Consider the following 478,698-nt stretch of genomic DNA (forward strand, 5'->3'; position numbering starts at 1 on the left):
GAAAAATGTTAACATTGGTTCTTACGGAGCTTTCGCTTCTGTTGACGTTAGTCTCATTATTCTAGTCTATTTATTCTATGGCCTTATTATTCTATGACGGAAGCTCACAACCACACAACACAACTGGCTGGGATCGTCATGCTTGCGCAGAGAGCAGCACTGATGTCACGTCTCTGGCGCTAAATTTGAATGAGTCACCTCATGCAGAAGACCGTCAGAGGAAAAGAAGAGATTATTTCATACTTCTAATTATGTAATTCTATGAATGTAAATTCTATTTATGTATGTAATGTTCTAATTATGTTCCCATTATGTACTATTTTTCGAAAAGATATTCTAGCATTAATTACACGTTGAGGGAGAAAAATACTGAAATACTAGAAAAGACCTCGTTATATTGCATCTTAGAGGACTCATATTTTAAGGATGAGAAGTTTTGAGAGGGGATCCTAGACTTCTGCATACTTTATTCTAATTCTGCCACACAAGCACTTAATTAAGTTAAAATCGTGTGAATTAAGATAAAACTTATTAAAAGCTTACTTAAAATGCTTCATTGCTTTGCTTGCCTCTTTGTTAGTTTTCCCATAGATCGTATTCGATACATCAAACGGCTGAGATTGTATCGATATCGATTGGTTCAAAATATAAACATAGCCTCAGAAGTAAATTCAGAAATCTGAGAGAACGGGTCTTTTGTAACAGATTTTTTATTCTTTTGCGTACCTAATGCCAATTTAAAGTGAAATTGTTAGGAATTTTCTCATTTTCAGCTTTTCCAACTTAAATCCTTACAGTTTGGTTTGAGGTTAGGTGCTATTGTTTTGAATCAAACGATACATCGAACCGTTATCGAATAGATCGTATTCGATACATCAAACGGGTGAGATTGTATCGATATCGATTGGTTCAAAACATAAACATAGCCTCAAAAGTAAAGTCAGAAATCTGAGAGAACGGATCTTTTGAAACAGATTTTTTATTCTTTTGAGTACCAAATGCCAATGCAAAGTGAAATTGTCAGGAAATTTCTCATTTTCAGCTTTTCCAGTTAAAATCCTTACAGTTTGGTTTGAGGTTATGTTCTATTGTTTTGAACCAAACGATACATCGAACCGTTATCGAATACGGTCTATACCGTCTAGGGGGCAGGACATTACCTACAACGGCATTACCTCCAAAAATCCAACATGGTCGAGCGAGAGATCGAAACTTTGGCAATGTGCCCAAATCGATCGGTCGATGTTTCGAGATGTAAGGCTGTCTCGAATTTTACGATGTTGCCAAACCATAAAGTAAGCATGAGATTTCTTTATAGGTGTTTCTCACTTTCTACCACTGTCGATGGTCTGTGTCTGTGAGATTGTGCGAGTTGTGAGATAATCTGATAATCGCTCTCGAAACATGAGCATGAGCGTGAATTAAGAGTTAGAGGTTAGAATCCATTAAGTGAAATTGGTAGAAATGTATGTATTAAAAGGCATTGAATCACAGGATCAATTAGTTTCTCGTAGACTTTTCCCCTAATACTCGTGGACCGGGAGACTTGTAATTTAAGTAGTATTGGTGATGTGATTAGATTCGTGAAAAAGTGTAACCGCATTGCTTGCTTTTAACTAGCGCTTATGGTTTTGATGCAATGATTGTCATCCTCATCAGTTAGTTTCCTCTACTACACGACCGCACCCTTATGAAGGCAGATGAAGAATAAAAGTGGTTACTTCAGTTGTTACTCTTTCTCTAAATTTTATGTTTTGGCGTCTCCGCTCCGAAATCACAAGGCTGCCGTGTTCCCTAGCTATGCAGATCGCTTGCTAAGTCTGCCCCCTGTCACCCTGTGGAAAGTCTAATCATACCTGAGTTCTCTCCGGTTGGAATTTCTCTACTTCAATGTACGCAAAATAATATTTTGCAGCTGAAGAACACAGCATCTCTCTTGCGGCTATGAAACAATCCAGTTTTCTCTCTGAGCTAATAGATTTCATGATGTGCTTGACTTGACTGTAGCTTGATCAGTTACCTAGTTCATCCAGGATGTCACCATGCTCTTCCACAACTCTTGTTGTTTAAACAATTAATGGGCTCCATTAATTAATGTTCGACAATGTTGTGGAAAAGCACGTCGATAGTCCGTCCAAGCATCGAAGGAGAAGTACATTTGTATGAAGGTTTGTCAAGTCTGGCTTAAAGTAAGTCATGTACCAGCCTTCCACCTATCAGCACATCTTAGAGCGCAAGTTTTCTGACAAATAGACCAATTCTGCATTGTCAGACAATGATCTACCTTTTTTAGAATCCTTTATCCTTTCAGATGTTCCAGTAAACTGTAAACATCAAGTAAACATAACCTCACTTTCTTCTTTTACTTTTACACAGAGATGGAAGAGATAGCAGCATAGAGTAAGAGTAGTTAGAGGTAAACTCTCCCGTATAGAACCCCTAAGAACTATACCATCATTGCAGCCTGATAAGAGGTTTTTTTGAAAGTTGATTTCTTACATACGGAAAAAAATCAGCGATTCTCGTAAAATTTGGGGGAAAAAAAAATAGGAATAGTTGGTTAATAAATTAGGTATCACTCGGCATATATAAGAGTTCCGCCGAGTGACGGAAAATTTCGAGGGGGATATTGTGGCAATTTCACGTAAAACTTATGAAACTTATGCGAATGAATGAGGCTGCTTATGAACCAACAAAAAAAAATGAAAATTCAATTTTGAATTTTTTATGAGATAAACTTCGTTGGAAAAAAAACATTGTTACTTAGTTGAACTTGCAAATCGTCGGCGTGATCTACGGAAGCACCACATAATTGCTAGAGCCCTTTCCACACGTTGCAAGTTTTGCTGCAAGTGAGCCGAAAGTGGGAGTCATCACTCATCGATGATCGTGAAATTTGCGGGCGGGACGCAAATTTCACGATCATCGATGAGTGATGACTCCCACTTTCGGCTCACTTGCAGCAAAACTTGCAACGTGTGGAAAGGGCTTAATACATAAGTGCAATTGAAGTTCTCTCTTTCTCCACCAGAGCTGAGAGCATACACGCATTGGTGTCACGCTCCCGCTTACTGATGATCTGCGGCAGGATTTTCTGTAAGTCTAGCCTTCCGGGCCAAGAGTGCATCTCTGCTAAACTCAAACGCCGCCTCGCAAGGCCCAAAAAACAAACAGGGAATCACTTGGACACAGGAAATGAACGAATATGTGATTCGGTGTTACTTATTTTGAAGTTACCAAACAAAAATGGAGTTGATTGAAATTTTGATTCACATGGTGCTAATGCTGTCAAGACAAAATTACACTCCACGCACAGTCAAAGAGTATTTTGATAAGTAAGATTATCCATTAAGGAAGTTGCACAAATCACAAATCAAACCGAAGGTCATGGACAAAGGAGCCAGCTCAGAAACTCGGCGTTTCAGTTTCTCTCGCTGCAAGAGGTGGAACCATCCCAAGTACCACTAATGTTGAGTTGAAGGGGAGAATTACTGGTTTAAAGATTGGTAAGTCATTTTGGGACTTTTTCGAAGAGATTTAAAGGAAAAAATTGGAAAGTGTTCAACTATGAAATGAACGTAAACAATCCGCCATTGTATCAAAGCCCTGACGGCGTTTGAGTTTAGCAGAGATTCACTCTCGGCCCGGAAGGCTAGGACTCTTACAGAAAATCCTGCCGCAGATCATCAGTAAGCGGGAGCGTGTCACCGATGCGTGTATGCTCTCAGCTCTGGTGGCGAAAGAGAGAACTTCAATTACTCTTATGTATTAGCAATTTCGACCGATTCTGCCATAGAGAAAAAAAAGGAGGTGTTTGCATTTCGGGCATCTTGGAATATTTTGATGACTTGATGACGTAGGTGGGTACAGCTAGGTACAGGGACGTCCCCTTCACACTGTACCCACCTACGTCATCAAGTCATCAAAAAATTCCAAGATGCCCGAAATGCAAACACCTCCTTTTTTTTCTCTATGCGATTCTGCTACTTCCCGTCGTGTCCAAATGATAGAGTAACTTTCTCTACGTATTAGGGTTAGAGTACCTATATTGAGAGATTATGGCCACTGGGGTCACCACCTCTGATTGGCTTAGCCATCTTAGGCTGAATGGAGCCCTTAGGACCCAAAAATGGCGGACGCCATAAAGTTAATAATATATATATATATAATAATAATAATAATATAATATATCTTTATTTGTTTTTTGGCTTGCACATGGCTTCTACAAATGCGTCGAATTTTTCTAAACAAGAAACAAGAATAAATATATGTATATATAAAAAAAAGAAAAAAAAGACAATGATATCAACCTGTCCCCTTTAAAAAATCGTTGATTGAATATGGACATTCCTCAATTAGATAATGTCTGACCAGGGCATTGTGGCTTCGGGGCTCATCTTTAATTTTTTTCCTTATGTTTGATGGTAGTTTAGAGAAAAAGTTATGGCCTCGAGCCGCTGTTTTATTAATTTTTATGATTAGACTTTCTGTTCTGTTTCTGGTGTTGTGGTTGTGCACCACTCTCGATTCCTGTAGTTTCTTGTTGTTGTATAATTTCAAAGATGAGTATATGATCAATGCTGGAACAGTTAAGATTTGTAATTTTTTAAAATGTTCCTTGCAAGATTCTGTAGGTTTTAATTTAAGCATAGTTCTAATAGCTTTTTTTTGAGTTATGAATAATTTCTCGATCTTTTTATTATTGCAAGTTGACCAGGCATTGATACAATATAGTATGTGAGATAGGAAAAGAGAATGATACACTACCATTAACAGATTCATGTCGCAAAATCTTGATAGGACTCTCAACACAAAAATAGCGCCATGCAGCTTTTTACACATGATGTCAACATGGTCATTGAATTTAAGAGTATCATCTAACAAAATACCTAAATATTTTGCAGCGGCTACTCTTTCCATTTGCTCATCATCTAGTAGCACTTGGAAGTCCTTGATCAGTTCATTATTTACATTAAAGAGCAAAAATTTCGATTTACTCGTGTTTACATTAAAAAGGTTGATCTTACACCATTGGCTAAAATAACTCATGACAGTAAATGTATCAATTTCCAGATTTTCCAGTATGATATTGCTTAGAATTATGAGGATGTCATCAGCGAACAATAGAAGGTCAAAAAATGATTTTAAGAGAGATTTAACTTTTACTTTTAAAAATATAGCTAAATCATTAATGAACAGAATAAATAGTAGTGGCCCTATCATTGATCCTTGCGCGATGCCTCCATAGATCATTCTACTTATTGAGTTATATTTCTTATTGCTTTTCCTCATATGGACATATTGTTTTCTTTGTGACATAAAGCTTTTTATCCATTTAAGAGCTTCTTTTCCAAATCCCATCTTTTTTAGTTTGAACATTAGGATATCATGATTTACCGAATCAAATGCTTTACTTATGTCTATAGCGATTACAACAACAGGGTTTTTTTTCTTTGTGCTGATGATTGCTTCATAGCATCTAAGTATGGCCGCTTCAGTACTTAGTTTCTCCCTGAATCCATACTGATTATCACAGAGTAAATTATTTATTTTAAGGAATTTATTAATTTGCTGTACTACGGACATCTCATAAATTTTTGAGATTGGCGATACAATTGATAATGGTCTGTAGTTTCCTGGGTTGGTGGGATCACTGTCTTTCCACAGAGGTATTACTTTGATTTCTTTCAGGCAATCTGGGAATTCGCATTCTATGATTGAGTGGTTAATGTACTTGGTTAAGAGTGGGCTTATTTCGTACTTTATTAGTTTTAGAAAATAGTTGCTAATACCTTCATGGCTTTCAGATTTTTTATTTTTTAGCTTGTCGATTGACTTTTCTACTTCTTCCACTGTGATTGGATTGATATAAAGTACATTGTCATGCGATTTTAAATAGTCAAAGTTATTAAAGTCAATTTTAATGTTGGAGTTCCTATTTAGAATAGCAACAAAGTGATCATTTAGTACTTCTGTGATTTCCTCTATACCAATTACAACTTTTCCCTTGTAATATAGTTCCTCAATCGTGCATGCTTTGTATTTTGAGGATTTATTAGAATTTACAATGTTCCAGGTAGTTTTAGAAATATTTGTAGAATTTTTTAGTATGTTTGTTACCTTATTTGATTTCTCGTTTAATATCATTAACTTGTAGGCACGCTTCTGTTCTTTGAGTTTGTTTTTGAGCTCAGCATATTTTTCATTTTGGAAATTTTGAACGTTTTTTGTGATTTTCCTTAAATTTTTCATTTCTTCCGTAATTTCTTTAACAATTCTATAGTGATTGGCTCTAATATTTGGTTTGATTAAATTATTTAATGTTGTTGGCGCTTTCTTGAATTTGGAGGGAAAATACAGATTGTGTTGATAAGAAATTCTTTGAATAAATGAATTAATATCTTCATTTGTTCTGCTTTTACTTAGATCTATTATATTTGCTCTGAACATGTGTATGTTCTCATTATATTTTCTCACAAAATATCCTCTATTTTCTTTTTTTCTGCATCCTAAATCTTTTAACACATTGAGTTCAATTCCATAATGGTCAGATAATGCGCTGTCCACTACTTCAATTTTAAAATCTTTCCTCTGTAAATTAGTGAATAGGTTGTCAATCAGAGTGCTCGTTGATTCAGTTACTCTTGTGGGTATGAAAACTTGCTGTCGTAAGTTATTTTCTATCATTGTATTTATTAATGATTTCGAATTATGATCATCAACGAGTAAGTCAATGTTGAAATCTCCTACTACTATTGTTTTAACATTTGGATCTACAAGGGTTAGCAATTCAGTTAACTTTTCGAAAAATACTGTTAAGTTTCCATTTGGGGACCTATATATTACAATTATGCACAATTTAAATTTGAGACCCTTCACAATGCAAGATGTAATTTCTATGTCCATTTCGTTTGTACATTTGGCCGACCATTTACTTTCTATTTCAATTCTTAGTTCTTCTTTAGCAAGAATTAATGCACCTCCACTTTTGTGTTTAGTTCTGCAATAATTAGATACAATTCTATAGTTATCACTAATTTTTAATTGCGCTATTTCATGTGACTTTAGTCCATGCTCAACAAGACATAGGATGTCAGGGTTAATCTCTTGTAGGAAGTCATTTAATAGATCGATTTTATTTGAAATATATGGGGTATTTTGATAGTACAGTTTAAGGTGAGCGCCCTCTGTTTTTGTGTAATTCAAGCTCTTATTTGAATCAGCTACATCCATTTGTGTAGTTTCGTCATTAAGCTCTAGTTTAAAGATTTTGTGACCAAAGTTTCTAGTACCCTGTCATGGATTAGTTTAACAATTTCTTGCTTACCCCTGGTATTCAAGTGAAGTCCTCGGAAAGTAAAATGGCTGCGACTAAGATAGTCAAAGTCAATTTCTGACACATGATTATACATTTTTGTTGCTCTTAATATGAGCTGGTCGTAAAATCTTTTAAAAGTAATTGCTACATAATTGGGAACATCGAACCTATGAAATAGTTTAGGAATTACAAGATTTGTATGGGAAGTGAGGCGTGCTGCTTTACACAATTCAGTAAACAAGTCATATTTAGGGCTTTCATAATGGTAAAATAAGTCATTAGAACCAGCGATTACAAATACAAAATCATTCTTCGTGAAGCCCTTGGTTAAATTTCCAATGTCTTCAATGACATTTTTGAAAAGGGCATTTGGTTTAAAAATTGAATGAGTTTCAAAGTGTTGATTACTTCCTAGTCTATTTTTTAGCATTTGAGCTAAATTTCTACCGTGTGAGTCAGAAAGAATCAAGACTTTTTTCTTCGACTTTTGGCAGCTATTAGAACTAAAATTGGGATTAAGATCATCTTTTAAAACTATATTTTCTCCGTCATAGCGAGGAAGTGTAACTCCAGACTGGGTGGATAGTTCAAAACAATTTATGGTGGATACATTGTTAGGACTAAAGTTACCATTTGTGAGGCTATCAGCTAAGATTGCATTTTTTGTAATTACTTAGTTTTTTGATTCTAGTATTTAACTCTCTGATTTCCTCTTCAAGTTTTTGGTTCAATACTTCCTTATTCAGAATATCTTTTTTCAATTCATCAACTTTCTCATTTAATACCTTTATTTCATTACCTAATTTTTTGTTTATTTTTGTAATGCAATTATTATTATTTCTAAGGGTACAATTGTTTTCAATCAAGGAGTCGCGCTGGCATTGTAGATCCAGTTCCGGATCCGTCTGAACGCCTGTCGTAGCATAATTTGGAGAGTCAGCGTTTGCCCGGGTGTCAGTGGGAGAGGCATTTTTCTTCTTAGGTTTTGCTGTTTTCGTTGATTTTGTGGTGGAAATTTTCTCTGCATGGTTTGGCATCATAGTAGAGATGTGTGGTTGGATCTCGGCCTTATTTATTGATGAGCGACTATTTGAGCCGACAGGAGACTGCCGCATTGCCTTGACTGTTATCTTTGTCCTAGAGCTGATTTTTGGAGTCTTGTTTGGGTTCGGTTGAGACAATTGCATTGACGGTGGCGAGCTCAAACGGGAGAGTTGGTTGCTGTTTGTGGATCTCAGAGCGTACTGATTCTCGGTGGATTGCGCTGGTGGATGTGGCGCTCCGGTCGCCGCTAGGATGCTGGTCACACGAGACCGGACCATTTTGCCTCTTGTTAGTTCTATCAGCTGATTTCAAGGTCAAATTTTTGATAGTTGATCGGCAACACAGTGTAGAGCGAGGAAGTTTTAGGACAACATTTTGAGGTTAGGTTGCCGATAACACTTAGGGACAAAAAATTCACAGTCAGCTGCCGATAAAATGCCAAAAACGATCACTTAGAACAAGCAAAAAACGTAGCACTTTTATATGAAAAAAGTAAAAACACAAGAAATTGACTCAGTTAATTGTTCAAATAAAGTTGTCAGGAGAGTAACAAAACACTTGCTATCGGCATTCAGCCATCTTGAAAAAAAAAAAAAAAAAAAAAAAAAAAAAAAAAAATGTGGACGTCGCTGTACCCACCTACGTCATCAAGTCATCAAGTCATCAAAAAATTCCAAGATGCCCGAAATGCAGACACCTCCTTTTCTTTCTCTATGGACTGGGACTGACAGAAAATCCTTCTCCGGGTGCGGCAGATACAAGAGACCCTCCACTAGTATCTTGGCCATGGTGGAAGCTTTTACTTTCGGGACTTCAGCATTCTACTGTTGACTTACCTACATGGTTGATGTTCAACAACGTGTCGGCAGTTTCGTTTTGCAAACAATGGCCGACGTTTGGGAAAGTTGTATGGCTCATGACGTCATCCGAAGCTCATCATCGACCATGTAGGTAAGTCAACAGCCGAAACTAGGGTGATGACTGTTGCTCCCTAATAATTGTCCATAAGAAATTGTTGAAACCCCGAAAGTAAAAGCTTCCACCTGTCGCTAGTTCGTTGGTCGCTAGGAGGCCAGTGGAGGGTCTCTTGTCTCTGGGGTGCGGAGTGCCGAGAGTCTGCAGAAAGGGAACATCGATGCTCCCGACTGCGCACCAGACAGCTGGCGATGGAAATTCGGCAGGATTTTTTGTGAGTCCTACCTTCGGAGCTCAGGAGTGAACAGAGACAAGAGACCCTCCACTGGCCTCCTAGCGACAGGTGGAAGCTTTTACTTTCGGGGTTTCAACAATTCCTTATGGACAATTATGAGCGAGCACCAGTCATCACCCTATTTTCGGCTGTTGACTTACCTACATGGTCGATGATGAGCTTCGGATGACGTCATAAGCCAAACAACTTTCCCAAACGTCGGCCATTTTCGGCTTGTTTGCGAAACGAAACTGCCAACACGTTGTTGAACATCAACCATGTAGGTAAGTCAACAGTAGAATGCTGAAGTCCCGAAAGTAAAAGCTTCCACCATAGCCAAGTTACTAGTGGAGGGTCTCTTGTCTCTGGGAGTGAATCTCTGCTGAACACTCGACTCAAAGCTGACGCACAAATGAAACAAGCGCTAAACACAAGGGGAAAAAAGTACGTAAATAGATTTTGTTTTATAAGGAAAATGGTGAAAAAGTTAGGAAATTCATATTGGAAATTGAAGCTTTAAGATATAAAGAACTTCAGATAATTAATACAGTTTACTTAGAAACTAGAGTCCCTTTATACCCAGAGTTAAGACAACTCACTTTTGGTTGGGCTGAAAGTGGCCTAAAAAAAAATCCAATTCTGATTGGTTCTCGCTCATGGAGGCCGAAACGAGTGCACCAAGATGGCGGTACCTCGAATGTGAACAAGAATAATGAAAATATTACCTAATTGTGGTTCATCAAGAGTAAATTATTATTTCCATCGATCCAAAATGAAAATAGATTAAGAAATTATTCACAAACCAATCTCATTTTCTTTTTAATTGATCAATTTGTTGATGTTGTTGTTTTTGTTTGACAGACATCGCAGGATTCCTGATCCTTATCCCTCAATATCGTTCGTTTGGGTGCACTCGTTTCGGCCTCCATGGCCAGCCAAGGCCGGCTGCCAGTCAGCTGATAATCGAGTTGTCTTAACTCTGGGTATAAAGGGACTCTATTAGAAACGGGTTAAAGAAGGCAAAGTTAAGGAAACTCAGAAGAAACAGGGTATTTTGTAGGAAAGGGTTGGTAGGTCTAGAATCGAATGGACGTATCGACATATTGAACAGCGACTATCGATAGTCTCGAAAAATCCGTGTAAAATACACGCTAATACTATAAGCTATTATGAGGGATCTTATGGAAATGCACACACACATACAAAAAATCGCTCGATAGCCATAAAAATCCCCATTTAAACCAAAGACATAAAGACGGAGGGCTAAAAGCAAAAAATGAAGCTTCTTTTCAACCACCTCTACTATTGGCTAGAGGATTGGCGGCGAAATCGGGACAAGTTTGAATTCAAATATAGGGCGGGAACTGAATAAAATAATTGCAGAAACAAAGTATTCTAGGTTGATTTTTGCCCAAATTCACTTACCCACTCATATTTCTTTAACTTTAGGTTAGCTTTAGTCCGTCGTCGACCGATTAATTTCATTTGGGAGTGACGGTCATCCAGAACTGTAACGACCTGTTTGAACCTGCAGAACCACCATGAGCAGAAGAAAAACTAACTTTATCTGAGATTACTGCCTATTACCAAGCAAGAGTAGGTGTAATATAATAGGACGCAGTCCCAACTTTCTTAATATATTCGTTTTAGGCATTTAAAATACGTTTCGAAGAAGAAATGTGGAAAAATCAAGAGGACAAGTTCAAATCAAATTTCCGTTTGCCGCCATGGATTCCCGCGCTCATTTACACACTCACACAAGCACCCAGCGCCAAACCAGGCTTCACTTTTTCCCCGTGCTTTTATATACGAGCACTCCGTCTTTATGTCTTTGATTTAAACACGGCAAAACCCCACTAGCGATCGACTTTTTTCGAGATTTTTACATTGATGAAATGGTCAGGGTGATAGGAAAGTTATCTCCAGTTGATCACTGGGAGAACAAAAGACGGAGTGCTCGTATCTAAAAGCACGGGGAAAAAGCAGGGAAAAAGTGAAGCCTGGTTTGGCGCTGGGTGCTTGTGTGAGTGTGTAAATGAGCGCGGGAATCCATGGCGGCAAACGGAAATTTGATTTGAACTTGTCCTCTTGATTTTTCCACATTTCTTCTTCAAAACGTATTTTAAATGCCTAAAACGAATATATTAAGAAAGTTGGGACTGCGACCTACTACAGGGTGATCCAAGAGTCCCTTCCACCCCCTCTAACTTTTTACCTAATTGAGGTAAAGATTTGAAACTTGGGGGATATTCCTAGGTCAAAGGGAGCTACTTTTTGGCCCCCCTAAAATTTACAGGGGGTCCCCCTTGGGGGGGGGGGGCAACGGCCCCCAACCTTTAATTTTCAAATGGGAAGACCCCCTTTGTGATAGCTCGTTCGAAAGAGCATAAAAAAAGAAAACTTTTCGCGCAAACCCGAGGTCAATATCTTAAACTGTTTCAAAATGGCGGCCGGTTAAAGTTCAAAATGGCCGAAAATTCACACCGGTTATTTGTTGATGGATTTGCGCGAAAATCGGCATGTTGGGGTATTTTGACACGAAAAAAACGAATTTGACGTTAGATTTTCAAAAAAACCAAAATTTCCAAAATGGCCGCCGGTTAAAGTTCAAAATGACCAAAAATTGATTTTTTTATAAATCTAAGTTCAAATTTGTTTATCTTATGCCAATATACTCTCAAATTCCAAGTTTTAGGCAAATCCATCAGGAAAAAACCAAGGTGAAAATTTTCGGCCATTTTAAACTTTAACCAGCGGCCATTTTGGAAATTTTGGTTTTTTTGAAAATCTAACGTCAAATTCGTTTTTCTCGTGTCATATTACCCCTAGATACCGATTTTCGCGCAAATCCATCAACAAATAACCGGTGTGAATTTTCGGCCATTTTGAACTTTAACCGGCCGCCATTTTGAAACAATTTGAGATATTGACTTCGGGTTTGCGCGAAAAGTTTTCTTTTTTTATGCACTTTCGAACGAGCTATCACAAAGGGGGTCTTCCCATTTGAAAATTTAAAGTTGGGGGCCCCCCTGAAAATTTTAGGGGGGCCAAAATGTAGCTCCTTTTGACCTAGGAATATCCCCCAAGTTTCAAATCTTTACCTCAATTAGGTAAAAAGTTAGAGGGGGTGGAAGGGACTTTTGGATCACCCTGTATAATACACCTACTTTTGCTCGATAACAGGCAGTAATCTCAGATAAAGTTAGTTTTTCTTCTGCTCTTCTGCTCATGGTGGTTCTGCCGGTTCAAACAGGCCGTTACAGTCGTAGATGACCGTTACTCCCAAATGAAATTAATCGGTCGACGACGGACCAAAACTAACCCAAAGTTATAAAAATATGAGTGTGTAAGTGAATTTGGGCAAAAACCAACCTAAAATACTTTGTTTCCGCAATTTCATTTAGTTCCCGCCCTACATTTGAATTTCTAACTTGTCCCGATTTCGCCGCCAATCCTCTAGCCAATAGTAGAGGTGATTGAAAAGAAGCTTCATTTTTTTGCTTTTAGCGCTCCGTCTTTATGTCTTTGGTACAGCCCCCCGTGAGCCCTTGAGCTTTGACGAAAGTTAAAGGAATTTCTGTTAAAATCGAAGAGTCATAAGTTCTAGCTATAACATGCTTCTCCCTATTGACACTAAAAAAGACGTGAGAAGTAATTTCTGAAGCTCTGAAACTTGATCCCAGAAAAAATTAGGGTTAAGCATGATGACCTTGATGCAACCAATCGTAGTTGATCGCTCTCAGTAGTTGCAGATATCTCTCTCCCACCGTGAGCTATCTCTCTCGCACTTAGATGTCCCATTAGAGAAACTGGGATCAAGTTACAGCTTTTATTATTAAACTTTTAAAGCTCGCGTTTGCTTCTAAGGATTCCAGACGCATGCTGCTAGAACTTATGAGTCTTGGAATTCAAAATATCTATTGTGATATTTAAATAATCACTGATTTCGGAGTCGGATTATAGCAGGGCGACGTGGTGGATTATTTCGGAACTTCAGCTGAAGATTCACCTTGACAAAAACGACTTTCTTTTTCTTTCAAGGAAGAATTTTATTCTAGGTGCCTACAAAGCTCCCGATTTCTATACGTATAAAAATCGGGAGCTTCCGTCAAAGAAAGTTTTTTTTTACGTGGTTTAAAGTGATAGTTCAGAAAAGGTTTTTGGCTCTGGCAAGAGAACGGATCAACAGATTTCAAAAATCTCTCCTGATATTGAAAGAATAACTGAAGCACTAAATGTTAAATGCAAGGCACAATTGTTTCTGTCAATTTTTGAGAGTTTTTTTATGCTGTTTAAGTGGTACTTCAAAAAAAGGTTTTCTGGCTCTGGCGAGGGAACGGAATCCGTTCCCTCGCCCGTTCCCGATGATCCATTAAGTAAATATCTCTTCAGATATTGGAAGAACTATCAAAGCACTAAATATCAGCCTTAAAGCACAATTGTTAGAATCAATAGTTTCCTGCAAAAGTAAAAAAAAAAAAATAACGGTTTTGAGGCGTGAAGTTGGCTGACCATTTTGTTTTTAGGCTGCGGTTTTTGAACCCTTCGGCGGTATGAGCTGAAACTCGAAGAACAATTACCTAAGCAAAATTGAAGCACTAAATATTGAAACTATTTTCGGAATTTGTGCTTCATGTTGGTCAGCCAACTTCCAGTCGGTAGGTTTGTTTTCCACTTATCCAACAGCTTTGAAGCCAGGGAGTTGGATTTGGGAGCCTGAAGAGTTATCTTTCTTTGTTATCATCGATACATATATTCGCATGAACTCATATTGCACTTATCCAAACTTTCCTTTCAGCTAGGTACACGTGTACCCTATTTCTGTGCAAACAGCATATAACGTAGGTAACTTTATAAATTAATCATTGCAGACCAAAAATATCATTTTATATTTCTGTTATTGATAAATTTCAGTCCACATGGGTGTAATTGCTAGAGAGAAGCCATTTTTGGTTGAGTTCCGATGGCTCACCGGATCCTGAGTATGATGAAAAACTTAAAATATGGGTACGATTTTCTGAAACCTGCTTTTTTCGTTATACGCTGTTCGGTCAGAAAGGTCCTCATATGTATCTTCGAAGTGGCTATTCGTCGGTACGGTACCGACGGATAAATGGCTATTCGTCGGTACCGTACCGATGAATAAATAGCTATTCGTCGGTACCGTATACTTTGATTTTAGTACGTAAATTATATTAAAGATATGATTTCTTGATAATATTTTGGTGGAAGTTAAGAGCTAAAAATTGGGTGAAAGATGGAAAAAAACCCAACACGAGTTGTAAAGAAATATTCTCCAAATTTAATTCATGTATTTAATACTCTCACATAATACTGAAATGTACTACTCCGTCAAATAAATAATCATAATACTGAAATGTACTTCACTGTCAAATGAATCATCATAATACTGAAATGTACTACTCTGTCAAAAGAATCATCAAGAACGCTTCTTTTTTCGGGTGGTGGGGCCTTTAGTTTCATTTGTAGGTGTTTTCTTTCGTTTTCGTTTTTCGGGGGGATTTTCCACGGATTGTCGGTCGGCAACGGTGCGATTAAAGGAACAAAGTTATCTTGCTGGCAGTTTAGGTCGCCCTCGTGAAATGACTTTACTCTTAAATTTTAGCTTCGTGAAGCTCTCTGCACTGACATTTTCGTCAGGTGGAGCAGCAACAGAAACCGAAGATTCGCTAGTGGTGAAATAGCTCTCTGCACTATGATCGTTGTTAGTTGGGGCAGTAACAGAAACCGAAGATTCGCTGGTGGTCAACGAACTACACCTCTAGAATGGCCGCGAGATAGCAAACCTGCGTAACGCGCATGGGCCGGTTTTTGAAGGCAGGAGGGGGGTGGGAGCCCAAGTATAGCTAACCTCAATCTCCATTTCTGCTGCGTCTTGCCCATAAGGATTACATGTGAAAATTTCAACCTTTGTAAACTTTCATTTTTTTGAGGTTTTCTTTCAAAGTTCCTATTTTTTGAGTAAAGAAAACCTATTGAGGTGCGATTGTTACCATGTTTTCAATCATCTTGAATGAACTTAAATAACTGTTGAATTGCGTGCACTGAAAAAAAATTCTCGGCGTTTTTACCACGGTCCGTTGGTACCTTTACCATCTCACTTTTTTTTACCAATTATTGGTAGTTTTACCAAGATAGACTGGTAAGCTTACCTAAAAACCGGTATTTTTACTGTTTTATTACTGTTTATTTTTTACTGTTTATTTTTACTCGCAACAGAATTGCGATCTCAAAATTTGAGAAAAATGACGAATTGCTGAAAAAATGGAACCAATTGATGCGATATATCGCATGCCGTTCTGACACAAAATATGGCGGCCATCGAATCACCTTAATGTCGCCCATGCGGTACCGACGAATAGCCATTCATCGGTACGGTACCGACGAATAGCCATTTATTCATCGGTACGGTACCGACGAATAGCCATTTATCCGTCGGTACCGTACCGACGAATAGCCTCATCTATGTATCTTATTAACTGGACCACAAGAGTTTTTCGTGGTCCTTTTCCAAGTTTGGAGCCCCCCTACCTCCCTACATAGCATCAAAAAAATGTTCCAGGAGGAGGAAGGGGGGGAGGGCTTGGGGACTGCCAGATTCAGATTTCTGGAGGTCCAGTAATACTCAGTAAAATGACTATATCCCGAGTGTCTACGTCCATTTCACGATATTGAATTTGAGGGAGGAGGCCCTTTCTCCCCACCCTTTAGAAGTCAATATTTTGAATAGGGAGTAGGTCAATTTCGGTTTCCTTGGTATTCATTAGGTAAAGGACCCCGCACGGTTCTTATGGAAAATTGCCCTCGGTCAAATGCGTTGAAACTTCAGTATGTTGTGCAGCATGTCATCATGAACAAAAGTTCCAATAGGCCAAACAAGATCCCATGTGCGGTTTTCGAGATATTCGCCGTTTTATGTGCGTAAACGGAGGTTTCGCGCGCTCCCGCCGGAAGCCATACCATTGTGCGGCGCCGCTCGTGCCCTTCCCTCCCAGTCACTCTCCGCTGCCCCGCCGCCCATACCTTGGCTCCTCTATCGCTCCAACTACGACGCTCACGAGGCTGCGCCCATCATTACCGGACCGCGCCCGCACGCCGTCTTCTTACGCGGCCTCTTCTTCGGCATGTCGCCTCTTTTTCTCATCGATCCTTTCTCTAAGTCTTCAAAAACGTTTAAGAAGTCCATTTTTACTAAACATGATAATGCTAATAACACAAATAATACAAAAAGAGAGGAAAAACAAATGATAATCCATGCGAAAGTACGTAGGAGAGTTGGAATGCTTAAGAGACGTTAAATAAAACAAACTTTTTTTTAATTTCTTCCCTCTTCCTTTCTTTCTTTTTTTTCTTCATTTTTCTCATGTGGAAGCAGTGAAAGTAACTTCTGTTGGAAGATGATGTTGATGTTTTTCCTTTTTTTTTCTTTCTTTCAATAATGACGTGGCGGAAGTTGAAGGTAATTAGTCGGCTGACGATGCCCAAGTAGGAATTAAGTTTGCTTTAGTCTTGACTTAGCTGAACCGCACCAATGGAGGAGGAGAGAGGGATCATTAATAACTGAACTCAAGGAAGAGAGATGTCCATTTAGGCGTAAATGGTCACATTTTAAGTCGCTCCAACTTGCAGCACCACCTTATCAGCCATCTTATTATCTGCTGATCGTATCCTCTAATCAGATCGTACATCCAAGACAAACTCCATAGAGATGATGAAAAAGAGTTGCAGGTCGACCGTAACATTCATGCGCGTACGCGGCTTTTTGTGAGTACGAGTTTTCTCCAGGTTCCATAAAAAAGACATTAAAGATGCGGCTGGAAGACCATTGCAAGAAAATCCCTAAGTAACTTTCGATGGTCGAGGGTTCTGATCGCCGATCGTAAACTCGTACTCGCAAAAAAGCCGCGTAAGCGCATGAATGTTACGATCGACCTGCAACTCTTTTTCATCATCTCTTTGGAGTTTGTCTTGGATGTACGATCTGATTAGAGGATACGATCAGCAGATAATAAGATGGCTGATAAGGTGGTGCTGCAAGTTGGAGCGACTTAAAATGTGACCATTTACGCCTAAATGGACATCTCTCTTCCTTGAGTTCAGTTATTAATGATCCCTCTCTCCTCCTCCATTGGTGCGGTTCAGCTAAGTCAAGACTAAAGCAAACTTAATTCCTACTTGGGCATCGTCAGCCGACTAATTACCTTCAACCTCCGTCACGTCATTATTGAAAGAAAGAAAAAAAAAAAAGAAAAAACATCAACATCATCTTCCAACAGAAAGTTACTTTCACTGCTTCCACATGAGAAAAATGAAGAAAAAAAAGAAAGAAAGGAAGAGGGAGGAAAATAAAAAAAAGTTTGTTTTATTTAACGTCTCTTAGGCATTCCAACTCTCCTACGTACTTTCGCATGGATTATCATTTGTTTTTCCTTTCTTTTTGTATTATTTGTGTTATTAGCATTATCATGTTTAGTAAAAATGGACTTCTTAAACGTTTTTGAAGACTTAGAGAAAGGATCGATGAGAAAAAGAGGCGACATGGCCGAAGAAGAGGCCGCGTAAGAAGACGGCGTGCGGGCGCGGTCCGGTAATGATGGGCGCAGCCTCGTGAGCGTCGTAGTTGGAGCGATAGAGGAGCCAAGGTATGGGCGGCGGGGCAGCGGAGAGTGACTGGGAGGGAAGGGCACGAGCGGCGCCGCACAATGGTATGGCTTCCGGCGGGAGCGCGCGAAACCTCCGTTTACGCACATAAAACGGCGAATATCTCGAAAACCGCACATGGGATCTTGTTTGGCCTATTGGAACTTTTGTTCATGATGACATGCTGCACAACATACTGAAGTTTCAACGCATTTGACCGAGGGCAATTTTCCATAAGAACCGTGCGGGGTCCTTTGCCGTAGGTACTTCCTGAATTTCATGAAATACGATTTTAAAATTTTGAAGAGAACCCTCAACTTTTAAGGTCACGACCTTCCTTTAACACCCCCCCCCCCCGGAGAGGCTTTGGGGCCACACAAATTTGGACTCCTAGGGGTCAATCGATTACCCACTCGTTCCTGCAGTGTTGGAAGCCTAGGACAGGTGGTCTGGGACACCCTGCATATTGGAAAGAAACACCCACCATAATGTACGTCAACAAGTGAGTAAAATAATGGAAAATATACACCTTTCATCTGCCTACGGAGGATGTGCCAACAGATGCCTTCACTGAGCAGATACCCTCTCCCAAGCATACTTATTGTATTTTTTATCAATTTTGATTTGGCCTCCCAGAACATGACCTTAATCTATTTTTCGTATGTTCTAATTTACGCATATGTCCCGAAACTAGAATTAGCAATTGTTCCGGACTACTTTTAGACGCTAATTGAACCAGATTTTCTTTGCTTTGATTCAAGAGCGGTATAATGGTAAACCTGCAGAACACCGTCTACATGTTATCACCCTTTAGGTATGGGCGTTTTCTATAACCTATTATTGAGAGCAAGTTAGCTGCTAAATATGAGATATATAGGTACCCATTATGCCCATCTTCATAATTTTTTTGTCTCAAACATCATTGAAATTGTGATTAAATGAGTAGGTAGTTCATCCCCATTCGACCAGTGTTGGCTTTATTAAATATAAATATGTAACAGATGTTTTACATTGAGATTTGATAATACACTTTCCGAAAATAGAGATATTAATTCAGGTATACCTCAAGGGAGTGTTCTGGGCCCCTCTCATTAATAACTTCATACACCAAACCCTACCTTTCTTGGTTTCTAAACCAAAAATATGTTTTTAGGAGCATTTTGCTGATAATACTGCATTGGTAGAGAAAGATTTACCCACAGCGTACAAAGGATTGTAAGAATCATCAATGGATACCTGTGAGTGGGCAGAAGAAAATTGTACAACCCTATAGAAGCTATTTAGTTGGCACATTCTTATTTTCCCCTATTTTTAACATACTTTTTTAAATTGTTACAAATAAAAGGGTTCCCTAGTTACTAATCTGTTTACATAAAGAGGGAGTGCGCTTAGGTTTATAAGGCACAGTACCTATACCCAGGAATGCAATTAGATTAAAGTATCAGGAATACATAAGAATAAAATTATAAGAGGTGAATGGGAATTATGCGAAAATGTATTAGATTTTAAATAAACACCTCAAATCGTCTTTTAAAGAGAGCTTCTTATCTTATAATTAGACGTATGAATGAGTTAGACGGTATGGGCAGCTGAACCCTGCTAAAAATGAGTGTAATGTTAGCATATTGATAGCAATGTGCTAGTATTAAGTTTTCAAGCATAATACTGAGTAACGTAATGTTAGCAATATGCCGGTACTATACCAGCTATATGTGAGAATTAAGTTCGTTAGTGATACATTAAATGATTATATGCTAGCCATATGTTTGTTATATGTTAGCATTAAGCTGGTCAGCATTATACTAGTATTATACTCAGCAGTGTAATGCTAGCATTACACTAATGAGGGTATAACTGTGTGATGAGTGTTTACCAGTCACGGCCACCAGATGGCGCCGTACTCTTCAATGTGCGATTACCGTTTTCTCTGGGCCCAAGCCTGCCTCGGATGAATGGTTTTTGTCTCGTTATTCTTCTCACTTGTTAAGGTGTTTATGATTTACTTCTAGAGATTTCACTGTTCTATTAATATTTATATTTGATAAGTTATAGAAGCGGTTAAAAGTTGCGCTCTCTTTTTCACAGCCTTATATCAATATACTTGGGCATACCCGAGAAATCTGACTCTCCGATGCTTCCAAAGGCACCGTTAATAAGGATGAACACCGCTAAAGCCTCACCGTGGGATAAGAGCGTAAGGCGTCACCACCCTCTCGCCACTCGCCTCGGCCCAGCGTCACCCCCGCGGGGCCGTCCTTTTAAGGACGGCACCGCACTTTTATTTAGGAATGTGCTAGCTAGCATAATTCTAATGCGCACATAATTAGTGAAGTGTCAAGATAATACTCCTGAGTGTAGAATCAGTATAATGCCAGTGTAATGCTAGCACACTCGTGAGTGTATAGCTAGTATAATGCTAGCTATATACTCGAGAGTGTATAACTAGTGTAATGCTAGCATAATGCAATTCTACGTGCAAATCACATTATGCTAGCTATGCACTCACGAGTGTAATGCTAGCATTGCACTCATTTTTAGCAGGGAAGGGCTGCGCTTACATCGTAAATGTAAACAAAATCGAAGGTTAGAGCCAAAGTTCGGAGAGGTGCATCTTAGGTATCTGTGGTATAGGCGTTACTGGGTTTGTCAGAAATGAAGATGAAAGAAACAATAGGAGAAAAAGTGACTTGATTTAAACGAGAATAATAAACTCCATAATTTAAAAAATGCGAATCATGTTTCCAAGGAACCACTACTTGTATCCTTAATGTAATGAAGTAAACTGGTGTTCTTCCTGACATAAACTCCAAGCCCTTAGAGCGCAGGGCATGTGATAAGGATTTTGATACATTTTTGACAAAAAATCCTGATGGTAGTCCAGTCAATTTAGCACTAAATAAGGGTCATCTGGGAAAATCTATATATAGAAGGTTTCTTTGCGGAAACATGTTGCATTAGGCTACCAGAACAACATATCAAAAGTTTACCAAAATCGGCTGTCCGCTAAGGCCGCCATTTTGAAAAAAGGGGGGGCGGGGGGCCAAAATACGCCGCCGGCGGCCGGTTTTTAGCTTATATCTTGAAAAATATCAATCCTACGGAAAAATGTCACTGAACCTTTTAAAAAGATCATAAAATTTCCTATTAGAAACACTATACATTTATCAAATTGTGACATCTGGTTCGTGAGATATGGCGGTAGTTTCCTGCGGCTAGGAAAGTCAAATCTTGCGAGAAATCGCGTTTTTTCAACAAAATCTGTAATTATCTTAAAAACGGTGAGTCTGAGGCAAAAAAGTGTTCTCACCGGAATGAAAGAGCATAAAATTTCCATGCTAAAAATGCTTATGAATTCACTAGGGGGTCCGCCCCCGGAGCGCTATGCGGTCCGAACCAACGGCGGCAACTACGCGGCGAATCTCGGCTTGGCCGCGGTTCTTCGCGCCTCGCCGTGAATTCGGGAGCAAGGCATTCCCTGTCCAGACATGATTTGACATTCTCGAGCTTAGCTCGAAACAGCTGATCGACATTGCCAAATTATATCGGTATGACATATGCACAGATTTAATTATTTCATTTTTCTAATCAACACGGCAATTTTTATTAGGAGACCTCATGCAATCCTAAGAAAATGCGTCAGTCTGCCTGTAGATCGATGGTCAAACCGCGGCTTGCGTGGACGCTCAGTACCTTCATTTAGTTGTAAATTTGAAAAACACAGAACATTTTGTTTCGCACTTAAGAGAAATTTTGATCCGTGTGGCCCGCTTTCCGTCATGGGTGTGCGTGCATTCGTCGCAAATATCAGTGTCGAATATTGTCGTGTTTTTTAGTGGATTTTAAAATTCTGCGGGACGCTTTTTGTGTTTCAACATGAATAAAACTGAGTTTTTCGAGATCGTCAAGATCGCTTTATCCCTTCGGTTTTTAGAACTGTTTTGAAGTTTAGCTTGTTTAGTAGGATTTACAGTGTATCGCGGAAGTTAGTGTGATTCTACTTATGTTCATTCTTCTGTAAACTATGATCGAAGGAAAACGCTGATTCGTGGAGTCACCAGACAGGCATAAGGCTGGAACTTAATGACTGAATTAAGTATTGTATCTACATAGCTTACTCTAAAAATTATTGTTTTGTATTTGCAGAATGGAATTGTGTATTCTTTGTGATACAGCACTAGATTTGAAAGAAACTGTGCAAGTTACAAGGGGTTTAGATTCCCTGACAGCTGCTAGTAAACAGCGGGGAGATGATAAATTTCAAAAATGGATAGGTAAAACTGTCTTAACGGTACATGTAGAGTGCAGACAAAAATACACGAATAAAAAGAGTATCGAATTTCTGGTTAAAAGAAAACAAGAGGCAGAAGCTAATGCGAGTAAATTTTCACCTGTGAAAAAGAGACTTAGATCGGAGGAAAATTTTGACATCAAGAAACAGTGTTTATTTTGTTGTAAAGAATGCACTGAAGAGTTTGAAAGGAAAAAAAGGGCAGATTTGCGCTTAAAAGTAAACAAAGTTCGGACCTTAGAGTTTAAAACTACACTTCTTAAAAAAATTGAAAATCGTGACGATGGATGGGCGAAGAAGGTACGAGCAAGAGTTGTAAATAGCTTTGATCTTGTCGCTGAAGAGGCAACTTACCATTCAGAATGCATGGCTAAGTTTTATCATGGTTATTATTCTGATTTGCCGGATACTGACGCGAATAATTTAAGCTTGGATGAAGAACTAAAGAAGGTTTTCTCATACATAGAAACTCATAATGATTATCAGTTTTCATTGGAAGAATTGATGAAACTTGTCTGCATAAATATTTCAGAGAAGACTCTGAAGTCCAAATTACGTAAAAAATTCGGGGAACGCATCGTAATAACAAATTTGCCAAGGTTAAAAACGGTTGTATCTTTGAGAGAAACAAGTGAGAAAATTTTGCGAGAAGCCTGGTATGCAGAAAAATGCGAGAAAGAAGGAGATGAACGACTGAGAATCGTGCGCATGGCGGCGTCAATAATCAAAGAGGACATAATTTTAAAAACAAGCGATTCCGATTATTTTTATCCTGCTCCCAGTGAGATGATGTCCGAAACTGAAAAAAAAATCCCGGAGTCACTAAATATATTTCTTAACGACGTGATCGTAAAAGGAAAAAAAGGTGATGCAAGCTCATGGAGAAGAAAATCGCAAGTAGGGTAGGATGGGGTCAGTCCGCCAGGGTGGGTCAGTCCGCCAGTCGACCGTAGCGCCCCTAGCGGTGGTCGAATTGGGAAATTCAAAGCATGGGAGTAAGCAGTTGAAAGTGCTCGTCTACTATATGTTGTTCAATGCATGATTCATTTATTTACAACTAACCTACAGGCGCAAGTGTTAAAATTGCTCCCGATCGTAACTTTTTTCTTTTTTGGAACTTTTCGTCTGGACTTTGGTGGTTTGGTGATCGAAATTTGGTAAGTACATCATCGTAAACTACTCACTCAGGGCTATTGATTCCGTTTTTGATCTTTGAAATATCTTTACTTCTGTCATGTCAGGTAACAATTTTGTGCAGCGAAGCCGGGATGGGGTCATTCCGCCAGTGACGCCGAGGGTCATTCTGCTACTGGCTAAGTGACCCCTTTTTAGGTTTAGGTGCTGCTACACTGGCTAGTCCTTTATATGTATGTAGTTCAATTTCAAAACCACCGACTTTTTATTAATATTTTAACTTTTTTTTGAAAAAAAAAAAAAAATTCAAATTTTGAAATTTATTAGACCTTTAAAATTAACTTTTCGTTCTTATAGTTATAGACTTTTTTGTACTGACTGAAGTTCTGAGTTCAGATATGTTTGTTTTCCTTCATTTTTCTTAATTAAATTGTTTTTTCCAGCACTTTTCATTTCTTCATTTGCTACTGACGTATTGACCCCAGCACTGGCGGACTGACCCTAAGAATGTGGCGGACTGACCCTACTCGTGGGGTCACTCCGCCACTTTCTTTTTTTAAAAAAAAAAGGTTCAAAAAAGGGGGGGAAATGCACCTAAAGTATCCAATTTTTTTTTGTGCATAGTCAAAGGTCCAAAGATCACTCCTAGCATTCAAACAAGTTCATCCATCAATTAGGGAACTCAGGAAAAATCTTGGGGCAAAAAAGTGGCGGACTGACCCCATCCTACCCTAATTGCACACAATATAATGGCAGCTACAAGACCCAGATCTTTTTTATCTCAAATTCAACTAGGTCTCGGATTATATTTACATCGAAAATTCGGAACTAAACTAATTTTAAATGTACTATCAAAATTAGGCTTGTGTGCTTCTTACTCTGAAATCGAGAGCTATGAGTGTGCAAGTATCACGCAGGGTGCTGCAGAAATAGATGATGAAGCATACATCCAATTTTCTTTTGATAATGCAGACATGAATGTTGACACACTTGATGGCCATAATACTTTTCATTGCATGGGTGGCATCAAATGTGTAGCGCCAGCACAAGCCGTAAATCCTTGCACTGCACCTGTTCCAAAATGTTTCACTTCGTTTTCAGAAATTCCTTCAGGAACACTGCCACAGATAAAGATTGAAAACTTTCAACGTGATAAAACAAACGCATTTCAGGAAATTTTAGTCGCGGATATTAACGATCTGCATCCGACGCCATCAGCCTCAGAGTTATTAGATACCACTGATGTAATTTGGATGTGCGGTAAATGGCTAAAAATTACCGCTTTTCCGTCGTGGAGTGGTTTCATGGAGACACTAACTTTCGCACGTTCATTCGAGCTGACCAAAGTCCAATTTCTACCGTTCGTCAGATTACCCGCGAATGATTACACCACTGTTAATAGTGTAATCACGTTTGCGTTAAAAGAAGCTCACATACACAATCAAAAAAGTTGTATGGTGACATTTGATCAACCTCTTTATATCAAAGCACGAGAAATTGTAGCATCTTCGACTAAATTATCTGATGTTACTATTAGACTCGGAGGATTTCATATGCTCATGTCATTTTTAGGTTCAATCGGTCATATTATGTCTGGAAGTGGATTGAAGGAAATGTGGTCTTCTGCTTACGCGACGAATTCAATCGAAAAGATGCTCTCTGGCCATCACTACGCACGAGCTATTCGCGCTCATTTCCTAGCACATAATGCAATTGCTCAAATTTTATTAGATTTGATGGCAATCTCAGATGAAAAAAAGCAGACAATTTTAAGTTTATTTGCAAAAGGCCCAAAAACAGATTATAACGCCTTATTAGATTTAAATATTTCAAAGGAAGTTTTACAATCCTTCCAAACTTTTCTGCGATCAATGATTGAAAATGGACCCACGGCCAAATTGTGGATCCAATACTTCCATATGGTAACCCTCGTGAAAAATTTTATCAAAGCAGAAAGAACAGGTGATTGGAAATTACATCTAGCGTGCGCCCAAAAAATGATTCCTTTTTTCCATGCTGCTGGGCACCTAGCATATGCAAAATGTACTCAGTTATACCTACAAGACATGTATGCTTTAGAAGAAAAATTAGGTGAAGAGGAGGCACAGAAGTTCATGAGAAACTTTGCAATCAGGCGTACAAAAAAATTCTGGGCTGGTAACTGGAGCGATATGACTATAGAACAAACCCTCATGCGGTCTATGAAAACAGTCGGTGGATTATCAAGGGGTAGAAGTACCAGTGAAAATGTTGTCCAAAAATGGATCCTTGGCGCTCCAGTTTCATGCGAGGTTGCGGAATGTTTTGAGGATTTTTGTGATATTAGGTCAAGCACTTCAAATCAGCACGTAGACCTGCAAAAATCACGGATCGAAAGAGATGACAAAGACGCGACGAAATTCAAAGAGTGGCTCCAAATTCATTCTCCATTCTCAAAATCTGACAGACTTATCTCACTTTCTACCGCTGTGGCCGCAGACGAATCCGTAAATTGTCATAATGCCGAAGAGAGTGGAATGGCAGCTATGAAAAAAATTATCGGTCAAAATTTTCAAGACTTAAAATTACACAGAAAAGACAAAGTCATTTCTTTGATTGCCATGAATTCAGGTTTGAAAATTCATGATACGATTGTGCCTATAGATACTAACCTCTCATATCAAAGAATTATGAAAACTGTCAGAAGCGACACTGAGTTAGAAAATTACTTCAATTACGAGCTTTCACCGATTCCGCAGGCCTTGTTTGACTCACGTGGAATGCGGAAAGGCACAAAGTCGACTTTGTATAAATCATTCAATGTGTCCAAAAATCTCAAGTTGACAACCGAAAATTGCAAATTTGTGATAGATGGGGGCTACCTCCTGCACTGTGTCATCTGGCCTCGCGTCGGCACCTTTTTAGATGTGTTTAATGCTTATGTGAAATATGTTGAAAAGCATTACGGTCTTGAATGTTTAATTGTTTTTGATGGATACGAACATAATGCAGATTCTACAAAAAGCGCTGAGAGGTGTCGACGTTACAGCCTTAAGAAATGTCCTGACTTAATGTTTTCTGAGGACACTCCTCTAACCTTGGCCCAGGACTTGTTTCTTTCTAATGAAAAGAATAAGGCGCGTTTGATTTGTTTGCTATCGAAACACTTGACTACAGGGAGTCAAATTAAAGTATATCAAGCAGAAGACGATGCGGACACTCTCATCGTAAATAAAGCTATTAGTGTAGTGAGAGAGACGAACAAACAAGTTGCCATCGTTGGTGAAGACGTAGATCTTCTTGTCCTAATGGTAGCCTTGACGCCTGCATCCAGTGACGTCCTATTATTAAAACCAGGCAAGGGCAAGAATGCAGCACAAATTTTCAGCGCAAATGAGTTGCAAACATCGAATGCAAATTTGAAGAAGAGCATTCTGTTTATCCATGCCGTTAGTGGATGTGACACGACCTCAGGATTTCGTGGCAAGGGCAAAGGCACATTCATCAAGCTGTTGGAAAAATGTGCCGAAGTTTCTCGAATTGCTGAAAAATTTAATAAAATTGACTGCACTCAAGATGAGCTATGTCAAGCGGGTGAGCGACTTGTTCTTCTGCTGTACGGTGCCAAAAAATCTGTCACCGCCTTGAACAAATGCAGATTTCAATGTTTTAATCGTGCTTTGGCAAGGCAAAAAACTGAGGTGAAACTGCAAACGTTGCCTCCAACTTCAGATGCGTGCAAGCAACACTTCTTACGTGTATATTATCAAGTTCAACTCTGGAGAGGAAGAAAACTGAATCCCAAGGAATGGGGGTGGAAATCTTCGGAACTCGGGCTTCTCCCTGTGCCTATGCTCAACCCGCCTGCCCCCCAAGAACTTTTACAAATCATCTCATGTACATGTTCGAAAGGCTGCAGTAACCGCTGCTCTTGTAAGAGAGCTGGTCTACCATGCAGTGACATTTGTCTACATTGTTCCGGCTTGGGATGCAGCAATCAAGCAGAAACACTGATCGAGGAGGAAGCAGAGGATGAATTTGAACCAGCAACCGCCGCTTAAGGTAATAAACGAAGAATGCTTGTCTCCCTCTTTCTATATTCTGTATTAATTCATTTCCTTTTAGTCACTTTGAAAAAGGAAGATTTGTTGTTTGACAAATTGTATTTGAATAAGAAAGCATAAAATAATAACATCATCTTCAAGCGCGACCGTTGACATTTATTAAGCATACTACAAGCATGACCTAACAGGGGAAGGGGGGGGGGAGGGTTCATGATGAAAGGAAATGAGCACATATGTAAATGGATAATATGACTTACCCTCGCGGTAAATCTACCAAAAAAGTGAAGCCGTTTCATTTTGGACCGCAACAATTCATGGCGCGGCCGAGCCGAGATTCGCCGCGTAGTTGCCGCCGTTGGTTCGGACCGCATAGCGCTCCGGGGGCGGACCCCCTAGTGAATTCATAAGCATTTTTAGCATGGAAATTTTATGCTCTTTCATTCCGGTGAGAACACTTTTTTGCCTCAGACTCACCGTTTTTAAGATAATTACAGATTTTGTTGAAAAAACGCGATTTCTCGCAAGATTTGACTTTCCTAGCCGCAGGAAACTACCGCCATATCTCACGAACCAGATGTCACAATTTGATAAATGTATAGTGTTTCTAATAGGAAATTTTATGATCTTTTTAAAAGGTTCAGTGACATTTTTCCGTAGGATTGATATTTTTCAAGATATAAGCTAAAAACCGGCCGCCGGCGGCGTATTTTGGCCCCCCGCCCCCCCCTTTTTTCAAAATGGCGGCCTTAGCGGACAGCCGATTTTGGTAAACTTTTGATATGTTGTTCTGGTAGCCTAATGCAACATGTTTCCGCAAAGAAACCTTCTATATATAGATTTTCCCAGGAAAATGCTAGATTGACTGGACTATGGATGCTGTAAGCATTCTTTTCCAGTTCTAGTGTACTTATTTTCCAAAGCAAATACGATATTGATTTCTTTTTTTTCTTTTTTTTTCCTTTTGAAACGCTGCTTTAGAGAAATTCAGAGGCTCATTATAGTCATAGAAAATAATTCCAAAAGATACATTTTGTAGAATTCATGATAAATAGTCTCTTTGTTGCACTGTGTGTTTGCAACAAACCTTACATCTATTTTAAACAAATTTACAAAAATCCTCTGGATACCTACTAGTTGATACAAAATGGGTAAAGGCAATGACTTAATTAATTTTAAAAAAAATGGAATATAGGTATTAAACTTTGAAACCTTCAGTCAGTCCTTGGAGCAAAATTGAAATAACGGGAGCTATAAAAGCCAATATTTCGGGCCTTCACTTTTATATTAGTGAAGCAATAGTACAAGGTACCTGACTTCATTTTGTGTCCAAAGTAATTAAATTTTGAGCAATATAAGAAAATACTATATTCTGTTCTCCTTTAATGCCAGACCTGGTATATGTAATGAGCACTCGGCATGGCTCGTAGGTCACGAAAATGCACGACGGTATTGGATTCACATATCCGAATGTATGAAAGCTGAACCAACACCATAACTACCACTGGGTTGATGCCTTTCTTTCGGAAAGACACTTTGCTTGCGGTGGATGCGAGGGTATACCCTGCTAAAAATTTCTCATGAGAATGACATGTGATCACATGTGCTCTCACGGGAACGGCATGTGATCACGTGTGCTCTCAGGGGAATGACACGACTTCACATAATTCTCCCCCGGGGATTGGACAGGGGAGCCCGTGAGCTCCCCTGGGAGCTAACATGTGACCCGTGCGCTCCCATGAGAGTGTATATGTGACCCGTATATGTGCTCTCATGGGACCCCTCACGGTGTCCCGTGGATCATCATAGAAATTCGGGGAAAATGCTACGGGCCCATATGTGACTGCAGTCTACCACAGAGTGTAGCATCACAGAACTATATTCATGGGAAATGCATACAGGACCTTACAGCGTCCTACAAAGACGTCACCGAACTTGGAAACGGATACAGTGCGACATAACACTGCATCTTTATCTACTTTAGATGCTTTATAGGACAAAACCCTGATAAAAATATTTCCCCTGGGGCTGGACACGAGATCACATCTGCTTCCTTGAGGAATAGCAAGGAAAGCCCCTGTGTTCCCCAAGAAATTACAGGGGATCCCCTATGTTCCCAAGGATGTGAACAGGGGGTCACCTGTGCAACCGAAAGTCTGGGGATATTCAGTCCTGTCCCTCCGTCCCCGCGCGTACCGTAGCTTTAAGGTTCGGCCGGCGGACTTCCGGCTTATCGGTTGTTTTTTTTTTAGTTTATTTATTTTTCAATCCATTTTATTTATTTGTTGATTTTTTTTAATTTATTGTTTTTTTTATTTAATGTTTTTTTTTCTATTTATTGATTTATTTTCTTAATATTTTTCAGGTGCGTTATAGCCAAAAAGATGCTATGGAGCCGAATAAATTCGATACACTACTACGATTTAAATTTAAATAGTTTAACATATTTTATTTATTTATGAAAATACATTTTATTCTACTTATGAATTGTTTATTTTAATCTACTTTATTTTATTTTATTTAGGTATTTATTTATATTAATATATTTTTATTTTATTTTATTCATTTATTTATTTTAATCTATTCAATTTATTTATTGTTTTAGGTTAATTTATTTAATTTTCTTGTTTATTTTATTTCATTTTATTTATGTTAATTTAACTATATATATATATTCATTTCATGCTTTATTTCATTCAATTTCATTCATTCATTTTTCTTTGTTTTAATAAGTTTATATAATTTTTTTTTATTTTGATTCATGTGTTACTCACTTCTTTCTTTCCAAAAATTGATCTAATTTTTTATTATTTTTGTTTTCTAAAACTGGGTAATGTAGAAATTTTCAAGAATATCGTTGCTTTCCATCATGGAATTGGCGCGGCGCGGCGCGGCGCTGGGAATGTTTATGCTCACGATTATCACGCGATCTTCCGGAGCTCCACGGCAGGGGCACTCGGGCGATCAAGGGGGTTAAGTGACGTCGGGCGTAGTTAGTACTTAGATGGGGGACCGCTCGGGAATGACTGCACTGCGGAGGTTTGCATAATGGCTAAGAATTTCTTTCATGTCTCAACCATGCCACGGCTATAGAACAAATTAATTTTCGCGTTTAATCCTTAATCTTTTTCCTCTATGGCTCTGCTAGTAGAGACGGCATTTTGGGCACGGATTAGGGAGCTTCCGATGGGAGCCACTTCTCATGCGAGCCACTTCTCATGAGAGCCACCTCTCAGGGGAATTATTCCCCTGCCCAAAACAGCCTGAGTGAAATTCCCATGAGACATTTTTAGCAGGGAACCTTCTCAAAAACGAGCAAAACAACTGAACCAATATATCCAAACTAAAAACACACACAGAGCGCACATTTGTTTTAATTTCGTTGGTAAATTTTCAATTTCTTTTGACCCTTTCGTTTCACCCTAGGTAAATGTCATCTTTATGAATAATGCCCTAAAAAGAGAATACTTATCTGCGAATGTTAACAATTTATTTGCGGCTCTGACATTTGTGCACCCATAGTAAATGTAGGAACATTATCTACACTCACATTTACATAAGATAGTGGTTGCTTATCATTAATTTCTTTAGGAAGAACATTAGTACTGATAATGTTGTTGTTTCCATTTGGTGGCACATGAGGAAGAGCATGCTCTTCAACTGGAGTCATAGGTGAATCGGCCCCTAACAGTGGCTGTGTTGATTTTGATTCTGGAATCTGTCCTAAATTACCACTCCACGAATCCGCTGGACCTGTTAAAGGTATTAAGTAATCTGGATGGATACATTCTTCATTGCTGGCTGGTCTCATGATGGTAGTGTCATGCTCAGAAGAAGGTGGCCGGTAGAATACAGGTAAAGGGGAACTGATTACATCTGGATCCTGTAAACATATTGAATTCGGTATAAACCTTTTTATGGAGATGTAAAATCTGCCTACGGATTAGTTCACTCACAATGAGAAGTAAAACAATCATTAATATTAACTTCGAAGGATTCAGACTTTCAGCGATTCTACCTTTTTAGCGGCTCTGGTGCTTGCACTAGAGCTGCTATTCCCGACGGTCCCAGCTGGGGAGTATCAACGGACCATGTTACATTGGAGAGACCGCGTGTTGGTTGATGGGAATCGGCGCCATTTTCTGCTGTTTAGGGGGGACTGATTTTATTTTAATTGATATCTTTTTCCTGTGTGCGAATGCTATGTTGTGTAGTGTATTTTTGGAATCATGGTGATACTGTCAATAATTCAAAACGGGTCTGTGCTTTAATCTCGCACTGGAAAAAATGTACTTTACGTTTAAAATTTGAAAATTCAAATCTATAAGTTTTCGCGCTTTTTTCGAAGAATGCCGTGGTTGGAGCTTCCTAGTCATACTACTCGACATCAGCTGATAGCAAACAAAGGTTACCAAGGAAACCGTAAACGCGTAACAACTACCTACCGTCGCCAGAGCCGATTTCCGACGCGAATGCTTTGGAGCTTCCTGCTTGTTTCTATTTCACTCGAGAGGTTGCCAGATTGTGAGATAAATGTGAATATTTTACATGGATTTGAATTAAGAAAAGTGCCAAAAAAGCAACTTATCTGGCAACAATATAGTGCGGGAAGGACGAGAGGCTGCCCTCCTGGGAAAACCCATGATTTAGCCGGAAATTCCATTAAAACAATTGATTCCGTTTGAAGCATCAATTGTATACTAGGCAAATGCTATTTTAAAATAATAATTGTAAATGGACAAAGATGACACAGAAAAGGAAAAAGGTAAAGGAAAGGAAATGAAATGAGGTTATGATTACTAATATGCAATCAGAGAGAATAAAACAAAAACATCAGAGAAATTTATATGCGATGAAAATATAAGAAAAAAAACACGAGTGGGCTCATTGCGATTCGGAACTCGAACTATACTATCGTTGAGCAGTTTTTAGACCCCTGCGCCACCGATAATCTTCTTAAGAGGTAAAGATGACCTTTTGCTACTTCAGCGAGTCAAATCGCGGAAGGAGATCCATGGATTGTCTTTTTCCGCCACCCGAAGGGATGACGTCCCAGTCAAATGCGTTTTTGAAGAAATTATCGATCCCCATCATCGCTTCACCTCCACACATCTATTCATGTGCAAATGATGGCACGCTCCGGCAACAAGGTTCTATGACGAAATCATTTTTGCCTCCAGAGTCTCCAAAATGTATACATCTTAGTGATCAAACGTCCAATTACTGAGAAAAATGGCTCGCGGAGCGAGCCGGAATTCACTCGCGTAGCGAGTGATCGGGGGTCCAGGGGGGGGCAGCCCCTTGGCTGGCCGTGACGGACGCGCAAAGCGCGTCCAGAACGGCTAGTAATATAAAGTTTCGTTTCTTGATTGATTGAAAGGCAATGGTATGCATGAATATAATTTCTTTGCATGCTGGGTGTGTTTAATTTTGTATACCTAAGTACGCGTCAGGATCCAAGGCTTGCAAAAGAAATTGCTTTTGAAGATGTCTAAGAAAAACAAATAGGTACTTAGTGTCGGGTTTACATCATTAAATTCAAAAAATCTGCTGAACAACTCTTACATGGATTTTGAATGTAATATCTGTTGACTTCATGTGGCGAGGATGTTACATCGACAGCAGAACATTCATACCAGCATCTGAGAGTAGAAGTGGTTTTTGCATATATTTTTAGCATTTAGAATGTTACTTCAAAATCCCTTATTAGTCCAGGCGCCTGATGGCTAAAAATGAGGCTATCTGGAATTTTGGGTGCACAGCTATTTATTTTGGGCTAACTTTATGTATTTTGGGTCGCTAAATCCGAATCTGAAGTTTTCCTTTCACGTATATGTGGTGAGCAATTGCCGACATTTTGAAAAAAGGCCTTTTTGCGGTTTTTTAAAAATAGCGGCTACGCATAAGAAAAAATCCCGGATTTAGTGACGTAATTTGGAAGAAAAGGGTATATAAATATGGTAGGATTGCTAAAAAATTGAGGAACCTCGGAAGTCTGAACTCGGAACTTTCAAACGCTTCGGAACTTGGCGGACCGCGGCGAGCCGGACCACGCGTTGACGGGTGCGCCGCGAACAAGAATGGACGCGATGTTCACGCGATGCTGTATCCTCCTCAATTTTTGAGCAAACCTAGCATATTTACATACCATTTTCTTCCAAATTACGTCAGCTATTCAATACAATATGAACTAAATCCAGGATTTTTTCTCATGCGTAGCTGCTACTTGAAAAACCTGCAAAAAAGGCATTTTTAGGCCATTTTTTCAATATGGCGGCAAATGCACACCAGGTACGTGTAAGGAAACTTCAGATTTGGAGTCAACGACCCAAAATACATAAAGCAAGCCAAAAAAAATTGCTATGTACCCGAAATTCCAGGTAGACTTACCTGGCGCCTGGACAATATTTTATGGGACTATACACCGAATTAATCCTCCATGATAATATAATTGTAGGTGATTTTAATATTAGTGAAGTAAAGGGAGTCGATTAGGTATGATTTCGCATCTGGAAACGCCAACGCTAGGTCTCTTGGCAATTTAATGGCACTTTTGAATCTGAAATCTTGTAATAATGTGGGGAATCATCAAGGTAAAACTCTAGCCTTAATTCTCAGTAGTGTTCATGTAGAAGTTAGTAAAGAATCTTACCCTCTTTTGTCTGAGGATAAGTTCCACCCTACCCTAGCCTCCTATTTATGTGGGATTATCAGTAGGTACGTCGGCATTACTAATACCACCAGAATCCAACGTCCCTATTTTAATTTTAAAAAAGCAAACTTCAATTAATTGTATTTTCGCCTCAGTTAAGCAAACTGGGGGTGTCTATTCAATATTACTGATCCAAATGCTGCTGTTGACTATTTTTACTCTGTGTTGAATGATGCAATTTATAGCTCTGTGCCACTAAATATGCGCATTGTTTAGTCCGGTGAAACAGGATTGCGCGAATGGCGCCTTAATTTCGACAGGATTGCGCGAATAGCGAGGGCAGGTTTGCGCGAATGCGTATCATTAGGAATGCGCGAATGGTGTGAGAAAATATTTTCATTTTTCTCTTACAAGTGGCAACATTCCAAAGAGTGCGGCTGATTATTCTCGGTGATCTCAGTCGTCTTTTATCACGGGGAAAAAAGAACTGTGTCAAAATTACAGTGACAGAGAGTAACACTTTTACTTCACACTTTACCAGGCTTAGTACTCATAAGTTCAAGGAATGCTTTGGAAACGTCAATACAGGGTAAGAATGGTAAAGCAAAAAACAGTTTCATCCACCTCCCGGTTTCAGAGTCTTTGTCATTAAACTCCTTGGACAGCACCCCTGATGCAATATTTTTGAACCGCAATTTTGCCCTAGGTGAAAATAGCATCACTTTATAACAATATCGGGGAAAATGCATTTAGCAGCATTTATTGCAGCAATCTCGAAATCAAGAAGTAAAATTTTCGGAGAAAAGTGCCCGTCACATAAGTCGTGGCAGAGTTCTTGAATCGCAGACCAAAATTTTTCGTAACTTGCTCCCGATTTATCAGGTAAAAACCCGAACGCTATATGATGATATATTCCATTTTTGGAAGCTCTCGCGTGCCTACCTGATAAGACAGTTTCAAATATTCGGGCGAGTCTGGTCAGCAACGCCTGCGCTGTTGCCACATGAATAAAAGTAACAGAAATGCACCGTCTTTTACATTCGCGCAATCCTTGACTGTAGGCCTCCTTGTCATTCGCGCATTCCTACCCCGAAAAAAAATTACCTGGACCCCTCCATTCGCGCAATCCTATCGTAGCCGACTTGATCGGCATGGTCAAGTTAAAGAAAAGTATAACGGAATATCGAAGCGCCGCGTCTTGGAAGCCTTGGGCTGGCATCGCTCCCGGAAAATCAGTCGAACCACGAGGTTTTTCATGACACAGCTTGTCACATCCGTCAGTGACATCGCTCGGTGACATCACCAGACACAGCCTTGTCAGAAAGCCCGAGGAATCCCTCAATTGCGTATACCCCAGTCTCGGGCGCCGGGCGACCAAGGTCCACGGGATGGCAACCTAACCTGTTGCTTTCCGAGGATTTTGGAGTCCTGGCGGATGTGACATGCGTGGTCAGGGGATTTTGGTGAGCTAACCGTGGGAAATGACGCCAAGTTAGCAGGCCTGGAGACCCACGAGGAGCCCTCTGAAATCCCCTGAATTGAGTAGTTTCGCAACCTCTAGCCTACGTCTCCTCGCGGTCCCTCGACTTCGCGTCTCTACCCTTAGTCAAGTCCACGAGTAACCCTCGGTCGAAAGTTCGGTCCTACGGTTCGTTCCCGACCCCTCTCTCGCCCCAGCGGTCTTTCACTTTCTTTCCGAGCCTTTGGCTCCTCAAATCGCCCCGTCCCGCGTCTCTACCCGGAGATTGAGCCTTTGAGTACCCCTCCCCTCGCCGAAAGTCCTGTCCTGCGGCTGCATCCCCGACGGCTCTTCCTGCCTGGAAAAACCTCCCCTCCTCCTTGTAGTAGTGTGTCTTTATGGTCTGTGTGTATACCATAGTAGACGAGTTCTGTGTGTAGTAGAGTTCTGTGTGATAGTTGTTTGTGGTCTGTGTGACCTAGTGTCGTAGTTGTCGACCTGTTATTGTTATACCGTTGTACCTAGGTATTGTATTTTACATCCCAATACATTGAGCGGCCACCCCTAGATTGTGATTCATATTCTTTCCCTAGGATACCACTCTCGAGGTAGGTGACCATATACTTAGAGTGATAAGGCTCTTACACCCCCCCTAGACCATCTCCCTTCTCTAGGACTACCCTATCTGGTGGATACTTACGCCCCCATCTGCGATCATCCCCCTATGTGTTCAGCTGCTTGGCCTGAGAGCTGAGCACATTATAAAAAGGTTACCTACCTAGAAAAAAGAAAATGTCTAAACACTGTTTAAATAGGTTTAAGGGACGCAGGTCTGCAATAAAAAGAGCATATAATACAGCGTACAAAATGTATATGGTTAAATTGCAGGCTAACGTGAAAACCAATGTTAAAACATTTTAGAATTACCTATGTGAATGGTGGGAGAAAGCCGTTTGTGTTAAAAGATAAACTAACGCTGAATGGAGTTAGATATCTAGGCGATAACTTAGCATACGGTTTTGCTGATCAATTCTCTTCGGTATCCGTCTCGAAAAAGCAAATTTAGCAATTACTCGTGCAATATGAATGAAAATCTTCCAAGCAACCCTAGTAGCAGCGTTATATAAAAATTATTTAAAAAAAAAAAAAATTCGTCATTAAGTAAGTTGTAAATAACCTGTAAATAAAAATTAAATGATGTTCACATAGAATTTAAGGCCTAGTTTCCATTTTTATCTGCTTGATTAAATCCTCTTTACGTAAAAAATAGGTAATAATTAAGTAAAAAGGAAGAGAACAGGAGGAGTGAATGTCATAATTTCTTTATGATAGATAAATAAAATTTTTGTAAAAAGTACATGAAAATTACTTAAATATTAAGTAATACGTACCTAATTTTTTTTTTTTTTTTTTTTTTTTTTTTTTTTTTTTTTACTACTTCAAATAGCCCTCAAGGGCTAATCCTACGCTTTAAGTCCCATCCCCCTCCGTCCCTACTGAACCAGTCCCAGGCAACAATTGTTTGAGACCATCAAACTCGGGTCGCCTGGCCGGGAATCGAACCCGGGACCTCCCGATCATAGAGCAAGCGCTACAACCACTACACCATAGGAGGCCGACGAAATGGTAAGTATTATTTTGATAATATTTTAGGCCTAGTTTCCATTTTCATCTTCTTCATAATTTCTTGTGTAGGTAAAAAATTTGTAATGAATAAATAAAAAGGAAAAGAATAGGAAGAGTTAATGTCATAAATTATTTTTATCATGTTTTATTCACCTAAATGTTATTCGGAAAAGACGTAATTTTTTGCTAATATTTCAATTGACATCCATCTAAAAAATATATGAACATAAAGAAATTCTTAAACTTTATATCTTTTCACTCGGATAAATTTTTTTCATTTTTTCAGGTCATATTTACATGAAATTTATTTGTAAATTGCGTAATTTTTACGTTAAAATTTCAATTAATATTGATTTAAAATGTGTATGAATATTACGTAAATTTTTTTAAAAATTTAAAAGTAATTCCTTACATAAATTTCTTTTTTTTCCTATTTTCATTATCTAAAATTTATGTGCAAATTAAGTAATCCTTATGCTAATGTTTCAATTAATATTGATTTAAAAATATTATGAATATTATATAAAAAAACTTTAAAATTTATACCTTTTTGCTTACATAAATTATTCCTTTTTTGTATGCTTTTTTAAATAACATTTACGGTTTTTTTAGTGTCAATAATTCTTCAACACATTCTTATATAAATATTATGTTTTTTTATATAATTAACTACTTTATACATTCTTTACATTAACTTTATGTAATTTGTATATAACGCTGCTACTAGGGAAGGTACCGCTATGCATAAAGGTGTCAATGAGCACCCTGAAGTAGATATGTTGAATTTTACATCTATTACGGCGGGTGAAGTGCGGGAAGCATAGCGAAATTTGAAGGCGAAAATATCATGTGGTCCGGACGGAATCCCGTCCTATATCATCGAAGGGTGTGCAGACCTGCTGGTAAACCCCTTAACTCATATTATTAATACACTTCAATTCAATCTGGGGTCTTCCCTTGCAAAGGGAAAACTCCTTATGTAACCCCGATTTTCAAGTCAGGGCATGATTCAGAGTCATCAAACTACAGACCCACAGGCATTATAAATGCATGTGCGAGAGTATACGAGAGAGTTCTTTTTGTTTTCAACCATGTTAAAAATCACATTTCTGTTCGCCAGCATGGATTCATGCCGGGCAGATCGACGGTAACGAACAGTAGTATGAAAATGAGGACTTTGCCAGGTGAAAAATCCAACAGCGTTGCATGATGGTGCAGAAAAATACTAATTAAATTACAGTGTTGTATAGGGATTATTATTCAATATGGCAACGCTGTAAAGTAAAAGTATTGCATGTTGCCCCTTCAATAATCGGGTTATGCAATCGTGCAATGTAGCCCCTTCAATCTGCGGTTTATGCAATGGTGTATTTTTCAAGATGGCGCAGCAGCGTTGCCGGACGGTGCCTTTAAATAAATGATTTAATTATTGGTGAAATTTTACAACAGCGCATCTTACAGTGTTGCCAGATGGGGCAAGAAAGTAGTTAATTTTTCGATACAGTGTTGCCAGATTGTGCAAAAAATTCGGATTTTCGGACTTATAAAAATTTTCGGTTTCGGAAGACCGTATCTTACAGTACACTGAAAAAAAACTTGTCCTAAATTTAAGGAAACATGCATCCTTAAAAAGTTTCCTAATTTCAACACGGTGTTAGCTTGGAACAAGGCAACAGTTATCTCGATCCAAGGTAACAAAATTGTGTTGAGTTAAGAAAACCATGCTTTCTTGAACCACGTATACGTTTTCTTGAAACAGACTCACGGATACTTGAAACGGGAAAACTGTTTCCTTAAAATTAGGAAACGAGGGAATCGCTTCTGTGTCCTAAATTTAAGGATCCATGTGGTGTTGATCGAAGAACCCTGTTTCCTTAGAATTAGGAAACGGAGAGAAGCAAAGCCGTTTCCTGAATTAAAGAATCCATGGAGTGTCGTTTGAAGAGATCAGTTTCCTTAAAATTAGGAAACGGGCATAGCATTTCCTGTTTCCTCAATTTAAGGATCTATGTGATGTTGATCGAAGAAACCCATTTCCTTAAAATTAGGAAACAAAAAAATTACCAAACGCCTACTGAGGAGGTGGATGCAACGTGCCGTACACCACCATGTATTCGGCGAGTTGCTCAAGAGGGGCCTTCCAAATATACCGTCGCTCCTTTGGCGGAAGGATGCATCTACACTTTGAGATGATGAGCCCTTCCGTCCGTATACCACCATGCTCTCTACGGCTTACCTACGTGGAAATTTCGATGCACCCTTACGCCCATGAGTGACATCACGCTCATAAAAAACGTAACGCTAAATTTCCAATTTTTGGAACCCCACTCACTTCTTCCCTCGTAACACTTTTGCGACGTAGGTCCCTATTCTTTCACACGTAAAAACAAAACGGCGTAACTCTCTCCTTGACCATTTCTCTCCGTTAGAGCGTTGCATATTATTTGAACGGTCCTTTACAGAAATCCGAGCGAAGCGCTTGGATGGCGTTATTCGTAAGATCCACTCCACTCCAAACAAATTCAGTATGTTTAAATTTAATCAATTTATCTCTTGTTCGTAAGGGATTTACGCGTCGGAAAGGTGGAGGTTTTGAAAAAACGCAATTTTTGTGCCTTATCAAAAATATTGTTTTCTGTCCAAAATGTCAGAATGCTTTCTAGAAATGCACGGATCAGAGCCAAAGTTCCTTTAATATTTTTCGGTGAATTTTCTGATTCGACGAAAATGTCTTTAAATTTTCTAAACAAAAGCGTGCGTCCGTTAATGTAGGTAAAAATAAATAATGTGAAGCTTTTCAACATTTTACTGCAAGTACACTCTTGGAATCTGGTCGTAGCTTCGAACATTTTTATAAGTGTCTTCAAATCCCAGAAAGCTTGACTCGGCCCGATATGTACTCATTAAAGTAGTACCTATACATGCCTTTATCACCACATCTTTACCGCTATTCCGAGTACATTTTGAAAACTCCATAAAGATCATTCATCTTTTATGTGCCAATTTTATAGCCAGCATTAAATAATCTTAGATTATTTTGTCTATACTTTATTGGAATTTTAAATCATATTTACTTTCAGTATGAGCAGAAGCGGTTCTCACATGAGCCTCTTTGATTTACGCATTAACCTTAATGATATGGGTGTCAGATTGGATAATCGAATGAGTGATAATTTACCTTTGAGAGGCACGTATGAAAATCTGTCCTTTAACCAGACTTAAATAAAAAAATAATTTACTCCATGATTATACTATCTCCGAATGAAAAACAAAGGGGAATACGTTGGTTAAGTTATGGCGGCGATGGCCCACGGTCTTTAAATAATATCTGAGAACCGGCTGATAAACAGAAAGAAAAGGGAAATATGTGGATATTTAATATATTTAAATGATAATTGAGGTAGTATTTGCTAGAGAAACCCAAGTGCTATTGAACGGTAGCAGGTGGGCATCTGTGTAGCCAAAGAGATAGATGCGAATAGGTTTAACATAGGAAAATAACTCCTCGTCGCTCGCGAGGGTAGGATGGCCGAGTGGACTACGGTGTCGGAATTTCACTCTTCCCGGGACAATGTCGAAGGTTACAGGATCAAATCTTAGCCAGGGCGAAACGGAGTTCTTCATCAGGATACCAGAGGGAGCGCGAAGCGCGTCAACTACGTGAAGGAAATCACCCCCGGCAGTACCAACGATAGGGGTATGCGCTTCAACGGGTATGGATAGGGACACTGGGTGGGGAGTCGATTCTCAAGGCAGCGACGCGGCGGGACCGGCCGTATCCTAATTTTAAGGAAACGCTTGCAGATACTGTTTCCTTTTTTTTTTTGAGGAAACGTTTCCTGAAAACAACACAACACTTACTTACTTTTAGGAAACTCTTCGCGCGGCGGTGTTTCCTAATTTGAAGGAAACGTTTTCGTGCTTCAATGTACCCAAGTAGCATTTTGCAACGAAAAAATTGCAATTTAAATGAAATAAAATTTCCAGATGATTTCAACTTTCTTGCAAGAAAATTGCAATTATTTTACAACATCTGACCCCCTCATTGTAAAAAAGTTGTAATTTTTTTTTGCAAAGAAATTTCAATATTGACGACCTTTAAATTTCAACCCCTAAATTTTCCGGGGAAATTATAATAACTCGAACCCATGCTTACCTAATGTCCTACGACGTTTAGCAGCATAAAATACCGGACGCCCTTGAGTGGGCTTGAACCCGACCCGCGAATGTCATAGCGGAGCACTCTTCCACTGTGCTACACGGAGCTGATGATGAGCAGGGTTGAAATCACGCCTGTTAAGGCTGTTATCGCATGCATTGCGTCAGTGCGTGGCTCAACATTCATCATAGATTTGATTAACGCCGTTTTTCTCAGGCTTCTTTCTTTTGCCTATTATTTATTTTTTGTCGTGTTATTTATTTTTTTCATATATTTTTTTTGTCTGATTTTTTTTTCGATATCACGTAATAGGTACTCACACTAAATTTACACCGGTGTAAATTACACCACATACTAACTTGAGAACTTAAAAATATTTTCAAAAAATATTTTTAAAATATTTTCAAAAAATATTTTTAAAATATTTTCAAAAAATATTTTTAAAATATTTTCAAAACTTTCATAAGGAATATTTTTAATATGCATGTTTACAGGCAATATTTTTGAATTATTTTAAAAATATTTTTTGTAAACATTTTCAAAATAATCCTTTAAAATGTTTTAAAAACATTTTGAAAATATCTTAATTACAATATTGCCATGAAAATATTTTGATAAAGGTGACAATATTTTCAAAATATGTTGGGCTATATGGGTTAGTTGAGACATTTAAGTCGAAAAAACTTTAAAACAACTAGAGAATTGGATGCCAGGCACATGGCGTGAATTTGTTACAACATGATTGCACCGAAATTGCAGTCTTTATAGTGCCTTGAAAAAGAAGGTTAGGCAACAAGCATAATCTACATTTCTTGCAAACTTATTGCAATAAAATTGCAACTTTTTAAGCGCCTTCAAATGAACGTATAGGCAACAAGCAAAAATTGCAATCAACTCACAATCCATTGCAATGAAATTGCAATCCATGCTACTTGGGTAACAGGAGTTTTGGTTCAAGAAATCGCGTTTTCGTCGACCAAGGCAATACCGTTTTCTTCATTCAAGACTTCGTTTCTTGTTCACTTTTTTCAAGTATCCAATTTTCTTAGGTCAACACGGCGTCGCCTTGAATTTAGGAAACGTTTTTTTCAGTGTATGGGCCTGGTATCGGATACTGGAGAGTAGGGTCTGATTAGGTGAAATTGAACAATTTTCGGAAAATCAGCCCTCATCCGATCCGTTGCGGACCGATGCGATTCTTTTCCACTATCGAAGATCGGAAAACTGTACTGACCGAATTTTGATACGACTTTTCGTTTCCGAGATTTCGGACTTGTGTAATTTTCGGCTTCGAAAGACCGTATTTTACAGTATGGGCCTGGTATCGGATACTGGAGAGTAGGGTCTGATTAGGTGAAATTGAAAAATTTTCGGAAAATCAGCCCTCATCCGATCCGTTGCGGACCGATGCGATTCTTTTCCACTATCGAAGATCGGAAAACTGTACTGACCGAATTTTGATACGACTTTTCGTTTCCGAGATTTCGGACTTGTATAATTTTCGGCTTCGAAAGACCGTATTTTACAGTATGGGCCTGGTATCGGATACTGGAGAGTAGGGTCTGATTAGGTGAAATTGAACAATTTTCGGAAAATCAGCCCTCATCCGATCCGTTGCGGACCGATGCGATTCTTTTCCACTATCGAAGATCGGAAAACTGTACTGACCGAATTTTGATACGACTTTTCGTTTCCGAGATTTCGGACTTGTATAATTTTCGGCTTCAAAAGACCGTATTTTACAGTATGGGGCTGGTATCGGAGACTGGAGATTAGGGTCTGATTCGGTAATTTTCATTTTTTAGTAGTGTGCGCTTGGAAATGCGTACGGGAACCTTATGTTTTGCGACGAGAGACTGGGATTGGGTATTGCAATGTTCAGATTGATGAATCAAAAATTTTTTTTTTGGGGTATTTACAGTTACAGTTTAAAACAGTTCGCGTTGCATACTATTTATACGAAATCCTTACTATCGATCCAACTGTTGTGACTCGCATCCAGACCCAACCATTTGACAAAGGCCTGGTTTTTCTTGCGACGCAGAATTTTCTCCACCAGGAACGTATCCTTATAGTTGGTGGGTTGGAGTTCTCCGCGGTAGAATTTTCCTTTGATGATCGTATCGTGCGCGTCTTTCAGATCGTACGTGATCGGAACGGTCGGATTGACGCTGACAATCTTGATTTCCGTGCTCCAATTCGGTGTGTATCCTTTCTCGAACATGGCTTTGAGTCTCGAGATCCGGACGTGATCACCGACATTCAGTTTTCGTCTGGCCAAACGTCTCTTTTCAATTTTACTCAGCGGCGGTCCACGAAGCTTTTGCAGGATCATCGGTACATCATTATCAGTGACATCGATTGGTTTCATCCCGATGGTGCGATGAACGCTCCCGTTATATTCACGGATGAGTTTCGGTAATAGATCTACCCACTTGTACGATCCTTGCGCACTGAACTCTTTTCACATCTTCGTTTTGAGCGTTCGGTTGAATCGCTCCACAGTAGAGGCTTTGGTTGTCGAGTACGAGCTGTACATATTGATCTTGTGACGCTTCATCAATGCTTGACATTTGGAGTTGTAGAATTCCGAGCCCATGTCGACTTGTAAATGTTTCGGTGACTTTCCGGCTGCTTTGAGAACGCGTTGCAGAGCATAAGTGACATCCGTGGCCGTTTTCGATTTGAGCGGTTCGGCCCACGCCTTTTTCGAGCACGCGTCGATGACGGTGAGGAGATATCTGTATCCTTTGTTGACCGAGGCGTACGGTTGCATCTCGACGAGATCGGCTTGCCATAAATCGAACAATCCGAGAATCCGTACTTTACGACGCGGATAGTTTCGTCGTGCAGGTTTATGTAGCTCCTCGACGATCCCACGTTTTTCTGCCGACATGATAATTACCGTCAACGTCGTCGTCGTCCGCTCTCTCGATTCAAATGCTGTTTCGATGCTACTATTTTAACAAGACGATTGTAAGATTGTTGAAGTTGGTGGATACGCTCCAGACAGTGTTGACCTAATTTCATAGCTTCCTTCCACTTCCGTTCGGACCATTGTTTGTTCACCGCATCCTCATCGCTTTCGGGATCTTGCACTTGACGAATCCGTTTGTTCGATACGATATAATTTCCGTCGGAATCCAGTGAGAATCCGTCCCCTTTTGGACCGTGGCGGAATTTCGATCGGCCAAAACCGTCCGTGTGACTCATCTCAACACTATTTACCTTTCATTCGATTCACAGCCTCTAGTTGACTGATCCTATTTTCCAGTCGTGATAATTTCGTCTCGAGTCGTTGCGCGATACTTTTGTATTCTTCCATTTTCTCCAAACAAAGCTGTGTCGAATTCATAGCTTCCGTCCACCTCGAGTCTGTTCATTGTTAGTTCACGGCGTCGGTATCCTCTTCGGGATCTTGCAGTTGTCGGATCCGTTTGTTGGATACAAGATAATTCCCGTCGGGGTCCAGTAAGAAACCGTCTCCTTTGAGACCTTGCTTCGTGTTGCGAACGTAAGTCCCTTTCGATCTTCCAAACCGGTCGGTGTGACTCATTTTTGTGCGGATCCTATATTTAGTGGATGTAATCCGCTTCGCGAAGCTCCTCGACGATACTCAGAATTTCACGATCGTGATCGGTGTGACCAGCTTGTTTCGAAGGTACAAGTAAAACGAGACTTTGGACCAATTCGTTCGGATCGTCCCAATAGACGAGTTCCCGTTTCGCACGATGAATTTTGATACCGGAGCCTTTCTTCAGTTTTTTACGCGATGACTTCCTCGTTGATCTCGGAGTCGATGTAGCGAACAAAGGTTTGATGAGATCGCGGTATTTTTGACTGCGGTTCGAGTTGGGTCTACCGTGTGGATGATGATCCCTCCGATGCGCATTGGTGAGCGTAACTACTCGTTGGAATTTAGCGCGATCGTCTGCTGTGTAATTACGCGGATGTTTCTTAAAAAGGAGCTCCAAGAACCCGGGTGTCGGTTCGAACACCTCATCGCTACCGTCCAAGATTAGTCGTCCGTCCGAATCGAAACTTATGGTTCGGTTTCCGATGAGAAAGTTTCCGTTGATCGCTTTTCGCACACCATACGCGGGATCGGATTGTTTCGGATGTTTTTCCAGATAGTCCAAGTAGAATTGTACGTTCGGGGCAGTGATTGTGTCTCGAGAATCGACGTCGTCGTCTTCCGTGCGACCCGTTGTTTGTTCTTTATCCGTTGCGTCTTGGAACGATTCATCATCATCATCATCATCATCATCCTCCTCCTCGTTTGAGTCGTTATCATCATCATCATCATCATCATTGTTCATATTTTTCAGTGATCCGAACGAAGCAAATAAACTATCAACAAACATTGTTTTATCTTTCGTTTCCGATTTTGAAGGTTCGATCTTGGTTTTCTTTTCCTGAGGAGCAGCAACAAGTGCGGGTGTTGACGACGAGACAGTTTTCTGCAACGCTGCGAGCGGATCTGTCAACGGTTTGAAAACTTTCTTCAACGTCACCTGAGCGTCCGCCTATCCGGTGCGAATGGTATTTAACTTCCGTTTGATATCTTGACGGATTTTATCGATACTACCGTATTTCTGAGCGATCGTCGACAACGATAAGTTATCCATCTTGTACAATATAAGTATCGAAACCTTTCCGGTACCTTCCCTCGTTCTTATTACTATCTTTATCGATGACTAAAAACCCGTACTTGTCCTGCCAGCACACCGAGCAGATGTGTCTGAAATCTTCGAACGTGAAATCTGTGTTGACGCGATCGTCGTAGATGTGTCGCAAGTTTGTATTGTCCTGTTTGAAAACTACGAGCAGGTTAGCGTTATCGCGAATCACGCGAAAATTTCAGAGCGAACAAGTGATACTATTTTTTAAGCTCTAAGTTTTCTGAGTTTGTCACAACAGAAAATCTATACTATCTTTACGTTTGCTAGATTCTGTTCATTGAAAAGATTTCAGAGTGAACAAGTGAAAACTATTTTAAACTCGAGGTTTTCCAATGTCATCAAAACCTAGACCGATGAACTTTCGCTCGGAGACAAATTTACACTTTTCATAACCGAGTGAAAAGAAACTGTAAAGTCATAATTTACCTCAGGGTAAATATAGTAGTAGTATTCGTTCACCACCAAACTCGGTTACACTCGGAGAAAGTGTGTAGTCATGATTTAGATCAAAGTTAATATAGTAGTATTTCTTAATCACCAGATTCGGTTACACTCGGACAAACTGTGTCGTCGTAATTTAAATCAAAGTAAATATAGTAGTATTTGCTAATCACCAGACTCGATTACACTCGGACAAACTGTGTAGTCATAATTTGTAGTAGTAATATAAAACTACGCTTTCATACAAGTGGGAAAAATTAACAATTCTAGTCAGGGAACGTATAAATAGTGTCGAGGAAGTGTGATCGATCATTTCAAAACAAGAACTCGTCAAGTATGGACGCTCCAACCCTCAAATCACAATCGATTAGAGCGATGAACGCCTTGGACACGGTATATGAGGCTCTCTCTTTCAAGATTCCAGGAATACGAGCAGAGCTTTAGAACAAGTTTGCCAGACTCCTTTTTCCTGACAAGTTGTTCCACCATCTTAAACTCAGCTCAATAGACACTTACGATCCCGTCGGGTGTTATAGGTTAGTTGAGATAACGGAAAGATTTTGCCATCTCCTAGAACGTGTCGCAGACGAGCATGAAATAATGTACTTCTTAAAGCAGGGGTACAAGAAAGTAGACGAACGGGACTGGAAGATATGCATACTTTTGAGTGCGATTCGCATAGTATTGTGCACCAGAGAGAGGAGAGCGGCTCTCTGAAAAAGACCTAATCCTTCCGCTCCCCAGAAGTCCGGGACGCTCTATGACCGTCGAAAACTTCCTGCTAATAAAATATTACCTAAAAATAAAATGTCTGCCCTTCCATTGTTCGAATACGCGATTAAGCGAATGAGCTTTGAAGAATGCGTATTTGTGAGTTTGTTCGAAGTACCGTACGAGCTGGAAATCGGTCTCAGCGCGCAACTTGTTGCGTTATTGTATTCACAAGTGGACCCAAATCATCACAGGCGCACCCACGTGTGTGACTACGAGTGCGTGCGCGCGCTAGAAGCGATTTTGGAAATTTTAAAATATGAATGGCGCGGCAAACCCGCGTTTTATCGTTCCTTTATGACTGGTTTTTATAATTGGGCTCGAACACATTTGTGCAACAAAAATCTCATTTCATCATATATAGAAACCGAATTGCTGCTACTCGACTAGGAAGTACGGGTTTGCCGCGCCATTCATTTTCAAGAGTTTTTAGAATCGCATCTAAGGTACGCACGCACTCGTAGTCACAACAGTTGGATCGATAGTAAAGATTTCGTATAAATAGTATGCATTCTCTTCTCGGTATCGCAAGGAAGAAATCATGATTGATAACATATTTCTCATCACCATCATCATTGCTGTTGTTGGAGTGAATTCCTCAGTGGTGGAAAACTCATCCGAAGCAAACATCACATTGTGCCCGGTCTATCCGGAAATCAAATGCGCACCCTCTACCTTGACGGATGTTCTTCTATTCAACTTGAGTTTACTGGCGCTCATTTGTTCCGCACCGTACCTGTACTCCAAGTACATATCATCCGACTGCAAGTTCCGTTTCACCAGGATGTCCCGTGAGAAGAACAATCGGAAAGTCGATGATTTAAGTGTTGATTTAAAGTTCGGAGAAGGAGAAGGAATCGATGTTTGTGGTTGACAACCCTCATGTTTTTAGAACGCGTACGTTTTCTAAACGCGTTTGCGTTTTCTAAACGCGTTTGCGTTTTCTAAACACGAACTGTTTTAAACTGTAACTTTAAAAATTTTGATTCATCAATCTGAACATTGCAATACCCAATCCCAGTCGCTCATCGCAAAACATAAGGTTCCCGTACGCATTTCCAAGCGCTAAAAAATGAAAATTACCGAATCAGACCCTAATCTCCAGTCTCCGATACCAGCCCCATACTGTAAAATACGGTCTTTCGAAGCCGAAAAGAGCCTCCCTAAAAATGGCCCCTTTTCGGGAACCCGGAGATTTCATTCGTATGTGGCTTAAATGAAACCTTATGATGAGACAAGCCTCCAGTAAAAATTTTAGCTTGAGTATATGTCTTGTTTCCGGGATACAGCGTTGCAAAGTTGGCATATTTAAGCTTTAAAATTCTCATATTTTTATGGATTTTCTTCCAAAAACCAACTTCAAAAATAACTTTACAATACTTACACGAGGCGCACACGATAATTTATAATATAAAAAGTCTCCAGTAAGAGTTTTGACTCGTGCGTAAGCCTTGTCTTGGCAGTACAACGTTGCTAAGTTTACATTTTTCAGCTTTAAAAAGATCATTTTTTAAAGTTTCTCATTCACAAACCGCTATTACTGAAGATCGAACTGTATTTGGGGGCATAAAATCAACAATTAGTGATACTTGTAGATGCATAGTATAATTTATAAAAGGATACAATAATACAGTGTTGCAAAGTTTTCAACTTGTATCTGGGGAAATGTCTATTTTGTGTTATTTTATTGAAGACAAGATTGAAAAATCGTTGATAAGTGATATTGTGAAGCAAAGAAATGTGGAGGACTTTTGTCAATCCTAGGTGAAAACTGGAATTAAAATGGCACTGTTGCCAATTTTATTTAAGTTTCTCTTAACATTCCATTATAAAATAAGTTTAAAATAAGGATACTTCCAATAATTATCTGATTTTAAAACGTAATCCAAGTGAATTTATGGCATACAATGAATGGCTCAGCATCAGTGTTGCTTTCAAAATCTAAAAATTTCTACCTTCCCTTGGATGTCAATTTTACCTTTTTTTTTAGGCAGAATGCAAAAACAAACATAAACTATGGAAACGCTCGAGTTTTTTAAGTACAAATAAATCTTGATACAGACAATACATTCATTGTTCCTTAAAGGATAGAATATCTTCGACTTAAGAATTACAAATGATGAGAAAGTTAAATAAAAAAAGAAATTAAATAGATAATTTTATAAAAAAAAAGAAATTAAAATAATAAAATATTTAAAATTATTAAAATATTGTTGCATGGATTGGTCAAAAATTATTATTTCGGCATGACTACAAACTATTTTTTCATTAATAAATTGTTAAAGTTCCATTTTTGTTGAGGGTTGTCCCCATAGTATTAAGACCTCTGTGTCACAGTGACAGCATTCCGAAGAGAATAGGACCAGGCTATTGTCATATTTCATACTTGTATTTCAAAATGAATTTAAGCATTCACATTATGATCTCGGCACTGGATGTAAATTCTTGGTAGAATTCGCTGACCCCTCCATTCTGATAAAAAATACATCCATCTCCCAGTGAAATATATCTGGAAAAAAGTATATTCTCAATACGCAACGGTGCAGTGTCTTGGCAGTGCCAATCATGTCAAGCTCGTATATGTATAGAGCATGTTGAAAACATATCTTTGATCCAGATGCCCCAAAATAAACCCATTGAAGTCGTGTTCAACAAGAAAAAATCATAATCCATGCAGAGTTCAAAGTTTTAAGCATTGACAACGCTGTATCACCACCGATTAAAGTATTCTTCTTCAAATACAAACATTGATCTACAGATGACATAAATGGTTGATTTCCTGCCTTAAATCGTGATTAAATTCTACGAAAGTAGCTTCTTAAACACAGAACTCAAAAATATAGACATTTTTAAAGCTCAAATATATAAACTTTGCAACCCTGTATCGTTAAAACTATACTTGCATTTTGAGTTAAATTTTAACAAAAGCCTTAATCTATCATGAAATTTCATCTAAACCCCTAAAACATATCTTTTAGCGGTCACTAAGTTCGTTTTTAAGTTAAGAAACTTGATAAAATGAACATTTGTAATAGGTTTTTATGTCAACTTTGCAACGTTGTTTTAACAGAATTAGTAGTATTAATTTTTCAATAGAAATATGCATTCGATAATAATACTAACATTTGATAAAATTTTACAAAATATCATAAAACATCCAATTGAATCGTTCTCAGAAAATAAGATACCTGAGAATATGAGAATTTTAAAGCTCAAATATGCCAACTTTGCAACGCTGTATCTCGAAAACTAGACGTATACTCAAGCTAAAATTTTTACTGGAGGCTATCCTCATCATAAGGTTTCATTTAAGCCACAAACGAACGAAATCCCCGGGTTCCCGAAAAGGGGCCAAAAAAGGCCCTTTTTTAGGGAGGCTCTTTTACAAGTCAGAAATCTCGGAAACGAAAAGTCGTATTAAAATTCGGTCAGTACAGTTTTCCGATCTTAGAAAGTGGAAAAGAATCGCATCAATCCGCAACGGATCGGAGGAGGGTGATTTTCCGAAAATTTTTCAATTTCCCGAATCAGACCCTAATCTACAGTATCCGATACCAGGCCCATACTGTTAGATACGGTCTTCCGAAACCGAAAATTTTTACAAGTCCGAGAATCCGAATTTTTTGCACAATCTGGCAACACTGTATCGAAAAAATTAACTACTTTCTTGCCCCATCTGGCAACACTGTAAAATGCGATGTTGTAAAATTTCACCAATAATTAAATCATTTATTTAAAGGCACCGTCCGGCAACGCTGCTGCGCCATCTTGAAAAATACACCATTGCATAAACCGCAGATTGAAGGGGCTACATTGCACGATTGCATAACCCGATTATTGAAGGGGCAACATGCAATACTTTTACTTTACAGCGTTGCCATATTGAATAATAATCCCTATACAACACTGTAATTTAATTCGTATTTTTCTGCACCATCATGCAACGCTGTTGGATTTTTTACCTGGCAAAGTCCTCATTTTCATACTACTACGAACTTGTTGCTATTCACTGACTTAATATCTTATGAACTTGATTCTGCATCCAGAGTAGATGCAATTTACCTTGAATTCAAGAAAGCCTTCGATTGGGTACCTAAAACATGCTGTATACTTAATAATTTAATTACGACGTAAGTGTAGTTTCACTGATTTATTGTTGAAATTGCTTGATATAGGTATCTTCACGGAAGAACATCGCAAGTAATATTTGGTAACTTCATACCTCAAGAGTTTTTCAACAATATTGGCGTGCCCCAGGGAAGTAACTGCGGTCCTTTGCTGTTTCTCCTAATGATTAACGATTTAAGTACCAGATTGAGTCAAACATTCTAAAATATTGTTATTTGCGGATGATGTTAAACTTTATAAAGTTATTTTAAATGAAGATATTATTTGACGAATTTGCAAGAGGACCTTGACGGTATTTCGGAGTGGTACACGACTGAAAATAAAATGAATTTAAATGCCAATAAATGCAAATAGGTACGTCATCTTCACGAGAAAAGGTAATTTTCCAGTATTCAATTATAAAATCAATGGAGCCGATTTGGAGAGAGTATATGTGATGAGAGACTGAGGTGTATTATTAGATTGTGAACTGTCCCCTAAATATCATATTGAAAACCTTGTTTCAGCTGGAAACAGGTTACTGGGAATAGTGATCAGGAACACTAAGTGTTTCACGGACATTGCAACTTCATTATTACTTTTTAACTCGTTGGTGGGTGATTTCACGATAACAGGAATAGTTAAAATGTGAAATACCTGAGAAATAAAAGTGCACCAATTTTAACAGGATTTCATTACCTCATTCTAAAGGTATTAAACTTCCTTTTTCCAGCTTTGGCACGCTCTATTTTGATTCAGTGCAAAGTTGAAGTGATTGATAAACAAGCCATTGAATCAGGTATCAGCGCTTTCCGCGGGACTGCTGGAGGTCCACGCAAACATGGCGGCCCTGCCAAATTGTGTCGGTTACGTAACAGACACAGCGTAACCGACACTCAAAAATGTGAGATTAAAGATGATACAAAAGATGAAACTTGGCAATTCTTGAGTTATGAGGTGGAATTAATGCTGCCTTAAAAGTTTTCTAAACTTTGGAGACTTCGTTTTAGTTTAATACTATTGAATTGAGGTTTTTGCGTAGTGAGGAATTAGTGCTACACACGTAAAAATCACTGGTTTTCATAATAATTTAAGTTTTCATTGTACAAAAAACTGACTTATCAGTAATGGTTTTGTCAAGAAGACTTCAGCGAACAATTTGATGGCAGTTTTGAAACTCCTGACTCCATCTGGCGAGATAAACACTGCACTTAATACAACTGCAAAAATTTGTTGCCAAATGTGGCGACACCTCTTTCTTATGACTTTTCTCGCTCAATAATAAACATTTCAGTTCAAACTGGTGATTTTCTTGAACACTAGAGTCTCTTTTCAGCAAATATTGCCAAAGAGTTCATGATCAGTACTGTTACCGCAAATTGCTCTTTTGCTTCAAAATCGGGGTTGGCGACGCGTAACCGACCGGACATTTTCGGCCTTTAAAGTCTCATATTATTAAATATAATAATAATTCATCATATTTTTTAGCATGGATAGGTTCAGGGACATCATTCCTATTGATTAATTAATTTGGTTTTCAATCGTTTTGCCCTATGTCGTTCATAACCCACGGCGACACGACTATTCCTATTATCGTGAAATCACCCTAGTGCGCAGCAAGTTAGAATATGCCTCAGCTATATGGAATCCCTCTTATGCTTCTTACCGATACAGTATAGAAATGATACAAAACAAATTCCTTCGTTACTTAATATTCTATTTTGAAAAGTACATGTCAAGTTCCCCTTCAGTGGGCATGGGGGTGCGAATTGAGGTCCTTGTTCTCGGTTCATCAACTCCAAACAAGGAGACAAATAGCGGATATTGTTCTCCTGTACAAATTACTTAATGGTTTAATTGACAGCCCTGAACTATTTGAGAAAATTAAATTGTTGGTACCAAAATCGGGACTAAGACCTACCCAAAAGTTATTTCATGTGCCGATATCTAGGACCTCACATCGCCAGCACACTTATATAATTCGAGCATGCTCTGAGTTAAATGGAACCTTAGTCGATGGGAGCTTTCTGAACTTTTTCGACAATTCTGTGGGGATTTTTGCTCGGGACTGTCTTGAGTGCCTCACTATAGGGATGGTGACGAACCTTAGTCGCTTTAATTACCCTGCTAAAAATGAGTGTACCTAATGTTAGCATATTGATAGCAATGTGCTAGTATTAAGTTTTCAAGCATAGTACTGAGTAACGTAATGTTAGCAATATGTCGGTACTATACCAGCTATATATGAGCATTAAGTTCGTTAGTGATACACTGTATGATTATATCATAGACATATGTGTGTTATTGTATGTTAGCATTAAGTTGGTCAACATTATTCTAGTATTACACTCAGCAGTGTAATGCTAACCATATACGACTTATATGTTAGCATTAAGCTGATCAGCATTATACTGGTATTATACTCAGCAGTGTAATGCTTGCAATATACGAGTTATATGGACAGCTTTATGCAATAAGGAACTAGGGTCAAATTTTCGATTTTTTTTATGATGAATTCCGTATCAGGAGGGTATTTACTTACTTACTATTGAGAAAAAGAAAATCCTCAAAAACGATTTTTATCCCGCTTCAGCGACCCCGCAAAAATTTGCTATTGCAGGATCACACGAGGTTCATTTTGCAATTAGGACCTATACTTTGGTTCCCTATTGCGTAATGCGAAACTCGGATTTCCCATTTTGCAATTCGGAACTATAGGCAGGATGACAAAATGCTGTCGCGGCATTCTCGGCTCCTGTTCCATCCATCTTGTTGATTTTTAGAATCGGGGGGGGGGGGGGGTATTTTTGGACGGGAAACTCGAATTTCTAGTCAAAATTTGAAAATTCAAAAATCCAAGATGGCGGATGTGGCCTAAAATGCTGTCTCGGTTCCTGTTCGATCGATCTTGCTGATTTTTGGTATCAGGGGGTATTTCTGGACAGGAAACTCGAATTTCTGGTCAAATTTTAAAAATTCATAAATCCAAGATGGCGGATGTGGCCTAAAATGCTATCTTGGCTCCTGTTCGATCGATCTTGCTGATTTTCGGTAGCAGGGGGTATTTTTCGACGGGAAACTCGAATTTCTGGTCAGATTTTGAAAATTCGAAAATCCAAGATGACGGATGTGATCTAAAATGCTATCTTGGGCCGCTCGATCTATCGTGGTGAATCTTGGTTGTATATAGGGGGTATTTTTAGACGGAAAACTCGAATTTCTAGCCGAGTTTCGAAAAATTGCAATTTTTCCAAATATTGAGATTCTAATATTGTCACAGTGTTGACACAATATTGGTTATACAATGTTGATAAAATAATACTGTCATAACATTATTTTTTTAATATTGTAGTAATATTCGCATTTTAACATTGCTACAGTATTAAGAAAATAAACATTTCAGGCTTCTGTTTGTAATATTGACACAATATTGTGCGCAGCGAGCACAATTCGACCGCGTTTGCTATTTCCGCCACCAGGGCACGCTTGCCGTGGATCTGCCGTTGCGGTCCTTTTATGGGCAAATTAAAGGGCAAAAACTGCGACTTTCGTTTTTTGACGTAGTAGGCACATGATCCATACCCAAATAGCACAAAATATTTTGAAAATATTTTGAAAATATTGTCACCTTTATCAAAATATTTTCATAACAATGTTGTCATGAAAATATTTTCAAAATATTTTTAAAATGTTTTAAAACATTTTGGGGGAACATTTTGAAAATTTTTACAAAAAATATTTTTAAGATAATTAAAAAATATTGCCTGTAAACATTTTGAAAATATTTCTTTAAAAGGATTTAAAAATATTTTTAAGTTCTCAAGTTAGTATGAGGTGTAAATTACACCGGTGGTGTAAATTTAGTGTAAGTACCTATTACGTGATACCGAAAAAAAAATAACACGAAAAAAAATAAATAGCATTTAAAAAATAAATAATAGGAAAAAGAAAGAAGCCTGAGAAAACACGGCGTTAATCAAAGCTATGATGAAAGTTGAGCCGCGCACTGACGCAATGCATGCTATAACAGCCTTAACAGACGTGCTTTGACCCTGCTCTCCATCTGTTCCCTGTGGCGCAGCGGCTAAGTGCTGGGCTACGGCGCGCGCGGTCCGGGTTCAAATCCACACGAGAGCATCCGGATATTTTACGCTGCTAAACGTCGCAGGACTTCAGGTAAGTGGTTCATACTATTCAATACTTGTATACTTGAGTAATTCATGTTTCAAATGTAATAAATGTGCTGAAGTATGACAGTAAAGGTCAGTGCTTGTACTTCCGTATCTACTTGACAGAGTGCGCTGAGTATACAGACTTGTATACAGAAGCAAGTAGTACCGTCAATCGTTGATAGAGGGCGCGTGGTACTAATAGGTAAAATGGTAAAATATTTTTAAAATATTTTAAAAATATTTTCAAAATATTGTCAAAGTATTTTTGGGAAAATATTTTCAAAATATTTACATGGAAGGAACATTAAAATTTTTTTAAAATATTTTTAAAATATTTTGACAATATTTTAAAAATATTTTGACAATATTTTAAAAATATTTTGACAATATTTTAAAAATATTTTTAAAATATTATTAAAAATATTATTATATATATAAAATATTATTATAAATGGGGCTGGTTCTTGTTTCGCCTGGGTAGTGCCCGTTTCAGTAAGCATCCAATTTAAACGCTCAAGCCAATGAAAGCAGTCAAGGAAGTAGCTGATTTTACTAAGTCTCTCGGCACTCCAACGTTCCGTGCGCCCTCTTTAAGCAGTGCGACCAATACGGCGCCATGAATTTTCTTCCGCGGAGATGCCAGATATTACGGCGTCAATATTGTAGAAATGTTCATGCAATCTTCGCACAAGATTCAAAGTTCATTGAGATTCCAACCTTTAGACAAGACTGCACCTGCAACTTTGTCCCAATATTCGCCATTAAAAGGTTACATCATGGCTAGATTGGTACAGTATTGGTACAATTTCGCCACAAGCTTTTGACTTCGTTCAAAAATCAACCATCTGACAATATTAGTGCATCAAAATTGTCTCAAAATTTTCCATCGGAGGGTAAAACAGAAACGTATCATTATTACCGCAATATTACTACAATATTGATACAATTTTACTGCAAGACTTCGATGTCATCGAGAGATCAACCTTTTGGCAAGCTCCAAGCACCAACCTTTGAGAAAGCTTCTCGCGGCAATCTTATCACAATGTTCCGATCCCAACGATAAAAAATGAACATAGCAAGATTGTCACAACCTTGCGACAATCTTGTGACAACCTTCTCTCCCAATCTTGTTTCAGAGGAACCACAAGATTGACAGAGACTCTTTTTTCCGATTGGGGAAAGATCCCCCAGGGGATACTTACTCAAGTAAGGTCATTTTCGGCCACCTCCACCATCTTGGATTTTCGAATTTTTAAAATTTGACCAGAAATTCGAGTTTCCCATTGAAAAATACCCCACGGCACCAAAAATCAGCAAGATCGATCGAACAGGAGCCGAGATAGCATTTTAGGCCACATCCGCCATCTTGCATTTTTGAATTTTTAAAATTTGACCAGAAATTCGAGTTTCCCGTCCAAAAACACCTCCTAGAACCAAAAATCAGCATGATCGATCGAACAGGAGCCGAGATAGCAATTAAGGCTACATCCCTAATCTTAGATTTTCGAATTTTCACGATTCACGGGTTTGTTGACCTGTTCAAGGGTTTATCGATCAATTCACGGATTTTTCGAACGAATCACGGGGTTGTCAATCGATTCACGGATTTGTCGATCGATTCGCAGGTTTTTGATCAATTCGCGGTCGTCAATCAAATCAGTGTCGATCAAATCACGTCAATCGGTTCACGTTCCAACTTTTCGATCGATTCATGTCGGTCATATCGGATTCATGACACCGGTTTTTCAATAATTTGTCGATCGAGTCGGTGTCGATCGATTCACGCTTTCATTTTCCGATCTATTCATGTCAATAAAATCTATACAAACCCTCCCGTCCCAATTGCATGTTAATATTTGCCACCGTTCTCGAAATATTAGCATGTCTGTGGGTATCCATATTTTTGGTACACCCTGTTTTTGGTAGAATATCTTTCCGCAGGGACAATGCACCGGGGGGGGGGGGGTGCATTGGCCCTTCCTGGTATGATGGGAGGAAGGGGTGTTTTCTCTATTGGGGTTAACCCTATAGTGTGTAATAGTGACACCAGGGTCGTCTCCCCTATGCAGTCAGTGCTAAAACAATCTATAGTTCCTAATTGCAAAATGAGCTTCCCCGGATTCTTTATTTTGCAATAAGGAACTATAGCCTTTTTTTGCAATTTTTGGCAACAGTGTGAGGTTTTTGAAGAATCTGTCAACATACGGTGTTAAAGGAAGTTCATAGCTATAAAATGAACCATCAAACCGCAACATTGATCGTTTTGAGGAAAAACGCCAATGATTTTTGCAAAAGTTGCTCTCCTGAAAACCTACCGTACTGTCTATATTTCCGAATTGTAAAATGCTATCCTTTTAGCATTAGCTTAGTCAGCGATAAACGAGTATTACACTCAAAAGTGTAGGTAATATGCATATACGAGTTATTTGTCAGCATTAAGTTGATCGAGTAGGTAGGTATTACAATCCAGAGTCATACAGTAACTATTGCTGATGAAGCTAGCGAAGCTATTTATTATTCTATGCCAGAGTGTTTTACTACTTAGGGGTCATGTATGGGGTAGTGTCGTACAATGAGTTATGTATTGACATTAAATTATAAGTTCATATTAATAACTAGGGGATGACTATGTCTTATCGGTTGCCAAAAGCGATTTTCCAAACTACGACAGGAAATGAAATAGGTACAGGAAAATGGAAAATTAATAATAATTTCCCAGAATTATTGAGAAAGTCAATGCTAATGACACTGTTTAGATTTCTTGAGGAAGTCAATTATGTAGGTATTTTTCAAATCCTGTAAATTTAAGTTCATTCCGAATTTCAGGAAAAATGAGTGCTTCCACTAAAATTACTTTTTTTATTTTTCTGTTACTGCTAAGGAGAATGCTGACCCTGGTAAAAATGGCAAGTGTTAGGTCAGTGAATTTTCCACTGAGGTCAGTGCAATTTGCTCTGAGGTCAGTTCAGTTTTCTCTGACGTAAGTGTTAAAGCACTTACCCAAGAAGTCAGCACTGAGGTAAGAGGCACTGACGTCGGGAGAAAGACTTACCTAAGTGCAGAGATGTCTCTGAGGTAAGCGGGACTGAGGTCAGGACTTGGTTCAGAGGGTAAGTCTCTGACATCAATCTTAATCGAACCGCACTCACTCCCAAAAAGTAGAGATGGCTCCCCCTTCCCCCACCCTATTTCATTTTCGCGGGGGAATATTTCCTCGGGACACGGGGACCACAAACTTTATCTTTCAGAGAGGCATATTTTGTAGAAGGTGGGATTTTCTAAGAGGGAAGGAAAACTAGTTTAAGTAGCCACACTCTTGAATAATTTGTTTTACCCTCTTCGTTTAAGATGGCACTTAAATAATTAAAACACAACAAAAAATGAGATCGATAAAAATATTATCACCGCTAAAATATGTATTTAGATATATTTATTTAAGCATTATTATTTTTTTATAAAAAAAAATAGTTTTAAATTTGGTTTTAATTTTTTTCAGTTTTAACTGTTTTTAAAATGTTTCAGACTCAATTTTTTTTAAAATTTTCCTATTTTATTTTCAATTCTTTTCTAACTTTTTTACTCCTTTACTTTCAATTTTTGTATCTGCTAATTTATATTTTTTGTATAATTTCAACTTTCATTATTTTTTTTGCATCATTAGCTTTAATTTTGAATTTTAGTGCGATCCATTTTTTTTTCAAAGAAACGTAACTTACAAAACTTCATTTACATGTTGATTGATTAAAAAAGAATAATAGAAAAATTAAGTATCGGATTCACATTCAAAGACAAAATCATCATTTGCTGGCAAGATTACCCCAATGGGGGCCCTGAAATGGTAAAATTACGCCCCTAACACGTACACGCGCAGGTAGTGTAGTGGTTCAATCGCTAGGACGATCACCGAAGTTAAGTTACGTCGGGCGTAGTTAGTACTTAGATTGGAGACCGCATGGGAACGAGCGATATCCCCTGAAGATTGTGATACTTGCTTGGGATTGAAAACTCACAGCAGCCCTCCCTGATCGTCAAATAGTGACTTAACGTACCTGGCAGATCGGTAATTAACGAAATTTTTGCCTGTACAGTATTTCTGGGAGTTTCCACTCCGCTTACGTCTGAGACACTTAGGTCAGTGCCACTTACATCAGAGGCACTTGCCTTTGGAACAGACCTAACACTGAGGTAGCAGATCAGCGCCCGGCAGCACTGACATCAGTGCTTAGGTCTGTTCCAAAGGCAAGTGCTACTGATCTGAGCACTTGCCATTTTTACCAGGGGAGGCATTGAAAAATGGGCATAAAATAAAGCTAAAAAAGCAGAGGCTCATTGTACAAGGATGTTAAGAAAAATGACTTCTTCGCAAGAATGTAGGCAATCCTCAAATTTAAGAAACTGTCAGTAAGACCAACACTCTTACCATTTTCCTCTAAATATAATTGTTAGCAGAAATATGTAGTAAAGAAGTGTTTTATTGTTTTATTTTCTCATTGGAAAAAAGGCATTGTGAACAAAAAAATTTATAATTTAAAATTCCATGTATTTAGAAAACATCAGCGCGCATATACACATGGCAATAAAACACGAAATTTCTCTCAATATAGGACTAAACTTTAATCCTTATCTAAATTATAATAGCACTCTGTAATGCTCGAACGATCATTGCATTATTTCATGAGCATTCAATTGACATCAAATGACACCCAAGTAGCATGGATTGCAATTTCATTGCAATGGATTGTGAGTTGATTGCAATTTTTGCTTGTTGCCTATACGTTCATTTGAAGGCGCTTAAAAAGTTGCAATTTTATTGCAATAAGTTTGCAAGAAATGTAGATTATGCTTGTTGCCTAACCTTCTTTTTCAAGGCACTATAAAGACTGCAATTTCGGTGCAATCATGTTGTAACAAATTCACGCCATGTGCCTGGCATCCAATTCTCTAGTTGTTTTAAAGTTTTTTCGACTTAAATGTCTCACCTAACCCATATAGCCCAACATATTTTGAAAATATTGTCACCTTTATCAAAATATTTTCATGGCAATATTGTAATTAAGATATTTTCAAAATATTTTTAAAACATTTTAAAGGAATATTTTGAAAATGTTTACAAAAAATATTTTTAAAATAATTCAAAAATATTGCCTGTAAACATGCATATTAAAAATATTCCTTAAGAAAGTTTTGAAAATATTTTAAAAATATTTTTTGAAAATATTTTTAAGTTCTCAAGTTAGTATGTGGTGTAATTTACACCGGTGTAAATTTAGTGTGAGTACCTATTACGTGATATCGAAAAAAAAAATCAGACAAAAAAAATATGAAAAAAATAAATAACACGAAAAAAAATAAATAATAGGCAATGAAAGAAGCCTGAGAAAAACGGCGTTAATCAAATCTATGATGAATGTTGAGCCACGCACTGACGCAATGCATGCGATAACAGCCTTAACAGGCGTGATTTCAACCCTGCTCATCATCAGCTCCCTGTAGCTCAGTGGAAGAGTGCTCCGCTATGGCATTCGCGGGTCGGGTTCAAGCCCACTCAAGGGCGTCCGGTATTTTATGCTGCTAAACGTCGTAGGACATTAGGTAAGCATGGGTTCGAATTATTATAATTTCCCCGGAAAATTTAGGGGTTGAAATTTAAAGGTCGTCAATATTGAAATTTCTTTGCAAAAAAAAAATTGCAACTTTTTTACAATGAGGGGGTCAGATGTTGTAAAATAATTGCAATTTTCTTGCAAGAAAGTTGAAATCATCTGGAAATTTTATTTCATTTAAATTGCAATTTTTTCGTTGCAAAATGCTACTTGGGCATCGATACGGAAACAAGAATTTTTTCAGCTTTATACTGCTGAGTGTATTACTGGTTCAGTGCCAGTGTAATGCTAGCATTACACTAATGAGTGTATAACTGTGTGATGAGTGTTTACCAGTCACGGCCACCAGATGGCGCCGTACTCTTCAATGTGTGATTACCGTTTTCTCTGGGCCCAAGCCTGCCTCGGATGAATGGTTTTTGTCTCGTTATTTTTCTTACTTGTTAAGGTGTTAATGATTTACTTCTAGAGATTTCACTTTTCTTTTAATATTTATATTTGATAAGTTATAGAACCGGTTAAAAGTTGCGCTCTCTTTTTCACAGCCTCATATCATTATACTTGGGCATACCCGGGAAATGTGATTCCCCGATGGTTGCAATGGTACCGTTAACAAGGACAAACACCGCGAAAGCCTCACCGTGGAATTAGGGCGCAAGGCGTCCCCGCCCTCTCGCCCCGGCCTAGCGCCACCCCCTCGGGTAATGAAGTGTCAAGATAATACTCCTGAGTGTATAACCAGTATAATGCCAGTGTAATGTTAGCATTACACTCGTGAGTGTATAGCTAGTATAATGCCAACTATATACTCGTGAGTGTATAGCTAGTTTAATGCTAGCTATATCCTCGAGAGTGTATAACTAGTGTAATGCTAGCATAAAGCAATTCTGTGTGCAAATCACATTATGCTAGCTATACACTCACGAGTGTAATGCTAGCATTACACTAATTTTTAGCAGGGTAATAAGTAAGTTGTTTGAGCAATGTGTTGTATGTGAGAGAATTTGGGCGGCTAGGGCTCGGCCCAGACGTGGTTGAGTTGCCTGGGGCGGTCTCGAGTGGGGGCTCTCATCCTCAATATTTTTCTATATTTTTCTGTTTTTCTAGGTACTCTGTTTTCTTTAATCTCGGGGTTTTTTTTACAGCACTTTCTGCTAAATAGTTTTAATTCTATTCCATTCTATTCAACTTATTGTTTTTGTTTTTGTTCTTTTTAAATTGTAATAAGATCTAGACCCAAATTTTAGTTAAGTAGTATTGGTGTCATTAAGGTATGTTTTGGGGCCCTTATTGTGGCCCCGTTTATCTTTGTATAAGAATTAAACTAATAAATAAATAAATTCATAAATGAATAAAAATAAATATATTTCCATGCGAATTCTCAGAGTCACATTCCTTCAGTGAAACTGCTATGTTTATGAACTCAGCAATGTTCTGCCCTAGCTGCAGTCTACGTAGGTCTCTTATTTCACGCACCAGAAGTTGTATAAACTTGTGAAACCTTAGACGCGGTGGTGGGCTGAGTTATACAATCAAGCTCAAAAATATTAATTAAACTGGGTAGAGGGGTGGGTACTGTTGAGAAATCTTAAAATAGGATAGGGAAAACTTTTAGACCGATTCTTTTGGTTATAATACAAAATTTGAATACAAAATCAACAGAAGCTACCTTATCTTCGCGGTAAATTTATCCTAGGTAAATTTGTGTTAAAACCTAGCTGCTACCTATTCATTTATGCTATACATTACACTTTCTCCCTGAAAAAATTATTTTCAGCGTTGTATCATGAGTTCTATTTCTTTTAAGTACTAGGGCTATTTCAGGGTGTCTGGCAATATACAAAATTAAAATTTCCTGACGTTTCCCCGACAAAAACGGCCAATAAACTGGGAAAGAGTTTAGAATTCCCTAACGGACAGCAAATATAATTCCGTGACATTTTCCCTGCAAAAAAGGAAAATATTCATAATTTTTGAACATGGCTGAACTGATTAGATATAAGAAAGAATTTTTTCATGTTTCAGGAATAATGTAATAAACAGAGCAAAATATTTAGTGCCTAAACTTATGCGGGATATGCTTGTCTCATTTTTAAACTTTTAAAGACATCAGCAGAATTTCTGGTGGAAAGGAGGACTTTTTATAGGTAGATTAGATTTTGTAGCATTATTCGTTTTTGCAGTGCATTAAAAATAATGGGTAAGCTTCTTCGTCACGTCAGTTCTAATCTTTAAGGAATTTCCTGTTCATTTTACCTTATTTTTATTATTTATTTTTTATCTTTTATCTTCTGTTTTTTATTTTTCCATTTTTTTTACAAGAAAATTTTGTTTTCTGTTTTTCAATTTTTTTTGTTTTCTGTTTTTGGCGCGTATACATAGTAGACTGGTGGGCTCGTCGTGAATCTTTGAAAGCTTGTAAAAAAGTTACAAATACTTCAATCTTTTAGGTTAATGGATTTTCTGTTTTCTGGGGTTTTTTTTTACTGTAAATTTTAAAGATATACGGGCTTCGTTATTTAGTTTCTTTTTAATACTTATAAATCTGCACCGCGCTGATTTAAAATATGCATATCGATGGTGTAAGTCGGCAATCACATAACTCGCTTTGCCATGTCGCAGACTTCCTGTCATATTTTATTTTTTAAACGGAAAACTACTCAACGGCAATTCTTCAAAAGTACCGTGATTTTTCTTCCCTGTGCAAAAAAAATTCTGCAAATCTTCAAGGAATCATGTCAATTTGTTCTGCTTTAAAAAAAAAAAAAAAAACATAGCGGCGGAGATTTTCAGACACCGCAAACGAGTTATGTGATTGCTGACTTGCACTGACGATATATGAGCAAAATCATACGAACTGATTCGAGGATGGCTGAGCAGTTCAGCAATCTTCGAATAAGAATTTCACTTCTCCGTTTTGTTTAAAACGTTGCTTTGACAGATCTCTACACCCCTGTTATGCTTTTCAAAAATTGGTAACACTGCTCTGATACCCAGGGCCAGCCAGGGCAGCCGTAAGTGCAATCTGTGATGAGCCTCGAGACTCATTAGACCATTTGCTAAACAGCGCTCATGTAGGAAGCTACTTGCACACGTAGAAATCCACTTACCCCTCTCTTCCCCACGCGCCTGACAACTGCGTCGGCGACTCAAGAGGAACAATGGCCTAGGTCCCGGCGGCCGCCGGGACCCTCACCCTATTACTTGTGCTTGATTAATCATTTCACCGTCACGCTAGGATTCATCCAATTTTCCAAAAACAATTGTTTCAAGTGTATTTAGCAATTTTTTCCTTACTCTTCGTTAAAACACGAATAAAAAAAGGCCTCATTCATAAAAATCGGCCGAATAGATGAGAAGTTACAGTTACAGTTCGAAATCCTAAGAAATCAACAAAACCTCGACTTCTCCATACAAAAAATAAAATGAAGGGAAATAAATAGAAAGGTACAAATTACAATTAAATATAATTGACCTCAGAATTTGACAATCGATTCGATTATATAACGGAGAAAAAATTGGGAGAAATTACAAAAAATTCGCCTCTTCCATAGGGGCTCCCTTGTAAGAATTTGGACCTGGAGACAAGGGTCGAATAGCAGCAGTACTCCATACAATACACGGTGTGCCCGAACGAGTTAAACATTTTTACATGTACAAATCGAAAATTCTTTATATTTATCAACTATAGTGTCTCTTGAATCGGTTAAGCCACAAAAAAAAAAAAAAAATAAAAAAAAATAAAATAAAATAAAATAAAATTAAAAAAACCGTCAAGATTCTGGAAAATAAAGGCGATTTAAATGTATTATGTGGCTTTAATGATTAAATCACCGGTAGGAAATCCCGTTATATTTTTAAAAAAGAATTGATTCCGTAGTCTAATGCCTAAGTTTCGTAAATACGATTATTTTAAGCACTCAAACATTTTACCATCAATTTTAGCCATGGGTGATTTCCTGAGAACCGATAATATCACGAATTTCTCATCCTTAAAAATGGCTTGCTTTTAGGGCAGCCGATTCGACCATCGAACCGCGGTTTAAATGGAAGCTTATAATAACACAAAACTCTGAGAAAAAATTTGAGATGAGTTTAGGAACGGTTTCTAAGTAACGAGGAGAGGCGGGCAAAGTGGCTAAAATCCGATCTAATTTTTGCCGTTTTTCTGTTGAATTGATTTGCCGCGGACTTCTGACTGTGTCCAAACATGGTTTCTGTTCAGCATTTCGATACATCAGTATTTTTACACGTAGAATCTAATGAGTCTTTTGAAAAATCTAAAAACTGTAAGACATTTCAAACGCACCCGAATGGCGGGAAACTGACGTGGTTAATGTACTGCGGTAGTCATAACGCAATCTTCTCTCATTTTCCTCTGATGTTTGTTAAAATAAAACGTATTTCGATGTGGAGTGGTTGCTTGTTTATTACAGGTAACATATGAATGTGATTCTAGTCTTGAATTCAAAAGATATAATTTCGACTTTAGTATTGTTCTCATATACGAAGAGAAGATAGACATTTGACGGACGTCGTGGAAACCCTTGCCCGCCTCTGATTGGTGCCGGATGACATCAATCGGTGCGGCGCGAAACCGGGGCGTTTTAAATTTGCGTATAGGTTGAGCGATTTGAACTGCGCATTTCTCGGTAATTGAGTTACTTGTTCGCGTTTTTAATGTTCGCATCGTGTTATACGCGTCATTTTCCTTCAGAAAACTGTATTCGCAAGTCAAAATTCGCTTATGGTTTAGTTACCCATTTTCAAGTCAGGGAGTCGACATACAGGGTTATCCAGAAGTCCGGGACCCCCCTTATAACTTGTGAACAAAAAATGCTAGAGATTTGAAATTTGGGGAATGTTCCTAGGTCAAAGGGAACTACTTTTTGGCGTACCCAAAATTTTGGGGGGCGCCCCCCCTGAGGGGGGGGGCGGACCCTAACATTTTTTTTTTCAAATGGGAACCCCTATCTTGTGATACATCATTCGAAAGGGCTTAAAAAAAGAAAACTTTCGGCGCAAACCGATTGTCGATACCTCAATTTTTAACAAAATGGCGGCCAAAAAATGGCGGCTCATTCAAAAGTATGGGCCTCCGCTCATAACTCATGAACAAAAAATGCTAGGGACTCGAAATTTGGGGAATATTCCTAGGTGAAAGGGAACTACTTTTTGGCGTACTCAAAATTTCGTGGGGCGGCCCTCCTGAGGGGGGGCGGACCCTAACCCTTTTTTTTCAAATAGGAAACCCTATCTTGTGATACATCATTCGAAAGGGCTTGAAAAAAGAAAACTTTTGGCGCAAACCGATTGTCGATACCTCAATTTTTAACAAAATGGCGGCCAAAAAATAGCGGAAATGCGTTTTTTGGTTATTTGCCATCGGATTCGCTTGAAACTTGGTTTCCACAGGTTTTCGAGCACGAAAAAAACAAATACGATATTAGATTTGCAAAATACCCGAGCTTTTCCAAGATGGCGGCCGAAAAATGGCGGGAAAATAAGTTTACATCGGAATGTGTCAGATTTCCTGTGCGTTGCTCTCAGCCAGTTGAAAATCGTGTTTCCTGATTTGTCATTTCAACTACCCAGGACTCACCACGGGGAGGTGGCTACGCGTCGAGTCCCACCCGTGCCTCCCCTTCCGCCCGACCACTGAGGCACATTTTAATAGCGTTCGCTAAAACGCGTTAACGCGTTGCGTTAATTGAAATTACTCACCACCTTGGCCGCCATCTTGGAAAAACTCGGGTATTTTGCAGATCCAATATCGTATTTGTTTTTTTCGTGCTCGAAAACCTGTGGAAACCAAGTTTCAAGCGATTCCGACGGCAAATAACCAAAAAACGCATTTCTGCCATTTTTTGGCCGCCATTTTGTTAAAAATTGAGGTATCGACAATCGGTTTGCGCCAAAAGTTTTCTTTTTCCAAGCCCTTTCAAATGATGTATCACAAGATAGGGGTTCCTATTTGAAAAAAAAGGGTTAGGGTCCGCCCCCCTCAGGGGGGCCGCCCCACGAAATTTTGAGTACGCCAAAAAGTAGTTCCCTTTCACCTAGGGATATTCCCCAAATTTCGAATCCCTAACATTTTTTGTTCATGAGTTATGAGCGGAGGCCCAGACTTTTGAATGAGCCGCCATTTAGTTAAAAATTGAGGTATCGACAATCGATTTGCGCCGAAAGTTTTCTTTTTTTAAGCCCTTTCGAATGATGTATCACAAGATAGGGGTTCCCATTTGAAAAAAAAGAGTTAGGGTCCGCCCCCCCCTCAGGGGGGGCGCCCCCCAAAATTTTGGGTACGCCAAAAAGTAGTTCCCTTTGACCTAGGAACATTCCCCAAATTCCAAATCTCTAGCATTTTTTGTTCACAAGTTATAAGGGGGGTCCCGGACCTCTGGATAACCCTGTATTAATTCAACGAGTGGGTACATCGACCTGGTAAGGTTTCTGCGATTTTTTACGGCAAATCGGTAGATTTTCGGGATGAAGATTGCTTACTTTCAATTATTCATGAATGAATAAAGCATGGACATGGTTGACCTTCTTTGCATGGAAAGACGTTTAAAATTGCAAAATCAAGACATATTTAATGCAATTGCATTTATGTCGAGTCAATTTCTTTTCAATAATATAACGGGATTTATACTACCGGTGATTTGGGTATTTTAGCCCCAAAATACATTTCAATCGACTTCATCTTTCAGGACTTCGACAGAATTTTTCCTTTCTTCGTTTAAATTATTCCGTAGCACTTTTTTCAAGAATCTGATAAGATTTTCCTTGAGGCAGATCAAAAAAGTTAAACTCGTCCGAATGGCTTTCTGCATTCACAATACACGGTCTCGTCAAGGTGCGTCGCGTCGTTGACCTCGCAGTGTTGGATCGTGAATTTTCCTATTGTGCTGCTTGCCTATTTTGAAATCTCTGTAAATGAAAACTAAAGGGGTTGATATGTGCGAGTTAATGACGCGCCTTATCAACACATTGTGTTGGAGTTCACTGCTTGTTTAAATTTGTTTTTGTTTTCTGTTTTTTTAATTTTTTTGTTGTTTGCTGTTTTTATTTTTTTATTTTTTTTGTATTCTGTTTTTTAAAGTTTTTTTTTTTTTTTTGTTCTTCATCATTTTTGTTAGCTTTTTTTAAAATTTTTCTTAAGTTCAATTAATTTCAATTTTTCTGAATTACAATTATTTTCTGACAACTAACTACAGCAAAAACCACCCGTTTAGCCGCATTTTAAGGATCTAATAGGTAAGGTCTATCTGAATTACCGTTTCCAGACTTCATTCGATCAGTTCAAAGCAATGAATATGGATCGCTTTTGTTGGTTACTAACCTATTTTGACTTTATATCTTTCAATTAAAAATTGAATTAAAAAAATTCTATGCAACTACCTGATTCCCCCATTTTGGACCACTGCGACAATAGCGACAGACAACAATAATGAAAAAAAATTAAATACATGAATTTATCCAGGATCTGAACTCTTCAGGGGACCTACAATTTCACCTCATTTTTAAACGGTTTGTCGGAGGATCTTAATTTATTGACTAATTCTCCCATTTTGGACCTCTATGCGATGGAAATTTGTGAAGCTGAACCCTATTTTAAAAATTTAAAGAATTTTTCCGGGATCTAAAGTCTACTGGGGACCAACAGTTTCACTTCATTGTTAAAAAGTTTGACAGAGAATCTTAAGTTGTCCACTAATTCCCCCATTTTTGACCACTGTGCGATGTACATTTGTGAAACTGAACACAATTTAATGCATTGAGGACCGATAAGAACATTGTTAGCCATGAACTCTGCAGGAGATCAACAATTTCACTTCCATTTTTAAAAAATTGACAAAAAACCCTGATTCGTCCACGATTTCTTCCCATTTGGGACCACTGTGCGACCGAAATTTTTAAAACTGAACACTATTATATGCACGGGGGTCCAATTGTAACATTCACAGTCCAAAGCCATCAAAAATAAAACTTTTTTGTCCAGTTTTCCCGTCTTTTTGCTGTAAAAATGCTGTAAAGAATGATGATGTCAAGGGCGATCAAGCAACTTTGCCCCCCATTTCTCAAAAACCGTGCGCATACTCAAGGTAAAATTTTTACCAGAGTTTTAGGGTATCATAAGGTATCGTTTGGGCCCAGTTTTAAAAAAATCCCCACGGTCCCAAATCGTGCCATTCTTAGGGTCGTTCTTCGACTAACTGCCTGAGACATATATCGCATTCGACAGGGAACTTAAAAAAGGAGTCAAATTTGAAAAGCAAAGGTGGTGGATAAGGTCTAAAGTGCTGTCTTGGCTCCTACGACACCGATTGCAATAAATTTTCACGGCCAAAGTAACTTATGTATTCCAAATTTGAAAACATAAGATCGCGGATATGGCCTTCGATGCTACTTCGACGCCTCCTGTTCAATCCATTTCAACGAAAAGCCTAATACCAAGGCATCCGAAGATTCAGATAATAATCCAGTTCTCCTGGTTCAGAAAGTATCATTCAATATACCTAGGTACGTTCTGCTGTTGAACTGAGCTTAGCCTACTTGTTCTAGTCATCCTCTGAAAGGGCCCAAAGTTTACATTAATCAATAGATTATTTTCTGTGAATTGTTATTGTTGCTGTAACGTCAATCTAATTCAGCCATTCATGGTCAACTTCCTTATGTAATGCACCTCTTATGCCTTTAGGAGGTTTTAAAGTCAATGAAAGGGCGAATGAAAAACTCAGGGTCAATCACTTTCATCTAACTTAGGCAGGGTAGAAATAAACGGATGAAGCTAACCTGGATGCAGTATCCTAATCTTTCTAAAATAGTACCAAAATTAGGCCTTTCTTCCGGGTTCGGATGCCAACATGTGGTCATAATAGCATACAGTGGAGCTGGACAGTTGCTGGGGGGCTCTAAACGTCCTCCAGACGAGATTAGTGTCATGACATCTCGATTTGTGCATCCTGTGTAAGGCATATACCCTAACGACATCACTTCCCAAAGTAATACTCCAAATGACCTGTCAGAAAGAAGAAATTAAAGTTTAAATTGAATGTTCATAGTTTGGTTTAAAAAGGGTTCATTGAAACGGCCTCTTACTGTGCCCAGTGGGGTTTGTACCAAACTTTGTGACCTGATTGTATGGGTCATCTTGGGTCTAATGCTGACTGAGTTGAGGCAAAAACCTACGCTTGGGCACGAGTTAGGACGTTTTGGCCATGCTTACCCACGCATCAGAAGGGAACTCACGATACCAATTTTTAAAGTTAAAGCCTTTTGTAATCTGTAATGCTTCAAAACAGCAGTAGAAAATCTTACTTTTGTACCATATAATGCAGAAAATTGCCATACTTCGATTTTTATAATACACTTTTTAATATGAGTCCAGATAACAATTTCAACGTTGACAACAACGTGGAATTCCACGTTTCTCGTGAAACCTTCCACATCCCGAGAAAAAATGGATCATTCAAGCTCATTGAAAAATGAACGATCCGGATCATTCAATTTGAATGAGTTTTTCGTCAGCTCATTCAAATTTGAATGATCCAGATCGTTCACTTGATCATTGAATTTTAATGCGCCCGAATGAGCTTGAATGATCCTGATCATTGAATTTCAATGAGCTTGAATGATCCTGATCATTGGATCTCAACGAGCTAGAATGATCCGGATCATTGGATTTGAACGAGCTTGAATGATCCGGATCATTGGATTTCAACGAGCTTGAATGATCCGGATCATTGGATTTCAACGAGCTTGAATGATCCGGATCATTGGATTTCAACGAGCTTGAATGATCCGGATCATTGGATTTCAACGAGCTTGAATGATCCGGATCATTGGATTCCAATGAGCTTGAATGATCCTGATCATTGAATTCCAACGAGTTTGAATGATCCTGATCGTTGAATTTCAACGAGCTTGAATGATCCTGATCGTTGAATTTCAACGAGCTTGAATGATCCTGATCGTTGAATCCTAACTAGCTTGAATGATCCTGATCGTTGAATCCCAGCCAGCTTGAATTCTCCTGATCGTTGATTTCCAGTGAGTCAAGGTCTCGGTCTGATGAGAATCTATTATAAAAAGATTGTAAATAGTATAGAAGCAAAAGTACATGGATATCCATTCTCACTTTGCAGTTTTTTTTCAACAGAAAAATGAAGGGGAAAAAACCAAAAAAACATATGATGATAGGAAAAGTTAAAAAAACACAGACTCACCAGAAGTTTATCCAATTCCTCCTGAAGTAAGCTCATCCTCCGCCCTATTACAGCAACAGTGTGAATGTAGGTACTATAATAAAAGTAGTTTGAAGGTGAAAATTTTTGCTACAAACCATCTCCCACACGCTGTCAAGAATTCAAACCACACAACAGTCATTGTGGGAGAGGCTCGTAGCTTTGCCGCCGAGTTGCAGAGCTGCTGCGGGGATTCTTTCCATCGACAACTGAAAAATTTAACTAAAATGGAACATATTAAATTAAAGGCATAACCAGAAAAATGTTGAATTGAAGAATTAACCGCGCGTTTAGAATTGCATAAGCGATGTCGCTGTTTTACTCTGATTTAAAAGAAAGAAACAAGCAAAAATTACATTGGGATACAGGGGTATAAAATTGGCTTTGTCTCTGAAATAATTAATTTATCTTAGATTGTGCTTTGAAGTGAAATAAGGCAATAGTACTTACAATTTTGTGCTTGCGTGTTTGTTCAAATGAAGCGTTATCGATGGAGAAAATATGGCAGTAAAATTGTGTCCTCGGAACACAAAGCAGTGCATTTGATGGCTGGAGCACAACTCACAGGTATAAGGTAAGTTTATACTGATAACTTGTTAAACAGTCCAGCGAAAAAACAATAAATACATAGAATTTAAAGCAACACAGACGAAAAATGTGAGCGGCGACACGCTAATGATACGCAGGCAGCAAGACTCGGCAAGACTGATCAGACCAAGTGGCGAATACCGCGACCCCTCGGCCGTTACAGGTTCGGGGGTGGAATTTCCATCTTCCTTGGCTCAACGGTCATCTTCTTTTGTTTTCTTCACGCAGCAAACGAGTGGTGGGAGGCGGGGAAGTAACGGCGTTGCCACATTGCTGAAATATTTTCCCATCCTCCTGTCTTAAGGATTGCTATGATTATGTCAATTTCTCGTCTCTTTTTTTTATATTATCATGTAAGGCTCAGTTTTTTTTACTGTCATAAGGCTAATCTTAAGAATTTTCAGAAAAGCTAGTGAGAGAGAGGCCCTACTTTCCTCGAAAATTGAAATCCTCTGTTCTGTAATTTCTCTTCTATGTCGCTTTAAATTCTATTTATTGTTTTTTCCCTTGACCGTTTAACAAGTTATCAGTATGATGTTACCTTATACCTGTGAGTTGTGCTCCAGTCATCAAATGCACTGCTTTATGGTCCGAGGACACAATTTTACTTCAATAAAATTTTCTCCATCGATGACACTTCATTTGAACAAACACTCAAGCACAAATTTGTAATTACCTACTGCCTTGTATCACTTCAAAGCACAATCTAAGGTAAATTAATTATTTCAGAGACAAAGCCAATTTTATACCCCTGTATCCCAATGTAATTTTTGCTGGTATCTTTCTTGTAAATCAGAGTAACAGCGACATCGCTCATGCAATTCTAAACGCGCGGTTTATTCTTCAATTCAACATTTTTTTTGGTTATGCTGTTATTTTTATATGTTTCTTTCTAGTTAAATTCTTCAGTTGTCGATGGAAAGTATCCCTGCAGCACTGCCGTGCTAAGGAAGAACGCCGGATGAACATCCGAGAGTTGCCAAATTTCCCTTGATAAAACATGTATTTTTGAAAATATTCATGTATTTTCCTTCTAGAAAAGTTCAGATATTTTAGATTAAATTGCGTACAAAATTGTCTAAAAATTTTGGAGAGTAATATTCGCAATTTTCCCTGTAAATTTGGTTTTTATCGGAGGAAACTTAGCAACGTCTGAAGGCTAATATGGCGTTCTTTCTTAGCACGGCAGAGCAGCTTTGCAACTCGGCGGCAAAGCTACGAGCCTCTCCCATCATGACTGTTTTGTGGTTTGAATTCTTGACAGGATGTGGGAGATAGTTTGTAGCAAAAATATTTTCACCTTCAAACTACTTTTATTGAAGGTACATTCACACTGTCACTCTAATAGAGCGGATGATGAGCTTACTTCAAGAGAAATTGGATGAAATTTCTGGCGAGTCAGTGTTTTTGAACTTTTCCCTTATTCCTTCATTTTTCTGTCGAAGAAAAACTGCGAAGTGAAAATGGCTACCCATGTGCATTTGCGTCTATACTTCTCACAATTTCTTTATAATAGATTCTCATCAGACCGATACTTGAATATCCGAATCTGCTGAAGTGATCATATCATTGTGGTAGGTCCCAGAGTTTGACCCGATTGAGTATTTATTAATGTTACATAGCAATTATATTAATGTAGAATAGTGGGAGGTAAAAATTATCCAAGTGACCCAATCAGACGCTGGCATAGTGGTGGCTTATTCAACTTTAATAATCTGGATCGTTGACCTAATAAGCTTGAATGAGCTAGCATGTTGGGCCGTTCAATTTTAATGCTCTTAATGATTCAGCTACGATAAGCCTGATCATTGGCCCAATGAGTTTGAATAAGCCGATTAATTGAATCATTCAAATTGAATGATCCTGATCGTACAAGTTGAACGATCCAACAAGTCGGCACATTCAAATTGAACGATCCAACAAGTTGGCACATTCAAGTTGAATGATCCAATGGGCCAGCGTATTCAAGCGCATTGGGTCAAAGATCCGGATCGTTCGACTTGAACGATCCGGATCATTCAAGTTGAATGATCCAACGAGTCAGCGCATTCAAGCTCATTCGGGATCATTGATGCTCATTGAAGAATCATTCAAACTCATTCAGGATCATTGAAAATCGAACGATCCTGAATGAGCTTGAACGATACATTTTTTCTCGGGATGGAAAGCAACGTGTACCGGAACGTGTAATTCTACGTGGATGTCCATGTATTAAGTACCGTTTCCGGAACGTTCCCGTGTAAACGTTGTCAGCGACAACGTTTACAGGAACGTTTCAGTGTCCACGTCGCAGGAACGTTGCAGTGTCTACATTGTAGGGACGTGGCAGTGACTACATTGCACGGACGTGCAGTAACATTAGAATCCATTTTATTCGCAAAACATAGTGTGGCATTCATTTTTGGGCTTTTCACAGTTTGTGCGTCTCTTTCCCTCCTAACGTAGACCACAGTTGCCACACTTCGGACATTTTCCAATTTCTATGATTTTCAAGAAATACCTTACCGCTTAAAAATGGATGTAACTTTGCTAAAAGAAGTACGTGCAACCAAGTTAAGTCGAACAGAAGTATGTTTATACAATTTGTTTGGTTTCATGATTTCTCTCGATCTGATTCGTTTCCCTACAGTTTTTTTTGGCATTGATATGTCCAAGTATCTGATGTAGATCACCAGGAGTTCATCATTTCCCAATTTTGAGGTCAACTTCTTTTGAATTTGGTCACAAAACCAACCTTTAATACTTCAGGTCACTGACTCTAACAGCCTACTTAAAGCGCCCTCGCCTAGATCATAAACCTTGATCTTTGACCCTCACCTTTGACCTAGAAGGTCACTGTAATTTATGTGCCCACACAGAAAAATACGAGGTCTGTTAGATTAGAAACCGGATTTTGGTCATAACTAGCCCACAATGCGTCCGATTTAGGTTTTCTTGAGCTTTCCTGATAGCTGGAAATATACTTAAGAACGCCACGTTCACAGATTTTGTTTATTTTGATCAGTGTTTATTCTGTGTCATCTTGAATACGAGTAAGTCAGGTGCGTTTTGCGATTTTAGTGTGATGACCAGGGAAGTCAGCTCGGGAGTTTCCGTAGCGTCTCGGGCCAGAGCGAGAGATAACATTGCATCTGTCCTTTTTTACAGCTAGAAACACTTGTTTTCCCGGCGGCAGGGACAGTACGCTGATTCAGCATCCCCCACTGCTGGCCCGCGGCGCTCCGGAGGCGACGAGGACCCCCGGTCGCGACTGCAGATCTAGGTGGACGAGAGCTTCCGTGGCGCACGGAGCTCGACCTCGGGATAGATTTTCTTTGTAGGATTTGACGAGTAAGATTGAAAGGAGCGTCCGTGAGAGTCGGAGCTGGTTTTGTAGGATTTGGTCGGTTACGTCGGATACGTTGGTTGATTTTGTCTGCGTAGGACTTAGTAGATTTTTCTTGGTTTCACTATCGCCTTCAACGGTTAGTTTTACCCCTCCTTTATTGGTCGTTATTTTTCCTATCTTTTTTTATTCTCGACTTGCTAGTCTTCTCTTCTTTTTTTGTTCTCCATTGTCAAGTTTTATCTAGCTCCCCCTGTATCTTTTGAATACAATATTTATTTAGTTTACACACATCAAGTCTCTTTCACTTTGTTCATTCTGACTCTTCCCATAGTTCTTTTTTTCTCTCTTTCCCTCTCTTTTGACTAAGAGCAAGAGGCACGGTCTGGCCGTTGTCTTGATTGGTCTGGCCAGTCAGCTTTTAGTCCCTTACCTTTACTGCTCTTATCTATTCACCTTTTCCTCAGGGCAAGAGGCACGGTCTGGCCGTGTCTTGACTGGTCTGGCCAGTCAGCCCCAAGGGATTTTTCCATTCTTTCTCTCTTTGAAAGGAGAAAGAGGCGCAGTCTGGCTGTTGTCTTGATTGGTCTGGCCAATCATCCCCTTTCAAAAGTTTCTCCTTCACGACTATCCACCTTTTCCTTAGGGCAAGAGGTACGGTCTGGCCGTATCTTGACTGGTCTGGCCGTATCTTGACTGGTCTGGCCAGTCAGCCCTAAGGTAGTTTCCATTATTTTCCGAACAAACGCAAGAGGTACGGTCTGGCCGTATCTTGACTGGTCTGGCCAGTCAGCGTTCGTTCATCATCTTTCTCTTCACTACCCCCTTTTTCTCCCCTAGATCTCTCTGTCCTCCAGAGGGGGATATTATCTTTTTTTCTTCTTTCTTTTCTTTTTTTTTGGCCGCCACAAATCTGGTGGAGGCTAGCCGGTCGTTTGGAATTTCTACGTTCCGAACCGTCCCGTCTCTTTTTCTTTCGTAGCCAAGCGATCCTCTGCTCTCCAGTTGCCATTTCTGTAGTTTTAGAGTTTTATTTAAAAAAAAAAAAAAATTCCTCCCCCCCCCCTTTTAGCCCCGCCAATTAATTTTGTTTTTTTTTCCTTCTCACGCCCTGCCCCTCTCTCCATAGTAATAAGATTTGTCTTCATTTTTCTCCCCTTTCTTCCTTCATTCATTCCGATTTTCCATCGCCACTTTATCTTGCCCTCGTTTCCTCTTGATAAGTTGGTTGCTTCATTTAAATGCGAATTTACTATGTGCTGCCCTGCCCTGCCTTTTCCTCTCTCTTTTGCTTCCTTTGAAATTCCTTTCCCCTCTTAATAGTTTTTAATTCCGTCCTAGAGCACACGTCCATTGCTGTCCAGGGAGATGCATAGTTTGGTTTTATTCATGCATTTTATTTGCCCCCCCCCCTTCTTCCTTTAAAAGTACAGGACAGAAGCAACCCTTCCATCAATCCATGGCTAATACCGCTCCTTTCAGAGCGCCAGCGTTCGAAATACCTTCATGTTACAGCCCAGACCCAGGAGAGGTAGACGACTTCCTTTTCGCATTAGAAACAGAGAAAACGCAAAACAATTGGGACGATGCAACCGTAAAAAAGTACTTCTTCCTGTCCCTAAAATCAAAAGCCCTCTCTTTGTATCGCGCCGAGCAAGACGCCCTCCAGGCCAAAAATTGGGAAGACCTTAAAGAAACATTTAAAAAAAATTTCCGTCTGCACCCTGAATACGAGAAAAAAATAATAGAGCCCAAAATTTTCCCCGCCAAGTTGACGAGCGACGTATTACTAGACCCCGGGGACTTTTATATATGCAAACTACATGACTCAGATTTGCCACTGCTCCCCCTCGAAACAAAAAATTGCTACACATTTCGCCCCTTCGAAAACACATTTCCAGTACAATTTCTCTCGATCGTCGACTATCAGTTCAGCCAACAGTTTCAGTTTGAGGTCTTCATCGAAAACCTTCACAGCACTGAGTCCGTCCGATTGAGTGAAGGGTTAACAGTTGGTTTCTTCGAACGTTCGTGCGATCACCCCAAAAACACAATCCTCACGGAAGTCACCACCACCTCATTGACACCAATTCCTCCCAATAACTTTGAATTTCAATTGCCATCTTTGAAAAAACCCAGTGTTCAGAATGACACACCGTATGGAACATCGCTCGAAGCCAGCATTTCTCGGCCAATATTGTGCACACCAACACTTGGTGAAATTCTACCCGTCTCCTACGAAGGAACTTATACCGCAACGCTCAGCAAAATCAGCGAGCATCCTTCACAATCGTCTGACACAACTTCACTCAATTTTGATTCGGGCTCAGATTCCACCGAGCCCATAGTCGGTGACACCGACGAAATGACGTCATTATCCTCTACGCCTCATGTATTTCTTCCTTCTTCCGTATTTTGCCCCACCGCTGATAGAATTAAGCCCGATAATATGCCCAATAATTATGTCTCAGAGCAAACACCTACCTTTCCTTGCGTGCCTATTACAAAACCGCAATCTTACGAGTCAATAGCCTGCGACCCACCTTTGCTCATTGCCGAAAACGACTTTCCACGTTATGTACCCATGACTCAACCTCAGACGTCCGCAAGTAACGTCCTAGGAACAGCAATTACGTCAAAAACTGCAAAAATCCAACCTATATCAAACAATAGCACCAGTTCGAACTTCCAAAATCCCATCCCTGCAGCGGTAACGGCTCCAAACATCCGAGAACTTAAGGACAATCGAAATTCATCGAACTTTTTAACACGTCCCGCTCATCGCATAAGACGCAGAAAAATGGTCAAACCACCCGCATTTCGTCGTAAACTCATCGCTAGCCACGGAGATTTGTGTGAAATACATTCAAAAATTATCCGTCACACTTATTTACGCCCAAAGTCTCATTTCCTCTCCCAGGACCCCCTCCTTTTCAAAAAAGGGTACCAACCTCGAGACAATCTGGAATTTAATCGATTACGCATACTGAATGAACTTTTCTTAAATACGCACAAATTTAAATACCGAACCCCAGAACACGCTAATTTGGAAAACCTGATGTGTACTTATCTGATATCAGACTATCCTTGCCCTGAGCCACTCTCTTGCCCTACTTTAAATGCAGATCTCTAATGAGCCAAATTACTACTCTCTTCCTTATTCTAATATTTACGAATAATTTTTTATAAAATCATACGATAGTTTAACTCTTTAGCCGACCACCACGGCCGAAACCCACCCCTTCTGGGGGTGGTAGTGCGAAACGGGTGGGAGTTGAAAACCCTAGATTCTGGATTGTACCAGGATCAGTGAGCAAAAGAGTTCAAATGCCATAATTCCACGGAAATCCGCGATCCGGGAAAAACTATTGACCCACAGAGTCCTTAAAATAAGATAATAAACTTGATTTTTATTTATTTTCCTATCTTTATTACAACTCTTAAAATTAATTACTATGAATTTTATTTTATTTTCAAATTTATGTTGTTTCCTTTCAACATGTTTTCATTTTTTTTATTTTTTTATATTTTGCTTTGCTTGGTAATTATTTATGAAATTATTAAAAAATGTAGGGGTCCTTTGCGAATGAAAATCTAAAAGCATAATTATAAGTTTAGGTTAAGTTAATCATAAGTTTTTGGTTATAAGAGTTTTTCAGTCGATTCTTGTTAACTTATCCATTGAAAATCCTCAATGTTCAATTATTTCTGAATTAGGTTCAATGAGGGGAAACAGCCCCCCTCACCCCCACCTTTCTCCTACCTAAAATGTTCTTTATTCTGGCACTCTTTTGAATCCTTCTTTACAAACTCTTTCTCATTCTTGTCACCCTGAGACCACTGAATTTAAAAGATTTATCCTAGAAATTTCTAGCAAATTATTCATCTTTACGCTCACTACGTCATATACAAAACGCGTGGAAACTCTGAAGACCAAAGTCAGTATTCAAAGTACTTTTCAAAATCATGAATAATTCCAATTTCAACAATTCAATTTTCATCCCCGTTTCTCCCCCCCCCCCCCCCAAGTACATTACCTCTCCACCAAGGTAAAGTCACCCTCACAGTTTGAGATTCCATCACATCTCGTTCTAATTTCATCTAACTCAACGACGTATTTGCAATCTCCGCACTCAGCTGGGCCCGGAGAACCCGAAAAGTGCAAAGATCGCATAGACGGCATAGAGCTTTAGACACCATTGCTGGAGCAGCATCAAAATCGGGGACCATGCTGGGAAATCTCCTATTGGCGCCCCGATTTCGGCTTCACATGGCCACTACTGATCCGAACAGACCTATCTATGGGTCCATAAAAACATAGATTGGTGGACGCCCCCTCTTTACCCTCCTCTTCGACAAAAAACTTACCACGCGTTTAAAGGCATGCGAAGTATGAAGATGAACGATATACCACTCAAGTACGTTAAAAATTTTTTATTTTTTTCCCTCTTTCGGTGTTTTCTCCTTTTTTTTCCCATTTCATTGCTCAGAAGTCTCAGGTATGTTAAAAATTTTGCAGTGTTTCCCTTTTTTTCTTTTCATCGCTCAAAAGTCAAAAAGCCGCGTGTTAAGCCGCTTCTAAGTGCCACTTTTGAAAAAGTCTGCATCCCATGTAGTAAAATTTTAAGTTATTTAAAGCTTATTGACTTATTAGTTATTTGCAGAAAACTTACTTACTTAACTTTACTTTAAGTAAAGTTTACTTAAAGTAAAGTTAAGTTAAGACACTCCTAGGGAAGATAATACTTCTCGGATGTGATCAAATCAAAATGTGAAATTTTGCTTATTTTCCTGTACAGTTTGTTGTTGTACAGTTTTTTCAGAATAATAATAGAAGTAGTAGTCATAAATAGAAATGTAAGTAATAGTCTTGCCAATAATAGTCTTTTAATTAATACACCTGAACATGCATTGTTTGACATTTTACCATCTTCATTTACCTGTAACCTGTAATCTAACCTGTTCTTCAACCTGTAATCACACTCGTGACCGTAAGCTAGTAACTCGTTAGCACGACAACAGTGCCTTTTGCAAACATTTTCGAAAAATCTTTATGTAATGTCCTTATGTAATCCTTTTTGTAATTTGAGTCTTAATTGATTTCCTTCTTTTTAATGTCATTTTCAGTTTTTTTTTTTATTTTTTGGTGTTGAAATTAGCTAACTCTAGTGTCATATTTTTCTTGACAATTGACAACAGTGCCTTTTGCAAACATTTTCGAAAAATCTTTATGTTATGTCCTTATGCAATCCTTTTTGTAATTTGAGTCTTAATTGATTTCCTTCTTTTTAATTTCATTTTTAGTTTTTTTTTATTTTTTGGTGTTGAAATTAGCTAACTCTAGTGCCATATTTTTCTTGACAATTGACAATTTCAGTCTCAAGTATTCTTATAAATCTTTTTGTAACAGTGTTTAGCTGTAACAGATTTAGTAATAACATTCTAATGTACAAATAACGACTAAAAGAGGAGAAACCTAACTCAGTTCTTAAAGCTTAAGACCTAAAGATTTGGGGACGAATCTCGATCAAAGGAAGGGCATGTGATGACCAGGGAAGTCAGCTCGGGAGTTTCCGTAGCGTCTCGGGCCAGAGCGAGAGATAACATTGCATCTGTCCTTTTTTACAGCTAGAAACACTTGTTTTCCCGGCGGCAGGGACAGTACGCTGATTCAGCATCCCCCACTGCTGGCCCGCGGCGCTCCGGAGGCGACGAGGACCCCCGGTCGCGACTGCAGATCTAGGTGGACGAGAGCTTCCGTGGCGCACGGAGCTCGACCTCGGGATAGATTTTCTTTGTAGGATTTGACGAGTAAGATTGAAAGGAGCGTCCGTGAGAGTCGGAGCTGGTTTTGTAGGATTTGGTCGGTTACGTCGGATACGTTGGTTGATTTTGTCTGCGTAGGACTTAGTAGATTTTTCTTGGTTTCACTATCGCCTTCAACGGTTAGTTTTACCCCTCCTTTATTGGTCGTTATTTTTCCTATCTTTTTTTATTCTCGACTTGCTAGTCTTCTCTTCTTTTTTTGTTCTCCGTTGTCAAGTTTTATCTAGCTCCCCCTGTATCTTTTGAATACAATATTTATTTAGTTTACACACATCAAGTCTCTTTCACTTTGTTCATTCTGACTCTTCCCATAGTTCTTTTTTTCTCTCTTTCCCTCTCTTTTGACTAAGAGCAAGAGGCACGGTCTGGCCGTTGTCTTGATTGGTCTGGCCAGTCAGCTTTTAGTCCCTTACCTTTACTGCTCTTATCTATTCACCTTTTCCTCAGGGCAAGAGGCACGGTCTGGCCGTGTCTTGACTGGTCTGGCCAGTCAGCCCCAAGGGATTTTTCCATTCTTTCTCTCTTTGAAAGGAGAAAGAGGCGCAGTCTGGCTGTTGTCTTGATTGGTCTGGCCAATCATCCCCCTTTCAAAAGTTTCTCCTTCACGACTATCCACCTTTTCCTTAGGGCAAGAGGTACGGTCTGGCCGTATCTTGACTGGTCTGGCCAGTCAGCCCTAAGGTAGTTTCCATTATTTTCCGAACAAACGCAAGAGGTACGGTCTGGCCGTATCTTGACTGGTCTGGCCAGTCAGCGTTCGTTCATCATCTTTCTCTTCACTACCCCCTTTTTCTCCCCTAGATCTCTCTGTCCTCCAGAGGGGGATATTATCTTTTTTTCTTCTTTCTTTTCTTTTTTTTTGGCCGCCACATTAGCATGCGATCACTGACAGAGCAAAGATTCAACACTAAATTTTGTTTTCAGCTCGGTATACCTTGTACCGAAACTTTTGGTATATGCTAAGAAAAGTTTACCATGATCATTGTATGAGATGTTCCCACTGTTTTGAATGGGTTAAACGATTCAAAACTGGTCAGGAGTTCGTTAAAGATGAGGAGCGTGGGAATAATCGACCCTCAACGGCGACTGACATTTGTCACGTGGAAGAAATGCGGGCAAAAGTGCTCGAAAATGGTCGTTTCGAGCTTGTTGAACAAAGTCATATTTCTGAAGGCTCTGTACATACAATTTTGATAGAATATGTAGACACGCATCGAGTTTCAGGTACACTTGCCCCTTGATTGTCGTCCTTTGAACGAAAATCCAACCAAATGTCAAATTACCTTTAGCTGCTTGAACGTTCTAACAATGATCCTACATTTTTGGATAGGATAATTTTCGGTGACAATACTTTAGTGTACGGCTACGATATGGAGACGAAACTCCAATCGTCCTTGTGGGTTGAAAAATGTTGTGCAAGACCGAAAAAAGAGAGACAAGTTCGGTCAAACATAAAAATCGCAAAACACCCTTGAGGTTGCCTTACTTCAAGCCACATACCAACGAAGCTAATTACGATTTTTCAAATTTGTGAACGTAGCGTTCTTAAATATATTTTCAGCTATCAGAAAAGCTCAAGAAAACGTAATTTGGACGCATTGTAGGCTAGTTATGACAAAAATCCGGTTTCTAATCTAACAGACCTCGTACAAAGTTGGTGTTCCCTAGTAGCAGAACAAATTTTTGTTTTTCTAAAAAAAGTATAAAAAACGTATCTGTTATCTAAATGATCGTTTTATATAAAAAAACGTGTAACGTTTATTTTAAAAAAAATCCAAGTTCAGACCTGACCGTAATATATGAAAAATGATAAGAGCTAGATAAGGTGATGTTTTTTTTTACACACATTTTTTATTTTTGTATATAACGCATACATACGAAAGTGTTAAAAGTGAACATTTTTATGTGACGATTATATAAAAAAATAGGTCATCATTTTCGTGAGCTTTTCGCGAATCAGAGGAATTTTTAGTATGTTCGCGAAAAGCTCACGAAAATTATAACATTTTTTTATATAATGGTTACATAAAAATGTTCACTTTTAACACTTTTGCATGCATACATTATATTAAAAAAATTAACTTTCGTACATAATATTTATCTTTTCCTTCTGTGGTTCTGCTACTAAGGTTTCGCGAATAAGAAGATTTTTTAGCACGTTTGCGGAAAGCTCACAAAATTATGACTTTTCTTTATATAATGATGATTACATAATATTGCTCACTTTAAACACTTTCGTATGCATGCGTTATATAAAAAAAATTAACTTCCGTACATAATCTTTATCTTTTCCTTCTAGGGTTCTGCTACTAGGGAACGCGCACATAATCAGTGAAGTGTCAAGATAATATTTCTGAGTGTAGAATTAGTATAATGCCAGTTTACACTGGCACACTGGCTGGCTGGCTGGCTGGTTACACTGGCTGGTTTATGCTAGCATTTCACTCGTCAGTGTATAGCTAGTATAATGCTAGCTACATACTCGTGAGTGAATAGCTAGTATAATGCTAGTTATACACTCGAGAATGTATAACTAATGTAATGCTAGCGTAATGCAATTCTGTGTGCAAATCACATTATGCTAGCTATACACTCACGAGTGTAATGCCAGCATTACACTCATTTTTAGCAGGGCAGCGGGGGTGCGGCGGCCAGCGACGCAGAACGTTCCACTCAACCTCAACCGTCGATCAGCCTGTGGAAGTGCTCGATTTTAAGCGATCCGCGCTCAAGTTTCCGCTTGTAACTTCAGAAATCGGAAGAAATTGGATAAAAACTAATGATTCTGAAAGGTGAGGATACGTAGATTTGCAAACCGATTTGTGTACAAGTCTGGAAATTTTTTAAAATCTCTTTTTGAAGTTGGAATTTTAGGATTTTCACTATTCGATTTTGAATTCGCGCTCTAACTCCCAAGACATCTCCAATCCCAATCCCCTCCCCCCAATCATCACCACAGACCTAAACGAAAAACCTACGTCTGTATTAAATTGTTTTAACAAAAAACTGCACCGGAAGTCATCTCGGAAACAGGAGCATTATTTGTACACGCTGTGCCGTCACCTCTTTTTTTGCATTTCCGAAACACTCGTTGCTCTAGGGTAGCTTGGGGTTTAGTGGGCAAGGCGGATTAACTGAACACTCGACCTAGCTGCCACCTAGTGGGCATACTCAGAACCAACTACGCGTCAATTTCATCAGATTATACTAGAATACCTTGCGCCGAGTTGATAATCTTTGTTTTTTTTTAGATCATGTTTACAAACGTGTTTCGTGGGGCGAAAAGTAAATTCCCGGTGCTGTGAACTGAAGCCCAAATGACATATCTGGCTTTTGAGGAAGGTTTTGGTGAGTGCTTTATTGTTTCATCTATAGTTTTATGTACTGTTTCCAGTGATTACTTTGGTAATTATTCCAATTGAGTACTATTTATGATTTTTTTCTCTGAAATTCCGAAATGGGGTTAACTGAACACTACCAAATGGGATTAAAGAGGGCATTCCCAGTTAACCCCATAGATAACAAGTAAGCCAAAACATTCTCTTAAACATTTTTTTTTTAATTGCAGTATTTTAACAACTAAAAGGAGCAAAAGGATAACCAACCATGGGGCCTATTCAGAAGTCATTGAAATAAGTTTTCCGTGTCTCTTAGTAAAAATTTATTTAATATAAGTATTAAGACAAACAAAACATCATCCTCAGATGTATTTCTCTAATTTTCAAGACTTTTCCACTTGTTCATTTGACTTAATAAAAGTTTCCTCTTTCAAAAGTATGCTTTTTCGTCTTAGTGTCCAGTCAACCCACCCCCAGTGCCCAGTTAACCCACCCCACGGGGGTAACTGAGCACTTTCCCATTTTTTACAAAATCAAAATTTTGACCATTAAGAAATTTAAAAAATGAAACATACTATTTTTTGCAGGTACCTGACTTTATACTGAAGACATTGGACTTTTTTGTTAGCATAAACATTAATACACATTAATGTAACACAATATACAATAAAATTAAATTATACATACAATTAAATGTATATTACGCTTGTACTGTTTGGTTTGGAGCCCCTGTTTATGCGTCAGGTTCCAGCACCTGAAAGTTTACAGTCTTCAGAAGTCACCGAAAATGTCCAGTCCACCTCAGTCACCGATAACGTGCAAGTTTCACCAGTCGAAGGAACCTTGCATTCTACGTTAATTATTGAAAATTCTCAGTCAACGCCGATTGATGAAGTATCAAGTTCAACCCCTGGAGTCAGTCATCACACGCCGAACAAAGAAAGAGAAGCTTCGGCCAGCTCCTCTTCATATAAGTCTACATCATATTCAAGTTCATCCACTGAAATGTTATTCCAATCACTATCGTCTGTGTGTAAATCAAAAGGGCCACCAGAGACAGTCATCACTACAAAAAGCCGGAGAGTGATTCCGCCAAAACGTCTAGAATTGTGATCTTTTCATATTAAAATTTTCTTTTTAATAGTTTCTCTATAATTTTGACAAGCGCTCCTCATTATCAGTACATTTTTTAATTCTCTTGGAAGCGTGTTAAATAATACAAAGCACATGGGGCAGCACTGTTGCCTCTCACTTTATAAAGAGGGTGGCCCTCTAGTCCACCACACCAATAAATGCGGGTCTTCGTGCATTCTAGCATTCATCCCAGCTCATATCTTTCTTTCAGCCCTTCCTATTTTCTCTTTTTTCAACACAGCCTGGATCTCATGCCTCGTAATTTTTAGCTTTTTCCAGATTTGGAATATCTTTACAATGCAGAAAACTCAGTTAAGTTGATAAGAAAAGGCTTCAGTTGAAGCTTTATTTGAAACTCTCACTTCCGAGGATTTTAGCAAAACAGTAGTGGTCATATGGGAGGAACACTTTCGTTTATGTCTCAAAGCTGAAAGAAAGTACTTTAAAAAGAAAGAGAAAGCCCAGAATTGTGAAAAAGCTTAAAATGAGATCCAGGCTAAAGGGGAGATGTGAAAGGATCGTAAACTCTTATTTTTTCTTCTTAAAAAGAGGTCTTTGAATTTAGTATAGTCCTAAAGCTTCCTTTAAACCTTAGATGACAAACCGGGTCTACGAGGCCCGGTGGCTCCTTATTTTTCGCGCCACGGCAGCTGTAATTTTCCGAGAAGTATGCCCCTCACAAAAAGCTCTACAAAAACCCTCAAAAACATATTTCTTGAAAAGAAATTTTTTTTTTAGGCTCAGCAATTTTTTCATGTCCACCCCTAGAATGACTAATCCGAGCCTACAAGGCCCGTATTGAGAATATATGGTTATTTGATAGCTGCGATGCTTTTTTCTCTGTTTTTTGAAGAATTTAATGATTGCCATACTTCGTCTTCTATGACCAAGATCCCAAATCCCCTATTCACCCATAAACTGCCCCCCTCTCCCTCTAAAGCTCCCCCTCCCCCTCTAAAGCTCCCCCTCCCCCTTTAAAGCTCCCCCTCCCCCTCTAAAGCTGCCCCTCCTCTCCCCAGTCCCCTCAGATCTAGGAGCCTCTCATATAAACACATGTTAATATCTTTTTTGAGAATTTGAGGAAATTACATTGCAGAAACATTGTTACCTCTATAAATATACTTGATTTTGAAAGGGAGGAGGCAACCTTACCCACCACTATCCCCCTCTCTTCCGGTAGCCGGTAGCCAATAAAATAAGTACCTACTTTCCGATTTGTTCCTTTCAAAGTTTTGCACTTAGAAGATTTATTTTTTCAATTTCGTAAAATTTTTGGTTGTTATTTAATGGATACTCCTACATTATTTCAAATTCGACAAGTTGAGGCAAATTTTGGATATTACAGTGAATTATAAGATAAACGCGGGACAATTCACCGTATCACAAGAAATACCTAAAATTATAACTCGTAAAAACTCTTAGATCGTCAAAAAGTAAAATTAGATAAAGAATAATGATCGCAGTAGTAGGGGGACGCACAAAACACGGAAAAAGACGGACAATATACAAAAGTAGGAAAAATTTTAGGAAAAACAAAACATATTACAACAACATATAACAACGTATGGCATATTCATCCTATGTGTATGCTTACTAAATCGTCAAAATGCTGTAAAATATTAAAAAATTACGGAGATCAACGCGGAACAAGGTGCTTATATTCATAGAATTTTGTGCGACCCCTCCCGTCAAAAAATGGAAAAATCCAAAATTAAAATTTTTCAAAAAATGTGATGAGCCATAACTTTGTCAATAATTAACCGATTGTCAATTTCTTATACTCGATAGAAAGGTCATTTTTTGTTCTTTCATTTATAAAAAAAGTTCAACTTGTTTACTGGAACCGTTCAAAAGTTATGGCTAAAAGTTGAATTTTCTTTGACCCCCCGCCACCTCCGCCGGGGGCCCGGATCAAAAAGTCCACCATTTTTGAACATCTCTAACCTTCCTTTGCAAAAGGTGAAGGTATGACAAGATTCCGTTCCGGGCCCAATTCTTGAGGGGGATGCATATACCTCTTCCTCGTGAAGTTTCCAATGGTTTTCCTGAGGTTTTGCTGTAATTGTTGTTGCTGAAAAGTAGTCATGGAGGTAATATACTGTCTAAGTACTGTCAAAGCACCATGCGCTATTTTCTTACAATTAAACGGTAACGCCTAAACATATTCACTGTATCGCAAGAAGCACCTAAAATTATAAGAATAATAAGTAAATAATAAGTCTGATTTTCTTGACCTTCATTAATTTATTTTATGTTCTGTTTTTCCTACAATTTTCCCTACTTTTGTATATTGTCCGTCGTTTGTCCGTGTTTTGTACGTCCTCCTATACTACTGCAATCATTATTCTTTATCTACTTTTACATTTTGACGATCTAAGAGTTTTTACGAGTTAATTTTAGGTGTTTCTTGTGATACGGTGAATTGTCCCACGTTTATCTTATAATTCACTGTAATATCCAAAATTTGCCCCTACTTGTCGAAAAATTTGAAATAATGTAGAAGTATCCATTAAATAACAACCATAAATTTTAGACTTCTATTTTCTTTTCACGAAATTAAAAAAATAAATCTTCTAAGTGCAAAACTTTGAAAGGAACAAATCGGAAAGTAGGTACTTATTTTATTGGCTACCGGCTACCGGAAGGGAGGGGGATAGTGGTGGGTGAGGTTGCTTCCTCCCTCTCAAATTCAAGTATATTTTTAGGGGTAACAATGTTTCTGCACTGTACCTTCCTCAAATTCTCAAAAAAGATATAAACATGTGTTTATATGAGAGGCTCCTAGATCTGAGGGGACTGGGGAGAGGAGGGACAGTTTAAGGGTGAATAGGGGATTTTGGACCTTGGGTATGGAAGAGGAAGTATGAAAATCATAAAATTCTTCAAAAAACAGAGAAAAAAACATCGCAGCTATCAAATAACCGTATATTTTCAATACGGGCCTCGCAGGCCCGGGTTAGACATTCGTGTAGGTAAAAACGGGGTCTAAGTGTCATCTTAGGGTTAAAAAAACTGTCATCGATAGAAATAGATTTAAGGAAAGCTTTAGCAAAGAAGTCATACCAAACGTCAGTCTTCGAGGTGAAAATGCCATCTAAGAAAGCTTCAGGGGGCATCCATTTGATTGGTAACATAGCTTTTCCGCCTTTCCTGTAATAATCGGCCCTAAAAAACAAAATAATACAACAAAATGAGTTCACTCATTCATACTTAAAGTACACATTTTTAGAGTCGATGCAACATACCGTGGTAGGTATATTGGTAAAGTTTTTGCGGAGATATCTCAAAATAACGCAAAAGTTGAACGGGTTTGTGTAAGATACAGTAGTGGCTCCCATTTTCGTTGTTGGAGATCTCTTTAGGCTTGACGGGGTCGCTACCGCTCCTAGTAATCTTTCTACCTTCATGGAGATAGAAATGGAAGGAACATTAATTTGGTTAATAACACTTAAAAATGTACGAATTTACCCTATTCACTACAGTTCTTGAGGTATAAGATAAGGAAATTTACTTTTAGGCATACTCTCTTCTCCTGTGCTTTGTGGAAAATACACTTACTTCCTTATCACAAGGAACTACTGGAATTAGATTTGTTAAAAAAATGTGTTACTAAAATGGAACTTACCAGAATATCAAACCAAAACAATGCTCTCACCTGTATATATCACGTGCCATGCCAAAATCAGCGATTTTGACAGTGCGTCCAGGACCTTTTGTTGTGAGCAAACAATTCCTAGCAGCAATATCTCGGTGGATAAACCTATTTTCTTCTAAATATTTACAACCTTTCGCTACATCAATTGCACAAGTTAGTAAGTCTCTCATGATTAGAGGAGAAGGACGGTCCTGGAATACAGAAAACAATCGGCTAAATTTATGAAAGACAGCCACAGAAAAGATGAAACTGTGTGGCCATCAAACTAAAGTGCTACAGCCCTTTACCTCCAATCAGCTGATTTCGATATGGAGACGCTCCCAGGTTGCTGAAATTAAAGAATCGATAGAATCGTTTACGGTTTTGACGATCAACAGATTCAATTGAATTATATGGTTTTACTCAATGGCTGAGCTGTACTGCCGCCGGAACGTTATATTAAAGAGTCTTTTTTGGTGGTCGAAAACCTACTTACCTCTGCAGGGTTTTAGAAAAGTCCCCCAACCCCTCTAACTTTTACCTAATTGAGATAGACATTTGAAACTTAGAGGACGTTCCTGGGTCAAAGAGAGCTACTTTTTGAACCCACTAATATGTTCAGGGGGGGGGGGGGGACCCCAACTTCTTTTCAAGTGGGAAGACCCACTCTCTGGTACCTCGTTCTAGAGTACATTAAGAAAGGAAAGAGGGTTATTCATATAGGCGAAAAATGTACCCAGCCCGGAATGTACGAAACTTTGTAGGATGATAGTACTAGTTGAGAGAGGCTTATCCCTAGCTCCGTTTTTGCAGGAACCCCAGGGAAACAGCGTTGCCATTTTTTAAAGTCGCAACCTTCAAACATCCATAACTTTCGCAAAAATGCAGTTACAGAGCTCGTATTTATACCAAAAAACGCAAAAAATTACGTTCTATCGACCTATGCCAAAGAAATTTTAATTTCACTCCACTGTTGCCACGTTTCGGCCATTTTTTTAATTTTCGTAATTATTTAAAATCACGTTACCGCCTATAAAAGTGTTTGCAGTTGGTGGGGATTGAATAAAAACCTGTCGAAATTATTGTTCGTTCGATTCCGCATCCATTGATATATTATACTTTTCTGAGAGACCTAGGGAACACGAGTTATAGCGATTTGAAAATTCGGCAACACGCCCGACCCCCGATATTGACGCTCGTTTCGGTACGTTTCGCGACTCCGTGTTAAAGCAAAACGCCTAGACCAAGCAAAATTCGAAAAGTCAGCTCATGTTTTGCACTTTTTTGAAACTTTTACACGATTTTTAAGAATTCAAGTAGCGGCGGTGTTGCCGGTTTTCAATGAAAACCACCGCTGCGATCACAATTTAAAGTAGTGCTCATTTAATCACGTCCAGCTACATTTGTTAACCTAAACTGACCATTTGCGACATGGTGTTCACAACATTGCCTGATTTCCGTCGGAATTCGCGTAGAGGCAGGGTTGCCAGTTTTCATGGAAACCGCCACCGCAATCACAAAAAAAATGTATTACTTATTTAATCACGTTCAGCCTTATTCTGTAGTTGGAATTGTTTATTTATCGAATCGATGGTTTCTGCTATCTCTCTGCAACGGCGGTGGTGCCCGACAGTAACGAGATATCGAAATATAAAGCCCGCAAATCACTCAAGCGGTCCGATGAGTAGTATTGGCAAGGGACCTAGATCCATTGCTCTTGATCTCTATACAATATCGATATCTCGTTACTGTCGGGCACCACCGCCGTTGTAGAGAAATAGCAGAAACCATCGATTCGATAAATAAACAATTCCAATTACAGAATAAGGCTGAACGTGATAAAATAAGTAATACATTTTTTTTGTGATTGCGGTGGCGGTTTCCATGAAAACTGGCAACCCTGCCTCTACGCGAATTCCGACGGAAATCAGGCAATGTTGTGAACATCATGTCGCAAATGGTCAGTTTAGGTTAACAAATGTAGCTGGACGTGATTAAATGAGCACTACTTTAAATTGTGATCGCAGCGGTGGTTTTCATTGAAAACCGGCAACACCGCCGCTACTTGAATTCTTAAAAATCGTGTAAAAGTTTCAAAAAAGTGCAAAACATGAGCTGACTTATCGAATTTTGCTTGGTCTAGGCGTTTTGCTGTAACACGGAGTCGCGAAACGTACCGAAACGAGCGTCAATATCGGGGGTCGGGCGTGTTGCCGAATTTTCAAATCGCTATAACTCGTGTTCCCTAGGTCTCTCAGAAAAGTATAATATATCAATGGATGCGGAATCGAACGAACAATAATTTCGACAGGTTTTTATTCAATCCCCACCAACTGCAAACACTTTTTTAGGCGGTAACGTGATTTTAAATAATTACGAAAATTAAAAAAATGGCCGAAACGTGGCAACAGTGGAGTGAAATTAAAATTTCTTTGGCATAGGTCGATAGAACGTAATTTTTTGCGTTTTTTGGTATAAATACGAGCTCTGTAACTGCATTTTTGCGAAAGTTATGGATGTTTGAAGGTTGCGACTTTAAAAAATGGCAACGCTGTTTCCCTGGGGTTCCTGCAAAAACGGAGCTAGGGATAAGCCTCTCTCAACTAGTACTATCATCCTACAAAGTTTCGTACATTCCGGGCTGGGTACATTTTTCGCCTATATGAATAACCCTCTTTTTCACGCAAACCTGAAGTCATTTTCTTAAATTATTCAATAATGGCAGCCGGTAAATTTTCAAAATGGCCGAAAATAGGCACCACGGCTATTTGCATATGGATTTGCCTGAAATTCGGTATCTGTGTTTAATTTCGCACGAGAAAAACGACTTTGACGTTAGATTTTTAAACGAACCCCAATTTTTTAGAATGGCCACCGGTTAAAGTTCTAACTGGCTCAAAAGTTCAGAAAAATCCGGGTTTGTTTAAAAACCTAAGGTTAAATTCGTTTTTCTCGTGGGGTAATACCCCTACATGCCAAGTTTCAAGCGAATCCATTGGCAAAAAATCGAAGTTGCCAATTTTCGGCTATTTTGAACCTTAACCGTTTTGAAAAAAATGGGTTTTTTAAGCAAAAATCCAACATCAAATTCGTTTTTCTCGTGCGGAAATAAACCTAGCTACCGGATTTCAAGCAAGTCCATGTGCACATTGCCAAAATGCCAATTCTTAGTCATTTTGAACTTTACCCGTCCGCCGTTGTGAAACGGTTGAAGAAAATGACTTCGGATTCGCGTTAAAAACGTCCTTTTTTAATGCTTTTTCGAACGGAAACCCACAAAGGGGGTCTTTCCATTTGAAAAAAAAAGTTTAAAAGGTAAAAAAGTAGCTCCTTTTGACCTAGGGACGTCCTTTAAATTTCAAATCTCTATCACCGTTAGGTAAAAAGTAAGAGATTTCCAAATTACAATACAGCGCCATGACAGGATTCAAGACAATATAATAATAACAATGATTTCTTAAAAAAAACAGTACCTAACAATAATCTAACAAGATGATAAGAGAGAAACAAGAAACTTAATCCTCAGTTGAAACAAAGAATCAGGCCATTCATCGCATTTTCAAAGCATGTAATATGATACATTTACATGTTTACAACTATTTTAAAATATTTACTTACAGTTTTTAAAAAATTGTGAGCGAAGCGAGCGCACTGATCCCCACTTTTCAATCGGTCAATAAGGTCGAAAAATGCGATAGTTCCTCCCCACCTGGGCTCCCATCCCCCTTCCTGGTCCCTTGAGGGGGCCGTTTACGTATAGCGCTAAAGCACTTTAGTTAGAAGACTTATTATGAGTTTCTTGTACTTACTGACGTTCCGGCCGTCTTTCTAAGTATTTCCAAAAAATCACCTTTAAAAATGTGCGAAATTTTTTTTTTGTGTAATAGAGGGAAGTTCTGGAGGAAGAGCTAATGTTCTGGAGCTTTTGTAAATGGATTTCTGTACCCTAAAGTATATATGCTTCAAGTTTTTACCGATCCAATAGAGTTTTTGGAACCACAAGTCCATTATTTGCGCACCGATCTCTGAAGTTAAGCAATGCAGCGCATATTAATACTTAGATGGGATACTTAAGAACACCAAGTGCGGCGGTATTAATTCCACGAGCTTCACCTAAACGGTGCTATTTTCTCTAAAATAAGTGCTCCAAACGTGTAACCAAAACTCAGAGCCAAAACTCCAGCACATGCAGCCTTCCATTATTACAAAACCTCAATTGTTAACCCCGCAAAATCATGTCACCATGTCGACTTGTAAGCTTTAGTGCTTACAATTATTATGACGGATACCATGGGCAAGCAAAGCATACCCGAAGCAAGCATCATGAGCATCCCTTGGAAAGTAAACTGAACATTGTGGGCTGCTTTGCCGGCGCAGCTTGTAAAATAATATTGGCAGGACTAGTCTGCTGTTTCAGCTTTTTGAGAGAATGTGATATTAACATTTTTTATATCCAACCACATTATCAGCAAACTGAGAGTGTCAAATTACCATACGCCATTTGCTACTGCAACATACTATTTATTCAGTTAATAATGGTCCAAAAGTGCCCCAGCTAACTTCACCATATTAGGCCTAACATGGGCTGATGATTGGCCAATATGAGTCATTATTTTCAGGGGTTAAATAATATTGGGCATTTTTTCTAAAAATATTGCCAAAAATATTCCTGAGAGATTGCGACGAGGATTCGGTGTTGATTTTTCGAACTGTGCGGACGCGTTTTGTAGTGCGCTCGTGAGACGGTAAATCTTTTGGTTCGGCTCGCGGCCCGGGCATCGCGGCGCGCAGCGACCGCGAGATAACGTAAACAAAGTCCGGTTACGGCCGAAACTTCTATGTCACTGTCGCCACACAAGTGTAAACATGGTGTGTATTATTTTTGGAGAGACGATCAGTTAATCGGCTGTCAGAAATGCTACATCAGAGGAAAACTGGACTTTCTGAGATTGCGCCCATAGTAGAAGTGAAAAATATGACGGATAAAAATCCGTTTGAGAGCAGTTCGCTCCTTTCAAGATCGCCCCAGAGGACACCCGCGAGGACGAATGCCAAAAGTAAAACAGATGATATAGCCACACCAGTATCAATTGAAACATCAAATCAGAATTATCCTGAAATTTCAGTCAAGGAAATTTTGGAGAAGGCCAAGGTGGTGATTAAAGAGGGTATTTCCATCACTCACAATGATACGAAAGCCATAAATCAGGTTCGAGGCCTTAAAGACACGATCGAAGGACTTATTAACATCGTTAAAAAAGAAGAATAACATAAAGGAAAACAATAAAAAATAATTGATGACCTTCAAAACAGATTGCTCGCGCCTGAAAAAAAGGAGCAAAGACATTCTGAAACTGCTCGGAGGGAAATCCCTCAACCTCAAGCAACCTACTCAGGGAGGTACGCAGTTCTCAGCAATGATGGAGAAAACAACGAGGATGATCCAATGGATGATGAAGACCCAGAAAATCGAATTGTGGAAGAAGAAACTGACTGGATACTCTGCAAGCAGAAGAGGAAGAGGAACGAAGGAAGTAACTCATCCCCACAAAAAACTCAGGCTAAGAAAGGAAGGAAAGCGGATACTAGCGCGGTCCGGAAATAGAGGAGGGGCCGAGAAAGTCGCCATATCTAGTAAAAACACCAATGGTTCGTTCAATGATAAAGATAAAAACAAAGGTACAAAAAATACTGAAAAAGTGTAAATTAACAGCATTAATCGGCAACGTCTCGAAAATTATTACTGCATACCACAAAACTTATAGATTAGTTAGAGAAGATCTTGAAAAACATAGTGCTAAATGGTACATATTTTCAGACAAATATCTTCGTCCAAAGATTTTTGTAGCTAAAGGGATGCATTCTACCACTTATCTAGATGAAATTACAGAGGATCTTACATCCAAAGGTTTTAATATTATTAAAATTGTTGAATTTCTAAGCAAAAAAGACGAAAATGGGAAGAGGAAACGTCTTCCATTACATCAAATCATATTCGATAACAAAGATGATACTAAAAAAATCTTTGAAATAAAATTTATGGCATATCAGAAAGCAGAAATCAAAAATGTTAAGCACAATCCGGCAAGGATTCCTCAGTGCCAGCGTTGCCAGGGATTTTTGCATATTCAAGCATTTTGTCATAAAGATCCTAAGTGTGTTAGATGTTGTGGACCTCACTTGAGTTTCTAATGCTCTGAAAAGAAAGTGGATGGTCCAAAATAGGTGAATTGTGGTCAAAACCACACAGCAAATTATTCCGGGTGCGAGATCGCTAAGTTTTTCAAAGAGCGTAGGCTGGGAGATTTAAACAAGAAAAAACAAAAAAAATAGTGGTAAAGATAATTCAGGAAATAAATTAAGTCAGAGACCAGTCACCAAAAATGTATCTTTTGGTAGAATGGCTAGTGGTAGTAAATCCAACGCTAAAGAAAATCCCGAGAGTCTGATGGAGAAAATACTTAATTTCTGAAATGCCCAAATTCTTTCTAGGCTTAATGCTCTGGAGGGAATACTTCTTGGCAACGATGGAACATAGGGTGCCTCATTGAAGAAGGCCAAGACCTCCTTCGAATAGTTTTAAAAAAATTCCTGGGAGTCACTTTGACAGGGATAAAATCCCCACTTACGTTGAATCTAATTTTAATTCTGTTGTGAAAATTAAATTTGATAAGATTAGAATTGTAGCAAGGAACGCTAACGGACTGTCGGCAGAGAGGAAACTAAAATTATGAAATTACATAGATTTTCATCAAATTGACGTGGTTTTGTTGTCAGAGACTCGCTTTTCCGACACTAGTCACTTTAAGAAGCGTGAATTTAATGTCCACTGAGTTAATCACCCTTCTTATAATGCACGCGGGGGAGTCGCTATTATGGTCAGAAAAGAATTTCAATATTTTATATGCAATGTAACTAAATCTGTAGCGATTCAATCGATAGCAATTACTAGGAAAGCAGAAGTAGGGGATACGGCAATTGCTTCCATTTATTGTCCTCCTGGACCTTAGATTAAACATAATGATTTTTCAGAATTCCTAAAAACTCTGGGGAACAGATTCATAGCTGGCGGGGACTGGAATGCTAAACATATAAGGTGGGGTTCCAGAACCATCCTAACAAGAGGAAAAGCGCTGACTTTTGCAGGAAGAAGCATTCATGGAGACTATGTCTCTTTTGGGAGTCCCACACATTGGCTGACTGACCCAACGAAACAACCGGATGTAACAGTTTTCTTTGTAGTTAAAAATATTGCTATGAACTCAATAGGTTGTGGTAAAACCAATATTACTAAAGAATTAGACTCTGATCACTCCCCCATTAATATGGACATTTATATTACGGCTACCTACTTTAAAAGAGGTTACCACTTCAATAACAAACAAAAAAAACTGAATTGGAAAACATTCAGAGAAGAACTTAATTCGATTGTTAAGTTAAACAAGCAATGAACTCCAACACAATGTGTTGATGAGGCGCATCATTAACTCGCACATATCAACCTCATTCCTTTCATTTACAGAGATTTCAGAATAGGCAAGAAGCACAACCGGCAAATTCACGATCCAACACTGCGAGGTCAACGACGCACCTGACGAGACCGTGTATTACGAATGCAGAAGGCCATTCGAACGAATTTAAGTCTTTTGATCTGCCTCAAGCAAATTCTTATTAGATTCTTGAAGAAAAGTGCTACAGAATAATTTAAGCGAAGAAAGGAAAAATTCTGTCGAAATCCTGAAAGATAAAGTCAATTTAAAGGTATTTTGGGGCTAAAATACCCAGATCACCGGTAGTATACATCCCTATATTCTTGAAAAGAAATTGGCTCGATATAAATGCAATTGCATTACATATGTCTTGATTTTGTTATTTTAAACATCTTTCCATGCAGAGAAGTTCAATTATGTCCATGCTTTATTCATTCATAACTTGGAAGTAAGCAATCTTCATCCCGGAAATCTACAGATTTGCCGTAAAAAATCGCAGAGACCTTATATACCAGGTCGATGTACCCACTCGTTGAATTTACGAGTCAATCTCATAAATGCAAATATGTAAAAGTTAATATAATATAGTCATTTTTGATGCATTTGCTTTTCATGAAACAATAATAAGTAATTGCAATCCTGTCTTGAATGTCTTGCAGTTTTTAGATTTTTCAAACGCGGTTTTCTCCGAGATTTTCGCTCCATGAAAATGCGGAAAAATCACCACGTTATCTTCTCACATAGTACTTTCAGAATATTCAATAAAATAAACAAGGTTTTGTGACTCATTAGATTCTACGTGTAAAAATACTGATGTATCGAAATGCTGAACAGAAACCATGTTTGGACACAGTCAGAAGTCCGCGGAAAATCAATTCAACAGAAAAACGGCAAGAACTAGATAGGATTTTAGCCACTTTGCCCGCCTCTCCTCGTTACTTAGAAACCGTTCCTAAACTCATCTCAAAATTTTTCTCAGAGTTTTTTGTTATTATCAGCTTCCATTTTAGCCGCGGTTCGATGGCCGAATCGGCTGCCCTAAAAGCAAGCCATTTTTGAGGATGAGAAATTCGTGATATTATCGGCTCTCAGGAAATCACCCCATGGCTAAAATTGTTTATAAATATAAATAAATATAATGGCGTATAAATGTTTGAGTGCTTAAAATAATCGTATTTACGAAACTAGGGCATTAGGGTGATTCGATGGACGCCATAGTTGTGTCAGAATAACATGCGATATATCACATCAATTAATTCCATTTTTTTTTTAAAACTCGTCATTTTTCTCGAATTTTGAGATCACAATTCTGTTGTCAGGAGACAAACGAATTCTTTTACCAATTTTGACAAACAAATTCAATGTAATAAATGCGTGGTTTTTTTTAGAGGAAAAATACCTACCGCTTTCGACACTGATATCGAAACTGCACGCGAATGCGATATTTTCTCTCTTTAAAAAACACGCTTTTATTACGATGAATTTCTTTGTTAAAATTGGTAAGTGAGTGCTTTAGTCTCCTGACAACGGAATTGCGATCTCAAAATTGGAGGAACTTGACGAGTAGCTGAAAAAATGGAACCAATTGATGCGATATATCGCATGCCGTTCTGACACAAAATATGGCGTCCATCGAATCAGCTTAAACTACGGAGTTAATTCTTTCTAAATAATACAACGGGATTCCCTGGTAAAAATGGCAAGTGTTAGGTCAGTGAATTTTCCACTGAGGTCAGTGCAATTTGCTCTGAGGTCAGTTCAGTTTTCTCTGACGTAAGTGTTAAAGCACTTACCCAAGAAGTCAGCACTGAGGTAAGAGGCACTGACGTCGGGAGAAAGACTTACCTAAGTGCAGAGATGTCTCTGAGGTAAGCGGGACTGAGGTCAGGACTTGGTTCAGAGGGTAAGTCTCTGACATCAATCTTAATCGAACCGCACTCACTCCCAAAAAGTAGAGATGGCTCCCCCTTCCCCCACCCTATTTCATTTTCGTGGGGGAATATTTCCTCGGGACACGGGGACCACAAACTTCATCTTTCAGAGAGGCATATTTTGTAGAAGGTGGGATTTTCTAAGAGGGAAGGAAAACTAGTTTAAGTAGCCACACTCTTGAATAATTTGTTTTACCCTCTTCGTTTAAGATGGCACTTAAATAATTAAAACACAACAAAAAATGAGATCGATAAAAATATTATCACCGCTAAAATATGTATTTAGATATATTTATTTAAGCATTATTATTTTTTTATAAAAAAAAATAGTTTTAAATTTGGTTTTAATTTTTTTCAGTTTTAACTGTTTTTAAAATGTTTCAGTCTCAATTTTTTTTAAAATTTTCCTACTTTATTTTCAATTCTTTTCTAACTTTTTTACTCCTTTACTTTCAATTTTTGTATCTGCTAATTTATATTTTTTGTATAATTTCAACTTTCATTATTTTTTTTGCATCATTAGCTTTAATTTTGAATTTTAGTGCGATCCATTTTTTTTTCAAAGAAACGTAACTTACAAAACTTCATTTACATGTTGATTGATTAAAAAAGAATAATAGAAAAATTAAGTATCGGATTCACATTCAAAGACAAAATCATCATTTGCTGGCAAAATTACCCCAATGGGGGCCCTGAAATGGTAAAATTACGCCCCTAACACGTACACGCGCAGGTAGTGTAGTGGTTCAATCGCTAGGACGATCACCGAAGTTAAGTTACGTCGGGCGTAGTTAGTACTTAGATTGGAGACCGCATGGGAACGAGCGATGTCCCCTGAAGATTGTGATACTTGCTTGGGATTGAAAACTCACAGCAGCCCTCCCTGATCGTCAAATAGTGACTTAACGTACCTGGCAGATCGGTAATTAACGAAATTTTTGCCTGTACAGTATTTCTGGGAGTTTCCACTCCGCTTACGTCTGAGACACTTAGGTCAGTGCCACTTACATCAGAGGCACTTGCCTTTGGAACAGACCTAACACTGAGGTAGCAGATCAGCGCCCGGCAGCACTGACATCAGTGCTTAGGTCTGTTCCAAAGGCAAGTGCTACTGATCTGAGCACTTGCCATTTTTACCAGGGTTTACTACCGGTGATTTAGTTATTAAAACCCCAGAATACATTTAAATCGCCTTTATCTTCCAGAATCTTGACGGTTTTTTTAATTTTATTTTATTTTATTTTATTTTTTTTTATTTATTTTTTTTTGTGGCTTAACCGATTCAAGAGACACTATAGTTGATAAATATAAAGAATTTTCGATTTGTACATGTAAAAATGTTTAACTCGTTCGGGCACACCGTGTATTGTATGGAGTACTGCTGCTATTCGACCCTTGTCTCCAGGTCCAAATTCTTACAAGGGAGCCCCTATGGAAGAGGCGAATTTTTTGTAATTTCTCCCAATTTTTTCTCCGTTATATAATCGAATCGATTGTCAAATTCTGAGGTCAATTATATTTAATTGTAATTTGTACCTTTCTATTTATTTCCCTTCATTTTATTTTTTGTATGGAGAAGTCGAGGTTTTGTTAATTTCTTAGGATTTCGAACTGTAACTGTAACTTCTCATCTATTCGGCCGATTTTTATGAATGAGGCCTTTTTTTATTCGTGTTTTAACGAAGAGTAAGGAAGAAATTGATGAATTGGATGAATCCTAGCGTGACGGTGAAATGGTGAATCAGCCGTAAGTATGACGGATTAGTAAACTTTTTACCCGCTTTGGAAAACCCCAGAAGTTCGCGGCAGTCACTTTCCGGTAAGGAACTAAGGGACTCGGTTATTGTATCGAGTGGGGGGTCGAAACGATCGCAAAGGCGGTATACAACGTATAGGCGACAAAAATCCTACAGATACACGACAGCAAATTGAAGACACATATCACTGAACAGATCCTTACAGCGGCAAAAAGAAATACTCCAACTGTTAGACTAACGAAATCAGCCCCTAAAATCCCTCATGAACTTCTGGAAATGATTAGCGAGGCCAGGAAGGTTAGGAAATTATGGATGAAAGAAAGAACTAATGCACTAAAAAATAAATTAAATAGACTAAATAGGGAGGTCTCAAAAATGACCTGGTTTTTTTAAAAATTAAGAAACTGAAAATTTTCCGGAACACTCATCACCTACTGTTGGAGGATGTCTAAATCAAGACAACGACACTGAATGAAGTTTAAGACATATTTTATTCCGGCATAGAATATGGATGAAACTGATTGACAAAAACACACAAGCCAAGCGCATAGAGAGAGTAACAGGATGGAGAACAGGATGGAGTATAGTCAACATAGAGTAACTAGAGGGTGAGAGTGCATACGCACTGACAATACAGACTGTCCAGAAGGATTAATATCACTACTTTACAACACCTATGGCTCATACTGATTGTTCTCTCCGGAAGGCGGCAAAGTACCTTAAAAAGCAGATTTTTTATTCACCGCCCATATTGGATAAAAATAAACTTAAAGTAAAAGACGACGAAGAGAAAGCTAAAGTTTTTGCTGATCATTTGGAAAGTGTATTCACACCTAAGAAAAGTCTCAAGGATGAGTGCAATCTTGCCGACTAATTGCTAGAGATAGAGGAGCAAGAAAATTTGGAAGCTACTAAAATTACAAAAACAGAATTATTTGATGTGATTAAATATACAGTTAAATTAAAAAAAGCCCCGGGCGCTGATGGGACCACTGGCGAGATTCTGAAACAGCTCCCAATCAGGGTGATTGCCAAATTAGCCGAGATTTTTAACGCAATTATTAAAATAAGATATGTGCCAGAATCCTGGAAGACTGCGGAAGTAATTGTTATCCCGAAACCAAATAAACCGATGGAAAAGGTAGATTCCTACAGACCGATTTCATTACTGTCGGTGGTAAGTAAACTGTTTGAAAGGGCTTACTTAAAAAGACTATTACCAATTTTAGAAGGAAGACAGATAATACTAAGTCACCAATTCGGTTTTAGGACGTCACATTTTACTACAGAACAAGTGCACAGAGTTGTGAGTTTTATATAGAGGACATTGGAAAATAAAGAGGTAGGTATGTTCGCTGATTTTTATTTCAGCAGCTTTTGATAAAGTCTGGCATCTGGGTCTTCTCTACAAAATTCGAATTTATTTACCATTTAATTATTATAAACTACTTAATCAAATCTTACCTGGAGAACAGAACATTTAGCGAGCCAGATTTGATAATTGTTATTCAACATATAGAAGAATAAAGGCAGGAGTACCGCAAGGTTCAAGTCTGAGCCTATGTTTATAGAGGGTTATCCAAAAGTCACTGACCACCCCTGTAACTTTTTTCCAAATTGAGATAGAAGTTTGAAACTTCTATCTCAATTTGGAAAAAAGTTACAGGGGTGTTCAGTGACTTTTGGATAACCCTGTATAATATCTTCACTAGCGACATCCCAAAACCGAGGAGGGGCTTTATTGACACTTTTGCAGATGATACTGCCTTAGCAGAAAGAGACAAAGACATTTTCATTTCTAATCATAGATTACAAAAGCTATTGATGAAATGGCTGGATGGGTTTCTGACAATGGCGCCACGCTCAACGCAGTTAACCCAAGTAGCAAGGATACCTATAGATGGACATAAAATCGTAGGAATGTTGCTATATTATATTTGCCATGCGTATTGCCTACTCCCTCATTTGAAGGCGCGGAAATTATTGCTATATTGTTGCTATGATGTAGCAATAAATTCCGATTATTGGTTGTGTCACCTGTTGCCAATCTGCTAATTGCAAGGCGCAAAAATTATCGCAATAATCTTGCTATTAAGTATGATGAAAAAATCCCGCGTGTTCCTTTCCGTAACTTGTTTTCAAATCTCTAGCATGAATGCAGGAATGTATCGCAACAATTTGATGAAACAACCATTTTTCCTCAATTCAGTCTTCTCGAAATAGCTCAAACTCGATAAATCTGAAACTTTAAAAATTTCAATGCTTTTTTAAAAGGTTTGAATTTCCAGTCAATCAAAATAAATATCGTCTATGCTTTTAACCAAGTTCTGGGAAATTTAATTTTACTTCTTTCATGCCTTTCTTTCCTCCTTTTATTTCGTTTCTGTTTTTGTTACTTTTAATTCTTTGAATTTTTTATTTCATGCAAATGCGCCGGTAAGGGTTTCGTTTCATGTCGGAGCTATATAATGTGTGAAAAGTGAGGCACCCGACAGGTAGCCTGGCTAGTTCAAACGGTAAAGGCGGCGTGGGGCAGTAATCCGAAGGTTGCGCGTTCTAATCCCGCCTCGGACAGAAGAATTTAAAGGGTGCTGGATGATTGAATCATGAATTTCCTGTCAATTCCGGCAAGATCGGATTTTCGAATGGATTCTGCAACGTTGTAAAAATTAGGGTAGACTGATAAATTTTCCTAAAACCATTTGGCACCGCCACAAATAGCAATGACATTGCTATTAAATATAGATTTTTTTCATCGATCTGACCTGGCGAAATCGGGAAAAATCGTCCAAATGTTGACTGAGAATTGCTACTTTATAGCTATATTATTGCAATATTTTTTACAACTTTATACCTATAAATTGATACATTATATCAATTTTTACGTTGAAAAATGCTACTTGGGAAATCTGCTCATACTGTTTTTACAAATAACTGAAAATACCACAGTTAGCAGTTCTCATAGAAGATGAACAAGTTCCTCACGTTACAAGCGCTAGATATTTAGGAGTTTAGACTCTAGACTTACTTTTAAAGATCCTATTCGAATTAAGGTGAAGGAATTAAATAAAAAGTATAGAAAAATGTATTGGTTGTTAGGCAAAAGGTCAAAATTGTCAAAGAAAAACAAAATTTTATTGTATAATCAAACATTAAAACCTGTATGGCAGTATGCTTCACAACTATGGGGTTGTGCAAGCAAATCTAATATAAATAAGGTAGAAAGATTCCAGTCGAAGGTTCCACGAGAAAGTATTGGAGTACCATGGTTCGGAAAGAACGAAGACATAAGGAGAGAATTGGAGGTACCCAGACCTGCCACAGTTAGACAAGTATATGTAATTGCTGAGACAACGAAGAAATATGAATGTCGTCTTGAAAAACATGTCAATGAAGAGGCTGTAAACCTCTTAGATAGTACAATATTAGTGAAAAGATTAAAAGGTGGGAACCTTTGAACTCCCATCAGGATTTACTTTGTAAGTAGTCTATGAGGTAGGAATGAGAGTATGAATGGAAGGTGAAAGGTAGAATGTGAAACAATTAAACTAAAAACCTTTTAAAAGTTTTAATACCTCTAAAAAAGAGGGCAGAGAATTTCACCTACAATTCCTGCTTTTTCAGATAATCATTGTATTACCTATCTCACGTTACCTTGTAAAATTAATGCAATTCGATTAGTTTTAGTTTTAAACCATGTAGATAGATACAAGGAAAAACTTGTGGTAGTTACGTTATACTTAAATAAAATTCCTTAAAAAAAAAAAAAAAAAAAAAAAAAAAACAGTTTGCGATAAGGATCATAAATTATGTTGTTACGTTATTGCCACAAAATTATTGCAGAGCAATAGGGCTGCATTTGTTGTGCAATAATGTAGTAACGTCCTTCTCCACCTCCTCAGATGTTGAGTTACTTTTTTGCATTGCAATTTTCATTTGTTTTTTATTTGCAATTTTAAAATTCATGACTATCGGAAGAATCTATGTTTTTTGTAAATCATTGATTCCATTCAAATAGGAACTTCTATGACTACAGACTAAGACCGTTTTTTGATGACTGGATGGCGTAAAAACAAACAAAAACAAATTTCATAAAGAGAATAAATATAAACTTACAGGTTTAGCACGGGACTCTCGGAGAAAAGTCTTGAGATCCCCTCCTGCCAAAAGTTCAATGACAATAAACCTGGGATGTTTGTCAAAACAAACACCAATGAAATGAACGATATTTGGATGGTTAAATTTGCTCATAATTAAAGCTTCCATCAAAAAATCTGTCTCCGCCTGATTGGTTGATAATTCTGGTAGTGTCTAAAGGAAAAAACATTGTTAGATTTTTTTCAGTACACTAACGTATATTTAAGAGGTAGGAGGGAGGCGAGATTTAATAGCAGGTCTAGATCCATTCTAGATATGAGGACTTATGTGTAACAATAGGGGTCGCTGACATTCGCCATTTTTAGAGAAAACGTTTTTCTTTAATTCTGGAGCCCTCAAGAATGTCTGTGCAAAGTTGTAGACTTCCAGCGCAATTTTTCGACGAGATCTGAACTGAAATCCGTGTTATTTGTAAAAACAGTGGATATGAGAATCCACTGTTTTCCCCGGCCAACACAGCACTGCCGTGCTAAGGAAAAACGCCGTATGAATATTCGAGAGTTTCCAAATTTCCCTCGATAAATCATGTATCTTTAACGCAATTTAAGCATATTTTTCCTTGAAATTTTATGATACTTTAGATTAAATTGCATAAAAAATTGTCTGAAAAATTAGAAGAAAAATAATATTTACAAATTTTTCAAAAAAATCGTGATTTGCCAAAAGAAATTTGGCAACACATAATGGCTCATACGGCGTTATTCCTTGGCACGACAAAGCAGGACACCGTGGAAATTCGAACGCACTTGCGATAACTGCCCGCACAAAGGCCATGGGCTGCAGCTGACACTCAAATGATACCTACGTATCGGGACCGTCTCGCCAGAATTGTTGATTTCTTGACTGCGATTTCAAAATGTGTTCTTTATTTTTGCTGTAGAGGTTACAAACGGTTTAAGTTTTTTGTTCAATTTTATTAAATGACTCAGCATTGACTTACTTTTGGTTCATTTCAATCGTTACACCAGCCTTACCTTTCCTGAAGACTTTGTTTCATGCATGAAAAAATGTTTTCAGTGAAAATGGCGGATGTCACAGTTTTTTCATACCGTTGTTACTCCTTCAATTTTTTCACTTACATTAATCGTAAAACGCGTGTTTTTCATAGGAAGAGTTGCTCTTCATATAAATCTTTACGAGAATGCTCTCAGTTCTACGGGCGAAAAAGTGCAAAGCTTCGAAAACTTCAAACGCGATTTTCTCAGAATGTGAAAAATCGACATCCGCTATTGTTAGATACCTACATATAAACTCTCATATGTGTTATGATTGGTCCAAGTCATTGAATAAGCCAATCACAACACCTGACATTGATACAGGGTTATTCAAAAGTTACGCACCACTGGCCATAACTTTAGTTCTAATTATGATATCGATTTGCGGTTTTTGGCGTCCTTCCTCATATCGAGGGGGAAACTTTTTGAGGTACTTTTCAGTTCTTCACCCTTCCCCCCAGGGGGAGAGGGGCGGGGGGCAACTGAAAAATTTCAAATGGCAACCCCCATCATGTGATACATCGTTTGAAAGAGCACGAAATAAGAAACTTTTTGGCGCAAACCGGAAGTCGATCTGACCCCCCTGTCAAAAGTTAGGGGGGGGGGGGGTCCAAAGGTTATTTAGGGGGTCCGTACCTTCATTTTTTAGAGTAGCTTCGGCGGCTCTTGGACATACCGTTTCTCTTTACAAAGAGTCCTCGAATACTCCAAGTCTGATACCGAAGTCTTCATATTGCCCCCGGGCCACCACAGCCCCCCCTCCCCCTCGTAGGGGGGGATGGGCCTGTTACAATGAAACATTGGATTAAAATGCGAAAAGTCACAGAAGAGCTTCAAACTTAGCATCAAATCCGAGTGGAACTTCTTGCCAATGTTAACGCAAACGTAGCCTGCGACTTTAAAGTGAGTTTTTAAAACTCTTAGCCCCCTGCCCCCCTCATTTTTGGTTGCAGAGCGGGTAAGAACCGGGAAATTCACTACAAATAATGCCCGAAACTAATGTCCAACTTGAGGAGGACCCTTGAAACGTTGCGATCAGTCGGAGCATTGAAATACAAGGACTGCCACCCCCTTAAAGTACGGAAACATCCAAAACACCCTCGCTGCCCCCCTCATTTCTCGTTACGGAGCGGGTAAAAACCGGGAAAATCGCCAGAAATGATGCCCCAGTTCTTACCAGCTCTGCAACGAAAAAAGAGAGGGGCAGCGGGGGTTTTATGGATGTTTCCGTCCTTAAAGTGGGCGGCAGTTCCTGTGTTGCAGTTCTCCGACTGAGCGCAACGTTTCAAGGGTTCTCGTCAAGTTCTACAGTGGTTTCGGGCATCATTTCTGGCGATTTTCCCGGTTTTTACCCGCTCTGCAACCAAAAATGAGGGGGGCAGGGGGCTAAGAGTTTTAAAAACTCACTTTAAAGTCGCAGGCTACGTTTGCGTTAACATTGGCAAGAAGTTCCACTCGGATTTGATGCTAAATTTGAAGCTCTTCTGTGACTTTTCGCATTTTAATCCAATGTTTCATTGTAACAGGCCCATCCCCCCCTACGAGGGGGAGGGGGGGCTGTGGTGGCCCGGGGGCAATATGAAGACTTCGGTATCAGACTTGGAGTATTCGAGGACTCTTTGTAAAGAGAAACGGTATGTCCAAGAGCCGCCGAAGCTACTCTAAAAAATGAAGGTACGGACCCCCTAAATAACCTTTGGACCCCCCCCCCCTAACTTTTGACAGGGGGGTCAGATCGACTTCCGGTTTGCGCCAAAAAGTTTCTTATTTCGTGCTCTTTCAAACGATGTATCACATGATGGGGGTTAGCCATTTGAAATTTTTGAGTTGCCCCCCCGCCCCCTCCCCCCTGGGGGGAAGGGTGAAGAACTGAAAAGTACCTCAAAAAGTTTCCCCCTCGATATGAGGAAGGACGCCACAAACCGCAAATCGATATCATAATTAGAACTAAAGGTATGGCCAGTGGTGCGTAACTTTTGAATAACCCTGTATAAGGTCTGTCCGAAAAGTATCCAACCTTGTTGACTATCTCGCCATAAATGGTTGATAGGAGGTTGGGGCTTGGGATTATATTTGCACGGACTCTCCTGAGTGCAGGTGCACAGCCGGATTATCACACGTTCCATCAGTCGTTGGTAAGTTGCTGATGTGAAGAAAATCATCACAGGGAACGTGTGTTGGGTCTCCGGGTGCGAACCTGAGACGAAAGTGCAATCGTCAGTTTGAATCGCACTGGAACAACTCGCCCGAAGAAAACTCGGAAGAGTCGCAGCAATGTAAAAACAATGTTGACTGTCTTCTTCGATCATGAAGGTGTCGTCTATCATGAATACGCTCCCCAAGGCCCCTCAAGGGACGTAAAGTTTTTCGGTAGCTCTCTTTATTGATAGTAGAGCATTGGGGAGCGTATTCATGATGCACGACACCTTCATGATCGACGAAGACAGTCAACATTGTTTTCACATTGCTACAACTTCGAAGGTTTCTTCCGGCGAAATGTCCCAAGTGCGATCCAAACTGACGTTTGCACCTTTGTCCCAGGGTTATACCTGGACGCCCAACGCGTGTCCCCCATGACCTCACTCTCCTCAACTTCTTCTTTTTTAGGAAAAACGAAATCTGATGATCACAGATGAATCGCACGCACTAATCAGCGACTTACCAACAACTAATTGAACGGGTGATAATCGGGCTGTGCACCTACACACCGGAGAGTCCGCGTGCAAAATAATCCGAAGCCCAAACCTCTTATCAACCGTTAATGGGGAGACAAATCAACAAGATCGGATACTTTCCGGACGGACCTCGTATGTTGATAGCACTGTTTGATCAAATGGCCCGAGCTTGTCAGTTTATTTCGCCGTAGCTCAAAGAAGTAAATGACTGAGGGACTCCCAATGTGTGAGTAACAAAGTAACGGAGAATAACGAAAAGAAAATAACGTAGGAACAAAACTCAGAAACAAAAATTGAAAGAGAACACGATGTTTTGACACATTCCTGGGCAATGGGCATCATTATCTGTATGAACATGAAAGAACAAAATGAAAAATCCAAAACTAAAATACCTGGCTCATAGCGATGGAAGCTGGATTTTTTCCGAGCATTTCGTATCACAGAAATTACAATTGATGAAGCAAATACCTATTCTTTCATGTTTATTAAAATCATTACTGCCTCTATTTAATAAAATACCAAGCTTATTTTCTGTTTTAAACGCCGATACATAGGATGTCTCAGGTTTAACCAGCGGGATTTCAGGGGGTAAGTCAAAGTAAGGTTTTTTCTCTCAAACCTGAGTCCTCAGTTTCAACATCATGAAGCCACAGCTACCCATAGGATTTAAGAAAACACTACCGGGTTTTTTTTTTTTTTTTTTAATTCAAAGGACAATTTTGGATTAATTGCCATGAAAGTTTGTGATTAGCAGTAATTTATAACTTCTAATGTAAATTTTAAGTGAGTGGTGCTATCGGGTAAGTTTTGGGCGGGTAATGGGGGGGGGGGGGAGGGCCTCTCAACTTAAAATTAGCCTTCTATATTTATGCTGAGAAAAATGTAATTTTAACCCACGAATTTAGAAAGGACATAATTAAGTGGGATAATGTGGTATAATTATGGTTACAAATGAAACAAAGAGCCGTATGCAAAAACGACTTTTTTCGCCCCCCACTAAAACTTATTCAAACTTCGCATCTATCAGTTACTCATACTGGAGTGCTTCTTTCCCCAAGTTTTCAGACCCCCAAAAAGTTTTGGGGGGCGCTAGGGGGGGGGGGGGGTAGAAGTCAAAACCTGTGAACCTCGATATCTTTCGAACGAAAAAAGATATTGAGGCCCGGTTTGGACGAAAATTCGTCTAAAATTGCATATTTTGAGATTCTAAAGTTCAAAATCCCATAAATACATTTTTAAATTAACTTATGTGCTTTTTCAGTTTTTGGGGGAAAACAACTCCTTTTAAACAGACTAAACTGAAAGATCACATTTTTTTATTTGAACCAAAACCAGTTTTTTAAATTGCTCGTCTAGTTCCGCATCCAACAAGTGGTCATGTAACCTGGGGAACCAAACGGTTCTGGAGTTATGAGCGATTGAAGTTTCCGCTCAACGCGCGCCGACCGATTTCCGCGCGCCAAAATATGGTTGCAAAGCCGGATTTGGGTGGTAATCAATCAGATTTTATGTCCAAACCGTGCAAAATACATTTTTAGGTATACTTAAGGGTCGCTGAGTTCAAAAATTACAGATGCTTCCAAAAATTCACTTTTTTCCCGCAGCGCTACTCGAGAGGCTCACCGCGAGTGCCGACCGACCGGCCGCTCAGTGGGGATGAACCAGAAAAATTTGGTATGTATTAGGATACATGTACATACTGTGTCTTTTACAAGCTGATGGAGTTACATCTCCCTTGCTGCAAAAGACTCTCAAAGCAATTTCTTACGACGTAAATCATTACTTAGGGTGCAACAGCACATCTACAAAAAGAAACCATGTAACAGGGTTTCACTTTCCTGACTAAGGGTGTAATAAGTGGAGAAGTGTCTGATTTTGTGATACCGAAAATACGTACCTTTACTGCAACTGGCATTTCCACAGCATCACCTGTCCTGTGTCTATAAAGTCCTTGATAAACTTCCCCAAAGGCCCCTTGACCAAGGGCTTTGACCAATCGTAAGTTATCCCGCGGGATGTCTTTCAAATCGTTGATAGTATAGGTACCACCACCAAATTCATAGTTTGGATTGAACTCTGTCATCATACTGTTAGAAGCAACACGCAGCCGACTTAACTGGAAATCATGCTTTTTCCTTTGAATTTTTGCCTCTTTTTTCCTCTGATATCCATTATCTGAGAATGAAATAAAAAAAATGTAGATTTGGATGAAAATCAGAAATAAGTATGCTTTTGAAAGTAAAAAAGCTAATGACATAACTACATAGGTACTGGATAAGAGGGACAATTTTTCCACCCCACTCCCACATGGGTGTCCCAGACCACCGTACCAGGCTTTCTCCTCGATTGTTTCAGGGGAGTTAACAGCAATTTCTCAGCATCGATTTTTCACATAATTCACAGGATCAAATTGTATCACATTCTCACATTAGTGTAGTTTACAAACCAAATTTGTTCGCTCCATTGAGCGAGTCTCCAGGTGTTCATTTTTTTCTTTTCCTCCTAAAAGCTGTGACAGCGATATTTATATAGGGTGTTCCAAAAGTCCAGTCCCCCTCCTCTAACTTTTGACCAATTCGAGATAGAAGAACGAAACATTAGGAATGTTATTCCTATTTCAAAGGGGACCATCTTTTGGGGAGGAGGTCAAACTTTTGGTGCCTTCCTCAGAGGGGGGGGGGGGGCCGGAGGGCTAGGGTGTACCTTATTTTTGAGTTTTGCGAAAATCAAGCTGGTCAACCCCTAAAAAGTTTCTATGTAGGTAGTCTCTAAATGAACCCCCGAAAAGGAAAAAACTTTTAAAAAATTTAACCCGTGCCTCAAAGGGCCTAAAGGGCCTAAACCCGAAATTCAAAAATTTTGGCAAGCGACATATCAATTCTGAAGGAAAATTGCAAGTTATGGTCCTTCTTTGGGCGGAAATTTCGTCAGTCCTGGCGTATCTTGAAGCGTAAGGTCACAAACGGCCCAATAACGACGTGAGGCTATGGACCCGCGGGGCGCCGCGGCCGGCCGGCCGCTGAATTTCAGCTCTACATTCCTCAGTTGAACAATACGTGGGCATGTCCCCATATTTCGGGAAAAGTTCAAAAAAACGAAATTTAAGTTGATTAAATTTGACCGTTTACTTTTCATTTTTTTCGTTTTTTCGTTTTTATAGGGGAAATTGGCTTATTTCGCGGGAAAATGGAATGTCCTTTGGATTGACGTATTTGGGGGTCCAAACTTCCCCCCCCTTCAATTAGTTCGAAGTGATTTCTGCAATTTTTACTTAAAAGCAAACACAATTTGGTGAATTTTCCCGTTTTATTTCTTTCTTGGCGATAATTTGAACCGGAGTTATGATGTTTTGAAAATAGGTCAAATTTGACCTTTCATAACTCAGTCAAAAATTAAGATATCGATCTACAGTTTGCGCCAAAATTCTTAGTTTTTTATGCTCTTTCAAATGAGGTATCATAAGATAGGGGTTGCAAAAAAAAATTGGGGGCCCTCCGTAGGGTGTACCTAATTTTTGAGTTTTGCGAAAATCAAGTTGGTCAACCCCTAAAAAGTTTCTATGTAGTCTCTAAATGAACCCCCTAAAAGGAAAAAAATTTTAAAAAATTTAACCCGTGCCTCAAAGGGCCTAAAGGGCCTAAACCCAAAATTCGAAAATTTTGGCAAGCGACGTATCAATTCTGAAGGAAAATTGCAAGTTATGGTCCTTCTTTGGGCGGAAATTTCGTCAGTTCTGGCGTATCTTGAAGCGTAAGGTCACAAACGGCCCAATAACGACGTGAGGCTATGGACCCGCGGGGCGCGCCGCGGCCGGCCGGCCGCTGAGCGCGCGCGCAGGGCAGGGTTGCGCATCGCCGCATTACACCGGCGTAGAGAAACGAACGGTGGGGTGGGAGGGGGATATCCGGTGGAAAAGCATCCTCATTTTCAATACAAATGAAAATGCATTATACTTTTTCAATATAGATGAGGAAATATATGAGCCATACACGGAAGTGATGAAAAGAGTGACAAATACATAAGTAGTTTGTACGATTAGGAGCGTAGGTGGGGAAAACTTCCCGTAACTACAGAACAGCCCTGAAAATCTCCGGGAAATAAAAACTGCTACTGTCAACATACTTGTTGATCATCAAAACAGAAAATTCTCACCCACCGGAGGTGCCGGAAACCACTGGCATTTGACTACCTATTTAAAAATATATGTTCGATGTTGTCGAATAGTAAGCCCTTTACGCGATCAAGTGCGATTAGTGTAAATTTAATCGGTAAAGTTGAAGAAAAATTTGATGAAAGAAAATTGCCCTAAATTCGGGAAGTGCTCTAAGTGTTCTTCTACCATGTGAAGTGTTTGCACTTGAATGTCAATAGCAGTGCGTGGAAAAACTCTGATCCGGTAATTCCAATATGGAATGAAAAGAATCCCTGTGATACATAGTGTCCATGTTTTTAAAAATGTTTACATTTTTAAGAGGAGTTTAGGCGTGTATCAAAAAATGCTAGCCGTCGATCGCTGGTTCAAGAGAATTTGGAGACTGATTTTACGGCAAAAATCGACATTTTATTCGACACTGCTTTATGCAATGCTCTAGATATCATGGCAAATGAAGAGGTTAAAGCATTTTTAATTCGAAAACCTGGACGAGAATACGTAATATCTATACAGTGAAGGATGCTATTCTTCCAGCAGAGGAGAGGAGAGCAGACGAGAAAAAAGCTCGCGCCCAGAAGCTCGCTTATGAATCCCGCCAAACGGAAGAAAGTAAGTTTTTTCATTTCATGTGGAATCATTGGGGGTTGGATGCAGAGACAAGTTGGATGTATCAATAAGACTCTGTTCACCCTCCTTTTCATTGGTGCATTTGACGCGGCATCAATTAGAAAGTTTCATTGAAGAGGTTCAATCTGGCTCCGCCAACTTACAGCTGATGTTGATTGCCTGGCCTTGCCAGGATAAATGACACATTAGCCACCGATTCTCAAATCTTCCCCAGTAGCCGAGTGGTCAAGGGCTTCGCCTACGGTATCGGTGAGCGAGGTTCAGATCTCTGTTAAGACCATATTTTTTCGATCAGCTAATATTACATTTTTTATTACAGCAAGTAATTGTGGGGGGGGGGGGGTGATGGTGGTGGGATTGCAGTACCAGAAAATGTAAGTGGGTAAGCTAGATTGAACCACTCGAATAAAACTATCTCATTGATGTCACGTCAAATGGGCCTGTTGCAAACTTTTGCTAGAGCAAAAATAAGAGTTGTTTCTTGTAGATAATGCCTCAAAAATCACGATGAGCGCATCGGCAAAGTCTGAAATGCACTCATAACTTCACAATCTGCGTAAGAAATTTGCGTTTTTTTAAGCTTCCCGCTTCAAAAACGATACTACGGCGTAGGTGAACATTTTGTTAGAGGAGTCGCTCCATCGTCGGCGATATTCATCATGGCCGACACTTGCGCGCAGTTTTGCGCGTAATTCGAGGAGAGTTCAAGGTCAATCAATGCGGGCGTGGAAAACATGAACGTTAAAACACGCCGATTGTTATCTGGTCTAATCCAGTTCAGGTATTATCTCGTCCCATCACACGTGTTTTGGCGGATTGGCGTCGGCCATGATGAGTATTGCCGACGATGGAACGACTCCTCTTACAAAATGTTCACCTGTGCCGTAGTATCGCTTTTGAAGCGGGAAGCTCAAAAAACCGCAAATTTCTTACGCAGACTGTGAAGTTATGAGTGCATTTCAGACTTTGCCGATGCGCTCATCGTGATTTTTGAGGCATTATCTATAAGAAACAACTCTTAGTTTTGCTCTAGCAAAAGTTTGCAACAGGCCCATTCACTAATGAAAAGAAGGGTAAACATAGACACTATCAGGGATTCTACATTTTTCATTCCATATTGGACTTACCGGATCAGAGTTTTTCCACGCACTGCTATTGACATTCAAGTGCAAACACTTCACATGGTAGAAGAACACTTAGAGCACTTCCCGAATTTAGGGCAATTTTCTTTCATCAAATTTTTCTTCAACTTTACCGATTAAATTTACACTAATCGCACTTGATCGCGTAAAGGGCTTACTATTCGACAACATCGAACATATATTTTTAAATAGGTAGTCAAATGCCAGTGGTTTCCGGCACCTCCGGTGGGTGAGAATTTTCTGTTTTGATGATCAACAAGTATGTTGACAGTAGCAGTTTTTATTTCCCGGAGATTTTCAGGGCTGTTCTGTAGTTACGGGAAGTTTTCCCCACCTACGCTCCTAATCGTACAAACTACTTATGTATTTGTCACTCTTTTCATCACTTCCGTGTATGGCTCATATATTTCCTCATCTATATTGAAAAAGTATAATGCATTTTCATTTGTATTGAAAATGAGGATGCTTTTCCACCGGATATCCCCCTCCCACCCCACCGTTCGTTTCTCTACGCCGGTGTAATGCGGCGATGCGCAACCCTGCCCTGCGCGCGCGCTCAGCGGCCGGCCGGCCGCGGCGCGCCCCGCGGGTCCATAGCCTCACGTCGTTATTGGGCCGTTTGTGACCTTACGCTTCAAGATACGCCAGAACTGACGAAATTTCCGCCCAAAGAAGGACCATAACTTGCAATTTTCCTTCAGAATTGATACGTCGCTTGCCAAAATTTTCGAATTTTGGGTTTAGGCCCTTTAGGCCCTTTGAGGCACGGGTTAAATTTTTTAAAATTTTTTTCCTTTTAGGGGGTTCATTTAGAGACTACATAGAAACTTTTTAGGGGTTGACCAACTTGATTTTCGCAAAACTCAAAAATTAGGTACACCCTACGGAGGGCCCCCAATTTTTTTTTGCAACCCCTATCTTATGATACCTCATTTGAAAGAGCATAAAAAACTAAGAATTTTGGCGCAAACTGTAGATCGATATCTTAATTTTTGACTGAGTTATGAAAGGTCAAATTTGACCTATTTTCAAAACATCATAACTCCGGTTCAAATTATCGCCAAGAAAGAAATAAAACGGGAAAATTCACCAAATTGTGTTTGCTTTTAAGTAAAAATTGCAGAAATCACTTCGAACTAATTGAAGGGGGGGGAAGTTTGGACCCCCAAATACGTCAATCCAAAGGACATTCCATTTTCCCGCGAAATAAGCCAATTTCCCCTATAAAAACGAAAAAAACGAAAAAAATGAAAAGTAAACGGTCAAATTTAATCAACTTAAATTTCGTTTTTTTGAACTTTTCCCGAAATATGGGGACATGCCCACGTATTGTTCAACTGAGGAATTTAGAGCTGAGGTTTAATGCAGCATCATAAACGGAGCGGCATCGGCGTGCAAGGCGGAGGTCCGGCGCGGACTTTAATGCCGCATCGAACAGTGCGCCGGGGGATCGCACTTGCCCGTGAGGCGGCTTAACCTGGTGAAGCCGACACCCGGCATGACTTTTTGATGCCGCATCAATTTTTATGCTGGGTCCAGCATCAAAATTGAGGCGGCTTCAATTAGCAGACACAACGGACGCCAGCGCCCGGGCCCGGCTGCCGGGCGGCTAATCGCACCGGGCTGTATTCAACCTTTCCTCGGCGTCCACTTCTTAGAACTTCCCGGCTAGGCGTGGGCCGCCGTGCCGATGAGAAACGTAGACAAAGGGATGTTCCGCGAATTCATCGTCAAATCCAAGGGTCACATACCTCGTCAGTCTTCTGGGCCAGCCCTGTTAGTAATGAAGGTGAGTGGAGGGACCGCAAATTGATGCCGTATCGGGCGGCAAGCCGAGGGTACGGCATCAAAAGTTGAAGCCCATGTTGGTCCCTAAGCCAGCATCAAACCTCAGCATCAGCGGATAATGCCGGCCCGGCCGGCACGCCAGCATTGGGCTTCGATGCCCGAAGCTGGCGCCGGCAGTTTGCGCGCAATAGGCGCGCCGCCGCATACTCGCAGGGTCACTACCGGGGCATAGGTACGGCATTAATGCTGAAGCTGCGAGCCGATGCTGTACGGTATAACCTCACGAGGTGCCTGTTAGGTGTGGGAAATGAGGAACAAATTAATTACATTGAAGACGCCATGATGTCTGTATATTGAATGTCCTGCCGAACCGACAACTGCCCCGGCGGCTGGGCTCACAAGCGGCGTTGTCAGGTCTCACCCTGAAAACTCCCTTTTTTTAAAAAAAAATGGACATACAATGTTTGGCAACAGCCTAGTCCACTATAATTATGCATACATAACATATAATAAAATCAAACAAGCATTTATAAAGTATCAAGACAAGATCAGACATTATAGATTTATGGATCAGACAAACAAGTGGTACGTTTTGTCTTTGTCGTTTGGATTTCTGCTTGATCACAACATCGTCTTAAGAATTAACTAGACACTATAGATTTATGGATCAGACAAGCAAGTGGTACGTTTTGTCTTTGTCATTTTGAATTTTCTAAGCCTTACGGATAGTCACTTGGAGAAAACCTTGCTGGAGGTTTTCTAATTCTGACGTCACTTTCTCCAATAAGATCGGGTTCACTTTCTCCAATTTCAATCTGGATCTATTTCTATTTGACCTTCGAAATAAACTTCCGCGCAGTATTCAATATTTGTTTGGAAGAATTTACTTTTTATGAGATTGAACCTAATGTCCAACTCCTGAGCACGTTTTAAGGTTTTATGTAGAGGTTTGTCATGCTCTTCTTTATTTTTACCGTGGGCGCAGAAATCATCGATGAAGATTAAAAGATGATCAATATCCTTGAATTTATCCACCATGACTCCTTGAAAAATTTTTGAAGCTGCATTGATACCGAAAGCAAGCCTTAAGAATTGATAACGACCGAAAGGTGAATTAAAAGTGCATAAGTCAGCACTGTCTTTGCTTAGTTTCAGATTCCAAAAACCAGCAGTAATATCTAGTTTGGTGTAGTATTTAGAATTGGATAGACAAGTTCGAATGTAATTCTGGTCAGGAATAAAATGAGTTGGACGATTAATGGCTGTGTTTAATGCTCTGGGATCAAGGCAGATTCTGAGTGAATCGTCCTTTTTGCGGACAATAACAAGTGAGCTTACCCAAGGAGTGTAGTGATCTACTTTTTTTTTTCTTTTTTTAAATAATCAATTATTTTATTAGATTTATATACAGGGTGGAAGTGAAGCTTGACAAAGATTCACCCGAAGTCCTATGTTACATACTAAATATGAAGATCTTATACGATACATATTTGTTATGAATTCCCCCCTATCCCATGGAAGCTTAGTTTCTAATTTAAATTTAAGTTGTTACTAGAGGTCCTCAGTTTCTCATGTTATTGGTGTGTTTGATTATCCTCGGCATCACCATCTGGTTTTTCTTCGAGGGAGGATTCAGTCTTCGTATTATCTTCTTCTTCATTTAAGGCTCTTTGTTTTTGTTTGAGAATGTCGGTTATGAATTCTTGAATAAGGTGCCATTTCTTCTTTGAGCTAGTCATCTGTTTAATGATGTTTTCAGGTGTTAATGAAACTTCTAGAAGATTCTGAAGGTGTATTCTTGGCGATTTGAAAGATTCGCAATGGAAGAAAGTATGTTCCGCTGTATCGATTGCTAAGAAGTTTGCACATTGGACAATGTGGGGAGTTTCTTTTCTTAAATCTGAATAAATACTGAGCAAAAGCGCCATGACTTGTTAGAAATTGTGTGATGTAATAATTAGTAGTTCCATGCTTTCTATTTAACCAGATGTGGATTTGTGGTATCAGTTTCTTTATCCAGATGTTACCCTTTTCTAGTTCCCAATCTAGTTGCCATTTTATCTTTTTGTTTTGTTCTACTTCAAGAGGGTCTTCTTTCTTGTATTTTTCGATTTTTTCTTTAATGAGTATTTTGGGAGGTGGTATTCCAGATATTATGTCCAAACATACATCAGAAACAGTTTGATATGCTGAACATAGTGCTAACTTCATGGGTCTGATTGTCTTCCTTATTTCGTTAATGTCTCTTTTTGTTTTACAGTAAGGGCCCCAAAAGGCAACCCCGTAGAAGATAACGGATAACATTGCATGGATCATAATTTTCCGTTGAATGAAGGCTGGACCGTTAAGATTGGGAAGCAGTGGTCTATAGTGTGATATGATCTTTCTAACTTTTGCGCAAACGTATTTTATATGTTGAGTCATCTTGAGACCCCCCGTTAGAGTACCTAAATCCCAGGGAAATCAGGGATGGTTCAGCATTAATAATCGACTCTCCTTACTGATATTTCTACGTTTCTCGCTTTTTTGGGGCCATGAATCAAGAGTGCTTCTGTTTTGCTGTCTTCCGTAATTAAGTTCTTCTTTTTAAGTGCTGCTTTTATTGTTTGTGTAGTTACTTTTGTTGATCTTTGAATTTCTGGTATATCTGTTACGCACAGAATGTGTAATTGCCCAGTTCATGAATTGGGCAGATTTTTGCTCATTTCATGAAATGGGCAATGTTGTTGCCCAAATTGTGAAATGGCACCAAAATTGCCCATTTCATGAATTGGGGCGGGAAAAAATTGCCCAATTCACGCATTGGGCAAAAAATGAAAAAAACGCTCACACTCAATTTGTGTAATTGCCCAATTCATGAACTGGGCAATTACACATTCTGTGCGTAACATATCTAAGCCTGTGATCAAGAGAAGGGTGTCATCTGCATAAGCTTGTTTGACTATTTCAGGGGTTGTATTAAGATTAAGTATTTCGTCGAATATGATAATCCATATAGTAGGAGATAAACATCCTCCCTGGGCTGCTCCTGAATTAATTTTGACCTTAAAATCAGGAAAGACAAGATATCTATTGGTGAAGTACGATTTAAATATTTCAATTAGATATGGTGGTATTTGTCTTTTTATCATTGTAGCAATTACATCTTCCCAATTTACGGAGTTAAATGTATTCTTTATATCAATATTCAATAGCAGTATGGAAGTCGTCTTTGAGTTGCTCTATTATTAACATGATGATCGTAAATGTCTTTTATGTTTTACATTGCATCTGTTGTATTGCGACCTTTACGGAATCCAAATTGTGCTCTTGCTGGGGTGAATGCTTTAATTAGTCTTTGATTTAAACTATACTCGAAAATTTTGGATAAAGAATTGATCATACAGATCGATCGATAGTTTTTCTGTGTCGATTTTTGCTTATTTGTCTTCGGGATTAATGCCAGACGAGCGGTTTTCCATTCTCTTGGGAAGATGTTCTGTTGCATCATTGCATTCAGCATGTTTTTGAAGGCAGTAAAGTTTGAGTTAATGAAAATTTTGCTCAGAACTGGTATTATATCGTCCGGGCCGACTGCTTTGTAATTCTTTTGTTTCTTGATGGATTGCTGGAGTTCTTCATTTCTGATTAACGGAATGTCTTCTGGTGGGACTGGGATTTTCTTCCATTTTACGTAGCCATAGTCAGGAAACAATCTATCTATGGCTTCAAGTAATTCTTCTTTCGTAAGCGAATTTGTGTCGTGTCCTGTCGGTCGTTTGAGTTTGTTTTTTAAACATTTTGTAACCCTTACCCCACACATCCCTATCTAGGTCTTTGATGATCTCATTCCATGAATTATGTTTAGAAATCATGATTTTGTTCTTTAATTCTTTTTTGAGTTCTTGTAGATGTTTAGTTTCAGTTTCTGTATCTTCTTTCTTTGTTCTGAGATTCATCAATTTTCGGTGGCTTTTATAGCACTTACGTTTGGTTCTTCCTACTTCAGAATTCCACCAAAAAGGTTTTTTGTCTGTTTTAATTGAATCTTTTCTTGTAAAGACTTGATCTGCTGCAGAGGTAATGATTTTTTCGCAGATAGCTGGCGATAATTCCGAAATTTGTAACTGTTGTAGAGTCAATTCCTTTGTAACTTTTGAGTATTCTGAATATTTTTTAGGGTCCAGTAGCCAGCCTCCTCTCCTAATTTCTCTTTCTTTCTTGTTTTTGTCAGAATCATACTCCAACTCTAGAAAGATACATTGATGATCGCTCGGTGTAGATTCCTGCGAAATTTTCATCTTGATCTTTGATAAAGTTTGTGGCGTGCATAGGACAATTTCTGGGACTGAGTCTCCTTGGCTGCTGATAAATGTGGGGGTATAAGTAGTGGACTGGTTGCAGGCAACTAGATCCATGGAGAGGATCCAGTCTTCTAAAATCCGTCCACGTGTATTTAAAGATTTGTCTCCCCAGAGTGGAGATCTGCAGTTAAAATCGCCGGTGACTATTATTTCTCCTGTCGTCTGAAGAACTTTTTCACTTAGCTTTTCAAGTTCTTTGATTAAAATTTCACTGGAGTCGTTAGGGGAGAAATAACATCCGATTATTGTAACCTCTCTCCATACGAAACTGACAAAATTCTCGTGTGATTCCAATTGCGTTGTTTGTCCATGTAAATTCCTGTTCGTTGTGATTGCGGTTCGGAAGTTCTTGCTTAGTAGGTGTCCGTCATTGATAGATCTTTTCTTGTTGGGCTCTGTAAAAATTTCTATTCCTGCCTTTTTTCTATTTGCAAAATCGTAAAGTAAATCATAAGTTATAGGCATTTCTTTAGTGTTACAAATGATTGCTGTAAATGATTTCTTATTTTTGCTTGTTGTTTCCTTTTCAGATATTCGAGTTTCCAGAGGTTCTCGAGATTTCTTAATTAATTTCTTTTTGAGACCGGAAGGTTATATGTCATTTATCGGCATCTTTTAATAACAATCGTTACAACCTAAAATTCCACATCGTAAACCTGACCTGTGAAACACTAATCTGTTTCGACACCGCCAAACCGTTTGATCTGTTGAAATTCATCAATTCCATCGATGTCCGCGACACATCAAAATCTCCAAACAATTCATATATCAGAGGTTATGAAAATGTTTTCCAAGGCATAGGTTGTCTCAAATACTTTGAAGTTAAGCTTAGTGTAAACCCTCATGTTCAACCAACATGTAATCCACCTAGAAATGTACCATTAAAGTTAATGAATGAACTCAAAACGCATCTGCAGGAATTGACAGAGGAAGAAATCATTCGCCAAGTGGATCACTCCGGACATAGCGGCCCAATTCAGGACCTCCACCTCAATAAATCAAGAAGCCCCAATGGAAATAGAAGATAACCTCAGAAGGAAAATAACTGCGATCTCACCAGAACTCAACAGAAGTTTCAGCGAATCAGACCTTTCACAAACGGCAAAGAAATTAAAGGATGGTTCCATCACCAGCATTTGACATCAGCACCAAAATATCAACAGAAAACAGGAGAAGAAGGACTCAATCAAGCTCCAAACAGTCGAAGAAACTCAAATCAAATTATGCCTATATATATAATATAAGCCTGTTTGATTGTTTCCTTATCGTTTGAGAATCCCTGTATATTGATGCCCTTTCGGTTCTTTAAAACGTCCATATACCTGATTTTGGTGTTTGATTTTTGAGCTATATTCCTTATTTTCTCAAAAATTTCTATAGAATTTGATTCTGAAATTTCGTTCTTTGTTTCTCGGTTAATGTTGAATCCGCTGGGATTTTTTGCTGCTATTAGAGTTGCGTGTTCTTGTTTTTTGAGTATGCTGCTCCAGGATGACTTCTCTTTTGATTCTTCGATTTTCTCTGGTGATTGAACGGTTCTATCTATTTCGTTAATTTTTTGATCTAACTTTTGGGTATTCTTTGTTATGAGAGTTTTGACTTCCTCAATTTGCTTCAACGTTTTGTCTATTTTTTCCTGTGTGTTTGTGTTGCTTGTTTTTATTGTTTGAGGTTCCCTGATGACTGTGTTCTGGTCTGTTTCGATGGTTTGCGAGTTGACTTCTTGATGTTTCAAATAGAAATTGATAATTGTTCCAAAGTCTTGTTTCGTTATATTCGACTTCTTGAATGTTTGTTCTTTTTTGAAACTTTCCCATATTTTCTCGATGTTTGAGTTTTCTGACGAATTAGAGTGTGTTTGATTTCCTGTTTGATTGGGTTCTTTGGTTGAGTTTGTTAATTGGATTATTTGTTGCTGGTTATTTTGTGTCGATGTTTTCTCTAAGTCATCTTGAGTCTTTGTTGGAGGGATAATTTGAGTATCTTCTTGTCGTAGGTTCGTTTTGAGTTTCTTGGGAGTTTTCGTGCTCGTGATACTCGATTTTCTGCTTTATGGTTGACTGTTCGGGTTGCTGTTAATTTGATTTGAGTTTCTTCGACTGTTTGGAGCTTGATTGAGTCCTTCTTCTCCTGTTTTCTGTTGATATTTTGGTGCTGATGTCAAAAAGCTGGTGATGGAACCATCCTTTAATTTCTTTGCCGTTTGTGAAAGGTCTGATTCGCTGAAACTTCTGTTGAGTTCTGGTGAGATCGCAGTTATTTTCCTTCTGAGATTATCTTCTATTTCCATTGGGGCTTCTTGATTTATTGAGGTGGAGGTCCTGAATTGGGCCGCTATGTCCGGAGTGATCCACTTGGCGAATGATTTCTTCCTCTGTCAATTCCTGCAGATGCGTTTTGAGTTCATTCATTAACTTTAATGGTACATTTCTAGGTGGATTACATGTTGGTTGAACATGAGGGTTTACACTAAGCTTAACTTCAAAGTATTTGAGACAACCTATGCCTTGGAAAACATTTTCATAACCTCTGATATATGAATTGTTTGGAGATTTTGATGTGTCACGAACATTGATGGAATTGATGAATTTCAACAGATCAAACGGTTTGGTGGTGTCGAAACAGATTAGTGTTTCACAGGTCAGGTTTACGATGTGGAATTTTAGGTTGTAACGATTGTTATTAAAAGCTTGTTATAGAATAGGACCACCTGGGTTTTGATGGTGATCGGTACCGTCCGTACCTTGATGGAGAACAGCGATTTGATGATGATGATTGCTCGTTTCAGACGTCGACTTCAGGTGTTGATTGAAGTTGCTCCACACGATGTTTGGAGAGTTGAATTTTTTGGGCAAATTCAAATGCTTCAGCGAGCGTTGACTTGTCTTCTAGAAGTAAGCGTTCCTTGATGCTTGAATCATGAAGGCCACAGATGAACAGATCTTTGACAATGCTGTCTTGAATGTCACCAAGCTGGCATGTGCGAGAAAGATTGCGAAGGTCAGTGACATAGGATTCATGAGTTTTATCCGCTTTTTGCTTTCTGCTAAATAACTTGATTCGGTCAACAGTTACGTTGGGCTTGGGTGCAAAATGCTTGTGAAAGAGTGCAACCAGGTCAACAAATTTGGTTTTTGATATGTCGATTTGGAAAGATTGGTCAATGGTGAAGGCATTACCAGACATGCACTTGAGCAGAAGAGCGTTTTTCTGTGATCAGAAGCTGTGATGAGGTCAGTGGCGACAAGGCATATTTCGAACTGCGCATACCACTGTTTCCAATTTGTGGAGAGGTTTCCCCCGAATGACATTGGAGGGCAACCTGTATTTAAGTTTGACATTTTGAAGCCTTTTCAGCTGGGAAATGGAAGAAACGACGGACGACGACGAGATAGAGGATTTTCGGGTTCTGATGATAAGGACGTGGACAGAGGTTAGGCTGAGCATTGGGCACAGGACTTAGAGTGATATTAGAATCGTACGAATCATACTAGGACATAGGACGGACGGATACCTACATGGACAAATAGACTTTTCGGACGAGGACAGGACAGATTGACAGGACTTACATTGAATTAGGACATGACTGGACAGAGTGGACTAGATAAGGCATGTGATGACCGATTGCGGTTAGGCTTTTGCGACTCGCGACTTGAACTGGACATAATTTGGCCAGGGATTTAGAGCTGAGGTTTGAGGGAGCATCATAAACGGAGCCGCATCGGTGCGCAAGGCGGAGGCCCGGCGCGGACTTTCATGCCGCGTCGAACAGTGCGCCGGGGGAGCGCATTTGCCGTTGAGGCGGCTTAACCTGGTGAAGCCGACACCCGGCTCCTTTTCTGATGCTGCATCAGTTTTGATGCTGAGTCCAGCATCAAAATTGAGGCGGCTTCAATTAGCAGACACAACGGACGCCAGCGCCCGGGCCCGGCTGCCGGGCGGCTAATCGCACCGGGCTGTATTCAACCTTTCCTCGGCGAGGCGTGGGCCGCCGCCAAGACAAAGGGGTGTTCCGCGAATTCATCGCCAAGTCCGAGGGTCGCGGTCTTCTGGGACAGCCCCGTCGGTAATTAAGCTGGGTGGCGGGTCCGAAAATTGAGGCCGTATCGCGGGCCGCAAGCCGAGGGTCCGGCCTCAGAAGTTGAAACCCATGTTGGTCCCTGAGCCAGCATCAAACCTCAGCATCAGCGCTTAATGCTGCCTCGGTCGGCTCTCCAGCATCGGGCTTCAATGCCCGAAGCCGGCGTCGGTCGGCAGGTTGCGCGCATAAGGCGCGGCACCGCATGCCCGCACGGCCGCTACCTGGGCATACGGCATTAATGCTGAAGCTACGAGTCGATGCTGTACAGCATAACCTCATAAGGCGCCTCAAATGCCTGAATTTGGCGACTAACAGATCACAGAAATAGAGCTTCAGACCACCACACGAAGAGAAAGAAACTGAACGAACTGAAAATGATAGAGACACACACCTGACACCATGTTAGGTGTGGGAAATGAGGAACAAGTGAATTACGTTGAGGACGCCATGATGTCTGTACATTGAATGTCCTGCCGAACCGACAGCTGCCCCGGCGGCTGGGCTCACAAGCGGCGTTGCCAGGTCTCACTCTGACAGTGCCTTAAATCCCTGGCTCGAACTGATTTTAACCTTACTGAGAAAATGTGGAGGCAAATCTAGAGGAAATTGGCTTATTTTGTGGGAAAATTGAATGACCTTTGAAGTGGCGTATTTGGGGGTCCGAACCCCCCCTCAAAATTACTTCGAAGTGATTTCTGCAATTTTTACTTAAAACCGAACACAATTTGGTGAATTTTCCCGTTTTATTTATTTCTTGGCGATAATTTGAACCGGAGTTATGATGTTTTGAAAATAGGTCAAATTTGACCTTAGGCCTATCATAACTCGGTCAAAAATTAAGATATCGATCTGCGGTTTACGCCACAATTCTTAGTATTCTATGCTCTTTTGAATGCGGTATCACAAAATAGGGGTTTCCGTTTGAAAAAAAAAAGTTGGGGGCCCCGCCGCCCTCCGAGGGGGGACCAAACTTTTGACCCCCCCCCCCCCCCCCAATGACGGTCCCCTTTGAGATAGGAATATTTCCAAAGTTTCGTTTTTCTCTCTCGAACCGTTCAAAAGTTAGACGGGGGCTGGACATTTGGAACACCCTGTATAACTTACATAGCCGGCTAAAAAGCCCATATAGCTAGCTACAGCCGGGAAAAAAGTTATATTGCAGTGAGGGGTTCTAACAGGGGCTGACCGGGCCAACTTTCGCGCGGAGACTCAAGACTGACCACTGACGAAGCCCACATGATCCTTTTAAGCATCGCCAGAAATTTCTGGCGATGCTTAAAAGGATCGTTACATTCCAAAGAAATTCAGTACCTCCTCATCAAAAAAATTCAGTACTTTTTCAGTACCCCGAATTGACGAAATTTCAAAAATTTGAATTTCTTGCTCAAATTGCGACAGAAATGGCAAAAAAATGAAACAAATCCCGGACCTTTAGCGGAATTACCGCACTTTTTCAGTACTTCTGGACCACCCTTGAAAAATCAGTACTATTTCCGAACTTGGAGACACCTTGCACCATGAACAAGCACGACCTTATAGTGAAACGATAAAACCCCCAAGGTTTTAGCCGTGCCACTACAATATAGGCAGCTAATATAAATGAGTTTTACCAGAACGTGTTCCTACCCAAAATATGGCTGCTCCAAAACCAAAATTATTTTGTTTTCCTGATATCCCAGAATTAGATGAGCTGCATCTCTGGCTAGCTATTTAAATAGAATATGCAAAATAATGCAGATGGGTACTTACACAAGACGACACATAGAGAACCAACGACCAAAATTAGAAAAATGCAAACTACTGTTAGTATGACAATTAATAGCCAAGATGACGAACTGTTGGCAGCAGACTCAGCTATGGTAACAGAAAAAAAACGAAGAGTTCATCAGAATTAAAGAAGCTAAACAATGAACAAGAATGAATACATATTTTGGGTCAAAAGTTTCCGTCGATAATGTTGCAAGAAAGTGATGTACCTAGTCAAATAAAAACACGCTTTACGGGTGAAATCGCATAAAAATACGTTGGACATGCTGAAAAAGTCTGAAATCCATTCTTTGGTGCACAATCGGCGCAATTTATTGTGATGCCTAGGGCAAAAGGGCCTAGAAACCCCCCGATGGCTGTGGGCAGGTGGGTTTTCCGCGTGCATTTTCCGGGCCGACGGACTTTGGTCTCAGAGTGTGAGAGAGGCTGGAAATGTGCGTGGAGGACCATTTGTTTGGAGTTGCTGGTGGTGTTGATGATTTGGTGCGCTCCTTGGAGTCGAAATTGGGCAATTTGTTTGGGAAAACTAGGAGAGAAGTGTGTCGGATGTTGGGCGTGGACCCGAGGCTAAAAAAGTTTGGACGGGCGGTACAGCGAGGTCTTTGTACCGATAGCGTTTGATCTGTGTATAAGTGTGATCTGTGGATAAAAGTGTAGATTGGAATCACCCCGAGTTCCCTCCCTTAGCTCTCCCATTTGAGTTGCGCGCCCCCCTTTGGCAACGAGAGTAGCGTCAGAACAGCGACCTATTACATTATCACATGCTTCTTTGAGTTTCCTGCGTCTGCGAGCAGTTTTTGTCAGTCACCGTCGACCAAGTTTGCACAAGCAGAGGAGCAAGAAAAATTTACTTGACTAAACAAACGATTTTACAAACTTTATCTTTGGTATGATTTCAATCGTTTTCAAAATGTTTGCTTCGCCTTTTTCTTCTTTTATTTTTAGTCCGGGCAAATGAGCCATAAAAGGGGTCATAGCCTGCAAAAATCCCGAGTAGCAATGTTTTCATTGATTCCTATACAATTTTTGACGCTGAATCCGAATTTTAACTTTGCGCCAAAAAATTCGGACCGGAAAGTCGCCAAATTTGGCAAAAATGGCCTAAAATCGGCCTTTTTCCGGATTATGGCCTGTAACTTGCCTAAAATTTATCTGATGATAAAATTAGTTACTTTCAAAAATATAGTTCGTTAAATTTCCTATGAAAAAGTTCCTACACTTTTTTTTTGCTCAAGGCAAAATCAAGCGCGCTGGCGGGCTCTGAACTTTGGAAAATGAGCGAAAATTTCGCACACTGTAATGTGTTGGGTTCCTTATTATTTACATAAATTCATTTCACTTAGTGTAAATTTTATCATCTTGACTTAATTTCTTTAGAAATCACTTGTCAGACGTTTATTAAAGGAGACATCGGGCAAAAACCGCGAAAAACGCAATTTTCGCTCATTTTTCAAAGCTCGGTGCCTCCCAGCGCGCTTGAATTTGTCCTGAGCAAAAAATTGTACGACCTTTTTGTTGGAAATTTAACGAGCTTCATTTTTGAAAGTAACCAATTTTATCATCAGATCAATTTTTGGCAAGTTACAGGCCATAATCCGGAAAAAAGGCCGATTTTAGGCCATTTTTACCTAATTTGGCAACTTTCCGGTCCGAATTTTTGGGTGAAAAGTTGAAATTCGGATTCAGCGTGAAAAATTACATAGGAATCAATAAAAACATTACTAGGTACCCGGGAGTTTTGCAAAAACCACAAAAAACGCGATTTTCGCTCATTCTTCAAAGTTCGGTGCCCGCCAGCGCGCTTAATTTTGCCTTGAGCAAGAAAGGGTGTAGGAACTTTTTTATAAGAAATTTAACGAGCTTTATTTTTAAAACAACTTAATTGTCGTCGGTTCAATTTTGGACGAGTTTCAGGCCATAACCCGCTAAAAACGCAATTTTCGCTCATTTTTCAAAGTTCGGAGCCCGCCAGCGCGCTTGATTTTGACTTGAGCAAAAAAATGTAAAGGAACTTATTTATGGGACATTTAACGAACTACATTTTTGAAAATCACTAATTTTATCGTCAGATCAATTTTAGGCAAGTTACAGGCCATAATCCGGAAAAAAGGCCGATTTTAGGCCATTTTTGCCAAATTTGGCAACTTTCCGGTCCGAATTTTTTAGCGCAAAGTTGAAATTCGGATTCAGCGTGAAAAATTGTATAGGATTCTATGAAAACATCGCTACCCGGGATTTTTGCAGGCTCTTTTCCTTGTTTGCCTGGACTATTTGCAAAAATAAAAGCTTTGAATTGCCCTGCTAAAAATTTCTCATGGGAATGACATGTGATCACATGCGCTCTCACGGGAATGGCATGTGATCACATGCGCTCTCACGAGAACACCATGTGATCACATGCGCTCCCAGGGGAATGACATGTGATCTCATGTGCTCTTAGGGGAATGACACGACATCACATGTGTTCCCCTGGGGAATGGACAGGGGAGCCTGTGAGCTCCCGTGGGAGCTAACATGTGACCCGTGCGCTCCCATGAGAGTGTATATAAGACCCGTAAATGTGCTCTCGCGGGACCTCTCACGGTGTCCCATGGATCATCATTGAACTTCCGGGAAAATGCCACGGGCCCATATGTGACTGCAGTCCACCACAGTGGAGCATCACATAACTATATATTCATGGGAAATGCATACAGGACCTTACAGCGTCCTGTAAAGACGTCACCGAACTTAAGAACGGATACGGTGCGACATAACACTGCGTCTTTATCTACTTTAGATGCTTTATAAGTTATACCCTGATAAAAATATTTCCCCTGGGGCTGCACACGAGATCACATCTGCTTCCCTGAGGAATAGTAAGGAAAGCCCCTGCGCTCCCCAAGGAATGACAGGGGATCCCCTGTGCTCCCAAGGAAATGAATAGAGGGTCACCTGTGCACTCATGGGAGTCTTGGGATCTTCAGTCCTGTCCCTCCGTCCCCGCGCGTCCCGTAGCTTTAAGATTCGGTTGGCGGACTTCCGGCTCATCGGTTGTTTTTTTTAGTTTATTTATTTTTCAATCCATTTTATTTATTTGTTGATTCTTTTATTTATTGATTTTTTTAATTTATTGTTTTTTTATTTCTTGATTTTTTTTATTTATTGATTTTTTTTTATAATATTTTTCAGGTGCGTTATAGCCAAAAAGATGCTATGGAGCCAAATAAATTCGATACGCTACTACTATTTTATATAAATAATTTAACATATTTTATTTCCTTATGAAAATACATTTTATTCTACCTATGAATTGTTTATTTTAATCTACTTTATTTTATTTGATTTATTTATCCATATTAATCTTTTTTTATTTTATTTTATTTATTTATTTATTTATTTATTTATTTATTACAATCTATTCGATGTGTTTATTTATTTAGGTTAATTTATTTAATTTTCTTGTTTATTTCATTTCATTCAATTTAATTCAATTTCATTCATTTATTTTTCTTCGTTTTAATACCTATATAAACTTTTTTTATTTTGATTCGTGTGTTATTCACTTCTTTCTTTCCAAAAATTGATCTAATTTTTTACTATTTTTGTTTCCTTAAAACTGGGTAATGCAGAAATTTTCAAGAATATCGTTGCTTTTCATCATGGAATCAACGCGGCGCGGCGCTGGGGATGTTTATGCTTGCTAAATTTCCCTCGAACACACGTGAGCCTCCGGAGCTCCACGGCAGCGGCACTCGGGCGATCACGAGGGTTAAGTAACATCGGGCGTAGTTAGTACTTAGATGGGAGACCGCTTGGGAATGACCGCACTGCGGAGGTTTGCATAATAGCAAAGAATTTCTTTCATGTCTAAAACATGCCACGGCAATAGTACGAATTAATTTTCGAGTTTAATCCTTAATCTTTTTCTTCTATGGCTCTGCTAGTGGAGACGGCATTTTGGGCACGGACTAGGGAGCTTCCCATGGGAGCTACTTCTCATGGGAGCCACCTCTCAGGGGAATTATTCCCCTGCCCAAAACAGCCTGAGTGAAATTCCCATGAGAAATTTTTAGCAGGGTGAAATCTTACGCAAGAAAAGTTTATAATACGCGAGATTGTTTGTTCATTTACATTTACTTAGTTCTGTCTCCGGGCAAACCTGACTGCCAGTCACCAAGAAAAACTGCCCCCGAAAGCAGTAGATTTGCAAAAGCGTTTTCCGAACTACGAAACTCCTGCGCTAGGGAGTGGAGTCCATACTTACCTATTTGATGTGCCCAGCGTCACTTTCCAGCTAATTTCTCAAAAGATATATTCAGTTGGCTAAATCTCTTGTGTGCCACAAACTTATTGTGAACATCCACCACAGCTCAGCCAAGAAAAATTTATTTTCTGCTTTCTTTGGCATTGTGCTTTCATCGCGTATCTTCTGCCTAAGTACACGTTCGTGTTTTTTAAGCATGTATTTGCAAACATTTCGTCATTTTGCTCCCTCTTAATTCATGCCAAAGAGTTCAAATACAGATTATTTGAAATCAAATAAAGGACCCGGGCATGTTCAAAACAGGGTCAATTGTTTAAATGGCCAATTTTAAATTTTTAAATGTGTTTAAACCACCGTGACTTCGGTGTCAAAACAATCCTTTTACAGTGTGATTTTAAAGAATTATTTGTTTTTTTTTTAGTTTGGCGCAGACTGTAAAACAAACATTCCTTCAAGTATCGGTGGCCTGAAGGCCTAAAAGCAAAAACTATCAATTTTAAGTTTATTCCAATGATGGGGTGTCATATTGCGAACATGATGTCCTCAAATCCAAAGGTAAAACCTCCTCAGTGCTTTCCATTGGATCAGCATCTAGAAACCAATTGGGAACAATTCAAATCTCGGCTTGAACATTACTCGGTTGCAATCAAGTTAGCGGAACAGGAGAAAGCAGTTTAAGTGGCAATCATCCTTAACCTATTTAGTGATGAAGTGTATGATTCAGTGATAATACTAAAGCCAACCGGTCTCGACGATATGGCCGCAGTGATCAAGGTTCTTGGTAGCTTTATAAAACCTAAGCAAAATTTAATACATGCGCGCCTCATGTTCAACTCACCTAACCAACAAGAGTTAGAACCTTTTGGATCGTTTTTCTTAAATATCCAATAGTTAGCGGAAAAGTGTGAGTTCGGGGACCTCAACAGCTCACTGATTCGAGATCGTGTAGTGATTAATTGGCATTACGGATCAGAAGTTAAACGGAAGAGGCTCCTGGGCCAAGAGAAGCCATTAGACAAAGTGTTGCAAATCTGCCGTCCAGTGGAGGCTGCATGGACGAGACAGAGCAAAGGACGTGCAAAAAGCCAGTACAACAAGGGCTGTCAACCACACAACGCCCCCCCCCCTCCTAAAAAATTTGAGCAGATGCGGCAGTGGGTCAAAGTTGAAAATCGGCAAAATTTTTGCGAATTTTTCACACGAGAACTAAAAAGTTTTGTAAATTGAAAAAAATATTTTTACAGAACAGTTATATTTAAACTAGGGGGCCCTGCCCCCTGACCGCTACGCGGCCCAACCCCCTGGAGGGCCTTTGGTGCGCAAATGCGTTTATGCGAGGTTATGCCAACGCCACAATCGAAACCGGAAGAATGAGAAAAAATTGAGTAAAAACCTTATACTTTGGACCTTGTACCTTGAACCCTAAGCGATGCACCGTTCCTCAACTCTCGGAATGAGGAGCCCTACACGAGGTTTTCCATTGTTCTATTGTTCATTTGAGTCACTCAGGTAGAATCCCAGACCTCGACGTTTCCAGCGGAAACGACATTATCTCTCCCGCTATTAATATCGGACATAAAAAGACATGAGCTTTAAAAGCTCTACAACATTAAAAGTTCGGGATTTCATAATTGTTTGCACATCTACAGCTATTACGGATGACACCCATGTAAAGATCATCCTTATCGGCCCGGTAGTTCGTCAGAAATAGTGCTTCCAAGATTTTGCTTGTAGCTGTATAATATAGATTACATAATTGACTAACTGTAGCTAGTCAATTATTTTGCCACTTTCTTTCTTAACTCTTATGATACAAAGTAATTAATATGTTATTAATTCTACACACATTACTTATAATTTTAGCTAATTGTATATATTTCCTGTATTGGAAGCTTACAATAAAATAATTCTTTGGAAAAAAAAAGAAAAAAGAACAGATTATTCCGAATGTCGTTTTCAGTGTCTTCCTTTTTTAGTCAGAACAACAATTTCTCTACATGCATGCAAATGTCACGTGCACTTGAGATTTTCACTGATAGTACTGATTTGCTCTTGGTTGCAATCAGGTTAATTTTGCGAAAAGCAGGAGCCCCTTCTTTGCCTTGAAATTGAACATAGATTTATATAAATTTCAAAATTTGATATGGAGTAAAAAAAGCCGAAAGGAAAACTGACAATTTAGAACTCATCATAAAATGAAAGTGACATCATGACATGAGTCATACTAGTAAAAAAAAAGAGATACTTACGGATACAAGATCGACCATTTGCATCAAGGATCCAAGTATCTGGACAAATGCATGCAGTGTCTTCTCGATTTTCATCAAGAGCAATGCAACGGTAGTCACATCGACAAGCAGGTGTAGATAGAGCTGGTATTATGATCACTTCACCTGATCCGCTGTTTGAACCACTGCGCGACCTTCCGAATTTCCCCCCAACCTTTGACCAACCGCCTTCTCCATTGTGAATACTTTCTGTCCACGAGTCTCCACCTGAAGGGGAAAAATACAGAAATTCAGAGTTCAAAAGGATAAGTATAAAAAAAGAGAGAAGAATTAGAAAAAAACGGAATGTGCGGTGAGGGGTCAGTATTTTGGACACGAATAGGCCGATTTTGGATTTCTCAGTTACGATATGGGTCAAAATTTTCTGTACTTGCAAGAATATTGAAATAATTTCAAAATTTTGACATAAACCCCGACTTTTGAAGTACGGATCCCCCCTGTACCTCTTCTCTCAGGAATGATGGGGGAGGGGCGGCTCAGGGACCATGAAATTCGGAATCCTTGTGCATGGAATTATTCTCTACCTAGTGTTGTAATGTCAGAAAGCATCATATAGATATGGCAACCATGGATCATGTGACCAGGTCAAACCCCACTCAAAACCACAGACACATACAAGATGTCCGACCATGAAAGTTCTTGAATAAACAGGTGTAATCTCGTAAAAGTCTTTATTTATGTTTCATCAAAAGTCCTTCAAAAGTATAGATAAAACATGGCGCAGTCGAATGTATTTACGTGCCGAAAGTGTTTTGAAAGCCAATAGTGAAAGCCAAAGTTATTGAAAGTGAAATATCGTATCTCTAATGAAAGTGCAAACGTGACTGAGAACAGTGAAAGCCTATTTTGAAGCCTAAGGTGAAGCACATGCAAATTTGAAAACTGTAAGTTTTGGATATCTTACAATTATGGAAGTTTGTTCTAAACCAAAACCGTTGAGTGTCAAAGGTAACCTCAAAGAAAACTGGAAGAGGTTCAAGCAAGAATTTGAAGACTTGCTAGTCTCAATGGAATGGGACTCAAAATCAGATAAAGTCAAAGCGGCCAAATTAAGAAATTTAATTGGTCCTGAAGACCGAGAAAGAATTGAAGCTCTAGGTCTACAAACGTCTGAAGACTATAGTGAACTGATATCGAAACTAAATGCTTGGGCGGAACCTCAGAAAAATATCACAATGGAAAGAGCTAAGTTCAGCTCTCGAAACCAAAATCCGAATGAAAGTTTCGACGAATACGTGTCTGATCTAAAACGTCTGATCTCCACGTGTGAATATGGTACTCTCAAAGATGAGATTTTAAAAGACCGAATTGTCTTGGGAGTAGCAGATGTTAAGTTAAAAGAACATCTTCCCCGAATCTCTGATCTCACCCTAGATAAAGCAGAGAAGTTAGCACACGCGGTTGAAACTGCTAAAGCAAGCATAGCGGTGATGTCATCATCCGAGCAACATGAAGTAAACCATGAAGTGAATCCAGTCCAAAAATTCAGAGGTCGTGGTCGCGGGCGAGGAAATTTTCAGAGGTCATCCAACTCGCAGCGTGGTCAAAGCAGAAGCAACCAGCCAAATGGACAGTATCAGCAACAAAGATCTCAATACTCTCAATCACGTGGTGGAAACCGAGGTGACTATAACGGAAATTTCAGAGGTAAACAGTCTAATTATTGTCATAGGAATGATAACTATTATTGTAAAAAGTGCGCAACAAAGAATGGGCCGAGACAATGTCCAGCCCATAATAAAGAATGTGGAAGATGCTTCAATCTACATCATTTTGCAAGGTGTTGTAGGGCTAATAATGTAAATGAAGTTAACGTAGAAGAAAAGAAAAACGGTGTTGTTAAGCGAGCAGTCGAATCCGTTGTTCACAGAGAATGTCATGAGCTAGTAGCGTACAGCCCAAAAGCAAGTTTTTATGAAACCAGGGTAATAAATTGTGACAAAGCAGATAAATGTCTTGAAACTGCCACTAAGAATTTAGAAATTGGAAAGCCAGCTGAAAATGCTAATGAGAGTCAGGTAAATGTCCTTGATGTCCAAGATCACCCAAATGTCAGTAGCGTTGGTGAACAGAAAAAGCCAAGAAAGGAATGGAGAGAAACAATATTCCTTGAAAACGTTCCGGTTAGTATGAAACTGGACCCGGGGAGTGAAGTAAACACTCTACCAGAAAGCATTTTTAAAGCTATTTTAAAGAAAACTAAAATTCCACTGGAAAAGACAAACGAAATATTAGGTGGAATAGGTCACGGTGTAGCTAGACCTCTAGGTATTGTAAGAAAGGTGGATTGTAAAACAAGTTTTGATGTGCGAGGATATTTTGATTTCTATGTCACAAAAGATAGTGGACACTAAAGCATTATTAGGTATTGAAGCGTGTGAACGCCTTGAATTAGTAATAAGAAGGGTGCACTCTGTTAGCACTAATGCAGAACAAGCAGCTTTTGTTGAGAAAAATAGAGATGTTTTTACTGGTAGCGGCAAAGTTCCAGGTTTAGTTAGTTTTCAGGTAAAACCGAATCCTGACTTTAAAATTTGGATGAGGCTATTCGTCGGTACGGTACCGACGGATAAATGGCTATTCGTCGGTACCGTACCGATGAATAAATGGCTATTCGTCGGTACCGTACCGATGAATAAATGGCTATTCGTCGGTACCGCATCGGCGACATCTAATAAATAAAATTATACACGGTCCGCCGTGACCTTGAACTTCTCGGCGCCGTCCCGCGGCCCCCCTGTGTCCCACGCTCCTGAGGATCGATCGGCGGGACCCTTGCGGCCGGGTCTCCGGTCCCCCCGCCGGGTTTTCCGGTCCGACCATCCGGGGGGTCGCTGCAGCCCCTAAGGGTTTTTTTCGGGAAAACCGCCGCCGTTCCCGCCCCGTTTGTCCTTTCGGCTCGGGATTCGGCACGCGGGTGCCCCCGGGCGGCCGGAGCTTATGTTCCGGGAATCACCGACTCCGACCTCTCCGGAGGGGCGCTGCGTCCCGAAAGGCCGTTTTTTACGATCCCCGCACGGAGTGCCCCACTTTTTACCTTCCCGTTCGTCCCCCGGGCTCCCGGTTCCGTCTGCGGGTCGGCGGCGTTCGGTCAGGTTGGATTTCGCGATCCCTCCATCCGGGGGTGCGCTGGTGCTCTCCGACGGTTTTTTGGAAAAATCGACCTGGCTCCCTTCCTGCCTGGCTTATCGGTGCCGCTTTTGGATCGGAGGTTCCAAAAGTCAGAGTAGTACATACAGAGTAGTAGTACATTTCAGTATTATGATGATTCATTTGACAGTGAAGTACTTTTCAGTATTATGATTATTTATTTGACAGAGTAATACATTTCAGTATTATGTGAGAGTATTAAATACATAAATTAAATTTGGAGAATATTTCTTTACAACTCGTGTTGGGTTTTTTTCCATCTTTCAACCAATTTTTAGCTCTTATCTTCCACCAAAATATTATTAAGAAATCATATCTTTAATATAATTTACGTACTAGAATCAAAGTACGGTACCGACGAATAGCTATTTATTCATCGGTACGGTACCGACGAATAGCTATTTATTCATCGGTACGGTACCGACGAATAGCCATTTATCCGTCGGTACCGTACCGACGAATAGCCACTTCGTTAAAATTTTACCTCCGAGGCGGTATCCGATTGAAACAAGTGAAAAACTGTTGAATAAATTAAATAAATTGGAGAAGCAAGAAATAGTTTTAAAAATTCCAATAAATGAAAAACGGTTATGTGTCAGTAATATATTAGTCCGTGAAAAACCGGATGGTGATTTACGGTTATGTCTTCATCCAAAAAATTTAAATGAGTGCCTCATAACAAGAAAATGTGCTATCCCTACTGTTGATGAAATCAGTGCAAAGCTGTCAGGTAAAAAATGGTTCACAGTGTTTGATGAAAAAGAAGCGTTTTATCATTTTGAGCTGGATGAATACTCAAGTCGTTTGTGTGCATTTAACACGCCTTTTGGAGTCTATAAATTTTTACGTATACCTTTTGGGATAATCTGTGCAGCAGAGTGTTGCCATGAAAGAAATGTAACTATTTTTGGAGGAATCAAAGGTGTGACAGTGTACATCGATGATATCCTCGTAGCAAATGACACAGAAAAAGAACACGATGAAAGCATCAATCTGGTAATAATTCAGGCCAGAAAACATAATGTTAAATTTAAGTTGTCAAAACTTCAATACAAACAAAGGTTTGCGCATTTCACTGGGTTTATTTTTTCGGAAAAAGGAAGGCAAATCGACCCGGAAAGAACGAGAGCGTTAACTGCGATTGTAGACCCCAAAAATAAAAAAGAACTAATGTCAATAATGGGGATGTTGAACTATGTAAGACAGTTTTTGCCTAATCTAAGTAATGAATCAGCTCTTTTACGTGAGTTACTTAAAAAAGATGTAGAAATTTTGTGGACCCCGTATCACTCTGAAGTGTTAGCAAAATTAAAAAAGAGAGTTGCTGAAGCACCTATTATAAGTAATTTCGATTCGTCTCAAGAAATAGTGTTACAATCAGATGCGTCAAAATCAGGAATTGGAGCATGTTTGATGCAGTTGGGTAGACCAGTTGCCTATTATTCTAAGGCTCTGACAGAAACACAAACCAACACCTGGGGTCAAATCGACAAGGAATTTTATGCAATAATTGCAGCGCTTGAACAATTCTACCAATTTACTTATGGTAGAGATGTAACTGTTGAATGTGATCATAAACCTATTTCTTATTTGGTTCATAAGGACATAAGTAAAATTAAATCTCAAAGATTGAAGAAATTCAGACAAAGGTTGTATAATTTCAAAGTTAAGATAATATTTAAGCCAGGTCGAAAAATGTACATAGCTGATCTGTTGTCTAGGCAATATTTGCAGGATGTAGCGGAAGACGATCCAGAAGAAATGGAGTATGTCCATTCCGTTCTAACTGAAGAAAAAGGTAGTTTAAGTGATTTAGAAGAGTTGAAGCGAGAAACAGAAAATGACCCAGCTCTACAAATTCTAAAAGAATACCTACTCAATGGTTGGCCTAATAATAAAAGTGTTTGGCCAGATAATGTAAAACCATTTTGGAAAATTAAAGAATTTTTGTATCTAGAAGATGGAGTAATTTTTAACGATGAGAGAATTGTGGTTCCAAGAGCAATGAAAGAAAAATTTCTTACGCTGTTGCATTTAGGTCGTTTTGGTATTTCAAAAACTATTGCGAAAGCCACTGAATTGTATTATTGGCCAGGTATGAATTCTGATGTAACGAATTTTGTAAAAAATTGTCCGATTTGTGAAAAATTTTCAATGAACAATCGTAATGAACCCTTGATGCCCATCGAATTACCAAAGAATGTATTTGAAGTTTTAGGTATTGATTTTGCTGAGTTAAACGGGGAGAGTTTCCTTATTTTAGTGGATTATCTGTCTAAATGGTTAGAAATAACAAAAGTCCCATCTCACCATGCTAGAACGGTGATTAATGCTGTAAAACCAATCTTTGCAACGCATGGTTATCCTAAAGAAATTATTTGTGATAATGTCCCTTTCGGAGCCAGAGAATTTAAAAATTTCATTGAAGAACATAAGGGTGAGATCCTAACAACCAGCCCAAATTTTCCTCAAGCACATGAAATGATTGAAATTTATGTAAAAATAGCCAAAGGAATGATAAAGAAAAGCAAGGAGTCTAAGGTTGATCTTGATGAAATGCTGTTAGAATATAGAAACATGCCTTTGACAGGTATGAAAGTCAGTCCAGCTCAAATTTTAATGAGTCGTCAGTTGAGAAGCAAGTTACCTGTTAATCCTAATCAGTTAAAACCTAAAGTAGTGAATGCAAGAGAAAAGTTTCTTGAAAAGCAAGCTAAAGTTAAAGAACAGTTTGATAAATCTGCTACACGATCTGAAACTGAGTTTAAGGCGGGTGACAATGTTGCTGTTCGAAAAGATAAAATCTGGATTAAAGGAATAATTGTAGGTCCAGCAGGTACCCCTCGTTCGTATATTGTTCAAACAGCTCATGATAATTTGCGTAGAAATACCTTTCATTTAAAAAAAATCTCAAACTGAACGTTTCAATCCACTTTTGCAACAAAATGACAACTATGATTTTCTGGAGGCAGAATTAAATGATAATACCCAGTTACATAATGTAATTGAACCTAATAATAATGTACCCCCAAATGCACAAGTTGTTAATAATGCCCTGCCTAACGGTCAAGCGCAAAATAATGAACCTGAAAATGTAATTCCACGTAGAATTAGACGTGTCCCTGAGTGGCACAAAGATTATGTTATGTAAAACTCAGAGTAAATTCTGTTTTGTAACCCTCTCAAGTGTAATCTGTGTATTGTACTAAAATTTAAAAAAAAAAAAATTCTCAAAAAGGGAGATGTAAAGTAAGATTTAAATTTTTTTTCTCAAAAAGGGAGATGTTGTAATGTCAGAAAGCATCATATAGATATGGCAACCATGGATCATATGACCAGGTCAACCCCCACTCAAAACCACAGACACATACAAGATGTCCGACCATGAAAGTTCTTGAATAAACAGGTGTAATCTCGTAAAAGTCTTTATTTATGTTTCATCAAAAGTCCTTCAAAAGTATAGATAAAACACCTAGACAATATTAATTTCCTAGGGGGGGGAGGGGTCGGAAATTTTATTACTGGGGGAGGAGGGGGGCGTTTATCGATGCAACCGAAGCCAGTGGGGTTGACTTATCCTCAAACAAATAAAAACAATCGAATGTGAATGTGTCGTGTTGATTATCTTTAATTTGATATTTTATCCTTTCGACGAAGATCGTTTTTCAAATTACATGTTCATTGTTCATTACTGTTTCATTATTTCATGCTTTCATTATTCATATTTCATTATTTCATTGTCTTTCCTGAAGATACTAATCCCATTCCCTGCCGGGAATGTATCTATGCCCATATCCCTTTGCCTGGGTGTCATTCTTCCTCGCTGCCGCTAGGATCTTTTTTCAGCTTCCGAGTCCTCCTGTTCCCAATCAGCTTTCTAGAGAGCTGTCCAAAACAAAAGTGTCATGTTTCAACAGCGAGGGTGGTCACGAAAATAGTCTATCAAAGCGCGACTGCTGCGGTGAGCATAGCACACTGTCTTGTGACCGCGTGCTTAAGTTACTGTTTTGTCTTCTTGTGAACACAGACTTGAGTTCTCACTCAGTTTGCCTTTATTGTGCCAAGATAAGATATGAATATGTATAAAGTGCAAGGCCTTGTTCGGCTGTCTTCGGCCGCTGTCACAGAACCCTCTTGAGTGTAGTCAGAAAGACAATGTCGATCTGTCATCATGATCTTTATTGAAAGAAGTTATAAATCGCCATGTGACTCAACATCCCTTTTGATATCATTTACAGTGAAATATTTGTAAATCACTGAATGGCTAGTAGCCAGTTGTGCATACAGGCAGTCAATGTTTCATCTAGGCTGAATCTTCGATGCAATTAATGGTGGGGTACCCAAGAAGCAATGATCGCAATAAATAGCGATTTTATCGGTTGGTTATCGCGATTATATCGATGGCAATATATCGAGATATTATCGCATTGAAAATCGCGATATATGGCGATTAAATCGCTACAAATCGCAATTTTTGGTTCGATAAAATCGTGATCAATTTTATCGACAAAAATATTGATCACGATTTAATCGCGATAAATTGTCGGGCGATAAAAGGGCGATTTTATCGCGATAAGATCGAGGATAATCGCTCAAATGTTGATGATCCTGGCGATTATATGGCCTATAAAATCTCAATATAGGTACTATTGAGATTTTTCCGTTGAGAAATGTTACTTGGGTACCTACATTGGAAGCGAAAAAAGTCCATCCTTCTTTCATATTTCCAGGATGTTTTGAGGGTCCCTCCGAGGTTTGGTTGTGATTTTACAGCTACCTAATGGCTCTCGCATTCGTCAATAACGACTTAACTTAGGGAGGACCCCTTGACAATCCAAACGATCTCCAGACTATCCAGTACCTAAGCTAAAAGATTGTTTTTAAGAACTGAGGCGTCAATATCATTCAATTGGGTATGGGTGGAAGGCAACAATTTAATTTTTTTTTTTTTTTTAAGTTAAGCCCACGCCACGATCTTGCTTCAAACGAATATTGTGATCTCCATGTTCTAAAGCACGTGGAAACCAAACCAATACAAATACATCTTATAGTTTTAAGTAGTAAAAACATAGTGCAAGAACAGAGGAACGCTGATGTACATTACACGCAATTGTACAATTACTGTTGAATATATATTGATGAAATGGTGCCTCGAGTATATTCTTGTTTTACTGGAAACTTTAACAGTCCCAACTTGCTAGAGAGAAGTCGGTGCTAACTTCAGCTACCTAGTCGATATAATTCAACAAAACTTCTTTTAACATTATTTTTTAAAATTTCAGCAGGCTCAATCTTTTTCTCGGAAACAACCGCATCTGTCCCTTCTGAGAACTTCGAGAATTTGCTGCAACATCAGGAGTAAATTATTTTCAGGGATTCGTAAAATTTCTCCGGTAAAACTCTACCTATAGAATGGCTTCAGTGTAGGTACCTAGGTATATTGATCCGCAGGCCTTTGCGATGCAATTTAATGCAGCATTTGAAGCTTGAGAAAACTTTGCCCCCCTCTGTTTTCGATGCGAAACAATCGGATAAGCTTCTGAATTCTCATGGTGGTAGGTAAAGGGGCAGAATCAGCGGTACAAAATTCCATGAAACATTTTAAAACGAAATCTCATTTACTTTCGTGAAATCTCATATTTTTTCTATAACTTCTGCAAGGGACTCAGTTTGCCATGAAATACATAAAATGGGTGAAATCTTAACTTTAACATTTTGAAAACAAGCCAAAAAACCCTGCCGCAAGCGGCAGGGTTTTTCCGTGGGGTTGCCGGCAAGTAGGGGACGACATGTTTCACTGACATGTTTCCAACACATTTTCAAAGCGAATACATGAAATGAGCAAGTTGGCCGTGTCTTTGAAACATATTGAAAACATATCGAAAATGTGTCTAATTGTGGTCATTCAAACATTTTTTTAAAATAAGTTGGAAACATTTTAAAGTTATTTCAAAAAGGCATAAATAACCCACCCAAAAAATGTGCAAGAATTGTGTCAGCTATGTGTTGTCAATACATTGCAGTCCGTTCAATAAACTATATCAGAAAGGTTTCAAAAACATTATAAAACCATTGCCACAGTAAGCCTACGATTGAAACATATTTACGGAACATTTCTGCCACAATTTATACGAAAATCAATGAACCTTTATTGACACCAATCAGAAACAATTTGTAATTGCGTCAATTTTTTTTTAACGACCCAGGCACAGATTCATATTAGATTTGTGTACAATATGTTGTGAAAGGAGATCAACTGAATATTTTGGAAACATTTCTGACACATATTTAAAACGTTGCTACAGAAATTCTTGGAAGTTCGAAGTTTCTGAGAAATAAACCTGACATATTTCTGACACAATTTGGCAACGTTTCCAAGATCCCTCAAAAACATGTTTCAGAAACAACTGGCAGACATTTCGTATTTTTAATCTGATGAGGTACAGCTATGTTGAATCTATGTATGAAACGTGACGGAGGGGTGTTTGAAACGCCTTCAGATTTTCGTGTACGGATTTCCCTCATTGCTCTCGAGTTGAAATACTTGCATCACTCTCATTTAATTGATCCGCGGCGATTGTACGTCATAACCGTTTAAAAAATTAATTTAAACGCATAAGGGTGAGGAAATTTATTTCAGAAATGAGTCAGGAATATAGGTATCAGTTAAACAAAACAGTGCCTTGATTGTCATTAAAACCTGGTGAACACAAATTGAAAACATTTCTCAGACCTTTCTAAAAATTTTCCTGGTTCAAACTGGCCCCACCAGAGAGCGTTGACGTTGCATTTTCCAATTTTACCAAATTTTGGTTTATTTTGAAACCGTACATCATGCTTTGCGTATACTTTTCTAAAGTGAGGACGTCCTAATCCCTCTGATAGTTTGATTCTGATAGAGTGAACCCATAGTTCCATACATTCCTTAGGCATAGTCTATAATCAGGCCGCCCAGGCACTTGATTTGATAGCTATAATGCCTCCACGACATTTGCTAAAACAGATGTCTGAAAATTTTTGTATGGTAAGAAGTAGTGACATGGGGATGTATTCAACACAGAGTGGGCTCGTGTTTAACACCATATGGACTGTAGTGACTATACCAAAAATGTGTCATAAACATTTAGAAAATTAGAGGAAAATCTGAGTTTAAAGGCTCGTTGTTTTAGAAATGTGTCATAAATGTGTCAAAAATGCACTGCCAACGGTGACCTTTGCCCAGTGTGTCATTGAAATATGTAAAAAAAGAATTCGAAACATTTCGGTGACACAATCTGCAAATGTTTCACAAACACCTAAAAAGTGGTGATGTGTTGAACACAGAGTGGATTCGTGTTTGACACTTCATTCGGGGTTTTAAAGTGTCTCGTGAAACATTTCAGAAATGAGGCTTGGTGTCAATGACACGTTTTTAAGATATCTTTAAAACTAGGTGTGCTAATAGGGTAGAGAATGACATAGTGCACAATATCAGGTCCAAGCACTTGATCTGGTATGGACATGTGCGAAGGATGGCAGACGATCGGTTGCCCAAGCAGGTTTTCGATTGGGTTCCTCCCAGAAGGCGACGCGACGGCGCGGCGTGGACGTCCTGTGAAAGGTTGACGACAAGAGGTGGAGGAGGAGATCAGAAGAAGCCAATTGGCTATAATGATCTCTGGGAGGATAGGGGGCAACTAGGGGGCTCCGCCCCCTATGCTACGAGGCCCAACCCCCTGAAGGCGCTTCGCGGCCCCATTTTTAACCTCCTATCAATGTTGGTTTTATTTTTCACCTAAAAAATTACGATATGAGGTATACTTTACTTTCAGAATGATATAATTTTTGTTTTTGATGAATAAAGAAAAAAAATTTTGTTTTTGAAGCCAAAAGGTCGCGTTTTGCAATGACAAATTAATGACACATTGCAGTAAAACAACAAATAATGAAAATCAGGTCATAAGTAAGTAGCTGAGGAGTCAGGAATCGAACCCAAATCTTGAGACATGCGGGTACTACCGATGTCGTAGACGACTTGGCCACCGCTCATCTTGAAATGAATCGGGGCGAATCTTGTGTTGATAAGTAAAGCTGATGCGCAGGCTACTCAGCCACTGCCAGAGGCCACTGAGCAACCTTCTGCGCATAGCGGTAGCAGGCACGGATCATTCTGTAGATTCGCTTACTTTTATAACTGATTATAAAAAGAACCTGAGTCCTATTTCCAAAATATGATTAGAACGGGCTCATCTAGAGCCTATCACCCATCGATAACCGCAAAAATCATGACAATCGGTTCGGTAAAACGCTGGAACTAACAATAAGCGTTACCAGTTACGCGAAATTAGGAGGTCTCGCGGAGCTTATAGTATCGATAGATAGCGGTTGGGCGTCGCAGAGCGCGAGGCTGCGCTATAAAAGCGGCTTTACCTATATGTATGCATGTGCTTATGTAAGTAACACGTCAATATCCTCGACCAGATGTTTTACCCAAAAACTGTTTTATGTATGTTTAAGTGTAATTATTGATTATCCCACCTATAATAGTTACCGGATCTATGTCAGCAATTCTTTCGTTCACGATAACTATCGTTAGATTTACGTTAGCTGTCTCAAATTTTGTAATTTTGTCCATTTTGATCTGATGAAGAACTGTATAGATTTTCGGTTAAATCGCATTTACCGTTTACTTATAAACGGTAATTACCGTAAGTGCCCTACTTACGCTGTTTTCCACTAAACTGTTTTTATGAAAGTTTCATTCCTTGGTTTCCTTGGTAACCTTTGTTTGCTATCAGCTGATGTTTTATTTCCGTTTCTCGGCCAAGTCAACGAATTTTTTACCTTTTTTTTTTTTTTTTTAATCATTGCCAGGTTAGTTCTAATTTTTTTGCCAGCATTTATTCTACCCCTCCCCTCCCAGCTCACTTTTCTAACTCCCGTAGCCCCCCCCCCCCACAACTAATTTTATTTATATTTTTTTTCTTATGGCATGCCTTGCACCCCTACCATCATATTTTGGGGTTTCATTCGTAGGGATAAAATATTGTATTGTATATAGATCTTCGATATATCGCTCGATATAAAGCAGGATAGACAGGGATAAGACGGAATTTATTGATTTTCACCGGGATAAAAGGTAGGAATTTTGAGAAAAGGGGAATAATCAGTGTGAAACGGGGTAGATAAGAATTAAACAGGACAGATAGTGATTAAACAGGGTAATGTCTATCGATCTTCGATATATAGTTCGACATAAAATATGATATAGACATGGATAAAACGGGATGGGGAACGACATTGATATTAATTGAGTTAAATGGAGGAAGTTTGAGAAAAGGAGAATAATCAGTGTGTAACCGTAAAGATAAGGATAAAACAGGATAGGTAGGGTTATCCCACCCTTCGATACATCGATCTTTGCTTATCGATCTTTGATAAATTGTCCGATATGAAACAGGATGGGAAAGTGGCATAATCAATTTGAAACAGGATAGATAGAATAAATCAGGATAGATATGGGTAATATTGGATATAGATAGGGATAAAACGGGATGTATTGATATTAACCGGGATAAAAGGGATGTTTATCGTGTTTGAAGATTTTGCTGTGTTTGTTGTGTTTGATGTATTTGTTGTGTTTGTAGTGTTCGTCGTGTTTAATATGTTTGCTGTGTTTGTTATGTTTGCTGTGTTTTTTGTGTTTGATGTGTTTAATGCGTTTGGGGTGTTTGATGCATTTGTTGTGTTCGATGTTTTTGTTGTGTTTGATGTTTTTGTTGTGTTTGATGTTTCATGTGTTTCTGTCGTGTTTGATGAGTTTGCTGTATTTGTTGTGCTTGATGTGTTTGTTGTGTTTGATGTGCCTGTTGTGTTTAATGCGTTTGTCAAAAGTTTGATGTGTTTGTCGCATTTGATGAGTTTGCTATATTTGTTGTGTTTGATGCGCCTGTTGTATTTAATGCGTTTGTTGTGTTTGATGTGTTCGGTTTGTTTCTACTCAACTCACCTATATTCTATCTTCAAGTATATAGGCCGTCCCAAAAATCCCTTCCACCCCTTCTAAAATTTTACCTAATTAATATTTTGAAACAAAACTTCGGGAATGTTCAAAGATCAATGTAAGCTACTTTCAGGGCCCCCAAACTTTTGCCCCCACCCCCGGAGGAGGGGCTACGGGTCCCAACTTTTTTTTTCAAACGGCAACATCTCTTTTGTGACACATCAATTCAAAGAGAATTAGAAAAGAAAATTTTTAGCACAAACCGCAAGTCAAACTCTTGATTTTTGACAAACCGGCTGCCGATCAAATTTCAAAATATCGGAAATCTAAATCCCCGTTTCCTTCGATGGATTGGGATGAAACTTGGTTCTCAAAGGTTTTTTTAAACGAGAAAAACGATTCTGGCATTATTTTCCCCGAAAATTTTTGTCCTTTTCAAAATGACGGCGGTCAATATGGCGACCTTGAGCGGCAAGAGAATAAATTAGGCTGCTTATCGATGTATTTGCATGAAACTTGGTATCAGGGGACACTTCGGCATGAAAAAGACGAATCTGTCATCGGATTTTTTGAAATTCTGAATAACTTCAAAATGGCGAGGAAAATGGTGGAAACTTGGTATTACGGACGTTTACGGGTGGACTCGCATGCTGCCATTTTGAAAGTATTTGACATTTCAGAAATGCATTGCGGAAGAGAGTTTTGTCGAACCAAAAACCAACAGGACCCAGAGTTTCATTCGCATCCAACTGTAACCGTCCGTAATACCAAGTTTCTGCACTTTCCAGATGCAAAAGGATTGATAAGCATAAAACTGCATTTATCCCGTTTAATCTAAGTTCATCCTAATTCAGTAACATTCATCCTTGCCGGACAAAGAATTTGATTTTAAATTAATTGAATTTCAAATAAATTAAATCCGTCGAGTTTTATAAATTGAGATTAAGATAAAGAAAAATCTAATCACACATTGGTAGGTAATAGGTCTCCCCGTAACTAAATTTTTGATGAAGCATCTAGACCCGTGACTTCAGTCACGGGCTTTCCGCTAGTGTTATATAGATTTAGGTCAGAAATTACGATTGAGCGAGGTAGAACACCCCCCCCCCCCCCGCTTCACATCGACCCCCCCCCCCCCCCCTCTTAGGAAATTAATATTGTCCAGAGAATCATTCCATACTTGTGGTCGGTCGATTTTCCACACATCCTCGCGATCCTGGAATTTATCCGACCGACAATAGCCGAGAAAAAGACCTAAAGCGGTAGGTCTGGACCGCCTTATATGTATTGTTGAGTAATCCTAAATTTGGATAGCGGTAAACAAAGGAGACACACCTGTACAAAGGGCCTTTTAAATGAGAATTAGCCTGGCATATTTGAGGATGAGGCTAAGGTTGATTAAAAACACCTAATGGCGATTTAGGAGATTGCGATGGCTGTTGCGTCATAGCCAGAATGTATAGTTATACTCAGATGAATTTACACAATTTTCGAAACGGCTCCTCGAATCCAACGAATTGCTCAAGGGCTCATTGAGTTAGGGAATTGAGCCGGAAGTTGAGTTTTTTATTAGGTAATGTTTGAAGTTGCTATTGACATAAGAATAACAAATATTCGGCATTACGTAGGTAGTTGAGATGATGTTGATCCTGGCTATTTTTATTGTCCATTTAGTAGGGTTTAGCGATGGATTTATACCGCCATGCTACGGATGAGCACAAGGTTGATGAAGAATAGGATATCACAGCAAAGCAACTTTAACCTTGGACCAATTTCGAGGCGTCTTATGACCGGTGCCATGTCCATCCTCACTTTCCAACATTCCTGTTAATGAGTGTAATGTTAGCATATTGATAGCAATGTGCTAGTATTAAGTTTTCAAGCATAATACTGAGTAACGTAATGTTAGCAATATGTCCGTATTATACCAGCTATATGTGAGAATTAAGTTCGTTAGTGATACATTATATGATTATATCCTAGCCATATGTGTCATATGTTAGCATTAAGTTGGTCAGCATTATACTAGTATTACACTCAGCAGTGTAATGCTAACCATGCACGAGTTATACGTTAGCATTAAGCTGGTCATCATTATACTAGTATTATACTCAGCAGTGTAATGCTTACCATACAGGGTGTCCCAAAAGTCCGTAACCCCCCCCCCCCTCGTAACTTTTCAGCGGTTGGAGATAGAAAAACGAAACTTTGGGAATGTTTCTATCTTAAAGGGGTCCATTTTCTAGGGGGGGGGGGGGTCAACATTTTTGTCCCCCCCCTCAGGGGAGGCGCGGGGGCCCCCAACTTTTTTTTTCAAATGGTGACACCTATCTTGTGACACATTATTAGAAAGAAAAACTAAAAAACTTAAAAAACTAAGAAATTTGACACTAACCGCAAATCAATATCTTAATTTTTGACCGAGTTATGATAGGTCAAAGGTCAAATTTGACCTATTTTCAAACAATCATATTTCCGGTTCAAATCATCGTAAAGAAAAAAATAAAATGGGGAAATTTACCAAATTGTAAGCACTTTCAAGTAAAAATCACAGAAATTACTTCAAACTAATTTTAAGGGGGGTTTCGGACCCCTAAATACGTCATTTTAAAGGTCATACGATATTCTCGCGAAATGAGCCGATTTCCCCTTACTTTTCCTCAACTTTATCTTAGTAAGTTAAAAATTAGTTCAACATTGCGTTTTCAAGTCCCTAAATTTCGAAGAAAATTTTAAAAAAATGAAATTTAAATGATTGAATTGAATCACCTTAAATTTCGTTTTTTGAACTTTGCTCGAAATATGGGGACTTGAAAACGCAATGTTGAACTAATTTTGAACTTACTAAGATAATGTTGAGGAAAAGTAAGGGGAAATTGGCTCATTTCGCGAGAATATCGTATGACCTTTAAAATGACGTATTTAGGAGTCCGAAACCCCCCTTAAAATTAGTTTGAAGTAATTTCTGTGATTTTTACTTGAAAAGGCTCACAATTTGGTAAATTTCCCCGTTTTATTTTTTTCTTTACGATAATTTGAACCGGAGATATGATTTTTTAAAAATAGGTCAAATTTGACCTTTGACCTATCATAACTCGGTCAAAAATTAAGATATTGATTTGCGGTTTGCGCCTAAATTCTTAGTTTTTTATGCTCTTTCTAATGATGTATCACAAAATAGGGGTTACCATTTGAAAAAAAAGTTGGGGGCCCCCGCGCCCCCCCCTGAGGGGGGACAAAAATGTTGACCCCCCTAGAAGATGGACCCCTTTAAGATAGAAACATTCCCAAAGTTTCGTTTTTCTATCTCCAACCGCTGAAAAGTTACGAGGGGGGGGGGGGTGCGGACATATAGGACACCCTGTATACGAGTTATATTTTAGCATTAACTTAGTCAGCAATAAACGAGTATTATACTCAAAAGTGTAATGCTAAGCATATACGAGTTATATGTCAGCATTAAGTTGATCGGGTAGGTATTACAATCCAGAGTCATAGAATAATAACTAGCTGACGAAGCTAGCGAAGCTATTTATTATTCCATGCCAGAGTGTTATACTACTTAGGGATTATGTATGGGGTAGTGTTGTACAATGAGGTTTGTATTGACATTAAATTATAGGTCCATATTAATAACTAGGGGGTGCGTCCCCTGACCGCAACACGACCCAAACCCCAACGACGCTTCACGCCCTTTAAGGTCCGCTTCGCGAACCCCTCGTGGGTTAATGCAAATAGAGTAAGCTCATATATAGGGACTAAGTATATTTTATCGGTTGCCAAAAGCGATTTTCCAAACTACGGAAGGAAATGAAATATATAGGTACGGGAAAATGGAAAATTAATAATAATTTCCCAAAATTATTGAAAAAGTCAATGATAAGGACACTGATTAGATTTCTTGAAGAAGTCACTTATGTCCTAGGTATTTTTCAAATCCTGCAATGACACCTGTAAATTTAAGTTCATCCTGAAATTTCAGGAAAAATAAGTGTTTTCACTAAAATTACTTTTTTTATTTTTCTGTTACTGCTAAGGAGAAAGCTGAAGCATTAAAAAAATGGGCATAATATAAAACTAAAAAAGCAAAGGCTCATTGTACAAGGATGTTAAGAAAAATGACTTCTTCGCAAGAATGTATAGGCAATCCTTAAAATAAAGAAACTGTCAATAAGACCAACACTCAACTATTTTCCTTTAAATATAATTATTAGCAGAAATATGAAGTAAAGAAGAGTTTTATGGTTTTATTTTCTCATTGGAAAAAGGCATTGTGAACAAAAAAATTTACAATGTAAAATTCCATGTAGTTCGAAATTATTAGCGTGTATATATACATGGCAGTAAAACACGAAATTTCTCTCATTATAGGACTTAACTTTAATCCTTATCTAAATTATAATAGCACTCTGTAATGCTCGAACGATCATTGCATTATTTCATGAGCATTCAATTGACATCAAATGACATAGATAAGGAAACAAGAATTTTTTCAGCTTTATACCTACTGCTGAGTGTATTACTGGTTCAGTGCCAGTGTAATGCTAGCATAACTCTAATGAGTGTATAACTGTGTGATGAGTCTTTACCAGTCACGGCCACCAGATGGCGCCGTACTCTTCAATGTGCGATTCCCGTTTTCTCTTGGCCCAAGCCTGCCTCGGATGAATGGCTTTTTGTCTCGTTATTCTTCTCACTTGTTGGGGTATTTATGATTTACTTCTAGAGATTTCACTTTTCTTTTAATCTTCATATTTGATAAGTTAGAAGCGGTTAAAAGTTGCGCTCTCTTTTTCACAGCCTCATATCAATATACTTGGGCATACCCGAGAAATCTGACTCCCCGATGGTTGCAATGGTACCGTTAACAAGAATGAACACCACGAAAGCCTCACCGTGGAATAAGGACGCAAGGCGTCCCCGCCCTCTCGCCTCGGCCCAGCGCCACCCCCGCGGGGCCGTCCTTTTAAGGTCGGCAGCGCATTATTATTTAGGGATGTGCTAGCTATCATAATTATAATGCGCTTATAATTAGCGCTATAAGCTATAGCAGCTATAGCAGCTATGAAGTGTCAAGATAATACCCCTTAGTGTAGAATCAGTATAATGCCAGTGTAATGCTAGCATTACATTCGTGAGTGTATAGCTAGTATAATGCTAACTATATACTCGTGAGTGTATAGCTAGTATAATGCTAGCTATATACTCGAGAGTGTATAACTAGTGTAATGCTAGCATAATGCAATTCTGTGTGCAAATCACATTATGCTAGCTATACACTCACGAGTGTATAATGCTAGCATTACACTCATTTTTAGCAGGGATAAACTTACTGCTCTTCCAAACGCAATGTGGAAAAATTAAAAATGAAAAAATTAACAGTAAAAGCCTTCTTTTCCACTACACACTGTGCTCGTTCTTGGCAGGGTATTATCATGTCACACACCGTCGCAATGATTGGTGATTGCGAAAGTAATATTTAGTATGATCCATGATCCAAAATGGTCCAATTAATGAATGTTCTGAGATTGTCGTTCCGACGAAGAATGAACAGAATGAGTGACGGAACAGAGGAACCGCATTCGGAGGAGCATTTATCGGTAATCACGAAAAAATTTACAAACTGCGACTTTCGAGACAGTTTTTTACACCAGGACCCAAACTGTCCTTGCCCTCCCTTGACATGTACCTATTATGACCCGATTCGTTTCTTATGTAAGTATACGGAATATTGTGCAGGCGAAAGAAGATAAGAAAGATATCAGATCCAAATGGTGAATAATAAAGCACACGCAAAAAAAAGAGGTTTGCACGCAATTTTTTTTTTACAAAAATCGTCTGAATGCACGCAAAATTTATTGAACTGCGCGGTATTCTTTGCACGACATTTTAATTTGATACCACAGAATTCTGCTGCAAGTTGAAAGGAAACTTTTTCCACGTATCGGAAAATATTGAAAAACAACTTAAAATTCTAACTAAAGGTAAAGAGATACGGTGATTTGAAAGATGACATTCGCGCTCTACAGCTGTGCCAAAATGACATCGCATTTGAAAAAGCATCAGAGTTGTTTATGAAGAAGTGGACCTCAACGGGAAACGAAAAAGTGACAGAATTCAGTTAAAGATAGGTCACTGTTTTTCACGGCCTCCTCCACTATGTCTGAGAATATCACTCAAAAACGTCTAACCAAATTTAAAGCCGTGGCCGGTAAGTGGAAGACATTCGACCAATTTAAGCAGAGCCACTACAGCATTTGGACCATCCCGATTAATGAACAGGATACTAATGACTTCGATTGCACATGCCCTTACTTCCTGAAAAAACACATTTGTAAACATACATTGGGAATGCAAATCCGGCTGAAATTAGTGAATGCACCACCAGAGGCCAAAACAATTCCGTTGGTCCAGAAGTGAAAGAGAGAGCGGCCCGCAAAAGCCAAGCAAGCTCTGTTGGTTCAAGATTAAGACGCTTTATTTTTAGTATATTTCTTTTAAAAACATAATTTTAACAATACGACGAACAATACGTTTTTATGAATTTCTATGAATTTTTAATGAACTTCAAGACGTCTGATTACCGCTCCTGCTTTTTGCGTGCGAGTTCCGATATATTTTCCTGTTCTTCACTTCATTTTTCGTGTAAGTATTTTTTTTTCTGTTCACAACTTTGATTTTTCGTGCAACATTTTTTCCATTGCGTGAATTCTTTTTTAGTTGCGTGAATTATTACAATTCCTGTGACACTCATTTTCGATTTCGCGATAAACATACTTTTTCCGTGAATTTACCCTTTTTTTTGCGTGCCGATAAATGCAACCCGATCCAAATGGTGGTACAACTGGCTGCAGGATGACTGCATCACAAAAAAATACCATGATTCGTATCACCTTATTTTCTAAAATATGAATACATAGATATGCCCGAAAGAACTCATACATACTTACTAAAAAGCAGTAATTTCTCGTTATGTTTTAACAGAAAAGCAATAAAATAGTAGGCAAACCTTTATATCCTCCACCACCACCTCCAGCTAAACAACTCCCTCCGCCTCCTCCAAAACCACCAACCCCGAGTTCCTCTGAACTAAAATTACCGACCCCTTGATGACAGCTAGCACCTCCAGCAGCACCCTCATAAAGAGAGGAGCCGGTAAAATTGTTGCGCGTTCCATTCCCGTCAAGCCGAGTTTTCAAACCTCCACCTGGACCTACAAAAGAACAGGAAGAAACAAAATACCTAATTTCAATTTTTCTTTATCTTAGAAGACCAGTTTGGAAATGAAGTTCGAAACAATTAATCCGATACCTACATGGATGAAAATATGATGAAATATTTGAGGAAAAAGTGGTCTCAACGCTCAGAGAGATGAAAATTTAATTAATCCTTTCGCTGCAAAGCTGGTTGTTGTTACCATTTTATATTGATCTCTCCAGACCAAAACTGTAATTGTGCCGACATTTTGAATGGCGCATTCTCATTGCACTCCTATGTGAGAACACTGTCTAACGGGCCTCCATGGAAATAACTGTATTCTAGTTCAGTGTAGTTCTAGTGTAACTACGTTCTACTTCAGATCCCAGAGATTAGCTTAAAACAAAAGTTTGAAGCATTTGACAAACCTCGATGAAGGGAAAGAGCTTGATGCAAAAACGGCTTCATTGCCCCCCCCCCCCCCCAGGGTAGAGCGTTATTCCACTCTTTTCGAAATCGCGAAACAGGTAGGGCGGAAAATTTGCTCCTCAGAATACTATTGGACACGTATTTTTTCTTTTTCCAAAATTTTGACTATCCTTCCGTTGCCCCCAAACCCTCAAGGAGATTTCGATTTTTCCGGAAAATTGTGATTTTTCAGAGTAAATCTCGATATTGAAGCGTCTGTGTGGTAAAGTCCAAATAATATGGTAGCATAGTACCACTAAGACTTATAGAGGTTGTTTTGAGAGGCACATTGTTGCCAACATTCAAAAATCTACGGAAATAACACCATTTCTGGTAATTTTCGAAAATCTTCGAAAATTTGGTGCCCCGCCAGAAAAACAGCCAAACGGAGAACGTCCGTGAAATAGGTAACCAATTCTCTCTATCGCAGGTTTTTCTATTGCTTGATGCTTGGTTGGAGGCGTTTCTATAAGTTGTACGTATCGACAGTGTAAATCGGCAATCACATATCTCGTTTGCGGTGCCCGGAATTCTCCTCCTTGTCAGGGTGAGACCTGGCAACGCCACTTGTGAGCCCAGCCGCCGCACACTGTGGTATTTGACCAAAAAACCTGGCCAAAACCTCAATTTTAAATTTTTTTTATTGGAAAACCAATGTGATATTCGAAATCTACACTGTTTTTTACCCTGGTAGACATGTATGCGCCATTTTTTGAGTGGCTCAATTTCCCGCAAAGAGACCACGAAGTTACCTATTTCTCAGAGATTATTTTGATAGTTTTCGGCGCGCTACTCGTCGATTAGTTTACTTCAACTGTGGGACCATAGGAGGGAAGTTCGGCGATATGCAACACATTCTTAAGGGTATATTCTACACAACTAACCACAGTATTTTCGAAATTTCCTTTTTTAGTGATTTTCACAGGAGGTTGAAAAGTGATGTAAAAGTAAACGTTTTTTTCGAAATTCAGGGGCCGATTTCTTTCTTCTCTCAACTGTTCTCAAGCGGTTTAAGGCGGAATGATATAGTCCGAAGTGGGTATTTTCAGAATTCAGAGGTGACAGACTGAGGAAAACTGAGGAAATTGAAATTTTTGACTTTAAAGTTGGACTTTTGAGCGATTTTCACAAACACGAATGGGAAAAATTATGTCAATACTAAGGACTGAAATTGTATTTTTCCAACAGCTCTGACCCATTTAATACCAAATTGGGTGATGTTTGGTCACGCAACCTGTTTCTCTAGCCCCTACGCCCTCGAAAGAGGGATAAAAAGAGATGTGGACCATGGGTTAGGAAGGAACCCATCAAAATGAATCATTTTCACAGGTGCTTTCTGTCCTTACAATGGTTCTTATTATGATAAAACTCATTTTCATCTTATAATTTATCCTCAAATCATCATATGGAGGCCCCTGCACTTTCATACTAGCAATAATTTTGATTCAAAACTGTCAAAAATCTGATATCCAGAATGATTCATATTAATTTTTTTGAGAAATGTACAATTACTCCTCAATGTGAGAGATCGGCTGTTTCGTCAAAAATTTTAAAGTGACTTACGCTGTTTTTTTTAAAAAAAAACATTAATGAGGTAACAGAAAGTCCTTATTCCGAAAAGTAGACCATAGGTGAAGGAGAAACTCGTCTAAATGCACAGCTTTAATCAGATACTTTTGGTCCTTTTAAAGGCTTTTTGGAGTACCCTCTTTAAACTCTCTGCAAATTGTCATAAGATGTGTTAGGTGGTTCAATTGTGCATATTATCACTTAAGAAGAAGTACTGATTGTAAAATATTTTTAAAACTCGGCGATATCTGGTGATAAATAGTTTTGGCCAGCTTTTCAGGTCCAATACCACAGTGTGCGCCGGGGTAGTTGTCGGTTCGGCAGGACATTTCAACATATAGACATCATGGCGTCCTCAACGTAATTCACTTGTTCCTTATTTCCCACACCTAACATGGTGTCAGGTGTGTGTCTCTATCATTTTCAGTTCGTTCAGTTTCTTTCTCTTCGTGTGGTGGTCTGAAGCTCTATTTCTGTGATCTGTTAGTCGCCAAATTATGTCCATTTCAAGTCGCGTGTCGCGAGTCGCAAAAGCCTAATCGCAATCGGTCATCACATGCCTTATCTAGTCCACTCTGTCCAGTCATGTCCTAATTCAATTTAAGTCCTGTCAATCTGTCCTGTCCTCGTCCGAAAAGTCTATTTGTTCATGTAGGTATCCGTCCGTCCTATGTCCTAGTATGATTCGTACAATTCTAATATCACTCTAAGTCCTGTGCCCAATGCTCAGCCTAACCTCTGTCCACGTCCTTATCATCAGAACCCGAAAATCCTCTATCTCGTCGTCGTCCGTCGTTTCTTCCATTTCCCAGCTGAAAAGGCTTCAAAATGCCAAACTTAAATACAGGTTGCCCTCCAATGTCATTCGGGGGAAACCTCTCCACAAATTGGAAACAGTGGTATGCGCAGTTCGAAATATGCCTTGTCGCCACTGACCTCATCACAGCTTCTGATCACAGAAAAACGCTCTTCTGCTCAAGTGCATGTCTGGTAATGCCTTCACCATTGACCAATCTTTCCAAATCGACATATCAAAAACCAAATTTGTTGACCTGGTTGCACTCTTTCACAAGCATTTTGCACCCAAGCCCAACGTAACTGTTGACCGAATCAAGTTATTTAGCAGAAAGCAAAAAGCGGATGAAACTCATGAATCCTATGTCACTGACCTTCGCAATCTTTCTCGCACATGCCAGCTTGGTGACATTCAAGACAGCATTGTCAAAGATCTGTTCATCTGTGGCCTTCATGATTCAAGCATCAAGGAACGCTTACTTCTAGAAGACAAGTCAACGCTCGCTGAAACATTTGAATTTGCCCAAAAAATTCAACTCTCCAAACATCGTGTGGAGCAACTTCAATCAACACCTGAAGTCAACGTCTGAAACGAGCAATCATCATCATCAAATCGCTGTTCTCCATCAAGGTACGGACGGTACCGATCACCATCAAAACCCAGGTGGTCCTATTCTCTAACAAGCTCAAATTACTACAATTCTCGCTCTGCCTACCCTTATCAACGTACAAGGAACAGCGGACATCGTCGAAATTCTCCTTATCCAAGATACTACCGGTCTCGATCATCCTCTCGGAGTTCTAGCCGTTCTTGCAGCCCGAGTCCCAGACGTCATTTCAACTATCGTCCCAAAGGAGAGAACTGTTCCAACTGTGGCCAAAATTATAATGCGTACAAGTGTCCTGCTCATGGTAGAACTTGCGAAAATTGTGGTAAGCTAAATCATTTTGCTCGTTATTGCCCTGAAAAGAAACTTCACAATCTAAATATTGAATCGTCAGACGATGATATCTAGTTCATCAACAACATTTCCTGTAGCTGTGCTAAGTTTTTGCCAACTAACGCACCATCTGCTGTCAATGTTTCTTTCAGTCCCACCAAAAAAGTATCTAATGACTTCTCTAGCAATCATATCAAATTATCATCACAAAACAATGTTTATCACAGCTCTGTTTCAAATCTTGCTCACGAAGCAACATCATCATCCAATACGAACTTACAACTATCCTCTAGTGAACTGATAAACGTCTCTACTTCAACTACCAGTTCACTTTTATCTCCAAATTATAATACATACAATTTTCACAATTCCAATACACACAATTTTAACGATGATGTTGAAAACTCGTCTACAAACATTAACAACTTGTCATCTTCAAAATCATCTGACAGCAAATGGTATATTAGTATCAAAATAAATCGCCATTCTTTACAGGTCTTAGTTGATACAGGTGCCCAAACAAATGTCCTACCTCTATATGTGTTCAAACAACTTAACCTCGACGAAAACATCATCATGCCCTCTAAAGTAAATATAAGAACTCTAACGGGTCAACCCATCCCATCTTGTGGTATATGTCATTTATCGGCATCTTTTAATAACAATCGTTACAACCTAAAATTCCACATCGTAAACCTGACCTGTGAAACACTAATCTGTTTCGACACCGCCAGACAGTTTGATCTGTTGAGATTCATCAATTCCATCGATGTCCGCGACACATCAAAATCTCCAAACAATTCATATATTAGAGGTTATGAAAATGTTTTCCAAGGCATAGGTTGTCTCAAAGACTTCGAAGTTAAGCTTAGTGTAAACCCTAATGTTCAACCAACATGTGATCCACCTAGAAAAGTACCATTAAAGTTAATGAATGAACTCAAAACGCATCTGCAGGAATTGACAGAGGAAGCAATCATTCGCAAAGTAGATCACTACACTCCTTGGGTAAGCTCACTTGTTATTGTCCGCAAAAAGGACGATTCACTCAGAATCTGCCTTGATCCCAGAGCATTAAACATAGCCATTAATCGTCCAACTAATTTTATTCCTGATCAGAATTTCATTCGAACTTGTCTATCCAATTCTAAATACCACACCAAACTAGATATTACTGCTGGTTTTTGGAATCTGAAACTAAGCAAAGACAGTGCTGACTTATGCACTTTTAATTCACCTTTCGGTCGTTATCAATTCTTAAGGCTTGCCTTTGGTATCAATGCAGCCTCAGAAATTTTTCAAGGAGTCATGGTTGATAAATTCAAGGATATTGATAATCTTTTAATCTTCATCGATGATTTCTATGCCCACGGTAAAACTAAAGAAGAGCATGACAAAGCTCTACACAAAACCTTAAAACGTCCTCAGGTGTTAGACATTAGGTTCAATCTCAAGAAAAGTAAATTCTTCCAAACAAAAATTGAGTACTGCGGGGAAGTTTATTCCGAAGGTCAAATAGAAATAGATCCAGATCAAATCAAAGCAATCATGGAATTACTTCCTCCTACAGACAAAAAAGGCTTGCAGAGGTTTCTTGGCACTGCAAATTATCTTGCATCTTTCATTCCCACATTAGCTCTCAAAACTGAAAATCTGCGTAAATTGTTGAAGAAAGTGAAAGTAAGAATTAGAAAACCTCCAGCAAGGTTTTCTCCAAGTGACTATCCGTAAGGCTTAAAAAAAAAAAATTTCAAAATGACAAATAGACAAAATGTACGACTTGCTTGTCTGATCCATAAATCTACAATGTCTGATCTTGTCTTGATACTTTATAAATGCTTGTTTGACTTTATTATATGTTATGTATGCATAATTATAGTGAACTAGGCTGTTGCCAAACATTGTATGTTCATTTCTTTTAAAAAAAAAGAAAGAAAAAAGGGAGTTGTCAGGATGAGACCAGGCAACGCCACTTGTGAACCCAGCCGCCGGGGCAGTTGTCGGTTCGGCAGGACATTTCAACAGATAGACATCATGGCGTCCTCAACGTAATTCACTTATTCCTTATTTCCCACACCTAACACTACTCTGTGTTATTTTTTTAGAGGAGAACAAGTTGACATAATTCCTTGAAGTTTTTGCAGAATTTTCTTATTTTATTTTTTGCCGGTTTTCGTGGTTTTCGATCGTAATAATCGGACAATCATATTAAATAAATTATATCTGTGTTTTCCACATGCACATTAGTGCTGTTAAATTATGGAGAAAAGACTGCACGGGATAATATCGTTATATTTTCGCTTCAAAATTTCAAGTGATCTAAATTAGCGTAAGAAGGTGACCTGCCCTTTATTGGGATCACCCCAAGAACTTAATTTTTTTTTGTTAACGACATATCAAGATGTGGTTTGACTTTTTCTGTGGGAAAAATGGAACTCGAAATTAAACGTGCATCTGTGGAAAAGTTTAGTGCCTGTGACAGTGAGGGAGGTCAAATGTGTATGGGCAAAATCCTTTATACTAGTCATCTTGGACAAAAGAATATCTGATATGTTCTTGAAATTTCATGAGGAGAATAGGCGTATTATGAGAAGTTTTACCTCGCGTGGACCAAGCTGCAGACCAAAATAAAGTTGATTAGGTAATTTAAAGACAAAACGAAACTCCTCTCTGATATTTGGACGTTTTATTGCTAAAAGGAACTATGTGCATAGGGGTTGTGTGCAACATAGTTCCTCTCAGCATACGTCCATTTGTACCTGTTAATGTCAAGAAATTTACCAATGCACTTGCAATTAACCTAACAAAGTGCCAGATATTGAAAAGCCATTTTTGATTGATCAAGAAGCCAGCAGATTAATGTGCATCGGTGCAATTGACATTAAAAACATCAGCTGTTCTACAAAAACGAGAAAAACGCATGAAGAGAATGAAATCATCTTCAAAGGAGCAGAAATGGGCAGACAAACAAATTGAAGCTGATGTTTCAAGTTCATGAAATCTGTACTTGACATTATCAGCACTGACTCCAATTCTCGTGGTGACAGTTATAAAGCTTCTGTTTCCTCGGCGGAAATTTACAAACCTGGGAAAGCCAAATCAGAAATTTCGAAATTGGCTCTTCGTAAGTCATCTCAAATGGCCGACCGTTTCTACTCTACTAACTACTCTTGTAAGTATTTCTCGATTTTTCTCAGAACTTGGAGAGTTGAGGTGAAGGCTATCTAAATGAGTGTGGTATTTGGATCGATTGCGGGCAGTTTGAGTGCAAGTTTTCATGAAAAAAAAAAACCCCACAATTTTACTCCTGTTTTCCTTACCTTTACGGTCTAGTAGTCATTTTTTGGAAATTTTGTACACAAAAATGCAGTCTGCGTGCAAAAATACCTCTGAAAAGTTCTACGGCGAGGTCAAACTTCTCCGTTTGGCTGTTTTTCTGGCAGGGCACCGAATTTTCGAAGATTTCCGAAAATTACCAGAGATGGTGTTGTTTCCGTAGATTTTTGAATGTTGGCAACAATGTGCCACTCAAAACAAGCTCTATAAGTCTTAGTGGTACTATGCTACCATATTATTTGGACACCTTTACCACACACAGACGATTCAATATCGAGATTTACTCTGAAAAATCACGATTTTCCCGAAAAATTGAAACTTTTATGAGGGCTTGGGGCAACGGAGGGATATGTGAAAAACACAGAGATAATTTATTTAATATGATTGTCCGATTATCACGATCGAAAACCATGGAAACCGGCAAAAAATAAAATAAGAAAATTCTGCAAAAACTTCAAGGAATTATGTCAACTTGGTCTCTTCTGAAAAAATAACACAGAGGAGATTTCCAGGCACCGCAAACGAGATATGTGATTGCCGATTTACACCATCGGCGAGTACAACTTATAGGAACTCTTCCGACCAAGCTTCAAACAATAGAAAAACCTGCGATAGAGAGAAATGGTTAGTACACTCATTGCGAAAATATTCTGTTGGCCATACTCGTGGATGAGGACTTACAGATCAGAAAGAGAGATCTGAAAGAAATACTGTAAGCCAGACAGAAAAAAACTACAGCCATCAGAAAGTTCCAGGTACCACCAATCAATTTCAATGCCAATCACTACGCAGAAATGGACGTATCTATGCTAAAAGGAACTATGTGCATAGGGTTTGCGTGAGATATAATCCTTTTAGCATGAATACGTCCAAAGGATCGATTGGAATAATACAAACATCGCTGAACCACCATTGCTGCAGCATGTGCCGAGCAGAGATTTGGAGGATTTTGGCACGGAAAAAGTGCCACTGAAAACTAAAATGTTTCACAGAAGAGGACTTTCCCTGTTTCAGGAGAGAGAGGGGTAGATTAGGAATAAGCTTGAACCTGCAAGAAGATTCATGCCCGCATTCAACACAAAACGCCAGTTCACAAGGAATCCAATCAATAGGTAAACCATGTAGTCCAGGTAAAGAAGCCATAAAAGGGGTCATAGCCTGCAAAAATCCCGAGTAGCAATGTTTTCATTGATTCCTATGCAATTTTTGACGCTGAATCCGAATTTCAACTTTGCGCCAAAAAATTCAGACCGGAAAGTCGCCAAATTTGGCAAAAATGGCTTAAAATCGGCCTTTTTCCGGATTATGGCCTGTAACTTGCCTAAAATTGATCTGATGATAAAATTAGTTACTTTCAAAAATATAGTTCGTTAAATTTCCTATGAAAAAGTTCCTACACTTTTTTTTTACTCAAGGCAAAATCAAGCGCGCTGGCGGGCTCTGAACTTTGGAAAATGAGCGAAAATTTCGCACACTGTAATGTGTTGGGTTCCTTATTATTTACATAAATTCATTTCACTTAGTGTAAATTTTATCATCTTGACTTAATTTCTTTAGAAATCACTTGTCAGACGTTTATTAAAGGAGACATCGGGCAAAAACCGCGAAAAACGCAATTTTCGCTCATTTTTCAAAGCTCGGTGCCTCCCAGCGCGCTTGAATTTGTCCTGAGCAAAAAATTGTACGACCTTTTTGTTGGAAATTTAACGAGCTTCATTTTTGAAAGTAACCAATTTTATCATCAGATCAATTTTTGGCAAGTTACAGGCCATAATCCGGAAAAAAGGACGATTTTAGGCCATTTTTGCCAAATTTGGCAACTCTCCGGTCCGAATTTTTTGGCGCAAAGTTGAAATTCGGATTCAGCGTGAAAAATTACATATGAATCTATGAAAACATCGCTATTTTCGCTCATTCTTCAAAGTTCGGTGCCCACCAGCGCGCTTAATTTTGCCTTGAGCAAGAAAGGGTGTAGGAACTTTTTTATAGGAAATTTAACGAGCTTTATTTTTTAAACAACTTAATTGTCGTCGGTTCAATTTTGGACGAGTTTCAGGCCATAACCCGCTAAAAACGCAATTTTCGCTCATTTTTCAAAGTTCGGAGCCCACCAGCGCGCTTGATTTTGACTTGAGCAAAAAAAAAAGTAGGAACTTTTTCATAGGAAATTTAACGAACTATATTTTTGAAAGTAACTAATTTTATCGTCAGATCAATTTTAGGCAAGTTACAGGCCATAATCCGGAAAAAAGGCCGATTTTAGGCCATTTTTGCCAAATTTGGCAACTCTCCGGTCCGAATTTTTTGGCGCAAAGTTGAAATTCGGATTCAGCGTGAAAAATTACATATGAATCTATGAAAACATCGCTACCCGGGATTTTTGCAGGCTCTTTTCCTTGTTTGCCTGGACTAATGCACGAGCAGCAAAAATTGAGAACCGAATTAAACAAATGGAACTCTACACACAACCATGTCCTTGTGATGCGCTCTATCTTCATTATTGTACCTTAAGAATTTAACATTGTTACATGTTTCTAAGTCACTTTTTTTCGATTTTTCTCAGAACTTGGAGTGTTGAGGTGAAGGCTGTCTATAAATGAGTGTGGTATTTGGATCGATTGCGGGCAGTTTGAGTGCAAGTTTTCATGGGAAAAAAAAAAAAACCCACAATTTTACCCCTGTTTTCCTTACCTTTACGGTCTAGTAGTCATTTTTTGGAAATTTTGTACACAAAAATTTAGTCTGCGTGCAAAAATACCTCTGGAAAGTTCTAAGGCGAGGTCAAACTTCTCCGTTTGGCTGTTTTTCTGGCGGGGCACCGAATTTTCGAGGATTTTCGAAAATTACCAGAAATGGTGTTATTTCCGTAGATTTTTGAATGTTGGCAACAATATGCCTCTCAGAACAAGCTCTTTAAGTTTTAGTGGTGCCGGCCAGGTTGGCCTAGTGGTTAGCGCGTCTGACTCTAGGTCAATAGGTCCCGGGTTCGAATCCCGGTGGTGGCGACAAATTTTCATGGAACTGACGAGTGGATCTGTAAGCAGAATTCGCTCGGCCTTCATCCGTGAAAATTTGTAAGCCCGAGCATGGATGTCTACCAAACTCCCTGATGTCTTCGGACAATAAATAGTGCCTATAGATGGCTGTAGATTCCTGAAGGAATAGAAGCCACTAAACTCTCAATAAAAAAAAAAAAAGTTTTAGTGGTACTATGCTACCATATTATTTGGACACCTTTACCACACAGTAATCCTTTACCACACAGTCAATATCGATATTTACTCTGAAAAATCACGATTTTCCGGAAAAATCGAAACTTTGAGAGCTTGGGGGCAACGGAGGGAGTTAAAATTTCGAAAAAAGAATAAACACGTGTCCAATAGTTTTCTGAGGAGCAAATTTTCCGCCCCACCCGTTTTGCGATTTCGAAAAAAGTGGGAAAACGCTCCACCTTACCACCCCCCCCCCTCCCGGAACTTTTTAATGAACTTTGTTTGTTAGTCATTCAACTTTTCCCAAATTCTCAGAAACCCCAAAATATTTTTTTTTTTGGGGGGGGGGGGAGACTAGTGGGGGTGGAAGCCAAAACCTGTAAACCTCGATATCTTTCGAACGGAGAAAGATATCGAGATTTGGTTTGGACGAAAAATCGTCTAAAATTGCATACTTTAAGATTCTAAAGATCAAAATCATGAAATCACATTTTCAAGTAAAAATATGTGTTTCTTCTCAGTTTTTTAGTCGAGAAAATTTATTTTAAACAAATGATATACACAAGGGCCTCAATTTTTTATTTGAACCAAAACCAGTTTGTTAAATTGTACGTCTTTTTTTGCATCCAACGAGTGAACCATCAAGCTGGGGAACCAATAGATTCGAGACTTATGGACGATTGAAGTTTCCGCTGTACGCGCGCCGACCGATTTCCGCGCGCCTTGTGGTTCCTAAGCCGGAACTGAGTGTTACTCAATCAGATGGAATGATAAAACCGTACAAAATTAATTTTTAGGGATTCTTGAGGGTCGCTGAGATCAGAAATTATGGATACTTTCAAAAGTTCACTTTTTTAAAACGGCCCACCGAGCGCCAACGGGCCGCTCGGTGGGCCTCTAAAGTAGCGCTCCGGAGCTGTAATTTTAAAAAAGCAAATTTTTTGGAGGTATCTGTAATTCCTGATCTCAGTGACCTTCAAGAATCCCTAAAAATTTAGTTTGCGCGGTTGGAATATTCAATATGATTTACTAACATTCAAATCCGGCTTTGGAACCGTACCCAAGTAGCATTTTTCATCGGAAAAATCGCGATTTTATCGGCGATAAAATCGCTAGGATCATCAACATCTGAGCGATTATCCTCGATCTTTTCGCGATTTTATCGCGAGGATAATCGCTCAGATGCTGATGATCCTAGCGATTTTATCACCGATAAAATCGCCAACAAAAGGGGTTTACGCTATTAGCCAATTGCCGTTAGGTTCACCCGTCAGGTTCTTTGACGAAGACGAGCGTGAAATCTCCGGAGCCTCCGCGGGGATTCGAGCCCGAGTCGCAGCGGTGGTAGGCCAGCACATTGCCACTAGGCTATGGCCGCTGTATGACTAAAGAGTGCGAATCGAAGCCTCTTATACATGGATCGGCGCTTCGCATCCTTACAACTTTTGTCATCGCGTTGACTGACACCGAGTTTTCATTGGATTTTTTTTTTTTTATTTTCCTTCCTCTGTATTTCATTTCATACCTTGAAATACGGTTGGTAAAATAAGGTTCTATTGGTAATCTCATAATTCTGTCTTGGTAAAATTACCAATAATAGTAACATGGCAAATTTACCGATGGACCTTGGTAAAAACACCAACATTTTTATCGACTATGGTAGAATTACCGAGATAAAATGGTAAAGTTACCGGAAATTGATTACCAATAAAAACGGTACATATTCCTACCTGAAAAAAACAGTAAAAATACCGGTTTTTAGGTAAGCTTACCAGTCTCGCTTGGTCACATTACCAATAATTGGTAAAAAAAAGTGAGATGGTAAAGTTACCAACGGACCTTGGTAAAAACGTCGAGAATTTTTTCTCAGTGTGGGCGTACCTCCCTCCATCCAAACCCCACGCCCAACCTCGTATCGAATCGTTATTACACCTCCGATAAAGAACATCCCACCTATAATAGTTACCGGATCTATGTCAGCAATTCTTTCGTTCACGATAACTATCGTTAGATTTACGTTAGCTGTCTCAAATTTTGTAATTTTGTCCATTTTGATCTGATGAAGAACTGTATACAGGGTGTCCCAAAAGTCCGTACCCCCCCTCGTAACTTTTGAACGGTTAGAGATAGAAGAATGAAACTTTGGAAATGTTTCTATATTAAAGAGGACCATCTTCTAGGGGGGTCAAAATTTTTGTCCCCTCCTCAGGGGGGGCGCAAGGGCCCCCAACTTTTTTTTTTCGGTGCAAGGCATGCCATTAGAAAAAATATATATAAATAAAATTAGTGGGGGGGGGGGGGCTACGAGAGTTAGAAAAATGAGCTGGGAGGGGAGGGGTAGAATAAATGCTGGCAAAAAAATTAGAACTAACCTGGCAATGAAAGAAAGAAAAAAAAAAGTATAAAATCCGTTGGACGAGAAATGGAAATAAAACATCAGCTGATAGCAAACAAAGGTTACTAAGGAAACCAAGGAATGGAGCTTTCATAAAAACAGTTTAGTGGAAAACAGCGTAAGTAGGGCACTTACGTTCATTACCGTTTATAAGTAAACGGTAAATGCGATTTAACCGAACATCTACAGGGTGTCCCAAAAGTCCATACCCCCCCCCCCCCTCGTAACTTTTGAACGGTTAAAGATAGGAAAATGAAACTTTGGGAATGTTTCTATATTAAAGAGGACCATCTTCTAGGGGGGTCAAAATTTTTGTCCCCCCCTCAGGGGGGGCGCGGGGGCCCCCAACTTTTTTTTTCAAATGGTAACTCCTATCTTGTGATACATCATTAGAAAGAGCATAAAAAACTAAGACTTTTGGCGCAAACTGCAAATCAATATCTTAATTAAGGTGATTCAATTCAACCATTGAAATTTCATTTTTTTAAAACTTTGTTCGAAATTTGGGGACTTGAAAACGCAATGTTGAACTAATTTTGAACTGACTATGATAATGTTGAGGAAAAGTAAGGGGAAATTGGCTCATTTCGCGAGAATATCGTGTGACCTTTAAAATGACGTATTTGGGGGTCGGAAACCCCCCATAAAATTAGTTTAAAGTAATTTCTGTGATTTTTACTTAAAAGTGCTTACAATTTGGTAAAGTTTCCCGTTTTGTTTTTTTCTTTACGATAATGTGAACCGGAGATATGATTTTTTGAAAAAAGGTCAAATTTGACCTTTGACCTATCATAACTCGGTCAAAAATTAAGATATTGATTTGCAGTTTGCGCCAAAAGTCTTAGTTTGTTATGTTCTTTCTAATGATGTATCACAAGATAGGGGTTACCATTTGAAAAAAAAAAGTTGGGGCCCCCGCGCCCCCCCTGAGGGGGGGACAAAAATTTTGACCCCCCCTAGAAGATGGTCCTCTTTAACATAGAAACATTCCCAAAGTTTCATTTTCCTATCTTTAACCGTTCAAAAGTTACGAGGGGGGGTATGGACTTTTGGGACACCCTGTAGATGTTCGGTTAAATCGCATTTACCGTTTACTTATAAACGGTAATTAACGTAAGTGCCCTACTTACGCTGTTTTCCACTAAACTGTTTTTATGAAAGCTCCATTCCTTGGTTTCCTTAGTAACCTTTGTTTGCTATCAGCTGATGTTTTATTTCCATTTCTCGGCCAGCGGATTTTATACTTTTTTTTTTCTTTCTTTCATTGCCAGGTTAGTTCTAATTTTTTTACCAGCATTTATTCTACCCCTACCCTCCCAGCTCATTTTTCTAACTCTCTTAGCCCCCCCCCCCCCCACTAATTTTATTTATATATATTTTTTCTAATGGCATGCCTTGCACCCTTATCATCATATTTTGGGGTTTCATTCGTAGGGATAAAATATCGTATTGTATATAGATCTTCGATATATCGTTCGATATAAAGCAGGATAGACAGGGATAAGACGGAATTTATTGATATTCACCAGGATTAAAGGTAGGAATTTTAAGAAAAGGGAAATAATCAGTGTGAAACGGGGTAGATAGGAATTGAACAGGATAGGTAGTGATTAAACAGGGTAATGTCTATCGATCTTCGATATATAGTTCGATAGAAAATATGGTAGACATGGATAAAACGGGATGGGGAACGACATTGATATTAATTGAGTTAAATGGAGGAAGTTTGAGAAAAGGAGAATAATCAGTGTGTAACCGTAAAGATGAGGATAAAACAGGATAGGTAGGGTTATCCCGCCCTTCGATACATCGATCTTTGATAAATTGTCCGATATGAAACAGGATGGGAAAGTGGCATAATCAATTTGAAACGGGATAGATAGAATGAATCAGGATAGATATGGGTTATATTGGATATAGATAGGGATAAAACGGGATGTATTGATATTAACCGGGATAAAAGGGATGTTTATCGTGTTTGAAGATTTTGCTGTTTTTGATGTGTTTGATGTATTTGTTGTGTTTGTAGTGTTTGTCATGTTTGATATACCCCCCTCCCCTAAATCCCCCCTTCTAAAATTTTACCTAATTAATATTTTGAAAAAAAAACTTCGGGAATGTTCAAAGATCAATGTAAGCTACTTTCAGGGCCCCAAACTTTTTGCCCCCGGAAGGGAGGGGCTACGGGTCCCAACTTTTTTTTCGAACGGCAACATCTCCTTTGTGACACATCAATTCAAAGAGAATTAAAAAAGAAAATTTTTAGCACAAACAGCAAGTCAGACTCTTGATTTTTGACAAACTGGCCGCCGGTCAAATTTCAAAATATCGGAAATCTAAATCCCCGTTTTCTTTGATGGATTGGGATGAAACTTGGTTCTCAACGGTTTTTTTAAACGAGAAAAACGATTCTGGCATTATTTTTCCCGAAAATGTTTGCCCTTTTCAAAATGACGGCGGTCAATATGGCGACCTTGAGCGGCAAGAGAATAAATTAGGCTGCTTATCGATGTATTTGCATGAAACTTGGTATCAGGGGACACTTCGGCATGAAAAAGACGAATCTGTCATCAGATTTTTGGAAATTCTGAATAACTTCAAAATGGCGAGGAAAATGGTGGAAACTTGGTATTACGGACGTTTACGGGTGGATTCGCATGCTGCCATTTTGAAAGTATTTGACATTTCAGAAATGCATTGCGGAGGAGGCATGTTTTGTCGAACCAAAAACCAACAGGACCCAGAGTTTCATTCGCATCCAACCGTAAACGTCTGTAATACCAAGTTTCTGCATTTTCCAGATGCAAAAGGATTGATAAGCATAAAACTACATTTATCCCGTTTAATGTACGTTCATCCTAATTCAGTAACATTCATCCTTGCCGGACAAAGAATTTGATTTAAAATTAATTGAATTTTAAATAAATTAAATCTGTCAAGTTTTATAAATTGAGATTAAAATAAAACAAAAAAAAAATCTAATCACACATTGCTAGGTTATAGGTTATGTTACATTTTTTTGTCTATCGGATCAAGACCCCCTTCACGCTCTTAACCTCTGACCATAAATTGTGCTGAACACTTATCAAGTGGATTGCCGATGTCTCAAATTAAAAAAAAAAGAAAAACATGTGTTTACCAAACAGGAAAAGATTACAGTAACGCCATTTCAGTTCACCTTAAATTTCAAGGTAGGCAACACGAGTTTCTACGTGGTTGAATGGCGGTATTGTCGTCGTAAAATGACAGTTTGCCTTCAATGATTACTGTAGGCAACACAAGCTCTCACGGGGTCGAAGAGTGGTATCATCGTCCGTGCAATAGACGTTCTCTGTCTGCTAATTTGCTTTTATGTCGCACGGTGCGTTTTAAACAATTTTAATGCGGTCAACATACCACCCGCGATTTTTTTGCGGAAATGTCAACTAGAAGGCCTACTGATTGAGGAACAACAAACCGCGAAATCTGTGATGGGGCCGTTTTTGAGAAAATGCGATTTTTCGCTTTTTTGGCGGGAATTTCGGGTCAAGGCGCTGAAAAAGTCAAGTTAGGCTGTTTTTGTAGTTCGTAAATGCATATCCTATACATTTTGAGTCAATCAAGTGCCAGTAGATAGCTATTCGTGCATATTGCCCAAAATTCATATCCTTAAATCCACGACTTTTGGGTTTTTGGGGGGTTAGTCAAGGAGAAATCCGAAAAAAAGAGGGTTAACCCGGAACAAATTGCTTAACAAACTTTTCCTACGTAAACTTCTTCAGTAGGTCCTATTGAACAACATACCAAAAGTTTACCACGGTTCGCTCCCGGAACACCCCCCCAAATTGCCTAAATTTCAAAATGGCGGCCATAATAAGGCCTCTGGGAGTTCGATTTTTTTAAAAATACGCATACAGTGTCATGTGAGGTGTCAATTCCTATTAATTTTGGTCGTAGATTTCAAATATGAAGGTGAATTTTTGAAATGTTTACGTGACATCCCTAGTATACTAGGGACTTCACCCTCCTGCCTTTCAAAGCTGGCCGCCATCTTTGCATTTGGAGCAATCCCTTTGACTTGAGGGCTTTTATGACTTCATAAATGAAATCTACGACCAAAATTACATAAGAAATGATACCTCACTTGCCTTATCACGCGAACTTTTTAAAAATCCACCCTCTTGACTTTCAAAATTGGCTGCCATCTTTGATTTGGGGTACCCCCTTTTGATCAAGGGACTTTTTTGACTTCATATTTGAAATCTACGACCAAAATTACGTAGGAATTGACACCTCACATGACACTGTATGCGTATTTTTAAAAAAATCGAACTCCCAAAGGCCTTATTATGGCCGCCAATTTGAAATTTAGGCATTTGGGGGGGGGGGGGGTGTTCCGGGAGCGAACCGTGGTAAACTTTTGGTATGTTGTTCAATAGAACCTACTGAAGAAGTTTACGTTGGAAAAGTTTGTTAAGCAATTTGTTCCGGGTTAACCCTCTTTTTTTCGGATTTCTCCTTGACTAACCCCCCAAAAACCCAAAAGTCGTGGATTTAAGGATATGAATTTTGGGCAATATGCACGAATAGCTATCTACTGGCACTTGATTGACTCAAAATGTATAGGATATGCATTTACGAACTACAAAAACAGCCTAACTTGACTTTTTCAGAGCCTTGACCCGAAATTCCCGCCAAAAAAGCGAAAAATCGCATTTTCTCAAAAACGGCCCCATCACAGATTTCGCGGTTTGTTGTTCCTCAATCAGTAGGCCTTCTAGTTGACATTTCCGCAAAAAAATCGCGGGTGGTATGTTGACCGCATTAAACTTGTTTAAAACGCACCGTGCCATAACTCTCGAATCCTTCGATTCTCCAGCTTGATGATCCTTTCGTTAGATGTAGAAAGAGACAAACAATTTAAAATAGCTGTTGTGGCTTGAATAAAAAATTGAGTTCTTCGTGTATCATTTGTTTAAATAAATTTTGTAGACTCAAAAACTGAAATGAGCACATGTGTTAACATGAAGATGTGATTACGGGACTTTGACTTTTAGAATCTTAAAGGATGGAATTGAGGAAGATTTTTTTGTCCAAACCGAACCTGATGGATACCTTTCTTTGTTCGAGAGATAATGAGGTTCACAGGTTTTAGCTTCCACTACTCCAAGCACCCCTCCCCCCCTAAATTGTTTGGGGTCTCTGAAAATTTGGAGAAAGAAGCGCTCAAGGATGAGTGATCGACAGACAAAGTTTGAAGAAATTTCAGGGGAGGGGGGGGTGTAAAAAAGCCGTTTTTGTGTAAAGCTGTTTGCTGCATGGATAACGGGGATAAAAGTAGTATGAAAATACCGATTTGAGAGCAAAAGTTAATAGCCAAATTGTGCAGAAAAATACGAATTAAATTACAATGTTGTGAGGTTGGTATTTGACTAAGTGGCAACTATGTGAAAATTATTGTATCTTGCCCCTTCATTCTGCGGGCTGTGCAATTAAGATAATATTGAGTATTACATGTTACCCCTCATGTCTTCGGGTTATGCAATAGTGTATATGCAGGTCATGCAACGGCGTTTTCAGACGGTGCAAATAAAGAAATGATTTAATTACACTGTATGTATGGTTGGTTGGTAGATACGTTTATTTGGTGCTCTTAACAATTGAGCCATTAACACCTTAGAGAGGAGATCGAAATATAGGAATTTAAAAATGTAAAAAGTAGGGATCACAAAAGGTAGTACAAAATTAAAAGTTGGGGCAAGGAAAGAATACATTAAATTTGGAGATTAATTCGTTTGAAAAAGAGAGGGATTTCACGAAAATACTCTGAAAGGATGGTATGGAGATCAGAAAGTGGAGGGAAAATTTTGGATCTTAATTGTTGATATGTAGGGCAGGTTAAGTACGGATTCTCGGATTGTTTGATTTGTGGCAAGCCTATCTCGTCGAGATGCAACCGTCCGCCTCGGTCAACGGAGGATACGGATATCTTCTTACCCCATCATCAATGCGTGCTCGAAAAAGGCGTGGGCCGAACCGCTAGCTCAAATAAAAAATGGCCACGGATTGCACTGCTGCCATGCAACGCGTTCTGAAAGCAGCCGAAAAGTCACCGACACATTCACAAGTCGATATGGCTTTGGAAGTACACGATCAATATGTACAGATCGTACTCTACCACCAAAGCCTCTATTGTCGAGCGATTCAACCGAACACTTAAAACGAAGATGTGGAAAGAGTTCAGCAAGTATGGATCATAAAAGTGTATATCTATTACCAAAACTCATCCGTGAATACAAAGGGAGCGTTTATCGCAACATCGGTATGAAACCAATCAATGTTACCGAAAAAAATATACCGATGATCCTGCAAAAGCTTCGTAAATCCGAAAGCGCTAGGTAAAACCAAAAAGTGACGTCTGGCCCGACGAGAACTACATGTCGGTGATCACGTCCGGATCTCGAGACTCAAAGCCATGTTCGAAAAAGGATACACACCAAACTGGTGCACGTAAGTTTCCAAGATTGTCCGCGTACATCCGATCGTTCCGATCACGTGCGATCTAAAATACGCAAACGATATGATCATGGAAGGAAAGGCAAATAACTCAAACCCACCGACCACAAGGATGCATTCCTCGTAGAGGGTGTTCTGCGTCGCAGGAAAACCCAGGCCCCCGTCAAATGGTTGGCTCTGGACGCGAGACACGATAGATGAATCGACACTAAGGATTTTGTTTTAATAATATTAATTCATTCTCTTCTCAGTATCGCTAGGAAGAAATCATGATCGATAAATGAATTCTCATTACTGACGATCATTTGTTTCGTTCCGTGCCTGCCCTCCAAGTACCTGTGTGAGTTCAAATAAGCGACTAATCTGGTGTCCCCAGCTGTTTTAATCGTCATAACCTGAGAAACATGGGCAAATCAAATTTTGCTCTCATTTTCCACACTATTGTCGACTATTACATGCTATTTCCCACTTTATTTGGACTGAAATCAAAATTTAGGAGAACTTTGAATGTGCAAATTGCCTACATTTGTCCCAAATTTGCGTGTCCCTCGTGCCTGGTTCTTGACTTTAAATTGAGGTAGCAGCATAATTAGACTGATTATTTAAGAAAACTTTATCGGAGATGATAGGTAATGCTTCTGAATTTGAGAAAAAAAAAATATGTCAATTTCTTTTTTGCTCCATCAATAACTTTTTCACGCGCTAAAATCATTGTCCCGAGCAACAGTCAGCAACAGTCAGGAGAGACATGGCAACGATGTAATAAGCCCTAAATGATTGCCGTAACGTTGAGGTTTTTCCAAAAACGACTTTTCTTGTTTTGATTGAATAGTTCACACATCGCAGATGGCAAAAATTCTGAAATTCCCAAATTTTTGTGCAAGATTAACGCCATTAACGATGCAAAACAAAATGCTATACCTACACGATAACTAACAGGGCGTCAAGCATACACACACACACACTAATATCGGCTCGTAAAATACTTTCGAAGTGTGCGTTAGGGAAAATTTTTTCTTATTCCGATACTCTAGGATGTGCTACTAAATATTCCGTGAAAAAAAACACCAAAATTGTCTTTACTGTTAGAGATAAGCTTTAAAAACAGCTTATTTCCATCCTGTCCCGTTCCACCCTGTCCCGTTCCAACCTGTCCCGTTCCACCCTGTCCCGTTCCACCCTGTCCCGTTCCACCCTGTCCCGTTCCACCCTGTCCCGTTCCACCCTGTCCCGTTCCACTCTGTCCCATATGTTTCCATCCTGTCCCAGTGTCCCAGTTTAATGGGACAGAGTGGAAAAATTGTTACAACTGAGACTTGTTTGTTTAAGCCCTGTAGGCGCTCTTTTCTACCGATTTAAGTGTAACTTAGTATCCGGGGGTATTTTTCAATGGGGAACTCGAATTTTTAGTCGAATTTTGAAAATTTGAAAATCCAAGATGGCGGACATGACCTAAAATACTATCGCAGCGCCTAATCAACTGGGACTTGTTTGTTTAAGCCCTGTAGGCGCGCTTTTCTACCGATTTAAGTAAAACTTGGTACACGGGGGTATTTTTCAATGGGGAACTTAAATTTTTAGTCGAATTTTCAAAATTCATGGCCTAAAATGCTATCTCAGCGCCTAATCAATCGATTTACGCGAAACTTGGTATCCACAGATATTTTTGAATGGGGAACTCAAATTTTAGTCAAATTTCCAAGATTCAAAAATCTAAGATGGTGGCCGTGGCTTAGAACACTATCTCGGTGACTAATTAATTGATTTTAATGGAACTGGGCCGGAAACCTTGGTATTAGGAAAAGAAAGGAAATGTTAATAGGGGTGCAATAGGGTTTCTTATGTATCTTCGGCTACGAAATCGAAAAATTCCTGGTTTTTTTCCATCGTGCGCAGATTCTCCCGGAAAATTTACTCTTCTGGAAAAGCTAGATTTTTAAGGAAAATTCCGATTTCTCCGGAAAAATTCCGAACTTTCCCAGGATAAATCGCACTAATACAGGTAAATGGAGGTGTTCTTCAGAATCAGTGCCAAAAATCTACTCCAAAACCATTGGTCAAATCTTCGGAAAATAAAAAAAAAAAAAAAAAATGACCGGTGTAATTGTTATGTTAATGTAATAGTACGGTGGGTACACAAAAAAACCCTGCACTTTTTGATTGGAAATTGCCGCTTTCAGGGATCATTCTCATGGTCATAAGAAGCTCTTTTAGAAGGGGAATCACTCTGGGGTCCGTGCAGGAACCAAGATGGCGGCCGTTAAAGATGGCCGCCGAGCGTTTTTTCAGCGCGCTATATCTCGGAAACTACGTGTCCGATTTTCGTTTTCTTGGTCTCGTTTTGAAGCTAAAATGCTTCTCCAGAAGTCTATTTCATAAATTTTTTCGCCTAAGGCACACATAAATGGTCATTAGGAAAATTTTGAAATTTTGAAATTTCACCCGATTTTCAAGAGCGTATAATTATTTAACACGCGAGAAAATGGCGTTTTTGCCTTAAGTAACGGCGATGGGAAATTATCTGACGTTTAATTTGACACCAAAACAATTTTTTTGCGTCAAAAAATGCACCCGCTAGAGCAATTTAAGTGAGCGTCGCGGTACGCGGTGCGCGGTGAAAACGGCGGAATACGGGCAATTAACGCGCTACGCAAGTCATACGCGCGCTATATCTCGGCACATTCTCGTCCGATTTTCATCATTTTGGGCTTGTTTAGAAGCTATGTTGAAAGTCAACGAGTGTTACGGATATACTTGCGTTTTTCCTCCGACTTTTCCGGGTATTTTCCAAATGAATAGAAAATGTTCAAATTGCCAAAATTTACAACGACGAATAATTTTCAATAGGGTGGAGAAACAAACCTCCTCTCGTGTTTTGTAGAAAGATCATTTTCTGGCGTTTAAAATGACACCGCAACCATTTTTGTGCGATGATAAATAAATCCATGAGCTCAATTTGAAGCGCACCCCCGTGGCAAGCAATTTCCGTTGGTAGGCGTTTTGACCCGATTCGTCGCCGCGCCGCGCCTTATGCAGCCTAAGTGGACGCGACTGCCTGACTTCCCGGATTCTAAGACAGATTCTTGATAAATTGCGATGTACAGAGGGTTATCTCACTTCCCATAAAACTTAATTTGTTTATAAAGGTGAATTTTAATCGGTATAGTTGGTATATACGGAGGGGTAAAGGGACAGAAATTCGTAAAAATCAACATGAAAGCGTATTCTCTTTTGACCTTGGGGTATTTGTTGTCTGGTATAAGACGTGATATGAAATGGTTTGAAAGATCGACTAGCTGTTTTCGATGGGGTTATTTTATGATATCTTTCGCATAAAACGGAGCCTTCAATAACGGAGGTATTGCAAAGAATATTTGTGCATCATCATATCGAATAAATTGCACCGATTGCAATGATTTATAAAGATAATGACAAGTAATAGAATGTTTTTCTGAAATTTTTTCTCAGTATCTAAATGTTTTCTGATTTTAATTTGAAGTTTCTACTTAGGACCATGACCGTAGTTGGAGCGGGGGGTATGGATGGCTTGACTCCCCTAGAATCGAAATTAGTATCATCTTGCCCTCCCCAGCAGTGCTGTTCGGCGGAAAAGAACTTTCGTCATAGATTCGTCTCTGTCACATACAGTGCCCCATGAATCCTCTGTTTTTTTTTCAAATTGAATAAATATTAAGTTGAAAATATTGATTTTGTTCCATTTAAATTATTCAATTACTTCATATCGACCATTAAATCAGAAAGTGAGACATAATCGTAAATATTGTAAATGACATTTATCTTTTATACGGCACACAGGCTGTAATGAAAATCCCTTGCTCATTCAGTTGGTATATTCTTCTTTCATTATTCGATTGCATATTTCAAAGGGTTCAAAATGGAATTGTATTTTTTCTCAATTTTTGTATATAAGTCCTCAAACTTTTTCTGGCTTTATCTCCACTTCAGCTGGTACACGCCCACGCAAAATTTTAAAATTCGGTGTTTTTGATCCATTTTGTAATGCAATATTCCAAGAAATAAAAGCTTCTTCTCGTGTTAAAGGAAAACAGTGCGCATTTTGATAAACAGACGGAACTGTCTAAAAGGCAAGCAGAATAAGCTCCAGATATCTTTCATGACGGATGAATTTTTTCTTAATTTTTTTGGTTCTGCAAGATATGAAAGGGTTACATGCTTTCAATTATGCTTTAATTTAGTGCTCGACGATGCTTTTATGACAATTGTGTTCAATTTTTAATATATATATAAAGTCGCTTTTAACGCACTCTGGCGTTCTACGACACCCAAACGCCACATATGCCTGTCTTCCCAGAGGTTATCGGGCAACTGACACCGCAACATCTCTTCGTCAACGCCCTGCCGCCAACCCTTTACGGGACGTCCCCGTCGCCTCTTCCCAGGTGGTACCCAATCCAAAACTTGTTTGGGCAACCTCTCCTCCGACATTCTTTGCACATGTCCATACCAGCATAACTGCCTGGGCATGACGTCGTGCACGATATCTTTCTCAACCTTCATCACCTGGCGAATTCTCTCATTACGGACACGGTTCCGTCTCGAAATGCCGGCAGATCGCCGCCAAAAATCCATTTCAGTTGCCCTCAACATTTCTTGCGTTCTTTTCGTCAAAGGCCACACTTCACTACCATAGAGCACGATACTTTTAACGATGGAATCATATATTCGGTGCTTGTTTGCCTTCGAGATGCTCTGATCCCAGAGCACCCCGTTCAGCATCGCGATGGCTCTCCTGCCCTGGATGATCCTGTCCTTAATTGCTCTATCCATCCTTCCATCCTGATCGAGCCAAACACCGAGATACTTATACTCGTCACACTCTTCGATGCGCCGTCCATCCTCAAGCTCTATGCTTTGCCGTTGATGCGCTGCTCCCACGACCAGCTTCTCTGTCTTGGACACACTAACGTCCATGCCCCATTTCCGATATTATTCGACCAACTTCCGCGTCATGTAATCTGCATCATCCTCATCTTGAGCTACAACGATCTGGTCATCGGCAAAGCATAGAATATAAAGGGTCTGCCCATCAAGGAGTGGAGCGCCCATTCCCGCAACCTTATTTTTCCATTCCTCTAAAACGTGCTCTAGGTATACCTTAAATAGTGTTGGTGACAAACAACAGCCTTGTTTCAGCCCTTTTGTGACGAAAAAACCTCCGGACAACTCTCCACGACATTTAATTCTTGCTATAGTCCCGTTATAAAATAATTTAATTGCCCCCACAAGTCCTTTGCTAAAACCCCTTTTTTCCAAGGCTTCCCAAAGCTTCACTAACGGCACGCTGTCATAAGCTTTCTGAAGATCCACAAACACCAAGTGCAGCTCCTGGCTGACCGCCCTTTTCTTCTCGACGACCTGGGTAATGGTGAACAGATGGTCGACGGTAGACCTACCGGCTCTAAAACCAGCCTGTTCTTCGGCTTCCTGGCCGCTCCAAACCTCTTCGACCTTTGCCTTGAGAATTTTACCGTAGACCTTGCTCAAGGTTCCTGTGACCGATATACCTCTGTAGTTGTCGCAATCTTGCTTACTACCTTTCTTATGACTGGGAGTAATCCAAGATTCCTTCCAATCCTTTGGTATTTCGGAACCATGCAAACAGTCTTGCATAAGTTTCCGAAGATGTTCAAATAGTTTACCGGTGCCACATTTTATCAACTCCGCCGGTATACCCCCAGGTCCAGGACCTCTGCGAGTTTTCAACTCCCTTACAGCCTTCACTACATCTTGGAGCTGGATCTCCACGTTGGAATCTTCTTTAGTGCTTATGACTCCGCCTTGAAACTCGGGTCGCCTCTCCGTTAATAAATCTTTAAAATAGTCCTCCATCTTGTCAATTGGTATCGGAGATATGATGTCGCGCATTTTATTCCGTCGCAACCCTTTGATCACTTTCCAGCCTTCCGTATACTTTTCCGGCCTCCAAGGTAGGTATTTATCTTCATGCAGCTTTCTTCCCAAGCCTCATTCTTCTTCCGAGTGATTACCCGACGGACTCTTGCTTGAGCCTGTCTGTACATGATTTTATCATCCAACTTTTGGGAAGAGAGAAACTGATGATACCTATTCCTTTTCACATTTATTTCCTCCTCTACCTCCGCATCCCACCAGTACGGTTTTCTGTTATCAGTTTTTTGTTCAGAAACCCCCAGGGCCTCCGCTGCCGCCGTGTGAACGCAATTCTTAATGAATTCATACCGCTCTTCCGTACTGCCATCGCACGCATCTCCTAACTTTTCATCCAGGCGCTTTGCGTACAGAGCCTTGACACTCGGGTGCTTTAGGCTATCGATGTTGTACTGGACTTGATGTACGCGTTGTCGCTCCGGTTGTTGATTGTCGCTTTGATCGTTCTGCGACACACGAGCGGGAAAGGCTACATCCGCTCTGAGGAAATAGTGGTCACTACTGCAGGAGAGTCCTCTACATACCCTCACCTGCTGAATCTTCAGGTTTGTTACCTGTTTAACGAGCACGTAGTCAATGATGGATCTTAAGCCGCGGGTAGGTTGGACCCAAGTATATTTGTGAATATCCTTGTGTTGGTAAAACCCGTTCAATACTTTTAATTCCCTCTGCTCGCAAACGTCGATAATGCGGCTTCCGTTGTCGTTCACCGTAACTTCATCGAACGGGCCAACGATTTTACTGTTCACCCGGGATCCCGTTCTTCCATTTAGATCTCCCAACACAAGGACTTCTCTCCCAGGTCCTACCTTCACTACCTCCTCGTCCAGTTCTTCAAAAAACTGATCCTTAAGTGCGATTTTATCATCATTGACCCCGTATACCCCCAAAACAGTGACTCTGTGACCGTGCATACTTAGATTCATCTTAATCATGCGAGCGTTGATGGCTTCCCAGTTCTTAATATTTTTTCGAAATTTTTTTCGGATCAGAATTGCGACACCCTGTTGTGCACGCTGATGTTTCGGCACTCCACTGTAGAATAAATCATAGTCCCCAAGGCTCTCTGATCCGTGGCCTTTTTTCTTCGTTTCCGTTATTACCGCCACGTCGATCTCGTTGTTCTTTATCTCCGATACCACTTCCGTCAGTTTCTTGGAAATGCCTTGCACATTCCAAGTACCAAAAGCGAGTGTCGTTTTCCGTAATCTAAGTCGAAGAGTCCGTTTATTTCCATGGTTACCGAGGCATATGTTATTGGGTTTTTTGACATTGTACATTTTTTCCGTGGATCGGGGAGTTAGCCCGATGCCCCAACCCCCAACCTGGAGGACCAGGGTTTGATTTCGGAGTTACCTCTCCTAGACAGGTTGCTTCCACCACAGCTAAGAGCCCTGTCTACCCACCCCCTTTGAGGCAGGGGCTACCAGCTAGGGTCCGCAGGATTGCTAAACCTGTGACAGTACAGTCCCCCTTACGGACTCAATTTTCAATTAAAAGTATTATATGTCACCTCTGAGATGAAAATTTGGGAAAACAGGCAAAATTAGAGAAAATTTTGGGAAGTGATACACTTGACGGTGGAAATTCGGGTTTAAAGCTCAACTATTAAGCTCGACGAGATATATTTCCTAAGTCTACACCTAATGATAGTCGAAATAAAGTTTATTTTGCCCAAAAATTCACACAAAAAATTTGGGAGGAAATAGAACCTGGAATTTGACCCTTATTTGAATTCACCCACCTATCGTGCGACTGCAGGTTCCGTTTGTGTGTGTCGCTTCAATGTTTGGAGAAGGAGGAGGGATCCATGTTTGTGCGGTTGACAATGCTAACGTTTTATAAAGCTGATGTTTACAAACGGTAACAATAACATTCCAAAAAAAATTTTTTTTGGATCCGTCGAACTGAACATTCCATAAATTTTTGCACCACCTGAACACGCTGTGCATTGAAAATTGTTTAATTTCTCGCACCATCTGCCAACACGGTAAAAAGTACTTATTTTCTCGCGCCAGCTGGCAACATTGTAAAATCAGATGTTGCCAAGTTTCACCAATAGGTAAATCATTTCTTTATTTGTATCGTCTGGCAACGCTTTTGCATGACCTGCATGCAATAGCATAACCGGCAGATTGAAGGGGTAACATATAATACTCAATATTATTTTAATTGCATAAGCCAAAGAATGAAGGGACAAGATATAATACTTTCTACTCTGTTGCCACATGGTCCAATACTCATCCCACAACCCTATAATTCAATTTGTATTTTTCTGCAAAATTTGGCGTTAAACTTTTGCGCTCAAATCGGCATTTTCATACTGCTGATGGATGGAACTCATTTTGAGAATTTTTACAAGAATTCAATCAATATAAACGGTAAGATAATAAATCGTGATAAACGATTTATTCACAACTCAGATGGACATAGCGCAGATGGATTACCTAATGGGTGACTATGTCCATCTCCACACCCTGTTACCTCGAAGGGTTAGACTGCTGGAGTGGCATAGTCATCCACGATGACTGATATTTGAGTGTTCTAAGACATCAATCACCTCCAGGTATTGAACCCGGGACCTCAGTGTTGACTGTCTTGCCCACTACACTTTCTAAGGCTGACTATATCTGAAACAAACATTATAGCTTTTGGGAATATTTTGATTACATGAAGACGACTATTGAGCCGGTGAACACTTTGTTCGTCCCCACAGGTTATGTCAGACCTCGATAAAAGAGGAAATATCTGTATGAATTTCTTCTATACTGGTAAAAAAGAGAACAAATACTACCTGCTGGAGTTCTGCCATGACCAACGCCTGTAACTGGCTCAACTGTTTTGTTTTCATAATGTCCATGCTGCTTGCTGTCAATAGATGGATAACCCGCAAGACCTCCCGCTCCTGCTGCTATCACCAGAGGCACCCTATCTCCGTTTTTCTTGATCTAGAGGAAAATAGGCACATGCCAATGAGTTATCTGAAATTTTACGGCATACTAAACACACAAATGATATGATGTAAGCGCAAGGGGATACCGGGGGGGGGGGGGGTATAGGATTATGGCCTGATTGAAAAACGACAGCTTAAAAACTTTGGTACTGAAACCTCTACAACGGTTCCTGCAAAAAATGTTATTCCAAATGCCATTTTTTAACCAAAATAAGATCACACGATTTTTTGTGGATTGAAAATGGGTCTCTTCAGACACCCTGGTAAACTGATCACCTAAAAAATAGGTGACATCGCCAAAAAATAGGTGACATCGCCTAAAAGGTAGGTGACATCATCTAGAAGGTAGGTGACATCACCTAGAAGGTAGGTGATGTCACCTAGAAGGAAGGTGGCATCGCCTAGACGGTAGGTGACATCACCTAGAAGATAGAAGACGTCACCTAGAAGGTACGTGACATCGCCTGGAAGGTAGGTGACATCACTTGGAAGCTAGGTGATATCACACAGGTCACATTTGAGTTTCAGGATTAAGTAAGGAAAAATTAAATATTAACTAGCTAATTATTGGATAATTTCGTGGGTAGATAATAGAACATTTGCTTTGTGCTAAACATTTTTATATCTACAGTGGAAAAAACTATAAGAATAAATATATGTAAAAAAAAGGAAATGTAGAACATTAGGTAAAATAAAAACAAGAATGAAGTAAAAATAAAATAGATTAAAGACATGAAATGTCATAAAAAATATACGTTTGAAGCGGACGTTAGAAAATGAAAAAAGTGAAAAAACAAAATAAAGTGAAAAATAACATGCAGTCTGAAAATGAAACATAGTAAATAAAATAAAATAGAGAAAAAAAGTAAAATAACAGCGTGAAAAAATAAAAAATGAAAAAATAAAGTTAATTAAAAAAATAAAATATAGTAAAAAAATAAAATAGGGAATAAAATAAAATAGAGTGAAATAATAAAGTAGAGTAAAATGAATAAAAAAGAATAAAAAAAATAATGAAATAAAGGTAAAAATGAAAAAATAGGTAAAAAGTAAAATGAAGTAAAGTAATAAACTGAAATGAATTAAAGTAAAAAACGAACAAATCAATAAAAACTGGTCGAGATATCCTGGCTTTACAGTGCACGTTTAATTCGAAGCTAAATGCAGGTTTTCGTCACTGCTTTCAGGTGGCCGGCTTAGCTTAGTAGGTAAGGTCTTCGTTCAGTGTTCGGGAGGTCCCAGGTTCAATTCCCGAAGCAGGCAAAAAATTCCAGGTCAAAATTCCAACGAAAGTGCCTAACAGTGTCCCGTGGACGCCATTTTTCACAGTTTTTGAAATAATCCCCGTACATAACCCATTTTGGTTTTTTTTTTTTTTTTTTTTTTTTTTTTTTTTTTTTTTTTCACGGCCCCACAATGCTAGGTGACATCATCTATAATTTTAGATGACATCGCCTGTTCCAAAAATCCCCGTACCCAAGTTGGTGAGGCGATGTCACCTATATTTTTAGGTGATCAGTTTTACCAGGGCAGGCAACAACAAAGGTTCTTTGTCAGCCCTCGCAGAGGGGAGAAGGGACCAAATGCCCGAAGGGGACACATTGCAATTAATTACAATTACTTGGTAAAATTAAGATACTGCATTTGAGTGTGATGCATTGTATCCCTGGTAAAAGTGGAACATAATGACATCATAATGCTCACAGTGAGCATCACTCTGAAGTCGTTATGGTGTCATAATGAACACAATAACAAAACGTCATGGCAACATTACAATGACCATATTGACGTCGTTCTGCCCTGGTAAAAATGATCAGTTGAGATGTTATCAGTTGACCATCAACCGTGTTTTGGTGCGAAAAAATCAGTTGACATCAGTTGACATCAGTAGGTATCTGATCAGTTGATGTCAGTAGAAATTGTCAGTTGACGTCAGTTGACATCAGTAGATATCTGATCAGTTGATCAATTTAAAAATAATCAATGTTCTGAAAATATTGCACAAATATTGCATTTAGAGAGCGCGCACTCTAGGTGATGTATTTGGTACTAACGTTCCTTCGATGGTGCACATGTGTAATTTCATATTGATCGATCGTAGAGTTGAGACTAACCTTAAAATCCGCGCCGCCCTAGTCGGGAATAGAACCCACATCTCGGGATGAAATTGCAATCCGTTGTCCAGTAACTTACCGCTAGACCAGCCAGGCTTGATACGGAAGGGCCCCGAATTCAATCTTTTAACTATCGCAGGCCTCTGAGTCCGTAATATGTTTGTTTATTGACGGATTCTTTTAATATTTTACCATAATTTATTATTTATTATTTTTTATTTCATCGTGTAATTTATGTTTCAAATTCTTTATTAATTGCACTCAAGATATTCATATTCATGTATTTCAAATTTTCATTTTCATTTATTTATTTATTTTTTTATTTTATTTTTTTTTATTTTTAACTCTCTTTCATTTTTTTTTAACTTTCTCGTTTTTTTGACTCTCTCATTTTTATTTTATTTTTTTTTAAAACCAAATTCCTGTTTTTTTATAATTGCGTCTTTTTCCAGTTTTAATTATTCGGACCTTTTTTTCTAGTTTGAATTTATGTCGATGCATTTATGTTATTTATTATTATGTTCTCGTATCTCAATTCACAGCTCGAGGCCGGTAGATATTTAGTCCTCCCCCGGCAACTCAATGCAAAGGAGAGTCCTTAAATTTAAAATTGAAGTAAAAAGAGCCTCGCCAAAAAGTGGTGTTTTTTAGCCCCTTTTTTTATATCCGAGTTGGTCAACGGGACAAGGCTCAAATGAAAGCCTATGGTAAGGCAAACTTCCATGCAAAGTTTCAACTTGAAGTGACCCCTCGTTTAGGCTGTACAGCGTTGCCAATTTTCCAGTTTCATGTGCTAAAATCAAGGATATTGGACTATTGGTCCGGTGCGAAGTAGACTAGTACACCCGAGTTGGTCAACGGGACAGCGCTCAAACGAAAGCTTATGGTAAGGCAAACTTCCAGGAAAAGTTTCAACTTGAAGTGAATCCTCGTTTAGGCTGCACAGCGTTGCCAATTTTTCATTTTTATGCGCTATACTCACGAAATACTGAATCATCATGATTCAACAGACTAGTATACCCGAGTTGGTCAACGAGACAATGCTCAAACGAAAGCTTATGGTAAGGCAAACTTCCAGGAAAAGTTTCAACTTGAAGTGAATCCTCGTTTAGGCTGCACAGCGTTGCCAATTTTTCATTTTTATGTGCTAAAATCAAGGAATTCGGGACTAATAGTCCAGTGCATCATAATTAAACAGACTATAGTGCATCGGTCTACGAGCTGAATAATACTACTATCGAGTCGTAATGTTAAGCCCATACTCGTCAAAGTTATAGCCCATGAAGGTATACCCGAGTTGGTCAACGAGACAATGCTCAAACGAAAGCTTACGGTAAGGCAAACTTCCAGGAAAAGTTTCAACTTGAAGTGAAACCTCGTTTAGGCTGTACAGCGTTGCCAATTTTCCATTTTTATGTGCTAAAATCAAGGAATTCGGGACTAATAGTCCAGTGCATCATAATTAAACAGACTATAGTGCATCGGTCAACGAGCTGAATAATACTACTATCGAGTCGTAATGTTAAGCCCATACTCGTCAAAGTTATATCCCATAAAGGTACGTTTTCCGCCAAAAATCTCGAAAAAACCCTAATTTTATGTTAAAAAAATTAATAATAGATTGGCAACACTGCTTCGAAAAGTCCACGATGGCCTTTAGTTGCGCTTCTATTCGATCTCAAGGTAGTATTCAGCTCGTAGACCGATGTACTAGTCTGTTTAATTATGATGCACTGGACTATTAGTCCCGAATTCCTTGATTTTAGCACATAAAAATGGAAAATTGGCAACGCTGTACAGCCTAAACGAGGTTTCACTTCAAGTTGAAACTTTTCCTGGAAGTTTGCCTTACCATAAGCTTTCGTTTGAGCATTGTCTCGTTGACCAACTCGGGTATACTAGTCTGTTGAACCATGATGATTCAGTATTTCGTGAGTATAGCGCATAAAAATGAAAAATTGGCAACGCTGTGCAGCCTAAACGAGGATTCACTTCAAGTTGAAACTTTTCCTGGAAGTTTGCCTTACCATAAGCTTTCGTTTGAGCGCTGTCCCGTTGACCAACTCGGGTGTACTAGTCTACTTCGCACCGGACTAATAGTTTAATATCCTTGATTATAGCACATGAAACTGGAAAATTGGCAACGCTGTACAGCCTAAACGAGGGGTCACTTCAAGTTGAAACTTTGCATGGAAGTTTGCCTTACCATAAGCTTTCGTTTGAGCCTTGTCCCGTTGACCAACTCGGGTATAAAAAAAAGGGGCTAAACTTGGCGAGGCTCTTTAAAATTGGGATTAAAACTTTAAAATCGGAGTGAAAAATTTAAAATTGGGATTAAAACTTTAACATTGGAGTAAAAAAAACTTAAAATTGAGGTTAAAACTTTAAAATTGAAGTTAAAAATTTAAAATTGGAGTAGAAATTTAAAATTGAAGTTTAAAATGCAGGTTAATTTTTCGGTTGGTGGTAACTATCCATCACCCAGAACTCGCCTTACAATCCTGCAGCTCCCTAGCAAAACTGCTTTCTGTAATTGTTGAAACAGCTTCTCTCTAAGGTTGATCTTCCTAAGACTATCAAACAACTTCACAGGAATCTCCCCCGTTGCTCCAATAATAATTGGCACAATTATTACTTTGTCCAATTTCCAGAGGCACTTGATTTCGTCCGCCAAAGGCATGTACTTACTTATCTTCTCAGCATAAGTGCTCTGGATATTAACTATCATATTATTGGATTATCGTATTATGGATATATTATTATTATTATTATTTTGTGTGTTTTCTTTTTTTCCCCTTTCTTTTTTCTTTTATTATCAGTTGAATTTAATTTTATGTCTGATCCGGCAGATTAATTTGGGCATCACAATTTGCCGGGTAGATTAATATTGTTCTTTATTTTATGTTTTACTTTTTGAATAAAATATCTTATCTTATCAGAAAAGAACATACGTACCAAAAACAGCTCCTAGAGCGCGCGCATATTCTATAATATTTTATTAATAATTTTAAAATTATATTTTGTAGTATTTTTACAACTAAAAATGTAAATATTTAGTAATGGCTTTAAAATTATTTTTCAAAAACATTTTCATTTAAATATTGCAAAAATATTTTAAAAATAATTAATTTTAATATTTTAAAAATTTGATTGAAAAGATATTGTAAAACTATTTTTACAGTATTTTCGTGGAATTATTTTCTTGAAAATATTTTCCAAACAACGGCAGTATTTCTAAAATATTTTCAAAATATTTTGTTCTAACTGGGGTATCTCCAATATTAATTCAAAAATTCTAATTGACAGAGTCATTTTCTGCGGTAAAATGTTGGTTCAGTTTCTCTTTTTTTTGCCATCCTTTATAAAATTAATTTTAAAGTGGGGCTCCTTTACATACAAATGTGAAGAACCTGCGATTCAACCTAACATTGACATTCATTACCATTTTTTGTACCATATCTATTGCAATTTGTTTCCAACGAATTGATTTTAGCCCCTTCAAAAAGGAGGATAGGCAATTTGCACTTAGCCATTCATCTATACGGAAACTTAATAAAAAAAAAAAAAAAAAAAAAAAGTTTCTCATTTTTAAGAGATTTCAAAATGGAGACCACTGGTTTCCGCTGCAGGGCCCATTACGTCCACAAATTACGCAAGGCAGTGGGGGAGGGTGTCAAGGGCTGCCTTAGGGGTATTGTTGAAGTAAGGTGGCCGAGGGGCAGAAAATTCCTTTCGAGAGGGAGGGGGTCTTAAAACTGGAAAAAGTGCCTTACGTAATTTATAGGACGGCCCCATAGCGGAAAATAGCAAATTTAAAAGGCATAATCCAGCTGTACTCTGATTGGATGCTTGAATCTAAACCTATTCACGCAACTGATGCCGAGTCGATCCACTACTGAAACAGTTTCGATTTCAACCGACACGAGTCTGGCCTCACCTGACATAACTTGGATCTCAACCGACACGAGTCCCGCCTTATGTACCACATGTTGGATCTCAACCGACACGAGTCCGGCCTCAACTGGTACAAGTTGGATGTCAACTGACTCGAGTCCGGCCTCAACTAATACCAGTTGGATCTCAACTGACTCGAGTCCGGCCTCAACTGGTACCAATTGGATCTCAACTGACTCGAGTCCGGGCTCAGTTGAGCATCTACTGGTATCAGTTGAAGTTCAACTGATATCAGTAGAAGCTCTACTGATATCAGTTGAAATCAACTGATATCGGTTGATGCTCAACTGATATCAACCGATATCAGTTCAAATTTTAACTGATCATTTTTACCAGGGTGGATATTATTATCATAAACTCTGACAAATCAAATCCGACACTATGACATCATAATGATAAAACAGGGTCAGAGTGACCGTCAGGGTGACATCGATAAGATTGAAACAGAGTCAAAGTAAAAGTCGGTCTGACGCTCTTACAACTGAGGTAAGTTACTAAGATCAAGGATGGTATCAAAACTGTGACTAATTTACCTTGAAAGTAATCATTCTGATAATGGTATTTAGGTATGAAAATGCATGCAGAGAAGTGTTAATTTGTGTGTATTTTCCAACTGATATACACTATTTTTGTTTTGTCTTTTGGTTAAAATTAGCTGTATCACTTTGATGGAATGAAAATCGCGTCACAATGATCTAACGTCATAGCAACATGACAGTGATGTAAAGTCATAACGACAACACTGTGCTTTATGGAACACAAAGTGTCAATGATCGTCATAATGACATCACAATGACAATTTCTGACACTTAGACGTCATTTGGACCGTCATTAAGACAATAAGATTCATAAAGCATAGTGATATCGCTATGACAAAAAAGTCATTACGTTCCACTTTTACCAGGGATATATTACCTATCTACTGATCGAGGGGGCACATACCATTAAAATTACTTGGAATGGAATTAAAATAATGCTGAATTGAATTTTGCAATTTTTCTTTGCATTGCAAATTGTCTAACTGTCGGAAGATACACGTAACGTGAGCGCACGTATTGTTCAATGATCATTTATTAACCAAATGATGTTAGAATATAGCAGTGTTAAAAATAAAAGAATTCCAAGTTTTATTCATTATGGGTAAAGGTAAGGCGAAGTAAAAAGAGGCGTATTTGCGCGGAAATATGACAATTAAAGCCCCAAATGCACATCAGTCCATTTCGGCCACACCCACGCAGGGGTTTAGTTTCGGTCTGGGCTGACCTGCTAGAGCTTAAACTATCATATGCCGGATTGGCTCGGAGGTTTAAAATAAAGGTGGGTATGAATTTTAGATTAAGAGCATGGGGCAGGGCCTAGGGTGTTCCGTTTTTAGACAACCATCTCAAAACCTTGCTTCCCGGGCTTTTTCCCATTCCTTTTGGTCCCCAAAAGATAATTCTGAAGTTTCAGCACCATAGCTGAAGTCTACACTTTCCTCCAAAGCGGTGCAAATTTTGGAAGCAATTACATTGGTTTAAATGGGGAGAAAATAGGCAAATTCCCGGAACTACGTTTTTCGGTTGTAAAATACACCGAAATGATTTCAGACCTGACCATCTCTTGGAAAGTCATCCAGAGGCCTATTTTGAACGAGAAAATTCCACTTTTGACCCAAAGAGGGGGGGGGGGGGCTGGGGTCAGGGCGCGGTGAGTTTTGAGGCGCTGCGCGCAGCAAAATAATCGCATTTGACAGTTTTTGATCAACCTCAGAACAGGTCCTCCGAAGCTGAGGAGGCTAATGTATCTCATAAATTGTAATAAAATAATGTACAAGAGTTGTTTTCATCCCTTCAGAACTATTTTCGACTATTTACACTATTGCCAAATTCACTCAAGTGCAGAAGATGATATACACTAATTCCCTTCCAGGTTCGAGTAAATTTGGCAACAGTGTAAATAGTCGAAAATAGTTCTGAAGGGATGAAAACAACTCTTGTACATTATTTTATTACAATTTACGAGATACATTAGCCTCCTTAGCTTCGGAGGACCTGTTCTGAGGTTGATCAAAAACTGTCAAATGCGATTATTTTGCTGCGCGCAGCGCCTCAAAACTAACTGCGCCCTGACCCTCCCCTCCCCCCTCTTTGGGTCAAAAGTGGAATTTTCTCGTTCAAAATAGGCCTCTGGATGACTTCCCAAGAGATGGTCAGGTCTGAAATCATTTCAGCGTATTTTACAACCGAAAAACGTAGTTCCGGGAATTTGCCTATTTTCTCCCCATTTAAACCAATGTAATTGCTTCCAAAATTTGCATCGCTTTTTCTTCTACTGCATCGTGTGTATCCCCAAATGATATGTTTGCAACACATTTAACACTAAACTAGCTGCTTCAGCTCGCTACGCTCGCTTGCGCCGCTAGCCGAGGGCTTCGCCTCCTGGACCCCCAGTCACTCACTCCACGTGCCACATTTTGCTACTACAAGTAATTCAAGGACTTCATCGAATACGATGTTTTTTCACACCTATCTTTAGGGATAATTTCAACTTTTACTTTTTCAACAGACGTAGCCCTCGAGAGTACGACGTAAAGTTGTCCATGGATGAATGCAGACTGTAGCAAATAAATGCCAACACGATCTAATGTTTGACCCCGCCTATAAGATAGATAGCCTATATTATAGATAACAATTTCAACGTTGACAACAACGTAGAATTACACGTTACTCGTGAAACCTTCCACGAGGAAAGCAACGTGTATCGGAACGTGTAATTCTACGTGGATGTCCATGTGTTAAGTACCGTTTCCTGAACGTTCCCGTGTAAACGTTGTCAGCGACAACGTTTACGGGAACGCGCAACGTTCGCAGGAACGTTGCAGTGTCTACATTGCAAGGACGTGGCAGTGACTACATTGCACGAACGTGCAGTAACATTAGAATCCATTTTATTCGCAAAACATAGTGTGTACCTATCATTCACTTCATAGGCACGACTTTCATTTATACTAGGGCCCACGAACGATGATCCCTGAAAAATCGGGCGAATAAACGCATGGACCATGTAAATGACAACGCTGCTGGGTCGAGCACGCACATCGACGAGACCGGGTATTGTGAACGCGAAAAGATATTGTATGCGAACTGCTGCTATTCTACCCCTATCTTCAGGTCAAAATTCTTCATAGGAAGCCCTTTCGTAAAAGATCAATTTCTTGTAATTTTGCCCCAATCGCTTCGGCCATTACATGGTTGGATTGCTCGTAAAATTCTGAGCTAAATCATATATAATTGTTACGTACAATTTTTATTTTTTCCTTCTTTTTCCGTTTTGAAGCGAAGTCCAATTTTTATTTATAACATCGTATCTCGAACTGTAACTTTGCTGCCATATGACAGATTTTTATAAACGAGGTCTCTTTTTACTCGTGTTTTAAAGGCGAGTATCGAAACTCTTGCTAAAAAATGTTACACAACTTTCAACAAATTTTGGTTTTTTCTAGCGGGAGGGTGAAATTGTAAATTACGCGTAAGTAATTAGGGTTCGAATGTGGCTCGGCTCGGCATTGTCCCCAAACTCGAGACTCGGTTCGGGCTGGGGTGTCGCTGTTGCCAGTGTTTGCAAGAAATACCCGCGGCTCAGGGATCATCGTTCGTGGGCCCTAGTATAGGTGTACGTACTAGAGGAGGAATATAAGCACTTTCAGTTTTAGAGTAGAACATGAGGTCTACGGGTTAAAATTGTGGACATTGACTTGAGATACAGAATTAGAAACAGACAAGTAAGTGCAAACCAGATAATTCACGAATTTTTATGTATGTAAAACACGGAGGTATAAGCATTACTTCAAGCACAACATTAAACTGCGAAAATCACTTGGTACGCCAATATCAAGATAACAAATGGTGGACTCTCTCGAACAGTTGCAACCTTTGCTGATCAGACTGATTCCAGGAACTTGGTCGGTGCCGACATGGGCTGCGCATGCGCTATAGACTTTTTGAGTAATCTGCGCCGCGAAATGCAGCGCCACCTAGTGGGCGCTCCTGGCCTGTGTCCTGCCTGTGCCGCCTTTTCCAGTACAACGTGTTTTGGACTACGTTGAATTATACGTCCCGGAAACGTAGACAGCGAAACGGCGAAAGAGCGATTTTAACTTTTTAGGTTAGGTTTACAGAGCAACGTTCCTTTCCACGTTCCTGTTACGTCGCCAGTGAGACGTTTTCGGAGCACCCCTGTTCTTCCATGTTGATTACTACGTAGAAATTTTAAACGTTCCCGGAATGTTTCAAGGTCTACGTTGATTTCCACGTTGCTGAAACGTTCGATGTTATCTGGGAAATGCCATTCCGTTACCGATGGCACACGAATCGGTCACGTGCCTCATTGCCACGCGAGACGCGACTATAAAGACTTTTGATGGCGGACCCTTGGCTTGCGGCCCGACACGGCATCAATTTTCGGTCCCGCGTTCCAGCTTCATTACCGATGGGGCTGTCCCAGAAGACAGGGTATGCGACCCTTGGACATGGCGATGAATTCGCGGAACACCCCTTTGTCTACGTTTCCCATCAGCGCGGCTGCACACGCCTCGCCGGGAAGCTCTAAGAAGTGGACGCCGAGGAAGGGTTGAAAACACAGCCCGCGGTGCAATTAGCCGCCCGGCAGCCCGGCCAGGGGCGCTGGCGTGCGACAAATGAGGCCGCTTCACTTTTGAAACTGGGTACCCAGCATCAAAATTAATGCGGCATCGAAAAGCCATGCCGAGTGTCGGCTTCACAAGGTTAAGCCGCCTCACGGGCAAATGCGATCCCCCGGAGCACTTTCCGATGCGGCATGAAAGTCCACACCTGATACCCGCCTTGCACGCCGATGCCGCACCGTTAATGATGCTGCCTCAAACCTCAGATCTAAATCCCTGTCCACACCTCCCTTTCTCGTCCCACGGTGCAGTACGTCGCAGAGTAGCGACAAGTATCAAAAGAGGGACTCGGTTCCCGCGTGAAAGGAGGGGGTGGGGTGCGCCTGATACTCAATTAACGGTCGGCTGGGTAAAAACCCATTGATTTCGCAACCTCGGGCGAAAAACATCAAAACCCGCTTTTGTCGGAAACGGCCGGTCCGGACGCGATTCGATATAAGCTGGTTTTATTGTATATTATTATCATTACCATAATTAATTTCAAATTTATTCGTTTCTAAATTTAAGATGACTGGCGGATCAAAATGACGGAGCTAAATCTTGCTGACTCCCAAGTAGCATTTTTCAACAGAAAAATCGCGATTTTTTTACGATTTTATCCGCTATAAAATCGCTAGGATCATCAACATCTGAGCAATTATCCTCGATATTTTCGCAATTTTATTGCGCGATTTTAACGCGATAAGATCGAGTATAATCGCTCAGATGATGAAGATCCTAGCTATTTTATCATCGATAAAATCGCCCAAAAAAAAAAGGGTTTGCGCTGTTAGCCGATTGCCGTTAGGTTCAGCCGTCAGGTTCTTTGACGAAGACGAGCGTGAAATCCCCGGAGCCTCCGCGGGGATTCGAACCCGAGTCGCAGCGGTGGTAGGCCAGCACATTGCCACTAGGCTATGGCCGCTGTATGACTAAAGAGTGCGAATCGAAGCCTCTTATACATGGATCGGCGCTTCGCAACCTTACAACTTTTGTCATCGCGTTGACTGACACCGAGTTTTCATTGGATTTTTTTTTTTATTTTCCCTCCTCTGTATTTCATTTCATACCTTGAAATACGGTTGGTAAAATAAGGTTCTATTGGTAATCTCATAATTCTGTTTTGGTAAAATTACCAATAATAGTAACATGGCAAATTTACCGATGGACCTTGGTAAAAACGCCAACATTTTTATCGACTATGGTAGAATTACCGAGATAAAATGGTAAAGTTACCGGAAATTGATTACCAATAAAAGTGGTACATATTCCTACCTGAAAAAACCAGTAAAAATACTGGTTTTTAGGTAAGCTTACCAGTCTGTCTTGGTAACATTACCAATGATTGGTAAAAAAAGTGAGATGGTAAAGTTACCAACGAACCTTGGTAAAAACGCCGAGAATTTTTTTTCAGTGTGGGCGTAGGTACCTCCCACCATCCTAACCCCACACCCAACCCCGTATCGAATCGTTCTTACACTTCCGCTAATTGCAATTTAACCCCTCAAAAAAAACTCCGCGTCACCCCACTCCTCCTCTCCTCACTCCCAACCACACCTCATACCCTTTCCCTTATGACCATGCAGAGGCGATATTAGAAGTTGGCACACTTTCATCTTATTAATTGGGAGGGGGAGCGGCGGCGGCGGCGGCATAGAAACATCGTTCATAAGCGTCATTCATGCGTTAGTGGGTATTGATGAGAAATTACAATTTATTGCAATTTTATCTCTATAAAATCGCGTTCGATAAAATCGAAAGTTTATCTCAATTTATCGCAATTTTTCTCCCGATAATATTGCGATAAATCGCCGTCGATAAAATCGCGATTTTATTGCAATTTAATGCGATTTTATTGCAATTTAATGCGATAAAATCGCAATTTATCGCGATTTTTTATCCGATAACATTGCAATAAATCGACGTCGATAAAATCGCGAAACATCCTCCGATAAAATCGCAATTTATCACGATCACTGCTACTTGGGGCTGGGTAGGCTTGCCCTAACTTTATCCCCCTTCTCTAAGTATCACAGCTTATCAAAAACAAACTTATTGACTGCTGGCAATACTAAAGACAAAACATTTAATGACACAGACAAGGTACCAACCTGGAATATGAAACTCGCGCCACCACCACCTCCTCCTCCAATGAGCTGCTTAAGATTTCTTACATCTGATATTTTGTGTATACCAGCTCTGCTTGAATTGTCATTACTGCTGCCTATCACAATGGGTTTGCAATTCGGTGCAGAGGAAAGGCCATCTGTAGACACCTAAGGAAAATAAAAACGAGAGAGCTCAAGAAAAAGATGGTATTCAATGCATTGAGGAGCATTTGAAGAGGTATCTCTTAAAGAGACGGATGTAGTTTTTGTGTTTTGAGAAAAATACTCAAAGTTTTTAACTGAAAGTCTCTTACACTTGAGACATCGGGCTATGGGGTGACTGGCGGTCCGTTATTTTAAAATTTACGGTTTTTGATAAGGCTAAAAATATGAAAGTCCCGATCGTTTCTTTTTTCAATGCAACGCTAACAGTTGTTGGGTAAACTAAGACGCTAAATGATGCAACCCTCGTGAAGGGTGTTCGGATATTGTTCAAGGGGACTAAGTAAAAATGTGCTTCCGGACACATGGAGCCCTTGGAAAAAACCAATTCCAAAAGAGAGGAAGAAAGAAAAAAAAACTTAATCTTTGAACAATGAACAATCTACTTACCATTCCATCCGCAAAATTTAATTAGTCAAGATGGGTGCTATTAAGAGTTACATTAGAGTTTTGGTGCTAATTCTCTGACAGTTGGCAAGGGGTGGTTGTGAGCTAGTGTTCAGGTGGCGGAAAAGTCATTTAAATAACGTAGGTATTGTATTTCTAGGAGACTTAATCGAGGGTTAAAAATTTGAAATTGACTGAATTTTGTAAAACTAATGGTACATTCTTTTTTTCAAACAATATTTTTGAAATTTCCGACGGTTTTAAATAACTGAACACTTCTTGGGGAGGCAAATTGAAAAAAATGAGATTTGCGTTTATCAAGTCCTCCCGTCGATATGCAACAGGCTGATCTATTCTTAATTCGTGCACTATCCTTAAAATACAATAAATAATGCTTCAATTTCCAAATTTATTTATTTTGTTTATGTTTTTAATATGAAAAAGTAATATCGACTTAAAGGACCACGTGCAAAACGGGCCATTTGGGGCTCGAGGCGGATACCTTTGAGACTTGCCCTATTCATTTACCTAACAATGCCCCATCATTTCCCAAAGTTTCAAGCCCCCCAAAAATTTTGGGGAGACGAGGCGGATGGTCAAAGTTAAAAACTGGCAAAATTTTCACGAATTTATTACTCGAAAACCAAGAAGTTTTGGAAAACGCGGTTTAAACAGAAGTCAGAAAATGTATAACATCATAGGGTTTTGTCAACTTCAGCTCGAGTTATCGCCTCCAAAGCGCCGGAACGCGCTCAAAAAAGACCCCTTATTTTTTCCCGTTTGGGCCGATTTAAAAAAAAGCCATTTTCTTATTTTGATGAAAAACTGATATGTTTTTGCTGACTCTCTGGAGTCCCTCTAGCTCTTTACCGCATGCCGGGGAAATTTTTGGTCGCGAGTTATAAGAGCGGAAAGGAGCAAAGGTCGGGTAAATTGGCTATTTTAAACTGCGCGCGCGGCGTTGATCGGAAGGAAAACGTCCCCTCCCACTCAGTTCGGCGAATCACACTCCTCTGCCGACCTCGCATTGTTGCCACATGTCTCCTGATCCGTCGCCGCGCACAGTTTAAAATAGCCAATTTTCCCAACCTTCGCTCCTTTCCGCTCTTATAACTCGCGAACAAAACATTTCCCCGGCCTGCGGTGAAGAGCTAGAGGGGCTACAGAGAGTCAGGAAAACATATCAGTTTTTCATCAAAATGAAAAAATGGCTTTTTTTTAAATCGGCCCAAACGTGAAAAAATAAGGGGTCTTTTTTGAGCGTTCCGGCGCTTCGGAGGCGATAACTCGAGCTGAAGTTGACAAAACCCTATGATGTTATACATTTTCTAAAAGCTCTCGTCACGCTGAATTCGCTCGTTTAAACCGCGTTTTCCAAAACTTCTTGGTTTTTGAGTAATAAATTCGCGAAAATTTTACCGGTTTTTAACTTTGACCCCCGCCGCTCTCCCTAAAATTTTTGGGGGGCTTGAAACTTTGGGAAAAGATGGGGCACTGTTAGGTGAATGAATAGGACAAGTCTCAAAGGTATCCACCCCGAGCCCCAAATGGCCCGTTTTGCCGTTTGTAGTTCTTAAATTTTCAAAAAATTAATTGACAAAAAACGAACCTTCCTGCACACAGAACCACCTTCTTGGCCGACAACTATGTACAGTTGCTGGCCTGCTCTGAATTCGTAAACACCACGAGCCTCTGCTCCTAATGAAACACCTTGTCCGTTCGATCCTTTCCCTCCGCCAGCACCTTTAGCGATTATTCTAAAAATCATCATACAAAAAATGTATTATACTATAAGTATTACCTATCCTATTTGGTGTAACCCACATGTGATCGTAGAGACTAATGTAACCCTTACTTGCACGCAATTAGGGAAAAGGTAAAACATTGCATTTTTCCTGTATATTCTTACTATAGGTCTAAAGAACCTATAAAATTGTTTTCTTTTTTGAAAAACCACGTTTGGGAACTTTAAAAGTTGAAATGTGTTGCGGTGGTCCCTGAGAGGCACCACTATGCAGGTTAGAGGGTCCGTCAATTTTCCTGTATAAGAGAAAAATCTTGTAATCCTACATATATTTATCATTCATCAATCTGAAGATTCTACGATGTGATTTGACAGAAATAATCATAAGAGTTGTGGGAGTTTCTCTTCCCTTATCCCCTCCTCCTTCCGTAATCCGTAAGTTTGCTCCTGTGGCTACAACAAGCCTTTGAATTTGATTTCATAAAATGAAAAAAGAAAATAATATAGTTCAAATTATAATCTAGAGCTGATGCTTGTTATTATCTGAACCTATTGGTGAAATTACTTAGGGGGGGGGGGGGGGAGTCCTCTTACTCTTTCTTCCTAGAAATAATCACTCTGCTTCAGAGTTCATATGAATAAATTAAGGGAGTAGAAAATGTAATAGATGCCTTTTATAAACACCCCTCAGTTGGCAGGGGGGGAGGAGGACTATCTCCCCCCCCCCCCATCAAACTCAAAATAAGGTCAAAAAAGGAAAAATCGAATAAAGAGAATACTACCATAAATACCCCATTACCCCCTGCACGATCCTGCTACAGGCCTCTGTTCGGGGCAGTTTCCAGGCTATGCACAAGTATATGAGCAGCTCATATTTTCATTTTGGCAAAAGTAGGATCATGCAGTATGTAAGAAAGTAGAAAAAAACATCAATTTCACAAAGTAATTTGTGATTTGGAGGATGCAAAATTTAACCACCAAACACATCATATTACAATATGAGGAGAGTTTAAATAGGATGAAGCTCCCCGAAAAAGAGGTTTTCAAAGGACGCAAAGTATGTGAGTAAAGCGACGCATTAGATGAGTTTCTCCTTAACCTATGGTCCACTCTTCGAAACAAAGACACTCTGTGACCCTCATATATGGCCAAAACAGCGTATGTCACTTCAAAATTTGTGGCAAAACAACAGATCTCTCACATTGAGGAGTAATTGTACTTTCCTCAAACAAATTAATATGAATCATTCTAGATATTTGATTCTTGACAGTTGAAAACTGACAAAGATTCAAAATTAGTGTTAGTATGAAGGTGCCGGGACTTCCATGTCCGAAAACGTATTTAATGAATGGTCAAAACAACATCACCTTACACTGATCGTTCAGGTTTCGATTCTCAGTTGAGGGTAAACTTTTTATTCCAGAATTTTTTTTATTTTATGCAATAGAGTGAATGAAGAGGGATCTTTGCTCCTGCTAAAATGGGAAAAGGGAATAAATAAGAACTAAGAAAATATTTTTGCTCATGAATTTGACGGGTCGTTTCAAATAAAATTTCATATTCCACGTTACTTCCATTTTTTTGCATCGAGTTGATTGATTTTTTCCCCCCTTCTTCTGTTTCCCTATTCAAAATTTTACCCTCTATCTGATTCTGACCTCATTCTTCCCAAAAATCTTCCATTTCTTGTATTTTTTGGTCCCTAAATGTCCAAAATGTCATTACCGTAACCTGTTACTTTTCTGATTTGGTATTTTTAGCCTGCTATGATAAAACCGACACAAGTTTGACTGATTTGACTTTTAGCTGGATTATTAGTTTCAGTATATCCTAGAGAATATTTGATCACAAGAAGAGGTTTTAAATCCAACTATTTCGGCATTTTTTGAATGATTTATGCTTGTTAATGAGTTTCGTGTCATTACCGTAACCGCCGAATTTAAGTGTTTTCTCAGCCGCTAAAGGGCAGCAGCAACAGTGTTTATCATTGAGTCGACAAGTGTTCGGAAGCTGAGTGCGTGGTGAGTTATTATCACATTTTGTTTCAAATTTATGAGTAATTTTGGGTTATTTACATTGAATTTTGTGTTTAAGGGTAACTTACTACTGTCATTATCGTAACTATGGAAAAATGTGGCAAGAATTCATTTTTAATTTAAAATGTCAGCATGTTCTATTGTAACGTATCGTCTTAACCTCAAATATGCAGTTTCATTGACATTGATGAGTTTTCGTATGTTTTATCGCCGAAAAACACCAAATTTCGTCATTACCGTAACCATCATTACCGTAACCTGCGCCAACAATAGTCCAGGCATTATGGGAAAAATAGAAAAAAAAATTATACATAAGGTTTTATGTGTCCAAGTTATTCATTGCAGTGTCAGGGACTCCCAGCAAAAAGTCCCCAAGAATCCCCTGTACGCTCGACCCCCCGCCCCCCCACAAAACCCCCAAAAAATCGACCTTTCCTCGGTTTTTCCTAAGTATCTCAAAAAGAATTGGTTTTAGCGAAAATTGAGTTACTTAGTGAATGAAAGTTCATAAAATTTTCAATAAAAATGACTTCTATGAATTTTTTTGTAAAACGACTTTGAACCCCTCAAAATGGCCGCCGAAAAAACGGGCATTTACGGAAATTTCAGTTTTTTCCCGAAAATGCCTATTTTTCTTGGAAACGGCTGCTCTTATGTAAAAATTAATGGCGGATTCTAAAAGAGCGTTGAATTTCACATCAGAAATGATTAACATCGATCATTTTAGACTCACGGTCGATCTACGGAAATACGATATGCTCTTCCGCCCGGGCGTAACAAATCAAGTGCTGGGTAGTTACTCATTTAAGTTTACGTTTCTGCTAGAGCAAGGAAGCGTTCAATTATCACGTAATGCATCTGAAGAGGGAGGAGAGTCGGGATCCTTCCATCCCGAAAATAGAAATTCTGCATTGAGGGGTGGGGGGGGGGGGGCTGAAAAGTAGAAATAGAGCATTACTTTATAATTGAATGATCCCTATTTTTCACTTCGATTTGTCTCTAGTAAAGCAATAAAACACATTTTTAAATTTTCACTTTTTCACTTCGATACCTCCAGCTCCAGTACATTTGGTTGCAAGCGGGGGGGGGGGGGGGGGGCTCAGATTTTTTGAATGATTATTTTTTTAAGTGTAAGGTGTTCAGGTACTACTTTGAGCTTGAATAGAGTCAATTATAAAACCGTGCGAAAGAACAAATGATCAGTATATTGATCACAAATAATATTTTTGATTTGTTTCACTTAATAATCATTGTAAAGCAGTATATTCTAATTAATTACAATTATTTATTTGAGAGCAAGTGGTCGCTCAATAACTTTTTTGAAGGAATGTACAGCTGTAAAACTTAGAGAAAAGTCTTAGAATAATCGTCGTCTTTTTGGCCTAAGTGCATAATTGCTTACAACTTTTTCTCTCTTCTTTTCCATCTCTTCTTCTTGTTAATCTTCTTCTCCTTCTTCTTCCGCATCATTGCCGCTCAATTTTGGGGTTGCCCTCGCGTCATCCATATTGGCTTCTTCTTCTTCTTCTCCTTCTCCTTCCCACTCGTCTGTATTAAGCACAAGCGAGTTATCACACGAGATGCCGTTGCAATGCAAGCAAACGTTTGAACATTTCAGGCCTGTTATTCTACAACCGCACGATTTTCTGCAACCCTTCCTTAACACAGCCACAGAAAATTGTGTCAAAAACTTGTTTTGGTGCAGGCCCTAAAGTGGTTCGTACAGGAGTAAGCTGCGGATCCAATTTCCACCCCCAATTTGAAGGCGAGAGTGAATGAGCCACGTTTGAATTTGAAGGAATGCTCTAAAACAGTGCAATTTCGAGACTACTTTTTTTAGCCGTGACTGCACCTTTTTTAAACCTGATGTAGCGATGTTCGTTCAAACTTTCGATATTTTTATTTGCATGATAAAGTCTGATATATATTAATCGGACGCTGCATATTAATAATATGATAATAAATATGCAGATATATAATGTGCTTGGAATAAGAATGACACAGCCACAACGCGGATCGAGGGTGGAAGTCCGTGCACCTTAGAGTACCTGTATAGCGAGAGTATGGACAGATCGCTTCATGGAGGGCTTAGGGCCCAAAAGTGCAGCCACCCTTCTAACCAACTTCTAACGCACAAAATTTCACTGCCAGTCTGCAGGTTCCAATTCTAACCAAGATGGCCAAGAATGTACATAAATGAGCGTTCTTCCGCAAAATTGAGTAAATTTATGCAAAAACTGAGTCAAACACGTGCTTAATAAACGACGGTTCGTAACAATAGTATTAGTAAATCGTTCTGGATAATTGAAATTCATAGGTTGGCTGCATTTCTGGGCCCTAACTTTATTCGCAGAAGCATCGGTGAAGGCCTGATGGACTTTCGGAGTTTCACATCTGTCCATACTCTCGCTATACAGGTACTCTAGTGCACCTGTTAGAGATCAGTTCTCGAACTAATCGCAAATCGCAAAACATAGGAAGGAGCCCCACAGGATGAATTCGATGGGGGGCAACGAGAGGCGAGAGGGGGATTTTTATGAAACCGAAGCCCCTGAACGAGCTACATAAGCCCCCCGAGTTCTAGATAAGAAGGGCTCGTCCAGCGTTGCTAGGTAAAATGTCCCTCCACTCCTCGGGCCATGTATTTCAGCATTCGTCATTTTTCTTTGACCGTATGGGGGACTGTTGTCACAGGTCTAGCAATCCTGCGGACCCCAGCTGGTAGCCCCTGCCTCAAAGGGGGCAGTGGAGATGGCCACCGGCCTCTGGGCGTATGAACCACCTGCTAGAAGGGCAGACAGGGCTCTGAGCTTAAGTGAAAGCAACCTGTCTAGGAGAGGCAACTCCGAAATCAAACCCTGGTCCTCCAGGTTGGGGGTTGAGTCATCGGGCTAACTCCCCGGTACTTGTAAAAGGTTTTACTGTTAAACGACCTAACAATACAAGCCTCGGTACCACTGGAACCAAACGGACACGTCGACAAAAATTAAGAAAACGGACATTGGTATTTGGGACGTGGAATGTCCAAGGCATTTCAAATAAGTTACCGGAAGTGATATCGGAGATTCAGAAACTTGGAGTGGATGTCGCTGTTCTTACTGAGACCAAGAAAAAAGGGCACGGGTCAGAGAATTACGGTGACTATGATCTATTCTACAGCGGCGTAGCCAAAGATCAGCGTGCTCAGCAAGGAGTAGCAATACTTTTGCGGAAAAGCCTACGTAAGTTTGTGGACACTTGGGGGGCCGTCAACCAGCGCATTATCAAAATGATAACCTCAACCTGTACGGACATAAGATCACGCTACTCCGAGTACGGTGTAAATGATGATGCCACTGTCGCATGTAAGGACCAATTCTTTGAAGATCTGAATGATGAAATACTGAACGTTGGTGCTGGCAGGGAAGTCATTCTTATGGGTGATTTGAACAGCAGAACGGGACGACGAGTAAACTGTAAAGTTGTTGGACCGTTTGGGGAGGATGCTGTTAATGATAACGGTGATCGGCTCATCTCAATTTGTTCTCAAACTGAGATGAAAATTTTGAATGGCTTTTTTCAACACAAAGACATCCATAAGTATACCTGGGTCCAGCCAACGCGAGGATTGAAATCCATCATCGATTATGTGATAGTAAAGCACACTACTAAGTTGAAATTGCAGCAAGTTAGAGTGTGCAGGGGACTCTCTTGCGGCAGTGATCATCATTTCCTCCGAGCAGATATGGCGTTTCTCGTTAAAGGGATTAAAGATAAAGAGCCAATGCCTGAGCAACAGCAGAGTCAGGGAACGCAAAATCATGAAGTATGGTATAACATCGAAAGTTTGGAATACCCTAGTGTCTGGGCTCTGTATCGGAAACGCTTAGATGAGAAGTTGGGGGATGGACTCTCGGGTACCACGGAAGAGCAGTACCTATCAATTCATCAAAGATTGTATCCACTCTGCAGCGAAAGAAGCCCTAGTAGTAGGGCGGATAAGGGGAAAAAGTTCCCAGAATCGTGCATTTCTGGAAGAAAGCATGAAACTTTCAGGATATCATCTTTACCTATAGAAGGTTCAATTTCGCAAGTGAGCCCAAAATTCTGAGGCCATGGGGGCCGGGGGGGCAGGGGGCCCTGATTTCGCTATGTTTTGCCGAATTTTCGCGTTGGATCATCGTGAGAACGCCGTTAACAATGTAAAATGTGATCAAAACCTGTGTAAACGTCATTAATAGGTTCTCTCAAACAGTATCCTAAAATGCTAGCACTGTCCGATCCCGGAGCACCCCTCAAAATGCCTAAAATTCAAAATGGCGCCTATAATAAGGCCTCCGGAATATCGGTATTTTCACTTGTGCATATCCTGTCATGTGAGGTATCGTTTTCCATGTAATTTTGGTCGCAGATTTCATATTTGAAGTCAAAACAACCCCCCGGTCAAAATTGGTGCCCCCAATCCAAGATGGCGTCCAGATTTGAAAGGCAGGAGGGTGCATTTTTTAAAGAGGGTTATTCAAAATCGGCGATTTTACCCTACGCTTGGATTTTGCCCGGAGTTGGATATGTTGTTCCCTATCACAAGACACGCCTTTTTCCGGCATTGGCAAGTTCACCCGAAATTTTTCCCGCGCGCTACAGCGTTGCCAAGTTGAAAACAGGCAAATTCCGTAAGTGGCATCAAAATTGAGCTATGAAGTTGCGGTTTTAACGAAAATTCTCTAAAAATTACGCACTTTTAGGAATTGACCATGTTTTTAATGTCGCATTAATTTTAACATGCATTATTGCCAAATTTCCGATTTTTAAATTCGACACATGTTACATATCCGCAAATACCCAAAAAAGCTATCTTCAAATTTGAATAAAAAGTTGTCTAATCGATAGTTCGTTTGATTTCGCATCCATCGATATATTATAGCTCGCTGGGAAACTTTTGGTTCGCGAGATATCATCATTTTTGTGAACAGCTTTATGGAGCGACGACGCTTTTTGAGTCCGGGCGGATAGAAATTTTAGCCTCCTAAAACACCGGGTAGCATTAATTCCATGGTTTCCTATGTAATTTTTGGCGCTAAATCCGAATTTGACCATTTCATACAAAAATTGTCACCAAGATGTTGCCAAATTTGGCAAAAATTGCTTAAAATCGGCCTTTTTGGCGGATTATAGCCTGCGACTTGCCAGGAGTTGATCAGACGACAAAATTGGTTATTTCCGCAGTTAAAACTCGTTAAACTATCTACAAGCTGAGTCAAATTCTTTCTGCTCACGGTAAAATTAAACGCGCGACAAGCAGCAAACTGAAAAAAAGACACCAAAATTGGCGCTTTTTGCGGTTTTTGTCGTAAGTTTCTTGTTCTCCGATTAAGAGAATGTTTCTTAGAAAAATCTGAATTACGCCGAGTGTAACGACAAACTATTGTATTGTTACATATATAGATAAAGAGCCGCTTTAACAGCGGTCTCTCGGGCCCCGCGACGCCTAACCGCCATAGTCCCTTGTCCACCCACAGGTCCTCGGTAATTTGGAGCGCCCTTGTTCCTTTTTAAGCCCCTTATTGTCCTTTCCTGGGCGTCTTCTTCAGTTTGGTGTCGTTACTTTTTTCTATTAAACTCCATTATCTCAGAATTATAAAATAAAATTGTATACTAAATATAGGGTAATGAATAATAACGGTCAAATACCGCCAAAATTCAACGATTTGTACGTAATTTTGGCAATATTGCAATGCGTCTTGTCTTGTTTTAATGAAGTCAGTCTGAGGAGTACATTTTATTCTTTAATTTTTAGCAGAAAATTTTCCATTATTGTTTCAAAATGTGGTTTATTGACACGATTTGATAAAACTCACTATTTTATGAATTTTTCCCCTCTGAACTAAATACCCTAGTTATTAGTATATATCTAAGTTGAAAATTAAATTATTCTACAGAAGTGTATTATTTTGCAAGAGAGATACATTTATAAAATTTAAAAATAAGAGGTGAACAAAGAATATAGGACAGTAATATCGAAAAAACCAGCGAAAATTAAGGTATTTTGTTTAAGCTTGGCAACATTGGAATATGTTCGATCTTATTTTATTGTTCAATTTTATTAAATTCTGCTCATGTTGTTCATTAGTTTAGTCAAATTCTTTCTGCTCACGGTAAAATTAAACGCGCGACAAGCAGCAAACCGCAAAAAGCGCCAATTTTGGTGTCTTTTTTTCAGTTTGCTGCTTGTCGCGCGTTTAATTTTACCGTGAGCAGAAAGAATTTGACTCAGCTTGTAGATAGTTTAACGAGTTTTAACTGCGGAAATAACCAATTTTGTCGTCTGATCAACTCCTGGCAAGTCGCAGGCTATAATCCGCCAAAAAGGCCGATTTTAAGCAATTTTTGCCAAATTTGGCAACATCTTGGTGACAATTTTTGTATGAAATGGTCAAATTCGGATTTAGCGCCAAAAATTACATAGGAAACCATGGAATTAATGCTACCCGGTGTTTTAGGAGGCTAAAATTTCTATCCGCCCGGACTCAAAAAGCGTCGTCGCTCCATAAAGCTGTTCACAAAAATGATGATATCTCGCGAACCAAAAGTTTCCCAGCGAGCTATAATATATCGATGGATGCGAAATCAAACGAACTATCGATTAGACAACTTTTTATTCAAATTTGAAGATAGCTTTTTTGGGTATTTGCGGATATGTAACATGTGTCGAATTTAAAAATCGGAAATTTGGCAATAATGCATGTTAAAATTAATGCGACATTAAAAACATGGTCAATTCCTAAAAGTGCGTAATTTTTAGAGAATTTTCGTTAAAACCGCAACTTCATAGCTCAATTTTGATGCCACTTACGGAATTTGCCTGTTTTCAACTTGGCAACGCTGTAGCGCGCGGGAAAAATTTCGGGTGAACTTGCCAATGCCGGAAAAAGGCGTATCTTGTGATAGGGAACAACATATCCAACTCCGGGCAAAATCCAAGCGTAGGGTAAAATCGCCGATTTTGAATAACCCTCTTTTACGCGATAAGGCAAGTGATATGTCATTTCCTATGTAATTTTGGTCGTAGATTTCATTACTGAGGTCAAAACAGTCCTCCGGTCAAAATTGGTGCCTCAAATCCAAGATGGTGGCCAAATTTGAAAGGCAGGAGGGTGCATTTTTTCAAATTTTTACGTGATAAGGCAAGTGATATGTCATTTCCTATGTAATTTTGGTCGTAGATTTCATTACTGAAGTCAAAACAGTCCTCCGGTCAAAATTGGTGCCTCAAATCCAAGATGGTGGCCAAATTTTAAAGGCAGGAGGGTGCATTTTTTCAAATTTTTACGTGATAAGGCAAGTGATATGTCATTTCCTATGTAATTTTGGTCGTACATTTCATTATTAGTCATTATAAGTCAAAAAAGCCCCCCGGTCAAAATTGGTGCCCGAAGTCTAAGATGTCGGCCAAATTTGAAAGGCAGGAGTGTGAATTTTCATGAGAAAAATAATCACGTGAGATGACAAGAGAGGTAGGTATCAATCCATACGCATTTTTAGTCAACAAAACGAATCTAAATGAAATGTAAAAAAAATCTTTTACACAAAAATGAAACGAGATAATCAAGATGATTGCCATCATGGCTGCCAAGTGAAAAATGATGAGCCACTAATAGTGAGGTGTCTTGTTGGTTACTGCACAAAAACTCTGAACTCAATTTCAGATGTCCTAGACTCAGAGGATGAACAATTAATAAGTACCGATAATAATTTAGAAAACTTTCAGTCGGTTTCAGTTGGTGGGTCTCTACTCCATCGAGTGCGATCGAAGCATAGGCATAGTCACGAATCCATTGCACAAACCTATGTTCCATCAAATTGATGAGCAGACACCAATGTTTCTTTGCGTTTTCAAAGTGATGTTAAACGCGCAAAATCCGAGATGATAGCTGTTCTTGCATGCGTTTACTGGTTGCCATTCAACCCCTCACATCCATAAAATAGGAACAGCAACTTTATTCTATACGCTTTTATGTGATCCTTACCTCCAGGAATCTAAAGAAAGGTTCTTGGAACCTAATCAAAACCATGAAAGGATATAAAGAGCTGGAAAAGAGTAAATTGATGGTGAAACTGCTTAAATACTATTTCGGTTTGCGGTGTTGCAGACTTCTTGTCATACTTCCGTTCCTTCATTAAAAAATACTGGAGTCATTTCTTGAAAACTTTGCTTGTTTTCACTCTCTATGTGAGGAATATTCTGTAAAAATGTCAAGCCATGATGTTGGTTTGGTCCCCTTTCAAAAAATAAAATAGGAGCGAATATTTTGAAATCCTGCAACCAAGATACGCACTTTTGCTGTTTCACCGTCGAAATATTACTCCTCAATGGTAGCCAAAAAAATGTGACTCTCGAAGACCTCCGTCATCATAAATCGAAGGAAAAATTTCCAGCTTTCAAAGTCTTCATCAAATTAGAGAAATTACCCACATCAGCAATGAAGTAGGTAACATTAATTTAGGAGCTACTTTTATACTCAACTGTGGATGGGATGAAGTGATCTGGATGCTTGTCTTTGGGGATGGATGAATAAAAACAAGGAGCTTCATCCTATTTTAAGTGACTTGCCTCCAGCTTCCGGAATCCCCGCTTAAAATTATCCGGTGTAATTGTAAGAAAGGGAGTGACACCATGCTGTACCACCAAGAAAATAATATTTTCGTTCTTAGACTCATGCAGAAGTTCTGAAGACTCCAACTGTAAAAACTTACAGAACCGTAGGAGGAAGATCCTGAAGAGCCTCACTGGGAATGTGAATCAGCATGTGTTGATTAGGATTTTCTCCTATACTGACTGGAGAGGGTACGGCAGGTGCGTCGCGTGAAATGTCCTTATCTTTATTGAGAAATTACATGGGCTTAAAAATGAATAAAATAGCTCATAATAGATGCTCCTGTTAACATCATTCCTACCGTGGACGGCCAAACTGATCACCCTCTTAATTATCTCGTATCATTTTTGTGTAAAAGATTTTTTTTTAACATTTCATTTAGATTCGTTTTGTTGACTAAAAATGCGTATGAATTGATACCTACCTCTCTTGTCATCTCACGTGATTATTTTTCTCATAAAAATTCACCCTCCTGCCTTTAAAATTTGGCCACCATCTTGGATTTGAGGCACCAATTTTGACCGGAGGACTGTTTTGACTTCAGTAATGAAATCTACGACCAAAATTACATAGGAAATGACATATCACTTGCCTTATCACGTAAAAATTTGAAAAAATGCACCCTCCTGCCTTTCAAATTTGGCCACCATCTTGGATTTGAGGCACCAATTTTGACCGGAGGACTGTTTTGACCTCAGTAATGAAATCTACGACCAAAATTACATAGGAAATGACATATCACTTGCCTTATCGCGTAAAAGTTTAAAAAATGCACCCTCCTGCCTTTCAAATCTGGACGCCATCTTGGATTGGGGGCACCAATTTTGACCGGGGGGTTGTTTTGACTTCAAATATGAAATCTGCGACCAAAATTACATGGAAAACGATACCTCACATGACAGGATATGCACAAGTGAAAATACCGATATTCCGGAGGCCTTATTATGGGCGCCATTTTGAATTTTAGGCATTTTGAGGGGTGCTCCGGGATCGGACAGTGCTAGCATTTTAGGATACTGTTTGAGAGAACCTATTAATGACGTTTACACAGGTTTTGATCACATTTTACATTGTTAACGGCGTTCTCACGATGATCCAACGCGAAAATTCGGCAAAACATAGCGAAATCAGGGCCCCCTGCCCCCCCGGCCCCCATGGCCTCAGAATTTTGGGCTCACTTGCGAAATTGAACCTTCTATAGGTAAAGATGATATCCTGAAAGTTTCATGCTTTCTTCCAGAGATGCACGATTGTTATGCTTATCCGCCCTACTATAGGTGTTCACAAAACCAGTAATAAATCCCAGCATCCTTACTGGTGGGATGAAGGAATTGAAGACGAGATAAATCTTAAAAGGCAAAAACATCTTATATTCCTGTCGTCTAAAAAGACTGAAGATAAAGTTGCTTACAGGAAAGCTCAGTCTAAAGTTAGGAGCCTCATAACACGGAAAAAGAATGAAGCTTGGGAAAGCAACTGTTCTAGAATTAACACCTACCTATAGGGGGGAGAAAAAGTGCTGAGAGCTGGAAGTTAATTAAAGGTTTACGCAGAGACATGAAGCGCGACATCGTTTCTCCGATATCACTTAAAAAACTGGAGGATCATTTTAAAGATCTTTTGACGGAAAGGCGCCCAGAGTTTCGAGACAACAACACGGACAACGGAAGAATGAACAACTTGGAGATCCACATTTGTGACATAATTAAAGCGGTTAAAGAGCTAATTAATGACAAAGCACCGGGTCCTGGTGGGATTCCTGTCGAGTTGGTCAAGTACGGGACTGCCAAGCTCTTTGAGTGCCTCAGGAAACTGATGAAACAATGCATCAGGGGCGACGAGGTACCAAGGGAGTGGAAGGAGTCTTGGATCAAGGCCATCTACAAAAAGAAGGGAAGGAAGAACGACTGTAACAACTACCGGGGGCTCTCAGTGCGACCGGGACAATAAGCAAAGTGTACGGGAAGATACTGAAAGCGAAGATCGAGGACGAATGGCAGGATCACGAAGCAGAGGAGCTGGCAGGTCTACGATAGATCATCTCTTTGTTATTGTCCAGGTCATTGAGAAGAAAATGGCGGTAGCTCAGGAACTGCATTTCATTTTTGTGGATCTCCAGAGGGCATATGACAGTGTGCCGTTGGTGAAACTTTGGGAGGCCTTGGAAAAATCGAATTTTAACGGGGGGTTGATTAACGCTGTTAAGCGATTTTATAAAGGGAGTTTTACCAAAGTTAAGTGCCATGGAGGGTTGTCAGCGGGATTTTATGTTACTAAGGGCTTAAAACAGGGATGTTGTTTGTCGCCAACATTATTTAAAATTTATCTCGAGTGCGTGCTTAAAGAATGGAAAAAGAAATGTTCTGGTATGGATGTCCCCTTGGGTGATCTTGAAACTCTGTTCACTCTGTGCTTTGCTGATGACCAGGTGGTGGTTGCTCAAGATCAAGATGACGCGGAATACATGATGCGCAAGTTAGTAGAAGAGTATCGGAAGTGGGGTCTGGAAGTCAGCATATCCAAATCTGAGAAGATGACTTTTGGAGGTGATCAGCAAAGCATTGAGTTGGAGGATGGGCAGCATATTAAAGGCTGCGAGCATTATAAGTACTTGGGAGTGCGGTTGACCCAGAATGGAAGGACGGATCAAGCTATCAGGGAAAGGAATACCTTAGCAAGGAAGGCTATAGCGATGTTAAATGGAATCCTCTGGGATCAGCGGATTTCCAAAGATAACAAGAGGAGGATACACAACGCTGTAGTTAAAAGTATAATAACAAATGGATGTGAAGTTTGGCAGCTGAAGAAACGGACACAGGATATGCTAAGAGTAACGGAGATGGATTTCTGGAGAAGGTCAGCAGGAATTTCTAGGAGAGATCGGGTCCGTAATGATAGAGTGCGTCAGATAATGGAAGTCGAAAATGACATCGTGTTCGACGTCATGACCAAACAACTTGTTTGGTATGGTCATGTCAATAGGATGACGGAAGAGAGGCTGCCAAAAAAGATGCTTGATTGAGTTCCTCCTGGGAGGCGACGTAGGAGACGCCCAGTGAGAGGTTGGCGACAGGGGGTATTAAATGAGATGAGGGATTGTCAACTCCCTAATGACCTGTGGGAAGACCGAGCTTTGTGGCGATTAGGCGTCGTGAAGCGCCAAAGAGCGCTGTAAAAGCGACACACACACACACACACACACACACACACACACACACACACACACACACACACACATATATATATATATATATATATATATATATATATATATATATATATATATATATATATGTAGTGTGTGTGTGAGACTGACTATATATAGACTGCCATTCATTTGGCAGCTAAGATTCCTCCAAAATGCGATAATGCGAAGATAAAACAAAAAACGTGGCCTCGTCTTTTCACATCGACTTCTTCGCGGGCTTGGACCATGCTTATCGTTCCTGTATGTTAAACCGTTGCGCGGCTAAGCGGAGGAAGGGTAATGGGTGACCCCCCCCCCCTCCCCCTACAATCACTACTCCCCTCCCTCTGATAATGACCGTAAGAGGGAGTAAAAGGCTAATACAAACGACCCCCGAGTGAAAAAAGTATGACTTTAGTGTCATTACAACCCCGGCCGCAAATGTTTAACTACCCAGCACTTGATTTGTTACGCCCGGGCGGAAGAGCATCGATATATCGTATTTCCGTTGATCGACCGTGAGTCAAAAATGATCGATGTTAATAATTTCTGATGTAAAATTCAACGCTCTTTTAGAATCCGTCATTAATTTTTACATAAGAGCAGCCGTTTCCAAGAAAAATAGGCATTTTCGGGAAAAACTGAAATTTCCGTAAATTCCCGTTTTTTCGGCGGCCATTTTGAGGGGTTCAAAGTCGTTTTACAAAAAAATTCATAGAAGTCATTTTTATTGGAAATTTTATGAACTTTCATTCACTAAGTAACTCAATTTTCGCTAAAACCAATTCTTTTTGAGATATTTACGAAAAACCGAGGAAAGGTCGATTTTTTGGGGGTTTTGGGGGGGGGGGCGGGGGGTCGAGCGTACAGGGGATTCTTGGGGACTTTTTGCTGGGAGTCCCTGACACCCCAATGAATAACTTGGACACATAAAACCTTATATATAAATTTTTTTTCTACTCGCCGATTTTTGATCTAATATGTCTGGACTACAAGGCCACCACATGCCACAAGGCCACAAGGCCAATTTTTCGACACCACTGCTTAAAGCTGATTTCTAAGGTCTTGAATGCCACAAAAAATATCACACCGTAGGTTTTCAACGAATTTTAATTTTTAGTATTTCGGAAAAATAGTGGTCTCAAATATGAACGCCTATTTGAAACGACCCTGACACTTAATGGACCTGTTGCAAATTTTTGCTAGAGCAAAACTAAGAGTTGTCTCTTACAGATAATGCCTCAAAAATCACGATGAGCGCATCGGCAATGTCTGAAATGCACTCACAACTTCACAATCTGCGAAAGAAATTCGTGTTTTTTTAGCTTCCCGCTTCAAAAACGATACTACAACACAGGTGAACATTTTGTCGGAGGAGTCGTTCCATTGTCGGCAATATTCATCATGACCGACGCCAATTCGCCGAAACACGTGTGATGGAACGAGATAACACCTGCCCAGTATAAGACCAGGTAACAATCGGCGTGTTTACGTTCATATTTTCATCGCCTACCTTGATTGACCTTGAACTTTCCTCGAATTACGCGCGAAACTGCGGGAGCGTCGGCTATGATGAATATTGCCGACGATGGAGCGACTCCTCTAGCAAAATGCTCATCTGTGCGGTAGTATCGTTTTTGAAGCGGGAATCTCAAAAACACGCAAATTTCTTACGCAGATTGTGAAGATATGAGTGCATTTCAGACTTTGCCGATGCGCTCATTGTGATTTTTCAGGCATCATCCATGGGAAACAACTCTTATTTTTGCTCTTATGTTTTACTTCTTCAGACAGAGAGTCCATGCGGCCGTCAGATGGGGCTTCAAAGTGACTCTTGGCACCATGGAATTATGCTGAAAGGCACATTTAAGGCTTTTTGCGGGACATTGAGCCTTTCGAAAATGGCCCATACTTGTTTTCTAGGGTATAAAACAGTGTAAGTTCAGAATATTATATACCTACTAGTTTTCCGAAAAGAAAAATAATTAAAATTGAGGTTTTGACCAGATTTTTTGGTCAAATACCATAGTGCGCGGCACCGCGCTGGGAGGGAGAGGGAGACTATCGCTGCAGGGAGCGATCAGTGGGCCTGCGCGGTGCGTCGCACGGGAGAGGAAATTTTCGGCACGAATTTTGAGCTTGCTATCAGCTGTAATACAATGATGTGTAAAAAAATGAAACTTTAAAATCTAAAATTATTCGCCTTTAACATATTTTTACAGAGAGAGCCCGATATAATGACTTTCAGTTGACCTTCAAAACTCGTCATTTTATTGAAACAACGTCGTTTGTACAAGTAATTCTAAATACATTAAAATGGTTGGAAAAGAGGAAAACTTGGATTTACCTATTTATGAAGTTATTAGTCCCTGATTCCCACCCGACAGACACTACATGTCACTGCTTTACATTGAATGAATCTCAGAGTCACATCAGCAGGTTGATCACTCCATCTAGTCCAGTCGATAGGGGGTAAAGTAGAGACAATTTCTGAGGAAACTTTCTGATATACTATTCTTATGTATTTTTCATCGCTGAATCCGAATTTCACATTTGCGAACAAATCTGAGGCGAGCCAAAGCCGCCATCTTGAAAAAATGGCCGAAATTTGCGTTTTTCGGCCGAAAAACCGAAATAACTCGTATATTATTGAAATTACGGCAAAAGTAGTTATTTTCTAAATTAAAGTACATAAAATTTCCATTAAAAAAAGTCCAAGATGATTAAGATCGGATGATAACAAATGCCGTTACAGCGTTGCAAAGTTTCAGGCAAGTATTGAGGTTGAGCAATTTTCGTAACATTCCCTGCAAAAAGAGAGCTTTCAAGGTAATTAATCATTAAATCGTAATAAGTGTAAGTATGAATTATAAAAGGAGTGCAATTTTGAGTTCTTGACTTTCAAGAACGGCAGTGGATAAGGAGGGGGGAGGGGGGGTCCGGTATGAGCGCAGCTGCAGGGTCCTCCGTTCCTCCCCCATTTTCATGGCCCGGGTGCGCCCGGTCGGCCTTCGTTCTCCGGGTTAGAAGTTTAATTTGAGCTGTAAACGATGTTATTCCAATGAAACCTCTCTTATTATTTCGGGGCATAACTGCTAATAAAAAATCAGATTAGGAACCTCAACATTTTTTGTCGTACTCTCACCCTTTACCCTTTTGTTGAACTTAGCAGACGGCATGCGAATTCCACATTTTATGATATGTTTTTTACATTTACACTGTGTGTAGATAAAATTGACGACAAGAATCCTACTTATGTCATAGATGTCCGTTTTTTGCTCCATCGAGTGATTTGGAGACAAAATGAGGCATTTTCATCAAGATGCAACAACCACGTGTCCTACGTAAAATCGAAGTATGTTCCGCTAATTCTGTGATCGTTTTCGGCGGCTATCCCAAGGATATTGTAAGATGCAGTACGAAAAGACCTGGAAGATGGCGAAGAGGACAAGCTTCATCAGTGGAAATAAATTTCCATGAAAGTATGGTCCCAGTAACATCACGAGCAAATTTTCTGAAAAACGGCAAAAACAAATCCCGTTTGATCCAAAGGCTCATGAAACGTTTCAGGGCTGAGACCATGTCTGTATTTCAAGCAGAAGAGGTCACTGACACAATCAAATAGTTTCAAAGGCCTTGGAAACGGCAAAACAGGGCGAAATTGTTGTCATTGTAGGAAAATATATTGATCGTCTTGTCCTCTTTACAGCTCAGTCACGTAACGTCAAAAATGCTTTCCCTCTAAAATCCGGCAAAGGTGAGACTCTTTAAATACTTTTCAACAGAGGCAGCCTTCAAAATGAAGTGAAAGCCGAACACGTACTGTTCATTCATGCCATTAGTGGGTGTGACACAATATCACCACTCTTCAGACCAGCCAAAGTTAAGTTTTTAGCAACCCTGGAGAACCGCTCAGCCAACTCAGATGCTTAGAAAATCAGCCTTAAAGCAAGAAGAAATTTGTAAAGTAGGAAAATAATTTTTACTCAGATCGTTTGGCTACAAGGGTGAGTAGAAAAAAAAAATTGGCTGAATTTAGGTATGAAAGCTATGTACGGACTATTTTCTACGATGTACAAAATCTCGCTTGTCTTTCATCTTCAGAGGATGCTGCCACATTTCATGCTCCTATCCTCAAGTACATAGCAATGGATGATCAATTTTGGAAGGAAGGCCTTCATTGCAGTCTTATATGCGAGTATTGCCATGGCTCGTGCGAAAATAGTCAATATGACGCACTTTTAATGGAAGAAGAAGGGGATGACGTAGATGATCCAGAAGACGCTGAATGTTCGGACAATGACTATGACATGCAGTGAAAGGAAGAGATTGACGAGGATGGAACAAGAGGCAATGAGGCGAAGGGGGAACCATGACATGGTGTAAATGCATTATAAAATGTGAACATAGTGACTTTACGCATGACATCTGCTGCGGTAAATATCGAGAGTGGATAGGGTGGAAGTTCGTGCGACTAAAAATTTTGAAGCTCCTCATCTGATTTTTTAATAACTCCGAAATAATAAGAGAGGGTTTATTGGAACAACATCGTTTTCAACTCAAATTAAACTCCTCATACTGCTGATTGGATTACAGCGGTCGGCGCGCTTAAACTTAACGGACTCAAAATTTAGACCCACTATTATATTTTTGACAAGCTAGCAGTGCCTGTCTCTTTGGCTTGGTGGCAGCTATTGTTGTTATCAGCAATTATACCTATACGTAGGCACATCAAGTTTTTTTCCTCCGGAAAAGGTGCCTGTGGAGGACAGAAAAACTGATAACCGGGGAACGAAGGCCGACCGGGCGCACCCGGGCCATGAAAATGGGGGAGGAACGGAGGGCCCTGCAGCTGCGCTCATACCGGACCCCCCCTCCCCCCTCCTTATCCACTGCCGTTCTTGAAAGTCAAGAACTCAAAATTGCACTCCTTTTATAATTCATACTTACACTTATTACGATTTAATGATTAATTACCTTGAAAGCTCTCTTTTTGCAGGGAATGTTACGAAAATTGCTCAACCTCAATACTTGCCTGAAACTTTGCAACGCTGTAACGGCATTTGTTATCATCCGATCTTAATCATCTTGGACTTTTTTTAATGGAAATTTTATGTACTTTAATTTAGAAAATACAGTGGCGTGCGGTGGGTTTGGTGATAGGGCAAGCTCTAGCGTTCGCCATCCAGGGGGGGGGGGGGGGTGGTTTAACGTAGCCTCTTTCCCCTCCTCAGGGAGCCTCCCTAGAAAATTCTTAAAATTTTACTCTATTTGCTCTGTTTTGCGGATGAAATCTGATGGAACGTCTTGAAAAACTGTGGTTTCATTTCTTTCTCTCTTACTTATGATTTCGTTTACTCAACTTGTTTCGAATGTTATTGAGCAGTGGAGGACGGCTCCATGCTCTTAAATCCTAATTTTGCCATGCCACTTATTTGAGGTATCATAGTCTTTATTCTATGACATTTAGAATTTTTTGAGTTACTTAAAATTCCCCCAAAAAAACAGCTTTCTGCGTTTAAAACATGATTGTGAAATTTTTCTAATTCATCACCAATTGATCCAAGTGAGCGACATTTTATAGAATTTAAGGGCATTTGCTCCGGAGGAGCAATTACGACCGCGACGGAAAGAGGGAACAAGATAGCGCATCGGAGGCAGAACATAGAGTACAATAGAGTCGCAAAGTACTGGATCGCCGATGAAGTCACTTTTCGAGGCTGTTTTGTCCAGTTCTCCGGAGACTAGTGTGCGGCGACTAGCGATGACGCATACGCAGAGACTCGCGCTCAGCGCTCCCCACTCCTAGAGTCCCTTTATACTGAGAGTCAAGACAATTCAGCTCATGGATGTCACAAACGGGAATAAAGATTACAGAAATTGAACGTTTTTCGTAATCTTTGATCGGCCCATTCTCAAATGCCTTTCTCCGTTCCTCCTCTCATTCCGTTTGTTCCTTGCCGAACCCGTAATTCCCTGGTCCATTCCAGATTATAATCTTTGCAATTGGTGAAAATGTAATCTTTATTCCCGTTTGTGACACTGTGGAGGCCTAAAATACGGGAACCAATCAGAAATGGATTCAAATTGTCTTGACTCTCAGTATAAAGGGACTCTACCCACTCCCGACAGTCCCGACTCGGCTCCGTTCGTCGGCTAGACACACACTGAACCAGCTAAAATAAGTAGGCCGGTAATAAGTCTGAAATTGAGTCCATATATGAATATTATATCGGAGTAACATACATTAATGGATTCATTATGGCTTTGAATATCTATTTCAAGCAAAATTTGCACAAATTAATACCGATGGAATTAAAAAAAGTCGAAAAAACACAAGCAGTCGCTGATTTCTCCATAAGCCACCGTGTAAAAAAATGCCGGTTGGTTCACACTTGGTATAAGTCAGAAATTAAATTCCTATATGAATTTTATCCAGGAGTAATATACATCAATGGATTCATTATGACTTTGACTATCTAATTATAGCAAAATTTGCACAAATTAATATCGATGAAATTAAAAAATGTCGAAAAAACACGGACAGTCGTTGCTTTTCCCGTAAGCCGCCGTGATAAGAAATGCCGGTTCACACTTGGTATAAGTCAGAAATTAAATTCCTATATGAATTTTATCCAGGAGTAATATACATCAATGGATTCATTATGACTTTGACTATCTAATTATAGCAAAATTTGCACAAATTAATATCGATGAAATTAAAAAATGTCGAAAAAACACGGACAGTCGTTGCTTTTCCCGTAAGCCGCCGTGATAAGAAATGCCGGTTGGTTCACACTTGGTATAAGTCAGAAATTAAATCCCAATATGAATATTATCCAGGAGTAATATACATCAATGGATTCATTATGGCTTTGACTACCTTTAAATAGCAAAATTTGCAAAAATTAATGCTGATTGAATTATGAAATACCTAAAAAACACAAGCAGTTCTTGATTTCTCCATAAGCCGCCGTGTTACAAAATGCCGTTGGGTTCGCAAATGGTTCACTATTTTCGGAGCACACGCGGCTCGGAAACGCCTGTTCATGGATTGGCTTCATCGCCGCTCCAGTACTTTGCGACTCTATTGTACTCTATGAGGCAGAAGCAGCGCGCTGCGGTGACGGGCCAGGAGATGGCCAAGAGAAGCGAGCTGCGATCGCGCAGCGAAGGGCTCGGACTCGGAACGTACCGCACTCCCCGCCTGCCTTGATTCCGCCGCTGAGCAGTGGCGCTTCGCTCAGCTGATCGCAAGCGACTCTCCAGCGCATGAGTTGGCCCGTGTTCAGGCCGCGCAGCGCGCTGCGCCACCTCCATCCTCTCTGCCGCTTTCCTACTTTCGTGGCTCTATACGTATTTCTGTCTCTTTCTCTTTCTGTTTTTAATGCAATTTACTTACTGAACACCTTATAAATTATATTTGCTAAAATGTAAAACATGTATTAGGTGTAATTTTCTTCTTTCTCTTGAAATCTTTGGGCAAGCAGTGCTTGCCTTGCTTATCCGGACCGCACGCCACTGAGAAAATAACTACTTTTGCCGTAATTTCAATAATATACGAGTTATTTCGGTTTTTCGGCCGAAAAACGCAAATTTCGGCCATTTTTTCAAGATGGCGGCTTTGGCTCGCCTCAGATTTGTTCGCAAATGTGAAATTCGGATTCAGCGATGAAAAATACATAAGAATAGTATATCAGAAAGTTTCCTCAGAAATTGTCTCTACTTAGCCCCTATTTGTGCTCTATTGACTGGACTAATCTGACTTGATGTAAACCTGCACGGGCCGGACACCAGATTTTCTATCCTGTCCAACCTTTTGTCAGTACCTATGTGTCAGTCTGAGTCTGACGTCATACTGACTCAGCTTACCATCAGAATAACCACTGACCACTGACACCGACAACGGACAGGTGCTTTATTACTGGAATCCGCCAATAGACACCCTCGTAAGATTAAAAGAAGCCAACAACTATAACAACTCATTTGAAGACTCACAGAGTCTCAAACACCCAGCTCGCTGATGATAGGTCTCGTTTGGCTATAGGTGAGTTTTACCTACTTACGTATAAAATCCAGATTCCGGAACTGTCCACCTCTGAACACCTTTTAATGTCTCAGTATCCATGACTGCAACTTTGACACTGGTTTTGTTATACGCTTCAGAGCATCCAGAGGTTGTAGGACCAAACCGCCCCTTAGCACCGCATGATGAGAACACATAAACTAAAGGAAAAATTCAAAATAATTTAATCAGAATCAGATTACAAGCTATCAATTGAGATCATGATCATCTCATCTGTTCAAAAAGTGACAAAGCTGTATTTTTTATTTAAGTGAAAAATAGAATGTTATCTATAGAGTTCCTACCAGTTTTTAACGAACATTTTTTTTTTTAAACCAAAAAGAGGCCGTAACTATTTTTCAATGCGTTTCTAGGACAAAAGTAACTTGAAAAAATAAAAAAAGACGATACGTGATTATCTGGTTGTCTCACAATGGCTGCCATTATCATAGACACCTGACAAAGTCACACGATTCCTGCACCACAATTACCTAAATGCAGAATTGTGATATACGTGAGTTTACATACTTAGCAGGCTAGTTTAGGGTGTTTTTCCCATGTTTTCGTGTTGTAAATTACTTACTGTTTTAGCTAAGAGAGAAGAAGAATTTTGTCAAAGAACACGTTTTCAATTCACAAGAGACATCAAGGTGTGTCCGAAGGAAAAAAAGGAAATCAAATTGACTGTACAGATAATTATACAAGATCACTGCCTGGCAATAGGTGGACATTATTTAGCCCAAAAACCATTAAAAACTATGCGCAATATTTTGAAAAACGACAATGCTATGACAACCTTGTAGTTTTTGGTTACTGTACAACTTAATCTGACATTTTGATAGATCTTGTGAGGTAGAATTAGTATTGGAGATAATGAAATTAGTAGGTACTCACAAGTTTTGTTCACAAAATCATCATGTGTATTTTCAGTTTTCAACAATCCTGTAAGAAAGAGAGAGAAAAGGCTCGATGTATAAACTTGATTTTTACAGACCAACGTAATTATTTGCATTGTATTGTAGTGTAACTGTTACTTTAATGATACCTAATAGGAATCATTGGTATTTGCAACACATTAAAAATAATAGTACCTAATAAATTATTAGCAAGTTTTTATACAGCACTCTGAAGGTATGAAAACAAATCTTTTTTCTTAGCTTTGGCAGAAAAAGTATTGATTTATAACTTCGTTAAAATTCTTCACAAATACGACATTAAATGAAATACTGACTCCTCCTGCTTGTCGTCTGCTAAACATGGCAACTGTGCCACATTGTTTGTTACGTTACGGTAAAAACGATACTTGAAAATGGAATTTAAAAATGCTACACAACATGAAAAAGTGACCATTCTTCAGATATAATAGGTATACATTTGCCGTAATATTTTTCTAAACTTTGGAGACGTTCTTATACAATTGTTGTTCGGAAAGTCTGGCGCATTTTGAGTTTTCCTCCAACTATTGATGCCACGCAAAATGAAATTAGACCGTCGAATGCGTGATACTCTCACACTCAGCTTCAACTAGAGCTGTAAAGTTTATTAAATCTGAGGCAACAGGACGCACAGGAGATCAATTTTTCCGCTCCCTCATCTGCGCGTTTCCTGCTGCTTCCAAGCGCGCATAACTAAGGATCAGAGACGGATCCATTCAGCTAACTTTTTTCTTATAAGTAAACAATTGACGCTGATTACTACCTGATTTTTTTCCTGATCCAAAGGGTCGCCCAGACTTACCGTACCAGGGTTCTTTTATCGGTAAGTTTAGGTCGTGCGAGATCTGGGACCGCGGGATCGAATAGAGAATCAACCCTAAGGATTCCGAATTTCTTGGTCCGAGAGTCCCCCCGGCTCCCCTTGGAGGAGGGTAAAAGGGGGGTCCGTACTTCAAAAGTCAAGGTAAAGGCCAACATTTTGAAATTATTTAATCTGAATCAGAGAGTACGGAATTTTTTAACTTACATCGACACCAAGAAATCCAAGATCGCCCCATCTGTCTCCAAAATACTGACCCCTAAAGGTGGGGGTCAGAGTTCCCTTTCATAAAATGCAAGTTCGCGAAATTGACGTAGAGATTCGGGAAAAAGAAGTTTTCTGGGTGAATAGACCCCAAGGAATCCGAATTGGAGGGTCCCGTTGGACCAAGAATCTTCTCTGATGGGGCTCAGGGGAAATCCCCCCCCCCCCCCGTCAAATTAACAAATTCAGGGTCCCCCTTGAGCGACATTAGAGAAGACTCTCTGGACAACGAGACCCTCAATTTCAGATTCTTGGGGTCTTTTACCCATGAAAACTTCTTTTTTCCGGGTCTCTATAACATTGCATGTTTACAAAGGGGGCTCTGTCCCTATTTGACCTTTAGGGGTCAGTATTTTGGATTTCTTGGTGTCGATGTAACTTAAGAAATTCCGCACTCTCTGATTCAGATTTAAAAATTTCAAAGTTTTAACCTTTACCTTGACTTTTGAAGTACGGACCCCCCTTTTACCCTTCCCCAAGGGGAGCCGGGGGGACTCTCGGACCAAGAAATTCGGATTCCTTAGGGTTGATTCCCCATTCGATCCCGTGGTCCTGGACTATGTACGACCTAAAATAACCGAAAAAAATCCTGGTACGGTAGGTCTGGGCCACCCTGTATATGTATAGGGCACCGACTACATTATGTAACTTATTTTCCTGGTTACCTGTTAATGAATCTCTCTAGATCGATATGATCACTCTTTTTAAAAGCCACCCCAGTAGCGGGCCGCGAATTGAGCTTCTTCGAATAAAACGTATGATACCTGAACCTACCTTTGCCCGTTATTTTTACAGCATTTTTTCAACAGTTTTAAAAACGCTTTGCTTAGCAATCCAAAATAGTTGGCGGAGTTTCTTAAATAAGGGTTTGGTAACTGCAAGATAATACCTACCCACCCACATGTCGTAGCTCAACTAACAACCAGGTACTTATACTTTTAGAAGAGGCTTTTTCTTGGAAAGTTCTGGACCATCTCTAAAGCCTGGACTTGGCTCTCCTAGATGATCATCTACATTCCCAAAATTGAATAAATCACTTGGTGCACTTGGCAAATGCAGACTGACGAAGAAGTGTAAGGGGTCATTAAATAAAAGGTTCAAAAACCAACCAGCATAGTTTTCCGAAGCAGAGATCCATGAGCTCATGACACCACTCAAGAAATGTTTGAAGCTTCAGGGTGATTGTGTGAAAAAGTAGGTAGGTATAACTTTTAAGAGCGAGGATCAATATCTGTTGCTTCTCTACAATACAATATTATTTTTACGTCGAGATTTATCAAAGTTATCGCGCGCTTGGGCCTGGACGTAGTGGGAAACACGCTGTCGGCGCCAGCGCAGGAAATTTGATCGCCTAGACGTTTTGCTGATTCAAATTTAAAACAAGCAGTGAACTCCACCACAATGTGTTGATAAGGCGCGTCATTAACTCGCATATATCAACCCCATTAGCTTTCATTTACAGAGATTTCAAAATGGGCAAGCAGCACAGAATTCACGATCCACACCGCGAGGTCAACGACGCACCTTGACGAGACCGTGTATAGGTATTGTGAATGTAGAAATGCCATTCGAACGAGTTTAAGTTTTTTGATCGGCCTCAAATAAAGTCTTATCAGATTCTTGAAGAAAAATGCTACGGAATAATTTAAGCGAAGAAAGGAAAAATTCTGTCGAACTCCTGAAAGATAAAGTCGATTTAAAGGTATGGGGCTAAAATACCCAAATCACCGGTAGTATAAATCCCGTTATATTCAAAAGAAATTAACTCGATATAAATGCAATTGCATTAAATATGTCTTGATTTCGTTATTTTAAACGTCTTTCAATGCAAATAAGTTCAACCATGTCCATGCTTTATTCATTCATGAATAATTGAAAGTAAGCAATCTACATCCCGAAAATCTACGGATTTGCCGTAAAAAATCGCAGAAACCTTATATACCAGGTCGACGTACCCACTCGTTAAATTTACAAATCAATTTCGTGAGTGCACATATGTAAAAGTCAATAGGTATGCTATAGTCATTTTAGGTGCATTTATTTTTCATGAAACAATAATAAGTAAATTCAATCCTGAAAAACCTTCAATTTTCCGTATAAAATCGAAAAAATCAAAATATGTCGGCTTCCTGACATGAAAATTAGAATCTACATGTAAAATTACTTATGTATCGATATGTTGAACAGAAACCATTTGTGGACACAGTCAGAAATCCGCGGCAACATCAATTTATAACAGGAAAAGGACAAAAATTAGATTTTAGCCGCTTTGCCCGCCTCTCCTCGTAATTTACAAACCGTTCCTATACTCATCTCAAAATTTTTCTTAGAGAGCTTTGGGTTATTATCGGCTTCCATTTAAAACCCGGTTCGATGGCCGAATCGGCTGCCCAAAAAGCAAGCCATTTTTGAGAGGTTCTATGAGAAATGCGTGATATTATCTGCTCTCAGGAAATCACCTCATGGCTAAAATTGGTGGTATAAATATTTGAGCGCTTAAAATAATCGTATTTAAGAAAATAAGGCATTTAACTACGGAGTTAATTCTTTCTTAATAATATAACGGGATTTCTTACCGGTGATTTAGCTATTATAGCCCCAGAATACTTTTAAAGCGTCTTTATTTTCCGGAATCTCGACGGAATTTTTTTCTTCTTCTTGTTTCGGCTTAAACGACTCAAGAGACGCTGTAGTTAAAAAATATAAAGAATTTCCGATTTGGACACGTAAAAAATGTTTAACTCGTTCAGGCACACCGTGTATTGTATGGAGTACAGCTGCTATTCGACCCTTTTCTTCAGGTGAAAATTATTACAAGGAAGCCCCTTGCAAGAGTCGAATTTTTGAAAGTACCCCCAATTTTTTCTCCGTTATATAATTGAATTGCTTGTCAAATTCTGAGGTCAATTATATTTAATTATATAATTTATTCATTTCTTTTTTCCCCCTTCATTTTATTTTTTGTATCGAGATGTCGAGGTTTTGTTGATTTCTTCGGATTTCGAATACTGTAACTTCTCTTCTATTCGGCCGATTTTTATGAATGAGGCCTCTTTTCATTCGTGTTTTAACGGAGAGTAAGGAAAAAATTGCTGAATACACGCGAAACAATTTTTTTGGAAATTTGGATGAATCCTAGCGTGACGGTGAAATGGTTAATCAAGCTTAGGTAATAGGGCCGCAACCCGGGCTATTGTTTCTTCTCAAGACGCCGATGCAGTGGTTTGGAGCGTGGGGAAGGGGTACGTGGATTCCTGTATGAGCGCTGTTTAGCAAATGGTCTAATGAGTCTCGAGGCTCATCACAGATTGCACTTACGGCTGCCCTGGCTGGCCCTGGCTATCAGAGCAGTGGTACTAAATTTTGAAAAAGCATAACAGGGGTGTAGAAATCTGTCAAATCAACGTTTTGAACAAAACGAAGGAGTGAAATTCTCATTCGAAGAGTGCTGAACTCCTCAGCCATCCTCGAATTACTTCGTTTGCTTTTGCTTATAAATGCATATTTTAAATTAGCGCGGAGCAGTCTTAGGTTTTTTTTTTTAAATAAAAAACCAAGTAACGTAGACTCTCGGCATTCATTGCACATAAACAAGAAAACCCCAGAATAACAAAAAAATTGTAATCATAATTACTGACGGTTTAGTAAACTTTTTACACGCTTTGGAAAACCGAAGACGTTCGCGCCGGTCACTTTCCGGTAAGGAACTAAGGGACTCGGTTATTGTATCGAGTAGGGGGTCAAGACGATCGCAAAGGCGATATACTACTTATACCAACGCGCCAAAACTATATATCCAAGTAGGTATAGCTGAAAGTATCACGCATTCAACAATTTAGTCGGATTTTTTCTAGCATCAATTGTTGCTGAGAAAATTTAAAACGTTCGGGACTTTCCGTACAACCTTCGTGCTTTCAGTTTAATCATATATCATTGAAGATTAACCATACGAAAGAAGCAGTGTTGCACTCTTCAAAAAGAAAATTTATTTTACACGAGTAGATGAATCTGACTTAAAGGTAAGAGTTTTCTCAAAAGGAATCTTAAAGAACGATTTGGTGACATTTTTTGGAACTTCTGGCTTAAGTAATCTGGTGAGAGATACAGTGCCCTGCATTGGCCCCTCCACTAGGCGTGAGCTAGAGGAAAAAATAACATGTTTTCTCTTCAAAATGTTACATGGAGAACAATTCACACCATAGGAAATCAACTCTGATGCGAGATATTAGAAAGTATTTAACACATCATTATCATCATTTATACTGAGCACTCTCATTCAAAACCAGTTTAAGAGGTTTCCATTATCTATGAATGCAGCACAGTTAGCATAATATTGAGCCAAGATATTATGATTTATAGTGCTAAGAACAGAAAATTCCTAAACAATACGGAAGTGTACCCAATGACTTGGAAAAAATTTCTTGAAAAAAATTCAAATTTGAAAATTAATACCTTTAATAGAGCCTGCTTTTTCATAGTTGTAGCCGTTCAGATCTTTCTCGGTAACTCCTAAAATAAAACAGAATAAATGTAACTGATTTTGAGCATACATTTCGAGGAAATAATTCTGCTACTTGCAAAGTAAACTTGAACCGTGGTACCTACAACAAATCTAGGACCAAAAATTAGCAGAAGATGAACCTATACATTTGGCTGGCCACAGAAACATCTCCTGAAATCTTTTCTTCAGATCGACATGAAATGTCTCTCTCAATGAGTCTGTTGCACACTAGAGATACATCCAAATAAAAACACTCTTTCATGGTACAAATGCACTAAATCCACGTTGGGCACGAAAAAAAAGTCTGAAATGCATTCCTTTGTGCCCAATCTGCGTAGTTTATGTGACACGTTTTTTAAAGTTTCCCGCGTTTGCGGGCAGGTTTTCTCAGTCATTGCCGACCAGGTTTGCAGACAAAGGGTCAGGAAAACCAATCTGATCGTGAGTAAACAAACGATTTCACTCACTTTATATGTATATTGTACCTATGATTTCAATCGTTTTCAAGAGTTTGTTTCCTTTTTTTATTATTTTTCAAAAACATAAAAGCTTTTAATCAATTGAAATCTTACGTAAGGAGAGTTTATAACAATCCGTGAGATTGTTTGATAGGTTTAGTTCCTTTCCGGGCAAACCTGACTGCCGGCCACCACGAGAAACTGCCCGCATGTGCGGAAAATTTGAACAGTTGAATTGTTACAAACCAGGCAGATTGTACGCTAAGGAGTGGATTACAGACTTTTTTGGTGTGTCCAACGTGCGATTCTCGAGTAAAATTACCCTTAAATATTTTATTCAATTGGCTGTGTCTTTTACGAAAAACAGACCCTTTTAAACGAAATTTTAGAGCGAGTAAAGGCTGCGCATATGTGAAAGTACTTACTAATTAAAAATCAAATATGATATTAGACTAGCACTGGATCCAGACTACTCTACAGGAATAGAAAATGCAAAAACCTTTGAAGAGTTTCAAAATGAAAATCTAGTTATGTTATATAAAATGAAACTAAGGGGGAGAGTTCAGCCTAGAGATGGTCTATTAGAACAGATTCGTTAGAGTCTAAACAAAATACCTAGTCTAAAAACCAGCTGCACTGGCGCCACTACTCCGGCACGCTTGAAACATTTTTAAAACAGTTATGGCCGCCCTCGTAACTGATTGGGCAACATCCTGTGTGATGCCTGTGGCCGTTGCGCCTGCGCCCCGCAAAAAACGCAGAAAATTTTGCTCTATCGACTTGTGCAGAAGAAATTTTAATTTGACTCCACTGTTGCCACGTTTTGGCCATTTTTTTAATTTTTGTAATTATTTAGAATCACGTTACCGCCTAATAGTGTGTTTGCAGTTGGTTGGGATTGAATCAAAACCTGTCGGTATTATTGTTCGTTTGATTCCGAGATATCGACATTGTATCGAGATCAAGATCAATGGATCTAGATCCCTTGCCAAAACTACTCATCAGACCGCTTGGGTGATTCAGTAGCTTTAAATTTCGATATCTCGTTATTGTCGGGCACCAGTGCCGTTGCAAGGAGATAGAAGAAACCATCGATTCGATAAATCGACAATTCCAACCACAGAGGAAGGCTGAACGTGATTTAATGAGTGATACATTTTTTTGTGATTGCGGCGGCGGTTTCCTTGAAAACTAGCAACCCCGCCTCTACGTGAATTCCAACGGAAATCAGGCAATGTTGTGAACATCATGTCGGAAATGGTCAGTTTAGGTTAAAAAATGTAACTGGACGTGATTAAATGAGTACTACTTTCAATTGTGATCGTAGCGGTGGTTTTCATTGAAAACCGGCAACACCACCGCTACTTGAATTCCTAAAAATCATGTGAAAATTTCAAAAAAGCGCAAAACATGTACTGACTTTTCGAATTTTGTTTGGTCTAGGCGTTTTGCTTTAACATGGAGTCGCGAAACGTACCTAAACGAGCATCAACATCGGGCGTCGGGCAATTTTCCGAATTTTCAAATCGCTATAACTCGTGTTCCCTAAGTCTCTCACAAAAGTATAACATATCAATGGATGCGGACTCAAACGAACAATAATACCAACAGGTTTTTATTCAATCCCGACCAACTGCAAACACACTATTAGGCGGTAACGTGATTTTAAATAATTACAAAAATTAAAAAAATGGCCAAAACGTGGCAACAGTGGAGTCAAATTAAAATTTCTTCTGTACAAGTCGATAGAACAAAATTTTCTGCGTTTTTTGGTATAAATGCGAGCTCTGTAACTGCATTTTTGCGAAAGTTATGGACTTTTGAAGGTTACGACTTTAAAAAAATGGCAACGCTGCTTCCCTGGGGTTCCTGCAAAAACGGAGCTAGGGATAAGCCTCTCTCAGCTAGTACTATCAGCCCACAAAGTTTCGTACATTCCGGGCTGGGTACATTTTTCGCCTATATGAATAACCCTCTTTTTAAAAACGAACAAATATACTTGTAATCAAAATATTCTAGTTATCCGTTCTAATCGAAGTTAAATCCCGGTTTTTCGGCCCCCTTCTCATAGCTCGGTTTAGATCAATCTGTAAGGTCTTCGGCTAGTGTTAGGAAGGCCCCAGGCTCAATCCCCGATGAAGGTAAAACAATTCTTCCCTTCGATAACTCTAACATGGACTCCCTATGATTCATTTAATTTTATTTTTCACGATTTCGAAAATTATTTCCTTAAATAATCCTTTGGGGTGCCTCCTTTCCCCCAACCACCCTGCCTAGGATTCTCCATGAGGCTGATTTCCATGAAGTTGGTTTCCATGCCATAGGCGCGTGAAAATGTTTCCGTCCCAATTTTCCATGCGGCTGATTTCCATGCAAATTTTGCATGGAACATTTTTTACCAGGGCCTTCAATATTCTAGCACTAATTTCCGAGTCATTTATACAGCGTCATCCGCATCCTGCGCGATCACCACCTGGTGATACAAACAGCAAAACAGAGTATAGTATACAATGTGTCTGTATCATTTAGAGGAACGCCCATGCCATTCTTTTTCCACTCTTTTAAAACATGTTCAAGAAAGATCTTAAAATAATGTAGGTGATAGACATGTTGTCATTGACTACATCTTCACCGAATGGAACGAAGAACTTGCAACCAATCCGGCGTCCGGTTCTTCCATTTAAATCGCCTATAACTGCCGATAACTTCCCTTGAGATTCCAAAATTTTAAGATTTCATCTTTCAGGAGCTCAAAGAACTGGTCTTTAGCTGCAACTGGCGCATCATTGTTGATACTGTACACTCCAAGGAGGGTTATCTTGTGACCATACACAGTAAGGTTAATTTTGACGATTCGTTGGTTGATTGATTCCCAAGAAGTTATACATTATTTACGCAAGTCGTTCCGAACCAAAATCGCCACTCCTTGCTGGGCCCGCTGATCTTTGCTTACGCCACTAAAGAACATATCATGGTATCTCAAACTTTTAGAGTCGTATCCTTTTTCCTTTGTTTCTGTAATTACTGCTATGTTAACGCTATTTTTTTATCTCCGAAACAACCTCCATCAGTTTCTTGGAAAAACCTTGGACATTCCTCCTCCCAAATAGGTACCATTGTCCTTTTGCGTAATTTTTGTTGAAGTATCCGTTTTGTCCGTTGTTCACTTAGGCATAAATAATTAGATCGTTTAACATTGGTTAGGTTTTACAGATATCGGGGAGTTAGCCCGATGACCCAACCCCCATCGAGGACCAGCGTTAGAATTCGGAGTGCGCTCCCGTATGTTGGCTGCCTTCTTTACGGCTAGGAACCCAAATTGTCCCTTCTTGGGTGCCTCATACGCCTTGAAGCCGGTGACCATCTCCAAAGCCCCTTTGAGGCAGGGGTTACCGGCTGGGGTCTGCAAGATTGCTGACCCCGTAATAATACAGTCCCCCATACGGTAATAAAAATACATCTTAAAAATGTCTCCTATGTGTGATACATTACTTCTTATGTATTTCATACTGCTGTAGAAGGGTTCGGTGCTGTAACAAATTTTGGAGGCCATTTTCGGGCTTTTCAGCTCAAATTACTTGAGAATCGATGTATCACACATGAGGAAAATTTGTTGCATTTCCCTGGAAGTGGGAGCAGTTCGGAAAAACTTTTGGCCCGGAAAAATCGGACCTTTACGAACTGGAGGGAGGGGGGGTGGAGTTGTCAGAGATTTGTGAAGGTCAAATTCGAGTTCAGAGGCTCTTAATACAGTAGGAGAGATCGAAAGAAAATCTGGGAAAATTTCTAAAACTCCTTACAACAGGAAATTCATCGGAGAATACATTAAAAGAACGTTTTCCGCGGAAAATCGACTGTTCCGGAAACATTATGGGTGATAAGAAAATCTGAGATCATACTTGGATTCAGCAGTTCGAAACAAATGAGAATTAATGTATCACACATTGGAGACATTTTTAAAATGTATTTTTAATACAATTTGGGTCCGCGACTGCTTTTACGCAATTTTAGACTCGGAAAAATCAGCTTTACAGGAAAACTGGAGGGTGATAAAAAACAAAAAGGTCATAATAGGATTCAGTAGCTCAAGATACATAAGAATCATCCTACCTCGGGTCCAGGAGAATTTATAAAAATAAATTGCATGCATGACAAATATTCGTCAAATTTGCTCATTTTCCCGAGAAAAAGTCGCTTTTCCGAAAAATTTAGAGGTGAACGGGAAAATTAAAGGCCACTTTTGGACTCAACAGCTCAGAACACATCGAAAAGGTCACACCGTTGCTGAGAAACATTTTTGCTACATTCTGCAGGAAATTACGGTAGGAAAAACACAAAGAATGGAAATTTTTCGGTGTAAAACCGGCTTTTCCGGAAAATTGGAGGGTCATGGAAGAAATGGAAGTCATATTCGGATTCAGCGCCTCAAAATACGTTAGGATCACCTTATCTCATCCAAGAGGCATTTTTTTTTCATTTTTTTCCCTGTTGAACAATGATATCCAATTCCCGCATTAAGTTACCATTTTGAAGGCTGCCATTTTGTGAAGGACTGTATTTCCCGGAAATTTATTGAAAGAATCGTGTTTTTCGTCCCAAAAAACCTCTGAGCACCGACTTTCGTGCCAATCCGTTTGTATTAACAGGCATGCCAAATTTCCACCATTTTGAGCTTGGACCAGTCGCCCTTTTGTCGAAGATGATCATTTTGACCCGCGGTTTGCGCCAAAAAAAAAAAAAAAATTTAGTATCTTTCGAACGAGAAGGTATCTTACAAAAGGGGCGGTTGCCATTTGAAAGAAAAATTGAACCCTCCTCTTTTAGGTGAGCCGCCCCCCAATTTTTTTTTTTTTGGGGGGGAGGCAAAAGATTGCTACTTCAGATCTTGGTACATCCCAAAGTTTCAATCTTCTACCCTAATTAGGAAAAAAGTTACTGGGGGTGGTGGGTGACTTTCGAATAACCCTGTGATTTGATTTCAGAACGGACGGCCGGGAACGGCAGAAGGGCAAAGTAAGTGAAACAAAGGAATGCTCCTTTGCTACAGATCATCTAAATCAACGGAACGCTCTGTTCCATTCATTTTGTTTCAGTCTTGGCGAGAAGTGTGAAATGGGATGCCAATTTTCATATTTGGTTTATATTGGTCCAGTCACTCTGAGGTCTCCAATTTTCTACCAAGACTGAAACGAAACAAACGAAACGCAACATTTTGTCGATTTTGGGTGCTTGAACAGAGGAAGAGCATACATTCATACCTCGGCAGTAGGGTACCTCCCTTTTAACCCTTAACTTGCTCGTTACTTCTATCTACCCTAGGTGATAAAGTTGTGAATTCTCCCATTGAAACAGGGTAAATGTTTTAATTTTTTTTTTCTAAGTATATTCGGAAGACCTACGGGACCTAATTTCATTATTTTGGCAGCTATTAATGGAAGAGACCCTGGTTAATGCCGCTCTATACAGGGAGATCCAAAAGTCTCTTCCACCCCCTCTAACTTTTTACCTTATTGAGCTGATGATTTGAAACTTGGGGGATGTTCCAAGGTGAGAGGGAGCTACTTTTTGGCACCCCTAAAATTTTCAGGGAACCCCTCTTGGGGGGGGGGGCAACGGACCTAAACTTTTAATGTTCCAATAGGAAGACCCCTTTTGTGATAGCTCGTTTGAAAGAGCATAAAAAAAGAAAACATTTCGCGCAAATCCGAAGTCGATGTCTCAAACCGTTTCAAAATGGCGGCCAGTTAAAGTTCAAAATGACCGAAAATTCACACCGGTTATTTGTCGATGGATTTGCGCGAAAATAGATAAACAGGGATACTTTGACAAGAGAAAAAGGAATTTGACGTTATTTTTAAAAAACCGAAATTTTCAAAATGGCCGATGGTTACAGTTCAAAACGACTGAAAATTGTTTTTTTTTTTAGAAATCTAAGTTCAAATGTGTTAATCTTATGCCAAAATACCCTCAAATTCCAAGTTGTAGGCAAATCAATCGGCAAAAAACCGAGGTGGTAATTTTCGGCCATTTTGAACTTTGACCAGTAGCCATTTTGAAAAGTTCGATTTTTTTTAAAAAATCTAACTTCAAAGGGTACATATCCCGGGATAAGCATGTCAAAATGCCCTTGTGAACGGATTTTTATTTTAACCATTTTAAGTCATCAAGGGTGTCCTAAAACTTAAGTTTAAGGGAATTTTAGCCCCCCAACCCCCTCCGCCCCCCTCAGACCCCCAAAAACCGCTTTTTGGGGCTATTTTCGAGTCTGCGAACGTCTTTTCCTCATAACTTCCGTAATTTCTAATAGAATTGAACCAAAATTTGTCAGAATCTACATCAATTAGCTTAGTTTTTGTAGAAAAAAATTCATTATCATCGGATAATATTTTAGCTTTTAAAAAAATCGTAAAATATTTTAAAAAAATCAGTTTTTTCCTTTTTTCGCGCTAGGTGACATATGGAAACGAGGACGCAAACAAAAATTGTCTCTCTTCTTAAGTTATACATCCAATTAGATACAGAAAAAATTTCGTGTTGATCGGAGTGGTGCGCCATACTTAAAAACGCAATTTTCTAACCTCAAAACGGCCAAAATGCCACCATAGCCTCCTTTGATGACTATAGGCGTGGATAAATGTAGAGAAAAACACGAGACCGTGTATTGTGAATCTAGAAAGCTATTCGAACAAATTTAAGTTTTTTGATCTGTCTCAAGCAAAATCTTATCAGATTCTTGAAGAAAAGTGCTACGGAAAAATTTAAGCGAAGAAAGGAAAAATTCTGTCGAACTCCTAGAAGATAAAGTCGATTTAAAGGTATTTTGGGGCTAAAATACCCAAATCACCGGTATTATAAATCCCGTTATATTATTGAAAAGAAATTGACTCGATATAAATGCAATTGTATTAAATATGTCTTGATTTTGTTATTTTAAACGCCTTTTCATGCAAAGAAGCTCAACCATGTCCATGCTTTATTCATTCATGAATTGAATGTAAGCAATCCACATCCCGAAAATATACCGATTTGCCGTAAAAAATCGCAGAAACTTGATATACCAGGTCGATGTACCACTCTTTGAATTTACCAATCAATTTAGTGAGTGCACGTATGTGAAAGTCAAAATGCTATAGTCATTTTGGGTGCATTCATTTTTCATGAAACAATTGTTAGTAATTTCAATCCCGAAAAACCATAAATTTTCCGTATAAAATCGAAAAAATCAAAATATGTCGACTCCCTGACGTGAAAATTAAATTCTACGTATGAAAATACTTATGTATCGATACGCTGAACAGAATGCTCGCATCTCCTCGTAATTTACAAACCGTTCCTATACTCATCTCAAAATTTTTCTCAGAGCTTTGTGTTGTAATCAGCTTCCATTTAAACTCCGGTTTGATGGCCGAATCGGCTGCCCAAAAAGCAAGCCATTTTTGAAGGGCTCTATGAGAAATTCGTGATATTATCAGCTCTTAGGAAATCACCCCATGGGTAAAATTGCTGGTATAAATTTTCGAGTGCTTAAAATAATTGCATTCAAGAAACTAAGGCATTAAACTATGGAGTCAATTTCGTTTTAATAATATAACGGGATTTACTTGTCCTCAGGTCAAAACTCATACAAGGAAGCCCCGTGCAAGAGGCTAATTTTTTGTAATTTCACTCAATTTTTTCTCCTTTTAATAATTGAATTGCTTGTCACATTCTGAGGTCAATCATATTAAATTGTAATTTATACATTTCTTTTTTCCCCCTTCATTTTATTTTTTGTTTGGAGAAGTTTTGTTGATTTCTTCGGATTTCGAATACTATAACTTCTCTTCTATTTGGCCGATTTTTATGAATGAGACCTCTTTTAATTCGTGTTTTAACGGAGAGGAAGGAAAAAATTGCTAAAAACTCGCTAAACAATTTTTTTTTGAAAATTGGACGAATCCTAGCGTGACGGTGAAATGGTTAATGAAGCGTAAGTAATTGGGCGAGGGGCTGAGGATCGTCGCTTGGCGACCGTCATTAGCTATTGTTCGTCGAGACGCCGACGCAGTGAGCAGGAGCGTGGGGAAGAGAAGGGTAAGTGGATTCCTGTATGAGCCACGTTTAGCTAATGGTCTAATGAGTCTCGAGGCTCATCACAGATTGCACTTACACAGATTGCACTATCAGAGCACGGCTACCAACTTTTGAAAAGTATAACCGAGGTTACAGATCTGTCAAAGCAACGTTTTGAACAAAACGGAGGAGTTAAATTCTCATTCCGAGAGTGCCGACCTGCTCAGCCATCCTCGAATCAATTCGCTTGATTCTTCTTATATATGCATATTTTAAATCAGCGCGTCGCATTCTTAGGCTTTTTTTAAAAAAACCAAGTAACATCCGGTTTTATCGTCTCGCCTCTTAAGTGATCCACTTAAGTACCTTGAGCAAAAATTTCGAGTTGATCAGAGTGGTGCGCAACACCCAAGCACGCAATTTTCTAACCTCAAAACGGCCAAATTGCCCATTTCGGCGCCCATTATCACTCCGCGTGAAAAAATAAGAAGAGGGACATCCAATTTTATTGTCCTACCTCATAAATTAGACATTTAAGTACATTAAGTCGAAATTTCGTGTCGATCAGAGTGGTGCGCAACACCCGAACACGCCGTTTTCTAACCCCAAAACGGCCAAATTGCCCATTTCGGCACCCATTATCACTCCAAGTGAAAAAATAAGAAGAGGGACATCCAATTTTATTGTCCTACCTCATAAATTAGACACTTTAGTACATTTAGTCAAAATTTCGTATCGATCAGAGTGGTGCGCAACACCCGAACACGCCGTTTTCTAACCTGAAACCTCCCAAAAGTCCAGCAAAACTTACAAATGTTTCGTGAGTTATACCTAAGCCGCATGCCATAAGCATTGACGGAATTGCAGGTTATTCTTGTGATTGTGCTAATGGCCTTAGAACAGTCGGCTGCTGTTCGCATGTTGCAGCAATGATTTATTATCTATTACATGGTAGGCATGCATCAAGTATCTGTCGCCCTGCCGAAAAATTAACATACTTATTCGAAATCGATAATATAATTCCAATCATAAATGAGGACAGCGATGAAGACTAAAAATCTTAGCCTTTTGTTTTCAATTTTACTGGCCCTTTTTTATTTCTTCTTCTTTTTCTGTTGGTCCTGATTACAGTAAATATAAAATATCTTCTTTTTTTAATAACATAGCTAGCGTAGTTTCCCTTCCAGTATACATAATTATATTCTGTAACTCGGTGCCATTTTATATGTTATTCATACTTAGTATGAATATGTATAAATATAATATGCCCGTCCTCTTTTTCAAACTCTGTCCCGGACCCTGCATATTTTCCAGCCAGTTGCGAACTCTACTTCCCGCTTTGGAAAAATTCCAGGCAATATCTTGCCTGGAAAGCTCATTTGATTAGAGAACTGGCTTCCGCGGGCAGGACTTGGGAGAAAGCGAGCGCCGTCTGCGCGGGCGAGAGCTGCATGATTCCGTATTCGAGTTTTTCTGTTGGAGCATCGGCTCATTATGCTCGCGAAAAAATGTAAGTGACTTTTGAAAGCCGGGACTTTTAACCTCGGTCGGCTTACCTTTTCTTTCATGTTGTTCATCATCAGTGATTAGGGAAGTTTTGCCGGCCCTGCAAACTGTGACTCGTGTGTTTTCGTCTTGTCCTCTAATCCTTTGGTCTCTCACTGTCCAACACCCTCGGGTTTCTTGATCGTTTTCTCTTGTTTTCTCAATCTTTAGTCAGAGTATAGCGGAATGACCTCACGAGACCAGGGGGTGTTGGCCAGTCAGAGACAAAGGATCAAAGAACAATAATAAAATACAAGAGTTGGAACTGGCGGGGCTGGAAAACTCCACTGATCACTTAGATGAAAAACATGTCATTCTTCAAAAAATCGTGTGTGTAAAGTTCGGGTGTTGCGCACCACTCTGATCGACACGAAATTTCGACTTAATGTACTTAAATGTCTAATTTATGAGGTAGGACAATAAAATTGGATGTCCCTCTTCTTATTTTTTCACGCGGAGTGATAATGGGCGCCGAAATGGGCAATTTGGCCGTTTTGAGGTTAGAAAATTGCGTGCTTGGGTGTTGCGCACCACTCTGATCAACTCGAAATTTTTGCTCAAGGTACTTAAGTGGATCACTTAAGAGGCGAGACGATAAAACCGGATGTTTTTCTCTACATTTATCCACGCCTATAGTCATCAAAGGAGGCTATGGTGGCATTTTGGCCGTTTTGAGGTTAGAAAATTGCGTTTTTAAGTATGGCGCACCACTCCGATCAACACGAAATTTTTTCTGTATCTAATTGGATGTATAACTTAAGAAGAGAGACAATTTTTGTTTGCGTCCTCGTTTCCATATGTCACCTAGCGCGAAAAAAGGAAAAAACTGATTTTTTTAAAATATTTTACGATTTTTTTAAAAGCTAAAATATTATCCGATGATAATGAATTTTTTTCTACAAAAACTAAGCTAATTGATGTAGATTCTGACAAATTTTGGTTCAATTCTATTAGAAATTACGAAAGTTATGAGGAAAAGACGTTCGCAGACTCGAAAATAGCCCCAAAAAGCGGTTTTTGGGGGTCTGAGGGGGGCGGAGGGGGTTGGGGGGCTAAAATTCCCTTAAACTTAAGTTTTAGGACACCCTTGATGACTTAAAATGGTTAAAATAAAAATCCGTTCACAAGGGCATTTTGACATGCTTATCCCGGGATATGTACCCTTTGAAGTTAGATTTTTTAAAAAAAATCGAACTTTTCAAAATGGCTACTGGTCAAAGTTCAAAATGGCCGAAAATTACCACCTCGGTTTTTTGCCGATTGATTTGCCTACAACTTGGAATTTGAGGGTATTTTGGCATAAGATTAACACATTTGAACTTAGATTTCTAAAAAAAAAAACAATTTTCAGTCGTTTTGAACTGTAACCATCGGCCATTTTGAAAATTTCGGTTTTTTAAAAATAACGTCAAATTCCTTTTTCTCTTGTCAAAGTATCCCTGTTTATCTATTTTCGCGCAAATCCATCGACAAATAACCGGTGTGAATTTTCGGTCATTTTGAACTTTAACTGGCCGCCATTTTGAAACGGTTTGAGACATCGACTTCGGATTTGCGCGAAATGTTTTCTTTTTTTATGCTCTTTCAAACGAGCTATCACAAAAGGGGTCTTCCTATTGGAACATTAAAAGTTTAGGTCCGTAGCCCCCCCCCCCCAAGGGGGGTTCCCTGAAAATTTTAGGGGTGCCAAAAAGTAGCTCCCTCTCACCTTGGAACATCCCCCAAGTTTCAAATCATCAGCTCAATAAGGTAAAAAGTTAGAGGGGGTGGAAGGGACTTTTGGATCACCCTGCCTGTATAGATTAAGTCAATAGGGCAAGCGTCCTCTGGGAGCAGGGCTATGTAGGGACCAGGGGGCTATGCGGCATTGCCCTCTTCTAGTGCTGGCGTACAAAAAGGAAGGAAATAGAATTAGGGTATTGAGATGTACTTTTACTCACTTGGTCCCAATCCAAAGCACTTTGGACTTAATGAAATATCATCGATTGCCACATCTCCTCGTGCCGAAAAACCTTTTCTTGCCTCAAATCTATAGAAATACCTATGAACATCAATGTTAAATTAATATATATCGACAAATAATCCCATAAGAAAGGAGGTACTTTCCGATCAACGGTTCTCCAAAATATGGAAAGTATTCAATTACGGACAGATGCCGTTGTTAAATAGCGCGCTAATAAAAATTGAGTTGTTGAACAGTTAAAACACTAAAGAGGTTTTCCAAAAACGCCAATTTTGCCCCCCCCCCCTGGATTTGGCCCAAACTTTGCGTAGATGTTGTACTGAGCGTCCCCGATGCTTGGGGAAAATTTCAGCCCCCCCGGATAGGGAGGGAGCAGGGGGTAGGGGGGCGAAGTTGTAATTTATTCAAAACATTAAAATTCGATATCTCGCGAACGGTTTGAGTGTAAGTGTTGCGGTTTGCGCTAAAAAACGTTATAGTCAGCGAGCATACGTAACAAAACATACGTCCCGTGTGCAGGTTCGTAAAAGTATATTGTGTGATACATCAATCTCTTCGTTTTCATGTCTAGAAAAAGAAAATCGATCATGGCCATCTCAAATTTTATACAACCCCCCCCCCCCCCCCCCCCTAGGGTGTGCCTTATTTTTGAGTTTTGCGAAAATCAAGTTGGTCAACCCCTAAAAAGTTTCTATGTAGTCTCTAAATGAACCCCCTAAAAGGAAAAAATTTTAAAAAAATTTTAACCCGTGCCTCAAAGGGCCTAAAGGGCCTAAACCCAAAATTCAAAAATTTTGGCAAGCGACACATCAAATCTGAAGAAAAATGGCAAGTTACGGCCCTTTTAGGGCAGAAATTTTGTCCGTTTTGCCGTATCTTGAAGCGTAAGGTCACAAACGGCCCAATGACGACGTGAGGCTATGGGCTGGCGGGGCGCGCCGCGGCCGGCCCGCCGCTGAGCGTGCGCGCGCGGCAGGGTTGCGCATCGCCGCTTTACACCGGCGTAGAGGAACGAACGGTGGGGTGGGAGGGGGATATCCGGTGGAAAAGCATCCACATTTTCTATCCATAATGAAAATGCATTATACTTTTTCAATATAGATGAGGAAATATGAGCCATACAAGGAAGTGATGAAAAGAGTGACAAATACATATATAGTTTGTACGGTTAGGGGTGTAAGTGGGGAAAATTTGCCGTAACTACAGAACAGCCCTGAAAATCTCCGGGAAATAAAAGCTGCTATTGATGAGAGGTTTGCATGAGAGGTTTAATTAAGGACTAATTAAAAAGATAGGTGCGATGTTGTCGAATCGTAAGCCCTTTACGCGATCAAAAGCGATTAGTGTAAATTTAATTGGAAAAGTTTAAGAAAAATTTGATGAAAGAAAATTGCCCCAAATTCGGGAAGTGCTTAAAGTGTTTTTCTATCATGTGAAGTTTTCGCACATTAATGTCAATGGCGGTGCGTCGAAAACCTCTGATCTTGTAATTCCAATATGGAATGAAAAATGTAGAATCCCTGTGATACATAGTGTCCATGTTTTTAAAAATGTTTGCATTTTTATGAGGAGTGGAGGCGCGTATCAAAAAATACTAGCCGTCGATTGCTGGTTCAAGAGAATTTGGAGACTGATTTTACGGCAAAAATCGACATGTTATTCGACATTGCTTTATGCAATACTCTTGGTATCATGGAAAATGAAGAGGATAAAGCATTTTTAATTCTTCAGCGAAAACCTGAATGAGAATGCATAATATCCACAGTGAAGGATACTATCCTTGCAGCAGAGGTGAGGAGAGCAGACAAGAAGAAACCTCGCGCCCAGGAGAGAGTTTCTCGACAGGAAAAATTCACGCTCGCTTATGAGTCCCGCCAAACGGAAGAAAATAAGTTTTTTCATTTCCTATGAAATCACTGAAGGTTTGATACATCAATAAGACTTTGTTTACCCTCCTTTTCATTGGTGTATTTGACGCGGCATCAATTAGAAAGTTTTATTCAATCGGTTCAATCTGGCTTCGCCAACTTACAGCTGATGTTGATTGCCTGGCCTCACCCAGGGGGCTAAATGACACATTAGCCTCATTTACTCAAATCTTCCCCAGTAGCCGAGTGGTCAAGGGCATTGCCCACGGTTATAAAGAGTGGGGTTCAAATCCTAAATTAAATCATATTTTTTCGAGAAACTAATATTACATTTTTGATTATAGCAAGTAACTGTGGCGGGGGGGGGGGGGGTGTGTTCAGTACCAGAAAATGTAAGTGGGTAAGCCATATTGAACCTCTCGTATAAAACCTTCTAATTGATGTCACGTTAAATGCGCTAATGAAAAGGAGGGTAAACATAGACACTATGTATCACAGGGATTCTACATTTTTCATTCCATATTGGAATTACTGTTACATTCATGTGCGAACACTTCACATGATAGAAAAACACTTTAAGCACTTCCCGAATTTGGGGCAATTTTCTTTCATCAAATTTTTCTTAAACTTTTCCAATTAAATTTACACTAATCGCTTTTGATCGCGTAAAGGGCTTACGATTCGACAACATCGCACCTATCTTTTTAATTAGTCCTTAATTAAACCTCTCATGCAAACCTCTCATCAATAGCAGCTTTTATTTCCCGGAGATTTTCAGGGCTGTTCTGTAGTTACGGCAAATTTTCCCCACTTACACCCCTAACCGTACAAACTATATATGTATTTGTCACTCTTTTCATCACTTCCTTGTATGGCTCATATTTCCTCATCTATATTGAAAAAGTATAATGCATTTTCATTATGGATAGAAAATGTGGATGCTTTTCCACCGGATATCCCCCTCCCACCCCACCGTTCGTTCCTCTACGCCGGTGTAAAGCGGCGATGCGCAACCCTGCCGCGCGCGCACGCTCAGCGGCGGGCCGGCCGCGGCGCGCCCCGCCAGCCCATAGCCTCACGTCGTCATTGGGCCGTTTGTGACCTTACGCTTCAAGATACGGCAAAACGGACAAAATTTCTGCCCTAAAAGGGCCGTAACTTGCCATTTTCCTTCAGAATTGATGTGTCGCTTGCCAAAATTTTTGAATTTTGGGTTTAGGCCCTTTAGGCCCTTTGAGGCACGGGTTAAAATTTTTTTAAAATTTTTTCCTTTTAGGGGGTTCATTTAGAGACTACATAGAAACTTTTTAGGGGTTGACCAACTTGATTTTCGCAAAACTCAAAAATAAGGCAAACCCTACCCCCCCCCAAATTCAAGATGGCGGCCGAAATGGCGGTTTTGAGGGGAAAAAATTGAGGTTTTGCAAATACGTCGTATCGGGTGTCGATTCTGATGTATTTTTGATCGTAGAATCCAAATTTTCAGTCAAAAGTTAGCCCAAAGGTCATTTTCAGGCCAAAATCCAAGATGGCGTCCAAAACTACCTCTAACGGGTACTAACTTGCCTATTCGGGTCTACATGCATTGTGAGGTATCAATTATTAGGTTTTCAGGGTCGTAGAGTCCAAAAATGAGGTCCATTTTCCGCTGCGGCTCTCAAGAAGCCCTAAAATCAAAGATGGCGCCCAAAATGGCCACCGGTCTTACGGATGAAACTGCCATTAAGGGCAGCTGTAACAAACAATACGTTCAAAATTAAGTTTTTTGGGTCAAGAAGGTCGAATAGGGGATCAGATGTTTACTCCCACAAAAAATTGAGCCTCCGAATCGAAAATGGCTGCCGACATTGTTGCCAGTTAGAGGCGCAGACCTGTAAATGACTGATATTGAAGGATTTGCCGAAGGAGGGGTTTCGATAAGGGCCGTTGTTGGGCCCATACCCTGAAATTCTTCAATTCTCAGATTGTTTGCTCAGTTTAAGTCTAAAGTTTGCGGAATATACATTCCGCAAACTTTAGAAGAAGAGGAATATTTTCCTTCAAGTACGTTCATTAAGGATGTAAGATAGTCACTTTGGTCAATTTCCGTTGACGGCAAACCGAGCGCTCAGAGTTAAAACGATCATCTTAGAATTTTCTTGTTTTTCATCATTACTTACTTAAAATGGCATAAGAAGAGCGACTCATCTTGAACCAGAAGTAGATTCCTTGGCCGAAAATGTACGCAGCTGGTCAAAACCTTCTTCCAAAAAATTTATGGATTATAGCCTCCCCCCCCCCAAAAAAAAAGAAAAGGAAAACCTGTGTTGCCACATTTTTTGCTCAACATCACAGAAAACCGCGTAATTATGTCAGTATTTGGAGGCTGTTCTTCGTCGAGCATATTCAGAAAAATTCAAAACCCTTGATTTTTCATACGCCAAGATCACATGATTAGTGATTATATAAATGCAATTATCCATCATTATTTTGTGTATTACAGGTGGGTGAGTTCAAATAAGCGTCTAATCTGGTGTCCCGAGCTGTTTTAATCGTCATAATCTGAGAAACATGGGCAAATCAAATTTTTTTCTCATTTTCCACACTATTGTTGACTATTACATGCTATTTCCCTCTTTATTTGGACTGAAATAAAAATTTAGGAGAACTTTGAATGTGCGAATTGCCTATATTTGTCCCAAATTTGCGTGTCCCCCGTGCCTGGTTCTTGACTTTAAATCGACGTTGCAACATAACCAGAGTGATTATTTGAGAAAACTTTATCGGAGATGATAGGTAATGCTTTTGAATTTGAGAAAAAAAATATGTCAATTTATTTTTTGCTCCATCAATAACTTTTTCACGCGCTAGAATCATTGTCCCGAGCAACAGTCAGCAACAGTGAGGAGAGACATGGCAACGATGTAATAAGCTCTAAATGATTGCCGTAACGTTGAGGTTTTTCCAAAAACGACTTTTTTTGTTTTGATTGAATAGTTCACACGTCGCAGATGGCAAAAATTCCGAAATTCGCAAATTTTTGTGCAAGATTAACGCCATTAACGATGCCAAACACAATTCTATACACGATAAGTAACAGGGCATCAAGCATACACACACACACTAATATCAGCTCGTAAAATACTTTCGAAAGGGGGGTTGGGGAAAATTTTCCCTTATTCCGATCCTCTAGGATGTGCTACTAAATATTCCGTGAAAAAAACACCAAAATTGTCTTTACTGTTAGAGATAAGCTTAAAAAACAGCTTATTCCATCCTGTCCCGTTCCATCTTGGCCCGTTCCATCCTGTCCCATATGTTTCATCCTGTCCCATGTCCTAGTATAGTGGGACAGAGTGGAAAACTGTTACAACTGAGACTTGCTTGTTTAAGCCCTGTAGGCGCTCTTTTCTACCGATTTAAGTGAAACTTGGTACCCGGGGGTATTTTGAAATGGGGAAACTCGAATTTTTAGTCGAATTATCAAAATTCGAAAATCCAAGATGGCGGACGTGACCTAAAATGCTATCTTAGCACCTCATCAGTCGATTAAAGTGAAATATGGTACCCGGTGGTATTTTTCAATGCGGAACTTGAATTTTTAGTCGAATTTTCAAAATTCAAAAATCCAAGATGGCGGACATGGCCTAAAATGCTACCTCAGCGCCTAATCAAGCGATTTACGCGAAACTTGGTACCCGCGGGTATTTTTGAATGGGGAACTCGAATTTTAGTCAAATTTCCAAGATTCGAAAATCTAAGATGGTGGCTGTGGCTTAAAACACTATCTCGGTGACTAATTAATTGATTTTAATGAAACTGGACCGGAAAACCTTGGTATTAGGAAAAGAAAGGAAATTTTAATAGGGGTGCAATAGGGTTTCTTATGTATCTTAGGCTACGAAATCGAAAAACTCCTGGGTTTTTTTCATCGTGCATAGATTCTTCCGGAAAATTGACTCTATAGTCCAGTCATTCTAGCTTTTTACCTCGGACAAATTAGCACAAACTTTTCCTTTGGTATATAGGGTCTCTAGGTACCCAATAAGACAGAAAAAAAAGTTTACCAAAAAATTCCACCGGGAAAGTGGTCAAATCGCAGTTTTTCAAAATGGCGGCTTACGGCGATTTTCAAAGAGGACGTACATACGGATTTCCCTTTATAACTCAAAAATAATGCGTCAAACAGAAAATTGCAACACATCAGTTTGAAAGATCATAAAATTTTGATTAAGAATCATATACAAAACTTAGGCTTTTCTTATTTTTTTCTTTCCGAATTTTAATATTTAAAAACAACAACCGGCAAAATCTGCTGAAAATTCACGATTTTTCGCGTTCTTGACCAATTTTAGGTCAAAATAATTAATTTAAGGTTAAAAACAACGGCACCACTGAAAAGTACGCTAAATTTTACATAAGTATACCCATTCTTTTTACCTTTTCATCTTATATGACCTCATTGTGAGACGAATCATTCAAAAGTATGAAGTCAATATTTAACAACAAATTCAGTTGTTTTTTTCCGTTTCCAGCGCTTTCGATGAATTATTTTTCGACAAAAGTATAACTTATATATACTTTTTAGAAAGGTGATAAAATTTTCAAGACGAATAACACACTGTTTTTCCTTTAAATTTTACAACATGTACCTGAAAAGCGTATTTAAAGGAATTACGCTGAAAACTGATTTCTCTAGAAATTTCAGAATTTCAACAATTTTCGACTTCTTTATAGCTAAAAACTGAGAATACGATTCAACGATGGTAATAATCGTTTAGTGCATAAAATTTCCCAAAAATTGCATACCTAAAATTACTGTTTCGAATTTTTTAAAGAGGGTTAGATATGACGTTAAAGTTGTCTATTGGAAAACCCAGCTGCTCGGTTACGAACATTTTTCTTAACATATACCCAAAAGGACTACGTGCAAAACGGGCCATTTGGGGCTCGGGGCCGATACCTTTGAGACTTTCCCTATTCATTCACCTAACAATGCCCCATCTTTTCCCAAAGTTTCAAGCCCCCCAAAAATTTTGGGGAGACGCGGCGGGGGATCAAAGTTAAAAACCGGCAAAATTTTCGCGAATTTATTACTCGAAAACCAAGAAGTTTTGGAAAACGCGGTTTAAACGAGCGTATTCAGCGTGACGAGAGCTTTCAGAAAATGTATAACATCATAGGGTTTTGTCAACTTTAGCTCGAGTTATCGCCTCCGAAACGCCGGAACGCTCAAAAATGACCCCTTATTTTTTCACGTTTGGGCCGATTTAAAAAAAAAGCCATTTTTTTATTTTGATGAAAAACTGATATGTTGTTCCTGACTCTCTGTAGCCCCTCTGGCTCTTTACCGCATGCTGGGGAAATGTTTTGGTCGCGAGTTATAAGAGCGGAAAGGAGCGAAGGTCGGGAAAATCGGCTATTTTAAACTGCGCGCGGCGACGGATCAGGAGACATGTGGCAACAATGCGAGGTCGGCAGAGGAGTGTGATTCGCCGAACTGAGCGGGAGGGGACGTTTTCCCTCCGATCAACGCCGCGCGCGCAGTTTAAAATAGCCGATTTTTCCGACCTTCGCTCCTTTCCGCTCTTATAACTCGCGACCAAAACATTTCCCCAGCATGCGATAAAGAGCCAGAGGGGCTACAGAGAGTCAGGGACAACATATCAGTTTTTCATCAAAATAAAAAAATGGCTTTTTTTTAAATCGGCCCTAACGTGAAAAAATAAGGGGTCTTTTTTAGCATTCCGGCGCTTCGGAGGCGATAACTCGAGCTGAAGTTGACAAAACCCTATGATGTTATACATTTTCTGAAAGCTCTCGTCACGCTGAATACGCTCGTTTAAACCGTGTTTTCCAAAACTTCTTGGTTTTCGAGTAAAAAATTCGCGAAAATTTTGCCGGTTTTTAACTTTGACCCCCCGCCGCGTCTCCCCAAAATTTTTGGGGGGCTTGAAACTTCGGGGAAAGATGGAGCATTGTTAAGTGAATGAATAGGGAAAGTCTCAAAGGTATCCGCCCCGAGCCCCAAATGGCCCATTTTGCACGTAGTCCTTTTCAAGTTTAGTAATTTTTGTTTGAAGTAAACTCTATGGTACCAATGTAATGGCATATGAAAGAGAAAAAAATGTCAATGAATAAATTTTTGAAGGTATTTAAGTGTACTTAGAAGCCAATTTTTGAGATGGTAAAAATTTACAAATTATTCAATAACAAGGCTTTGTCTCAGGTTTTTGTGGTTTTTCATGGCTGCAAACAATTTTATTCATCAAACCATGGTAATCAGCAAAAAGCTGGTAAAATTTTATGTAAGAAATGTACCTTTATTTGTATTTTTGGCGTCTCTCGTGAAAATGCAGAGGCAATGTTGAAAAAAATTGCAATTTACCCGAAAAAAATTTTCCCGCTGTTTTTCTTATTTTTCACGTGTTAAAAGGAATTTAAGAAAAAAAACAAGGTACGAGATGAAAAGTTCATGAAATTTCCTATAACAAAGGACAATTGAAAGTTGCCGTAAAACCTTTTTGAGGGGTCTTATCACTGAATTTCGGTTTAAAAAAAGTTTTTAAAAAAATGATGAAATGTAATTTTTTAGTTATTTTTGAGATTTTACCGCTTTAAAGTGAGCTTTAAAGTTAAAATAAATGATGTAACTGAAAAGGACGTTAAATTTTGGTCTAGAATAGTGTGTTTAACATCCTTTGAAGTAATTATATTTGCCGGTAGGATAATTTCTTCTGGGATTAAAAATGACATTTTTCTGAAAAAAGACCGTTTTTAGCTCGATTTTCCTAATTTTTAAGCCTTTTAAAAGTGTTTGATCAAAAAACCACTGTGATCACGTAAAAGTACATAAAATTTACAATAAGAGAGGGTACCTTGTTTCAAAAATTTCCATCATTTTTGGGTTTGACACGGCTTTATTTAAAATTTTGAAAAATGGCAATATTTACAGAAAATTGAGTTTCTATGCAAAACACCATCCCTGAAAAGGTCATATCAATACAGCAAATATGCCATCAATCGTGAGAAGTTATTTAAATCATTTCTGGAGAGCAAAAATGAATTAACGTATTATAAAATAAATAATAGGAGGGGAAACTGACCCACCTCTTCCTCCCTGCTTTCTAAAAAGAGCGCTAATGGATATATGACCGCCAGTACGGAACTAACGGATACTTCACGCATACAAAGTGAAGACAATTTTCATCGTATTTATGCATACTCTCACATAAAAATATAGGAATAGGACAGAGCTTGGCGAAATCGGCACATTCAAGGATTTTTAAAAACATTGCGGGATGGGACATCTCACATATGAGGGAAGTTATTACGATGCGAGCACAGCCGCCGCGCCGCGAAGCGCTTTACGTGAGGGATTGGGCTGTGTAATGGCGGCAGCTCGGGGAGCGGGTGTTTTTGCGTCGGAGGAATTAATAGTAGAACTAATAATTATTATGATAAAATCAATACACCATTGAAGGTTTGGAACTTTTGGGCGGCCAACTGTAGCGTAAGCGCGAACAAGGATTATAACGAAAGTACAGATGTCAGTGGGGGCGGGGTTGTCAACAGGAAAGAGGGGTATGCACCTATGCTTTACGTGACGTACCGCAGGCTCGTGTGAAATGAGGGTATCTAATTGTAAGTAAATAAGAAGGAAAATAATAAAAACATTAAAATTTTACTGCCCTTGGCATCTTGTCAGCCGAATATGCGACATTTCGCACATTATTTAATATTATTTAGCTTTCAATTGACCGAGTAAAAAATTAGCAGAGCTTTTATTTCATTACTCGGCTTTGTATTTCTTAATCTTTGTCAGTTAAATATTCGACGATACTAAAACAATTGCATTTTAACACTTATACTCTCAATTAAACAGCTTGGAGGACGAGGCGCATAAGTGCTATTTCGAGAAAAGCATGTTTAAAGTTGCTAACTATTATACACAGCCTTATGGCAGGAAGAGAGTTCAAACTCACATCTTGATGCTTAAGCATTGGATGCTTCCGGTGAATTTTTCACAACTTTATTTCAAACCTAGAATTAGTTGGAACCACTAAAATGTTTCATATTTTTCGAAACCTGCACTTGGGCGCCTTGTCCTCCGAGCCCCTCAATTACTTTTTTACCCTGTCTTATTACCTTATATTATAAATTTTTAAACCGAAACTGACAAACTTTGGTCAAAATACTAGGTAATATTCAATGTCATGAAAATTAGCCGATAAACAGATATTTTAAAAATTAAGGCCGCCATCTTTTTTCCACCATCTTGAATTTGATTCAGACTGAAAGTAACGTCAAATTCGAATTTACCAGATCAAAATACCAGGATACACCGAGTTTCATGAAAATCTGCCGATAAATGGGTAGTTTTCAAATTGTACCCGCCATCTTTAATTTTAAAAAATTATAGCCACCACCTTCTTCCCACCATCTTTGATTTTAATTCTGGTTAAATTCGACATCAAATTCAAATTCTCTAGGGCTAAATACAGGGTTATACTAAGTTTCATGCAAATCAGTCGATAAACAGGTATCTAACAAATTATTGCCGCCATCTTTTTTCCGCCATCTTGAATTTGTCAAATTCGAATTTCCTAGATCAACATACCGGGGTAGATATGCCCCCCCCCCCCCCCCGGTCGACCATCCTTGCTCTAAGGTGCTTCTCCCTTTACTATGTACCATGACTATTAAATTAATAACACAATTTATTTAAAAAATAGTCGAATATACGTGAAAAAGGGTCACATTAATCGAAATTCAAGCCAAAATTTACAAAAAGTAAAAAATGTCGAATTTGACACAATTCCATAAAGGCCCTATAAAGGTCTTATACCTTCAGTAAAATTTTGATGTAATATGTGTTTTGAAAAGAAAATTTCACGCTCTTTCCATTGGTGCCAACAGTTTTGAGAGAACAAATTCTGCCAAAACTGTATCTTAAAAGTTACAAACCAAACTTGAAATTTCAAGAAAATTCTAGCCTTTTTTTTCGGTGTCTGACCTCGTAGCTCGGCACCAACAAGTCAAAATTAAAAAAACTTTACATGTTTGTAAGCAGAATTTTATACTCTAAAAAAATGACAAGAATGATTTTTTTCACCGGATGCACTAGAATCACGCAAAATTGGGGAAACGCTGACGAAGTCAACAATCAATTTCCACGTAATTTCAGTCGGCCGCCATTTTGTTATAAGCAATTTTGACTGTGTTCCCGAGGGGGGCTAATGGTAAACTTTTTTTGAGGGGGTCCAGACATGTTTTTGAGCGCTTTAAAGCACAAGAGAAGTTTGTGCTAATTTGTCCGAGGTTAGGCCCTTTTTTTGGCTAGAATGACTGGACTACTACTGGAAAAGCTAGATTTTTAAGGAAAATCCCGATTTCTCCGGAAAAATTCCGAACTTTCCCAGGATAAATCGCACTGATACAGTTAAATGGAGGTGTTCTTCAGAATCAGCGCCAAAAATCTACTCCAAAACCATTGGCAAATCTTCGGAAAATCATAAAAAAAAAACGTTGACCGGTGTCAGTCCTCAAACTTTTCCTGGCTTTATCTCTACTTCAGCGGGTACACGCCCACTCGAGGTTTTAAAATTCGGTATTTTTGATCCATTTTGTATTGCAATATTCCAAGAAATAAAAGCTTCTTCTCGTGTTAAAGGAAAACAGTGCGCATTTTGATAAACAGACGGAACTGTCTAAAAGACAAGCAGAATAAGCTCCAGATATCTCTCATGACGGATGATTTTTCCTCAATTTTTTTGGTTCTGTAAGATATGAAAGGGTTACATGTTTTCAATTATGCTTTAATTTAGTGCTCGACGACGCTTTCATGACAGTGTTCAATTTTCAATTCAAAGTATCATATGTCACCTCTGGGACGAAAATTTGGGAAATCAGGCAAAATTATAGCAAATTTTGGGAAGTGATATACTTGACGGTGGAAATTCGGGTTTAAGCCCAACTATGAAGCTCGACGAGCTATATTTCCTAAGTCTACACCTAATGATAGTCAAAATAAAGTTTGGTTTGCCCAAAAAATCACAAAAAAATTTTGGGAGGAAATAGAACCTGGAATTTGACCCTTATTTGAATTCACCCAGGTATGTATCTATAGAGACTCCCATCGTAGCCGGCATTCCCACATATCATCGGTAAAAATCGAGAAAAATCTGAGTTGGCCAACGGATTTCAGCCACTTTCTCGGAATATGCGCATTTTGAAATCCTATGTATTAAAATGCAAAGTTCCGAATCTTTGGGCGTTAACTTTGAGAGAACCACCGGACCGATTTGTCTGATCTTTTTTTTTTAAATGAAAGCCCCTGAGCTGTAATTTGTTTTTCGATTTTTCCAAATTTTCGAAATTTTCTCCCAAAGATTCGGAACTTTGCATTTTAATACATAGGATTTCAAAATGCGCATATTCCGAGAAAGTGCCTGAAATCCGTTGGCCAACTCAGATTTTTCTCGATTTTTACCGATGATATGTGGGAATGCCGGCTACGATGGGAGTCTCTGTAGATACATACCTGTAATACACAAAATAATGATGGATAATTGCATTTATATAATCACTAATCATGTGATCTTGACGTATGAAAAATCAAGGGTTTTGAATTTTTCTGAATATGCTCGACGAAGAACAGCCTCCAAATACTGACATAATTACGCGGTTTTCTGTGATGTTGAGCAAAAAATGTGGCAACACAGGTTTTCCTTTTCTTTTTTTTTTGGGGGGGGGGAGGCTATAATCCATAAATTTTTTGGAGGAAGGTTTTGACCAGCTGCGTACATTTTCGGCCAAGGAATCTACTTCTGGTTCAAGATGAGTCGCTCTTCTTATGCCATTTTAAGTAAGTAATGATGAAAAACAAGAAAATTCTAAGATGATCGTTTTAACTCTGAGCGCTCGGTTTGCCGTCAACGGAAATTGACCAAAGTGACTATCTTACATCCTTAATGAACGTACTTGAAGGAAAATATTCCTCTTCTTCTAAAGTTTGCGGAATGTATATTCCGCAAACTTTAGACTTAAACTGAGCAAACAATCTGAGAATTGAAGAATTTCAGGGTATGGGCCCAACAACGGCCCTTATCGAAACCCCTCCTTCGGCAAATCCTTCAATATCAGTCATTTACAGGTCTGCGCCTCTAACTGGCAACAATGTCGGCAGCCATTTTCGATTCGGAGGCTCAATTTTTTGTGGGAGTAAACATCTGATCCCCTATTCGACCTTCTTGACCCAAAAAACTTAATTTTGAACGTATTGTTTGTTACAGCTGCCCTTAATGGCAGTTTCATCCGTAAGACCGGTGGCCATTTTGGGCGCCATCTTTGATTTTAGGGCTTCTTGAGAGCCGCAGCGGAAAATGGACCTCATTTTTGGACTCTACGACCCTGAAAACCTAATAATTGATACCTCACAATGCATGTAGACCCGAATAGGCAAGTTAGTACCCGTTAGAGGTAGTTTTGGACGCCATCTTGGATTTTGGCCTGAAAATGACCTTTGGGCTAACTTTTGACTGAAAATTTGGATTCTACGATCAAAAATACATCAGAATCGACACCCGATACGACGTATTTGCAAAACCTCAATTTTTTCCCCTCAAAACCGCTTGAATTTGGGGGGGGGGGGGGGGTTGTATAAAATTTGAGATGGCCATGATCGATTTTCTTTTTCTAGACATGAAAACGAAGAGATTGATGTATCACACAATATACATTCACGAACCTGCACACGGGAACACGTATGCCCCCTGACTATTAAGAAATATTTTCTACAAGATTGTTCATGCTGTTTGCACGATTGCGTTATTTATCGTCGTCATATATCGATTTTTTCGATTTTGACGATTCGACTTTTTTTCGTTTAAAGCTCGCCGTTCTCGGGATGGCTCGCTTTTTGCAATCGGTGTGCATATACTTTCCACGGTTATCCTTCACCATTGACCAGAATAGGGATTTCGATCACATCACGACCACCTCAGCGTGGTCATTTTGGAGAGATCATGTAACCGCGTTTTTTTTTTTTCATCTCTCTGTCGCTGTATAAGTAAATGCGCCTGTGCCAGTAGTTGATTTGTAACGTGTGAAGCCTAAATTCTCTATTTATTTATTTTATTATGATTATTTTTCATCAACGCGTTTGAATTTCGCGGTGAGTCATCACGTGAAATCCATACTGCACTTGTTCTACTTGGTGTTCCTGGTTTGACCAACCAGTGGCGGGATAATTTAAACGTGTCACTTGTCTCACCTCAACATTTCAGATTCGAAAATAAAAAGTACTACGTATTAAACTAGGTGAAAAATTACTCCTACGGCATCATTATACCGTTAGAAGTCAAAATCAGAAGTTTACTTTAAACGATAGGTTGTATAATTATTAGTTATTGTAAATGATAACATGTGAGAGTTCCTCTGTTACGTATTTAGCCACGGTCGTGTAGTTTCGCGCGGCGCGGCGTCCTCGTTCGCTCCGCCCACTTCGAGGTGGGGGTCGGGTCCCCGAGCATAAAACTGAAGCAATTTCGCCGTCGCTGACTAAATGAGACCGCAGCCTAGTTGACTGGGCAGCTGCCTAAGGTACGCTTGATCCATGGAGCGATCCCCGCTGGATCGGGTAAAATTTTATTGTCCGTCGCGTACATATAATTATAAAACTTTTGATGGAAAGTTTATTTCAATGCGTCTCCTTTATCTAGAGTCGACTCCAAGCACATCTGTGTCATAAATGTTGAGACATACCTTATTTATAACAAGCGGACCCTGGTCGCGAGACCCTGAGTATCGCGAGTTAACCTTTAACTTAGAAACTGATAATCTCCGCGACCTCTGTTGATTTGGGTTCTTGGATTGTAAGTTCGTTATGCGGAAAAATGATAAAATATATGTTGCTTTAGTTTGATGAACTGTCATTGCAAAATGGTGAAGTAGACGAAAATGTAAAAAAAGCCGAGGAGAATGGAAAAGAGTATCAGCTGACCGAGCCGAAACAGCCGATTAACGGGCGCAGATGAACGCGAAACCATAGCAACTACAACGGAAGATTCCAATAAATTCGAATTTTCCCGCCACTGCCCCACTCCGATTCGTGCCCCCCTAGACTTTTCTTTCCGCCCCAGCGGCGGCAAGGAGGCTGAGAGCGCGAAAAAAATCATAAGTGGCTGACCTCCGCGAGCGCATGACGCACACCATCGAAAAAACCGCACAGAGATCTATGCAGCGGTTGCGGTGATTACACGTTACAAAGGAGCGGGAAGTAGGATTTTATTTTATAGTGGATTTATTTCGTGTTTATTCATAATAAGTTCAAAATCACAAGAATAGCGCGCTTAATACAACACTGGGGGTGTTGCGGGTTAACCGCTTGTTTTGTCTCTCCTCTCCAGGCGATTGTTGCTATACGGTAATAAAAACCTGTTGAGGTGATTCTCCATGAAATTCTGCATCTGCCACGCTATATTTGACCTTGGGGAAGCGATTTGTTCTTGAGTTAAAGCGATTTTTCTACGCGTTCCCGGTTTCGCGAGGGCAAGGCAGGGGTTGTTCCACCGCTGGAGCCTAATATTCATGCTGCAGGCTTGCTTTTTCATTACCAAAATACCTAGCAGGTGACCCATCCCCGAAAACCGGATTATTTTTCCGCACGCTTGCTGTGTAATTGATGTTTCAGTATTCTTACTGTTATGTGTTCCCTGCTCATCCCAGCAACTTGAAATTTTGTACAGATGATCTTGATAGGTTGTAGAATAAACGTACCTACTTGAAAAGAAATGCACAAATCATCCTTTACGATCGTAAACCAACGACATAACCATGAACCAATTTTGTTTAAATTTCCTCGCGTGCGAATGAACTATCCCGGTCATGCAAAGCGTGCGCTATCTAGCGGAGCAACATAAAAACAAGCTAGCGTTATAGTTTATCTTTTTTCTTATAGATAGCACTACTCACATGTTAAATTCGGTGCATGCCCTGGTAAAAATGATCAGTTAAAATTTGAACTGATATCGGTTGATATCATTTGAGCATCAACCAAAAAATAATGGTACAAAAAATGGTAATGAATGTCAATGTTAGGTTGAATCGCAGGTTCTTCACATTTGTATGTAAAGGAGCCCCACTTTAAAATTAATTTGAGAAAGGATAGCAAAAAAAAAAGAGAAACTGAACCAACATTGTACTTAAGGTGATTGAAAATTTTACCTCAGAAAATGACTCTGTCAATTAGAATTTTTGAATTAATATTGGAGATACCCCAGTTAGAACAAAATATTTTGAAAATATTTTAGAAATACTGCCGTTGTTTGGAAAATATTTTCAAGAAAATAATTCCACGAAAATACTGTAAAAATAGTTTTACAATATCTTTTGAATCAAATTTTTAAAATATCAAAATTAATTATTTTTAAAATATTTTTGCAATATTTAAATGAAAATGTATTTGAAAAATAATTTTAAAGCAATTACTAAATATTTACATTTTTAGTTGTAAAAATACTACAAAATATAATTTTAAAATTATTAATAAAATATTATAGAATCTGCGCGCGCTCTAGGAGCTGTTTTGGTACGTATGTTCTTTTCTGATAAGATACGATATTTTATTCAAAAAGTAAAACATAAAATAAAGAACAATATTAATCTGCCCGGCAAATTGTGATGCCCAAATTAATCTGCCGGATCAGACATAAAATTAAATTCAACTGATAATAAAAGAAAAAAGAAAGGGGAAAAAAGAAAACACACAAAATAATAATAATAATAATAATAATAATAATAATAATAATATAATAATAATAATAATAATAATAATAATAATAATAATAATAAAAAGGTGAAAATGTAACCATCGACAATGAAACCAGCATCAGACAACTAGACCCTGGTGAAACTTACAAGTACCTGGGCATGGAAGAGAATTCAGGAGTGCAAAATACAACAGTCAAAGAGAAGGTCAAGAAAGAATACATCCGAAGAGTTAGGGCAGTATTAAAGACAGAGCTGTCAGCAAAAAATAAGATTTCGGCCATCGGAGCACTTGCAGTTCCCGTGCTTCAGTACGGATTTGCAATCCTAGACTGGAAGATGACAGAAATCCGAGCTCTGGACGTCAAAACAAGAAAATACCTAACAATGTACAAAATGCACCACCCATCCGCGGATGTTCACCGACTCTACGTAAGCAGAAAACTGGGAGGAAGAGGGTTGAGACAGATAGAAGCAGCGTACAAGTCCACCATTATCAGTACGAAATACTACCTGAGAAAGAAGAGAAATGAAGATCTGTTTCTTAAATCGGTACACGAGGCGGACACCCAGCTGAACACGCTACACTCGATTACCAAAAAAGCTGACAAGTTTGAAACTGAGTTAGAACAAAACTTTGAACAAACACCAGTTAAAAGCAGGAACCAAACAATCAAGAAGAAAATAGCCGAAACCTTAAGATCAAAATGGACCGAAAAGAACATGCACGGTCAGTACCCTCGCTTACTGGAAGAAGACAGAGTCGAAAGCACTCTTTCAACCATGTGGCTGAGCAAAGGAGCATTAAAAGGAGAAACCGAAAGCCTAATTGCAGCAGCCCAAGACCAGGCTCTTAACACTAGGTACCGAGATCGGAAAATACACGGCAGAGCCCGAGACAGTAAGTGCAGAATTTGCCATCAGCACGAGGAAACTATAGATCACATAATATCGGCGTGCCCGATCCTTGCCAAAAAGGACTACATAGAACGGCATGACAGAGTGTGCACCCATCTCCATCATAACCTGTGCAAAGAGTACAATATAGCAGTCGAAACAAACTGGTACGAGCACAAGCCAAAAGCTATCACAGCAACGGATGATGGACAAACAACTATCATATGGAATGTTCCTGTCAGAACTGATAGGACGGTTCCGAACAACAGGCCTGACATCATACTGCGAAAAAGGGGGCAAACTTGCTTGCTTATCGACGTGTCAATCCCAGCGGATAGGAACATATCATTGAAGGAAGCCGAAAACAGACTCAAGTATAAAGACTTAGAAATCGAGATAAGTAGAATGTGGAAAACGGACACGAAAGTCATACCCTTCGTAATCGGCGCGACGGGAGCAGTCTCGAAAGAATGGAAGAAATTTAAGGAAGAAATCCCTGGGAAGCACTCTCTTGTCACAGCTCAGAAAGCAGCAATCCTCGGAACTGCTAGGATACTGAGGAAAGTCTTAAGTTGAAAACCTTAACCAAAGAATCCATACTCACTTTTTCCCACACACCAAAAACACCCCTACCCCCTACCACCTCAGGAAAGAAACCTTTAGGCAGGCGTCCTCCAGACACCTACCCTGCCTCGGTTCCTAAAACAGGTATCCTTGTCCGGGACGAGCCATCCCCCAATAAGGGGGAGTAAAATAATCACCACCCGGCCACCCAAACCACAAACAGCCCTCATACCTAGGAGCATTGTTTGCCCCTGTGTGAGGGCTTAAAGCAACCCAGCAAAGCTGGTGACAGTAGTGAACATAAATATAATAATAATAATAATAATAATAATATATCCATAATACGATAATCCAATAATATGATAGTTAATATCCAGAGCACTTACGCTGAGAAGATAAGTATGTAGGTACATGCCTTTGGCGGACGAAATCAAGTGCCTCTGGAAATTGGACAAAGTAATAACTTCGCCAATTATTATTGGAGCAACGGGGGAGATTCCTGTGAAGTTGTTTGATAGTCTTAGGAAGATCAACCTTAGAGAGAAGCTGTTTCAACAATTACAGAAAGCAGTTTTGCTAGGGAGCTGCAGGATTGTAAGGCGAGTTCTGGGTGATGGATAGTTACCACCAACCGAAAAATTAACCTGCATTTTAAACTTCAATTTTAAATTTCTACTCCAATTTTAAATTTTTAACTTCAATTTTAAAGTTTTAACCTCAAATTTAAGTTTTTTTTTACTCCAATGTTAAAGTTTTAATCCCAATTTTAAATTTTTCACTCCAATTTTAAAGTTTTAATCCCAATTTTAAATTTTTACTTCAATTTTAAATTTAAGGACTCTCCTTTGCATTGAATTGCCGGGGGAGGACTAAATATCTACCGGCCTCGAGCTGTGAATTGAGATACGAGAACATAATAATAAATAACATAAATGCATCGACATAAATTCAAACTAGAAAAAGGTCCGAATAATTAAAACTGGAAAAAGACGCAATTATAAAAAAACAGGAATTTGGTTTTAAAAAAAAATAAAAAAAAATGAGAGAGTCAAAAAAACGAGAAAGTTAAAAAAAATGAAAGAGAGTTAAAAATAAAAAAAAATAAAAAAATAAAAAAAATAAATAAATGAAAATGAAAATTTGAAATACATGAATATGAATATCTTGAGTGCAATTAATAAAGAATTTGAAACATAAATTACACGATGAAATAAAAAATAATAAATAATAAATTATGGTAAAATATTAAAAGAATCCGTCAATAAACAAACATGTTACGGACTCGGAGGCCTGCGATAGTTAAGAGATTGAATTTCGGGGCCCTTCCGTATCAAGCCTGGCTGGTCTAGCGGTAAGTTACTGGACTACGGATTGCAACTTCATCCCGAGGCGTGGGTTCTATTCCCGAGTAGGGCGGCGCGGATTTTAAGGTTAGTCACAACTCTACGATCGATCAATTTGAAATGACACATGTGCACCATCGAAGGAACGTTAGTACCAAATACATCACCTAGAGTGCGCGCTCTCTAGATGCAATACTTTCAGAACATTGATTATTTTTAAATTGATCAACTGATCGGATATCTACTGATGTCAACTGACGTCAACTGACAATTTCTACGGACATCAACTGATCAGATACCTACTGATGTCAGCTGATTCTTTCGCACCAAAACACGGTTGACGATCAACTGATAACATCTCAACTGATCATTTTTACCAGGGTGGAGAGTAGGGTGTCCCACTTTGAGGGTCACCTCTGAATTTTGATGTTGGTACCCTCTAAATCGTTGACCCCACTTATAAAAATAAGATTGCACTAAAGACAAAAATTCTAAAAAAATTTTTAAGGGTTGCGCACGGCCAAAAACCACCCCCCAAAATAGGGTAAATTGCAGAATTTTGCCCATTTTGACGATTTTTTTTAACAACATTGTAATTGAGCTAGGGCTCTGAAAATGTCACGGTAAGAGCATATGTTAGGGTACTTTAAAGACAAAATTTTGTTCATGTCATCATGCGTTTCCATTTTTTGCTATAAATCCTCAAAATCGGCTAAAAACGCGAGAATTTCAAGGTTTTGTATTTTTGCCTTAATACGATTTTTTCAGCTGGCAAAGTGAAATTAAACGCGAAACGTACCATTAATTGCATCTTGATACTCATTTTGACCAAAATTCATACTTCACCTTATTACCCCTTCCCCCTTATTTTTAACCGTTAATTCAGCGTTTCCTAAGTCGCGATAGGTGCATGGGATTTTGTTTCTTTTTCCCATTGGGCCATGGAAGATTATATTTTCATTCATATTCTTACATTTTAAATGTCGACGTAATGTTTCATTAAAGTGGTACTTACTTATGAAAAATTTAAAAAAAAATAAATTGTATTTTTGAAAAAAAAATAATTTTATTAAAATAAATGGGAATGGGCCCAAGCGCCAAACAATTAGAAATAGCACCATTCCTTTCTTCTAAAATACTTTAATAGAAGCGCCGTAGAAAAAGAAGAAAAACTGACTGAATATGCTTCAAAAAAACGAGGTTAGTCTTTCAAAAAAAAGTGGCAAGGTGCCTAAACAGTAGAGGAAATGCATGATTACTTCCTCTTTGAATACTTAACAACTGGCGCATCAGCGACAATAATAGGACAGTTGATCCCTCTGTTTTCGGAACTGTGGCTATTTTTCGGCATCAATTTGATCCAACAGAAAGTGATTTGAAAGGCCTTCAAAAAGTTTGCTTATCCAGTTTACGATGTTTAATCTTTGCTTAAGAAGTTTCATGAAAGAAGATTCAATAGGAATTCATGTGATGCAATATCTTAATATTTTTGTTGTTATGAAATCAACCATATGATAGGATGAAAATAGGTGTAATTCAGAGTCATTTTTCACTAGTTTATTGAGATAATTATCATTGCTCTCTTTAGTTACGAAAGATTTAACTATCTTTCTTCCTATGCTATTAGAAATGAATTAATCAAAAACAGACAGAGGCCCCCAACTGTCACTAAGATAACTTTAATGCCTTAAAAAAGTGGCCAATGTAGCCTCTGATACACTTTTATCCATACTATTTTACGGAAGCAACTTTTTTATAAAATACAAATCATCTTGAAGGGCAATTACTGGAAGCTGAGGTTTGTATCAGCAACGATTTAGCATCTTAAACTGAATAAGCAAACTTTTTGAAGGCCTTTCAAATCACTTTCTGTTGGATCAAATTGATGCCGAAAAATAGCCACAGTTTCGAAAATAGACAGATGAACTGTCCTTTTATTATCGCTGAAGCGTCAGTTGTTAAGTATTCAAAGAGGAAGTAATCATGCATTTCCTCTACTGTTTAGGCACCTTGTCACTTTTTTTTGGAAGACTAACCTCGTTTTTTTGAAGCATATTCAGTCGGTTTTTCTTATTTTCCTACGGCGCTTCTGTTAAAGTATTTCAGAAGAAAGGAATGATGCTGTTTCTAATTGTTTGGCGCTTGGGTCCATTCCCATTAATTTTATTAAAATTATTTTTTTTTCGAAAATACAATTTATTTTTTTTTTTAAAAAAAGGCCACATCATGCTCTCCCATTTTTCATAAGTAAGTACCACTTTAATGAAACATTATGTCGACATTTAAAATGTAAGAATATGAATAAAAATATAATCTTTCATGGATCTACCCCCCTTCCTTGGGGGGTAAAGAGGAAGTGACGATCCCAAAAGTCGCGGTCCCCGATGAAATTCCGATTTGATTGCATTGAAATTGAAAAGTACGAAAAATGTCACGTAAAATTGACCCCTAAGAATCCAAAATCGGACCACTTATCGCCCAAAAATGATCTCTCAAAGACGGGGACAGCGGCCCCCTCCATAATTTTCCTTTGGTCAAAAATTGACATAGATTCTCCGAAAAAAGATGATTTCCCAGATAATCGACCCCAATGAATCCGATATTCATGGTCCCGAAGCTTCCCTAGCCTTCCTGGGGGGGGGGGGGGGGGGGTAAAGGGCCCGGCACAATGTCTCTCGACTTTTGGGATCGTTGCCCCCTCTTTACCCCCCAAGGGGTACATGAAAGGTTTCGGGACCATGAAATTCAGATTCCTTGAGGTCAATTCCCTATTCGACCCCGCGGTCCCCGATTTCGTCTACCTAAACCAATCGAGGAAAATACGTGGTACGGGTGGTCTGGGACACCCTGTATAACGAAGTATAAAAACATATTTATTTGAGGGAAAGGGTGGGGAAGGAGAAAATATCGATAATTACAGCCTACAGCATGAATATAAGGCCCTAGCGGTGGAACAACCCCTGGCTCGCCCGCGCGGGATGGAGCGCCGCCGATATGCCGCCCGTGCGAAACCGGGAAGGCGTAGAAAAATCGCTATAACTCAAGAACGAATCTTTTCCTCAAGGTCAAATAGAGTGTGGCAGATGCAGAATTTCATGGAGAATCACCTCAACAGGTTTTTATTTACGTAGCAACGACCATCGCCTGGAAAGGAGAGACAAAAAACGAAAAAAAGTTGAACCGTCAAAATCGAAAAAAATCGATTTATGACTACGATAAATTACGCAACCTTGCAAACAATCTTGTAGAGAATATTTTTGAGCGTTTTTTAGCGCAAACCGCAACATTTACACTCAAACCGTTCGCGAGATATCGATTTTTAAAGTTTTGAAAAAATTACAACTTTGCCCCCTTGCCCCTCACCCCCCACTTATCCGAGGGGTCTGAAATTTTACCCAAGCATCGGCGTTTTTGGAACAACCTCTTTTTGAAGAAAAGCTCAAACGGAAATGAAACATTTGTATGCTTCAATGAATGTGCCTGACCCTGATGAAGGTGATTCAGTAGCATGACAATGATAGAACTAACATAATATGCATTTCTTTTGTCCTGTTTTAAGATTGTTTCTGATACTTGCGTTTTTTCAGCTACTAAGGAATACATTTTCAAAAATACTCAAATATTTTCTTTAAAAAGAGAAGACAAATTACAAAGAATTCTGTGCAATATTGCTGATCAGTTGGTAGTGATCATCATTTGAGTCAGCAGAATGTTCAGAAAATTATGTATGTATTGTTTCCCATTCTTTTTACCCTCCTCTTCCCTCCTCTCTTCTCATTGGATGGATGGCGGGATGACTATTCTCCGCTGGATCGATATTATTCCGCAGATTCTTGGCTACTTTCGATTACTTCTTAATTCGCAATCCCAGCCGATAGCTAATATTGGCATCGCAGCACTCTGTTTGCCCAATGTGGTTTTTTTAACCTGATTAAGGTGACAAGGCCACCATACTAACCTATTGGTTATATTTGGCAGAATAACGACAACTCTATGCCAGGAATCACCTTGATCACCAGAACTCCAAAACAGGGTGGATGTTAATTCTTCTTTGCCTTTGATGACAACCACGCTTAAACTTAATGACCCAGCATGATGACCATAATGATGAAAATAGAAAGTGATCTAGAAAAAAAGACAACTTTCTTGGTATATACTTTTTTTTTCAAATACCTTGAGCAGATTCATCATAATCAAATATGGACATATAATACTTGCGTATTTTCAGCTACTAAGGAATACTTTTTCAGAAATACTCAAATGATTTTTCAAGAATATGGGTACACTAAAAAAAATAAGATTTCTAAATCACCGATTCAGGCAGTAGCAAAATTAGCCGCTTTCTAAAGCATTTTTATCCGTGCACGGTGTTGCATCAACTGAACGATTCTCAAGAATCGCTACACCGATTTGCTCCATCAGGCCACGTACGTTCACTTAATCTTGCATCGAGTGGCTTGGAAGTGTAACTGCATTTTTTGCTATTAGTGCATTATGAACAGTAAAATTAGCTCAATGAGGGGCTGAAATAGCAAATACAGTTTAAAAATTTTGCTAATCTTTAAAATTTTATTTATTTCATTTATCTAATGTATTTCTATTATTTTATTTAATTTATCTGAATGTATTTTATTTAATTTATTTTAATGTATTTTATTTAATTTATTTTAATGTGTTTTATTTAATTTATTTTAATGTGTTTTATTTAATTTATTTTAATAAATTTTATTTAATTTATTTTGATGTATTTTATTTAATTCATTTTGATGTATTTTATTAAATTCATTTTGAAGTATTCATTTTGATGTATTATATTTAATTTATTTTGATGTATTTTATTTAATTTATTTTCATGTATTTTATTTAATTTATTTTCATGTATTTTATTTAATTTATTTTCATGTATTTTATTTAATTTATTTTGAAGTATTTTATTTAATTCATTTTGACGTATTATATTTAATTTATTTTCATGTATTTTATTTAATTTATTTTCATGTATTTTATTTAATTTATTTTAATGTATTTTATTTAGTTTATTTTCATGTATTTTATTTAATTTATTTTAATGTATTTTATTTAATTTATTTTAATGTATTTTATTTAATTTATTTTAATGTATTTTATTTCATTTATTTTAATGTACTTTATTTAATTTATTTTAATGTACTTTATTTAATTTATTTTAATGTACTTTATTTAATTTATTTTAATGTACTTTATTTAATTTATTTTAATGTATTTTATTTAATTTATTTTAATGTATTTTATTTAATTTATTTTAATGTATTTTATTTAGTTTATTTTAATGTATTTTATTTAGTTTATTTTAATGTATTTTATTTAATTTATTTTAATGTATTTTATTTAATTCATTTTCATGTATTTTATTTAATTTATTTTGATGTATTTTCTTTAATTCATTTTGAAGTATTTTATAAAATTCATTTTGATGTATTATATTTAATTTATTTTGATGTATTTTATTTAATATATTTTAATGTATTTTATTGAGTTTATTTTAATGTATTTTATTTAATTTATTTTAATGTATTTTATTTAATTTATTTTAATGTATTTTATTTAATTTATTTTAATGTATTTTATTTAATTTATTTTAATGTATTTTATTTAATTTATTTTAATGTATTTTATTTAATTTATTTTAATGTATTTTATTTAATTTATTTTAATGTATTTTATTTAATTTATTTTAATGTATTTTATTTAATTTATTTTAATGTATTTTATTTAATTTATTTTAATGTATTTTATTTAATTTATTTTAATGTATTTTATTTAATTTATTTTAATGTATTTTATTTAATTTATTTTAATGTATTTTATTTAATTTATTTTAATGTATTTTATTTAATTTATTTTAATGTATTTTATTTAATTTATTTTAATGTATTTTATTTAATTTATTTTAATGTATTTTATTTAATTTATTTTAATGTATTTTATCTAATTTATTTTAATGTATTTTATCTAATTTATTTTAATGTATTTTATTTAGTTTATTTTAATGTATTTTATCTAATTTATTTTAATGTATTTTATCTAATTTATTTTAATGTATTTTATTTAATTTATTTTAATGTATTTTATTAAATTTATTTTAATGTATTTTATTTAATTTATTTTAATGTATTTTATTTAATTCATTTTGATGTATTTTATTTAATTCATTTTGAAGTATTTTATTTAATTCATTTTGATGTATTATATTTAATTTATTTTGATGTATTTTATTCAATTTATTTTCATGTATTTTATTTAATTTATTTTCATGTATTTTATTTAATTCATTTTGATGTATTTTCTTTAATTCATTTTGAAGTATTTTATTTAATTCATTTTGATGTATTTTATTTAATTTATTTTCATGTATTTTATTTAATTTATTTTCATGTATTTTATTTAATTTATTTTCATGTATTTTATTTAATTTATTTTCATGTATTTTATTTAATTTATTTTAATGTATTTTATTTAATTTATTTTATTTTATTTAATTTATTTTAATGTATTTTATTTATTTATTTTAATGTATTTTATTTAATTTATTTTAATGTATTTTATTTAATTTATTTTAATGTATTTTGTTTAATTTATTTTAATGTATTTTATTTATTTATTTTAATGTATTTTATTTAATTTATTTTAATGTATTTTATTTAATTTATTTTAATGTATTTTATTTAATTTATTTTAATGTATTTTATTTAATTTATTTTAATGTATTTTATTTAATTTATTTTAATGTATTTTATTTACTTTATTTTATTATGTTTTACTTAATTTATTTTAATATACTAAAGGGCTCCGCCCCCCGGCGGCTTCGCGGCCCAAACCCCTCGTAGATTCTGTCAAATTATGATGAGAACATTACTTAAATTTTCTTTTATACATTATTGTTGTAATTTACATTAATACTACTAAAGTTCCTTTAGATGCTTATCTATTCAAATCATTCATTATCAATTCAGCTAAAAACTTACCTTCGGTAATGGCATAATTTCCCAAATTTAGTGATGTAGGTATGTTTTCGCTTGATTTAATTTGAGGAAGTATGTGCATGATTGTCATGTTCATGACACATACTTCCACAAATTTTTATTCGAAATTTAATCAATTTAAAATCAAATTCATCGTTACTGCAAGGATGAATGTAACTGAATTAGTTTGAACTTAGATTAAACGGAATAAATGCAGTTGCATGTATCAAACAACTGTATAGGTTGTTTATCGATCTTCGATATGTCGTTCGATAAAAAAGCAGGATTGACTGGGATAAAACTGGGTTTTTTTATATTAACTGGTTTAAATGTAGGAATTTTGAAAAAAGGGGCATAATCTTCCTGGCAAGCAAGGAGCCCAACCCCAACCCCTCGGGACTGCCCTACCTGGCACCCAAGGGACCGTGGTGTGTTTTATGTGTTTCGTGTGTTGATGTGTTTAGTGTGTGACTTTGTTGATTTTAATTCAGAATAGAGGGATGATACCGACATACACACTATCATAGGTCTTCAAGTTTCATCCATTTACTTAAAACGACATTCTATAATTTAAAACCAGATATAAATTGACATTTATCAAATTCTATACTAAATAAACTCTCAGGCTTCCTTCATTTTAATATCTAGTAACGCTTAGTTACAGCTCTTTACCGGACTGATTTTTATGATTTTTGCCGCTATCGACTGGCAAGTTTGATGTGTTTGGAGTGTTTTGTGTGTTTGATGTGTTCGATGAGTTTGATGTGTTAGGTGAGTTTGATGTGTTCGGTGAAATTGATGTGTTCAGTGTGGTTGATTTGTTTGGTGTGTTTGGTGTGTTTGTGGGAAGTTCTTCAGCCCCCTGCTTAAAATAGAACGATATACCAAAGATCGATATACAAAGAGCGATATCCTTCCTTTTGTTCCGGTTAATGAATTTAGGTACATCTCATTTCATTGATGACTATCCTGATTAGGTAAAATTCCTCCCGTTTGTCCCGATTCATATCAATAAATCCCGTTTCGTCCCTGTCAATCCTGCTTTAAATCGAACAGTATATCGAAGATCGATTTAAAAAAAGTGATATCCTTCCTTTTACTCCGGTTAATGAATATGGGTACATCCCGTTTTATCGATGACTAGGTATCCTGTTTAGGTAAAATTCCTCCATTTTATCCCGGTTACCATAATTACATCATGTTTCATCTCTTGCCGCAATCAGACGCTGAATTTAGCAGCTGAATGTGGAAGTCAACAGTCATCGCCCAACGGCTGAAATTTAGCAAATTCGAGTTATTTTCATCCAGATGTGTATTAAATCTACTCGAATAGTTCAGACAAATTCAAAATTGGTCCGATGGTTGCTGAGAATCGTTGCTGAATTTTGCGCGTCACGCGCAAAATTCAGGCCGATGACTTCCACATTCAAGCCACATTCAGCTCCCACATTCAGCGTGTGATTGCGGTGTCTGTCAATCCTGCTTTAAGTAAATCTAACGATACATCGAAGATTGATATGCAATGAGCGATATCCTTCCTTTTATCTCAGTTAATATCACTAAATCCCGTTACATTCCTGTCAATCGTGTTTTATTTCGAACGATACATCGATACATCAATATACCTAGTGAGGGGTAAGATATATCGCCCGTTTGATAACATTCACATGACATTTTTTTAAAAAACATACATGACAAAAACCTTACACAGTGAATAAATTTCATTGCTAAACACAAAAAACCCCCAAAAAGGTCAAAATTTTGAAAAGGTGAAGGATCCTGCCTAAATGGGCCTCCAGATGCCAGTATGTATTAATGTACAGCACTACATGTTTTCTCTTCAAAATTCCACAAGTAAAACAAATCACACAAGGGGCAGGTTGGTGCGCCGAAGGTGGTGCTGAGATCTTGTGGTACAATTTTCCTCATTTAAAACCACGTAAAGTGACTCGAATATGCGAAACCATTTTTCATTTATTTTTTCTTCGGAATGGCTTGAAACTGCGTCTAAAAAGGTTTGTTTTTCAAAATTTTCCGGGTGAGGACCCCCGGACTCCCCACCAGACCCCCCCTTCCCCTGTGGCGGCGCCCTCAAAGTGTCTGTCCCGCGCCCCTTTGAGGGTCCCAGTACGCCCCTGGCTGGAAAGCGTTTTTCTAGTATTACAGCCTTTTGACCCCTCAAATTCTACGGATATGAGTCCATTTCTTTCAAGGCTTCTCTGAGCGATACCAAGTGTTTACGCATTTACTAGCGGAAAGCCCGTGACTGAAGTCATGGGTCTAGGTGCCTCACCAAAAATTATTAATTTAATAACGGGGAGCGTTAGGCCCAATCCATCGACGAAAACGGAGATGTACACTGAAAAAAAAAGTTCTAATTTTTTTAACTAATGTGGAATAGTAGCTGCAAAATGTTTAATTTAACTCCCTGTGGCTTCAACTTGACGATAGCGGATCATCTAATTTAACAGAAGAGACATGTGTTAAAACTAGAAATGACAAGTTGCTTAAAATGACCATCCAATCAGTTGATGGAATAATGTGTGTGGTTACACCAACAAAGATACGAGTGGATTTAATAAATCTCAAAGAGTTTTAGTGACCAGAGGAAATTGTTTAAAACAAAGTAAAATAAAGTATTAAGACAATAATTGCAATAGTTTCTTCTACCGTTTGCTAAGTTATACCGAAAAATATATTTTCCGAACCAACGAACTACAAATAGTAAAACTAACCAATTCTCAAAAACGCCTCCAAATGAAGAGTTAGGCAAACAACAGTGGGCGCTATTTGTCATCCCATCACTCCTATCCTTTGTTTTTCTTTGAAAGTCAACAAATGTTTATCCTCCTTTAAATCCTTTGCACAAATTATGAGATTAATTTTATGCATACAAATAAAATCCTAGTCTTCATGCCCAGTTCCCTTGCCAGGAAATGTTGATACAAGAAAGAAGGTAGATATTTCAAAAGAAAAGCAAAAACCTTTTAAAAATATTAGGATGCGATTTGCATACTTACTTTTTATGAAACGATTATTTATAATATGTAGCTCTTATTAAAATATAAAGTTTTGAACTTTGAACACCATGTTTAAAAAAATATGAATTAAATTATGTTCTTTATTATTATTCTTATTTTATGGCTCTGATACTGAGGATACTCCGAGCGGACCTTGAAAAAAAAAATTAAATTTACAGCGCCACCTCTTTAAACCAAGAAACCTCGATACAAAACACGTGTTTTAAACGAATAAACCAGAGTTTTTTCATGTCTAATGATTTTTTGAAAATCTACCCTTACTTATCTAAGGTGTTCTAAACATTTTAAAAAAATTGATGCACGTTATCATAAAATTAAAAAACCGAAAAAGGAAGAAACAGGCGACAAAATATTAAAATTTATTTTTTATTAAATATTCATGTATAATAAAGGTAATTTAGAAAGTAAACCATTTTTAAAATATTTATGATACATATTATTTTTTATTCATATGCAGTTTTTCTAAGTCCAAAAAAATATTTAGCCTTTCGCTCTCACGCATATTTAATAATAAAAATAATCGAACATAATTCTATCACTTATATAGCTCAAATTCTCAGCGCTCAATCAGAAGCCCCGTTGGCTCAATAGGTAGCGCATTCGATTCGTAATAGGCAGGTCCCAGGTTCAAATCCCGATTGGTAGGTCAAAATTTGAAAGAAGGCCACATGCATAGCTGAATAGCAACGGTTCTAAATGTGCGTATGATCTAGTTTTTTCTTTACAATTTACCAAATTAGGCAATTTTTTACAAACATTTCTCAAAACGTCTACCCTTTGATACGTTAAATTAACATTTTCAAAGGATTGATTTTACTCATGAGAAATAGTAGAATCCAGAATTCTAAATGTCAAGTCGAAACACTTGCATGTGTTGAGGGAAGTATCTGAATGATCGGCATTACTATTCCAAATTAGTAAAAGTAAGCTTTTTCACCTTGTTTACATTAACCCGCAATTGATTTGTCACCCAAAATTACTAATTGCAATGGTTCAAACAACGCCGCCTGGGGTTGAAAATATCATTATTTTTTTTCAGTGTACATTTCCGTTTTTTTAAAATTGACCGGCGGCCAGTTTGTCAAAAATCAAGAGTTTTACTCGCGGTTTGCGCCAAAAATTTTCTTTTTTCATTCTCATTGAATTGATATGTCACAAAGGGGATGTTGCCATTTGAAAAACACGTTGGACCCGTAGCCCCTCCCGGGGGGGGGGGGGGCGAAAAGTTTGGGGGCCCTGAAAGTAGCTTACATTGATCTTTGAACATTCTCGAAGTTTTGTTTCAAAATATTAATTAGGTAAAATTTTAGAGGGGGTGGAAGGGACTTTTGGGACACCCTGTATAATTGGAGATAGAACATAGGTGGGTTGAGTGGAAACAAAACGAACATATCAAACTTATCAAACACAACAAACTTATCAAATACAACATACACGACAAACTTATAAACACAACACACACATCACACACATCAAACACGACACACTTATAAACACAACACACACATCAAACACATCAAACACGACAAACTTAACAAAAACATTAAACACATCGAACTCAACAAACACATTAAACACAACAGGCACATCAAACACAACAAACACAGCAAACTCATCAAACACGACAAACACAACGAAAACATCAAACGCAACAAACACAACAAACACAACAAATGCATCAAACATAACAAACGCATTAAATACATTAAACACATCAAGCACAACAAACACAGCAAACATATTAAACACGACAAACACAGCAAACTCAACAAATGCATTAAACACAACAGGCACATCAAACACAACAAACACAGCAAACTCATCAAACACGACAAACACGACGAAAACATCAAACACATCAAACACAACAAACACGACAAACATCCCTTTTATCCTGGTTAATATCAATACATCCCGTTTTATCCCTATCTATATCCTATTTTACCCATATCTATCCTGATTTATTCTATCTATCCCGTTTTAAATTGATTTTTCCACTTTCCCATCCTGTTCCTTATTAGACAATATATCAAAGATAGATAAACAAAGATCGATATATCGAAGGGTGGCATAACCCTACCTATCCTATTTTATCCTTATCTTTACGGTTACACACTGATTATTCTCATTTTCTCAAACTTCCTCCATTTAACCAGTTAATATCGATGCATCCCGTTTTATCCATATCTATCATATTTTATATCGAACCACATATCGAAGATCGATAAACATCACCCTGTTTTATCACTATCTATCCTGTTTCATTATTATCTACCCCGTTTCACCATGATTATTCCCCTTTTCTTAAAATCCTACCTTTTATCCCGGTGAATATCAATAAATGCCGTTTTATCCCTGTCTATCCTGCTTTATATCGAACGATATATCGAAGATCGATATGCAATACAATATTTTATCCCTATGAATGAAACTCCAAAAAAATGATGGTAGGGGAGCAAGGCATGCCATAAGAAAATAAAAATATGTAAATAAAATGAGTGGGGGGGGGGGGCTGCGGGAGTTAGAAAAATGAGCTGGGAGGGGGGTGGTAGAATAAATGCTGCCAAAAAATCAGAACTAACCTAGCAATGATTCATAAAAATCCGTTGACTTGGCCGGGAAATGGAAATAATACATCAGCTGATAGCAAACAAAGGTTACCAAGGAAACCAAGGAATGGAACTTTAATAAAAACAGTTTAGTGGAAAACAGCGTAAGTAGGACACTTACGTTAATTACCGTTTATAAGTAAACAGTAAATGCTATTTAACCGAAACTCTATACAGTTCTTCATGAGACCAAAATGGACAAAATTACAAAATTTGAATCAGCTGACGTAAATCTAACGATAGTTATCGTGAACAAAAGAATTGCTGACATAGGTCGGGTAACTATTATAGGTGGGAGTGAGATATGCCTTTTGGTTCTTCTATTAGCAGTTTTGAAGTAACTTATGTATTATAGTACCTTCATCCAGTCTTGCTTCCTCGTTCAATGTCTGTTAAGAGTGTTGCTTTGTTACGGTTCTTCCCTCGTGAACACTCAAGGCCATACATTCTTACGCTCAGGTACCTACCATTGTTTTTCTCTCTTGTCAAGATGTATCTTCAGGCATGCTAATTTACCAAAGAAATTACCCCAGTGATAAATAATTTTAAGCTTTAATAAGAAGTGAACACCTCCGTGCAGTGTCGCTAAATTTCTCAGATAAGTCTATCAGTCTATACACGTAGAGCAGACGTTCACTTTTGTCCGGTACAATATCTACTCTTCCAGCTTCACATCTTACTTTGATTTCTGATTCACTGATTAATGACACTCCTGGTGTCATTTATCATTAATCAGTTGACAATGAATCATCAAACGTTACATCGAGGAAGAAATTTTCTGCTGAAAGCTGCTGAATTGACATTGCAATTCAACTTACGAAAGCATCAACCAGGACATAAAATTGTGTCTCAGAGTGAAAATATTTTCAACCCATTAGGCAGTTTAGCAGGTAAGAAATCATCAGTTATTTAATCAAGGATTACCAAATTACATGTATACCGGTTTTCTAACATTTACAGTACACTGAAAAAAATGTTTGCTACATACAAGGCGGAGCCGGTCTTAGACCAAGTAAACCGTATATTTAAAAAGTATCGACAAGAAACGGAAGTTTGAACTAAGACATCGGAGTTACCTTGGATCAAGAAATAGCGTTTTCTCAAGCCAACGCTCCACGTTCTCTTAAAAAAAGAAAGCGTTTACTTGAAAAAAGGAAACATTCCATGCCGTGAAAATATTTCTTGAAAAGAAATTATCGTTGGTTTGAAGTGAGTATCTGTCGTATTGATCTAGGTAAACTGTTTACTTAGAAATAGGAAACGGTTGCGTAACTCCCACGTGCATTTACTGGCTTCAAATTAATGGTTGGTTTAAAATAAGTAAACGGCGTGTTGAAAGGGAATGCGCGTTTATTTTATTGAAACCAACTGTTGTCTTAGAATTAGTAAACGGGGACGCCCGGCCAAAATGGATGTTGCATTACTCCCAGACGCGTTTACTTATTTCTAGCCAATTGTTGTTTTAAATTTAGTTAATAGTCACTGCAGGTATGCACACTGCACCGATACCATATGTATTATTATTAATCAATACTTGCAAAAAATGGATTAATTTATCGAATTTTTGATGAAAAAAATTATTCAATCGTATATCTGCAAGTATCGAAGAGTCGACATGGCAAGTACCGACTTGCAAATTTTGGCCTACCTATCGGGATTTAAACCTGGGACCTACGATTTACGAACCTAACACCCTACCTACTTAGCCATCCTATGTCTCAGTCGGCCGAATTTACACTATATAAGTCATTGACTTAGGCTCTCAACATTATTGTAATAGTGAATATGCATGAGACCTGATGGGTTAAGATTTTTTGAACCCGAAAAGATGAATTTGGAGCAAAAAAAATACGCTTGTTACTGTCGTCACTTTTTTTACGTTTATTTTTTTTTCTTTCCCATCTTATATCAATTTTTTAATCTTTTTAAAAAGAATTAAATACAATTCATCTTTTTTAAAATTTTCTCTCTTCATTTTTTCTTAAATAATCGCTGACTTTAAAAAAATAAGAATAAAGAATGAAACTCTTCGAACATTTTTGTAACATAATAACTTTTTATTTTTGATGACTGAGATTGTTACATTTTTTTAAATATTAAAAGTCCTATTCAATTCGACTACAATATTCAAGACTATTCTGGACCATTTATTAGACTTTTCTATTTCAATTAGAATATTAATAGTTCTATTCAATAGTTCTAATTAATTCACATCGGGCGGAGAAGGAAGAATGTGAGCATTACAAAAGAAATATTAATAGTTCTAATTCCTTATTTTAAAAAATAAGATTTGAAAATTAAGGTTTGAGATTTTTTGGATTAAGGCATCTTTTTCCGTGGACAGTCACAATTTATTCATAAAAAAAGTTCAATCTTCGAAAACTCTTATATTTTACTCAGTTTACATAATCACACGCGTGACGTTCTAATATTTTATTGTATAGCTGCACTTCCTTTTCGTTACACTCTCTAAAGTTGATAGGAAGGTGGTGAAGAAGTGCTGGATCCACCCTATTTTGCAAGGAAACAAGGTGAAAAGGTTCAAATACTTCAATTACGGTAAAAAATGTTGAGCTCTTATGAGTATCCGTACAAGAATGAGGAAGGGGGGGGGGGGAGATCGGTCCCAACAGGCCCTTCGACCCAAAATTTCCCCGGACACCAATGAATCAAAGTTTTAAATATCAACAATTTTGCACTCGCAAATTCCTTTCGAAAATACAGAAAAAACTTTATTTTTTTTTTATCCACTCCATCGTCGCGTCCATAAATCAAAGGGACCCGGAAAATCGATATTGAACAGTGTTTACATTACGTAGCAGCAGAGCTATTCGATTATCTTCATCTATCAACTTGGTGGGTGACATGCTGAAAAGTATGATTCTCTCCACATTTTTTAATTTCTTCCTCGGCCCTTGGCATAAGCATGCCTTTTATTTGACACTTTTTAATTCTATCTGCGAGGGATCTTTCATTCATCAGGACAGGAAAGGTGAGGAAGAAAATAAAAAAAAATGCGATTGTTTAGTGTGAAGAAATACATTGTCCGATGAAACTGAACTGATGCAATGCAAAAAACTCCCGGCTTCAATCTACTTAAGTATTTAAGTCCTCTTTATGAGGCCCCCTTCATTTAAAAGTAAAAATTAAAACTTCAAATGCAGAATGCCGATCTATTTAAAACAACGCAAATATTTTCCTCTTCTTCTCCTTCTTTACTTCTTTATTTATTTAATTTTTTGTCGACGCCGAGCATATGAGTGATTTTTTAAAGGACACATTGAATGAATTTCTCCCTAAACAATAATTATTTTGTAGACAAACATAATGGGCATCTTGATTTTTTAACTTCCGTCTCCTTTTATTCCGTCATAAATGGTGTCGGTTTAAGCAGATGCTGACGGCATCTGGCAGCAATTGCATACATCATTCTCATAGGAGGCGTCACCATCCGGTTTACTAATTTTAAGGGAACTGGTTTCTTCTTAGAAGCAAAATGTTGTATTGAAAGTAGGCAACGCACATGTCCCATGCCGCATCCGTTCCCCGCGGAAGGGACTCACTCCGTTTACTACTTTTAAGGTAACTGGTTTTCTTCTTTTGACGTAGCGTGTTTTCTTTCATCAAACAAGCTGTTGGGTTATTAGAAGGCACCAGCGACTAGCTAATTGTATCATGCTCCACTGAAGGTGTTCACCCCGTTTACTAATTTCAAGGAAACAGGTTTCTTCTTTCGACACAACGTGTTTTCTTTTACCAAGCGAGCTGTTGGGTTAAAATAAGGCAACAGCGTCTGGCTTATTGCATCCTCCCCCGCTGAGGGCGTTTGCCCCCCCTGTCAAAACGGTCCCATGGGTTCCATTAGGAATTTCATGGGGACCAAAGGGTACCAATGGGGTTTTCATGGGGACCAATGGGAACCCATAGGATGGGGAAGCAAACCTGTTGGTACCCATGGGAGACCATCGGGAACCTATGGAACAGGCAGAGAGGGCTCTTGGGACCCGTGGGGCGGCTAGAGAGACTTAATGAGACCCTTTGGACAGCCGGAGTGACGTCCTTGCTGGTAGACAAATCATGCATATATTTTCCTTTAAACTGTACGATTTTTAATTTGGAAGTTACCAGGAGACCACTTTTCTATGCTAAAGCATGGAAATATTCGTTACTGAATGTACCTTTTTCTCAGGAACCATTAAAGATATTTGGACGATTTTTGTTTAGTTGTGTAATTAATGGCCGCCTACATAAACAACCTGTTTTTGAAAATTTTGAAAGTTGACTATTGACCGTCTCTTGAAATTTGTTTAAGAATTATGGAACTTTCTTCGACTTCGGTAACCTCTAAAAACTTTAATCGTCCAAAATTTAAAAAAAAACGCTTCAGCTTGCTTCCATAACGGAAAATCAGTAATCTAACGGGGATTAAATTGAAAATATCTTCATCAGATTCAGAGAAAAATGTACATGAGTGTCACAGAAGAAATCTTTTCAGGAGCACAATTTGAAAATCCTCAGACAGTAAAAAAGAGGGATGGTTCTTTTGACTACGATTACTAAAATATCGGTGACTGCGTTTTAATTGTCCGAAGAAATACAACGTAGTGAAAAATGGGTAAAAATAAGAATCAGGTATTATTGGTTGTGTCACTTTCGGCGAGAAAGAAATAATCTTCTGCTTTAATTATTAATTACGTTGGTGTCTAAGATGGGATTTTCGAGATTTGGACGCTTTTAGAGACACATTACGAAGTAATACAAACAAGTAGGAATTTCACTGTATTAAATAGCCACCTCCTAAAGAAGGGAATGAAGTCGCCATTATTTATTTATTTAAAATTAATACCTAACACTGGTTTTTTCACTAAGACCCAATACATTCTAGGAATAACATTCAATTAAATGCTCCAAAAGGAGTTTTGGAGCTCCATCAAACCTGCTAGCAAGTGCCCGTGCCGGCAACATACCCAGTTAGCACAAAATATGTTGAATATATTGTTACCTTTATCAAAATATTTTCATGACAATATTGTAATTAAAATATTTTCAAAATATTTTTAAAATGTTTTTAAAACTTTTTTGGGGAATATTTTGAAAATGTTTACAAAAAGTATTTTTAAAATCATTCAAAAATATTGCAGGTAACCATTTTTAAAATATTCCTTAAAAAAGTTTTGCAAATATTTTAAAAATATTTTTAAGTTCTCAAGTTAGTATGTGGTGTAATTTACACCAGTGTAAATTTAGTGTAAGTACCTAGTACGTGATATTGAAAAAAAATAATACAAAAAAGAAAGAAGCCTGAGAAAACACGGCATTAATCAAAGCTATGATGAAAGTTGAGCCGCGCCCTGACGCAATGCATGCCATAACAGCCTTAACAGGCGTGATTTTAACCCGAAACACCATCAGCTCCCTGTGGCTCAATGGCAGAGTACTGGGCTAGGAATTCCGCGGTTCAGGTTCAAGTCCACACGAGGACCGGGTGACCGGGTATTTTTTACGCCTCTAAACGTCGCAGGACTTCAGGTAAGCGGTTTATAATATTCAATACTTGTATACTTGTGTATATTTCATGCTTCAATTGTAATACATGTGCAGAACTATGAAAATGACGGTCCATGCCTGTACTTCCACATCTACTTGATAGAGTGCGTAGGAAATCCCAATGGGAGCCCGTGAGCGATCCCATGAGGACCTTTTGGGAATTAGCCATGGTTCCAATGGGGATAGATCCAAACCCGCAGGTTCTTGACTGACTATCCCCATTGGAACCCATTGGAACCATGGTCAATTCCCAACGGGTCCCCGTGGGAATTTGCTACGGGTTCCCATTGGGATTTCCTACGGGTTCCAATGGGACCGTTTTGACAGGGCCGTTTACTAATTTTGAGGAAACCTGTTTTTTCTTTCAACGCAACGTGTTTCACTGTACCGAGCAAGCTGTTGAATTGAAAAAAATCAACGGGCGTATTGCTAATTGCATCCGGTCGCCTCGAAAGGAGTTAGCCCCGTTTCCTAATTTTAAGAAAACTGGTATCTTCTTTTGACGCAACGCGTTTTACTTTATCAAGCAAGCTGTTGAACTAAAAAGAGGCAACGGCCGGACTCGGAATGCGTTCACGCCGTTTACTAGTTTTGAAGAAACTGGTTTCTTCATTCAAGCAAAAGTTGGCTTATTTTAAAACAACGTTTATTTTACTTAAGAAAACACGATTCGCTTGTTTCAAGTGAATCATGTTGTCTTACATTAAGAAAACCATTGGTTTCTTCCAAGTCAAACCCGTTTTGAAATAAGTAAAAAATCCAAGTAGACGCGTTTACTTAAATTCAGGAAATCTTTTTTTCCCGTGTAGGCATATTTTTATTGATAATGATTACGTAATGACAAGACGAATGTATCAGTGCCGTGGCTAAACTGGGAAACTATTTACCGCAATCCACAAAGTTTTAGACTTTCTGAGTCTTTTCATTTCTCTGCTGATAAATAATTTAACAAAATTTCTGAAAACTCTGTGATTGACGACTTCTGTGACAGTAGAGCAGTAGTAGATTTAGTTAAGTCAGTTGCTCACTCCTGCATTTGGGATAATTACACTACCTATTAGCTTAGTATAAACATGTTCTTAAATGAACCACCATAACAAGTCTTCTTGGATTTCAAAATTCTCTGACTCTTCTGGGATTTAAAACGTAGAAGTCACTAACTTTTCCCTGATTTTAGAATCTCCTCTTTTGACATTAGGTGTATCTCATATAAATTCTTCTCACAAAATTTTTTTAATTTTTACGTTAGGTACTTAACTTTTAGTCTGTTTAAACTGAAATGTGCAAATTTTTGACTGGGAGAAGGAATTTCAATCCGCAGCCAAACTATCTGACATATTATCACAGAATGGTCATTGACATAATTATTGTCGTGTCGCGCCATCGACTGAGAGCCACTCAGTCTATGGCGCGACACGATAAAGCGGCAACATAGAGTCGATATCATTTCAATAATCGCCCCGCAGTTACATGTAAAGGGAAATAGTAGGGGGTACAGGTCGCTGAAGGTTGATTTAATTTTAGGATGATACAGTTTTATATAGGAGTCAATTCGTGAACATCCTTGTACTTAAAATGAGCATGCAGAGCTTGCTTTTTTAGTTTTTTTCTTCTTTCCTTTTTTACTCAGTGCAAATGTTTTTATGCCTCACTGCCTGAGCATGAAGGTGTTGCATGTGTGAGGAATTTGCGATTTGACTATCGATTCATACGTAAAAGTTCGCGAAAAACGTATAGATGATGCCACTGGATTTCTCTAAAATCAACTCCCAAGCTCAAAAAAAGCTCTCAAGTTGAGGCCAAAATGGAGGGGATATCCCATGCTATTCTGAGAGTCCACCTTGCCATACCTCTACATCAAGACAAACTCTCCATGCAAAGGTATAGGGAGGAAATACATTAGCAGTGTTGATGTGTTTTCAATTTTAGAGTCCCCAAATAAAGTGGCAACCCTGTCAATATATTTGCTCCCTATCTTTGCATGGAGAGTTTGTCTTGGACTCTCAGGAGAGCATGATATATCCCCTCCATTTTGGCCTCAACTTGACAGCTTTTTTTGAGCTTGGGAGTTGATTTCAGAGAAAACCGGTAGCACCATCGTGTTTCTCGCGAACTTTTACGTAAGAATCAACGGTCAAATCGCAAACTCCTCACACATGCAACATCTACATTCCCCACAGCTGCATTAGGAAAATGAGAAAAAGTACTCTCAAAGAAAGAATATTTTTTTCTGAAATTTCAGAATGAACTTGAATTTGGAAATGTTGTTGCAGGAATAGCCAGAGGACAAATGAGAGTGTAAAAAAATTTAAATTACTCCTCTTTGCCCTCTCTGATGTTCTAAGAACAAGATGATGGACAAAGATGTGTTACATCAATGTATCAATACGTAAGTAGGATGAAAATTTAAGCATTACGGCACCTGTTTCCGTATCAAAATTTCACCCAGTGCACATTGATTGCATCGAAAACTTCCAAAATTAACTAGTGAGTAAGAAACAAACATTCGTGGTTTACATTATAAATAGTAAATTCAAACTTCCTGCTCGCCGAAAAACAATGATCATCATGGGTCAGATTAGGCATCAACCTATAGGTTAGGCAAATACCTAAGGCTTGATTTCACACATACTTCCTTCCTCTCCTCGTGAAAGGTATTTTTAATCTTGTCATGTCATTCCTGGGCATCTTCAGTCATTCCTCAGCCCTTAGGGCTTTGTCTCTACGGACCGTTTCACGAGATTTGTCCTAGGGAAAAATCCCACTTACGAAGTTGGGAAAAATATTGTGTTAATCAATATTTTTCCCAGTACCAAGTATGGTCCTTTTACCCTTAGAACCCACTGAGAGAGGAAGAAGAAGTGAAAACGAACTGTGCTATATTTTGTTGATTACTCTATTGTTCATGTTTGTTCAGTTAAAATAATGTGTCTAATTGTCAATTGAGTGCAATTATTATTTTAATCCTGGTTACTCGACTTTAACTACGTTATCTTCCCGCGCAAACTAGCCGCAGGACCGTATGAGCCTCGTCCCGTGGAGACGGTAACTGGGAAAAATCCCAGAAGTTTCATTCCTGCGATTTGAACTTGGGACAAATCCCATGAAAACGTCCTGTGGAGACGAAGCCTAAGGCCTTGTCTCCACAAGCCGTTTCACGAGATTTGTCCCAGGGAAAAATCCCACTTACGAAGTTGGGAAAAATATTGAGTCAATCAATATTTTTCCCAGTACCTACCAAGTATGGTACTTGTATCCCTAGGACCCACGAAGAGAAGAAGAAGAAGTGAAAACGAATTGTGTGATATTTTATTCATTAATACATTGTCAATGTTTGTTTGGTTAAAATAATGTGTCTAATTGTCAATTGAGTGCAATTATTATTTTAATCCCGGTTAAATACTCGACTTTAACTAATTTATCTTCCCGCGCAAACTAGTCGCAGGACTGTATGAGCCCCGTCCCGTGGAGACGGTACTTGGGAAAAATCCCAGAAGTTTCATTCCTGCGATTCGAACTTGGGACAAATCCCATGAAAACGTCCCGTGGAGACAAGGCCTAAGATCTATACTACACCAATATCAAAATTATAACTGACGTTACCAACTGAATGGAGAAAAATCCGAAGAAACAAGGTATAGGGCTGTGAGTACCTAAACTGATGCAAAAACAACAAAAGCTGAGTACTTACATAATAGAAATAATAAACCCACATTCACAAAAATTTTAAAAAGAAAAGCGATGCCTTTGGAGCAACAAACTTAATATATTACATAACCACGGACAACTTACGTGACAAGAATTGTAATGAAGCGATGATGCATTAATGTGATAAAATGGGGGCGGATTGAAAACTGGGCTGTCTAAATTGGCTTTTGCTCCTAAGATATTGTCCTGGTTTGACATGTCAACATACAGGTAAACACCTGAAACAAAGAGCAGCAAACTTTATCTTTCAAGCAGAAAAAGGTCAAAGAATGATACGTTGTCTTTAAGGAGGAGACATGAATGAAGCTCAGTAAGGAACTATGAAGGGGGTTAAAATGGGTCCGAAAAACATAAGACAGATAGGAACAATGGAAATAGATTACCGTTCAAGAGGTAAACGAAGAATGCAAAAATCTAAACAAGTGACAAACAAATATTTTTTGTTATAAAACGTTCCTTGCCCTATTGTACGGGGCTCGTGCGAAACAAGTTTGCGTCTGGCAAATTGATATTGGTATGACGATGACAAGCTGACACTTGGAGAGAAATGGCAAACTCAATGTGACTAACTTTATGCAATTTTTCAACTAGGTACAAAATTATATGACCTTCATTTTAGCGGTAGGTACCCTATATTTTACCAAGGTTTGCCATTTTCTTCAAGTTTTTTCTTGGCACCCTAGAAACATTTCCCTAAAATCAGTTTGTATAGAGTGCGTTAAAGTGAGGCATTACATCATACGCGCTACCCATTTGCAAACAGCAAATAGCAAACAAAAAAGAGTTGCAGAAATCTGAATGTCATATTCATTAATTATCGTAAGGCAGACATGGTACATAATTCTTGATTTCTAAAAGTTCTACACATTTACAAGATACACCCTGCCCTGAGACAGCATCTGTAATTATGAATTAAAATCTAAAAGGTCATTTCATAATGGAGAACAGTCTTCGAATCTAGAGTCCCTTTATTCCCAGAGTTACGACATTTCAATTTTGCTGTGTGGCCAATTTTAAAGTGGCCTGAAAAAAAATCCAATTCTGATTGGTTCTCGCTCATTGAGTCACAAAAGAGTGCACCAAGATGGCGGTGGCTCGAAAGTGAACAAAAAAAAAAATAGATCTTATGCCTTGTCTCCACGGGACGTTTCATGGGATTTTTCCCAAGTTTGAATCGCAGGAACGAAACTTCTGGGCATTTCCCCCGTTTAACAACAAACCAAAATTTATTCTTCTTCTTTTTAAGTCGTTCCAGGGACTCCACAAGGACTCTTATTTGGCACCAAAGACAAGACGGAGCGCTAAAAGCAAAAAATGAAGCTTCTTTTCAATCACCTCTACTATTGGCTAGAGTCCCTTTATACCCAGAGTTAAGACAACTCACTTTTGGTTCGGCTGAAAGTGGCCTAAAAAAAATCCAATTCTGATTGGTTCTCGCTCATGGAGGCCGAAACGAGTGCACCAAGATGGCGGTACCTCGAATGTGAACAAGAATAATGAAAATATCACCTAATTGTGGTTTATCAAGAGTAAATTGTCATTTCCATCGGTCCAAAATGAAAAGAGATTAAGAAATTACTCACAAACCAATCTCATTTTCTTTTTAATTGATCAATTTGTTGATGTTGTTGTTTTTGTGTGACAGACATCGCAGGATTCCTGATCCTTACCCCTCAATATTAGAGTACCTGTATAGGTACTCTACTCAATATCGTTCGTTTGGGTGCACTCGTTTCGGCCTCCATGGCCAGACAAGGCCGGCTGCCAGTCAGCTGATAATCGAGTTGTCTTAACTCTGGGTATAAAGGGACTCTACTATTGGCTAGAGGATTGGCGGCGAAATCGGGACAAGTTTGAAATTCAAATGTAGGGCGGGAACTGAATAAAATTGCGGAAACAAAGTATTTTAGGTTGATTCTTGCCCAAATTCACTTACACACCCATATTTCTATAACTTTAGGTTAGTTTTGGTCCGTCGTCGACCGATTAATTTCATTTGGGAGTAACGGTCATCTTATAGACTGTAACGGCCTGTTTGAACCGGCAGAACCACCATGAGCAGAAGAAAAACTAACTTTATCTGAGATTACTGCCTGATACCGAGCAAAAGTAGGTGTATTATAATAGGACGCAGTCCCAACTTTCTTAATTTAGGTATTCGTTTTAGACATTTAAAATGCGTTTCGAAGAAGAAATGTGGAAAAATCAAGAGGACAAGTTCAAATCAAATTTCCGTTTGCCACCATGGATTCCCGCGCTCATTTACACACTCACTTAATTTGCTAACCACCCAGCGCCAAACCAGGCTTCACTTTTTCCCCGTGCTTTTAGATACGAGCAGATCCGTCTTTATGTCTTTGCTTGGCACTGTGATTAGTATTAACTAACCCAATATTTATCCCAACTTCGCAAGTGGGATTTTTCTCTGGGACTAATCCTATGAAACGTCCGTGGAGACAAGGCCTATCATGGCGATTGAAACAACACAGTCCGTCCAACACGGTGGGGGCATGGCCGAGTTGCGATCATGCGCGCTCGGCAGCGTCTGCCATAATCCTGCCGTGATAGCGAAGAGAGTAGTTAGGGTCAAATTTTCGAAATCGAATATCCCTTAAAATTCGTCTAAACTTTTACAGATGAAATTACTGAAAAAGCTCAGCAAATTTCATCTTAATTGTATCAAAACGAGACAAATGAGAAAGCCGTAAGTTTAAAAAAATGACGTAGTTTCAGGCAAGGCAGCAGTAAAGGACAATATTTTTCCAGAGAGCCAATAAAAACAGTGCCTCCAAGTAAAGAGCCGCCTTTTTCTGCGAATTTCTAACCTAAAAATGTATTTGTAGAGTGTCCAAAATGCAACCAGGAAAGCATGCAGAGGATAACACTTACGGCTGTCTTGCCTAACAATACCCTACCATAAAAATGAAAAATACCGTTTCAATGTACCTATTTGAAATAAAATCGGACGATTTTTAACCATCCGAATGATTTCAAAAAGTCTTTCGGGCGATTAGTGGCAATTTGACAAAGAACAGATGCTTCATTAGTAAAATTTTCCGGTCAGAAGCTTCTGAGCTTGTTTTCTTAGAACTTCATTTTTGCACTATCTCGATCCCTCTCTTCGCTATCACGGCAGAATCGTTGATTAGACCTAGCGTGGACCTACCGCTGAGCCTTGCGGGAATAAATAAATTGGTTTACGGCCAATCTATGGGCGGTGCAGGCGCCGGCATATGGAGGGGCTTCGTCCCCCCCCCATCATAGTGCGAGGATCGCACGAGACTTTCTCGCTTTTGCCGGCGCCGGCATAGGCACTTTTACTGGATTGTTTAGAAAAGTACTGTCAATTTCACAAAATCATAAAGTTCGATTGGAATTTTGATCGAACAATAATGGTTTTGAAATTTTTAATCAAACCACTAAACTTTATCGTAAAACTCTTCACGATATGTGATGAATTCATATATTCAGAAACGACTTGTCTATATTATGAGACATCTTCAAATAAATAATTGATTAATGATGCCTTCTAGTAAAAACGGCGATCCTTAGACAGGTACTTATACAGGTACTCTATGCAAAGATAGGGAGCAAATACATTCGCAGGGTTGCCGTGTTTTCAGTTTTGGAGTCCCTAAATGAAGTGGCAGCCCTGTCAATGTATTTGCTCGCTATCTTTGCATGGAGAGTTTGTTTTGATGTAGAAGTGGACTCTCAGGGTAGGGCGGGATATCCCCTCCATTTTGGCCTCACTTTGAGAGCTTTTTTTGCGCTTGGGAGTTGATTTCAGAGAAAACCAGTGCCACCATCGTGTTTCTCACGAACTTTTACATACGAAACAACAGTCGAATCGCAAATCCCTCACACATGCAACATCTCCATTTGATCGTGTATCCAGACCTTGTGATTCCGGCATTGAGCTGGTATCTGACGATCAAAGTAGAGCTCTTAAAAGTGGCGCATCGATGCGGCTGGTGGAAGATGAGGGTCACGTGGGTCACGTGTATGCGCCACTTTGAGAGCTCTACTTTGATAACGGCTTTGCATATCTGGATGAAAATAACTCGAATTTGCGAAATTTCAGATGTTGAGCGGTGACTATTGACTTCTATATTCAACTGCCAAATTCAGCGTGTGATTCCGGCATAAGTCAATTCAATTGGCTAGATAGGGGCATGTAGAGTATACCTGTATACGAGAGAGTATTGCCATCTCAATCCTTTCACTACAGAAAAATTGTGCCGCTCTCTGATTGGTCGTCTATCATGGAGCCCCAAAGTTGGACCAATGTAGACAAACCCCGACCCTAGAGACAAGAGACCCTCCACTGGCCTCTTGGCGACAGGTGGAAGCTTATTTTATTTTTGGAGATTCAACAATTCCTTATGGACAATTATAAGTGAGCAACAGTCATCATCCTAATTTCGGCTGTTGACTTACCTACACGGTGGCTGATGAGCCTCGGGTGATGGCATGAGCCAAACAAGTTTCCTAAACTTCCGCCATTTTCGGCTTGTTCGCAAAACGGAACTGCCAACACGTTGTTGAGCATCAACCATGTAAGTAAGTCAACAGTAGAATGCTGACGTCCCGAAAGTAACAGCTTCCACCATGGCCAAGATACCAGTGGAGGTTCTCTTGTAGACTCTGCCCAGCCCCTCCCCTACTATGGGCCCAATGTAAACAAATAAGATGGCGACTAAGTTCTACAAATGTCTAGACGTGATTTTGGATGTGATAGAAATTTTTTTATGATCAACCTCTTAATTGAGTTCGGATCGACCGATAATGGATATTTTTGCCGAGAATTAATCTCCGAGTGTCATTATTATGCATTTCTCAGCCAGCCGATAACACCTATTCCTCTGGATCGGGTTTATGTACATTGGTCCAACTTTGGAGCTCTATGATAACCTAAAACTGATGAACCAATCGATCAGAGAGCAGCACAGAGATGGCAATACTCTCCCGTATACAGGCACTCTAGGGCATGCACCGTCTCTGCTTGTTTCTGATTTCATTTAACTTGCACTCAGATTCACCTAGGCATATGTATCAATGACTATAAAGTACGAAACCAAGTATCTCCGTTTGCGACGTTGCAGACTCCCTGTCATACTTTAAGAGGACAGCAACCTTAAGAACAAGTTTGGCTATGTTGACGAAGAAAAGTGTGGAATGCACGACGTCGAAATCCGTTTGAGAATATCTGCATTCGTTGAGCTGCTATCGCGAAAAAACAGCTGAGCGCGCGACGTCATGAGCTGCGTCTCGTATTTCGTAGTCTACACTCTGCATTCTGTCTCCAGGGTCAAGTGGCCGACGTGTGTTGGCGACAAGTTATTAGTTCGCCCCGATCGCGCTCATTCCTCGCCGACTCATTTTCCTTTGTTTAGGTGCGAGTGTTACCACTTGTTGTTGTTGTTTTTGTTTTTTTACTTAATGAATGATTTACCATCTCAGTAGTGAACCGCAGTCGCACCAAGAGCGCATGACGTCACCAGTTAGACTTTCAATCCTTCAAATCTCTGCCGATTAGGCGAATTTTTCATTCGAAACACGACCATTTTGCCTCATATACCTTCCTGCTTCAATTTTTAATGCTATCCAATTTTCGGTAGGGTTGCCGTCCTCTTCAATTTTTTCCACGGTAAACTAGTCACCTTAATTTCTTGAAGACTGCCTTGAGTTTTCTTCTCTGTCAACAGAGTGTTTCGTAGGTATAAATTTCAGGTCATAAAGTTAGCTTCTTTCTCTTCTTATTTTCTTCGAAAATATAAAATAGGATCAGATATGTAGGAACGCCACAATTAAAATGCATGGTTTCACGCTGTGGCCCCTGATACATTCCTGTAAAGCAGTATACGACATAATATTACAAAGAGTTCTTTAAAAGAGCATACCAGAACTGTTTTTATAAGTATGATCAACGCTGGGGCCGGTATGTTGGGTGGGAGTTGGTCCACTATTATTTCTCCAAGAGAGTTGACCATGAGGCGTTGCGTGCCAACCACACCATCCTGATTCAAATGAGCATCTGGCAAAGGAAGGAGTTTTTTCTGGGGGAAAAAACGATAAAATTGTACCTACATATTACGTACAGATATATCACAGAGTACCTACAATAGAGTTGCAATGTACTGAAAAACCGATGAAGTAACTTTCGGCGACTGTCTTGTCCAGGACTCCTTAGACTAGTGTGCGACGACTGCCGATGCCGTACCTATGCATAGGGACTCAGCTCCGGACTTCGTTTAAAAGACGCAGGTAGGAGGTATAGCATACATTTAAAGAAAACAACCGTGTAGTTTCGTGCATGTTTTAATTAGTTACCCACTCAGCATGATATCTTAAAGAAATGTTGTTATTTGCTGACATATGATGATGTAATGTTACTAATATGGATGGAATGTTAAATCAGTATTGTCAGGATAAGACTGACAATATCAACATCGATGTAAGCTTGATATAGACCGGCAATTAAGGAGATGTCAAGAAGTTTCAACCTGATAACAATGTTGACGGGGGCATATCAATATTATGTAAGATTATTGTAATGTTACTTCAACCTTACTATCAATGTTGTTGCAATGTTCAGGCAAGTCCCTGGCAGTAGCACATCAACATTGATGCAATCTTACCTCATTCTTACTAAGATGGATATAATATGGCTGCAATGTTGATGTGTAAGATGTGCAATATTATACTAAGATTGTATTAAGGTTTTATGCTGAGTGTATGACTTTGGTCAACATAATTACAGCCAAAATTCGCGAAAATTAATAAAGATTAAAAATTTGAATTAATAAGCCGCGGAAACCACTTGCGGCCCACGATTTTCCGTCGTGTTAAAAAATTTTGGTTCACACTTTGCGAACAAGGGGCTCCGAATAGCCTATTAATGGATTGACTTCATCGATGCTGCAGTACATTGTGACTCTATGTACTCTATAAGATATATAAATGAATTTATTTTAGTACAAAGCAAGAGAGGGGGAAGAGGAAGAGAAAGGAAGAAGGAATAGAGTCACAGGAGAGAAAGAAAAATTTTTAAAGAATTATCAAATACAGGGTGCTCCAAAAGTCCCGCTCCCTCCCTCTAACTTTCGAACGGTTAGAGATAGAGGAACGGAACTTTGGGAATGTTTCTATCTTAAAGAGGACCATCTTTTAGGGAGGGGAGGGGGGGTCAAAATTTTTTCTCCAAATGGTAAACCCTGCTTTCTTGTGATTCATCATTGGAAAGCACACAAACTAAGAATTTTGGCGTTAACCGCAGATGAATCTCTTAATTTTTGATTGAGTTATGATAGGTCAAAGGTCAAATTTGACCTATTTTCAAAAAATCATAACTCCAGTTCAACTTATCGTACAGAGAAAAATAAAACGGCAAATTACCAAATTTTGTTCGCTTATAACTAAAAATCGCAAAAATCACTTCGAACTAATTTTAACCCACATATGCCCAAAACTATTTTTTTTTTTAAATTTATGTTTTTTACTTACTTGTTGTTTTTGACGTTATGTAGATGTTGGGTAAATACGTGTTGAGGCATGACAAAAATAAAATAGGCTTGGCTATATCCCAGACATGGATTATCCTGTGTTGAACACGTGAAATTCCCTAATTTACACTAACACTAAAAATCAAAATCTGGGATGAGTCGAGACCCAATGGGCATATATGGGTTTAAAGGTTGACGGGGGGGGGGGGGGGGTTCGGACCCCCACATACGTCAGTTCAAAGGTCATTCGATTTTCCCGCGAAATAGGCTGATTTCCCCTAACTTTTCCTCTACATCATCTCAGTGAGGTCAAAATCAGTTCAACATTACGTTTGCAAGTTCCCAAATTTCAGGAAAAGTTTTAAAAAAACGAAATTTAAGGTGACTAAATTAGACCGTTTAAGTTTCGTTTTTTTTAACTTTTCCCGAAAGAGGTTGTCCCATTTTCCATAGGAAATGGCCTCAAGAGCTTTTCCATCCATACTTTCAGGAATCATAAACGTGTCATTGGAGAAACCTAAATCCGGTGTCATTTCTCGTCTAGCCCCCCAAGGGGAGAGGGGAGGGGGGCGGGGGGGGGGGTCAAAGGTCAAACGTTCCGACCGCCATAACTTTTGAACGAATCGTCGGATCAACTTGATCTTGGGCTCAAATGAAAGTTCTCAACGAGAACTTTCATTTGATGTATAGTAGTGTCTATTTTTGGTAATTTTTCAACGTAAAAAAAATCATTTTTTGATTTTTCAAGCCCAAAAAATTCAGTTTTTCGGGGTATGCTCTACTTGGGAACGCAACAATCATTACCAAAAACCAATTTAAATGAAAGCCCTTGATTCAAGCTTTAAAACGAGCTATCGTTGAACTTGGAGAAATGAATGGTTCAAAAGTTATGACCGTTCAAAGTTGGCGTGGCGCGCTATTTTCGAAGCGCGCGGAGTGTATACTCACCTGCCACCCTACCTTTCCCCTTGGGGCCCGCTTCAGTTGATAACGGATACAGAAAGGTCCAAAGCTCCTTCCACCTAAAGAATGACCAGTCATTAGTGTTAAATCACTTTTATTTCTAACGGAAAAATAGAAATAAAAATATATTATATGCCAATAAACGAAAAGACGCTGGCATACATTATTTTTTCGCCCCCCCCCCCTCCATGATTTAATATTTAATAGCCAAATCAAGCTTTTTTTACCACAAAATACACTCAAAAGCTGTAGATAATATTCATAGTGTGTGGTACGCAACTGGCCTTACAGCACTTGAAATTCGCATTTACTACTAGTAGGGCGGATAAGGGGGAAAAGTTCCCAGAATCGTGCATTTCTTGAAGAAAGCATGAAACTTTCAGGATATCATCTTCACCTATAGAAGGTTCGATTTCGCAAGTGAGCCCAAAATTCTGAGGCCATGGGGGCCGGGGGGGGGGGGGCAGGGGGCCCTGATTTCGTTATGTTCTGCCGGATTTTCGCGTTGAATCATTGTTAGAACGCCCTTAACAATGTAAAATGTAATCAAAACTTGAGTAAACATCATTAGTAGGTTCTCTCAAACAGTAAATTAAAATGTTATCACCGTCCGATCCCGGAGCACCCCTCAAAATGCCTAAAATTCAAAATGGCGCCCATAATAAGGCCTCCAGAATATCGGTATTTTCACTTGTGCATATCCTGTCATGTGAGGTATCATTTTCCATGTAATTATGGTCGCAGATTTCATATTTGAAGTCAAAACAATCCCCCGGTCAAAATTGGTGCCCCTAATCCAAGATGGTGGCCAAATTTTAAAGGCAGGAAGGTACATTTTTATGAGAAAAAAAATCACGTGAGGTGACTAGTGAAGTATCAATTTATACGCATTTTTAGTCAACAAAACGAATCTAAACGAAATGTAAAAAAAAATCTTTTACACAAAAATGAGACTAGATAATTAAGAGAGTGATCAGTTTGGCCGTCCACGTTAGTAATGCTGTTAACAGGAGCATATACATAATGAGTTATTTTATTCATTTTTAAGCCCATATAATATCTCAATAAAGATGACGTTTCACGCAACGCATCTGTCGTACCCTCTCCAGTCAGTGTAGGAGAAAATCTTAATCAACACATGCTGATTCACATTCCCAGTCAGGCTCTTCAGGATCTTCCTCCTACAGTTCTTTAGGTTTTTACAGTTGGAGTCTTCAGAACTTCTGCATGAGTCTTAGAACGAAAAGATTATTTTCTTGGAAGTACAGCATGGTGTCACTCCCTTTCTTACAATTACACCGGATAATTTTAAGCGGGGATTCCAGGAGCTGGTGGCATGTCACTTAAAATAGGATGAAGCTCCTTGTTTTTATTCATCCATCCCCAAAGACAAGCATCCAGATCACTTCATCCCATCCACAGTTGAGTATAAAAGTAGCTCCTAAATTAATGTTACCTACTTCATTGCTGATGATGTCGAGGGTATAATTTCTCTAATTGATTGAAGAATTTGAAAGCTGGAACTTTTTCCTTCGATATGTGATGACGGAGGTCGTCGAAAGTCACATTTTTTTGGCTATACCGTAGAGGAGTAATATTTCGACGGTGAAACAGCAAAAGTGCGTATCTTGGTTGCGGGATTTCAAAATATTCGCTCCTATTTCATTTTTTGAAAGGGGACCAACCCAACATCATGGCTTGAAATTTTACAGAATATTCCTCACATAGAGAGTAAAAACAAGCGAAGTTTTCAAGAAATGACGTTCAATATTTTTTGATGAAGGAACTGAAGTAAGTATGACAAGAAATCTGCAACACCGCAAACCGAAATACGTATTTAAGCAGTTTCACCATCGATTTACTCTTTTCCAGCTCTTCATATCGGTTCATGGTTTTGATTAGGTTCCAAGAACCTTTCTTTAAATTCTTGCCGGTAAGGATCAGATAAAAGCGTACGGAATAAAGTTGCTGTTTCTATTTTATGGATGTGAGGGGTTGCATCGTAACCAGTTAACGCATGGAAGAACACCGATCATCTCGGATTTGGCGCGTTTTTAACATCACTTCGAAAACGCAAAGAAACATTTGTGTCTGCTCATCAATTTGATGGAACATAGGTTTGTGCAATGGATTCGTAAGTATACCTATGCTTTGATCGCACTCGATGGAGTAGAGACCCACCATCTGAAACCAACTGAAAGTTTTCTATATTATTTTCGGTACTTATTAATTGTTCGTCCTCTGAGTCTAGGGCATCTGAAATTGAGTTCAGAGTTTTTGTGCAGTAATCAGTAAGACTCCTCACTATTAGTGGCTCATCACTTTTCACATGTCAGCCATGATGGCAAACATCTTTATTATCTCTTTTCATTTTTGTGTAAAAGATTTTTTGGCATGGGAACGGAGTTCCCCTGTCTTTACAATCGTTCCGTTGCTTTTGCTATGTGATTCCCTATGTCTCTGCGACCTTGAGCGAATCGCCCACTCTTAAATCTTTGGTTAATTTTCGGATGTATCAAAAATCGTTGTGTTCTTTAGCCAATCATGTCTCTACGTCAAGTTGTGTAGAATTCTAAAATTCGCTTTCCGCGAGTTTTTTTTCGCCTTGAGATGTCGTGTCTGACTGGTAAATCTGCGCAGAACCACCGATTTCCGAATTTAGGCAAATTCTTTTTTTTGGGAGGTTCCGATTGGTTATTTTTCGCCATCAGTTTTCTGTCCGTTGGTGCAAAAGATCGCCTACCTAGTTGCTCTTGAGAAGCCGCCATTATCTCACCTCAAATGTTAAAAATAGAAGTAAAGAAATAATAACCATCGTACAAGGTGGAAAATCGCTCTGGAGGACCCGTTACGGATACTAGCCGTTCTGGACGCGCTTTGCGCGTCCGTCACGGCCAGCCAAGGGGCTGCGCCTCCTGGACTCCCGATCACTCGCCACGCGAGTGACATTCGGCTCGCTTGGCGAGCCATTTTTCTCAGTGATTGGACATTTGATCATTAAGATGTATACATTTTGGAGACTCTGGAGGCAAAAATGATTTCGTCACAGAACCTTGTTGCCGGAGCATGCCATCATTTGCACATGAATAGCTAGATGTGTGGAGATGAAGCGATGATGGGGATCGATCATTTCTTCAAGAACGCATTTGACTGGGACGTCATCCCATCAGGTGGCGGAAAAAGAAAATCCACGGATCTCCTACCGCGATTTGACTTGCTGAAGTAGCAAAAGTTCATCTTTACCTCTTAAGAAGATTATCGGTGGCGTAGGGGTCTAAAAACTGCTCAACGATAGTATAGTTCGAGTTCCGAATCGCAATGAGCCCGCACTCGTGTTTTTTTCTTATACTTTCATCGCATATAAATTTCTCTAATTTTTTGTTTTATTCTCTCTGATTGCATATTAGTAATCATATCCTCATTTCATTTCCTTTCCCTTTCCTTTTTCCCTTTCTGTAGCATCTGCGTCCATTTAAAATTATTATTTTAAAATAGCTTTCCCCTTATTGATGCTTCAAACGGAATCAATTGTTTTAATGACATTTCCGGCTAAATCATGGGTTTTCCCAGGAAGGCAGCCTCTCGTCCCTTCCGGACTCTATTGCTGCCAGATAAGTTGCTTTTTTAATACTTTTCTCAATTCAAATCCATGTAAAATATTCACATTTATCGCACAATCTGGCAACTTCTCGAGTGAAATAGAAAAAGGTAGAATCGCTGAAAGTCTGAATCCTTCGAAGTTTATATTAATGATATGAGCCAAAATCAGAACTCGATTGATGGATTTAATCCATGAATACAGATAAATATTGCCTCAGCTTACTGCTGCGATAGCAAATGCATGCTCAGATGAACCTTGTGACCCATCAAAGCATAGACAAACAATGTCTCACAGAGAAATGCGCTTAATCCGTTGTCTCTTATCACGGCAGTCGCCGGATGTCAAGGTCGTCTATTGTGAAGCCCCGCTCAGCGTCCGAGATCACTTCAGTGTTCTCTTTTCTCCCATACTATATGAGCGTCGAGATAGCTCGGTTGTCTCCGACACCAGCCTGGCACCAGTCGTGGTCTCCTTTGGATGCGAGCGGGGGTTCGAATCTCGTAGGGGACTTTAATTTTTACCGGTTGTATAGAATGCTTTAGACCAATCATCAAACAATAATTAATACTTGGCAACTTGGGAAGCACATAGGTCACTTATGATGCGTATTTGGGCATACGTGTAGAGTAAAAATATCATACTTTACGCCGAAAAAGCGAACCTGGAACTTAAATGCGTTAACTTCCGAAAACCATATATAATACAACGAAAATAAATAATTGGTACATAACAGCTTTCTTGTATGCAAAGAAAAAAATTAAAAATGTTAAAAAAGAGATGTCAACACAAAATTACATAGCCCCTTCAATTCAGAAGATACTACGAACGAACTGTACCTTAACATTTTCATATCCCAGAAGCTAAAGTTCCCATGACGAATATTGCTATCGCTGGCGATTGCAAAATCCAACTTGTTTTACATTTCATTTAGATTCGTTTTGTTGACTAAAAATGCGTATAAATTGATACCTCACTTGTCACCTCACGTGATTTTTTTTCTCATAAAAATGCACCTTCCTGCCTTTAAAATTTGGCCACCATCTTGGATTAGGGGCACCAATTTTGACCGGGGGATTGTTTTGACTTCAAATATGAAATCTGCGACCATAATTACATGGAAAATGATACCTCACATGACAGGATATGCACAAGTGAAAATACCGATATTCTGGAGGCCTTATTATGGGCGCCATTTTGAATTTTAGGCATTTTGAGGGGTGCTCCGGGATCGGACGGTGATAACATTTTAATTTACTGTTTGAGAGAACCTACTAATGATGTTTACTCAAGTTTTGATTACATTTTACATTGTTAAGGGCGTTCTAACAATGATTCAACGCGAAAATCCGGCAGAACATAACGAAATCAGGGCCCCCTGCCCCCCCCCCCCCGGCCCCCATGGCCTCAGAATTTTGGGCTCACTTGCGAAATCGAACCTTCTATAGGTGAAGATGATATCCTGAAAGTTTCATGCTTTCTTCCAGAGATGCACGATTGTTATGCTTATCCGCCCTACTATACTGAATATCTCTCCCTCACCTCTCTCCGATCTATTTCCCTCTCATCAAGATTTACCTGCACGGAAATAATCAGATACCGTAATGATGATAGGTTTGATTTGGCTACATCAAATATTAAATCATGGAGGGGGGAGGGCGAAAAAATAATGTATGCCAGCGTCTTATCGTTTATTAGCATTTAATTTATTTTTATTTCCCTTTTTCCATTAGAAATAAAAGTAATTAAACACTAATGACTGGTCATTCTTTAGGTGGAAGGAGCTTTGGACCTTTCTGTATCCGTTATCAACTGAAGCGGGCCTCAGGGGGAAAGGTAGGGAGGGGTGGCCGGCAAGTATACACTCCGCGCGCTTCGAAAATAGCGCGCCACGCCAACTTTGCATGGTCATAACTTTTGAACCATTCATTTCTCCAAGTTCAACGATAGCTCGTTTTAAAGCTTGAATCAAGGGCTTTCATTTAAATTGGTTTTTGGTAATGATTGTTGCGTTCCCAAGTAGAGAAAACCCCGAAAAACTGAATTTTTTGGGCTTGAAAAATCAAAAAATGATTTTTTTTACGTTGAAAAATTACCAAAAATAGACACTACTATACATCAAATGAAAGGTCTCGTCAAGAACTTTCATTTGAGCCCAAGATCAAGTTGATACGACGATTCGTTCAAAAGTTATGGCGGTCGGAGCGTTTGACCTTTGACCCCCTGCCCCCGTTCCCCTGGGGGGCTAGACGAGAAATGACACCGGATTTAGGCTTCACCAATGATACGTTATGATTCCTGAAAGTATGGATGGAAAAGCTCTTGCGGCCATTTCCTATGGAAAATGGGACAACCTCTTTGAGGACTTGCAAACGTAATGTTGAACTGATTTTGACCTTACTGGGATAATGTGGAGGCAAAGTTAGGGGAAATTGGCTCATTTCGCGGGAAAATCGAATGACCTTAGAATTGACGTAAGTGGGGGTCCGAACCCCCCGTCCCCCCTTAAAATTAGTTCGAAGTGATTTCTGCGATTTTTATTTCCCGTTTCATTTTTTTCTTTGCGATAAGTTGAACCGGAGTTATGATTACCAGGGGACACCAACATGATATGTTAATTTGAAAAATAAAAACATTTTTTTGGTATGATTTTTTTGATGCGGTGACTAGTTTCTGATGTATAAGACACGATAGATTCAACGCTGAACTCATGTGAGTTGAAATCTCTAGTCATGTGAGTTGGTGAAAACTGGATGGAGAAATTCTGCTAACATGAGTTATATTCTTACCATTTGAAAAAAAAAGTTGGGGGCCCCCTGCCCCCTCCTCTCCACTGAGGGAGGAGCAGAAATGTTGACCCTCTCCCCTAAAAGATGGTCCTCTTTAAGATAGAAACATTATCAAAGTTTTGTTCTTCTATCTCTAACCGTTCGAAAGTTAGCAGAGGGGGGGAGCGGGACTTTTGGAACATCCTGTATAGTTTGAAAAGGGATGTCAGAAAGAAGCAAGGTTCACAATTTCGTAACTAAGCCAAGGGACAAATAAAATTGAAAGAAACCAAAAACACTGACGGATTTCTGAAATTGATAGACAAAGACTATTTTTGAAAGGTCTAAAAATCGAGTAGTTATGGATAAAGGTTCTTCCATCATAACTACTTCTGAGCAGATCAGTTTCCATAGCTTAGCGAAATGTTTCAGACACCCTTACAACAACACACATATAATTCTCTACTCTATAGGCAGCTTGAGTGGATCAGTGAGAAAATCTTAAAGCTCAAGGACGAATTGCATTCTTACCACAATAGTCTTGAGTTTCATCATCACTATCTGGGCAATCTATATTGATATCACAAAGAGAGACTTCGTTGATGCAAGATCTGTTTTTACACTGGAATTGGGTTGGTTGACACACTTCAGAAAAGACGTTCTCTATGAAAGAGAAAAAAAACATAGGATAAAAAGCAATCCAAAAGGAAACTAAGTGCCAGTTTTTTTGTAAGATTGACTAAGAGGCCATAGTACAGGGTGATCCAAAAGTCCCTTCCACCCCCTCTAACTTTTTACCTAATTAAGGTAAAGATTTGAAACTTGGGGGATATTCCTAAGTCAAAGAGAGCTACTTTTTGGCCCCCCAAAAATTTTCAGGGGGGCGCCCCTTGGGGGGGCAACGGCCCCCAACTTTTAATGTTCAAATGGGAAGACCCTCTTTGTGATAGCTCGTTTGAAAGATAGCATAAAAAAAGAAATTTTTTCGCGCAAACACGAAGTCAATATCTCAAACCGTTTCAAAATGGCGGCCGGTTAAAGTTCAAAATGGCCGAAAATTCACACCGGTTATTTGTCGATGGATTTGCGCGAAAATCGGTATGTAGGGGTATTTTGACACGAGAAAAACGAATTTGATGTTAGATTTTCAAAAAAACCGAAATTTCCAAAATGGCCGCCGGTTAAAGTTTAAAATCGCCGAAAATTTTCACCTCGGTTTTTTGCTGATGGATTTGCCTAAAACTTGGAATTTGAGAAAATTTTGGCATAAGATAAACAAATTTAAACTTAGATTTCTGAAAAAATCAATTTTTGGTCATTTTGAACTTCAACCGGCGGCCATTTTGGAAATTTCGGTTTTTTTTTGAAAATCTAACGTTAAATTCGTTTTTCTCGTGTCAAAATACCCCCACATACCGATTTTCGCGCAAATCCATCGACAAATAACCGGCGTGAATTTTCGGCCATTTTGAACTTTAACCGGCCGCCATTTTGAAACGATTTGAGATATTGACTTCGGGTTTGCGCGAAGAGTTTTCTTTTTTTATGTTCTTTCGAACGAGCTATCACAAAGAGGGTCTTCCCATTTGAAAATTAAAAGTTGGGGGCCGTTGCCCCCCCCCCAAGGGGCGCCCCCCTAAAAATTTTTGGGGGGCCAAAAAGTAGCTCCCTTTGACCTAGGAATATCCCCCAAGTTTCAAATCTTTACCTCAATTAGGTAAAAAGTTAGAGGGGATGGAAGGGACTTTTGGATCACCCTGTATAGTCCAGCGTACAAATTTACGCATTTAAATCAAGAGAAACTATTTGTTCGGCCCTGAAATCCATAAGAATACGTGCATGACAGGGCTCAAAGTCTCAATATGCATATGATTACAGGCCTACTTTTGATTTAGATACGTCGTCGATACAGAAAGTAATACATTGGTCATCTTGTAAAAGATGGTTCCCTACATCATATCTAATAAACGGTGGGCGGATGCATTAAACCATCGAAGAGATACCTTCCAGGCATACCTACTTTCAGCCTCCCTGGTCTTGATACCTGCAGTGTGTATTTTGTTTACAGTTATGTCATGTCCTGGGCTGCTGGGTATATTATCCAGCATTACTAGGAGCGGTAGCAACCCCGTCAAGCCTGTAGAGATCTCCAACAACCGAGAATGGGAGCCCGCTACGGTATCTTACACGAACCCGTTCAACTTTTGCGTTATTTTGAAATATCTCCGCGAAAACTTAACGATACTCAAAACCCTTTGCCCTCTGGCTGGCACACTTAATTCCTCGCATACAGGCGAAATTTGGAGCTAATTCATTATGCAGTTAATTAATAATCGCTAGTTAATTGCCGTTTTTTGGTCAATTTTTCAAAACACCCGCGCCGCATTCACTTTCGTGCCTCGGAATTTTGCTTTCGAATGCGCATCCATATTAAATACAAAATTTTATATCATTATATATATCAACATTTATATTTAATAAAATGAATATAAATGAAGAATATTGTGTCAGCTGCAGCCCGTTTCATTTAAGACACCAAGGTATAGCCTCACGCATTGCAAGTAGAACAACAAAGGAAGGATTACATAAATGCTCGAAAAAAATCCTCTTAAATTCCAGCAAGCACTTCAAGCTTATATGAAATTCGTTTCGTCGCAGATCCCGGAATTTTATTTAGAAATTTATTCGTTCACTAAAAATGAAGGAGCTGACTGTCGAATTTATGATTTTTCCGCCAGGCACTCACAGTAATTAGCTGTTCTGAATTTTGAACGACCTAGGTGACATGGAAACGGCGAGTGGTGAAAAGGAAGAAAAAAAAATCGACTCGAACTGGTAAAAAGATGCATTTCCATTTTTCGGCAATTTTGCACCTCGCTCTATCACCCTTATCATTGGCACTACCTTTTCAGCCATACCACACCCACAAGAGTATCGGGACCGTCTCGCCAGAATTGTTGATTTTTTAGATTTTTTTTTTTTTTTTGCTCTTTTAAAAATTCTACCTTCATCTACCTACCTGACTTTCTTTTTTTAATTTTCGAAGAGTGTGCCAGAATCTGAATTGAAAACATTTATTCTATTCTTGATCTAAACGACGAAGGTCTCGTAAGTATACAATATGGCTCCTTACATAGGGTAGGTGGGGGTAAGAATACGCACGGGGTAAAAGTACGCACTGCACTTTTTTCGCGCGCTTTGTTTGGATTTATGATGGCACCAGGTGTTGGTTGTTGGCAACATTGAGTCCCACTTTGTTGACGAAGTTTTGTGCGAAGTGGGTGTGTTTTGACGGAATTTTGAGGCAAGTTCACTTTTCATGCGAAAAAGATCGATTTTTTTTTAGTATTTGTATTGTCTGTTGTGAGTAAAATAGTTGATGGAGAAAATCTGACAGACACTGTATCAAAGTGTTACAGTGTTGGCTTTAATAATCCGTGGTTGTTTTCACACCTAGCGCCTTGGGCTCAAAGTTTTAGTTTATGTTGTCCAATGTTTACAAATGGGGCAAGAGTACGCAGCCAGAATGGGGCAAAAGTACGCGCCCAAAAGTGGGGTGTAGTGGGGGAGGGGGTTATAGAAACTTCGAAATAGAAGACATAGGCAACTTACTAAGTATCCTAATAAATTTTTATGTTCCTTTGTTCAATTTGGGCAATTACACTTTTTTATTTTCCTGTTTAAAAAAAATTGACTTCGAAAATTTTTTGGGAACTTGTGGAGACTGCATTATTTTTTTTTTCTCATTAAAAGTGGTTAGGCACTATTGGCACCCTTTGAGACCATTTTTAGTAGTTTTCCGGGATTTAACAGCGATTTGGAGCCCAGGAGATGTTTTTAAAAGAAAAATTTCACCTCCGTACTTTTGCCCCATTAAATGGGGCAAAAGTACGCATTTTCAAATTTTTTTTAAAAAATTCGTCACGGCCATGGATTTGATTTCTAAATTCGGACAACGCAGGGCATTTGTGCGCGAGGGCTTGCAGTAGGTGCCAGATCACTTTTCCCGCCTTAAAAGTCGATTCGGTCACGAAAATACGGGAAAAACCAAAAAATGCGTACTCTTACCCCCACCTACCCTAGCTATTGTGGGTAAGAAGAGTTGCGGCTACCTGAAATGAGGGGGAATAATTGGCAAAAAATTAAATAAAGTTCAATGATGTATGACAGTGGAATTTGTTTTCTAAAATGCAAAACGAAAATGAGAGTGAGATGAGGAGATGGTAAAAAATCTTGACTTCAAGAGATATCATATATTTTGAGGTTTGAGACTGAAAAAAGAACTGCTTGTTTTATCCCTCGCCATCTTCTCGTAGGAAACAAATCCAACTTTCTTTCCTTGTATTAGTGACCCAGGCAACTAAACTAGCTTCAAAGGTAAGCTGGTTGCGTCCGTGACTAACTGAAGGGGACTCTCAGCAGAAGTAATTTCCCGTTTGCTCGTTCTAGTTCTGGGGCGTACCTATACTTAAAAAATCTTGACCTCACATGATATCAGACATTTTGAGGTTTGAAATGGAACACAGAGTTTGAGCTACGTTTCTTTTCTCCTTTTGTAATTTCAAAGAGATTAGTATCCCCCCACCCTCTCCTTTTTTAATTTTTTTTACATACAAGCTTACTAATTTTGTGATAAGATCTCACAGGCTTGGCGGAATTTTTACCCTTTTTGAGGATTTTTATCTTATACTTTCAGTCTAAAAGCTAGCTCAATCTTTTGGGGATCAGCTGCGGGATATATGGACTACATTTTGTAATTTGGAACTATAAATTTTGGCTCTTCTGGTAAAACAGTTGCGTGCATAGGGAAACTAATGGCACATACGTCGTTTTTAAACCGGGCTAGAATTTATAGTTCCAAATTGCAAAATGCAGTACATATGTGGAAACTTCATTTTTAATGAGACTAGCCCCCGTCTCCACTTGCCCACCTATTAGTGCACAAACGAAACGTTTATGTTTCCCCATTATACCCCCAACAGCAGAGTGCTGAAAGGAAGGCAAAATTTTAAAATTTATATTCATCGCCATATTTTTACCTTCAATGTGGTTTGTTTCTTGAAATGTTTGATCAAACACTCATCAAGATAAACAATAAGTATGCATACAATGTGTATGCAAAGATCTGTACGCACAATTAATGTTTTTGTCCAGAAAACAAGAAATTTTACTGGCCGGTGAAATTAAATATAGGTCCTATGCTACTACTCCTACTCCTACTCTATCATAGAAGATCAAAGCGCGTAACGTGTGGTAACAACCTAAGCTGGGCGACGAGCGTGTCCGCTACCCCATCCATTGTATTACCTTTCCCTCAATCCAATTTCCCTCCTCATACAGCGCTCTCACTCCACCACCACTTTCCCTTCCGGTTGTTTGCCGCTTTCTCTCTCAACCACTCAAAGTTTTCCAACCGGTTTAGTGTAGTTTTCTCTGTGACTTTACGACATGTTCTTTTGTGTTTTGTGTAGGTAGTTTAACTAGGTATTTTGGCGCGTATACGTATACCACCTTTGCGATCGTTTCGAACCCCCACTCGATACAATAACTGAGTCCCTTAGCTCCTTGCCGAAAAGTGACTACCGCGAACTTCTGAGATTTTCCAAAGCGTGTAAAAAGTTTACTTATCCGTCAATAATTATGATTTAAAGTTTTTTCTCATTCTGGGGCTTTCTAGTTTATGTGCAATGAATACCGAGAATCTACGTTACTTGGTTTTTTTAAAAAAAACCTAAGAATGCTCCGCTCTAATTTAAAATATGCATAAATAAGCAGAAGCAAGCGATCTGATTCGAGGATGGCTGAGCAGTTCGGCACTCTTCGAATGAGAATTTCACTCCTCCGTTTTGTTTAAAACGTTGCTTTGACAGGTCTCTACACCCCTGTTATGCTTTTCAAAATTTGGTACCACTGCTCTGATAGTCAGGGCCAGCCAGGGCAGCCGTAAGTGCAATCTTTGATGAGCCTCCAGACTCATTAGACCATTTGCTAAACGTGGCTCATACAGGAAGCTACATGCGCACATATGGAAATCTACCTACCCCTCTCTTCCCCGCGCGCCTGACCCTAGCGTCGGCTCCTCGAAAGACACAATAGCTCGGCTCCCGACGAGGCGACCGTCGCGGGACCCTCTATTACTTACGCTTGATTAACCATTTCATCGTCACGCTAGGATTCGTCCAATTTTCGAAAAAAATTGTTTCGCGTGTTTTTAGCAATTTTTTTCTTATCCTCCGTTAAAACACGAATTAAATGAGGTCTCATTCATAAAAATCGGCCAAATAGAAGAGAAGTTACAGTATTCGAAATCCGAAAAAATCAACAAAGCCTCGACCTCCCCATGCAAAAAATAAAATGAAGGGGGAAAAAAGAAATGTATAAATTACAATTAAATATAATTGACCTCAGAATTTGACAAGCAATTCCATTATATAACGGAGAAAAATTGGGAGTAATTACAAAAAATCGTCTCTTGCAAGGGGCTTCCTTGTAAGAATTTTGACCCGGAGACAAGGGTTGAATAGCAGTAGTACTCCATACTATACACAGTGTGCCTCAACGAGTTAAACATGTTTTATACATCCAAATCGAAAATTTTATTATATTTTTAACTATATTGTCTCTTGAGTCGTTTAAGCCAAAAAAAAAAAAAAAAAAAAAAATAATTCCGTCCAGATTCTAGAACGTAAAGGCGCTTTAAAAGTATTCTAGGGCTATAATTGCTAAATCAACGGTAGTAAATCCCGTTATATTATTAAAAAGAAATTGACTCAATAGTTTAATGCCTTAGTTCCTTGGATACGATTATTTTAAGCACTCAAACATTTATACCACCAGTTTTAGACATGAGGTGATTTCCTGAGAGCCGATAATATCACGAATTTCTCATAGAACCCTTCAAAAATGGCTTGCTTTTTGGGCCATCGAACTGGGGTTTAAATGGAAGCTGATAATAACAAAAAGATCTGAGAAAAATTTTGAGATAAGTATAGGAACGGTTCGTAAATAACGAGGAGAGGTGGGCAAAGCGGCTAAAATCCGATCTAATTTTTGCCGTTTTTCTGTTGAATTGATGTTGCCGCGGACTTCTAACTGTGTCCACACATGTTTTCTGTTCAGCATATCGATTCATAAGCATTTTCACACGTAAAATCTAATATTCTCGTCAGGGAGTGGACATATTTTGATTTTTTCGATTTTATACGGAAAATTTATGGTTTTTCGGGATTGTAATAACTTATTATTGTTTCTTGAAAAATAAATCCACCCAAAATGACTATAGCATATCTATTGGCTTTTACATATGTGCACTCACGAAATCGATTCGTAAATTCAACGAGTGGGTACATCGACCTGGTATATAGTACGGTGGCTTAGCGCCAAAAAAGGGCCAAATGCTGCAAATCGTGACTCAGTTTTGCCACTTTGAGAGGTCAAACTAGATAATATTTTAAGAGTTTTGAGTCGAAGAGGCATTTCCAAAATGGTGGCAGATCCAAGATGGCGGCCATTCAAAATGGCGGCCGGCGCGTACTTTGAGCCGCTATAGATCGAGATCCACCGAACCGATTTAATTTTTATTTTTTTTTGTTTAAAAGATAATTTACAGGTAAATATAAAAAAATAACAAAATTTTTGATTTTGACAATATACAGGGTGTTTTTTTCACAAAAACCGGGTTTCGCGTGTGGAAAAAATGCTTGTAATTCGCTTAACTTTCGAAATCGCATTATTAAGGTCACTTTAAATACCCACCATGTAAAAGAGTGTCTTTTAAGCTTTCCAACGATATATTACATAATGGGTCTATAATTTAAGGTTTCCGCCCCATTGCGATCCGCGCGGCGGCGGCACAGCGCGGGCCTGCATAAATTAGTCCACGGGCATATGTTGAAAAGAAGCCTCCCGTGAAATAGTAAATGGATTAAGTGTGGACAATGGCCTTATCTCTTCTATTCGATGCGTAGAAAAATAATTTTGATGTTGTCAAGCTCAATTTTTCGTCCAACCCCTCCAATTCAAGATGGCGGCCAAAATGGGGGCTCGAGGGTTGAAGATGTTGGAATTTGTTTTTGATGTCGTGCATGAGGTCTATCACTATGTAATTTCGGTCGTAGAATCCGAATTTGAGGTCCAAAATTGTCCCCGGCTCAAAGAGATGCCCAAAATCCAATATGGCCGCCAAAATTTCCACGATAGGGTCAAATCTCCGAGAGTTGCGTAAAAGTGCCGAGTAGGATATCTATCATAGGGTTTTTTGGGTCGCAGATTTCGCCGATGAGGTCAGAATTTCGCTACAGGTTTATTGAAGCCCAACAATTTCAATATGGCGGCCAAATGACTGCCGTTGCGGGGTGAAATATTTTGTTGAGGCTCGTATCGTCGAGTGTGGTGTCTCTGCATGGGTTTTTTGGGTCGTAAATTCCACAAATGAGGTCCAAAAACCCAAACAGACCCATAAAAGTTCTCTAAGAACCAAAATGGTGACCACCATGGCTGCCGCTCAGATAGTGAGAACAGTAAAGAAGTTATCTTTTATATAATGATTAATTTTCGTGTATGTGTTGTACTCCGCTGATTCCGGATGTAGTCCTCTAGTTCATCGGAGTGGTAGCGGTAGCGGTCTGTGGTACATCTAGAACATGCTCAAGAACGTATTTCCTGATTTTTCCCAAGAAGATGCTTTTCTCGATGGAAGGACAAAATACACTATTCTGACTACAAATCTTATCCCTTCGTTTTCCGTCTGGAAAACAGGGTGAATATTTTGTATATATCCGGTAGGGCAAATCATGTACCTACAGTTTTGATTTATTAGAATATCTCACTGAGTCTAGCATGTTTAATTCAACAGTGTCCTTAAAAACACTTTACGCATTCATGGTACTGTTAAATCTACATGATCGAAATTTATAACAATTATTTTGTTGAGGATGAATAAATTAAATTTAGTCTCAGTGTCAGGCACGAACAAATTACAGAACACAATGAAAATTAATTCTAGTATACGATTGGTAGCAATTTCGTGAAGAGATAGTGTTCGGTTTTTGCACGCCTCATCCTGCTTAATAGCAGGAACGGTATAACTTAACAATTGAGGAGCTTTCCGGAAAAAGGGCACATTGCAAAAAATTGCGTATGAGAAAAATGCATCGTAAGTTTCCATCATTACTTTCCGGTCACTGATGATAACTTACATCGCAGCTTGGACTCCCGATTTCAAACGTAAGTAACAGTCAGTGGCCATAATATAATGATGGAGACTTCAAATGCATTTTTCTCAAAGGCCATTTTTTGCTATGTGCCCTTTTCCCGGAAAGCTCCTCAATTACATAGACGTATTGCTGAGTATTCGGCAAGGATCTCATACAGGGTCTACCAAAAGTCCGTCCCACCCCTGCTAACTTTTGAACGAATTGAGCTAGGGTAATGAAATTTTGAGAATGTTCCCATCTCAAAGGGGACCATCTTTGGGGGGGGGGGGGGTCAAAATTTTGGTCCCCCCTCAGGGGGGGCGCGGGGGGCCCCCAACTTTTTTTTTCAAATAGCAACCCCTATCTTGTGATACATCATTGGAAAGAGAATAATCGAAGAGAAATTTGAACGGTCAAATTTAATCACCTTAAATTTCGTTTTTTTTAACTTGTCCCGAAATTTGGGGACTTGCCAACGTAATGTTGAACTAATTTTGACCTTACTGAGATAATGCGGAGGCAAATCTAGGGGAAATTGCCTTTTTTCGCGGGAAAATTGAATGACCTTTGATTTGACGTATTTGGGGGTCCGAGCCCCCCCTTAAAATTACAGCGATGTGATTTCTGCAATTTTTACTTAAAAGCGGACACAATTTGGTAGATTTTCCCGTTTTATTTTTTTCTTTACGATAATTTGAACCGGAGTTATGATTTTTTGAAAATAGGTCAAATTTGACCTTTGACCTTTCATAACTCGGTCAAAAATTAAGATTACGTGTCAATGCCCCGCAGATTATTGCCCCATGAAACAAACTGGAATTTCATTGCTCCGCAAGATGCGGGGCATTGCAATAAAACTTATGGTGCGGGGCAATGAAACAAAATTTTTGCAATACCCCGCAGGAATGAAATAAAATTGTTTCAAAGCCCCGCACCAAGAATTGTAGAATTTTATTCCCCCGCAGATTATGGTATTGACTTTTGACAACCTCACCTGGTAGTAAAAAAACATCAGTCAGCAAAAAATTCCTAATGCCATTTTTTATCACTTAACTAGTTACATTTGACAGCCCTCCCTCTTATAATTGGTTGATATCTCATCAGTATATTTTGCAAGGAAATAATATCCATTCAGCAGTCCAGTCCATTTATTTGTAAATATATGAGTGGACGGCAAAACTTGCATGCAACAAAGGAAAAGTATGAGAAAACTCACCACGGAATGCATCGAGCTCTCCAACAAAGGTAAGATCTTTAAATTTCAATCATCCGATATCGTAAAACACTTAAAGTACCGGAATTCACAAAATTCTCAACACTTCCAATGTCCTCCCTTCTTATTCATAAAGGAGTCAATATACTCATTGAAAATTTTAAACTAGCCTTCCAGTATGCGCAATAAGCCCCTTTTATGCCAATTCTAACCATATGGACCGAAAAAACGATATTTGAAAATGCTGACCCCCCCCCCCCCCCCCCCCAGCACCGTGACTCATTTTTCTTCAATAAGAATTCTCCCTTAGTGCAATGAACTATACGGAAATACACTGTATTTGGGTTTTTTTTTTTAATGTTAACCCCCTCCCACCCCCTCCAAAAAAAAACACGTGCATCAAAAAATAAAAATCCGCATCACCAAATAAGTGCTGAATAAGAACTAAAGAAAGCAAGCTGTGTTCAGATGCGTAAATTTTTTGCGCCCGGCTTGTTTTTTCTTCCTTACTAATGATTTGTCGCCTTTAAAAGTGTTTTTTTCCGATTCCTCGTGAAAAATAGTGCACATTCGTCGACCCGGATGGGCTTTTAAACGATTAAAACACCCCCGTTCGTCAGATAAAATTGAAAATGTTCATTGCGAGAATTTAAGTATCAGAGGATTTCCCGCTAAAAAAATCCCCGCGATCTCAGTGTAGCCAACCTCATTAAAATATTACATCCATTGAATCTCTAAATTTTCACTTTATCTACGGCTAAGGGCTTACTAAGATCGATTTTTATTAATAAGCTGAAGATTTTTGGCATAAACTTGTTGTTTCTTTGTAGAATTAAGTGATGAGCTGATGAGCTCGGCAAATCGTATGGTGCACATCTGATTTGGAAGGTTGGGAAAGCAAAAATAACAGTGGAGCCAAATTGGAGGTAATGGGCTACAGATAGATTTTGTAATTTCAACACAAATGGCATGTACTTACTGCGATTACAGTAAGACATGTCAGTAATAAAGTTAAATTTACATTAGTTATGTCTAAAGTTGACTTATTACCTCTCAAAGAGCTTTTAAAGGAATTACCATATGGCAACAGCGAAACGAGAAAACATCAACATAACCTAAAACTCTCTGCGTTGCGTTAGCGTTACTCGTAGCCAGAGACAAGAGACCCTCCACTAGTATCTTGGCCATTGTGGAAGCTTTTACTTTCGGGACTTCAGCATTCTACTGTTGACTTACCTACATGGTTGATGTTTAACAACGTGTCGGCAGTTTCGTTTCGCAAACAAGTCGAAAATGGTCGAAGTTTGCGAAACTTGTTTGGCTCATGACGTCACCCGAAGCTCATCATTGACCATGTAGGTAGGTCAACAGCCGAAATTGAGGTGATGACTGTTGCTCCCTAATAATTGTCCATATGGAACTGTTGAATCCCCGAAAGTAAAATCTTCCACCTGTCGCTAGGAGGCCAGTGGAGGGTCTCTTGTCTCTGCTCGTAGCTTACTAACATAGAGAAAAAAAAGGAGGTGTTTGCATTTCGGGCATCTTGGAATATTTTGATGACTTGATGACGTAGGTGGGTACAGCTAGGTACAGGGACGTCCCCTTCACACTGTACCCACCTACGTCATCAAGTCATCAAAAAATTCCAAGATGCCCGAAATGCAAACACCTCCTTTTTTTTCTCTATGGCTTACTAAATACTAGGGATGTGGATACTCAGGGAAGTATCGATACTCGGTATCGATACTGGTATCGACTCTAAGCATCGATACCGGTATCGATCATCGAGCTGAAGTATCGATACTTATGAGGTATCGATACCATCGATACTATCTATACTATAAGCTCCGAGACCTCCTAATTTTGCGAAACTGGTGACGCTTAGTTCCAGCGTTCTACCGGGCCGATTTTCATGATTTTTGCGGCAATCGACGGGCAATTGTCTCTAGATAAGCCAACTCTTTTCAGATTTTCAAAATATGGCCCAGGTTTTTTTATATTACGTGGTAAAGTTGCGAATTCTCCCATTTAAACAATGTAAATTTATACTTTTTGTCATAGTTCGTTTGAGCGTTCTACCGGGCTGATTTCCATGATTTTTGCGTAAATCGACAGGTAATAGGCCCTAGATGAGCCCGCTCTAATCAGATTTTGGAAAAAGGACCCAGGTTTTTTTAAAATCACGTTATAAAAGTGGGTGAGTTTACAGAATGCTCCGGCACTGCTACCGCTATGCGCATGAGGATGCGCAGTGGTCGAGGAGGTTGCGCAGTAGCTGTGTAGCCTGCGCATCAGCTCTACACTTATCTACACAAAATTCGCGCTGGGAGCGTCACATCGAGCGGTGGCCGAGTCGTCTAAGACGTCGAATGCGTCTATTCTAAACTCGGTGTGGGTTTGCTCCCCACCTCATAAAATATTATTTATTACCTGACTATCATTGTTCATTGTTTTACTGCAATGTTTCATCAAGCAGTCATTCCAAAACGCATCCTTTTAATTTTAAAGTAATTTTAAGTAAAGTTTAAAATTAAAGTATACCTCATGTCGTAATTTTTTAGGGGAAAAATAAAACTAACACTGATAGGAGGGTAAAAATAGGGCCGCGAAGCGGCCCATTGATGGCGCGGAGCGCCTTCAGGGGGTTGGGCCGCGTAGCGGCCAGGGGGCGTAGCCCCCTAGTTTCTGAATTATGCCGTGATTTCTGAGTGTGCATTTGTCTGTCGGCCGTTAAATTCCGCCAGATTTACGCCTCTCTCTAAAAAGCCCTGTTCGCGTCCTTAGTCAACTATTTTGAGCCCTTAACTACAGTTATCGAACTGAGCTTTTACCATTTTTATTGAAGTACAATCATCTTGAGAAACTTGATTACTCCGTCGTTTGTCACAGTGCATCATGAAGATGAAATAGCGGGGAGAGAATTTTTTAAAAAAGAAAAAGAGGCCTTCTTCATGGCCAAATCAGATTAAGTATCGATACCGTCGATACTGGGGTCTTGGCATCGATACTGCATGGTATCGATATCGTGGAGTATCGATGCAGAGTATCGTTAAGTATCGATCGAAAGTATCGATACTTTGCAAGCAAGGCGGATAAAGAATGGTGGTCGCATTTCGTACCCTCTGTATGAAGGGCCGTTTGTAACTAAAGATACTAATGTTGGCAATACATAAGAAATGATGTAACATATGAAATATTCAAAATATATTTGAAATTTTGAAATATATATACGAAACTGTCGCAATATATAAGAAATGTGTCAATATATAGTAAATCGACTCCAAAAATGGCGAAAATCGTGCAATATAAAAGAAATGTGTCAATATATAAGAAATCGACTTCACAATATATATGGCGAAATTCGTGCGATACACAGGGTGATCCATAAGTCCTTTCCATCCCCTCTAAATTTTTACCTAATTGAGGCAAAGATTTGAAACTTGGGGGATGTTCTTAGGTTAAAGGGAGCTACTTTCTGGCCCCCTAAAGTTATCCGGGGAACCCATAGGGGGGAGAAGGGATGGAAACCAATTATTTTTTCACTTGAGAAGACCCTTTTTGTTGTACCTTGTTCGAAAGAGCATCAAAAAAGGAAACTTTTCGGGTAAACCAGCAAGTCAATATCTCAAACCGTTTCAAAATGGCGTTCGGTTAAAATTCAAGATGGCCGAAAATTGACACCGATTGTTTGTCAATGGATTTGCGCGAAAATCGGCATCGACGGGTATTTTGTCAGGAGTAAAACGAATTTGAAGTTAGATTTCTAAAAAAAAAAAAAAAAAAATCGGCCTTTTTGGAATTTTTTTTTCTTTAGAAATCTAACTTCAAATTTGTTAATCTCATGCCAAAATAACCCTAACTCCCAAGTTTCTGAATTTTTGGCCATTTTGGAAATTTGTTGTTTTTTTAGAAAATCTAACTTCAAATTCATTCTTCTCCTATCAATATACCCGTGGATACCGATTTTCCCGCAAATCCATTGACAAACAATCGGTGTCAATTTTCGGCCATCTTGAATTTTAACCGAACGCCATTTTGAAACGGTTTGAGATATTGACGTCTGGTTCACCCGAAAAGTTTCCTTTTTTGATGCTCTTTCGAACAAGGTACAACAAAAGGGGTCTTCTCAATTGAAAAAATAATTGGTTTCCATCCCCCCTCCCCCCCTAAGGATTCCCCGGAAAATTTTAGGGAGCCAGAAAGTAGCTCCCTTTGACCTAAGAACATCCCCCAAGTTTCAAATATTTGCCTCAATTAGGTAAAAATTTAGAGGGGATGGAAAGGACTTATGGATCACCCTGTGTATCGCACGAATTTCGCCATATATATTGTGAAGTCGATTTCTTATATATTGACACATTTCTTATATATTGCACGATTTTCGCCATTTTTGGAGTCGATTTACTATATATTGACACATTTCTTATATATTGCGACAGTTTCGTATATATATTTCAAAATTTCAAATATATTTTGAATATTTCATATGTTACATCATTTCTTATGTATTGCCAACATTAGTATCTTTAGTTACAAACGGCCCTTCATACCCTCTGGACGTCACACGGTATCGGGTACATCGGGTACATGGGCTGGCCGAGGCCGGGGGGGCCGACTCAACCTCGGATTGCACGGCAAAACCCGTACCCTCTTGACGTCACAACGCTTCAAGATGGCAGCCAAAATCGAAATGCGACCACCATTCTTTATCCGCCTTGCTTTGCAAGTATCGGATAAGTATCGACATCCCTACTAAATACTAGAGTACCTGTATAGCGAGAGTATGGACAGATCGCTTCATGGAGGGCTTAGGGCCAAAAGTGCAGCCACCCTTCTAACCAACTTCTGACGCACTAAATTTCACTGCCAGTCGGTAGATTCTAATTCTTACGAAAATGGCTAGGAAAGTACATAAATGAGCGTTCTTCCACAAAAATGAGTAATTTTATGCAAAAACTAAGTCAAATACGTGCTTTATAAACGATGGTTCGTAAGAATTGTATTAATAAATCGTTCTGGACAATTGAAATTCATAGGTGGCTGCATTCTGGGCCCTAACTTTATCGCGGAGGCATCGGTGAAGGCCTGATGGATTTTCGGAGTTTCACATCTGTCTATACTCTCGCTATACAGGTACTCTACTCTACTAAATACTAACTTCATGCTGGCTGGCCCGAAACTCAGTGTTTATAATTATCTGGGCATTACTTTTTTGTTGTGATAATTTAAAATCAATTTTTCATCTCTTCCTCGTTTATGGTCCTTATTTTATACCCACTTTGAAGGAAATCTAAGCTTCTTCATTCTTATGAAAGAATCGATAAGTGCACTTAGAAACTGCAACTAGTTTCGCAACGACAATTCGAAATTCTTCTGAAAAGACGGGCATTTCATGCAGTTTCTGATGGTAAGCAAGTATTCCTTTTAATCAAGTATCTCAAGTTCAACATGAACATAATAATAGGAATCTGATGTTTTGCACATTGTAAGTAGATACTCCCTCCGGCAGTAGTCGAAGTACCTATGCGCAGTGCAAAGACCATGATCCCCACTAGATGATACAGTGTTCTGATTCTGTAACTTATTGCAAGCCCTGGAATTGTACAGGCTATGGTGCAATGTGGCATACATCTTGATGCCACAATAGTCCTCAACAGAAATCCAAAAAGAATGCCTGAGGCTGCACCAACACATGCTCAAACGCTTTTTTGCAAGCTTGAAACTGCGTAATGGCTGGTACAACCTGCTTAGAAGTCCAACCTAAAGTTGACCATACATTGATTTTTAAGTTTAGATGGTAGTTATTTTTATAACAGTTAAAAATCAGTTGGCAGTAAACATAAAGTAGTACTTTAACCAGCCTGTGGCAGATTTCACCTAGATGAAAGAGACTTGAAATTTGTGATCATACCTGGTGCATGGTGCACACACTGTAGTGCATTTTCCAGATTACTATGGTGATTTTGAGCGTGATGCGCAGATCTGTGGCACATCGCACCATAGCCTAGTGATTTACCAATTTTGTCAGACGTTCAGCCTCAAATGATTATGAATATTGTGTGGAAAATGCCCATCTGCGAATTTTGGGTTCAATTATAGATTATCTGGAGTGAATTTCCTGAACCCTCACTCCCTAACTCTATCACCTCTACTGCTACGCTCATGCCCTACCCCTCCTCCAATCAATGAATCTCTCATTAAGTTCCTGAAAATGCTCAGTAGCGCAAATCGACGGTGTAAGTCCGCAATCACATATCTTGTTTGCGGTGTCTGGAAATCTCCGGCTCTATGATATTTTTTGAAAGGAGAACAAATGGACATCATTCCTTGAAGTTTATGCTGAATTTTCTTCCCACTGAGAAGAAAAATCTCGGCAGTTTTAAAGAATTGCCTTTGACTAGTGTTCTTTTTAAAAAATAAAGTATGACAGGAAGTCTGCGATGTCGCAAACCGAGTTATGTGATTGCCGACTCACACTGTCGAAATACTTCGAGTGTGATTGAGTAAATGTAGGTTTACATGAATCCAATTGTAGTAGATACAATGAGATTTTCCTGACAATAAATTACATGGTTTAAATATTGACTAAGTCACAGATAAGATCATAAAAAGCTGAAGGGATTGCTCCTAGAAGCTGAGGTTGGGCTCTCAATTTTCACTATGCTTACCAGTGGTACTTATCAGTTAATTGTCAAACATTAGGTTTCAATTATTTTAAGTAGGAAATCTCTGTGACGGGACTTTCATTTAGGAAAATGAATTGAATATTAAAAATAGAAACGCAAGAAGAAATTCAAATACAGAAATTTACCTATCATACTTAACAACAAATTTATTCTTTATTTAGCATGACTTAAAAATCCAGCAGTCACTTATTTTTGCCTCATGTATGCCCTCTATCTGTAGTTCTCAATGTTATGGATGTAATTTTTTTTGGTCACTCACTTCATTCTGTATCCAACATGCCAAGGTGTAAACATTTCAAACGATGGAAGCTATTTTGCAATTTCTTAAAATTATTTGTTCAATGAGGAAATAATCACTAATGCCTGTTTTTTTATTCTTTTTTTCTAGAACTTCTTTACGAAGTGCTTGGTTTGCTGGGATCCTCATGGAAAAATGAAAGCTACTAGCACTCTGTGATTCAACTGATTTTTCCGCATTAGATCAGCTATTAACAGAGATTTAGCAGCAAAATCACATCATCAAGTTCTTGAAAATCTACCTTAAAATTTATTGAAAGATTGACAGAAAAACAATGCACTGCATCATAAAAGTGCAATCTCCTGGAAGGCATTTGTTTCAAAGAAATTTAGCATGTAGGATTTTTTTTTATTATTATTACTTTCTTCCAAAAGTACAAAGACCAGTAATAACTTTGAATGAGCTTATTAACTTTCCTATGAATTGAAAGGGAAGAAATTGGAAGTGTTGGGAATCCTGTGAAGTGCAATTCTGAAAGTGTTTTTAAAATATAGGACGATTGGAATTGAAATATCTTACCTCTTCAGGAGAACTAGACACAGTGAATGGTGAGTTGCTGCAAACTGTTTTTTTCTTGCATGAAGTTTTAATAGACCAGGCTGTTGAGTAGGAACTCCAAGGAATGGAAAATGTCGTTCAGAATTTTATGATGACTTTGAAAGAATCTAACTTTATGAAAAATCAGCAATTTAATTTGCGGGGGAATGAAACTCTAAATTTTTTGGTGCGGGGCTGTGAAACAATTTTATTTCATTCCTGCGGGGGATTGCAAAAATTTGGTTTCATTGCCCCGCACTAAATTTTTAGTTGCATTGCCCCGCGCAACAGCAACAGGCTGAGTTTCACGGGGCAATAAACTGCGGGGCATTGCTGTGATACCAAAAATTAAGATATTGATCTGCGGTTTACGCCAAAATTCTTAGTTTTTTATGCTCTTTCGAATGATGTATCACAAGATAGAGGTTGCTATTTGAAAAAAAAAGTTGGGGGCCCCCCGCGCCCCCCCTGAGGGGGGACCAAAATTTTGACCCCCCCCCAAAAGATGGTCCCCTTTGAGATAGGAACATTCCCAAAATTTCATTACCCTAGCTCAATTCGTTCAAAAGTTAGCAGGGGTGGGACGGACTTTTGGTACACCCTGTATAGTTACTCTAGGAGGAATCGTAGGGCCTAGCTTGGATACCCTGCTGAAATTGGCAATAGGAGCCTGAGTTTAAAAATTCCATAGAAATTCTTACATCCAGCTACAGAAAAAAATAGAATTCGTATGGCTGGTTTTAGGAGGCGAAGGAAATCAAACGGCCGTGCTAAACAGTTTATTGCCTAGCGATAACTTTATCGCCATCGTCTATCAAATCCTGTAAGAAACTGCGTATAGCCGTCAATAGATGCTATAAGAAATCTTATAGCCGGCTACAGGTCTATGGTATTTGGGAACATAGATCCTAAAGCCAATTTTTACCAGGGTAAAGATATACTCTTTTCCCTATCGAATGAAGATTTTCTAGAAAATTGCCGCATGATAGGAGAAAATGGATACCATTTCCGGCTTAGGCAGTCGAATATACAGGATGTCCTAAACCTCACGTGTCAGAATTTTTTCTACTTGGGTTATTTTAGGCCGGACACAGTCCAAGACCACAAGGAGAAAGAGAGCTGACCCGAGGAGTGCAGCTTTCGTCATCCCAAAGCCCCCTCAGTCACCCTTGGGAGTTCAGAGGACGAAGGAGGATTCCAACTTTGGAGAGCAGGATTCTCACCACAATTTTAAAAATAAGCTGAGGTTTAAGATAAATCGATACAAAAAAGTCCACCATCAGCCAATGCCTGTGCGCAGTATTGGTACGGCACTTCGAGGGGAAATTAAATTTTCCGAAAGTGTATCCTCCTCCCCTTAAAACGCGTATGTCGGACATTTCGACTCCTGCAACATTCTTAATGTTAGAGAACAATAAGCAGTCAAAAAGACAAAGTAGGTGTCCACCCTATCGTATGCACCGAAATATATTTACCCACTTATTGAGCACAATACGGAAAAATAACATTTGCATTGTGTACAAGAGAGGATGTGTCCTACCCATAGACTATACGATATACCCATAAACACCAAACATTTTGTTCCGTGTGATGAATTTGCAAAAATTTCATTCAAAATAACAGTATATGAAATTGTCAAGAGACGTGTAGCATTCCTGCAATCATTGAACAGACAATTCCATGCTGAGTCGCAGGATTTTCCCCTGAACATTTTACTTTTTTGCCGTGTCCATGGCTGCAAAATTTTCTGAGTATAATGTAAGTCATAAATTTTCTCCAAAAGGAAGTGTGGATTCCGAAATCTCATAAGCGTTGCAAATTACGTGGTATGCGTATCGGCTTCACTTATTTTCTTGACATTCTGGACTACATCCGGAATCAGCGGAGTACAACACATACACGAAAATTAATCATTATATAAAAGATAACTTCTTTACTGTTCCCACTATCTGAGCGGCAGCCATGGTGGTCACCATTTTGGTTCTTAGAGAACTTTTATGGGTCTGTTTGGGTTTTTGGACCTCATTTGTGGAATTTACGACCCAAAAAACCCATGCAGGGACACCACACTCGACGATACGAGCCTCAACAAAATATTTCACCCCGCAACGGCAGTCATTTGGCCGCCATATTGAAATTGTTGGGCTTCAATAAACCTGTAGCGAAATTCTGACCTCATCGGCGAAATCTGCGACCCAAAAAACCCTATGATAGATATCCTACTCGGCACTTTTACGCAACTCTCGGAGATTTGACCCTATCGTGGAAATTTTGGCGGCCATATTGGATTTTGGGCATCTCTTTGAGCCGGGGACAATTTTGGACCTCAAATTCGGATTCTACGACCGAAATTACATAGTGATAGACCTCATGCACGACATCAAAAACAAATTCCAACATCTTCAACCCTCGAGCCCCCATTTTGGCCGCCATCTTGAATTGGAGGGGTTGGACGAAAAATTGAGCTTGACAACATCAAAATTATTTTTCTACGCATCGAATAGAAGAGATAAGGCCATTGTCCACACTTAATCCATTTACTATTTCACGGGAGGCTTCTTTTCAACATATGCCCGTGGACTAATTTATGCAGGCCCGCGCTGTGCCGCCGCCGCGCGGATCGCAATGGGGCGGAAACCTTAAATTATAGACCCATTATGTAATATATCGTTGGAAAGCTTAAAAGACGCTCTTTTACATGGTGGGTATTTAAAGTGACCTTAATAATGCGATTTCGAAAGTTAAGCGAATTACAAGCATTTTTTCCACACGCGAAACCCGGTTTTTGTGAAAAAAACACCCTGTATATTGTCAAAATCAAAAATTTTGTTATTTTTTTATATTTACCTGTAAATTATCTTTTAAACAAAAAAAAATAAAAATTAAATCGGTTCGGTGGATCTCGATCTATAGCGGCTCAAAGTACGCGCCGGCCGCCATTTTGAATGGCCGCCATCTTGGATCTGCCACCATTTTGGAAATGCCTCTTCGACTCAAAACTCTTAAAATATTATCTAGTTTGACCTCTCAAAGTGGCAAAACTGAATCACGATTTGCAGCGTACTTGCTATAAGCCACCGTACTAATATCAAGTTTCTGCGATATTTTACGGCAAATCGGTAGATTTCTCACTTTCCATTCATGAATGAATAAAGCATGGACATGGTTGAACTTCTTTGCATGGAAAGACGTTTAAAATAACAAAATCAAGACATATTTAATGCAATTGAATTTATATCGAGTCAATTTCTTTTCAATAATATGACGGGATTTATAGTAACGGTGATTTGAGTATTTACGCCCAAAATACCTTTAAATCGACTTTATCTTCTAGGAGTTCGACAGATTTGTTCCTTTTTTCGCTTCAATTATTCCGTAGCACTTTTCTTCAAGAATCTGGTAAGATTTTGCTTTCGGCAGATCAAAAAATTTAAATTCGTTCGAATAGCTTTCTACATTCACAATACAAGGTCTCGTCCAGGTGCGTCGTTGACCTCGCAGTGTTGGGTCGTGAATTCTCTTGTCGTGCTGCTTGCCTTTTTTGAAATCTCTGTAAATGAAAACTAAAGGGGTTGATATGTGCGAGTTAATGACGCGCCTTATCAACACATTGTGTTGGAGTTCACTCCTTGTTTTATCTTTTATTTCTACTTTTTTCATATAATTCGATCCCAGTAATTTTTCAGTGATTTGTGAAGTAGGTACTCTTAATAAAATTGTTTTCTTTCCCATGGTAAAGTGTCATTATTATTGACTTCCTCAATGATTCTGAGCATACAAGATATTAATTTTTTTATATTTCATCTCCTTTCGTATTTTGGAACATCGCTTTTGGCTATAGATAGGATAGGTATAGCTCCTACATGATCCCACTCTACTTAGATTAACATACAAGAAATCGGCGAAGCGGTTCTCAGAGGGCGCGAGGCGCCCTCATGGATTTGGTCGCGTAGCGGCCAGAGGACGCGTGAGCACCCTAGTTCAATAAATAATGTTATGAAAGAAAGCATAATCTTTTACCTGTCTGAAGGTCTTCTATTCGAGGAAAGCATTCGACCAGTGATATGTCATCAACGGCAAGGTGGAATGGGTGAGGAGGTGGAACTATCTCAAAAAGGACTCTGAATTCTTGAAGAATGCGGCCTATTCGAAACTGATGTTTTTCCCACCTGCAACAAAGCAATGTAGTCGTATACATTATAAACAATGGTACACGGAGATGCAACGATATCGTTTGGATATTTTTTTGCTCTCACAATTATCTCGTTGCAGAACTTCAGTTTTCTAAAAATTCAATTTATTCTATTCATTGAAGGGTCAGTCTAGGTCAAATAAAAATAAAAAAAATTGGAATTTCTATAATCAACTCTTAATTTGGGGATATTTGGGTAGGTAAACGAATGCATCGGTCGAATGTTATCAGTCTCCACAGAAGATGTAACTTTGTGATGCGCCCATACTCCATTCAAGATTTACCCGCCAAATATTGCAGACAACTGAAGCTGGAATAGGCTCCTGGAGGGGGCGACGGACCCCAACTATTCTTCCCTCGAATGGAAAGAATCCCCCCCCCCCCCCCGGGTGCGATCTTGTTTGGAAGAATATTAAAACAAGAGGTTGATTCCAACACGTGGACGTTGGAGAGCGTTCATCGGACCCACTCGTGAATGTTCATTAGCATTTTTTTTTTATCTTCTGTACTTTCTTCATGAGGCTGTTGCAAACTTTCATTGAGGCAAGAACAAGAGATGTTTCCTATAAAAAAATGTCTCAAAAGTCACGATGAGCGCATTGCCAAAGTCTGAAATGCACTCCTAACTTCACAATCTGCCTCAAAATTTGCGTGTTCGTATATTATTTTGATGGTCCAGTAAATATGAACTTCTTTATTAATCGGTTAGAATTAGTTATTCTATCTTCCATGGCCTAGGACCCCCAACTCCAGTTACCGGTGACATCAGCACTGCCTGGCAGTGGGTCTAGTGAACTAAACCGACGATTGGGTCCTCCTGTTTTTTATGTTTCCATGCACCAACTATTAAGCGCGGTATGCATATACCGTGCTTCATGGTCTGGTTGCCTAACTCCTGGTGCCGTCCTGTGGCAGGAACTAGGTATGTTAAAAAAATGAATCGCCATAAAAAATTATTCAGTTCTTTAAAGCCAATGAACTATTTATTTTAATTAATGCCATGGCGAAATAAGTTGATTTTTCATCACTTGATTAGTTGAAATCGTTCAACCATTACGCAATTAAGGCTTCAATCGGGTCCAAAGTGTATGGAAGGTGATCTGTCCAGAAACCTAACTTCGTGAGAGAAAAAAAAAACTTTGCTAGCGAAAAGGAAACTTGGTCGGAGGTGAAAGAACTTGGTTTGGAAAAAAAAAAAACTTGGTTAGAGACAGAGGAAGGTAAACGGAGGAAAAGATACTTGTATGGAGTGGAAATAACCTTTCAGAGGAAAAGAAACTTCGTTGGAAGAAAAATACTCCTCTGGGTTCGGGTTTGAGGTTATGTTCTCATGCAACGATGGCAACAGTCGCATCAGTTATTTCATCGTGTTGTCAAATGTCTATTTAATTTTTAATTTATTAACAAGTGCAGGAAGAAGAAGAAGAAGCGGTGTGTAACTGTAAACTTATATAAACTTCGATTCGCGCCATCTCTCTCGCCGGAGAAGAAAATTGACTTTAACAGTTATTATAGCAATAGAGAAGGAGAGGTAGAATAATATATACATAAAGTAATATATTTAGTAATATTTAAGTGCTGTACATAAAACTGCACTTAAATATATTAAATTAATAGAAGAAAAGAAGATATTTAACAGTTATTAGCAATAGAGAAGGAGAGGTAGAATAATTTATACATAAAGTAATATAGTTAGTAATATTTAAGTACATACATAAAGTCGCTTTTATAGCGCCGCCTCGCGCTCTGCGACGCCCAATCGCCATTGCCCCCTATCCTCCCAGAGATCATCAGGCAATTGGCACCTTCTGATCTCCTCCTCCACCCCTTGTCGCCAACCTTTCACAGGACGTCCACGCCGTCGCCTTCCGGGAGGAACCCAATCGAAGACCTACTTGGGCAACCGATCATCTGCCATCCTTCGCACATGTCCATACCAGACCAACTGCTTGGACCTGATATCGTGCACGATGTCCTTTTCCACACCCATTATCTCGCGTACCCTTTCATCGCGGATACGCTCTCTTCTCGATATCCCAGCAGACCTTCGCCAAAAGTCCATCTCAGTTGCCCTAAGCATGTCTTCAGTTCTTTTCTTGAGTTGCCAGACCTCACTCCCGTAGGTTACGATACTCTTCACGATGACGTTGTAAATTTTTCTTTTGGTCTCCTTGGAGATACTCTGGTCCCAGAGAACCCCATTTAGCATCGCGATTGCTTTCCTGCCTTGCACATTCCGATCTTTAATAGCTCGATCCAAATTTCCGTCCTTAGTTAACCAAACTCCTAGATATTTATACTCTTCACAGTCCAGAATCTTCCGGCCATCCTCCAGTTCAATGCTTTGCTGATCACCACCGATAACCAACTTCTCCGCCCTAACCACATTTACTTCCATTCCCCACTTTCGGTATACTTCCACTAGCTTCCGCGTCATGTAATTCGCATCTTCTTCGTCCTGAGCTATTACCACCTGATCATCAGCAAAGCACAGAGTATAAAGGGTGCCATCTTCACGTAGCGGGACGCCCATTCCCGAACAGCATCTTTTCCATTCCTTTAAAACTTCTTCCAGGTACACTTTAAATAAGGTTGGCGACAAACAACACCCTTGTTTCAGTCCTTTAGTAATTGAAAACCCCAACGATAACTCCCCATGCGATTTAACCCTAAAAAAGCCCCACCATAAAATTCCTTAATAGCACTAATTAGTCCCCCACTAAAACCCCTTTTGTTCAAGGCTTCCCAAAGTTTCATCAATGGCACACTATCGTAAGCTTTCTGGAGATCCACAAACACTAGATGTAATTCCTGGCCAACTCCCTTCTTTTTCTCGATGACGTGGATGATGGTAAATAAGTGATCAATCGTTGACCGACCGGCTCTGAAACCTGCTTGCTCTTCCGCTTCATGTTCTTTCCACTCCTCTTCGATTTTTGCTTTCAAGATTTTTCCATACACTTTGCTCAGGGTACCTGCAACCGACAGTCCTCTATAGTTATCACACTCATATTTTCTACCCTTTTTCTTGTATATAGGTGACATCCAAGACTCTTTCCATTCTGTCGGTACCTTTCCACCGTCCAAGCAATCTTGCATCAGGTATCTCAACCGTTGAAAAAGCTTGCAGGTTCCACACTTGATCAACTCAGCAGGAATATTTCCCGGACCCGGAGCTTTATCGTTCTTCAGCTCTCGTACGGCCTTTACCACGTCCTCCATATGGATCTCCAAGTTATGATTATCGTTAGTATACTCCAAGCTTACACCTCCATCTTGAAATTCAGGTCACCTTTCTGTCAGTAAATTTTTAAAATACCCCTCCAGTTTATCAATGGATATCGGAGATATTAAGTCCCGCTTCATGTCCCTTCGCAGCCCTTTTAGCAACTTCCAGCTCTTAGTGCTTTTCCTTCCTCCTATGTACGTGTCTATTTTGTTACAGCTCCTCTCCCAAGATTCGTTCTTTTTCTTGGTTACGAGCCTTCGTACCTGCGTCTGAGCTTTTTTAAACGCGTCTTTGTCTTCTGTTTTTTTAGAGGAAAGGAACTGATGATATTTTTTCCGCTTCTCCTGAATCTCCTTCTCAATTGCTTCGTTCCACCAGTAAGGTTTTTCGCTAACTTTTCTATCATCAACAACACCAAGAGCCTCCATTGCTGCCGAGTGAATGCAATCCTTCAGGAACTGATACTGCTGTTCGGTATCACCGTCCCTTGATTCGCCCAACTTCTCATCCAAGCGCTTTCCATATAAAGCCCTTACACTTGGATGCTGCAAGCTGTCAATATTATAGTTTACAAGCTTGACACGATCTTTTTGATGGTGAACTTGTTCCTGTGCTTGCCTGGTCTCCTGGCTCCCTTTCACTGGGAAAGCTATTTTTGCCCCGAGGAAATAATGATCACTGCCGCAGGAAAGACCTCTCCACACTCTAACTTGCTGAATCTTCATTCCCGAGTCTTGTCTTACAACCACATAATCAATGCTTGATTTCAACCCGCGAGTAGACTGAACCTAAGTAAATTTATGGATATCCTTGTGTTGGTAGAACCCATTGAGCACCTTCATGTCCCTTTGCTCACATACGTCGATGATACGGGCTCCGTTATCATTTAGTGCCGCCTCTCCGAAAGGGCCGACGATCTTACTTTTAATTTGGCGTCCTATTCTACCATTGAGATCTCCCAACACAATGATTTCCCTCCTGGATCCAATCTTACCAATTTCCTCGTCCAATTCTTCAAAAAATTGGTCCTTCACTGCGACAGTAGAATCATCGTTGACTCCATACATTCCCAAAATGGTGATTTTATGGCCAAACACTGTCATATTCATCTTTATCATTCGGGGGTTAACAGCTTCCCATGTAGTGATGCACTTCCGTAGGCTCTTGCGAATAAGAATTGCAACACCCTGCTGAGCTCGCTGATCTTTTTCCACGCCACTATAAAACAAATCGTATTCCTTTACACTTACAGAGCCTTGTCCTTTCTTCTTCGTTTCTGTTAATACTGTGACATCAAATCCGTGACTCCCTATCTCCGATACCACTTCCGTCATTTTCGTAGAAATTTCCTGTATGTTCCATGTTCCAAAAACCATCATCCGTTTACGTAATTGTTTCCGATAAATCCGTTTATTTCCATTTGTACCGAGGCAATTGTTATTGGGTCTTTTAACAGTATTTCTTTTTCCGAGTATCGGGGAGTTAGCCCGATGACTCAACCCCCAACCTGGAGGACCGGGGTTTGATTTCGGAGTTTCCTCTCCTAGACAGGTTGCTTCCACTACAGCTGAGAGCCCTGTCTGCCCTTCCAATGGGTGGTTCATACGCCTTGAAGCCGGTGACCATCTCCACTACCCCATGAGGCAGGGGTTACCAGCTGGGGTCCGCAGGATTGCTAAACCTGTGACATCAGTCCCCCATACGGACATTTTTAAGTGCTGTACGTAAAACAGCACTAAAATATATTAAATTAATAATACAATAATTAAAAGACAATATATTACAATCATTTAAAGACTTGTTGGCAACATGGTAAAATATAACCTCAAACCTGGGCACCTACCTTATTTCCTCCAATCCACCCTACACAAGTTTCTTTTTCTCTGACCAAGTTTATTTTTCTATGCAGAAGTCTATGTCTCTTCCACCAGATTCTTTTTTTTTCTCTTACCAAGTTTTTTTTTTCCAAGCCAAGTTTTTTCTTCTCCGACCAGGTTTCCTTTTCGCTAGCCAAGTTTTTTTTCCTCTCACAAAGTTAGGTTTTTGGACAGATCACCTTCCATACGCAGCTCGCTTCTCTTGGCCCGTCACCGCAGCGCGCTGCTTCTGCCTCCAATGCGCTATCTTGTCCCCTCTTTCCGTCGCGGTTGTAATTGCTCCTCCGGAGCAAATGCCTTTATATTATATAAAATTTCGCTCACTTGGATCTAATTGGTGATGAATTAGACAATCCTTGTACGATTTTGACTGTATCATGTGTATATCTCTTGTATGTATCTATGGTTACGCACCACTACTTGTCTCTCTGATCCTCTCTCACGTTGATACACGCTTATCTGATCCCGATATATTTGTCCTTATTTCCTTCCCATTCCCCCCTTTTTCCTACAACTTTTGGTGACCCCGACGTAAAGGTGGTGGTGTAAGATCCAACTACCAAAGGATTCTACTAAAAAAGCAGTATTAGCATCGATAAATAGTATAAATGACCCACTTGGGTTATTGCAACCGATAATAATTAGAGCTAAACTTTTTTATCAAAAATTATGGACTCTCAAATTGCAATGGGATGATAAATCGTCGGAGGACACTTCGGTGTGGACAGACATTGTGACTGAACTTCAGTTAGCTCAAAACTTGCGCGTGCCGAGGCAAGTCATTGCAACTTCAAATAAATTTATTTGTGTTCACGGTTTTTTGTGACGCATCTCCCCGAGCTTATGGCGCATGTGTATATATATCATCCCAACTCTTGAATGGAAATTTTCAGAGTTATATATTATGTTCTAAATCTCGTGTTGCATCAAAAAAGCAAGTAATAACTCTTCCAAAATTGGAATTATATGCAGTGCAGTATTGCTTGCTGAACTAGTGCATCGTATTTTAAGTATATTAGATGTAAATATAAATTATGTACTGATGTGGTCTGACAGCAACATTGCACTAAGTTGGATTAAAAGTGTTAACACAAATACACAAGTGAGTAAAGACGGATTTATATCCCGTAGAGTTGAACTGATAAGAAAATACCTACGTACTGACAACTTGGGTTACATACCCTCAGCTGAAAACCCTGCTGATCTTCTTACTAGAGGAGTCAATGCTAAAGAACTGGAAGAATCCCCTTTATGGTGGTTTGGTCCTCCATGCATTAGAAGTGCTGAAGCTGTTTCCAATGCTTCAACTGGAATATTCGTAGAGCCACAAAACGTTGATATAATTGTTTGTTTGAGTGCGGTTAATTGTGAGCCAATATTTTTATTTTTGAGATATTCAAGTTTTAATAAGTTACTACGTGTAACCTCGTACTGCCTTAGATTTATTGAAAATTTAAAGCAGAACTTGAAAAGGAATAATAAAGGAACTGGGTACTTAATTTGTGAGGAGTTAAATAATGCTAAATTAAGATTGTGCAAAATCGCACAAAAATGAAAGATTTTCTTATGAGTATAGCTTATTCAGAAAAAATGAAGAGTTGCCAAAAAGTAATTCAATCATTAATTTAAGCCCTTTCGTCAAAAAGGGTTTAATTCGTGTCGGAGGAAGGCTACAAAATGCATCAATTCCCCACGATGCAAAACATCAAATTTTACTGCCTAAGAATCATCCTTTATCGTCTTTGATTGTTGCATCAGAGCATATCAAAGGGTTACATTGCGGCCCACAGTTATTACTTTCTTTGGTCAGAGCGACATTTTGGCCAATTAATGGTTTAAAGTTGGCCAAGAAAATAGTAAATTCATGTATGCCATCCCAGATCCAGATCCCAGAGTAAGACCATCCCAGATAACATCGAACGTTTCAGCACCGTGGAAATCAACGTAGACCTTGAAACATTCCGGGAACGTTTACAATTTCTACGTAGTAATCAACATGGAAGAACAGGGGTGCTCCGAAAACGTCTCACTGGCGACGTAACAGGAACGTGGAAAGGAACGTTGCTCTGTAAACCTAACCTAAAAAGTTAAAATCGCTCTTTCGCCGTTTCGCTGTCTACGTTTCCGGGACGTATAATTCAACGTAGTCCAAAACACGTCGTACTAGAAAAGGCGGCACAGGCAGGACACAGGCCAGGAGCGCAGGTGGCGCTGCATTTCGCGGCGCAGATTACTCAAAAAGTCTACAGCACATGCGCAGCCCATGTCGGCACCAACCAAGTTCCTGGAATCAGTCTGATCAGCAAAGGTTGCAACTGTTCGAGAGAGTCCACCATTTGTTATCTTGATATTGGCGTACCAAGTGATTTTCGCAGTTTAATGTTGTGCTTGAAGTGATGCTTATACCTCCGTGTTTTACATACATTAAAGTTCGTTAATTGTCTGGTTTGCACTTATTTGTCTGTTTCTAATTCTGTATCTCAAGTCAATGTCCACAATTTTAACCCGTAGACCTCATGTTCTACTCTAAAACTGAAAGTGCTTATTCCTCCTCTAGTACGTACACCTAAATGAAAGTCGTGCCTATGAAGTGAATGATAGTATTTTAATTAATCGTCATTTATCGCAAAATAAGGAGATAATTAACGAAATTTTCTAATCGTAAACACGTTAGGAGGGAAAGAGACGCACAAACTGCGAAAAGCCCAAAAATGAATGACACACTATGTTTTGAGAATAAAATGGATTCTAATGTTACTGCACGTCCGTGCAATGTAGTCACTGCCACGTCCCTGCAATGTAGACACTGCAACGTTCCTGCGACGTGGACACTGAAACGTTCCTGTAAACGTTGTCGCTGACAACGTTTACATGGGAACGTTCCGGAAACGGTACTTAATACATGGACATCCACGTAGAATTACACGTTCCGGTACACGTTGTTTTCTACGTGGAAGGTTTCACGAGAAACGTGGAATTCTACGTTGTTATCCAACATAACGCAGTTAATGGGAAACTTGCCACAAGAAAGAGTTACACCTGCGAGACCATTTACAGTCACAGGCTTGGACCATTGTGGACCATTCAAAGTGCGCTTGCAACCTAACAAAAAAGCTGTTAATCTATTGTATATTGTTGTATTTATATGCTTCGCTACAAAAGCTGTTCATTTGGAGATAACATTTAATCTAACTACTTACTCATTCCTAATAGCACTTAAAAGATTTGTATCTAGACGCGGAATTCCTCCAACAATATATTCGGATCAAGCAAAAACGTTTATTGGTGCTAGAAATAATATTCGGATCAAGCAAAAACGTTTATTGGTGCTAGAAATAATCTTAGGCAATCCCTGTTGTTTGAAAATAACCTTCCAGCTGAAATTTTAAATTACTTGCATGAGAAACAGGTTGAATGGAAGTTCATCCCTAGTTACTCTCCTAATTTTGGAGGTTTATGGGAGAGTTGTGTCAAAAGTTTTAAACATCATTTTTCCAAAACTGTAACAACAAACGTACTTCATTTCGAAGAATTCTCAACAATCCTTAACAAAATCGAAGCAATCCTGAATTCTAGACCTCTTTGGCTAATGTCAAATGATCCTAATGACCTCTCTCCACTAACTCCTGGCCACTTCTTGATTGGTTCTGCAATGACCGATATATTAAATACTAAAGCAGAATATCCAACTTCGTCGGTCACAAATTGGAAGTTATTTCAGAAATTATACGAAAAATTTTGGAAGCGTTGGTCGATGGAATATTTGCATCAGCAGCAACAAAGATGTAAATGGGTAAAACAAACTAATATTAGGGTCAATACATTAGTGATATTAAAAGATAAGTTTTTGCCTCCTCTGCTTTGGAGAATGGGCAGAATTATAAACCTTCACCCAGGTAATGACAACATACCTAGAGTCGCATCAATCAAGACCAGCTCTGGCACTTTGATACGCAGCATCTCTGAAAGGACCCTACAACAAAACGGCCAAATCGGCCTAAACACGGAATTGTACGATTTTCTCAGGGATGACAGAGGGTCTTCCCAGACACTCAAAACTGGTCATATTTTTTGCCTAACCCCCATGGAAAAGGGGGGAGAGGGGGTCAAAGTCAAAACCTTTAAATTAGCATAACTTCTCAACGGTTTGTCGTAGAAAGATGATCTTGGTGTCAAAATTTCCAGAAAAATGAGAGCTTTCAGAATATATGTATGAAATTAATTAAATTTTAAAATTTGACCCACTTTTGGGGCATTTTACAAGGTCCTTCTTTCGTAAATTTTCGTTTTTTGAGATTTTCGGTTGTTCGGTTCGCACGGATCAAAACAAAAACAATTTCAAATAAAAGTAGAGCGTTTAAGCTTTAAAACAAGCCCAAGATGATCTTGGGGAAACGATTAGAAGCGGAGTTATGAGTCTTCAAAGTTAACGCGGCGCGCGGGAACCTTGTATGTTCCGAGTCTCAAGGTCACCTGCGCGCCCCGGATTGCCTGCAGGTTGCAAGTTTTGGTGTTTTTATGCTTCTGTAGGTCATTTTTAATGTAAATCATTCAATGAAGATAGAATAATGGACATTTTTTAATTTTACGGGAGGAGCGGGAGGGGGCTTAGAGTATCAACGATTATGTCCATCATACCTCATTAAACATTTGCTGACGATGACAATTCTGCTCTTATAATTTAGAAGGAACCATGGACCCTCAGTTCAAATATACATAGGCTCCATACAGAACTGAACCATTTAGAAATTATAACCCATTGATGCCAAATTTTGGGGTACCCCTAATTTTAAAATTTTTTAATTGAGCTATAAGCTACAGCGCTTGACGGAACTCACTTGGTAAAGCCAAATAGTTTCTCGTAGAAGCAGACGAGCTTTGAGCTTCAAAACAAGTCTCAGTTATTCTTGAGGGGGCTATTTGAAACGCAGTTAAAATTTTTTGACGTTAATGTGGTGTACCTCGCCGAAGGCCCATTGTGTAAATTTAAAAAATTCTGATTAAACTATCTTCATTGAATGATTTACATTAAAAATGACCTACAGAAGCATAAAAACACCAAAACTTGCAACCTGCAGGCAATCCGGGGCGCGCAGGTGACCTTGAGACTCGGAACATACAAGGTTCCCGCGCGCCGCGTCAACTTTGAAGACTCATAACTCCGCTTCTAATCGTTTCCCCAAGATCATCTTGGGCTTGTTTTAAAGCTTAAACGCTCTACTTTTATTTGAAATTGTTTTTGTTTTGATCCGTGCGAACCGAACAACCGAAAATCTCAAAAAACGAAAATTTACGAAAGAAGGACCTTGTAAAATGCCCCAAAAGTGGGTCAAATTTTAAAATTTAATTAATTTCATACATATATTCTGAAAGCTCTCATTTTTCTGGAAATTTTGACACCAAGATCATCTTTCTACGACAAACCGTTGAGAAGTTATGCTAATTTAAAGGTTTTGACTTTGACCCCCTCTCCCCCCTTTTCCCTGGGGGTTAGGCAAAAAATATGACCAGTTTTGAGTGTCTGGGAAGACCCTCTGTCATCCCTGAGAAAATCGTACGATTCCGTGTTTAGGCCGATTTGGCCGTTTTGTTGTAGGGTCCTTTGTCCTGTCTTAGACCCGGCATAGCCCACCCGGGGGTGGCACCCCTTCCTAAAATAAAATCGTTGGGGGTTTCACTATAACGCTTATTTCTGGAGTTCTACCGGACCGATTTCGACGATGCTTGACTCTGGTGAAAGCCCTTGACGTCCCGATGTCCGCAAAACTTTCAGACTTCCAAATTTTTCAGCCTCTTTCTCTTGAGACGCTCTTAAAGCCAAATTCACCCCCTGTAGGTTTCCTAGAGGAAAAAAACGGATGAAAGAACTTGAGAATTAGTCTAGCTTGGAGACAACAGGTTTATTCGACATGAAAACGTACAGCGGTAGGTGATGGACGAACGGGAACATGGCGGGGGAGAGAGAGAGAGAGAGAGAGAGTTCACAGTTGACAAAGAGAGCCCATAGAGGGCAGCACTGTACGGCAATAGGGTTCCAACACTTCCCCTTGAGGCTAAAATTTTTACATGCACATATCTTGAGTTTTTGAAAAAATTTTACGTCTCACAATAAAAGGTTTTGAAAAAAAATTTGCGCGTCTCACAATAAAATGGAATTTTGAGTTATTAGGACTTCCCCCTTGAGACAAAACAAATTTCGCGCTAAGTGCACGTAGCTTAACATAACAAAGTGACAATAAAAGTTCTTAGAAATGTAAAGAATAAAATACAGCGCAAAGTGAGTTACACTCTAAAAGAAAAACAATTTAACATGGATTAAATTTCAAGGAGCCTTAATCATATTGATTGAGTTACAAAGGAATTTGGTTCTGGCTCCATTCAAAGGTTTAGTAAAAAGGTCTGCAGGATTTTCTTTACCTGGCACAAATTTTAAATTGACCTTCTCCTTTTCACTCATATCCTTAATATGATAGTATTTTAAGTCGACATGCTTTGTCTTTTCGGAAACTTCCCATGTCTTACTCATAGAAATTGCTGTCTCGTTGTCAGAAAATAATGAGCATGGTTCGGAGGCATACCTTTCCATGCCTAATTCGAACAAGATTTGTGACGCCCATCTTATCACTTTAACAGCTTCATAAATAGCGTAATATTCAGCCACTGCTGTGGAGTCAGCCACACAAGTCTGTTTCCTGGCTAACCAGATTATAGGACCTTTACCTAGGGTGGCTACAACGCCAGAAATTGATTTTCTATCAAGTTTGTTATTTCCTAGATCTGAATCAGAAAAAAATTTAACAGGCTCATCATTCTTAACGTATTTTGATACAAAATCTTTTGAAAATTTTAGATACCTTAAAATGTGTTTAATGTCCAGCCAATCGTCTGTTGTTGGATTTTCACATTTTTGGCTTACCTTGCACACCGCAAAGCTTATGTTTGGTCTCGTTGATTGAGAGAGATGCAACAAGGAACCAACAGCCTGACGATATAATGTTTTATTGAAATTTTCTGCTCCATTATTTCCATTCATTCTATTGGCTTCTAAAGGATAACATTTGCCTTTACAATCTGACGTTCCAAAAGTTTTCAACAGTTGATCAATGTAGTGACTTTGATCTAGCATTACAGTGTTGTGTTCAGTCCTTATTCTTACAGGAAGGAAGTTTGTCAGTTCTCCCATTGCTCTAAATTGGATTTCGCCATCGAGTGCGCCTTTTAGCCAAGCAATCTTAACTTTAGTTCCAGTTATTCCCAGATCATCGACATAAATAAATACAACCAGGTTCTTATCAACATTAACATAAACACAAGGGTCTTTCTTAAGTCGTTTCATTTTTAAACCTATCAGAATGTCATCTAAAAAATTGTGCCATTCCTTTGCGCCTTGACGGAGCCCATAAATGGCTTTGCGTAATCTGCACACTTTATTTTCTTTACCATCTTCATACATAGGTGGTTGTTCCATGTACAATTCTTCGGAGAGATTGCCATTCAGGTAAGCAGCCATTACATCGAGATACTCCCTATCCCATTCGAGTTGTACTGATAACGCAATCGACAGTCTAATGGTTTTCTTTTTAACGACAGGTGCATAAGTATCATTAAAATCTATACCAGGGATTTGAGAAAATCCTCGTGCAACTAACCTAGCTCTAAAGCGAGGAGCACTTCCATCAAGTGCAGTTTTACGTTTCAATACCCATTTACGACTAATGACATTCTTCCCCTTAGGTCTATCAACAATTTCATAAGTGTTTTTATTTGACAAATTTTGTATTTCTTCATCCATATAGCATGCTTCCAATGCTTCCACTTGGGTGCATCTATGCTATTCATAGCTTCAGTTACATGTTTGGGTTCTAAATGGCATTCCATAAACTTATGATTATTGTCATGACTGATAAGTGCACTCACACAGCCGCAAGGACAATTTTTGGTTTTGCGACTTCTCTCCGATCTCCTGATTGGCTGTGGGGAGGGTTCAGAAAGTGAATCAGGGTTAAGTTCAGTATGAACTTCACTTTCATCATCATCCTCACTCAATTGTTCAAATTCCACCTCAGAATTTGAATCATCCTCATTATAGTTTGTAGATTGGTTATTATCATTATTGTTTGTTGATTGTTCATTATTTATTGTTACAAAATCATTATCTTCATCCATATCCTCTAACCTAACAATTCTATTTGTTCTTTTCGGGGCATTTAGTTTAAGGGGAAAAACATTTTCACAAAAGGTAATATTGTGAGCAATTTTAATTTTTCGCTCATTTGGCAACCATAGTCTGTACCCTTTGGTATTCTTTTCGTAACCTAGAAAAATACATTCTACAGCTCTGGATTGCAGCTTTGACCCAAGAACGTGCATCCATGCTTGACAACCAAAAACCTTTAAAAAATCATAGTCTGCAGAACTAAGTTTCTAATTTAACCATAACTCATTTGGTGTTTTGAAATCAACGGATCGAGAAGGACATAAATTTCTAGCATGCACGACAGTATTCACTGCTTCAGCCCAAAATTCATTAGGCATTCCAGATTCAATCAAGCAACACCTAACAGCATTAAGAATAGTTCTATTGGTGCGTTCTGCTATTCCGTTTTGTGGGGGACAGTAAGGAACAGTCTTCCTATGAATAATACCTTTCGATTTCAGATAATTATCAAATTCATGGCTTACATATTCTCCGCCGTTATCTGATTGAATACTTTTAATTTTTGAATCGTGCAGCAGTTCAACCTCCCTCTGATATTCTATAAATGCATTGAACGTTTCACTCTTTCTTTTGAGAAACTAAACAGTCAGATGCCTGGAATAGTCATCTACAAAGGTGATAATATATTGAGTCTTTCCAAGTGATAAGGGCAATTTATCTAGTAAATCAGTGTGTATCAATTCCAGAGGTTTTGCAGTTTTTCTCTCACTATGTTTGGGGAAACCTTTCTTTGTCATCTTGCCTTGAATACACACATCACAATTAGTCATTTTACCTTGAGATTTAAGAACACTTATTCTTTCTACATTCTTAACGTTTAGATGAGCAAGTCTCTGGTGCCACATTCCAACACTTCTTAATACAGTACCATCTTTAATCTCAGGGGTTGAATTACTAGCACTGATTACATTAGCTGTTGACAAATTTGCATTATTCTTAACCTTAAGTCTGTGTAAACCATCAATCAGGGGTGCAGTAAAAACATGTTCATCATTCAAATAAGCTTTAGTTGTTTCACGATCTAGTATTACCTTCATACCTTTCTCACTCAATTTAACCGTTGACATGAGGTTAAAACTGAAATCAGCAACGTACAGTGCGTCCGTCACTGCCAATTCGTTCCCTCCACACTCTGAGTTAGCACTCAAATCTACCGTTCCATAACCTTTCACCTCAGCGGTGCCTTTCCCCATGGAAATCTCACCCTCACACAATTTCAGGTTAGAAAACATGCTCTTATCATTACAAATATGGTCTGTGGCAGCACAATCTACTATCCATTCAGTTGAACATATTTTAGGAGATGCTAACGCGCATGAGATACACGCAAACTTTTTCTTATTGGATTTATCGCAGTTATCCCTACTTTTGGAGCCGTCTTGTGACGAGTAAGTTTCAACGTCGGGATTTTTAGCACTAGTGGTACAATCATTGGCCCAATGACCCATTTCTTTACATCTGTAACATAAAATTTGAGGACAAAATTTGGAAATATGGTCTGACTCACCACAAACATAACATTTGCCGTTACCTGCATTTCGTTGATTTCTTTTGGTGGCGTTCCCACTGGAATTCTGTCTACGATTTCCACCACACTTGTTCACCAAAGCCACCGTCTCGTCAGATTTGCGTTGCTCGTTCCCTTCCTCCAGTAGTCTGGACTTCACCAACCTTACAGTCAAGTTTTCTTGTTTCCCCAGTTGCTCGATCAAGGTTTCGTATTTCTTCAGCGGAAGCCCCAGAAGAATAATTCCTGCCAGTTGCCTATCCGTTAAGTCCCAGCCAGAAGATTTCGCATGTTGATACTGGCACTGGACGCGTGAGACATATTCATGGATTTCTTCGGAGTCATTAAAGGACATAGTGAAGAGAGAGCGTGAGTGTCTCAAGCCTTGCAGAAAGCTTACCTTCGTATGGACTTCTGCTAAAACATTCCAGGCATTTTTCGCCAACGTACAATCAGCTATACCGCTGAGATAACTATCGCTTACGTTCTTGTACAGGAAAGCGATAGCGTTCCGGTTCAGCCGTTGTTGGTCAAGGTTGAGATCAGCAAGTTCCAAGTCATCGAAGCCTGGTTCAATGGCGCACCACACATTTGCTTGTATGAGTTCGGCCTTTGCCCGAAGAGCCCATGCGAAATAGTTTTTGTGAGTTAAACGCGGTATGTTGCTTTTATATTCCGTATCATTATCTGCCATCGTATCGTTCAAGCACAATCTGTTTCAATCCGACAATCGACACAATCCAACTCTGTTTCAATCCGACAATCGACACAATCCAACGCACGAGGCACGAGGTAGTCCCGGCACAAATTTTAGGCTCAATCACAATCAATCACAATCTAGACTTTCGTTCGCGTACATTACACATTATATCCCGATCATCGCGGAGAGAGGAGAACACGTAACTGGAGACCCATAATCTGTAGGTTTCCTAGAGGAAAAAAACGGATGAAAGAACTTGAGAATTAGTCTAGCTTGGAGACAACAGGTTTATTCGACATGAAAACGTACAGTGGTAGATGGACGAACGGGAACATGGCGAGAGAGAGATAGAGTACACAGTTGACAAAGAGAGCCCATAGAGGGCAGCACTGTACGGCAATAGGGTTCCAACAACCCCCTCCGACCTGAAGTTTCCGAGAGTTGCGGTATGTTTCCGTTGTAACGCCTAACTCGAGAGATCTACCGGGGCGATTTTTACGATTTTTGGGTCGACTGCAAGCTTCTAGCTTCCAGATGCTCGCAAAACTGTCAGACTTCCAAATTTTTCAGACTCTTCTTCCTGAGACGCTCTTAAAGCCAAATCTACCCTCCTCCGGCCTTAAGTTCCCGGGAATTGGTGTATGTTCCTGTTGTAACGCCTATTTTGAGAGATCTACCGGGGCGATTTTTACGATTTTTAGGTCGATTGAAAGCTTCTAGCTCCTAGATGCTCGCAAAACTATGCGAATTTCCAATTTTTCAGCCACATCTGTGTAAACCGCTGAGAGATGCAAATAGACCCCTCTCCATATTACTACTACACAGCCTTCACCCAACGCCGAAGGTCAAACTTGGACTCTGTCTCAGCACTGCTCTGTCTGAATAAAAGGAAGCCGCCGCAGCTACGTGGTTCCATAAAACTGTCGAAACGGCGCGATGACTTGGGTTTTCCCGTCCTTTTGCCTAACAACCCTTGAGACCGAGACTGCCCGCTACGGGATCGCAGCCCTATTGTCTCATATGCCAAACAAAATCTGACCCTCAAAATTTAAAGACAGTAAAAATTCAATTTTTTCTATCATTCGGAAATTGTTTTTACAGTGTACATTTTTCGATTCGCGGTGAAATTTTGAGCAGAATGGTGGTCAAACTAATGAAAATACATGATTCTACGGTACACTAAGATCGATACCACAACTGCTGCATTTATAACTTGCTGAACGATATTTCCGTTACTTGTCAACATATCACTACGAAATTTAGTTCATTGTAATAAACTTTTTTAGCAGAGCGTAAATTTACTGAGAAAGTTGAAATCGAACCCGATGAGAGAAATTTCATCAATTTTTTTGGAGCTCCACTAGGCCGAAAAGAATGACGGATTGAGATCTATTGCTGCCGCCTGGTCTCCTGACTCATGTCCAGGCCCAGCTATTCTTGAACGTTTTGACGAGATTTTGTCGGCAGACAAGTCAAAACATGATTTTCGCGCTGCTTCTACCTCCAAAGCGCTATCTTGTTCCCTCTTTCCGTCGCGGTTGTAATTGCTCCTCCGGAGCAAATGCCTTTAAATTCTATAAAATTTCGCTCACTTGGATCTAATTGGTGATGAATTAGACAATTCTTGTACGATTTTGACTGTATCATGTGTATATCTCTTGTATGTATCTATGGTTACGCACCACTACTTGTCTTTCTGATCCTCTCTCACGTTGATACACGCTTATCTGATCCCGATATATTTGTCCTTATTTCCTTCCCATTCCCCCCTTTTCCCTACAATCCTCAATCATGTTTTAATTGCAGACAGTTTTTTTTTTTTTTTTGGAAATTTAAGTAACTCAAAAAATTCTAAATGCTGTAGAATGAAGACTGTAATACCTCAAATAAGGGGCAAAATTAGAAGTTAAGAGTATAAAGCCGTCCTCCAATGCTCAATAACATGAAGCCGGGGCCCGCAAGCCTCAAACGAGATAGAGAATGAAATCAGGTGGATAAAGTGAACACGAGTAGGTTTTTAGAGTTCAAATAGCGGAAGGAGCCTGAAGCACATGATTGAGGATAAAAACACTAGGTGGGGCCGAAGCCCCACCCTTTCAAAAGGGATGATGAAAAAACTTACGTGAAGTCTCCTAAGGAGATCGCAAAAAGACTAATGGCGGCCGGGCCCCCCACTCCCCAGGCAATGCCAATTGCCCTCTCCCCACTGGCCGACAGCCAGTAGAGAGAGACCAATCAACGTGCCCTGGGACTGGAGGGACCAAACCGCGCATATTCAAATTTAAATTTAATGTCCGGAGACCGGGTTACAGATACCCCCCAGCTCTCAAGGGTATCTACAGACATTTAGATGGACTGGAGGGCTGGTTCCCCCAGGAGGAAATATACTAATTAAGGCGAAAAAGGTTAATTTACGTTAATTTAAATCGTGCTTCAAATCCCCTACCATTTATTTTTAAAATATTAGTTACAAGAAAAATTAATATCAAAAATATTTGGAGCCGAGAAACAGGATAACATCAGTTATAAAATATAAGTACAAAATACAAAAATTGGTAGGCACTTTTAAGTCACAAAAGACAAGAAAGTGGTAAGCATATTAAGTTACAAAATACAAAAAAAAACTGGTAAACACTATTAAGTTACAAAATACAAAAAACTGGTAAACACTATCATGTGTGTAGCAAGCCGCTTTTAAGTACTCCGTAACAATTATTCACTAGCTGAATTACAAACAAGATTTTCTAAGGGCTGAGAATCCAGGGGGACAGGGAACCTATACTGTGAGCAGCCCTCAATGTTCGCAGGTGCAGAGACCAACTTCACTTTGGCTCGCGAAACCCAAATGAAAGTTTTACAATTTAATCAAGTTGCCACTAAAATTGTAGCCAACCCATATTGTATACAACTTGGACACAACTGGACTGAATCATACAGTATTACTACTGGACCTGCGAGGTTGTATTTAAAAAAAAATTTGGACAGACAAAAATATTTTAGCCATAGGTTTGGCACCATGATCAGCCTTTCGGAGCCATAACCAAAGGGAGGGACGTCTTCAAGAATAAAAATTACAAAAATAAAGCTCGACAATAAAGGGAGGGATTTGTTAAACAAAGGATAAATAAAGCTACGAGTGACCCAGTCTGCTCGCATCTCGTAGGGTCTTCCTGCAGCTGGCTATTACTGAAGGAATACTCTGACAGTTTCCGGTCCTCCCATCAGTCCTGCACAGAGTTGGGGGGGGGGGGGGGAGCATTTTCAAGGGGCGCCAGGGTAACTTCATCGGCCCTGGAACGCCGGGATTAAAAAAAAAATAAACAAAAAGGGATACCTCTAGTGCCGTAATACCATCCAGTATACTGCACACTAGGGTGTTCAACAAAATTTGGTTGCCTCTTACCAACCAGCAGTTAATGTTTGAATTCAGGTGAGAGTTGAACAAAATACGGAAATTCTAGTTGGTTAATTCAGTAGTGCCCAAAAGGTGAATCTACCTAGACAGAATTATTATTGGAAAAATTAAATTTGGAACGGCCTTGGTGGAGGGAAGAAAGATACAAAATAAGAATGATTACATGTTTAGGGCTGATTAGACTTGCTGGCTTGCCACATCGTGCAAAAGAAATACAATCCTTCAAAAAGAAATACACATATGAAGAAAATGTTTTAAACAAGAAACATTTAAAATACTAATAAGACAGCAGAAAAATACATAAGTTCTGACGGGAAAGAAGGGGTTGACCCCCGATTCCCCGGAGGAAAGCCGGGTGCATTATCAACATGGAAATCCAAGAAACGAAGGTATGACATTTTTCATTGGAGATGTTCAATAAATGGGCGCAGATTGGCTGTGTTGTAAACACCCTTAATTTCTTTAGTTTTCGCGTCGACAACGCGGAAGGCATTTTTGCCTATTTCTTTGCTAATTTCAAACGGGCCTTCGTATAATCTGAAGAATTTGTGAATTTGGCCTTTAAGGGCATTAGACAAATAATGGGTCTTGATTAAAACTTTGTCTCCTATCTTAAAAACGTGTAAGCGATGACTACTGTCATGTTTTCGTTTCCTTTGTTCTGCTTTTCTGGCTAAGGTTTTATCACAAATTGCCAGTTTAAGTGATTTATTGAAAGACAAGTCAGAGGTTGGGAAAGAGATAAGATTAGCAAGGAAGTTGAACGGAATTTCACCCTTCATTACTTCGATGGGCGTCACCCCTGTGGATTCATTAACCGTATGATTGATGCAATTTTCAAAAAATGGGAGGTGTTGCGCCCAGGTACGATGGTTTTCACTACAATACAGGCGGCACAAAGCACCAAGGATGCGCATATATCTCTCGGAGGGATTTGAACCAGGATGGTATACAGAGCTGTGTGTCACTCGTATTCCTGCACGTTCTAAGTTCTGGTGATAATAGTTAGATGTGTAACATGGACCATGGTCACTCATGATAGTTTCTATCTGTCCTACTTCATTTACATAATTGTTCAAGATTTTTCGGGTAACCAACACTCCAGTCCCTCTCCTCAGAGGGTATAGCTTAACATACTTGGTATATATGTCTACTAAAACAAGCACAAAAGTAAAATTTCCTTTCGACCTGGGTAGGTTTCCATAAAGATCAGTGGCTACAAGTTCAAGAGGCTTGGTTGCCATGACAGCTTTCAAAGGAGCATGACAAGTTTGGTTCGGTTTTTTACATTGTTGACAATCTACACATGATTGTATGAATTTGCGAACTTTGAGTTCTAATTGTGGGAAGGTTACAAAATTTTTTAAGTAATGATATGTTTTGGTGGCACCAAAATGCCCTATAGAAAAATGCGCAGCTTCTATGACTTTTGTTTCTAAAATTTTAGGGATGCAAAGTTTCCATTCTTGTTGTTTGATAAATTTGGTGAATAAATTATTATGGTGAATAAGATAAAATTCCTCTCCTTTAAACGGAAGTTTGTTTTTTACTTTGTCGTATATTCTCCCAAGTCGACTGTCGTCCTTTTGTTGTTGAGGTAATTCAGACATCATATTTTCAAAATCCTTTGGCATATAATTTTTTGAAAAATTTACACAAATTTCCCTATCAGTTGAAGGCATTGAATACAGTTCTGGTGGATATCTAGAGAGTGTGTCTGCAGCGACATTTTCACTACCCTTTACATATTTGATTTTGAGGTAGAATTGTTGTAAATACAGCGCCCATCGGATTAATCTTCCTGATGAGAGGATGGAAATCTTAAGAAAGGTACGAGCTTGATGATCTGTCAAAATTGAGGTAGGGAAACCCAAAATAAATGGGGAAAATTTCTGACAACTCGCCACAATCGCAAGTAACTCGATCTCAGTCACAAAGTAATTGCGTTTGGGTGGGCGTAAAATACGGCTGTAAAAATATATAGGACGACGGTGACCGTCTGAGTCAATTTGAAAAAGCTCTCCAGCAATAGCTCCATAGCTGGCATCAGTGGAGATATAAAATTCTTCCTCATAGTTGATATATGAAAGCATTACATTTTCAATGAAATTTTCCTTAATTTTATCAAAAGCAGTTTGTTCTGTTTCTTCCCATTTCCACACCTGGTCCTTCTTTAACAAGTGAAGTAATGGTAGAAGGAGGTGAGAATGATTTTTGTGGAATTTGGAGTAAAAGTTTACAAAGCCAATGAAACTTTGTAGGGCTTTCTTACAATTTGGTACTGGAAATTCTCTGATACATCTAGCCTTGTTTGGATCCATGGAGATTCCTTCTTTAGACAAAATAAATCCTACAAAATCGACAGAATCAAGGAGAAATTGGGACTTCTTAAAACTAACAGTAATATCGTTTTCAATACATTGTTGCAACACTCTTCGCATGTGTTTTAGGTGTTGTGCAAAACTTTCTGAGATTACTCGGAAATCATCCACATATTTGCTGAGAAAGTCGTCAAACTCAGGTCCAAAAGTCCTATTTGTGGCCTTTAATAAAAATTGCATGCTGACACATGTACCGAAGGGCACACGTGTGAAACGGTAATTGTGGCCTTCAAAAACAAAACTAGTCATGTCTCTTGAATCAGGGTGTAGTTCTACTTGCCAGAAAGAAGAAACTAAATCTAGCGTACTTATATACATTGGTTTTGGAAATCGGAATAATAAAGAATCAACAGACTCTGGAGCTTCTGCATCAGATATGAGCTTGCTATTAAGAGCTCTGGCATCAAGACATATGCGAACACTTCCATCCTTTTTCTCTACTGGTACTATGGGATTGCTATAAGGACTGAAACTCTCTTCAATTATGCCCACATCTAACATTCTCTGCAGTTCTTCTCTAACTTTAGCTCGTTTAGCTTCTCGAACAGGATAGGATCGATTTGTGAAAATTTCATTGTCCTTTTTTCTAAATTTAGCCATGTAACCTTTAATTTTACCAGGGACTGTAGAAAAAGCATCACGCATTTCAGCGAGCATTATGGCCATTTGTTGCTTCTCAAACTCTGAGGCGCCACATGACTGAAGTTTCTCAGCAATTTGTTCATCGGTTAGCCTTTCAGCATATGCTGAGGCTGAGTAGCACATAAAATCATCTTTATCAAAATCAAATTCGCGGCATGAATGCTTCTCTGACAGGTCTACTTCAGAGCAAAATAAACTAAAAGTACAATTGGATTTTACACTTATAGGTCCGAGACATGCTGAGACATTTCGGGCAATTATCTCACTAAGCTTATATTTTCCCGTATCGTTCAAGTGTAAACCCTGAGCGGTAAAATGTTTCCTATCAAGATGATCTTTGGTGGATATCAGATTACAAGGTGTTTTCTTCAAAGATTTTGTAAAATAAAGATTAAGAGCTGGAACTAGCTCGTTCAGTTCCGGGTTATCAAATCTACGGAACAGCTCAAAAAGGAATATTTTAGACTTAATTCTTTCGAAAACGGAAAAATCAAACTCCAACTTAAGTACATTCTTTGTTTTATCTACATTTATATTGTTAGTGCCTGCGATTACAAATACAAAGTCAGATGGTCTAAGACCAGGGGCTATATCAGACAAGATTTTGACAACCGACTGGAATGTAGCGTCCGGTGCAAAATGAAACTTTAACCTCAACTTCTGGCAGTCTCTCCGAAAGTCGTTTGTGCATGTCTCGGCCATGACTATCAGCAAATAGGTACAATATAGGTTTTTCATCCGAGGCACTTAGGGATGATACCTGTGGGTGTGTCGACTTGCAGCTTAACCAAGGGACCTTCAGGCGGCCCTTGAGCAAGGATAAACATTGATGATTGCAGTCGATGATTGCATTATAGTGGATTAGGAAATCTATTCCGATAATGAAGCTTACATTGATGTTTGGTACAATAAGCACAGCCTTAGGAAATTCTACATTCTCAAATTTTAGGACAACATAAATTTGGGAATTTACAGCTTTAGATTTGACTCCTGTGACGCCGCGTAGGAATAGACCCGTTGTTGGCAATGTGGGAAACTTACGCTTAGTGCTGTCACACACATGTTCATAATAATCCTGACTCATCAATGTGACTTCACTCCCAGAATCAACCATTGCTTCAAAGGAGTGGCCAGCTATTGTGACAGAAACAAAAGGAGATTTATGTCTTGTGTTCTCAGGTTGTGTTTCATCCTCCTCAAGGAGAAAATCATCGTCCGTGAGGTACATGGTATTATACGGGATTTCAGGATTAAGGTTAATAGCGTTCACATGCAGATTGATATTATTTGAAATCAGGGAGTCCATACAAGATAAGGATGGATTCAACAATTGAAAAAGGCGACCTGGCTGTGACGAAGGCCTTCCTAATTAGAGAATTATCGTTCGTGTTAACAAAAGAGATATTTGAATTTTTCGTATTAAAGTGATTGTGGAGTAAAGTACTTATTTCCCTGAGACAAGTATTGAAAGTATCACCTTTTTGGTAATGAAAGAAGTCACAAAACACTACCGGAATTTTCTGCGAGATATCTCGAATCACGTTTGATACTGCTCTAACAAGCTTCTTATCAATTTCTAGAGAATTAACGGATACATTGAAATATTGTAGGGCATCAAGACTGTGGCATAAGATCAAGGAACTATCATAAATGGTCAGCTCAATTTTTAAGCAATATTGAAAAAGTTGAACAAAGTCAATAAGTATACATTCAATTAGGAGTTTTAATTAAATTGAGTAAGTTGGTGTTGTGATATTATGGACATCTTTTGTCATTGACTTAGGGATTATTACAAGCCAGCATTGAGTTATGTTATTCTGTGAGGTTGACGTTATATTATTTTGTGAGGTTGACTTTATATTATTTTGTGAGGTTGACTTTATGTTATTTTGTGAGGTTGACGTTATATTGACTTTAAAGAAACAATAGCTAGAAACTCCTGATAAATTGAACGGCGATAACCAGTGGTGGTTTGGCTGATAGACCGAGAGCCAGCACTGAATTATCTAACCGGAGAGTATAAGAATTTTCACATACATTCTTAGATCGGGACACTCGAGTGTAGCAAGGATCGGGCAGTCTGGCTGGTCATAGCCGCTGGGTTCAAAATTTGAGACCCATCAAATTTCCGAAAAATTGCGTAAAATTTAACCGGAAAGTATTATAGTTGATTTTAGTCTCATATTGTAGGGGTGACTTCCCTGATTAGATATCACCTTGCCAGACCGTCGAACTCCGCTGGGAAAGGGTTGCCAGACCGCCCGAAAGTTCCGAAAAATTGCGCAAATTTTAACCGGAAAGTATTATAGTTGATTTTAGTCTCATTTTGTAGGGGTGACTTCCCTGAGTAGATATTACCTTGCCAGACCGTCGAACTCCGCTGGGAAAGGGTTGCCAGACCGCCCGAAAGTAGCTAAAATCGACCTTTTCTGCCTCATTTGAATGCACAATAGTCCATAGCCAACCTATCCCAAAATAGGGGTTTACCTTCCACATTCTGGAAAAAAATCTCTAGCATATGTATCCTATGTGTTTTTTAGCGCTAAGTTCGAATCTGAACTTTGCTACCTTCGATTTTTGCCGCTAAAGCCGCCATCTTGAAAAGACGTTGCCAAATCTCATTTTTGTCCAAGAATCGGTAATAACTCGTTCCCTGTGCGTCGGAGGACAAATAAAGTTCTGCAAAGCGAAAGTACGTTAAATTTTGATTTTGAAACATGCATCAAAGTTTTGATACAATGCATGTACCGTCCACCAGAGCGCGCTGAAAACCGCGGAAATTTGAAAAAATTGTCATTTTTGTCGTTTTTCCTGAACACCATTTTTTCTGGGCGATTTTTCGGCGAAAATGATCGTGGAAAAGTGAAGTCAGCGAAAAATGCTACAAGAAAGACTCTCAATTTTTGGACTAATGACTGTTTTTATAGAAGTTAGGAGCGCTTGAAGTCGAAGACACCAACGGCCGAAATCGGCGTCAACGCTGGATCACGGTTCTGTCATATTATAAGGATTGTACTTAATATGGTTTCATGACGTATTATTTTAGCTTTGAGGCATTGAATCTCGCTGTGAACATTACAGTTAGAGGTTTCAATTCACCCAGTATGGCATCCCTTTCTAGATCCCTGCTCTGTCCCTATTCCCGCAGGTCTCGCAAAATTATGATGGGGCACTTTCCTTTCAGGGTCTAAATGTTTTCGATCCCGGGGGAAAAAGAGTTGAAGTCGCCTAACCATCATTTCAGCATCATTATTAGGAATGTGAATTGTTAGTCGAACCAATTTTAATATCTGAGGTTCCAAACTTTGCGAACAGGGTCACAGGAGCGAGGAGCCTGAACATTGAAGTTCCTGCCAGATTTAATTTTCAGGTCCCTGTGACCCTGTTCGCGAAGTCCGGAACAGGGTTATCGTCAGGTTTTCGAATATTTCAGGCGTCGATGCTTTTTACCTCTTTTTCTTGGGAGGAATCCTCCCTCAAGGCACTTTCACAGAAATCACAGCAACATAAATACGAAGATAATATTCAGTAAAATACTCGGGGCGATTTTGTGTCGCACGACACCATTACCAATCGCGAAAAAGTACAAAAAGAAAAAAAAATAAAATCAAAAGAAACCAGCATGGCATCACATGGTGATGGTCAACATACTGAGACAAGTACCATCACCATGTAACGCCATGCTGGTTTCTTTTGATTTTAATTTCTTTTTTTTATTTTTGTACTTTTTGGCGGTTGATGATGGTGTCATGAGACACCGAAACGTCCCGTGCATTTTTATGTATATTATAGCCTTATTTCCTCCGTGTCCTTTGTTTTCTTTATGCTATTTCTGTTTTGGGCTGCCTGTGTACTTATGTCTCTGTTTCATAAATACAAATATGTGCACCGAATAAGGCCGTTTTCTTATACCCAGCGGTCAACTGTCACATAATCTGTTTGGCAGCAGCATTTGAGATTTGCAGGAAAATATTTTTATCAGCTCCTCCGGTTTAGGCTTCTTCCCTACTAAGTATCGGCGACCAGTATTTCTTTGTTGGCACGTAGACATATTTAATCCAAACTTGCGGGTTCGTCCTAAAAGAGTGTTTTTGGGCTTCCTTCGTAGAGCAAGGCAACGAGTAAAATTGTGGATTGCCGTTTTTACCAGGCTTCATACCATCATTATTCAGCGAAGTTTCTTCGGAGTTTTTATAACCTTACAGAGCAAAAGGTGCACACGTGTACACATAAGGGTGCGCAGTTTTGTGCGGAAATGTATGGAAAAATCCATGCAGGAGGATTTCTCACTCAGAGAGGAAGTAGCAGAATGGAGAATTTGCAAGGGTCTGAAATTTGATGAATTTCCTGTTTAAGTGGAATCCTCTGAGTGAACTGAACACGAAGATACCCTTGATTCATAAATTGAGCAATTATTAGAGGAGATATGACAAAATAACCGATTCTGCTAAAATACATGCGTTTAAATGGGAAATGCCGCCAGATGACGTCACAAGGCGGCACATTTTCTCACTTTTAAATCAATTTTTCTCCAATTTCCCATGTCAGAAAAAAATTATGAAAAATATTGCGAACTCAGCTCATTAGGCACTTTCAGATGAAGCAATAAAAAAATTGCGTGCAAATTCTCCATTCGACGATTCAGAAGCCGTACAAATTGATTTTAAAGACGTCTATGATAACCCTGTTTCGGGGACATACTCCTCCCTACCAACTCCAATAATAAAAATTTATGCGTCCCTGCCAGCTTTGGAACCCGAAGCTCAAGCTTGGAGAGCCCAAGCCAAAATGCCGAGATTTTAATCATTTCATTCAGCTTCCAACATGCTGAGAAGAGTGCCAGGTTCAATTATTCTGATAACTTCAAGCGTGCGCAGCTGACCATGTGTTGAATTTTTTTGTAAAGATCGGATATGCTACTCCCATGAAGGAAATATTTCCAAATTTGATTTGACTAAAACTTAACATTCTTAATAATAATGCTGAAATGATGGTTAGGCGACTTCGACTCTTTTTCCCCCGGGATCGAAAACATTTAGACCCTGAAAGGAAAGTGCCCCATCATAATTTTGCGAGACCTGCGGGAACAGGGACAGAGCAGGGATCTAGAAAGGGATGCCATACTGGGTGAATTGAAACCTCTAACTGTAATGTTCACAGCGAGATTCAATGCCTCAAAGCTAAAATAATACGTCATGAAACCATATTAAGTACAATCCTTATAATATGACAGAACCGTGATCCAGCGTTGACGCCGATTTCGGCCGTTGGTGTCTTCGACTTCAAGCGCTCCTAACTTCTATAAAAACAGTCATTAGTCCAAAAATTGAGAGTCTTTCTTGTAGTATTTTTCGCTGACTTCACTTTTCCACGATCATTTTCGCCGAAAAATCGCCCAGAAAAAATGGTGTTCAGGAAAAAACGACAAAAATGACAATTTTTTCAAATTTCCGCGGTTTTCAGCGCGCTCTGGTGGACGGTACATGCATTGTATCAAAACTTTGATGCATGTTTCAAAATCAAAATTTAACGCACTTTCGCTTTGCAGAACTTTATTTGTCCTCCGACGCACAGGGAACGAGTTATTACCGATTCTTGGACAAAAATGAGATTTGGCAACGTCTTTTCAAGATGGCGGCTTTAGCGGCAAAAATCGAAGGTAGCAAAGTTCAGATTCGAACTTAGCGCTAAAAAACACATAGGATACATATGCTAGAGATTTTTTTCCAGAATGTGGAAGGTAAACCCCTATTTTGGGATAGGTTGGCTATGGACTATTGTGCATTCAAATGAGGCAGAAAAGGTCGATTTTAGCTACTTTCGGGCGGTCTGGCAACCCTTTCCCAGCGGAGTTCGACGGTCTGGCAAGGTAATATCTACTCAGGGAAGTCACCCCTACAAAATGAGACTAAAATCAACTATAATACTTTCCGGTTAAAATTTGCGCAATTTTTCGGAACTTTCGGGCGGTCTGGCAACCCTTTCCCAGCGGAGTTCGACGGTCTGGCAAGGTGATATCTAATCAGGGAAGTCACCCCTACAATATGAGACTAAAATCAACTATAATACTTTCCGGTTAAATTTTACGCAATTTTTCGGAAATTTGATGGGTCTCAAATTTTGAACCCAGCGGCTATGACCAGCCAGACTGCCCGATCCTTGCTACACTCGAGTGTCCCGATCTAAGAATGTATGTGAAAATTCTTATACTCTCCGGTTAGATAATTCGGTGCTGGCTCTTGGACTATGAGAGCTGTTGCTAAGTTGAGCTGCCGCAGATTCCACAGATCCCTGGGGTAACAGCTCTGATACATCCTCAGGTTCCGGGCAACTCAAGTCTAGTTTAAAGAATCGGTTTCTAATTGAGCCTCAGCCTCAGGCATAAAGTTAGAATCAGATGTACCACTGGTATCAGTTTGGATAACACTGACCCTTTGCTGATTCAGTGGCCTGGGACCGAACTTGTTCTTGAAAGTACTACTGTTGCTGGTAGCACTGTCGGCTGGAGATAACGCTTTAGTAATTCCCTGTTTACGGATTTGATCAATGCGTTGCAGCTTCCGCTGAACGTGCTCAGTTGTCAACTCATGATCATCGATAAATTGTTCTTGTACATCACGAGGAAAATGTGCCAATACCGCGGAAATCAAAGCAGGAATGGGAATTGGTTCATCAAGGTGTTTCGTATCTCTGACGTATTTCAGAAAATAAGTGGCATACTTGTCTACAGCAGGATCAAATTTGTTAGCGTACAAGGATCCAGAAATATTACTCTGGTCACCGCGGCCCCAGTAGTACTTCAAGAACCCGTCAACAAAATCCTCAAAGAGATGAAAATCAGTAGACTGAAACCAAATTTTTGCTTCACCTTCTAACAGCATGCCAACCTCCATAACTTTGGTAGCGTCATCAGCATTTTTAGCGTTAAAATACACTGTTACTATATGGACAAAATCTTTAGGATGACATTTATCTAAGTTCCCATTAAAGCGTGGCAAATCATTAAATCTAATTGAATTGACATGTTTTACAATCTTAATCGAAGAACCATTTTGGCTTGAATCACTGTTAGACCCCCCAGTTTGTTGGCTGCTTGAGCGCTTTACTTTATTCAAAAAAGGTTTCACAGGTTTGTGAGATGTTTTCCCGGCCTGTTTTTCTAAAGAATCTAATCTTCTGCTTACATCAACCTGCAAATTATCTAACTTATCTAGAATATGGTGAAGAGTCTGGCTTGTAGCGCTAGATGCGACACTTGAACGCCTAGATCCAGAACGGTCACTCCTTGACGAACACCTTGAGGGAGTCGGTGAGACGCACCGCTGGTTGAGGTCATGCCTGGATACCGAATCAATACCCACATCAACATGATGCCACAAATCTCTCCTCTCATTTCTGGGTTGTCTCCACTCATTTCTTGGCTCTCTCCAATTGTCATGGTTCATTAACACAAAGTTAGGTATAGGCACTTGGCCAGGGTGAGGTGGTGTAGGCATATCACGCCCTTGCTGAATATGCACTACTGGCTCTAGAGGGTGTTGAACAACATTTTCCATGTCATGGCCTCCAACAGCTGCGACATCCAACGACTGATCCCTATGGCGTCTACGACCCCTCCACTGGGGGTTGACATTTCGTCTTTCCGCCCTGTTTCTAGTTTGATACCCTTCTGGACCACTCATTGTAAAATTTAACAGGGTGGACTAAATAACACACAGAGGAAAACCTAAAAGATAATATTAAAAATACAGCAACAATGGTGCAATACTAACACAGCCACCGACAGATGATCCCGGAACGAAGCTTAAGCGCAGGAAATGTCACAAACTCGAACACGCTGGAATGAAGAAGATCAAAGACGATTAGATGTAGAAGGCTATGAGGTGTATTGCATCAGTTGTCCAACACCAGCACGAACATCACTTGTCCGCTCCCACAGACAATGCAGCTTGGCAAAACTCCAACGTCCAAACGGTGACTCCTCCAGACTGGGCGGTCGTGAATACGACTAGGGCGCTCCAGCCAAGCAGGACGGTCGTGAATACGACTAGGGCGTCCGCTTACCCCTCAAAGATGGAATAACCAGGACATCAGACAGGAATTAACTTCATTTGAGTGTTGTTGGTGATAACAGCTCAAAACCTCAACATAACCTCGTCGGTTTGTGAGTTGAATGATGCATAGCATCGGCATCGATGGCATCGGCCGAAAATTAAAATGGCTGACAAAGACAAGTCTGCAAAAGCCATTGACGTATAATGCAAAAGCGAACATTGAACAATGCACTGTGAAGCACGCGTCAAGGTTGGAAAGTTCAGCGAAGCACTGATGAATTGATGATAGTGCTGGTATCAGGTTGTGATACACAAATAAATAAAACACATAAGGATTGCATCCTTTCGCACGATCAGGGTGTTCCGCGAAAAAGGCCAGTAAAACACTACAACTCGTGCCCCACGTTGGGCGCCATATCTGAAGCCGGGGCCCGCAAGCCTCAAACGAGATAGAGAATGAAATCAGGTGGATAAAGTGAACACGAGTAGGTTTTTAGAGTTCAAATAGCGGAAGGAGCCTGAAGCACACGATTGAGGATAAAAACACTAGATGGGGCCGAAGCCCCATCCTTTCAAAAGGGATGATGAAAAAACTTACGTGAAGTCTCCTATGGAGATCTCAAGAAGACTAATGGCGGCCGGGCCCCCCACTCCCCAGGCAATGCCAATTGCCCTCTCCCCACTGGCCGACAGCCAGTAGAGAGAGACCAATCAACGTGCCCTGGGACTGGAGGGACCAAACCGCGCAAATTCAAATTTAAATTTAATGTCCGGAGACCGGGTTACAAACATTCGAAACAAGTTGAGTGAACGAAATCATAAATAAGAGAGAAAGAAATAAAACCACAGTTTTTCAAGACGTTCCATCAGATTTCATCCGAAAAATAGAGCAAATAGAGTAAAATTTTCAGAATTTTCTAGGGAGGCTAGGGGAGGGGGAGGGGAAGGAGGCTACGTTAAACCACCCCCCCCCCCCCCCGGGTGGCGCACGCTAGAGCTTGCCCTGTCACTGAACCCACCGCACGCCACTGCTTCCTATAGAACCAAAATTGCAACTTCCTCTTCATGAAGCACAGAATGATGTAAAAGTTCCTTACAGAGCACTATACTAGGTAGTTTAATGTGACGTATGTTAAGGACTAAACCTGACCCTTGTTAAGTTGTGAATTTCTCTTCTAAATTTCAAAATAATGTATCTCTCTCTCAGTGGAAACACTTGAAAAATTTATTGCGATATCTTAAAGGTATCCTTGATTACTCTTTAATTTTTGGAAAAGGACAGTCTGTTCTCCCCAAAGACATAAAGACGGAGTGCTCGTATCTAAAAGCATGGGGAAAAAGTGAAGCCTGGTTTGACGGTGGGTGCTTGTGTGAGTGTGTAAATGAGCGCGGGAATCCATGGCGGCAAACGGAAATTTGATTTGAACTTGTCCTCTTGATTTTTCCACATTTCCTCTTCGAAACGTATTTAAAATGCCTAAAACGAATATATTAAGAGAGTTGGGACTGCGTCCTATTATAATACCTACACCTACTTTTGCTCAGTAACAGGCAGTGATCTCAGATAAAGTTAGTTTTTCTTCTGCTCATGGTGGTTCTGCCGGTTCAAACAGGCCGTTACAGTCGTAGATGACCGTTACTCCCAAATGAAATTAATCGGTCGACGACGAACCAAAACTAACCTAAAGTTATAAAAATATGAGTGTGTAAGTGAATTTGGGCAAAAATCAACCTAAATTACTTTGCATCTGCAATTTTATTTAGTTCCCGCCCTACATTTGAATTTCAAACTTGTCCCGATTTCGCCGCCAATCCTCTAGCCAATAGTAGAGGTGATTGAAAAGAAGCTTCATTTTTTGCTTTTAGCGCTCCGTCTTTATGTCTTTGGTTCTCCCACTAGGAAGTTAAGTTGACTCTGATTTTGCAAATGATATTATACAGGGTGTCCCAAAAGTCCCTTCCAGCCCCTCTAAAATTTTATCTAATTAATATTTTGAAACGAAACTTTGGGGATGTTCATCGATCAATGTTAGCTACTTTTGGGGTCCCCCAAAATTTTCGGGCCCCCCGTGGGGAGGGGCTACGGACCCCAACTTTTTTTTTCAAATAGTAACCCCTATCTTGTGATACCTCATTCGAAAGAGCATAAAAAACTAAGAATTTTGGCGCAAACCGCAGATCAATATCTTAATTTTTGACCGAGTCATGATAGGTCAAAGGTCAAATTTGACCTATTTTCAAAAAATCATAACTTCGGTTCAAATTATCGTAATGAAAAATATAAAACGGGAAAATTTACCAAATTGTAAGTACTTTTAAGTAAAAATCACAGAAATTACTTCAAACTAATTTTAAGGGGGGTTTCGGACCCCCGAATACGTCAATTCAAAGGTCATTCAATTTTCCCGCGAAATAAGCCAATTTCCCCCAGATTTGCCCCCACATTAGTTCAGTAAGGTAAAAATCAGTTCAATATTACGTTGGCAAGTCCCCAAATTTTGGGAAAAGTTAAAAAAAAAATTTAAACGGTCAAATTTTATCACCTTAAATTTCGTTTTTTTTTTTAACTTTTCCCGAAATTTGGGGACTTGCCAACGTAATGTTGAACTGATTTTGACCTTACTGAACTAATGTGGGGGCAAATCTGGGGGAAATTTGCTTATTTCGCGGGAAAATTGAATGACCTTTGAATTGACGTATTCGGGGGTCCGAAACCCCCCTTAAAATTAGTTTGAAGTAATTTCTGTGATTTTTACTTAAAAGTGCTTACAATTTGGTAAATTTTCCCGTTTTATATTTTTCATTACGATAATTTGAACCGAAGTTATGATTTTTTGAAAATAGGTCAAATTTGACCTTTGACCTATCATGACTCGGTCAAAAAATTAAGATATTGATCTGCGGTTTGCGCCAAAATTCTTAGTTTTTTATGCTCTTTCGAATGAGGTATCACAAGATAGGGGTTACTATTTGAAAAAAAAAGTTGGGGTCCGCAGCCCCTCCCCACGGGGGGGCCCGAAAATTTTGGGGGACCCCAAAAGTAGCTAACATTGATCGATGAACATCCCCAAAGTTTCGTTTCAAAATAATAATTAGGTAAAATTTTAGAGGGGGTGGGAAGGGACATTTTGGGACACCCTTAGGGCCGATTTTATCTCCCCGTGTCAAGACGGTGTCAGAGCCGTATCAGCGTCTGACACCGGTGTTGGCTCAAACCTCGATTTTATGTCGATTCTCGCTGCGTGTCAAACCCGTGTTTGGGGGTGCGCGTCGGTGTTTGGCTGACACGCCTCCGGAGCTGTGTTCCAGGCCTTGACACCGGTGTTTAGCTGATCCCGGGTGGGTTCACGACAAAGAATTGCATCGCGGCTCTGCTCGGTGCTAGACAAGTCTGATCTGAACGTGTTCCAGCCAAGTTTCAGAGTGAAGATTTAAAGATTTTTGGAATTGTTTTGTAATGAGCTGATAGGAATTTGTACGCTCTTATAAAAAGGTCGTATAAAATGTTCCCCTAAAGTCAAGGGTTTAAAAGAAAAATGAGTAAAAAGGTCACTGATCATACGAATTTTTGTCTCCACCCTTTTTACCTAAAACCCTTATTTTTGGTCTCAAAAATTATTTTTTCGAAAATTTTGTGTAATCAACCGATAGGAAATTTTACGGCCTTCATAAAAGGTCCTATAACATTTTCCTCTAAGATTGAAATGTTTAAAGGAAAATGAGGAAAATGGTCGCTGATCGTGAGAATTTTAGCCGCGGCTTTTTTTAAACCCATCTTTTTTGTCACAAGAATTTTTTGTTTTGTAATTTTTTTGAAATGAACCGATAGAAAATTTTACGGCCTTTGCAAAAGGTCCCATTTTCCTCTAATATTGAAAGGTTTCAAGGAAAATGAGAAACTACGCAAAACTAACATCACGCCCAAGCAAGGCATAAGGAAGTATACGTGATTAACCTCAAACCCAACAATAGTAAATAAACACGGTTGATAATGACACGAACTAACCTCAAACCTCAACAAACCCAGCAGAAACTATGTGAACAGACACGATTTTCCAACGAAACCTCGAATTTACGCAGGAAGGTCTTTAGCGAGAGCGTGTCCTGTGAAACAGGCTGAATTCGGGGAGTTAAAATCGGTCTTGGTGTCAGCGGCCGTGTCAAGCTAAAACGGGTGTTACCTGACACCGGTGTTAGCGCCGTCCTGACACTGAGAGATAAAATCGGCCCTTAGGGCCGATTTTATCTCTCTGTGTCAGGACGGCGCTAATTCCGGTGTCAGGTAACACCCGTTTTAGCTTGACACGGCCGCTGACACCAAGACCGATTTTAACTCCCCGAATTCAGCCTGTGTCACAGGACACGCTCTCGCTAAAGACCTTCCTGCGTAAATTCGAGGTTTCGTTGGAAAATCGTGTTTGTTCACATCGTTTCTGCTGGGTTTGTTGAGGTTTGAGGTTAGTTCGTGTCATTATTATCAACCGTGTTTACTATGGTTTACGTGGGTTTGAGGTTAATCACGTATACTTCCTTATGCCTTGCTTGGGCGTGATGTTAGTTTTGCGTAGTTTCTCATTTTCCTTGAAACCTTTCAATATTAGAGGAAAATGGGACCTTTTGCAAAGGCCGTAAAATTTTCTATCGGTTCATTTCAAAAAAATTACAAAACAAAAAATTCTTGTGACAAAAAAGATGGGTTTAAAAAAAGCCGCGGCTAAAATTCTCACGATCAGCGACCATTTTCCTCATTTTCCTTTAAACATTTCAATCTTAGAGGAAAATGTTATAGAACCTTTTATGAAGGCCGTAAAATTTCCTATCGGTTGATTACACAAAATTTTCGAAAAAATAATTTTTGAGACCAAAAATAAGGGTTTTAGGTAAAAAGGGTGGAGACAAAAATTCGTATGATCAGTGACCTTTTTACTCATTTTTCTTTTAAACCCTTGACTTTAGGGGAAAATTTTATACGACCTTTTTATAAGAGCGTACAAATTCCTATCAGCTCATTACAAAACAATTCCAAAAATCTTTAAATCTTCACTCTGAAACTTGGCTGGAACACGTTCAGATCAGACTTGTCTAGCACCGAGCAGAGCCGCGATGCAATTCTTTGTCGTGAACCCACCCGGGATCAGCTAAACACCGGTGTCAAGGCCTGGAACACAGCTCCGGAGGCGTGTCAGCCAAACACCGACGCGCACCCCCAAACACGGGTTTGACACGCAGCGAAAATCGACATAAAATCGAGGTTTGAGCCAACACCGGTGTCAGACGCTGATACGGCTCTGACACCGTCTTGACACGGGGAGATAAAATCGGCCCTTATTTAGACCGTAACCCAAGTAGCAGAGGTTGCAACAACTTGCAACAAAATCCTTCGATTCTTGCAACTAATAGATTGACGTGCAGATTGCCTACTCTCTCCCCCGAAGGAGCTATCATTGTTGGAACTAGTTCCAATTAAGTTGAAACATGTTTCAACTTCAAAGTATTGCTGGTTGCCTATCTTCAGATTTTAAACAACTTCGGTTCAGCAATTTTGCAATCTCAGCAGGTTGCAACTTTGTCTTCCGATCAGATCGCCAAAAATCGGCACTTATCTATCGACCAAAAGTTGACCGAAAGTTGAAACTTTTTTGCAACTAATACCAACATTGTTTCAACTTGTTGCAACTTTTGCATTGAAAAATGCTACTTGGGTAATATTCGGAAACGGCTCCACAAACCGAAAATTGCTCAAATAGCCAGAGCTGGAAACAGGCGAAAACTTTCAATAATAACTAACAAAGCAAAAAGGAAACAACCGAAAATAGCTGGAAACAACCGGAAATAGATAGAGACATCCGAAAATAGCTGGAGACACCCGGCAATAGTCATCAGAGTAGGTAGCCGAAAATCGTCAGAGAACTCGTTAAAAGCCTCAAACTGCAAAACTAAACCAGAAATAGTCAAAAACTCGTGGTATATAATGTCACACTCAAAAAAAGCTCCGGCCGTGGAGGCCAGGAGCAGCGGACCTGGAGCACGGACTGATGGGCTATATGGCACTACCGTTCGCCTACGCGCCTGACGGCCGGAGTGCTACGTGCGGGGACGATGCGGATTGCTACGGACATGAAACCGTAAGTCGCGGCCTCGAGCGGCATAGGCAGCTTGCGCTCTCCGCGCTACTTACGGGCTGGACGGCCGGAGCTCTGCGCGCCGACGCTGTCCGCGACGTGGTGGATTTTTTCGGAACTACAGCTGAAAATTCACCATTAAAGTACATAGAAAAGAAAAACTTTCCAGCAAAGTTTTAAACATTGAGTGAATTATCTTGTGTCAATTTCTGAACAAGATTTTTTTTCTTTCCTTCTTTTTAAAATAGGTATATATTTCTTTGTTGATAGTTCATAACAATTTAGTTTCAGGAAAGTTATGGATAATTCACTGTCTAAGAAAGAAAAAGAGCATATGAACGTTAGCTTGTTGATCATGTTTCAGATATCAAGAGAGATTTGAACTCATTGGCTGATAGTTCAGCAAGTCAATTTGAGAAAAGAGATGAATCTTAGAGAAGAGATGATGCTTATTGAGAAAGAAAATCAGCATATGAATGTTAGCTTATTCATCGTGTAGAGATATCAAGAGAAATTTTTAAAAACCTAACTTTAATGTTGCGAGCCTTCCTAGAAATAAATAAAGCACTGGGGAAGCACTGGAAGGAACAAATGTAGATAGATCAAAAATTCTTGCTACCTATTTTAAATGTAGAACAGACTGCCCAAGGTATGATAAATTGCTAAAACTCATTGCAGCGAAAAATGTAAATTGAAAAATAATTTTTATCACTTGGCAGCCCGTTCTCAATAAATGTAATTACTTTCACTCAATGAGAATTCAGCATTTGTCAAAAACAAAACCTGGTTCATCCCTCAATAAAAAATACGAATGCAAAGTAGGAAATCACCTAAATGATTAACAAAGGAAAACCACAGGCGTAGTTCTGGGTACTTACAGATTTTTACTCCTTAAGACTAGAAGAGCTTCAGAATCTTGAAAATGAGGTTGAGAATATTTCAAAGTGTAAATTCAGTAGTAAAAGTTGACAAAACTTCAAGATATAACTCTCCGCAATAACTACCGGATACAATTTCCACAAAATATTAGCGAAGAAATATACCACCGAAAATTGTCACACTTGTTAAAAATTGTAGATCTTCCCTTCAGCAAACTGAAGCGCGATTCACACAAAATGTTACCACTATTACAGTACACTGAGCTCCCTAGAATTGGGATATGGAATTAGAGAGATTATTCACAGCAACAAATGTTTGCACTGGCTCTTATCGGATAATCAACGCAGGCAAGATTGGCTTATAGCTTCCGCTGGCGGACAGCTATTTTGGCAACAGAGAAGGGAGGTGTTGGATGTCGGAGAGTGAAATACTACCTACTCTCAATTGAAAACATTTAAGTATAAGCCAGAGATTAGATTGAAATGGAATAAAAAATCAATCCGATCTTATGAGCAAGCAAAGGTGGCACAATGAAGTTGCAATCGGTAAATAGACATTCTCGTGTCTACATTATCAGTATTTTAGTGTGGCGGTAATTTACTCTGTGGGAAGATGCGTGGCAGGTAATTGATTGCTTTTCTTTGATTTAAGTTCTTTCCCTTAGTAGGGGGAAAATAAGTGAATTGCAAACGAACTTACAGGAGGAGAGGATATGAGCTCAGTGCGTAGGTAAAACTGACAATTTTCACTTAACTCTCGTCGCATTTCCGAAAGTATTTGACAAGCGTTATCACACAGAACTTCAGAATCAATCGTGCACCGCACAGAATCAAGAAAATATATCGAAAACCTCCAAAATTAAACGAAAAACGAACACACGTAATGAGCAATGACCAACAATGACAAGCAATTTACTAGATTCTAACCTCAATAAACAACGCTGAGTGGTGGCTGCGATCGCTCCCGAAAATGTTCAAGGGTGGCGGCAACTTTAAATTCACGCACTGAATAACATTGACGTAAAATATTATAATTTTCTGCGAATATACACGTAGCCGTCTCAATTTTAATCTGATGGTGACGCCATTTTCCGAAAACTGAATCTCACCTCACTGCCAACGGCCGTGGAAGCGGTTATGGTTCCGATCCTGAAACCCGTAACTTACGCTCGGCTCCTAGCCGGTCTTACGGCCACGAAGGCCGCGCGCGCTCCACGGGACATCGGCCGCGGCGTCCGGTACCAGCTGGCTGGCGGCGCGTTAACACCGGGATCACCAGTGTCCAGAGCAACCGGGTCACAGGGCCGTAGTTTTTTTTTTTTGAGTGCAGGAAATGCCTTGGGTTCTGGGGAGGGAGGGAGGGTAGGTAGTCGGTAGGGATTTTTCATTGTTGGAGGGCAGGGGGGATCGGTACTACACGCCTTTTTCTCACTTCCCCAGGGGTACCATGCAAGGTTTTTTCTAACGAGCTATACTCCTCAACTTTGAAATGGGGGGGGGGGGGGATTTTTCTTGACTTCTTGGGAAATACCGGTCATTATGTTTTTAGGGCATGTTTTTCTTTAGTTAATTACAGAGGTTTGTTAGTCTGTTTGACAGTCCGCTCTTCTAGGATAGGGGGGGGGGGGGGGGGGGTGAGATGTGCAATCCCACAAACTCCACGAATCTCCTCTAATTGGCTTATTGCCATTTCTCTTGGATTAGCTCTTACTATCTTAGGCTCTATTCACTTTGTAGATGGCATCGGTTCTCTCTGCCATATCACTCGCTTCGTTTTTTCGAGCCCTTTTTTTGTATTTTGTCTGTCATTTTCATCAATACAAAAGTATTAATTCAAATGCTCCTTGTTCCATTCATTCCTTCATACTCCCGTCTTGAAACAACGATTGGAGAGGAGGAAAAGGGGGGTGAAAATTCTGATATCGAGGTATCACTGTTTTAGGTCACGTCTCAGCTTTCTAAATGAATTCCAAAAGATTCAAAAAAATTTCTTGGTATTCCACGCTAGATAGTAAATTTCATGAAATTTCTTCCATCTCAAATTCTCCAATCCAACGTCCAATGATGAAGTCATGTAGAAAACTTAAAGAAACATCACATCCAGGGAGCGTGAAAAATAAAATCCAAATTCCGACCACTAATCTCCCTGAAATCACGGTTATTGCTATTATTACAGGGGGCGGGGGGAGGGGGGATACGCTGCAGGAATAAAATGGTTACAGACCTTGAATTGGAGTCTCCCGGTCGCTCGAAGGCAACCCAAGAGTTAAGAGCAGAGGTTTCAACGACGACTTTAACGTGAGACGTGTTCATGGCTCGCATGTGAAGCCACATCTCCAACGTGCACGTGTCCACCGTGCCTACAAACTTGGGACTCCATATGTGTTGCTCTTCTAACCCAATGCCGACCTCCGACCGCATCCCTTCCTCCACACTCACTCCTGTCCATGTCGCCCCCTTTTTTAGATTCTCCTTGGAGTCGTTTGCGCTGATGTAATCGCTGTCTCGCGAGAATAGAAGAAAGAAACCTAAAACAGACAAAACAGAAAATAAGGGGAATTATTATTATTATTATTATTATTATTATTATTATTTATATGCGAAGTTATCTCCAGCTTTGCTGGGTAGTTGGGATCTCTTCACGTGAGCAAACAATGCTCATTGGTAATGAGAGTAGAGTGGGTTGAGGCCGGTGTTAACTTGGCTATGAATGGCCAATTTACAGCCGACGATAAGGTTTGCAGTAACCGGGGTGAGAACTGTGTCTTAAGACGCCCACCCAGAGGTTGCTTCTCGTCGATGATGGTGGGGTAGGGGTTCTCGTCGATGATGGTGGGGTAGGGGTCTCGTCGATGATGGTGGGGTAGGGGTTCTCGTCGATGATGGTGGGGTAGGGGTTCTCGTCGATGATGGTGGGGTAGGGGTTTATTATTATTATTATTACTATTATTATTATTTATCACACCAAAAACACTTCCGTGTAAAAATGACCCGCCAAGCTAAAAATATAAATATTCGTCGCCTCAAAAGCAATGATATCAAATGAAGTAGACGCCAAGCAAATTTCCTGAATATAAATTGTAAGTTTCTCCTCCCTTCAACATTATTACCGGAAAAACGAAAATTATAGACAAAAAAAAAAATAATTTAAAAAAGGGATACAAATTTATCACCTTTTTTTGTAGTACAATTGTACAAAAAAAGGTGATAAATTTGTATCGGTTTTTTTAAATTATTTTTTTTTTTGTCTATAATTTTCGTTTTTCCGGTAATAATGTTGAAGGGAGGAGAAACTTACAATTTATATTCAGGAAATTTGCTTGGCGTCTACTTCATTTGATATCATTGCTTTTGAGGCGACGAATATTTATATTTTTAGCTTGGCGGGTCATTTTTACACGGAAGTGTTTTTGGTGTGATATCATGAAGTTTTTCGTATAAATGATCAGAAACAAATAAAAGGAGCAGAATAGTCTGATTTTTATACCTACTTTTATTTCGTTTTCAATCTAAGAGAGATTTGAAAACTTCTGCAGTGTCTGATAGGGTATAGGTATTGATGAGCACTTGAAAGGTACCTAATTAATGAAATATAATGTAATTTCTTGACATTTTTAAAGCAAATTTTTAATAAAAATATTGGCCCGAATTTTAGCATCTTCCTCGATTTGAGACCTCGTTTGGATCACCTCCAACTTTCACCTCCAACTTTCCTTAAGTGACTATCGCTGGAGGAAGTCTCGAGATTTTCGTAAGGGAGGTCCTGACGCCCCTTTAGGGAGATCTGAGGAAACTTTAAAAAAAGTGATGATTCTTTTTTCTGGCTGTAATTTTTTCACCAGGTGGGCGAGAAAAAAAAGCGTAGAAGGAAATTTTTTCTCATTGTCTTGATTCTCCTTCTTTTTCTAGAAACATTTCCATAAACTTATGCTATATTTCCCTTTAAAGAGAGACTAGCGGTCATGGATGTCCACTTTTATCCGAGCTGTCGATCATTCATCAAGTCATACTGAGCTGCTGTGTTCTTATTTCTTTTTCAAAAAAGACTTAAGAGAACTCCAGACTTGCTTCTGAAATGACTTGAGTGACACGCTTTTGGAGACGACATAATTATGCCTTCATTGTCATTTACGCACTTATTTCGTCAAAAAGGATGTGAGCGGCCTGAGGCTTTTTGCCTCATAAACCTATGTACATTCTGACAAGAAAATACGTACGTGGCTTTCGGTTAATGTTCTAGAATGGCTTAAGGGGCATTTTTTTTTAAATGAGCTAAGTCATCCGATCCTGTATTTTTATTGTTCAAGTAAGATTTACAAACTAGTTTTTTTTTTTTTTTTTTTTTTTTTTTTTTTTTTACGTGACTTGAGAGCCACGCTATTCCAAAACGACGTAATTTCTGATTGGTCCGTGGTTAAACTACCCAACACTGAATTTTCGGTTTTTTAGTGAGAAAAATTTCTGAGTAACTCATTATTCCTCCATCCTTTCCTCTCATCTCTAGGTGCCTCTCTACAAAATAAACACAAAAATTAACACATCGGATCAAACGTGGCCATACTTTTTCAGTCAAATGAAGCCAAGAAAGGATAAATAATGGATCTCAGATTCCCAACAACTGAGAAATGAGTCTTACAGGAACATACTTAAAAATAATTTCCACTGGTTAGGCCTCCAAAGAAATGAACTCCTTGAGAAAATTAGAATTTATGTATCAGGCAAAATCCAGTGATAGCATGGGTACCTGGTATTGCTAAAACAGTGATGAACTATTTGAAAGCATGCACAAGGACACTAACAAAAATTATGGACACGCATCCTTTGACATTGTGCACCTTGACCCTCAAAAAATAAAATAAAATTACCATAAAAACTAGAAAAGAAATGAATTAATGAGAAATGTTTTTAAGGCAGGGTAGAATTAAATGAAAAAATAAGTATTACCTACTTGAGTAGTCTATTCACAGATCCTGAAGTAACATAGATCAATTTTGTATGTCAAAAAAAATCATTTGATTGAGGAATTCAAATGTTTCTGAGGAGAGGGAAAGAGATCACTTTTAACTTATGCGCACCTTCACCAAACTTATTATAGCAAAGCAGATACTCAAACGAAAATGCATGTTTCAAGTCAAGGTTGACAAGGAGCTTAAAAGAAAAACTCTGTGCTCTGGAAGAGGGATAGTTGAAAAGCATGATGTCATAAATACTCACAGGAGATTGAACTCTTTCCACGCGATATTGTAGAAGATTTGAAGGATGAGAGCGTATATGGATAAGAGAATTCAGAGGCTGATGTGTTGTGTTGAAATTGACAGCTGTGGACAATCAATCCATGGTCTCCGCAAATTTTTGAATATCAAATCAGCGGAGAACCATGATTTTTGAATGAGACAGCCATTAGCTACCTATGCAAACTGACAAGGTAAATTGCTTTCTGAAAAGGCAGCTAAGAATTGGCGATCTTGGTAATTTCTTGAATATGACGCTTGATGAGAATAGCATTCAAACCATGTCCCTTTGCTGCGACGAGATGGGATTAGCGAATGTGACTCAGCAAGTACAGATTCTGGGTTCACTTTAATAACTTAGGGCCGAGATCAAACCATGCACATCTTGATTTCAAAGAAGTTTAAGCACCTAACATACCAACCCAAAGAAAAGCATCATGATAACAAAGTCCTTGATTATGCAATCAGTTCTGCGCCTGATGCTGTTAGAGCTTACTCATCGCATGTTGAGACTAATGTCAATTTTCTGATCAGCTCTGAATCAGCACCACTTAATAACACGTTAATACATGATAACAGATGGCACCATTGGCGAGTTGTGACAAAAACAATACAAGAGCTTTATAGAAACATACACTCAGCGAGCTCAACAACGCAACGCTTACTAGAATAAGACAGATTTTCATGAGCGATACGAAACACTTTCAATGCAGACAATAATGCTCATGATTTTAGAGGCCACGTTGAAAACTAATAGTAAATCATGTTCAGTATCTGGAAGACGAAGAATAATATCATCATCATAGTCACAAATCAGTTTAATACAGTGTCGAGTGCTTAACATTGACTCGATAGAACTTGCGCTTGTGGAAACCAGCTGCCAACTCGGCGAATCACAATCAAGTGAGGGTATCGTTTATAATGCTTGATAAGTTACCTGAGAGAAAGAGATATTCCTTTCCTATAAATCACATGTAGAAAGTACAGTAGGAATGAAATGATAAACCATGGGGTTTTATGGCTAGTACCTAGTTGAGATTGAGACGCGGATGTTTGGATGTGGCTACACCATCAACTTTTTCCGAAGAATAGGTAAACCACGCACTTCCGAAAATTTCCACTCAGAATTCATGATGGTATAAAGGTACATGATGATGATGAAAGTAAGTAAGAGAAAACAAAGGCTTAGTCAGGGCATAGCAACAGTATAGGTAAAGGGGTTCTAGGTGTGTAGTCTGTATCAGCTGTTTCCTCAAAGATGATTGGGATCCGGTGGAAGCTTCAAGTGCTTGAACTATGATTATTTAGGACTAAATCACATTTAGCAACATATGAACTACAGAGAAAAAGAATTAATAACTTTAAAACGATCACAATTCACACGTTTTTTGACAATAATTGACACTTGACAATGAACACCTGTGATAACAATAACAAAACCACGAATGGCCACCGCGCCGCCGCACATTGGTTCCAGAGCCCGATTTAGGCGGCATTAATTCGAAAAATTGACTTTTAATAAAAATGAAAAATGGCACCACTGGTCGATACTACATACTCTGGAGAGTATCTCGGCCAAATATCATGATGATTGGATGAGTGATAAGAAAATTATAAGCTTCGAAAGGTAAGCGCGCAGGTCGTCTTTCTGCAGTTCATACCAGTTTCCTCGATTATCACAGTGAAGTGATTTTTATATGTGAGGTTCGTCGCCATTTTCGGCACAAAAGCACAGTTTTTAAAAAGGAATCCTAAAATTGAAGGTAAGTTTAAGGTTTACCATGTTGAAATCATATCTTTAGATTAAATCTACAGCTTTAGATAAACCCTTAGACATAACGCTATTTTACGTGATTTTCACGTATTTTTCCACATAAATGGCTGAATTTAACTACTTTGTCACCCTCCGACACCTTTTAAACGGCCATTTCTAGTTACTACTAAAAAAAAACAAAAATGTGATTTTTGTACAAAATTTCGGCCCAATCCAAAAAATGTCACTAATTACCAAAAACAAAAAAAAAACAAAAAAAAAACCAGGCACCCAAAAATATGATGGCAGTACCGTTTGGATTCATCATATAAAAGGAAATGATATCAAAACGGCCCAATTTTCTCTTTCATGCCCATGCAATATACCAAACACCCCAACTTTTTTCACAAAAAAAAAAAATAAATAAATACCTATAAGGTATGATGACCTGAACACGTTTATTGGATCCATCGCTTTAAAGGAGTATGATATTAAATCGGCCCAACTTCTCTGAAATATGCCCATCTCGGATCAATAATTTTTTTGAGACCTTCCGACTCATCGCTGAGGAGACACTGATCATTACTTGACCCTTAGTATATGTCCTTGTTTAGATGTCAAAGAGTTCCTTATGAGAACTGTAATGAATTTTTTTTCTTTGAAGAGATAAAATCAAAAAATCGTCATAAAATTGAAAAAAAAATTCGAAGAAAAAAAAAGGAATGGGCCGGCCGGCCGTACATACAAGTGGTAGATAATATAGGGTGATTATCGTCTCTCTTTCACATATACATGAACAAGTATCATCGTCAAAAGGAGGATCAGTCCTTCTTGAAATCGTCATTGAAAGATAGACTGAAAGATATTCACACATGAGTGAACAACTTAACAACTTTCAAGCAATGCCATATTCTTTGTTTGTTTCTGATAGAAGGCCTTACAAACTACTGAACCTTGGCGTATTATTGCGAATATTATGTGCCTCCTACTTACAATGCTTCTTTCTTAGCAACTTCATGGATGTTGGCAAGACCGGGTCGGTCACCCATGCCAAAATGTTGGGGCATACCAATGTATCTACATTTCCCCCCTTTTTTTTACTTTCTCGCTCCCATAGGGTAGAGAGGAAGTATTGTCATCCTCCAAAAAAAAAAAAAAAAAAAAGTTGAAATTTCATCATTTCTAGACGTTTTAAGGTCCCAGGAGTAAAAATAACCATACTTGAAAAAATGTGTGTCCGTCCGTGTGGCGTCCCCCAAATCTGTCTACAGCGATATCTCAGAATCTATCTGTTCGATTTCATTCAAAATTCTCACAGAACACCATATTTATGGTCTCCTTATGCACGTCCAACGATTTTGGGGTACGCTAAAATTTGGGGGGGCTAGGGTCAAATTGGGTTAAAGGTCCATTTTCAGCAAAATCACACGGAAAGCTCATTTTGAGGGACCGTAAATTTTGAAAAATGCCTTTAATTCTTTAAAAGTGGGCATCAAGCACATCACCTGGGTCATTAATTTAAGTTCCTAAAAGATCTTTGGACTAATCTCAAAATTCAAGGGATTACGAGGCCCAAAAGTAGGGCACTTTGCTCTGCGACATCACACAAACAACTCATTTTCAAAGACTGTAAATTTGAAGAAAAATGCCTTTCATTTCTTCGAAAGTTGGCATAAGAGCACCACCTGGTTCAATAATGTAAGTTCCTATGAGGTCTTTGGACTAAACTAAAAATTGAAGGGTTACGCGTCATATAGCGAGGAGAGCACTTCGGTCACACGGAGAGCTCATGGACTGTAGATTTTGAAAAAATGCCTTTAATTCTTTGAAAGTTGGCTCAAAAGCACCATCTGAGTCATTAATTTAAGTTCCTAAAGGATTCTTGGACTAATCTCATAATTGCAGAGGGGCCGATAGGAAACGCTCAGTTCTCTGATAAATGAGTCGGAACGCTTCTAGATAATAGCAGGAAACGCTTTGAGTCAGGTGAAACCTAGGAATTCAAATGCATTATATAATGCATCATATACTATTTCCAAAATTACTCCGTAGGTATACACCAAGCAAAATTAGACAACTAATTAGGTAGGTAAGTACTTACAATATATAGTTACTATTAGTCTTCAAGCTGACGCAAGAACTGACACTTACATCTTTATTAAATACTAATATGTTTGTTGTTAATGAATTTAGAATCCCGGCAGATTCCATCTTTCGCGGTTCCTTTTTACGAGGTACTAAGCACAAATATAATATAATAATACGGCACAAATATGACTGATTTAATGCTTGTTACTTAATAAAGGACAAAGGAGGTTATAAATTGTTAGAACCCGAGGTTTGGTTTGGTTGAAGGAGATGGCGCTCTCAGCGCTCTCTATTGTTTTCGCTTTGAATTACAGGGATACGCGGTAAGGAGATGGCGCTCCTGGCGGGCGTGTGGTGAACCTTCCAGCAGGTAGATTCGCCCGCCAAATTTAAAATTTGGGAGATGCTAAGCGAAAACCGTTTAGATTTAAGGTGATTCGATGGACGCCATATTTTGTGTCAGAACGGCATGCGATATATCGCATCAATTGGTTCCATTTTTTCAGCTACTCGTCATTTTTCTCCAATTTTGAAATCGCAATTCTGTTGTCACGAGACTAAAGAATTCACCTACCAATTTTCACAAAGAAATTCAACGTAATAAAGGCGTGGTTTTTTCAGAGAGAAAACATCGCATTCGATACTAATATCGAAACTGCACTCGAATGCGATATTTTCTCTCTGAAAAAACCACGCCTTTATTACGGTGAATTTCCTTGTTAAAATTGGTGAGTGAATGCTTTAGACTCCTGACAACAGAATTGCGATTTCAAAATTGGAGAAAAATGACGAGTAGCTGAAAAATGGAAACAATTGATGCGATATATCGCATGCCGTTCTGACACAAAATATGGCGTCCATCGAATCACCTTAAGACTATTTGAACATCGAATAGTCATTCTACCCATTCAAGTAGATATTTGATGGCTTTTGACCGTGCTTAAGGAGAGATTATAATATAAAATCGTATCTGAAGTATGATGTCAATGAATCTAATGGATCCTAATGAATCGTAGAAAAGCTAAGATTTTTACGGATCGCCATCTTTGACAGGAGACTTTGTTAATCAATTACATATTTAATTGAAGATGCCTCATAAAATCAACAAGTCGAGGCCGAATATATGAATTCATCACATATCGCGAAGACATTTACAATAAAGTTCAGTGGTTTGAATAAAAATTTCATAACTATTATCCTGTGATCAAAATTCCAATCAAACTTTATGATTTTGTAAAATTGGTAGTATTTTTCTAAATATTCCAGTAAAAGTGTCTATGCCGGCGCGAAGCGCCGGCTCGAGCGAGAAAGTCCCGTGCGGTCCCCGCACCAATCCGCTAAGCGGATGGGGGGGCGAAGCCCCCCAAATGCCGGCGCGTAGCGCCGGTACGCGGCGCGAAGCGCCGCGCATAAATTGGCCGGAGGCCAATTTTTTTTGTACGTGCCGGCCGGCCCATTCCTTTTTTTTTCTTCGAATTTTTTTTTCAATTTTATGACGATTTTTTGATTTTATCTCTTCAAAGAAAAAAAATTCATTACAGTTCTCATAAGGAACTCTTTGACATCTAAACAAGGACATATACTAAGGGTCAAGTAATGATCAGTGTCTCCTCAGCGATGAGTCGGAAGGTCTCAAAAAAATTATTGATCCGAGATGGGCATATTTCAGAGAAGTTGGGCCGATTTAATATCATACTCCTTTAAAGCGATGGATCCAATAAACGTGTTCAGGTCATCATACCTTATAGGTATTTATTTATTTTTTTTTTTTGTGAAAAAAGTTGGGGTGTTTGGTATATTGCATGGGCATGAAAGAGAAAATTGGGCCGTTTTGATATCATTTCCTTTTATATGATGAATCCAAACGGTACTGCCATCATATTTTTGGGTGCCTGGTTTTTTTTTTTGTTTTTTTTTTGTTTTTGGTAATTAGTGACATTTTTTGGATTGGGCCGAAATTTTGTACAAAAATCACATTTTTGTTTTTTTGGAAGGATATCACGTATTTTTGGTATGACTTCTACGAAGTATCAGGCAAAGAGAGTTCCCATTTTAAATTTAAAAGTTGTTCCCGCGGGCGCGAGGCAGAGAGGAAACGACCCCCCCCCCCCCCCTCGAAAGCGGCCCACCTTTTTTTAAGGAATTTCGTTCAAACCGCATGTCAATAATCTGTAATCGTTCTCGAGACATCAGTAAGGAAGGATCCATATTTTTGGCACACCCTGTACGTCACAGAAAAAAAACCGCAGGTCAGTATTGAAATCGTGACAAAGTTGGGTCACTTGACGTAATGCCTAATTCTCATTGGCTACGAACGATAGAAACTACAGTAAAGCGCATTGACTTATAATGCAATCTAGGTCGCGCGGTAGGTAAGACAGCTAGCGGGGTAAATCAGGGTGAAGACGCGCCTTCCGCTTAGTGGATACATCCGGATATACGAACGAAAAGTACCCGTATCAGGCAACGGCACTGGCATGACAGGCATTTCCATTGTCTCGGTCTCGGACTTGCTGGGTGTTGCTGAGTTGCCTATCGTCCCGCCTGAAGGGACTCTAGTCTCGCCGAAATTTCCTAATGCGCAGTCTAAGCCATAGATAGTGCATAGAGAGGTTATGATAATGTTATTGTTTCGATTGGAAATTTTGAATCGGGTTTGAGCATAATAGCATTGCAATTTCAATTTCTCCTGGCCCCTGTCTCTTTTTCTATGTCATATTATTTCTGAAATTAATAACAATATAACTTCTTGAATGGTTTTCTCATTGTACACACGAAACATTTTCAATTTTATGCTGCCCCGAGGAATAATACTTCCAAATGTGACCATTCTTGATTTTGCATGAAACTTCTCTCTCTAGGTACCTTTTTCGTTGTGAGTGAGTTTTCTTTTATGATTCTCTGATTACTGAGGGCACAATGCTTGGGCACAATGTGCCTGAAACGAAAAGTTGCTACTTACTTGTTTACTATGTGCATTCCTATCCAGACATCATATGAAATCATCTTGGTACTTGCGTTAAATGTTTCCGTTCATAAGGAGATGGTATACATTAAACTTTAGTTGTGATGGCATAAATTTTCTCAACTGCATGCTGATTATTGAAACTATGTCAGTACGACAAGGCAAGACAGCCCTATCTTAACCGTGCAATATATCGCATTTCGATCTCTTATCAGACTGCTTCAAACTTTCAATAATCGGCCTGCTGCAATGAAATCCTTTTATAGCTTTCATCATTATGATTCTCCATTTGGCCATTCTGGTCAACTAGAGTCCACAAAGACACATTGACTTTAAACGCGCAACAGGGTGAAAGGGAGAGTGCCAGTTTAACTAATAATGGGTTTATTTTCAATGATAAAATTAACCAGTCTATTTACTGTCACACCTTCAAAGTGGGTGAATGTGTCAGGCAAGAACCCTGATAATCAACAACTTCAGAGCTGCTCTTAATATAGGACTTCTATGTAATGTTCCATCTCCTGTGTACAGTAGGCACAAAACCAGGATTTACATTAGAGGCATCACCTGTGTTAAGGGATACCTTTTATGTCTTACATTATTCAACATTTTTTTTTTGGATTCTTGGAACTAATGATAGAATGCAAGCTAAATTCTGCAGCTCAGTGCAGGACCTCTATCATTTACGCTGCTTATACCTAGTTATGCCTGCCAGGTCCTTTGACCATTCGAATCGCAATTTCTCCAAGCTCCAATTTCCTCATCGGTAATAACATTGCAAACGCGTGATACCGTCTCATAAAGACAGTAAGCAAAGTAAGTATTTATCAATATTTTTAGTTTTATGAGAGATGTCTCTAAAGCTATGGCATTCTGTATCTTAAGAAATGTGACCAGTTCACTCGTCATTGGAAAAGATAAACAGTAAAAGTTGATGCTTCTGCAAGCAAAAATTACAGTTACCACAACTGAAATTTCGATCTCAATAGCATGAATCTTCTGAACTGTAATGAAACAGTTTGATAACATTTCATTTTCAGGAGCCTTTAGCTGCCAATGCTGGTCATACAGAGTCAACAGCGATTGAGTTTCAGTGCGTTATCAGGGTACAACAGAGAATACCACTTTAATTTTTGGTTTTCCTTTCAATAACATTTAATTTTTATGAGTCTGTATCTGCCAATTCTGGTCATGCAGAGTCGGCTGCGATTGAGTTTAAACGCGTTATCAGGGTAAAACGGAGAGTACAATTTTGATTCTTTGTTTTACTTTCAAGGATGGAAAAAAACAGTCCATTTTCTGTCACACCTTCAGGCATGAACTTTTCAGCTAAGGACTCAAATAAATGACAATTTAGGAGCCACTTGTCATGTATGGTTCTTCTGTATTAGTCCGTCCCTTTCATACCGTAGACCGAGAACCAAAGGTTAAAGTATAAATATCACCTATATTCAAGGCTTAATTTTATATCCTATGCTATGTGATCCCTCTCATACGATTCTATCGAACGAATGAATCTGCCGGTAAGTTAATTATGTGGAGCACCATCATATCTATGCTGGGAATTGCCAGGGAGATTCTGCAACCATCTGATTAAGGTAACTCTCACATCAATACAGTGACAGGTAAAGTAAGCAGGTATTTATGAGAGATTTCTCAACTTGGGCATTCAATGCCCACTTTCCGTCAAAGAAGATGCTCTGTTGATATGCTGTTGCAGCCAAAAATATTTATCACAACTAATATTTTTAGTCGCCTCAGTCTCAATCGATAGCTTTCATTATTCTGCCAGTTCTGGCTATCCAAAGTCCACATCTAATGAGTTTTAACTCACTTTCAGGGTGTGCCAGAGAATTAATTCCTGTAAGGTGAGGTTGGGTAACTGGGCAGGAGTTCGGAGAAAAATGTCAAAATTTCAACTTCATGATTTTTTTCCCATCATTATATTGACAGTGGAGGCTACTTTTAAATTTTTTTTAGTAAGTACAACACCTTGTCTAAATGTAGGAAGAGTCAAAAGTCGAATTTCATCTTTCAATTTTTTCCCACAAATTTTCAAAAATTTCCCGTTTTTTTCACCCAGTTACCCAACGTCGTGGGGTAACTGGACTACCCCCCCTTAATTTTTGAGGGGGGCATTATTTTTAATTCTCATTGGCCAGAAGGTGATGTCCTGCTCATGAAGGTTTAAGAAAATGTCATTTGAATGTATATAAACATGTTTAAGTGGTTAAGAATGATGTCGTAACAGTTAGCGGCAAAAAAACCCTCAAATCTGAGAATTGAATAACGGTAAAAAAAAATTGTTTCCTTGTAGATAAATGCTTAGAACTTTCTGTATTACTACTTATAAAGTAGTATTGTATACCAGGACACTGTTTGGCCACTTTTAGTGAGATTAAGCATGATACATTTTTAAAAAATGAAAAAAAATTAAGCCGCAAGGCTGATCTGGGATAGAGTCAGGCGCCAAAAAGTTCCCTTAATTTTTAAGGGGGGCATTATTTGTAATTCTCATTGGCCAGAAAAGAATGTCCTTCTCATGAGGGTTTCAGAGAATTTCATTTGAATTTATATAACCATGTTTAAGTCGTTAAAAGTGATGTCGTAACAGTTAGCGGCAAAAATGTAATTAAGTAATGCTTAAGTTATGCTATAATTGACTTAAGTTAGAAGTTTAGTGTGCTGGGAACCCTGATTATTGGTCTTTGGCACTTAAAAGTCCACAATAGTCAATTAGTTTTGAAATTTTCAGAAGTAAACAAACACCGAAGCACAGCAACCTGGCAATGGGTAACTGGGCAGGTGCCACCACTGCCACCTGCCCAGTTACCTTGGGGTGGGTGCCCAGTTACCCCACAAAGGGAAAATTTTCAAGGTAACTGGGCATCAACCCTTTGCAGCCAGTATTTTCATCCAATTACGTTGTAATTACTCACGCATTACACAGATACATCATACATAAAGAAGAATTGTCAAAGTTGAATAAAATACTTGCTGGGAGTGAGATATGAGGCTCTTTTCGGGACCACCTCTGGCGTTGTTTTGAAAAAAAAGCTGTACAATTTTCGGCACTTCACCATTCACCATAAAATTTTTTTTTGAAGTTATGTTTACATGTTCTAGATGGTTTACGTCATAATGAAGGTATGCCAACAGTGAAAACAATTTTTGGACTAATCTGGTAGAAATACAGAGGGTACTGCCCAGTTACCCCACCGCCCAGTTACCCAACCTCACCTTATCCATTTTCCGTGCTAAATGAACCAGCTAATTTTCTGTCGCACTCTCATAGTGGGTAAATTTGTCAGGCGAGGACTCAGATAATCTAGAGGTCAGGCGGCACTGATGTATTATGTCGAACAGCTGCTCTGTATTATCTCCTATATGTAGTAAGCAGTGACGGCAAGTTTACGTCTCCAGGTACTGCAAATTTTAGCCAATGGGTAGAGAGGTTATCATAAAGGATAGCCTGCATTAGTTAGCAGATCAATTTTATTAAACCAATGAATTAAAGTAGTATAGAATACATACCTTCTGCAGAGGTCAATATGAAAGGTCTTTATTAGAAGAATTTTATCCCAACACAGGCAAATTAGTCGATTCAATCAACTTCTGACACAGAATCCAAGAGACTTGCTAATAATCAAATTAACGGTAATGTTTAAAGTCAAGTATCTTGGATGTTGTGACATTGAGTTGATTTCATTAACGGAGCGCTGCGTAGCTTCTTTGAGTAGACACATACGCACGACTGATTGGTGAATGCGTAAACCGCGTTTCCAATATAGAGCATTACAAGTCTATGAAAACATTGAGGCTTTATGCACCGATAGCATGATACACTGAGAAGAGACACATCAACTCCAGAGGAGTTCGGCTGCTAGCAAAATTTTAGGAGAAAGTGGAAACACAACTTCATCCCCACAAATTGAGACCCCGACAGACATCATCGTATTGAGGGAAAGGATGATTTTCTGGTGGATAGTTGTTGAATCTGATTAACGAGAAATAGTATCTAGGACTCACTAATATCATCAATTATTCATAAACAATTACTTGTAAAGATCACTAGATCCGGGCCGCTGGGAAGAAATGGCAGGTTGCGATCTGAGTAGGTACTTACTGTAACAGCACATGGTAACAGCTCATAGTAAGGGTGTGGGAATCATAAAAGGATTATATAGAAATGGATCCAGTTATCTTCGGCTACGATAAAATGGAAACACGCATCAATTAATCTATCTTCATCTTATTATTTCAATTAATCTATCTTCTTCGTATTAATTAAATATTTAAAGCCATAATAACAGTAGCATAACCTGAAATTTAACCTCTGGAGTCGGCGCTCACCATCCATCGCGCGGTTCTACAAGTTATTTTCAAATTCAAATGTGCTTGAAGAATTGAAGGACCCGCTCCTTCCACAGATTAGTCCAGATCGCTAACATCGGCGGAGGAGCGTGAGTAGTTTTGTGAGCGCCATTGGCGGGAAAATCCATGGGCATTTAAAACTAGGAACCAAAACTGAAATTTTGGCTATTTTCAGCAGATTTTCGGCGGGGGAATACTTCTTTTTCAGATTTTTGTGGGATGAAACGTTCCGAAGAATTCAAGAATTAGTTTCTCAGTAGAATTTATGTGGTTCAATATTTCCAGATTAAATAATTAAGGTGGAAATAAATAAAGAAGGAGAATTAATTAAAATACGAGTAAACAAGGCTAAAAATTATTGAAACACTATAAGGTGAGACGTTTCGAGCTGCTTCCAGCTCATTTTCAGCTGCAAAAACACATAAAAACAAGTAAAAAATTGAGTGGCGACCTGACCTCAGCCGTTATCACGTAACCACTCATAATAACGGCTGGGGTCAGGTCGCCACTCAATTTTTTACTTGTTTTTATGTGTTTTTGCAGCTGAAAATGAGCTGGTAGCAGCTCGAAACGTCCTGCCTTTAAGTGTTTCAATAATTTTTAGCCTTGTTTACCCGTATTTTAATTAATTCTCCTTCTTTATTCGTATAATCGGGCTATGTTTTTGTGCTTTATCGGTGGAAATAAACAAATCAGAGTTCATCAGTATACTGAGTAGATAACATTATTGAAAAAATTTGCAGATTATAATATATCATATTTTTGAAGTTTAAAGCCTTAGAAACCGAAAATTAAAGCAAAATCCTGCCAAAATGAGACTTTTGGTTCCTAGTTTTGAATTCCCGCCAGGCCCCCATGAGAGCAGTTAATTGCTACCAACTGTTGTAAGAATATTGAAACAGAATACTTAGCATAACAGTACTTGATAAAATCTTATTTGATCAAAAACCATTATTATACATTACTATCTATACTTTATTAAAGCTTTATAATCAGAATCAAGAGGAAATTTCTCTCGATCCGGTCAAGTTCTTTCACTACTGGTAGTGCCATCAATTTTCTAAAGTTGCCTAACCTGTAAGCAAAATTACTCACGCTTCTGAAGCATTGGCTAGATTGGATGTTAGCGATCTGGACTAATCTGTGGCTCCTTCTTTCAATAAATTCTCCTTTCGACGCCCATATAAGTCCGCAAACTTTCCGAAAGGCACATCCTGGGAGTCTACAGATTTGAATCATACCTAGTTTAATGGATTTTATGCTACCCTTACCTCCACAGCCCTAGGGACCGATCGACATTCAAATCGTCAGAAAACGGGTTAATTATTAAATTGTTCTTCTTTATACGCCATCTATTTCAAATTTCCAAAAAATCATATTTAGTTTATGTGACGCTGATTCAAAATATCTATACTTGTATGGGGTTTTTTTCTACGGTATAGCTGTAATGTCAGTGAACTAAACACGATGGTCAATCCCGCGGCCGACCGTTTCGCGGGCCCCGTATCTGCTCTCTGCTCATCAACAATTCCATCAGTGTCAGCTTTTGGGGTCCATGTCGTCAAAAACGATCGTCAAGTTTTGGGGTCCAAAATTTGTCGTTAAAGTTTAATAACTTTTTTAATATTTAACTAAACTTAAAAAGGGTGGGCATTACGAGTAGAGCTGAGCATACTCTACCCAAATATTATAGGGTTTTTGGGGTTTACTCTCCGACTTAATTAGTAGGAGAGCTTAATGGACCGCAAACCGTGCAGAAAAGCCCGGTCGCGTTGTTTCGTGTAAAACTAGTTAGGCAGCAGCCACCCGTCTTTTTTTTTTTTTTTTTTTTTTTTTTTTTTTTTTTTTTTTTTTTGGGTCGTCATTTTTTAGAGGGAGTTTTTTAGGATTGGGCCGGGGTGGCTACCGCCACCTAGAATCCTAGGCATGGTGTAGATACAAATATCTTTTGCCAGTTTTTGCCGGTTTTTTAAATACAGCCTTTTAAAGGTCGCCCGCTCGGTTCTCATGAGAATTGTATATATCACATTACGGGTTGGTGATACCGTTCTACCTTTCTAGCAATGATATAAAACTATTTTTTTCTTTGATATTCACTTAGAGAAGAGTCTATTCACTTGGTTTTTCAAAACAATCATGGCAAATACAATTTTTTAGGGGCCGCGAAACACTGATTAGACGTTTAATGTTGGTGCTAAAAATGATCTAATACTCCCTTAGTGGCTGAAAATAACTACTTTGTCACCCTCCGACACCTTTTAAACGGCCATTTCTAGTTACTACTAATCCTAGGCATGATGTAGATACAAATATCTTTTGCCAGTTGTTGCCGGTTTTTTAAATACAGCCTTTTAAAGGTCGCCCGCTCGGTTCTCATGAGAACTGGCTATATCACATTACGGGTTGGTGATACCGTTCTACCTTTCTAGCAATGATATAAAACTATTTTTTTCTTTGATATTCACTTAGAGAGGAGGCTATTCACTTGGTTTTTCAAAACAATCATGGCAAATAAAATTTCAAAAAAAAAAAAAAAAAAAATCGCTAAAATTATCGATTCATAGTAAATTATTGTGTAGTGTTTCCTTTTTGTTGATTATTATAGGTACCTATGCCCGGAAGTAAGGGCTTTTCCATTTTATTATTCAGCAAAGACTTCATTTCTTTTTCTTATCATGATTTCTTTGTTCTTTCTTGTTGTTACCGGTTTGAGAGCCTCCAACCAGACATCAAAAGTTCAAAACTCCTAATTAATTCAATAAAATAACAAAAACAGTAATAAAATCACAAAAGCTGCGACTTTTACCTACTTTTTTTGGCATACCATTGTCTGAATCTATAAAATGTGATCATTACCCGCAAGAATATTCACCTCCTCTCGTAGCCAGTGAAATTTTTCTTTCAATGTAATTTTTTGTGACTTATTTTGATTGCTAAATGTGTTCATGATGTTAATTATTCATCAAATTTATATGCGATTTAGTTGTTGTACATTTTAATATACATGAATTTTAAATTTGAATATATTTCTTGAATTTCGGACGAAAACTGACTCTTGCTCTTCTTGATTATCCGTAGGTACTTCAAAAAAAAAAATACAAAATACATTACAACCTCTTTAATTTAAAAAAACAACGGACCAGTGTCCGACACGTTCAATGCCTTTTCTCCCTGTCCAATAGTATTATTAGGACGATTTTTACTTTATTTTCATCCTGCCATTTCTTATACCTCAAAATTATGGAAGTAGATTCCGAAAACAGATCGTGTCAATTGCATGCAGGTATACTTCGTTCAGTTACTCAACGTGGCAACCCCCCCTCCCCCTCCCTCCCTTCTCAAATAATCATCCAAAAATGAAGAATAGTAAAATCATTGGTCGTTTTGGATGATTAATCATTAAATTAGTCAAATGTATTATAGCTCAAGCTCCAAGCCAAATTGTCAAATAATTATTCCGGTATTTGAGCGTGAATTTGCTATTTTTCGCAAATTTACCATGTTTTAGTTAACGATGGAGTAAAACTGACTTCAGATTCGTGATCAGCGACCCAAAAAACATATAAAAACATGTATTGCATGCCAACAAAGGTGATACTCTAATTAATGCCGCCTAGATCTGGCTCTGGAACCAATGTGCGCCGTGCCGTAATGGCATGCGAACTCTAGCGTCAGAAATAACTTACGACCCGGGAACTTATGAAAGAAGCCGCTAAACTTTAATATATTCCGAATAAATTCCCAAATTGTTCTTTTATTGACACTGAATGAGTTTATTCAAGTGTTTTTGTTTTGGTTTGATAAAAAAAGCGCGCTAACAATGAGAATCGGCAGCTATAACCAGGCCAGGAGTTCTAGAAAACGAAGGAAGTCTGGTAGCGTTTTATAATCTTTAAAACGTCATATCTCCGTGAATAATAAGTTTTGAAACATCAGACACCAAAAATTGTGACCTTTGAATCTTGAAGAATCATCATGCCAAATTTCAACATGATCCTTTGAGTGGTTTTTTTGCTACGGGGTGATAAAAGTTAAAAAGCAGCGAAAATCGGCAATTAACGAAGGAAGTCCGGTGGCGTTTTATAATCTTTAAAACGTCATATCTCCGTTAATAATAAGTTTTGAAACATCAGACACCAAAAGGTATGGCCTTTGAATCGTGAGGAATCATCATGCCAAATTTAAACATGATCCTTTGAGTAGTTTTTTTGCTACGGGGTGATAAAAGTTAAAAAGCAGCGAAAATCGGCAATTCCTAATATTTTCTGTAATGTATACCGTCGGCCGACGGTTATCGGGTTATCGCCCCGCGTGTGTGTGGTTGCTGCAGAGTCGTTTGAAGGCGTTTTCCGCTCTTACTCTGGGAGGTTTTATTTGGTTGTTCTCCTTATATTTATATGTTTAGCTTGGCGGGGAGATCTACCGATCTCCGTGATATGCGAAGTTATCTCCAGCTTTGCTGGGTAGTTGGGCTCTCTTCACGTGAGCAAACAATGCTCATTGGTAGAGAGAGTAGAGTGGGTTGAGGCCGGTGTTAACTTGGCTATGAATGGCCAATTTACAGCCGACGATAAGGTTTGCAGTAACCGGGGTGAGAACTGTGTCCTAAGACGCCCACCCAGAGGTTGCTTCTCGTCGATGATGGTGGGGTAGGGGTTTAGGTTGTGGGGGAACAAATGAGTATGGATTCTTTGGTTAAGGTTTTCAACTTAAGACTTTCCTCAGTATCCTAGCAGTTCCGAGGATTGCTGCTTTCTGAGCTGTGACAAGAGAGTGCTTCCCAGGGATTTCTTCCTTAAATTTCTTCCATTCTTTCGAGACTGCTCCCGTCGCGCCGATTACGAAGGGTATGACTTTCGTGTCCGTTTTCCACATTCTACTTATCTCGATTTCTAAGTCTTTATACTTGAGTCTTTTTTCGGCTTCCTTCAATGATATGTTCCTATCCGCTGGGATTGACACGTCGATAAGCAAGCAAGTTTGCCCCCTTTTTCGCAGTATGATGTCAGGCCTGTTGTTCGGAACCGTCCTATCAGTTCTGACAGGAACATTCCATATGATAGTTGTTTGTCCATCATCCGTTGCTGTGATAGCTTTTGGCTTGTGCTCGTACCAGTTTGTTTCGACTGCTATATTGTTCTCTTTGCACAGGTTATGATGGAGATGGGTGCACACTCTGTCATGCCGTTCTATGTAGTCCTTTTTGGCAAGGATCGGGCACGCCGATATTATGTGATCTATAGTTTCCTCGTGCTGATGGCAAATTCTGCACTTACTGTCTCGGGCTCTGCCGTGTATTTTCCGATCTCGGTACCTAGTGTTAAGAGCCTGGTCTTGGGCTGCTGCAATTAGGCTTAATTATTATTATTATTATTATTATTATTATTATTATTATTATTATTATTATATTATTATTATTTATTATTATTATTATTATTATTATATTATTATTATTATTATTATTATTATTATTATTATTATTATTATTATTATTATTATATTATTATTATTATTATTATTATTATTATTATTATAGTATTATTATTATTATTATTATATTATGATTATATTATTATTATTATTATGATTATTATTCATTATTATGATTATTATTATTAGTATTATTATTATGATTATTATATTATTATTAACTATTATTATTGATTATATTATTATTATATTATTATTATTATTATTATTATTATTATTATTATTATTATTATTATTATTATATTATTATTATTATGATTATTATTATTATTATTATTAGTATTATTATTATTATTATTATTATTATTATTATTATTATTATTATTATTATTATTATTATTATTATTTATTATTATTATATTATTATTATTATTATTATATTATTATTATTATTATTATTATTATTATTATTATTATTATTATTATTATTATTATTATTATTTATTATTATATTATTATTATTATTATTATTATTATTATTATTATTTATATGCGAAGTTATCTCCAGCTTTGCTGGGTAGTTGGGCTCTCTTCACGTGAGCAAACAATGCTCATTGGTAGAGAGAGTAGAGTGGGTTGAGGCCGGTGTTAACTTGGCTATGAATGGCCAATTTACAGCCGACGATAAGGTTTGCAGTAACCGGGGTGAGAACTGTGTCCTAAGACGCCCACCCAGAGGTTGCTTCTCGTCGATGATGGTGGGGTAGGGGTTTAGGTTGTGGGGGAACAAATGAGTATGGATTCTTTGGTTAAGGTTTTCAACTTAAGACTTTCCTCAGTATCCTAGCAGTTCCGAGGATTGCTGCTTTCTGAGCTGTGACAAGAGAGTGCTTCCCAGGGATTTCTTCCTTAAATTTCTTCCATTCTTTCGAGACTGCTCCCGTCGCGCCGATTACGAAGGGTATGACTTTCGTGTCCGTTTTCCACATTCTACTTATCTCGATTTCTAAGTCTTTATACTTGAGTCTTTTTTCGGCTTCCTTCAATGATATGTTCCTATCCGCTGGGATTGACACGTCGATAAGCAAGCAAGTTTGCCCCCTTTTTCGCAGTATGATGTCAGGCCTGTTGTTCGGAACCGTCCTATCAGTTCTGACAGGAACATTCCATATGATAGTTGTTTGTCCATCATCCGTTGCTGTGATAGCTTTTGGCTTGTGCTCGTACCAGTTTGTTTCGACTGCTATATTGTACTCTTTGCACAGGTTATGATGGAGATGGGTGCACACTCTGTCATGCCGTTCTATGTAGTCCTTTTTGGCAAGGATCGGGCACGCCGATATTATGTGATCTATAGTTTCCTCGTGCTGATGGCAAATTCTGCACTTACTGTCTCGGGCTCTGCCGTGTATTTTCCGATCTCGGTACCTAGTGTTAAGAGCCTGGTCTTGGGCTGCTGCAATTAGGCTTAATTATTATTATTATTATTATTATTATTATTATTATTATTATTATTATTATTATTATTATTATTATTATTATTATTATTTATATTATTATTATTATTATTATTATTATTATTATTATTATTATTATTATTATTATTATTATTATTATATTATTATTATTATTATTATTATTATTATTATTATTATTATTATATTATTATTATTATTATTATTATTATTATTATTATTATTATTATTATTATTATTATTATTATTATTATTATTATTATTATTATTATTATTATTATATTATTATTATTATTATTATTTATTATTATTATTATTATTATTATTATATTATTATTATATTATTTATTATTATTATTTTATATATTATTATTATTATTTTATTATTATTATTTATTATTATATTATATTATTATTATTATTATTATTTTATATTATTTATTATATATTATTATTTTATATTATTTATTATTATATTATTTTATTATTATATTATTATTATTATTATATTATTTTATTATTATTATATTTATTATTATTATTTTATTATTATTATTATTTATTATATTATTATTATTATTATTATTATATTTATTATTATTTTATTATTATTATATTTATATTATTTTATATTATTATTATATATTATTATTTATTATTATTATATTATTATTATTATTTATATTATTTATTATATATTTATTATTATTATATTATTATTATTATTATTATTATATATTATTTATTATTATATTATTTATTATTATTATTATTATTTATTTTATTATTATTATTATTATTATTATTATTATTATTATTATTATTATTATTATTATTATTATTTATTATTATTATTATTATTATTATTATTATTAATTATTATTATATTATTATTAATTATTATTATATTATTATTATTATTATTATTATTTATTATTATATTATTATTATTATTATATTATTATTATTATTATTATTATTATTATTATTATTATTATTATTATTATTATTATTATTATTATTATTATTATTATTATTATTATTATTATTATTATTATTATTATTATTATTATTATTTATTATTATTATTATTATTATTATTATTATTATTATTATTATTATTATTATTATTATTATTATTATTATTATTATTATTATTATATATTATTATTATTATTATTATTATTATTATTATTATTATTATTATTATTATTATTATTATTATTATTATTATTATTATTATTATTATTATTATTATTATTATTATTATTATTATTATTTATATGCGAAGTTATCTCCAGCTTTGCTGGGTAGTTGGGCTCTCTTCACGTGAGCAAACAATGCTCATTGGTAGAGAGAGTAGAGTGGGTTGAGGCCGGTGTTAACTTGGCTATGAATGGCCAATTTACAGCCGACGATAAGGTTTGCAGTAACCGGGGTGAGAACTGTGTCCTAAGACGCCCACCCAGAGGTTGCTTCTCGTCGATGATGGTGGGGTAGGGGTTTAGGTTGTGGGGGAACAAATGAGTATGGATTCTTTGGTTAAGGTTTTCAACTTAAGACTTTCCTCAGTATCCTAGCAGTTCCGAGGATTGCTGCTTTCTGAGCTGTGACAAGAGAGTGCTTCCCAGGGATTTCTTCCTTAAATTTCTTCCATTCTTTCGAGACTGCTCCCGTCGCGCCGATTACGAAGGGTATGACTTTCGTGTCCGTTTTCCACATTCTACTTATCTCGATTTCTAAGTCTTTATACTTGAGTCTTTTTTCGGCTTCCTTCAATGATATGTTCCTATCCGCTGGGATTGACACGTCGATAAGCAAGCAAGTTTGCCCCCTTTTTCGCAGTATGATGTCAGGCCTGTTGTTCGGAACCGTCCTATCAGTTCTGACAGGAACATTCCATATGATAGTTGTTTGTCCATCATCCGTTGCTGTGATAGCTTTTGGCTTGTGCTCGTACCAGTTTGTTTCGACTGCTATATTGTACTCTTTGCACAGTTATGATGGAGATGAGTGCACACTCTGTCATGCCGTTCTATGTAGTCCTTTTTGGCAAGGATCGGGCACGCCGATATTATGTGATCTATAGTTTCCTCGTGCTGATGGCAAATTCTGCACTTACTGTCTCGGGCTCTGCCGTGTATTTTCCGATCTCGGTACCTAGTGTTAAGAGCCTGGTCTTGGGCTGCTGCAATTAGGCTTTCGGTTTCTCCTTTTAATGCTCCTTTGCTCAGCCACATGGTTGAAAGAGTGCTTTCGACTCTGTCTTCTTCCAGTAAGCGAGGGTACTGACCGTGCATGTTCTTTTCGGTCCATTTTGATCTTAAGGTTTCGGCTATTTTCTTCTTGATTGTTTGGTTCCTGCTTTTAACTGGTGTTTGTTCAAAGTTTTGTTCTAACTCAGTTTCAAACTTGTCAGCTTTTTTGGTAATCGAGTGTAGCGTGTTCAGCTGGTGTCCGCCTCGTGTACCGATTTAAGAAACAGATCTTCATTTCTCTTCTTTCTCAGGTAGTATTTCGTACTGATAATGGTGGACTTGTACGCTGCTTCTATCTGTCTCAACCCTCTTCCTCCCAGTTTTCTGCTGACGTAGAGTCGGTGAACATCCGCGGATGGGTGGTGCATTTTGTACATTGTTAGGTATTTTCTTGTTTTGACGTCCAGAGCTCGGATTTCTGTCATCTTCCAGTCTAGGATTGCAAATCCGTACTGAAGCACGGGAACTGCAAGTGCTCCGATGGCCGAAATCTTATTTTTTGCTGACAGCTCTGTCTTTAATACTGCCCTAACTCTTCGGATGTATTCTTTCTTGACCTTCTCTTTGACTGTTGTATTTTGCACTCCTGAGTTCTCTTCCATGCCCAGGTACTTGTAAGTTTCACCAGGGTCTAGTTGTCTGATGCTGGTTTCATTGTCGATGGTTACATTTTCACCTTTAAAAAACTTTCCTTTCTTGAAAGTCACTTTGGCGCACTTATCCAGGCCGAATTTCATTCCGATATCGTCACTAAATTCTTTTACTGTTTTAAGCTGTTGTTGAAGCTTTGTTTCATTGCTACTGAAGAGTTTCAAGTCGTCCATGTAAAGAAGGTGTGTCAGTTGTTTGTAACCATCCTCAAGGTCGTATCCGTTCTGTTGTTCGTTCAGCTTCTTCGATAGGGGTATTAGTCCTATGCAAAACAGAAGGGGCGAGAATGCGTCTCCTTGATAGATTCCACGCCTGATTTTGATTTCCGAAGTTACGATTTGGCCCGCGTTTCCGTTCAGTTGGATGACAGTTGCCCAGTGTTTCATCATGTTCTTACACGCGTTGACTAGATTTGGGTGGACTCCCATTATCTCCAGTGCTCGTATGATCCAGCTATGTGGCATGCTGTCGAAGGCTTTTTGGTAGTCTAGCCATGCTACGGATAGATTTTTCTTCCTCCTTTTGCAGTCTTCAATGGCAGTCTTGGATATAAGGAGTTGATCTAAGCATCCATTTGCTCCTTTTCGGCACCCTTTCTGCTCTATTGGGAGGAGTTCAGCACTTTCTAAATACTTGTAAGTTTTGCCAGCCATTAAAGCGGTGTATATCTTGTACATAATGTTAAGACAAGTGATCGGGCGGAAGTTCTTTGGGTTCGCTGTTTCTTTGTTTTTCGGTATCAGGTACGTGCACCCTTTAGCTAACCAAGGTGGGAACTCTTCTCCCCCCAGTAGTTTTATGTATTCTGTTGTTAGATACTTGTGGATGGGGTGCATTTTTTTGTACCAGAAGCTCTGTATCTTGTCTGGGCCGGGTGCTTTCCAATTCGCAAGATTCTTTAAGACATTCGCTACTTCTGCCTCATTTAGGGGAGTCCATTCCATCTGATGTTCGACGTTTAGATCCTTAATCCAGTCCGCTTCGGTGTTATGCTCTGTGGGAGTTTCGTAAATTCCTTTCCAGAACTCCTCTATTTCTTGTTTCTTAGGGGTTGCACCAGTTTCTGCTCCGTCCCCTTTGATTTTTCTGTAGAAGCTCTTACAGTTAGTTACAAACATCCTATTTTCCCTATATTGGTTAGATCGTTTTTTGTATCTCCTGATCCTTTGGCTGAACACTGATATGCGTTGTTTAAGTTGCTCGGCTACATTGTCAATATTGTATTCTTCTCCTTCGTCAGTGTATTTTTCTAGTATTGATTTAACTCGCTGTGTCATTGGCTTCTCGTTAGACTTGCTAGTCTCCTTGAAATTAGTTAACACTGAAAGGTTGCATCTCAGCTCTTTTATTCTGTTATCGATCCTTTTTTGCCACAGGGGTTTCGTTTCTTTCGCGTTGTTCTTTTTTACTGGTCTTGGGTTGTTTGCTTCATCACTGACTGTTAGAGCTGCCGCGTAGAGTAAGCAATTTATTTTCCAGAGGTCCAATTCCTGTTCGGTTTCTAGTATAGTCTTCACCTCACTGTTGGCCCGTGCAAGGATTTCCTTCTCCTTTTTTGCGCCGTTCAGTTTTCTGATCGGTTCTCTTTCCTCTAAGGTCATCTCCAGTACTTCTTGGTAGAGTCTCCTAATTGGTGACTCTGGCTTTTCGTTTTGTGATGACTTGGGTTCTGGCGTTGGGGCTAACGGCTCAGGGTTGGTCTCTGTCAGCTCATCGCTCGTAGGTTGCTGGTTTCCAGGAGGAGTTTGTGACGCTTGGTTTGAGATGTTTAGCTCGGCTAGGATGTCTTGGGATAGGATATCATCCAGTGCATCAGGTGCCACTTGGGGGGCTTCTCCGGCATGTTCCACAGTTGATGCTTCTAGTGTGGCAATAGCATCTGCTTTAATTTCTTCAAGCAACTCATCGCTAAGTTTCCTTTTGTTTTCTATGTATCTTCTCTGCGTGGCTAGTTTATTCGCATTGATGTGTAATCGGGTGTCAGGGTTCCTAGCTCTCCATAAATCGTACGTCTCCTTTATGTTGCAAAAGCCTGTACCTTCTTTAGTATACCAGTGACACCACATGACTTCTTTGTACTCTTCTTGAGTCCATTTAATTCTTTGTGAGGATTGGGCTACTTGAGACGATATTCCCTCATCCTCTGGATCTTTTTGGTTGGCTGAGCTGCTTTGCGAACGTTCTGTCTCATTTTCTGGGCTCTGAGATGTCTGTCCAAGGTGGAGACGGACGTCTGCTTTGATTTCGGAGAGTTGCATCTCATTCAGTTTCTTTTGGTTCTCTATGTACCTGCGTTGGGTTGCAAGTTTATTTGCTTCAATATAAGGACGGGTAGCTGGGTTTCTCTTTCTCCAGAGATTGTAAATGGACTTCATGTTGCAGCTGCCTGTGCTTTCTTTGATGTAGAGGTAGCACCACATGACTTCTTTGTATTCTGCCTCACTCCATTTTGATTATTATTATTATTATTATTATTATTATTATTATTATTATTATTATTATTATTATTATTATTATTATTATTATTATTATTATTATTATTATTATTATTATTATTCATCTTCACTGCTGTCACCAGCTTTGCTGGGTTGCTTTAAGCCCTCACACAGGGGCAAACAATGCTCCTAGGTATGAGGGCTGTTTGTGGTTTGGGTGGCCGGGTGGTGGTTTTTTCACTCCCCCTTGGGGGGTGGCTGCTATGGCCCCTAGGCCTGATTCCGGATGGGCCTAGTGCCCTGTCTAGTAGTGACTTTTTAGAGAGTTGCACGGCCCCTGAGACCGTTACATTAGTACCACTGGAGTTTTTCACATGTTGCGTCTCCGGCACAAAAAATGTGCAGAAGGGCCAGTCCCTCCTCCCTCGCTTCAACATGTTCCTCGAGAGGACACTGACGAATGAACAGAACGAACAGAACGTTCTCAACGAACAGAAGTAGGTAGGTACTTAAGTACACAAAGAGATGAAGGATGAGGAAAATGGGGGCTGACATTCCAAGGCGGGAAGGAACACAACAACCACTCATAGCGCGAGGGCAAGAATGTTAATAAATCGTAGACTAAGAGATAAGCGAAATCTAGGATCAGATTTCGTGGTAAAGGAATAAAACAGGACAGCAGCAACACCTCTCTGAAACGTATGTATGCGTATGGAGAATCATCAGAGTGTGAGGGGAGCTCAGGAGGAGGTCTAACGAATGAAGTTTCTGCCAGAGAGGGCAGTCATGAAGTCGGTTTTTTTTATTTTATTTGTACAGAAAACAATTTTGTACAATAGATATACTTAGAGACATTTTGAAATGTCTTTATAAGCTTGTTTTAATTGTAAGTATGTAACTTAATAATATTACATTTTAACTTAACTAGGTCAGATAACTTATATATTTTAACGTAAATAATGTTGGATAACTAACTACACCCTTTAAATAACAAGGAGATACTTAACAAGTACATTTAATTATTTTCAGAATAAAAATGTCTTTTTGATTAATTTTGTTTTAAGTATTTTACTACATTGAGAAGACTATGATCGACCGTCACCGGCCGAAGATCAAGGAACCCCTGATCCGTCGGAAGATGCGGGGAGGCACACTTGTTTTATGAGTATAGAGTTTTGAAAAGCCCTGAATTCCAAGCTCATAGGGCTTCCGTCTTTTCAACCTGCGACTGCACCGGTCCCATTCTAAGAGCGCAAGCGCTTCTTGGTTGGAGTGCCGATGCAATCTGAATTCATACGCAGAGTACATCTTGGTGATATAATCCTCTACAGAGTCAATATTGAGGTCAGCGCGAATATCTGCGTTCTTCTCATACCAACGAGATTTAACAATAATTCTGAGAATCTTCATTTGCATGATTTCAATCTTATCCTAATTTGACTTGGCTGCACAACCCCACAATTGGAAACTAGAGTCCCTTTATACTGAGAGTCAAGACAATGTGAATCCATTTCTGATTGGTTCCCGTATTTTAGGCCTTCACAGTGTCACAAACGGGAATAAAGATTACATTTTCATCGATTGCAAAGACTATAATGTAGAATGGACCGGGGAATAACGGGTTCAACAAGGAACAAACAGAATAAGAGAAGGAACGGAGAAAGGAATTTGAGAATGAGCCGATCAAAGATTATGAAAAACTGTCACTTGGTGTAATCTTTATTCCCGTTTGTGACTGCATGAAGGGGGGGGGGGGTGTCTTGACTCTCAGTATAACGGGACTCTATTGGAAACTATAAATCCAAACCGACCTCAACATTGACTTGCAGAGTAGAGTACCTATATTGAGAGAATATGGCCACTGGGGTTACCACCTCTGATCTCAGCCATCTTAGGCTAAGTGGAGCCCTTAGGACCCAAAAATGGCGGACGCCATAAATTAATGTAATGCAAAATGACTCAAAATGTAGTTTTCTTTGCTTATCGTAACGAGAAATTTACTCAAATGCACTATTGCGACATCTTTACATATTTTTAAGGCTAATCGTGTGCAATTTTTGAGAAAAATTATCTTAGATGTAGTAAGGGTGGCAGCAAGTGCGGTTGGTGATAACCGTCAAAAGTTGGCAATGACCCCCCTCCCGTCCACAAAAACCAAAACAAAGCACCGCCATTTTTGGGTCCTAAGCCTCTCCATGGGGCCCAGTGGCCATACTCTCTCAATATAGGTACTCTATTGTAGAGAAGCAGCTTTAGTTGAAGGGAAAGCCGAGATTTGCGACCCAAGAGCCACTGCATATTAGAGAATTTTAGTCGCAGTTGAGCGACTTTTTTCTTTATGTGAGTACCTACCCCACCTGAGCTTGGAATCCAGATGGAGGCCGAGATATTTAGCGATTTTATCGTCAGGAATTTCAGTTTCTTTTAAACGAAGAGGAATGTGAATAAACGGTCTATTAGTGAAAACTACCTCGACTGATTTTGACGCGTTTAGTTTGGTTTTATCAGTTTTTGTCCATTTATTAATGTTATTTAAGTGAATTTGCGCATTTTGTCATGCCTCCTTGTAACTTCTGGACGAAGATAACACGAGGGTATCGTCAGCGTAAATGCCTAAATTTCCCCCTCCTAGACTATGGGCATGAAGTCGGTAAACTGTATTTAGTTCAAATAGCATGGCCTGGTGAGCCTAGCTCACAATCAGTTGTTGCGAAGTAGCAGGAGCAGGTCACTTTGCAGCAGACGCGCGCCGCTATTGATTTTCCATTTCCCATATACGGGGAAGCACGTCCCTACTCTGTCTGTTGCCTTACTATCTCATACCGTTAGAGCTTCTCCCTTACTACACTCCTTTCCGTCTCGTCAATTTGTTGGCTTTCCCTGTATAGAGCGGTGTTACGTTTTATTTTGATGTATAGCGCTTGGTACTCTACCCAGCACTCAGTCGCGCAGCCGTTCCTGTATACATGAGATTTCCTGTAAGGAAAGTTATTAAGCTAGTTTTCAAATAAAATTTTGGTTTCTTTAAAACCATGTTCCCTCCAAATTTTTTCACGATTATGAGTACATAGAGCCCTCATATGATTCCTATGGTGAAACCTTAATATCGCATCGTATTAAGTAAATATATAAATAGGTATGTTACGTTCAGATCGTGTCATTGCCCAAATCGCGCGAAAATTGCTCATTTCATGAAATTAAATGGGACAAGAAAAAATTGCCCAATTCACGTATTGGGCAAAAAATGAAAAAAACGCTCGAACGCTCGATTTGTGTAATTGCCCAAATTCGTGGAGTGGGGCATGTGCCAATTCGTGGACGTAGCAACAGGTACTGGATATTGGTTAAAAGGTACGAGAAAGGAAAGCAGTGACAACAGCCCGGTTATCAAGATTCTATCATTTATCGAGGTGCGGCACATAGGTAAGATAACTTTACTGGGGATGATCTCTTGTTTACTTCTGTAAAAATATGTTTGGTTTTGCGTAGCTAGGCAGTGAACAGCTAGCCGTCGCGTCGCGTGGAACGTTGTAGTGAACCGTACCGATTTTAAAGGACTACGTGCAAAACGGGCCATTTGGGGCTCGGGGCGGATACCTTTGAGACTTGCCCTATTCATTTACCTAACAATACCCCAAGTTTTCCCAAAGTTTAAAAACAACGTATGTGCTGTTAGTTTTCCTATACACATAAGTGTTTTTCCAGAAGAGCCAGAATTTATAGTTCCAAATTGCAAAATAAAGTCCAATTCATATTTATCGAAAAATGGATGGAACAAGCACTTAACTAAAAACACCACAGACGCGGAATAATAAATCTTCGAATGTCAAAAGAACTCGGTTTAAAAACGGTTAAAAAGTGTTGAAACACTAAAACATACAGTGAAAAGTTCTAAAAAGGAATACCTACCTAAGGACTACGTGCAAAACGGGCCATTTGGGACTCGGGGCGGATACCTTTGAGACTTGCCCTATTCATTCACCTAAGAATGTCCCGTCTTTTTTCAAAGTTTCAAGCCCCCCAAAAATTTTGGGGAGACGTGGCGGGGGGTCAAAGTTAAAAACCGGCAAAATTTTCGCGAATTTATTACTCGACAACAAAGAAGTTTTGGAAAACGCGGTTTAAACAAGCGCATTCAGCGTGACGAGAGCTTTCAGAAAATGTATAACATCATAGGGTTTGGTCAACTTCAGCTCGAGTTATCGCCTCCGAAGCGCCGGAACGCTGAAAACAGACCCCTTATTTTTTCACGTTTGGGCCGATTTAAAAAAAAGCCATTTTTTTATTTTCATGAAAAACTAATATGTTGTTCCTGACTCTCTGTAGCCCCTCTAGCTCTTTACCGCATGCTGGGGAAATGTTTTGGTCGCGAGTTATAAGAGCGGAAAGGAGCGCAGGTCGGGAAAATCGGCTATTTTAAACTGTGCGCGCGGCGTTGATCGGAGGGAAAACGTCCCCTCCCACTGAGTTCGGTGAATCACACTCCTCTGCCGACCTCGCATTGTTGCCACATGTCTCCTGATCCGTCGCCGCGCGCAGTTTAAAGTAGCCGATTTTCCCGACCTTCGCACCTTTCCGCTTTTATAACTTGCGACCAAAACATTTCCCCAGCATGCGGTAAAGAGCTAGAGGGGCTACAGAGAGTCAGGAACAACATATTAGTTTTTCATGAAAATAAAAAAATGGCTTTTTTTTAAATCGGCCCAAACGTGAAAAAATAAGGGGTCTGTTTTCAGCGTTCCGGCGCTTCGGAGGCGATAACTCGAGCTGAAGTTGACCAAACCCTATGATGTTATACATTTTCTGAAAGCTCTCGTCACGCTGAATGCGCTTGTTTAAACCGCGTTTTCCAAAACTTCTTTGTTGTCGAGTAATAAATTCGCGAAAATTTTGCCGGTTTTTAACTTTGACCCCCCGCCACGTCTCCCCAAAATTTTTGGGGGGCTTGAAACTTTGAAAAAAGACGGGACATTCTTAGGTGAATGAATAGGGCAAGTCTCAAAGGTATCCGCCCCGAGTCCCAAATGGCCCGTTTTGCACGTAGTCCTTAGGTAGGTATTCCTTTTTAGAACTTTTCACTGTATGTTTTAGTGTTTCAACACTTTTTAACCGTTTTTAAACCGAGTTCTTTTGACATTCGAAGATTTATTATTCCGCGTCTGTGGTGTTTTTAGTTAAGTGCTTGTTCCATCCATTTTTCGATAAATATGAATTGGACTTTATTTTGCAATTTGGAACTATAAATTCTGGCTCTTCTGGAAAAACACTTATGTGTATAGGAAAACTAACAGCACATACGTTGTTTTTAAACCGGGCTAGAATTTATAGTTCCAAATTGGAAAATGTAGTCCAATTCATTGTCCGTGCTCATTCAAAATACCGCGGCCCTGTGAACGGGCGATTATGAGAAAGAGGCGCTACTAGCTTTAAAGGACACTCGCACTGGCATCATGAAAAGAAACCGTAATTTTCCTCAAATTCATGACAAATTTCAACTGCGAGAAATGTTTGGTGTTAAAAAAGCTTTACGAAAAAGCGATGGTCGAGTAATGGTAACGAAATCTGTCGTAAGGAGGCCTGAATACACGATCAGCCTGAGCTTAAGTCTGGCGTCAGTTTAATGATTGGTGCCTTAACCGTTGAGACGAGAAGACTGAAGAAAACTTACGAGCCGATACACGTTCAGTGCAGATATCTGTCATATGTTGTCAAATGTACGATAGGTAAAAAGTACCTAATGAGAACATGTAAATTTTGTTATTATTATTGAACAACACTGCTTAAGCCATTCTGATTCAGCTCTAACCTAACTTCTAGAGGTTTTGTTGTTTGTTGAATTTTGCCGCTTTCTGAAAGCAGTGCAAATCATCGCTAAAACAAACCAATAAAATGAAAGAATATTAGTTGAGTTTTTATAATTGTTTTTTGACTGTTGAATGTCAAGTGTGTCGAGTGACGCAATCGTTTTAAGTTCGGGCTTATTTACGGGAAAATAGTGTTGCCAATAAGGCCTACAAAATATAAATGAAAAAATATTTTCCTTAGTCGAAAATAAAATTAAGGTTAAAAAGTCGATTTTTGCGTACTTTTAGCTCATCAAAAAAAATCTCTAGATTGTCTAAAAATTCACTAGAAATTCCGGAAAATCCCTAGATCTAGAGATAAATCCCTAGCCATCGGATCACTGCTCACGAGACCACATGAACCACACGAGACAGCGGGTCGGACGAAAATATGAAATGGCATCTTTAATTCGGGATGGTGGAAACTCGGACCGATGGTTGCGGGTCAGGCTTTGGCGGCCGCTTTTAATCCTGACGTTCACCAAGCAGCAAACTCATCAAACTGACGTCAGACTTAAGCTCAGGCTGATCGTGTATTCAGGCCTAGAGATATAATTAATAATGTTCACACCTCCATAAATCACAAGGGTGAAAAAAAAACCCACCTGAAGCTTGCTGAGACGCATGGGAACATTCCAAGGAGTGTTGTGACGGCTTTCATACAAGGCATCCACAGGGCCGCGGTATTTTGAATGAGCTCGGACAATGAACTCATATTTATTGAAAAATGAATGGACCAAGCACTTAACTAAAAACACCACAGACGTGGAATTATAAATCTTCGAATGTCAAAAAAAACTCGGTTTAAAAACGGTTAAAAAGTGTTTAAACACTAAAACATACAGTGAAAAGTTTTAAAAAGGAATACCTACCTAATTTAAAATCGGTACGGTTCACTACAACGTTCCACGCGACGCGACGGCTAGCTGTTCACTGGCTAGCTACGCAAAACCAAACATATTTTTACAGAAGTAAACAAGAGATCATCCCCAGTAAAGTTATCTTACCTATGTGCCGCACCTCGATAAATGATAGAATCTTGATAACCGGGCTGTTGTCACTGTTGTCCTTTCTCGTACCTTTTAACCAATATCCAGTAGTTGCTACGTCCACGAATTGGCACATGCCCCACTCCACGAATTTGGGCAATTACACAAATTGAGCGTTCGAGCGTTTTTTTCATTTTTTGCCCAATACGTGAATTGGGCAATTTTTTCTTGTCCCATTTAATTTCATGAAATGAGCAATTTTCGCGCGATTTGGGCAATGACACGATCTGAACGTAACATACCTATACATAGCGAATCAGAACAAGTCCCAAAAGTGAGGTTATATTTCCACTACGTAGTTGATTTTACAATATTCTCTGGAAATTGGCGAAATATCGTTTTTTTTCCATTTTAAAGAGAAAGGATATGTAAAGAGTTTATTAAAATGTAAACATATTAATTAGTTGATAAACATAATTAACACCATTAAGTCAACGTACTGCGACGAGCTATTTGTGTACATATTGTGTGGATGGGTAATATCAATATCTTTGTCCATCGGACACCTCGCTTACTTAGATTTAGAGTAGGCATAGAATAAAGAGACTAACGTCAACAGAAGCGAAAGCCACCGCCATTTTCATGTCAACGAAGCATAACGAAAGGAGGCTGTTTCAATAAGTACTGTTTATGTTTGCGGTAGGTCGACGTTTTGGAGAGGTCGAATAATAACGGATACATACGTTTTGAGGAATTGAAAGAGTTTTCTTTTAACTTATTTATCGTTAAACCGATGAAGTACTGTAAATTTGCTTAAAACTTAATGTTTTTTTCCACTTTCATATTTGTTGGTAACCTCGAAATTGGGATTATGTAGCATAGAGTCCCTTTATACCCAGAGTTACGACAACTCACTTTTGGTTGGGCCAGGGTTGGGCTGAAAGTGGCCTAAAAAAAAATCCAATTCTGATTGGTTCTCGCTCATGGAGGCCGAAACGAGTGCACCAAGATGGCGGTACCTCGTATGTGAACAAGAATAATGAAAATATTACCTAATTGTGGTTTATCAAGAGTAAATTGTTATTTCCATCGGTCCAAAATGAAAACAGATTAAGAAATTATTCACAAACCAATCTCATTTTCTTTTTAATTGATTAATTTGTTGATGTTGTTGTTTCTGTGTGACAGACATCGCAGGATTCCTGATCCTTATCCCCCAATATCGTTCGTTTGGGTGCACTCGTTTCGGCCTCCATGGCCAGCCAAGGCCGGCTGTCAGTCAGCTGATAATCGAGTTGTCGTAACTCGTCCAAGATATTAGACTCCATGCTCATCCTTGATATACTTGCCTGCTCATCTCGTCCAAGATCTTGGACTCCATGCTCATCGCTAAACTTCTCACATCTTTGCTTGAGCATGGAGTCCAAAAGCAGACCTACGTTGGTTTTAAAGTTCATCATGACAGAACATCGTATACTTCGCTTATCAATCTAACTTGAACTAACTTAACTTAACCTAACCTAACCTAACCCAACACCTAACCTAATCCAACCTAAGCAAATTGTTTCGAGAACACATTTTTTCGTCTTCATTTCACAGAAATTGTCTTAATAAATTTTTGGACCTTATGCTCGTGTATTGTCAGAGAATACCTGCAACCCACAATTTTGGACATTATGCTCACTTCGATTTTTCGAAAAAATTATCCCTAATCAAGGTGAGCATGGATTCCAAGATCTTGGATGTGATGAGCAACCGAAAATTATATAGCTGAGCATGGAGTCCAATATCATGGACGCGATGCTACATTACCGAAATTGGTTTCAATAAGGACCGACTCTGAGAAGAAAAATGTTAACATTGGTTCTTACGGAGCTTTCGCTTCTGTTGACGTAGTCTATTTATTCTATGGAGTAGGTACCTTCGTAAGGAGAGTGTGGCTGTAGATCGTATTCGATAGTCGTTTAATGTACTTATATATCATTTGGTTCAATCAAACCAATAGAAAATAACCTAAAAAAAGAAGAAAAATAATTTAATTACGAAAAGCTGAAAATGACAAAATTCCTTACAATTTCACTTATCATTCCCATTTTATACTCATAAGTGTCAAAAACCTGTCGCAAGAAACCCCTTCCCTCAAATAGAGTCCCTTTATACTGAGAGTCAAGACAATGTGAATCCATTTCTGATTGGTTCCCGTATTTTAGGCCTTCACAGTGTCACAAACGGGAATAAAGATTACATTTTCATCGATTGCAAAGACTATAATGTAGAATGGACCGGGGAATAACGGGTTCAACAAGGAACAAACGGAATAAGAGAAGGAACGGAGAAAGGAATTTGAGAATGAGCCGATCAAAGATTATGAAAAACTGTCACTTGGTGTAATCTTTATTCCCGTTTGTGACTGCATGAAGGGGGGGGGGGGGTGTCTTGACTCTCAGTATAAAGGGACTCTACCCTCAAATTACTCAATTGACTTCAGAGGTTATGTTTACATGTTGAACAAATCGATATCGCTACATTCTCGAATACGAGCCATTGGGCGTTACTATCAGGATCAAAAAAGAACAGCAGTGACATCAGTGTCCAGGCAAATAAGGAAACGAGCCTGCACAAATCCTTAGCAGTAATGTAATTTTTTGGACGCTAAATCCGTATTTGAACTTCGAGCAAAAAGGTTCGGATCGGAAGGTTGCCAAATTTTGAAAAAATGCCCTAAAATTGGCTTTTTTGGCGGGTTGACCTGTAACGCGAAGAGTTGATCTCACGACAAAATTAGTTATTTTCAAAATTGAAGCTCGTTAAACTTCCTTTAAAATTGCCTCTTTGCATTTTTTTGCTCAAAGCAAAATTAAACGCTCTGGAGGATGTCAAACTTTGGAAAAAGAGCAAAAATTGACATTTTTCAAATCGCGGTTTTTGACACCGAACTAGAAACTGTAGATTGATGGTTGCCTACGAAAAAACGTAACATGGAGCGGTCGTTCGACAGGCGGGCGGGGAGTGGAAATGGCCAATTGCTATCTTCGTCATAAACCTCAAATACATGGGATCTTACGGGAGTTCTTACAATGAATTATTTAGCGTTGAAATTTTAATCGTAAACTCACTTGAAGAATAGGTAGGTTTCATATCTGGACACAGATTTTCAAACAGTTGGTTGCGAATTTGATGTAAATCAATGTTTAGCAACAGTCCCATAAGAATGCCATGGAGACCGACTATCCTCGTCCCAACCTAATTGTTGCTCCTTGTGTGTTACGAAATTCACCATTATATCCCCCTATCTAAGTATGTTTCTAGACTAGATCGTTGGTTTTTGACGATTGCTCAAACTATTGCTTCCTTCTTTCTGCCTGACGAATGATTTAATGACAAATACGTGGTGAAGTTGATGGAAATTTACAATGAATTAGGTACATTTATCGAGTTTACATAAGTAAGGAGTAACCGCATTGTAATGTTGCCAAGAACGTAAAATTGTTTTTGGCGATTTTGACCAATATTCCCATTCCCTAATTCGTTTACCTTTTAATCCTTTACCTTGTAACTTGGGACGAATGAAACAGAATCGTTTTTTCATTTCTATTTTCTCCCTAAGTACCTACCTAATCGTATAATTCCAGTGATTTTTTCAGCGATTCGTAAAGTACTCTTTACCTATACATATTATTTTTCCTCTTATGGTAAACTATCATTATTTTGACTCTCTCAATAATCCTGAGAAAAAAAAGAAAAAAAACATTTTTGAAAAAATTGAATTTTTTTTTTCATTGTAAAGTAGCATTGTCACTTCCTCAATAATTCTGAGCTCACAACAAGCTGGATAACATCCAGAACAGATTTACTAAACAGCGCTGGCTGCATAGCACAATGCCAACTTTCGGTATTATCAATTACTACTCGGGGATAGAAAATAATCACAGTAAGGTTAAATAGCTCACACTATTCTATTCTTCATTTTATTATTTCCCTCATCATGTTAGTTTTTGTCGATCGGAACAAATTAAATTAAAATTAAGACCGTCTGAAGGGCTCTTGGTTCTGACAATAAAGTTGAGAAGGTGCTGGCATTACTTGCTGCAATTCCCGCGCAATTTAGCACTACAGATTTACTAAACAGAGCGGGCTGCATAGCACAGTACCAACTTTCCGTAATATCAATTACTGCTCAAGGATAGAAAAAAAATCACAGTATGGTTAAAATAGCTCACACTATTAAATTCTTTGCTTTATTAATACCCTCTTTATATTAGTTTTTGTCGATCGGAACGGTACGGACTTTTAGGACACCCTGTATAAGATTAGTAGATAGCGACTGCACAGTCGATCATACCTTTTGTGGCGGACTGAGATTCAGTCAATGGCATAGGGGTGCTGTCGGAGGTAGCCATTGTACTTCACATTACAGCACTTACAGTTTATTTTCTTTAAAAATATCTTGGATATTCACATCACACCCTTACATAGTTTTTATCTTCTTCTTCATTCATGATGAAAAAATGAGTTCGGTTAAAATATTAGTAATATTACTAATATAGGCAGTTAAAAGAGCGGAAAGGAACGAAGGTCGGGAAAATCGGCTATCTTAAACTGCCCAAGGCGACGGACCACAGGACACATGGCAACAATGCGAATTCGGCCGAGGAGTGTGATTCGCAGAAGTGAGTGGGGGGAGGGGGGAGGGGGACGTTTTCCTTCCGACCAATGCCGCGCGCGCAGTTTAAAATATCCGATTTTTCCGACCCTTGCTCCTGTCTGCTCTTTTACCTCGCGACCAAAACATTTCCCTAGCATGCGGTAAAAATCTGGAGGGGCTACAAAGAGTCAGGAACAACATATCAGTTTTTTATCAAAATAATAAAATGGCTTTTCTTGAAATCGGCTCGGACGTGAAAAAAAGGGGTCTTTTTGAGCGTTCCGGCGCTTCGGAGGCGATAACTCGAGCTGAAGTTGACAAAACCCTGTGATGTTGTACATTCTCTGAAAGCTCTCGTCACGCTGGAAACGCTCGTTGAAACCGCGTTTCTCGAAACTTCTTGGTTTTCAAGTAACAAATTCGCGAAAATTTTGCTGATTTTTAACTCTGACCCCCCGCCGCGTCTCCCCAAAATTTTTGGGGGGCTTGAAACTTTGGGAAAAGATGGGGCATTGTTAGGTGAATGAATAGGGCAAGTCTCAAAGGTATTCGCCCCGAGCCCCAAATGACCCGTTTTGCTCGTAGGTAGGTACTCCTTTTGTCCGCTGAATTTACGTAAGTAAATTCTTGGCATTTTGAAACCGTCAATTTTATTTGACGATTTTTCACTGCATTGTTAGTGGAAAATGCAACCTTTTTGTAAAAACAAGTTCTTGTGTTATATTTTCCTTTCATGTTTTTGAAGTTTAAATTTCATATCTAATCAAGTCAATCAAGTAGTTTGGAAAGTTAGCGTGGTGATGAAAAAATAATTTGATGAATGCGGAATAGTCTTCTCAAGATAGTAGGTATGTAAATAAGGGGGGGGGGAGGGGCGAGGCTGCGCAGGAAAACAAATTATTTTATCGGTTACTGGTATCAGGAAAATACGAACATTATTTTCTTCGTGCAGACTTTACTTCTTTTTTTTTTTAAGCCCAACTTTCAATTTAACATGCCCCTTATTCAAATAAAAAACATACAAATAAAACAGCTATATGAAGCTTCCGATTCAGCTGCAATTACTTTCGTAATTATCATTTTTCCTGTTTAATTTGTATTAAAACTTCAAGCTAGTTCGTACCTTAAAAATATGAAAGGTTAATTGTGGTCTTAGAAGAAATGATTGCTGCAGAAATAAACCTCACAGAAACGAAGAGAGGCGAAACCCCTGTTGTACCAGCCGGCAGCATTGGACGCTCCTCTTCAGCGCTGGGATGGACACACGGCAAAATCGTTACTTACGGTAAAAGAACCCTAGCTGCTTGCACGGGCAGTTTGCCGTAAGTCCGACATACCCTAATTCTTTCGAGAATTTCCCAGAGGTCAGTATCTTATTACAAGAATAGCCAAGGGATCGAGCTATCAATAGGAGAAAACGAAAACTAAAAATTCACGAATGTCGCAGAGAGGCATGCCCTAGACTTAATTAGAACGTAAATACCTATATCAATTTGATTATGATTATTCATGCGGCGTGCTTCCATAGCACGGCTGCTTTACTGAAGGTATAGTGTTTGCAGTAACCGATTTTCCAGGCATTCTACGTCTGTACGGTTTTTTTTTTATTGTTTACTAGCAGTCAACCCGCGCCTCGCGCGGCGATATTGCAGGAAACAAATCGGAATATCTCATAATATATGCGTACCTATAACTTTTAATTCACTGATTTTATTTGGATCGCTGGAAAATTAATGCATACTTCTATAATTTAGGACTGAGTCAGGGAAATATAAGGTTCGTTAAAAAGTAACCATCCCTAGTACCGTGTGACACTATTGTTAACGAAAAGTTTTTGTAACTTGTCAAAGAGGTTTTTGAATGATCTTCGAATAACTTTTGATGAGCTAGATGTAATGGTTGTATCGCAGCTCTTGCACTTCTGTTCGATATTGTCAAGAATCATCTGAATTTTAAAAAAGTGTCCGCTTGTTGGATACCCAATATGCTCATTCATGCATACAAGTAGAAGCGCATGAAAGCTTTAGCAGACATTTTGGAGATGAACCAAGAATTAGATGAAGAATTCATGACTTAAATCACGGCACCTTAATTACGGGATGACCTTAATTACGGCAACTATGTATTGTCCATGAGATGCAGATGGACCCATTTCCTTAGCTCATCAAAAGTTATTCGAAGATCAATTTTATCAGCCACCCGTACGACCCACGTTTCTAGTGACCCGTACACTGAAAAAAAGTTCTGTTGTCACAAACCAGAATTTCTGGTTGTATTTCGCAACCAGATTTTCCGGTTGATTTAACCAGAATTACATTTGACTCAACTAGAATTTGGTGGAGTCAACCAGACGTCTGGTTGAGTCAACTGTAATTCTGGTTGAATCATCCGGAAAATCTGGTTGCGAAATACAACCAGAAATTCTGGTTTGTTACAACAGAACTTTTTTTCAGTGTACGTGCTTCGCACGTATGAAACATACAATCAGAGAAAACAGAATTCATCTCACAATAATCAATAATTAGTAGAACATGAATCGTTTCGATGTATAATACCACATTATAATGCGGCGTTACTATTGTAATTAATTATAATGTATTAGGGGCATTATAAGTCTTTATTACCACGTCGGAATGAAATGTTGTAGAATGAATTGAAAAGCATGTTGGCAAAATTTATTGAGAAAACCACTATTAAAACGACAACTACAGTTAATTTGAGTCCTACTGGAATTAATAGTTAAAAAATCCATGATTACACAACAAACCCACTATGAAAGCAACAACTAAAGTTCAGAAATAGTTAGGAAATCCATGATTACACTAGAAAACCACTATTAAAACGACAACTACAGTTAAATTGAGTTCCACTGGAATTAATAGTTAAAAAATCCATGATTACACAAGAAACCCACTATGAAAGCAACAACTAAAGTTCAGATAATGGAAAATAACTGACCCAAAACATTCAAAAAGATGTTATTTTCATCAGCTGCTCGCTCAGTTTAAAAAAAAAAAAAAACAAAGTAAAAACGTTCGTGGGGAGGGGGAAGGCGAATAAATATACGAGCAGTAAGCGTAGAAGAATAACTATGGAAACATAAGAAAGCTCAAAAACTTTCATCGGCTGATAATCGGATGAAACATAGAAAGGCCCGCAGTGTTGCCGTTCATAGCATAGAACAGCGGAAATCAAGGGCCAATTACGCGCGCAGCTAAAGGTATCCGACGGCCACCCGGCAACGGCCGCGTCAGGAAATATACCCGCACTGCTACGTCTCTCTTTCCAACACACACGGGCTTACGGGAATTATCCGCGACTTCCGACCGCGGTTACTCGCGAACGGACGGGCGGATCGCGAAAAGAAAGCTTATTGCACCCCTCGGGGACAGTACCCGTCGAACGGCTAAGTTCGCACCGATTCCGACCGGTGGGAGCAGGGAGGCGAGCGTGATGGATGAGTGTATGATCAATGTATTTCCCTTTTATTAGTTAGATTTGCCACCAAAAGGCTTACAGAAGAGATAAAATTACATCAAATCGAGAGGGGGAGAGAGATGGAGAGAAAGGGGAAGGGGGGGGAGAGACCAAGAGAAACAGTAAGCATATAAAGAGGCAAGTTATACGCTGAATAACTTTAAACTATATATATATATATATATATATATATATATATATGTGTGTGTGTGTGTGTGTGTGTGTGTGTGTGTGTGTGTGTGTGTGTGTGTGTGTGTGTGTGTGTGTACTTTGGGTGACTGCCAGCCCTGCTAAAAATTTCCCTGCTTGGGAATGACATGTGATCACATAAGCTCCCAGGGGAATGACATGTGATCACATGTGCTCCCAGGGGAATGACATCTGATCACATGTGCCTCTCTGGGGAATGGTCAGGGGAGCCCGTGTGCTCCCCTGGGAGCTAACATGTGACCCGTGTGCTCCCCTTGGAGCCGACATGTAGGAGTGTGCATGTGACCCATATGTGCTCTCGTGGGACCTCTCGCGGTGTTTCGTGGATCATCATAGAACTTCAGGGCAATGCCACGGGCCCATATGTGACTGCAGCCCACCACGTACAGTGGAGCATCACAGAACTGTATTCATGGGAAATGCATACAGGGTCCTATAATGTCCTGCAAAGATAGGTATATCACCGAACTTGGGAACGGATACAGTGCGATAAGACACTGCGTATTTATCTACTCTGGATGCTTTACAAGTTATACCCTGATAAAAATTTCCCCTAGAAATGAACACGAGATCACATGTGCTCCCCTGAGGAATGACCAGGAAAGCCCCTGTGCTCCCAGGGAAGTGAGCAGAGGGTCCCCTGTTCATCCATGGGAGTCTGGGGATCTTTACTCCCATTTCTCCGTCCCCGCGCGTCCCGTACCTTTAGGTTCGGTTGGCGGACTTCCGGCTTCTCGATGGTTTCTTTTATTTTATTTATTTTTCAATCTATTTCATTTAGTGATTGATTTTTTTATTTATCTATTTTAATCTTTTTTATTTTTTATTTTATTTTATTTATGTTAATTTATATTATATATTTATTCATTTTTAATTTCATTTTATTTCATTTCATTCATTTATTTTTCTTCGTTTCAATAACTATAATATTTTTTGTATTTGATTCATGTGTTATTCACTTCTTTCTTCCCAATGATTGATCTACTTTTTTATTATTTTTGTTTCTTTGAAACTGCAACGTAGAAATTTCAAAGAGTATCGTTGCATTCCATCATGGAATCGGCGCGGCGCTGGGGACATTTATGCTTGCTAAATTACTATTGATGAACACGCGAGCCTCCGGGCTCCACGGCAGCGGCATTCGGGCGATCACAGGGGTAAAGTAACGTCGGGCGTAGTTAGTACTTATTGTTAGATGGGAGACCGCTTGGGAATGACCGCAGTGCGGAGATTTGCATGGTAGCTAAGAATTGCTTCCTTTTCTAAAAAATGTCCCGGCAATAGTGCCTACAAATTAATTTCCGTGTATAAACCTCAATCTTTTTCTTCAATATGGCTCTGCTAGTAGAGACGGCATTTTGGGCACGGAATAGGGAGCCTTCCCAGGGGAACCGCTTCCTATGAGAGCTGCTTCCGATGGGAGCCACTTCTTAGGGGAGCTCCTTCCCTGGGGAGTCACTTCCCAGGGGAATTCTTCCTCTGCCCAAAACCGCCTGGGTGAAATTCCCAGGGGAAATTTTTAGCAGGGGGAACCCGCCGCCAGGCACGTCATTGCAGCAGCAAGTAAGTCTGTAGGTAGGTATTCATTATTTCTTCTTTGTGTTAAAATATCTCGATGCTTTCCAAGATGTTAATTGTGCTGATTTTTTGGTACCTAGCTAGACATTTTACCCAATTATTTTTACCCAACACGTAAGAATTTTAGCTTAGGTCCCGCTTTTCCCCCTAGAAATACAGGCTCATTGTTCTGTAATCATAATTACAGAACAAATAAACTTCATTATAATAAAGAAAATTCAAAAATATGTGTATGTTTTGATAATTTTATTTCCCTTAGTGCTGCTTTGAATAATCACAATTTTAGCAGAAACTAATCGAACCCCCTTCGATTTTTCAGAGGCAAAAAGGTCATTATGGGTCGCTTCAATTCTCGGTAATTTTTCGCGTAGAATCCAAAACTGATGCCAAAATATACCTACCCTTGAAACTTGAAAGTTCTCACTAATGTCCCCAAAGTGTTGAGAAGGAAAGGGTCACTGTCACAGCCCCCTTAGGTAAATTTCCCTAAACTGGGGTTACATGGAACGTCAAAGGATGATCTTTATATCTCTTTTCAGGTTTTTTCAAATTTTTGAAATCAAACCCGCTGGGGCGCCAACGGCGTCCAATCGAGAGCTCCCTCCAAAATTGCCCAAAAATATCGCATAAGTAGGTACCTACTTAAACAAGAAGATTCATTGGATTCCTTGGGCCGACTTAGGTACACGGTGAAAGATTCAACCACAAAATTCAATTTTGAGTCGTCTCCGAGGAAAGGGTGGTCTGGATCACTCCGTATCTACATTCATAGACATAGTATAAGAAGAAAAATCTGAACGGCTACCTTTGATGTTCGTGACCTAGAGTCTCCGGCTTCAATTCCCCGACTAAGGTTTACGATCAAGAAAGATCGCAAGGGGATTCGCCGCGAGCTCATGCGCAGCGGTTATACCGTCGTTTTCCGGCGAAAAAGTTAAAATCTGGCAAGATTTTTTACTTAATATATAGGTATTTTACTTAATTTACTTACTAATTTACTTAATAGTTTAAGTGCATGCCTACAAGCTGAACAAGTGGGAATGGGTCACTAACAACTGTTTATTTTTCCCGTGACTGTCAAGGCCACCACACGAGTTTTTAAATAAATTTAAATTAATGACATATTCCCCCTTTTTTTAAAATTTCTTTGAAGCTAACCTTCACCACCGCGAGTGCACGAGGAGCGTGTAGAAAGGCCTCTTTCCTTGAGGGCAGCACTTCTGTTTTGGTGGAATTGTCCGTCTGTCTGTGGATGGTCTGTTGCTGTGTAATTGTGAATCTAGATGTGAGCAATGAATAAAATTCTGATTTTCATCCCGTGTAATCCAAGTGTTTTCCGTCTATTACACCATTAAAGTACCCGTCCCGTAATTAACATGGTAGCAGAATATGTGGTTCGTAAACGAAGATTGGAAGAAGTTATTATTGCACGCATTATTCAGAATTATTGAATTGTCGGAAATGTTGGAAGCCTAGCCTCAAAGAATTGTCATCCGCGCCACGAACTATCATTGTGAACTTTAATATTGAGAAATGGATTCGAAGGATTCGCTAACCCTTCCCGTGTTTAAGGGCAGGAACTTTACCGTCAGTTGGTCTAACATGAGCCGGTTTTTGACTTTGAGGCTTTGCATTTTTGCAGTAAATTTTTTTTTCATGCAATCAATTTTTGTTGTAGATCAGTCCCACATAGAAGAGTAAGAATAGCCCATTGAAAAAATTTTCCAGCAAACTGGGTATTTTTTTTTTAAAAAAAATTGAGGTGGCTCATGTTACCTGCAAGGTGGGGTAACATGAGCCACCCTATTGTTTTTAATTTAAAGGCACATGTAAGCCTACTATAGGCTTACATGAGCCTCCCAAAAGTTTTTTAAAAAAAAAATTGAGTTACAAAACATTAAAAACCAGGCTAAAAACGTACAAAACTTTAATTTTCCTGCAATTTACGTCAAATTTCAGGCGAACAAATACATTTAACATCTAAAACCTTGTATCTAACAGGAAATCATTTAACAATCAATAGCACTAAGTTACTTTAAAGGCACACCGACAAGACAAATGGGACCTAAAGTCAAGAGAGATCAGTCGAAGTTTCTTAAAAAGTATATATATAGTAGTATTTTGGGCTACGTTAGATTCACTTTTATTTATAGTAGTAGTATATATATAAGTATAAAATTAATATTGACTTTAATTTTAATTTTTGGAACTTTTTAGCTTTGTTTTCCCCGCAAAATGGTGTGGACTCGGCACCATTTCTCCACCTTGTTACATACAGTTCGGGCCACTTCTCAGTGTTTTTTTCTTTTTTTTTCTAATATAAGTATACAGGGTTATTCAAAAGTTACGCACCACTGACCATAACTTTAGTTCTAATTATGATATCGATTTGCGGTTTGTGGCGTCCTTCCTCATATCGAGGGGGAAACTTTTTGAGATACTTTTCAGTTCTTCACCCCCCCAGGGGGAGGGGGGGCGGGGGGCAACTCAAAAATTTCAAATGGCAACCCCCATCATGTGATACATCGTTAGAAAGAGCATGAAAAAAGAAAATTTTTGGCGCAAACCGGAAGTCGATCTGACCCCCCTGTCAAAAGTTAGGGGGGTCCAAAGGTTATTTAGGGGGTCCGTACCTTCATTTTTTAGAGTAGCTTCGGCGGCTCTTGGACATACCGTTTCTCTTTTCAAAGAGTCCTCGAATACTCCAAGTCTAATACCGAAGTCTTCATATTGCCCCCGGGCCACCACAGCCCCCCCGTAGGGGGGGATGGGCCTGTTACAATGAAACATTGCATTAAAATGCGAAAAGTCACAGAAGAGCTTCAAACTTAGTATCAAATCCGAGTGGACCTTCTTGCCAATGTTAACGCAAATGCAGCCTGCGACTTTAAAGGGAGTTTTCAAAACTCTTAGCCCCCTGCGCCCCCCCCCCTCATTTTTGGTTGCAGAGCGGGTAAAAACCGGGAAATTCACTACAAATAATGCCCGAAAATAATGTCCAACTTGAGGAGGACCCTTGAAACGTTGCGATCAGTCGGAGCATTGAAATACAAGGACTGCCACCCCCTTAAAGTACGGAAACATCCAAAACACCCCCGCTGCCCCCCTCATTTTTCGTTGCGGAGCGGGTAAAAACCGGGAAAATCGCTAGAAATGATGCCCCGGTTCTTACCAGCTCTGCAACGAAAAAAGAGGGGGGCAGCGGGGGTTTTATGGGTGTTTCCGTCCTTAAAGTGGGCGGCAGTTCCTGTGTTGCAGTTCTCCGACTGAGCGCAACGTTTCCAGGGTTCTCGTCAAGTTCTATAGTGGTTTCGGGCATCATTTCTGGCGATTTTCCCGGTTTTTACCCGCTCCGCAACGAAAAATGAGGGGGGCAGCGGGGGTGTTTTGGATGTTTCCGTACTTTAAGGGGGTGGCAGTCCTTGTATTTCAATGCTCCGACTGATCGCAACGTTTCAAGGGTCCTCCTCAAGTTGGACATTATTTTCGGGCATTATTTGTAGTGAATTTCCCGGTTTTTACCCGCTCTGCAACCAAAAATGAGGGGGGGCAGGGGGCTAAGAGTTTTGAAAACTCCCTTTAAAGTCGCAGGCTGCATTTGCGTTAACATTGGCAAGAAGGTCCACTCGGATTTGATACTAAGTTTGAAGCTCTTCTGTGACTTTTCGCATTTTAATGCAATGTTTCATTGTAACAGGCCCATCCCCCCCTACGGGGGGGCTGTGGTGGCCCGGGGGCAATATGAAGACTTCGGTATTAGACTTGGAGTATTCGAGGACTCTTTGAAAAGAGAAACGGTATGTCCAAGAGCCGCCGAAGCTACTCTAAAAAATGAAGGTACGGACCCCCTAAATAACCTTTGGACCCCCCTAACTTTTGACAGGGGGGTCAGATCGACTTCCGGTTTGCGCCAAAAATTTTCTTTTTTCATGCTCTTTCTAACGATGTATCACATGATGGGGGTTGCCATTTGAAATTTTTGAGTTGCCCCCCGCCCCCCCTCCCCCTGGGGGGGTGAAGAACTGAAAAGTATCTCAAAAAGTTTCCCCCTTGATATGAGGAAGGACGCCACAAACCGCAAATCGATATCATAATTAGAACTAAAGTTATGGCCAGTGGTGCGTAACTTTTGAATAACCCTGTATATAGTATACAAGTCTTAAAAAGACGAACAGTAAATATGGAAGATACGTGAAGGAGTTGATTTATGCTCTAAAGGAATGCCAATTTTACTAAGAATGTATCATGAAAACCATTACTGTATAGATTGTTCCTGGAGGACTTGCGAAAATTGGGTGGCTCAAGTTACCTCCAACATTCCAAAATTTTGGTTTTTCCAAAAAAAAATTGATCAAAAACTAAAATTTTCAAAATCCAAAGCATGGGCATGAAAGTTGGAGGTATTTGTGAGGTTCGGCGACCGGCGAAATTATTCTGTGATTATCGATAGTCACTTTTCAAGGAGGTTCGTCTCAGAGGTAGAAAAAGGGGCAAAAAATTCTAAAAACTAAATAATTTATAAAAATTTCTTATCGATGGAAAAATGTGTCTCTATACCATTGAAATTCCGCCAAGACACGCCACTATCACATCATGTTGTTGTTTTCGTTGTTTACTTTCGCGACAGTGCTGCCACAGGCAAGAGAAAAAAAAATCCCCAAACGGCTCATGTTACCCCCGAGGCTCATGTTAGACCAACTGACGGTACACCGTGGAAACATCGTTTAAAAATCTTCCTTAAAGCTAAAAAGTGTTATCGGGCTATAGTGTCGCAAACCAAGCCTACCGGTGCGACAGGAGACACATGGCTGGAAACAAAGGCGAAAGCTCATAATTGGATTACATTTTGCAATAAGGAACCACTATATCTGGCTCTTCCGTAAAAGCACGCATCTGCATAGGGAAATTAATGGCATACATGTTGTTTCTAAAATGAGCCAGAAATAGTGGTTCCTTATTGCAAAATGTAATCCAATTATATCGTCTCGTGTCTTGGAGACAGCCAGTTTATCGTCGTACAACATTTAGAATCGGCTAAAGAAGTGTATGACAAACTGTCAGATCTACGAAATCAAAAATACATGCATCTATGAAGTTGTTGGCCTTGGAGAGCCTGTCCAAACTCAAAATGTCGGAGGGACAATGCCCAGAGGAATTTTTTATGGCGTTTGAGAGTGCGGTCGTAAACTACGAGACGGCAGGTGGTGCACTGTCAGAAGACGATAAGAAACAATATTTTTTGGTGGCCCTGCCTGATTCGTTCGAATTTCTTTGCGAAACGTACGAGTCATTCACCAATGAAAGTTTAGACTATTTAAAAATTAAAATTAATGTAATAAACGAGGAGCGCAAGGAAAGCAAAAGTGACCTATGTAAAGGGGACATACAACAGTCTTTTCTTATCAAAAAGTTTCGACGCGGAAGAGGAAATTTCAGAAGAGGAACGTTTCGACAAAGTTACCAACTAACTTGTTACTTCTGTGCAGGAGTGGGACATAAAAACTTTGAGTGTTCATCCAAGTTTCGTCAGGAGGTCAAGAACCCCCAGGAGACCGGCCAATCTACTGGTGGTGAAGGACATTGGCGAACAAGAGGTGCATCAAATTTCAGAGAACGTAGTTCCAGAGGAAGAAGAGGTTACGTGGATACTCCACTGGACGTCAACCAAGGCAAGGTGAAGAAGACAGCGATGAGTATAATGACTCAAGTCATTCTAACTTTAATGCTCGAAAAAATAGTATGTAGGTGGCTGTTTGTCTACACACGACTAAGGCCAATGAACTATACCTAGAGTGCGCAAGCTCTCAAAAAAAAAAAAAAAAAAAAAAAAAAAAAAAAAAAAAAAAAAAAAAAAAAAAAACATGTATGTAAGACTGAGCAGGTGACCATAATGATAGAAAATCCACCTCTGGCTATTTACCTAATTAAAGTCTTTGAGAACGTTGTAGCTTGAAAACAAAAAAACAAAGCACCGTAACAAAATCGTCAACCTTTGAGGAATACGTGGCTTTATCAGAAGCTGTCACTGAAGTTTCACTTGTAAAAGAAATTTTATCATTTATGGCAATTGATCAAACGACAGCGATCAAAATTGAAAACCCCATTAACATATTTGAAGATAATGCAGGAGCAGCTATTTCTACAGCGAAAATAGGAAATCTAACTAAAAATTCAGAGCATGTTGAGGTCCACTATGATTTTTTCCATGAAAACAGTAAAAAGGGTATCATAAATATCATTAAAATTAACTCAGAAAATAACATTGCTGATATTTTTACCTAATCCTTAGGGAAAATAAAATTTGAAAAGTTTCGAAACGATTTAAATTTATCAAATGTCTAGTTGAGAAGCACAAATTTGAGGAGGCGTATGAATTAAAATCTATATCCTTTTGTGGCAAATTTGTTCTCTAAAAGTAAATCGCTTCCCGTAGTCTCCTTATTTTTACTGTAACTCTTGCTCAATTTGTTTTTTTACTTTAAGCTAAATTTTTGTGAAAATTGTAAAAATTTGCAACAATAATTTAAGGAGGCGTGCGTTGAAAGACCTCTCTGCTTGAGAGCAGCACTTCTGTTTTTGTGGAATTGTCCGTCTGTCTGTCGATGGTCTGTTGCTGTGTAATTGTGCATCGAGATGTGAGCAGTGGATAAAATTCTGATTTTTGTCCCGTGTAATGCAAGTGTTTTCCGTCTGTTACACCATTAAAGTACCCGTGATTAACAGAACGCACTTCTGTTAACAAGTCATGTGTTGTAGTTTTTTGCCAATATCGCAAATAATTTAAAAAAATTCGGGATAAAAAGAAGACGAAACCTACCCTCGAAATTAAAAACCCACCTCTCCTAAACACTACAGACCTCGCTAGGCCTCGGTTTCAGGTCAGTTTTCACTCTCTTCCCTCTTTGACACAATTGTTTTTATTAACATTTGCTTCATTTTTTTAATTTCTTAAAATAACGCTTAATTCAAGACTGTACTGTGTGGTGCCTAAGACTTTTACTTGGGTGCACTTGTAGTAGACGCGTAGAGCGTGTGGGGCGGAATGGGGGGGGGGGGGCACCCACCCCGCCAGGTTTTTGAGGTTTTTCTTGGAAAACTATTAGGTGCTGGAAGAAATGTGCACTGCGCCTATTAATACTTTTATAGTGTTTGACACTGAGACAGGTACCTATTTTTCAAAATCGCTTCACGGAAGGACCCCGCAACCCCTCTCGTTTTCCAAAACGCCTCTCTCCTCCAGGTTTTCACCCACACGCCGCCGCGTCACTGGACACTAATAGGAAATTTGGTAAAAAGGGGTGAACTCACCACTAGTTTGATTTTTGTGATCAGTGGTCGGGTACTCAGTGCAGCTGACGACTGAACAGTTCATGGACTGCGCATTAACTCGGCGAAATTTTTTATCCCACTTCCAGAGACATGGAGCCTCGAAACCACAGGATAAAGCATCCGCCAGATTAGCGGCCGTAACGAATTCCAGAGCAAGAATAACGAGAACATAAACAATACTTAAACATACAGAACACTGCATCCCGGGATCAGAAATAAGACACACTAACGCATTTGAAAAAGGATTAAAACTTTGAGGAAGGACGACAGCACTAAACCTCCATTTTTTTTGCAAATATCATGTAAGACGTAGGCTTGACGCGGGCAGTAGAAGCCTCTGTCGACAGATTTGAATGTAAGAGCAGGCGGCACGAACAGACTTGATGCACATTGTTACCCGGGTGTTTTCTCGCGACACACGCACACGCGAGGGCGGAGGAATAGGAATTTATTTTAGCGACTCGGATGAGTCAAAGTCGTGTGCCCACTACGTCTAATGAGATCTTGACTGAGATCCAAAAACGAGATGTGAAAGAGTGCTCGGGATGAACGGAGGGCGCACTCTACTGGGATGCTTCGGTCCCCGTCGCCATGGCTACGAGGGATGTGATGCTCTCTTGCGTCACACTGCGAATTCTCGTGCTTAGTTTTCTCACTGGCACAATGGTTTCCAGATTTGACCGATTTATCAGCAATTATTCCTGGAAATGTGGCAATGTGCCACGGCACCTCGGCATCGCTGAGGGAATATTGCAGATTTTACGAAATACTAAAGAAGCTCTTCGATCACACTGACCAACTATAAGTTTCTTTATTTAGTGGTGGGGGGGGGGGGGGTGTAAAAATGCATTACATTAATTGGCATCATGACCCTTCAGGTGCCTCAGAACCAGTAGATACTTTGGAGCCTAATAAATCTAATAAATCTAGTTCTACTGCTTCTGCTACTGCTACTACTACTACTAATACTAATACTACTACTACCACCATTACTACTACAGTTATAATGTGCCAACTCTAATATTCCGAAACAAAAATGTAACTTAGCATAAACTTAGTAATGATCATGAATTTTCCGGCGACGTTTTCTTTCAGAAATTCCGGACGTTGAAGAAACGACCATATAAGTATTTAAGGAGGTATTTTAGGCGAAGAAAGAAATCATGCAAAAGATGTGTGGGAATGGATAGTGGTAACCCGCCCGGCAAGGGAGCAATGTGTACGTTGCCGCAACGTTGCAAGGCAACATTTTTGATGATATTGCTTTGTAAAGGTAAAGCAGCAACGTTTAAGCAATGTTTCAGCAATGTTGCCTGACATTATATTTTAGACAATATTTTCAAAACGTTTTTAGAAATGTTTCTGGAACATTATTAAAAAACGTTTCAATAAATATTTCTTAGATATATTGTGACAACGTTGTTAAACATTATTAGTCAGGGAGAAACACGATTTGACCCGGAACAAATTGCTGAACAAACTTTTCCTATGTAAACGTCATCAGTAGGTCCTCCTGAAGAACATACCAAAAGTTTACCACGGTCCGACCCCGGAACACCCCCCAAAATGCCTAAATTTCAAAATGGCGGCCATAATAAGGCCTCTGGGATTTCGGTTTTTTAAAATGCGCATATAGTGTCATGTGAAGTATCAATCCCTGTGTAATTTTGGTTGTAGAACTCAGATATGAGGTCAAGCAGATGCTGTGCTGCAAATCGGAGGGGACACTTTTCCACTGTTTCAGGTGTTCTCCTTTCTGTTGTTTCTCAACAGATGATTTTCTCCAATCAATATAAGAGAATGCGCCCTCATACAATGTCGCAAAAATATGTATATGTATGTACAAAAATAAACAAAAATTAATTGATAGATAATTCAAAAAATAAAAAAATTAACAATAAAAATATACAAATGAAGATAAAATTTAAAAAAATAAAAAAATAATTTAAAAATAAAAAATAAAAATAAAATAAAAAAAATAAATATAAATAATTAGAAAATAATTTAATACAAAATAAAAATACCAAATAATTATAATAATAATAAATAATTATAATATAATTAAATAAATAATTAAAATAATAATAATTTTATTTATATAAAATGAATATATTTATTCAATTCTTTTTTAATTTTTTTTTCATACTCCTTTTTTTTAAAAACTTGATCTTCCTAATATTATGTTCAGTATCCTTCGTTGTAGAATTATGCACAGAAATGCAAGAATATCATTGCTTTCTATCATTGAACCAGATCTAGGGGTGTTTATTAATGCTAAATAACCAAACTTTATCACGCGAGCGTCTGTAGCTGAGTGGCAGCGACACACGGGCGATCACTGAAGTTCAGCAACGTCGGGCGTAGTTAGTACTTCGATGGGAGCCCGCTTGGGAACCCGGGCGGAGCGCGGCTACTATCGGACTTAAAGTGAATTTCGGGTGCCTAAGAAGCGCTCCTCTGCGGTCCACATTGAATTCTAGGAGTAAAAATGCAGAGTACTCCTAAAATAAATCACCGAAATTTTTTCACCGTATTTTTGCAACATTCCCATTATGTTGCTAAAACACATTGCAGACACATTGCCAATTACGTTCATGCAAGCTGACAAAATTACACGTTGTGGCAACGTTACCACAATGTTGCCCGAATACGTAAATGGCGAAATTGCAACGTTTTGGCAACGTTGCCACAACGTAATTTTGCCGGGCGGGAAGACATCTTCGGTATTTACTTAACTTAATATGATTACATTTATTTTTTTTAATTTTTTTTTTTTCTTTAACTCGGAAGAGGGAACACATCTGGTACAAGTATCACTGACGGGCCACACCGGCCACAGGCCAAAGTCAGTAATACACACTGTCTTGCTTGAATGAAATGAAAAGTAAATTTTATTTCCAAGTAAAATTAACAAATTAAAAAAATTGAATTTGAAAGTAAAATCAAAAAAATAATCGATATTAAGAAACGACCTGACAATATTTGACGTGCTTATGACGAGGACGACGGACTTCTGCATTGAAGGAAGCAGGTAAGGTGAGGTCGGGTATCTGGGCGGAGGGGTAACTGAGTCATACTCTCTGTATTTCTACCCTTTTTTAGTGCTAAAATTGTTTTCACAATTGAGGAGGGTTCCGGAAAAAGGGCCCATACCGAAAAATCGCGTTGTGAGAAAAACGTCATTTAAGTTTTCATTACTGTGTTTTGACCGCGAAGAGACGTCAATATTCAAAATGAATGTTTCATACAAGGATTCATACATCCTAGAATGAAATCAGAGATTGGCAAAAGTTACAAATCATAATTGGACTGCGAGAGGAATTTTTAAAAAAATTCGATTATGGGCCCTTTTTCCGGAGATCCACTGATGGTAATCGGTTCTTGTGACTAAACTAGTTAAAAGCACAATTGAAACAAAAAGAAAAAGTATTATCTCTTCTTAATAACATAAAATAAATAAATGACATCTTTGGTGCTCTGAAAACTGAAGCACTTTCCACCACAACATTCTGTCATTGACTTGAAAATTTTCCCCGAGACGGTTTTACCGGATAAAGTTTGGTAGACGTGACCATGCAGTCTTTTTAATTTGGCAGATTTACCTGTTACCTGTGTTTACCTGTTTATTTTTTTACTTTTATGACGCTTTAATCTATCATTATTTACAATGTTACTGCCACTCGCGGACATTGCGAAAATATCATCAAGGAATATAGACGAACAACACGAACTAACTTCGCGAAAAAGAAAGAAAAATCCTCTGACACACACTAATATTATTAATATTATTCTGCGTGTTATTATTTGTAGGTGCCACTGTTGACATCTTGATTACCACGGAAATCTGCATTTACTGATTGCAGCTAGTGATCAGTGCATTCGATGTACACAGAGGGGCTGTTATCTAGTCGGATCGCTATCTGCTGGCCGCCGGGGCTGCTCGGGTCTCGCGTCATCTTCTAGATCACGATGATACCCCGCTCATAGAGGTATTCAGTAGAAATCCCGCGCCCGGAAAAATGGTCGTGTGGCTCTAAAAATTGGCGAATCGATACGAAACTTTACGCACATATAGTTTAGGGTACGGGCAATCCATTAATGCGTTCTCCGGAAAAAGGGCCCATACGCCCATGGGCCTTTCTTCCGGAACCCTCTTCAATTGGTATACCCTTATTATGACGTAAGCCATCTAGAACATGTATACATTAGAGTACCTTTATAGACAGAGCATGGCCATTTCGGTGCCGGTTTTTCATTGGTCGCGAGAAAATTGGCTGACACAATGTTCTTTCTTACGGCCGTAAATAAACAAACAAAATGGCTGTTATCAGCGAGCAAATTTGAGGTTATGCACATCTTACATGCTTCTGTGATAAAGGCGGCAGAAGATTTAACAGTGTGTGTTTCTCATGTATTATTCGTAGTTGCTTTTTGCCCAAAACAACGACGGAGGTGGCCCCGGTAAGAGCCTCATATCTCACTCTAAGGAAATATTTTATTCAACTTTGGCATTTCCTCTTCATGTATGATGTATTTGTGTAATGCGAGAGCAATTACAAACTTATTGGATGAAAACACTGGCTGCAAAGGGTTGATGCCCAGTTTCCTTGAAAATTTCCCCTTATTCGTGGGGTAACTGGGCAGGTGCCACCTGCCCCCTTCAAATCTTTATTAAAAGTTTTTATTTCATTCCACTCGGTCAAAATATCATTCATGAACCTCATCCTAAAATGAATTTAATAACACCTAAAGTTACTTTGCCTAAGTAGGAACTTTTTGGCGCTTTACTCTACCGTAAGCAGCCTCGCGGTTTAAGTTTTTTTCCTTATTTTAAAATAATTTATCATCCTTAATCTTACTGAAACTGGCCAAAAAGTGCCCTGAAATATAATACTTCTTGATAAGTAGTAATACTGAAAGTTCTAAGCATTTATCTAGAAGGAAACAATTTTTTTTTTTTTTTTTTTTTTTTGGCCGTTATTCAATTTTCAGATTTGAAGGGTCTTTTGCCGCCGACTGTTGCATTATTTTTAACAAATTGAACATTCTTATATTTTAAATGGCATTGTCTTAAACGTCCATGGGAGGGACATGTTTTTTTCTGGCCAATGAGAATGAAAAATAATTCTCCCTTCAAAAATTATGGGGGGTTAGTCCAGCTACCCCACGACGTTGGGTAACTGTGTCAAAATAACAGGAAATTTTTGAAAATTTGTGGGAAAAAATTGAAAGATGAAATTCGATTATTGAGTCAGCCTACATTTAGACTAGGTGTTACACTTACTAAAAAAAAATAAAAAAATAGCCTCTTCCGTCAATATAATGATGGGGGGGGGGGGGGGGGGAGTCATGAAGTTGAAATTTTGACATTTTTCTCCGAGCTTTTGCCCAGTTACCTGACCTCATCTTAACTCTCTATTCCAATGTCTCGAAGATGTTTAACTAAACTTCTTGGGACTATCCTCCTTACTGACATTATAAGGGGCATGATGCAAACAATTTTCAGGTTCCATAATCGCTTCATTTCTGCGCAGCTAAGGGCAGATATTTTGCCATTTTTTCTTGATACTTTCAGCTCCAAGTTATGATTATTAGGGATGCTAATATCGATGATGTAAGCGGTGCGACCTACCTTATCGACGAGCACTATGTCCGGCCAGTTAGCCATGTGCTCTTTTACCCTCACCTCCTGGATGGAAGAATAAAGATGTTGCATGTGTGAGAAATTTGCGATTTGACTGGCATTCTCATGAAAAAGTTCGCGAGAAACACGATGGTGCCACTGGTTTTCTCTGAAATCAATTCCCGAGCTCAAAATAAGCTCTCAAGTTGAAGCTAAAATGGAGGGGATATCCCACGCTATCCTGAGAGTCCACTTCTACATCAAGACAAACTCTCCATGCAAAGATAGGGAGCAAATACATTGACAGGGCTCCCACCTTATTTAGGGACTCTAAAACTGAAAACACGGCAACCCTGCTAATGTATTTGCTCCCTATATTAGAGTACCTATATTGAGAGAGTATGGCCACTGGGCCCCATGGAGAGGCTTAGGACCCAAAAATGGCGGTGCTTTGTTTTGGTTTTTGTGGATGGGAGGGGGGTCATTGCCAAATTTTGACGGTTATCACCAACCGCACTTGCTGCCAACCTTACTACGTACATCTAAGATAAATTTTCTCAAAAATTGCACACGATTAGCCTTAAAAATATGTAAAGAAGTCGCAATAGTGCATTTGGGTAAATTTCTCGTTACGATAAGCAAAGAAAACTACAGTTTGAGTCATTTTGTTTTACATTAATTTATGGCGTCCGCCATTTTTGGGTCCTAAGGGCTCCATTCAGCCTAAGATGGCTGAGCCAATCAGAGGTGGATTACATTTTGCAAAAAGAAACCACTAGCATTGCAATGATGCTAAGATTGTGCAACTTCATCTTTTGCAATAAAATTCCGGAAATCGTGAAAAACTATGAAATTTAGATGGTAATTTTTGTCTTCAATTTACAGGTTTTTTGCGAGTAAAATAGAGACTATTAATGGAAAATCGGGGTTTTCCTCCAAGCAGAGATGGAAAATTTAATGAAATTTATTCGAGTGAAATTTCATAAAATTTCACGAAATGTTATTAAATTTATTGAAACTTTTGGGGATACATTCAGGATGCTAAGAAACGCCTAAAAACAGTGATTCTAAATTTTGAAATTTTTCACCGCAAGCTTAAAACATTCGCTCGTTGCAAATGTTTTCGTTTAGTTTAGAGGTTAGGTTGGGGTTTTTCTCTCTAAACTCCCCTTTTTGCCCCCTCTTCGTGTCTGGCACCTTCAGTAGAGTAGCGTAATACCGCAGCATCAACAGGAGGACGATCTGAAACGCTTTCAGACCTCCAAAGGTTCAATCAATAATTCTAAAAAAATTAATAAATTTCAACTTTTGTTAAATTTATTCGAGCCTAATAAAATTTCATAAAATTTCAAGACATGAAATTTCATTTTCCATCTCTGCCTCCAAGACAAAAGAAGGTGGACAATCTTAGCAAAATTGCAATGCTAATGGTTCCTTTTTGCAAAATGCAATCCAGGTGGTAACACTAGAGTACCTTCATGGACAGAGTATGGCCATTCGTATCTTTTTACTACAGGAAAACTGTTCCGCTTTTTGATTGGTCAACGAGTTTTTAGGCTTCATGATGCTCTTAGGGCCGTAAATAAACAAACAAGATGGCGGCTCACCGTAACATCGATAAAAAGCTAAATTTCACAAAAATCTCAATTATGCGGCAGTAACAATTTAAGCTAGCATATCTACGAATAACGCACGAAAAACACATTAAAACATTGTTAAATCGCCTTTCACCTTTATCACAGGAGGATGTAAGATGTGCATAACCTGAATCTTGCTTGCTGATAACAGCCATCTTGTTTGTTTATTTACGGCCCTAAGAGCATCGCGTCAGCCTAATCCTTCGCGACCAATGAAAAACCGGAACAGGAATGGCCATACTCTGCCTATAAAGGTACTCTAGGTAACGCCAGTGGCCATACTCTCTCAATATAGGTACTCTACCCTATATCTTTGCAATGAGAGTTTGTCTTGATGTAGAGGTGGACTCTCGGGAAAGCGTGGGATATCCCCTCCATTTTAGCCTCAACTTGAGAGCTTATTTTGAGCTTGCGTGTTGATATCAGAGGAAACCAGAGGCACCATCGTGTTTCTCGCGAACTTTTTCATGAGAATCAACAGTCAAATCGCAAATTCCTCACACATGCAACATCTCCATTCTGCCACACATTCCTAGGTATTTATAAGCATCCTCCATTGTCAAGCTGTTGATCACGTCACTACAGTACCTTTATAGACAGAGTATGGCCATTCGTATCTTTTCACTACAGAAAAACTGTGTCGCTTTTTGATTGGTCGACGAGTTTTTAGACTACATGATGCTCTTATGGCCGTAAATAAAAAAACAAGATGGGGCCTCACCGTAATATTAATAAGAAGCTAAAAACATGTCAATTGTACAGCAGTAACAATTTAGAGCAGTATATCTACGAATAACACATGAAAACACTACTAAATCACATTTCGCCTCTAGGATGTAAGATGTGCATAACCTCAAACTTGCTTGCTGATAACAGCCATCTTGTTTGTTTATTTACGGCCAGTTTACGGCCGTAAGAACATGGGTGCCACCCAAAGACATAAAGACGAAGTGTTCGTCTCCATCGAACTACACCTCTAGAACAGAGATGGAAAATTTCATGAAATTTATCCGAATGAAATTTCACGCGTGAAATTTCATGAAATATATTGAAACTTCTGGGGATACATTCAGGAGGCTGAGAAACGCCTAGAAACAGTGATTCTAAATTTTGAAATTTTTTACCCCAAGCCATAAAACATTCGCGCGTTGCAAATGTTTTCGTTTAGTTTAGAGGTTAGGTAATTGAGGTTTTTCTCTCTAAACTCCCCTTTTTGCCCCCTCTATGTGTCTGGCACCTTCAGTAGAGTAGCACCGCAGCATCAACAGAAAGACCATCTGAAACGCTTTCAGACCTTCAAAGGTTCAATAAATAATTCTAAAAAAAATTAATAAATTTCAACTTTTGTGAAATTAATTCGAGCCTTATGAAATTTCACTTTCCATCTCTGCTCTAGAATGGCCGCTAGAGTGCCTACATTGAGAGAGTATGGCCACTGGTGTTACCACCTCTGATTGGCTCAGCCATCTTAGGCTGAATGGAGCCCTTAGGACCTAAAAATGGCGGACGCCATAAATTAATCTAATACAAAATTACTCAAAATGTAGTTTTCTTTGCTTATCGTAACGAGAAATTTACCCAAATGCACTATTGCGACTTCTTTACATACTTTTAAGGGTAATCGTGTGCAATTTTTGAGAAAAATTATCTTAGATGTAGTAAGGTTGGCAGCAAGTGCAGTTGGTGATAACCGTCAAAAGTTGGCAATGACCCCCCTCCCATCCACAAAAACCAAAACTAAGCACCGCCATTTTTGATTTCCTAAGCCTCTCCATGGGGCCCAGTGGCCACCGTGTAATCGATGGAAAGTGAAATTTCACGTTTTGAAATTTCATAAGGCTCGAATAAATTTCACAAAAGTTGAAATTTATTAATTTTTTTTTTAATTATTTATTGAACTTTTGAAGGTCTGAAATGGTCTTTCTGTTGATGCTGCGGTGTTATGCTACTCTACTGAAGGTGCCAGACACAAAGAGGGGGCAAAAAGGGGAGTTCAGAGAGAAAAACCCCCACCTAACCTCTAAACTAAACGAAAACATTTGCAACGCGAGAGTGTTTTATGGCTTGGGGTAAAAAATTTCAAAATTTAGAATCACTGTTTCTAGGCGTTTCTTAGCCTCCTGAATGTATCCTCAGAAGTTTCAATATATTTCATGAAATTTCGTGAAATTTCATTCGAATAAATTTCATGAAATTTTCCATCTCTGCGCGCATGGGCCGGTTTTTGAAGGCAGGAGGGGGGTGGGAGCCCAAGTATAACTTAGAGTCCCTTTATACTGAGAGTCAAGACGACACCCCCTCATGGAGTCACAAGCGGGAATAAAGATTTACAGAGACTGAACGTTTTTTGTAATCTTTGATCGGCCCATTCTCAAATTCTTTTCTCCGTTCCTTTTCTCATTCCGTTTGTTCCTTGCCGAACCCGTAATTGCCTGGTCCATTCCAGATTATAATCTTTGCAATCGATGAAAATGTAATCTTTATTCCCGTTTGTGACACTGTGAAGGCCTAAAATACGGGAACCAATCAGAAATGGATTCACATTGTCTTGACTCTCACTATAAAGGACGCTAGTACAACTAACCTCCATCTCCATTTCTGCTGCGTCTTGCCCATAAGGATACATGTGAAAATTTCAACCTTTGTAAACTTTCATTTTTTTGAGGTTTGCTTTCAAAGTTCCTATTTTTTGAGTAAAGAAAACCTTCTGAGGTGCGATTATCATGCAATCTTTTCATTGCTATCACTTTATTCAACAATATTCGGCATAATGTGGGCAGCGTCTGACATGGGTTTAGATGGCAGCCTGCTGCGTGAGCCCAAGTAAACCTAACCTATATCAACTTAAAAACGTTACGGGTTGTCTCTGGTTACGGATCTCTAACACTGGTCAGCCATTCTAGAGGTGTAGTTCGTTGCTCGTATCTAAAAGCACGGGGTAATAAAGTGAAGCCTGGTTTGGCGCTGGGTGCTTGTGGGAGTGTGTAAATGAGCGCGGGAAATCCATGGTGGCAAACGGAAATTTGATTTGAACTCGTCCCTTTGATTTTTCCACACTTCTTCTTTGAAACGTATCTTCAATGCCTAGAACGAATATATTAAGAAAGTTGGGGCTGCGACTTTTTATAATTCACTAACTTTTTCTCGGTAGCAGGCAGTAATCTCAGATAAAGTTAGTTTTTCTTCTCCTCAGGGTGGTCCTGCCGGCTCAAACAGGCCTTTACAGTCCTAGATGACCGTTACTCCCAAATGAAATTAATCGGTCGACGACGGACCAAAACTTAGAGTACCTTTATAGACAGAGTATGGCCATTTCTGTTCCGGTTTTTCATTGGTCGCGTGAAAATAGGCTGACACGATGTTCTTGCGGCCGTAAATAAACAAACAAGATGGCTGTTATCAGCAAGCAAGATTAAGGTTATGCACATCTTCCATCCTCCTGTGATATAGATGATAGGCGATTTAACAATGTTTTCATGTGTTTTTCGTGCGTTATTCGTAGACATGCTAGTTTAAATTGTTACTGCCGCATAATTGAAATTTTTGTCAAAGAGCGACCCCAAAAACGACCGTTTTTTGGCACAATTTGGGCCAGAAGGGATTTTTCTGAAACCGGGCCCAAACGATACCTTATGATACCCTAAAACTCTGGTTAAAATTTTAGCTTGAGTATACGCACGGTTTTTGAGAAATGAGGGGGCAAAGTTGCCAAATCGCTATCATTCTGGACAGCATTTCTACAGCAAAAAGACGGGAAAAATGGACGAAAAAGTTACACCTCTGATGGGTTTCGGCTGTAAATGTTCTCATTGGGCCCCCAAGCATTTAACTGTGTTCAGTTTCAAAAATTTTGATCGCACAGTGGTCCAAAGTGGGGAGAAATCGTCGACAAATCAGGATTCTATGTCAAATTTTTAAAAATGGATATAAAATTGTCGGTCTGCTGCAGTTTTCATGGCTAACAATGTTCTTATCGGTCCTCAATGCATGAAATTGTGTTCAGCTTCACAAATTTACATCGCACAGTGGTCAAAAATGAAGGAATTAGTGGACAAATTAAGATCCTCTGTAAAACTTTTTAAAAATGAAGTGAAACTGTTGGTCCCCAGTAGAGTTTAGATCCCGGAAAAATTCTTTAAATTATTTTTTGGACTGTTTAAATCATTTTTTAATTTTTTCTCTCCATTTTTCCTTTTTTTTAAATTTCTGAAAGTTTGCATATTTTATTGAGATAATGCTACAAAGTCTATTCTATAACAACGTTCTATAGACAATACGGTCTGACATGCAGTAATAATTAAAAAAATTAAATACATGAATTTTTCCGGGATCTAAACTCTACTGGGGACCAACAGTTTCACTTCATTTTTAAAAAGTTTTACAGAGGATCTTAATTTGTCCACTAATTCCTTCATTTTTGACCACTGTGCGATGTAAATTTGTGAAGCTGAACACAATTTCATGCATTGAGGACCGATAAGAACATTGTTAGCCATGAAAACTGCAGCAGACCGACAATTTTATATCCATTTTTAAAAATTTGACATAGAATCCTGATTTGTCGACGATTTCTCCCCACTTTGGACCACTGTGCGATCAAAATTTTTGAAACTGAACACAGTTAAATGCTTGGGGGCCCAATGAGAACATTTACAGCCGAAACCCATCAAAGGTGTAACTTTTTCGTCCATTTTTCCCGTCTTTTTGCTGTAGAAATGCTGTCCAGAATGATAGCGATTTGGCAACTTTGCCCCCTCATTTCTCAAAAACCGTGCGTATACTCAAGCTAAAATTTTAACCAGAGTTTTAGGGTATCATAAGGTATCGTTTGGGCCCGGTTTCAGAAAAATCCCTTCTGGTCCAAATTGTGCCATTCTTGGCGTCGCTCTTTAGCTTCTTATCGATGTTACTGTGAGCCGCCATTTTGTTTGTTTATTTACGGGCGTAAGAGATCATAAAGCCTAAAAACTCGTTGACCAATCAAAAAGTGGAACAGTTTTCCTGTAGTAAAAAGATATGAATGGCCATACTCTGTCTATAAAGGTACTCCACCAAAACTAACCTAAAGTTAAAAATTTGAGTAGGTTACAAAAATTAACTATATCCCAATTTTAGTAAAAAAATTAACTATATCCCAATTTTAATCGAAAACACACCTGTACCGTACTCGGACACGGCGAAATACTTGGGTGTTACAATTGACAGGTAACTGATCTGGAAAAACCACATTAAAAATAAAAGAGAACAGCTCAATGACAAGTATAGACAAATGTATTGGCTTTTGGGGAGAAACTCGGCCCTCTCCATAGCCAATAAAGTCCTTCTCTATAAACAAGTCCTCAGACCTGTTTGGACGTATGCCTGTGAACTGTGGGGCTGCACTAAACCAAGCAATAGATATCTGATCGAGTCCTTCCAGCGAAGGTGCTAAGGTCAATGGTGGATGCCCCATGGTTCACAACTAACCAATCAATCAGAGAAGAGTTAGACGTTGAATCCGTCTCTGATTACATAAAAAATGCCTCTTATAGATATTTTAGCAAGCTTGAAATTCATGAAAATCCCTTAGCCAAGGAACTTACAGCCGAGGACATGGTGAGAAGGCTCAAGAGGGTCAAACCTCGAGATTTAGCCTCCGGTGTCTAATTTAAAACTTTCGTGTCTCATTTACTTTGTTACAAAAAATAGGTCCTTAACGACCTAATTGCCAGAATTCTTTTGCGGACATGGATTCCGCATGAAAGCTAAAGTAATTCCTGTTTATGTACATGCAAATGTTCCCATTTTTTTTTAGTGTATTTTCCGAAGGAAATACACTATTGCGTTCTCCCCTGATGTCAGACCTGGACCGAAGACCATGTAATGAGCATCGATCATGGGTCGTAGATTACGAAAATGCATGCCGTTTGAATTCACACACACACACACACACACACCCTCACACACACACACACACACACACACTATATATATATATATATATATATATATATATATATATATATATATATATATATATATATATATATATATATATATATATATGTGTGTGATGTGTGTGTGTGTGTGTGTGTGTGTGAGTAAGGGTGTGTGTGTGTGTGTGTGTGTGTATTTCCGACTCATCGTGGTTTTTTTCCGATTTTTGCTTGGTTATATTTCCCTCATTTTAAAAAATTTCCGAGTGAAACTTTTTGCGATGTAAAGTAGAGGAACAGGACTACCATTCTGCGAAAAAAAAACGGAGATCAAAGTATTACATTTCGAATAGTGGGGGCGAGAAGTGGGGGGAGGTTCAATTTTGTGGGCGCGATAACTCGCGCAAATTAAAATCTTTTCCCCCGAAATTTTTACAGAAGGAAGATCTTACTTAGTTCTAGGCTGGTATTGAATTTGAGCGAAATCAGTCGAGCCGTTTAAAAATGGCGAGCTTTGAAAGTTTTAGGCGGGGAGTGTGCGGCAAAAGAGGAGGGAATTCGCACAGTGGGTCACGACCTAACAATTGGTGGACAAGACGGCAATGTTGTCGCACAGTGGGTCACGAACTGAAAGTTGGTGGACAAGACGGCAATGTTGTCGCACAGTGGGTCAGGAACTGAAAATTGGTGGACAAGACGGCAATGTTATCGCACAGTGGGTCAGGAACTGAAAATTGGTGGATAAGACGGCAATGTTGTCGTACAATGGGTCACCAACTGATGAACTGATAATTTGTGGACACGATGGCTAAATTGTCGCACAGTGGGTTACAGACTGATGATTGGTGGACAAGACGGCAATGTTGTCGCACAGTGGGTTATGGAGATTTATCCATCGTCATTCAAGCTTGGCACAGCGTTTGTTGACATTTTTTCATATCAGACATTACATGAGGATTGTTGTTGCAATCTGGCGACATGAAGTCCTTATTCGAATAATCAATGCCTCCATAAGTGTAAACGTAAATCCAACCTCCAAAGATTGATAACTCCCCGCCCCCGCCCCTCCCTTCGGAAAATACACTCTTCCCGCGGTGGACGCGCGGGTCACTTAAAAGACAGAACAACTGAGGCCGGACACTCAAACAAAAAAACGCGCGCGAAGCGGGCGTCCTGGGGGGGCTTGGGGGGCGAAGCCCCCCCCCCCCCCAAAAACCGGCGCTCCGCTTCGCTCCGCGCCGGTTTTTTTTTTTATTATCTCTCTCATTTATTTTTCATTGTTTATTGCAATTCTTTTTTCTAATCCACTACTCTAGTTTTAAGGTGTATGAATGTAGTCTGGGTGCTGTGCGAGAATAGATTATACATGCAAAAGTTAAAAATGAAAATTAAAAATAGTCAATTTGTTTGTTATTATATTTGTAAAACGAAGTTAATTTACACTTGTAAACAGGTGGTTGTAAAATAATTTGATGAATAAAAAAAAAAAAGGTAGGTAAGTGAATTTGGGCAAAATTCAACCTAGAATACTTTGTTTCCGCAATTTTTTTTAGTTCCTGCCCCACATTTGAATTTCAAACTTGTCCCGATTTCGCCGCCAATCCTCTAGCCAATAGTAGAGGTGGTTAAAAAGAAGCTTCATTTTTGCATTTAGCGCTCCGTCTTTATGTCTTTGGTGCCACCCTCGTGAGACATGAAGCCCTTGTCCCACGATCGAATGAACTCATCAAATAGTCATCAAATGCAAGGTGGCGATTGGTTTTCGCGCAAGTCTGCTATCAAAAGTTAGCGGGCCGTCAAATGTTGATGAACCCGCCATCTGAATCATTTCATTTGATGAATGCATTTGATCGTGGTACACGGGCTTAAGCCGACCAAAAGTGTGGCTCTGGTGCGCGCGCAGTTCGCATGTTAGGGGCTTTCAAGATATGCCCTCGTCCCACGATCAAATAAAATCATCAAATGCAAGATGGCGGATTCATCAACATTTGACGGCCCGCTAACATTTGATAGCGGATTTGGGCGAAAACCAGTCGCCATCTTGCATTTGATGAGTATTTGATGGGTTCATTTGATCGTGGGACGAGGGCTTTAGCTACGACACAATCATCTTTTGCATCCTCATCTTGATGAGAGCAGGCGAAGATTTAAAATGCGCGCTACGCCGGCTACGCGATAGAGATTCGGTAGTCGCCTGGCAAAACTGCATAGAGTACATAGAGTCGTAATGAAAATAGGAGAACTGGCGCCGTGTTCTGCTCGACGAGTTCCGAGCCCGGTGTGCGCCGAGTTCGGGTCACTTTTTCGATACATGTTCAATCCAAAATGGCGGTGTGGAATACGTAGTGATTCCTATCTTCTTCGTTTACATCGGATGGCCGGGTACCTGTGTACTGAGACAAGAGACCCTCCACTAGTATCTTGGCCATGGTGGAAGGTTTTACTTTCGGGACTTCAGCATTCTACTGTTGACTTACCTACATGGTTGATGTTCAACAACGTGTTGGCAGTTTCGTTTTGCAAACAAGCCGAAAATGGCCGACGTTTGGGAAAGTTGTTTGGCTCATGACGTCATCCGAAGCTCATCATCGACCATGTAGGTAAGTCAACAGCCGAAAATAGGGTGATGACTGTTGCTCACTAATAATTGTCCGTAAGGAATTGTTGACACCCCGAAAGTAAAAGCTTCCACCTGTCGCTAGGAGGCCAGTGGAGGGCCTCTTGTCTCTGCCTGTGTATCACGAACACTCTATTATGTATCGAAAAAAGTCGTGTTTTGTTCGAAACAACAAAATGTTTCCGTTTTTTTTCTTGTTTCTTTTTGCGCGATTCTGAACAACCAATGAGAGAGCAACTTCCAATTTTAGGTTAGAAATCAGCGTTGCTCTCTTCAACAACATAAAAGCAAAGACATAAAGACGGAGCGCTCGTATCTAAAAGCACGGGGAAAAAGTGAAGCTAGGTTCGGCGCTGCGCGCTTGTGTGAGTGTGTAAATGAGCGCGGGAATCCATGGCGGCAAACGGAAATTTGATTTGAACTTGTCCTCTTGATTTTTGCACATTTCTTCTTTGAAACGTATTTTAAATTCCTAAAACTAATATACTAAGAAAGTTCGGTCTGCGTCCTAATATAATACACCTACTTTTGCTCGGTAACAGGCAGTAATCTCAGATAAAGTTACTTTTTCTTCTGCTCATGGTGGTTCTGCAGGTTCAAACAGGCCGTTACAGTTCTAGATCAACGTTACTCCCAAATGAAATTAATCGGTCGACGACGGACTGAAACTAACCTAAAGTTAAAAAAATATAAGTGTGTACCTGAATTTGGGCAAAAATCAACCTAAAATACTTTGTTTCCGCAATTTTATTTATTAGTTCCCGCCCTACATTTGAATTCAAACTTGTCCCGATTTCGCCGCCAATCCTCTAGCCAATAGTAGAGGTGATTGAAAAGAAGCTCTAGAAGCTTCATTTTTTGCTTTTAGTGCTCCGTCTTTATGTCTTTGCATAAAAGCGACCTGCCCTGAGCACGTTGCAGTCGTTGTGCAACAATGTTGCTGTAGGGGTTCCCAAATTTTGCGCACGAAATTAAGCTCCGCCCTCACAACACAAAACAACTTTGAACAAAATGCGATTGTTGCTCGTTTTCAAAACATGTTGCGAGTGTTGCCTCCGAACAAAATACGAAAGTGACCCGGCGTCACACAGGAGTCTCGGAATTTGGGACCTGGAAAATGCTTAAAAGTGGCGCCAGCTCACCCACTTACATTACAACTCTATGTACTCCATGCAAAACTGTAGGTACCCGCTTGACGAGTTGACGTCACGAAACTTTAAGATGGCTACTAAAATCTTGCAAAAATCAAACTGGGACAATAAAAAATGAAAAGGACTGTGGTGGTTACAAAGGAATACCTAAATGATCATTCCTTTTTTCGAACCCTTTTCATTTGAACAAATGAAATTAAAGTATACGCATTCGGAGACTATAACACTTTACCGGGAGAACATCATCCAATGAATGCCCCGCATGAACATTGGATAAACGCTAAGACATTGAATCACGTAGACCGTGGTGCGTTCGGCTCGGTTTAGTACTGGCGGAGCGAGGCAAGTCTCTCGGAGCCCCATGATGGGCAGGCGGGGAAGGGGAGAGAGCGTGTGTCCCAAGCTCTCGTAGAAGCAATGGAGAAATCATGCCCGCGCTCGGTTTTTCACGAATATCTCGTTTAGAGTCCATTTTTAGACAAATTAGCCACGTTTATGCAAGGCTCGAAACCGAGGTTTCACGAAACCCGAGTTTGTAATGCAAGTTTTCGCCGTCGGGTTTATGCGGGCGCTGTAACCCGACTTTCGCGGGAAATCAAACTTTCCGATTCTGGCGCTGTTTATGCGCATATTTTCGATTGAACTTGAATTTCATGCGTTGGCGCCATTTTCACAAGCTCTACTTCATTTTTTCACTATGAATTGATTCAATAAAATTATTATTACTCTTTTATCCGGTGTATGTTCCACAATTTTTCCGCAATATATAAGCGGAGGCTTCATCTTCACTAGAAAAGCCTTTACTGACTTTCTGAGCAACAGTTGGAAAAATGACAGTGGATTTTTAATCATTTTACGTTCATATTTAACAATTGAATGAATACCTAGGTAATCTCAACAACCCTTCAAATCATGCTCGAGCTTATATTCTGAGTTCTGAATAGTTGCCATAGGTAATTTTAGTGATGTTAAAAATAATTGTGGCAGGCGCAGAAATTCATCATATTGTTTATTGAGCTTCTAATGATCTTACAATAGGTAGATATAGGCATTGAAAGTGTAGGAGTGCTAATCCAGTAAAGCACCGCACCTTCACTCCATGGTGTCGTAAAGATTGTATGTCTGCCATTATTGTAGTGAAACAAATAACTAATCGGGAATACTTATGGGAATCGCTCCTTCAAAATATGATCAAAATAAGCGGATATTGATAGGTCAACAATGCATCGCTGAAGCAGAAGCGGCGAAATCCTCTTGAGGCAACGGACGGTGACAATCTCAACAAACTGATGACGCTTCACAAATTTTAAGTTTCCACATTCCCAGAGACACGCGCTGAAATCCTGTTTCTCACCCCTCTTTCCGACTGTTCTCCGAGTCCATGAGCAAGACAGGAAGAAAATAGGCAAGCTACCTACTACTGTTTGCCTACCTATGTGTCTTTTTTCTTAAACTTGATTTTCAAAGGTGACTCATGTAAAGAGCAACTGACAAACAAGATCTCAGAACCTGCCATTGCATTTCACTAACCTAAGACACAAACCCAACCTTACCATTGATATTCTTTCGCTTACACTGTATATTATTCTCTCACTGAGATTCGATATGAACTCAATTAAAAAATGCTTTTGAATCTAATTATTCGGGTAGATTGGAATATGGAGCTTTCTGTCTATCTGTAAAGCGCATTTACTAACATTCACTGCCGTCACAAGATATTTTTGCACAGGCAGAGCCACTTTCCATAGTTGATGCATCTCTAACGCCAAGGCTCAATTATGACAAGTGATTCAACGACCAAAAATTGTTACACGCCTCAACAAAAACCGTATTCTTATCTGAAATCGCAAATCTTGGATAACAGAGCACTCACCAAAAATCTCCTTCCTTCTGCCTCAGTATGAAAGAGTGCGACGATACTTGGGAGCAATAACTTTGAACTAGTTTCAATAAATGATGGCCTCAGAATTTGAGTCATCATTTACAAGAGATTGGATCAAAGAAATAAGTCAGCAGGTCACGGTTGTGGCTGGTCTCACACTTCCAGTAGGACAACCAGGAAATAGATACATGGATAACACACAAATTCAAGAGCTACACAGCTCTGATTGGATCAGATTTCAGATTTAATCGGTAGATTGAAATGAAAAAAATCGGTGCACTACTTAAAGGGAAGCAGGGTGCCTTATCTTGAAATCCTAGGCAAATCGTGTGGACACAGTAAAAAAGTTCTCCGCAGATGATGAACTGGTAGGTAAGGCTATTACTCAATTGTAGCCTGTAAAGCTCTTCGCTTGCTTTGCTTCTGTAGTCATAAAATGTTGATTAGAGTTGCAAGAAATTTAGGGATGTTCGATTAGTCAAATAATCGATTAATCGTAATCGGTAGTAACCTAGTTTTAATAATCGATTACTACGATTAATCGGAATCAAATAATCGATTAATCGATTAATAATCGACTATTAATCGATAAGATCGAAAGCTTTGATAATGCTTTTTGAATCTCTTATTTTTTACCATCTAAGTAAGCTGTTTAGTAGTTTTCTTACTTTGTTTATTTTCTGTTATAATACCTAAAATTTTGGGCAGTTTTGCCTGTATTTGTATCTTAAATCTTACGAAGAAAATTTTAAATAAAGAACTGGTAAAATTTTGAAGCTGCACCATACAAAGAGATGAGGTTGTTGTTTTCAAAATCGGGTTCCTCATACTTACAGTCTATACGGAAATAATTGTTTGTCTACTTAGTTGAAGAATTCATTCAAGAAAAAAAATGTTTTTCGACTGAGTCCAAAATGAGGACTTAAAATTGACGCGCTGGGTGCAAGGGCATTTTGCATAGGCTCACGTGCACATGCACGATAGAATGTAATAACATAACAACACAAGAATAATTTTCATTCAAAAGGCGCGTTGAAAACTTTCATTTGCTAATGAATAAGATATCGCTGAATTACAGAGTTGATTAAACATTAAAATCAGACTGATGGAATTTCGAGGAATACTTGGTTTGGAAAATTTGATGTGATCGTAGCACAAGAAGAAATGAAATAATTGAGAAAGAAAGTAAGAAAGAACAAGACCGCAGCTGCAGCTACATCTACAGCCGGGGGGCCAATCAGATTTTAGTGCCAGCCGACGTCATACTTAAAAGTCCAATCACATTTGGTTTGGGTGGTTTTATCTGACGTGACCCATGGCTGGAGGTGGATCAACCTTTTGTTTGAATTAATCGATTATCGTTTGAAGTAATCGATTGTATACGATTATCGATTATTTTTTATTAATCGTTTGAAGTAATCGATTAATCGATTAATCGGTTAGTAATCGATAATCGGAACATCCCTAGCAAGAATTATCTGAAAAAGCAGTAATAAGCCTGGATTCCATCTGACGTCCTACGTCTAGCTAAACAAGGATAAATAAGCCACATATAACTGAAGGAATCACGTAAAAGTGCTTAAGCAACAATTACAGTAGAATTATGATTGTAAAACATGTTGAATAATGGCAAAATTAAAGCTAAATCGTGGGATAAGCACCAGTTGTTTACGAACGTTATGATAATAAATCCGCCATATTGCTGATCGCGCACCTGAAAATCGCATTTGAAGTCGAATTTCAACTAATTTCAACCTCCGGTTCGTTTATGCGGAGTGCGAAAACCTAGTCTTTAGTGTAAAATAAGGTTTCAAACACAAATTTCGGAAACCTACATTTCGTTAGTTCCGTATCGTTTATGCCGTGCCGTGATTTGAACCTTGGTCATGGACCAAGAGAATAAATAAGGACCCCCAACTCCGGTTAGCGCTGACATCAGCGCTCCCTGGCAGAGGGTGTAGTGAACTAAACCGATGATTGGGTCTTCCTGTTTATATTTCGATGCACCACCTATTCAGGCTTATCACTCAGTAGTGCTCATAGAAGTTTCTAGATCCTCGTATCCTCGTGGTCGCCTCGCCCTGCAGTTTTGAAGAGTTTAGTGTGAAAAGTTTCCCATTTCAATCTTCGTCAGTCTTCGTGTACATAAACTGGTATTAATGTGAAGTGTTATTTCTAACCGTTTTACTCAGCAGCAACTGCTGTTGAGAAAGCCAAAGAAAGTGTGTGTGTATGTAGTGTGCAGCAGGAATCAGGATTGTACTTTTAGCCGAAGGCGCCTCTCTGTTAAGTGAAATCTTTTTAGTGAGAAATAGTGTTGTACTGATAAAAATCAACTGAGTCACAAAATCAAAGATACTTGACTTCAAGCATTACCTTTAATTTGATTATTAGCAAGTCTCTTTGATTCTGCGTCAGAAGTTGACTAAATCATCTTTGCTCGTGTTTTGATGAGGTACTTCAAATCAAAGTCTTTCGCATTGACCTCTGCAGAAGGTGTCAACGACTCTCCGCCTGTCCCGTCTCACGCCCAGCCATTGGTCAATGACGTCACACCTAAGCTGAACGGTGATTGGGGGAGGCGATGAGCCGGATGACGCCGCGAGTATTGTGGAGTTCTCCTCACTTTTTTAGGCCATCTTTTTGAAACGTTTTATCTCGAAAGGATGCTGTCACGGCATCTAGTCTTTTTATCCATTTCCATCCACCACATTTGTGTTTTCCATATTCAGAATATATCACCTTCGTTTCTCGCATCTCCAGTTGTGCTTTTTTTGAACGCCCAGTTTCCTTATTTTGCACGCCGCTCTCCCGAATGATCGCTTAGCGCGACGCCCGCATTGACATGGTGCCGAAACCAGCTTCTCCGCCATAGCGAGAAGTGTAGTTCGAATCATCTCCCTTCAACAACGTGCAACTGCGAACCTGACTTTGACCGTGAACAAGTGATAAGTGATTACTCTCCACCAAAATCACTTACAAATCGCCAACACTCGCACTGTCCTGAAGTTCCTTTCTTCACCCGAAGGAAGAAGAGAAGTTCCTGAAACATCAGTTTCAGACGAGCAGTTTTTCTTTTTGCGGGGTTTTAACCTTTTTGCCCTCGCGCCTATGGGCAAAGCGAAAAAATAAAAGACGACCGACCACACTTGGCCCTGGATGTTCTGGCAATCCCTGGTCTCTCCCTCTCTTGACGTTCGGACATCTTGGACTTCAGCCGTTCTGCCTGCCACCATGGAATTTCTACACAGCTCTTCTTCATTCCTCCAACAATCTGGATTTTCGGTGATTTTGTGAACTTAGTGACAGTTCTTCCAACAGGATTACCATGATAATTGTGCATTAGTGTTTAAGTGAATGTGTAGTGATCAAGGTTTGTCAAGCGTTTCATAATCGCATATTTTTCTCTCTCTCTACTTTTCTATTTTGCTATACCCCCCTCAGCAAACCAATGTCTCTATCCAATGAGGATAACGCAAACTTTTCAGATGATAGCTGTGACAACTTATATCACCCGAAAGTAATCATGAGCACCGTTCCTACCACTTCACCTACCACCACCGCTCCTGTTTCCTCCAGTGTTCAGCACTTCATAGAAGTAAACATACCCCCTCTCATATTCTCTACATCTTCCCAAAGCGTAACCTCACCTATCTTTTCATCCACCGAAACTCACAAACCTAGCCCATCCAATCTCAACCACCAAATACTAACATACACAACGTCCACGACCAAACCCATAATGACCTCACAACCCCTTTCTATTCTTACACCTCTAGCTACACCAAACCAAAACACCCATTTCAAAAACCCCAAAATTACACCACCATCATTTTCTGGCTCAGAAAATGTGACAGACTATTTCATCAATCTAGAGTCTGCAATCATCGTAAACGGTTGGAATTGTGAGCTCGTACCCTTCTTCATCGACAAGCATCTAACCAAAGAAGCTTTATCATTCTTCCAATATCTCAAAAAAACCTTCACACCCCTAACTTACACAACCTTCAAACAAAAATTCATAGACCAATTCACTAGTCAAAACCTAACATATCAATACCAAATTCAATTAGATGCATTAACAATGAGTGAAAAGTCCTTGATGGATTACGTCTTCCAAGTAAAAACCCTTTGTCACAATTTAAAATTACCTGACAACTTCATAATCTTTCACATCCTGAAAGGTCTACCACCACAAATCAAAAGCTTGCTTACGCTATATCCACACGACACTCTAGACCAACTAGATGACTCCCTAAGAAAATTTAACTTACGCACTTCGGAATTATCCACTGAAACCCCCGTAGCAAAAACGACTGAAACCAGAGTCGCAGAACTAATACAGAGAATAGAGCTACAAGAACAACAAATCAATGCCTTAAAGTCATCAAATACTTCCAACTTCAAAAAGCACAAACGTTACAATAACTCTTCGAAGCCATCTAATGAACAGCGCCCAGACTCATCCCAACACAACTCCAAAAGCCCATCACAGACTGAGTCCTCAAACCAATGTCCTATCTGCGATGGCAAACACAGCAAAGTGGACTGCAATATACAATTCTGCAGATACTGTAAATCCTTAGGTCATACAATCACCACATGTCCAGATCCTAAATGTAAAATATCCAAAAACAATTCAAATTTAGCGTAACTGGTCTCCGACACAAACAACAATGTAAGAAACTGCAGAAAACCCCTTCAGAAAATGTTCACTCTCGTACCCCCCCTTCTTCTGACAGCAAAGCTGCACCCATTTCTAATCCTCTTTCAAAACTTGATTTCCCAGTTTTACCAAAGACACCTCAAAAATCAGTAATCAAGATCAAAGAACTACTCATTTCCCCAGTCACCACTGAATCAAGTTCTACTATTCCAGTTAAGATTTTAAATTCCAACACGTACGCACTCCTTGACTCAGGCGCCTCCGTTAACGTCTGCTCTGACAAGTTTACTGATCTAGTATTACCTTCTCGTGGCCCAATTGTCAAGTTAAAGACTGCCAACAATGACCAACTATGCATCGTCAAGAAAGGTTACTTATCCGTAACAATCAATGAAGTTCCCTTCCGAATTTTCACATATGTCGTTAAAAACTTATCTTCACCGGTAATCTTTGGAACCCCATTCCTCACTCACTTCAAAGCCCTCTTGAACTTTGAAACAAATTCAGTGTCTTTAACAAATGACAGCAAAATTCTTACGGTAAAACTTCTTCCAAAAGACTCTTCAAAATTCATAAATTCCCTCACTCCCAGCACACCAGTTCGTTTGTTTGTTCGAGTTAGAGAGACCGTCATACTAACCCCTATGGCTTACAACAGTATTCCTATCACACACAACCTGCCTGATAGTAAATCAACAACCTATCTTAATCCCAACGTTGATTTATTCCACTCCAAGAAAATTTTTTTCTCCCAACAAGAATTTTCTTCTGCCGCTACTGGCAAAATCACCCCTATCATTCTGGTCAAGAATTTGTCGCACCAACCAATTACTCTATTACCTGGAACTTTACTAGGTGACATAACATTCAAACGCAATCTGGACTACCATCCTTCAAGGAACGTCCAAAATGCAAACCTTCAAATAAACAGTGTCTCCATTGACACGAGTGATCACTCAACCCTAAACCCTAACACTACTCCAGTAGTTCCCAAACGCAAAGACTCCTCCTCTGATCTTTGCAACCCACAAGAAGATACAGCAACCAGTTTGCACTCTTCCAAACCCACCTACGCAGCCAGTCTGTCCGGTGAAAATTCCTCAACTTCCTCGAACAACGCCTTAAAAATGGCAAATCGACGGAATCAACTTGTCTCTGTAAACCAGCATTGTTCTCCATTCGCTCCCAGAATAGCAGGGACACCAATGTCAATTTCAAGACAAATCATCACACCTAAAGCCCAGTCACATTTACGTGCTTTTTACACAAACCTCTTCGACCAGAATCACAAGCAAAACCTTATAAATTCAATCATATCTGACACACCTGATCTTCCTGATCCCTCTCATACCAACACGGATTGTGATATCACAGACATCCATGGAACTCCCATCAAGATATCCAACAATCTAGACCCAGCAATGCAAGATATCCTAAAGTCATTATTTTCCAAACATAAAGATGTATTCGCATCTTCCGCCATAGACCTTAAGAAAGCCAAAATCTTACCTGCTGTAATTAAATTATCAGATGACGAACCTGTCCACAGCCCACCTTTTAATCTATCGTCCCTAGAACGTTCACACCTAAACGATGTCATTTCAGACTTCCTGAAAATCGGAGTAATAGAAGAAAGCCAAAGCCCCTATGCTTCACCAGCCTTCCTAGTAAAAAAACCACATTTACAAAAAGACGTTTCAGAACTCACACCCTCAGACAAACGCCTAGTAGTTGACTACCGTAAATTAAACAAAAAAGTAATTCCTGACAGATACCCTTTACCCAGAATTGACAACATCCTGTCAGAATTACGAGGTCACAGATACTACTCCCAAATAGATTTTCTCCAAGGTTTCTACCAGCAAGAACTCACACTAAAATCACGCCCTTGCACAGCACTTACCACCCCACAAGGTCTTTTTCAGTTCACCCGCCAACCCATGGGCATCAGAAATGGAACTTCCTCCTTCAGTCGTGCAATCAACAGGGTCTTTGCTGACCTTCTTTATCACGGCGTTGTTATTTACGTAGACAATCTATACATTTATAGTGACACTCTAGAAGAACATTTACGCCTCCTTAACATTGTTTTTGAACGCCTCTCTCACCACCTCCTCCGCATCAAAACAGAGAAATGCTCATTTTTTGATACCTCTATCGACCTCCTAGGCTTTCACATCTCTGAAACCACATTTTCACCCTCAAAATCAAATTTATCAGCCATTTTACGCTCCCCACCACCCACCTCGTACAAACAACTAAGAAGTTTTCTTGGATCCTGCACCTTCTACCGCAACTTTGTATTCCACTTCTCTAAGACATGCGCCCCTCTCTATGAAATCCTAAAACAGGAATCAAAAAACTCCCCGTTCATTTGGACCCCAGCTGCTCAGGAAGCTTTCACCTCATTACAAACCAAGTTCATCACCCCACCAGTCCTACACAACTTTGACGAATCCAAGGAAACAACCCTAATTGTTGACTCATCAAACATAGCAACAGGAGCAATTTTAGCTCAAAAAGGAACCGACAACAAACTACACCCAATTGGTTACTTCAGCAAAATACTCCCCCCTCTCAAATCATGGTCCGCAACTCAGCTAGAATTACGCGGTCTTGTACACGCCACCCAACACTTCCGAGAATTTCTATACGGCAGAAAATTCACTGTCATCAGTGACCATAAATCCCTGGAATATTTCCAAAACTTCAAAAACGCCTCATCCCGCTTAAACAAGCTCGTTTCCCAACTACTCGACTACGATTTTAACATAGTATATACAAAAAACACCTCACCATCGATTAAAGCAGCTGATTACCTCTCACGGTACCCACAAGTAAATTCTATCTCACTCGATAACTCCACTAACATTTTTCAATCACAGCAAAATGACCCCCAAATTAAGGCCATCTACGATGCTTTATTGCACCCACAATCAGTTACTGACCAAAAATTACTTCGACTGTCCCGCCGTTTTGTTTTAAAAGACAACCTCGTCTACCTACAGACCTTCTCAAAATTTCGAAAGTCTCTAGCTTTGTACATCCCAGAAACACTTCGACCAGAAGTCCTCAACTCTTGCCACAACAGCCTAATAGATGGAGCAGGTCATTTCAGTTTTAAAAAATCCTACGATCACGCCCGTTTTCTTTACTATTGGCCCACCCTCTCTACGGACCTTCAATCACACATAAAAAGTTGCATTTCTTGCGCATACATCAAAAAAGCTCCAAAGTATGGACTTTTGGAACCAATAAAGCCACCCTTGAACGGCAAACCCTTCTCACATATTATCATAGATTTCTTAGGCCCCCTACCATGCTCCAACAAGTACACCTATGTCCTAATGGCCATCTGCACACTTACAAAATACGCTATCACGGCCGCTACACTTCACGCCGATAGCCCAACAGTAGCAGATTTTCTAGTAAAAAAAGTGATCCCAAACTACGGATTCTTCAACAAAATCTCTTCCGACCGTGGGTCACACTTTGAAAATGACCTCATCGCAAATGTTTGCAAATCACTAAACATTAACCAACAGTTCTCCACAGCATACCACCCTCAGTCGCAGGGCCTGGTTGAACGCAACAATGCCATCATCGTTTCAGTCCTTAAACATTACATCAACGACAACAAGAACAACTGGTCAAACCTCCTTCCATTTATAACATTTGCCTATAATTCCACTGTCCACTCCGCGACAAACCACTCACCTTTCTATTTAACCCATGGTTATCATCCAGACACTTCCCTATCCGCATCCTTACCCACGGATGACTCAAACCTTTTAGATTCCATAACTAATTTAATCAAAGTAAGGCAATCCCTTCCAGCAATCATTGAGAAAGCTCAAAATAAGTACAAAGAAACCTACGACAAAGGTAGAAAGCCCATCCACTTTGAACCCAACGATAAAGTTCTTGTCACATTAACTCCCAAACACTCAAAATTGGATCCCCTATACAAAGGTCCTTTTAAAGTGATAAAAAAACTATCTGATGTAAACTATGTAATTGAAATGCCAATGAGAAACAAAATCTCACAAGAAATAATCCACGTCTCACGTTTAAAACCACACCCGAAACCCACATTGCCACCTTTGGCATCATTCCAAAGGAAACACTCTTTTTAGTGTAATACAAATTGTATCACTTGTTATTATCATTATCGTTAACATCATTATCATTTGATTATCATTATTGTCATTACCAGTATTATCTTATCTCTTTTTGCCTCCTACCTCATTGTAATCAAGAATCTTCATCTCACATTAGTCTTTAGCATTTTTTTCTCACATCAAACAAAGTGCCCTTAAGGCCAAACCCCCCCCCCCCCCCCAATCTTAAGCTGAAACACCATGTAAAGGCCCCGGCCTAGTTCCAGCCACTTCCCATTAGGTTTGTAACTTAATTATTATCAACACATAAATACTTCACAATTTTATCAGAACACCCCCCCCCCCTCTCCCATTTGGATTGCGCGGTCGCAATCTCCCAAAACGTGGGGGATGTCAACGACTCTCCGCCTGTCCCGTCTCACGCCCAGCCATTGGTCAATGACGTCACACCTAAGCTGAACGGTGATTGGGGGAGGCGATGAGCCGGATGACGCCGCGAGTATTGTGGAGTTCTCCTCACTTTTTTAGGCCATCTTTTTGAAACGTTTTATCTCGAAAGGATGCTGTCACGGCATCTAGTCTTTTTATCCATTTCCATCCACCACATTTGTGTTTTCCATATTCAGAATATATCACCTTCGTTTCTCGCATCTCCAGTTGTGCTTTTTTTGAACGCCCAGTTTCCTTATTTTGCACGCCGCTCTCCCGAATGATCGCTTAGCGCGACGCCCGCATTGACAGAAGGTATGTATCTATACAATTTCATTAGTTTGCGAAAGTAAAATGTATTAAAGTATCTACACAAATAAATAAATCATAGATAAACAAAGAACATTGCATGGAATAACATACTATAGAGGTACGATCGTGGACCGCTGTGGCGTTAGTTCACCGCACCCTCTGCCAGGTTCGCTGCGAGCGCGCGTTAACGGTTTTTAACACAGGTTAGCATAGGGAGTTGGGAGTCCTTATTTATTCTCTTGGTCCATGCCTTGGTCATGGACCAAGAGAATAAATAAGGACTCCCAACTCCCTATGCTAACCTGTGTTAAAAACCGTTAACGCGCGCTCGCAGCGAACCTGGCAGAGGGTGCGGTGAACTAACGCCACAGCGGCATGGACCAAGAGAATAAATAAGGACCCCCAACTCCGGTTAGCGCTGACATCAGCGCTCCCTGGCAGAGGGTGTAGTGAACTAAACCGATGATTGGGTCTTCCTGTTTATATTTCCATGCACCACCTATTTAGGCTTATCACTCAGTAGTGCTCATAGAAGTTTCTAGATCCTCGTATCCTCGTGGTCGCCCTGCAGTTTTGAAGAGTTTAGTGTGAAAAGTTTCCCATTTTCATTTCAATCTTCGTCAGTCTTCGTGTACATAAACTGGTATTAATGTGAAGTGTTATTTCTAACCGTTTTACTCAGCAGCAACTGCTGTTGAGAAAGCCAAAGGAAGTGTATATGTAGTGTGCAGCAGGAATCAGGATTGTACTTTTAGCCGAAGGCGCCTCTCTGTTAAGTGAAATCTTTTTAGTGAGAAATAGTGTTGTACTGATAAAAATCAACTGAGTGTCACAAAATCAAAGATACTTGACTTCAAGCATTACCTTTAATTTGATTATTAGCAAGTCTCTTTGATTCTGCGTCAGAAGTTGACTGAATCATCTTTGCTCGTGTTTTGATGAGGTACTTCTAATCAAAGTCTTTCGCATTGACCTCTGCCGAAGGTATGTATCTATACAATTTCATTAGTTTGCGAAAGTAAAATGTATTAAAGTATCTACACAAATAAATAAACCATAGATAAACAAAGAACATTGCATGGAATAACATACTATAGAGGTACGATCGTGGACCGCTGCGGCGTTAGTTCACCGCACCCTCTGCCAGGTTCGCTGCGAGCGCGCGTTAACGGTTTTTAACACAGGGTAGTATAGGGAGTTGGGAGTCCTTATTTATTCTATTGGTCCATGACAGCGGTCCACGATCGTACCTCTATAGTATGTTATTCCATGCAATGTTCTTTGTTTATCTATGATTTATTTATTTGTGTAGATACTTTAATACATTTTACTTTCGCAAACTAATGAAATTGTATAGATACATACCTTCTGCAGAGGTCAATGCGAAAGACTTTGATTAGAAGTACCTCATCAAAACACGAGCAAAGATGATTCAGTCAACTTCTGACGCAGAATCAAAGAGACTTGCTAATAATCAAATTAAAGGTAATGCTTGAAGTCAAGTATCTTTAATTTTGTGACACTCAGTTGATTTCTATCAGTACAACACTATTTCTCACTAAAAAGATTTCACTTAACAGAGAGGCGCCTTCGGCTAAAAGTACAATCCTGATTCCTGCTGCACACTACATACACACACACTTTCTTTGGCTTTCTCAACAGCAGTTGCTGCTGAGTAAAACGGTTAGAAATAACACTTCACATTAATACCAGTTTATGTACACGAAGACTGACGAAGATTGAAATGGGAAACTTTTCACACTAAACTCTTCAAAACTGCAGGGCGACCACGAGGATACGAGGATCTAGAAACTTTTAGGAGCACTACTGAGTGATAAGCCTAAATAGGTGGTGCATGGAAATATAAACAGGAAGACCCAATCATCGGTTTAGTTCACTACACCCTCTGCCAGGGAGCGCTGATGTCAGCGCTAACCGGAGTTGGGGGTCCTTATTTATTCTCTTGGTCCATGGACATAGTCCGGACATAAACAAAGCGTACCCAGAGCGGACTTCCTCGAGATGTTCCAGACCAAGGCGGATAAAGAATGGTGGTCGCATTTCGATTTTGGCTGCCATCTTGAAGCGTTGTGACGTCAAGAGGGTACGGGTTTTGCCGTGCAATCCGAGGTTGAGTAGTCGGCCCCCCCGGCCTCGGCCAGCCCATGTACCCGAATGTACCCGATACCGTGTGACGTCCAGAGGGTACGAAATGCGACCACCATTCTTTATCCGCCTTGGTTCCAGACTCAATTTCTCAGCGTTAGCGTTTCTTCACCTCGACAAAAGAACTTTCGTCCGCGTCTAACATTTATCCCTTTCGTAAAATCAAATATCAGTTACCCCGTTGACCTGTTCATGGTGATTTCAAGTGAAATTGCGGCGAGATACTCCAGACTCCTAATGTAAACAAAGCGGCCTGTACCTGGTCGAGATGTTCCGGACTCATTTCTTCATTTACGTTTCTTCATCTCGACCAAAGAAGTTTCTCGCGCATTCAAAGTAACATTTTCCGGTTCCATTGTTAGAGAAGAAACAAGTCATTTTGTTGTAAGTTAGGATAATATTTGTGTTGATTAAGTGGCTTGAGCATTGGACTACCTGGCTGCGCCTTGCATAGCTGCCTCTATATCAAGATGATTGGGAGAAAAGCTTACTGGTTGATGTGCGAATCTGAATCCTAAATCCCTAGGAACGGTAGTTGTGAAAACCAGACGGATGTACAATGCTAGGTACCTTGCTCCTCACTCACTTTCTCATGGATGTTCACTGGTCTCTCCGAGGTTCTGGTTTTGCGATGCGTTGAAGCCAATGCTTTAAGTTTAGCTGTAACAACCAGGCTTCAGAGATACTAATTAACAATCCTAGCAGTCACCAAATTCTCCAGCAAACCCGCATAGTTGTCTATTAACAGCTGAAGAAGCAATGGAAACCGTATTTACCTATGACAACAAGATTTTTTCCGTTGGAACTCTGATAGTAAGTATGAGGGGGAACTATCACCTTTAAGGCACGTTTCTCCATGAATTTTCTTGTTTTTTGGCATCAAACTAAGTAGAACTCAAGGAAAATGAGGCAAAACTTTACAAGTTACCATGTAAGGTTCATCTGCTGAAAAAATAGAATAAAGTCTAAAATTCCTAATGAACATCACCAAGATGGTTCTGCCACCAGCAGTTCATTTTTTAAGGCACGGATCAAATACGGTTATCTATTATTCTCACGGTGCCCATCAAATTATAGGTAAGAAACCTAGTCCTGTAATAATAATGGCATGGAATGACGGGCTCTAATTGGTGACTTGACCATCCCCAATAGGTTATCGAAAGAATTTACTTCTTAAAAGATCCTTTGCAAATAAAGCCAAGTAAATATGCAGATAAAAGTCCCGTGTGATATGTGAAGTGTACTTATTCAAAGTAATTTCAAAGGGAAGGGATGAAATGTTCAAAAGGTAACGTCCAAATTTGCAAAGTTCACTGAAAAAAATGTTTCCTAAATACAAGGCGGAGCCGTCTTAGACCAAGTAAACTGGATACTTAAAAAGTATCGACAAGAAACGGAGGTTTGAACTAAGACAACGGAGTTACCTTGGATCAAGAAATAGCGTTTTCTCAATCCAACGCTCCACGTCCCCTTAAAAGAAGAAAGCGTTTACTTAAAAAAAGGAAACATTTCATGCCGTGAAAATATTTCCTAAATTTAAGAAAATATCGTTGGTTTGAAGTGAGTATCCGTCGTATTGATCTAGGTAAGCTGTTTACTTAGAAATAGGAAACAGTTGCGTAACTCCCACGTGCATTTACTGACTTCAAGTTAATGGTTTGTTTAAAATTAGTAAACGGCGTGTTGGACGGGAATGCGCGTTTATTGTATTGAAACCAACTGTTGTCTTAGAATTAGTAAACGGGGACGCCCGGCATGAATGGATGTTGCCTAACTCCCAGGCGTGTTTACTTATTTCTAGCCAATTGTTGTTTTAAATTTAGTAAATAGTCACTGCATATGCACACTGCACCCATATCATATGTATTTTTATTGATCAATAATAGCGAAAAATGGTTTAATTTATCGAATTTTTGATGAAAAAAATTTTCAATTGTATATCTGCAAGTATCGAAGATTCGACATGGCAAGTACCGACTTGCAAATTTTGGCCTACCTATCGGGATTTGAACCTGGGACCTACAGTTTACGAGCCTAACACCCTACCTACTGAGCCATCGGGGCTTATGTCTACGTCGGCCGAATTTACACTATATAAGTCATTGACTTAGGCTCTCACCATTATTGTGATAGTGAATATGCGTGAGACCTGATGGGTTAAGATTTTTTGAACCCGAAAAGATGAATTTGGAGCAAAAAAGAAATACGCGTGTTACTGTTGTCACTTTTTTTACGTTTATTTTTGTTTCTTTCCCATCTTATGTTAATTTTTAATCTCTTTAAAAAGAATTTAAAGCAATGCGCCTTTTTTAAAATTTTCTCTCTTCATTTTTTCTTGAAGAATCGCTGACTTTAAAAAAATAAGAATAAAGAATGAAACTCTTCGAAAATGTTTGTAACACAATAACTTTTTATTTTTGATGACTGAGATTGTTACATTTTTTAAATATTACTAGTTCTATTCAATTCGATTATAATATTCAAGATTATTCTGGACCATTTATTAGACTTTTCTATTTCAATTAGAATATTAATAGTTCTATTCAATAGTTCTAATTAATTCACATCGGGCGGAAAAGGAAGAATGTGAGCACTATAAAAGAAACATTAATAGTTCTAATTCCTTACTTTAAAAAATAAGATTTGAAAAATAAGCTTTGAGATTTTCTGGATTAAGGCATCTTTTTCCGTGGACAGTCACAATTTATTCATAAAAAAAGTTCAATATTCGATTACTCTTATATTTTACTCAGTTTACATAATCACACGCGTGACGTTCTAATATTTTATTGTATAGCTGCACTTCATTTTCGTTACACTCTCTAAAGTTGATAGGAAGGTGGTAAAGAAGTGCTGGATCCACCCTGTTTTGCAGGGAAACAAGGTAAAAAGGGTCAAATGCTTCAATTACGGTAAAAAATGTTGAGCTCTTATGAGTATCCGTACAAGACTGTGGAGGGAGGGGGAGCGGAAAGATCGGTCCCGACAGGCCCTTCGACCCAAAATTTCCCCGGACACAAATGAATCAAAGTTTTAAATATCAACAATTTTGCACTCGCAAATTCCTTTCGAAAATACAGAAAAAACTGTATTTTGTTTTCGATCCACTCCATCGTCGCGTTCATAAATCAAAGGGACCCGGAAAATCGATATTGAACAGTGTAAACACTACGTAGCAGCAGAGTTATTCGATTATCTTCATCTGTCAACTTGGTGAAAAGTATGATTCTCTCCACATTTTTTAATTTCTTCCTCGGCCCTTAGCATAAGCAGGCATTTTATTTGACCCATTTTAATTCTATCTGCGAGGGATCTTTCATTCATCAGGACAGGAAAAGTAAGGAAGAAAATAAGTAAAAAAAATTGCGATTTTTTAGTGTGAGGAAATACATTGTCCGATGAAACTGAACTGAGGCAAATCAAAAAACTCCCGGCTTCAATCTACTTAAGTATTTAAGTCCTCTTTATGAGGCCCCCTTCATTTAAAAATAAAAATTAAAACTTCAAATGCACAGTGCCGATCTATTTAAAACAACGCAAATATTTCCTCTTCCTCTCCTTCTTTAGAGTACCTGTATAGCGAGAGTATGGACAGATGTGAAACTCTGAAAATCCATCAGGCCTTCACCGATGCTTCTGCGAATAAAGCATAGAATAATAAAGCTAACGCCTATAGAAGAGTCACTCGCGTTAGTGGCCGTTGTGACTCTCGCCTGCTGTGTCCAGGTTTGGTTAGGTCCCGTTGCCCTATACTTTTCTGAACCCGCCAGCTCTTTGCAAGGTTGTCAAATGTAATAGTAGGGCCCAGCAAATTGCAGGGTTGCGAAATGTAGTCAGTGGTGCCAACGAAGAGTCTAATGTTTTGTAAGTGTAAAAGTCATCGTCACAGAGTAAAAGAGTTTGAGTATCAAAATTAATGTAACGGAAACGATTTCCACAGCCTCGTCGTGCTCATGCTGGCCAGATTACTGATAAAATCAGATGTGATCAGCTACAGTTAGAGTGTTACAGTTGGCTATTGCCACCATTTTCATTCTGAATGTAAACAATACCCGCCAGCTCCAGCTCAAGAGCTCCAGGTCCCTGTTCTTCTTCTTCGTCATGAAATCTGCGAGAGTGTCCTTTCTATAGGCGTAGCCTTATTATTCTATGGAATAAAGTTAGGGCCCAGAAATGCAGCCAACCTATGAATTTCAATTATCCAGAACGATTTACTAATACTATAGTTACGAACCGTCGTTTATTAAGCACGTGTTTGACTCAGTTTTTGCATAAATTTACTCAATTTCGCGGAAGAACGCTCATTTCTGTACATTCTTTGCCATCATGGTTAGAATTGGAATCTGCAGACTGGCAGTGAAATTTTGTGCGTTAGAAGTTGGTTAGAAGGGTGGCTGCACTTTTGGGCCCTAAGCCCTCCATGAAGCGATCTGTCCATACTCTCGCTATACAGGTACTCTATCCTTCTTTACTTCTTTATTTATTTAATTTTTTGTCGACGCCGAGCATGTGATTTCTCAAAGGACACATTAAATGAATTTCTCCCTAAAGAACAATTATTTTGTAGACAAATATAATGGGCATCTTTTTTTTTTTTTTTTTTTTTTTTCTGCTGGTTTAATGGCTTCGTGTCTATAGCACCTTCAGCCAACTTTAGACAATGTTTAGTGTCCGTAGACATCAGGCTCCATGCTCCAGGCTTTTCTAATTTTCAGGGATTAGGGCCAAGGAGAATCTGTTTCAGCAGATCTACTTGTCAATTCCGTGAAAATTAGACGCCACCACCGGGATTCGAACCCGGGACCTATTGACCTAGAGTCAGACGCGCTGACCACTAGGCCAACCTGGCCGGCAATGGGCATCTTGATTTTCTAACTTCCGTCTCCTTTTATTCCGTCATAAATGGTGTTGGTTTAAGCAGATGCTAACGGCATCTGGCAGCAATTGCATGTATCATTCTCATAGGAGGCGTCACCATCCGGTTTACTAATTTTAAGGAAACTGGTTTCTTCTTCGAAGCAAAATGTTATATTGAAAGTAGGCAACCGCATATGTCCCATGCCGCATCCGTTCCCCGCGGAAGGGACTCACTCCGTTTACTACTTTTAAGGTAACTGGTTTCTTCTTCTGACGTACCGTGTTTTCTTTCATCAAACAAGCTGTTGGGTTAAAAGAAGGCAACAGCGTCTGGCTTATTGCATCCTCCCCCGCTGAGGGCGTTCGCCCCGTTTACTAATTTTGAGGAAACCGGTTTCTTCTTTAAACGCAACGTGTTTCACTGTACCAAGCAAACTGTTGAATTGTAAAAAATCAACGGGCGTATTGCTAATTGCATCCGGTCGCCTCGAAAGGAGTTAGCCCCGTTTACTAATTTTGAGGAAACCGGTTTCTTCTTTCGACACAACGTATTTTCTTCTACCAAGCATGTTGTTGACTTAAAAAGAGGCAACGGCCGGACTCAGAAGGCGTTCACCCCGTTTCCTAATTTTAAAGAAACTGGTTTCTTCATTCAAGCAAAAGTTGGCTTATTTTAAAACAACGTTTATTTTATTTAGGAAAACACGATTCGCTTGTTGTCTTACATGAAGAAAACCGTTGGTTTCTTCCAAGTCAAACCCGTTTTGAAATAAGTAAAAAATCCAAGTAGACGCGTTTACTTAAATTCAGTAAATCTTTTTTTCCCGTGTTGTAGAGGCGCTAGGCACAAATTGGACAAGGTGCCGCTAAGTAATGATTAAATGAATTTTCTATTGTTATTAATTACGGAAAAGAGGAAAAGAGAATCAGGCCGAATGCCAAAATCCAAAATTCGAAAAATGTAGGGTGGTGTAGGAGCCGAACCTTCTTCGAGATTACGGGCGGCGAGCGGCAACCTGATTGGCTAACAAGGTAGATTTACACAGGTATGGACAGAACTAAACAACTGGCCTCTGATTGGCTCTCCAGCGGCCCCTTAACGTCAGCCATTTTGGATGTTTTGATTATTTTGATTTATTATGTTCGGCTTATCGTTTGTCAAAATTTTGTGGGATTTTTTGCACAATTTTGGTTATGCGATATTAATTTTAGCGTTTAAACGCACAAACGTTTGAATGTTAATTTGATTGTAATTTAATTAAAAAAAACGGGCCCCTTAACCTACGTCACGAGGTCATGTGACACGTACTGAGGCTCATGGGAAATTTTCAACTTTTCCATACCTACCATCTACTTGATTGGCTAAGAAGATTGCCGAGCATGGCCGAAGGCCTACTCGCCGCTTGGTAGGTGTTGACGGCGGTTTGACAAACAGCAGTTTTTGGTGAAATGTGGTCCGGAATATCTGGGCCAATCTGTTCACTCGCTGGTGGCTATTTGCCAGAGACAAGAGACCCTCCACTGGCCTCCTAGCGACAACTACAGGTGGAAGCTTTTACTTTCGGGGTTTCAACAATTCCTTATGGACAATTATGAGCGAGCAACAGTCATCACCCTATTTTCGGCTGTTGACTTACCTACATGGTCGATGATGAGCTTCGGATGACGTCATAAGCCAAACAACTTTCCCAAACTTCGGCCATTTTCGGCTTGTTTGCGAAACGAAACTGCCAACACGTTGTTGAACATCAACCATGTAGGTAAGTCAACAGTAGAATGCTGAAGTCCCGAAAGTAAAAGCTTCCACCATGGCCAAGTTACTACTGGAGGGCTAGATTTACACAGGTATGGACAGAACTAAACAACTGGCCTCTGATTGGCTCTCCAGCGGCCCCTTAACGTCAGCCATTTTGTATGTTTTGATTATTTTGATTTATTATGTTCGGTTTATCGTTTGTCAAAATTTTGTGGGATTTTTTGCACAATTTTGGTTATACGATATTAATTTTAGCGTTTAAACGCACAAACGTTTGAATGTTAATTTGATTGTAATTTAATTGAAAAACGGGCCCCTTAACCTACGTCACGAGGTCATGTGACACGTACTGAGGCTCATGGGAAATTTTCAACTTTTCCATACCTGTGTAAATCTACCTTGAGTGGAGGGTCTCTTGTCTCTGCTATTTGCAATGTTTTCTCTTTGCAATGAAAATGAACACCCATGGTTGAGGTTAGGTTAGGTACAGCTTTTTACTTTCTCGCTCCCATAGGGTAGAGAGGAAGTATTGTCATCCTCCAAAAAAAAAAAAAAAAAAAAAAAAAAAGTTGAAATTTCATCATTTCTAGACGTTTTAAGGTCCCAGGAGTAAAAATAACCATACTTGAAAAAATGTGTGTCCGTCCGTGTGGCGTCCCCCATATCTGTGTACAGCGATATCTCAGAATCTATCTGTTCGATTTCATTCAAAATTGGCACAGGACACCATATCTATGGTCTCCTTATGCACGTCCAACGATTTTGAGGTACGCTAAAATTTGGGGGGGCTAGGGTCAAATTGGGTTAAAGGTCCATTTTCAGCAAAATCACACGGAAAGCTCATTTTGAGGGACTGTAAATTTTGAAAAATGCCTTTAATTCTTTAAAAGTGGGCATCAAGCACATTGCCTGGGTCATTAATTTAAGTTCCTAAAAGATCTTTGGAATAAACTCAAAATTCAAGGGATTACGAGGCCCAAAAGTAGGGCACTTTGCTCCGCGACATCACACAAACAACTCATTTTCAAAGACTGTAAATTTGAAAAAAAATGCCTTTCATTTCTTCGAAAGTTGGCATAAGAGCACCACCTGGTTCAATAATGTAAGTTCCTATGAGGTCTTTGGACTAAACTAAAAATTGAAGGGTTACGCGTCATATAGCGAGGAGAGCACTTCGGTCACACGGAGAGCTCATGGACTGTAGATTTTAAAAAAATGCCTTTAATTCTTTGAAAGTTGGCTCAAAAGCACCATCTGAGTCATTAATTTAAGTTCCTAAAGGATTCTTGGACTAATCTCATAATTGCAGAGGGACCGATAGGAAACGCTCAATTCTCTGATAAGTGAGTCGGAACGCTTCTAGATAACAGCAGCGAACGCTTTGAGTCAGGTGAAACCCAGGAATTCAAATGCATTATATAATGCATCATATACTATTTCCAAAATTACTCCGTAGGTATACACCAAGCAAAATTAGACAACTAATTAGGTACTCACAATATATCAAAGGTACTATGAATCATCAAGCTAACGCCAAGAACTGACACTTAGATCTTTATTAAAAACTAATATGTTTGTTGTTAATGAATTTAGAATCCCGGCAGATTCCATCTTTCGCGGTTCCTTTTTACGAGGTACTAAGCACAAATATAATATAATAATACGGCACAAATATGACTGATTTAATGCTTGTTACTTAATAAAGGACAAGGTACACTCTACTACAGGTATGGACAAACGGGGTGCCGAAGTGGCAGCGCTGAGAAAATCGGCGATCGAGTGACGTATGAAGTCGTACCGTCCATTTGCCGCACATGCCATTCGCAGTCGTACTCTCGATGATGTCAAATCTACGCGTTTTGACGACTTTCTAAAATTCCATTTGTCCATACCTGTAGTAGAGTGTACCTTGAATAAAGGAGGTTATAAATTGTTAGAAACCGAGGTTTGTTGACAGCAGCGAGGAGATGGCGCTCTCAGCGCTCTCTATTGTTTTCGCTCTGAATTACAGGGATACGCAGTAAGGAGATGGCGCTCCTGGCGGGCGTGTGGTGAACCTTCCAGCAGGTAGATTCGCCCGCCAAATTTAAAATTTGGGAGATGCTAAGCGAAAACCGTTTAGTTTTAAGACTATTTGAACATCGAATAGTCATTCTACCCATTCAAGTAGATATTTGATGGCTTTTGACCGTGCTTAAGGAGAGATTATAATATAAAATCGTATCTGAAGTATGATGTCAATGAATCTAATGGATCCTAATGAATCGTAGAAAAGCTAAGATTTTTACGGATCGCCATCTTTGACAGGAGACTTTGTTAATCAATTACATATTTAATTGAAGATGCCTCATAAAATGAACAAGTCGAGTCCGAATATATGAATTCATCACATATCGCGAAGACATTTACAATAAAGTTCAGTGGTTTGAATAAAAATTTCATAACTATTATCCTGTGATCAAAATTCCAATCAAACTTTATGATTTTGTAAAATTGGCAGTATTTTTCTAAATATTCCAGTAAAAGTGTCTATGCCGGCGCGAAGCGCCGGCTCGAGCGAGAAAGTCCCGTGCGGTCCCCGCACCAATCCGCTAAGCGGATGGGGGGGCGAAGCCCCCCAAATGCCGGCGCGTAGCGCCGGTACGCGGCGCGAAGCGCCGCGCATAAATTGGCCGGAGGCCAATTTTTTTTTTTAGACTTGATTCACATTGAAAGCAAAAACACAGAAACATGGTAGGTGTAATATATCAATAGCTTTGTAGTCGCTTTGAGATGAGAAGCACTTCAGAGAGGTTTCCACGAGAAATTTTCTTTCTTTCAAACTATAGAAAATTGAGGAAAATTGCGAGCCAATCAAAAGCCGGGGAAGGCTGGTGGCACCGATGCGAACGATGCACTGATGCTCCGCGGTCAGAGTTGTGCGCAGTGTTCCCAGGCGTACGGATATTTCCGTGCCGCGCCAAGGTAGATTTACACAGGTATGGAAAAGTTGAAAATTTCCCATGAGCCTCAGTACGTGTCACATGACCTCGTGACGTAGGTTAAGGGGCCCGTTTTTTAATTAAATTACAATCAAATTAACATTCAAACGGTTGTGCGTTTAAACTCTAAAATTAATATTGCATAACAAAAATTATGCAAAAAATCCCACAAAATTTTGACAAACGGTAAACCGAACATAATAAATCAAAATAATCAAAACATCCAAAATGGCTGACGTTAAGGGGCCGCTGGAGAGCCAATCAGAGGCCAGTTGTTTAGTTCTGTCCATACCTGTGTAAATCTACCTTGGTGCCGCGCGGACATTCCCTATACCCGCGCGGACAGCGTACGGACAAAAACCTTATGGGAAAATTTTTCCCTATCTTATTTTGTCCGTACGCTCGCCCGGCCCTGTCCGTGCGTGTGTTTATCCGCTTTTCTTTGCAATATTTATTACTTTTGCGTAAGTTATTGATACAATGATGTTTAGTATGAAAGCCGGGTATCGTTTGGGAACAAATTAGATACTTTTTGCATTAATTATATTGTATTCTTATCAAAATTCAGTCATTTCATTTATGTCCGTGCGCCCGGCCCGGCCCAGTCCGTGCATCTGTTAATCCGCTTTTCTTTGCAATATTTATTACTTTTGCGTAAGTTATTGATACAATTATGTTTAGTATGAAAGCCGGGTATCGTCCGGGAACAAATTAGATACTTTTTGCATTAATTATATTGTATTCTTATCAAAATTCAGTCATTTCATTTAATGTCTGTACGCTCGCCCGGCGCAGTCCGTGCGTCTGTTAATCCGCTTTTCTTTGCATTATTTATTACTTTTGCGTAAGTTATTGATACAACTATGTTTAGTATGAAAGCCGGGTATCGTTCGGGAACAAATTAGATACTTTTTGCATTAATTATATTGTATTCTTATCATAATTCAGCCATTTCATTTAAGGTCCGTCCCTGTTTTCTGTATTGTTGTGCATTTGTGTTTGATCACTCTGACATTTTTTCTTACTTTTTTTCTCAATTTCGCCAATGTTATTGATAGAAGGAAGCCACGAATAAATTTCAGGTATCATACAGGACCTGATTTAGTACTTTTTGCATTAATTTATGTGTTATTCAATTCAGTTCAATGGGTTAGGAATTATGAATTTCATGAAAAGTCAGCTCCTATCTTTTGAATTTTTGCTTTTTGATGTAGGTACCTATAATTGTTCCGATTATTTTTTCCTGCCAATGCTTTCTAGAGGACATAGGTACTTGAATGTCGCTATTCAAGCATGATTTGGACATAGGTAGCTACAACAGTTCGTTCGGCAGCATTCAAAAATCACTGTTCCTGTAGGTATTTTTCAATAGAGAACAAATCAACATCATTCCTTGAAATTTTCTCAGAATTTGCTTCGCACAGAGAGGAAAAATCATGGAAGTTCTTATAAGAATTGATGTTTAGTAATTCTTCATTTGAGAAATAAAGTATAAGTATTTAAAAATCGCGGGAGGCGATTCACGGAGCACGGAGCGGCACGGACATACACGAGCCCATCCGGAGAGCGTACGGACCTTTCAAGATAGGAGCACCTGGGAACACTGGTTGTGCGCAAGTTTTTTTACAAACGGACCTTCAGAGCTTTTGTTCCCGTTTGTGACACTGAGAAGGCCTAAAATACGGGAACCAATCAGAAATGGATTCACATTGTCTTGACTCTCAGTATAAAGGGACTTCTAGTTGACACGTCCGTCCATTCCATCCATTTTCATTTTTCACTTGTCCGGTCCATCCATACATAGAACAAGTCCGGTCGTCGTTTTGGATTTTATATCATCCTGTTTCCTTATATTGGAGTGATTAATTTAGCCAGTATGACACAGTTAAATGTTGTGCTAAAAAAGTTTTACGATGAATATTCAAAGAATACGCCAATTAAACTCAAGATCATTGATGCATATCTGTTTTACATTCTACTTACAGGAGTTTTTCAATTCACCTACTGTTGTTTAGTGGGAACTTTTCCCTTCAATTCTTTCCTTAGTGGTTTCATCTCCTGTGTTAGTTGCTTTGTTTTAGGTGGTAAGTCAGCTTTCCTACTACAGACTTTGACTTTAATTGTGTAACATATATTACGAGTATGACTCCTCTCGAGCCTCAAAAGAATGAAGTAGAGTACGAGTATTTATGGCTATTTCTATCTTTTAGTATAGGAAAGTAGGGTACTGTAATAAGTGCCCATCTCTTGCACAAACTAGGCCCACTGGTAACCCCCCAAAGAATGTCGGCCTGGCATTCTTTGAGAGGCAACAGTTACCGATGAGCCAGTTTTTGGGCTCTAGTTTATACTTGGGATGGACGCCATGGAGAGAGTATGGCCACTAAGTGTCATGGGTAGGGATGTCGATACTCGGGAAAGTATCGATACTCGGTATCGATACTGGTATTGACTCTAAGCATCGATACTTACTGGTATCCAGCATCGGGCTGAAGTATCGATACTTTTTAGGTATCGATATCATCGATACTTTTCCTGAATTATACCGTAATTCGGAGTGTGCGTATGTCTGTCGGCCGTGAAATTCCACCGGATTTACGCCTATCTCCAAACCGCCCTATTCGCGTGCTTAGTCAACTATTTTGAGCCCTTTGCTACAGTCATCCAACCAAGCTTTTAACATTTTTAACGAAAGTAATCATCTTGAGAAACTTGATTACTCCGTCCTTTGTCACAGTCCATAGTGAAGGTGAAATAGAAGGGAGAGAAGTTTTTAAAAAAGAAAAAGAGGCCTTCTTCATGGCCAAGTTAGATTAAGTATCGATACCATCGATATTGGGGTCTGAGGATCGATACCACATGGTATCGATATCTTTGAGTATCGATGCCAAGTATCGATGAGTATCGATCAAAAGTATCAATACTTTGGAAGTATCGGTTAAGTATCGACATCCCTAGTCATGGGGACTCGCAGGAAGAAAAAAATGGCAGCGACTCAAGGTGGGAGCTGATGAAGGAGGTTGTTGCCAACCTACTAACAAGGAGAACTTCCCAAACTGCTGCCTCTGATCAGACTGATAATTTTGTACAAACTCTTCGGATGAATCCAAACCCCCTTTTTGTGTTTTTACCAATGCGCCCTGGAAACACCCTGAATATATTCCGAAAAGTCTGATTTTGAGGGGGTGTGGATAGTGCGTGCGGGACAACCAGTGTGCGCTGGAATGGCAGTTCAAGAGGAAGCAGCTCTCCTTTGCCTCACCCAGCCCTCGCGGCAGGCACTGCTCATGCACCCTTGAAACTGGACTTTTCAGAAATTTTTAGGGTGTTTCCAGGGCGCATTGGAAAAAATGCGGGTTTAATGGATTCATCCAAAGAGTTTGTACGAATTTTTCACACCGATTGGAGGTGGCAGCTTGAGAAGTTCCCCTTGTAAGCTTACAATGGTTGCCAAATGGTTGAAATTTGAGATATATCGACTGTACCCAGAATACATTGCACAGAAGCTAAATATCCACAGCATGAGCCATCCCTAAATTACATAATATTCAATTTGCGATTTTTTTATTACCCCCGCCCCCTGTAAGTAACACCCCTCAAGAAATTACGTAATGTTTGCCCAGCCCCCCTCCCACCCCATTTCGATAAAAATTATCCAAATATCACCTTAAACTTACTGAACTAATAGGTGTTCCTAATTGGGGGAGGCTACAAATCTTTCTCTTCATCGCAAGGACCTTTTTCCTTTTTAAACACATTTTTTATTTTCAAGATTCTTCAAATCTTCTAATGGCGACCGCCAAAAAATTCTACAGAAACTTGAAAAAATATCATTTACAATTTTTCGAATACGTAATGCTCTAAACCAATTCCTACTTACCTAGTATTCATGGTCATTGGTTTGAGATTAAATGTTCGTAACTGCGGAGAACTCACAGGATTTTATATAGAGGACTTGTTGATTATTTTACTTGAGAAAGTGAATTTTTTCCGGGCGCGGAATTTTCAATTTTGGGCAAGTTTTATGTAGAGGAACTAATTTATTCGGCAGAATCATACATTTTAAATGAAGGGAAAATTATTAAACGTATTTGAACATATGCAATAAGGGCAGGTGAGGGTGAAAATGGATGCAACCCGCCAAATGTAGCCCGGCGGCTTCCCTTTGTTCTCTGCAGGTTATTTACACACTCTCACTCAATTTCTCAAATGTCTAGGAATGCTAAGTAGGAATTGGCTCAACCTAACTAGCGTAAACAAACATAAATATTGCAAACATCCAAAGAAAGTTGATTTTTTTACTTGAGAAAGTGAATTTATTCCGAGCGAGGAATTTTCAGTTGAATATTTTTGCAAGTTTTATCGAAAGGAACAAAGCAATTCGGCAGAATCACATTTTAAATGAAGGAAAAGATTAATAAATGTACGTTAATATATGGTAAAAGGGTAGGTAAGGGTGAAAACGGATGCAACCTGCCATACGTAGCCCGGTGGTTTTCTGCAGCTATTAATAAAACACTCTCACATGATTTCTTGAATAGCTGGGAATGCTAAGCAGAAATTGTCTACCCCCCCTCCCACCCACCCATGTAACGCCACCTACCGTTAAGAAAGACTGCCATCCTCCCTCTTGAAGCATTACATAATATAGGGGCCCCTTAGTTCCATAGAGAGGTTAAAAAGTCTGCAGAATTGAATCAGTGAGTTCGAAAACACACCAACTCGGGTTTTTTTCGATTTTCACTTTTTTACGGTTTAGTAACACTTATGGATAGAAGCATCTGCACGCTAAAGAAAATTTCGAAATTGCAATTGGAAGTGCTCGAAACAGTGATGGGAAAAGGGAAAAATGGAAGTATTTCATTGGAAATACCAATTTTTAGCCATTTCAAGGGAAACGGGTGACCATCCGATTTTCCGGTTTTCTTTTTTCGGTTCGGTATACCTTGTACCAACAAGTCGTATAAATATTCAAGCGTTATTCAGGTCAAAAAATATAAATTTTTCAGGGCAGACTATGAAAAATCAGCATCTGAAAGTCGGTGAGAACGAAAACACACCAACTCGGAAATTTTTAAACGCTTAATTCTCTGATATCAAACATTGTGTATCGATTTCAACTTGGTGCTTTACAAAGTCTCTAAGTACTTGTCCTTTGGCACCAAAAAGGTTTTTCTTAAGCTAACTTCTTCGCCAGCTGTGCAGTTTTAGGTGTTTCCTGAACAATTTTTTTTTCCCGAGTTGGTGTGTTTTCGAACTCGCTGATTCAATTACAAGTGGTTGATGTGGGAATCCCTATTTTTAGGATAAATATTCATTTTACTAAGTTTTTATTAATTATTTGACAGAAAAAATGTATGGCTAGTTAAGTTCAAAACAAGTCATAAATTTTGCTCTGTCAGAATGTGGCTCATTTCCTTCTTTCTAAGCTCAGTCTGTATGACCCAACCAAAATCTTTTAGGAGCTTTGTGTTTCAGTGTGTTTGAGGTTGCAAGTTAATCCTGTCAATAAGTCAGAATTCAACACCATCAGTCCAGAAAGAGGCTTTGCTGACTTTATATTTGCTCACATCATTTTACACATAGTGGTCATGAATTTCATCGGCTAAGGTACGTGTGTGTAGAGACAGTCATCCCACCTCATTTCTGTTTTTTTTGCCTGTGGATCCTCACACGTCTTTTACCTTCCAGTATTATCAGCACACTTGTGATCAAAGCCACAATTTTCATTTTCATATTTATAATGAGGAAGGAACTGATTGATATAAGGGACTAAGAGATAATGGAGGTATTAGGGAGGAGAAGGGGAAGTTTAGAGTTGAAGTATAATGATACCAGGGAAATGGATAATATGTTGTTCTTTAAGGGAATGAGAGATTACACGTTGTTTGATTGTAAGAAATGGGAGGACCTGCTACTGGGTGTGTTTAGAAATAGGCTAGGGAATGAAGTGATGCAAAGAGAGAACTGGGGTAATGGAGAACTCCTATCCAGGTGCTACAGGCGGAAGGAGTTCAGCTTGTAGGTAGTAGAAAATTAGGGACTGTACTTTTTCTTCCTTTCCCAGGAATAAGATGAAAAGGCTATTAGGATTAAAGGCTAGAGAAAAGGTTAGGCTTGAAAAGATGTAGACAGGTGGGATTAGCCCTCACAGGCTACTTGGGAAAAAAAAAAAAAAAAAAAAAAAAAAAAAACCACTTTGTATGAGATTGATAGGAAATCTCACGTGCCTAGTTATGTCCTGTTTTATCTATTTTGACGGTGTAAGTCGGCAATCACATAACTCGGTTTGCGATGTTGCAGACTTCCTGTCATAATTTATTTTTAAACGGAAAACTACTCAATGGCAATTCTTTATAACTACCGAGATTTTTCTTTTCTTTGTGAAGCAAATTCTGCAAAAACTTCGAGGTATGATGTCAATTTGTCCTCCTTTAGAAAAATAACATAGAGGTGGAGAATTTCGGGCACCGCCAACAAGACATGTGATTGCCGAATCGCAAGGTATTATCATACAGTAGACTCTCGATTATCCAACACAATGTGGTGGTCGTGTGACGGGAGTAAAGAACAGGGTTCTGTTGGGCTTGTGTATGTTTGGAGATTGTTGTCAGAGCACTCGAGTGTCACTGATTGCAGTAGTGGTTACCGGGTCCGCCACAAGAGGGAAATACGGGGTTCCTGGTATTGATACGTGGGTGAATTCAAATAAGGGTCAAATTCCAGGTTCTATTTCCTCCCAAAATTTTTTTCTGAATTTTTGGGCAAACCAAACTTTATTTTGACTATCATTAGGTGTAGACTTAGGAAATATAGCTCGTCGAGCTTAATAGTTGGGCTTAAACCCGAATTTCCACCGTCAAGTGTATCACTTCCCAAAATTTGCCGTAATTTTGCCTGATTTCCTAAATTTTCATCTCAGAGGTGACATATAATACTTTTAATTAAAAATTGAACACAATTGTCATAAAATCATCGTCGGGCACTAAATTAAAGCATAATTGAAAACATGTAACCCTTTCATATCTTGCAGAACCAAAAAAATTAAGAAAAAATTCATCCGTCATGAAAGATATCTGGAGCTTATTCCGCTTGTCTTTTAGACAGTTCCGTCTGTTTATCAAAATGCGCACTGTTTTCGTTTCACACGAGAAGAAGCTTTTATTTCTTGGAATATTGCAGTACAAAATGGATTAAAAACACCGAATTTTAAAACTTCGAGTGGGCGTGTACCCGCTGAAGTGGTGATAAAGCCAGGAAAAGTTTGAGGACTTACATTAACATAACAATTACACCGGTCAACTTTTTTTTTTTTATTTTTGATTTTCTGAAGATTTACCAATGGTTTCGGAGTAGATTTTTGGCGCTGATTCTGAAGAACAACTCCATTTACCTGTATCAATGCGATTTATCCTGGGAAAGTTCGGAATTTTTCCGGAGAAATCGGAATTTTCCTTAAAAATCTAGCTTTTCCAGAAGAGTCAATTTTCCGGGAGAATCTATGCACAATGGACAAAACACAGGAATTTTTCGATTTCCTAGCCTAAGATACATAGGAAACCCTATTGCTCCCCTATTAAAATTTCCTTTTTTTTCCTTTTACCAAGGTTTTCCGGTCCAGTTTCATTAAAATCAATTAATTAGTCACCGAGATAGTGTTTTAAGCCACGGCCACTATCTTAGATTTTCGAATCTCGGATATTTGACTAAAATTCGAGTTTCCCATTCAAAAATACCCGCGGGTACCAAGTTTCACTTTAATCGACTGATTAGGTGCTGAGATAGCATTTTAGGCCACGTCCGCCATCTTGGATTTTCGAATTTTGAAAATTCGACTAAAAATTCGAGTTTCCCATCCAAAAATACCCCCGGATACCAAGTTTTGCGTTAATCGATTGATTAGGCGCTGAGATAGCATTTTAGGCTATGTCCGCCATCTTGGATTTTCGAATTTTGAAAATTCGACTAAAAATTCGAGTTCCTCATTGAAAAATATACCTCTGTATACCAAGTTCCACTTAAATCGGTCGAAAAGAGCGTCTACAGGGCTTAAACAAACAAGTCCCAGTTGATTAGGCGCTGCGATAGCATTTTAGGCTATGTCCGCCATCTTGGATTTTCGAATTTTCAAAATTCGACTGAAAATTCGAGTTCCCCATTGAAAAATACCCCCGGGTACCAAGTTTCACTTAAATCGGTAGAAAAGAGCGCCTACAGGGCTTAAACAAGCAAGTCTCAGTTGTAACAGTTTTCCACTCTGTCCCACTAAACTGGGACAGCATGGGACAGGATGGAAACATATGGGACAGGATGGAACGGGACAAGATGGAACGGGACAGGATGGAATAAGCTGTTTTTTAAGCTTATCTCTAACAGTAAAGACAATTTTGGTGTTTTTTTTCACGGAATATTTAGTAGCACGTCCTAGAGGATCGGAATTAGAGAAAATTTTCCCTAACGCACACTTCGAAAGTATTTTACGAGCTGATATTAGTGTGTGTGTGTATGCTTGACGCCCTGTTAGTTATCATGTATAGCATTCTGTTTGGCATCATTAATGGCGTTAATCTTGCACAAAAATTTGCGAATTTCAGAATTTTTGCCATCTACGACGTGTGAACTATTCAATCAAAACAAAAAAAGTCGTTTTTGGAAAAACCTCAACGTTACGGCAATCATTTAGAGCTTATTACATCGTTGCCACGTCTCTCCTGGCTGTTGCTGACTGTTGCTCGGGACAATGATTCTAGCGCGTGAAAAAGTTATTGATGGAGCAAAAAATAAATTGACATATTTTTTTTCTCAAATTCAAAAGCATTACCTATCATCTCCGATAAAGTTTTCTTAAATAATCACTCTAGTTATGCTGCAACATCGATTTAAAGTCAAGAACCAGGCACGGGGGACACGCAAATTTGGGACAAATGTAGGCAATTTGCACATTCAAAGTTCTCCTAAATTTTTATTTCAGTCCAAATAAAGTGGGAAATAGCATGTAATAGTCAACAATAGTGTGGAAAATGAGAAAAAAATTTGATCTGCCTATGTTTCTCAGATTATGACGATTAAAACAGGTCGGGACACCAAATTAGACGCTTATTTGAACTCACCCACCTGTGCCACACCATTTTGAATTAATATGTTACCCTCGTAAGAAATAGGGAAAAAATTCCCCTTAAAAATTTCGCAAATGTGAATAAATTTTTAAAAACACACTGAGACACTGAAGAATTTTTCTTAGTACTTTGGAGATTGCTACCAATCTTCAAGATTTTTAGTATACTGGGTGTCCAGAAGTTAACGTACTTAACTTTCAGAATCGATTATTTGGTTCAAAATATGAATTCTTTTTCCTATAAGTACACATATACCTGAAAACGCTTCATAAGTGAGCTATGCGCTTCCTTTGCTATGCGCTAAGTATGTTTTCTTCTCGCTAATCGTTGCAGTGAAAATTGCCTACCCAGCAAAAAGTTTCGGAAATCTAAAATTTTTTCAAAGCTGTTTCTGAAAAAGTTTGTCTCCTCTGCTTGATATTTCGGGCCCCATCACGTTTCGTAATCCAAATATCATCTGTCAAAAAAGTTCTCGCAATTTTAAAATTCGGGAATGCTTGTAATGTCATTTTTTCCTAGACGTACGTCCTTGAAAACACAAAAAATGAACAGTACGCTAAGAAATACCCCCATTCACAAAGTTTCATTTACTTACTACAAAATAACGAGGAGTTTTATCAATTTGAAAGAAAAAAAATAGCAACTTTGGAAGTGTGTAGCTATCTTATGAAGTGTCTTGGGCATATGTGCACTAGTCATATTTTAAGCTGAAAAATTGATTCTGAAAGGAAAGTACATTAACTTCCAGATACCCTGTAGAATCTTAATCTTAATCTTTAATCACTGAATTTCATTTTCTTCCGTCATCAACAGCTTTGCACTTTTAAAAGCAAAGAAAGCTCAAATCATAGTTTGGATATGAATGAACTTCTTTCCTTAAATTAATGAGCATTTGTTTGCTTTATCTTTATTCTAATTTTAATAAATTTCATGATATTAAAAATTATTTTTCTGGTGATAAGGGGACAGGAGGACTGGACCTTAAAATCGTTACCAGGGCCCGAGATGAGATGAGATGAGGCGGGCCTGGTGTATACGCTACTTGACCACTGACCTTGTGTGCTTCGAACTTCCCCTCAAAGTAAAAAAGCCCATCAGCATGCAAGAGAGTGCCCAGCCAAATGATTCAATACAAGCTTGCTTGATAAGTTGCTTCCGGTCCCTCCTACAAGCTTTTGTGGGGTGATTCCCTTAGCCTGACAGGATTCTCGTCGAGCAACCCCCTTCGGACAAGTCATGGGTCCCTCTTTCCTCACTACGTTGGAGAGGTCTTCTCATACCTTCACCCGTAGTATCCCAAATGTATCTGGTATTCCATGGAATTTCTGATTTATTGCAGCGCATGGTCCCATACCATGACAGTCGGAGATGCAAGAATATGGTAACCACCAGGAAAAACTAAAGAAATGCTGTTCTAGGCTCTGCTCAAAACCAGGCAACGCAAGCTTTGCCAATTTTCTATCTTATGTTTAAAACCCAGTCATTGAATCGTACGTATTTATGCTTGAAGGAATATGATGCATGCAAACCCTGTGCTCATAGTTTCTTTCAGCGTAAGTACGGTTCAATTGAAAATAAAACACTTACAGCCATACACACATACAAATTTTACCCCAAAAAGTGGGTTTCATTGTGTCTTCTCTGGAAATGCAACGTTCCAGTGGTGAAAAAATTGTATTGGACGATTGAAAGTCTACAGGACTTAATGTTTATGTATGTGTTACGGGCCGATCCCGATTTTGGGCCGATTACGATTCGCCTGGGCCGATCAAAATCTGCCCGGGCGAATCGGATCGACTCGGGCCGATTTGATAGTCCGAGAGCCAGACGACTTTGAGTGACAAACTCGGGATACATGTTTTGACCCCCTAAATCGATAGCCTTGCATGCACCGAAACGGAAAATTTTTGTCTGCCGCCCTCTAGCCTGTGCCATCACCCTCATCTAGGCCCTCAAAGTGGTCCAAAAAACACCATCTGGTGACAAACTCCTGACGCTCGGCAGACAAGTCTATTATTAAAGATCATACCCAGGGTGACTAGGAAAACTTTGTCTGCCGCCTTCTAGCCTGTGCCATCACCCTCATCTAGGCCCTCAAAGTGGTCCAAAAAACACCATCTGGTGACAAACTCCTGACGCTCAGCAGACAAGTCTATTATTAAAGATCATACCCAGGGTGACTAGAAAAACTTTGTCTGCCGCCTTCTAGCCTGTGCCATCACCCTCATCTAGGCCCTCAAAGTGGTCCAAAAAACACCATCTGGTGACAAACTCCTGACGCCTAGTGTGGTTGCAGATGTACTCCTGTGAGCAGCTTGTGTAATAAAGTTTGAATGATACATCATTCTCTTCGTTTTTTTGTGTAGAATCCGATTTTCGATGTTGTCAAGTCCAAAAATGATGCTGGTGCCCCCAATTCAAGATGGCGCCCAAAATAGCCGCCCCGGGGGTCAAAATTTCAAAATTTGAGAATATTGTCGAGTTTGGTATCCATTTATATGTAATTTTGGTCGTAGAATTCATATCTGGTGTCAAAAAATAATTTCAACCCCTTAGGGTCCGTCAAATCCAAGATGGCGGCCAAAATTTCAACTTTAATGATAATTACCCAAGATGCACCTTTCACTGTCGAATGACGTGTCTTCATTTATGTTAATTAGGTCAGAAAACCTGCAAGGGAGGTCTACAATGCCACTGCACCCTATGGAGGGCCAGGGTTCACCCCCTCCTACCCCCAATATGGCCGCCGCGGAGGGCATAAATAGTGACATTCTCTCAGAACGTCATAGTAGGTGTCCATTCCTATGTAATTTGAGGCGTAAATTCCAAATTTCAAGTCATAAATCGCAAATGTGAGACTTGCAATGGCTTATACCCTATATGGGGCCAGGGGAACCCCCTCAACCCCCTCTTCTTTCTAATATGGCTGCCATGGGGGGCATAAGTAGTGAAATTCTCTCAGGACGTCATGTGAGGTGTCGATTCATAACATTGGGACCATATACGTTTTCAGATCCCAGAAATCGTCCAGAATTAAGAAAACACATAACTTCCAAGGGAAATTATGAACTTGATTTATCGACTTTTTTCACCCTGAAATGTCCGCTATTCCAATATTCGCCCACATAGGAACAGTGAAATTCTCTCAAAGCGGCATGGTAGGTGTCGATTTGTTTTTAATCTGAGGCGTGGATTTCGAATCACAAGTCAAAACATGTAAATATCCCATAGTGACGAAAATACTTATATATGGCAACCGCTTTGGCCTACATTTTGGACTAAAAATGCTGCTTGGGTTCATTTTTGTCGAAAGAGCTGGAAATGAATTGGTGATTTTAATGGTAATTGACAAATTTCACGCGTATTCTTTTTCTATGTACGCAAAGGACTCAGATGGGCGTCTGTTTTTTTCATTTTTAAAAATTCCCAAAAAAATATAATTTTTTTGCCGACGAAGTATGTATCTGCATTCAGAGTTCCTATGTTATTGTTTATGAACGCACTCAGTTTAATTGCAATTAAAACAACTGGATAATTGAGTGCTTTTTGTAGCGCAGGGTTTCGTCTCCTAGTAGAAGCGACACCTACAGTTTCCTGCGTTATCTGCAACAAAACGCACGCTCCTGCTAGAAGAAAATCGATTACAAAAAGAACCATCTATTATCCAGTTATCTAATAATGAAAGAACCAGAAACCAATATGAATCCTCTGTGTACATTTGAAAAAGAACACCGGTGAAATATGTCAATCACCATTAAATTATCCGATTCATTTCCAGCTCTTTCGACATAACTGAACCCAACCCAAGATGCATTCTTTATTCCAAGATGGAGGCCAGAGCGATTGCCATGCTTAAGTGTTTTTGTCACTTTGAGATATTGACGATTTCTGACTTAAAATTCGGAATCTACGCCTCAACTTACATGAGAATCGACACCTCACATGCCGCTTTGAGAGAATTTCACTGCAACTATGTCCCCCCGGCGGCCGTTTTGAAGAGGGTACGGGGCTGCTCCTGGCCCCGCGTAGGGTGAAATGGCCTCAACTTACATGAGAATCGACACCTCACATGCCGCTTTGAGAGAATTTCACTGCAACTATGTCCCCCCGGCGGCCGTTTTGAAGAGGGTACGGGGTTGCTCCTGGCCCCCCGTAGGGGTAATGGCATTCCAGACCTCTAATTTGCGATTTCCGACTTGGAATTCCGAATCTACACCTCTATTTACATTAGAATCGACACCTCACATGCCGCTTTGAGAGAATTTCACTGCAACTATGCCCCCCCCCCCGGCGACCGTTTTGAAGAGGGTAGGGGGCTGCTCCTGGCCCCGCGTAGGGTGAAATGGCATTCCAGACCTCTAATTTGCGATTTTCAACTTGGAATTCGGAATATAAGCCTCTACTTACATAAGAATCGACACCTCACATGACGTCTTGAGAGAATTTCACTACTTATGCCCCCCATGGCAGCCATATTAGAAAGAAGAGGGGGTTGAGGGGGTTCCCCTGGCCCCATATAGGGTATAAGCCATTGCAAGTCTCACATTTGCGATTTATGACTTGAAATTTGGAATTTACGCCTCAAATTACATAGGAATGGACACCTACTATGACGTTCTGAGAGAATGTCACTATTTATGCCCTCCGCGGCGGCCATATTGGGGGTAGGAGGGGGTGAACCCTGGCCCTCCATAGGGTGCAGTGGCATTGTAGACCTCCCTTGTAGGTTTTCTGACCTAATTAACATAAATGGAGACACGTCATTCGACAGTGAAAGGTGCATCTTGGGTAATTATCATTAAAGTTGAAATTTTGGCCGCCATCTTGGATTTGACGGACCCTAAGGGGTTGAAATTATTTTTTGACACCAGATATGAATTCTACGACCAAAATTACATATAAATGGATACCAAACTCGACAATATTCTCAAATTTTGAAATTTTGACCCCCGGGGCGGCTATTTTGGGCGCCATCTTGAATTGGGGGCACCAGCATCATTTTTGGACTTGACAACATCGAAAATCGGATTCTACACAAAAAAACGAAGAGAATGATGTATCATTCAAACTTTATTACACAAGCTGCTCACAGGAGTACATCTGCAACCACACTAGGCGTCAGGAGTTTGTCACCAGATGGTGTTTTTTGGACCACTTTGAGGGCCTAGATGAGGGTGATGGCACAGGCTAGAAGGCGGCAGACAAAGTTTTTCTAGTCACCCTGGGTATGATCTTTAATAATAGACTTGTCTGCTGAGCGTCAGGAGTTTGTCACCAGATGGTGTTTTTTGGACCACTTTGAGGGCCTAGATGAGGGTGATGGCACAGGCTAGAAGGCGGCAGACAAAGTTTTCCTAGTCACCCTGGGTATGATCTTTAAAAGTAGACTTGTCTGCCGAGCGTCAGGAGTTTGTCACCAGATGGTGTTTTTTGGACCACTTTGAGGGCCTAGATGAGGGTGATGGCACAGGCTAGAGGGCGGCAGACAAAAATTTTCCGTTTCGGTGCATGCAAGGCTATCGATTTAGGGGGTCAAAACATGTATCCCGAGTTTGTCACTCAAAGTCGTCTGGCTCTCTGACTATGAATAGGACCTCGATGAGTTACGCTAATCGGAATAAGCCCAGTCCGAATTGGGCCGTTTGGAAACCGAATTTTAAAGAAGCGGAAGCGAACTGAAATTAAGGACATTAATTGTCAGCATTGGCAGTCCGAATTGGGCCAATTGAGAATCTACTCTACTTGTAAACCAGATTTGCAGCGCCAAAACCGGCACCGCGTCTCGATGCTGATTATTAGGTCCGTGCACACTGGTGTTATCAGATGTTGCACTTTGTTTTGGTTCACTCAAAATGGCAACACTGCTGGTGATATTTCCACTTCCACATCAAGGCAGTTGAACGGGCACGCTGCAGATAAACGAAAGGCTATTGAAAACTTGGAAAAGCAGGCGAAAAAAATGCTTAAAAGCAGCGAACGTAAATTTTTACCCCTTGAAGTAGGCGCCAACGTCACGGTACAATTTCCGGACGTTGACCGCGCAAAAGAAGACGTAAGGAACGTTATAGGGATTATCTTAAAAGTAACTGACCATAATTTGTGCAAAGTTGGAACGAAAAATGGCATATTGAAGCCTCTTTATTCCCGCAATCAACTAGGAAACTGCACATCAATTTGTTTAAGAGTTGAAGACGTTCCAGCTGGCGAGGAGATGTCACTACGTTCCGTGAGTCGTGAAAACTCCAGTTTTGAAGGCCATGGATTTGTCAAGTGTAACTGTCAAGGAGGCTGCGGAACAAATAGGTGCTCTTGCAGGAAGAATGGAAGACTTAGTTCATCTAAATGCCACAATTCATCTGCCTGCACCAACAAATAACGAGGTCAGCTGGCTCTTTTTTCTTTTAATTTCTTTTCCTCTTTTGTCCCTAATATTCTTAATTCCAGTTCGCTTGCGCTTCTTTAAAATTCGATTTCCAAACGGCCCAATTCGGACTGGGCCGATTCCGATCGGCCTGTAACATCTGCACTAACTCAACCCCGTAGAAAAAAAGTATCTCAGACCGAGTTGCGCTCATTTAAAATACATGTCTCATTCCGAATGTATTCCAATTCAGCCCAATTATTCTGGATTGTGCCTGGATAGCAAGAATTTGTTTGTTAGTTTTTTTTTTAAATAGTCACTCGAAATTACTATTTTACCTAAGTTTACAGTTTTTCTCCTCACTTTTTTTTTATGGCAGCAATCTGGAGAAAAGTTCACTCGAAAATGCGAAAAATTAGGAAAGCCAATGACGGGGTCAGAACCGCAGACTCTCAAGATTCGAGACTGCACGTCACAAACTCACGATCCGTATGACGGCGAAATCCGTAGTGGAAGCATACACCGCCGCATCATAAGGCTGAAATAAAATTCACAAACCTAAATAGTGGTTAATTTTTTATTTTAATTATGAAAGTGAATCTTTAGCGGTGCGTAGCGAGACATTTTTCCGCGCAGGGGGCGCATCCTTTGTGTGTGATTTTTTGGCTCACCCCGTTAGAGTCATGAAAATTTAAGGAAGATCTGTTAAAATGAAAGAGTCTTAATTTCTAGCTGTATCATTTTTCTTCCTTTCCGCACCAAAAAAGATATGAAATGTAATTTCTAGAGCTCTGCAACTTGATTCCAGAAAAGAGCTGGGTTAAGCTGCATGACCTTAATGCGAGCTATCACGAGTGATCTCTCTTAGCAGTTGCTCATATCTTTCCCACCGTGAACTGTCTCGCTCACTCTCACAGGCATCCCATAAGAGATACTGAAATCTCATTTTAGTTCTTATACACCGTTTTAGTGTTATGTCACATTTCGAGTTATTTCGCGATTTCAGGCCTGGTGCCCCAACTGGGATTCGGTTAGTTCGATCTACATGGGGATTCCCATACGGACAGGATGGAAAGTGAAATTTCAAAAGGCTTGAATAAATTTCACAAAATTTGAAATTTATTTATTTTTTTCAGAATTATTAACGGAACCTTTGGAGATCAGGAAGCGTTTCAAATGGTCTTCCTGTTGATGCGGCAGTATTATGCTACCCTGTTCAGGTGCTATACACGAAGGGGGGCGGGGGACACAAAGGAGAGTTTAGGGGGGAAAGGCCCCAACCCAACCCAGAGAGTATGGAAGGTTAAAGGCCCGACTCAATGCTAAGTAATTGAAACAGAAGCCTTCACTGGCAACGTACGCAACTACTATTCCATAGGGAAAAAAAATGAGGTGTTTGCATTCCGGGCATCTTGGAATTTTTTGATGACGTAGGTCGGTACAGCGACGTTTATAATCGATTTTCTTGGAAATGGTGTAATTTATGGAAAAAAGTCATTCTACTCAAAGTGCTTGAAATTATATCATGAGTTGATCTAAGCAAAAAAATGGGACATTACAGGCCGTTTTTCATACTTCGAATTCCGGATTTCGCTGGCCAGGTTGTACCGACCTACGTCAGAGGGTAAACAAACCTCAAGATGCCAACACCTCCTTTTTTTCTCTATGCTACTATTCTCTATTATTTTCCAGAGACTAGCGGCGGGTATGTTGCTGCCAGACCACCTCCACGTAGGCAATATTTTATACATCGTCCGTCCGCAACTCTCGCTTGGCCACTCAGCGCAGTAGTATGGAAATCCCGCTCGCCGCGCACTCTCGCACCAACGTACGCAACTTCTTGCTCACGGCTCAACTTCTGTTTCAATTCTTCCCTAGTCGGGCCTCTAACCTTCCATACTCTCTGACCTAACCTCAAAACAAAACGAAAACATTTGCAACATGTGAATATTTTAGGCTTGGGGTGAAAAATTTCACAATCTAGAATCACTGTTTCTAAGCGTTTCTCGGCCTCCTGAATGCACCCTCCAAAGTTTAAAACAATTTCGTGAAATTTCCGACACAAAGCTAAGTTTAAGCTCTAAGTTTTCTGAGTTTGTCAGGAAAGGAAATCTACACTATCTTTACGTTAGTAAGATTCTGTTCATTGAAAAGATCAGAGTGAACAACTGAATACTATTATAAGATCGAAGTTTTATACTATTATAAGCTCGAAGTTTTCTGATTTCGCCAGAAAAGGAAATCAACACTATCTTTACGTTTGTAAGATTCTCTGGTCATTGAAAATATTTCAGAGTGAACAACTGAATAAGCTCGAAGTTTTATACCACTTTAAGCTCGAGGTTTTCTGATTTCGTCAGTAAAGGAAATTAACACTACCTTTACGTTTGTAAGATTCTCTGTTCATTGAAAATATTTCAGAGTGAACAAGTGAATACTATTTTAAGCTCGAGGTTTTCTAATGTCATCAAAACCGAGACTGACGAGTTTTCCACTCGGAGCCAAATCTACAGTTTCCATACCGAGCGAAAAGAAACTGTAAAGTCATAATTTACCTCAGTAAATATACTAGTATTCGTTCCCCACCAATTCGGTTACACTCGGACAAACTGTGTCGTCATAATTTAGTTCAAAGTAAATATAATAGTAGTAAAAGTATTAACATAGGCTGACCTGTAATCGCGCATGTACATAACATAAAATAAAATGTCTGCCCTTCCATTGTCCGAATATGCGATTAAGCGAATGAGCTTTGAAGAATGCGTGTTCGTGACTTTGTACGAAGTACCTTTCATGCTGGAAATCGGTCTCAACGCGCAACTTGTTGCGTCATTGTATTTGCAAGTAGACCCAATTCATCACAGCAGGCGCACCCGCGTGTGTGATTACGCGTGCGTGCGCACGCTAGAAGCGATTCTGAAAACTCTCGAATACAAATGGCGCGACAAACCCGCGCCGCGTTTTATCGGTGCTTTATGACTGATTTTTATAATTGGGCTCAAACACATGTGTGCAGCAAAAATCTCAGTTCGTTGTATGTAGAAACCGAATTGCTGCTATTCGACTGGTGAGTACGGGTCTGGACGCGAGTCATAACAGTTTGATCGATGGTGAGGATTTCGTATAAATAGTATGCATTCTCTTCTCAGTATCGTAAAGAAGAAATTGTGAACGATAAAATAATTCTCATCACTTTCATCATCGTTGTTGTTGGAGTGAATGCCACAGTGGTGGAAAACTCATCCGAAACAAACATCAAAATGTGCCCGTTCTATCCGGAAATCAAATGCGCACCCTCTACCTTGACGGATGTTCTTCTATTCATCTTCAGTTTACTGGCGCTCATTTGTTCCACTCCGTACCTGTACTCCAACTACCTATCATCCGACTGCAAGTTCCGTTTCAACAGGATGTCCCGTGAGAATAACAATCGGAAAGTCGATGACATAAGTGTTGATTTAAAGTTCGGAGAAGGAGAAGGGATCGATGTTAGTGGTTGACAACCCTAGCGTTTTTAGAACGCGGACGTTTTTTAAACGCGGACGTTTTCTGAAAGCGTACGTTTCTTAAACGCGGAGTTTTCTAAACGCAAACGTTTTTTAAACGTTACCAGTAAATATCCCCCCCCCCCAAAAAAAAAAATAAAATAAAAACTTTTGATTCATCAAACTGAACATTGCAACATCCAATCCCAATTGCTCATCCCAAAATCCAAGGTCCGATACACATCTCTAAGTGCACACCGCCACGCCACTAAAAATTGAAATTCCCGAATCAGACCCTACTCCCCAGTCAGAACCAGACCCATCCCGGAGGATATGGTCTATGGATGCCGAAAATTTTACATGGGCAAATTTTTTGCACAATCTGACAACAATGTACGGAAAATAAGTTTAATTTCTTGCACCATCTGGCAACACTGTAAAACTCGATGTTGCAAATTTTCACCGATATGTAAATTATTTATTCATGTGCACCGTCCGGCAACGTTGTCGCATAACCTACGAGTTGAAGGGGCGACATACACCATTGCATAACCCGCAGGGGCTACATACACCATTGCATAACCCGGAAAATGAAGAGGCAACATACATTACTTTTTACAGCGTTGCCATATAGTACATTACCCGCCCCACAACACCCTAATTAAATATTTATTATTGTGCACCGTCCGGCAACGCTGTTGGATATTTTACTATGTTCAAGTACTCCTTTTTCGCACTACTTTATTTCTCTGAGGAGACGATTTTTCGCGCGATTTCACCTTGCGCTTGTTTTTCTTGTACCCGAATCTGTGGGAATCGACCATTCGCAGGCAAATCCCTCCGGAGTTAAATTGATCCATTCAGCTGTACGTATCCAAGTTTATCCTTAGGTATTCATCCAGAAACATTCTTCAGCAACTGAGGAAAAACAGAGGTTTTTAAGTAATTGATAACCTGAAATAGTCTTTTAAGTGGGTTGCTCTTTCAATCAGGTACACCTAGTTCGAGCCGATTTTTTCATAATGATTTTCGAGAACCATTTTACAATTTTAAGAACTGTTAGTTTCTTCAATGAAACCATGAAAAAATATGGGTACCTTTAACATTTGGCAATACTTAATTGTGAGGAATTAAAATCAGCACATTTTCCCATTTTAGGTAATTGGTGTAAATATCCACACTAACTTTCACAACCTTACAACCAGGATCTGTTCCGAGATAATGCTGAAGGACCAGCACTTTTTCTCACACGAGAAATCCACGTCCAATTGCGGAATCTAGTGACTTTGCATTGTTGCTAGAGAGTGCTGAAAAATCAGCTATTTTCTAATTTAAAATATTGAAATATCCACTTTATATTGCACAATTGCACATCCTGGCAATATTGCACTGTCTTAGATGGGGCTAAAAAATACGCTCTTTTCTTTCATCAAAATCCTTTTAAGTATTTACACTATATCGCACAACCTGGAAACTGCTTAATATGCCCACCTAGAAAATGCGTTTTAAAGACCAAATCGCTGGTAACGCGCTCAGAAAGCTTGATCTGTCTGTGCGTTTTGAGCTTCCCTTAACTTTGATTTTTACGCTCAGCCAAAAAAATCTGTGTGAAACTCTACTCCCGGTACCCTGCGTAAAACGAGAATAAGAAATGAAGAAATAAATAAATAAAAAAAAGCTGCGGTCGTAAATTGACGACCTCCGGCAAACTAAGGTTTGTCTTATATAATATAATAAATTAATAAATGGTCGGTTGCAGCCGTCTAAGATAAACCAAGAAGCAATTATAAAAGAGGTACTAGTTTATTTTTTAGCAGCTATAGTTTTCATTTTTAATAGCTAACTGAAAATACCTATTAATTTTTTTTTCTTTTTCTTTTCAGATTCATTTCATGGTTTGGCTCCGGCACCGGTGATGTGCAGTTGATTCTCCTTTTCATCAATTAACTAACAGAGTTTATTTTGTTAGGAGACTCCTGGTTTCCTCTTTGCCTGTTCTAACATTCCATCATGTAAAGAACACATTGGTAATGCCTAAGTGTAGCACTCCAATCCAATACTTTTGTACCATATTGTTACTGTCTCTTAGTTCGAATAAATCTTTGAATCTGGAAAGGTGCAATGCCGAGTGAAGAGTATTTCTCTTTTAAAACTAAAGGTTATATTTTGAGCCTATACAGGGTTATCCAAAAGTCACCTACCACCCCTGTAACTTTTTATCTAATTGAGATAGAAGTTTGAAACTTTCGCAATGTTCCTCGGCCTAAAGTAGCAACTTTTTGGCCCCCAAAATTTGGGGGGGGCGGCCCCCCCTAACTTTTTTTTCAAATAGCAACCCCCTTTTTGTGATACCTCATTCGGAAGATCATATAAAAGAAAATTTTTGGCGCAAACCGCAGGTCAAAATGTTGATTTTTGACAAAATGGCGGCCGGTCAGAGTTCAAAATGGCGGAAATTTGGCATCTCCGTTTTTTATCGGCGGATTGGTCTGAAACGCAGAATCCGAGGGTTTTTCGGGACGAGAAAAACGATTCACTGAAACTGCAATTAAGTCTACAAGGCTCTCATCCCTTAAATTAAATGAGTTGTCCAATCTTGAGGACCATTGCAGTTGCCAATAGTTTAAGCCTGCAAAATGTGGTCAATTTTATGGTCAATAAATACTCAGTAAGGTAAGAAAACTTAATTCCAGTAGCTGCTCCTCACCAGCGTGAGTTTTGGGTTGCCTCGCCGTATCTACCCGGTTTGGGGAGGGTGAGACTTGTTTCTTGCACAGGTCCGCTTGCATAGGTGACAAACTACTCATGATTTAATTTTTTTTAGTTAGATTGACAAGGCGCCAAATTCAGTGTGTACTTTTTTACAATTGTGCTTTTACAGGGTTATCAAAAAGTCATCTACCACCTCTGTAACTTTTTATCTAATTGAGATAGAAGTTTGAAACTTTGGCAATGTTCCTCGGCCTAAAGTAGCAACTTTTTAGTCCCCCAAAATTTTTTTGGGGGGGGGCGGCCCCCCCTAACTTTTTTTTTTCAAATAGCAGCCCCCCTTTTGTGATACCTTATTCGAAAGATCTTAAAAAAGAAAATTTTTGGCGCAAACCGCAGGTCAAAATGTTGATTTTTGACAAAATGGCGGCCGGTCAGAGTTCAAAATGGCGGAAATTTGGCATCTCCGTTTTTTATCGGCGGATTGGTCTGATACTCAGAACTCTCGGGTTTGGGTTTTTCGGGACGAGAAAAACGATTCTGGCATTAGTTTTCCAGAAATTTCAGTCCTTTTCAAAATGGCGGCGGTTAAAATGACAGCTTAGAGCGGGAAGTGGATATTTAGGCTGCTTATCGTGGAATTTGTAAGAGACTTGGTATCCGGGGGTATTTCGGCACGAGAAGAACGAATCTTTCATTCTAAAAACTTTAAAATCGCGGCAAAAATGCGAATGGCGACGGTGGATGCGGATTTTCCGTTATTTTTCCGCCACCATTTTGACGATATTCAGTGTTTCAAAAATCTAATGAAAGCCAAAAACCACCAGAGTATTGACTTTTGGGCAAATCCATCGGAAAGTAGCTGTGATATGAGAAGGAGGACACTGTATAGGGTATTTAGATAGGATATTTTATATCAATTTTCAGCTATTTTATACCTTATTTTATAGCTTTTTGGATACATTTTAAATTGCTATCTCGATAAGTATGAAAAAGAATATTTCGGCTACTAGGTTTATTTCGGAATTATGATTTTTCAAAGTTGGCGCGGCGGAGTCCGCATTTGCGAGGCAGCGCTCCGGAGAGTAGACCGAATTATCTGACCGGAGAGTATGAGAATTTTCACCTACATTCTTAGATCGGGATACTCGAGTGTGGCGAGGATCGAGCAGTTTAGCTGGTCGTAGCCGATGGGTTCAAACTTAGAGACCTTTCACAAAAATTGTTCGTTTATGCGGAATGCGAAAACCTAGTCTTTAGTGTAAAATAAGGTTTCAAACCCAAATTTCGGAAACCCACATTTAGTTAGTTCCGCATCGTTTATGCCGTGATTTGAACCTTGGTTTTAAACTCAGGTTTCGATTGAAGTCAGGTTCAGAGCCTCGCATAAACATAGCTATTGTGTTCACACCCACGCCGAGCCTGGGGGACGGACCCCCTTGTCATCGTGTTCTGCTGGTTGACGAAAAATTGTCTCAGTTTTTGAGTCAAGAAAATTTCTTTTACACAAAGAATTTACTAAGTAGTGGTCCAAGTAGTGAGTGGTCCATTAAGCTGGGGAACCGAAGGGTTCGAGAGTTATGGATGATTTAAGTTTCAACCAAACGCGGGGCAACTTATTTTCCGTGCGCCAAAATATGGTTCCAAAGCAAGATTCGGGTGTTATTGAATGCTCAAATCATGCAAAATAAGTTTGTAAGGATTCTTAGGGGTCGCTGAATTTTGAAATCACAGATACTTCCAGAAAATTCACTTGTTTAAAATTACAGCTCTGTAGCACTACCTTTTAAGCCCATTGAGCGCCGACCGGCCGCTCAGTGAGCCTGCACGGAACTGTAATTTTAAAAAAGTGAATTTTTTGGAAGTATCTGAGTTATTTCTGAGCCCAGCGACCTTCAAGAATCTTTGAGAACTTGTATTGCACGGTTTGAACATTCAGTAAGACCCAAATCCGGCTTTTGAACCATATTTTGGTGCGCGTAAATCGGTCGGCCTGCGAAGAGGGGAAAATTCAATCGTCCATAACTCTCGAACCCTTCGGCTCCCCAGCTTATTGGACTACTCGTTGGATGCGGAAAAAGACGAACAGTATGAAAAACTGGTTTTAGTTCAAGTAAAAAATCGAGGTCTTGGTGTATTCTTTGTTTAAAGGAAATTTTCTCGACTCCAATACTGAGAAAAAAGCACATACAATGTTAACTGAAAGACTTGATTTCCGGATTTTGACCTTCAGAATCTTTAAGTATGGAGTTTTCGATGATTTTTCATCCTAACCGGACCTCGATATCTTTCTTCGTTCGAGATATCGAGGTTCACAGGTTTTGACTTCCACCCCCCCCCCCCCTGACGCCTGAAAATTCTGAAAAAAGAAGCGCTCAAGTATGGGGTAATCAATAGACAAAGTTTGAAGAAATTCCAGAGGGGGAGGGGCGAAGAAAGTTGTTTTTGCATCAAGCTCTTCTCTATCATTTACGAATATTTCCTTTACAAGGGGGGACCCCTGAAAAACCTGAATTTTGCTGTAACATGGCAACAATGGATAATATTCGGGCTCCACCGCTGGGAGGTGTAACTAGGAGCTATAAAGAGTCACTAGGTCAAATTTCAACATTGTAGCACATTTTCTTTCAATTTGCCGAGACTTGGCTTCAGGGGTGTTTGGCGACTCCGTCGTTTTTGAAAATGGGTCAATTTCAGTATCAACACTTAGCGCTCAAATTTTTCTCTCTTTCTCGATAAAAATACGGCATCCTCTTGTCTAAGCCTCATCGACAATATCAGTGTAAGTACGGTTTTTCGGTTTCAAAATGGTCTGTATCTCCTGAAACCCCTGTGCGGCTCTAAACCGCTATCGCTATCGGCTAGAATCGATGAAGACATGAAACAAATCACGTTTTTGTGAATGAACATGGTTAAATATCATTTCATCCTAACAGATATCATTTAAAAGTATTAGAGAAATATTTAGAACATTGCTGCGAAATCGGGCATAAAACGCGTTGTTGCCGAATTGACTCCCATTTTGCGCTCTAGCCAGTGACGGCCGCCTGGCGTTCAGCCGACGTTCGAACAATAAATCGCACTTTAAAACGAAGAAAAATATTTGTTCACTTATGTCATAGGTAAAGCATGTTCCCTGCAAGAATAACTCCAAAAATCGACAGAGTTTAGCCGCGCATAGCCTATGAAAATCACATATCTTCAAAAACGACGAGCTCAGCGAACATCCCTCACGCGAGGGCTCGCCAAAACGGAACAAAATGTGCTACGACGTCGAAATTTGGCCTAGTGACTCTTCATAGCTTCTAGTTTCACCTTCAGGCAGTTGAACCCGGATATTTTCCACCGTTGCCAAGTTACAGCGAAATTTCGGTTTTCCAGGTAATCGACCCCGAGGACTCTGAATTTCATGGTCCCTAAGCTCTGCTACCCGCCCTTTTGGGCAGAAACCGTCTTTTTCTGGAGAATCGACGTCAATTTTGCGACCAAAGAGGAATCTTGAGAAACTTTTGGAGGGGGCGTAGCCCCCTCCTTAGGGGTTACTTTCTGTCGTTCAGGGGGGTCAATTAAAACTCTTGGGGGTCTCTGAAGATGTAAAAGTGTTCTGCTCCTCAATTTGGATACAATCAATTTGCGATTCGGAAAGAGCCCCGATTCTTAAAATTGGGCCCCTCGTTTACCCCCTAAGGGGAGCTAGAGGACCTTCGGGACCATAAAATTTGGATTTCTCGGGGTCGATTACCTGGTAAACCATCTTTTTCTAGAGAATCTACGTCAATTTTGAGACCAAAGAGAAATTATGGAGGGGGGTACTGTCTCCCTCTTCAGGGGGTCATTTTTAGGCCTTGGATGGGCCGATTATGGATTTTTAGGGGTCAATTTCACGTGAAATTTTCCGTGCTTTTCAATTCTGATGCGATTTATCCGCAATTCGGTCGGGAGCCGTGACTTTTAGCATCGTGACCCCCCCCCCCCCCCTATATCCCCCAAGGGGGGGTGGGTTTCGGGACCACGAAATTCGGATTCCTTGGGGTCAATTTCCTATTCAACCCCGCGGTCCCCGACTTCGTACGACCTATAACAACCGAGAAAATGGCCTGGTATGGGTGGTCTGGAACACCCTGTATAATTGTAGATAAGTATGATGGTAAGTTATTGTAACACAAACCCACTGAAGGAATTTGCAGCACAAATAATTATTTCTCCTCATTTCTCTCTTTTTTATAATTGTTTCGTCTCCGAAGCATTACGCAGATTTTAAAATTAAGTAAAATTGCTTAGCCGATTGATACAATATGCTGACGCACCGATGGCGAACGGCTTGCAACGATATCTTGAAGATTCACATGTACACGTATCTGTATCTCCAAGTGAATGGCCCATCCTGATTTCTTAAATTATTGAAACATTATTCTTTGCGGCGAGTAAACAGCAAAAGGCCGGATCCAGGTATATAGCTCCTCATTTCATAGACTGTTTTCAATCTAATGTTTATCATACGTGTGCAACATTATAGCTCATGTTTTGTCTATTCATTTGTTCAAATGATCATTAAAGGTAGTGTCCCTCCATTAACGTCGTGTAGCATGATGGGAGGGGGTGGGTGCGAGTGGACTCCCACACTCTCCGGAGCGATGCCCTGTGAAAGCGGACCCCGCCAAAAAAAGTTCAAATCGATATTATAAACCGTTCCAAAGTTAAACGCAAAAAACTTTTTTGAACGACCCCCTTCCCAAAGAGGAATTTAAAAAATAAAAACTATACCATTTTGTAGTGTCTCAGACCATACCCTTCAATACCTGGAAAGACGAGATTTCATTCTGAGCCCAGTTTCAATGGCAGATGGAACAACCTCTTCACTTTCATCGGAAGAAAATCAATTATGCCGAAGTTATCACATTGTGCAAAAATGCTACAAAATCTGCCTTTGGCAACTATTCAAGAGATCTGCTCAGATCAAAGTTCAAAATTGAATGTGGTACCCAAAAGCTCATACATGTCGATCACTTTACACTCAACAATTCCCAATTACAGAGGGCCATGGTTCCAATTTGGCACAATTGCTTTAGACACACTGACTATGAGCCAGTTGCAAATTTTTTTTTATTGCTTGAATGAAAAAACTAAGGCTTTTGATGTCACAGGAACTTTCTCGGAGTTTTTGACCACCAGAACCCCCAAAAAATCAACATAGTCAGAGGGCATACGTAACAAAACATATGTCCCGTGTGCAGATTCGTGAAGGCATATTGTGTGATACATCAATCTCTTCGTTTTGATGTCTAGAAAAAGAAAATCGATGATGGCCATCTGAAATTTCATACGAACCCCCCCAAATTCAAGATGGCGGCCAAAATGGCGGTTTTGGGGTAAAAAAATTTAAAGTTTGCAAATACGTCGTGTCGGGTGTCGATTCTTACGTATTTTTTATCGTGGAATCCGAATTTTCAGTCAAAAGTTAGCCCAAAGGTCATTTTTAGGCCAAAATCCAAGATGGCGTCCAAAAATACCTCTTACGGGTACTAATTTGCCTACTCGGGTCTACATGCATTGTGAGGTATCAATTATTAGGTTTTCAGGGTCGTAGAGTCCGAAAATGAGGTCCATTTTCCGCTGCGGCTCTCAAGAAGCCCTAAAATCAAAGATGGCGCCCAAAATGCCCGCCGGTCTTGCGGATGAAACTGCCATTTAGGGCAGCTGTAACAAACAATACGTTCAAAATTAAGTTTCTTGGGTCAAGAAGTTCGAATAGGAGATCAGATGTTTACTCCTACAAAAAATTAAGCCTCCGAATCGAAAATGGCTGCCGACATTGTTGCCAGTTAGAGGCGCAGACCGGTAAATGACTGATACTAAGGGATTTGCCAAAGGAGGGGTTTCGATAAGGGTCGTTGTTGGGCCCATACCCTGAAATTCTTCAATTCTACGATTGTTTGCTCATTTAAAGTCTAAATTTTGCGGGATGGATCATGATTTGGTCATTTTTGGTCTATTTAGGGGTCTAATACTGGCCAAAACAAGAGACCACAGGCCGATTTTGGCAAAAAATGCGGGTTTTTTGGCTTTCGACGCGCAGTTTCATAACGATCCCATCATTGGAAGAGCAAACTTTCCTTCAAGTACGTTCACTAAGGATGTAAGATAGTCACTTTTGCCAATTCTCGTTGACGGCAAACCTTGCGCTCACAGTCAAAACGATATTCTTAGAATTTTCTTGTTTTACATCATTATTTAAAATGGCATAAAAAGGGCGACTCATCTTAAACCAGAAATAGATTACTTGGCCGAAAATGTACGCAGCTGCTCAAAACCTTCCTCCAAAAAGTTTATGGATTGAAGCCTCCCCCCCCCCCCCCAAAAGAAAAACCTGTGTTGCCACATTTTATTGCTTAACATCACAGAAAACCGCGTAATTATTTCAGTATTTGGAGGCTGTTCTTCGTCGAGCACATTCAGCAAAGTTCAAAACCCTCAATTTTTCATACGTTACGATCACATGATTAGTGATTATATAAATGCAATTGTCCATCATTATTTTGTTTATTACATGTATGTATCTATAGAGACTCCCATCGTGGCGCGGCATTCCCACATATCATCGATAAAAATCGAGAAAAATGCAACATTGAACGAAAATGAGACTTCTACTATCATCGCGCAGAGAATGTTGAGCTTATGCAAAACTAAAAATTCATTGCAAGAAAAAGTGTAATATTGGTTAAAAGGCAAAACGACATAGAACATGGTCATATCCGGGAGGTATTACCTGTGCAAAGTGGGCGATAGAGTCGTCGACTGCTGAGCTCATATTGCATCTCTCATTTGGTGCCTCACTCTGCCGTGATAGCGAAGAGAGCAGTAAGTGCAAAAATGAAGTTTTGAGAAAAAACAGGCTCAGAAGCTTCTTACCGGAAAATTTTATTGAAGGAAGCCTCCGTTCGTTTTCATACTGCCACTAAAAATGTCCGAAAGACTCCTAGAAATCGGGTTGGATGATTAAAAATCGACTGATTTTATTTCAATTTCATAAGAGAGGCATTTACATTTTCATGCTAGGTTATTGTTAAGCAATACAACGGTAAGTGCTATCTTCTGCAGGCTTTCATGGTTATGTTTTGGATACACAACAAACTCATTTTCAAGTTAGAAATTGTCAGAAGAGGGCGGCGCTTTACTTGAAAGCACTGTTTTCAATGGCTCTCTGGAGAAACAGTGTCACTTACTGCTGTCTTGCCTAAAACTACGTCATTTTTTGCGCACTTACGGCTTTTTCATATGTCTCGTTTTGATATAATTAAGATGAATTTCGCTGTTTTAGCAATTTCAGTGATTTCATATAAAAGAATTTGGACGAAATTTGAAGGAAACTCGATTTCGAAAATTTGACACTTACTGCTCTCGTCACTATCACGGCAGCACTCATTGCAGACATAAGTCTGAGCCAGAAAAACCAAGCGTTTGCTAGATTAGGTAATATGCGTCATTTCTCCAAAATTATGAAATGGCAGCTCCAAACAAGAGATCTGATGCAGGAGACAGGGAACCTGACGAAGAGGCAACTGATGAGGAAGCGGTGAGGAGGCTGGGCAGGAGTGAGGGAAACCAATGGTTTCAAATTATTTTTAGGAAGCAGAATTCTGATCAATCGCAGGCAATGAGAATGGTGGGGGCAGGGATTGTCAGGGTGGTGAAAAATCAGCATTAAGAACTCGTGATTCTGACACATGGCTTACTTTTTTTCGGATCTCAGATCACGGTTAATGACTCAAAGTTGCATCTTCGTTCGCAAATATCGTGTACAGAATTCGTAACATGATGGGTCACCTACAAGCCCAAAATTTTAAAACAATTATTACTAACACAGAATATAATCTACTGGCATCTCTGAATAATGTAATTCGAGTCCTTAATCTTTATTTCAAAATGCGCATATTCTGAGAAAGTGGCTGAAATCCTTGGCCAACTCGGATTTTTCGGGAATGCCGCGCCACGATGGGAGTCTCTATAGATACATACATGTAATAAACAAAATAATGATGGACAATTGCATTTATATAATCACTAATCATGTGATCGTAACGTATGAAAAATCGAGGGTTTTGAACTTTGCTGAATGTGCTCGACGAAGAACAGCCTCCAAATACTGAAATAATTACGCGGTTTTCTGTGATGTTAAGCAATAAAATGTGGCAACACAGGTTTTTCTTTTGGGGGAGGGGGGGGAGGCTTCAATCCATAAACTTTTTGGAGGAAGGTTTTGAGCAGCTGCGTACATTTTCGGCCAAGTAATCTATTTCTGGTTTAAGATGAGTCGCCCTTTTTATGCCATTTTAAATAATGATGTAAAACAAGAAAATTCTAAGAATATCGTTTTGACTGTGAGCGCAAGGTTTGCCGTCAACGAGAATTGGCAAAAGTGACTATCTTACATCCTTAGTGAACGTACTTGAAGGAAAGTTTGCTCTTCCAATGATGGGATCGTTATGAAACTGCGCGTCGAAAGCCAAAAAACCCGCATTTTTTGCCAAAATCGGCCTGTGGTCTCTTGTTTTGGCCAGTATTAGACCCCTAAATAGACCAAAAATGACCAAATCATGATCCATCCCGCAAAATTTAGACTTTAAATGAGCAAACAATCGTAGAATTGAAGAATTTCAGGGTATGGGCCCAACAACGACCCTTATCGAAACCCCTCCTTTGGCAAATCCCTTAATATCAGTCATTTACCGGTCTGCGCCTCTAACTGGCAACAATGTCGGCAGCCATTTTCGATTCGGAGGCTTAATTTTTTGTAGGAGTAAACATCTGATCTCCTATTCGAACTTCTTGACCCAAGAAACTTAATTTTGAACGTATTGTTTGTTACAGCTGCCCTAAATGGCAGTTTCATCCGCAAGACCGGCGGCATTTTGGGCGCCATCTTTGATTTTAGGGCTTCTTGAGAGCCGCAGCGGAAAATGGACCTCATTTTCGGACTCTACGACCCTGAAAACCTAATAATTGATACCTCACAATGCATGTAGACCCGAGTAGGCAAATTAGTACCCGTAAGAGGTATTTTTGGACGCCATCTTGGATTTTGGCCTAAAAATGACCTTTGGGCTAACTTTTGACTGAAAATTCGGATTCCACGATAAAAAATACGTAAGAATCGACACCCGACACGACGTATTTGCAAACTTTAAATTTTTTTACCCCAAAACCGCCATTTTGGCCGCCATCTTGAATTTGGGGGGGTTCGTATGAAATTTCAGATGGCCATCATCGATTTTCTTTTTCTAGACATCAAAACGAAGAGATTGATGTATCACACAATATGCCTTCACGAATCTGCACACGGGAATACGTATGCCCCCTGACTAACACGCTCCAAAATTCAGATTTTCGAAACGGTCACTTTAACGCGGGAACGGATCCGTTACGCTCGATATGTCCCAAAGCACGAAACACCTCAGTCTTTTCATCACTTGCAATGTATTTCTCCACGAGGAATTGGCAGCCACTTTTCAAATGCAAATATCGAGTCAACGGATGATTTTTTAACCAAAATGGAATCCAGAAATGGATTTCTTGGACATTTAAATGCTTATTACCTCGAGTTTAAAAAGTAAAAATTCATGAAAATGGCTATTGCAAATATTTGATATTGGGCTAACCTCAATTTCTATTATTACTATGACAGATGCAAGCAAACACTCATTGACTACAGTTCTCCTTAAAAATAGGGTTTATCCTATCGGTTCTTATTTATCTATTGAAGGTTTTAACCATTTTAACGTCCAACGAATGCATTTCTGAATTCAATTTTGGTCAAAACATCATCGGTTAACTCGATATTTGCACTTGAAAAGCAGCTGTCAATTCTTTGCGGAGAAATACATTGTAAGTGATGAAAAGACCAGGTTTGTCATGTTCTGTGACACAGCAAGCGTAACGGATCCGTTCCTGCGTAAGAGTGATCGTTTAGAAGGGGTCGGTTCTAGAAGTAGCTTTTTTTGAATTTGAGAGAACATTTCAAAATTTTTTAGTAGCGCCATCGATCTTGTGAAATTTGCCATCAGAATCAGTTAGCAATTCGCAAGTCCTCGCACCTTGCAACAGGCCCGTTCTTGGAGAACACGTCATACAGTGGGTCACAGGAAGAAACCACAAACTATTCATCGCATAGTATGCTAAAGACATACCATTCTATAATTCCTGCTCTTACTTGAAGATATACATGTTCTTTCCGCAGTGGATACAAAGGTCACTTTAAGAGAGGAAACAAAAGATCCTGCATAAAACTATGAGCAAATGACCATCCAAGGAGGCATCGCTGGTTTTTCATTACGTATTAAATTCTTTATGTACTACACAAGGACAAGTTCTCACGTACATAAAAACATAAAATAACAGCAAAATATAGCTTCGAAGATGAGACAGCAGAACAATGTGGAAACTAAATTCCTTTCAGAACATACTGGAACAACAAGATAAACTTAAGAACTGAAACATTAAAAATATAAATTGTAGGGGGTAGCCTGTTTTCGAAAATCATGGAAAGCCTACAAATCATAGATCTCTGGAGAGAGTTCTATAGGTCTAAGTCGAATCTTTTATAGATATTCCTGGTGAATTTTGTAAGTATGTAATCTCAAAGCAAGTAACTCTGACAACTCAGGTACATGGGCAGAACACAAGATCACAATCAGCTACCAGCTCACTCAAGCTCAACAGCCCCTTGTCAAGAATTAAGGGACCATGATCATGGTCCAAAAAAGGTACAGGAATGTTACATAAGGCAGTTGGCCTCCTAAAAAGACGCGAGTCCCTGTTTGAATACATGCTACTGCCTGAAACCATAAAAAAGAACATAAATCGGAGAAATCGTCTTTTTTAAAATAACTCTTTTTTTATTCATTCATTTATTTGATATATATGAATATACAGGAACTTGAGTCATAGTTACGGTACATGTCACAGGATTTGCAAATAAAAATAAGTCTTAAAAATTCATCTATAATGTGACTCGCTTTGTCAATCAGTATATGTTCGGCACTTTAAAAAGGCCTCAGCGTCTTTTGAGACGCTAAGTGAGTCAAAACTAAAACTAAATATGTAGCCTAATTTTTATCTAAATTTTAAAATTATAAATTTGATGAAATTTTCCCTACCTCTTCTAAAGGAGTAAATTCACTCCTAAACAACTAAAGAGGGTCAAAGAGATACAGCACCTCTAGGTGTCTACTAGGAGCAAGAATGTACCATTTTCAAAGGCAAAGGGTTTATATTCCACACCATTGTCAAGAGGTCAGATTACTTTAGAATTCTGTTACAGGCTTTGGCAGGCAAGAGAATGTGCTGCTTTAACATCTAAAGCATGCATGTCATCAAAGGCAGAGATTAATTCTACATGAAATATGCCATTACTACCAGAGATTGGATGAAACAATCCTTCCTTTTGGAGGCAATTTGCCTGAACTGCAATCTAAGGTCAAATCAACTTAAATATCTAATCAAGGTCAAGTTCACCAAGTCCGAAAATTTGAAGGTAAATTAGGTAGCTTACACACAGGTATCACACAATCGTATCTGGTTTCAGTGAACTATACGACAGACTGAAATGATAACATTACATGTGGGCTTTACAGGGGCTTTAAACCCTCACTTCATTTCTCCTGAATTCATTAAAACTGCAATTAAGTCTACAAGGCTCTCATCCCTTAAATTAAATGAGTTGTCCAATCTTGAGGACTATTGCAGTTACCAATAGTTTAAGTCTGCCAAATGTGGTCAATTTTATGGTCAATAAATACTCAGTAAGGTAAGAAAACTTAATTTCAGTAGCTGCTCCTCACCAGCGTCAGTTTTGGGTTGCCTCGCCGTATCTACCCGGTTTGGGGAGGGTGAGACTTGTCTCTTGCACAGG

At 39.1% G+C, this 478,698-nt stretch overlaps 2 protein-coding genes and 3 long non-coding RNA genes across 17 annotated transcripts; 4 read left to right on the forward strand and 1 right to left on the reverse strand.

Moving 5' to 3' along the window:
• Positions 1-31,150: 31,150 nt before the first annotated feature.
• Positions 31,151-405,572, reverse strand: Alk (Anaplastic lymphoma kinase). Of its 8 annotated transcripts, none has more exons than XM_072301303.1 (23): positions 404,986-405,569; positions 354,500-354,803; positions 315,081-315,229; positions 293,664-293,795; positions 284,202-284,357; positions 278,383-278,516; positions 260,351-260,517; positions 236,950-237,050; positions 224,906-224,962; positions 219,329-219,376; positions 218,436-218,595; positions 196,379-196,526; positions 194,164-194,328; positions 181,163-181,316; positions 153,021-153,224; positions 132,841-133,086; positions 126,328-126,432; positions 110,342-110,619; positions 104,733-104,927; positions 89,460-89,650; positions 88,868-88,969; positions 70,143-70,368; positions 31,151-31,557 (listed from the first exon to the last, which is right to left on the reverse strand). In XM_072301303.1, the coding sequence occupies exons 1-23, from the start codon at positions 405,206-405,208 to the stop codon at positions 31,156-31,158; spliced, it is 4,047 nt and encodes a 1,348-aa protein (XP_072157404.1). In that variant the 5' UTR covers positions 405,209-405,569; the 3' UTR covers positions 31,151-31,155. The 8 variants fall into 8 exon arrangements, with proteins under 8 accessions (XP_072157404.1, XP_072157410.1, XP_072157406.1 ...); XM_072301309.1 differs by lacking the exon at positions 404,986-405,569 and adding an exon at positions 358,535-358,926; XM_072301305.1 differs by lacking the exon at positions 104,733-104,927 and having other exon boundaries at positions 404,986-405,572.
• On the forward strand, positions 79,517-85,396 carry LOC109040614 (uncharacterized). 2 transcript variants are annotated; one of them, XR_011900013.1, is made up of 4 exons: positions 79,517-81,451; positions 83,962-84,124; positions 84,584-84,680; positions 85,258-85,396. It is a non-coding gene; the product is annotated as an uncharacterized lncRNA (long non-coding RNA). The 2 variants fall into 2 exon arrangements; XR_011900015.1 differs by having other exon boundaries at positions 83,965-84,124.
• Positions 281,844-295,747, forward strand: LOC140224768 (uncharacterized). Of its 2 annotated transcripts, none has more exons than XR_011900018.1 (2): positions 281,844-284,018; positions 295,201-295,747. It is a non-coding gene; the product is annotated as an uncharacterized lncRNA (long non-coding RNA). The 2 variants fall into 2 exon arrangements; XR_011900016.1 differs by lacking the exon at positions 281,844-284,018 and adding an exon at positions 284,364-284,565.
• On the forward strand, positions 359,120-404,419 carry LOC140224767 (uncharacterized). Its single transcript, XR_011900012.1, has 2 exons — positions 359,120-359,269; positions 403,164-404,419. It is a non-coding gene; the product is annotated as an uncharacterized lncRNA (long non-coding RNA).
• A 41,276-nt stretch (positions 405,573-446,848) lies between the features above and the next one.
• Positions 446,849-466,203, forward strand: Dad1 (dolichyl-diphosphooligosaccharide--protein glycosyltransferase subunit). Of its 4 annotated transcripts, none has more exons than XR_002010161.2 (4): positions 446,849-447,203; positions 450,598-450,729; positions 460,394-460,615; positions 465,965-466,203. XR_002010161.2 is itself a non-coding variant. In XM_019060348.2 (3 exons), the coding sequence occupies exons 1-2, from the start codon at positions 446,996-446,998 to the stop codon at positions 450,726-450,728; spliced, it is 339 nt and encodes a 112-aa protein (XP_018915893.1). In that variant the 5' UTR covers positions 446,854-446,995; the 3' UTR covers position 450,729; positions 465,965-466,203. The 4 variants fall into 4 exon arrangements, 1 of the variants encoding a protein (XP_018915893.1); XR_002010160.2 differs by having other exon boundaries at positions 460,436-460,615; XR_002010159.2 differs by having other exon boundaries at positions 446,850-447,203; positions 460,419-460,615.
• The last annotated feature ends 12,495 nt before the right edge of the window (positions 466,204-478,698 follow it).

Source organism: Bemisia tabaci, chromosome 1 (assembly GCF_918797505.1).
Source record: "Bemisia tabaci chromosome 1, PGI_BMITA_v3".
Classification (NCBI taxonomy): Eukaryota; Metazoa; Arthropoda; class Insecta; order Hemiptera; family Aleyrodidae; genus Bemisia; species Bemisia tabaci.

Excerpts from the sequence above, each read along its gene's own strand:
- Alk (XM_072301303.1), bottom strand. The coding sequence starts at position 405,208 with ATGCAGTGTTCTGTATGTTTAAGTATTGTTTATGTTCTCGTTATTCTT. Across the intron at positions 284,358-293,663 it reads TGAAACTCAAGACTATTGTG|AAAAAACTCCTTCCTTTGCC; the intron begins GTAAGAATGCAA and ends TTTTTCCCCCAG. Across the intron at positions 218,596-219,328 it reads TGATTTTGTGAACAAAACTT|TTTATGTGTTCTCATCATGC; the intron begins GTGAGTACCTAC and ends TTTTTCCTTTAG.
- Dad1 (XM_019060348.2), top strand. The coding sequence starts at position 446,996 with ATGACACAGTTAAATGTTGTGCTAAAAAAGTTTTACGATGAATATTCA. Across the intron at positions 447,204-450,597 it reads TAGTTGCTTTGTTTTAGGTG|TGTGTTTGAGGTTGCAAGTT; the intron begins GTAAGTCAGCTT and ends TTTGTGTTTCAG.